At 29.8% G+C, this 451,237-nt stretch overlaps 5 protein-coding genes across 13 annotated transcripts; 3 read left to right on the top strand and 2 right to left on the bottom strand.

The window, feature by feature from the left end:
- Positions 1–10,677: 10,677 nt before the first annotated feature.
- On the top strand, positions 10,678–14,686 carry LOC142327357 (uncharacterized). The gene is made up of 2 exons (XM_075370331.1): positions 10,678–11,023; positions 14,451–14,686. The coding sequence occupies exons 1-2, from the start codon at positions 10,728–10,730 to the stop codon at positions 14,488–14,490; spliced, it is 336 nt and encodes a 111-aa protein (XP_075226446.1). The 5' UTR covers positions 10,678–10,727; the 3' UTR covers positions 14,491–14,686.
- A 1,714-nt stretch (positions 14,687–16,400) lies between these two features.
- Positions 16,401–26,278, bottom strand: LOC142327356 (putative serine/threonine-protein kinase DDB_G0280133). 2 transcript variants are annotated; one of them, XM_075370330.1, is made up of 3 exons: positions 26,154–26,278; positions 22,907–23,269; positions 16,401–17,290 (listed from the first exon to the last, which is right to left on the bottom strand). In XM_075370330.1, exons 2-3 carry the CDS (start codon positions 23,242–23,244, stop codon positions 16,579–16,581), a joined length of 1,050 nt encoding a protein of 349 aa, XP_075226445.1. In that variant the 5' UTR covers positions 23,245–23,269; positions 26,154–26,278; the 3' UTR covers positions 16,401–16,578. The 2 variants fall into 2 exon arrangements, with proteins under 2 accessions (XP_075226445.1, XP_075226444.1); XM_075370329.1 differs by having other exon boundaries at positions 26,111–26,265.
- Positions 26,279–28,998: 2,720 nt separating this feature from the next.
- On the top strand, positions 28,999–97,367 carry LOC142328407 (MYG1 protein-like). Of its 6 annotated transcripts, none has more exons than XM_075372114.1 (8): positions 28,999–29,393; positions 31,184–31,296; positions 36,810–36,937; positions 44,735–44,841; positions 47,524–47,711; positions 52,462–52,596; positions 61,583–61,765; positions 96,801–97,367. In XM_075372114.1, the coding sequence occupies exons 1-8, from the start codon at positions 29,294–29,296 to the stop codon at positions 97,086–97,088; spliced, it is 1,242 nt and encodes a 413-aa protein (XP_075228229.1). In that variant the 5' UTR covers positions 28,999–29,293; the 3' UTR covers positions 97,089–97,367. The 6 variants fall into 6 exon arrangements, with proteins under 6 accessions (XP_075228229.1, XP_075228234.1, XP_075228232.1 ...); XM_075372117.1 differs by lacking the exon at positions 96,801–97,367 and adding an exon at positions 72,285–72,541 and having other exon boundaries at positions 29,004–29,393; XM_075372119.1 differs by lacking the exons at positions 31,184–31,296; positions 44,735–44,841.
- HERC2 (E3 ubiquitin-protein ligase HERC2) lies at positions 83,798–360,155 on the bottom strand. 3 transcript variants are annotated; one of them, XM_075372110.1, is made up of 86 exons: positions 359,924–360,155; positions 353,962–354,176; positions 349,090–349,287; positions 339,604–339,826; positions 337,233–337,336; positions 313,744–313,900; positions 309,695–309,865; positions 307,371–307,491; positions 303,431–303,577; positions 299,202–299,387; positions 296,298–296,527; positions 294,230–294,345; positions 289,960–290,067; positions 287,436–287,497; positions 282,831–282,978; positions 281,867–282,072; positions 278,823–279,020; positions 277,226–277,454; positions 275,564–275,674; positions 274,740–274,845; positions 272,785–272,945; positions 269,268–269,423; positions 268,806–268,991; positions 265,693–265,831; positions 261,374–261,527; positions 255,110–255,220; positions 253,492–253,683; positions 251,765–251,942; positions 251,520–251,658; positions 244,441–244,615; positions 240,875–240,965; positions 238,636–238,763; positions 237,832–237,968; positions 236,173–236,355; positions 234,543–234,655; positions 233,297–233,475; positions 229,957–230,152; positions 228,880–229,034; positions 226,487–226,672; positions 223,904–224,048; positions 218,449–218,627; positions 214,104–214,230; positions 207,943–208,152; positions 205,487–205,746; positions 204,325–204,538; positions 203,977–204,137; positions 202,545–202,736; positions 198,047–198,257; positions 194,309–194,554; positions 188,892–189,082; positions 188,604–188,801; positions 185,108–185,263; positions 181,207–181,431; positions 180,945–181,106; positions 179,550–179,780; positions 176,636–176,878; positions 174,270–174,425; positions 169,363–169,588; positions 167,504–167,728; positions 167,251–167,372; positions 162,780–162,926; positions 162,477–162,642; positions 161,417–161,596; positions 160,694–160,843; positions 159,922–160,164; positions 152,930–153,150; positions 152,082–152,237; positions 147,079–147,194; positions 145,092–145,303; positions 141,125–141,219; positions 137,398–137,504; positions 137,006–137,183; positions 134,470–134,619; positions 131,766–131,869; positions 128,769–128,875; positions 127,043–127,170; positions 122,863–123,141; positions 117,247–117,454; positions 113,168–113,362; positions 112,164–112,298; positions 105,089–105,257; positions 101,968–102,131; positions 93,958–94,112; positions 92,708–92,797; positions 88,900–89,075; positions 83,798–84,239 (listed from the first exon to the last, which is right to left on the bottom strand). In XM_075372110.1, the coding sequence occupies exons 2-85, from the start codon at positions 354,152–354,154 to the stop codon at positions 88,914–88,916; spliced, it is 14,070 nt and encodes a 4,689-aa protein (XP_075228225.1). In that variant the 5' UTR covers positions 354,155–354,176; positions 359,924–360,155; the 3' UTR covers positions 83,798–84,239; positions 88,900–88,913. The 3 variants fall into 3 exon arrangements, with proteins under 3 accessions (XP_075228225.1, XP_075228226.1, XP_075228227.1); XM_075372111.1 differs by lacking the exon at positions 161,417–161,596; XM_075372112.1 differs by lacking the exon at positions 194,309–194,554.
- Positions 360,156–362,648: 2,493 nt separating this feature from the next.
- Positions 362,649–394,984, top strand: LOC142327977 (serine/threonine-protein kinase GA29083). The gene is made up of 10 exons (XM_075371400.1): positions 362,649–362,767; positions 372,437–373,152; positions 379,149–379,245; positions 382,272–382,358; positions 382,591–382,750; positions 383,832–384,009; positions 385,487–385,633; positions 388,257–388,403; positions 390,564–390,799; positions 391,981–394,984. Exons 2-10 carry the CDS (start codon positions 372,442–372,444, stop codon positions 391,997–391,999), a joined length of 1,782 nt encoding a protein of 593 aa, XP_075227515.1. The 5' UTR covers positions 362,649–362,767; positions 372,437–372,441; the 3' UTR covers positions 392,000–394,984.
- Positions 394,985–451,237: the final 56,253 nt, after the last annotated feature.

The raw sequence follows: 451,237 nt of genomic DNA, 5'->3' as shown, positions 1-451,237 counted from the left end.
TATTATTGTTTTTTTATATATATATATATATTAAAATATTGTAAATATTCCTTTATATTATTATAGACTATATACATTTATCTTATTTATTATTGTTATATGATAGAAAAATATTGTACTGTTTTTAATATTATTATTATAACAAATATAACAGTTATTGATTGATAGATAATATAAGAAAATAGTGAGATTTTATGCATTTACTTAAATTACATAATATTTTTATCACTAATTATATATATGTACTAGCATCCCCGTGATAGCTTTGCTTGCACTATGTAGTTACTAGCTTTTCCCATCACGGCCAAGAGATGTTTAGCCAGTCAGGGGTAATACCTCCTGGACCCCTCTGTTAAACTCATGCTTGTGAGAATAATAATGATAAAAGTCTGTTCACTTTATAAAAACTATCACAATGTATTGTAATTTCTTCAAAACAACAGTTTCATCAGTCAGGACCCACTAATTGATTTTTAGATTTTCCATCACAGCTTCGCTTGCGAAATACATAATCAGAATTACAAACATAAGTTACTGTCACAATGTTGCCAAATCTTGTAAAGATTGATTCAATAGCATTAGCATAAAACGGTAAAATGTAGAAAACTATTTATGTTATTTTACCTATTAAAATTCAAAAAATCCAAAAATGGTTTTAAAATATTTATCCAGAGAGTATTTGAAGCCCAAATTATATATTATAGCTCATTTATTATTGTTGGAAATGGGAAAAATTTAGAATCATTGTTCAAAATTATTTTACCTTTCTTCACCGCTTTCAAGGTTGAATTTCAAGAAACAATCTAGAAATTGGGTTTTAGATATTCACATTAAGATTACATACACCAAAAAACAACTTGACATTTTCTTTTGTTACAGAGAACTTAAAAAGAAGGTGGTAAATTTCAGTTTTATTCCATTTTAACCCTTTAAACTTGGAATTTCAAAAAATCCTTTCTTACTTTGCACTTACACCATAAGAAGAACATGAATACAAATTTTTATCAATTTATTTATTTTTTTTTTATATTTATTTATTTATTTAATTTTTCAGCAATCCAACAATCACTCACGACATGTTCTTTTATATTTATTATGTATGTATTACTTATTATTATTACAAATTTATCAATCTTTTTTATTATAATTTTTTTTTAATATTTCTTGATTACTTTTACATCAGCAGTATGTCTATGTATGTTTGTTTAGACTTATTGATTCATGAGGTGCAATTCTCCATTTATTCATTTTAAAAGTAAATAATATTGTTATCATTATTTTGAAAATCTGTAAATTTAATCAGTTAATTTAAGGATGTACTACTAATTAAACATTTTAGTAGATTATTGAACCATCACATTTATGGTGCCTCCTAAGATGTTTTTATTTATTTACGTAAAAACAATACTGTGAAAGTTTTATCAATGGTTAATTCCCAACAATGGACCATTCTAAATGACAGAAAATTTAGCTGTCCCCCTGTACCTTGAAATATGGTTAATGATAAAATACCTCAACACAGGTTATGTATGTATTGCATAATCTGTTCATGGAACTCAATAATCCTGGAACTGAATATTATAAAATGTGGAATATGATAAAACATGGTTGAAAACTATTACCTACCTTATTATCTATAATACCCCTCAAGTTATTACAGATAACTGAGGGTTATCAGTAATTAACAGAAGGTTATGCTCCTGTTCAGAGCAGAGCATGCAGGTTAGGTCACAGTGGTGTGTGGGATTTGCACTCCTAATTTTCTCTTTAATTCTCTTTCTTTTATGTAACCATTTAATTCATTGTACCTCTTTTCTGTATACCTCTTTATACTCAAAAAAGTGTTACATATTATATATATATATATATATATTACTTATAATATAAATACTTCCTGAAAATTCAAATAATTCATCAACATACTGACCAGTGTGCCAATTAAACTCAAAAAACAACTTAACCACCAAATACAGTAAGAGAAAAACATAAAAAAATTTTTGAGGTATCTATCCTGCATCATCAGTCAAGTTGTTGTAAGAAACAATTGGTTAATTGGCCTGGTTAAAATGCGGGCTTCTAGATCAGCTGGTTTTAGGTTCAGTCTCTTCAGGGATCTGACTTTTTCACTCATTGTCATTTCACTCATTCTTCTTGTTAAAATGAATGTAAAGGTAAAATGGTCATTGTAATAAAAGGAAGCAAATATCACAAATTTAAATATAAAAGAATCAAATAAAATTAAAAAATGTATAAATTCTGAAATTGTATGGTTATCTTAAGCACAATAGCTTGTTATGAAAAAAAAGTTTATTTATTTTTCTCTTTTAATAACATAATCATGATCTAACATTAAATTTATTGTCAAAATATATTATCACTTGTTAAAATAAATGTTATAACAAAAAAATAGGAATCAAAAAACCAACAATGATAAACCCAGAACACCATCACATACACCAAAAACCAAAGAAATAATAATAATCAACAAAAAAACATAATATATGTTACTTTATACTTATAAACTTTATTACCAGCCACCTTTGTGAATTTCCCTAGGTAATTTAAAATCTCGTAGGCCATTTTTTGCTTATTCCAAACATCTGCATTTATTTAATATAAAGATAAATATATGGTGCTTAGGTTAATTTAAGCAGCGTTCTCATTAACTTTGTAATTATTTGTGTCATTTTAATAGATAATCTAACAATTTTTTTTATATTGGGTAGTTTTTTTTTTTGTATGGAATCACTTGAAACATTTTATTTTTTCAGAATTAACATAAAAAGTTGTTCTAGATGTTTTGTGTCAAATAAAGATTCCTATTTGCATTTACTAATGCAGTCTTTTCTTTAAAAATGTACTCAGCATTGCAATTTATCTTTTATTAGATTAGTAAACTCATACAGTTAGTTACATAAAACTGCATGTAATCCGCTTAAAATAAGCATTAAAAAAAATATGGGCTTGGCTTCTATTTTTTTTCTTTTTTTTTGTTAGTTCAACGAAAACACATTGCATGCATGGTACTCAGTGTTAATTGTTAAATTCTTCACTTATTGAATATTCGTTAAAATATTATTTTTATGCAAAACCACTGGGTAATAAAATGTTTTATTTTGTTTAAACATTTTCCTCTTCAACATTATTCATTTTGTATGAGTGATTACTTGAAAAATAAATTGATTTCATCAGACGTGCCAAAAGTCACTACCCATTGTAAAAGTCATTATTTGAATACAAAACAAAAACAAATTGAATTCATAACTAACAATTAATTGAAGCTACATGATTACTTATTACATTGTTTCTCGAATTGTTTTCCATCTTTGTTGATACATTTTTGCAGATGACCTGAGATGCTTAAGCAAACTTGTTTGCATTGTCATGTATTAGAATCTGTTTCTTCAAAAGCGTTTTGAATAGCATTTCTCCCAAAACAGTTTTGAGAGATTTTGTTTTTGTAAATTGTAGGCAGCTTTCTGTATTGGTGGAACAGTGTTGAAATGATTATTATACTCATTATTAAATTATAACCTCCTTTGTATCTTCTTTTTAATCCAAAAACTCTCTTCATTGTAAACAACTTTACAACAAGTTAGAACCAACAATGTCCAATGAACATAATAACAACTGTATACAACAGATGTTTGATTGAATAGCAGTGCACTGTGTTATTTGTGTCAATAACTATCTGATGAAAACAAAAGGTGTTAATTTAATATCGATAGGAAAATCAGAAACAAAATTATCTTAATGTTTGCAATGGGTAGCGACTTCTGGCCAGTATATTGAATTATTTTTTATATTGAATTATTTATTATATTATATAATTAACAGAGTAACTCTGTTTATGTGATATTTTGTGATTTTTTGTCATTGAAACCAGTCTTTAATTTTTATGAGTATCATACGTTTTAATGTGAACTGATGAATTCATTAATTAGTAAATTTTTAGATTTTTGAGCATTTATTTTTATTAATTTTTATGCCCTTTTTTATTGTATGTAATGTCAAGGAATTTCTTTGATCTCATTTATTTTAAGCTTAATTTAATATTTGATTTAATCCTTTATATTGTAATTATAATGAAGCATTTCTTAATGTAATTTTAAATTATGTTATAAACAAATATTAGGTTATTGCTGTTTTGTTCAGTTATTTTTTAACTATTACTGTTTAAAATTTATGTTAAAATGTAATATAGAGTAGTACTTTTTTAATAAAATATTTGTTACTCAGGAAAAGAATTTCATCATTCCTTATTATGTTCAAATTAAGATTATTCTTTTAAAAATAATCAGAGATTCTTTTTATGATTACTTACATTTTATGTAACAATAATTAGTTATATTATTGTTTTGATATAAAGCTATTTTTTTTTTTTTTTGTATTATCTGTATATTTGCTAGATATTATTATCTAATAAATTTCTGATTGTGTAAATACATATTAGTTATTTTAAAAATTATATATTGTTTGAATTTCTTTCTCACTAAAAGAAAAAATAAAACTGCTGTTTGTTTACATATACATAGAGGAAATGTATGTAATAATAATAAACTTGAATAATTAAATTTTCATCTAAATAATTATTTTATAAATATTTTTTATCTATTCTAGAAGGTCTTTACTGTAGGGTAAAGGTTTCCCTTTTCAATGGTGTTAGAAATGGTGCTCATCTTAAAACAGTTAGGAAACCCATTTCATGTGTAGTTAAATAGTATATGTATTTCAACTGGGTTGGCTTTGTTCATTTAGTACATCATTTTAGTCAATTTAATATTTTATAAATTTACATTCATTAATGGTAAATACATAATTATACATAATAATTATATTTAATGTATAATTATTGTAAATACAGTATCTTATCAATGCTAACATACGTGAAAAAAACAATTATACAAAATTATAAGTATTTTTAGGAAAGACTTTTATGACTGCAAACAAAATACAACAAATTTTAAAAATCTATCGTAAATGCAATCAGTATAGGAGTATACAATTGAAATTGCACTTACCTGTTACTACATTGAGCAACCAAACAAACATTCATCCACAGAATTAAAGAACTTAAACCAGAATTAACCTATCCCAAATCATCTCATAAAAAGTAGATTCACATTTATTTAGTTATCTAATAATTATGTTGTAAAAACACAGGAATTAAACCAGAAAATTTTGACCAAGTTTCAAAAAAATCATGATGATTCATATCTTATATAATTTATTATTAATCAGCCTCAATACTCTAAATGTGATTATACAGTATAAAATTTAAAAATATTAAAACTGTGAAAAATATTAATTTTTGAATATATTCAAAAGATTATTGTTTGATTTCAAAAATAATTAAGTGCACTAACCAGAGATGATGATGTATCCATTTCGTTGTTGTGTTGTTATTTCATTTTTTTAATGTTTACCTGAAAGTGTAAAAAATTTATTCTATTTGATTTTATTGTATACATTATATTTATAAATGTATAGTTATGAATTTTATAAATTATAAAATTACATAAATGTTGTTACAAAATAATGCGAGTCTTTCATTGTAATTTAATAAGTACATAAAATAATAAAACTCCTTAAGTTTGAAATTAAAAAAAAACATTGATTAATAAAAGAATTAGATGTAGCCAATGGCAATTGAGCGGATAGTCCTACTCCCAGGACTGTGGTAATATTAGCATTCAAATTATATTTGTGAAATGAACTGTTAGTTTATAAAAACAATGTATTTAATTATCTGTATCAGCCAAAGTCGTGTTAGGTTAGAATCATCGTCCTGATAGCCACCAATCGAAATCTGTCAGGAACAGTGATGGAGTTGTGTAGATGGATGATTCTTGTAAGGCCTGAGACTTCCTTGCTGCTTCTTCATCCCTGATGACCATGGCTGTCCAGTCAAAAGAGTCAGAGAGTCTTATAAGAGAGTGACTTGTTCCTGGAAACCGCCAGGGCTTATATAACTCAGGGTTCCAACATAAAATTACATATAATTTAATAACATCAAACCTTCCAAAACGTATTTAAACATGAATATTTCCTAATAACTGTATTCCACCATATTTTTACATTAAATTTCTTTTTTAATTAATATTAATACATGAACATGATAAATATTATTACAAAAATAAAAAAAATGATAGCTTTGATTTTATTTAAGATTAATTAGTGTGACATACTGCCTTAGTAAGATTAGCAAATCTTTTTTTAATTTTTGACCTTGACATATCTTTCAAGAATATTAAGTGTAAAGAATGGGCTTACCAAAGGGTATGGGTTAATTGGCTTTACCAGAGGTCGTCTTCAGAATCTCGGAAAAAGTCACCTCTCAGCCTTGTTCTTGCCTCAGTCAGGATATCATAACATGAACCTGACACCTCACTGCCAAACGGTCATTAAGAAGCATCATCGTGGTCTTCTCCAGGCTGAACATCATTTTATGTTGATGACCCCACATCTCAAGTTTCCTGCATGCCTGAGAGGCTCGAACTCAACTTCCCTCCACAAGCTTTCTTCAACTAGCAGGAGCCTATCATCGGCATAAGCCATGATGCAACACCCACCAGGCAATCTCAGCTGCAAAAAGGAATCAAACTCCACCACCCACAGCAGTAAACCCAACACAGGGCGGCTGCCCTGAGGAAAATCCTTGGATAGCGTCTTGCCTGTCCTCACAGAACAGCACATCCCAATGCCTGAAGTAACTTTGCATTACTTGCAGTTCAGTATCAGTGCATTGTCTCTTTTGTAATTGGTAAATGACAGAAGGCCACCACAGATTATTAAACACACTGAAGATATCCTGGAAGATTCCTAGAACACATTCCTCCTTGTAGCTCTTACCACACTCATCACATAAAGTACGGCATCCTTTCCAGGACAAAACACATACTGGAGTGTTCATCCTGACCCCGTAGAGGAAGGTACTTCCCACCGCCCCCTTCATTCCTAGCCCTTATGGGCTTCACTGGAGATCATCTTCAAAACCTCAACTTTTGACATATTCCAGTCCACTTCGGCCAGGATACTACCAATGCGAATGTCATGAGTACATTCCCATCGGTGTACTACTATTTAATGAACTCAAAACAAAACATCTTGCCGAGTCTTAAGTAAGACTGAAAGGACTTTACTAAACAAAGGAACTGAATTACCTACTCGTAGTAGGTAAAAGTGAGTTCAATGCACAACACAAAACATAAAAATATTACTCAGAACAATAACAATACAGTAACATTGAAATAAAAAAAAGAGACAAAAACATAATTTATAAACAAAATACAAGAGAAGTCCAAGCAAGGCTCTAGATCCCCTCAGCAATTCTTTCTTTTGCCAAGTAAACTCTCCACTATTGTCCATTCAATCTGACTCCTTCAGTTTACATGAAGATTCAACGCCAACCCGATAAGATCCAGCCGACAGATGATCTCCATGTGCATTAACTAACACTTCGAGCACCCATAAAGAACATGATAGGTATCATCCAATTGTACACTCTGAGGACACATCCCAGTATCTACCAGGCTGAATTTCTGTAGTCTGTCCCTAAAAGCACCATAGCCAGAAAGAAATTGCATCATATTTTTTTTAGGGTGTACTCAGGAAGCGTCCCACAAACCAACAACATTTGGAAAGAGATATTGCGTATAACACCTACTCTCTGTCTCATCTCATCTAGTCTGCCACAAGGCATTGCCATATTGTTCAATTTTTTGAACTTTATCCGAAGTCAACTCACTAGTACGGTAACTACCCGTTACCTTAACAATATTAAGCGTTGAGCCCCTAATAATGTGTCCTGATAACTTTTAAATGTTAGCCTACCTACCCAAACAGGCGCTGCATATAGCATAATAGCCTCGCACATACCTTGATACAGGATGCTCATGATCTTAGAATTAAGACCCCCAATCAGGATTGACTGCACGTCGAATACCAAAGAAGGCACTACAGGCCTTTTCCATGACATATTGAAGGTGCTTCTTAAATTGCAGTTTCTCATCAAGAAACATCCTGAGGTACTTTTGAACTGGGGCATACTTCATACACTGGCCTCCCATCAAAACACAGACTCACTACCAAACAGTCTTTGACGCAGGATGTTGATCAAGAAAGAAGAAATAGGATTTTAGAGCAGGGAATAGTCTACAATTCTTTGCAGTGCTAGTAAGAGGGATAGCCATATTGTCTCCAGTGTGCCTTAGTAGTTTTACACTCGGTTTCAATAAACTTTCAGAATAATTTTAGAGATTCAACCTAGTTATAACTGATAACGGTTGACTGAATAAAAACTAGTTACTTTCTAAGAATGATTCAAGATTCTTATTTTAAGTGTAGGAACTTTAATCAAGTTTTTTCAAGTAATAGTTCTTTCATGTGTTGTTGATCTTTCCACATTAAAATCATATTATTAATTTACTTACTACCAATAACAATAGTGCAACAAAATCTTTATTGTCAATAACTATAGTTATCTCCTAACAGTGAACCATTGGAACTGACAAAATTTAACCTCTCCTGGTCCCTTGAAATATGATTTCATAACAAAATACCTCAAACTAAATAGAAAAATATTAAGTCAATTTTCATGAACACTAGAAATACCATTGTTGAATTAGAAGCAGATGTATTGCAAGTAGTAGTATAACGTTTGTTATATATCATGTGCTGCGTAATTTGTTTGTTTATTGGAAGTCAATATTCAGTTAAAAAGATAGTACCTTCAATTAATATTACACATAATTTACCATTCAAAATTAAAGTAGAAGTTAAAGCTTATATCAAATATTTAGTTACAGTCGCATGAAAAAAAACATGGTTGAAAACTATTATCTACCTTGTTATCTGTGTAATAGCCCTCAAGTTTTTACAGATAACTAAGGGGGATTATCTGTAATTAATAGAAGGTTATGCCCATGTTCAGAGCTGGGCATGACAGTTAGGCTGCTTTAGCGTGTGGGGTTTTTTTCCTGATTTTTTTTTTCTCTATTCATCATTGGAGAGCAAAATATTTTTTTAAATCTCATGTAAAATGTTTTTATTGAATTTTGGTTTCTCTTAGTTCTCTTTCTTTTGGGTAACTGTACACAGGGTACCATACAAATATATATATAAATCATATAGAATCAATCCAAGAGTCCTATATCTTATACTTATTTTGCAATGATTAGATGCTAAGAATGATTCTAGATTCTTGTTTTAAGTGTAAGAACTTCATTAAAATTTCATAATTTAATCTTTGAATGTTTTCAAATGAGAATTCTTGCACGTGTGGTTGATATAAACACATTAGAATCCTTATATTATGCTTACTTTGAAACTTTTATTTTAACCCATTGTATAGGGATTTGGCTCCAGGGTGGAAAATATTTTTGGAAAAAAGTTAGAATGATTGGGATGCACCTGATAGACAGTTTTAAAAAATTACTTTTTATTACATTGTCATTCTTATTTATATTGAAATCTACTTATTTTTACTTTCCCATCTAGATAGTGCTGTAGCTCTAAGAAGGGAAATTATTGTAATCGGTCCAATTTGAGTATATGCCGTTTTTTCACTGGATCTTGATGTTTTGACACCTAAAGAACCCAAAAAATTGGATGGAAATTTTCTGGATGTTAATGTTTATATGTACATGTGTTCGGTGTTGGTCTCTAAATCATCTTATATCTCCAGAACTACTGGCTCGATTTTAACCAAACTTGGTCAGATTACTTCTATATATGAGGCATTGATGCCATTAAATTTTCAACTTAAAAGGTCAAGAGGGTGAGGCTGTACAGCAAGGTCACTCAGTATCTCGAGATTTCATCTAATTAAGGTCATATTTTTCTTAGGCACAATTGTTAACAAAAAATAACAATATTTGCAAAATCACAGCCCCACCCCAAAAAATGATCTAAACTACTGCTACGTTGTGATATCACAGATGAGTGGTAGAATTAAATAAATGAATAATATTTAAAGTGTAAAAAAGTAACTAGGTCTGGCTGAGTGTTGAACTTGATCGCCTGGTTGAATCTGTTTCTGGTGCATTAACTCTTGTAGCTACACCAGTTGCTGATCGTACAAGAAAATATTTTTTTATTTAAGTTTTGAGATTACATTAGTTTAGTAAATGCCTACCATCATCACTAGTACTGCTATATTTACAGGAATTAAATATGGTGTACGCACATATTTTAGTTAAATTTTGAATTAAATAAACAAAAAAATATTGTAGTTAAATAATATGATAAATATTTTAAATTAAGTTGTGTATGTGCATCAGAAACAACCCACAGTTGTAGGACTATTTGGAACGTTTCTTTGGCTGCATTATGGCTACAACTGTGTTGTCAGCTTTTTTTTCATAATGGTAATGATTAAAGGTTATTTTGTAGACCATAACTGTGCTAAGTAATTACCTGATACACAGATTAAAGCATAACTGCATGTACATGGGTATATAATTACCATATCACATCATGTTTAATTCTATAATCATATTGAAAAAATTATTTTTATAGAGTTCATAAATTTTTTATTTAAATTATCATTGCAGATAAAAACAAACAATCATTAATAAAACAATTGATGTTGGCAAGTATCCAGCTAAATTACGAACTAGAATAAAATATTTTGTTAGGCAATAATTTTATTTATTGAATAATTAATTTTTTTATACTGTCAACATAAATCAGTCTAAAATTAAGTAGCAGTTGTTAATATTAAAATAATGCATAACTCTGCAGAGATAAGATTTTCCATTTGTTTCATAATATTATTTATAAATTTTATTTGTATACAATGTTATACAACAGAACCAAAGCTCATGATTAATAAAGCTGGTACTGATAATTATAATAAGTCAATTATTAATCAAGTTGAACACATTAGCAAAACATCAGTACAACAAATGCAATTCAGTATATTTCAGCTTCCAAATAGAACTGAAGGAAATTTTCCAAGACCAGATCCAACTTGTCCAAATGGAGGAAGATGGATAATGGGACAGTGTAGAAGCAGATGGAGGTTAAGTGTACTATTTATTATTTTTCTGTTTTCACTACTTAAATTAATGTTAAGTTACTTATTTTATAAGTAAAACTTTTTTCAATCAACTCAAATTTTAATTTTAATTAAGATTTTAATCAGTTCTAAATTTAATTATCAGAAAAATTGACACGTTATACGAAGCAAATACTAAATAGATAGATAGAGAAAAAATTGGTTAAGTCCGAAAAAAATTCTACTTAAGAGAACTGTGGAATTGCTGGTTACAATTTTTTATTTAAATTTTGTAAATAACTATTCCAAATTTTACATATTTTTCTCTCAAATTTATACTGCTATACAACTAGTTAAATTCTACAGTCAGCCACAGCTTGGCTCACTTTAAAATTAATCATTTCTGAGACTCTCAAACTTATGAAAATAGTTCACATAAACATAAGTTTTGAATCACTTTGTTATCAAGTTAGAGTGAAAAAAGATTTTGTCCACATTTCTGCTCTAAATTTTAAATAATGTTACTTAAAATCTATGGACATAAATTACTCAGAATAATTAGTGGTTTTATATGCAATCTTAGTGAAAAAGAAGATTGACTGTATATATAATACAAAAAATATATATTCCATGTCAAAAACTATGATCACTTGATTTAAAATTTTATTGTTTTATGTATGAGGCATTCAGAAGCCAATGTGATTAACTCCAATTAAAACTGAGGAATTAAGGGTTAAATTTGGATTCATACAGAAAATTCATATATCCTTAAAAATATTTTTTTAAATGTATACTGTGGTTAAAAAACTGTTGAAATTTACTCAATGGTGACAATACCTAATAAAGTAGTAGTGGTAACTGAAAAAAGTAATAAAAAGTGACATTTTGTGAAGTTAATCTACCTACTGAAAAATAATATTAAAAAATCATTAAGAATCAATTAACACATTTTTATTAATAAAGGTAGTAGAAAAATAATTATTGATCAAGTTAAACAATTTTACCATTATTATTAATTAACAAAATTATATATAAAGAATTTTTTTAAAAGTAATATTAAAATAATGTTTTAAGGTATATTCTAAGAATCACTGTAACTGTAGCTATCATCAGATAGATATATGGTTATTTTGAGTTTCACCTTTTCCAATTTTGTCAACTCCTTGAAATATGTATTGTTTAGAGGAGGAATTTATTTAATTAAATCCATCATGTTCCATTTTTTAGCTTTGGTTATAGGTCTTTTAGGATATAGTAAGTCTTGAGCAATGATTTCTAGCTTTACTGGACGTCCAATTTGCTTTATTTCTGTATTAATGATCTGGAATGGTATTCCTTCAGACGTATTTTTAAATTTCATTTTGAATAGATCTTTTTTTCAAATCTGATCCATTTCATTTTCAGTCAGTTTACCAATCTTCTGTTTTCTCTTTTCACAATTGCTTCTTCCAATGTTTTAGTTAAAGAAAGTCTTTATGGTTCATTTCAGCGACACAAAATTTTTTATTTTACAGTCTAAAATTATGTTGTACCAATCTGAAGGTGCAAAAATGTTGGTAGTTTTTTTGCCTTTTTTCAATAAATGGAAGTCGGAGTCGTTGGAAACATAACTGTTTTAAAAATTTAAAACACCAAAAATTTAAAATCCATGATTTCAGCCTTAATTTCATCACTTTATGACAACTTCACATCATCCTAAGTACAGTCTTAATATTGTGATTCTATCATGTGCAGGAGTCAGCATAAGTAAGAAGAATTAAGTGTCGCTTTAAACAAGACAAAAATTTCTTGTGATCCTCTTGAGCCTTCAATTTCAGGCCAAACATATGTAAAAGCTTCATCATTTTTAAATGCTTGGCAGGCAAAATTATACACATGTAAATTTCTCTTATAATATGCAGTTGAAGTAGATTATTTTGGGAATGCTAATGCTTTTTGTAAGTCAAAAGTAAACACATAATAATCATGAGGAAATTTTTTTATCTTCAGCAATAGACTCTCAAGATTTCTCAGCTTCTCTCAGGTGCAGTTCTTTGTCATGTAAAAATTTCCTTTTCAACTAAATCTGCTTGCAAAAGTCTAGTTTGTAAACTAGCTGAAGGTTGGCATGTATCTTTGCATGGTGATTTAAAATGTAAATTAAATTTTGTTCACATGGTAATAATTTTTTCTTTTACAGCAACATCGTTATTTTCACTGCACCATATTACACATGTCATACAATTTCTTTATTGCCAAATCAGAATATAAATATTTCCTATCGGGGTTATGAAGTCGTGTATAATGACTTTGTATAAGCCAGAAATGATTTTATATGATTTATAATATTACTTATATCTTCTTTATTACCAGGAGTAATAATCTTTTACACAACAGTGTACATATTTGTCTGTCAGATACTTCAAATGTTTCTCGGAAATATTTTTTATACACCTGAATATCCTGGATTTGGCACTCGTATGAAAAAAAAAAAACTGTGACTTCTAGGAGCTTTTGATGCATGAGTTGGACAACACCTTTTTATACTACTTAATTTTATACATCCACGAAAGGAATAAATTGTGATGTGACTGTTCTTTAAGACTAACAAATGATTTACATGCAGCCTTCCCATCTTCTACGGAAATTTTTTGGTATCTGTAACACAACTACACAGTTTGTCATAAAAAATCTTAGCACTAACAAACTTACCCAATCTAGTTTTATATTTTACCAGATAGACTTTGTTAGATTGTTGACATCTGAACCACTTTTCAGAATTTCTAGTGCGTTTACGATATCTTTTAGTTTTGCTCTGTGGTAGCATTGGATAAGAGGAGCTTCCATCAAATTTGGGATGGCATGTTGTGTATCTTACTATTAGGTTGGTTGGTTTGTTACACAGGGTTGGTCTGTCGGATTTATATTTTGTTACAAATTGTCAGTCGTTTCTTGATAACAGTCTGTTATCAAGAAACAAGATGACAGTGCATAGAGTCTAAATCGGTCTAAATCATTATTAACAGAAACTGAACTACACTCACTGCCACTATTGGAATTATTCATTCTGACTTTTTTATAGAAACAATTAAGCACAAACATTTTTTGTAGCTTATTGTATTAGTTTATAATAATAAAGCACACAGATTTTCAAAGCAACCTTATACTCCACAAATAAAATATTTAAAGAACAAAACATAACCTCATTTGTTCAGAAATGGAGTTAATCAACATGGCCACTGAAACATTTTCTGAAATGATCAACTGGCAGACTAAGTATGCCCCCTACCTACCAATATTTGAAACTAAGGATTTAATCACTTTAACCTCTGAAAACTATTTATATTTTTATATCCTAAACATTAGAAAAAGCTAAATTAAAAAAATGGAGTTAATCATATTGCTTCTGAATGCCTCATATATAATTTAATATTGTTTTATGTTCTTAATTCTTTTAAACATATGTTTCTAGGTTGTTGCCGACTGAGGGAAATACTAAGTTTCATGTGTAATCTGGTTACACCATAACCTATGTTACAAATGCTACAGAGATGACTGTACTTGTAGGAGTGCATATTTAAAAAACAACAAAGAAAAAACATCATGTAATATTTACTTTAATAACTTAATAAAAACAAAAGGGTAATGTATGCTATTTAGTCAGTACAACATATAAAAAAGATAAATAAAGGATATGATAAATTGTCAGTGTATAACATTTTTGTGTACAGTTATGATAAGATTCTACCAAGCAGGGATCCAACATTTTTTTCTTTATATACAATGATACTGAAGAATTTAGTAGCAAAAGAAAAAAGGAAATTAGACAATAATTAATTATTACATAATCAATAGTTGGAAAAACTATAAAAATATTGTACTTGTAACAGTTTATAAAATAACATTAACTGTTGTTATTTACAGAATTTATTCTGCAAACTGTTGATTGCAATTTTTGTGCTTTTGGGAAGCAGTATAGCGTTGGCAAATAAATCAAGCATAATTAGCCTGCATTTCTCTTCAGAAGTCAATAAATTATTTCCAACTGCTAAAAAAAAGTTCTATTTTCTAAAGGAACCAGTTACAGAATTCTAATTAATTTTAATAAATGGCCTGTTTCTAATCTTTTAAAATACAATTTTAAATCGGGGTCTCTTCAGAGGAGTTTGAAGTTTAAATATGGCATATCTAATGCCAAAAATATATATAATAGTAAATTTATATATATATGTAAAGGGGCTCGAGTTCTGTCGATTCACACAACTTAAGAGAGAACAAGCAAGAGGTAGAGAAAGAAGTAAAAATACGCCTGTTTAAATTGGTAGATTACTCTATTGTCCATCACCTTGTTAACAAAATATTTGTCTCTGCTATGTAATTTTATAGAATTTATTCCTAATAATTTGAAGCTGAAGCAACCAAACAAAAGTACCATATAGCACAAACTCACTTCTAGAAGGAAAATTCAATTATGTACTCATTTGTAATCTACTTCAACTACTCTTTTAATTTTTAGACTAAATGAATAATAAGTCTGCTTTTGTTAGTAAATAAACCCTTTTTTCTGGAATCTTTCAAGCAGTTTATATAAATAAGTTTACATCTGTGAAACTGGTATGAGTGTTTACTAGGCCACTTATGTTTATTGTGCTTGTTGCATTTTATTCAAACTATATTGCCCCCCAACTTCCATTTTTTAACCTATATTTGGATATCTCCTGGATTATTTTCTTGCTCATTATTTTAAAATTGCTTGCATAGCAATTTCTATTTTGCGTAAAAACTTTTTTGATAGTTTTTACACTCACTTTTTATTGCAGTTCCTGTTTACACACCATATATTGCTACTGGCACATAATATAACTTACACATTATAATTTTTTAATGTGTTACCTCAGTAATAATTTGTATATCTTCTAACTGTATATTCTAATAAAATAAAATATATTAAAATTTTCTATTTTCATGGTTTATCTTACTAATTCTTCCATTTTGAATTACTGTCTCAAATTCTTTTTCATCAAAAAATATGATCAATAAATATTTCATGACCATGAGTAAAAATGGTACTTAAGATTAAGCTGCATTTAAAAATCTTTAGCTAAAAATTTTTTTACTCACCATATCAACAAAAATAATTTTATTAGACTTCTCTTTTACCTGTATTCTCTTTTCACCACAAAATTGGATTATACATCTGGGGTCATACTTTGAAGATAAGTAATTGGATTATTACTGTATATGGTAGGTCTATTATTAATAAACATGGTGTTCATTTTTATATTAATTTTCATTTTTTTAAAAATACTTTCTCTTAAAGTTGATTAAAAAAAACAGATAAGTTTATTGTAATCGCAATAAATATTTTTAAACAGAAAAATATCCAAAAACATTTGGCAATATGAAAAAAAATTATAAAGCATTTTTCTACAAACACATTTATTATTTGTATTAATACAACATATATAAATATTTACAAATTTACACAATAATAATAAAATTATCAGTTATTTTACTAATCTAGTGTAGAAATGATTTATAATAACAGTATTCAGGTATTTCAATGTTTTACTTCAATGTCAAAATTTTTACAAAAAAAATTACATGTTATCATCATCCTCACTATCTTTACTATGTTCATGGAGTAACACATATTCCCGAGAACTGTACGCAAACTTTAAAACATCTTTTTCAAAAAGTTCTACATACTTTTTTGGCTCTATTTTAACATTATTTACATAAGTGCCATTGGCTGATTCTAAGTCGATTATGTATGGACAAATCCTTTTACCTGATGTTCCATCAGTACGATCAAAAGGTACTAAACGATACTGTAAAACAGCATGCTGTTTTGAACAAGAAGGATGATCAACAGGCAAATCTGCAACTTTTCGATCACGACCAATTAAAAATGCACTTTGTCTGTGTATGTAAAGTGTAGGTAAACCTTCATCACCTTTAAATGGATAGAGACGCCATCTTCTTTTTGGTTTTCTTGCTTCTGGTGGCTCACTGTATTTTATAATGACACCGTTATATGTATTTGTTTCTTCAGCTAATTTTCCTGAAAGACCAAAATCCGGTTTAGCTTTATCAACCACTGGCTTTTTCTTATCTTGTCCTGCTGTTCTTTCATCATTCTGTTTACCCCAACGGGGTTCTTTTTCAATATCGCTAAACCGTTCCTTTTTAATTGGACGTTTGTCATTATTACCATTACTGAAGCGTTCCTGTTTCACTGGTAGAGCACCAAAACGTTCCTGTTTTATAGTACGTCTTTCATTATCCCAACTTTTACTTCTGCTTCTTCTCCTTAAGAAAAAAAAATTAAATACATTTTACAAAAAACAAGAACTAAAAATGATTAGTTAAATTTGCTGTTTTTGTCTATGATGGCTAATGAAAAAAAACTATAACAAAAATAGCAATTTGAAACTATTAACTTTTTAAATTAAGAACCAAATCACCCTGAATAAATATACCTTTTTCATTCACTCTTACTGCTGTTCTCATTCTGGCATCAGCTGTTTTATAATAAGTGACAGTTTTGTTTTGAGCTAGGCAAACCTTTATATTCAGAATGTTGCAAGTCTGTTGGATTTAATATCTATCAATTCATTTATTTAGTGCATCATTAATGAGCATTTTTGTGTCTGTTAATCTCAAAATGTTTAAAGTGTTAATGCACTGTTTTCCCGGGTTGTGTCGATGATGGATTTGTAATTTGCATCTATGAAAGAGCTAGTATGCTTTCAGAAGAATAGGACAACACTTCAATACACTTGAATCTTATGAAATATTTAAATATACAATAATGATAAACAAAATGAGTAAAATACTAAATAAATATACAAAAATAAAATAAAACTGTCAGCTGACATCACAGTGAGAACAGCAGCACACGCAACTGAAGATAGGCACAAAAGCAAATAAAAAATGTTGATGTAAGTTTTAAAATAAGCTATTACATTTGGTTCAGTTTGTAGTTAGGTTTTTACTTTAAATAATAATTATATACAGCAAGATAGTTTATAAAAACCAATACAGAGCTGTTGGGACTGTATCCAAATTTTAAGGTTTTTTTAACTCCACAGTATATTTTATTTACAAATAAATACAAACAGAAGAGGTTTTTATAAACTTCTAATATCATGGTGAGAATCTAATGTTAACATGAGAATTTTAATATTGTAAATTAGTACCAAGAGACAAAGATGTATAATTTTTTCCAAATTCATTCATATAGCAAACATTACGTAAAATTACCATAAAATCTGTTCTATTTGTACAACAATTATAATTAGTAAAAAAGTAAATCCCTAAATATTTATCAGTTATAATAATGTAAATGATCCTAGAACCACAGTATTAACATTAAAAAAGGTAAACAGCAATGAGAATGACAACTGAGATTTTTAAGGACATCAGTGCTTAAAATGATTATTGATAACTATCATTTAAAAACAAAGCCACAATGGTTGTAAGTGACCTAACATTTGATTAGTCATACTCAGAAACAGCACCACTACCTTCAAGCACATCCTGACCCCCGTAGCAGAAGACCATCCCTCTGTTCTAAGCCTTTATGAGCTTTACCAGCTTTTGACATATTCCAGTTTGCTTCAGTCAGGATGCCACCAATGTGAATGTCATGAGTGACATTCCAACTACAATTTAATGAACTCAAATAAACAAAATACATCTTACCGAGTCTTAAGTAAGACAAAGTACCTAACTAAACAAAGGAATTGAACCACCTACCCGTAAAAGGTAAAAGTGAGTTCAACATACAACATGAAACAATAACAACACAGTAACACTGAAAAAAAAAAACAAAGAACAAAAACAGAATACAAGAGAAATCCCCAAGCAGAGCTCTAAACCCCTCCCAGCAATTCTTTCCTTTGCTAAGTGCACTATAAAACTCTCCAGTACAACAAATACTACCCATCGAGTTGGTCTAGTGGTTAACGCGTCTTCCCAAATCAGCTGATTTGGAAAGTCGAGAGTTACAGCGTTCAAGTCCTAGTAAAGCCAGTTATTTTTACACGGATTTGAATACTAGATCGTGGATACCGGTGTTCTTTGATGGTTGGGTTTCAATTAACCACACATCTCAGGAATGGTCGAACTGAGAATGTACAAGACTACACTTCATTTACACTCATACATTTCATCCTCTGAAGAATTATCTAAACAGTAGTTACCGGAGGCTAAACAGGAAAAAGAGAGAGTACAACAAATACTAATGTAGACACTACAAAGTTATCAGTGAAATTGCTTTTTTCAGTAAACTAATTATAATACTTTATATTGATTTCCCTAATCAAATAAAAATCTGTCTTAAGAATATAATATAAGATAATATATATGTGAACAATATAAATAATATTATTGTATTTCTCTCACTCATTGTTAATCAGAAGGATTAGCCATATTAGTGAATACCATTACTTTGGAGAATGCAACTCTCATTTGTGTTTGTGCCACCCATACTTCTGACTGCTACCACAAGTATGTGCTCTTTGAAAATAACATATTAAAATGGACCTTTCTGTCCTGAAACAAAAATCTACCTGATTGACAGGAAAATAGAATTCTGATGTGGCGTTAAAGGTTTTTATGGAATAATTAATACTACTAGCTACTCTCTTTCAAGCAAAGCCAAAACAGAAATAATTTTAAAACATAATAAAACTGTGCCTATACAAATTTTGGTGGAGCCACCTATTTATTATCAAATGGAACAGCCATACTTCAGAAACAATTAATTCAATATCTAACTTAAAACAATTCAAAACAACTAGTAACAGTATTTTTAAGTATAAATAAAGAGGATTTTGTATGTCTTTATGCAACCAATTCATACACAAGTAAAGGTAATATCTGGGTCAATTATTTGGATAATATGGATCCAAAACTTTGTGATAATAAAACTGTTAATTTTATTAGCTCAAAGTTTTGAATGCTAATAAAATTGTTAATTTTATTAGCATTCATAAATAATTTTTTTGTGTGAAAAAGTCATATCTTCTTCTACAATCATTATCATTATGTTTCTTGTTAATGCTGTTTTGATCAGAATTCCTAAAAAAAAACAACAGATGTGGGAAAAAAACTTTGTAATAAATGTTTCTTCTTTTAAATCTACAGGATGGGCGGGAAGTCCCTTTACACTGTAATAAATCCACCTTTTGCAACGGGATTTATTCTTGAAATGTCACGTAGTAGGAGACCAAGCACTCAAGCCTGAGATGTGTTGTGGAGGCATAAATTCAATGACCACTGATGAAATCAATGTACAAACATTCTGCAGAGTTAAGTTCCAAGATCAACAATGTGAAAACATGTGCAGAAGGACTTGAAAGTTAAATATTTTTGTCCAGCCACAGATAAGTTGAATGACAATGACCCTGATCGATGTGTTTATGCATGTCAGTTAATACTTGAACACTTTCCGAGAGCAAACAATAAAAAGAACATCAAGTTCTCACACAGTGTGTAATTTATTGAAGCTCACATAACTGAAATGTTTTTTTCTGGGCGAAAGACAATCCTACACTTTTTTGAGGAAATCGAACACCATCCACCTCATGTTATGATTTGAGCTGGGAGAGCTGAACATCTCCTTGGTCCTTATTTTTTTGTTGGCGCAGTTAATGAACACAGTTATCTGAGAATGATTGATGAGTGGTTGCTTCCAGGATTAATGGTAAAAGGGATTGTTGACATCATTACATTTCAGCAAGACAGTGCTCCAGCACATTTTGCTTTGAATTGTGCAGACACCTCAATCAAATTTTTCCAAATAGCTGGATCGGACATGGGTCAGAAGAGATACCAGCTCTATGGCTTTGGCCAGCAAGAAGCCTTGACCTCACCATACCTGACAATTCACTCTGAAGTTTTGTAAAACAACAGATGTGAAAATGTATGGTCGGCCCTGAAATTTGAAATGGTCACCCCTGATACAGCTGTGCTCTGAAAGTGGTGAAACCCATACGGCTGTTTTAGATCCACAGAAGGTAAACTTCACCTATCCTAATAATTTCATAACTAGTGTAACGGGACTTCCCACCCACCTCATATTTTTATATCCTAATGTGTAATTGCCCAAACACAACTCTGCATTTAATTCAACATATTTTTTTACAAGATATTGTTCTAAAAAAACTTCTGGGCAAAAACTATCAATAGTATCTGCCATATTTTAAATAAATCAAAAACACTTTTTCAAATTTATCAATGACTCATAACACTAATCTTGTAAAAAGAATTGCAATATTATTTATTAACATATATATATATGTATTAGTTCATAATAACCTATGCACATCCATTCAATCAAATTCACTAATGTATTTTGTCTCATTTAGAAAGCGAGACATAAAATGCACATTTCAATATGTAAAGTAAATTAATGACAACAAAAAGAAGAAGAATATATGTTTATATTACTTATGTAATATACCTGTTAGCAAAATGGCCCACTGAATGAAAAAATACAAAATTTAGAAGCATTTTCTGGAAAATAATCTGATTATGGAAAGAAATGTGGCTTCTTTTTGCATGTTTTTTGTTTTTACCTTTTTTTTTTTTATTAGTTTTATTTATTTTATTATGGGTTTTAAAGTTTTTTATTTTATTCTTTTTTCCTGCACATCATTTATATTATGCAATTATTTATAAAATACTCCTGAAAGATTTCTTATATTTTTTTTTAATATTGATTTCCAGTAAATTCATCGATAGAAAAAATAAATGATAAATGAATTGTAAAATTACCTTTTGTAGGGAAAATAAATCTTTCACAGCTGAAATTAATGAACAAACAACTGAAATGATACTGACTGATTGCTTTAATTAACGAAGTGGTAGTTCATTTTACATATGGAAATAGGAACAGCCATTACCAATTCAAGATATTTTCTTGAAAATCTGTTACTAACATTATGGCTTTTATATTTTGTCTAATTTCTGAGTCAGGGCATCAATATGAATCTTCGATGGATAAGGATTACATAGTTTTCCAAGAAAGACAAAAAATAGATGATAAAGTTTCAAAAAACATAAAAATCACTACAATCAGATCAGCAGAACTCTAGAAAGAAGCATGTTTTAATAGAAACACATCATCATCATAATCAGTTGCAATTGAAACAATCTTTTAAAATGAGCTGTAGCCTGTTCATCACATGTTCATTACTAAAATTTACTTTAACTGTAATCAATGATAATGTATGTGTAAAATGCATTTTTAAAACAATTTTTATCATATTTATTTTAAAAACAAGGAATTTTAATAATGTTTAGAATGTGTTCACATAATGGTTATAATTATACAGATTAAATAATTTTTATTACAATTATTTATATATGCAAATACACACAATTGATAAATGTTTTCATCGATAAGCGTTCTAGCAGCAGTCATTTAAACTGATTTACTGCTAGCATATTTTCGGTTACTGTTATGAGCTCTCTTATAATGTTATCCTACTTCTTCTGATTTTTTTTTTTTTTTAATTTAAAGATTAAAAGAAAATGAGGACTAAAGAAGATGAGAAAAAATTGTGATAAATCAAGTAATTTAAAACAATACTATAAAAAAAATTAAAACAATAAATAAAAAATGATAATTCAAGAATTTTCAGAGATGCTTCCATGAAAAAGGAGAAACATCAAAGCTGTAAAACCTAAGAACTTAGTTTCAATGTCATTCATTAGAATCTTTCTGACAGAACAGAGGATAAATTCTTTAATAACTAGAACTAAAATGAAAATCGACATTAGATACAAAAAGAAAAGTGATGAAAAATTTATCATAAAATTACACAACTCTTAACATAGAAGATCTACTCTAAAAGTATTCTCTTTCATTAATAAATCATTTAAGAAAGCTTAGTTAAAAAAAAAATGTTCACAAACCTTTGATAACGCTCATCATCAGTCACTGGCTCATCTTTAATTTTAATACCAAAAACAAGTTCATTTTTAAAATTTTTGTCCTTTTTATTAATATATTTCTTGTTAATTGAAGTGCTTTCTTCATCTGAGCCATTATCACTGCTGTAACTACAACTTTCTTCACTGCTATGTTTTCTTTTTTTACTTTCACTTTTACGTAAATGCTGATTTTTACGTCCATGCCTATCATCATACACATTCTTTTTTACATATTTATCCCTTTTCAGTTCATCTGATGAACTCGAAGTATGTCTTTCTCTTTTATACTTATTATGGCTTGAATCAATTTTGTTCTTCATTATTTAACAATTATATAAATAATTTCTGAAAATAAAAGAATAAATTAGTAACACAATGAGCATATTTGAAATGTCTTACATAGCTAAAAAAAAAATAATATTCTAAAAAAATAAAATTAATCATTAAATAGATAAATGAAAATTTTCACTGCTTAAATATATATGCAACTATGAAAAATTGAATCTGGACACATCCAGCAATGTTCTATGCTGACGTAACAGCTAATAGATACAATTAGTGGCAAGTTATTATTATCTACTGAATCAAATAATTTACTGTAACATTAGCACCCAACTTTGTAAGATGACTTGATTCTTTAATTTTACAAAAATTGAAACCAACAGTTAGTTTAACTCTCATTCATACACCATTTTTTAGAAAAAGAAAAAATTATTTATTACAGCACAGAATCATTAATCATATTTACTGTCATTTCTTAATTAAATTTTACTCATTAATTTGGCAATGCTTCTTTTATCTTCAGTATAATAAACCACTACTTAAACAAAAATTATTTAACTGAGTACAGTTCCTTTAATAATTCATATTAAAGTCAATGCATAAAACAACTCAATGTTTCATCATAGACTATGTTTTATATATATATATATATATATAAAACATCCATTACATTATTTTATACTGGTGTTAAATGTAAAGATTAATTTTTTCTTTTGTAATTTAAATATACATGTACATGTATTACACACATTAATATTTTTCAAAAATTACGAATAATTTGTAGGACTAACTAAAAGCATATATTAAGAAACGTAATCAGCTCTTAAATACTCTTATTATATGCACAATCTTCTTAAAATACTGAGACTAACAAGTATTTCTAGAAGAAACTAGTATTGTTGAGATTGTTTAGGTGAGGTATTAAGTATTTCATCTTAATATGTGTATTTTATGATATTTTGTCAGTAAATTTCAGAAATTGTTTTTTTGTTATTTTTGTATATTTTGTGTAAAATTCCGTTTCTGGAGGGTAATTTGTAAAGACTGACTTTTTTTTGTAAATGTTACTCATATCTCTGTTATACTACTATACTATTCTCTATTATACTATTCATACATTTGAGAAGCTGATTTGTTTTATATTTTCCTTTATTATGTTTAATCAAATGTTGATATTCTATATAAATAGAAATTATTCTTCACATTTAATATTTTGTGAACTGTCAAAATGTTTTGTCTCAACACTAATGAAGTAAAGATTCTGATGTTGTATGTGTGCTTTTATGATTACATTGGAATTAAATATAAATAGAAAATTTGTTTTTTCTACTAAAGCTCTTAAAAGGAACTGACACAGCCAAGTTAATGTGCAGGGTCCCAGATAATAAAATAGGAATAACACAGTGGAATCTTACTGTTAAAATTAATAATCAGACACAATAGGATCTAAAAACTATTTTTAATCAAAGAATCTCACTTCTTACACAACATACTCATAAGCTAACACTGTACTGAATAAATCAACAGAACAAAATCTAGAACATTAATGGCAAACATACCCACTAGACTAGTAAAGTAACATACTTTAAAACACAATCAATTCACACTAGGTAACAAAAACATGTAATACTAATAATAAATATTGCCCAACATTCATACTAAAACTGTCAACATTTCCAGGAAAAAAACATTACACTATTTCTTTCAATACTAGAAACAAAATACACAATGATAAACATAACCCAAAGATACTGTATACTTCTGGTTAAGGTAAGATTAATTAATAGTTAATATTAAATGACCACATTTAATAGAGGGCTCAATACACCAGATTAACATTTTACTACAAGCAGGAAGAACACATACAGACACTACACTAATCAACTAATAGAAACTACAAGTCAAAGAAAAATACTGACAAGATTCCAATTCGCATATACATCATAAAACCAAACTCAAACATAAAATTTATTTAGATATAAATTTATGAATATGTTAATTTGAAAAAAAAATATATATATATCCAACAAATAACACATTGTACATCAAATACAGTTTTTGATTATACACTGACATTTCCTAACTGCTTCAAGATTACTACTAACAACTCACAATCTTCAACCAATAAACCAATAATAAAGGAGTTGCACAATAGCTCATTAAATATTTTCATTTAGCACATTACTTCAGAGTGGTTTTTAAGTTAAAATAGCACACTGGAAATAAATTAGTGATGGTAACACCTAATGTATATATGTAGGTCACTTCTAAGTAAATCTACAATAAATAGTTAAGTAGTTTGTAAATACTTCAAATTAGGCACATTTTACTTCAGCCCCCTGCATTACTACAAAAGCAGAATTTGAGTGCAACTTCCAAATTGATGAGTCTAATTTTAAAAAACTTATGCTATTTGGTTCTTTTATGAATTGCATTACCAAAATTTATCTAAATTGATTAACCTTGTAAAGTTTTATTACTGTCAAAATAAGTAAATTGCCTAAAATTCATTAAAATGAAGAATTTCAATGATATTATCAATCAAAGAATTTGAATATATATTTTTTAACCCGTTTAAAACAATACATTTAACTTAAAATATAATTAAAATTTAAAAAAAACAGAACATGAAATGGATGCAATCTTATCCAGTTTAATGTTTTGAACCATTTTTTTTTTTTTTTGTTTGGGAAAATTAAAAATAGTTGTAATTTTAACAACACTGTACAATTAACAACCAAAAGGAATTAATAAAAAAACATTTGAACTTAAATGAACATTATATATTCACTTTCCTAACACTTCAAAATAACAGACAAAAAAATGTAATCATTAACCATATGTAACAACACATTAGTAAACAAAGAAAAGTGTACTATTACATGAATATAAACTGATGTATACCTGATAAAAATAAAAAATTATTATATACGAATGGACACTTAACTAGAAAAACAGAACAACGTCCTGACTTGTAGGTTAGAGACTCACAACGTATAAAATATCGTTTCCACTCAGTGCTTTTGTTGCTGTTCTTCTGTAATTATTGTAATAAATATTAATGTTGCCAGCCCTGTTCCAACCTCACCAATGTAACCTATATAATATATAACATTAATCTATTACTAATATTACTAATGTATAATATTAAAAATGTTATATATATATATATATATATATATATATATATATATATATATATATAAGATAAGCTAAAATATATAAGTTGAAGTAAATAATAAACTAAAGAACTTATCAGAGAAATCATTATTTTGCAATTATAAAGTAATAATATCAATGTGATATGCAAGAGAGACCTACATAATAATAAAATAATGAACTAATCCTTGTGTCACGAAACGGTGCAGCAGACATAAGTATGAATTCTCAGCATGTACGAGTTATATCTCAGTAATTTAGGCTTAATTATTGTTTTACGCGTACAATAATGTACTGTAAGCTACCACTTCTCTGGCGCCGTGGCATGCCGATGATAAGCAATTAAATATTTTGTTGAATTTTTGTTATTGATGTTTAATAACGAAAAGAAATTATGTTATCGTTATTAAGCATCATTTAAATGGTTATTTGTTATAGTCCTAGAGTCAAGGAAGGAATATTCTGACATTCACCTCCCCGTGGTAGAGAGGAGGCAACGTTTTGTTCTTAAAACGGCTAACGAATGGAGGGACCGAGTGACACCCGAAATAAGGAGTCTAATCCCTAGCAAGTGCCAGTGGCTACCTAGGAGGGCAGACGAGTGAGTAAGGGAAGGGAACTCTTGTCCTAGGAGGTAGAAATACCTTCTAAAGGCGGATGAGCTAAATAGCCAACGGCATAGACTTCGCAAGACTGCGGGAATCCAGCGGATTAAAGATCTACGAATATCCCGAATTACAGCAAATATGATTGAATTTTTTTCAGTTAAATTTCTCGAAGATGCTCAGGATCAAGGATTTTGGAGACTTGCAGCCAACCAGTCATAGGATTGAATACTAAAGAGAGAGAGAACATCATTTGTAATAATACATACAATTATTCAGTTCAATGAAAGAAAGTATTCCATTCTACTATCGTGTTACTCCATACGGTACCATACAGTTTTAGAATTATTTTTATAACAGCTTTATTCAGTCTTATTTTCATTATTTTTAATCTACTCTGTATTTTTGTGTCAATCAGGTTTTAACAGAGTCATTCTGTCGTGAAACATGAACCAGGAAAATTCTTAAGTAGCTCCGAAAAAAAAAATCAGAAACGTATATATAACTTTAAAACAAGATAACCCTGAAATTGCAGTCAGGGACTGCAATCAATAACACGTTTTAAAACGTGTTGAGTTTTTAATGTTGATTATTGTGGCAGAGTGATAGTCTCGGTCTTTCATCCGGAGGTCGCAGATTCGAATCCTGCTCAGGCTTGGCATTTTTCGCACGCTACAAAAAATTCATTATCATCTATCAGTAACTGTAAGTGGGTATAATTCTATTGTTGATGCTCTATAAATAAATACATTATTGTTGGTATACAATTCTTGAGCATCATTTGAATTACTTACCTGGTCTACTTTATTCTTAAATTTGTTTTGGGCTTTCATCCAAAATCCGCCCGCTATCCACCCGCTAAGTAAAGATATTATTTCATGGCACAGGGAATATTCAAGGGAAATCAAGCGACTTTGTGAAGAGGGTACGACAATTTAATATATAGATGAAACTTGAGTTAATAGGGGACATGTATGGGAAAATGCATGGGTGGATAAAAAAAATAATAAAGAGCGCAAAAGACGCTTCGTATCAAAGGTTTGTGAACTGGATGAAAATTCCGGCTGGTAAAGGTAAACGATTAATAGTAACGCACGTAGGAAGTGAAAATTGTTTTTTAAACGGTATGTTATTTGAATCCAGATCTTCCCAAAGAGTATCACTATGAAAGGAATAGTGACAATTTTATGCAGTGGTTTAAAAAAATTGTCGAAATTTTTGCTGAAGGATCTGTAATGGATAATGCACTGTATCATTGCCGGAATAGTGGAAAAATTCCAAACGCTTCGATCCGAAAATCGGAAATTACTGAATAGTTAAAATCGAAGAAAATCGCGTAACCGAAAACATGTTAAAAGTATAACTGATAAGATTAGTAAAGTCAGTTAAACAAAGATATATTCTTTATAAAATAGATGAGAAACCAAAATTAAAAAAAAAAAAAAATGTTATGTTGCGTCTTCTTCCGTACCATTACAATTTTAACCCGATAGAATTGATGTGGGTACAAGTCAGAAGCTACACTAAGTAATAACACAACATTTAAATTAAATGACGAAAATATTTGTTGATAGAGTAGATACAAATGCTTGGAAAAATTGTATTCAACGTGTAATTAAAGAAGAAAAAAGCGTCGGAAACTGGCAGCTTGTGTGAAGATATTGTGAAAAATTTGGGAAACTATGACAATAGTTTAACAGACACCAGCTTGTCGGGTATTGAAGAAATACATTCACTCAACAAATATCTTTTTCTGTTTTATTTGATGAAATTTTAATACACCGCTAAGATACTTTTTTAAAATATGTGTTGTTTTTTTTAAGATAATTTTTTTTTTTTATACATTTATCATAATTTTCTTTTTTTGTATTACAAATTATTTTTATAATTTTTTTGTTAAAGAGAAGTTTTCTCAGATGAATTGTGCTAAATTAAATGAAATTAGATTCATCATACTCTTTAATTTGTTTGGTGCACGCTTTCGCGAAACAATATTGTAAGATCACTCATGAAAAAAGTACCGATATCTTATTATATCGATATCTGGAGAATTCGATGTTCAGTTCATTTAGTGGCGCGCTTAGAGTAGTAAATGCTGTATTATAATTTTGTGTTAGTATTCAACTCGATGTGTTACAATAGATTTCAAAATGATTTTCCATTGAGCACATGATGTATATTTGTGCAGAAGTATTTCTCTGTTTCATTGACACAATATTTTTTGTTGTATTGGTCTAGGTTATGAAAGGTTCACCATAATTTGCCTTGATAAATATTCTTTTTTCTTACATAGTTGGACAAGTTTTGAGATTTGTTAGCTGTAATGAGGCCAATATATACTTTACCGCTTCCATTTACAGTAGTATCAAAATTACGAGACGAAGGATATTTATTTTGTGATGATATCTTTGATGGAAAAAAGTGTAAGTAAATTTAAAACTATAAAAAGTAAATGTAAACTATATGGCCGTTTAATCTAATTTATTTATTATAACAATAAGTTTTGTTCAGGTTAGAATCCAATATGAACATGAAAGTAATTGAAAAACTTCGAAATGTGAAGAAACCGGTAAATTATATGCATTTAACAACACACAATATCCTTTGCAAGATTTTCATGCCTGATCCTGATGTAAGGAGGTTTTATTAAAAAGTAATATATGTGCTGTAAATTTAGTTTGTTTTATAAGTAGTGAATATGTAAAAGAAATATGCAAACGATATTGAACATTATACTGGGAGTTTTCAGTTTAATTTTATTTACACCAAAATTATGTGGTTTATTACTTCAGAAATTCTTAACATTGTTTATGTCTTTCCTGTCTAAAATAGGCTATGGAATATAGTTTTGGTTTTTAATTCAACTTTCTTCCAAATTAATAGAACTATTTCATCCAAAAATCTTTTGAAGCTAATTATTAGCACTTTCTTCATTTGTAATACAATTGACAATTTTTTCAGAAACTATATTGAAGAAGGTCCTTATACTGAGCTCCAAAGAATTTTTAAAATAAAAAGATCTATTAATCTGAAAGTGATTCATCATGTAATAATTGTAAGGAATAGTAATGTTTCCCCCATGTTAAATGAAGAATACTAATGTTGAAAAATTGTTTTTAAGAACATTCCTGCTTGCATAGTTTAAAAAATTAATAATATTCACTTGTCCAGCCTGGTATAGGGTTTGGCACGTTTGTAAAAAGAAATTAGGTGTCTTTTAATTTCTGAGAAATGAAGATGTTAATAGGACAAAAAATAAAAATATCATCTCTTTTTTACCATATAATTTCAGTGTGTAATAGCAATTTATAATTTCCATTAAATATTTCATTAAAATACATGTTAGAAATGTAATTGTAAATTTGTATAATTGGGGCCATTATTATGTGTAATAATAATGGCCCCAATTATAATGCAACTATATATCATGTGTTTTCAATGTTAATGTTTTTTGGAAGTATTAAAAGCAGCAACTCACAAATAAGTGGCCCAGAGTTAATATATAGCGTGTTATTTACTTTGTTAACAATTCCACCAGTAACTCCACTGAAGTAGATGCAGCATATTTAATTCCAAAACATAAGAATGACCAATTTCTGTGTAATTTAAAAGTGACTTATTAATCATTTTTATTTTATGGTTATCTTTTTTGTTTTATCATTCTTAGACCAGTTTCATTGGAAACTAATATTTTCTTTAATGAAATGATAAAAAAAATAATGAAGTAATACCTGAAGTTTAATAACTTTTTTCTTTTCCTGTTTAGCCTCCGGTAATTACCTTTCAGATAATACTTTTGGAGGATGAATGAGAATGATATGTATGAATGTAAATGAAGTATATTCTTGTACAGTCTCAGTTCAACTATTCCTGAGATGTATGGTTAATTGAAACGCAACCACCAAAGAACACCGGTATCCATGATCTAGTATTCAAATCCATGTAAAAATAACTGACTTTACTAGGATTTGAAAGCTGAAAATCTCGACTTCCAAATCAGCTGATATGACAAGACCTGTTAACCACTAGACCAAGCTGGAGGGTTGAAGTTTAATACTTAAAGTTCTACTTTATTACAAGAGAGATTACTTTATTCAGTGTTTGTAACATTTCATATTTCTGTGTATTTTTCATGTATGTGAGTTATACATTTCATTTTTATCAGATGGTTTAGGTAAATGAAAACTGGTTTAATCTATTATACTTTTTGAAGGTTTGAAGGATGAAATTAAGAAAGTTTTGTCCCATTTACCAAAAGAAATATGGGAAAATCTTCATGAACTAGTCACAGTACCTGAACAAAAATCTGCTTGTCAAACTTTACAGGTAGCTTATGTTATATCTATATGAAATTTTTTAACTTAAGTTTCAGTTGTATTTATTGTTCTACTGTGTTTATTTGAGTTGTATTCTTTGTCTTAATAACAATAATTCTTTACTCATTAATTAATTAATATGCAATTGGAGTAGACTGTATCAATAAAAATAACATTAATACAAAAAAATGAAAAATCTTTTAAATGCTTTGATTTAATTAATAACTAAATGATGTGGCTATTTTCATTGTACCTTTATCTTCTAGTAGCTGCTGCAATTTTCTGATTTCTTTAAACAAGTGTAGACCTAAATTTTTCAACCATTGTAGTATAAATTTGTTTAATATTGTAAAAAAATGTTTGGAGAAGTAGTAAATCTATGTTAATTATCTTTGTAAGTAGGATGGCCAGAACATGCAGCTTATACTGTTAGAGTGTTACTCAGTTGTTAACAAAGTTTAATAGAAATGTCGTATAAAGCTCATAAACTAAATGGAGATTGGTTAAAAAAAAACTATTTATTGTAACACTTTAACAGAGGAACAAAAATGCACTAAACAATAGAAAAAAACCATTTTAACAACCAACTAAATACATATGCCTACTTAATAATATCCCAAACTACCTATTCTATAAAAAAACCTCTGAAATTAGATAGGATCTCACAAAAATAAGAATTATAAAAACTAAAAACATATGAACATTGTACATAAATATTAATACTACTAACCCCCAATGTTCATAATTCAAGCTCTCAGAAGTCTGTGGTTGACATTGAATTTTAATACTCATGAGGGGCTTCATTCCTTTAAGTGTACCAGATGATATCCTTTTGTAAATATATCTGTTGCCTATTTTCATCGGAACATCAGGGTATTTGTAAATTAATTGCTTTCTGTTTGTCTATTAAGAGAGTTGGCTTTGAATTGACATCAAACTTCCTTTAACAAGATGTCAAGCCAAACCACCATTTGCCTCTGTTGCAACAACATACTCAGATTTCATAGAAGAGAGTGATTTACATTTCTGCAGTTTACTTTTCCACACAACTGGTCCACCATAATATTTAAGTAGACTTGTACTAGTCATTCTTCTAATGACTCTAAGCACTAGCATAATTGACATCACTGCATGTTTAAATATGTCTGTTGGTTGTTTTTTTATATCTAATGCCATCTTCATGATTTCATATATCTAAAAATTATTTTTCCCAATTTGAAGTGGGCCTTGTTGATTGACTCTGTTCTCTAGATGCAATATTCAAGGTAAACCTTTTAAGTCTGTACTTTTGCCTGAAGCTTTTTGCCTCATTAAATAGTTTAAGCTTCCAACCATTCTCCTGTGATGTTCACTGTCAGAGAATAGAGGAGAGTTTCCTGGTTCCCATCCTGGTTCAGTTGGTAAAGATAAAGTTTTACAGTTGCTAAACCCATATTTTTGTAGAAATTATCTTTGCATATACTGACTGGTCTATCTCTATAAGTTTGTCCATTTCAGTAATCTTTATTCCAAGACAATTATCCATTTTATGTGATTTTTCAAATCAAGAATTTAAATTTTGTGATAACACTTATGATCTTTGAAGAATGACCCATAATAAGATTGTCATCAACATGAAAAACCATCACCATTTCTTTACTGTGATACATGCAAGGATCTGCCTTGCTTTCTTCTAAACCACACTGTTGTAAAAAGTGTTATACCAACACTTCTAAGCTTGTAAGAGCCATACAAATGTTTTGATAGTTTGCAGACTTTCTGTGTTATATTCCCATACCTTTGAGGTTGTCGCATGTTGCAACATTCTCATTTAGTTGTCTATTGAGGAAAGTAGTCTTCACATCAAACTGGTTCAGTTTCATGCTTTTTGCAATGAGTAGCTAAAAGTGCCCTGACTGTCTCTAAGTGAGAAACAGGGCTTAGAGTGACAAAATAATCTTAGTGATGTCATTATTTGAATCAATCTTGACAGAATACACCTATCTGTTATTTACCACTTGACAATCTGGAGGCTTCTCCTCTTGCTGCCATGTTTGATTATAATGAAGAAAATTTATTCCTTTATCTAACGCGTTCTTCTATTAAGAAGCTCTGTTATTCTGTATAGTCTGTTGATAATTTGAAGGTATTTCATGGAGAAGAAAGATTTTTATCATCTTGATACCTGGAAGGTTTCTTTATTTGTCACGGGTTCCTTAAATGGTATCTAACTTCATTATTATCTGTTACTTCTGCATGAGGAATCAAATTTTCATCTGATGATTCATCTCGTCTTTCTTCATGAATTAACTCTTCTTCTGGCTTCGTAGGTCTTCACTAGGTATGTTAGAAAAATTATTAGTTTAGGTTCTTGTAATGTTCTTTCTAATGTAAGTTTAACATCCATGCAGATAATAACTTTTTGCTTTCATGAAAATAGACTCCATAACTGCAGTCTACATATCCTACCATATATACTTTTTTTTGATATTGTGTCATATCTTCTTTTCTGGTTCAGAATCCAAGCAAAACATTCAGTTCCAAAGATTCTCAGATGATTGATATTCACTTCCCTTTTCAGAAACAATTCAATAGGGATTCTTATTTTGACTTTCATTGATGCTGGTCTATTTAATATATAGGGTGTTTGGGTTAAAGTTATCAAACGTAATTGCCTATATTTAGAAAACCATTGTCGAAATTTCTTAAAAATACCCTCACTTGACAGGAAATATGTCTAAAGTTTGTTCTGTATACTCTCAAGATCAGCAGAACAAACATAAGTAGGCAAGCTAACTCACAATGCAGTTGTAGTCAGTTGAGATGTGGATCCTACAATGGAAGGTTCAGTACCTACTTTGATTAGCGGAATTTCAGTCAGTTACGCAAGTTCAGCAGCATATACAAACTGAATAGAATATCAATCCTCTTACATCTAAGTCTATTCATGAGAGGAATATGACTTTAAGAGACTGAAGGGTTGGTTTCGCAAACTGGAAATCATCCAAAAGTTTTAGTTAGTGATAAGACTGTGGGTTGTGTACATGATGTGTACACTGTCAGAGTCCTGAAAAGTCAGTTAGCTGGGCTAGTTAAAACTGCAAATTCCTTATTGCATTGTTCATAAGCAATTCCTTTTGCAAGTGTACTAGTTACAAGTATTTCCTCACATTAAACCAAATGGTCACTGCCTACGATATCAGTTTGCTGTAGAGATAATGCACCTTGCCAAAAAAAATCTTAATTATCTTGATATGTATTGATGAGGAACCTTTCATATGTGCAAGAAAGTTAAAAGATCTACTTGTTGAATTTGAGTATAGAAAACCCCCATACAGTAATCAAAAATGAAAGGGATACATTGAAAGTCAATGTCTGGTTAGAACTGCACAAAAATGGTGTCATTGGACCTCGACATGATTGAAAACTTTCCTGCAAGCTTCAGTTTCCAGCAAGATAGTGCTCCACCACACTTTCATCAAGATGTTACCATGTTCTTGAATAACACTTTCCCTGGATGTTGGATTGTACAAGGAGGTCCAACTATATGGCTGCCTAGACCTCCAGATATTCGTTTTTTGGACTTTTTTGCTTGGGGATTTATTAAAACTTGTTTGTACCAAATAAATTTTCAAGATTTGGATGATTTATCACCTAGACATCTGCCAAGCTACACATTGAACTTGACTAACCTACACTAAAACTTCGAAAGTTGCTGTTTTCATAAAAAAATAAATAAAATAAAATTATATTCACTGTTTCTCTTAATATAAGCTGTTACTGTTTGATACCTTTAGACCAGATGTTCTGTGTATGTAGCAGAAAGAACTGCTTCACCCAGAGTGATTTGGATAAACAGGTGGAAACTGCAACCAGTATCTTGTCATCTCGGAAATGATCCTGTTTTCTCTTAGCTATTTCACTTTGTTGTGGAGTATGTATTTATGAACACTTGCATTATCGAATTCCTTGCCAGTGTCAGTGCAAAGCTCTTTCAATACTAATCTAGCTTGACTCTTCACCATTTTAATAAAATAAGGCAATTTTTCCTTTACTTCATTCCTTTTCCTCAAAAGGTAACTTGTACAATCATTTTTAAAAATGAAATAATACTTGTAACAGTATTACCTCCATGGGAACACAGAACCCAGGAGAAAGCTTCGAACCAGATCACATACTTGTCCTGGAAACTACTATTCAAAACGCCTTTTTACTTCGCCAGTGCCTAGTTGCTGTATTTTTTGATTTGCAAAAGGTGTACGACGTAGCATGAAGGAGAGGAATCCTTAATAATTAAGGATTAAAATGGTAAAATGGTAGATCATTTATTATAATATTGTAACAAGACCAGTATAATGAACCTGGATAACGGTCCTTTCATTTAAGAAGAAAGTCTGAAAAAATAATCTTGTAAGGAATTCAGTAACGTGCTAAAAGGGATCTTTTTCTCACCTAACAGGTCCATTTAACAATCATTCTTTGTAATACTGTCAGTGGCACACTGTCAACTGCTATTGTTCAAGTAGAAGGGTTACTGGACTGTAAGAGAAATTCATGGGGAAATTTAAAGGACGATGAGAATTCTCATGCTTCAACAGGGTATATAAACATTGCTCGGACCAGTGGGATGGTCAGTATAAAGCGAGTATAACCAAGTACTTGAGCTCTGTTCGACGCGATTGTCAGATGGCGTTATCAGTCAGTATATAGCAACAATTAATAAAATGACACACAAGCATTCTAGTGTGGATAGTGAGTGAATGCAGGAAATTGCTCAGTGAGTTATTGGTAGCCAATTGTGAAAGTGACTTGAATTCATAAATTGTTAGGGTAGTTCTATTGTAAACAGGAAAGGTATTTGCAATGGGTGGAATTGTATGAACCTTGGACTTGTTTAATCTTATCTTGTTATTAATACAATATTAGGTGTTAATATTAGAGGTCATTATAATGTCTTTAGTCGATGGCGCTGTATTCTGGTTTATAATTTAATTACTTGTAAACAAATCCTGCCCTTATTTGAAATACTATTTAGTATGTAATTTATTCACAATTATTATTATTGTTGCTTATTATTTTCATTTATTGTTATTATCAATGTCATTATTATTACTGATTTTTCTTATTTTCTATGTTCTTAATTAGTATTTGTATAATTATTTGTATTTGTTAGTCTCTCAATATCCTGTTTGAGCCACGAACACCCGACAGTATTATTATGATAAGAAAACATATTTGCTAGATCTTGGTTGTATCTTTTGCTTGTAAAATACAACCTCATGGTTGCCATCAGACAGGAGAGTATCAAAAGTATAGATTGCTGGTAATTATTGTGTATGTGCTGTGTTCCTTAGGCAACCAGTTTACTCTCAATGGCCAGTCAGAAGTCGATTTTGTTACAGTAATCATTATTTATTAAAAATTATTCTTTCAAGTAGTTTTTATGGCTCTTTGCAGCCACGTGTGAGGAAAATAGAAAAAGGTAATTTATTAGAATGCATGGTAATTAGATTATTAATTATTTTTAATTTATTCTTATTGAAGGATGAAGTGAAGATTCAAAAAATTGTTACATTTAGTCAAGCTGTTGATCAAATACTTGGAGGTGGTGTATTTTTAGGAGATGTCCTTGAATTTTGTGGAGCTTCTGGTAGTGGAAAAACACAGATGTGGTAAGAAAAAAATTATTGAATTTTTTTTTTAAACGCCCAAATATATTGTGATTGATGGATTGCCATAATTATAATAAAAAATCGTATATGCATTATTCAAATTTAAATACACTATTTACATATTCAAAACAAGTAATAAGTACTTCATATTAAACTACAAGGCTTGTTTAGAAAATTAGTTCAATTAGATAATTTAAAAAAACAACTTTTTATATTTTGTAATTTATATTTTTATCAAATTCTATGAACTAATTAATTTTTCAAAATGATTTCCAATGGTATTTAGGTGCTGGTTAAGATTATGAATACCATTGTCTTAGAAATGAATCTTCCTGCATCATTAGTCAAATTGTAACTTCCTTTTGCAATTAATCATTAAAAAAAACACTGTGCAATCTTATGGCTGAGAAATCTGTTTAGGTTTTGGAAGAGTTGCAGTTGCTGAGTACAAGGTGAAATGTTTAGGATTTGAACCAATCAGAAATGATGTAATGAGAATTTGCAGGATAGCTGGTCATAGAGTGAGGTAAATTATCACGGACCAAAAGAATACCTGAAGGTCATTCTTTACTACCTTTTCCTTTAGATGATTTGTTGTATATTTTTCAACATTTCACAATAATATTGTGCCTTGTAGCATGAATTCTACCATAAGGATATTGCTTCTGTTCGAAACACATTATACTTGAACTTTTTTTTTTAAATCATCTGCTTGAACATTTTTGTTGGCGAGATAGTGTGTTCTCTCTATAAGATATTCGTTCTTGTTATCCTCTGTGAGTATCCTTGGTATCCAACATCCACATAGGTTTTTGCTAATTCAAATACATTACAGATTTATTTAGTAAAGTGCATGATAGAATTGTCATGGCTCCATTTTGACATTTTAAAACATAAAATTCACATTTTGTCTTGGTTTAAAACACAAAAAGAGTTTTGGTTTAAACATTTATAACAAATATTATTCAAATATCTCAATCCATTCTTAACATATAAATTTCTTTCAATTAAAAAACAGCATCTGATGAATTGACAGAAAAGTAAGCATTTCCAGATTTATGTTAGTCAAATTTTATTTTACACTGATATGAGAAACATGTTCCCAAGTTATACAGTTATTGAAAAAAGTGTTCGTGATTTCATGATTTAACATTTAATTACACATAAAAAACCTTACAAAAATAGTTAATTTAGCATGATATCAATTTACTGTGTGAATAAATCCTGTTATAACAGGATATTATATAACATCATATCTGTTCATATTTGGTTTGTAAAGCATTAACAGCTAATTTATTAACATAAAACCATAAGCTTAAGTTATCCAGATCAGTCTGAATTACAGTCTGTAACCTATCAAGATTCCTAGATGAACAAACAAGAGCAGTATCATCTGCAAAAGATATAGCTTTACCATAAAATTTATGTGAAAACAACTCTTACTTGAGTGTTGTACATAAATTATATTCTCTGTAAGTTATCTTATAATGTAGCTTGAAAAAATATGTAGAGGAATCAGATCATGTAAGTATAATTATCTCAGATGCTCTACATTTTTTTCAGTAATGCAGGAGATTGGTCTGGAGATTTCTCACAAGTGACCATGAAGTTTATGGTGAATTTAAAATTGATAAATCAAAGACCAGCATTAAAAAAATTGAGCTTACACTAACTTTGTATGGTGAAAAGAAGAATCTTTAGAAGGTACTGCTTACAGAAAAACTATGAAAACACATGGTTTGTGCAACAAAGAAGCAAGGGTGAGCCTATATCGGGGTCTATTTATGATAAAAAGGGTATATATATCATTGAATGTATCTACAATACTGATGAGACAGACTTAACTAGAGAGCTCTTTCAAAAAAAAAAAAAAATGTTAGTGTCAAGAAACGAAAAATCTGCTTCTGGGTTCAAATTTAATAAAGAATGTGTTACAATTGTGAATTGTAGAATGTTGTTACTAACTGTGGTGTGCGCAAATGCAAGTGATTCCCACAGATTAAAAGTAACTTATAATAATTTTGTTAGGCATGGCGCTTTGGAATAAGCATATAATTATAGTTGATATACAAAAAACCACTTACCAACAATTGATACACTAGAGCATTAGTTTTTTTTATGTTAACTATAATTAAAAGTAACTGTTATAGGAAAATTCTAGAAAGCTAGTTGTTTCAAAAACATTAATATGAGTAGTTTTCTGGTTAATTATTTACACCAAACAAATGCTTGGATGGATATTGAAAATTTACTAAATGGTTTAATAATGTATTTGTCCTTTCAGTGAAGAAAAGAACAGCCAAAAAAAATAAAATTAGTGGTCCTGATTGCTGCTATTAGACAACGCTCCTGCACATCCTTCAGCTGATTCATCATCTCAGCTTGAGAATATTAATGTTATGTTCATCCCACCAAATGTAACCAGTATATTACACCAATGGATCAAACTGTTATAGAAACATTCAAACGGCTATATCAATAATCGTTTCTCTGGTATTACTTAGTGAAAATGAGGAAGAATTCCAACAGTTAATAAAAAATTCAACTGGAAGGAAAGTGCATAATGATTACAGATGTCTAGGACAGTGTAAAAACTGAAATTTTAAAAGGAGTGTGGGGAAAGTTTTAAACCAATCATTAACTGAGGATAGTAAATCTGACATTGAACATCAGGAAAGAGATATTGAAATCATTTATCAGTTGATACTGGACTTTTCTCAACTTGAGAATTGTAACAGAGTAGAAGTTAATGAATGGTTAAAGTTGGATGAAGCTGATCCTGGTTTTCATTTACTAACCAACGTAGAGATAGTTGTGTCATTAAATGGACGTAATGAAAACAAAACAGATTCTTCTGAGGAAGAGATTGAGAATGCTACAAATGTAAATCACCGATGGCAGAAAAGGCTTTTGAGGCTGTAGAGACAGTTTTAAAATGGGCCGAAAAAGAAGATGAGGTAGATTGTATTCAGCTTATGAATCTTAAAAAGTTTCAGTCTAGTAGCAAGAAAACGTGGTATTAGTTTGAAGCTGACAGCGATGTATAAATTCGTCAAAAAAGTGTGAATCTATGTACGTAAATTTACTGTATGTTTCAGATTTTATGTAATTTTTTAAAATTAACTTACTGAGCAGTAATAACAGTACAGTATAAAGTTATACTGTATGTAATGCATGCTGTATTGTAGTTTTACTGTATGTATTTTTTTTTAATGTGTTAATATTACTGTATTTATAACAATGTATTGAGAATGATTTTAAAATAAAAACTTTAATTTTCAACCATGAAATAATGTTTTTAATTTGCTGATTTATTATTATCAGAAATATTGATTATTTGAAAGAGCCCTGGTCCTGAGAGGTTCGAATAATTAATCCTCTACTGTGTTTAGAAAGTGTGAGTTAACTAACTTATTTTATATTAAGAAAAATTAAATCTTTTACCTTATCTACACTGATTTTTACATTTTCATCCATTAAATTCAATTATTCATTGTTCATGATTAATTATGAAAGTTTTATTTCTTTATACAAAGATATTATTGTAATAACAATATTTGTAATTATTTGAAAAATCAAGAGTAAACATGATATAGCTGAAAAATAATTTCTTATTTGACGAGATCTGTTAAAATACTAGTTCTGGTGTTTATACGCATATAAATGAATCATTAAATGCAGTTAGTTATTCCACCTTTGATGCCTGACTATAAATATGTACGTGTCAACATTGGTTAGCAGCTCTAGTTCCACCTGTGTTTTGTAAAGCATGACATCAAAAGCCGGTCTAGGTGTGGCTACAGCCAGGTCAAGATTGTAAGTTTGCAAACAAAGAAAGTGAAAGTTTTCAAACATGTTGACTAATAACAAGACATCATACTTCAAGTACAAATATCTCTGTACTTGCCCAAAGTTTTGCACTCAAAGTGATGTCAAACAGCCATTGCATGCATATACTCTTCATCAATGATATGTGCATCAGTCAGTTTTCTGTAGACTTTAGATGTTAGAGTTGTTTCATCAAGCTTGATCCATGAGATGATGTAATCATAGGAGAGACACCTTTTCTGTTGACCAGTGATATGTGTTGTCAAAGGACTTCCCCATTTGCTTAAAAGTGTCTTTCGATAGGTTAGAGACAAGTTTATCTAGCCCAGACACCATAAACTGATATGTATTATATATTTATCTTGTCGGCAATTGTTTTACTAATTGTTATGAATCTCTCAGTTAACTTTGCTGTCACTTCAATCTTTTGACTGTCATAATCAAAATCCTTGACAATGAAGCGTGAGTTATATCTGGCGAGATTATGGATAAATATCAGGATGCTGGTTTGATTTTTCTTACAGTATGATAATAATACTAGATTGATTTCTGAGAGTGAGCTCTGTACTTTCCCGAGTAGTGGCAGTAGTCTCTGTTTTTCATTATAAATTTTTATTTATTGGATCTTTACCAAATTTGTTTTTATACATATCACAGTTTGAAAAGTAATTTTTAGCTCTCGAGTCATATACATATTCAGATCCTTTTTACACATTCAGAGTTTGTTTTTCCATTCTTGCTCAGACAATTTTGATTCTTTTTCTAAATTGCTGGCCACTCTCATTTGCTATTGATGCTACTTGTCTCGTAAGTTTTTAGCGACATCAGGCCTTCTGTAGAACAATGGCTTTTGAGGTAAAACTCGTTTGATATCATCATGGAGAGAATCGTGACAGTTGAAGTATATGTTATAACTCTTAGGCTCATGATATTGCTTGGTGTTTGTTAGTTTTATTTGGCATGCAATTATTTAGTATGCTCTCAAAATCAGCAAACCCAATGCTACTTTCTGGTACATCAGAAAGTACATTTCATCTGTACATTTTAGGAAGAGGTTGAACTCAAGAGATTTATCTAATAGCTCGACTAATAGGTTTATGATGGCTTGTTTTAACAAGTACAGAATTGAATGGATACGCTAAATTCAATCATTCTTTGTTGGTATAAGAATATGTTACTACATTACTGTTGAATGAGTTCTCAGCTTAAGTAAACTGCAGTGATTCATATATTTCCAGCCTTAGACATTTAGCATTCGATTTTGCATTGCCCCCAGACAAGCTCACACCATTTTTTATCTTATCTGACAGCCATACTCTTTTACATTTAACATTAATTTGGAAGAGTAAGCTGGCTATGCTAAGCAAGTGAAGGTTTGAACAGTAAAATAATTTTTCAAAAATGATATGGAATGCTTTTTTTTAGCAATTCGTTGTGATTGCTCTTGTTATTCACCACAATGTCACCGCTACCAAGATCCATATCTCTCTGCTCCCATATAACATTTGTTTTCTTTACATCCCCCTACATTCGAGAAGAAGACTGAATTTCATGGACCCTGCATTTTTAATTGAATTCACCAACAAACTTTTCATGTTTTCAGTTACTTTATCAAGAAAGGTAATAACATCTTGTTTAGAAGTAACGCAATTCTTATACTGAGAAGTTTCAACATTAGATCCTTTCTAGACATTGGCTAAAGAGCTGTACACTGGAGCATCGCATAGTGCTAACCTGACCTGTTTCAGTAAGTTTAAATCTAAAATTCAAACACGTTTGAAATTCATGAATTTCATATCACTACAGATCCTACTTCAGAAATGTATTGATATTGTTATATAGTACTGGTAAAATGTTAAATGTAACAAAGAGAATGAATAGATATGTAAATTATACAGTTCCTACTACAACAACAACCAATGGTTGGTAAACATCACACACTGTTAATTTTATAAGCAAGTGATATACACGCACAGTTGCTACTATAACAATTAAACAGGCTAGACATACAGTTCCTTCTCCAACAACTGACAGGCAAACATCAGAATCTATTTTATAAGCAAGTGAAATATATACTAGGGTGTACAATGACTACTACAATAACTAAAAGTGAAAGCTTTACAATGGAATGCAGCTGCAATAGCGACTCAAATTGAGACAAATATCCAAATTTTCAGATTATAAATCCCAAATATTGTGAAAATGGCCATTCCTTGTGCTTTAAAAACTTTTCTACCCTGTACAACAATAAACCCCCTCTGACCAACAAGTGCCTTAGGGTGCTGTTTTGGGGTCTGCAGTAGGATGTTCTTACAATACCTTTGTACCTTTTCATCTGATTTTCACAATTCAAACGGGTGTGTTAGTAGGTTGAAAGCTAACTGTTACTAGGTACACTTCATCAACTAGATCTCAGTTATCCAGAAATCTATTTCTAATCTACTTGTTTAGTTTTGTACCTTTGTTCTGTGGTAAGTTTGGATTTTGACTACATGTTGTACTGAACACCATGACGTAGGACAAGTTTAATCTTGTACCCTTGTTAGCTGCATCAAACACCATGACATATGATGTGATTGTATATTAAACTTTATTTCCTCAAAGGGTCAATGATCAAGTTTGCAGCTGAACCACTATATATCTTTTCATTTCTTTTCGAAAATCAGCCGTTAAACAACTAATTTGCGACTACCAGTTTACCACCAGATCAGCCTGGTGGGGTAGCTTGAAATAAGGAAAAAAGTTCATACATGTCTGGATTTCATACAGAATTTCAGTTCCCTCTGTAAGATGAGGTCATACTGAAATTTTTAAGGTGTTATATAAGGGATTAATTTGGAGGTTTCTTATGTTTTCGACCTGAAAAATTGAATAAAAAAAACAGGTCTCAGAACTGTATTTTCCATAGTTTTCATTATCCAACATAACAGAGAAATTTGATGACAAAACACTTTTTTTTTTGAAGTTCAGTAACTTTGTTAAATGAGTAATATATATGTAAACTTTATTTTAAAAAATGTAAATAAATTCTGTGAAAATGGATGTAATAAAGTCTATGAAATACAAAAAAAAAAAAAAAATCAACTTTTATTATTAAATACAAAACTTAACAGAAAAATATGAATTTGTAAAAATTAAAAAGCTGTTTTTAGTACAAAATAATTTTTAGGTAACCATAGTTAATTCATTGATAATTCATTAATTTGAAATATTTTATCATATAAAAAGCCTTGGTATCTATAATAAAATGTTTGTTTAAATCATATATATTTTTTCTAAAGTCAATACTTATATAAGACCCATATTCCTCTGTACCAATATGTTGTATTTTTGTAATAAAAAACCATCTTGAACAACCCAAATACAGAATTACAAAGTAAATGAAATGACACCTTATTTTTTTTTTATACCAAAAGCACTTTTGCAGGATCCCGCATCATCAGTTGTATATAAGATATATTTATATAAAATTAAATATCAGACATAAAAATTTTAAATTAAAAGATAAAATATTATAATTACAATTAATATTTTAAGTTTTTGTGTTTGATGGGTAATTTTATATAAATATATCTTATATACAACTGATGATGCGGGATCCCGCGAAAGTGCTTTTGGAATAAAAAAAATAAGTTAAGTGTCATTTCATTTACTTTATAATTCTGTACTTGGGTTGTTCAAGTTGGATTTTTTATTATAAAAATACAATATGTATGTATGTATGTATGTATATATAAATTATAATATACATACATATATAATATGTATACATTATAATGTACATTATATGCACAATATTATATTATATTACATTATATTAATATATATTATATTAACATTATATTACATTATATATTAATATTATATTATAGTACATTATAATATACATACATATATAATTATAATATACATAATATGAATATGTTCATAAATTATATATGTATAATTTGTATGTATTTCCTTATTTAGTCTGCAGTTATGTATAGCAGTACAGTTACCATTTTGTCTTGGAGGTGTACAGGGTGAAGCTATTTTCATTGACACTGATCAGAGTTTTTCACCTGATAGATTAAAAGGTATCTATCATTTTATTAGGTATTATCTAAAATATTTGTATTGTAATTGATAACTTTCTGGATTTTCATTATTTTAACTCTTGGTTTTGTTTTATAAAGAAGAAACTTTTTTAATTGTGCTTCTAACTATTGAATTACTGATTTTATTGAGTCTACCAATGACTAATAGATATTAAATCGTTGTCAGTGGGCTAATGACAAGCAATACAGGTTAAGTCATTTTATAAATATGCATTCTAATGTAAAATATTACTAAGACATATTATGGTTAAATTTGTTGTAATATTGTTGTGCCACTAGTTTCTGATTGTATCTATGTTTGTAAATAGTAGTGGATTGCTAACGTATGTTGATATATAATCTTCTCAACAAATTATTTACATTTTCATGTATTTAACATTGATTGTAAGCATTTCTAGAAAGCATATCTAGATATTATTTATTCTTCATAAATACTCTTTTAAGATCATAAAGAGACTGTAGTACTTTCAAAATCATTGTATTTAGTGAAACAAAGAATATGATCACTGGTCAGTACCATTACAGTTTGCCAAAGTGTTCCCATGTTCCCAACAATGTAGGCACCTTATTTCTGCCTCTCCAATGTAACTTCTGCATAGAACCCAACCAATCTTGAACCTAGCGTCCATCATCTTTTGGGTTGCTCGTTTACTTGCGATGATGACAGTTATGTTCAAGGTGTCACCATATGCCGTTCTAACAGATGTTACTTTATATTCTTCTTCATCTCTAATTTTCTAAACAATGGCCTCATTTATTTCATCTTCAGTAGTATCTAGCAGCATGTCCTTAATCTGGCTAACTGTTCTCCTGGAGTCCCTTGTTTGCAGATTTACATGTAGATCAGATATCTTATCCCTAAGGGCCACCCTGAACGTTTCTGCCTGGGATACATCTTTGATTCTTATCCTCAATTCTTTCTGAGGTCCCCGCCTCATATTTAAGATATCCGCTACCCCATTCTGGCCCATCGACTGTTACGTCTTACAAGTCTACCACAACTGTTTTTGTTGTCTACAGCAACAACTGTTAATGTCAATGACTCGGGGTGTGGATCTCGTTCTGTTGCATGAACGAGCCAATGTACACCTCACAGAAGCAGGCGAATAAATTTCTACCTGTTTATTAAGGTATATATGTTCTAACTAAGGTATATGTTCTAAACTCTTGTTCTGACTTTATCTCGTGGTAGAAACACTACCGATCATTGAGCCTCTTCAAGTACCTTCTTCAGTGAGGATAATATAGTATCCATCATTGTGCTCTCATCCTCAGACCAATGGAATATAGTGATGTTCCCAAAGGAAGTTTCCTCACTGACTAGAACTGAGGCATCTTTCTTAATGACTCCCATCTTTGCCTTCTGTTTCCTAAGTAAGATTGCCACAGAACAGTCTAACAATTTTTTTGAGATCTGACCATCTCCAGTCTGATGTAGATCGTAAAAATTATATCTCCATCAATATCCAAATTTTTGGCTGCTTTTAGTACCTTGAAAAGTTTGTTTGGCTACCTCTGACTCAGGAGGCTGACAAGTTCTTCATCTTTAGATGAGAGTTCAAAATATCTCCAATCTTTCTCCCTGGTTGACTGTCTGAGTCGCCTGAGTGATTGTCATGAGGGGTGGGGACAACTTACGTATGACTTGAGCTGAGTTATAATGTGCCCCAGAGCAAGGTCCAGTTCCCTCATAAATTCAGGCTTGTTCCTGCATTGTTGTTTTGGCTTGTTCTTGGGATTGCTTAACCTTAAGTGCAATTTCCTCCACATGTCCTACAATTTCAGTCAATCCGACCATATTATCTTCAATCAAAGATAAATGACTTCTTTTCAGTCCTTCGATTACCAATTTCTGCATAAAAGGCTGAACTGCAGACCCCTTCTGTTCCATCTTCATTGCAGCTGCAAAATTCTTCGAAGCATCCTTGAGTCTTGGAAGGGTCTTAACTGCAGGCTTAGCTCCCTTGGGTATTTTAGGTCTGCAAGTTGACTTACTAGTCAAAGCCGATGACATACCTGATACTCCAGGTTCAGAAGTCTTGGATAAGGAATTTCTTTGTTTATTAACCAGGTCTATGACACGTTAATCAGGTCTGTTAGTACTACTGTTGGCTACTGATAACAGTATTTGCTATTAAGTCAAAATTAAACTATTATTCACTGATAAGAAATAATAGCAGTATTTATTATTAGAATAAAGATAAAATATTATTCAGTGATAAGAAATAATTTAATTTAATTGTCTAAACAAAAAGAAGTTTACTGCCAATGCAGTACAGATAAACAACCCGTCCTTATTAAAACTATACTATAGTAATATATTATATACAATAAAATATTTAAAAAAAATTGTATCTTATCTGTAACAGGCCCAATCACAAACATCACAACATGTTATAGTCCATCATCCAAATATCTTAATCAGTAAAACAATCTGTAATAACAACCGTAAAACCGTATTATCACAGAGCAGAACAAAACACAACTGACCTCAGTCTTCATGTGTAATCTATAATATGTCCGAGTTAATGTAATGCAATTTGAAGTCTTATTTCATAGTTTTTCTAATAATAATTTAGAATGCTTCATGGAATTATGAATAAATAAGTATTTAATTTATCTATTTATTTCTGTATTTATTTATCTTTTGGTTTTGTACAGATATTGCTGAATCTTGCTATAATTTATTCATAAGTGCTTCAGAGCTACATGGATCATTAGAAATGAATTTGAGTAGCTTAAGTGTAACTAAGTTGTTAGAAAATGTACATTACATCAGTATAGAAGATAACATCCAGCTACTTTCTATTATAAAATTAATCGATGATTTCATTAAATCTAACAATAAGGTGAGGTTAAACATGAGAAAGAAAAATAAATTGTTATTTTGAAGCTACTATTTTGTTCTTTCATGAGTGAAATTTAAAATTTTTTTCTTTCATCAAAATGTGTAGGAAAATAGCATCCAATTTGTTTTAACATGTTAATTTATGAGAACTGATTAATGATTATGGTTTTGGCTTTAGTTATTTCTCCTCAGTTTACATATTCCTTACTAGAGATTCTACTCCCTCTAATGTTTCTGTGGAACCTAAGGTTATAGTTGGTTGAAATCAAAAGTATATTAGTTATTCATATTATATTTTTAACTAGTTGGCTTCAAAGAACAAGAAGATTCTCCTTTAACCTATACAATTGCTGTAAAATCATTCTGAAAAAGCAGAGGAGCTGTTTTCAAATTGTCTTTACTTAAGTGGAAAATGTTCTAAGAAATAAATAAATAAAGTTATTTAACAGAATTGCTTATCAAATGAATATACACTTTATTTAACTTTAAGTAGAAAAGAGGATAATTTAGGATAGTTCTATTTTATATTAGCTCAGTGAATTTATTCAATTATTTACAAGGCTCAAAAACTTTCCTTTTTTATGAATCATATACGAGGTGTGTGAGAAAAGTAATGAGTTTGGTAACACTGCGAACGATCTGTCAACGCTGTGTCTACCGGTCTGTGCTAGACCGGTTTGTTCATTCCTTCCACATGCTCAGTATGAGTTTCAACTCCGTTCAGCCAACACATTATTTTTGACAGCGCCATCAGTGAAGTTGTGTTTTTGTTGTGCGTTATGGAAATGGAGCAACGGAATTTAGAACAACGTTGTGCAATCAAGTTTTGTGTTAAGCTTGGGGAATCCGTGAGTGTGACCTTCGAAAAGTTAAAACAGGCCTATGAGGAACATTGCTTATCAAGAGCTTATCATTTTTGGAAGGTCAAGAACATGTTGAAGATCAACCTTGTTTAGGGAGACCTTCAACTTCAAAATCTGACGAAAACGTTGAGCGTGTGAGGGTTCTTGTGAAATCAGACCATCGTTTAACAATAAGGATGATGAGTGAACGGTTAAATTTAAACACTTTCACCGTACATAAAATTTTGACATAATTTGGATATGCGAAAGGTTTGTGTGAAATTGGTGTCGAAAAACCTCACAACAGAACAGAAGGACAATCGAAGAAACATGTGCGTTGATCTTCTTGAGAGGATTGACATTGACCAAGAATTCTTCAATTGTGTTATCACAGGTGATGAATCCAGTATATTTGAGTACGATCCTGAAACAAAGTGGCAAAGGATCATCAACAAAGTGGCACACTCCATCATCTCCTCGTCTGAAAAAATGTTGAATGAGCAAATCAAAGATCAAAACAATGCTGATTTGCTTTTTTGACAGTAGGGGTACTATGCATAAAGAATTTGTTCCTCCAGGACAAACTGTCAACCAAGTGTTTTACAAAGGTGTTATTGAAAGGCTCAGGAAAAGAGTGATTCGCCTGAGACCAGACAAGTGGGTGCTTCATCATGACAATGCCCCGTGTCACGCGGCCATTTCCATCAGGGAATTTTTGACCTCAAAACGCATCCCTACGGATCCTCAGCCCTCTATTCACCTGATTTGAGTCCTTGTGACTTTTTCCATTTCCTGAAATTGAAACATGTCTTAAAAGGACGTCATTTTGGAAGTCTGGAGAACATTCAAAAGACTGTGACCGACCAGTTAAAAGCCCTATCAGTTGAAACCTTCCAGCGCCGCTACCAGGAGTGGGAACAATGACTCCGCCGGTGTATAGCTGCCCAAGGGAACTACTTTGAAGGGGATAATATTGTTGTTTGAAAAAAAAAAACTTTGGTAAGTAAAAAGTCAGTCTCATTACTTTTCTCACACACCTTATATTTGAAAATAGATTGTATTTTTTATAATTGTTAAAGGAAAAATAAAAGTACAGATGGAATGATACATCTTTCTATTGTCAAGTAATAACTCATTAAGTTTTTTTTACATTTGGGTATTTGAAAAAAAGAGATAATATCTTATTTTTGTAGAAAAAGACATTTAACAATAAACATGATTAATAAATGAATGTAATATGTTTTATTCATAACTTTAAAACTAAAAAAGAAGGAGGTAGAACGGGATAGACAACAGATACAAATTTACCATAAGTGATATATATTTAGCGAGAATGTGGAAACTAAATATCTATGATGTACAGATTGTTTGAGCTTACATAAACAATTGTGTAAAGTTTGCAATTTTTAAATTGCAAAGCATTACAATATTACTCTAAAATAATTGATTTTAAATTAGTAGTTGATACCTTTTGTAATTAAAATACTGGTTTTTTAAATGTTGTTTAACAAGAGGAATTTCTATATCTATTTTTGCATTTAAATATTAACAGTAAAAATTATACAACTTTCCTCTTCATTTAAATGTTTAAAAAAATTACCTTTGTATACAGAATGTCCTATGAAGAAACTTTCAAGACATGTGCTGGCAAAAATAATGAAAAAACTGCATATAAACAGGTCTGGAAACGCTTTGTGTTTGAGTTGCGGATAGCAAAAGATTTCACCTGGATTTCAGCTCTTCTAATAAAAGGAAGTCTTACTGTAATTTTTAGGTCCCAAATTAAGGAGTAAAGTTGATGGTTTCTTATGTAATTTAAGCTGGGAAATAGGATAAAAACAGTCCAGAACTTTAACTATTAGGTTTTAAGATGTCCATTGCAGACCTCAAAATTTGGTGATGAAAAATAAGTTTTTTTTAGGTTTGTAGTACAATAGCTTTGTTAAATGAAGATTTAGAAACATGTGTAGAGAATTTAATTCTAAGAAAATAGTGTTTGTTAGGTAAAGAATAATACGATTCTGTCTAATTTTTGTTTGTTTTGCTTTAATAAAAAAACAATTTTTAAATGGTTTTTACATTTTATTGGCTGTATTTATATTAGTTTTCTCAGAATTAAATTCTCTACAAGTTTTGTTACTAAATCATTCACATTTATCTCATCATCAAATCACCAAAAACAACTTGTTTTCAATGCCAAATTTTGTGCTTTATGTCAGATATCTAAAAACTAATGGAGTACAATTCTGATACTTGTTTTTTCTTATTTCCCAGCTCAAGTTAGATAAGAAACTACCAACTTTACTCCTTAATTTGGGTCCCAAAAATTACATTATGTATGTATAATTACAATTATTTATTTTTCTCCATGAGAACACTAGAGCCACACATGGCAAAGCAAACGTGTCAAAAAGTGGAAGAGATGTTCTGGAATGCACTGGAACACGCACTCTAGAGCTTAGACCTATTCCCTTGTGGTTTCTGTACGTTAGGACCATTGAAAGACACATTGGGAGGACAGCTTTTCACAAATGATACAGGGATACAGGCCTTTACAAGTGGCTCATGACATGCTCCTCTTCTGTTTAGTGTGAAGGCATGAAAAAACCTCCAATCAAATAGGTAAAACCTGTTTTCAAAGCTGATGATTATGTGAATTAATGATGTCATTTTTTGTGTTTATTTTATATGAATAAAATTTAAAAAATAAATTCTCATTTATATTTGTTCCACCCTCATAATTAAAGAAATTAATCTGTCTGGAATAAAAGGCACAATTTACAAAAACACTTTTTTTTAACAAAGCCTTTGTCCTCTTTGCATTACATAATATTATTTACATTATATCGTACTCATAATTAGATCTGTTTGGCAACATGTTCTTTTAAGGGTATAAATAATATTATTATTCATTATATGATCTGTCATCGTCTAACATAATATCAATAGCTTTTGTAAAGACTTCACAATCTTCATTAAATGATGAAATGACTTAACCATAATATTTGATGGAAAAATCCACTGCTTTATTTAATAACATTTAAAACTATTGAGAAAGAAAAAATTATGTTAATAATTATCTCCATCAAATTTGGGACATCCTACATCAGAGACAGATACTTTCTTATTTTTAGTATCAGCAGTTTGTTTTTTTTTCATCTTTTATTTACAAATTATCTTTGTCCAACTATTGGATCCACAAAAGGGTTTAAAATATTTTCCATACTTCGTATAGAAAATGCATTATTTACCACTGTTTTTTTACATGGATCCAAGAGTGAATTACATAAAATGAATCCAGTTATTTAAAATCCTTGTAGATCGATTTAGTACAATAACTACTTTCTAAATGGCTCAATGGATTAGGATGATTGCTTATGTGTTGTATGCAGATCCACAGTGTTCTGATCTGTTGTCTGTTAGATTGTCTATTAAAAGTTTTTATTAAATTCTTTTAACTATGATATTCTATGTGAACTACACTTCGGACATCAAGTGTTACAACTGATTTTATTTAGTACTAAAGCTTTTATTAAAGTCTTGTCAGCCATGTCAGTGGTATTGTAGGAAAAGAACAATGTAATATGAAATGTTAAATCATCTCTAATTAGAAAAAGCAATGGGAGTTTTTGATTTTGTTAATTTTCTTACTATTGACTATAAAAGAAACCATTGTTTACCATAGAAACTATTGTGATTTTCTGTTCCGAATGAAAAAAAAATTAAATATAGATTTATGACATAGAAGTTGACAATATTTAAATTTAAAGAAAGAATGAATAGACTAAGTTTGTATCATTAATTATCACTAATATACTTGTGTTTGTAGTGCTATTACTCAAAATAACTGAGTGATTATATAAATCAACTACTGATTAATTTAATGTTTTACGTTTAATTTGTTTTAAGGTGAAATTAGTGATTATTGATTGTTTAACTTTTCCATTTCTAAATCAATTTATTTTGAGTACGCTGGTCAGAACACAACAGTTATGCAGAATTGTTAGGGAGTTACAAAGCATTGCAACCGAACACAACATAGCTGTGAGTATTATTAAAGTAGTTCTATTTTTATTATTTAATTTTATTCTGAGAACTGTTTATTCAGAGCACTTCATGATGATATCTGTTGTATTTGTACACTTTTGCTCTTTCTTTTCTGTTTAGCCTTTGGAACCATCATAAAGTACTTCAGAGGATGAATGAGGATGATATGTATAAATGTAAATGGAATGTAGTCTTGAACAATCTCAGGTTGGCCATTTCTAAGATGTGTGGTTAATTGAAACCAACCACCAAAGAACACCGGTGTCCATGATATAGTATTCAAATTGGTATAAAAGTAACTGCCTTTACTAGTGTACACTTTCACTTTAAACCAAGAATACATTCATCCTTTAATGTATTTTTGTGTCAAAAATACTTTAAACTAAAAATACATTTTAAAATGCCAAGGGTTAACGCCAAACCAGATTTCATTATTAACCATGAAAGGAGTGTAATATGTTTAGTTGTTAATTTAATTAACATCTCCTGCCCATGTAACTAAAGAACAGTTATACCCTAAAACCAATCATTTCGTTGGGGTGATGACACTGCTTACATGATGAATTGAGAAATATAATAATAATAATAATTAGCGAGTGGCATCACTTAATCATGTAAAGTATTAATATGAACATGGCATGTATTTATGATATTCTCATTATATATAACTCTGTAATAAACAATGAATTTCTAATAATATTAAACAAATTATTATAAGAAAAATTAAAAATTCACATTTGAAATAGTTAATAATAAAATATTAATAATGGTAGATGGTATATGGCCTTTTTTTAATAGAAAAACCAAAGTATTTTGAAAATCAAGTACAGGCTGGTGCATGATATGATCCAATATTTGGTTTTGTTAAAAAAATATTTATTTGAATCGCAATACAGAAAAGTAAAATACAATGTGTTTACTATATCCGTGGAGATTATGTTCTGCTTGTTACATATTCAATATGACCACCATCATGTCTAGCAACTTCTTCAATAGGAACTCCTATGTTTTTAACAACTCAATGGCACATATCCTTGGTTATCTCGTTGGATGCCTTAACAGCACTCAGTTCAATCACTGTACACAGATGTTTAGAGAAAATATTTTCCTTTAGAAATCCCCAAAGAAAATAATCACATGGATTCAAATCAGGGCACAATACACAAACAACTCAAACACTCAGAAAGAGAAGAAACGAATATTCATGAACTGCTGTCACTTCTGCCAACATAAAACACATTAATAAGCCAAAACAAATGTTGGATAATTTCGTGCACCATTCTGTACATTATCAAATAAAATGTTTTAACATTTCATGTTTTATGATTATATATAACTGAAATGATAATTGTTTTATGATTATATTTTACTGAAATTAATTTAAGATTCATATTATTATTCTGCTGTTAAATTACACTTTTTCATTTTTGATATTTTTTTGCGCAGATGCCCAGTAGCCTGCATTACTGGGTGTGTGAGGTTCCCGTCAGAGATGGGGGACTCACTAAAAAAAACACCTCCTATGAAACAACCTGCCCCAGGCATGATGGCATTAACCTGGGACGTGTTGTTCACCACATAGGTCACCTGAATGCCGGGTCAGGAGTCTTGCACACCTGGCTACCATTTACTCCTCCAAGGGCTTTTGCTTAACAACTTTCCCAAGCCATTCTTGGCATTTTCTCCACCCACGCTCACCCTGCAAAATAATATGAATGACTGCTTCCGATGAGTCAAGACCCTTGTTAATTGATCAAAATCACTCCCAGCTTGGGCACTAAAAGAAAGTATGGGCAATATCATCATCCCTGCAACAGTACAAACGTTCAGGGGAATGTCTTTTCCCTATCAAACAGGTACTTCCCGAACGATCTGTGGCTGTGAGGCATTGGGCCATCCAGAAATCTATCTCTCCTTGTCTCCTGAGCACCCACTCAAAGATGTCAGGAATGAGCCTGTGTGTCCATCTCCCATGTACTGACAGGTCCCACCTTTTCTGCCAGCTGCTTAGTAGAGCAGCTGCTTTGCTTCCTCCTTAGAGCAGCCATCTGCGATGCTCTTTCTTTCTTCTACCAGTAGTGACACTGGGGGAAGTGCTACCAGCAGTACCGTATCCAAGAAAACAGTATGGTACTCCACTGCCACATGTAAGGCTATCCAACTTCTTTTTGCATCTGCCTAAATGCAAAGCTCTTCACCAGTTTGGGGCCACATATTGGACTGTGGAAAAGACCACCAAGGCGTTCTTCTGTATGATGTCACCGGCTTGCTGATCCATGCAATTGCTGTAGCTAGCCTGCCTGCCTTGTATACCATCTCATCTGTTTGGACAGTAAATCTTCTGTTCCTGTCCAGCCAGACACCAAGCCCTGACTACTGGTCGGACAGAAACTTCATCTACTTTGACACAGAAATCCGCGATAACTCTGCATCCTGTTATGGCAGTCACTTTAGTTTTGTCTGCAGCAAGGGAGAGCCTTAGCCCTCTGTTTCCAAGCCATTCACTAATTAACTATATTGCATTATTCACCTTGTGTACAATCTCATTCACACTTTTAGTAGGGATTGCCAGTGCCAAATCATCAGCATAACCAATCGCCTTGACACCCTCAGGCAGGACCAAGCCCATAACATCATTGAAAAAATTATTCCAAGTTGGAGGACCCCTCTGCACATGGCACAAACGATCTCCTCTCCTTCTGCTGTAGCCATGACAGTCTTCTCCTTCAACCATTCCTGAATGGTTCTTACCAGGTAGGGGCTTACCTTTCTCCTTTCAAGCTCTCTGATAATTGCCCCCCAGGTAACACTCCCAAACGCATTACAGACGTCTAGTAAAAGAATGATTACAATCCTTCGTCTACACCAGGAGCCCTGAGTGGCAACATCCACCATTAAGACAACTCTTAAGATGGCATCCGTTGCAGATCTTCCCTGCCGAAACCCAAATTGATTATCAGAGAGACTCCCACCCATTTCCACTTCATTCCTTAATCTGCTCATCAACATTATTAACAGTAGTTTACACATTGAGTTTAATAAGCAGATCAGTCTACACGCTGCAGGGTCACCTTCACTTCTGCTTTCTGTAGCAGGACAAGCCTTGCACTTTTCCACATCTTTGGAATATCTTCAAACTGCTAAACATGATTGAAAAAATCCAATACCACAAAGGGAATAATTTCAACCACCATCTTCACTAACTCTGTTGGTACCCTATCCGGACCAGGACTTTTTTCACTTTGCAGAAGCGGTCTGCAGTTCCTTCACTGTAAACAGTGGAATATCATCTACTACAAACTCTTTCCACTTTGTGATGGCACAGGGAAAATGAGCTTCCATAACCCTGTCAGTTATCTGTCTTGATAATACCAACAACATCCTGCCGAATCTCCTTACTATTTTTTATCCCATGCTCCACAGGTTTTTATTTTCTCACATAACATTTTACATTTGTTTTTCTTTGAGTATGGCTGCTTTTAGTCTCCTCACATCTCTGAGATCCTCATATGCCATCTCTGCATTCTCTGTCAGACCTTTGCATCATCCTACAGGCGCGACTAAGAACTGCTGTTTCCTATGTCCACCAGTATACTGACTTCCTCTGAGTGGGAACCCACTCCAAATTGAAAAATAATTTCATGACATTAGAGATAAATTCTACTAAAATGATTTCACAATATTTAAAAGTTTGGCAGTCAAATTATGTATTTTCTTAGATGAAATTGAAATCAAAATTGGAGTGGATTGATATTGAAGATCAATCCGTGTTGAATTTAGATGAAAAGCTGCAATCAAATTTCAACACATTAACTATTTTTTAAGTATTGAAATTTTCCACAGTGAAAAATTAAGTAACTTAGAATTAACTGAAAAATCTATGTCCATGTTCCAATTAGGTAATGAAAGCAGTATCATTTATTTTGACTGTATTTGCAAGTTATATCTTTCTACCTAGTACTTCTGCACCCATCAACAGAATTTTTCTATGATGGAGTAGCATTTGGTGGCTAAATTTGATTGCCAGTTTGTGTAGTTAATGTATTGCTTAATTTGAAAATAAATTCCAATTATAGCACCCCGATTTTTTTTTTATTAAAAAAATATAGAAATATTTTGAAGATAGTTTTATCACACAAAAAAAAAATCAGTGTAAGAGGAATAAGTCAGACAAAGTTGAAGCAAATGAGCAAAAGGACCCCCAAATATTATCATAGGAAAGGATATGTATACATATTACAGATTATCTAACAATAATAAAAAAAATTATAAAAGTTGTAGTGTAAAGCACTATAAGCTTAGAAACAATAAAAATAATATATGTATCATTAAAAAAGTTGGTTTTTTAACTTGGATGTTTTTTTAGTGTGTCCAGGATTTGTACAAATTTCATGATTTGTTCAGGTATTTGATCAAGAAATTTATGGCAAGTCTACTTTTCGTGATGCTAGTGAAGATTCCATAAAGAAATGCTTTTAAAAACACATTTCGTTACCGCTTGTATGTGACCTTGCCCAGCTTTTTATTTCATCCAGTTGGATGTGTGTAACAGACTTATTATGTGAGATTGAACCGTAGATCTATTTTTCGGAGAGAACCAAGTAAAAAACTAGAATAATAGCTAATTTTTCTTGTGAAATTAACGAAGATTGCATATAGAACATTACTTCATACATTTATCATATTAAATGTATCACGTGAGTTGTAAAAATGTTGCCGAGTGCCATCTATTGGCATAAATAAAATTTAATGGACTACGTTAATAATTTTTCATTTTTAAGAAATTTGTTTTAAGCACTACCACTCTGTGTAAGCTTTTGAGTATTTTAAGGATAGAATTTTAATTTAATTTAAGTAAAACTGTTATACAATTTTAATTTTTGTTTTAAGTTAAGTCGATTAACGTAGTAGTTACTTCTAGCAACGTGCTTGTCGATCGTTTATCCGCGTGGATGTAAATAAATTCGGTTACGTGTTTAAAATTTACGTGGTTTTATTTTGTTGTTTGGTAATTTATTAATTTACAGTTTTTTTTTTTTAGTCATCAAGTGAGATACCTTCCGTATTCGCAGGCTTGTTATTTGTGTTTAGTTAATGAGGTTATATGGTGGGTTAGTAAATGGTGTTTGCAGGCGTTTTGTTAATTTAAGTTTTTTTTCGAATTCTCTGTTTCCCCGCAGTATGTCTGGGGAAGAACCTCTAAGAAAGCTTAGGCGTAACTGTGATGTAGTCGCCAAAATCGGAACACATGATGGTGTATTTCATTGTGATGATGTTCTTGGTTGTTTCATGTTGAAGTTGTTACATCCTAATGCTGAAATTGTTAGATCCCGAGATGAAGATGTATTAAAAACGTGTGACATAGTAATTGATGTTGGGTCGGTTTATGATCCAAAAATTAACCGTTACGATCATCATCAAAGAGGTTTTAACGAAAGTATGAATACCGTTTTAAAAAATAAAAAATGGAAAACAAAATTAAGCAGTGCTGGATTGATTTATTGTCATTTTGGCACTGAAATATTAAACACAATTTTAAAAAACAATGGTGATGATATAATCGATGAAATATTTGATAAAGTTTATGAAGACTTTATTCAAGAAATTGATGGAATTGATAATGGTATACCAATGTATGATGGTGAACCAGTTTACAGAATAACTACAAATTTAAGTGCAAGAGTACATCGTCTTAATAAGAAATGGAATGAAACTGAATATAATGAAGTTGAACAGTTTGAAAAAGCTATGAAGCTTGCCGGTGGTGAATTTACAGAACGTGTCTTGAATTGTAGAAATATATGGTGGCCAGCAAAAGATGAAGTTACTAATGCTATTAAAAACCGGTATAATGTACATCCATCTGGTGAAATAATGGAGTTAAAAGCTTTTGTGCCATGGAAAGACCATTATTTTGATTTAGAAACAAAACTTAATGTCAAACCACAGATCAAATTTGTTATTTTTATTGATGTTCAGAGTAAGTGGAGAGTACAAGCTGTTTCTTTAAATACTGGTAGTTTTATTTTAAGATTACCACTTTGTGAAGAATGGAGAGGTTTAAGAGATGAAGAATTGTCAAAAATAAGTGGCATTGATGGTTGCGTATTTGTTCATCATTCAGGATTTATTGGTGGAAATAAAACTAGAAATGGTGTTTTACAAATGGCGATTAAAACATTAGAATTAGCAAATAAGCAGTGATGTAAGTATTTCTAATATTAATGAAATTTATTTATCAAATTATTTGATTTGACAATTTAAAGAATTTTCATCTGATACTTCAGGTGACCCATAATAACACTGCATTTTTCAAGATACTGGTATTGATACTTTTATTTTTGTTTCTTTGTTAATATAGCTGATTATTTTTGTTTGTTTATTATTGTCCACAGCAATTGAAACTTATCACTTGCCTTTTTATATTAATTTTCTCGCTCTTCTGGGTTACTATGAAACGAGCTTTTGATTAATCTAGTTATTCAGTGCATGATATAATTTATACCCCTAATTGCTGTGTTTGGTAAATAAAGGGCACACATTTTATTTTGATCAGCTAAGATTCAGTAAAATAACCATTTTTAATCTATTGCTAGTAGAACATTTAATTATTAGTTTACAATGTTAATAAGTAACCGATTTTGTGATTTAAAAATCTGAAAAGTTTGTCTGTAAATGCCATGAGAGAAAATTTTACAAAATTACTTTAAACTTTTGAAATTATGTTTTATCATCCAGCATTCTTTCTTAGTTTTGTGATCACCATGAGAAACTTTAGTACTGTTGTTTTGCTGACCAGCTGCTAGCAATTTTTTAATTCTTATCTTTAGTTTTTATGTTAAGAGGGCTTGCTTATGGATTTAACCAATGATTGTAGATTTATTCCATTACTCTACTAATTTATAATAGTAAATGCTATTAGCTGGACAGTAAAATCATTCAACTACTGTACCTTACTGAAATCCGGTTATAAATTTGAATAAACTTAATTTAAACAAATTACAATGTAGCTTGAATATGAAATCACCTCGCTTATGAAAATGTTAGTAGTTAGTATGTGTGTAGATTCCATCCATGATTTGTACTATTATTTAGAAAAATTAATGGCTGGACAAACACATATCACTAACTAATGATTTTATTCCTTATAATTTTTGTGTAAAAAAAAATAAATTTTTAATAATAAACATTAACAAATGCTGAAAATATTTACCTTCAATAAATTTAATTATTATATAATCACCTGTTAGGTCAAATTACCTCCTGAGCAGTTCAAACTTTACTGTTTAACAAGTACTAAAGCATGCTTATGTGTCCTTGTTGATATAATTTGAGTTTGTGTGTAATTTTGAATTTGTAGTATTTAAGTTATATTATTTTTAGTAATTTTGACGCCTACATTATTATTTTATATTCTGAATGTGGATTGTAATAAGGTTTTCAATAATGAGTTGAAATACATGTTTTAATAGCAGACATACCATCTGATGGTAGCATAACAAATGAAAATGGCTATAATTTCAGTTAAAGATCCAGAATTTAACCAGATAAATGTTTTAAATTATTACATTTATATTATTTTTCAGTAATAAAAACCCTACATTAAGTGAGTAAGTAATGGTGAAGAAACAACAAATGGAGTATTGCAGAATAGAGAGCTTTATCAATCATTACCAGTCATCTAGTCAAAATAATTCTGTGTATTTACATATATATTTTATATTCACTTGTTATATTTTTCTAACAATTCATGAGCAGCCTGACAAATGTACAATTGTTAAATAATTGCTAAGTTCATTCATCTAAAAGTATTACATATAATCATAGGGGATTGTTCTCCTACAACACCCTAATGTCAACAACTTATTCCCAATCTAACTGAATAATTAGATACTCCAGATTTTACACAAGAGTGAGGTGCAAATTTCATAAAAACATCCCTTATCTTTCCTTATAAACTTTGTCCTGTTATGTAGTGATGAACTGTTAGATTTTTTGGTATTTCATACAAGTTTGTATGCAACAAAGGGGTAGGTAGTCACTTACAATTAAGGAGACGCCTCCAATTTTTATGAACTTTATTATATACCTTATTTAGGACCTAAGTTATTCATTAACAATTGAATATTCATTGGAAACTCCCTTAACCCCTAATAATGTTCCTTTTTAGTTATACAGTACTCTCATCAAAACTGCTATAATTCAACACTCCAAAAGTGTAAAATACATTATTTTCAAACTAAATAATTTGGTTAAGTTTGTTAATTAAGAATTAAATTAGGTTCACTTAAGATAGGTTAAGCTTAAGGTGTGGGTTTTGGTTAATTTACAATATAAATTATGGAGTAAATTACTCAGTTGAAGTGAAATTAAAAATTCCATGTACTGAACTTCGCATATCAGCAAACAACCTAAAGTTCTCTAATTAACCTCAAATATTAAATTGGCCGATTTTTAGGCTGATTACATAATTGTATATAATAAATAACCAAATATTTAATTGGAAAATAATGTATATTACACTTCTACAGTGCTGAATTACAAAATTTTTTGTAAGGGTATGGGTAACTTATGAGAACTCTGGTGAAAGGCATTTGCGGCAATTTCAACTTAACGATAATTTGATATATTCCAAATTGCATCAAAATCAGAGGCGAATCCATAGTTGTATATAATTACCTAAAAAAAAATGTAATTTTTCCTCCTTCCTTATCTTCAGAAAAAACAAAACAATAATTGCTTAATATTTATTTATTCTGTATTGGAAAGTGCAGTTTAGTCTATAATATTTTTATATACATGTTATTGTAATGTATGCTGGCTGTACTGCAGAATTATGCATGTAAAGTCTTGTACATTATCTGTGCCTAGATACAGTGCTATATTTAATATTATATATTTTATGTATAATATAAAAATATTCAATATTATATATTTTAATACATATATATATATATATTTTTTTTTTTTTCTTTATTTGTAGGTTGTTATTACGAATCACTTGACCACAAAAATTGTACATGAGGCAAAATTGGCCCCAGCCTTAGGGGAGAATTATGCTCACATCATATCAAAAAGAATTATATTGGGTAATCTTCAGAACAGCAATTTTTCGGCTGCTGTATATAAAAGTTCTTATTTGTCAGAATGCTTTGCTGAATTTCAGGTAGTTTTTAGTAGTTAAACAGTAAAATTTGTTTTGTACAAGTTTGATACACAGTTAATAAGCAAATTTGGCATTCATTGTTTATGTACTTTGTTTTAATAGATTGTAAAATTATTTAAGAAATGCCTTTTCTTTTTAAAAAAATTGTGAGTATAAAATCATATAAACGTTTTAGTTCTAAAAATACCTCCTTAATCCTTTCAAATCAGCATACAATACCAAGGTCTTTTATTATGTGAGAACTGGGTGTACTCCTTATTCAACTATACTTAATTTTATTTCATGACAACTGTAATTTTTATTGATGTCTACCACTGTAATATTTCATCTTTAAACTTTTAAAATTTTATGAACTTTCTATGTATCTGTCACTAATTGCAAACCTAAAAATTTGCTTGGTTAAATGCAGATTTGAAGATATATTAATTATTACATCCAATTTATTTCATTTTTTTTTGCATAACCTTTTTGTTTATTCATTGAAGGGACTTTTTTTAATAGAAAAACTGGTTACAAAATTATGAGTTATAATAGAATGTACTGAAATTACAATAGAATTATGCTAATTGGGACATTCTAAAAATTTTATTAGAAGCAATATATAGTAATAAAGATTAACTATAATCGTGTGTTAATTCAATTTTTCATTTGCATCTGTTAAATCTCCTTCTAATGTTTCGTTGTTTTTATCAAACTAATTAAAAATTTTATTCTTAAAACAGTGTTTTTTTTTATTTATATCTAAATCCTTCTATATTTTCAGAATCAAGGCCCTCTGCATTTAACAGGTTGCTTGCGTGACATTTCATGAGTTTCTCTACAAGTACAATGTCTGTTCAGAAAATACGTAGACTGTTTGAATTGTGTGGGTCCAGTTGGTTTCAGTCCGCTTAGTATCGCCATGTTCATACAGATCAGCTGATTGCAACGCAGTTTTTTGATTGCAAATATCATTATTGGTTGCTTAGTTACACAGCTGTTTGTGAAGTGTGTTTTTTCATTTGGCAGATTTTAGAATGAGTGACTTGAACGAGCAGAGTTGATGTGAAATTTTGTGTTAAACTCAGAAAATCTGCGAGTGAAACTTTTTATATGCACAAGACGTTGCAGTGAAGTATAAAACATGTTTTAAGTGACATGGATGTTTAAAGATGGTCATCAGTTGATTGAAGATTATGACCGTCCTGGACGTCCTTTCACGTCAACTGACAACTCACACGTAGACAAAATCAACACCCTGTTTCAGGCAAATCGATGTCTGACCATCAGAGAAGTTCATTGAAGTTCTCAAACGCGGGACGCTATCTGGTGGAAAAGGCCAGAAATGTGGACGAGTGATGACTGGTTTTTTCATCACCACCACGCTCCAGCCCATTCAGCCCTCAGAACTCGTGAGTTTTTGGCCAAACACTCGATCACTGTTCCTCCCCATCCACTCTACTCACCTGACTTTGCTCCTTATGACTTCTTTTTGTTCCCCAAACTCAAAAGACCTTTGAAAGGAATTAGATTTGAGACAATTCCCGAGGTTGAGGCAAATGCGACAAAGGAACAGAAGAATATCACAAAAGAAGCATTCCAGGACTGTTTCCAAAAGTGGAAACACCGTTGGGATAAGTGTGTGCATTGGGGAGGAAAATACTTTGAAGGGAACCCATACAAGTAACTTCTAAATAAAGTATATTTTGTTTTATGATGTTAATCTACGTATTTTTTGAACAGACCTCATATTAATTAATAGCATTTGAAATTACTATACTTTACAATGATTTATCTTACAATGCTTATATGTTAACACCCAATATTGATTATAGCAGTATTTTTTTTTTGTATTTAAAAAATAAATTACATTTGATTTTACAGAATCTTGCTGTACTTACAAAAATAACTGAAGTGAAAGTGAAAAAATTTTTAAAAACTTGTATAAAAACATTAAAAAGATATGTTTTACCAAGTGTACAGTAATAAATGTAGCAATATCAATTCTTTATATAATCTATAACTTGCTATTTAGAGATGGCATTATGAATAAAACTTTTAATTTTTTGTGTATTATTTGATTAAACATGGTCAAGTGATTGTGTTCACATCTGCATACTAACATGCTGGGGTAAACTTAGCTCACACATTGTCTACAATTGATTAAAATTACAGTTACCAACATATTGTATATAAAACATTAGACTGGTTTCCACTTTCAGATTTGTTTATCTGGCAATAATTTGGATTTTCTGTGACCAAGATACTTAACAGTTAAATTCTTTTTTATAGTTCATTCACCTCCAAATAAACAATAATACAGTTCACTTACAGATTACATTAGGTCAGTATTCAGATGAAATTTTATTATATCTCTAAATGAGTACATGAACTATCGATGAGAATGTAACTCAAGTTTTGGCATTAATTGTAATTACATTGTCAAGAAACATGATCAAAATTAAGGTTGAATAGACAGCTGCCACCCTGCCTATATGTGTTGTTTGCCACCATTTTTTATAAATTAATTCTGAAAATGAAGTATCTGATCATGTTGATAAATTATTACTAAATTATTATTTTTTATGACCATCTAGGATACTTTAGTCAGTTCATTATTCAAGTCTCTTCAATGAGACTGTTTGAGCCTTGTGGTCCTCCCAGTTTTGAATCTTGCAGCCTCATGATATGTTCAAAGAATCCTAGTCTCCTCTTACACATGGTATCTGTGACGGGTTCTTTTTAGAGTTTGGCCATTTATTACAATTTGATATAATGACTGTACAAGCACTGACACTGACATCCCAACCTCGTAGGGGAAGACACCCGCCTAGCGATGTTCCAGTCGCCACCCCCCCTTCCTTACCATGATGGGCTTTAATGGGAGTCGTCTATCGCCCTCTGACTTTTTACTTCTCATACTAATAAGCCTGGCTTCAATAGGATGTCACCGATGTAAATGCCTCAGTGGTAGACATTTACATTGATGATTTATTAACTCAGATTTTGCCTTTGCTGTAGGCCTCGTCTGGACATCTTGAATGTCCTACATAGTTTCCCTCTGAACTAGCTAACAGAGTTTGCAGAAGCACGAACCCCGCACCTAGTTCTACTTTTGTTAAGCCAATTTCTGTGAATGTCTCGAAATTTGAGGCAAATTTAAACACAACATCCCACCAGAAATGTTGCTCACAAACAACAAAATTTAGTCATAGTTCCCACCATTGGTTTGCACCCCAGACTTTAGCTAATTATGGACTCTGGTCTGGTCTACAAGGAGAGGTGGACAGATCTCCTACTCCCACTCAGCTCCATCGCCAAGTCCCATGTAACATTAACTTCTTCAACCATCATTGAGATGCCGCTACACCTCACGGCTGCATGGTAACCCATGCTCTTTGCAGTGGAGTTGCTGTTCCGCCGACAGCTTATACAATTAATAATCACCGCAATTCTAATTAACCGTGGCTTGCCACCAATACGCCTACCTTTGGCCAGTCAACTGTCCAGGCAGTCCCTAGCCACCAGGAGTCCTACTCTACTAAAATCCTTCAGCTGTCCTGCACAGAGCGAGGAAATGTAGCAAGCTAGCCACAATTATCCAATCTCTGCGAGTCCTCCAGTTGTCTCGCATTTCAAAGAAGGAGTTTATTCTCTCAAGCTCCCTAACAACTCTGGTACATTCAACTTCATACCGGGGACAGACATACAGGACATGGTCCACAGTATCGACCCTACAGTCCAGACGCAAGCCGGAGTCAACCAAACCAAACCTAGCCAAACTATTCCTAAAGATGCCATGTCCCAAAAGGAATTGAGTTACATGTCGATGGGGGGAAACCCAACTAATCGCTCGCATCTCCCTAACATTTGGAAAAATACCATGCATGTATCGACCAGTAGAAAAATCTTCCACCTAGGAAGGAGTCAAAACCTTGGTCTTCAATATCTCGCATATGCCCTAAAGTAAGAAGGCCTCTCTTCTTGGAAATGCAATGCTTGCTACATTCTGTAGCTAAAATGTCAACAGGTTTCATGCCGGTGATCACAGTGACTGCCTCTCTTGAGACAGTTCTGTAGCTACCGACAACAGCTAACAATAGAAGATGCTGGGCTTGCAAAAGAATATCCATATAACATTGGAATTGTAAATGATGAGCCCAGATGAGTGCAGTGTACAACATTATGGCCTCACAGACAACTTTGTAAAGAATACACATGGTACAATAATTCAATCCCCAATTGGGATGAATAACTCTATGGACGCCAAACAAGGTATCGATGGCCCTCTTCACTACAAACTGGAGGTGCCCTTTGAATTGAAGCTTCTTATCAAGGATAACACCCAGATACTTCTGAATGGTAACATACCTAATCGGAAGACTGTCCATCACAACCTGCAGATGATGAGTAGTTAGATGACCTTTCAAGAACATCATAGTGGTTTTCTCCACATTGAAAACCATCTTATGATATGAAGACTCCACAACCTTACATGCCTGTGTTGCTCTGAGCTCTATCTCTACATGTGAATTGCCCTCGACCAGCAGCAACCTATTGTCGGCATCAGTCACACAATGCGGCAGCCACTGGGCATCTGCAGTCGCATGAGAGAATTGAACTCAACAACCCAAGACGAGTGCCCTATGCCAACCTATGGACAACCCTTATGGCCCTTGGGCACCTATGACTGCCCTATGGATAACCCTTAGACAGGGTCTTTCCTACCTCCAAGCTGCTGTCATGAAGGATGACAGTTCTGTCGCTGAAATAACTCAGAGTCCTAATCTCATTTATTGTGCACCCATGCTGCTGTTAAAACAAGGCAGAGGGCACCGCAAGTTATTGAAATCCCCGGATATGTCCAAAAAGACATCATATTTGCACTCACTGATGAAGTAAGATCCATGACCCTAAGAAACACGTCTTTGTGCCCTTGCCGGGGCGGAAACCATACTGGTCGTCCATCAACATGTGGTTAGAAGTTAACCTCCTGTTAATGCGGAGGTACAAGACCTCGAAAACCTTACCTACTACAGGTAAGAGTGTCAATGTTAGAAGACGGTAAGAACTTACAGTGGGATCCATGTCGCCACCTTTGAAGAGCAATTTCAACACACCTCGTTTCCAACATGCTGGGAAGTGCCCAGCAAAAAGCAACCTATTAAAAACCCTAGTCAAAGGACCAAGAATCACAGGCAATATACGAACAAGGAGCTTCACTGTGATACCATCTTATCCAGGGGCTTTATTCCTAGTCAAGCTACAAATTACTTGACGGACTTCAGCCTCAGTAATTTCTGAAGATATCTCATAGAAAAAACCTATGACTTCCCTGCGAACACGTCGATGATACAAGGTTTACTGATGTTGACATCTCAATTCCCCCCCGAGGGGAGAAGATCCCTGCCTCGTAGCGTGTAAGGTCGCTACACCACCCCCTCCATTCCTTGCCAGCAGTGGCTTTAACGGAGGACTACTGATGTTTAACTGTTTGACTGTTAACTGATGTTTGACTACTCTAATGGTTATTTAAAGCAAACTGTCCATAGCCTTGCGCTGGTATCGGTCTAAAATTTAGTTACCAAAAACGAATAGCCGAACTCTACAAGACTGTTGCACATAATCCACCACTGCCTGTCTTTCTGGTACTTTTTATTGATGCAAGTTCTTGCAATTCTTTCAGTTTTCTGGAGTCTGTCCATCTCTTGATTGTTTATTCAGTTGTAATAGTGTTTCTGCTGCATAAGTGGCTTCTGGCTTTATAACTGTGTTGTAGTGTGTTATTTTTATGTTTATTGATAGACAATTTTTATAGTAAGAGTACCAGGTTAATTTTTGAGCTTTAGCTAGTTTGTTTCTTCTTATTTCTTTTAGGTTGTTTGTTATTACTTCTCAGAGGTGTTTAAATTGGGTTATTATTTTGATTTTATTACAGTTTATGTTTACTTTTTTTTTAATTATGTTGGTTTTTGGGGCATAATTTCTGTCTTTTGGGATGATATTTTGATGCTAAATTTTATTTGCAATGTTTTGAAGTTCTAAATCTGTGATTTAGCTTTGTTGATGATGTTGTTTGCTAGCAGTGCCAAGTTGTCGGTGAAACCAAGATAGTTTGTTTTGATTTTTTGGCCTATTTTTACTTACTGGCGGCATTTTAGGAGTCATTCTCTCATTACTATTTCTAGAGCGCAGTTGAATAATAGTGATGAGAGCCCATCACCTTGGCATAGTCCTGTTTTGATCTCAAATGGTTCCAAGAGCTCAAATAGGTTTACCTTCAAGTTACTATTTATGAGGGTCAGTTTTATCATCTATATTATAAATTCGGTTCATAGTCTGAGATGTCTAGAATTTTTTAGTAGGGATTCTCTGTAGATGCAGTATAAGCTTTCTTGAAATTTACAAATGTTATCACCATGTCTCTTGTTTCTTTTCCTGGTGTAATCCATTATTAGCTTGGGCCTCGTAATCTGGTTTGACAGCTCCTCCAAGATCTGAAATCTCCCTGGTGTTCTTTTTTTTGAATTGTGAATTGATCTGTAAAGAATTTTGTATGTTCTGTCTAGGTAGGAGTGAAATTCCCATGTAATTTTTAGGGTCTGTTTTGTTCCCTTTTTTTGTGTAGTGGATGGATGAGGGCTGTTGTCCAGTGTTCTGGTATTACTTTGATCCAGATGTTGACGAAGGGCAATTTTTGCTAATCTTCCTGCATCTTTCCAGAGAGATCTCTACAAAAGTCTGATCTTGTCTTGTTGCTTTGGAATTCTTCAAAGAATAGTCTCACCAGTGCTTGATAGACTTCTTTTATTGTGGGAGGGTTATTGTTTAGTTTTCTGGTAATGTTCTTTATTTTTATGGGTCAGTTTACTGTATTCATTCTTTTAATAGGGTTGGGGGGTTTGTATTTTAAGAGTTGATTTTTGAAGGTTTTAGTAGTCTCTTGACTGTATTTTATTGTGTCTTTACTTTATAGTGTTGTCTTTTTATTCTCCTTAGGGTGGTTTCTTTGTTTTACTAGATTTTGGAAGGATGTTCCTGATTTTTGGGTTTGCTGAAATAGCCATGCTATGTCTTTTTTCCACTGTTTTGTAACATTTGCTGTTCCACCATTGATTTTTTTTATGGGACTTTATTGGGGCTAATTCTTCTGCGATTTGTTTAAGATTTTTGTCTACATCTTCGAGTTTATCAGTGATTGTTGTTTTTTCAGTTGCTCTTTGGTAATTTTTTTAAATATATAGTTTGCCAATTAGAGATAAGATATATTCTCTATATTTAATATCAGAATGAAAAGGCAAAATGGTATATGGCTTACTACTGCAAAGAGTAGTAATCAAATTTGAAGGAAAACAATTCATTAGTTTTTTACAGATGATAAAACTTTTCTAAGTTCAGAATGCCATCTTCTCTTTGAAAAAAGACATAAGAAAAATGTGTTGTAGTTGAAGGCAGCTCTGTTTCAAAATAAAAACAGCTGAAAAATATGAACTAGCGTATAGCTAACTTTAAAATACAGCAACCCACACAGATACAAAGAATGTGATGAGGTGTGTTTTTAAAGTCAGCTCAGTTTTGAAGTAAAATCAAAACTGAAAAATATGAACAAAGTTAGGAAACTACTTTTATTCACTGCTTATCTTCTTTCTTCTTTTTTTCCTGTTTAGCCTCCGGTAACTACCGTTTAGATAATACTCAGAGGATGAATGAGGATGATATGTATGAGTGTGAATGAAGTGTAGTCTTGTACATTCTCGGTTCGACCATACCTGAGATGTGTGGTTAATTGAAACCCAACTATTAAAGAACTCCGGTATCCACGATCTAGTATTCAAGTCCGTGTAAAAATAGTTGGCTTTACTAGGATTTGAATGCTGGAACTCTCCAAATCAGCTGATTTGGGAAGACACGTTCACCACTAGACCAACCCGGTGGGTTTCACTGCTTATCTACTTGCCGTCAACACACTTTTCTTTGCAATTCACTAGCTTCTTAATTCCCTCTCTAAGAAAATTATGCCAGTGTCCTACACCATTTTGTAATGTCATTTTTCAATTTGTTATACTAAAACCTTTTTTATCTTCAGCACCTATCTGGCACACAATTTTTTATAGCCTAATTTTTCAGTCAAAACTTCATTACCAAAACCAGTTAGTGTTGATATCACGTACTTTTATTGTAGTTGGTTATGATTTTCCCGGCAAAAACACTTATTTCATAGGTAGATGTATACTAATTTTTATTATATTATTTACTAATTAAAAATATCATGTGTATTACTATTCCAGTTTAATTTGTAATTATTTATCATAGACCAGCCAATCTTAATTCAGCTGTAATTTTACTGTTTACCCTTTGTCATAATAATACCAAAAAAAAAAGAAAAAAAGTATGTAATGATGTATTATTTTTAATTATATATGTAATATTAATTTCATTTTTTATTCATATTCTATTATATGAAGGTGAATCAAATGTAAGTGGTAATTTTGCTCTTCTACGCAGCAAGCAGTTCTGAGCTGGATGGTGGAGTGGGAGAGGGTTAATGTTTGGTGTGTTAGATATAGGGAACCAGCTTGGTTAGCTCCTCTGCTCTGTTCTGTCGTCAGTACAGCTATGAGTGAGCAAGAAGTTCCATCGTTTGTTGCACAACATATCAAAGTTTTTTAACTAATGAAGGCATTAAACCTGCAGAAATTTTAACTCGTTTAAAGGTTTGGGGATGCTACACTGTCCCAGAACTGAGTGTATACGTGGGGCAAACAATTTAAGGGCAGGCGAGAAATTGTAGAGTAGAAAATGAAAGTCATGATCAATGCCCAAGGTCAAGTCTTGACAGCCGACAACATTTGACAGCTTATTGAAGGTTTACTGTTGAAGAAATCACATCAAAAGTGTGTATCGGCTATGGGAGTGCTCAATCCATTATCACTGATCATCTTGGCTTTAGAAAAATTAGTGCTTGGTGGTTCCCATAAGTTGTGACTGAAAATCAGAAACAGATCAGGTTAGAGTAGAGTGAGAGTCTTCTGAATCGATTTTGGCAAGAAGCGTACGATTTTGTGAGGTGCTGCATTACATGTGATGAGACATGGGTCATCAAATTGTGACTAAGGAGTGGCAAAGGAAGGATGATAAATTGGAAAAAATGCACTGGGAAATCCTTGACTAACCCCTCCCTACAGTCCAAATTTGTTCCCCATGACTATGGTGTTTCCCATGACTATGAGGAACAAATTTGTGCTATTGAAAGAATCGCTTGGAGGGAATGATTAAAAAACAATGAAGATTCATTGTTTCATGAGGAGTGCATGCGCAATTGGTTGACGACTTGTCCTCAAATGTTTTATGAGCAAGCGATATTCAAGTTTCTAAATCGTTGGCAAAAGTATATTATTAGATCATGCAGGAGACTATATGGAGAAATTACGAAAATGTAAATTGTGTATATTATAAATCAATAAATTTATTAAAAAAATTACCATTTATCGAGGAGTGCACATGCACAATTGGTTGACGACTCGTCCTCAAATGTTTTTTGAACAAGGAATATTTTCCAAGTCATTGGCAAATCATAACAGGAGACGACTATATGGAGAAATGACAATTTATCATTTATATTTGATTCACCCTTTTATTTTATACATATAATTTATTTAAAACGTTTTTTATACTCTTTATTTACAAAATATTAAAATGTGTGATTGTAGCTAAACCCAATGTGAGTTGGCTTGCTGTGGGAGAAGTTAAGTGGTGGTTTCATGATGAGAAATATTAAAAACAATAGTGAAAATAACTTTTATATAATGAAAAGTGCATAACAAAGCGGTATTACCAGTTTTCATGTTAGTGTGTGTTTTTACTGAATTAAAAGTCACAACCTTTCATAAGAAGTATACTGTTACTGTGAACATCAATTTGTCATTTTCTTGTTTTTTTGCTGTTGTTTTTTGGCATTCACTAGATTCACAAGTCTTGAAACATCAAACAAGATAACAAACATCAAAGACAATTGTGACACTGTGAAGGGCTGGTTTGGTCAACAAGTTTGTTTGGTTGACTTTTTCAGTCAAATCATTCGTTATCACAGACAGTTGACTGCTAAGCTCTTCATCATGTTCATGATGAAGAGCTTTTTTTCAGTGATGAACATCATCACTGTCTTACTTTAGCATCACTTATATTCAGCCTGTAAACATCAGAAATTTCAGCTGCAAATTTTTTTTTTTTTACCTTAAACAATTGGATTATTCCTCATACTTCACACTTAGTGGGATAACAAATCATATATCACTCATTCATTATAAATGGATGAATATAAACAACCAGATGACAGCTTGGATGCTAGCTGACTATGATTGAAAAACTGAGCTCTGCAAGCACAGTCATGAATATAGGTGACAAATTTAAAACTGACCTTACTTTAATACATGCTTTATACAAGTATTCATTATGCACAACAGAATCAACCAAACAAGACACAATATAACAAGTTATAGATAATCTGATAATGAATTACTTTTGTTTTTGTATATTTCAGATAACAAGAGATGGAATTAGGGACGTAATATAATCTTACATCTTGAATTATGAGATGACAGTAAAATTTTGAAAAATGCATAATTGTAATTATTATATTTAGTTAAAATAAATAATAAATATTGTATTGTTTTAGCAAAAAAAAAGTGTACAAATTATATTATGTTGATAGGTTTATGGAATATACAATAAATTACATTGTCTTAAAATATTTATTTAACAAAAGCCTCATAATAATATAGAAATAATTATTACAGATTTTTAAAGTTTTTTTTTTATATTTTCCTCGCTATAACCTGTAAGTTACAAAGTTCTTTTTTAACTGTCTTGTTTGCTTAACATTGAATAAACAAGATACTATATGAAAAGCGGTAGCAACATAGAAAAATCACTAATGCATCAACCAATTATTGTACTTTGCAAGAAGATATTTTGTCGTACTCTTGATGTTTCAAATTAGTCCAGAAGTTATCTTTATTACAGAATTTTCAATGTGATAAATTCTGACAAATTTATATCCAAGGACAACACAAAAAAAGTCACAGAACTTTTCAGTTATATAAGTTTTATAAATATCCATTTACAGATACATCTTGTTTTCCCCTTAAAAATTCAGAACAAAAAAATACAACAGGCGGAAATTTGCTCTTCATTTATAGAAATTGTAAAAATAATAAAAAATAATATTTTGCATACAGTTACAGTTAAATTAAAATTTTTCTCTTTTATATAAATTGAAAGTAGTGCTAAGGATTTTTTAACTCAACAGTAAGATATCAAGTAGTTAAACATTTTCATTAATTAAAATAAAAGTGGCCACTCAATATATCAGTTGAGCAATTACTAATAATAACATATTTTGTATTTTCTATTACATATTTTATATACAGTAAAAGAATTATAGCTAACTGTAGTAAAAAATTCATTTTTATAATAAAAATTATGGCCAACACATGATAAAAATACTATCTAAAAACAAGATTTTACAAAGTTAGTAAAGTGGAAATAAAAATTTATTCAATGATAAATAATTTTTTAAAAAATATTGTCAGCTTAATTGAAATTTATTCAAATTTTCTCCAGTATATCCATAATGGAATAAATTTTATTCCATTAACTCTATTATGAAAGGACTAATAAGTAGGTGGAGACAATTATAAAAAAAAAAAAAAAAACTTCAAAGAGCCTACAAAGCTTTACTGGGTAGGATGCCAAATTGGTCTGATGACAGGGACAATTAACTGAAAACAACTGTTTAATCATTATTTTCTGTAAACACGTGTCTTAAGAATTGAAAGTTCTTAATTTCTAGTTTCAGAGCAGATTCCAAACTATAAGGCTTATGCCAGTAGTTCAAACTCTACTGGTTACACAGATATGATTTATTAATTTTTACAAGTGGATTACATAAATCCTGGCACATTAATCAAGAATCTGGAACTTAAAATTAAAAAAGAATGGGATGATTTACATTCGAGGACTAAAATTGAAAAAAGAAGCTTTTTTAACATCCCACACTTATTAACATCCTACATTCTCAACTATCTATTTGTTTTATATATTATAATCTTTGTCTTCCTCTACAGTTTTTATCTTTTATTCATCTCTACGAACAGATTAAAAAATCTGAATCTTTTAATATGTGGTTCATTGACTTTTTGTCAGATTATATTTATAAGAAAAGAAGCTTTACTAATGAAAATAAACACAAAAATTATAAAAACAAAATGTGTTATTAAATGAAAATAACATTTAAATTAGCTGTTGTAGAAAAGAGTAATTCATTCTCTTTTTCCTATAATCTAACTGTTTTAATGGCTGGCTTGGTTACAGAAAAAAAGGTTGGGATTTATGGTAAATGCAGAGATTTACATAGTGCGTTGAAAAATTTAATGACAGGCAAAACAGAAAATTTGTGTAAAGCTCAGGAACTACTTACTCTGATGAAATTATTCAAGAAACTGCTGAAAAGTCTTGATACAGTTCAGTCAGTAATTTTAGACGTACTTAATTACTATAAAATTTGCATAAGATTGGTTTTAAGAGGTTCTAAGAATCACATAAAAAAACAGACCTTTGTGTAGCTCCAGATTTGAAGAAAACCGATAATCTAACAAAAAGTGACATTAACAGTCTTTTAAGATCGCTATGTCCCAGTTTTGCAAGAAGTTTTCTTCAGATTTTCAATAAATACAACAGTTTGCATTATAAAAGGTAATGAAAAATAGTCATATACAGAAAATGAATGAATTTTTTATACAAAATATTCTACATTTTATGATTAAAAAAATTCTTTAACAGTGTAACTTCTTTTTTTGTTTGATTACCTCATTGCATAAACTATGGGCATAACATTAAAGGTGAAAATAAGTTTAGAGAGTAGCTCAGTTTTCTAAATAAAATTTTTTACATGTACAGTTGAGAAAACAATTTTAAAATGCCTTATTTACTTACTAAAAAACCTATGTAACTTATAGAATATAAATAAAATAAAAATTGACTAACTCTGTTTAAGGATAGAAAGATATCAAAATGTTTTTTTTAAATACCATAAAAATTCATTAGGGCACATATACAAGGTTATTGCACAGTACAAGCATTAGTTATACACGTAGGTGAAATAGATACACTAGTAATTTTACTTTATATAAACTTTTTAAACGCATTCTACAATTAGTATTTATAAACCACCAGATACACATATAAAGCAAGATTGATCTTATCTTCAAACTAATAAGGCCTTTAGATTTTATATTAATAAAATAAACCTTTTTAAATCATTTAGATTCATAGTTGGTTATTAAAAATAGTATAATTAACATTAGCATTGAGATACTTCGTCAACCATAATAACCGATTAAAATTATTAGTCAGATATTAAAATTCTATTATACAGGCCTACCAATTTAAACAGATCATCCTGCTCAAAATTTACCTGGTAGTTTAATAAATATTACACCAAATGATCCCGTTTGTTTTTAATGTTACAAATTTCTAATATTTTAAGATTATTTACTAAATTTATAATTCTATGTCCATTTGAAATCAAGTGATCTGCCATATTTGAAAAATTTTTATTTTTAAATGTTCTTAGATGTTCTGAGAATCTTGCTTTAAATGATCTATCAGTTTTACCTATACATGTGGCATTCATAGTCTGCATTTAATTTTGTATATGCCAGTTAAGTTAAATTTGTCAAAAATATAATTACTGTTGTATGTCATCCACAATCAATAGTTCTGTTGGCATATATATGCCAACAGAATTTCTTTCAGTTCAATAATAAATATTATTCACAAGAGGACTGTTTACCTATGAGTATGCCACTTTCTTCCATTATGTCAGAAATTTATCTACAGAAATTTGAGAGATACATTGTATATTACACATTCATAATATTCTTTTATGGGTGAGATATGTGGATGACATACTTGTAATATTTAACTCTTAACATAACATTGGAACATCTAATAATATTAAACCAACTAAATTTATTTAATAAACTCAAATTTACTACGGAAACAGACAATGACAGGACCATACATTTTTAGACATAAACATAAAAATTAATAACAATAATGGAATTGAAACAAGCATATATAGAAAACTTACCAACAATAATATAACCATTCATAAAAATTCAAATAACCCATTTTTACATAAGAGAAACACTTACTATGGTATGATGCACAAAGCTGTTATCTATTCACATAACAATGAGGTGGTATTAAATAATAACTGGAATATATAAAAAATATAGCTTTACAAAATGGCTACAATAAATCTTATATTGCCAGCATTTACAGGGGATATTTAAAGAAGAAATATAATAAAATCACTATACTTATTTCAGTGAATGGTTCTAAAAATGATAGAAAATATATTTTATATAATTATAAAAACGAAAACCCAAATAAAATAGTGAAAGTTTTTAATAAAGAACAATATACAATTGCAGATAAACCAGTAAATAATATTTCGAAAAATTTTTTAATTATAACGCTAATTATATTTTTGACAAATTTAACTTAAGTGGCATATATAAAATTAAATACAAAAATTGACATTAAAAACATATGAGCATTTGGAGAAATATTATATTTATAAATATAAAAGATTTCAATTTAATAAACCACCATGTAAATTTTGAGTTGCATGATCTGTTTAAATTGGTAGACCTGTATAGTAAAATTTTAACATCTGATTAATAATTTTAATCAGTCGTGACATGGTTGACTAAATAAATATATCAATACTACTGTTAATTACAGTATTTTTAATAATTGATGAATCTTTTTTTTTTTTTTTGTCTTCAGTCATTTGACTGGTTTGATGCAGCTCTCCAAGATTCCCTATCTAGTGCTAGTCGTTTCATTTCAGTATACCCTCTACATCCTACATCCCCAACAATTTGTTTTACATACTCCAAATGTGGCCTGCCTACACAATTTTTCCCTTCTACCTGTCCTTCCAATTTTAAAGCGACTATTCCAGGATGCCTTAGTATGTGGCCTATAAGTCTGTCTTTTCTTTTAACTATATTTTTCCAAATGCTTCTTTCTTCATCTATTTGCCGCAATACCTCTTCATTTGTCACTTTATCCACCCATCTGATTTTTAACATTCTCCTATAGCACCACATTTCAAAAGCTTCTAATCTTTTCTTCTCAGATACTCCGATTGTCCAAGTTTCACTTCCATATAAAGCGACACTCCAAACATACACTTTCAAAAATCTTTTCCTGACATTTAAATTCATTTTTGATGTAAACAAATTATAATTTTAATTTATTTTTATTTTAATTTATTTTATGTAAACAAATTCTTACTGAAGGCTCGTTTAGCTTGTGCTATTCGGCATTTTATATCGCTCCTGCTTCGTCCATCTTTAGTAATTTTACTTCCCAAATAACAAAATTCTTCTACCTCCATAATCTTTTCTCCTCCTATTTTCACATTCAGTGGTCCATCTTTGTTATTTCTACTACATTTCATTACTTTTGTTTTGTTCTTGTTTATTTTCATGCGATAGTTTTTGCGTAGGACTTCATCTATGCCGTTCATTGTTTCTTCTAAATCCTTTTTACTCTCGGCTAGAATTACTATATCATCAGCAAATCGTAGCATCTTTATCTTTTCACCTTGTATTGTTACTCCGAATCTAAATTGTTCTTTAACATCATTAACTGCTAGTTCCATGTAAAGATTAAAAAGTAACGGCGATAGGGAACATCCTTGTCGGACTCCCTTTTTTATTAGGGCTTCTTTCTTATGTTCTTCAATTGTTATTGTTGTTGTTTGGTTCCTGTACATGTTAGCAATTGTTCTTCTATCTCTGTATTTGAACCCTAATTTGATGAATCTAAAGGATTTGAAAAGGCCTTATTAGATTGAAGGTAAGATCGATCTTGCTTTATATGTGTGTATCTGCTGGTTTATAAATACTAATTATATATACACACACACACATACATAAAAATATTTGTTTTTTTGTGTAATATTATTAAATTAGTAATTATTCATAATTACCATGACTGAAAATTACATAAAAATTACAAAGCTTGAACACATCATTTTCAATATATTACAGCTATAAATATTCATTAAAATTTTTGCACAAGCATATTTTTACTTCACAGGATCTTAAATAAAATATTTTTCTTCAAAACATAATTTTTTTTACAATCTTAGAATAAGCACTGCTAAATCATTATTTAATCTGTATTTTATATTCTACGTAAAAAATATGTATAAAGTAAAAATGTCCAAAATAAGTTACTTCATTTTCATTATTTGATTTATATTATTACTTTTAAATATATTGTTTTACATTTATAAACTCTCCATGACTCACTTTGTATAATGATAATGAAAATCATCCTAAAACTAGATAAGATTACACAGCCATGAAACATTTTTTGGACAGGATTTCACACTATTTTACCTTTTCCTTTGTTCCTCTTTTAACATTAGTTTTCTATGCGTTAATTATACAAAAAATTTTGTTTAACTTTTAAATTCAATATAAACACTATTTTATTGTTTATGATTAAAAATTTATAAAATCAAATAATACAGCCCAAAAAACGTATAAAATAAATTTCTAAAAACCAACCAAATTAACTTAAAAACAAAAATTAAATTGTATAGAAAATAAATAAGTACAATAACCACTCAATAACAACTTTAGACAACACTGCAAATAGAGATGTATCCGTGAGTGACAAAAGAACTGTATAAATACTTAATATAATACAGTATTTTAATAGGGGAAAAAGGTGAAAATATTATAATTGTTATAGGAAAGGTGGTACCAAGACAGTATTGCCTTGTTTGTGTGTGTGTGTGTGTGTGTGTGTGTGTGTACATATATATAAAAGTAACAATGCATCAATTTGTCATAGGGAAAGATTTACCTATTCTATGTGTGTGTCTCATGAATACTAATATACAATTATGTAACATTATTTCTTATTGCTGCTAACAACATTCATTAGTTAGTGTTTTTACTTGTAGATTACAAAACAAAGCTATAATTTTGTGAACAAATAAGCCTGAATTGTACACCCTTATGTAATCTACATACTGTTACATGACATTTTGACTGTAATTAATAATTTATAAAACGTACAATTCTACATTTCAGAATAAAAATATAATAATTTATTATTATTTATTTTTCCTATTCTTAATTTTATAATTTGTGATTTTTTCAAAATTAATTGCGGATGAATTTTAGTGGAGAGGAATATCTTTAATACTTAACTTTATTATTTTTTTTTTAATATGAAGTCTTACAACTTTGTAAAGAACACAAATTTCAAATTAATGTTTGTTCATTGTACAAAGAAAATTAATAAAAACACCAAAGTATACTGAACTCAAATTAAAGTACACAAGTTGAATCCTACAGTATATTTTAATTTCATTGTAACCACAGTGCACATATCTGAATTATGAAGCATCATGGCATGATTGTGCTGAAGTACTTATTAGTATGCGAGAGATAAATTTGTGCATAGTTATTAATTTTGCAAAATTGGATTAACATATAAAAAACCAAAATTTTGTTAGGACATGGCAGAGTGAATCTAAAGAATCTGAATTATATTTTTGTCATAATCTGAACAGTTTTGTAAATTAAATTAATAAATCACCTTTTCTAACCAAATATAAAATGTAGACTGAGTTATACTATAATATGCAGTGCGATATTAGTCATATATGAAATAGTTATTGTACCCAAATTTTTCTAATTGCAATTAAAAGTTTTCTGTGAACACATGAACATGTTCTGAAATTACTAATTTCAGGAAGGAAGTACCATTCTGTTACATCATTTAATATAAATGTTTAGCTTATTTTTAAAACAAATAATAATTATTAATTAAACGTGAGATAAATATTAAAAAAAAAACGAGTTTATAAACAAATAAATAGAATATTTTTGGAAAATTCAAAATCTTACCGCAGACTTAAATATTAATCGCAGAGGTCAGTCAGTGTTAATCCAACATAAACACTGAAATGTATTAACAGACAAAGCTTTTAGTTGTATTTACAGATTACCTGTCCTGGTTTAACTAAAAATTTCATTCAAGTTTCTCTATGTTAACTTTGCTGCATAGATTACACATATAAAAGAAATGCCTAAAAATGTTCTAAAATGCTCAAATTGTTTTGGGAATTAATAAAAAAGAATTAAAAAATTTGTAAATTGAATAAGTATAGAAAAGGGATTTTAAGAAAGGCAATTCTAAAACCAAGACTACTTAAAAAGTACAGTTATATTATGATCTGATATTTCAGCATCAAGGTTTTTGAGAGTTATACAATAGTATACAATAGAGTTTTTGTATAATGCAATCATAAAAGCTATCAATTTTTTGGACAAAGTAAAAAACTGTTGAAGGGAATTATATTGAAAGAATTGATGTGGCATTCTGGTGATAAATTAATCATAAAAATGGTTATACTTTCCTCTATACTGGAAGAATGAATCTTTATAGCCAGAACTCACAATAAAGGGCTTAAAGAGATGAGCCAATTTTTTTGGATGAAATTGATGATGGAAAGTAATTTTTAAGTTGAATAAATGATTGTTTTACTGTAATCTTGAAAATAAATGGAGGAATTTCAGTTCCTTGAAGCAAGGAATTTCAGTTCCTTGAAGCTAAACCTAATGTGAGAGCTAACACTGCCAATGAAAATTTTGTATCTTGTTTTAAAATTCATTTCTCTAAAACTAAAATGAGAATTTTCTTGATTTTTAACATTGTAAACTAAGGAGTAACATTTAATTAAAATGTTACTAATAGTCAATGACAACATTTTTTATTATTATAAATAATATCTAACATTATGGGTTTCAATACTCTTTTATCAAGTTTCACTTCAACTAGTAAAATTCAGTGAAACTTATTCAAATTCTTTATGTTTACTAAACAATTTGGTGTACATCATTGAACTAGGACCAAGTTGTGACAAAAATGTGTGTCAATCACTAATAAACATGTTTTCTGACCCCATCTTGAATGTAAACAAAGCATACATCAGCTAGATGTGAATCTAACAATCAACAAAGTTACTTTATTAAATAGAATAAAAATGCTAACATCTGTTACTAAAAATATGGAAACTACAACATTTAATAGAATGATGTTACAATCACAATAGACTATAAAAATGGTTATAATAATCTGATTTCAAAAGACCTGGTGGGTAACCACTAATCTGAATACCAATGGATCTGAAATTCAAAGGTTTAGCAAATTATTTATTTTTTTAATACTATCAGTACTTTTAAAAATAAAAGCAAAATCATCTTTCTTCAAGTAATTTGAAAGTGGAGATTATCTTACGTTCAGGCCAGTATTATTTTCATTAAAGATGTAAAAATTAAGGATGTATGATAATGATTATCGTACAGCATGATCTTTATACATCAGCGTGAAGTAATAATGAATGTGTTCCAAGATATCACTACTGTTTTTACAAAATATCAGCAATAGAACTAATATTTAATCATATGATTTTATTTATAATTAAAATATGAATAATAAGGTTACTTTACTTCATGGATTATAATGTCAATATTCCAAATTTGTTGACTGTTTCATCCTGATGTTAATTCTAAATGATATTACAACAGATTTTTCCACAATTAACTTTTCAATGAATGCATATTATGTGCTTACAATAGTAGGTGACCTGCAAGTCACTTATGAAAATGGTATAACAATTCCCAAGAAACAACACCCTTTCCACTTGGTCACATGCTTGGAAAAATTTTTTTTCTTGTTTCAACCCTCCATTTCTAATATGCCTTGCGTACTATCATTTTTTCAGAGTTTAGTTTTGTATGGTGTTATAATAATATTATTTAATTTCAAGATTGAATGAATTCTAATAAAGCTAGAAAAAGGCTGAGAAATAGTGGCAGATGGTTGAAAATAAACTAAAATGAGAGAGGTACATAAATAATGGTCAGCCTAAAAATCCAAGTTGCAATCATAATACTAAAGCCCTGAAATGTAATTTGTTAACAAAACAAGACTTTTTGCTGTTTTCATTCATCATTTTATAAGAGTGATAAGAATGAACAAGATGCTGTTATTTTAAACTACACTGAAAATGATCAACCAAAACATGTTTGACAGATAAGTTCTGATTCTGATTCCTATGTTATTTTGAATGAAACTAGAACTTTGAGTTACACAAAATAATATATTTTCAACAGTTTCTTATTAAAAAAAACTCAATTTTGTTCCAAAACTGGCCACCCCTGTTACACCAACAAATTGAATCCTTTGAAGGTGGGTTGATTATTGTTAGTAAGTTTCCTTTAAATGCTTATAGGTACAATAAAATAGTTTTTATAGGATGAAGTAATTTCCAGGAAAGGTAGTAAAGTCTCCTTTTTCATGTCTCCTGAAAATGATGGCTGGTTTTGGAAACAGATGACATATAAAACTTATTAATAGCAAAAGTAATATTTAAACTAAATACAATAATTAACATACAAAATATAAACAGAAGACAGTGCAAATTGAATGGCTCCCCATTAACACAATAGTACCGTACATAATTATCTGCTTTCGTTTGTAATGTTATGTTATATTTTTAGGTCTGAATTGTTAATATTATTCTACAATTCTCAGTAATGATTATTAATAATGCAGACATTAATTTTAAACTGCCCTTTTCTAATACTTATATTAACAAGAAAACAATTTTGAAGTAGTACCAGTATAATGAACAAGTACTACAAAAATAACAAAATGAACTTATATTACTTTCAAGTATAATAGAGTAATAAAAATTAATTATGAAATTGGATTTTGTTATCAGTAGATAAAAGCAAGTGTCTTGATTTTATAATTATAATTTATGTACATACATTATCCATCAGTCAACTGTCAGGTATACTTTCCCAACATAAATTGTCCATTATTGTCTTTATGTTATATGAATACCACCCTCATGAAAAAATCCAACTAATATAAATAAATTTTATTTGTGCAATGTAAAAAATTATTTAAACACATTTTGAACTATCGCATTCAAATCTATTGAAGTAGATTGTACAAGGTTTACTTACAATAAGCCAATAGGCAAGGTGAAAAAACTAAAGATCACTGAAAAATGGTGTATCACCTTAGCATACGAGTAGATAGGATCATTCAACAGATGATATTCAAAAAATATAACTATCAATATAGTTATTACAGATTATTCAGTTTTATTGTTGGTTTCTACTTTTTCCATCCAGTAAACATTTCATTAAAGTACAAATGAAGAGCACAGTGGATAAATAGGTTTAGACAATTTGTTTTTTGTTTTATAGCATCATGAGAATCTTAAAAACAATCTGCATTGTTCTGTTCATTTATGATGTTGAAAAACGAACTCAGTTTCAGTAAACAGATGCATTATAAAACCTCATATAGACAAAGAAAGGGATTAGTCCACTGAACTTGCAAAAAGAGAGCTAAATCAAGCATCATTCTCTGTGAACATTCATTTTGTTTTCATAAAGATCATCATTCCTCATAACAGTTTAGTTTTCTGACTCATAACAACCTAGTTCATTGTTAGTCTTTGTTACACTGTAACTAATTGTTACATTGTGAACACATGATATTTTTGCTTTTAATCAGTTTTGTTTTTGGCTTCATCTTTAGTAAATAATTTTATATTACCACTAATGTGAATAGTGATGGGAGTGATGGTGCAGATCTACATCACAAAATGACATTAATAAAAAGAATAAATTATCAAGTGTGAGTTCAGTGATGATTGCCTATGCAAATGAATTAAATGTTTTGAGGCTATTCCAGTAACAGTAGAAAACAGATTCTTAAGAGTTTTAATGAGATGAATAGAATTTTAATTTATATGGCTTAATAAGTGCTAATGTGATTGAGCAAATATATAACCAGCAATGTGAAAATTATATAAATTTTGTTATAAAGTAAGGTTTGACATTGACAAAATAGTCAAAGAGATTGAAATCTAAAAAACACTCTTTATTACAATCCATGAAGTAAATTGAATTCTTACAAAAACTGATTAAATTTTCTGGTACAATTCCTAAAGATTAATGACAATACAAAAGTAGGTCACACTCACTAATTCAGAAAATATTGCTATTGTAAAAAATAACATCGCATTATTTAAAGGATAACTAATTATTAAAGTACATTACATATTTATCAAATATTATTTCTTCAACATTTTTTTCATTCACAGCTAGCTTCATTTTTATATTTTAATGTAAAAAAAAAAATGTTTAAATATGTTTATAATAGTAAAAAAATAAAATGTTATAATAAAAAAACTAAAAATGTTTATAATAGTAATTTATTTATATTAATATAATATTTTTAATCCTATTAAAAATAAATTTAAATTATTTTTTTAATTCCACACTAGCATGAAGTTTCATTTATTAACCTGTCAACAGAGGAAAAGTGTTAGTCTATGATTTAATACCTTTTTTCATGTAAATTTTATCAATGTAACATAAAAGTATTTTTCTGTTCGATTTTCATTTCTGTTGGAACTGGTATTTTCAGAAAACATCTACTAACACATTACCATTTAATAAAGGTTCAATTAAATTTTTTAACAGCTATTATAGATTTTATAAGAAACGAAAAAACTGTGTCAGTGCGTAGACATATCATGGAAGCGAAGCTTCTTATGCAATATTAAATGAATTTATTGTAGCATGCGGTAGGCATAGTGGGGGAATCAGCTAGCGCATGATGCTTGTTTTTTCTCAGTTGACTCCCCATCCTGAAGCCTACATCATTAAGATGCTTTGCTTCAAAAGCCTTATGTAAAATTGGCAAAATGTGACTAAACCTTTTTTTTGGGTCCTTTACTCTTCAAATGTTTTTTTTTCTGTTACTTAACTAAAATTACACATACATACATGTATTTTAATACATTTAATTTTTGCAGAATTACACATTGAAATGGAAAAAAAGTCTTTTTATTGATAAAGCATTAGTCACATTTGTAAAATAAATTTTTTAACAAGTGAGCAAGCTTGCACTAGTTTTTTCCCATATACAACTTCAAAAGTGTCATTGCAAAATTAAAGAAAAAACTTTTGTCATTTTGTTTTTTTATAATCACAAATGATACTTGTGATTACTGAGTTTTTTATAAAAATTAGTCAGATAAATTTTAGGATAACTTATTATTGATTTGAGTGGCTTGTGCATTTAAGTACTCCAGAAATTTTTTTTATCCCCTAAAAGGTATTGTGAGACCTTGTTATCGAAAGGGAATTTAGACACCTTTTCACTAGCTTTACTATACATGGTATAATAACAACTAGTTAACTGATGAAAAGTTAAATGAATGACTAATTCCTAGAAGGCTAGTAGTAAGTTGTTAGAGTACCTACTGACTGACAGTTGAAAAAACCCTACCCAGAGAACACATTTAATCTTAATTACTGATCAACAGAAAGCAATGAAAGACCTCAGTTAAATTGTACATAATTAATTGTACTCAGTTAAGAAATACTCTCTTCATTTTGTAATGTATTATAGTAAAATATTTTCCAATCATTTCTTCAGGTGGGAAGTAGTTAAAGGTTATCAGGAAATAAAAAAGTAATTAAACTCAAAAGCATGGAATATGGAACGTTTAAAGAAAAGAATGGTAGTGGAAGGTTGGATAAAATCAATTAATTATGGGATCCCCCTATGGAGCTCTTGGCAGAAGAACGAATTCGAAGAAGAGAAGGGATGACAAAGAGCATGGCTAGGAAGGAGATGACAGAGCACTGAAAGGATAGATGGACTGGATCAGAGATGGGTTTCTGGATGAAGAAGTAATACCAGATATCAGGCCTTGGCTAAGACTCATGTTTGAGCTAAGCCAATTTTTATCGAGGCATGGTAGCTTTATTAGCTATCTATGTGGCAGGAAGAGATGTTCGTCTGAAAGCTGTCAGTAATGTGGAGAGTGGGATACTGCAGAACATACTGCCTTCTAGTGTTCAAAGTGGGAGGAAGATGATGTGGACGCGGTTGGGAGAGGTTACCGCAGATAATATAGTGGAGGTAATGCTTCATGGTGAGTGGAACTGGTCTATAGTCAGTAAGGTAATAGGAACATTATCTGAAAGAAGACCCTGGAAGAAGTGGAAGATGGGTGAGGAGTGTTAGCGTTAGGGCAGGGAGGACAGCCCGTTCAGGAGGGGTGGGATGCTTTGGCGTCCCACCTTCAATGATTGAACGGGGACTCCGGATCAGAGGCAGGTGCTTTAAAGACCGAGACCCAGCCACTGGGGGGTGCTGTCAGGAACAGCATAGCCAGGTCTGGCCTGGCCTCCCAGGGGAGTAGAGGCAACTGGCAACCTCAAGGACATGAACAGGATCATTGATCGGGCCTTGAGAGGAAGGGATAAAAAAGTAATTATGGGATAAATACAAACCAAAATATATTAATGGAATACAAAGGATTCCAAATAATGTGAATTTACAGGCTCAATAGTCAATCTAAAATAATATTATAGATATATAAATCAGTATCTTTAGCAAATTTTGAAATTTAAAAACCATATAAATTGTAATTAAGGTTTATAAGGAATAGGATACTGAATAACATACTAAGAAAATAAGAGAAGGAAAAAAATTAGTTAAGGGTACAGGCTGTCAAACAAAGAGAAACTAAGCATATAGAATTTAATGCTAAATCTAAAGCGTAATTATTGTAAACACAGTTATTTTCGCAAAACAAAAGTGTTCTTAGAAATAAGGTGAAAAACTAATTTATGATACACCTGGCGGACATTTTTTAAAAACATCGAAAAGAACATATGCTTAGATGAGATCAAAGAGGTAAGGGAACTATCAGATTATATAATGGCTGAAGACGTTTTGAAAGAAAATTATGGAGAATAAATGCTGCTCTCAGACATGATCAATTACAAGCAAGAACTACAATTTTAAGTCAGAAGAAAAACTTGCAAATTATAAGAATGATGAAAGTTGAAAAAAAAATCATAGGTATGAAACTAAAAACAAATGAAAAACACAATTTAAAAAATAAATAAGCAAAACAACTAAGGTAGGAGAGAATGTCAAGAAGGTAAAGTTGGCAGAAAACCATGGATAATATAAATTAAAAAGGATGGAGGAATATACAAAATTTAAAGATGTAATGATAACAAAAGAAGAAAAATTGTTTACAGATTTTTAAGAAATGGTGCATAAAGGATATTGAGAAGAGAACAAACTAAGTAAAACATTAAATTATATGACACTTACTGACTTTTTTTTAAAATTGAATACAGTTATCTTCTACAGTACAGCGAGTTTTGAAAATTGAATATATCCGAAACATGTCAACATGTGATTTAATCATGATGGTCTTAGCAGAAAATATTTATTTTAATAATACTTACAGGAAAAATTCTTGGGAAAATTAGTAGAAAATAACTAATTTGACATTCTCAACTCATCTCCCATCTTCAGGTAGTTAGGTAGAATTAGAATATGATACTACAGAGGTTAAACATTAGGATTGGAGATCAGCATGCATGTTTTGCAAGAGAATTTAAACTGTGAAAAATAGAATTTTATAAAAAAATGTGAACAAAATTTGTAACTGCTTTACAGTTATCCAAGAACAGTTTTCTTAAGGACATAAAAGTACTGAATGCAGAGATAAAAAGTCAGTAGGAAGAAAAGCATGATTAAGCTTAAATAATCCAAGTTGAATCCAAAATCGATTAGATTGTAGTGGTGAAGTATATATATATATAGTTAGGGATTGAGATGGAAGACTAAACTGATACGAAAATAAAAAAAAACAATTTTTTTTAAGGACAGCTTTTATTAGTGCTTTCTAAGTACATCCTGACTTTAGTGTTTGTGTGTTTTCAAGGGGCTCCACTTACGGTTCATTCAATCTATATATATATATATATATATAAATGAATTTTTGTTTGTTTGTCCCATATGTGTCCCTATACCATTCATCCGACTGCGATAAAACTTTGGTGAGTTGTGTGCACACCTGCAAAGGTTTCTGAATCAGTTTGGACCCACTAGGTGGTGCTGGGGTTGATATTTTGAAAAATTGTATTTATGGTCTGATTTGGCTCATATTCAGAATATGTGTTACATGGAAAGAAATATCTATCCAAAAAATGGACCTGCTAGATGGCTTTGGGATTGAGATATTTAGAAAAATTGTATTTATGGTTCAATTTGGCTCATATTTGTCAAAAACTACAAAATATTGATCGGGACACAGTCATATGTAACCATATAGTGTGGGTGAAGCTGCGACAGAGATGCTAGCAAGGAGATAAATATAGATGCTCTAAAAAAATAAGATATAAGTTATGTGCCTTGCCTTGTCCACACAGTTGCAGGGAATCCGAGAAGAAACAAAACTTACTCATGAAAATGGATCAAGTATTCTCAAGAACAAGTTCCATGCCATGACTACTGGAGAAGGTGAGGTGATGGAGTAATAAAATATTTTCTTGTACGCATCAAGGTTTTTACATTTAAACCTTCATTTAAGTGTATAAAATGCTGTATTTTAGTATGCAAAGATCTCTGAAGCAGTTGAATGATACCTTCACAGGCTTTACAAATTTAAATTTACCAAGAGCTGAAAAATTAAAATAACAAATATGACTGAACCAATTCTAGAAGCTAATGAACTGTCATGAAAATGGTTATAACCTTGATTAATATATATGGATGTAGTGTAAGCAAATGAAACTCAACAACCAGCATAAAAAATACATTTTTCAGCAAATAAATTAAGTAATATTGAACATTTTTCCACTACACAATGTGCTTTCAGTTAAACTGAAATTTATTACACCAAGATACAATACTGTATTTATATCAAATTAAAATAATCATTAAAATAAACATAATTAATATAATATATTCTAATTAATTACATAACAATTAAATCATAATTATAAATACAAAATAATTTAAAATAATAAAATATTAATACAATTAATATTTAAAAAAAAACCATTTTATACATACATAAATAATTCTGTTAAACATACACAACAAAAATAATAAAATAAATAAATTAATGAACAATAACAAAATACCCTTAGCAAAGGAACTATGATGAACCAACTTCTTCACTAGCAAAACTGTCCAAACCATCACTTTCACTGTTACTTGAGGTATGAGCACTACCTGGGAATGCAACTCTAGCATATTCATCAGTATCGATTGATTTACAAAAATGTATAGCATACTTCAATTTTTCTCTAAGAATAAGCTGGAAAAAACCAAAAATTTATAGATAAATTCATTTAAAGAGTGCTATTATTATTTATATCTATCTAAATGAACTGAAATAAAATTAAGATTAAGGATAGGCCCACCATTATTTTCAGTCTATCTTTCTGTGATTACATGTTAGGTGCTTCACACTTTCACATTTTACGCCATTTTTAAAACTAAAGTGTGTCTGAAATTACTTTGAACTTCTGTACAGCATCATGCCTTTCCCAGAACAGAGAAAATGATATTTAAATCTTACACTGATTTATGATAAATTTATATTTTATTGTTTTCTCCTCAGGTTCCTTATTTAAAAAAAAAAATTGAAAAAATCAAAAAATATGTTACAGTAAAGTTTCTCACAGCAGGAATCGGTCAGAGATTTCCATTGTCCCTGGAAATAGTATTTATGTAGCATTAGTACAATAAGATTACTTGTAGCACTGATGTAATCTGTAACTAACAATTACAATTGACTATTTTGTATATTATTTTTATTTTATCTTTTTAACTCTTGTTAGCTAGTCGGCCAAGTGACTCCCAAGCTATTTGGATCTGTGACTTTTTGTAACTTAATAATAGTGTTTTGCAATTCTACAGCAAAGTGAAAATGAGTAATAAATTATCACTAAATTCTCCTTCAAACTTCAGAAGATGGCAGTAAACTTACAAATCAGTTATGCAAGCATTTGGTGAGCGTAAGACAAAAACACATAATTAACACAAGTGTTTTGAAAGAGGATAAAAATCAGCTGATGACAATGATGTTCTGTTCATTATTCAACAAAAACCCACCCCTAAAATTATGCAGAAAGTGCATGAAATCATCCTGCAAGATTATAATCAACTTGCTATTAATTTCTGTGAAATGTATTCCAAAGGCTGCTCAGCATTACACAAAAGCAACACTGTATATAAGCCTGTACTGAGTTGATAAATGCTTCTGAAACTAAACCAAACTCATCTCCGGTAGCATAATCAGTGATTAATCACTTGTGGCTATGACCCTGAAACGAAGTATCAGTTGTTACAGTGCAGTATAATGTCAAAGAAAGCATGGTAGGTCCAAAGCAACATCAAATTGATATTGATTTGCTTTTTTTGACTCTGATGGCATCATGTGCAAATAAATTTTACCACCAGGTCAAACTGTGAACGAAGAATTTTACTGTGATATTCTGAAAGGGAAAAGGAAAAGTGAGGAAGGCATCTGACACGGCTTAATAGAACAAATCATGGATCCTGAACCATGTGTGCTTACCCCATGAGTCATCCACATACCCTTCTTTTCTTACTCACCTGACCTCATCCTATGAAATTTCATTCCATTGAAATTGAAGCTTTAAGGAACAATGTTTCAAAATCATCAGAGATCCAGGTGAAATTGCATGAGTTAATGAACATCCAGATAAGATATGAGTTTCAGAAATATTTTCAATAGTGGAAAAAATGGTGAGATCATATTGTCTATGCAGAAGATTTCTTTAGAGAGGGGGGCCAATTATTTAAAAAATATTTAATTTATTTTTTATAAGGATTAATTATCATTTGTTTTTGTTTAATACTTAATAAGAATTGAAAAGACTATTTATTTTTTTGTTGTATGCTAATTTCAGGAATTTTTGGATATTAAATTATTATAATAGGGGTAGCAACTCTGGCTGCGATTCTAAAATTCTTTCCTACCTAGGTGTACAAAAAAAGTATAAAACAATTAATTCTGGGCTTCCTACTTATCATAATAAGTTATTATGGTTAAGATGATCCTAGAAATAAAATTAAATCATTAACAATCTGTAATGATATCAATAAAATCCAAGAGAGAAAGTACTTGTTGTGTGTAACCCATTCACAATTTTAACACACTCTCCACTTCATGTTCTCTTTTTTACAAAAGAATCAATCCACATTCCACGTAAATACACATTTCCATTATATGCTCAAATATTCACTGTTGTTTTAAGTATGCACATGCACAAACACACATAAGATGCATATGAAGTGCTACCCAAAAGTTCGGGGAATTTGAATTTTGCGCGCGAACCAATGCTGGTACGACCTGCTGCCGCTAGATGTGGCTAACAGTACCCATCAGTACACTGATTTTTTGTGAATCAGTGTTCCAACAGCTGTGACCGTGAGAGGCTGCATTGTTGACTTTCGTGCGGTTGTATAACGTTGTGTTTTACTGTCTGCAAAGTTCTAAATGGCAGATTTTAAAGAGCAAAGAACCTGCATCAAATTTTGCTTCATGCTTAAAAAAACTGGTGCAGAAACCCATTGCACGCTTGTGGAAGCATTTGTTGACAGTAACTTATTATGAGTAAAAGTAAAACTTTTTTGTGGTACAAACGATTCAAAGATGGATGAACGACAGTCGATGACGATAAGTGTTCAGGAAGACCATCATCAATAAGTGCAACACTGGAAAACATCGCGAAAGTGCGAGAGGCTACTGTTGCAGATCGTAGAAAAACAATCCATGATGTTGGTGCAATCGTACAAATGTCATATGGGTCCGTTCAATGCATCTTGTCGGACAATTTGAACACGAGATGCATTGCTGCAAAATTCGTACCGAGACTGTTGAACAGCGATCAGAAACAAAATCACATAGCTGTCTGTAGTGAATTGAAAAATTCAGCAAGAGATGACCCTAACTTCATCTCCAACATCATAACTGGTGATGAGACATTGGTGTATGGGTATGACCCTGAAACTAAGCAGCAGTCGTCGCAGTGGAAGTCGCCAAGTTCACCGCGGCCAAAAAAAGCACACCATGTTTGCAGCAATGTGAAGTCCATGATGATTGTTTTTTCGACATCAAAGGAATTATCCATAAGGAATTGTTCCTCTTGGTCAAACTGTCAATGGGATGTTCTATTGTGAAGTTTTGAAGCGGTTATGTGAAAGCATTAGGTGCAAACATTCAGATCTGTGGGATAACAACAGCTGGGTTCTGCACCATGACAATGCGCCCACGCACACATCGCTAGCCGTTCGGAATTTCTTGGCTTCCAAAAAAACAGTAGTGATTCCCCACCCACACTATTAGCCTAACCTTGCCCTGTGCGACTTTTTTCTTTCCAAAAATAAAATTTCAATTGAAAGGCCGTCGTTTTAACACAATTGAAGAGATTCAGGTAGAAACGCAGAACGTGCTTCAAACACTTACACCTGCAGACGTCAGGGATGCATGGAATCATGGGAAAAATGTTGGTATCACTGTATCAATGCCCAAGGGGATTAATTTGAAGGAGACGGTGGAAATTATAAGTTATGGTAAGCTATTTAATTTTTATGGTAAAATTCCCCGAACTTTTGGGTAGCACCTCGTGTATACATGTAAAGAACTTCTTCAGCCCCGATAATAATAGTAATTATCTAGCTCATAGAAACAATAGTTTATAATGAAAATTTCAATCATATGTAGTTATGGTGAAAAATGTTGAATGATAAGGATAAAAACAATATTATCTCCACATACCAATTATATAGAGAGCAGTTGGTGGACAGTGCAATATTTAATAATAAATCTTCTTATTTAATCTACATTAATACTAAATACCAAGAATTTAATAAATATAAATTTAAAAAAATAATGGATAAAAAAACCATGCAACATACCTTGCTTGAATAACGAGGCATTTTAAGTAAAAAGAAGCATGTATAGCTCTCAGGTAAGAAATGATCAGGAGGATTATATTTGTCCAAAACCTGAAAAATAAAATAACCAAACTGAACCAAAAGAATCTAATTTGGAGGAAAAACCAAATACAATTAAAAATTACACATCTCATCAAATCCATTGAAAATTATTTTGTACTGATACAGTTAGATATGGATAAATAAAGATCATCAGTGGCTTAATACATTTAGCAGAATATCTACTGTTAACAATTATAAAATAATTTATATAATCAACTATTAGAGGTGATATGTTAATAATGATAAAAATAACAATAGATACATTGAAATATAACAACAGGATAATTAAATATATTTACAAATAAATCAATGGTTTAAAAATAAAACAAAGGCTGAATTTATTGATAAAAAATCTACTTTATTTTAAAAAGATTGTCCAGAAACAGAGTTCCTTTTTTGGCAGAGGAATTAATCAAAAAGTGCTTCATTTAATTATTTATATTCAGCCAATTTCATCATTTTCCATTTGATTTCAGTCTACTGCCAAATTTTGCTGAATTAAAATTTATTGGACTCATCTTATCTAAAATTTAAAGTTCTGACATTTAATCAGATGAATAATTATTTAAATTATAAGTTTTTTCTTCAGCTGAAATAATGGCATGCTTTCATTTCTTTTGGGCATAATCTATTTCAAATTATAAATTAAACTTGAATTAATACATTTACTCATGAATGTTTAGATGCACTGGAATATTTTAAGCTATAATGGAACTGTATCCTATTTCTGTCCATTATTGCAATCATTAACACCCTTTGTAAACTTTTTGGATTCATATGTTTTTTTGTTTCATGGTTACATCAAACATATATACAAGATGATGTTTTACAAACTTGTCTGAGAATATACAAAAGTAAAAAAAGTCTTATGTAAGTAACACACCTCCCTCATCAATAATCACAGAAAATTTTCTGTAGAACATTTTCATGATGAATGGGCAAAATCAGAGGATTAACAATAAAACCCAAAACCCTCATAAAGAGTATAAAGGGATCTTTCATAAAAATACAAAATAATAATATGAACTTGAAAATAGGAAGATTTTCAGAGTAAAACATACAATCATTAAACATAATTTGTGAAAACTTATGGTACAAAACCAGATTTCATGTTAAAAAGAAAAAGTAACTTAAAATTAAAAAAGGAAGTAAAATAAAAAAAAGCTGACCTGCAAGACAAAATCACGACCTCTGAAATCAGCAATAGTTCTGGGAAGCCTAGTTCGGCCCCAAACAAATCTCAAAAAGAGTGAGCGTTCTTGGTTTGAAAATTCTTCCATCACATCCCAAAACCACTGAACTAATGGGGAATGTACATCAACTCCTATTATACAAAAACAAAAATGTAATATTAAAAGTCATTCTAAAGACTAATTGAAACTCACCAACACAACAATCAAAATCGAAAGAAGCAGTGATGAAACATTCTAAGCCAAGAGTTATAGAGTGAAAGACTAATTCTTGTTTCTGAAGAATATTAACATCATACAACTACTCTGCTAGTTCATAAAAATTTATAGTCAGAAATAAGGTATTAAAATTCAAGTGTGAATCAACAACAGTTTTTTTAAGATTCAAGCTATGATTTAAGCAGTTTGAAACTGATAATTTTACTAAAAATAGAGACTGGCTAAGTTAAATGGATATTCAAATAAGATATCTAAGATCATCAGCAGTGCTGTCTCAGATAGCTTACAGTCGATAGTATAATACTTAGTTTTCAACTTTTGTTTAAATTTTGTTAATATAGGCAAAATGTCTTTGTATAGCTATACAAATGCATTTTTATGTTTCATTTAACCCTCTGGGTTGATCTAGTCATCATTGTTGTAAATCAGCACATTTTGAAGTCAAGGATTCTTGGGTTCAAATCCTAGTAAAGATAGATAGTTGCCTTTATATGGATTTAGATGCTAGATCATGGATAGCAGTGCTTCTTTAGTGATTAGGTTTTAACTAACTACAGGTCTTAGGAATGATTGACCTGAGTCTGTTCAAGACTACACATTTAGCATTACATTTACGTGCCAGACTGTACAGATATAATTTTTTTTTTGTGGGCGAAAAACACTTTAGCGTTATCATTGCCTGGAATAAAATTCTATAGAAGAAAATAAATAGCAAAAAAACTAGAAATAGCTTAAAAACTAAAAAATTAAACAAAAACTTACAACTAATATAACAGCTAAAATTTCTTTAAAAAACACTTAAACTAATACCACAGCCGTAAAGCTAAAATTAAAAATAAGCATAAAACTAAAAAATTAAAATTTAACTAAAGAGTTTAATAAAGTACAAGAAAGATATAAAGGGTCCCAATCTGATAACGGGAAGACTAAAAAAAATTAATGTAAAAACTAAAATATTAAAAAGCTAAAACCTACAACTAATACAGATAAAATATCACTAAAAAACTTAAAACTAATATCACTAAAAAATGTATAACATCACAGTGGGAAATTTAATAAGGTAAAATTTATTTAAAAGGAAACAAAATAAAAAAAAATATATATAAAATTTAAATAAACATCAATAATTTAATGAAGTCCGAGAGGGGTGTAAAAGATCCCTTCTTGGATAAAGAATAAAAAAAACATATAAAAATTGTAATAATTAAATGAAAAGAAAAACAAACATGTTAAAATAATTCTTCAACACTACAATAAAAAATATATATACAATTTTAAATTTTGTGTAAAATATTAATACTTCGTAAAAATAGCAACACTCGGTTTAAAATTTCCTTATTATTGACCAGAATTTTGCAAATGTTTTTATGTAATTTAAATTTACAACACAATGTCGCATAATATATGCAATCCACAAGTATGTGGTGCACATTCATGCGGCAGTTGCATTGTGTGCATAGTGGTGTGTGTCCTGCTGACATCAGGTGCTCATGTGAGACTGGTATGTTCTAATTGCAATCGGCAGAGGACCACTTCCTCACGACAAATTTTTCTGTATGAGGAGTACAATGGCAACAGAATCTTTAATGTGCCGGAGTTTGTTATCAACGGTAGCCGTCCAGTCACCTTGCCACTTTGTTCGAAAATAGGTTGATTACATGTGTCTTTAGCAGCAGAATCTGCATGTTCATTACCTGGAATTTCCACGTGGCTAGGAATCCAACAGAAACTCACTTGTGTGTTGCAACGGTTCAACTCAGTGATTGCATTATAGACTTCAGTGACCAAAGGAGTTGTACAAACTACTTGTAGTCTTGTAGCTGACACCTTGTTCCCATGAAAATAGCAACACCACCACTCTCTCTACTATCTACAAGGCAGTCGTATCTCTCACATGTATAGGGTCTGAGTGTTACTGCATTTTGCTGTAATAGATATGCTTCTTGGAAGCACATTATTAATGGTTCATGTACACGCATCAACACTAACATCCTTGGATGTTAATGTGGGGACCAAAGACCTCTAACGTTCCACTGAATAATGCTCATAAATAAGGGTTGTTAAATGTACATAAATGTGTATATATATGTTAATTACATAAAATGGATAGACTCCTCGTCGGGGTGTACTGATATCTTGGCATCTCTGCAAGGTACTGTTGACATCATGTTACTGTACTTTGTAACCTAGTATTAGATAAATAAATATATAAATTTTTCTATTACAGTTAAACCTCCCTAAATTGAACCTCCTTAATTTGAATAACTCCCTAAATCAAATATTTACTTTATCACCTTGAAACATCCTCTTTAGATCGAATTAATACACCTCCTTTATTCGAAAATTTTGAGGACTTGATATACATATTATTTCTTTGATGAAAACAATTTCAAAAAAAAATTTACATACTGTTCACGATTTCCAAAGAAGCGTAGATAGCAGTAAATTCAGTTTAATAGTGTACAGCGATCATTAGTGTCAACTGTGAATTCTATCTGATACTGCATACCTAATGTTAATCATTATTTTTTTAAATATTAAAAAATAATATATATATTTATTTTAAATAATTATGTTTTAATCATTTTTTTTTATTTCTGTAGCCGATCGCTGGAGTAGTCAACAACAGAACTACGTGCACAGTGCCTTCTATGATGAGTAATATCTGGTCTTATTTCTTGGCTGACAAAGCATGGAGGAATGTCTGCCCAGAAACAATTGTTAATTGGTTCAAAATTTGTAGATTTTCATCTGGAAAAAATCAAGGTGAATTTGTACACCCTTTCTCAATTTCAGAAGAATTTGTAAAAACTTTAACATTAGTATGGACAAAATTACATTTGATTTGTTCACAAACTTTGATGATGATATTACAGTTAGTGTCACTCTAACCGATGATGATATCATTGCATCTATGTCACATTCAATCATTCATTAGGATTCCGATGAAGAAGACGAAACTGAACAAGTAGAAATTACAATTACTGCAAAAGATGTGAAATCGGCAATAAATAACCTTCAAACATTTTTTGAAAGTTCAAGCGAAGTACAAGATGGTGGTGGTGGTAGTGGTGATGATAATAAACATTTTGTATTTTCTTAACATAATTTAGTACCGTAGTACATTATTATAGATTAACATAAATTTTTATTAAATTATAAAATTTTTCTGTACAATTTTTGAGTTTCATTATTTTACCTCTCTAAATAGAAAACTCCCTAAATTGAAAAAAATAAATATTATCCTTTGAGATTTGAATTACAGTGATTTAACTGTTATGAATTTATTTTTAACACAGATTATGTTACTGTAAAGGGTGTAATTAAAAAAAATAATATGTTAGGGAAATGCATGAAAAAAATTCTGTAAAAACAAAATGAAAAAGTCTAATGAAAAATTAACCACTTCAAGCCACCCTGGAAACTTCAAACCTAGTACTGAACTACTTGATACCTTGAAAAAATGAAAAAACTTGACAATTTTCCAGGTGAGTCCAATCAAGGTAGAGGTTTGAAAAAAGGCTCAAGCAAAAGCAAAGACTTGACAACAGACAGTTTCAGTTCATAACACCTCCTTATCCAAATGCCTGATTGCAATGAAAAAAATAAAACCAAAATTTGAGGTTTTCTTTAATTTCATCCATTTACACAATAATTTATCTCTTACAGAATGTGAATGGTTAGCAGGATGAACATTTTACACAGGAAAAAAGATTTAATTCACAGTTGAAAGATTTGAGTAAATGTCTAAAATATTATTGTCACATACAAGAAATAAGGTTAAAAAACAAGAAGTATTTATTTGATTTCTTTAATAAATGTTCTAAGATATGAGTTAAATTTTGGAACAATTTAAACTTTTTACACCATTTGGGCCCATGGTAGCTAAAGACATGAAAAGAAAAAATATTGTTTTATTAGTTTCACAGAGAAACAATTTGAATTTCATAACAAAAGTTATTTCAGTTACCATAAACTGTTTTCTGTTTTTAGTACAACAGAAAATATTTTCATGAAGATGTAAAAAGGTTGTGTAAATAAAACAAAATTAAATTAAAAACCCTCTTTTCTATTATGTTAATATGCTCAAGAATGTTGTAACAAAATTCTTGCTAGAGAAATGTCATCTATAATTTTTTTTTTTTTTTACTTATACTATTATAATTACTAATTATTATTATTATTATTTAAAAATTTAAATATGCATCAAATTTTTTTTGTGGATTTCCTTTCTAAGGTCGTCACATGAGATGAAAATAAGGTTTAGAAATATGACCCTGAAACTAAGCACCAATCATCTCAGTAGAAATGTCCCATCTTTATGAGTACCTTTGGCAAAGTAAGCCCGCCAAGAAAAAGCAACATTACATCTTTATAGATTTGTTTTTTGATACTGATCAGGTTATTCACAAAGATACGAGAAGGAAATGTCAGAGGAATGACTGGTTCCTTCACTATGCCAATACATGGTGCCACATACTGCTTTCATGATGTAGCAGTTTTTGGTAAAAAAAAACAACATGACGGTTGTTCCTCATCCAACATATTTATCTATCTTGGCTTTGCATTCTTTCTCTTTCCCAAATTGAAGGGGCAAAGATTTGAAATAAAAGAGGAGATACAAGAAGAATTGCAGGTGATGCTGGAAATATACAAAAAAAAGATTTTCTGGATGCATTCTGTTCATGGCAGAAGTAGTGGAATACGTGTTTTGAAGGTAATGGACAATGGCTAGTACGAAACAATTATGATGTGACTCTATTTAAAGTGTTATATATTAGGAAACTTTGGGTAGCACTTTATACAGGCTGATTCAAAGAAAGGGGAAATTTTGAAAGTTGTGTTGGTAGCCGTGCGCGATTGGTACCACTTGATAAGTGGCACCAGCCTCTCTAACCTAACCTGTCATTTTGTTGTCATGAATCCTTGGAGTGGTGCGCAATGTGCATTTGCTATCAAAGCGTTTTACAAAAACAATGACAGTGTGGAGGGAGCGCGTAGAGAATTTCGCCGTCATTTTAATCTGGGACGGCACGACCGTGTTCCATCAGCACATGCAATTAAAACACGGATATCTAATTTTGAGGAAACTGGTTCGGCAATGAAAAAAACCTCCAGGCCGTGAGCGAACCATCCGTACACCACAGAATGTTCAAGCTTTACAAGATACTGTTACACGAAGTCCACATCAGTCAATCCGTTGTCTCTCAGCATCTTTACAATTGTATAGTTCAAGTGTTCGAAAAATGTTAGTGAAGGACTTGCAATTCCCTCCATACAAGTTGCAGATCGTCCAGGAACTGAAACCGAACGAAGCAGTTGTACGAGCACAATTCTGTAATGTAATGCTTCAGAAGATAAATGATGACGAAGAGTTTGTTCACGAATTGTGGATGTCAGACGAAGCGCATTTCCACCTCAGTGGATTTGTTAACAAGCAAAATTTCAGATACTGGGCACAAGAAAATCCTACGCAGCTACACCAGCGACCGTTGCACAGCCAGAAAGTGACCCTTGTGGTGTGCTATGTCATCTTACGGTGTTATTTTTTTGAGGATGACAACGGTCTTGCGATTACAGTGACGTCAGCTCGCTACGTAGCCATGTGATTACGTAGCATCTTAGCTTGCGATTACTTTTTGTGGGGTCACCTTAAAAGCAAAGTGTTTCACAGTAGACCTGCTACAACGGAAGAACTGAAGGCAAAGATCCGAGAAGCAATTGCAGAAATTCCAGTTCAGATGTTACGTCAAACCATGAACAATTTAACGAAGAGACTTCGTGAGTGTTTACGTAGAAGAGAAGATCACCTACAAGATGTTATCTTTAAAAAATAAACTAAAATGTATGTATCCTAAAATGGCAACATTTGTACAATTACATGAAATAAAATTCATTTTCTAAAAAAAATGTTTCATTAACGTTATTTAATTTTTTTAAATTTCCCATTTCTTTGAATCAACCTGTATATATACTACACAACACTACATTTTACAGGTGTTTCGAATCAAATATAACAAACCAATTTTGTACCAAATTTTTATATTAATTAAAATTTAAAAAATTTAATTTTTTAAAAAATTTTTATATTAATTAAACACAACTGTAAACCCTTTCAAAATGATTATCAGATTAAATTCTTTACCTTTATTTCCTGAAGCCAAGGGCTATATGGAAATTAGCTGTAAGTTACTCTATGCAAGTAACCTTAATTTGATCCTATAAAATATGCTACTTTTTAACTTTTAAAATGTAGTTTTTAACTTTTAAAATGTAGTTTTTAACTTTTAAAATGTTTAATTTCTATAACTTATATATCTTTAAAAATAGCTTTTAATTTGTGATTTTTAAAAAAGTTTTTATATTTTAATTCTTGAATTTCAATTTTAATTTATAAATAGATTTTTTATATATTATTAAGACATTTTTTTTATATATTTAATTGTATTTGAGTGTAATATGTAGTTTGATATAAATACTTAAAAATTAAATTACAACTGAAGATGTGGGTTGCCACAAAAGCGCTATTGTAAGATATGGTAACTGTCATCTTATTTAATTTATAATTTTTGTACTTAGGTGGATCAAGTTGGATTATATATAAAATATATATTAGTACAGAGGGATATGGGATAAGATTGACTTTAGAAAAATTATCATATATATATATATATATATATATATATATATATATATAGTTAAGTAAAGATACATAAAAATAATTATAGATCATTTTTCTATTTCTTAGTATAATATTTATTACTTTTCAGAGATTATATTTCTATTTCTTTAAATAAATAAATACAAGTTAACAAATAATAAAATACAAGTTAACAGAGACTGCAGGCCTTATCAACCACAAGACAATCTATCTAGCCCACAAACTTCAAGCTAAAAGGACAACTCGTGAAGAAAAAGAATGAAAAGGGATTACTTATCCAAAGAGAGACAGCATAAAAAGAAAATAAACTCCATTCAAGAACTTTTTAAGGACTTCTCTAGGCAATGAGCATTCATACTAACCAGAATCCTTCAATAAGCACATATACACACAACAAATAATCCTAAATCCATACATTGAAAACCAAATAAAAAAAGTATCATATAATATATTAAATATATATATATTTTCATATAATACATGAAATTATAATTTCTTTTTAAAAATAAAATAAACTTATCTGAACAAGAATACATAACATAATGAAAAGGTTATAGAGAGCAAATTAGTGTAGATTGGTGGACTGCAGAAGTAAAATTTTCTATGGCGGTACTTAATAAAATCATGACTTCCTTTCTAGAAGAGTGTCTTTATTGAGTGTAAGAGCTGCATATAACCGATTAATAACTTGTGTTATCCAGTTCACACATATGATGTGAATATAAGCTTCTTCATCAGATCTCCAGATATTAAAAGCTACAAACTCAAGTTTTCTGCAGAAAAATCTTTAACCATCCAGTTACTCACACCCTTGCAGGCAGGTAAATATACTCTATAATATTCATTACGATTATTAACTTTTATTAATCCACCAAGATATAATGAACACATATAACAATCAATCATCTATTAATTCTTTTCTGTTAAGAGATTAATGAATTCTTGTAATAATGAAGTCTGAAAGAATAAGATGAATTTTAATAAAATATATAATATTCTGTTTTCCTTATAACACAATATAACATATAATTATTATATAATCTTGAGCATACGAATAACAGAAATGAAATATATAAAATTATTCCTTTTTTTAAATCTAAAATAAATACCTTTATAAGTAGCAACAGATTTCAGTAGATTTAATGGAATGTCTGGAGAGCCACAAACCATTGTTTCTAATTCATAACCACTAAATAATGTCAGCAATGGAACTGGTATTACTTTTGCCATACCTTCTCTAACAGCAACCACTTGTTCATCAAATTCATGTAGTCTGAAAAAAGATATTTAAATGTCTAAGAAAATAATATTATTTATTTAATATAAAGCATTATATATGGGTACGCATGCAAACACACATAAATATATATATTTTTTTTAAAGTCAATTTTAACACTCATATTCCTCTGTACTATTATACAAATATAAATAAATAACTTGATCCACCAAGTACAGAATAAAATTAAATAGGTAGAATGACACTTACCTTATATCATTATATATACATATGAGTACTTTCACGATTTTCTCACACCTTCAGTAATTCAATCTTTTAATTGTTTATGTAAAATACATATTATAAATACACAACATTAACAAAAAAAAAATCTTGATAAATACAATAAAACTTTGTTAAAACCTTGGATATCAACTTTAAAATCAATGCAAAACAAAATGGAGATAAAATTAAAGTTAAGTTAAAAATGTCAAATAATAAAAATATTAATTAAAAAAAGTTAAAATGATAAATATGTTTAAAAATATTTGTATGTTTGGTTTGGCTAGCCATATTATGTTACTGTGTAAGATTTTAAATAAATTAAACTAAAAATTAACAATATTTGATAAAGTTCTGCTATCTATTGCATGCAGTCTTTATATTCATTACATTAAATAGTAATATGTTTAGTTTTTGTTTCGTGTTGTGTGCTGAACTCACTTTCACCTTCTATGGGTAGGTAGTACAATTCCATTATTTAGTTAGGTTCTTTCAGTCTTGTTTAAGACTCTGTGAGATGTATTTGTTTTGTTTTGAGTGTAGGATACTGATGAGAATGTCACTCATGGCATTCGCATTGGTGGAATCCTGGCCAAGGCGGACTGGAATATGTCAAAAGTCGAGGTTTTGAAGATGAACTCTGATAAAGCCCATAAGGGTTCAGAATGGAGGGGAGTCTTCCCCTACAGGGTCAGCCTTTATAATCGTGTCATCCTCATACTCTGTTTGTTGATGGATCAAGCTGAATTCATTTTTATATTTATATATATAAAATCTCTCTAAAATGTCTAAACCCCTATTATTATTATTCATATGAGATTTTTTAATTTCTAATATTTCTAAGTTAGTGTAAATATCAGATATTGAATATTTATTATGAATAAGATGGTCAGAAACATAAAAACCCAATTTCCATTTTTGTAATATCTAAAGTGTTCAAAAAATCTGGTTTTGAAAGATCTAGTGGTCTTTCCTATATAAATATGGTTACAGTCGTTACATTTTATTTTGTAAACTCCACCAAAATTATATACAGTATGTGAATCAGTATGTCTAATGTTTTTTAAATGTTTTATTATGGGTTTGTTTGTCTGATATGCAAGTTTAAACCTATTTTTATCATAAACCTTTGTAATATTTTCAACTATGCTATCAGTATATACCGTGTCAATTTTTTGCATTTCATTTATTGGTATTAGATATGTATTATTGATAATTTTCAATATTTGTTTTTTGTATTTATTATCAATCAAAAATTCACTATAACCATTATATATGGCAATTTGTTTTATAATATCTATTCTTTAATTTATTTTTATTTTCATTATATTGTGTATAAAACAAATTGTTATATATAATGGTTACAGTAAACTGATAACATATACAAAAAAATAAATATTACAAATTAATAATAATACATGTCTAATACCAATAAATGAAAAAAAAAAAAAAAATTGAGAATGTATATTTAAAATATGTAAATACTGATAGCATAGTTGAAAATATTACAAAGGTTTATGACAAAAATAGGTTTAAACTTGCATTCCAGACAAACAATCACATAATAAAACATTAGACATACTGATTCACAAACTGTATATAATTTGGGTGGAATTTACAAAATAGAATGTAACGACTGTAATCATATTTATATAGTAAAGACCACTAGATCTTTCAAAACCAGATTTTTTGAACACTTTAGATATTACAAAAATGGAAATTGGGGTTTTCTAATGTTTCTGACCATCTTATTCGTAATAAATATTCAATATCTGATATTTATACTAACTTATATTTATACTAATATGAATAATAATAATAGGGGTTTAGACATTTTAGAGAGATTTTATATATATAAATATAAAAATGGATTCAGCTTGATCAATCAACAAACAGAATATGACGATGACATGATTATAAAGACTGCAATAGATAGCAGAACTTTATCATACATTGTTAATTTTTAGTTTAATTTATTTAAAATCCTACACAGTAATATAATATTGGCTAGCCAAACCACACACACATATCATTTTTTTTAACATATTTATCATTTTAACTTTTAATTAATATTTTTATTTGACGTCAAATTTTTATACATGGAATTATAATATGTAATTTTGCGTGAACAACTAAAAGATTGGATCTATTGAAGGTGCGAAAAAATTGTGAAAGTACTTTTATGTATATTTAATGATATAAGGTAAGTGTCATCCTACCTAATTTAACTTTATTCTGTACTTGATGGATCAAATTATTTATTTAAATATATTATATAAATATATAAGAAATAATCCTAAAGTCATACACTGAAATCCATAAACTGAAATTGTGTTTATTTTGTTAACAGAATTTTCAATACATAAATAATCTATATTTAGAAATAAAACAAATTTATCCAAACAAGGATACACAACATAACAAAAATGTTATAGTGAGCAAATCAACGTAGACTGGTGGGCTGCATAGGTAAGAATTTCTAATGTAGTGCTTAATAAAATGACTTCCTTCCTACAAACCTGAAAGAGCAAAAAGGACTTGTTACACATCACATTAGAACATGTTGTGACAGCTTTACTCTTGATTTCTTACCATGTAGGCAACCAACTATTTAAATTATAGTGAAGCTACAAGTTAACTATTGCAGATGTTAGTTTATTTATAAAAAACACAATAAAAATGACATAAAATGTGGTAATTTTAATATTATTAAAAAAAACAAACAATAATACCTATACTGAAGAGCAAGTCTTATATATTCATTTCGATTTTCGTAACTTATTCGTCTGTGAGATGATGACAAAGGCACATCTACACCAGCAGCAGATGGTGTAGAAAATGGCATGTCAAGATTTTGAAATTCTTTTTCATCTGGATTCATGTCACGAATGCACAGTAATCCTAGATCACAATAAATTACAAAAATACTGAATTAATGATCATGCAATTCACAATAATTCTAATAATACATCTGTAATTTATTCCTTGTTAGATATGACTAATATTAATAGGTATTAATATTGCTTATTATATTATTATTATTAATATTGCTTACCGAAAAAAAAAATTAATAAATAATAAAGAATTACTTTTATCTTTTAACTTAACTTCCTTTTTTTAATTATTTTTATTAACAAACTAAAAAAAGATCTTTTTACATACCCTCAAGTTTTACTTTTTACCAAATGCACCTAATTTTGAAGATTACATTTATTAAGCTCCAAGGGTGGTTCGATAAAAGTCTCTTCCACATCAATTTACAAAATTTTCTTAAAGCAAGTGATGTATGTAATTTGAATATTATTGATTTTTTGTCCACTGTTTAGTAACAAATTGTTATAGTGTAGAGAAATGTCAACTTGAAGTCATTCTTATATTCAAACTATTATCATACAAAATTAAAAAAAAAATTTGGATTAACATGATCTAAATGAAAAGAGTAAATATAATACATGGATTCCTGGATTGTAAAACTCTGAACTCAATAATGAGCTCAATATGAGCTCAATAATTTGTTTGATTCTCAGCAATCTTTACTTATACTTATCAAAGATACATAGATATTTGTCTATTTCTCAGAAACCTTTTTGCATTTTTGTATTTACTTAATTTTTAAATGAAAATCAACCTGAAAAGTTTGTATATGTTATGGTAAATTTGATTAATCTGGTGATTAAACATAATTAATGGTTAATATATATAATCGCCTCCAATGTTAGAGTATAACATATATAATTTGTAATTTAACATTAATTAGATGAGGTTAGCAAGCTTAGGTTATGTTTAGTTACATTATGTTGAAATATGTATGATTTGTCACTACACAGAATCAACAATCAAACCAAACATAACCTACGCTTGCTAACGTTGATTAATGTGTAATGTTTTGATTATTTAAATAATAAATTCAGTAATTACTGCTTATAGTTGAGTTATTTTGATATGTAAAATGAATGGTATATTTAATAAATTTATTATGTTATATAATACTTATATTATTTATTAAAATTTTCAACACTGGAGGTGAATTATGCATATTAACCGGTAATTATGCATAATCAGTGAATTAATCAAATTTCTTTAACATACATATATAATATTTAAAAAATACTAAAAAGTAACAAACAATATGTTCTCTGTTCTTTAAGTTTTAAGATTTTTAAGTTGTAGATGATTGCTAAATTTTTAATTTGAAAGTGGTAGTCAAAAGAAAATATTTAAAGAACTGAAAAAAAATCATTTGTTATTTTTACTGCAATTTCTTCTAAGAACAAACAACTATTAACTACACAAAAAATTGTTTTTACTAGCTCTAAAACTAATCTTGACACCATCTTATCCATCCAATGAAAATAAAAAAATTAAATAAGAAAAAACTGGCTGACCTCTATGATTTTTAATTAATTTATTCAGATTTCAATGCCAAGTAAAGTTACATCATTCAAATGACTGTAAAGAATATTTTACAGAACTCCACTCCATAATAACTGGGGCTATTTGAACATCTTTAATCTTCAAATAAAATCATGTTCTAACCACAAAAAACAGAATTAAAAAATTCTTTTCAATACCTTATCAGGCAAGTTGATCTCTGACTTGCAAAAGACAAATCTGGATAAAGTTCATTGAAAAGTTACAAAATAAACTTTATAAAAGAAATAAGAATTACTAAAAATAATTATGATAAAAAATTATAATTAATTAGGCTTACCATATTTTTTTGGGTCTAACCCAAGACATATTTTTGAAATTACTTAAAAGTCTTAACAGTTTACTGAAACATTAAATTTTATTTATTCAGTTATATTTTTCACTAGACGACTTTTTTCAGAAATGGTTTGTTTGTTTTAATTACATCATAAAATTCACAACAAGAAAATTCTGAATTAATTTTAAAATTTAGCAGATACTAAAAGTCTACCCCTTTCTGCAGACCAAATGTTACCTGTAATTGAAAAAACTATCAACTGGAGCAGATATCCCAGGCAAAGACATTGCCAACTCAACCATTTTAGAAATATTACAACATGAAATATCAATCTTTTGAAATCCTTAAAAATTACTTTCCACTTCTCTTCAACAGTATCTAGTACTTTTTCAGAACTTGAACCACAACCTACCCTTTAGTTTTGAATTACTTGGTTCAACAATGTACATTCATCAAACAGGTCAATATTTATGGAATCTTTTATAATTTCATTAACAACTTGTGCACTCTCTTCTAAATCGGACCAGGCAATTTCAGTTGCTAAATTTATCCACTGAGACTTACTAGCTTTATAAAAATTGGCTCTCTACAACATCATTATTTTCTTTTAGAGTGCATAGCAATTCTTTGGCAGAAGATGGTATAAATTTGTGGGTTTTTCTTTCCTGAAGTTACAAATTAATTCAGAATATGTCTGAAATGCTTCTGTTGGTGTATAGAATTAATTAGCTTCCAATTTCATTATTAAATACATTTCATTATAACTACATTATTAAATAACTGTACAGTACCATATAAAAATTGCAATAACAGTTCACTTCCTAGATTACAAAAAAAAATCAAATAATAATTTTGGGCATTTGTTACAAGATAAGTATGATAAGTACAATTATGAGTATATATTATAAGTATAAGTATGATTTTAGGCCATCAAAAATGGAAAGAATTGTTTCTATTGCAGGTAACAAACTAAGGAACCTTGTGCTGCTTTGAGATAGTACTTTTTTGTAATTTGTTTCCACAAAATCACAGAACTCTAAGTTTTGTTACTCTTACTGTATATATGTGAAAATATTTATAAATTTTTAAAACAATAACTTCTATGTCCAGGGGTAGAGAATCACATGCTGTTTGTAATGAATTATGTACAATGTGGGATGAACAACCAATTCCGAAAATAGGTCTATTTAAATCAATTTGAACTTTTTTGAACACATTTTCATTCCTTTTTCTTCACACTACCAAAATTACTGTTAGTGTTATCAGCAGTATAATAAACCAACTTTTCTTCAAGTTCGTATTTTTTCACACATTGACAAAGATACAGAGTCAAAATTTGAGCAGTTTCACCTGACACTTCATCAAAATTTAAAGTTTAACTTGAATTCCCTCCTCCAGACTGAAATATCTTACAACAATCGGAACAAGTTTTACTTCACTTCTGTTAGAGTTATCCATTGTTACTGTGACATAATTAATGTTTTCCAAAGAACGCAACACATTATCAAATATAAATGGCAAAATAACGTTAACAATAATTGCCTCGGATTTGGTTCTAGCAGATGAAAATTTTGGGTTATATAACTTTTTAACCATTTTAGATGTGCAGTCTGGTGCTTTGAAACTGAGTTCATGTCTAACAGTACGGTATGAAAATGTAGCTTCTTTAGCAGCACACTCCAAATCACTATTATTGTTATTCGCTTCTTTGGCTTTAAAAAAATCTCTTTGCTGAAGCAGTAGCATTAATAGCACTCCTATGTTTAGCTGTTTTCACATGGTCTTCAATATCACCATTTCACCCTTTCCTTTATGTGCAACAGAAAATTCTCCAGTAAATAGTGTGCAATAAACACATTCACTGTTACTGTCAACACACAATTTCAAAAATTTGTATTCCTGTTGCTGGTTAACATTAAACACACATTTTCTTTTGCCCATTGCTAAATGATGACAGATGAGACAAAAAAACAAATAGAGATAAAATGATAAAAAACAAGTAGTTGAGTTTCTTCACACATGAAAACAAAATAAACACGTTATCCCAGTTGTGTTGCTAAATGACTAAGTAAAAGTTGTGGCAAGAACGGTAGCCACACCTCCGTCAAAATCTATGTCAACACTTGCTCCAAAGTTGGCTGAGAGATACACGGCTGTAAGAGAATGTTTAAAAATGTGATGTTGAACATATAGGTCTAAAATTAAAAAAAAAAAATCCTAGACAATCATAAAATTCTCAAACCCCGGACAGCATTAAACAACCAGGACTGTCCAGTCTCATCCCGAACATATGGTAAGCCTATAATTAATAAAATTATTAAAATAGACTGGTAAAAAAGAACATTTTTAGATTATTTATAAAAAATGATTAAAATCTCAATTCGATGACCATTTTGAATAAAACCATCATCAGTAAATACGGAAATAATATGTATAAAAAAATAAAATTAAAAACAAATTAAAAAATTTTAATAAAGCAATAATAGTACATAATTAAAATGAATAAATAATTTTTATGAAGTACTATAAAGAAATATTTTTATCAGTGTATAAAATAAAATATAAAAACATGCAGACCAAACTGTATTGTTTTTTGATGATCCCAGTTAAAAACTTAAAGTTAGCTTAAAAAGTCTTATCAACTGAAAATTGCTACTCAGATTGCTGTACATGACTTAAGCACATTTATTTAAGTTGTGCTCAGCAATCTGATTTGGAGGTTTCAGTTGTTTAGACTTTTTAAACTAACTTTACACTTTTTATTGGGATCAAAAAACAGTACATCTTACTCTTTGGTCAAGTTGTTTTTATTTTTTATTTTTATGCACTGGGTAGAAATATTTGTCATGTCATGTTTCATAAGTATTATTTATTAATTAATTATACATTATTATTTTCTATTGTCTTTATCATTTTTTTATTATTACTTTTACTTTCTCGTCAAGCGCTATAGCTTTAGAAGGGAAAGTATAGTAATCTGTCCAATTTGGGCATATGTGGTTTTAACTGGATATTTACGTTTTGACACCTAAGGAACCCAAAAACCAGATGGAAATTTTCTGGATGTTCAGAAGTATGTGTGTTTCTAAATCACTTTATATCTTCAGAACTACTTGACCAATTTTGACCAAACTTGGTCAGACTACTTTTATGTATGGGGCACTGATGCCATTAAATTCTCAACTTAAAAGGTCACAAGGGGGTGAGACTATAAGGAAAGGTCACTCTCAGTATCTCAAGATTTCGGCTAATTAAGGTCTTATTTTTCTTAGGCACATTTGTTAACAATTAAAAAATAATATTTCTAAAATTTTTTTAGCAAAACAGCATGTCCACCTCAAAAAATTCTCTAAATGAACTAGTGGCTAAGTGGATATACTGTGTCATTAGTGCCTCCTCTCATCACAAAAAGCGCTAGTGTAGCACTGATATGCAGCTGCTGTAGTTTGCTATGTTGTGACATCACAGGTGAGTGGTACAATTAAATAAATGAACAATATTTAAAGTGTAAAAAAGTACTTAAAGTGATTGCTAGTACTGCGTCACACCTGCATGAATGAAATACGGTAAGCGTGCGTGTTTTAATTGGAATCATTTAATTAAATAAACAAAAAATATTATATTTAAATGAAATTAGAAATATTTTAAATTAAGTTGTGTGTGTAAGCTATGCATCAGAAAGAAGCCGTATGACGGGAAAGTCCTACAACTGTGTTGTCAGCTTTTTTTTTTTTACATATGTACTACTTTTTTATTGTCATTTGATGATACAACAATTGAGATAGTCAATTAATTTCAGTTGGAAAAATAATTTTTTAATAAACTGCTTTAGTACTACTTTGTTTCATTTACTATTTTACACAGTTCTTCCTTTGTATATAAATAACCATTACAATTAATACTTAATATTAAATTTATTATAATTATTGTAATTTATATATAACATATTATTAAGTAATAAGTAAGTATTGCATACTTCATAAGTAATACATCTTTTTTAATTAAATTAAAAAAAAAAATTGATTATTTATTAACTATTTTTATTATTATAACTATTTTCCACATTTCACTGAAAATTACCAAATGAAAACTGTTACTTCTATGGAATGAACAGGGAAATAAAACTTAAAATTTAGAAATTATAAAAGAGAAAAAATACTATTTCTTAAAAAAAAAATATGGGCACCTTAAAATGAACTAACAAAACTATATTGACAAAAAAATTCCTTTGATATAATTACATAATTTTGCATTTTGAAACTATTACAAACCAATTATTTACTTGTAATGAATTTAACAGAATTCAAAGAATGTCGCTTCTAAATATCCTTTCTGATTTATTTTCAACTTTTTAAATTTTATTTGTAATTGATTCCTATTAAATTATCTCTACCTTTCTGGTGATAAACTTAAGTGTATGCTAAAAAAAAAGAGCTACTTGTATTTTCTCATTTTAACACACAGGCTTTGATACTGGTTACTACGTCTTGTATAAGCATTTAAAGTGAGGCATCCTATTCTCCCCTCAATTTTCCATCTGTATATCAGGTCTATTTCTTATCTATTCTACCATTTATTATTTTTTTTGTCATACTGAGTAATTATAAAGATTAAATCTGTACCTGGGTAAACGATACTGCAACATTTCAATACAAAATTTACAAATATTTCTATTACTGACAAACAAATAGTGTTAGAAGAGGCAAAAACTTACATGATACTGATGTCCTGTAACACACCAGTAGAATGTGAATACCGGATGACAATGGGGGATTTGTAATACATAGAAACTACATGCATTAAAAAAATACTGAAGGCAGCAGGTTGTTTAATATAAATAAGATAAAATTTATTCTAAAATGACCAATAAATGGATGATTTTAAATAAAACTATGTATTCCAAAACTTTTCTCCTAAACACCTATATTTACTGCCTTGCTTTTTCTATTCAAAATATTTGCAAATATTTGGTTTTGAAAATAATTATAGAAATATACACAGATGCTTCAATTGAAGGGTTCTTTTTAATTTAAAATGGGTTTAAAAAAATTACAATAACATTAGACATAGATTAAAAATGAATTAAACTTGTTAATTACCAGGAACATAATCACGATCTACTTCAGTAAGATCAGCAGGTGTCAATGGCATGCCAGCTAATTGTTTCCATACAGGCTCAGCAAGATTTAAACTTAAAGGACTTCCGGTTCTAATAGCAATTCCCATCAACATACCTGCAAACAAGATTAATAAAATGGCAGCTACTAAATATCAGCATCAGCATTAAATCTAAAATACTACAAACAAAACAACAAAATATATCACTATAAATTACTGATCTATAAATGAGGTAGCATCAAAGATTCCTCCACAGAATTTTTATTTTCAAGTGAGAAGAAAACAAAAAATTAGTTGGTTGATCGGTGCTAACTTAAGACAACACAATATGATAGTTGTACTGGTGATGTTACTCTGGGCTGCACAAGTTACAAGTCTTCACCAGCATCAAATCATAAGCTATTAACATCAGACAATGTGGGAAACAAACATGATGTTTTTTCAAATCATTCTAAAGCATTCTTCAGCAACTTGCTACTGAAATTCAAACTTCTGATTATTCCTTGACAGAATTTATCACTCAGAATATGCTACACAAAACTTTTTTTTGAATTATTTTTTCACCATATTTCTTCAAACATTATCATCTCCAACAGTGATCTTTGAAGCAAAATGAAAAATTTGTTATCTGTTAAGTGACTTAATATGACTGACAAATAAATTGTGATAGTTCTTTTAAATAGCTCTTGCTGTAAAGAGGATTGAGAAAATTAATGTGATAAAGTAAAATAATATTTAAACAAGACTCACATCCTTACAGCATTATCAAGAAATAAATAACTTTTAATAAAAAACAATGATATGTAGAACTTTTATGCTTTTCAAGTAATAACAATTTAATAATGATTTAATCTACTACTTCAACAGTCGGTCATTATGTTTTTTTTTTGTTTCGTAAGGTCTTCAAGTAATAGCTATATGTAAAAAAGATACTGTATTATTATAAAAATAGAAATATATTTATTAAACACATAAAAAGCTATACCTAAAAATCTAAACATAGACATATGCAGTGGAGATTTTGCTGTTGGATTAAGTAAGAAGCAATCTCGATTGGTACCGGTATCATCACGACCATTTGGTGTTGTTATCAAAAGAGGTAAGGAACCATTTTGTAATTCATCACACATTTCAGCAATACTTTCACTATAACCTCCACCACAATCATCAACACTCTCCCCTGAAACATTATAAATAAACATACAGTTAGGTTAGAAATAATACAATTATATATCAGAAATTTTTTTTTTTTAATTTAATAAAATTTTAAGTGAAGGGCAATCAGTAGCAAAGAGCTATTTTTTTGATTCAATTTAATTAAATGTTTCAATTTCAGATCCAGCTAAGGTTAACAGGTGATTAATACTATTCAATCAGTTGGAAAGAGATCTGTATTCATACTTATAAAGTTAAAAAGGTACTAGGGACGAGCCATAATACCTGATTATGTATAACTAGCCGTGGCCCGCGACTTCGTCCGCGTGGGATTTATTCAATAGTTACAAATAGTACTTCATTGTGAAAATTGATTTGCAAAAATTAACGACTATATGATGCATAACTGAAACCTGCAACTTCGCCCGCGTCGGAATCACTTAATTTATTGAATATAGCTGCCGGCTTCGCACGGTTGGTGTACCCATTTAAAAAAATAAGATATTTTTTTTTTGCAGTCGTTCAGAGTTATGCGCGTATCTACAGTACAAATATTTTTGTTATATTTGTAATTTTTTTGTGCTTACCTATGGCTACTATATACTATATACTTACACCTATTTTCATTCTCTCAGTATATTTTGTATTTTTTTTTTGTTGTTTTATGTATTATCTCTGATCTGCGTCTGAAATGAAATAAATCTGCAAGAATTGCGGATTTTGGCCTGATGGTGGTAAAAGACTACTTATAAGATGATAAACTTGGCCCTCTATTTTAAAAGTGGGAATAAAATTTTGTTCTCTAATTTCTTTCGCGCCAAACGAAGTCATTTGCAATAGGCAACCTACATATGTACCTAATAGGTACCTACATATGTTGGTTAAAAAATGTCTAGATAGTGGATGATTATTTGTCAAAAGACTTTTTATTGGCTGTGGAGGCTCCTGAATATTGGGGAGACTGACTTTTCCAGAAGCACAGCACAAACCATTAGGTTCATCGACCCATTTTTTGGCAGAACATTTAGAGCAGATCTTATTCATGGCTCCGATTTGGACGGAAGATTGTTGAGCATAATCAATCTGTGGATCGTATCTGAAAGCCGATCTGTTACTGTGAGCTAAAACTCGATTGCGAACTCTAGCCGTTGACGTCTGTTGTCTTTCTCTCTGATTCCGAAGGCGTTCGGAACGCTGAGAGCTCGATTCCCTAGCGTGAGCTTGTACATTTCTAATATTTTGTTCTTCAAGCCGCTGCGAACGCTCGATACTCGACTCTCGCGTGCGGACTTGAGACGTTCGCAAATTTTGTTCAGCAAGCCGTTGTGAACGCTCAATACTTGACTCTCTTGCACGCGATTGCGACGCGTATTCTCTCTGACTTGCAAGACGATTTTCAGTTTCTGATGGAGATTCTCTATCACGACTTATTTTTATTGCCCTAGCCTGTAAACTATTTCTAGAAAGTTGAGATCTTAATCTTTTGGGCATTTTGAAATGATAAAAAAACTAAATACTACATCAACTAATACTAAATTATTCGCTTACATGTTGAACAGGAATTAGCCTGTATATGAAGTGGTGATTAAAAAATTATAAAAAATTCAAAATATTTTCAAGGAAAAATATTCGATATCGCACACAACCGCTGCGTAGGAAGCCGACCGCGCGAATGAGCCGCACGGCACTTTATTTTGTGACATTAACTCCCCTCCCGCACCGCAGTGACGCTTAGGTCACATGCTGCTGCTTAGCTAGCTGAGTGGGGTGTGGGCGGGGCGAGGGAGCAGAGGCAGGCGGTGGTGGGAACGCGTCAAGAGAGACACGACAACGATGACGGATAGTTGCTAGTTAATGAATTACAAAGATAGAAAATCTTTCCTCTTTATAATATTAGTGTAGATTTGTTGCGAATTGAGGTAATTTAGTCTTATCTTATCTCATATGGGATGAAAATAAATATATAAAAATAAATGTATGAGAACATACAGCACCTAATTTTATTGTAGTTTTTAATTTTGTGGTATATAAGTAATACATTCAGAAAATGAAGGAATACCAAAGAAGAAAAAAGTGATTGTTTTAAAACATAATATGAACTAATTTTAATGTAAATAATTATTGTTTATTATAAAAAAGAATGAAGACAAACAGTACTGACAATATTGTATATTTCCAATATTAATAAATTGTAGTTAATTATTGTAGATCATATAAGGAATATTATAAGAAAGGAAACAGGAGTTCAGACTTGGAAACTCAGATGAGTGAAGAAGATTGAAATGGTTTGGTCATATTATATAATGGAGGAACAACTACCACATGCAGCACTGGAACTAATAGTAAATGCAAGAAGGTCATTGGAATTATTTGGGTCTTAGACTTACAAAAGGTCATAGAGTTAGCAAAAGTGAGGAAGCTATAAACATGAAGGGGTTTAAGTATGCAGATGTGATGAGAGATAGAAGTTGGTGGAAAAGAGATCAGTGAAAAATGCAGAGTGAAAGCATTAATTTCTGAAGAAGGCACTGTCAAAGGCATATTAAAAGTGTTGCAGAGAAGAGTATGTTACTCTCCATCAATAGATTTAACTAAAAAACAATTGCAATCTCAAAATTTAAAAGAATATGAAAAAATGTTTGATCACTTCGATTTTGGATACATGTTCTTAACTATGGGATGAAGCCCTGTTTTTTATATTTTAATTATAATATTTTCATGGTGGCAACAATAGACAAACGAAATGATACAACAATTTTACTAGTTACACCGAATGAGAAAATTATGTAAATAATTCTGAATTTATTTAATGTTTACAAAAAAAAATATAAGTAAAACAGAAGAGAATTAATCTACGTTTTATTGTTCCCTTAAAAGAGCCATTTACCAAGCTCCAAATAACCACATAATTCAAAGAAGTGTCAGCTATTTCTTAAAGTAATTTCACTTAATTTTTGGAGCAGTATGAAAAAATCGGGTGTTCTGAGTGTAGGATTCTAGAAATTTAAGGATGTGAGGTAAGAATTACACATACAAAGATCTGAAATTCCTTTTAATTAACTAGTTTCCATTGATCACTAACTTAGCAGGTTACTGGGTACAGTTTTATTGAATTGTGTATGTTAAAGAACTTTAAATTTGCTGATATTGCAGCCTGGCACTGATTAGCTGGCTGGATGGTAAGGTCAATTATTATATGTGTAATCTTAAAAAACAAAGAAAAATTTTACGCACTGTTAAAGATATTGTAATTAATGTCATCTAACTAGTGAGCATGAAACAAGTCAAGCAATCTGAAGTTACAATGAACTCTCAGCAATTTATTACAATAGAGGTAATGATTTTGTGGGCCAATATTTAACAGTGAAAAACAGTTAGTGTCTAACAACGGTATATCAGTAGATTCCACGTAAAAAATTTAGATTTAAAAAAAAAATCATTATCTATGAAACTGCATAGTTTTTAAAATTTCGTTCAAAATTGTTACTTTGTCAATGATTTTAAAATCTGCTCAAAATTATATAAAAATAAACCGAAAGAATTAAATTAAAAAGTAAGAAACAACTAACAGCATATGATTATAAGAATAGGTAATTCCAAGCGAACCATTTTTTTTTTTAACAGAGACCTTGAAACATGCTTAATTTCACCATGGAATTCCAGATCCTAGCTGTGCATCAAATCCATCATATTCAGTTTAGCAATTAGTGATACTATTGTCAAGACTGCTAAGCCCCTTACAACTGAGAAATCACAAACAATTAAAAACAATATTAAATACTTAACAAAGATGGTTGAAAAAGTGACTGAAAGCATTATGATCTAAGATTTTAAAAATATTATGTTAAAAAATAGTTTTGTATAAAGATTTAAAAAAATAAAAGAAGTTCAAAATTAGAATTTACATACCAACAAACTTCACTTTCCAAACACGGTGTGGCAAACAAAGAGCTTCAGTAGTAAGAAATGAAACTTTACTGACCATCTGACCAAATACAGATTTGATACCATCAGGCCCAGCAAGACCACCTTTACCACGAGCTCTTTTCACTTGAATGCGGTTCAGTTCAATAACAGGACCATGCTGTCTATCTCGAACCATTGTAGCATGAATAACCTAGAGAAAAATAGAAAAAAAATTTTTTTTAAAAGAAAAAATATGATTCTAAATTTCTATAAATATATAAGTATAGATTGACTTATCTGTAATTGAACAAAAAAAAAAAAAAATTATATATATTTATATAAATCCAAGTTTTATTTATGGTGGCCTCTGTGGCACGAGTGGTAGCATCTTGGCCTTTCATCTGGAGGCCCTGGATTTGAATCCTGACCAGGCATAGCATTTTCATATGCTACTTGTCCATTCATTTCATCCTCTGAAACAATACATAACAGTGGTCCCAGAGGTTAAAAAAAAAGAAAAAAAAAGTTTTATTTATGATGAATGTCTATAAAACTAAAATGCTATTTTATTATCACAAAAGGGGTAATACATTGTAATAATGACCAAGTCTTCACAATTCAAAACATAAAAAAATACAACATTCAAATACCTCAAATCCTACAGTAACTTAAGTTTGTAACAATTATTTCTGACTAATGAAAATTTAAATATAATTCTTTCAATTTAAAAAAACAATGACTTCACTTTTACAAATTATTTTCAATGCTTGTATTGTGAGTTGTGTGGGATTTAGTGAGAATGGACCTTCTTTGCTTAAATTTCTTTTATTTCATTCATTTTTTCCTTCTGCAATTCATTATTTTTTATTTGTTTGAGGAAATTTTTAATTTGCTATCAAAGTATTAGAAGTCCAAGGATGATGACAGAAGTGTTCTCTATGATTATTTTATCTTTGGTTAATGATACTATTTGTACCACTGAGATATGGCTTATTTGATAAGGCTACGAAATCTGAATTGTTCCTGGGTTATAAATTTAATGTATTTAGGAAGTATTGTATGCTTAGAAATTAAAAATGGATGAAGTAATAGCAATTTTAACTGCTTATAACAGTTTTATTCCAAAAGTTGCTATCAGTTAGAGCTGATAGGGAAAACTTATGTGGGTTAAATATCTCTGACTGTCAACTTTTTTAGTTGTATCAATTTTGCTGAATCACTGCTTGGTGAATACCTGTATGCTTTTACAGTGATTTTGAAGATTTCTACAATTCATCTAACTGTAAAGGAGATTTAATAATAACAAATGATCTTAATTTGTATATTTTTGGTTCAGTTGATGATCTCTTTTAAAGTGATGTTTCCTGTACAGCTTTGCTGCATTTTTTTAACTGTTGTGGTTTTAGATCACAACATGTAGAAGATTTTAGATCACAATAATGTTAGTATTTCTAAAATTATTATATAGTATTAGAAATACTACTCATAATAAGACCTTAGATTTGGTAATTGGTAACATTGATATAATATGTCAAAAATTTGTCTATATAGTTGTTCATCATTCTGTTCTTTGTATCATTAATATAAAACGCTATTCTGCTTCTCATGATGCTCATTTCTCTTAAACTAATATCAATTTTGCTAAAGCAAATTGTATAACTTTTTATTGGTTTTCATCAAATTATACTTTATGTGAACCAAGTTAAATAGATTTAGTTGAGTCCTATTTTTATGAATTTTTTTACTTAATAATAAACTGGTTTATACCCATAAGAAAATTTTGATTTCAAATTAAATGTCCTATCTGTTTCATCTGAACTATTATTATCAGAAAAAAATATAAATTTCAAATGACATTTAAAAAGTAGGCCAACACATTTTACTTAAAAGCCCTTTTTATGTAAAAAAATCAGCTTATAATAAAATGTTTTGAGTATTTTACACACTCAGTAATTTCATTTCCTCAAAAAGTATTAAAAATTCAGATTAACAAGTAACATTTGTATGTAAATAACATTGAAAACTTAATTTCCCTTGATATATCAGAAAACTTTTGATTTTTAAAATATAAAAGGACTATACTATTGATTTTGCAGTAAGGTTATTGAATGATTGGTGTAATGAGAGTTAATATAATGCCAATACTTTTGCAGAGTATTGTAGAGGAGTTAACCAGTACCTTCTACGCCATTATTGTAGGCTTTATCTTGATTACCTTCTTATCTGATAATTCCATTTGTCACAGAACATCCAGTGGAAAGTGACTATAAGTTGGTATCAAAGATTTGTTGGCTTTGACTTGATTCTGTCCAAGACATTTAAAGCATACAACTATCTTTATAAATCACTAATGTGTTTGTGTAATTCATAACTTTGTTCTGATATTTTTCCTGTAGAATGGAAAATTGCAAAAATTATTCTGTTATTCAAGAAGGGTGATATATAAGATATCAAGAATTATTATCGAGTTTCCATTCTTTCTACACCCATAAAAAATTGTTGAATAACTTTGTACAGGCTCATATTCTTCCATACAAAAAATAAAACTTCAATTCATCAATATGGTTTGTTTTTGGGTCATTCTAAAATGTCAAACATAAATAAACTTTTCTGAATATATTTTGGATTTTTTTTAACTATGTTCACAAATCGATTTTATTCACACTTATTTCACAAAAGAGTTTGATAAAGTAGATCGTCAATTTTACTGTAGTCTGAGTTTTCTTATATGCTGATAATTTAACCACTTATATTTAGTCTGTAGGACTCGATTTATCTTGTATTGAAGTTCATATTCTATTAAATTTACAGTATAGTCAGGTATGCTCCAGAGTTCTAACCTTTGACTAATGTTCTCTAATTTCATAAATGAAATTACTGAGTGTAAAATACTCAAAGATTTTATTACAAGCTAATGATTTAAAACTGTTTAGATGTATCTCTACATGTCAGGATGCTGTAAGACTCTAAATCAGCATTTCTCAACCTAGAGGTCACAGTGATATGAGGGGGGGTTGTGAAATTAGCCTACAACCTTACACATAAACAATAATGAAGTCATTTTATAAGAAAAAATCATTTATTACGAGGGTTATTTTTTTTTCAAGTCCGATCGGTCACGAAATTAAGACCTCAGAGAAAAAAAAATTTTTTTTGTAACAAGAACTTACATAGTTGCCACTCCGATTTAGTCATTTGTCGTAGTGTGGTATCAACTTTCCAATACCCTCGTCATGCCTGATGACAACATTCCTCTCTGCTTATTCTGAATTGCCCTTCATAGATGATGAAGAGTCACGCAGTATGAGGCTGTAGTGATATGGTCATGCCACGTTGCATGAATTCCACCAAGAGAACTCCATTCCGGTCCCAGAACACAGTAGCCATACATTTTCTGTTGGAGAAGGTTCGCTTGAACTTCTTTGGTTTACTGGGAGAATGAGAATGCATCCACTGTTTGGATTGTTTTTTTGTTTCTTCAGTTTCAAAATGGACCCATGTCTCGTCCCCTGTGACAATTTTGTTCAAAAAATCTTCTTCTTCATTGTGGTGGTGCTGGAGAAACGTTAGGGAGGTGTCCACTCTCATTGTTTTGTGATAGTGGGACAGCATCTTGGAAACCCATCTCGCATACAGTTTGCGGTACTGAAGTCTCTCACTCACAATAGTGTAGAGAGCTGACCTTGAAACGAATCACTCAATACAGAAATTGTGAACCGACGATTTTCTCGAATTGCCTCATCCACTTGCTCAACGAGATCATCGGTTGACACCCGATTCCTTCCCTGACCGCCTGCATCATGAACATCTGTACATCCTGCTTTAAAGTTCCTGCACCATTGTCGCACTTTGCTGTCATTAATTGAAGTTTTGCCGTACACATTACTTATTCGTCGATGAATTTCAGCTGCATAACACCCCTCAGCCTGAATTACGGCACGCACTTCACACTTGGCGGGAGATGCTATTGTTGCAGACATGTTTACGTGCTAGCTGCGTGTTCAGAACTAAACGAAGTGATGCAGCATGATTGAAGGCCATACTAGAGACGCTGCGCAACACATATGCGCAAAGGTTCATCCACTTTTTGCACGGGTTTTTATTTCGCGACTGATTGGACCTTGAAAAATAGCCCTCGTATAAACATTTTACTTACATTTATAAGTACAGATGAAAGAAAATAAACTAATGAGATGGTTATGTTTTTTTTTTCATTTAAAAGTTTTTCCATACATGAAACTATGTTAGAAACACACAAAAGCAAATTGTTTTCAAGTGATAAAAGATAATTCCTACATTTAGTTTTTAGTGCAATGATAGACGAAAAAACCTTTTCACAAAGGTAAGATGTGGTGAAAGGGATTAATATTTTCAATGCTTTTGTGACTAAATTTTCATATTCACTTTATATATTCACTAGCTCACGCAAGTGCATCTTCATGCTATCCAAACTGTGGTGAATAATAGTGTCTTCTTAATCCAAATTTTTCTCAGTATAATTGGAAGTGAGTGGAAACATCAAAATCTTTACTTTAAAGGTGAAAACAGATGACCCTAAGAATTATAGAAGTTTGGAGGTATTCTACTTTTTGGAGAGGGTACTTTTCGGATAAAGTTTTAAAAACCTTATTTGAGAGGGAAACTGCTGGTATTCAAGGAAAAGCAGGTAGATCTTAGAGCAGGGAGATCAACAACAGAACTTTTTGCTCATAAACTGTTGCTAGAAAAATGGATGCAAGTGGCAGAAGACTCATATTGCTTCAATAAACTTAGAAAAGGCATAAGACAATGTTCTCATAAATAATTTATGAAAGAAGTTAAGAGATTGGAGTAAATTAAAACTTCGTATATGCATGAAATTACATGAAGAAAACTCTTTAAGAGTAAAGATAGGGTCTAGTTTGACAGAAGAGCTTACAGTGAATAAAGGATAAAGTGAAACAGGGAATGAAGGGAAAAAATATGGCAGTGGAGAATGTAGAAGATCGAGAGAAGTGGAAACTGGGTGCTGAGAAACGATGTTAGTTGTAGAAATCTACTAAAATAAAATAAAGGTTCTCTTCCATCAAACAGAAACAAGTTTTACAAATTAGTAATGTTTTGTTTCTTCAAGGGGTGTTTCTTCAATGTGGTTTGCTGATTTAAACTTTCTGTTTCAGCATTTCTTATACAGTTATGACACATAAAGCAGTATTATGTTCACTAGCTAGTTCCTGTGGTGAACAGAGTCAAGATATCACTTATAGAGCTGAAAATTTTTTGCAGTTTTTTAGGCTTGGTACCTATAGTTGGGCAACAGTAAGTATGTCTCAGTGAAAAAGGCAACAAAAACACTACATTTTTAACTTTCCTTATAAAAAGTCTGACACTGGAAGTTTATTTTAAGAATAGCTCTGCCAGTTTTGGGATGACGTATCTCAAATTATGAACAACCATGTTAGGTTATTCTATCTAACATTACTATCTTTATTAACTAACATTACTTAACTTTATTTAACAATATTCAGTGCAATTTGAAAAAAAAAACTACATCAATATAAATCAGTAGTCATGATAAATAATATTCAGTGAAATAAAACTTACACAGAAAGAGATGACCAAGTAAAGACTATTAATTACCTTTCTGAATGTCGCTTCTTTGGTAGCGTAGACAAGAGTACCTCGTAATGAATCTAGGCTAACATCACCAGTAAGTGGAAACATAGTGACAACAGGACAAAGCAAATCAGAAAAATGGTGAAGTAATACCAGCCTGCTTCGTAATAATGTGGGTGGTAATTCTCGTAAAACATCATATTCCAAAGGTACACGGAGTGGAAGACGACTTGATAATGGTTTATCCGTACTCCAGGCCAAAGTATGAGCAGAACCACAAGCAACTCTTGTTATTTTTTTTCCCTTTACATTGAAAAATTAAAAAAAAAAACAATAATACATGTATGTACTCATTAAATCACAAATATCATTTTAAATAATTAGAGACCATTATATTATATGCATTGGACCAAATAAATGATTTAATTTAGTTATGAATTCAAATAATTTTTCAATACTATTTTGATAAAGAAAAGCACTTTTAGACAATATTCATAATTATGATCAAGACACAATCTTATTTTTACAAAAGAAAATATTTATAGGTAAAAACAATAATTTGAATAGTTGATGTCAGATTCAACAAACCAGATCTTATAGATTAGTAATATAAGTGCAATTATTACTGTACACTGTTGGCTTCTTCTATTACCTAATAAATATAGGTCAATACCTCTAAAAAAAGGAAACCTTATTCCAAAACCTAATCTAAAAATATAGTAAAAATTTATACAAATGAGACTAAAATATACCACACTACTTTGTTAAGAGTATATTTACTTTTTCTGCAAGCAGTTCAACTATTTATCATTGATTCCAAAAAAGTGATACAGTCAAGTAAAGTTTCAATTTAACTGAAAAAAGAATGGTTTAGAGATACTGTTATGATATTTTTAAACTCATTTAAAATAACTTATTACAATTAACATCAAAATAAATTTTCAGTATTTATTGGAACTTGCATCAAGAAATTAATTATAATAACTTTTTTTTTAATAATATTAATTAAATGATATTCTGAAATGAGAGATTGAGATAAGGTCATAAACAATTTAAAAAAAAAGAAGATATTAAAGAAGAAATCTAAAACAGTACAGAAATTTGGTTCACAATATATTTTTAAAACAGGAAGAAAGAGTATAAAATTAGAGACAATACAAAGGGTAAAAACAATTTTGTAGCTGACCAAATTCTAGTATCAACTACACAACTGCCCTTGATTAGAGTATTCTGCAATAAAATGTTTGGATTTACATTGCCACATAGGGAAAAGTATTTAATAAAACTGGGCAATAACATTACAGGAAATGTTATTTTATTGTTCCAATGTAAAATGTTGCCTATTCTACTATGAAAAATAAACTAACTTGAGAAATTTTTTTATTTTATTTAAATCAAAGTTAGAGAATAGAGTGTAATAGTAATATAATAAACTGAAATAATGTAAATTGGACTAAAATTTAAGAAGCATGTAACATCTTCTCAAGGATATCAACAGATCCTTGATATCATTATTTTGTATAAGTGTACAGATGCATCTTGTTTTATATATGATCAGAAAATAATTAATTATCACTTAAATTTAAAATATATAAAATCTTTTACTGAGATTTCAATAATTAGTTTTAAAGGATTATAGAAGTTATAAAATATTTAATGAACTTAAAATAGAAAAAGATTATATTATGAACGTACAAAAGTACAACACTTATAAACAGTTGCTATTTCATTATAGCCACATTTGAAAATAAAGTACATATATTATATCAGTTACAAATGAAAATGTTTAAAGACAGTCCATAATCATAAATAAAATAAGAGACATCGATTTAAACAGAATAAAAATTGTTCAAACCAATGTGGTTACTCTATTAAATATAATGATTACACTAAAGATAAACTGAAGTATAGATCACATCAACATAAGATAAATTATAAATATAAAAACAAATTATAAGATAAAAATAAATGTTTTAAAGTCCAAATACTTATTTAAATGCAAAAAATAACAATAAATTGAACCAAAAATAAGATATGAAAATAAAGGATTAAACATAGTTTACTGTATTTAATTAAATCAAGTAATGAGTGACCAATCATTCCTTTAATGTAGGAAAATTACTATTCAAGCCCCTCCCACTCCCCTCCTAGACTGCATTTAAATATTTTCGTTGAAGGACAAAATTTTCTTTATTTATTTTTTATTTTTATCTGATGTAATTTTGGAATTTTGTACAGGCTGACAATGCGGGATCCTGTGAAAGTTGATTTTTGGTATTAGTTTTTTTAGGTTCTGTTACTGTGTTTGGTGATTGGTTATTTTGTTGTTATATAAATAGTAAATTAATTTGTGACTTTATTGTTACATAAATAGTATATTTATATATAGAGCCTATGACACTTCTGGTAATGTAAGGATTCCAATGCAAGGTCATATATATAAACTGGTTCAGCCACTCAGCTGCTACGGTCGAACAAAAATACATACATACATACATACATACATGTATACATAAAAAATACATATAAAAAATTACTACAAAATAAGCTACAATTCAAATGGCACTTATGAAAATTATTCTGAACACATACTTATGTACAAGTTAAAACAGAATAAAGAAAGATTTTATTTTTAATTTGTATTATTAAAAAATTCATCAACAGAATAATATTGTTTTTGTGAAAGTAAATTTTTTAATTGTATAAATTGGTTGGAAGATTTTTCAAATGGTTTGGCAATTTATTAAAAATGACAACGTAATAAGAACTTTTCTCTTAAGCTGATGTATAGCGTTGAATATCACAAAAACAACAATCTTCTTAGCAAAAATTGCACATTTATAAATCTAAACACAAAGGTAAGTTATTGTATTTAAACATAGGTCAACACGATTCATAGTTATGAGCACAAGATAATGATCTGACAGCCCATTTTTGAAACTTAAAAATGCATTCAGGTTTCTTTGAGAGCCCCAAGAGATGACATTATAATTTATATGAGAATATATGTGGGTATAATAAATATTTAATAACGATAAGTTTAGTGTTTTATTAGGGTGCTAAAAAGCAAATTAGTATCTCTTGATTCTGTTTAAATAAAATCAATTTGACCCCCATTAACTTGTAATTTAATAAAACACTTCAATCTAATAAAAATGGCATTGGAATGGTAATGACATTGGAATCAACCTGAAAATCTTATTTGAATAAGATAAAAATAATTTTTATTTCTTTACAAAATCTTATTAATCATATATATTGTTAATATGAAATTTTGACAAATTTACAAAATACTAAGAATTAACTGGTATAAATACCAGCTCCAATAGAAACCTGGATCTACTATTATATGAATTCTTGTTCAAAAATACAAAATTCTCCAAGCAAATAATACTTTCCCCATCTTACTTCAGTGAATGACACTATTTTTATTTAATTTACTATCATTAAATAATTTAATATTAATTAATCACCTCTATGGAAAGAAGAAAGTGTGTTCACTAACAGAATCAACATGAGTAATAAAAATAAGCTAATTTTTATGAAATAAAAATTTAGTACTGAGGATGATCATTTATGTGAAATACTCTTATTATTTTTAAAATCTCTTAATACACTGAAGCAACAAGAAAACAATGACAAAAACATCAGTAAAGATATTGGCCCATCATTTCTAGTACGGAGATCATATACTTTCCTTAACCCTTTGGACTTCAACAAAATTTTTCTTACGTGTCCGCATGGCTCGTATGGTCTGCACCCACTTGTCATACCAATGACAGCACACACCCTAAACAAATTGGACCCTATTGGCAGAACACCATGGACTGCAATGCAGGACACAGGAGTGCAAAGGATTAAGTCAATTACCACCCAAACAGAAAACTTCTTTCAAATGATAATCACACAACAAATCATCACCACGAACAATAATGGCAAACATCTAAAAAAAATATTTTGCTGGTAAAGTTACATTGCTCACATATAAAAAATTCAAACAATGAAATAAACAATTATTAAGGTTCAACAATAAAACAAATAAAATATAATCATAATTTAAAGAAACGGATTGGTAATTTGAATAAGGGAATATAATAGTTTGAACAGCTACTCCCATTTATGCGATACAAATCTTAGAAATTAGTTTAAAATAAGTTACACCATAATTACAATTTAAATCAAATAAAACAAGTTATGTCTTTACCTGTAAGGCAACAACAAGGCGTGGTTTTTGAATAGCATTTGTTGATCCATCTCCAAGTTGGCCTTCATCATTATCTCCCCAAGTAAACACTTCACCTTGTTCACTACATGCGACACAGTGTAATGAACCTATATAAAATACTAAGATATAATCTACTTCAAACAATGATCATTATTTTTATTTCTAGAACACATATAAGCAACAATTTTCCATTTTTAATGTAGAAAATGCAGGCTAAGACCAACTTCAATCTATTGAAACAACCATAGGCCTACAAATATTTTTTTCATATAAAAAGTATAAGTTTCCTTTTCAGTTAATATTTTTACCATTAGACAAAAGTAATAAATTATTTGATGGACTAGAAGTAATTAAAAAAATTTACTTTAAATAGCTGACATAAGAAATTAGTAAACTATCCAAGAAATGCTCTGTTCAGAGAATGATTTCTGTGACCATTTAACTATTAACAGTGTTATTATTGCACTACCAAAAAATAAAACAGAATAGAGTAAAAGGTTTATCTCAATAAATACTGAACAACAATGACTATATAAACCAAATGTAATTTTCAATAAATAAATTATATATAATACCAATATATCAATATATAATACCAATAATTAAGGTAAAGAATTATATTTCTATAAGTAGGTACACTAAATAAAGAAATGTATCTTATTTATTTTTAGTATTTTTATATCTTTTCAAAACTGGACTGCTTTTTTATACAATGATCTATTAGATGTTTAAAGATACGTAACATGGTAGAGTTTATTATATTTTTTATAATTAGAAATAACAACAGAAAAATAAGAACAGTAGAAAAAATACTTAATTTAAAAATATAGTAACTGTTATTAATAAACCACCAAAATGATTTTGAACAAGATAAGCTTATTAAATAAAATCTTATTAAATTTAAGTTTATATTTAAACTTATTAAATTGGTTGTAATCAATTATACTACTAAATAATATTTTGCATGTCATTGGTTTGATATTGTTGTGTGTTATTGGTGTCAGATAGCACACAGAGTTTTACTGATACAATTTATTTATTCTAGGATAACTTACTATTAACAAAATAAGTAAATTATAAATTAAAAATACAATTCTGATTTTACTGTGAACTTCACAACAGCTAATTAAAATGAATACAAAGTTAACAAGAGATAGACACTTTGAATGCTCTCACACACCAAGTCAAATGACCACACATTTATCACAGTGTACCATAGTTTGCTGGTACTCCAGGCCTAGGGGTTTACCTGTACTAACAGCCGCCAATCTATCTTTTATTTGTTCAAGCATTTCAAGCTGTTTCTATTGTCCGAACCCTCTACACTATTTTAGGAAGAATTCTGTGTTGTTGTTTCTGGATTTTTCTTTTTCAATCTATTAGTCTCCTTATGTTCTTCATTTTCTCTTTCTTTCTTATTCTGGTACTTTCTATTACTAATAGCTTCTCTACCATTACAATATGTTTGTAAGATAATTGATTTACTTTAGAAATAAATATGGTGAGGATAAACGTTTCAAATATTTGGCAGAATAGTGAAAATTTATAATGAAGAGATTTTTTGTATAATTACAATAGAAAAATGATTAAAAAATCTATAAGAAGTAAATAAATAATGTAGAACAGGGTGAAGGGATCTAACTGATGATGCTTTTCATGAAAAGCATCATGAAAGTAACATTCATGAAAACATTAAAATGTATACCTGTAGCAATGCTGATTATCTTTTTGCCTTGCAAAGCAGCAACCTTACGGGGTCTTCTTACGTGATCATCTGAACCATGTCCCAATCTGTGATAATCTCCTTTTCCCCTACGGAAAAATTTTTTAAATATCAAAAAATTGAAGGAATATTTTTCTAAGTGAAGAACTAGACAGGTTATTATCCCCCAGACAACATGATCAATAAAATACAACACTGTTCTCAACTATGAAAAATCTTAATAAAACTTTTAGAAATGAGCATGGAGAATAACAAAACCAATATTCAAAATATACAACACAAAAATAAAGTACTTTTTAAATGTGTAAACAATAATGAACTGGATGCGTTCAAATACCATTGCATACCACAATGCATGCACTACCCTGCAAGTAAATTTTAAGAGTTGTAAAGACATCCAGTAATGAGAAAATTTTTGAAGTTAAATGTTAATGAAAGTGAAATACTTATCATTAATTAAACTTAAATAATAAGATCTAATTAAATTTAAATAATAAGATGTTAACTGGAAAAGATTAAAAAATGAAAATGGAATTTATAAAAATCAAAATTTAATAACAAAATAAATCTGAAAATTAATTTGGAAATTCAATATCCAAGTAAGATACTTATAAAATTGTAGTCATCATTATAGTACAGATAATCTACTTAATCAAAATGGCTTTTAAGTTTTGAAGCATTTAACCATTTTGGATAATCTCAACTTCTAATTTTAGGTATAGTTCCCTATTTTACACTGTTATACATTAATCCTAGTAGAATTGTTTATCCCTAATTATTTGGTAACTGTTTATCCCTAATTATTTTCTTTTGTTTTAATCTTAAAATTACTACCAAAACAGATTTTAACATCTATGTAAAAATAACTATATAAAGTACTGCTTTATAATAAAATAATTACATCTTCATGAAGAATAAACGTACTAACAGAACAATCTCTTTTTACAAATCAGTGCAATGTCAGAGTTTTTCTGTTACATAGGAATTTAAATTTACATTCCATAAATAGGCGGCAAATTCAAAATAGACCTTAATTTAAAAAAAGCATCATATATAGCAGGGATGGCCAACAAGTCGACCGCGGTCGACCGCAAAGGTTTTAAAAGTAGCCCGCGAAGCCAAAGTTGAACAATTTGTTCTAACTTAAATAAATGATTGAAATTCTTAATTCTATAATTTAATCTTACAATAATAAATTATTTGTGAAACATACACATACTGTTTATATTTATCCTGATAAGATAAACAATGTAGTAATACTGAACGCGCTCTGTCGGCGCTAGTTGGTAGCTGTGTGGCCGTGTGTCTCAACTTGCTTTTTCTCTGTAGCGAACATAGACAGGGCGCATATCAGTATCAGTGTGTTTTAAATATTCCGCAATAATATCTTTAGTAGGTAAATTCTAAAATAATATTTAACCCTATTATTTTAGAATGAATAATCCAAGTACAAGCAGGAAAAAAACGTATCATTATCACAGTGAATGGGAAGAAGATTATTTCTTTACTATGATGAAAGATAAATGTATCTGTTTTATTTGCAATGCAACAGTAGCTTTGTCTAAGAAAGAAAACGTTAAAAGACATTATCTAACAAATCATAAAAATTACGAAGAAGATTATCCACGTGGCACTGCGTTAAGAAAAACAAAAGTGCAACAACTGAAGGCACAAATAACTGCACAACAAAATAGTTTTTTAAAATACAATACAAATTTGAAGACAGCTACGATTGCTTCATTCAAAGTTGCTGAAACTTTGATTAAACACAACAAACCGTTTCAAGATGGGGAAATATGGAAAGAGGCATTCATTAAAGCTGGAGAAGAATTGTTTCAGAATTTTAAAAATAAATCTGAAATAATGACATTAATCAAAAATATGTCGTTATCGCGAAATACAGTTATGCGTAGAACAGAAGGAATGAGCCGAAATCTTGAAGACATTTTACATGAAAACATTAATAAATGCGTTGTATTATCACTGCAGTTTGACGAATCTACGGACTATATCGGTACTGCACAATTATGTGTTTTTATTCTAATGGTTTTCGATGATATGTTGGTTACAGAAGAATTATTAACTATTATTCCAATGCATGATCGCACAAGAGGTCAAGATATCTTTGATTTATTTAAAAATTATATTGCACGAACAAATTTTCCAATCTGCAAGTTGGTATCAATAACCACTGACGGGGCTCCAGCAATGATTGGCAACAAAAGTGGCTTCGTTGCTTTGTGTAAAGGTGATGATGACATTCCAAATTTTATTGACTATCATTGTATCATACATACTCAAATATTATGTTCAAAAGTGTTAAAATTCAATCATGTTATGGATGTTGCGTTTAAAATTGTAAATTCCATAAGATCTAAAAGTTTGTCACGTCGTCAGTTTCGCGCTTTGCTGAATGAATGCGGTGAAGAACACAATGAACTGTTACTTCATACTGATGTAAGATGGTTAAGTCATGCTACATTTTTAGCAAGATTTAGAGAATTTCTGCCACATATAACCTCATATTTACAATCTGAAGGTGATTCATATCCGCAATTAAATGATCAAGATTGGCTTCTCGATCTTGCTTTTTTCTGTGATGTTACTGAAAAATTAAACCAATTAAATCAGCAACTACAGGGTAAAGGTAAAACAATAATACATATGATTAGCATTTTGAAGTCATTTAAGGAAAAATTAAATATGCTTGCAATGCAACTAAAGCGTCGTGATTTAAAACACTATCAAAATCTGGCAGATGAATCTAAAAATAACAAGACTGTTGCTTACGACAAATATGCTGATGTTATTGGAATGCTTCTAAATGAATTTGATAGAAAATTTCTCAAACTAAGTGAACTTGAAGATATTGCCTGTTTTTTATCTTACCCATTTAATGACATTTTTAAAATGTTATTACTTATAAAATATAAATAACATATTTTTAAATTTTATTAAAACTAATATACAAAGGCTAACCATGTATAAACACTTCCAGAACGCATCAAAGCAACTGAAAATTGTGAACCGCACTCAACTTTAATAACACCAAGTCCAGCAAGAGAATCTATTTTCATAGGCACCTATAAAAATCAATAAAAGATCTCAAATTAAAATTAATAAAAAACGAAACATAAAATATTGTCAACCCTAAATATTCTCTCATAATAACATGTTATTTTAGAAAAAGTCTTGAATATTCAGTAATAAATATTACTATCATAAATTCTTATACCTAAAGAGAATTAGAAACTACTGTAAAATAAGAAATTAGTAAAATATACTAAGTAATCATTATTTTCTTTTTACGTATTATAAAAACATGCACAAAGGTAAATCTACCCTTGCCCTTAAATGTAACAGAAAAATATCAAAAATTATCATTTTGATCTATTCTAACAATTTTGGATTTTTATTAAGGGTGACCAGATAAATTGATTCCACAAATGATGAAATCCAAAAAATTGCTAACTAAAACCCCTCTTCTCAAAACTATTTGAGAAAACTACCAAAAGCAACAATTAAAATTGAAATAAATGTCAAACAGATTGAAGGCATCTGAAAAACATATAGCTAGTTTTTATTTAGTTAAACATAATTCTCATAACACACAAAGAAAATATAACGAACTGTAATGCAAGTTATCAAATTGGCACAGTGGATGCTTGATGAATGAGAATTCATGTATTAACCTGATGTGCACCAAATGTAAATGATAAATGACTATTTCTTAAAAGACTATCTCACTCTGATTAATTCCTTGTAATATACAAGCTTTAATGTGACATCGCTTAGTTTCATTCAACCGCTCATTCTGTTAATTATCCTTCAACCAGTATTTCAGGAAGCATGCATAATAATCAGAATGGATATATTTGTGTGATAATCATAATCAGATGATAAATGTTTTATAAAGGACGGCTGAATGCAAGCTTCTTTAGTTGTTAAATGAACTCTTCTTTGTTTGCAAATTATGTATAGCTAAGAAGAAAGCAGAAACTATGTGTACTATAGTAGCTAAGATATAGCAGATTTTTGGATGTGTATTGAAAATATCAGACATGAACTAATGTACATGAAGACCATAAACTGAAATAGCCACTTCAGAATATGGTGGAATCTACCTGTGACATGATGATGGGCCATAGCTTGCCAGTAAATACACTGCATTGTGAGGTGGACTGATATGTAAACAACCACAAAGGAACATTCAACATAATCATCCAGCTTAGAGCCATCAATGTAAATATTATATCCTAATTCAGAATGGACAGAAGTTTGCAAAATTCCTGCTGCATCAAGTGATTAGTACCAATTTTTTATATTTAATTAGGTGAAGGTGAAAATTGAGTGGTAGAAATGTCCAAGACAGAAAATCACACTGTTGGAGAGCAAATGGTGGCAAATTTGATGAGACCCAACATTGAAAATACTGTACATATTAAACACTCATTGGAACAATTAGTGTAGATGTTCCAAAAAGTGGTCATTGAGCCTATTGCTGTAGACAATATCATACAAGTGATGTTGAAGTTATGTTTTTATAACACATGTAGATAATCAAACATTAACTGATGTCATTTTCAGATATACTCACTAACTCCAATAAATTCTTACAATTGGGCTAGATTGGAATGCATTGATAGCAAGTTGAAGGAAGTTTTTATGAACAGTATGAACTATCTGCCTGGGAGAAGAGTAGACCAGTGAACTATAATTCAATCAAAATCTTAACAAGGCTCTGTCAAATTTAAGCACACATGTCTGTTTGTATCCCACTAGCTGTTATTTACAATACATAACTAAAACTTACTTGTAATTGGATGAATTTGTAAATGTAATTAGGTGATAAAACTGTGGCCTAAAAAATGTCCTTTTCAGGCTTTAATACAGATATCAAATATAACTCACAGTTACTTTGGAAAACTACAGTTTTAAAAAATGTTGTACAAATTCAAGTAAAATTTACAAGGTGGGCCAGAACAGAATGCTATCATTTCCAGGGGCAGTACTGACAAATGAACATTTTATTGCATATTATAATTCTCTTAATATAAATATAACAAAGCATTTAATGATTTTTTAACAGAAAACTTATTTAGTACATTGCACAACTAGTACCTCTGAAACCATAGGAGCTAATGCAGAAAACCAAATGCATTTTCCATAATTTTGAAAACATCACCAAAGAATGTGTATTAAGACGCAGAGACCAGTAGTCCTACGATAGAAGATGGCGAAACAAGACTATAGATGGTTTTTGATCCCTTCGTATCAGAATACTTCTGCAAAGATTCAATATAACTCATCCAAGGTAAATTTTTGAATCTTGGACTGAGTAATGTGAACCTCTGTACCACCAATGCTCTTGCTATATTCCTGATCCAAAGTATAAGTATTAGTTTCTGAAAACTTATCCCAGTCCTTGCATCAAAGTGGCTGCATCAAAGTTATGCTATTATATTAAGTATGTTTTGCGTGGTAATCACTATCATATTTGATGATAAACAAATTATAAATCAGAGATTTTTGTTTATAAATCAAAAACATAAAAATTTTTAACAAGCTCAAATGCAATTTTTTTTACAGGAAAATCTTCAAGACTCACATACAGTTTTGTTTAAAGTTTCATTAAATATTAACACATAATAGTGAAAATAATAAAAAAAAAAAAAATATTTACCTTGCAACCATCAGAACCTCCACGACCTAGTTTACCATAATCACCATCACCCCATGACCATACAGTATCATCCTCTGTTATACACAGAGTTTGAGCATCACCACTTCCACATGCTACATCCCATACTCGATAACCTAATAATCTCTCAACCTGAACAAAATAATAAAGGGAAACAAAATTTAAATAACATTTGATGAAGTTCATAAAAATCATTCCAGAACAATATTTATAAATCCTACGTGATTATCACATAAACTCCATTACTGAGATTTTCTTGTCCTTGTGATGTCAATTGTGACAGCATTAAGGTTTTAGTATATTTGTTTAATTTTAGCACCAACAGAAGTTCATAAAAACAGAATATATGTGGAGTACTGAATTTTTAAAAGACTCAAGGAAATTATCTAATCAGAAAAAAGAAACTTAAGTTATCTCAAAACTAAGTTAATTTTATATTAACTTAATTTAGAATTTTACTAAAAAAAGAACTTAACTAAGTTTTTCTACATTAAGTTAACTCTACTCATAAAACTATTTAAAAACAAATTTGTAAAGACATCAGTTAGCAACATAGTAAAAAGAGTGATAAAAAAGGTTATATCTTGAATTTTAGACATGCTCTTTTAATGAAAAAGGTTTAGTAATTTTCTTTTAACTTTATATTCTAAAAAGTATTAATCAAACATTCCAAGACTAAACAAGCTAACAGAAAATAATAGTAAAACTTAATTTTGTAATACTCAGATCATCATTTGAATTGCTAACTAAAATTTAAAATATCCTTTTTTTTTGTAGAATTCACAAATATTTTAAATCTAGGACAATTTTGTTCTGATGTAAAGGAGTTTCAATGGTTCGACAGAGTAGGCTGAAGATGCAAATATTTATGATGTGCAAATATATATATATCTTACAAAAACATATAGAACTACAAAACTTGGACAAGCATGCTGTCATATGATAGTAATTCCAAGGAATACAAAAATTCTGTTTATTTTCTTCTGTAAACTTTATTTATTTTATTAATAGATAATAGTCATAAATATCCAATCAAAAAATTATGATATATTATTAAGTTACACAACCTATAAGAAATAATTTAGATGGGCCACTAAATATACAAATAGGAAGAGAAAAGATTATGTAGGTAGAAGAATTCTGTTATTTGGGAAGTAAAATTACTAAAGATGCATGAAGCAAGATATATAAAATGCCAAATAGCACAGCTGAAACGAACTTTCAGTCAGAAATGTAATTTGCTTACATCAAAAATTAATTTAATCTTTAGCAAAACATTTTTGAAAGTATATGTTTGGAGCATAGTTTTATATGGAAGTGAAACTTAATCGGAGTACCTGAGACAAAAAGACTAGAAGCTTTTGAAATGCGGTGCTATAGGAGAATGTTAAAAATCAGATGCGTGAATAAAATGACAAATGAAGAGGTGTTGCGGCAAATTGAAGAAGAAAGAAGCATTTGGAAAAATATAGTTAAAAGAAGAGACAGACTTTAGGCCACATATTAAGGCATCCTGGAACAGTCACTTTGATATTGGAGGGACAGGTAGATGGGAAAAATTGTACAGGCAGGCAATGTTTGGAATATGTAAAACAAATTGTTAGGGATGTAGAATGTAGGGGGTATAGCGAAATGAAACATCTGGCACTAGATAGGGGATCTTGGACAGCTGCATAAAACCATTCAAATAATGGAAGACAAAAAAAAAACAATCTATAAACAATTAGATGTTACAGTGGCACAACATAAATACAGGAGACATTCTATAATTAAAAGAGACAACCTGATGTAGAAATGAAACAGTTTGTAGGAGGAGTTTTGTACTTTCATGACTTTAGGTTGGCATCACTGGGATGAGCTGAGAACAGCTTTGTTTATAATGTCAATCTTGCATTTAACGATGGTGTGTCCGCTTGAAGTTTCCAAATTAGTTGAACAACATTTAGTGATCCGTTTTTTGCTTTCTGAAGGTGAAAAACCAGCTAAAAATTTTTTCTCAAATGATTTTACAGTATGGTGAAAGCTGTATGAACCACGGAAATTTTTATAAGTAGGTAGAACAGTTCAAAAACAGTCAAACCTCAATGACTGACGAGCAACATCCTGATCGGCCAGTTGAAGTGTCAATTCCTTCGCTTGAAATCTGCAGTGACGACATTATTCATGAAGACTGACATATTAGAGTATAACGTATAGCAAAACCAGTTGCAGTAAGTGTTGGCACAATTCATAACATTATCGGTAACAAGCTGAAGTATAGCAAAACAAGTGCAAAGTGCATCCTGAAAGAGTTAATGCAACAACACAAGAAAACAAGACTCAAAGTGTGGACAGATTTGAAAGAACTCTATGAAAGGGAAGGTGACCCCCTTTTCTAAACAAGTTATACCAAAATAATGAAACAACTACAAGACATTATCAACAAGAACCTTCGTTACCAATGTTTGTATTTTTATTAATTAAAAGACAAAGTATGAGAAAAAATACACAAGTCATCAAGAAGAAAAAATGTACACACCAATTTAGGTTTAAGCTGATCTTCAGAATCTCCATGTCCAAGTCGACCATAGCGACCTTTACCCCAAGTATAAAGCTCACCATGTGATGTAATAGCAGCTGAATGTGCACCTCCACAAGCAATTTCAATAATTTCTTTGCCACGCAGAGTCTCTATCAAGCAAGGACGGTCACACATACTAAAACACAGTAAAAAAAAGTCAATGGTTCTGGAAATTAGAATTTTACATCACCAAAAATCAGTATTTATAAATTCATTCATAATTTTTACTACAAGCAATTCATTTAAAAAAATTTATAACTAACAACATTTTGAAGAAAAACAATAATAAATGTTAAACAGACAGTTAACAGAAATTAAAAATGTGATAGGAAAATTAAAATAAAACAAACCTACGATCTCCATGACCCAACTTTCCATCATCCCCTTCACCCCAAGAATAAACTTCACCATCTGCAGTCAATGCCAAACAATGTTTACCTCCAGAATTCACAGCAACCTACAAAAAAAATTTATATGTATAGTTGCCACAGCGAATCTATGAGTTTAAAATGTCATGTGCTGACATCTCATTATATTATTGTTTTCCAAAACATTATTTTTGCGCGTAATTATTATTATTTTTTTAATTTTTGACTTACAAACAATACATTTATGTTGCTGTGTGTTCACTTCTTTCCACTTGAGTTGATTACATGTATAAAAATGCTTAATGAATCAATCTTGTAAACAATGACAATTCCTTAACCAATGACTAATGCTCAGATTGGTATTATGTACAGGCCTATAAAAATGTATACATGCAGTTAGAAATGATGTTGTCTTTTGTCATGATTTTATTTAGATCTGTCATTCATATTACACAATGTGTGTATAAAGAAATAAACTTTAGTCTAGTTTATATCGTGTTCAATGAAGGCATTTGGATAGCGTTTTTGTGCAGTCATATTATTTTATAATTACTCATTGTTTTTTGCAAATTTTTTGTAACATATTATTTTTTGTTTGTGTGGTATTAGTGCAGTTTGTTACGGTAGAATTTAAATCCACAGTTAAGAAAAAAAAACTTAGGAGTCAAGCACGTGAAATTATCAATAATGTTTATGATTTCATGAAAAAAGAAGCTCTAAAAGCAGGTAAATTAACTGATGACAAACATATAACTGACATTCAAAAATGTGAAGAAAGAACTTCTGCTGCTTGTGGAATATCAAGAACACAAATTCAAAAACTCAGAAGAGAAAAAACAGACATGATTCTTCAATCATCATCCCAACATGTTGTTTCAGCAAAAAAGTATAAACAACATTTGAAACCTGTCAGTGGACTGGACAGTTTTGATTTAGGTGTAGTTAAAAGAATAATTAGTTAATGAATTTCATTCAAAGAAGAATGAATAACCTACTTTAAAAAAAGCAAGAACTTCAGTCACCTATTGATTTTAAAGGCAGAGAATGAACTTTAGCTGTTATTTTGAAAGAGTTAGGTTTCAAATGGGGTAAAATTGAAAATAACAGGGCACTTTTAATTGAGAAATCCAATATCAGGTGGAAGAGAATTGAATATTTGCAGGCAATGGCTAAGTGCAGACAAAGCAATGCTACAATTGTTTATTTGGATGAAACGTACATTTTAAGTTTGCATTGTATGACAGTCATGGTCTGATGGTATTGTTGAGGGACTTCATGTGCTGATTAATAAAGGTGAACGTTTAATAGCAATTCATGCTGTAGGAGAAATCAGTTTTATTCCAAATGTATTACAAACTTGTAAAGCCAGTTCAAAAAGTGGCAACTGCCATGACAACATGAATACAGACAATTTCATGAAATGGGCACATCAAAAATTGATTCCAAATCTTCCACCAATGTCTGTTAATACAGACATTGGTGGAATACATCAATACAGGTATTGATAAAGCGCCAAATTCTAACTAGAAGAAAAGATATGACCTATATCCAAAAGATATGAAAAAACCCATATTCCATATAGTTAAAAAATGCTGAAATTACAATCATATGAATTAGTGAAGTTACATAAAATTAAAGTACGAAAATATCACGGATGAATTTTTGAAAAAACATGGGCATCGTGTTTTTAGACTCTTGATTTGAATCTGAATGAGATGGCATGGTCAGCCGTTAAAAGACATGTGGTGAGTCATAACACAACATTTTCTCTCACAAATGTTAAAAAAATTAACCACGGAGAAAATTAATTCCATGAATGAAGATGACTGGAAACCCTATTGTGAAAATGTAAAAAATGTTGAAAAAGAGCACGTAAAAATGGAACCACTGATAGATGAAATGACAGAACATTGTATTATACATGTAGACTCTGATAGTGAAAGTGAAAATGAAAGTGACAGTGATAGTGATTCGTTTAGTGAGGATAGTAAACTTGCTACAAGTTTGAATTAGATGCATGAAGAAATTTAAGTAAGCTTTTGTTTATTATTAAAAATTAATAATTTACTACAAATAAAGGTTATAAAAGAATTAATTACGTATTGTTTATAATTAGTAATGATTATAATGATTTCATACTTTTAATAATGATATTGTTTCTTGTTCTCAATTTTTAACCCAATGGCTAAATGTTTTTTTCAAATTTTTCAATGATCATGTTGAAAGAGTAATTTCTAGTAAACAGAAGTAATAACTAAAAGGGTAAAGTTATACATTACAACTTCAACACAGGTACAAGTCATTTAATATACAGTAATTGGCAGTAGACTTGGTGAGTGCACATTGGCAGTGCTTGGTGTACAACATGTGGCGTGGCAAAGGTACATACTGCCAAGTAGTAATGGCTGTCTTTTTGTTCTTCATGTTTATTTAATTTTAATTAGTCAGACAACTATCACCAGCACCACGGTACTTAAGACACAGTCTAATACTTATTCATTTGTTACCAGTACATGAGTGCTATACTTATTGGGGTGATTTTTTGTGCCATGAATATACTTTTTGTAATAGATGTAAACAAAAATATTTTTGATGCAATATTATTTTGAAATCCAAAAAAAAAACTTTAAATTTAACTAGAAGCAATGATTATAATGAGTGCAGGTACTTAACAAATAATTTGGTGAAATGTTAACAACCTTGAATTCTAACAAAGTACAAAATTGGGAATATAAAAATTAATAATAACAAATCATAACAGTAATAATAATAAAAGTACAAATCTTAATATCAAGCTGTTCTTGTAAATTAATTTTCTTGCCAAATCTGTACAGACCTTTAATTTAATTAAAATCTTTGCTATTTAATATTTTATTCATAACAGTTTAACTGATAAATATTCCATAGTAATGTGCTTTAAGAGTTGCTGAATGTCAAGTTGCACCAAGATGCACAATATCATGGATCCAAATTAATAAATAAGGTTTCTTTACAACTAAGGTTAACTAGACAAATACACTAAAATTTACTTTATGTATTTGAATATTAAATATAATCCTAAATTCAAATAAATAAAGACATCAAATAAAATAATGTGGATTATAATAAGTTGTAAAATCTGTGATACAACCAGCTTGATAAAAAAAAGTTCAAGAATGATAAAATCATATTTTAAGTATACTTTATTTATGTGTACAGAATATTAAACCAAATCTAGTTTGGGGTGGTAATTTATAGGAACTCTACTTTTTTCCACTTTCAGCACAATTAAACATTAGCAAATGACAACCATAATCTCTGATTACACAAACCAGGAAATTAGTGAGTTTTCTGGAGATGTCTGAGCAAATCACCTATTTACTTGATGGGACAACTGCATACTCTTTCCCAATTATTTACATAATTGTACACAATCAACTTAAACATTAATCAATTCTTTCTACATCCTTATCTCTATTTTAAATACTTAAAGCACATAATATTCCTGCCTCACTGAAAGTTTATTTTTCAAAAGCATTAGTTAGCATCTGATTTTTTTTCTGCGGCAAGTTTGTTAAGTTTAAAGAAAAGTATGACGAAGATCTTCCATTTCTTAACATCAATCATTCAAATCAGAGGAGATACAAAACAAAAAACAATGAAAAATATACAACCATAAAAACACCACTTGTACAATAATTCAAAAATGATCTTGGTTATGTAAATTTACCTTTTTAATAAATACATTTTGTAATGATTCAATCAATGTCGGTGTTAAAACAGTGTCAGTTCCACCAATACCTAAACGACCACCAGCACCATAGCCTGTATAACAAACAAGATATTTTAAAATAAATAAACAGCAAAAAATTACCTACTGCTTTATTTGATTGATTTATTTTTATTTCATTGTTTTGATTGATTTTTCCTTTATATCTAGTGTACCTTCATCCATAGTTCATGATTATAATAATGTAATAATTTATTAAAGAATAAATACAATTAAATAACAAATATCTAATGAAAATCAATAAATAAATATGCATATATATATATATATATATATATATACGTACATATACATATATATTAAAAAAAAACCTTTTAGAGAATAGATATATAGTACTTCATTAAGTCACACAGTCTAAAAGATGCCGATCCTACACTTATGTTTATTTTACATGTTCCTAGCAAGGCAGATATTTTGCTGAGGCTGTATTAGACAAGGTCAAAACACACAGACTACATCATGCATTATCCTTCAATCTGTGTTAGTAGTTTTCTACCAGTACAACAAATTTACCATTTTCATGCCTGGTATATATTTATTATGTAACTCATTTAATCATTAAGTCTTATTCTGAATGCTAGAAGGATTTAATGAGCAATTTTCCCAATTATGCAGTATCAAATAAATCAAATATTTTTCATTTATTGGCTAAATTTTGTGAAACAGAAAATGAGCTGATTGTAAACATAGTGGCCATATATCAGTATTACGTGATGATAATTTTTTTGCAAAAAAATCAGTTGCTTTTACAGTCTCTAGGAAAGTCGCTAAAGAAACTTTCTCAATAGACTGGACATCTGGTTGCGGTTGTTAACAAGGATAGAAATATACTCAAATTAAACTCATAAGGAAGAACTTGTAGAACCTGACTTCTCTACTGAATGGGTTGGGTGGGAAATCCCTTCTTACTAGTTATGAAATTATTAGGATAGGTGCTGCTTACCTTCTACGGATCTAAAATGTTTGTCTGGGTTCCACCATGTTCGAAGTACAGCTGTGTGTGCCTCCATGACTCTTTGATTATCCAAAATAGTATATCAGGAGTGATCATTTCAAATGCTGACTGAACAGCATCTTGGGGCTGCTCATTGTTGATGTATCTGCATTTTTAGATCTCTTCTTTTACAAAACCTTCTTTTACAAAATCAGGTATGGTCAGGTCAGGAATTCTTGCTGACCAAGGCAATGGAGCCAGAAACACTTCTGATCCACGTCCAGCGATTCAAAAAAAAAAAAAATTTTGGAAAAATTTCATGAGGTGCCTGGAGACATTCAAAGCAAAATGCTCTGAAGTACCATCTTGCTTAAACATAATGATGTCAGCAATCCATTTGCCATTAATTTTAGTAGCAACTACTTGTCAATCATTCTCAGATAACTGTGGCATCGAGAAAATAAGGACCACAAGGAGATGTTTAGCTGTCATCTGAGCCAAAAACATAATATGAAGCAGTTGGTGTTTGATTTCCTCAAAAAAGTGAGGATTGTCTTTCACCCAGAAAAAAAAAACATTTCGATTAAGAGAGCTTTGATAAACTGCACACTCGTCTGAGAACACGATGTTTTTTTTTTTTATAATTTGCTTGGAAAATGTTCAAGCAATAACTAACATGCATAAACACATTGATCAAGGTCATTGTCACTTAACTCATTAACTGCGGCTGGATGAAAACATTTAACTTTCAAGTCCTTCTGCATATGGTCTCACATTGTTGATCTTGGAATCCCTAACTCTGCAGAATTTTGGCAGATTGATTTCATCAGTGACTGTTGAATTGATGCCTCCACAGCAGCACATGTCTCAGCTCGAGTGTTCGGCCTCCCAATGCATGGGGCATCAATAACACTTCCTGTTACAAAGACCTTCTTCTAACATGTCAGTAACATTTGCTGTGATGGTGATTAATTTGAAAAATGCACAAAGAAGTCAGTCATAATATTCTCAAATGTTTTACCAGTGTGTGAATATTCATGAAGCCACACACAAGCTAACAAAAGCTCTTAGACAGTGAAAGCACTTGTATCAGCCATTGTTCCACACTTGACTACAATAAAGGTTATCTCACCATGAATGAACACACTGGACAATCCCCACGATGGCTTATCCTCCCCACCTTTCCCAGCAGCAGTGAGCAATATCACTGGTGAGAATTGGCAGTAGTAGAGTTCAATTAAGTTGGATTCTATTACAGTGTAACAAAACTTTCTACCCATCCCACAGTTGTTCAAACAAATATTTTATTTGAGCTGGTGTGGGTGTTTCAATCTTTTTTAATTAAATGAAGCTTGGTTTCATTTAGATTTATAAACAGCCAAAAACAATGGAGTACAAAGTTTTGAAAATTCTCAAATTTATCATAAAGTCCAATACTTTTTCAAAAAGTTGGTGTTTAGTGTGGAATTTTGTGTACAGTGGTCAGAAACATTTTTTTTGCAGAACATTTATAATTGTGTAACTTTATCCAGAAATTACAAAAAAATTTACGGCCTTGCTTAAAACTGAAGAATGCAACTGCTGAATACAGCAATATGAATCAACACTGAAAGAGAAGGCCTTCAACTAGTCTACACAACTGAATCTAATTATGGGTTCATGTGCAGTTAAAATATCAGTGTTTTTATAAGTTTTAGGTAATGCAAAAGGGCTAGTATAAGATTTATGTTATGTCACCTTCATTTTTCTTGCAATTGTCAAATGCTTCTATCAACATTCTTTCTAACAAGGTAATTTCTCTTCAATACAGATGAGATTTGTATTCTTACTAAGATACACATATGTTAACTCAAAGTGAACATGTTTTAGCTAAATTTCCAATGATCCGTAAGTGATGTTACTGGTTCTACAAATAAAAACTAGGATCATGGGATTAGCAGATGGATGAGATGAGTGGTGGAAACTTATATGAAAATTATTGAAGTAAAAATTTATCACAGAAAAATACTCAATGAAATAGTGATTCTTCCTTCTTCAAATTTTTAACGTAACAATTTGTTTTTACATTAAGAAAGTCCAAAAAATTTATCATTAGCTAAAAGATAAAAATAATGATTGCCAATTTCCTTGGTGGAGTGGCTGCATCTCGACCTTTTGTTTGGAGGTCCTAGGTTCGAATCTTGGTCAGCCATGGCATTTTTCATATGCTACAAAATTCCACTTCCACATTCCCAGAGACAAGCCTCACACTTATGAATGGAATTAATTCATCAGCAAAAATATCAAACTTATTGTCACAGTGTATTTTGTATTTTACAAGAAACCAAGCTACTTGATGAATCATCTACCATATCACCATCACCATCATTGGTTTAAGTCTCCATATTTATTTTGTTTATTTAATTGACTTGGTGGTCTTCTTCTTCACATTTAGCCATCACTTTGTTGTGGAGGACCTATTTATACTGTCAATCAGAATATTAATTTTATCACAAATTCAAATTGCACATCTACTTAACATTCCTCATACTATAAATTACATGCTGCAACAGATATATACTGTAGCAGAAGTCAATAGAAAAAAAACACACTAATCATGTATTTGGAATTTTAGACTATGAAAAATTAGACCACAGGTGCATCCTTGGCACTGAATGTGTTAAACAAATTGATTATTGCCTTATTGTAAAGCACCATAAAGAAATACTTTCAAATATTTTAATGTATAGGTTTTTTTTTATGAACAGCAGGGAAATAAGTTTATTTTTTTGGGTATATTAAACAGTCATAATAACTTCCAATAATGGAAAAGGTACAGTATTATTATTATTATTATTATTACTTTCTTTTTCTAATATTGTGGTTAGTTAACATATTAACTTTATCACTTGTAGCTTAGTAGCTTAAATCCACAAAAAAGTGCACAATACGAAATAAAAAAATAATCATCTGAATTAAGGTTAAAAATATTACCTGTAGCGTACACTTTTCCATCAGAAGTGACGGCCAACAAAGTTTGTTCTCCTCCAACTAGTTGAACTGGATGTAATGCAGATAATGCCTCACAAGGAGTAGGCAACTTAACTTTTGTTCCTTCAACACCACCCAGTTGTCCTCTATGATTGTGACCCCAACCATAAATAGCTCCACTACCTCCCCATGATAAACTCCAATCTTCTGGTTGTCTATAATTAACAATAACATGCATATATAAACAAATAAGTCTGAAGTGAAAAATGATAATATAAAAGAAAAATTTACCACACTTAACATTAAGCAACTCATAATTCTTAAAAGATGAACTTGTAAAAAAATTTCATGTTTAAAGTTAATTAAATATATTGCTGGTAACTTGAAAAGCTTAAAATAGTGGATTTATAAAATATTAACTAATTTACTAGATGAGAATCAATGAAAACATATGTATATAATCATGTACATAATCTATAGAAATATGACATGTTTATACGATTCTATATGTGTAAACATGTACATATATGTAGAAGTCCACTTTACTGTTATGCATGCACAAGAAGTTATAGTTAGTTAAGCATTTTTTTTTAGTCTCCTTCATCAGAAAACCAAATGAAGTAACATTTTTCATAATTTCTTTTCCTTTTGGGTGTTTTCTTAAATGATTTTTCAACAGTTCATTCTCTTACTTTGTTTTTTGCATTCTCTCTTTTGTCCAGACATTAGATGGTTTTTTCCTTCTCTTGGAAATCCTTGAAATCTTGTGCAAGTTTGCGGAACTCTGTTCTACCTCGCACTATTTCTTTAGAAATTTTCATTCGTTTTAGTCTTTTTGAATTATTGAGGTCCATTGATTTCCATTCTTTTTGTTACAAATGGGATTGAAGATTTGTTTTGTGAGCCTGTTATCATTCATTCTCATGAGGTGGCCAGAGAACTTGGTTCTTATTTTTTTGATAGAATCTGACATTTTCTCAGTTTTATTATATTTGTAAAGATCTTTATTACTTCTGAATTTATACCCATTTTCACCTACTTTTATTGGTCCTATGATTTTTCTCAAGATTTTCCTGTTTTTTTTATATTATTTCACATGATTTCAACTATAGATGTATTGTGATAAGTTACACATCTTCTAGTTTGATTATTGTATTGCAATGGCTGGTTTTTGGCTTTAATTGAGATTTCTTTTTGTTGTAAATATCTTTTGTTAGTTTATCAATTTTTGTAATACTTGTTTGATTGGCTTCTGTATCTAAACATTGATTTACTGTTTTTTTTTTTTTATTAAATCAATTGATTTGGATTATTTATCCCACATATTTAAATTTATTAGCTTTGTAGATTTTTCTACATTTTATAATTAGAGACTTGAGAGGAATTTTTGATGTACCATGAATTCCATCTTTTTGACGATTTTTAGCTCCACTTTCTCTGCGATTTCTTTTGGGCAGTTTAGTTATTTTGCTGCCATTTCAAGATTCTTCAAGAAAATTGCAATATAGGAAAAGAAATATAAGCAGATAATTCCAATACTATTCAATTTTGAATCCAGCTTTATATATGTATATTTCTTACTTTAAAATTAATTGCTTTGTTTTTTTAAAGGAAAACCTGTATTTCTATTAAATAAAATGAATTTTAAATACAATTTTTTTCTACATTTAACATACTACATTTTATATTCTATTTCTGATCCTTTTCCTTGATCTATTCTAATAAATAATAAATCTTTAATATGACTTATGTGATCAACATAATTATAATAATGAACATTATTTATAAACACTATTACAGATGAATTTATTACTAATCAAAAGAAAATATCCCAACAATGAAAAATTTTTTATGCACTTCATACAGTAATAACACATTTTTATTTTTAATTATTAACAGTTAATGAATAACAATTATAATTGTTATTGATTATAATAAACCATCATAATTACATTAATATTTTAACTAAATCATCAACAATTTGTCACACCTATTTAACCACATTAAAAGCTGCTCATCATGATCCTGTTTAAACAAATTATGATTTTCATGATTATTCTTGACATCACCAATTCTTGGAGCAACTTCTGATATTTTCTTTTGGACCTGAAAAAAAGATATTAAAATATACAAGTTAAAAAAAAAAAAATAATAATAATTAATCTTACATACATTTACAAATACACAATTTAAAAAAAAACCATAAAAAACCCCTATGTACATAGCTAATCAAAGGCTTCTTTTTATTTCTGCTACAATGTATTGAATTTGCAAAACATTGAACCCTATATAATTTCAATCTCTAGATTTTACTTAGTTTGCTTCATAACTTAAAATCTGACTCACAAATTTTAAAAAGTACAAAGTGTTCGAGAAGTAGCTATACACCTGTCATGCACTAGTATAACAATATAAAACATTAACTTACTTTACAGTAGTTGTTGAAAATGGTCACCATGAACATCCCAGACATACTTGCAAGCGTTTCTTCTTGTTCTGGAAAACTTTCAAAAGTTGTTGACCTTGGTGAAATCATGAATAGCATTTTGAAATTCTCAAAGGCTATGGGGATTTTCTTTTTAAACATTACGTTTTGCATAACCTCAAAAATAAAAATCTGGTGAGCTTAAGTTTGAGAATAAGGCGGCCATAAGGCCTTACAAATGATTCTATTTCTGAAAACCTCTTGCAGTAATTTCATGGACTGCCTTGGCTGTATGCTCAGTCGCACTGTCTTGTTTAATCTGAGCATTAACTTTGTCCTTGGTTAGCTCTCCCACAACTGATGAATGACTTCACAATAATGAACTGTATTGCTTCCATGAAGAATATTGGGTTACCTATTCTTTTTTCAGATACTACAATCTGCTCCTCAATCTTTTGGTCATGTAAATTCAAGAACCACATGAAACCATTTACCCAAATTTAATTCTCTTTCCAAAGACTGTGGCAGATAAACTTTAAACCGCTTTTAATTTATATAGGATGAGACTGAGCTTCTTATGAACTACCTTGTGTGCAGTTGCAACACTAATAGATTCTGTAGGGCCGACTTTCTCAAACGACTCGTTGGGACTACATTGCATAGCAGCTAGGTCTTGAAGTTTTTCTTTGAGTATTGATAGTCTGCTACTTCACCCAGTCAGTCCTTTACCGATCCTGTCTCCTAAAATTTCTTGATTAGTGTTCTTACACTATGTCAATTAGAAACTAGTGTACCTGGAAATCTAAAGGAAAACTGGTCTTTCATTATCTATGTGTACCCACTATGCTCATGGAAGACTTATTCAATGAGAAATAATCACTGTTCTAAAGTTAATAACATTTTTATGATCGAAGGGGATGATCACACAATGTACAACAAAGAACCAGACATACTTCTCATCTCAAGGTTGGCATCCTGTCCCGCATAAGCAAAGCACACAACACAGGATTACCAACCTCTTAAAAAAAAACTACTTACAGGGACATGGAATACATTCCCTCATGATACAATAGTGTTTATATAGGTGTATAGCTACTTTTCAAAGGGACTATATTAATGATTACCATGATAACTCAGCAAAATCATAAAATATTCTCACGGAAAGAAATGTTTATTTTATCTATGCCAATGAATTACATTTTTTACTAACTTGTAAACAGCTACATTTTGACATGATATGCATTTTCATTTTCCTTCATTTATTTTATCATAACGCATACAAATGAACATATGTATTAATATGTTTATTACACTGTACACAATAATAATAAATAAATCTCTGGAAGAGATCTGACAGTATTTAAGATTCAGCTGGATAGTTAAAACTCCATACAATTCAGGTAATAACAAGGATCAGGTAATAACAAGGATTATCAGATGGCTATTTAAAAAATAATCAAATCAATATTCTGCAGGATTTAGATGAGCCAGTCAATAAAATATTGCTGTTCAGTAAGTCACAGCCTGAGTATCTTAAGATGTCTCTTGACCTTGCAAGAGGTAGATGATAGAACACTGTCAAAAGGTAAGCAATTCACAGGTGACGATAGACTTAAGAATGCTGTAAATCAGTGGATAAATGGACTGACGACAGAAAAACATGATAAGGGTATATTGAAGCTAGTTTATTGCTACAATAGATGTCTTAATTCATGTGGTGATTATATACAGAAGTAGTGTAAGATATGTAGTCTAAGAGAAATAAAGAATATTTATTAAGTTTGCAGATTAGATTTTTTACTTTAGAGATAAGCTTGAGGTATTTTCTTTTGTTAGTTGTTTTGTAGTTTCTCTGTGGGCATAGTATATTCCTTACCTTTCATTCTTTTTCCTTATTCTTCCTTCTTCCTTTTTGAAAGAAATTGAAAGAGATGATATTTTTCAGAGGTGAATTATTATTATAAACATATAAATACAATTAAATAATATTGAAAAATGAAATATTTAATTAATGTGCATTAGAACAAAACAGTACGATTTGATCATCCTATGAAAATTTATCATCTAACAATAACAAGAAATTTCATGCTACAGGCATCAGAAGTAATCATTACCATTAATGAAACATCTAACTATGCAATTCACAATGTTTCGTTTACTTGAGAAGCACAGTGCAAGTTTTATCTGCATTTAAAATTAAATAATTGTATTCCTTAAGGTTCTTTAAAAAAAAATCACAATGTCTTTCAAAAAGGAAGGAAAGGTCCATGGATAAGGGAAATTTTAATCATCAACTTAAATTGTAATTAAAGTTTTTAAAGGTAGCTTTTTCTAAACAATGGGCTTATAGTCTGATCTCAGTAACTTACCCTACTCACAGGTTGCCAGAATATGTTATATGACTGATTAATAAATCAGATTAAAAAATTTATTTATTTATGAATATGGACTAGACCTAAATGTTATATACACTGTTTCAATGCAATGAATGTAATATTAATTATCTACATTCAGGATCCATTTAAGAGAAAACTTTAAATCTCTTTTTAGTCTAATTATTCCACTAGATCCAGCGATGTAGAATTACTAACAGAAATAAATAGACTGATGGATATTTAATTTTAGAATTTATTTTCAGTTAATCACCTGAGATTTAAATTAAAATGTAAGACAGATTCACTATTCTTCTTTACATCAAAAAAACAAATACATGCAAATGATTCTTTTGATGTAAGGTTAGATAGTCCATTTGTTTATAATACACTCTATTTAATGATATAATGAAATAGCTCATTAACTAAAACAATAAAATTAAATCTAAGCATTCCATTTGTTATAAATCTGAACACTATAACATATAGAAAATATAATTCATAGTTGACCTTTGACTAATAAAATTTAATAATTTTTTTAAAAACAAATCACGATCAGTGATGTTGGTCAGTATGATTTATATAAGATGATTGAATGAATAATTAAATTCTTTCCTTTGTACCACTGATTAACTATTTAAAAGACAAAAGTTGGCTGACGGAGTGATCAGTTGAATGAAAAATGGTTAAGAAAGAGACTACTGTAGTGTATTATAATGTAGAAGGCAGGTCTTCTTCATAATACATTCTTGAACTAAAAAAGTCATAAAAAATGAAATTTTCATAACAGTGAATTTTTTTCCTAAAAGTTAAGTAAACAACAAAATACCCAATACAGTAAGCCAAAGAATTAAACACATTTTGACCACAGATTCAACTTTTTGAATAAAACTTTCCTTTAACACATTTTAATTTTAACTTTAAGTGGTTTTTCATGTTACACATGGTACGAGAGGTTATCTCTAAAGTAAAGACCGTTTCATTGTAGAAAAATCTCTCAAAAATTCTTTCAATCTCTCAAACAATCGGAAGGAGCTAAGTCTGGCCTATGTGGTGGGTGATTGTAAATTTCCCATCCAATGTTCTCAGTAAATCACATGTCGGACCCGCAAAATGTGGACATGCATTATTGTGCAGCAGGACGATGCCATCGGTCAGCTGCCCAGATCACTGATTTTGAATGGTGTGCTATAACTTAGGTACAGTTTCGCAGTAGGCTTCTGCATTTATAGTCATTCCACATGGCATAAAATCAATCAGCAGTATGCCAAACTGATCCCAAAAGACTGTGACCATCAGTTTTTGTCCAAATGGCTGTGGCTTGACCTTTGTTGGTTTGGTTGGTGATTGAGGATGATGTCATTCACTTGACTGCCATTTTCACTCTGGCATGTAATACAAAACGCATGTTTCATTGCCAGTAACAATTAAATTAAGCAACTCATAACCTTTTTCTGTGTAGTGCATCAAAAATTCTGAAGCAGATCCCATTCAGATTTTTTTGTGATGTTCCGTTAATATGTTCGGCACCCAACATGCACAAACCTTTCCGAAACCTAAATGATCATGAGCAATGCGACCAATAACAGCTCTTAAAACACCAGGAAAAAGAAGGACCAGGTCAGTAATCGTTGCGATGATCTTTTCTGATTTCATCATCGACGCGTTTCAACAAGTCCACTGTGATTATCAAGGGCCTCCCCGAATGTTCCTCCTCATGCACATTAATTCTGTTATTTCTAAACCGTTTATATCATTTTCAGACATTTCATTCATTCATTAGATTTATCACCATACACAGCAACCAACTGTCATGAATTTCAGCCGGCTTAATATTTTGACGGTTCAAAAACATATGACTCCACGTATTTCACAGTCTGCGGCAATGTCGATTTTGCTTTTATTTTATAATGTAATAACTCAAACATAATCAAAGATACTACAACATGACAATTTACAGAAACATTGCAGTGTGTACATTACTAGCATGGCCATGAACAATACAGGTTCGCCAAAAAGGAGAGAAATTTCCCAGCAATCTTTACTTTAGAGATATCCCTCGTAAATAAATCCATGAAGACAATAAAGACTGACAACCTCCTGATAAAAAGCAGCACAACGTAAATAATTTTTATACCCACCTAAAATAAAAAAACTAAGAATTTTTTTAATAATAACCAGTAATATGTATTGTACCTCAGCACAAAATGTAGCTGGAAGTTGAGTTCGATGAATTAACGCTGCTGCAACTCTCATAGCTAAACAGTAGCGTTGAAACCAAGACCATTTGTGCCGGTCAGCACAATATGATGTAGCATCCACATTCAGATCACAAGCAAGTGCTACCAATGCCTAAAAAGTATATAACACATATTTTATAAATTTAATCAATAAGAAAGTTTAATATTTATAGAAGTACAACATTTTTTACTTCCTTGTACAGTAAAGGAAATATTGTGATTTTGAAAAATTTTGGTTTTCAGACTTCAATGGAAATATCCATTTTGACCATCCCTGAATCCATTTGAGTAGTTTTGGCATGATGTCTGTACGTATAAATGTATCTTACATAACTCAAGAACAATTAGCCGTAGGATATTCAAATTTTGTTTTTTGTAACTATTATAATATCTAGTTGTGCACCTCCTCTTTTGACTGGACCAAAAGTGTTCAAAATAGCCCAAAATCCAAACAATTTGGATTTTTGACTTTTTCTTAACTGTAGCAATAAGCCATCACGGAGAGCTTTTCAATGATATAGTGGTACTTATTTTTATTGGTTCCCGAGTTATAGCCAAATAAAATTTTAATTAATGAAATATTTAGATCTTACAAGAGGAAGGCACGTCGGTCCAAATTTGACTATCTCCTTTTTTTTAACTTTTTTAAATTTAAATGTATTGATTTATTACTAATTATTAACCTCAGATTGTAAAAAGATTAAGAAACACATTGTAAAAAATGTGTATATGTAATTTTATAGCTGTATAAAGAAGTCATGTGGTATCCACGAGATCTTTTTAATTTTTATATAACATGTTTACCTTAAAAAAAGGACTGTGCATAAGATGTTTTCCACCCTTGACAGCAGGATCTTCATATTCATACTGACGTAATAATGCTTGAGGTAAACTATGTAATAAATTTGCTAAAGATGAATCAACTCGATCTGTTTGAAGAAATGCAGGTATATCAAGAAGTTTTCCAAGTGGTGAACACATCAACTCTCTTAATTTTTCCAAACACCACATTCGTTCCGCAGCACCTGAGAAATAAATGATAAACTCATTAATTGTTATCAAATCAGCAATTAGGGATAGACAGATTGGGAAGTTTGAGGAGAGTCTTGGCCTCAATCTTAATGTTATTTGGCTGAAAACATAAAACGTTTAAAAAAGTACACAAAAAATAAAACTTTTTCATCTCTTACAATTTTAAGTTTTGGAATCAAATTATTAAAAAAACAATTACCAATAACTTGCTAACACTCAATTTGGCAATGACTTTAAAAACTCTAAATTAAAAAAAAATTCTAAAATTAAAGAAGCATTTTTACTTTTTGATGCAGTTTTCTTCAGTTTTATTTTATGAAAAATTGTATTTTACTTTTTTTCAGTTCTACCCAAATTACAGACACACCTTTTTTTGACAAAATCTCAGAAAAATATTCTTATCAATTAAGACATCTTATGTTATAATTATGAGGCTTTGTTTTTTCAACTTAATGTAACAAATTTCACTAATAAAGTGAAACAAATTCATATATATTTGTATGCAGTGCATTATTTCACTGTTGCAAAACTATCTTATCCCTCTTGAAATATTAATTACAGTCTTTATACAGCATTTCTATAAAAATAGAAAAAAGTTACTGTATTCCTGTAACTGATTTATAAAACTGAATTTTGAAGTTAAGCTGCTAATAGGTGTATAAGAACTAAGTATTTCATCCAGAAAAAGGGCAATCAAGTGATTTTTGGTTTGAAATGTAATAGATATTGAAGACAGATTTAAAAAAAATTGTTTATTATCTTTACTATGTTTATGAATGTATCACACTTTTTATGAAAGAGAGAAATCAATTTCAACTAAATTCAGATCTTCATGAGCATATCATGTTATCTTATGGATGCATATAATATGGTCATAAATTAAGTACTTTATACTCATTCAGAAATTGGTTGTATAAAACTGACTTATCAGTAAAGTAGGGTAATACTTATTTAAGTAAGAATCCATTATAAAAAATTTGTTTCTTAAAAATGTTTTTGCAGGGAAAACCCTCTACATTTCCTTGAATGGCATTGAGTGTTTAATAATAAGCCTTTATTAAGATGAAAAAATGTAATAATCTAATTCACCAACCCTTAATATTCAGAAGTATGTCAAGAGCATTTTTAAATAAAAAATGTACAATTTAAAACTTGATTAATTAAAAATTTTTTGATACTATTTATTTTGTACTGACTAGACTACATCATGTTTCTTTAGTGTATAATTGTAAATTTATACAAAATAATTTACAAATTTACAAATTACAAATATACAAATTTATTATGCTATATTATATTTTAAATCAATCTAACAGTGTTCTACATTGTGCACTTACAATTTATGAATAATAATATTATTATTATTATCATTCTTACTTAAAATAAGCAATTCAATGAAGATAGAATTAATTAAAAACATGTAAAAAACCAGACCCTATTTTTCAGCAACATTGTAGATAAAACTTGATTTGAAAAATGCTATGCCATTCAGAACAACAATTCAAAAACTATGTCACGGGAATTTTGATAGAAGTAAATGAGAATTTGGAATCATTAAATCTTTAATTTGAAAGTTTTTCACTCTTGGAAGCAGCAGTGATAGAGACTTATAAACATTATTTTAAAATGAAACTAATCAAATTTTTAAATGTAGGAGGTAATTTTTTTACGTCAGTCATGGAAAAAATTTTTTTTAAACTTTTTAGTGACACAAGGAAACTATCTCTGAACCTCTTCAGTAACTGGTGACATTGTTCTCATCCTGGAATATACAGATGTTATTACTGATGTTATTTTTTTCCTAATCAAGCAGATATATCTTTAATATGCAATTTAAAACTGTTTTATAACTGAATTGTGTCTGTTTATTTAGTACATTATTATTATTGTGCGCTTTTGTGTATTGATACATTTTATAGTGATCAAATTTATTACCTCAATTATTAAAGAGAAGGGCAATGCAGGATGTAATGCAAATGAATTTTGGTGAATATGAAAAAGTCTCAAAAATAGCAACAGAACAAATAATAGACTTCATGAAGAGGAAAAAAAGGTCACAAATTATGGAATGATGACTGAAAAAAATTGAAGCCATAAGAAAATACAAGAACAGGAAGGGTGAAAAAGGTAAGAGGCTCTACAGAAAAATTAATGCATTAAGAAAGGTAAAAAGTAAAGGACAATATGAACAAATATAAAAAAGAAAGCAATAACAGCAACATAGGATAAGTAGTGGAAAAATATAGGCACTAAAGAATTATACATAGAGTTGGCAAAGAGTTATACAAAGAAGGAGCATACTTAAAATAAAACCAAATAGAACCATAGAAGATACATTTTGAAGTGGAAGAGAGGCTGAAGTAGAAGTAATCTAAACAAGCTATACAAGCAACAAAAGATATGAAGAATAAAATAGCTAAAGGAAGAGATGAGCTGCGAACAGAACTGATTAAATATCTTAATGATAAGATATTATTAACACTTGTGAAAATATACAATACAATACACAACAGTAAGGTAATGACAGAAGACTTTTCATGACAGAAGAACAATCATGATTACAATCAAAAAAATGGTGTACTAAAATATCAAGATTACAAAATAATTAATTAAATTTCATGTTCAGTAAAACCTCTATGTATCCTGTATTCTGAACATTCAAACTTCTATATTCTGAACAAAAGTTTGAATAAAAAAAAAAGAGGACTTAGCTACAGGAAAAAGAATAAACATTTAGGAAAGGAGAAAGGAAAAGGAATAGAATCAGATAATAAGCATTATCGGTGAGAAACATTTTTATATAGAAAGAGATAAAGAAATAAGTGTAATTAATGGAAATATTAAGTAGTCAAAGAGTGGACTGGAGAAAAACAGAAGATTAATTAAAAAATTGTACCTGAATTAGAAAATGGCTATGAAAATAAACAATGCTCAAGCCAAATGGTTTGATCTTAGAACCTTGTCCTATCGCCAACATTATTTAATATGAATTATTGAATATGTATCAAAAATGTTCTAAAAGAAGATGAAGGAATCTGTGTATGAGTAAAGTGACAAAGTTGTACTAGGTTTACAGATGATGTAGTGGTTATTTTAGAATATAAAGCACAAAATATTCAACAGGCGACAAAAAAATTAGTAGACCTTTTGATAGAATGTAGCATGAAAATAAAGAATAAGAAAACTAATGTATCGATAGAAGAGATTAAGGCAATAAGTAAAGAAGACAATAAGTAATTCTGCACAAAATAAGTTTAATTTGATACCTATCAAATAAGAAGAAGATACCAAATTAAACCTACAGTTACCAAATTAAGAGAAGGTTGCATAATGATATGAGACACAGGGACTATTTAAAGAGAAAAAGAAGGGCTGAAGGTATAGAAGAAATGTGGATGCAGATGAGATTGTAAAAGATTAAATGAATAAAGTGAAAAATCAAGAAGTAGTGAACAGAATTAACGATAATAGCTTAATTAAAACAACTCAGATTAGGAAAGCTAACTGGCTGAGATGTGCCTTGACAGAAAGGACTGATTAAAACATTGCTAGAAGGATCAGTAGAAAATATAAATAAAAAGTGGTCGGAGAAGAGTAAAACTTATAGACAATCTAAAAGAAAACAATATTATCAGGATCATAAAAGTTTATGACCCTGGTGGTGAGATAGACATGGTGCAAGGGATCTCCTTCAGGGTTGGTGATGTTACTGGAAATAGAAAACCAATAGAAAGACCATCAATTTATGTGATTCTCTTTTATTTTAAATATAAAATATAAAGTACATAAGTAACATTTCTCATTTCACTTGCACTAAAGGAAACTGCAGTTTTGTATTTTCTGTAATAATACATAAAATTCATTCATTAACATCTGCAATTACGAGGTCTGTTCAAAAAATACGTAGACTAATGTCATAAAATAAAATGTACATTATTTAGAACCCTTGTCTGAAGCCCCTTCAAAGTACTCTCCTCCTCTCCTCCCTGATGCATACACTTTTCCAATCGTGTTTCCACTATTGGAAACAGTCCTGGAATGCTTCTTTTGTGATGTTCTTCAGTTCCTTCATCGCATTTGCCTCAATCTTGGGAATTGTCTCAAATCTTCTTCCTTTCAAAGATATTTGAGTTTGGGGAACAAGAAGGAGTCACAAGGAGCGAGGTCAGGTGAGTAGGGTGGATGGTGAAGAACAGTGATCGAGTGTTTGGCCAAAAACTCATGAGTTCTGAGGGCTGAATGGGCTGGAGCGTTGTCGTGATGAAAAAACCAGTCACCACTCTTCCACATTTCTGGCCTTTTCTACCGAATAGCATCCCGCAGATATTTGAGAACTTCAGTGTAGTAAGTCTGGTTCACTGTGAAGCCTTGGGGGGAGGTACTCGTGGTAGACTATGCCCTGAGCATGAAAAAAAACTGTCAACATCACCTTCACATTGGAATGAACTTAGCAAGCTTTTTTTGGTCTGGGAGATGTTTCACCCACCCACTGGGACGATTGAACCTTTGTTTCAATATCATAACCGTGTACACCCAAGATTCATCACCAAGAACTTTTCATCTTCGTCTGAATGTTCAAGCAATTCTTGACAAGCCTGGACACAATGGGCTTTTTGGTCATCCGACATCAGGCGTGGAACAAATTTCGCAGAAAAGTGGTGCATCTTCAATTTTTTGGTCAAAATCTCGTAACATGATCCAACTATACCACATTTTTCAGCAAGCTCTCTGATGGTCAGACGTCGATTTGCTTGAACCAGGGTGTTGATTTTGTCTATGTGTGAGTCGTCAGTTGATGTGGAAGGACGTTCAGGATGCTCATTGTCTTCAATCGACTGAAGACCATCTTCAAAAAGGTCCATACCACTTAAAACATGTCGCACGCTTCATAGCAATATTGCCGTAAGATGTCTTGAGCATATCAAAAGTTTCACTTGCAGATTTTCCGAGTTTAACACAAAATTTCACAGCAACTCTTTGCTCGTTCAAGTCACTAATTCTAACACCTGCCAAACAAAAAAAACTGTGTTGTAATCAGCTGATCTGTACGAACAAGGCGACGCCAAGCAGATTTGACTGGAATCAACTGGACTCGAACAATTCAAACAGTCTACATATTTCTTGAACAGACCTCATATATTCAGTAATTAGAATTTAAAATGACTTTGAAAATCTGATGTTGGATTTCTAGTTTCCAGAAAAATACTATCCAAATTTAATTTATGCATTACTTCTTAAAGAGAAAACAAACACTTAAAAAATTAAGGAAAATTTATTTTAATTCTCAAGGGAAACTTTATTAATTATTGAAAACTCCATCATTCAGCTATTTTTTCTAGTATAGTTTTATAATATCCTCTTTTATCCATCAATAGTTTAGTTCAAGATTAAAATTAATCAGTCTATAATATAATTTTTGAACATTGTTTAAAATGGTTAATGAAATGTAGATGAACATGCTAAACATTCTTTGTACTTTTTTTTTTAATAAAAAATACTTAGATGTTTTAAATATATAAAAGAAATTTGTTCTTTTCCTTGTCAACGCTTATTGTAACAAGTACAGAATGTATAAACTGGCATATCTAATACTAGTTCAAGCCTTCTCCCACTACATCAGTCACTCACCTTAATAATGTCCAAATAAGAAGTGCTTACAGTCCTGCACACACTATTATTAAAAAAATGGAGTCAAGCATTCTGAAATTTTAAAACAGACTTCAAGCATAACTTAGAAAAGATTTTTTTATTACAGGCAGCTGTATGACTGAACAAAATCATTTTATGATATAAGAATTTATGAAATTAACATATGATTAGCGATTTTGAGTTATTAAAATCATGAAATAACAAAAATGTACAGCAGAAGCGATAAAAATCTAAGTGTTTAATTGAGAAAGAGATTAATTCGAATGCAACATGTGATGGAACTTGTTTGTGTCTACCATTTAAAACTTGAATCAAGGAGAGCAAATTTACGATGGAAACATAGTGACTCTTCTACCAAGAAAAGCAAAAATCTTTCAGCAGGCATGACCATGACCATGGATACTGTACTCTGGGATTCAAAGAGGATTACTTACATGGACTTCATTACCAATGAAGAAACATCAATGTCTCATCCGCAGGTCAATGTTTGTCTTTATATTGCTGATGTATGTGTAAGAATGGTCAGTCTGAACAACTCTCAAATGAGACAATCTGTCACACTCACAATATTGATTTGGTATCTATCATTTATTTTGATCACTGAAGGAATTTTTAGGAAGGCAAAAAACTTCACACTAAAGAAAAAGTCATTAAGCTGCAAGCAGCTGGCTTGAGAATCAATCTGAAGATTTCTTTGAGAATCACATAATAATGAAACAAGTGTATTGCAGTTGAGGGGAGCAACACTTACAAGGTGCAGGGAACAGATTTTGATTACGATGCAAACAAGATGTATAGAAACAAATTCCTGTTTGTATTTGAACTATCCTAATAGGCCAAATACAATCATAAATACGAAATAAAAAATTAAATTTATATAATATGAAGAACTTTTGTGATGCTTTGAGAAAGTACTTTAAATATAGATAAATAAAAACTATTACAGATCAATTAATAATACCTCTTTTGTAATTCAATGCAAGTGATTAACTGGGTTTTAAGCTCATAGCTGCTAAATTGTTTATATAAGAAAATAAATACAAATATTCTGACAATATGAAGAAACAAAATTATAGAGTTGATCAGGAAGACAGCTGATATAAAAACATACTTACCAAGAGAGCTTAATTGTGCACAAGCAGCTAATGCAGCTGCCAATCTTGTAACTAAATTTCTATGAGGAGCAAGAGGTAAGCATGGCTCTAAGAGACACATTACTAATTCCACTGACGGCTGTGACAAAACATCACGATCAGAACCCTGTTGACCGTTTTGTGACATTATTGGATAAACAGTAAAACGCCAACCCCAACCATTGACTGAACCATCTGATGTAAATTTCCATTTTAATTCATCTCCTGTAGAAATATCAACATCAAAATAAATACAAATCAGAATTTAAAAATTGAAAAAAAAAACAATTTCGCTGCAGGTAATTAAATTATCTCTTAATTGAAAATTAATTTTGACACTGCTATTCCAATTCTTATAATAATAATAATTAATCCTTTAACAATCAGTAGTTCTTCAAATGAATTACAAGTTAATACAAATAATAATTAATTAAAATTCTGAAATAAGATTTCCATTGTAAATTATGATTTACTATAACTGTCAATCCATCTTGTACATGGATGTGATACTTATTTAAATTTTTATTTTGAATTGGTAGGTTTCTCAATCCTTCCCTAGCTGCATACCATTTTAAAAAGCAGATATTAACCACTCTCTTAAAATATTTCATTTTTTAAATTTACAATATAATTTAAAATACTGATATAATTTTACAAGTATAAATATATTTTTTGCATTCAGAAAAAAAGAGTATTTTAGCAATTTACCTTATACATAAGAGATATATAATAAAGAGAATAAAAATTAAATTACCCGGTATAAGAAGAGGTGCTGACCAGTCACTCCACTCTCGACCACATTTAACAGCAACCGTTTTACCAGCAGAATCCATTATAGTTAAAGGATCATGCCTCCTTTCTGTTGAACATTGACGGTCAAATTCAACTCTCAACATTTCAGCACCTAAATGAATAAAAATTTACTACAGTATGAAGACTCGATAACTTAGTAAATATAAGTTTGTGATTTACCAAAATAAATTTGTTACTTATTTCAATGTGTTATCAGTTCAGATGAATAAGTTTTTATACTTAAAACATAAATAAGATTTCTTCTGTTCTTCAGAATCTTTTCTTACAGATGTATTGTTTGAAACCTATTACTGATATTACTTAACAGCCTCTCTCAGCTAACTCTTGTTGTTAAACAGGAATTATGAAGTAATGGAATTAGTTATTTTTCTGACTCATTTCCTGTAAGCAGTTGTTATAATATGTCCTTGGAGTCAGTCTCCATTTTTCTTTTGATTGTTGTATGATTAAAGTTGAAAAAGGTTAAGACTACGTGATGTTTTTAATCTAATATCCAGTTTAATAGATAGAGATGAAAAAAATTAATTTTTTATATGATTACATGTAGATAAAGATATTTAACACCACAAAAATTTTTGAATAACATAATTTTTCATAGTACGAATTCAGAATTATAATAAAATAATAAAATTTTAAAAATATTAAATAAAAATGTTTTTAATACCTTGTATTTTTACATGTCCGTTAAGTGAAACATCATCAATATATGGATGACTGCTCTCCTGAACAACAGGCTGAGGAGCACAATGAAGGCTACAATTATTATTTATAGCCACATCTTCTAACTCTGTTACACATAATTCAAGCAACATACATGCTACACTGTTGTATTCTCTGGCCATTCCTATACAAAGAAAAATAAAGAAATAAAATTTTAAAGAACCACGAAAAAACTGTATTAATGCTTTTTGGAGTTTTATGATTAAAATGATGTAGTATAATTCATCATTATGAAATTAGTTAATTGAATTATTAACATTTGCAAGTAAGAGTTTTTAAACAACAAAACAATCTATAAAAATGTATAAATGTACAATGTATAAACTATGATTATTGTATGAAAACATTCAACAAAATACTGCATTTCATGTTAAATATGAGAAACTTACTGATTTTTACAGAAAAGCTCTAAAAGACAAAAACAAAAAAAAGCTCTAAAAGAGAAAAGACAGCATAGATTTTTCAAGAATGGTGGACAATACAAACAACAACAAGTAATTGTAAAGGGGGGAGGGTCTAGATATAAGAAAAAAATAACAAAAAAATAAGTAGATAATGTTTAAAATAATATGTAAACATGAAGGTAACTGGGTAATATTGAATAAATGTCTCTCACCAAAAAATAACAGCTCCTAAAATGTTATAAAATTCAAACAGAAGCTGAGATTTTCAAAATTTAAACAGCTTGTCGATATCAGTCATATAAACTTCTAACATATTGATAATATTGTGTGCTAGTTTAAATTTTCACGTGATGCATAGCAAATACGGTCAAGGAAAATGCTATGTGGCATTTAGAACAACACACATGAAGAATCAATGTATTTGATGTAAAAATAAATAACTAAACAAATTCATTTTTACAAGCACATATTTAATGTTCATAAATTTACATATAAATTTTAAGGTAAACAAAAACGCAAGAAAATAGTTGATAAGCAAATTCTATAAGATAATATTATAGGAATAACAAAATGAATATAACAATAGTAATGTGTTCTCACCAACAAGTACATTTGTTATAGTTTCTTTAGCGTTATCACCAGCTCGACCAGCAACAGCCAGTTTCAGCAAATCGACCATCATCCTTGCATCATTAAGACCTAACAATGAAGTAAAGTCATCTAATGTTGCCACTGGAGGAGCACTAGCTTCAGCAAGACCTAATACCTACAAAAAGTAAAACAAATTAAAAATATATCAGTTACTAAATGACAAATAAAATTACTGGGCGCAACATATTAAAATTTTGTTTATTAATACATTATTCACCAAAAAGATAAATAATCATGAAAAAACTGACTCACCTGTGGATTGCACTTCATTGTAGCAGCAATAACACTCATTGCACTAGCAGACATTTTTGATGCCCTAGATGAAACACTGGCTGAACTAGAAAGAGATGGAAAAGCAGCTAATGGACTGTCATTTTCCTCAGGTGTTGATTTTGTACTCTAAGAAAAATAAGAATTGTTAAGGTAAATGATGGGTATTTGATTATTTTAAATATATCCAATTATTAATATTAATCAATTACAGATTTTTATATGTCATGTACACTGAAAACAATTCAAAGTTAATAAATTTGAATTTAAAAAAATTAAAAATGAATAAATAAAGATTATAAAATGTTTACTACCATTTGGAGTTTGTATAAACTTATTATAAATAACTTAATTAAAGTTATTCATATCATGTGTTGCCTTGTACCCCTTAAAATACTGTAATATTTCCCCAGAAACCTTCAACCCCTAATTATTTTTAATTCAGTAAGATATATTGCTCTCTTTTTCTTATAAAGTAACTATATTCTATTCTTTTGTCATCAGTAGATAATCAATCACCTTTAACTTACGTTTACCTTTCTTAACTACTTTAATGGATCAAACATTTGGGGTTAACTCTTGCACATTCCTTGTTAATTCTAACTTGCTGTTAAATGATAATTCAAAGAGCTTAAAATTGGCTGATATAGAGAATAATTAATTTAACAGCAAACTGCTACTTTTTTGGAGCCAAACTAACAGGTTTAAATTTCTCTGTTAATTTTTTTATAAAACAATATTCACTTAGTACACTGAGGCAACTTTAGCCAAGGTGCCAGTACATTTTCATTGGACCCACCGCTATAAATATTTAATAAATTAATTAAAATAGGCATATAATCTGAGAAATTCTCCATTGAAAACGCTGATAATTTTTTAATATGTTAAACTTTCCAAAGATTCACAGCAGAAGTCAATTACAGATGCTCCTCTTAAGATAACTGCCTGAACTGCTCATAAAATCCCCAACATTCTACCATTTAAATTACTAATTTAAATGCTTCCAAAGTTCAATTACCTTTTTGCCTTTATTATTAGTAATTGTGTCTCTTTGAGTACAATCTACTGAACTATTATTAGCATTAATCATAGACTGTAATTTCTGGGACTCACTGGATAGGTGAGTCTCAGGAATTACAGATTAGTTAGTCTCAGATCAAATGATAGGATATATCATTTGAATCTCTAACTACAATATAATTAACCATGTTACTCTGAGTTAAATCTATTGTCACTCTGATAAATCTATTAGTATGTAATCAGTCACCACCACTTAATTGTAATTTCTGATCCATTAATTAAATACATAGGAACAACAAAAGATTTTTGCTTATCTTTACAAATTTGTAATATTCTTTTAGATTTTAACCATAAGTTTTTCTTTAACCTAATAACTGGCCATTTCCCACATAAAACCAGTGATTTTCTAAAAAATATACCCATGACAGTATACAGGATCAAAAACACTATGACTTCATCAACTGTGAATGTTTTCAAACATATAAAACAATTGTAACTTCTTAAAAAAAAAACACACATTAAGACTTATCTCATTAATAAACCTGCCACACAGCAAGCTAACATACTTTAATTCATAATACTCATTCTTATCATGGCTGATTATCATAATCCTCAATATTTCAATGTCTAATTTTTCCTTCAACTTCTACATTGTCCTGACCTCCAGTTCACAAATCCCACTCTATCCCACTTAAAAGTCAGGGTATGAGGATAAACAAAAAGAAGACAAAATGTATGGGATTAGATAAAAAGAGAAAAGGATTGAGATTAAGATAGGAAATCAAGTTTTAGAACAGGTGAAGAAGAAATTTCAGTACTTAGAAGTACTTATTCAGTACTATTAAGTACTTAACTGATGATCTGACTTGCACAGTAAAAATTAAACAAGAATATCAAGAAGTAAACTGGCATTTAATAAGAAGGGAAGATTGCTGTCAGAAATGTTAAACTTAATGTTAAGGAAGAAATTAATGAAATGTTTTATTTATAATGTGATGCTCTATGGAGCTGTAATGTGAACAGTGAAAAACACAGACAGAAAACGTTTGAGACTTCTGAGATGTGGGTGTGGTGCAGGAATGATAAATATATCAGGTGATATTTATATAACAAATGTAAAAGATATTAACAAACAAATGAACATGTAACAAATGAAAAGATATTAAGGAGAACTGGAGAGAACAGAAAAACACTAAATGAGATTGAATATAAGAAAAGAAATTGGCCAGGACATTGTACGAGAAGGTTTATTAGTGGATGCCATAGAAGGCTTGGAAGGAAAGGAAGAGATTTCAAATGATAGATGGGGTTATGGAAAAGGGAAAATATGCGGAAAAAAAGAGGTCAGCAAAGGATAGAACAAGGTGGAAAACAGCAGCCATGACAGGACCTGCCCTAATGGCAGAACACTATGAATGAATGGTGAACTGACAAAGGTCCTATATCATACCAAAGTAGGAAAATGCTCAATGAAAAATGTTAACTTAAATATGGAGTAAAAAGTACAAGTGAAGTAGCAGCTGTGAGATAAGAACAGAAATGATGGTGATATTAGGAGCAGAGTTCAATAAAAAATGAAAGGAAATCCACATTTTGATTACTTGATAATGAACATTTCCCCCTTCACTACAATCTTCTTTGCCCCTTGCCAATAAAATAGCAGCTATTATTTGGAGTATAACTGAAGAAAAATTTCTACATTAAATGTTAGTTGTTCCACCTAATAAGAAAAACTTTACCACAAAATTTCATTAAAAAAGTTGTTATACAAATAAATTGTACCTGCCAGATAATCTATTTCTTATCTTAACAGTCTTTCAATCCAATCACAATCCTGTTTTGTATCTTTTTTGTCTGTTATTTCTTCTTGGAGTCAGATATGCCTAAATTATGAACCAGCCCTAAGGTAAAATCAAGGTTTATTCATCCCTGCACATCTTCGACTCTGCATGCCATCTTCTCCTTTCATTCTACAGCATAGTCTCAATGATTTATTGCGCGTAAGCATGCTGAATTCTCTTGGGTATGCTTCCTTGTGCTGCAAAAACCTGTAGCATTTGAAGAATGAGTGTTCAATGGTGCTCTCCCTTCCACAATAACCACACTCAGTGTTAAGTTACAATGCCTGTCTACACAGGTATGCTTTGAAGCAATCATGACCGGTCAGGTACAAAGTCATCTTGTGCTGTAGTTCCCCTTGCTTGTGGTCCAGCTATCTCAGGAGGTTTGGAATGAGTCTATGGCTCCATCTATCCTTCATTAACTGATCCTCCTGTCCTGTCACTTGTGAACAAGTGATGCCTCCATCTCTGCCTTACTTAACCCTGGTACATTGACTCTCTCTTCTGAAAAGCAGATCCAGAGATACAAGTCTTGCCAGTGCACCTGCTGCTTCACCCAAGATGTCCTGTGCCATAGCATAATTGAAGAGAGACAGTCTTGAGAACTTGATTAAGAATTGCCTGGGCCTCCCTTTTTCCAGCATGATAAATCAGACTGGTACTCCATGACCTATGTGAAGACAAAATTTGATTTGTATTTTACTGATGCAAATGTCTGTCGAGGCATTTACATTGGTGGCATCCAGACTGAGGCCTGGCTGATGATTGTGAGATGTAATCAGTTAGAGGGTCTAAAAATGACTTCCAGTAAAGCCCCTCAGGGCTTGGAAAGGAGGGAGTGGTGTGGGAGTGGTAATGTCATTAAGTGGGTGTCTTTCCCCTATGGGGTTGAGATGGTGCTCCATACAAGACTTTTGAGAGCACCAACAGGGCAAAACCCTCCTTTTTGATATGCAAGAACTCTCAATGTTGGTCGTTATCTGACCAATGGCTGTTGCTGTTTTTTTGTCTTCTTTGACACCCAGGTCAAGTGCCTCAGAAATGTGATGTTTTTGTTATCCATGCCCCTAGGTACTTCACTGCAGGAAAAGAATGGACTTCTAAGCCTTTGACCCTAAACAACATTCAGATGAGCGTCATTAGTCTGAGCTGCAACAACTTGAGTCTTCTCAAGCGAAACCTGCAGCCTGATATCTCACAGGAGCAAGACAATCCTATTTATCACCTCGTTCCCAGTGTCTAACTCCTCTCATTCCGACTTGGCCAAAGCTAAGTCAGCAAACCCAGTCAGGGCTGTCTCTTCAGAAATCATGATGGAGAAGAATTTGTCATAAGTGACGTTCTGTAATGTAGGGTCTAACATAAGTCCTGTGGAACACTGCAACTCATCCTGATTTGCACCTCTTCCTTGGTGGAACTTTCATCAACCGTTCAAAGAGGTAACACTGTGCTGCTACATATTGGAAACATAATTCTTGTCAGGTTCAAAAAACACACGCCAATTTTTTATATTATATTTATTATCAGTATAATTAAGATACAGAAAGGAAAATAAACTTAAATAACATTTAATTGATTTAATTATAACTTACAATAGCTGCAACAGCTGCTTCAGCTTCTGATGCAGGCGCTTCACCTCCCCCATGAGCAATTTCAGATGTCTGCATCTGCATTGTCATAGTTAACGTTGTTTCAGGTGTTTCTGCAAGTTCATCTGCGGTAAAAATTAATATAGAAGTAAAATAACAACTGTAAATCACTTTTGTTAATTAATTATCACAGTAGAATATGATTATATAATCTAAAAACTGAAAAACCTACAAAAATATTATCAGACATACATACCTGTCAAAATAACTGAAGAATTAGTTTCAATTTTAGATTTACTAGCCAATGCAGCAACAACAGTATCACGAGCACATAAAACCCGTAAACCATTCAGTATATGTTGTAATGCGTTTTGTTTCGCAACATTAGAATCGAAGGAAAGAATTACATGTGCTAATGAATCCCTAGCAACAGTAGTTCCTAAAACACTTGGTTCTTTAGTCTGTGTTGATTCACCTAAACCTAAAAATAAAAAAATTCATCAGTTAGTTAAATTTACAAACTTTTAACCAGATCAACAGATTTTTCATCAGATCAGCTCTAATAACAGATCAATAAATTAACTAATTGAAATCACATGTGACTCATTTGAAAACCAAATGAAAGTCAAATAAAATCAAAATCACAATTTTTGACAATTGAAAATTGTTTTGAAGTTTTGAAAATCAGATCAAACCAAATGAAACCAAAATTTTAACTGACCTTTTTTATAATTATAATCTTTTTATGTTCCTAGATATTCAAGATACAGAAAGCTTATAAAAAACATGCATCCTATTACTTTTTTTCATTAAACCAATCATATCATCTTTATTCTACTGTTTTATACAATCAAATAACATATTTTCTAAACTTAATAGCCACCAAGGCTTTCATTTGAACAACAATCCAATGTAATGAGTATAACTTATATGTATAATATACCCATTAAAATAGACCATTAGTAGTTTTTAGACCATGTTGTACATTTTTTCTAGATTCAAAAATATTGTTTTTAGTTATTTAGTATCTGTAACTATTATTATAATAGGTTTTGATCAAATACCTTATGACTAAGTTATATAAAATAACTTTATCTATTTCCAATATAAGTATTGTAATAAAAATTATATCTTTCATTGCGCTCATTAGAAAAAGGGTAAACATATCCTATCATTCTAGCATACCAATGTCATTTTTGGTCTACTGATCCTCTGGTAGTTACTTCTTACCCTAAATTTTTATTTATGCTGTTCATACATGAAAAACTTAGGAAAAACACTTATATTACACATATGTAATTTTATATTCCTTTTCATATTAAATAATAAATAAATGTTTAATTGTAATCATAGAAGTTTTGACTTCTTACACAAATTAATTATAATATAAAACTGAATTAAGATTATCTCACATTCCTAAATTTGTAGTCAGATAAAATAGATTCTCTCTAAAATACCTAATTTTTTTTCAAGTTTTTCCAATTTTAATGCTGAATACATTATGTGTGTGTGTGTATATATATATATATATATATATATATATATATATATATATAAATTTTACTGAAATTAATCTTGGATGAAGGATGCTTGGAACAAAAAAACCTCATCAAAAAATAAACTTAGATTTTAACGTGCAGATAACAATGTTTTTGGTCTACATTTTGAATCACTCTGTATCTACTGAAAAGTTAATGAGAATGAACGCATAAACATCTGAGATACAAGAGACAACCATCAGAATTAATTTCTCTGAAAGTAATGGTGTTCATTGTAAAGCTATGTCAGAGATAGATGAAATTACATAAGTGGGTTAAATGCATTTTAGTGGGCTTGTCATGTTGATAAACAGTATTATATTTATTTTACAAAAACAAGTATTCCACTTCTTTCATTTTCAAAGTGTGAAAAACATAAAATGTTTTTGTTCGTAAGCACGCACATATCATTTATATAAGATTTGTATCTCATGTCAGGTACATAAATAATCTATACATCAGGTACTGATAGCATATCAGGTATAAATTTACGTATCAGTTATAGCACTAACAGAAAAGATACGATACAGAAAATTGATAAAGGTTATAGAAAAAATAAACACAATAATTACATTACCTAGAGTGGTAGCACCAAGAAGATCTTTTGCTTGACTAAATAAAACTGGATCTTGCATGAGTGGTAAGGGTTGATCAGGTGTATACCATGCAACTGAATGTGACGAACCACAGGCAACCCTATTCACTTGTATTTCACCAAAACCATGAACTGGTCCAGGTCTACGATTTACAAGTGTGGTACCATTTCCTTGTTGTCCATGATCATTATCACCCCAACCATAAACCTGAAAAATATAAAAATAAATTTAAAGTAAAACCAATTTTTCAGTAATTTACAAAAAAAACTTTTTCAATACAATTTTTAAAATTAGGAGTACAAGCCAATTTTTAATATCAGTCCTGCAGCTAAATAAAGGTTGCTCAAATATTAAAACTGATATATACCTCATCTGTACACAGTATCTCACAAATATGTTATTAATTTCATGATATGTTCTCAATGTAAAAGCAAGGAAGAAAGTTGACATACACTTGTATGGAACAATGCTGTTTAAAGTTAAGACTACAGAAAATTTTCATCCTGTTTTTTTTTCATAATGATAAAATGATAAAAATAATATAAATAATATAAAATGATAATGATAAAAATTATCAGATAAAATGGTGATAATATATTTGTTTTGAATGGAAAAAAAATTGGTTCCCAGAACTGCATCTCCATTAACCTCTGAAATTGCTGTAAAGCCCCAAAAACACTTTTTTGGATTCAAATTTTTTTCTGTTAAATTGCCAGTAAGCAAAGAAAATTAATAACAATATTTGTAGAGAATCTTAGAAAATTGTTTAAGTAAACTTAACTAAAAGCAAATAAAAGTTTAAGAAATCAGATTTACTTAGAATAGAACAGATAAAAATAAAAAAAAATCTTTTCAATATTGCAATAATAAGCATTATATCAACAAAATAACTTCTCTAAATAAAAACAAATGAAAAATTAAACAACAAACCAGTTTTATAGCACAGTTCACAGTTTTTACAATTAATTAAATTATTTCAAAATTGCTTATTTTATTAGATTGTAATATTAACAGGTGATCAATAATTGGGTTTTGTACATTGCATTAGATAATTTTATAAGCTTACACATAAGTACATAAAATATAATGTGTGTATATATATATATATATATAGGAAGATTCAGGACTTTCAGATCCCCGGTGAGATGAAGTCATGATGAAATTTTTATCACACTATATACGGGTTAAATTTGATGGTTTCTTATGCTTTTGAACTGAAAAATTGAATAAAACAGTTCCCAGAACTATAAATCCCATAATTTTCACGATATCGAATGTAAAATGGAAAATTTTTTTAATGAAAAACCTTTTTTTAGGTTTGAAGTACAATAACAAATGAATAACTATTAAATGTGTAGACTTTAAAAAAAAATTGAAGAAAATGTAATTCTATGAAAATTGATGTAATATTTAAGTCAATGAAAAAAAAAATCAACTAATAAAAACAAAACTTAACAAAAATGTTATAAGTTTGTAAAAATTAAAATCAACTGTTTTTAGTTTAATACATTTAAACTTTTGAAAGATTACATTGGCAACACTAACTATGCTCCAAAATTAATTTGAATGCTACTCACTGTTGTCATAAATTTGTGATTATGAGTTATTAATGAATGTTAGACGGTATAGTTTTTTAAAAATAATTTTGACTGTGCTTAATTATTTTTTGAAAATCAAGTTATGTAATGTTTTTTGGTTTGTTGTACTTTAAACAGTACCTAAACTTTTCCAACTGAATCTGAATTTCAAAAAGTGAAATTCTGTTTTGTATTCTTTGTTTCGAAAAATGCTGTCTCTTCACTTATGTAGAATATGCTGATATGATAATGATGTATAGCTTTTGCAATGGAAGTGCTCCAGTTGTGGAGGAAGAATACAGACAAGGTATCTTGGATGAGTAATTCCAAACTGTAAAGAATTTTTAGAAGTTTTAATAATCTTCAGGAGAATAGTATACTTTCCAGCTCTCATGTTTCATCTGAATATCAAATGGTACATCGTAATGAAAGGGAAAACATTCTTCAGGTGGAACAACAGCTTAGTCCTACAATGAAGCACACAAAGAATTTCTGAATGACTCAACATTCCACAATTACAGTACGGAGGTCATTACTTTCTGATGGACTGCATCTTTATCATGTCCAGGAAGTTCCACACCTCCAGCTTGGTGACCATGCCAAGACCATTGAGTGACAGCTGGTGACCATGCCAAAACCATAGTGACCACTGACAAAACTGCAGTGGTAGTTTAACAATAACTACCACTTAAGTCTGTTCATACTTATTTGGGCGAAGCTACTTTTACCTGTAATAGCATAAACAACAAACAGAATTCACATCGGTGGTACAAAGAAAACCCATATGCTGAATCAAATTTCTAGCAATGATTTTCAGTAAACATTTGGTGTGGCATGATTGCCAACCAACCAATTAATAGGCCCTTTCATACTAGAACATGTCACAAGAAGAAATTATCTGAAATTTTTAAGCAATGAATTTCTTACAGTGCTTGGAAATTTTTCATTGGTGAAACGAATCAAAATGTACTACCAACTTGATGGAGCATTAACATATTTCATGAATGAAGTTGGACAATTCTTAGATTAAAAATTTACTGGTAAATGGGTAGACATAGAGGACCAGTAAATTGGCTACCTTTATCACCAAACTTTACTTCCTTAGATTACTGTTTATGGAGATGATTAAATGCGAGGTACATAAGCAAAAAGTAGATACATGTGATGAACTGATCGCTCTCATTCTCATTGTTGCTGCCCTCATCATGGAATGTGATGATATCATTAGGTTGGTGACAGAAAACAAATTTTCGATATCAAAGTGCATCGATATCAATGATGGAATTATCAAACACTTATTGTAAATTAATATAGAGTAAACCGTAGTGAATATAATTTTTTTAAAAAGTAAATGAAAAATATTTAAAATTTTCAAACTTCTAAATTTATTGTACTAAAAGTAGTTGTTTTTAAATTTTACAAATTCATAACGTTTTCAGTTAAGTTTCGTTTTTAATAATAAAAGTTGATTTTGTTTTGTTTAATAGACTTCATTACATAAATTTTCTCAGAATTAAATTCTCTACAAGTTTTGATATTAAAATTTATGCATTTATTAATCACCTATATTCAAACAGGCTAATGTTTGAAGTAAAATAAAAAAAATACTTAAGGGTTTGTACTCTTTAGTAACATTCAAAATATAATTAATAATATTATACAATAAGAGTAAATTAACTTGATGTCAATCATTAATAGTTAAGTTTTTTAATATTTAGAAAAAAAACTGTTCTTTCATTATTAAAAACTGAGGGTCAAATTTTAACAACTGATTTTAAATTTATAGTAGAAGATAAACCTATATTTATTTCTGAGTTTATACCTCTTTATAATTTAAGGCTATTGTATGAGATAAAACAGCTTCAATAAGTATGTTGCTTGATATTAGTTTGATCAAAAAATGGTAGAATTTATGCAGAAAACCTGAAGCTCTGGCTGTTTTACTTTGATCTCAGGTTTAGAAAAGTTAAAACTAATAGCTAGATGATTTAATAATAATTTATCATCTAAGGGCCATAAATAAGGCTGATGTAGATTTGTTGCCATTTAGTACCTAATTGGTTATAAACCCAATTAAAAAAAAGAGGTCGAAGCAGCAGAGAATAAAAAGGTAAGGTGAACAGGCAAGAATATGTAGTTTTTATCAATATTAATGAAAGTAAATATTATTTATCCTTAATTTTTTATTGGTGGCAATTAAAATTCTTATACTGGATTTTCTAACAATTGTACTGACCACCAATTATTTTCCGGTGCTGTTTGTATCCTTACATCAAGTGAAGAGGTAGTCAATTCAAGTAGAATTATGAAAGGTTTGGTGTGAGCATTTTGAATGCTGTAAAATCAGTGATATGGTTGATAATTCAATGTACAGAATTGAGTTATTTGGTTTGGGCAAATGTAATAGGTCTAATTAATATTATGAAGATACCAGACAATCTTCTGGTAACAGATTACTTTCTTTATTTATTAAGTTTTGGTATTAATATAACTAACTAAGGGTATATTTAAATAAGTAACATAAGCAATGTTGTTAAAATAATTATATTTAACTGGAAGATTGATACAGCAGCAAATGCATAACAGGAAGTTGAAATATACTTTAACTTCTGCTCACACTTCAGTCATTGCAATGGCAAAAATCAATAAATTATAGTTTGAATTGCTCCAACACCCTCCAAACTTATCTCTGGCTCCTAGTGACTATCACTTGTTTCCTAACCTAAAAAAAAATGGCTTGAAGGTAAGAAATTTTCAACCAATAATCAAGTTATTGCCACCGTAGATGGTTATTTTAAGAAGGTGGGCAAATCAACATACTTAACTGGTGTAAGCATTCTTGTGGAATACTGGGCTATGTGTATACACCTTAATGGTGACTATGTTGAAAAATAAATCAAAATGTACCCAGAAAAATGTTGTTTTCTTATCCAGATCTGAATCATTTCACTCTATCCTTGTATATAATTGGTTTGTTTTATTTTTTCTTCTATAAGCTACATTGTATCAAGTTTTTAAAATTTTTGAGCTATTTTCTCTTAGTATTTATTTATGTTAATATAGTACGTTAACGGTTTTTAAAATATTTTATTTGGTTTTTTTATCTGTATTTGTTTTAGGTATATGTCAATGAGATTAATTTATATTCATTTACATGGGCTTGGTGTCTATGTATCAAACAATCTTAAGAGTTATTTTACGTGATATAAGTGTGTAATATTTTAAGTTTGAACAAAAGCATATCAAATAATCAGAATAGATTATGGCAGTTTATGACAAAATAAAAAAATAATTATATGAATGTAACTCACCATCCCAGTATCAGTAACAGCAAGACAATGTAAAGCACCTACAGCAACATTGATCACTTTTTCACCACGAAACCCCTCAACCAATGTAGGTTTCCTAACATGTTGATCAGTCCCATGTCCCAGCCTATAATAATCACCTTTACCCCATGTCCACACCTAAAATAAATAAATAAAAACATTATAGAATATAAAAATACATAATCAGCATATAATAATTCATTATATCAGAAATAGGTAGATATGTTATTTATTTTGAAAAAAGGAACTGCCCAAGCATTTGCAAGGATGGATCAAGGGAAACCATGGTAAAACTTTGACTATGCAGCATCACAAAATACAAAATTAATTATTAAATAAAAAATAGATGTGATTAAAGCCTATATTAATTATTTAAAATATAAACACATGAAATAATATTAAGGTAAATAATAAATGTATGAATATACTAAATATAAAAAATTACAAATAATCACAATTCAGAAGGCATTATTGAAAACTAGTTTGAGCACACATTTATGTACATATTGAACAGGATACAAAAAAGACAGGTTATTTTTTTAATTAATATTATTTCAAAATTCAGACAAGAGTAATATTGATTTAGTAAAAGAAAACCTTTTAATTGTGTTTTAAATAAATAATTGCAGGGATAAGTTTTTAAAATGGTTCAGTAATTTATTAAAGATGGCAACAGAAGCATATAAGGGCCTTTCTATTGAACTAGGGGCAAAATTAAGTAATGTTATCAGCACCTGGGAACACTATTATTATAGTAAACAATTAAAAATTAATAATAAAGAATTAACTTAAAAAATAAACAGGTGTAAAATGCCTAATGCCACATGCTAAATGTGAAAAAAAATTTAAATCTAACATAAAATAACAAAATTGCCATCTGTAACACACCAAACTAAATAAATAGAGAAATATACTGAAGTTATAATCAAATAATTGAATATAGATGCATGGTCTTAAGAAATAGGATGACATTTGATAACATAGTTATACTGCATAACTGAGTCCACAAGTATGCAGTGTCAATATCAGTTGGCAGTCACAGCAAATACAAACAGGTGCATAGGTCCAAGTCATGAGATGTCCATGAATGAATCTAGTGTGCCCTATTTGCAGATGGCAAATAATAACTTCCTCTCGTCGGTTACTCCTGTATGAAGAGCCCCATATTGATACAGTGTCCTTAATTAGACAAGCTTATCTTGATGGTAGCATTCCATTCACTTTGCCACTCATCACAAAACATCCTCTTCAGAAAACAGACAAGATCTTCAGAAACAACAAGATCAGTAAAAGGAAACTACAAACAAGCCTATTTTGCAGCACAATCAAATTCCAATATTGCTGGGGATCCAGCAGAAGCTCACACTTGTATTATGCCGAGTCATTAAAAAAACAACACGCTGTATTTCACAGACAACAAGGTGTCTGGAGTACATGTCAGTAATCACCTGCAAGGCACTCGTGGAATCTGAATAGACAAATATGTGTCGATATGATGGACTAATTATATTTAAGGCCTCCATATAGCTCCACGATGAAAACAATAGCGATGCTGGGAAGGTCAAACATGTATGTTCTGTTGCCAACCTCAAAAGTATAACAAACAGAATTATCATGTTTACAGCCATCTGTATAAACTACAGCATCAGGATTCATGCTATTTAAAATACAGGTTGCCTCATCTTTGGGCAGATGTTATGAGGGGTAAATTCATCTGCACTATCAGAGGCGTAATTCTTTGCACATTTACTATCTTAAGTACTTAAGGGGTATTTTCATTTGCATTTGTACTGGTTTGTAAAATGGCTAGTTGTTGAATCATGCTACCGTTCCTGTCATATTAGCCAAATAAATATTTGTATCCAATCCCAATAATGGGCATTAAAATCTGTGATAACAGACTGGACATTTCATCCTCACTGACATCAGAATTTGGGGGAAGGTACAAGCTGCAGATATTCATTTTAAATGGTACCAATATCTTCACTACTATTGTAGGAATCTGTCTTGACAGTGAAATCTGTATGGATAATGCATCTTCCATTAGGAAAATAGCCACAACTTCACATTGCCACACATCATCACATCATTAAGAAGCTTCATTAAGTCTTGAGCAGTATCAATCAATCTCTTAATTTCCTGATGTTTTTCGGTGAACTACTTGAACCTGTAAAAACTATATTTATCAGGAAAGGTGAGACCTTTTGACGGGAACCTCTTTCCTGGTTGTTTTGGAGAACTACAAATCTGATATTTTTATATTGTGGATGGAATGCATCACCATTTACCCTATTCTCTTCAATTGTACCCTATTCTCTTAATACTAACCTAAACTGACTAATACTGACCTGACCACTCTTCGTTAGAGCAAGTGAGAACTGAGCACCGCATTCAATGTGACAAACACCAAGACCATTTAAACGTTCAACATTCTGAGGTAAATCACAACCCTCACTTCCACCTCTTCCTAATTTACCAAAGTCACCATCACCCCAAGAAAACACCATTCCTTCATTAGATAGGGCTAATGTTTGGGCATCTCGACTTCCACATGCTACTTTAATTATATGATGGCCAAGCAAAGCTTTCACCTGTAATAAAGATAAACAATAAAAAGTCTAAGTATAGTAAAGATATTTAATTTAAACACCTATTTGCCATGTAAATGATTTGTATCATTAACTAATCATACTGTCTCTTGCGCGATCAGGCTGAAACTGATCAAGACCACTTTCCAAAGAGTAATTTGCACAACAGCCTCTCATAAGGCAATATATGAAAATAAATAACATAGTTTCAAATTTAACAAAACTTCAGATAAGTTGATTTAACTTCTAATGATCTACAGACAATAATAGTAAAAAACCAATTACAGTTAATGCCATCAAACTAGATATTTTTTCATGATTCCATTTTTTCATTATCTCTAAGGCAGATAGTTTGCTTTAATACATTTTTATGCCCAAATGGAATTTATAATAATAATAATAAAATATCAAAGCAACAATTACTGTTGCTGGATGTGCAAAGAATACTTATAGTTGAAATCATGAAAATGAAGAAAGTTATCACTTAGATTTCCACTACAAGTGGTTTCTTGTTTATTATTTACTTATTCATGAGTCAAAATTTGTTGAAATGCTAGACTACAGTTGTTTTTTGTGTTGCAGAACTATATCTGTTATTAGGTAGCTTTATATTGTTTTTGTTAGGATGTTTGTGTACATCTCTAAAAAACAAGAACTCTTTCTCATTATATTAAATGTAAACAAACTACTACAAAAGTCCGGCAATGCACAACATAATACATGGTCACAATCATTAATTATATTTTACAAATTATTACCTTATTAGCACCACTAATAATCATTCTATAATTTCAGCTGTATTAATCTTTAAATTTAATAATTATGTCATTCACCAAATATTACATGTCACATAGTTGAACACATTACATAGTCAAGTTGAACAAAGCTCATACTAAAACTGGAACTAACTATTCAGTTATTAAATTATAAGTCAAGGTTGTGTTTTGTGTTTGCTGAATATTTTTTTGAGAAACCTTGTACCAAAACAAGAAAGATATTTCCAAAAAGTGTGGAAATGTTGCAAGAACCTTATTAGAAAGAATATTTTAGTGTCATGACTGACATTAACAATTCAGATTAAACTCAAAAGTGTTGATAGCATTGTTTTATTTGATTGATGCCATTAATTAGGAATACATCTCTAGCATTGTTTTATTTGATTGATGCCATTAATTAGGAATACATCTCTTGTGGTGATAACATCATTAAAAAAATTTATCTGGAAATAATATTGTGTTTGTGAGAATGAGAAGACTTGAAGTATGGGCAAACAAAACATGGATGCCGCATCACAATAATGCTCTATAACGGATTCTATGTAGAAGTTTTTGGCAAAGCATAACACAACTCTTGCTCCTCAAATCAGATAGACAGTGAAAACCTGTTTGTCCATCTATTTGATTTGAAACCTGCAGACTTCTGTTTCCAAAGATGAAATACACCTCAAAGGAGAACATTCCAGATGATAGAAGAGATTAAAAAATACATCATTACTGGGCCTGTAGGCTATTTCACAAAACATATATTAAGAGTGTATTCTAACAACAGGAAAAATACAGAGAGGCATTCTGACAGTGACAGACACTACTTCAAAGGGAATATACCTAATTAAGTTATATAACAAAATAAATTATAAAAAGTTTGATTTCTTTTGGACAAACTTTATGAATAGTTTATCTGTAACCTCCAGTTCGACAAATTGATCAACAGTTTATTTTAAAAAAATTTCTGATGATAAGTAATGAATATTATTTACTGTGATAATAATTATCTTAATAACAAAAAAAAAATTATTGACAACAGTCAATTGTTATCGAAGTTAATATATTAACCTTAGCAATAAAAATTTGAGGATATTCTTATCCAAATGATACATTTTTTTTACATTGAACATATTTTTGAGGTACCATTGTAATCAGCTCTTAAAAAATAAATATTTTCAAATTATTTTAATCAGAATAATAAAAGTCTAAAACTGGAAGGAAAAAACAGGTGAAATTTTTAAAATTCTATTTTTGCTGAGCCATCTGCTTTTAAATAATATACTTTTATTTTATTATTTTTGACTTATACATTTTTTTAATTTAATATTTTTATAAAAGAACTGATTGTGCAGGAACAATATCAAAAAATGTGTTCAATTAAAATTTCCATAATATATTATACTTCCACTGGGATTTTCAAAATGATTTGAATGTTATTTTCTGCTTCTCCTAGCATTAACAAACGTAAGTATATATATATATATATATATATATATATCAGACTACTTGACAACAGATGAGAGCACCTTCAACTTTTCATTCATAAGCTTCACAGTTTAAAATATTAAGAATTTTTCATAACATACAAACAGTGTATACTTTACCTGCATAAGTTTAAACTATATGATGGATATTACTAAAAAAAAAGATCCAAAGAGTAAGCAGTACAATCTATCTCACAATTTTAGTCATTATCATACTCCGAGAATAATGACCTCATTGTACCAATGCAATACATATGGAAAAATGAAGTGATTAAAATGAGTACAAAATAAGTTAGTTATTTTTTAAACAAAACCTTTCGTCACTTAATTTTCATATAATAAAAGAAATATCTGTTTAAGTATGTTGGCAAATTTTAATATTCTGTTTTAGTACAAGAGTTAATTAAGTGAAAAATATCTACACACCAGTTTTGGTTTAAGTTGAGTAAGCATATCACCATGACCAAGTCTACCGTATTCACCAAGGCCCCATGTATATAATTCTCCACTAGATGTGATAGCAGCACTATGGCTACTTCCACAAGCAATTTCTCGTATTCTTTTTGATTTTAATGCTTCTATCAAACGTGGCTTTTCTAAAGTTTGTCTATTTCCATGCCCTAATTTTCCTTCATCTCCTTCACCCCATGAAAATACCTGAAATTACCATAACAAAAATTAAAGTCAATAATAATAGTAATAATATGAAACAGTTCATAAATGAGTGGCAACAATCGGAACGCACATCATTTCATTTAGTGTTCAGCAAATCTAAAAACTAATTTCAACATCTTATTTTCTTTTTACATAAAAAAACAATTAATTATTCCACAAACTTAACCTTTAAAGTACATCACAGTGAATTGTGTACATTCCCAGCTTACTCCCATTATGTTTTTATGTACCTTTTTACATTTTATGACTTGCCATCATATACTGCAATTTGTCTAATTAAAAGTAATATAGAATATTTCAAATATATTTATAAATTATTAAATATTTTCAATTTTGTAAAATTCAATGCAACTGATTTTTTAAAAAAAAATATCCAGTTTTCTAGGAGTATGTACTCTGAACATAGCATTTTATTGTACTTATTGATCAATTTTACAAAATTGTTAAAGTATTCTTTTATGTCTGACTTATTTTCTTAATTATATTTGGCTTTATAGTGTTTTTGACCATATACTGTTTTTTCATATATTTTATAAAATTTATTCATTTCTGATTAACTATGTGTATTGTTAAGATATGATTCAAATTATATTTGCAGTAAGAATATATTTATTTATATATTATAGCTTTACTTGACAATTTTCTTTTTAGATATATTTATTTGATTGTTTAAGCTTAGCAATTACCATATAGAACAGTTGTTAGATCATTTGGTGATATTTATTTCATGTAACTCAGCACTTATAGAAATAGAACATTTAGTCTACGTTCAGCTTTTATCCGAAAATAATAATGATTCTGATCTATACATAATAATGATGTGGGATTAGTTTGTGATATTCTAAACTTAAACAAGCTTATGGAACTGAAAACTGGATAGTTTTCAGCTGCTGGTCATTTTGATGATACAAAAGTACATATGATTTCAATCCTTCACACACAAAAACACAAAATGTAATTTTGTTACAATGTTTTTAATTTTCCATTAAGTTATATTAATTGGAGTTAAAAAAGAAAACTAATTTTAAAGAGGATAAGTATAAATGACCAATTTTATGTAAAATAAGTTATATGGATCAGGTACAGTAACTTGTGAAGCACTAATACACTGAAAGGTTATTAATAAATATAAATGAAGTTACATACTTTCCCATCTAGAGTAAGAGCCATTGCATGTTTACCACCAGAATGAACAGCAACTTTTTTGACAACATACTGGCTCAATGATGTCAACTGTCGTGGCACAGAAACGTTATTACTATGTCCGAGTCCAAGGCGACCATTTGTGCTATCACCACAAGCAAACAACTAAAAACAAACACACAGGCATTCAATAAATATTACTCTTTATATATAAATGTAACAAAAATTAATTTTAAAAATTATATTATAATAAAAATAAGTTTACCTTGCCATCATGTGAAACAATAAACAGTGATTTAGATCCACCAGCAATATACACTGGTTTAAGGGAAGAAAGTACTTCAGAGTACACTGGATATTTAACTTTTGAACCCTTCAGTCCACCAAGTTGATCTTTATCATTCAATCCCCAAACAAGTACCACCGAACTTCTAGAAGAATTTGTACTACTAGTTGTTCCATCAGATCGAGTTACATAGCTTTGTGACTCCTAAATAAAGCAAGAAAAACACAATTAAAAAAACATACATGTTAATTTTTATAATAATATTATTTCATAAAATAACTAATTTTTTTTTATAACATGCTTGTTGATTAATTCATAAACTTCCTTCTACATAAATAAAACATACTAATTGGGTGTGGGATTATGAATCAAATTGTACGTTTAGATATTTAAAAATTTAAATTATTACACACAGTTAATAATATGCCATTAGGACCTAAAGCAAACAGAAAAATCAGTCATAAATTGATTCAATGATTAGGAATTCAGTATTTTAGATTGGCAACCACAAAGCCAGGGATCTTAATCCCATAGAAAATTTGTGGTTATTAAAAAAAGTACTGCTTATGTGGATCTACCCATATTGAATAACATTCTTTGTAAGAAAGTCAGAAAGCAATAAGATTCTTTAAGAAATAATACATAATAAAATTAGTTGAAAGTATGACTAAGTGAATCCATGAAATTAACAATTTTCCTTCTAAATAGCAGTCTAAGACAAAGCCCTCTCTAGCTAGAATTGCATTAACTTTTTTAACTGGCTTTTTTAATCTAACTAAAGAGGTTTGTTAGAGAGTTTACCGAGAATCCAGGAAAACTCCAATTACTCTCTTTGTAATCATGATTAAACACCACATATCTAACAACTAGATTACACAGTCTTAAGGAGTAGAATGCTCTCCTAAAACAGCAGCAAAGAGAGTTCCCAGACAGTCCAAAGGAGGTATTGCCATCTCACACTAAGTTTCAATAGAAAAGAAATGGTGTCCTGACAGCAACAAGGTTCAATATGGTGCCAAAACAGTGATTGACAGTTTTCATAGTATCTATCCAAGGAAGAAGAGATGACAGATAAAGTGAAGGTATGAAAAGGAAATGGTTAACTCATACAGGAACTGAATCTGATTGTCTTGCCCAGAGTTTCTTATCAGCTATTATTTGGCATTTATTGATAATAAAATTTTAACTACCTAATATAAATATTTATATTAAATATTAGGTAACATAAATATAGTACAAAAAAATCACACAATCATTCATTAAGTACTAAAATTTTATTTTTTTAATTAAAATTCCTTTATCTTTGTGTGTGATATGTTGGATTACTTTTGAAGGAAAGAAGCATTTCTATCAAAATGGGCAGGATCATCATAGGAAAGAATACATCAACTTCACATAATTGTGGAAAATAATGCAAGCATGCAATTGTCTGTACAGCTGCTTTATTATACAAAAATGTGAAGCAATTGAATTCTTCTCTAGTAATCAAGTGTATTTTCCTAAATATTATTATCATAGGAGGAAATTCTTGATTCCAAGAAAATTTCCATACATTGAAAATTTTAAGGGAATTTCAGTATATGAATGTTACCTGTATGTAAAAACCTTTTTTTTAATAGATAAAAAGGAGATATTATTTTAATATCTTGATTAGTTGGATATTGATATCCCCTAAGGTATTTTAGAATCTCTTAGGTGGTGTAAATGGTACTATTCTGTAGTCCTTACAAACTGATGATTTCATAATAAGATCCATGATAAAATTTTCAAAAGCAACTGAAAAATTATTAAAAGAATATGAAGATAAATCATAAATAATCAAAGCAAAATCAATTAAATTGTTCTCTTAGATTACTAAATTTCCTTAACAACAGATGCAGTTACCCTACAGACAGAAAGAAAGAAAATCAAAACACCCTTTAATCCAAAACAACAAAATCAATATTGTTAAAAAAACATAATTTACTTTTTTTCATTTCACTTATATGATGCACCTTATACATTCATTAAAGGGAATCCTTCTATAATAATACATGGATCCAAATCATGAAGAGAGAAAGAAACTGGAAAGAATATTGGAAGGAAAAATGAAATTTGTTATAATAAAAAAAGTAGAAAAGAAAAAGGAATGCAGATATTAGAGATTGTCTAAAGAAATACACTATTAAGGGAGAGAATGAAATATTAAGGTGTGATTGCAAAGTTTTAAGACTGCTGGGCTGTCTTAATATTTAAAAATAGCAGTACTTAAAGCTATTATAATAAATTTTTCTCAAAGTAGTTCCCTTCCGACTGATCACATCAATTTCAATGGTGTTTCCACTTTTGGAAGCATTCCTAGAGATTTTCTTTCTTAAGGGTGTTAATAACCAGTCCATATTTGCCTGGATGTCTTCAATTGAGTCAAACTGGTTCCATTTCAGTGAAAATTTCAATTTAAAAACATGTAGAAGTTGACAGGGGCTAAATCAGGAATATATAAGGGTTGCAGAAGCATAGTAATTTGGAATTTGACCAAAAATTCCACGAACAAGAATGCACAATGAGTCAATGCATTGTCATGGTAGAGGACCCAATTCTTGTCTTGCCAGAGTGCAGGCCTTTTTTCCCCACACACTTTCACGCAAATGCTGAAGGACACTTTTATAGTATTCCTTGTTTAATGTCAGCCCCCTAAGGGCAAATTTGTGATATATGATACCAACAGAATCAAAGTAAACTACCAACGTTGCTTTCACATTTGACCGAATTTGTTGCTTTTTTTGGTCGTGGGGAACTTGAATCCTTTCACTGCAATGATTGTGGTTTCTTTCTGGTTTATAAACCCAAGATTTTTCGCCTGCAATTACCCTATTTAACAAATCTGGGTCAGTTTCTAACTGATTAATCAGTTCTTCGAACAGCCAGTGTTGGTACTGCTGGTTTGATAACAATTTCAGAATGAATTTTGTGGAAACACAATGCATGTTCACATCTTCAGTTAAAATTGAATAACTGCATAGAAACTTAAATTCAGTTTAGCTGCCATTTCCGTAATTGAAAGCCTGCATTCAGAGCACACTAAATCACAAACTTTCACAATGTTTTCGGTGGTTTTTGAAGTGGAAGGCCAGCTGAACGGGGTCATCTTCGACTGATTCGTGGCCAACTTTGAACCAGATAAATCATTTGACTGACTCAGACATTTATCCCTAAAAACTGTTTTTAAGTGTTCTTAAGTCTCTAAAGCTGATTTCTAGGTTTTCAAACCAAATTTCAAAAACTTGTTGTTCCATTTTATCACATATTTTGTGAAATCAATAATCCATCGAGAACTGAAAACATGTCTTCACTCACCAGGATGCCACTATGTAGTGAACAAAGATATGGTAGTGATTTTTCAAAGGATGCAAAGTACAAAACAAGCTTCGCCTTCCACACCTGCAGGCAAATCTATCCCCTCCTACAGAACAGTGGCACCACCTCTATTAAAACTTTCCAATCACATCTCACACATCGGTTTAGGACATATCAAGAGAATGAATGGAGAGAGATTATCAAAGGTAATGGAAGAACTAGAGATAAATGAAAGGTCTAGAGAGCAAAGTGGACAGTGGGAATTAAATAGTGTAGACATAAGAGGACATAACTACAGCAGATGGAAGAACAGAAATGATGAGAGGGTAATACAAGATGGAATGGTGAATACCAGACCTGGAATGTGATCCAGATATGTATGTAATTGTATATGGTGTACAGAAAATAAATCAAGTTTATTTTATTAGAGTAAACAACATATCAAAATTTTAATATTTAGTGATAAATTACTTACTTTTTAATTATCACATATAAGCAATTTTTAAAAAAAAAAATTTTTGTTAACAATGTACAGAATAATTACCTGAATATCAGTACAATCTGATGCAAGGAATGGTACAGATGCAGGTAAATCACTTATCGCATTTTTCCTTCTTCCAGTAATATAAAGTTCATGAACTTTACAATCAATTCCTCCATTGCGACACTGTTTAATTGCTATCTCAATGCAAGGATAATACTACAGAAAAAAGAAAAATTGATTATTAACTTTACCATTCTAAGTAAAACTTTATCTACTAACACTATTATTTACACTTTATTTATAACATTTATTTATAACGTTATTATTTATAAAACTTTATTTACTAACACTAAATCCATGGACTTAATACTTCTGCAACATGCTAACCGCTCAGCCACACTGCAACTGCCGAGACTCTTGTGAAGTTGAAATATTCTAAATCCTCCATATTCACCAGATTTGACACCCTAGATTCTAAGGGGATATTAAGAATGATGAACGGAAAGATGCAGTGAGGTTGTACCATTAAGGAAAGACCACCAACATTCTTCGTTGATGGAATGAGAAAATTGGTTTACCATTGGAAGAAATGTGTATGATGAAAATGTGGAAAAAAATTTAAGTTTGTGCAGAAAATAAAATTTACTTTTATTTTGTATTTGTTTCATTTGACGATCTCTTTGCATTTGTGAGTTATGAGGAACTGTGCATTACATTTCAGCAACCATTCATATATGTATAAAATAAAACTCACTTTTTGGTTCAGGATTTATAAACTATATTAAAACAATAGCCAGAATTAAGAAATAATATTTCAATTTAAACTAATCATAAAAGATTACTTTACAATACTTCAGATTTCAGTCTATTTATTCACAATTATTTTTAGAATTTCAGGCAGGTTCTTCTTGTCATTTATCTTATAATATGAAGTTTTAGTCCATGATGATGCTCTTCCTCTGAGCTTTTGAAGCAGCAATCTGCATGGAAAAGCGCATCTTTATCTTTACTCCAAAAAAAATTTCAACTTTGAACTAAGATAGGTTTTACATTTTTCATACACTAAACATATCTTTATAAAGATATGTCTTATCTCAATATTCTGTACTAGGTGATTTATTTAATAGAATTTAAATACAAAAGGAATTATAGGTAATCTAATATTTTTGTAGAATGTATGATTTCCAGGGTAGAATATCTAAATGGTAAATAACAAAATTAAATAACAAATTGGTAAATGAAGAATAAGAAATCTAAGTTAGTTAAATAAATAGTAAATTGAAAATTAAATTACTCAAAAAAAATTAACATTAATTGTAACTTAGCGTTAGCAGTTGTAACTATGTATACCATAATTACATTAGATGCTTTAACAACTAATTGCTGCAAGCAATCTGAGATACCAATTATTTCCCAAAATGGTGTAGTCATTCCCAAGAATAAGTTCAATGCCAGCGTTACTATGGAAAGTGTGAAAAGTGAAATCATCTTTTACTGTCTTCTTCACTGACCTAAATTTCTTGTTAAATATCAGCATGCCAATCAAAATGCTGGTATTTTTAATCCTATGTCACTACATTTCTCTAACCAATACAGGAGCTGGCCATTAAAAATATCATTACTCTTAGGAAAGGTAACTCTAATTAGGGTTATTTGTATTAAGATGCTTTAGATAACTCACAGTCATAATGAACGTGGGGAGTAGAAAGTAAAGAACAAATTTAATGTACCCCTTCCAGTGGGAAATAATGGATTATATACATCGCCTCCATTCAATAGAGGAGTTGAGTTATAACCAAGCAAACAAATATTAAAATTTGTTGATAAGTATAACAATTTCTATGAATCTAACAAAAATAAAAGCGATAAATTATGATTTTATAAGACTAAACATGTTTATGATTAGTGAGGTAATAAAAAAGTAGTTAATCCAAGCTTTAATATATCAAGACATCATCAATATGACATAATCTGAAGAAATGCAGTGCTTGAGAATAACTTTTTTGTATTTCTTTATAACATAATCTGAAAAATGATGATGATATATATTAGGGTATTAAGAGGGGGAGAATAAATTCAATACCTATACTAAATTAAAAATATGAAGCACTGAGTATTTCATGATGGAAGAAACTGTCTTTTCAACACTAGTATTTACTCTCAAGTACTGTAATTTTCATTTAAAAAAAAAATATATTGGCAAGTAGGTAGTGTTTTTGGGTCTGTTTTTGTTAACAAACCTTTTTAATTTGTTAAAAGAAACAGATATAATTAAACAAAATGTATGAGGTCACTTCAAAAAGTAACTGAACTTTTCTTATCTAACTGTTTGCTTTTTATGTAATATCCTGGAGGTAGTCTCCTCTTTAATAGATAATTTTTCCAAATAGCATTTTCACTATAGGAACCTGTCATAAAAACTGTTTGGATTACCTTCAGTGCAAATTGTCAATTACCAAATGTTTCAGTGCCATTTGATGTCAAATCTCTAGATGATGATTTGAGCTTAGTTAAAAAAAAGGAGTTCTAAGGGGCCAGGTCAGAAGATAATAGAGAACAGAAAAGAATAGTCATCCCATTTTTGTACAGTTTATGGATCGATCAACAATGCTGATTATGTGGGTGCAATGACTTGGTTAAACAAAATGTTTTCTTCTGTCCAAGTTCAAGTCTCTTCCTCCCAACACTTTTCCAGTCTTTTTAAAACTCAACATAATAACGATCAGCAGTTTGTATTTAAAGAAAAAATTGTAGTGAATGACACACTCGTAAAAGTTTTACTATAAAAAAAATTCCCAACATGATCTTGACATTTAATCACATTTGCTATGCTTTTTTTGTTTGGCAAAACTGAACTTTAGTTTTGACATAGCCATAAATCTATATTTTATCACCTTTTATAATCTTCTTTAGAAATTTTATGTTATCATTAGCATAACTTAATAGTCCCAACACTGTAACACAATGTTCTTTTTGTTTTTATGATATCAAAGCACAAACTTTGTCACAATTTGTTACATCTACAATTTTTCAGTTTTTATATATATGTATATATATATATATATTTTTTTTTTAAACATGTTGTCCTGTGTGTTGAATTATAATTAGTATTTATATACCACAGACACACATATAAAGCAAGATTGATCTTACCTTCAATCTAATAAGGCCTTTTCAAATCTTTTAGATTCATCATCAGCTATTAAAAATATAATTAACATTAACATTGAGATACTTTGTCAACCATGTCATGACTCAACAGTCAAAATCTTGAATAAATAAATAAATATTCAAGATTTCACATTTATTTACTATCTATGCAAATTATTGAGAAATACTGTATGACAAGTTTCATTTTGTTTCACACAATTGTATTAATCTCATGTCACTAAAATTTTCAAAAACCTTTATCTTTACCCTATAAATAAAATTGGTTATTTTCTAAACACACTTCATAGTACCTGATAACTTTAAAAATTACATAATTTAAATTAAAACACATACATAAGTACAATTTATAGAATAGTTATTAAAAATAAAACAAATGTATATTTACCTCTCGAACATCTGATAAAAGAGTAACAATAGTATCAGCAGCATGAATATGTACAGTGGCTAATGCATGCATAGATGTAAATGATGAGCCACCTTTAACAACAACAAGTGATGGCATATAACTACTGTCAACCGGATCAACACGCATCTTCAGTGACTGAATTAAAATTTCTGGTAGCATTTCAAGTCTTATCCAGTGCTGAAAAAATAAAAAAAAAAATAAGTGTAATAAGTAACTGAACAAATGTTAGATGAGAATAAACATCTAGTAAATAAAAATCATAAATACCTTTCCTTGCTGACCACAACTCTGCCAATAATTTTCTGAATACGGATCCATTAAGAATAGAGCCCAATTTCCACGTGATGAGGTACTAAGAGTTTTAACACACCGGAACCAATCATCAATATCAGGTTCAGAAACAACTAATTCATGTCTATTATATCTACCAGGCCGCCCAGCAAACACTGCAGCACTACCTGTAAGAAGAAGAAGAAGAATGCTTTTTGAACAAAAATGGTTTTTTTAAAAATAATTTTATATCGAATGTAACTTTAATTAACCATCTACTTAAAATTGTATTTAACATTTTAAAAATAAAATGATCCAGATTATGTACTTTAGATATAATATTTTAATAAGTATGTTTTCTCTCTTGCTTAACAAATGTTATGAAAAAGATCCCAATACTGAGCAGATAATCATTCATACATTATAAATGTAAAATTCATGCTGATAAGCATAGCGGCTAACAGAAAGTAAACATCTGAGTTTGAGCAATCATTATTTTAAACTGGAAAACATGAAAACACTCAGAAAATGTTAAAAAAAAATCTATATAAAATTACATGATTATATCAACAGTCATCATTAATAAGTAATAATGAAATAGCATACATGTTAATTAAATAAACATAGTAATTAACTATGAAAGACTACCAACAAGTGACTCTAATAGAATTTATAAGAAACAAACTGTAGTAGTGAATATTTATTTATTTTTTTATACATTATTTTCTCAGTATCTACTGATGACTGTTTAATAACAAAAAAGCCCATCTAGTTTTCAATATTAAGTTAATTTTTTTAGAAAAAGTCTGTATTGATTTCTAATTTATTTCAAAAACCATTTAGCATAACTCTTTCTTTATAAAAAATGTACAAAAAGAATACCAGCATATAAATCTATTATAATATATCTTGATTAAAGTGTACAAAGTTGATTTAAGATTAGAATCAAAGAGCAAAAAGGACTGTTTTAGTTGTACCCATGGCTCTAGATTGATTCACTATCTTTCCACTTAACAGTGCTACTAGCATAAATGGTGACTTCTGACAGAAAGCCTTCTGTGTTTTGCAGTTTGTTAAATGTGAATCTGCAGTTATAGTTCACAACGTGAGTTCTGTAGAAGTTCTAATGTGATCCTGCAAGGAGTATAACATTTTTTACGGCATAATCAGTTTGAAACGAAAAGATGTCTGTAAAAACGGTAAAGTATGGGATGACCAAATGTATTTCAAGAAAATGTAGAACAAGTCAGAGAGACTTTCCTGCATAGTCCTGAAAAATCTGTTACGAAGCCAGTTTGCCATAAACTAGCAATACCAGTAATGACAGGGTGGAATATTTGAATGAAACACTTACTTATGTATCCATACTGATGACAGCTGTTACAGTTTTTAAAATCTACTGACTACACTGTGTGTGCCCACTTTGCAATTGAAATGTTCCAGCATGAAGATGACAACTTTATTAATTATATTGTTTAGTGAAGACTCAACATTCTATTTTAGTACAAAAGTTAACACACATAATGTCCACTTCTTGTGGGGGGGGGGGTTAGAAAATCCCCATGAACTCTTATGATGCAAAAGGGACTCCCCAAAATTAAATGTTTTCTATGTGATATCCCGATGGCATGTTTATGGACCGTTCTTTACCGCTAAAGCAGGCATAACAGGGGTTGCTTATTTTGATATGCAGCAAACAATTCTAAACTTTCCTACACTGCAAGATAAACCAGAGAATTTTATTTCAAAACAAGATGATGCACCTCCTCACCAGCATAACTTTGCACGAGATTGGTTGAATGGTGTTTTCCCTAATTGTTGAATCAGTCAGCATGGACCTGATAACAGAGCTTGTTTGTGATGCCCTTCAAGGTTACCCAATCCCACTCCAAATGATCTTTTCTTTTGGGAGTTTTATAAAGGTATGTCACTTTGTTACTTATGGATCTAATGTATTTAAGGCATAGGATTTTGAAGCAGCTATTGCTTCCATTACTGCTGGCATACTGGTTAAATTATGGGATGAACTCTCCTGTCAGTTGGATGTGTGCGCATGACAAAAGTGCTCACATTGAACACTTTAGGGGAAAACTGTAAGAGTTACACTTTCATTTTATTTGTGATTCATTACTGTAATTCAGAGAGATATTAAGTAGCTTTCACACTATTTTTCCTTGTTCACCTTGTATTGTCATTTGATTGAAACATTCATATCATTACTATATTAAAGTCTATATTTTTTTTGGCTTGATGAATTTTTTTACCATTAGAACTTCAGAGAAGCTTGTATATGTGGTAATACAGAAATGTAATAATGTAGCACATGAAAACTTCCATGCCTGGCTGGGATCCCTGGATAAAAGACACAGACACTATCACTCCGCCATGAAGATTAGTAGATATTATTTAGTAAGTTTTTTTTTAATTTCATCAACTGCTGTGGTTATTAATTGCTAAAAAATTCCAAAAGGCTGCAGTAAAATGCACTCAGCCTTTTTTACTTCCTTGTAAGAAAGAAGTAAAGGAAGTATTGTGATTGTGAAAAATTTCAGTTTCCAGATTTCAACAGAAATATCCATTTTGACTATCCCTGAATACATACTTAGTTTCGGCGTGATGTCTGCATGTATGTATGTACATGTGTATGTATCTCACATAACTCAAAAACAATTAGCCATAGGATGTCAAAATTTTGGATTTAGAACTGTTGTAACATCTAATTTTGTACCTTCCAAAAAAATTAAGATAATCCAAAAAAACCTGTATTTTGGACTTTTCTTAACTCCAGTAATAAGCCCTCACTGACAGCTTTTAACAATATATCATAAGTGGTACTTATTTTCATTGGTTCCAGAGTTATAGCCAAATAAAGTTTTAATTAATGAAATATTTGGATCTTAGGGAAAGACACATCAGTTCGAATCAACTTCATCTCCTTTTTTTTAATTTAAATATATTGTTATTAATAATTATTAACCTCTCATTGTAAAAAAAAATTATGATGATTAATAATTCAACAACAAAAAAAAGAAAAATATCAGAATTTTTTAATGAAATAAGATTATATGTACATTTCATTTAAAAAAAAAATTGTGTAAATGTAGTAATTTAATAGGCGTACAAGGAAGTCATATGTTGTCCACATCATGATGAAAGTAACAAGGTGGCAGTGGCTCGTCCCAAAATCATTTTCCCGCCATGATGTTTAAATTTGTTTATGCGGTTGGCGCACAAACAGAAACAAGACATCAATGTGATTAAAGGCAGAATTATCAAGGGGGGAGGGGACAATTCATCTATGCAAACATTTAATTTGTATAAATCATATAATTTTTTAGATTAATTAATTTTAGAACTTAAAATTTAATAATAATTGAAGATGAAGTCAATAAGTTCAGAGAAAATTTCATTCCATTGATCGATTAGCCAGTAATATATTCTTTTCATTTTTCCCATACAGGCATTTGAATTCAAAATTTAATCATATTTATTTCATCAAAATTTAAATTCAGATAAAAACACACTTTTGAACCTACCATGTTCAATTTTTATATTATCACGTGATTTTCCGCATTTTTGTAGCCACACACTTTGTAATGCTTCATTCTCCGGGAACGGAAAATATTTCACGTTCTTTTTCGTTGGCGAATCAGTTCTGCTCAAACAATTGGGGAAATAACACGACGGCATATTTACATTTGTATCAGAAAAAAATTTGTATAAAAAAAACACTGTTTAAAAGCAAGTAGTTATAAAATCGAGAAAATTCAGAGACAAACTATCCGTGTAAAAGCTAAAACAGAATTGTGTCTTCAGAGAGAAATTCTTTTCTGCTTTGTCCAGGTAAAAAAATGAGTCAGAGTTGTAAAACGAAACGGATTAAGATATCAAACCTGAATGCAGAACAATTGTTTTCTTTATTGCACGCGGTTTAAAATGGTTTACCTAGAAAATCCCTTGCATTTCATTTGACTCGTTAGAAAAATATGTTTATTGAATATAAAATTATTTTTCACTAAACAACAACTTTTTATTTTATTTTTATTTCAGTATTATAAAGTAATATTCATTTTGGTATCCGTAAAAAAATAAGTAATATCTCATTTTCCCGTGTAAATTAGATTATTAAAAGCAATTTCTTTCAAAAATTGTTTTGTGATAATATTTTTAATTAAACTAAAAAATTATCAATTCCGAAGATTGACCAAAATAAATAATATCAGATCTTTAGTTATAAAATTTTGAAGTTGCACTTCATAAGATGTGTCCCCTGTTTGTTTGTTTAGGTTTTCATTCATTATTTTGAATTTTATCTTAATTAACAATCAATTTCAATACTCTTAAGAATCAATAGACTTGTATAAAAAATTTATTTTTATTAAGGATTATTAAAAAAAAATTGTTATTATATTTAATAAATATTCGATTGTTAGCTCATTTAATCATTATCATGTATTTAAAATTTTTGTACAACTAAAAATTTTTGTCCTAAAATCCCTTACTTATATGTTCAAATAACCCGGTAGAAAATGAGATTTTGGGACGAGCGTATACGCATGCGCGCTGAATACTGTGCGCAATGCTACACCTTGTTACTTTCATCATGGTCCACATCAGATTTTTTTTAAATTCAGTAATCATTGTCAGCTGATGCATTAAAAGAGTACTTGGCTATCAACATTTTATCTTGATTCATCTTTTTCAATTCCAAGAAATTTTTAAAACTATCAGGTTGTAAGGAACGCAGCTTACCATTTCACCCTGAATCAGTATTTTATTACAACTTTTAAACCCCAAAATGTAACCCCAGAAAACATAGTGTTTTTGTGTGATTTTCAAGCTCCATAACTATAATTAATTTTTAAAAGATGTAGTTAATAAATATTAAAATATAGACTTTCACCTTAGCCTTCAAAGAATTTCACACCACTTTGTTCATTACTTTTACTAAACAATGTATAGGACCTACATACGAAACTATTTTTAGTTCTTTCAAGAACTGCTATGAATTAATTCTCTGAAGGATGTAAGAATATTCTGCAGATAAAATTTACAATAAAGTAGAAGTACGGTTTAATCTGAAGTTAATATTAATGAGTCATATCTCTTAAAACATATATTTTAGACACATCTGGTAGAAAGTATTATATGAAAGGAGCAAAATATTAATGGAATGAGACAAATAATCTTTGGTGATTTAATAGAATACCTCAAGCTTGATACTTATATCTCATAGAAATTTATAATAAACTAGCTTACAAGCAAATGAAAAGTAATATGTAAAAACAGTAGTTTACTTTTATTAGATTATTTTTATAGTCAATGTTTCTCCAATAGTGAAACAAAAAACATAAAAATTACAACTCTCAAAGATGTAATTAACTAATAAGAAGCAAAATTGCAATTTTTCTAACCTGGTTCTGTAATACGATTAAAACCATGTCTATGATTTTTCTGCGTATAAAAACAATTTTCACAATAATTGAAATTAGTGCATGCTTTGCATTTAAATCGAGGACCAACTAAAGGGAACATCTGACAACCATTACAATTGACTTCAAGGTGACAAGATGGTACAATCTCCATCTCAGACACCAGCCCAGTCCAATTACACTGTTGTGGAAAATCAACTGTTACTGCTCTACCATTACTACTAACGCCTGCAACAATTAAAATAAACACTAATATAATATAATTGAATTTACAGTAATACGAATATACCACTATTAACAGTTAGATAATACCAAATTAGAATTACTGCAAAAGTCATAATCCAAATAGTTTTTCAATGATACCAATATAAAAATTTCATTACTGACAGATATATCACTTTCATTGTATCAAATACAAAGAAAACAGGTTCTAACATTACTGAGTAGAAAGGTAAATTTCAATTTTTCACTTGTTCCTTATAAAGTTTCACACCAAAGTAGCTTACCCTTCAAACTGTTCTTCCACATTCCAGCAGTGATTTTCATACAATTTTATTATGAAATAAAACAAACTTTTACTGAAAATTAATTTAATTATCCTATTTTCTGTAGCTTAAGAACTGTATAAAACATTTGATAACCACTTTCCTAAGCAACAATTCTACATTGCAAAATAGTATGGATGAAAGAAAAATAAACTTTTTTGCCAGTGGAATTGATAGAATAGTCCCTGAAGTTAAAAAACACTCAAGCATGGAATAATTTTATTTATATACACATCCCACCTTAAGTGCTGATCAACTGTTACTCCAAAGTAATCTGTGAATTCAATTCTATTTTCTCTGATTTCTACTGCATTAATTATTACAATCAAAGGAAAAGATTTTTATTCAATTTACGGCGGGTCAAATACATAATTGGTAGAATTAATAAAACAAGTTTATATATATTGAGAATTAACAGATCTATGTCAAATCTAATTTTTATTTGCTGCAAACAATTTCAATCAAGTTTCACTCTTTCACAAACCTCTATCCTAACAAATAGTACATATCACCATCAAAATACACATTATAATGTTTTAAATCTAAATTCAAAAGAATAAAATATGAATAAATATGCTGTAAATTACTTATAAAACTGCACCATTACTATTCTCTAAGGTATACCATACTGTAAGCAACAAGGGTTACTAATTACATTACCCGACTTAATAAATGTTCAGCGATCAGTCTGATAACTCCTAAACCATAGAAGCAGAATTATCAAAACGTCAATCTTCTTCTCCAGCTATGTTAACAGTATTTTAAGTAAAAAAGTATCATAGAACTTTTGATGAACACAAGAGAATAGCTCTTATTTTGGACCATAGACATCAATATGTTGGAAATTAAGAGTTTCCACAGCATCTTGAGTACTGATGATAAGTAATCCATATCGTTTTTTTAATTTTTATTATTATTATTATTTTATATTGCCAAATAACTATTTAGTAGATATTTAATTTTTTTTTAATTTTGTCTGTATTTTTTAGCCAGAGATGTGTCATCCTTTTTATACTTAGTATACAAGTCTCATATCCTTAAAGGCTATTGGAGAAATTTTCTCTTAAATATATATGGGTTAAGACCTTAAGAATGTATTTTTTTTATTTCAAGCAATTTTAATAGTAATACCATCATACTCTGTGTACTGTTATAAATATTAATCTGGTTCAAACCATCCAACAATCTCAGTAGTAATTAGTTGGAAAGAGTACATGATGTGTTCAATGATTGGAGGATCAGATACATCTACCATATGTACCTTGCTACACCCTTGTTTTTAAATACATCAATATTTTTATCACTAATTAGCTTATTTCACTATTAGAATCTACTTTAGTCACAATTTTATCTACTGCCTTTCTTATTGTTTTATTATTCCTATTTCCAAAGCTAATTTGTGACTTGTAATTCTTAGTTTTAGTTTCTTTGATTACTTATCTCAATTTATTTTGTTATGTAAATATTGTATCAATTTTTTTTAACAGCGAGAAGTTTTTCTTTTCTTCCAATTGAAACCACTGACCTGTTAGTAATCTATAGCTTTAATTTTTTTCAACTTAGAAATATTATTAATTATGTTTCTCTCAGTCACTAACTTCATCTTTCGCTATGTAAATTTGTCCACTGCTATTTAAGTTATTCAAAACATCAAATCATTTCTCCTCTTCAATTAAACAAAAAAATTTATTTCAGTTTACAGCTAGTATTTTCACACATTTTCTACCTTCTCAGTTTTAACACAATTATGCACTGTAATATAATAGCAAAACAATCCGTATTTGACGATACTGATACTCAGTAAATAGTAAAAAATAATCCATTTTTTCTGGATTATTATCTAAAATATCTGTACCAGAAAAATAATAACAGAACCATTCCAGGCCTTCAACAACTCAGGATGATAATGATAAAATTTAGAACTAAAAACATTAGCATTCTCAATAGGAGTCTAATATATACTAATTTCAAAATCTCAACAACTTTCATAAGTTACATTATCAGACAATTTGTTCCATTAAAATTAAATTCTGTTATCTTCATAACTTCTACTAAGGTGGAAAAAAATCTTTCACCAAACTGATATATGTTGGTGTTGGTATATTAGATATTATGATTATTAAATTTAAATTGCTAAATGTTATTGTCCCTTACCCACGATGATAAAACAGTTACATAAAAATTAACATTAAAAGAATTTAATGTGAACTTAAACTAAGAAAAAACAAAAAGAGAATGATGAATTGGGAGTCAATGATAATATATATATATATATATATATATATATATATATATATAAAATAGTTGCTAATATTAAATTTTTGTCTTCACACAAAACCAAAATTTCACTTCACCTTGTGGTCTTGTGGTGGGTCTCATCCTTGACCACCTCAAGGATGAACAGCCAAAGGATGTTATTATCTTCTAAGAGACGACAGATTCTAACTACATGAAACAATTTATTTAAAAATAAATCTTCGAGAAATGACAGAGATGTAATAAAATGGAGGTCCAAGGGGACCTGAACGAAATTACTAAATTGAGGCAAATAATGTAAATTAAAAAACAAATAAAGAAACTAACTAAAAGTGTAAATAGTTCCTATAAAATAATACAAACAATGAATGAAAGAAACCAAAAAACACAGGCAGTAAAAAAATTAAACAAAAATATCACAAAACAACCAGAATTTTTTGGCACAGACTAATTTGCAGACTACTTAAACCATTGAATTTAAAAATAAAATAGAACATAACCGAAAAGAGTATAAATAATAAACAAAAAACGTTCATCAAAAGAAACCTTATATGTAATTATATGAACATATATGTCTTAAATAAACAAAGACTCATCAAGAAGGAATAAATGATAAAAGAAAGAAACTATCAATCTACAGAACTACTGCCTCTGATTGAGGTAGTTCACAATCTTGTTAAGACTCAACGAACTCACATGCTTTTACTTAAAAGTTTTGTATCTGACTGTTTTATACTCAATGCCAATACAAATAATAAAAAGGTAATGAATAAAACCAAACTGCTGCTCAACTGAACACAGAATCTCTGGATTAGCAGAAAGCAAACTACCAGTCGAACTAACGAGGCAGCCAAAAAAAATACAAGTATAGCATTTAAAATGTAATACTACATAAATGAGATATTATATAAATACTTACTTGTAACAACACCAATACTGTTATGATCAGCATAACCCCATTTAAATTTTGGTTTACCAATGGATGGTTTCACTTTAACTTTATCGCCAACTTTAATAGTAGGTGAAGCATTTACATTAACCGAAAATCCCAACAATTCAACATGTATAAAACGTACCCAATACAGACGATTTTCTCGTCCATTAAAGTTATTTTTACCTTGCCATTCAACCTGTGAAAAAAATTATATACAATTAACTAATACAAACTATTATTTAAAAAAACTGGAGATTTGAAACTTGGTGATAAAAGTGAGCTCTATTTTTAAACCTACTGGTAACTATTTTGTTGTATGTGATGAATGTATATCTAGTATACTGTATTCAGCGGTTGTACTTCTCACCCACAATTCAGGGTGAAACTAATTTAAAATAAAACCAAAAATTCATTTATTAAACATGAATTTATTAATTCATTTTGAAAACATGACACTTAATTATTAAAATATGATAATACAATTTTATTTATTACAAAAAGAAAGATGATTACATTTTAAATTAATTGTAAACAAATTATTATTTTTTAGTATTATCTTTTATTATATATATATATTAATCAGAATTGGAAAAATAATGATAGATTAGGTATTCAAGCACTTGGTTATCACTTGCATGTTTTACCTCTGGCCATTAGAAGGAGTTGTTAATTGTATTTCAGGAAACAATGTATTTTCACTTTTTTTTATTATTATTACTTGTATAAGTAAACAAAACTTTTATTTTACGTAACATTTTCATATTCAATAATCTCCTGAATTTCTTGGTGTCCTGTGACATATTTGGAAATTAGTATTTAGAAAAAAGATAAGACAGTTATTTTAAAAATTAAATTAAAAAAACCCATACAATATGTATTTTTGTTCGAGCATGGTCAGTAATTAATGTATATTGAAATATACATTAATCACACTGAATATTAAAATGTCTCTATGAAAGATGTTTTTCAATTTAAAAACATTAAAAACTGAAAGACTGAAATCAAAAGGTTAAGAGTACAAATGCATCGATTACGTTTCCATGTAACAATCTGAAAATAATCTTAAATTACAACTGAATATAGACTTATATGTTGTTTGTATTAGCATATAAACAATTTTTATGTTTTTCTATACATTTTACAAGTTTTTCTAAAATTTCCTTTGTGTAAAGTGTAAATTTCCTTATATAAAGTTTAATAAAGTCTTAATGAATCAATAAAATACTTGAAAACTTTTACATTTCTGTTGAAAATGTAGAATATTGGAAAATCAAGAATATTGGCAAAAATTTATTTAGACAACTTCCAACCTACAGCATTTTGAATTAGCTTTGTTCAAAATCAATGAATAACATTTAAGTAAATCAAAACATATCAATTTCTTACAAAAATAACAGTAATTACATAACATTTTATTTCTTATTTATCTTGATCTATTTAATCTCAAAAATTTCTACAATACAAATGATATTGTACAATAACATTATCCATAATTTTACGATTTTCGGAGCACAAATTAACAGAGAATTCTTGTTAATTTAATAGTAAAATAAATTAAGAAAATTTCAATAAATGTACACAAGTTCAATGATGCTTGTATAATATTTTTCCTTATTTATTACTCATATTAAAAAATAATAAAAAAATTCCATATCATCTATAAAATATTGGATAATATATATTTATTATCATACAAATAATATACTGTGTTATAGATCATTTTTAATAATTATGTAAAATATAATCATACAAATATTACTTATAAGTACAAATAAAAAAAGAAAAGAAATTGCTAACAAGAAAACAAGTTCTAACAATCTTTCAAGAGATTTTTTTCTTTTAGATGATTAAATTACCAATAACCTTATAGCTCAATAAAGGAAATACAACATGGAAATTTTTATAACATGAAAAAAGAGATATGTCTAACCAGGATTCAAACAAAACATTTTAGAGGATATTACCACTTTAATAAGGACTTAACATATCTAACAACTCAAGTCTAATTGCTCCAATTAAAAACATCAACTATTGGTTATGTATCCATTCATTAATAAATAAGCAAATATATAAGATTGTAAATTAATTATAATGAATTATTTGTTCAACTCTAAGGGAAAAATTGATAAAATTTTTAACTCTTAAAAAAAAATATAACTTTCGGTAAAAATAAAACTCTATATCATTTTCTATAACATTCAGTTAGCTTATAGAGTTCAAATAAACAGACTGCACATACGAGTGTTCAGGCGGCCAATTCACAAGCATCTCCTGTAAATCCTGATTCATATAAATGAAACTAAGTGACGTTAATAGTCAGTAATCACACACTATTATATTTTATAAAAATTATACATATATTTTAAATTTAAATAAATTAAGATGTTAAATGATCAATAAATATTTTTTACCTTGTTGGGCACATCTGATGTTCTTAAGTTTTTTAAGTTATGAAATTGTCAATTGTCCACTAATAGCAAACGTTCACTAACATTTTAGATTAAATTTCTATAATAATAAATAATAAATTCAATTCAGTTTTCGTTATCTGATTGCAAGAAATCCGTGGTGGTGTTAGTATTAAGAAATACAATGAGAGGCCTAATTCTGTTTTTTTATTATAACCAATTCCCAATAATTTGGTTCAACAGTATCCATTATATGTTTTATACAGTTTTTTCTATTCATGCTGATCTGTTTTATCGATGGCTTTTAAGCATAAATTTTTAACATCAAATATTTTAAAAGTAGTATTTTCTAATGCAATGTAACTTTTGATTTATCCCTAAATTAACTCAACTGGGTTGAGTTCATAATGATAGGGCGCTAATTGAAGCATGGTTTGACCACTAGATCTTGCTAACCCATCAATTTTATACACACTAAAATTACTTTTAATAGGTGAAAATCTTTGCAATAATTGGACCTTAAGTTCATTCTCTTCAAAAATAAAACTCAACTTCTATTGAACTGTACCACATTTTGATGTCATTCTTTTTCCTAGATATGGCTGGAATTTTCTTCTTTTTACATAAATGTTAAGGGGCGTTGTCTAAGAGAATTGACTACATTATCTTCCAGAAGAGCTAACAAATCGCAAGCCATTTCTTCAAAGACTGTTCATCTTGTTACGGTCTCCTGGTAGATTTAGATTCAGAAATCCAGAGACCATCATTGACAAACCCAGTGTCACTGCCAATATGCCTAATTATGAAATGCCTACTTCTACCGGATGGAGTTTTATTATCAGTTGACCAGTTGATAAGGCATACAGCTTCTTTTGACGAATTCACAGCTTTATCTTTCCAAACGAAACTTTTCGTATGGCTTTCGTTGACCCAAGTTTCATCCATATAATATACTCTACGGCCTTCTTGCCTCATTTCTTTATTTCAGTGGGGTAATGTATTTGCCATATAATGATATCACTGTCAAGTAAAATACTTTCCTGGCCTTGTTTTTCGTATTTAAAATTTTTATTTTTTAATAATTTGTAAAAAGTTGTTCTTCAAAAATATGGTAGATCATTATCATCATTTACAACTTGCAATGTCTATTGCAGACAGTACGTTTAGAAAATAAAATTCAGGTACTTACAAATCACGTTTTTATCAAAATTGTCAACTTTTTCTTCAATTGACCTGTAGGGTTTTGTTTTTTTGGAGACTGTAATTCTTAGTAGATTTATACTTGAGAATGACATAATACATTGAAGCAGCACAACTTTGATTTATGTTAGCAGTTTTATGAACAATATCCGAAATCAATGCCGTTGGATTACTCTGCAATTTACTTTTATAAGAATTTAAAATTATGTGTTTTCCGCACAATTTAAGGCCTTTTCTCATTGCTCTTTTTTCAGAGAGGATATCAATAATTTGTGCACTATATCGGCTGAATCAGTATCAGACATGGAGTCAAAATAATGATATAACTCGTCATATGACCCAAATCTAGGAATACACTATACTCATGTTCCGTAAACATAAAAAAAATTGCATTTATTAACTTTTAGAGAAAGAAAATGTACGTAAGAACAAAAGAGTGATCATATGAAAGGATCAAGGGTTTATATAGAACTCAGAAGATATAAAATTATGTAAACATTTGATTACGAGACTACTATATGACTAATTAAACAGTGACTAATGCATGAGTAATGATTATAGTGTAGTATATAGATATGGCCCCATTGTGATTCGGCACTGATTCAGAGGATGTGACTAAACAGAATCATAACAAACTCACTCACAAAAACACAACATTTGTTCATTCTATAAGCTAATTGAATACCGTACAGATAAAATGTTTAATAAGAATGTAACTCTTTGTACAAACCTGGCATTATTTCAAATTAATCCTATTTTACTAAATTACATTAAAATCCTCGCTTGAATTATTCTATGATCATTGCTCCATAAATAAACAAGAATAAGCACATCATATATCTATTATATTGTCATTATATGCAGTAATATATTACCTGAAGATTCAAATCATGTAATCCTTCATGATCAACTTTTAACACTCGTCCAATCTCTCCTTCAGATATCTCCTCATACGTTTTACAACAACGAACCATCATACCAGGTACAACATTATCACGAACATAAACAGCATATTCATCATTCGTTAGAAAATCTGCTCGCTTATTGTAATGAGATGGAGAACTGGTCTGAAACAGAATTATCAATATCAGCAAGCATATTTACCTTTGGCAATTAAAAAATATTCTTGAATTACTATGAAAACATTATTGTATTAATTATAATAAAGTTGAAAACTACAGAATAAGTCTCTTAGAAGAGTTACATCTTACAACAACTTAAAAGCAAGTTTTACACCAGGTTTTTTTTTGGGGGGAGGGTAAAAAACGTTTTATGTTATCATCACCTGGAAAAAAATTAAAAATATTAAAAAAAAACAAAAATACATGATTAACTAACATAAAAATTAAAAAAAATAAAAAAATACTTAAATAAATTAAAAAAAAAACTAATATGTTAAAAAAAACTCCATGTTAATCTTTATCATTTTTGCATTATTCTTGTGAGTTTCAATTAATACATTTTATTAATTATAACCAAATTTTTATTAATAAAGAAAACCTGAAGGAGGAATGGTAAATTATATACAGGGTGGTTTGAAAAATAGTGACTTTAAAATAGAGACTTTTTTTTTACAAAAATTCAATTTATTTTTCAAAATAATCTGCTTTTAGTTCGATAAACTTACTGCAGAAATTTTCTAACTTTCTTATATGTTCCAAAAAGTAAAATTTGTTGAACTCTCCAAAATAGTCATTCATTTCAGCAATAACTTGCTCATTTGATGAAAATCTTTCTAACAAGCCACTTCTTTAGGCTTGGAAACAAAAATTACAAGAGGCTAAACTAAATTTGGAGAATAAGTTGGATGAGGGAATAGTTCATAATGCAATTTTGCTAATGTAGTAAGTGAAATCACAGATGAATGAACTGGCACATTGTTGTGGTGAACAAGCACTTTTTTCTTGCTAAATGAAACCGCTTTTTCTTCAGTACCACATTAAATTTCTGTAATTATGAGGCATGACACTCTCCTGTGATGTTTTCCCTTCTGTAAGTAATCGATCAATATTATACCATGTGTACCCCAGAAAACAATTGTAATGACCTTAGCAGCTGATGGAATCAGTATAATCTAAGGTGCCACAAGCCACTGAAGCCGAGTTTGGCAACAACGTATATAAACTTCTGTAATTTCAAATCGAACCATATTTTATAATAAAATGTTTTTAAAAGTTTATTTTAAAACATTTTCAGTTATCTTTGTGCCCAATCATTTTCTTAATAAACAAAAGAAATCTCATATTGTGATCTTTAGATTCCTTTCAATTTCACTTAACTTCTAATTTCACTGACAACTAATATTACCTCTTCTGTATAAGAAGTGTTCATATCATCAGAAATAGAATCCTTATCCGAAAGGCCATCAAATGATGATATTGATCCAGAATCAGATAGACACTCATCTGGATGTTCCAATAACCAAGCGACAAGACGTTCTGCAGTTGGTGTTGTCTCTGATGTATCACCTAAATATGAAATTGAGTAAGTTAATAATACCTTTATATTTATAAAGAAAACATTCACTTATAAAATAATATGAATAAGAATCATCAATAATTTATTACAAGTAAAATTATACAACTTCCAATATATTTCATTATTACTTATACTATATATATAATTTCAACAAACTGTTACACTAAAAATAAATACCTAAAATTTTAATGGCAGCTTCAACTGTACGTCGAGCAAAACCCATTTCTGTTAACTGAGCGACTAGAGGTGTAGTAGGAGAAGGCAAGTTACAACTTCGTTTTGATTTTGCATTACGGTTGTTGGTATTATCACTAACTGATTGAACTGGGTGCTCAGTAACCTTTTGCTTTACTTGTGCAGCAAGATACTGGCTGACACTTATAGCAGCTTCCTGTAATTAAAAAATTGAAATGTACTTTAATATCAAAGTTTCAGTAACAAACTTTTAAATTTAAATCATCTATTAGACTTTTTACAGTGTTTTACATCAAATTTATTGGAAGAATAATACGATTACGGGGTATAACATGAGTTTCACTCATATTAATAAAACTTTCATTTTATACTACAACTGACACCATTTCTGTAATATTTGTTTAAATATGAAGTCTATCTGGAAAGTTACTTATGTTTTAAAATGTAGTATACCATAAGAAGGGGGGTTAAAAGTCATCTTACCATATCAGTGGAGTGGGACTCATATGCACCTTGCACTGGTAAAAAGAAGTCTGCATTGCTCTTATTTACAATAATCATTTAAGATATGTACTGTTATTGAGAATCTCACAACTTACAATATAAATCCAGTAATATGATTGTATTTATTAGATCACTTAACAATGTTTGCAATAATCCAAGAACAAAAATAAATACTGTAATTATAAGAAAATATATGACGAGAACAGCGACGAGTTTAGAAATCAAATGAAACAAAACCTGAAAAGTGAAAGAAATGAGAATGTTGAAATAGGTGTATAAGTTTAACATAAAGATTCACAGAAAATAAATACAGTGGCATGGCTATGACAAGAGAATGGATGAAAACTATATGGTAATTGAGTGATGAAAAAAATGTTATTTTAAGAATTAAGAAAAAAGAAAAGAACAAAGAGAAATGGAAGGATTGTATAGAGAAGTACCTAAAGAATTAAAAGAATCGAGTAGTGAAAAAGTACATCATTCAGGACATAAAATTGTTAATTAATAATTAAAATTCTACATCAGTTTAGTTAAAAAAAAAAACTGCAGAAAAAGGAAAATCAAGTTTTAAAATAAAAATGATAAGATTACTTAACGTCAACTCTAATCTACTAAATTTTTAGTCACAATAAACAATTACCTCAAGTTCACCTCTAGTATATTCAGATTTAAGAGGTGATGGTTGAACTGCATTAGCAATAAGTTGATGTAAAAGTAATGAATGAGTATCAGTTTCTAAATCATCACAATCATTAAGTGCTTCAAGAGACATATGTGGTGCCAGTGTTGGACGTCTCAAAACACGACGAAGTCTACTCTGATACTGTATTAATACACAACAAGCTTTTATTCCAGCTAATAACTGTTGTTGGTTTCTTAATAATGGCACATTTATTGTACCTAAAAAAAAAGTAAAATAATGGCAAAGTAAAATAAATGGTTTATTACACAATATAATAATATCACAATATATCAAACATAAAGCTAATAACTGAACAAAATGATAAATAGTTTATACAATTAATGAAATCATTATTGGTACTCAATTTGAAAATGAAACTGAGATATACATTATAATTAAGTAAACTGTCAAAGCCACACAATCCCATATTATAGTTGCAAACTCTAAATTAAAATTTGTTTTAATTATATGAAAATAATCAGATATCCCATTTTTTCTTTCATTAGATTGCTAACTTTTATTCTTCTATGCGGAATACAACTTTTATTCCTTTTTTGTTTGTTACAAAACATAATACAGAAAATCAGTGGAATAACGTAACGACTTGAGATTTTTGGAGAAACAGATCCAGGATGGTAGAAATATACAATTATACCCACGGGACATTTTGTGCAGCTCCAGACAGGAAATAGAGCTCATGAACAGTCAGTCCCATAAGCAGAATTGCCACATCACTTATTCCCAATAAAGAATGTTAATGTCATTAGAAATTGTCGGCATGTGGTGTTTCACAGATGAATCCAACAAAGCAGCCAACATAATTCTCAGCGAACTTACCCATTCAAGGAAAATGGGTTAAGAGATTAGGAAAGAAGGAGGGTAGTGGAATGAATTAATCAATCTACAACAAACAATCTCCCTCTGATCATAATATAAATAAAAAAAAATGAAAAACATTGTATCATGACATCATCATGCCACTGTCATTTTGGCCACTATCATAATTTCTAAATCTCTTCTGAATGGATGTTTATCATATCTGTTTTGATTTTAAAACTTACCAACAAAAAACAACATAAAAAATGAGCTGTCAACATTTTTCTAGTTTCACTACTTTTTCATTACTTTCAAATATATTGTAAAAATAGATTATATTCATGAGATATTAAGAGAAAGTTAATGTTTTGAAACCAAAGCCCAACTGAATAAATATGCACACATCCAAGTGAATAAAATATACACATCACAGAAGCCTGAGCATACCTTTCAGATATGTTATCTAATTCTGTATTAAAATACAATCAGAATATCCTTAATATTCAGCTCTGTAGAACTGTTTACTAGTCAATTTTACAAAAATTGTATAGTTTCTAACCATCTAACACTAATTCTATAAAAAAAAACTGAAATAACAAAACTAGTACAAACAAAAATAATAAAGGCATTTTATTAGATGACAATTAAATTATTTAATCCATTGTATATCAACCTTTAATTGTATGATGCAACCTTAAGTATAAAACAATGACAGCTAGAAATGAACTTATTGTCATTTTTAAAGGATTCACTAACAATACCATCTTTATAATGTTCTACTACGCAGTGGATACTAGATTTGTTCATATTGGTGTAAAGATAAGATGACCTCAATAATAATAATTTTGACATCTATGATGCTGGAACACAGGTTTCAAAGCAATATGTCTTTATAATATACATTTTATCAAAATCATATGACATCTAAACAAGAATTTTAAAAAACATGATTGTAAAACATAAATATAAATTAATGAAACTTTTTTGTTATACCATAAATTTATTTATACTTGTCATAATAGATAAATATTCATGTATATTAAAATAAATTGTATTTTATGCATTTTCAAATAAGATATAAATTTTCTTCTGAACAGAAGAAAATCTAGATTGTTTAATGTTTATAAAATTTCTTTTGATTAGCTCCAAAATCCCTAGGTATCTATAGCACTCTTAAGTACAATAATCTAGGTTTCAAAGTTTAAAAGATTTGTAGATTTAGTAACATTGTTAACATTGTTAGTAACAATTGTTACATTAAATTTTCTAAAACTTTTAATGTATTAGGGTTCTGATAGTAAATAATTTATAACACTAATATTCACATAAGAAAAGAAAATAACAAGCCCAGAGGAAGCAGTGAAGAAAATACATTATAATATACAGTTAATGAATGAGAAACAACATTAATTGATAATTCAATGATCAAGGTTTAAAAAGACTTTGATGTATTGCCTAAAAACATGGTGTTGACTTGAATATATTTTGTTTTATTTTTACAGCATTATATTATTTTTTTAGGTACCTAGAAAGACTACATTTTTTAAAACAGTTTTAATAGAAATACAAATATACAAAGACAATCAATTTCACAATACCTGGTACAGTTTTAAAAGAATGGCTGACAGTAGTTAAAGAAAGAAGCGTAGCCCATGTATCCAATAGAGGTTCAGTTAGTGGCATTTTATCAAGAGAAAATGGTGTAGTAGGAATCGGTTGTACATAATGTAATGGAAGTTTAGTTGTTGTCTCAACTCCTCCAAACTGAACGACCAATTTTCCATGCTGACTGATTCTACAAACAGTACCTAAAAACAAATTTATCATATCTCATTTTATATTTTTAACTACCACATTAGGTAACAAATCTATATATGTGTAAAAAATACTCAATTATGAATTAAGAATCCTGAGAAATGCTAAGAATGAGGAAGGAATATAAATTAAAAAGCATATTATTGCAGTATAGACGACAATAATCATTTATGCCCAAAAAAGAACAACATTCACTTCTCTATTCTAAACAGATGATTAATGTTTGTAAATGAATGTAATGAAAGTGGAAACATCCCAGCGATTGTGGCTAAATGTGAAGATTGCTTCCATAGTGATATTTCTAAGTTATCAATGGAAAAGAACTGTATGAGAACACATAATCAAATCTCTCTTTTGTTTTTACATATTTATTCTAACACATGCTCTCTTATTTTTTCCTTTTTCCTGTTTAGCCTCTGGGAATTACCGTTCAGATATTACTTCAGAGGATGAATGAGGATATGTAAGAGTGTAAATGAAGTGTAGTCTTGTACAGTCTCAGTTCGACCATTCCTGAGATGTGTGGTTAATTGAAACCCAACCACCAAAGAACACCAGTATCTATGATCTAGTATTCAAATCTGTATAAAATTAACTGCCTTTACTAGGACTTGAACGCTGGATCTCTCGACTTCCAAATCAGCTGATTTGGGAAGACGCATTTACCACTAGACCAACCTGGTAAGTTACATTCTCTTTTCTAGTCCATTTCATATTACTACAATGTATAAACTGCAATACTGTACCCCTCCTTCTTAACATGCTAGGTGCTATTCTGGTCCCCAAGAGCTGGAAGCAACAATGTTAAATGCAGTGGCAAGATCTCCTGACTTCACTTGTCTGCATTTCCTCTCTCTGGTGAGAAGAACAGCACTATCGTATCAGTGTAGCTCCAGTCTCCAGCACCCAGAATAAAATCATTATTAATGGTGCCATCTGTTGGATCATGATGCACTAAAAAGTGCATCCAAATAATTGCTTATGTTTGGAAAATGTTATGTTTGTGTCGTTCTTAATCCTTGAGTTGGGACACAATAAAAGCTGTTCAATTTTTACTCACATGGAGGACCAGTGCTGTATTGTTGAGGAGTAGTTAATTTCTTAAGTGTGTTGTGATGAAATTCAATTTTTATGACTGCTAGCATTCTACTTCAATATTTGTGTACCAATTTTTTAATTTTATTGGGTTTTATTTTAATAAAACTTTTTTTTGTAGTTACAATTATGAAAAAAAATACAATGAAATATTTGTTAATGCAGGAATAAAACGAAAAATGCAGTATAAATGAAAACTAGTTTTATATCACAATAAAATTATTGTAAAAGCTAACAATACTGTATGTAATCATCCTAAAATAAAAATAATATATAACAGATATAAAATAACATAGAAAAATAAAAAATAAACAATAAGCAATAGAAAAAAATACTTGAGCTTTTCAGAGTTTTTTTTTTATTAAAGAAAGATATGAAATTATTATTTTACTCCAGAAATCAGATTAGCATCAATTAATAATGAAGAAAAATAGTTACTATAACACTCACACAATATAATCCTAAAAAACACAATAAGCAATGAGTAATAAACATTTATTTTTTTTTGGCTAAAATTGTTGAATGACATGAATTAAAATACTCCAAACAATATCCCGGTTTTCCAGCAAACATTTTTAAGATTGAGAAATAACTTTACATGCTTTTCTACCTGCTTCTTTGCTAGTCATTGTTTCCTTTACATTTTGGTAGCAACCTCTGCACATTTTTTTTCTTTTGCCCCAGACCTTCTTGGCTTGACCAATGTGTGGTGAAGTCTCTTGCCTGGTTCTCTTGCCAGCGGGAAGAAGAACGATTAATCAGCCAAGCAACCAGTAATCAAAATAATTTATACATAATTGCCTGAGATAAAAATAAACAGGCAGGCATATTCTTAGAAAATTAAATAAATATTCTTAGAATGAATGAATAAAATGATCCAAACATGGGCAGGAGGAACCGCACTTTACTAATAATTCATTACCATAGTGTTGCTCATGATCCTGAAGACCAGAATGTATACATTAAAAAGTAAAAATGAAAAAATAATAGTATGCTATAATTTAATAAAATGATGTTAAAAATCAAAATATCAAAATATATCTGCCACACTGGAAGAAGTTAGACTATTTCTAGATCGCACTAGACAGAAGATGAAGTTGAAATGTCCTTGTTATGTACTAGTGGCTATACCAGTATAAATTCGTCTCTATTGTGTTAACTAAGTCATTTTCCAAAGACAAACAAGTGTTTATTATTGAGACTTATTGCGCGTTTTTACCACATATATGCCTAATTTAATATTGGCGAACGACAATGATAGCAGCTCAGATGTTAGCTGGAGCACAATATACGTACGTGGTGGTACAAGTGTCACTCCCGCCATGCAGTTCTCTCACCACAGGGACGCTGTGCCCCTACCACTCTCAGGTGGAGGCATGAATTTTTAATTCATCATCAACCACCACCTGGAGAAGGCCAAGAAGAAGAAGATGGAAGAAGACAGAAGAAGTTCCCTGGCCATCTCAACGTGGGACCTTCTGACAAATGCCAACATTCCCACCAGAGCAGCAGGCCTGGCCAGCCTGCCGACGGAGCCACTGGATGCGGATGCTACCTTTCCAGTCCAGCTTGCCGGGCTTTAATCGCCCTGGCTGGTGGACTCACCAGCAGGAGCCAGCCCAGCATGGGATCGCTCAGGGAAAATCGCCTTGGCTGCACCAATGAAAGACGACCGACGCCGACCTGTCACTGCAGGGCTCTGGGGGCCACTACTGCCACGCTGTATAGGGGACCCAACTGCCACTGAGGGGAAGCCCGATCTGATTTCAATAAATAAGCAGCAACTCCCTGACTTTGCCAGAGACCAGCTTCTGGACCCAAAAGCTCTTCTCAGAGCTAACACAAAGAACACCCTTTTCAGGGCTACTACAAGGTTATTAAGTGCCACATGCTGTCAAAGCCATTCGGCAATAGCATATAGATCATTCGAACAGTGAAAGACAAGTTTCGGATAAAATTTCTAAATTCCTCAGTTTCTAATAAGTTAAAAATGTTGCATTTGATAAACAAATTTTGTGAGTCTGGGAGTGTACATGATCAGAAAAGCACATGGCAGTGGAAGTTCTGGAGGATGTAAAAGAATGTTTGACTCGTTCATCCAGAAAATTGCTCAGAAAGTTATCTTCACAGGCTGGGCTTTTACTATCTACAGCTTTCAGGACTATTAAAAAATTACAACTGCATGCTTATCGCATTGGTATCGTTCAAGATCGCAAGAAGTAGACCGCGGCAAACATTTACAGCATTGTCATTGCCTTCATTCACTTGTTGATGATAACGATATTGAAATTTTGTAGTGTGTTTATTTCAGCGACGAGGAATGTTTTTACTTGAATGGCTACATTAACACCCAAAACTGTCGAACATGAAGTGTTGAAGATTCTCAAATGTTTCTTGAACAACCATTACATGCAAGTAAAATTGGTGTTTGGAGTGTAATCTCCTGGCGTCATGTAATAAGGGCCTTTATTTTTTACAAATCTGTAGCTGGTGTGGTTTATCGTAACCTAATCGAACAGTTTATTGCCATGTTAGATTTTGACGAACAAGAATGTTGGTTCCAGAAGGATAATAAACATATCATACTGCTAATGAACCGTTAGATATGTTATGGGAATTTTTTGGCTATCATTTGATATCAAAAGGGTTGTGGCCACGAAAATCTCCAAATCTTACCCAGCAGACTTTTTTCTTTGGGATATTTGAAAAGTGTAGTTTTTAAAAATAATCCTCATATACTTGATGAATTGAAGGCTAACATTAAAGTGAGATTTCAAATGAGTAAACATTATGAAAAATGGCTGCATATGTTATGGAACATGTACAAACCTGCATCGGGATCACAGGAAATTATTTTGAACATCTATTGTAAAGTTATTAAAGGTAATTTGAAGATTGTTGTATAAGTATTTTATTAACATTAATATTTTTGTAATAAATTCACATCCTCAAACAAAGGGTCGAGAGTCCTTTTTGAAACACCTGTTATAACATAATACTATTCCTATCAGAAAGGATCATATTATGCTTCAGTTTCTGTTTTTAATACTATTTGATGATCTAAAAGTATTCCAGATCCATTTAAAAATTTCTATTTTACAGAGATGGAAGTTTTTACTCAGTAGGACGAGTTATAAATAACAAACAACAACTTGAATTTTCTCATAAATGTTTATATCATACACTTTAAATACATGCTAAAATATTTAGCAACTGAGATTATTTCATCTAAACCAACTTTATTTATCTTCACACGGTCAGTTTATTGTAATGGTAAGTTTGTTGTATATAAACATACAGCCTATTGAAAATACTTTTTTATTAATACTGAATTTTTCAGTATTTGCAAATTTAGTATTTATGTTTGTATTAGTTAATACAGTAGATTCCTAACAGGCATTACATTACCAATTAAACTTCTTTTCTTATCTGTTAACACTATTCCAGATCACTTCAAATTGGACCATAACAAAGTAGCATCAGCTTTTGCAATTTCTATGAATGAATTTCTCTTACTTTTTGTTTTAGAATTAAGTAAAGATACGCCACCACATAAAAGTAAGTTTGTATAAGATTAAAAATTCTACAAACAGAATGGACTCTCTATATAAAACAATGGCTCAATCAATAAAAAAGGTAGAGACTTCTGCTTAATTGTGACAGGAATCGGTCAGGATAGATCATTAATAAAATGAGCATAATAAATAATAAGTAATAAAATTATTGTGTTCATCTATCATATAAATTAAGTGCTAAGGACATTAGTAAAAAAATTCTAACATTACACTGTTACTAAGCTGACAGAAAACTACATCCATCATCATTGTCATCTGGTGTTCTGACTGGTTCCTTATGCCACCATTATTTCCATCCATTTCTGTCCATCATTCCTGTGCCTTCTCCTTCATCCCCTTGTAGTTTCCAATCCTAACCTAACCTCTAACTTAATTTTCTTTTTCCTCGCTTTTTCTTCTTCTACTGACCCTTTCAACGCAGTTGTCAAGATTCCAGTTCCCGTAACCACAGCTCCTTAACAGTTTCATTTTCTTTTGTGCACTTCCCATGTATTCTTTCTTCTTTAATCCTGCTCATTACTTTCTCACTCCTCACTTTATCCATCAATCTTTAATTTTTCCATATCCATATTTTAAAAGCCTCAAACTTCAAGCTTTCCCTCTTCCACATTACCCATGCTTTATTTCCATACAAGACACTCCATACACAGCATTTGGCTAACCTCTTCCTTAACACTAAGACCAAACTTTTACTACACAGTAACTTTCTCTTCTTACTAAAGGCTTCTTTTGCCATTGCTGTCCTTCCTTTTATTTCCATTGCACTCTTCCAGTCCTCTGTCACCACAGTCTCAAAATATTTGTAATTTCTTACTTTTTCTATTCTTTTTTCAATTGTCCTTAACACTAAAATCTTCTTTGTTATTTATTTCCATTATTTAAGTTTTTCCTATATTTATTTTCATTTGATACTCTTTCATTCCTTCTTCCAGGGTTGTTTAACAATCTTTTTAATGCTAGACAACAGCTAGAATTATTAACTACACCCAGAGTTAAAACTGTATACTTATAATTTATAGAAATTAGCCTGCTAAAACACAACTTCCACCTTTGGAATTTATTCTTACTCCAGAGCTTTTTATTTTTAAGAAGGTATTTTCAAGGTCTTTCCAGAACTGAGGAATTATGAGGTAGTGAAGTTTACTGCCTTGCTTAAGGAACAGGTACGAACCTGTCAGTGAATAAATCCGATAGTATGTTTCAGTAATAAAAAAAAAATTGATTAAGCCTTCTGTTAAGACAAAAAAGGTCTAAAAATTATACTAAATAAATACCTTCTCCCATAGTCTGATGATTAACAGATCCACCAATTCTTACACGTGAATCCATACCACCAACAATCAAAAGTGCTGCAATACCATTAGCTTGTAATCTGGCTGTTTCTATTTCATTATCAATTACCTGTAAAACCAATAAAATTAAATCAAAACTGTGTTCTTAACATAGTACTCAATGATAGGATAAAACTTTTTCCCTGGCCAAGAGCTCTGAGATTTGTATAAAACCTCTTAGTAACACCATATATTGACAGCCTATGCCACATTAAAAATAAATTTAAGTCAAGCAAAGGGTGGTTTATAAGGTATATCTCTCTCTATGAATCATGAGACCTTGCCGATGGTGAGGGGCTTGAGTGCTCAGTGATACAGAACAGCTGGTCTGAAGAGGCAACCATATCAGAGAGGTATCTTTTGAGAGTCAGACTAAAGAATGATTCCTGAAAGAGGGCAGCAGCTCTTTTAGTAGGGCATAGGTCAGGACTTTAATGGCCACATCAACATCACTCAATCTTCTGGACAGCTGAAAGCAATGGAAAACTACAGTTTTTTTTCCAAGAAAATGTAGCTCTCTGCATTTTTATGTAACAAAAATAGAGGGGGTTTTCCTGAGGTAAAAAAGTCCCTTGTTTGAATCTCCGGGTGGAGACTCAAACTAAGGAAGGGGGTAACAAGAAAATTAAAAAATAACATTCTATGAGTCAGAGTGTGGAATGTTAGAAGTCTAAACCAGGTTAGTAGGTTAGAAAATTTAAAGAGGGAAATGGATAGATTAAATGTAGATATAGTATGAATTAGCAAGGTTCAGTGGGAAGAGGAAAACGACTTTTGGTCAGGTGATAAGAATAATTAACTCGGCATCAAATAAAGGGCAGGGAGGAGTAGGTTTCATAGTGATCAAGAAGATAGGAAAGAGAGTATTTCAAAAAGCTTAGCAATAATATCAATGTAATAAGGATAAAATCAAAATCTAAGCCGACAATGATTGTTAACATCTATATGCCTATAAGTGCCCATGATGATGACGATGATGATGATGATGAGGTAGGGTGTGTATATGAAGAAATTGACAAAGCAATTAAACACATAAAAGGGGGTGAAAATTTAATAATTTTGGAGACTGGAATGCAAGAATTGAAAAGGCAAGGAAGGAAATATTATGGGTGAATATGGGCAGGGCAAAAGAAATGAAAGAGGGTTTTATTGAGTTTTACATGAAGTACAAATTAGTAATTGCCAACAGCCAGTTTAAAAATCAGGGAAAAGCCAGGTAATACTACAAGGAATCAGATTGATTATCATGGTTAAACAAAAATTTAGAAATATCAACTAGTTAACTGCAAAACACATCCAGTACCAGACACTGACAGCGATCATAATTTAGTGATAATGAAATGTAGATTAGGGTTTAAAAACCTGAAGAAAAGGTGTCAGATGAATCAGTGGAATTTAGAGAAGCTTAAGGAAGAGGAGGTAAAAAAGATTTTTGAGGAGGACATCATCACAAGAGATCTAAGAAAAAAAGAAAAGGTAGAAAATATAGAAGAATGGGAGAATGTTAAAAAGGAGATTTTTAATCAGCAGAAGCAAACTTAGGCAGAACATAGAGAACTGGTAGAAAACCTTAGATATCAGAGGATATATTGCAACTGATGAATTAATGTAGAACATATAAGAATGCTAGTGATGAAGAAGATAAAGGAACTATCGGCAATTAAGAAATACTATAAACAGGAAGTGTAAATTAGCAAAAGAAGAGTGGATTAAAGAAAAGTGTTCAGGAGTGAAGTGGTAAAATGGACAGAGCATACAGTAAAGTTAAGGAGAATTTTGTATACACAAGTTAAAATCTAATAATGTGTTGAATATAGATGGTAAACTGAGATCTGAATTTAAGAGAGCATTAAAAGATTTGAAGAGCAGAAAGACTCCTGGGATAGACAAGATACCAGCAGAATTACTGCGTAGTGCAGGTGAGGAAGCAATAGATAGATTATGTAAACTGGTATGTAATGTTTACGAAAAAGGGAAAGTTCTGTCTGACTTCAAAAAGAGTGTTATTGTCATGATACCAAAGACAGCAGGAGCAGATAATTGTGAAGAATACAGAACAATTAGTTAATTTAACTACTCACGCATTAAAAACCTTAACTAGAATTCTGTACTGAAGAATTGAGAGGAGAGTGGAAGAAGTGTTAGGAGAAAACCAATTTGGTTTCAGAAAAAGTATAGGGACGAGAGAAGCAATTTTAGCGCTCAGATTAATAGTACAAGGAAGATTAAAAAAAGCAAAACCAACATAAATGGCATTTACAGGCTTAGAAAAGGCATTTATTAACTTAAGACTGGAATAAAATGTTTAGAATTTTTTAAAAATTAGGGTTCAAGTATAGAGATAGAAGAACAATTGCAAATATTTACAGGAATCAAACAACAGTAATAATCAAAGAGTAATAAAAAAACCGTAATAAAAAGGGGAGTTTGGCAAGGATGTGCCCTATCCCTGTTACTTTTTAATCTTTACATAGAACTAGCAGTTAGAGATGTTAAAGAACAATTTTGATCTGGAGTAACAGTGCAAGGTGAAAAGATAAAGATGCTATAATTTGCTGATAAAGTAATTCAAGCTGAGAGTAAAAAAGATTTAGAAGAAACAATGAATGGCATGAAGCAAGAATTACTGCATGAAAATAAACAAGAACAAAACAAAAGCAATGAAATTTAGTAGAAATAATGTAGATGAACTACTAAATATAAAAATAGGAAGAGAAAAGATTATGGAGGTAGAAGAATTATGTTATTTGGGAAGAAGAATTACTAAAGATGGGCGAAGCAGGATTGATATAAAATGCCCAATAGCACAGGAAAAAAGCTTTCAGTCAGAAATATAATTTGCTTACAACAAAAATACGTTAAACGTCAGGAAAACATTTTTGAAAGTATATGTTTGGAGCGTAGCTTTATATGGAAGTGAAACTTGCGACGATTGGAGTACCTGAGAAGAAACGATTAGGTTTTGAAATGTGGTGCTATAGGAGAATGTTAAAAATCAAATGGGAAGATAAAGTGACAAATAAAGACGTGTTGTAGCAAAGTGATGAAGAAAGAAGCAAAATAATTGGAAAAATATAGTTAAAAGAAGAGACAGACTTATATGTTACATCTTAAGGCATCCTGGAGTAGTTGCTTTAATATTGGAGGGACAGGTAGAAGGGAAAAATTGTGCAGGCAGGCAATGTTTGGAATATGTAAAACAAATTGTTAGGGATACAGGACATAGGGGGTATATGAAACGACTGGCACTAGATAGGGAATCTTGGAGAGCTGCATCAAACCAGTCAAATGACAGAAGATAAAAAAAAACACAACAAACACACACACAACTAAATACATAGATCCTTGTGAATTTTCTATGTGATATTCACTCATTTTAGACTATCAGTAATGTTATTAGTGAGGACCACTGCAGTACAGTGGTCTTCACAGCACTGTATCACAGTTCTACCCTGTGCCAGGATAAATTCTGAGTTTTTCAAATGTTTAACTTTTGATTTAAAAGTAAAGAATATTAAGCATGAAAATGAGATTTAAACAAGGATGGAGAAAATCACCTATATTTATAATTAAAACAAAGAAATTTTATGTCAAATAGGAGAGTAGAAAAATTTTTCACAGAATCTTGTATATAAATAAATAGGCTGGTAAACCATATATTGTTACTTAATTTGGTAACAGAAGGATATGCATATGATTAAAACTGCAAATGAGGACAAAGAGATACATGAGATAACCAAGGATGTAAAATACAGTAATGAACAATGCAGCATGTACACTACTGCATTGTTATAAAAATTATAATATAAAGCAATGGAGATAATTTAAAGCAAATTACATATGAATAAAAAAAGTGACTGAATAAGAAAAAAAAGTGAATAAGAAAAAAAAGTGAATAATAAAAAAAATAAACTTCACTGTAAAGAATTATTTTACTTACTTTATTACTACAGTTTTTTTTAAATCATCTTATGTAAATACTTTTCAGTAAAATGAACAAAAATGTTAATAAAAACAAGATATCTTTGATATCTATGGTATAAAAAAATTCATATTTAATAAACAGAAAAAATGAATAATTGCTACTGAAATATAATTTACAAAAATTGAATAAAATAAATAATACACAAAATAATAATAATAATAATAATAATCTAAACATTAAATAAACAAACAAATTCTCTGACTGAACTCTGCACTAAAAAATTTCATTGATCTATAATAACAAATTAATAACTTTAATTATAATTAAATAGTAATTTAAAAAAAAAAGAGAAAAAACCTGTACCTGAAGATTTAAGAATGGGTGTGTAAGCAAATCACTTGCAACAGCAAGTTTATTAGCAAGAAGTGTGTTGAACTGTATATTCCAATCTGATAAAATATGTAATGTTCTAAGTAAAGAAATACATTCTTCAACAACTGTACTGGTATGTGATGCTGTTAAAGGTGCATAAACTTTTCCTTCTGTAATCATGGATAGGAAAAACCAACAATAATTAGTTAAATTAGCTTTCCATATTTTTTAAACATTTCTTTTCATTTTACACAAAAAGAAATTGTTAAATTTACAATCAAACAGGAAAGTTATTACTTAAGGATCGTTACATTAGAAATTTTAAAATGTAAGTTCTTATGCCACTAATGGTAATGTATGTCAAAAGTCATGATGTGTCCAGGAGGATGTAGAACAAGAGATGGTTATTGTAATGTATCAAGAAAATATTTGTACAACTGTTAAACAAGAAATAAAAAACTGTAGAAATATATTAAAAATATGATTTATTTTGTGATTCATCTCATTTCAAATAACTTTATTTCTGCTTCTATCAAATATACAATGACTTTTGCATATGCAAGATGAATTTTAAGTTTTGAAAGAAAACTAGCTAGATGCCAGCTTTATGAAAAAGGGAAACAAGTTAAAGCAAAAAATTTTACCATCTCATGCGGTAGCTATGAAGAGTATTGATGTTGCTCTATATTTGTTCTTTAGTGACGAAGCAACATTTCATATAAATAGTAGAGACTTAGTAAAATGTTCAGATATCAATCACACAAAAGCACGATTCATCTCAGTTAACAACACCAATTCAATTAAGTAAAAGTTATGACTCTTTCATTTCTCAAAGTTATGATGGTGACTGATCATTCTTATTTGGATTTGCTGCAGAATTAGCTATTCCTGCAATTAAATAAAGAATCCAGTAATTACATTTTCCTTCAAGATGTGGTGGTAAAACCTCAGTAGCATGTATTCATATGCCTCTGATGTACTGTATCAATTGAGACTAATATCACAATGAACCGTAACAAACAAAATTCTTCCACTTTGGATTGGGTGTAATGGATCCCCAAGTCTTGATGTTTTGCCATCGGCCCTCTATTTCACCAGTTCTTACACAACATTTTTTTTTTGGGTGGGTCAGTTCAACATCTTGTTATTGCCGCCCACAGTTCTTTATAATTTCATATTCATGGAATCAATACAATGAAGTTGTGATAATCGACATGCCAAAACAAGTACAACAAAAAATCAACCATTAGCTTAATATTTTCATATAACTAAAGGATGTTATGTAGAGCACTTAAAAAAGAGATAAGTAAATGTTAATAATCCCTTTACTAATTAATGTACCTTTAATGTGTTTGTATTTGCAAACATCATATATAAAGCTCCTTGGTACTAGATAGGAAATTTTAATTTCCCTGCACAATACTGTAGCTGTATTTTACAGACTAGATTGTTCCACACAACCTTTAATAAAAATGACAAAAATTCAAATACAAGGAAATATTATGTAGCAAATAATATTACTTAAAATTACTATAGAATTAGTGAATAAAATAAAGTTTGCAGAGTAATTAAAACACCTATGAAATGATTATTATATACAAGCTATCTTCCTAGTGTGATTGATCGGCATTATGGGCTATTATAACAGGGTTCATTTGTAAATTTGTTTTTTAATGCGGTTGAAAATATTCACAAAACGAATCTGTTGAGAATAATATCAAAATAACTTATCAGATTACACAAACTGCATGAGTTCAACTTACACCTAAAAAAAAAAAAATTACAGATCTCAACTGAATTAAAGGTCTCAAAAGTCTAGTAAAGGACTAGGAGCTTAATTAATACTTGCTACACAGTAATTAAAAACACTGCAAACAGAATGTATAAAGAACACCTTCAAATAAATCACAATTCAACTGCAGAATATTAAGGTCTAAATTGAAAGCTTTCACTTATTTTTTTACCTGTATAATGTATTATACGAGTACACATCTTAATTACAACGGTCTACAAAGAAAAGTAAATTTTTTTAAATAAAACACAAGTAGGTAAATTTAAATCTATATTTTATATTACACCTTAAAAGCAAATCAGTTTTTCTCAGATTCAATACAAAACACAAGGGTTTCATAAAAGAATTGTGGGGTTTTGAACATGGATTAAATGAAAACAAAAATGCTTACAGTTGATGTTTATTTATCAAATTTGTCATTTCAAACATTTTTTTTTTTTATATAACTAATAAATTTTAATATGTGCACCATTAATCGCTCGGCAAATGGCCAATTGATATGCAGTTGCAGTCTGCCCATACCCAAATTAACATATTTTCTGTTACAGCCACAATTGTTTCATTAATACTTTTCTTTAAGTGACATAGGTCACATATTTTTTGCGAATAAACAATGTTTTTTATATATCCTTCCACAAGAAAAAATCACAAGGTGTCACGTCTGGACTCCTTGGAGGCCAGGGTAAAGGTCCTTGCCAGCCTATCCATCAATGTCCAAATTTTTCATTCAAAGCCTGGCTGACAAATGCATTCAAGTATAGGAGTGCACTATCTTGTTGGAAATGAATTTGTTTTATGTTTTCAAGGTCACCCAGTTGAGGAAAGCAGTAATTGTTTTAACATATCGAAATAAACATTTCCATTAATAGTCTTTTCAGCAAAGAAAAAAGGCCCGATTACACAATTTTTCATCATACTACACAAACATTAACTTTAGGCATGTTGTGTCATTTCTCAAAATTTACATGTGGGTTTTCAGATTCCCAAATTTGTGAATTGTGTTTATTAACACACCCATTAATATGGAATATAGCTTTATCCATAAAAATATTGTCTAAAAATGATTCGTTTTCAGCAATTTTATGGAAAATTAAACATTTTTCCATCATCAGGTTTCAATTCGTGCAGTAGCTAAATTTTATATGCGTTTAATTTCAATCTCTTTCGTAAACTTTGTGAATTGTTGTTTTTGGAATATCAACTCGACGCTTCAACAAGAGATGGATTTGTTAGGACTTCTGATAGCAGAATGTCAAATTCGTTCAACAGTTCATCTGATACTCGTGGTCTGCCAGTTGATTTTTCCTTGAGAACAGATACAATTTCTTGTAACTGTTTGAACTGATGTTGTTTATTATTTTCAAGTGGTGCTCTTTTCCATATTCATGTAGAGTTAAAAGTACAGACTAATTCAGTCTGTCACAAAACACACTTTACTTTTTCTTGAATAGTGAACATAGTAATGAACTAAACACTCCTCAGTAACAATACAAAAACTGGTTGGCGGTTTGAACTGCTGTTACACAAACTTTTGGGTTGGAGGCTATCAGGGCTACCAACATAACTTCTCAAAATTTTCCTACTGCCTTGATCTTCTTTCTTTTTCCTGATTAGCATCCAGTAATTACCAGATAATGCTTCAAAGGATGATATGTATGAGTGTAAATGAAGGGTAGTCTTGTACAGTCTCAGTTCGACCATTCCTGAGATGTGTAGTTAATTGAAACCCAACCACCAAAAAATACCGGTATCCACAATCTAGTATTCAAATCCGTGTAAAAATAACTGACTTTACTAGGACTTGAACGCTGGGACTCTCAACTTCCACATCAGCTGATTTGGATAGACGCATTTACCACTAGACCAATCCAGTGGATTAACTGCCTTGATCTGAATTACAGAAACTTCACTATTCTTTTATGAAGACCCTGTATACAAAATGGGATTTTTAATTGTAACCATTAAAAAATTACAGAAAAATATTAGTTTCATGATCTCAATGTTACAAAAGTTGTAGCATTAAAATCCACATAATCTCTTTTTAAGCACTTCTAAGAAATAACTATAATTTTGCAAGTGACAAAATTAATATGTAAATTTGTACCTCTTTTGCATAAATAGTACCTATTTAACTAAGATATTACTTCTTTTTTTATGTAAAAAGTGTTTTCTTTGTAAAAATCAATAGTAGTAGTCACTTATTATAAATTCATCCCATTTGATCTGTCTCGATAGCACTGTTCTTTTGTAAAATATGTTAATGAAAACCTTTCTTCTTGTACATCACTTATTGCACACAAATTTGAATGAAAAAAGTCAAGATGAGGTGGAAAAATGAATTTTTAATCGCATTCTGTCGATTAAACTTTTACAGTTCAGTAAAAGTTTCTTTAAACAGATCATTATTTTCAGCTTTTTTTTTTAGAAGAAAACCTTTATAATATCTCTGAATGACTGTTGTGCTATTAGTTCCTTAGGATCAATTCACTATTGAATATAAGATCACCAATAATATACGATTTTCTGATTTAAGCCTCAAATATTCCCTTCTTTAATTCAGCATCATTTAATTGTGGAAAATCCTGAGTTAAATATTTATAGTCTTCTTCATCTTTATCTACTCCTTTCACAAAATTCTTTAGTTTATATGTAAAAGTGGTAAAATAACTCAAAAGAGAATGAATACTCAACATTTTCTGGTCTTGGAGTGAAATTATCTATTTTTATCGATCTTTAACAAAATGGTGTCTTGATTGGTATCACAACTGCCCCATAAACACATAATGATATGGTATTTAATGATATAATTTCTTTCATGCATTTTCTTCATTATTCTTAGAAGACAAGTTAATAGTGTAGAGGAACACTTATTTGAATTATGCAACAGCACTCTCTTTAAACTTCTTTTTTGATAAATCTATAAATAAACACTAATTATCATCAACAACACACATAAAAGCAGGCCAAACATCAGCCCATTAACATCACAGCAGGCATAAATTAAGCCATCCATAGTAAAATATTTCATTCAATTTTACTTTTTATTTCCATTTAATGAAATTGTAGTACATTTGTCTAATAAATTTCACTCTTTCAAATGTGAACCTAGGAGTTCAATTTGTTTGGACAAATACAAGTCACAACTGAGTTTTGCTTGGTGATGAGGAGCGGTTAAATATTTGATTGTTCTGGTATGAATGTTTCATCTTGTTTAGTTGATACTCTGCAAGATAGAGTCATGAAAACCATCACAGTAAGAATTTTTTTTAATAAAAAAGTTTACTAGAACAATATTAACATGTTATAGGTCTTTTAAATAATAAGATTATAATGATGTAATAAATAATTTTATATGGTGATAGCTTGATAACATCACATGAGTATTTTGGAATAGATAATCCGATATAGAATGAAAAATAAAGCAATCACTTTTGTTCTAATTCCAAAAATTGTGTTACAAAAAACTACACATAATGCTTAAAACTTTAAAATATAAGATCTCGTAACAAATCAAAATGTAACCACACATTTTGCTGTGTTTTTTAACACAGCAAAATAAAACTGAAAAAATAACTTTTTAGAATGATACATTATTAAAAAATTATCATAAGTAATACAATTAAGTTATAAATTCAAATAAAATTTTACACTTACCTGGACAGAAATTAGGTACATCAGCTTCACATATAAGCGCTGTTTGTCCAAGTAAGTAAAAAATTCTTTCCAATACAGCATATTTTTGATCAGCATCAGTCAGACCGGCTGACAATATTGCTTTAAGCAACCGAAATGTTAATAACTATAAATAAATTAACAAACTACGTTAAATAATTGCATCTTTTTTAAATTAATAGTAACTAAACATATATCAATATTTTCAAACTCGGAATTTAACAGGTAATGAGCTAGAAAACTAGATCCTTAAGTATGGGGCCTGTTGTTTTAAAGTAATTTTAAAATTTTCACTTATCGCTTTTAATTATGCAGAATTTATAAGTAGAGCACTTCTGTGTTTTTTTGTTTTTTTAATGTACTTAGCATATCTGATTGTTTTATGAAGAATCCTCTACTTTCCATTTTTTATATTACACTGTTTACTTTTGTGTCATTTTTTGAATAAGTTTGTAAAGTGAAAAATTACAGAAACCGAACAGTTTTCTGCAGTATTTTTTTTGAACATAAGTTGCTTGAAAACTTTAACTCTTACTCTTCAATGCTATTCACTGTTTGACAAAGTCTATATTGTACTTGCAAGTGACTATTATATAATATTTTTCTTAAAGTTTCACTGAAAATAATTATGTCAGCTTAAAAATGATTTATAAAAATACATGATTTAATTTTCATCTCTTAAGTTAACATTAGTTTAAATTTTGAATCTTTCATTTCATATGACCTCATAAACTGCAATTTCATGGCTGCCATTTTTTTTTTTTTAAACTGTTTTACAAGCTGACAAAATGAAGTTAACATTTTTTGAGGAGTGCAGCACTGTTGTGTTGTTTGTATATAGATAGAAATAGAAATAACAAAACAGTATAGTCTGGGCTTAGTCCTACTGAACAAAGTGACATGCTTGTCATCCATTCTAAACAAGAAATGTCTGTTAAAATAGGTTACAATATTTTATTTGTTTTCATCAATAATAACACATCTACAGATTACCTAATGCTTATAACTATATGCTTATTTTAAACTATTAACTTGTAATTCTATAATTCTCATGTCTCTGTTCACCATAATATCATTACTTAAAGCAAACAATTGATGTAAGAAATTTATACTTTATTTACTCATATATACTTTTTTTAGTGTGATATACTTTCATCATGCTTGTATTTTAAAGGACACTGACTAATAACAATTGCTCTTACTACAAAATAACAGGGCAAAAGATAGAATTCATTATTTATACAAAAATAGCCATAATTATGCAGAAAAAATTGATGTTTTATTATTAAACATTGAAATTAAAATGACATCAATTAATTTATTAATATAAATAAAGTCTAATAAATAATTAAAACAATAATGTTTAAAACAGCAATCTAATCTCAAGGCAGAAGTTGCAATTACTTTACTAGTACCATTGGAACATGACTGTACACAGCAGCAGTTCATAAACTCTATGAATATAAACTTCACTTTGTCGACCAGCAACTTTGTTTGTAATGCTGTTTAAAAATGCAACCGAAATAACTAACTAAGTCAAAGTTATTCTATCCTTAACTCTCAGATGCTACCTCTTCATAGTGTTATTTTGAAAATGGCTTCTAAAGTGTAACTGTTTTATAAAACAAAACTTCTTACTCCCTACTTTTCACTTTAAACTTTTTACTGCTATTGTTCAAATCTTTACTTTAAAAAAACAAAAGTAACTAAAAATGTAAAAAGAAGTGAAAAGTACTTTAAAAAACAGACCCCAGATAACACCAACATTTTTCTTTAATGAAAGGTTCACATTAAAACAATATAATTACTCTTTTATCTAATTGTAATGCTGTAAGTGGCTCACAAGCTGAACATAATCAATAAAATAAAAAAGCAGTACCTAACTAATTGTAATATTATACATAATGTTGATAATCAAAACATAACAGTTTCAAAAGAATAAAATATAAATAAATATTTATAAAAAATTAACAATTTAATAGTAGTGAAAATTTTTATTTTTTTTTTATTTTAGAATTTTACAGCTGATAAATATGAAAGTCAAGCATATCCTTAGTATATGAAAGTCTCAAACGTATCCATATAAGCTAGCATTTTACAATTATATGACCAAGGGATTAGGTAAATAAAATATAAATTAAATATATCTCAATAATATATAAACTGTATAATCATAACAGAAAATAACAAATGCTAAATAGATAGTTTAATACCAAAATTTATCTTACATGAAATTTAAACAAATTGATAAAAAACAATCATTTGAAGTTTGTTTTTAAACACAAATTTATTATTTCCCTATCATTAAAAAGATATAGGATTTCACTAGAATGAAAATCCAGTTAAAAAATTAAATTTTTGTTTTGTTGTATCTAACAAGAACTAAATATTGCTTGATCACTATACTGTTCCATTTACATTGACTGATGAAATTTCTTTTGATGAACCACCATATGCCTAAAACTAATATCAAAATAGCATTGGAATTAAATAATTCAATTTAGTTTCCATTTTAACAAAATTTCTACAATAACTTAAAGATTCAACTAATAACTTATACATTACCTGAGAAGGAAGAGGACCATTATGTCCAGAAGCCAATAAAAATAAAAGCTCAAGCCAATTATTAGTACTAAGTGCATTACACATAGTTTGTGAAACTGCAATAGATCTAACAAAACCAAGGGTAACCCATTCCCTATGATGACGATATGTCACACTGGTATTTGACTTACTCTTCAAATGTGTTTTCTAAAAGAAATACAAAGGAGACATGTATATAATTTAAACAATTATATTATTAGAACCAGATACAACTGGAATAAAAAGGTAAGAACATTTACCTAACTATAATAGAGCTTTCAGAGTATCACTCAATCTTCTGTAGTCAAAAATATAAATTACATTAATTAGAATAAAAATAAAATTTTAAATAAATTTCATCTATATGTATTTTTAATTGTCAGTAAATTAAAACTCCTTATTATCTACCATGGTAGAATAATAATTGATATTTTATATTAAATCATTTAGTTATTATATCAGGTATACCAATTTAAACATTGTACTACTCTCACTTTCTCAATCATGATTGAAATAATTTGATTATTGCATAATAAAGTTTAAAAATAAAAATTAAAATAATGAGAATTGCATATTAATTTACACAAGTGCTGCTACATGTTAGCATTTTTATAAGACCATCTCCCTCAAACAATGTCTGATGGTTTATCAAACTGAAATTTTATTTTTATTTATGTATGCAATACTTTTCTAATATATTTAATTTTTTGTCATCTTTATTAAGTTCTAATATTTCTATGTTTATGTTAATAAAATAAATAGAATCCTTATTGTTTATTAGATGGTCTGCCATATCAGATGAACCTAATTTATTATTTTTGTAATTTCTATAATGTTCAAGAAATCTAGTTTTAAAGGATATATTTGTTTTTCCTATATAAATAACCTTATGATCATTACATTTAATTTTATAAATTGCACACAAATTGTTAACAAATTTGAATTTAGTAGAATTTTAAAATCAAATGCAAGAAGTATAATCATCATATACGTATATGTAAAACCACCAGATTGTTCATAAAAAGGATTTCAGAGCACTTCAACAATTATTAAAGGAAATATTACATTTTTTAATATTCATGAACAGCTTTTAAAGAATACATAAGATTATTAATATTAATAAAAATTTTGAAATATAAATAAAATAAAAAGAAATTGATTGGAAAAATATTTTATAAGTAAATAAAAAAAGATATTACCATGATAGATATAAGAAGTTTTAATTTATTGATATAAATATATATATATATATATATAGTATAGTGTATAGTGTGTATAGTGAGTGTATATGCATAAATATATAAATATGTGTACATACATGCATGTGCACGCACACACAAAGGGCTGTCCAGAAAGTAACTTAAATTTTGATATTAAAAAACAGCCATTATAAATTATGTAAGGGGGTTAGCCCTTCTGTATAATCGATTACTGATGTGACCACAAAAATCACAAAATAATTTTATTAGATGTATGATGATGACATCATGTGTTATATTTTAATATGACTTTGATATCAATTGAAAATTCCATTGATTCAGAAGAATATTTAAGTATTCAGAGTTGGTTAAAGGAACCTCTTGGGTGCAACAACAGGTGAGAGGTATAGGAATGGTTGGTTTCTAAGAAAGAAAAACCAAAAAAGAAAAACAGGAATTCCACTGAACAAGAAATATTGGATACTGTATTACAAACAAACCAAACAAAAGCTGACAAGGTATGGATGAAAAAATACCGACAATGAAAGAGTGACAGCTAAGGAAGCATTTAATGTTTTGTAAGTAAGAAATTTCAACTAATCTTGATCAACATATGTATTTTTTATTATACATTTTATGTACTAAAATTTCTCTCACCAATGCTTATTTTTATTAAGGTACATTGAAACAATATAATAGATACCTGCTGATGTAATACTAATTAATAATTATAAATTTCATTCTATTATAATAGAATAAGATAGCTGTACGATAAAAAGAGGAAACAAAAACTTTTACAAAAATTTCCGATTTTTCTGAAGAAAAACCCAATTAATTATCTATAAACAGGTTTCTTTTTAAAAGGCCTAATTACTATTATTTTTAAACATAAAACTTTTTACACGTGTGTTTAATGAGCTGTCTTTCTGAACAAAAAACAGAATACAAAGCCTAAGAATAAACAATTAAATATAAGAAAAAAATATATATAAATGTGTTAAAAATATATATATTGATTTGACATTTAGTTACTGATAATATGTGTACAATTAGGGTTACATTTTGGGTAATCCCTACTTCAGTCCATAATTATATTTAATAATAAATCATTTTATGAAAATAAATAAACCGTAACAGTACCATATAACTGAAGTACGATAAATATTAACGACCTACCTCAACAATGTTGTGAAATAATTTTGAAACTGCATTAACAGCAGAAGACTGCATTGAATCAGCATGTACACCACAGCAAATCACTAATCCACGCAATAAATTTAAGGCACTTAGACGCAAAACTTCTGCTGGACCTATATCATCATTCCGAACCACTATAACAAATTTAAGACCATGGATTAATTTTATGATGTTCCTTACATCTCAATATAACAAGGAAAAATAATCAAATATAAATACATCAAAACATATATACTAAGAAATCATCAGATGTATACATATATAACATTATTAATGCTAATATGAATGGACCATTAAATACACAGCAACTGAACAGAATTCACTAATTGAGAAGTTTTTTTGATCCTTAATCATTTTCATTTTAAAATTTATCATACATACATTTTAAAAAGTACATTAATACATTTTTTTTATATACCACCATAACAGTTGAAATGATTCATGTTTTAATTCAAAAATGATACTAGCATTCTCAAGAATTATCAGTATTCCAATATCATTATGCGGAAAGTAAGATTAAATGGTCTTCTGTTGAATTCTTCATCAAATTAAACACAATATTGCCCATGCTAAGATAACTGAAATGTAGGTAGTACTTCTACCTAGGTAGTTCTATAAGTGATATTCAAGTCAATCATAATGTTGCCCATGCTAAGACAACTGAAATGCAGGTAATACTTAGATCTATACGTGATAACTTCCTTCTGTTCACCACACAAACTTGTGTAGACAGTGTAAACTAATAGAAATAAAACACTTTCTGTAATGAAGTAATGCAATCACTACCTTAACTCAATAAGGGGAAGTAATATAAATACATCATCATATTGATCAAAACTGAAATGACCTAAGGATCAAATGGCATCTCTCAATTGGTGAATTCTGATCAATAACCAATTTGGAGGCTCATAAATTAATACTGATAACCAATATAATACAGCTTACATTACTCTTACTTATAAATGTATAGGTAAGAGTTCTAGATGATTGATCTACTCATATATCACTACATAATTTGACAAATACAATACAAATAAAATAAAATTATATACAAACATTTTTTGGTATCAGGTTCTGAATCTGTATCGACATCATTATCTTCAGGAGCAGGTGGATCAGCTAATTTTAGATCATATTTTCCTTCTTTGCCCATACGGTACGAATTTGTAGAACCATTATCCCACAACACTCTTATCCACCCATCTTCACCAAGTTCACCAATCACTCTACCTTCCCCAGGTGGCGGACCATCCTGAACAAATAAAAAACAATAATTCACTGCATCACATCATATTAACTTATCAGTGTTGAGTACAAATATAAAATCATACTTTACATAAATAGATTATCAGTGCACTAACAAAGTTAAATATTCAGTTCAAGGTTGAACAAATAAGTTTTTGAAACACAATGTTTGTAAACAGACTAAACAAATAGTCCAGTGCTTTGACGGTAAAAATAGAGTATTACCTCAGAATTCTTTTGGACAACACCGATTTTCATGAAAATTTATAATTAAGCTTATCTAATCCTCTGCTTCAAAAGTAATATGTTCCTGATGTGTGCTTTTTGTTTTCTGGGGGTGAAAACTAGCCTTTGTTAAAAAAAATTTAACATTTCACAGATTGAAATCATGTTTAAATATATAGGATAAACATTTTTTTATGTTGTGGAATATAAAATTTATGATGCTTTACTATGTTTCAACTCTTAGAAACCCCACTCCTATGATGAAATTTTTAAAAAATTAGTTTTCAACAGTTTGAAATGTTTTAATGGTGCATTTATAATGAATTAAAATTAAAATCCCTTTACTGTTTGTAATATAATTTATGATTTATTGCAACGTTTCAACCCTTAATAACTACCCCTTCTGAAAAATTTTTTTAAAATTATAGAAATATTTTGTAGCCCAAAATCATTTAAATGTGTAGAATAAACATTGTTTCATAATCTGAAACCTAATTTATGATGTGTTACAATGTTGTTAACCCTAAGAATCCAACCTAATGATGAAAAAAAGACTTTTTTCAACAGCTTAAAATGTTTTAATGGTGCATTTATAATCGATTATAAACTTTTTATATTTGTTAATGTAATTTATAATTTATTACAGCATCCTAAACCTTAAAACTGGCCTTGTGATTAAAATTAACAATCATGTTTACTTAAAATTAAAAACTAAAATTTTTATAAAATGAGCAAAGGAGAAAAGAAAAAAAATTATGTAGATTATAGTAGCACATTTTATTATAGAAATTCTATGGATCATCACAAGAACTTCATCATTGTTGACCTCCTCCTCTTAGTCAGTAATTGGAGGACAATTTTGACAAATGTCACCGGAGCATCTAAAGGTCTTTTCAAGTACTTTGAAAAATATCCTATAAGATTTTCTAAAAAAATTTCCGTTTTTCTGGTTTAACATTGAAAGATTCAATTTCAGTTTTCGGTGAACAAAAAGTTACCTTTAAGAAAGCATAACTCGATTCGTATTGCAACTACAAAAATAAATAAAAAATTATCTCTTCGTTATTTTATAAGCTTCATTTTTGCTAATGATAATTTTTTTGATAAATGTAAGATTTTTGAGTTATTCATGAAAAATTGTTCAATGGTTGGATGAAAAATCAACATTTTCAATCATGAATAACTCAAAGTATTGACTTAGAGTCAATACTTTATAGAACATTTTTTGCTTAGAATTTATTCCTCCATTGATTTCTGCGGTTATTTTGAATGTAATAATTTCCACCCCCAAAAAGGGATGGCATCCACCCCCAGGGTAAAAACACACATTGGCACTATATAAATTTTTTTCCTTGAGCTACTCCCTAATTACTGTCTAAATTTTATGTCAATCGGTTTTGTCCGAAAGAATTATGAGTGAAAAACTGTCAAACATGACTAAAAGCAAATATAAAATTACACTTAACTTATAGCAAATTACAAAGTATCATAGAAGCAGTACAGTTTTGTTATTATCCTATAAATACAGACAATCATTATTTTAAAATTTCTGTAAACACAGTCTCCAGCAATAAATGAATGAACTAACATTACTAACCATAGATCTGAACTGCAGCCATTCTTTTGAGACACAGGATAAATATGTACATGCAGTTTGTAATTTAGTATAATACTGCATACATGTACAAAAGGGTTCAAAAAATCACTATCAAATGACTAAGCTCAAAATTCCACCAACGGTACAAGAATGAAAGTAAGATACAAATTTAAATTAAGCGCAGTTGCTTAAAAACTGAGGAATAAAATCTGATTGTAATTATTTATTAGTTGCAATTATTTACTAAATAGATATTTTATTCTGTTTGGTACATAATAATAAACTATATAAATCATGTCATTATAAGATAAATTATAAATATAAAACATCAATTATAAGATAAAAAATAAATGTACTTAAATATAAAAAATTACTACAAGTAATGATATATCATCACACTCTACAACTTAGAAGGTATTATTGAAAATTATTTTCAGCATACATATAAATACTATATATGTTGAATGGGATACAGAAAAACAGGGTTTTATTTTAAATTAGTATTATTTTCAAATTCATCAACAGAATAATACTGATTTGGTTAGAAAAACTTTTAATTTAATTTTAAATAAATTGGTGGAAAAAGTTTTTAAATGGCTTTATAATTATTAAAAATGGCAAGAAAAGCATAATCTCCCTTCTCGTAAACCTATACAATGTTGAGTTAAACGAAAACAGTTCATTGTCTGATTTGGTAGAGGGTGGATATTTTTGTTTTTAAGGATAAGTAACTATTATCTTTAGCAAAGACTGTGCATTCATATATATAAACACAAGGATAAGTTAGCATGTTTAATTATCTAAATATCAGTCCACATGATTTATGGGCACCAAACAATAATCTTAAGTAACATAGTTTTTTTTTACAAAATAGTTTATCAAGCACATAAAATATAACTAAAATTAAAAAAAAAAAATTAAAATATAACAAAAAATCCTTGACATTGCCAAACTATGATTTTTGAGATTAAGATACCAAGAAACAGGATTAATTTTCAAGAATTAAGAGTCAAAACATCAGAGTCCATGAGAATCAAATGAAATATAGAAAGAGTAAAGTGGTAAAACCTGATTTAGTGATAGAATAATGCTTTGAAAATTCAGAAAAACAAAAAGATATACTAATGAAAACAGCAGTATGACAAAGAAATTAAAAAGAAAAAACATTTAAAGTTTATAAAGCTACAACTTGGTAAAAGGTAGGGAATAGAATTAACAGTCAAGCAACAATTAACAAAATTTAAATAATAATCTAAATGCTTGAAAAGAATCGATGATTAATCATAGTTATGAATTAATGAGTGATGCACTATTAAAAAATAAATTTACCTGATCACCCCACTTCCAATCAGCACCTCGAACAACTCTGGTACCAAGTTCAAGAAGACTAGCAATTTCTGGCCCACTTACAGCAGAAACACACGGTTTATAACTTGTGTTGTGATCCTCAAGTATAACATAAGTCTCTTTATTACTTTTTTCATTATTGTTCTGAGCTGTATCCGTATCTAAAAATTAAATGTTTATTTAATAGTAAACTTGTTTACTCATGCAATTAACAAACTACAAGCTTGTGAAATCTGGAGAAAGAGCATTAGAAGAACAGAGAGGATAAAAAATGAGAGGGTCAGAAATACTTTAAAAGGGGAACTTTTATTGTGTAAGTCTGAGGAAGCAGATCAGAAGTCACCACAAGTAGTAGGTGACTGAAGGAAGTAAAAGAGTAAGTACAGAAAAGGGAAGCTAAAAAAATGAGGTTGAGGAATAGAAAAGGCAGGGTAGGAAGAGATAAAGAGGGTTGTTTTAAAAAGATACAACTGACAGCTGTAAATTGTTTTTACCAGACTATCAGAAGCCTAAAAATGGTTCAGACATCTGAAGAAAATTCAGAATGAAAATTTAACTAAGGTAAATTTTTGAAACAAAAATTAAGGAATAAACAAGGAAGCTCAGGAAGATGTGGTATAATAATGTGATGATAAAAATATTTATTAAAAAAATACACATGGACAAATTTCTTAATGGATATTTAGTGTTTTACAGCTTCAAATTTGTCAAAAGTTTGCCTATAATAAATAAATATAAAATTACTTTCAAAATAAAACAAAGTTAAGATTTTTATTTATATATATGAAAGGTTAATTATTAATGGTAATATAATATGAAAAAACGTTTTTAGCATTTGAAAATGCAATGCCTGACTGCAAATCAAACCCAAATTTTCTGAATGAAAAGCAGAGATGCTATAACTTGGCAGTACTAATTTAAAACAGATTAAATGAATTATTTTTAAAAAAACCTGTTACAATAGGGATTAAGGTAGTTTTTCAAATATGAGTTTTTTAAAGTATAAGCTATTTCTTAAAATAATGCCTTTTACAAAACAATATCAAAGAATACTAAAATGTTTAGCTCATATACAAATAAAACAGTCTGTTCAATAAATTACAAACAAAAAATTTGATAAATTTTTGAAACAATACTATTATACCTAATAATAAAAAAAATATGATTTTTATTTTTTAGAAGACCTTTACTGGTAATAAAACGTGCATATAAGTAAAATTATACAAACCTATTTCCTTCAAAATAAATTCCATTAATGCAAATACCCCAGAATTAATAATAAGACTCAATTCGTTGCCAGAATGGTTTTGCGTTAACATACCGATCAGAGCAAGTACAAATCTGTAAATAAAATTAACATACAGAACATTATGAAAAGGTATTACAAAAAAAATTCAATCTTACAGAAAAAATTGGTCCAAACACTATCATAAAATACAGAACCAAAAAATAAAATGTTATTTTTTAAATAAGACTTTTTTTTTAATACAGCAAAGGTAGCACATTCACAAATGTAATTCATAGAAAAATTAATTTTTTAGTTTACTGCATACATTTAATTTCATATATTTTGACAGGAATGTATACGAGCATAATAAATGTTTAATAAAAACAAAAAAAAGGATATTATAATGTTTCAAACTGACATACTACATAGTAGTTACAGATGAAATCAGTTTGATATCTTACAAGAATTCATTAGCTAATAAGACCCCCAAAAATACTGTGGATGCAGTTATCTGTAGTACTAGATACATCATCCTAATCCCTATACGAGAAAGACACCAGTTTTGTGATGACCCTGGTTACCCACACCAACCCCTATGTTCCTAGCCCTGATGGGCTTTACTGTAGGTCATCTTTTAGACCCTCTAAACCTGATAACACATTACAGACATCGGTTTGGCCTCAGTTAGGATGCCACTAACACAAATGACTTGGCAGACATTTCTATATACTGAAAATGGTTATGTATTGGAAAATACACAACCAGTGTATATTATATAAACCACTTAGTACAGAATATTGAGATATTTTTAATATGCATTTAAATTAAATGAATTCAATGATGATCTGCCAAAGTATTTCATGATAATATTAAGGTAAGATGTGTATTATCGCAATAAATTTAACACTACAGAGGAATAATATGAATCTTAAAAAAATAAATTTCAATATATATATATATATATATAAACAGTGGTATCATCTGCAAAAAGGTAACAATGGTCTTTCACCTCAAGCTTAAAGATATTTTTAAGGGTATTCTTCCAATATACCTTTTTCCTTCCAAACATCTTGCCAATTCTAGATCAAGGAACAAGGAAAAAATAGTTCATCTTCTATTCATCCACATTTCTTCATAAAAGAACATAATATATTTATTCATCTTTCCTTATTATATTATTTGGTTTCTTTTTACATTTCCAAGTCGGAAATATTTTTAGTAACTGTTCCTTCCTCTATTTTAGTTAAATCTCCAGACAATGGTAAGTCTATAAACTTCTACCCTGTCCTGCAGTTTACAATACAAAGCCAATCTTTGATCCAAATTCCTTGCTCTACCCATCCTTAATTTTCCCTAAGTGCTTTTCAGAAATTTATCAAATATGATTGTATTATCTTTACTTCTGCCCAATTTCTGAAAAATCATGTAAGCATGTCTCATCCATCCCATTAGAAAGTTAATTTACAGAATATACATCCAGAATAGATATATTAACCGAAAAATTAGGTTTTCATTGTTTGGTTTATTAGTAGTAAATGAATTATGATTAACTTAAAAATTACAGACATAATTTTAAATAAACCTTCCAGATAGCATAGAAATAATATTAATTCTTCACAATTTTTTTTACCTTGTCCATGAAAGCTTTTTAAGAGAATTGAATGGAGTTCGTAATGAATGTGAATACCATTTTGCCCACCTATCAGCTTGCAAAATAAGTTCCTTGAGATTACTTAATGTTCGTTCTAAAACTTGGCTCTTCAGTAGTAAAAGCTCTGCTTTTTGATATGGAGTAACAAGTTCAATATCCCACCTGAAAAAACAAAATCTTATTAATATATTATAAATTTTTCCAACTATGTCATCACATATCTCTCTGCAATAAAAAACTTACAAAAGAAAACAGCAACTGATAATACTGTAGAGCAGAATAACATGTATGAATAAACAAGTGTCAAACAATTGTGCAGAATAAGTGAAAGAGACTCAAAAGGTCATAAAAACAATTCCTCTATAGTCTAATACTCATACACGTTACAAAAAAAAAATTGGAATGGAGAAAGGAAATTTTTATAAGTATAACTTACTGAAATTTACAGCAACAAGAATAACAAAGCTGTAATATACAGTGTACAAACAACCAATATTGAGATTTTAAAGCTATTTAATATCTCTTAACTTTGACTTACAATAATGAATCACAAATAAAATGATAGAATGTATCTTACACTTTTTCCTACAAGTGTTTGATGTAAGCATCTTCTTACCACTCAACTGATAGGATAGTTCATCCCAAACATTAATCAGCATGTCTAAGTAATAAAAATGACAGCAGCTTTAATCCTGTGCCTAAAATCAGATAAGTCAGTAGAAAGCAGAGGCACATACACAAGATCCTTCACACAACACTAAAAGAAAAATTACATGGGGTCAGATCAGGCGACTATGGAGCCACTGCAAACAAGCTTTGAATCAGGTCCATGCCAACCAATCCAGCGGTTGAGAAAAATGTCTTCAACCAATCCCAAACAGTTATACCAGTAAGGAGATGTACCATCTTGCTACCAAATAAAATTTCTGGTCCATCTTGCAGTTGAAGAAAGAGCAATGTACACAGCATATCCAAATAAGCAACTCCAGTTATACTTGCTGCAGGGATATTAAACAGAAGATTTAATCTTGTGGAGCCCCTTTCACATTAAAGTTCATAAGGATTCTCTGACCCCCAGAGATAGACATTATGTGTGTTACTTTTCCACTAAGATGAAGTGTAATTCGATCACTAAACACAATATGATCAAGAAATTCATTAACTTCAAGCTGTAACATTTCAGTAGTGAAGTCAGCATACACAGTGTAGTCTCAGTAGGCTTCAAAGACTGTAACATGGTATGGATGCATATATGAGAATTTCCTTAAAACATTCCACTGTGTCATCACCAGCATTGCTATCTAGTGGCTGGACTGATGGTTCTGAAACATTAGGAATTCTCAGGGAAAAGGATCTTAAAAATAAAAGGATTTGAACTGCAGATAAAATTCAATTGAAAGCATTATTTAATTAGCTTTTTCCTGTATAATAATTTATCAAAGTTAAATAAAAGTGTATTAGTTTAATCATTTTAATTAAATTCAGACTAGTGGCATGATCTTTGCAATCAATGACTTAAAAAACCTTTATGAATGTGTTAATTTAAAAAAAATACCATGATGTTCTTTGTGAGTGAGATTTATATTAAATAGTGAAATTAAGTAATGTTTAAATTAAATTACAAAATAAAAGTCTTACCTGTTAATATTTTTTTGATTCACAGGTCCCAACCAACCATTAATGATGTTATATTTAACAGAAGGAATTAACTTATCTCTTTTAAGGAGTTCTAATATCATTAATATACCAGATTTTCTAAGATTAGCTCTCTCCACCTACACAAAATGATACATTAATATGTCTTTCTATAAATTTTACACATGTTAATATTTAAAACAAACATAAGTGTTGGCTACAGTGTATACATTGAAAATGAGATTTTACTTACAGCCATAATCTCATCGGAGATAAATAACCAAAATTCATCAATGAAGTCACAAAGATTTTTGTAAAAGTTAGCTTCAACAAAATAATTTTTCCATATTCAAGGTATATAGCAATTTAGTTCAAATACTTCCATCCTGCTATTGATAAGAAAGTAAAGAAAACTAGGCAAAATTTTAATGTATTCAGATGTTTTTCTTTAAATGAGTAAAAGACCTTGAAAAACATACAAAAAAGTTTTATTGCAATTAATTCTCACATGACATCTATCAAAAAATGTTTTAGATAAATAATTGCTTAAAAAGCAGTAGAGCGCTACTTAGATAGCGATCTACTTTAATAGTTTCTTATATAATATTAAATAGTTCAGCAGAGGAATGATATTTAATAAGAAAATTATTTAATGATTTTTAATTATCTTTTTAAAGAAGATAAGTGGTAAGTGATATTCAAGATTTATGTAACACCTGTATTTATGAAGTAACTTCTTATTTACTGAAAAAAAAATCCGGCCAAACTGAAAAATTTAAAAAAAATTAAATAATAAGAAAAGTTTACCTGACAATACATAGCTTTTCTTAATGCTTCAACATCTCCACCTTCTTCTTGAGTCACAAATTCAACTACGGACTGTATTAATTGCATTTCATTAGTGCATCGAGCAGGAATTTCATAAAAATCTCCACCTTAAAAGAAGATAAACATACATAAGTTAAATTACTGTAATAAGTGAAAAGATACTACGACGTTAAAAGATAAATATGAAGATTAGAAGAAAATATGAGGTTTATTTAAAATGTACACAATCTTAGGGCATTAAAACAATATTTCTTTACACTTAGTTCTAGCTTTCTTTTGAAATGTGAACACTATCACTCTACACAGTCCACCTCTTTTCCAGTTGTTCACATAATTTCTGAAAATTTGATTTTGTCTTATTGTGTTTATATCCACACACTTGTCAAATTGTAACCTGCTAAGTGACATTATCACTAGATGTGAGCTTCATGTAAAACACCAAAATTAAATAAAACACAGAAACATAATTTTATAACAATAAATTTTTAATAAACAAATAAAATAAAATTACTACATTGGGATTTGCAAAAAATGTACTAGGGCTATGTTGCTTATGCTTTTCTTGAGTTTTACAAAAAATTAAAATAACTCAACACATCAAAAAATATTTCTAATGGCGATGGATAATACACATTACTTATAAAAATAAAGAAAAATGGCGATAAAGTCCCATAACTAGTCTACTTAAGTTCGTAGAACCACTATTACATAACTACTTATATACATCTAAATTTAACAAAATATCTTATTAATACTTATGGGAGTAAGAAATTGGCCAATCCAAAATTAATTTTAATTTCAATTTTATACATAATTTATCATTTTAACATGTTATAATTTCAATATTTTTTAATGTTATAAAAAAAATCGATGGATAAGAAATCTTCTGATAAATCCATGAATGTATTTATGGAGTGACCTTTGATATCAAATTTTCATACCTGTATTCCGCACAAATCAGTCTATGATTTTTCTGATGGTTTTTTTTTTAAATACTCACAAGACTCATCTAACCACGACGATGTCCCGCATATAACTGATGCTTTTCGATGGTGTCGAAGGTCTATCCCACCACTATTTCTCTGAATTGCCCAAGTCTGTGTGAGTATGTGTACTCATACAAACGTAATACTCTTTATATAGAAAAGTTTGCTCATTTTTACTCACATGTCATATTTCTTAAAATTCTATTTTAAGAAGGAATTTGATAACTAATGAATCATGCTGCTATTAATTTTATTTTTACGTTTTTAAAAAAAATATCATTTGTTGACGTATTAAGAAATCCATATAACAAATAATTTACAATAAAATAAAATACAAATAAATTCACCAATTTAAATACACCAATTCAATTTAATTTGTATTTTATGTCAGAATTTATAATGGTTACAAAGAGGAATAAACAGAAATCACATATACCCAAATCCAGAATAAGATGATACTGAACCTTGAAGGGATTCAAAGAGTTTAGTTAAAAAAATTTATGTGTAGGTGTAAAAATTGGCAGAAAATTTATCATGAAGAAATTTCCAGTTGAATGGATTTGGTCTTTGTACAAGTAAAAATTAAGTAAAGCTTATTCAGACTCTGTTGTTAACCCACCTTGCTATCTTTGCCCTACAAGAGTTACAATGTTTTCAATAATATACAGTTATCATAAAGCATTGATTTTAGGTTACATTCAACTTTCATCATTAGTTTCCACAGTGTGAAAAAAGTTATTATCAGTATTTCTGTGTTACATTCTGCTTGTTCTGTGCTACATTAATATGAAATTGTTTTTACCTCAGTTGAGAGCAAATTAGGTAAAAATTTAAATTACTTTACATACACCCAAATCATTTGTTGAAATTCCACATGCAGGACCTTCAATAACATATCATTAGTAATTTCTCGGCCAATCAACTGACTATATTTCGTGATTAAATACTAAACTATTTTCGAAAACATCAATATCTCTTAGCTTATTAATAATCCACCAAAATGTGAATTAGTTTCCATTTAAGTTGTGATCAATATAGATATAAAAAACTTAAGGCATGAAATTTAAAAATTGTTTTTATGGGTTTTTGGTAGGATAAGCAAGAATGTTGTTACATAAAAATAAATTATTAATGCCAGTAACTCTTCAAATTAATTTTACTTTAAAAGATAGAAACTAAGGTATAATTATTACAATTTACATTAACATTTATCAAAAAAGAAATAATTTTACCAGAACCAAGAGGAAGTTGGTCACTACTATGATCTTTTTTCTCAACACTATCTTCACTTTCCTTTTTTGGTTTTGATTCAGGAGGCTGACTCTGAAACACAATATAAATTGCTTTATATTATAAGCCCTTAAACTTCATTAGGAATAGAAATTTGGAAAAAAAAACTAATGTCTTATAATTAGAATATTGTCAAAAGTTTTCTGAAGAATAAACAAATACTCAATCGGCACAAAAAATAAACAAATACTCAATATGATTTACACAATAATTTCTAAAATTCACTTTTATTCGAATAAGCATATATGCTACATGCTGACCTTCACAGAAAAGTGGCAGCACCTGCGCCTTATTATTTTATAATTACTCATTATAAAAAAGAAGCTAACAGGTAGCTGTAATTGGCCATAAGCAAGAAATTACCATGGTGTGAAATAAATAAATAATTATTTAATAACAGCACTTCAAAGTAGTAAAATGAATCATCTTATTCTCTAACAATGGATTAAATACACTCCTCCAATCATATCTAAGCACTGGTAAGGATTATACAAACTTCCCATGAACAAGTACTAATATTTATAAATGTACTGAATTGTAGCATCGTTATCTTTTACATAGAAGTTACTGGATATGAATCCTGCTAAGATTAGTATTTTTCATACACTATAAAAATCAACTTAAATAAAAAAAACTTAGGGCATCATCAGCCTGCTCCTTCTATATAAAATAAATAAATCAGTATTAAATATATATACATACAGAAGCGAATAAATTAATCCGAACAAAGGGAATTTTTGTTCTGCTGTAGGGAATTTTCATTTTGTGGCTGCCTGCTTGCTGTTTGGTGTTTCAGATTATGTTGTTAGTTGATATACAAAATAGAATTAATGGTGTTTGTGCTTTTATAATTCATTGCCAATTAGTTTTTGGCGATCTTATTAGTTTCTGTTAGAAGTTTGTTATTTGTTTCTAGTTAATACAATGGATATTAAATGTAAAGTTTCCTTCTTTCATGTAGTTAAAAATTATATTGTTGTTACTGTAGCTGCAACAGGAAGGGACTAATTTAGTATTGTCAGAGGCTAAAGCAATATATGATTGCTTATATTGTTACACTTTTGTTCTGATGTATTGTGTTAATTACTTATAATCTTTTTATTTTATTAAAGGAAACAGAAGTAAATCATATTTTATAGGATATTAAAATATTTAAGCATGTACTGTAATGTATTACATTAAGCGATCTACATAGTTTAAAGTTTGTTATTTTGTAAAGATAAGTTGATAGGTTACATTTTATTAAGTTTATTAATTTTATCTAGGTTATTATAGTGGTATATTTTCTGATTTAGTTTTTGACATTTTTTATTATATACTTATAAATTAAAAATGATAAAAGGTTACATTAACATACTTATATACCTACCTGACAATATTATAGAGGAAATTTCTCAGTCACCTATCAGAGAATTTTTATATTTGTAAAAATACTAATTACTTGGGGAATTACATTTTCATAAATAGATAAATTACAACTGTAATCAAACACATCTTTTTCAGCATTATCTGGGGTCATTCCATATCAAATCACTCAATCTGAAATTAAATGGTTGCATGGCCATTTTTGATATTTGTAATTTTTTGAAAATTCACTTTCTCATACTTCAAGAATTCAAGACCAAATTTTTTTTAATTTTTAAAAAGTTGTTTGTATGTGCTAGGTTAAACTTTATGATGCTTTGCAAGCTAATTTTTGAAAATATATTTAATGATACATACTGAATTTATGTATTATAAAAAGTGAATTAAGACACTCTTGATGTGACCAGTACCAATTTATTGTAACATCAGCTATGAAATCACATTGTCCAGTTGCTGTCAATAATTCTGAAATAAGAGTTGAAGGAGAGCGCTTCAGTGAAGACAGTTATTTATTTTAGTGATTGGTTCAGTATAAGATAAAAAAAAAACTTTGTAAACCTCTGATCACATGACTGAAGTTAATGTAAAATGGAATTTTGCCACAAACACAATCATCTGAAATTTTGCAGCATGAAATCTAAACAACTATAACTGACAAATACCATAATCATTTACTCAAATTTGTGGCATCTCTCTATCAGGCTGAGAACTTTTCGAACAACCCTGGTATATCCAGAGAAAGTTCTTACTACCAGACTATTGCACTATTTCAAACATTTGATTCAAAAATATTTATTTCCTTACTTTTTTGTTAAATAGGCTTAATTGATGTTGTCTTCTGTTTATCAACTGCAACGACTTAGCTGGATTAGATTTATTACTTATTATTGTTATTTTGAATAATAATTGTAATTACATGCCAATATATATTCAGATTCTTTAAAAAATTCATTAAAAAAGTTGATAAATAGAGTCACACACTGACTCATGAACATATAATAAATGAAATTTCCATAAAACACTCAATTCAAATGTGTTGAATAACCTGAAATATATATATTTTTGACGTGACGTCTTATAAATCAATGAATGCCGGCAGCACACACGAAAGAGCATGACTCATTCCGCCTGAGCCAAGCATATGAGCAAGAGAGAGGCATGATCGGCCTAAGCGTTCAGTTTGTGCCGCATCTATCTCTCTTCCACTCGATTTATTGTCATTGATTTGATTTCAATTTATTTCTATAATTAATTAATCATGATTATATTTAAACAAATTATTTATGTTAAACTTGCAAAAACTATAAATAATATTTAAAAATTGAATATTACTGTTTTTTAACCAGAATTTTGATTTACTTAACACGAGTTTTAAAAATATTTAGAAGTTTTAATGACAAGTTGAACCGCTTAACCGTCGTGCAATGGAATATACTATCATGTCAAGCAGGTTTTGGCGGGCTTTTCAAAAACAGCAATTTCATGAATTTGATTTATGATTTCAATTTCATCGTTTTAAATTGACAATTTATCATCATTGATTTGATTAAAGTTTATTTCTACAACAAATTGTTCATAATTATTTTTGAACAAATCATTCAATTTAAACTTGCAAAAATTATTAAATATTAATTATTATTATTATTAAATGAAATGAAAAATGGAATATTAAGTGTTTCATTAGCTAATTAAACTATCACTTCGATTCAATTTGTTTAAACAAGTAATTTTTAAAACATCCAAATCATGGATGAATTTAATTAATTGGTATTTTCATCTAGCCCAACGCCAGTTTCTCAAAAAACACGTGTTTACTTCATAAGGATTAAGGGTCATTAAGGGTTTTTTTTTTGCAACATTACAATCAAAGGTCAACGAATATCATGGGCGCGAAGCACCTGTGATATTCGTCTTTGCAAGATATTGTTGGTCTTTGCAAGACGTTGTCATGTTCAAATCTCGTGCGAAATGTAGTTTCACACAAACCAATTTTTTTTTTTTTAATAAGAAATTTCAGTGGTTCATGCATGTGAAAAAAATTGTTTTTTGTTATTTTTTTTAATTGGGCAACTAAGTAAAACATTTAACAAGAAATTATAAGAAATAATAATTACAGCATAAACAAAATAAATATACACCAGACCTGCATATTGGTATTCTCAAAGTTATCTGGTTTGGCTGAACACTTTTTCTTTTTTACATCATACAATATTTTCTTCACAGTTCTTTTCCATATATGTTCTGTATGAAGAATTTTAAGATTTCTTAGTGCATTTATTTCATGGCTAGTAGCTGGACGTACTTCATACAACAAAAACCTAAAGCGATAAAAGAATAAAATAACATTATAAATAAAACATTCACAACAAGGTTTATAAATACAACACCATTAATGTCCATAATCTAAGTATAAAATACAACTTCATTAATACATGTATTTACAGATGAGGAAAATAAAAAAATTATATTATAATATATGTTTAACATATATACTAAAATTATATTTGATAAACAATTCTGTCACCCCTAAATTATTTTATATCTCACCACCAGAACATTTAAATAAAATTCTGAATTTCACATAATGCCACATAATGGAGCAGAAAATTTGGTAATGATATCTTAAGGAGGTAAGGAAATACTTGGAGTTTGGGATGATATACTGCATAAGTTTGGATGATAGAACTTACTCCAACACATTCTGAGTACAAGTATAGATTAAGAAAAGAATAGATCTACCATGTACACATAAACAAGTGTGTTTGAAAATACAGTAGCATTCTTCAGTGAGAGCCTTCAAGAGCTGCAGCATCTAAAACAGTATACTATGCACTCTGATAGGAAAATTTTAAAGTGTCTGTTCCTCAGTGATAAATAAACTCTGATGGATCTTAAATATGAATGAATTTGCTGGCATAAATTCCATAACATTCTGCTAGATTGCATCAGTCATATAGGTATATTATGGACACACAGACACACACACACACACACACACACACTCATTGAATGATTCCTTTTTTGCAAATACAGTTAGCCTTCTTTGTCTTTATACATATAATCTTTGTCTTTGGAGCTGTGTACGTTTAAATCTTAATAGCTAGTTTTATAACAATTGTCAAATGTAGAGGGTGGTCTTCATGTACTACTACCAATCATTCTTCTGTATATTTATTCAACTTCATTTTATTACTGTAATACATTTTTCTTTCAAAAACTGAAGAAAAGCTACAGAAAATATATGTTTTCTGAGAAATTTTTAACCTATCTAGGCTTAAGACTCATGTGAAACTTGCAATAAAAGTTTTTTAAAAATATATCCTATTTACTGCCTGGTAACTAACCTTTATTATATTTCTAGATAAATTTTGACATTTTCAGATCACCGGACCACATGATGTCCCAGTGCAATTGATTCTTGCCATACAGAGAAGCATGCCTGACAGATTTTGGCATGCTTAACAGATAACATTATGGGAAATATGCTCCAGATGGAACAGGCATGACAGGCTAAGATGATGATCAGAATTACCTGCACAAAGATGGTGGAGTGGAGGAGTACAAGAGTGAATTCCCTCTGATTTTCCTTGGAGATGTGTTCATATTCATATTTAAAGCAGATCGAAAAAAGTAAAAGTAAAGACTGAAGCACATGACTATAGTTTGCTACGACATGCAACTAATGCTAGCAACAGGTACTTTGTTCCCAACTCATGAAAGGTGTGACAGTAATTCCTCATCAGACATCTATTTCATCAATGGTATTAGTGAAAACATTCACAATAACAAAAATGTTTTTTTTAAAACACCTACTCCACTGATAAAACAAATAATATAATAGCTTGATATATAATAATAAATAATAGCTTTATACATATATATTTTACTGAAATTAATTTTTTAAATTATTCCTTTGTACTGTGAATTATATTTAAATTCTATTAATAAACATTCTAGAACAAATTATTGAGATAAGGCATATAAATGAGGATGCAGGATCACACAAAAGTACTTTCATGAAAAATTAAGGTAAGCTGTGTTTTATTTCAATATTCTGCACTAGATGGTTTATTTAATAGAATATATATATGTCAGCAGGAGTACATTATACCTACACACCTGCACAAGCGCACCACTTCTCACAAGCTGACTGCACAACACTCCCACGACAATGGCGCTGTAGCCCCACCAGTCGCAGGCACCTTTAAAAGTGCAAATGGCAGAACAAATTTTCAATTGTCTATTTTTTTCTCTAACTTGAGGATATGCTTCTTTTGTTTCTGTTTTCTATCAGTTTCAGGTGATGCAAAATAAAATGACGGCAGCCTCGCAGTCCCTCCAAACCCTTTCTGGAGACATGTGTGTCTGGATGATTTTAAAATTAAGAATTTTCAAGGAATAATCTTCAACTGAGCTACTTACTTCATGAAACTATTAAACAAAACAAGGCGATCGCTGTTCCCCAACACTCACGAATGCGAAGTTTTATATAATATTGTAAGGTCCAAACTTCCTTCTCCAGCTCATGAAGATAGAGAGTGATGAACGAGGACGAAAAGCTCAGCAGTCACCAGCCAGAAGAGAGAGAGCCCATGATGATAGAGTACTTTCCCCCATGATGCCCTTTTCAAGGCCACTGGACAATACAAGGTTTACAAACTGTAATTTATTAACAAAGAATGGTAAAGTGGGTAACATGGACTACAGTCCGTGTTGGCGGCAGCAGGAAAGACAGCCCTCGTCCATGTTGCAGCAGGAAAGACAGCCAGAGGGAAAAAAGTACTGTAACTTTACCTCACCAAATACCCATTATCCTTTCCAAAACTTACATCATCATCATACGACTCCCTCAGGAGAGGGGAGTGCATTGCTTCCTCCAAACACTAGAACTCATGGAAGGTATATTCCTTTTAGGCCAAAAAGACTTCAGGGACAGGCTTAAGGGGAATCACACTGAGAGAACGAAGCTTTTATGTGCCTTGTCTTCCATGATCAGCCCCAGTCAATTATTTCTCACTGGTCTAAAAGACCGGAACACAAATAACAATTCTGTCCATAAATAAAACACAAAATCTGTAACTGCAACTAAATAAATAATGATCTGCTCGATAAACAAAAGACACAGCAGCAAGGAACATTCGTCCAGGTTCTTCGATTAATAGGGAGATAATAAACTCTCCCGCTATCCTTGCATTCTGTTCCAATCTAAATTTTCAAATGTCCCAGCCAGGACACATGATTCCCTCCTGAAAGCAGAATGCATTGCATCCTCGAAACACTAGGGTTCCCAAAAGGTGTATTCCTGCTAAGGAATACACCTTAGCACCTGCTAAGGTCAGAAGGCATTAGCACCAAAGGACTTCAGGGTTACAGACTGAAGAGGTATTATGCCAGAAGAACGAAGTTGATACACACCTATGATCATCACGACCCCAGAGGGAAGACAACCACCATGTAACAGATCTGGCCGTCATGCCACCCCCTCCGTACCTAGCCCTTAGGGGCTTTACTGGAGGTCATCTTCAAAAGCCTCAAGACATATTCCAGTCTGGCCACTGTCAAGATGCCACCGATGTGAATGCCAAAAGCAACATCACACCTAATGTGGATCCAAGCAACAATGGTCTTAAATAGGTCCTAAACAGGATCATCCAACTGAGCTTACCTACAATCCTAACCAAGCGAGGGTGAGCCCAACATGCAAAACAGAGTCTAAATATTTCAAAAACTGAAATCATAAAACAAATAATGAACAACAAATATAAAATTGTAAACTAAACAAAATACAAAACACAGAAAAACCAGGCCAAAGGTAATCAATAAAATAAACAAACTTACAATAAACCTAAACTAATAAAAATAAAACAGACCTAACAAGACTCTAAAGAAAACACAAACTAAATGCTAATCCGAGAACAAAACCTGTTTAATACAAAACAAGCAAACAAGAAATATAATCTAAGCAAAAATCGTCAGATACTAATACAAACCAAAACACAAAACACAGAAATAAAAACTAAGCCAGTAATAACACAATAAAACAAAGCTAAACCAACCTAAAATAAACCTGAAACTAACCATAATAAAACTAACTTATCAAAATTGCATAAGAAAATCTACTCTTACTTCTCTGATCTGTTTAAACTCTAACAAAATAAAGCACTAAATAAAAACACATAATATTGTACCAAACTAAACATAATGTTAAACCATAACAATCAAGAGAATATATAACTAAAAACAAAACCAAACAAACCCAACAAAAACAAAAGCAACTGCACTGAAAAGCACTTTCTGCACTGATAACAAGAGCATTTCATACATTATTACAATTTTCAACATCCTACCTTTGCGAAACCAAATTTTGAGTGTCTATTTCTAAGATTAAACCTTCCTTCAAAAAACTTTGATCTGCAAGACAGGCCCAATGGGGGAGTCACTAATAATTATTAAACTTGTTTTTAATTTAGTATTGATAAGTTAATTATTAATACATTGTGCTATACTGATACAATACTATAAGTGTATTATTTTAGTGTAAATATATATTTTATTATTTATTATGTCAGAATGTATTTTGCTTTGCTTTCCTTACAATAAATTAATAATTTTTTTTAATAATATCTTCTTTTCGATATGCTCATGTCTCCCATTTATTGTTATCACACCCCCTTAGGGAGGCACCCCCCCCCCCCCATGGTTTGAGAAACACTGCTTTATTGGTAAATTAATAAAGTTACTTATTCCAAACCTAAAGAAATTATATTTTCTGACAAAACTTTTTCGTGTTTTTAGATTGAGTGATCTGATATGGAATGACTCAAAAAAATGCTGAAAAAGACGTATTTGATTACTGTTGTAATTTATCTATTTATGAAAAAGTAATATTCCAAGTAATTAGTATTTTTACAAATATAAAAATACTGATCAGATTAGATTATTTTACAAATAATCTGATAGCTGCTGACTGAGAAATTTCCTCTATAATATTGTTGGGTAGGTATATGAGTATGTTAATGTACCTTTTATTGTTTTTAATTTAAAAGTATATAATAAAAAAGTCAAAAACTAAATCAGAAAATATACCACTATAACATAGATAAAATTAATAAACTTAATAAAATGTAACCCATCAACTTATTTTTACAAAATAACAAACAAACTATGTAGATCGCTTATGTAATACATTACAGTACATGACATAAATGTTCTAATATCCTATAAAATATGCTTTACCTGTTTCCATTAATAAAATAAAAAGATTATAAGTAATTAACACAATACATCATAACAAAAGTGTAATAATATATTGCTTTGGCCTCTGACAACACTATGGTTTATTTAATAGAATTTAAATATAATATGAGTAGAACTTAAATAAATATACTTGTGGGTGTAATATATATATAATATATAACGTACTCTTATATATATTTACTCATATTTATTTAGTTCTCCGTAAGTTGTAAGTAATAATGCTATAGAAATGATTTTCATTGTTTATTTTTTCACTATGTTCAGTTACTTACTTTTTTAAGGATATCTAGAAGTTTTTGATATACGGTCACACTTACATAACAGAATAATAAGCTACAGAAATGTTTTCATATTAAACTTAATATGATGTTAAACATAGTTACATATTGTACTTTCAGACTTACATCAATACATTGAACCAAGTCTCTCTCTCTTTTTCTCCTGTTTAGCCTCCGGTAACTACCATTTAGATAATACTTCAGAGGATGAATGAGGATGATATGTATGAGTGTAAATGAAGTGTAGTCTTGTACATTCTCAGTTCGACTATTCCTGAGATGTGTGGTTAATTGAAACCCAACCACCAAAGAAAAAAGGTATCCATGATCTAGTATTCAACTCTGTGTAAAAATAACAGGCTTTACTAGGACTTGAATGCTGGAACTCTCGGCTTCCAAATCAGCTGATTTGGGAAGACGCATTCACCACTAGACCAACCTGGTGGGTTCATTGAACCAAGTCTACCCATAGCCAACTAAACACTTTTAAAATATAAAATAAAATAAACACTTTTAATGTAGTTCTGTGAACGTCTACAAATGTTTTTTTTAAGTTTCAGGCATTAAATCAATATAGGATTTTTTATTTTAAATCAGTTTTTGGCAAATTAATTGACCTATCTAAAAAAAAATTTTGCAGAATAACATAAATTTTATTGATATTCCAGAACAACAATTAACCATTACTATGAACAAAAGCCCTTATAACAGTTAATAAGAAATATAAAGCAAGAAAGATTCAAAGCCATACATATTAAATAAAACAATTCCCACTAAGCAGTAAATAACAAAACACAGGGATTAGTTCATTAAAATAAATTATTATATACTGTTATGTTAACAACCAAAGTATTTGATACCACAAAAATGATAATCACCCACTGGAATTACTAATAACCACTTGTATTAGTTACTAATTTTAACATAGGACTGTTGAAAAAGATACAGCAGTTGGTAAGTGCATTAAACAGTAACAATTTTCAAACTACATCTGTGCAAGATGTCTGTTCACAAACATAATTTATTTTTTTTAATAATAAGGCCCTGACTCCAGAGGCCATCACCAAAAAAAATTCCAGTAAAATATTTATGATTTTTTTTCTATATCAACAAAAATAAATCAAAAAATACAAAAGAAATTAATGGCAAAATCAATGACAACTTCTTATTTATGACACCAAGAATTTGGATAATAATTCAGCCAAAACTATTAATAAAATTCACATAATCAAAAATAAAGCATTCAATCCACACATTTGTTTGTTCTCCAGAGCCAATTTAGCAGTTTATCAGACTAAACACATCTTTTAAATATTAAATTGCTAATGCTTAATTAAATTAAACAAATTATATTAAATTAAATTTTACTTTTTTTCTTTTATGTTTCTCTTATGCTATATTACACTCTTATTTTTGAGAACTAATAAATCAATTTTAAATTTCTAATTGTAAAACCTAATGAATATTATAAAGTTTTAAATACCACATAAAATGATAATTGATACCAACAGATGATAATTGTGTTTCAACATTCTTTTAAAATTCTTATATTCCCTAGCTTTAATGTTTTTTTGCTGTTTTCAGCTTACAAAAATTGAAGGTAAGTATGATAAAGACAATACCATCGTTGATAACTTAATTAATTTATACTAATAACATTTTAACTATTACAATAAAATAAGATTACCTGCACTTATCTAAAACAGGAGCACACACTTCTTTATATGATCTATTTTGCTCCTGTCTCATTTTAATAAGTTTCCATTTTGTCTGATGAATCACTTTTGCGATGTTACTAAACTGTTTATTACATACTAAAATACCACCTACAACAACAAAATAAAAACCAATTAGAGTAAAGCTTTTTAAATAATAGACAAAGCAAATTGTTTTTTTCTTTTTAATAATTAAAAAATAAAAATAAGAGTATACCTTTTTCAACAGTATTAATAACTTGAGATGTCAATGCTAGATGTTTTATAAGAACACCTAACAACAGTCTTGAAACTTCTTCAATAGGATGGTCGTGTTGAAATTCTACATGTGTCATAAACTGTTGATGTTTATAATGTCTGTCTAATATATTAAGAAATGATTGCAACAGTTGTTCCTATAAAAGTAAAGAAATATATTGCTATAAACAACATAAAATAGAAAAAAAAGATAATACAAACATGTAATTTTTATAAAGGCTAAAACAGGTAGGTAAATAGGTCAAGGTTATATGTGTAATATATGTGTATATATATACACATATATTCAAAAAACATCAACTTAACCACCAAACCCAGTAACAGAAAAACCTAAAAAAAAAAAAAAGAACTTATACTAATAGTCTACTTTCATGAAATTCCACATCGCTGAGTCTGTACACAGTTCTATAATTATATCAACAAATATCAAAAAAGAAATAAAAAGTTAAAAATTTAGAAAGCAAACACTGAAAACCACAAAATTTGTAATAACACAACTCCACTGCCATTATTGAAATGATATAAATTTAAAACATCACACATTTAAGTTCGTAAACATTGTTGCCAACAGCTACAACGCACTATGTCTTTAACTAAGACATCCATCATCTTCACAAACGATCTATTAGTTCATCATTTCATATTTTTGTTTCAATTTATAAATATAATATGTTTCAAGTATTCATTTTTTTTATTATTATTACAAATTTCCAGAATTTCTAAATTATTTTTACGATAAAAAATACTATCCCTTACTTTGCAACAAATGTTCGGCCACATTAGACACACCTCTCTTTCCATTTCTGTAAGCATTTGTAATGTTCCATAAACCTTTTTTTAAAAGATCTGTTAGTTTTACCAATATACTTGTTTGATTCATGTTGAAATTCCTTTAGGGTACATCTGTGCTCTTAATCACACATTTATCAGTTTATGTTCAATTAAATTAAATCAGTTCTTAAGAGAAGTTTGCTAATAATGTGAGGGTTTTTGGAAGCAGTAAAACAAACTGGTGGGAAGGCTGCCCATGGACCAGTTGAGAAACTCCGACATGTCTAGGGCTATACAATACGCTATTATTGGTATGAATATTAAATAATGTACTGTATACTTTGTATCAATAAACTAAGCAAATACATATTTGATTTTCAGAGACTTATTTAAAAAATCATAACAGCAGCTTTGATGCACAGTACCTTCCCATTCTGTATTCTATTTGTAACACCTGAGGAAGGTACTGTGTAATGAAACAGCTGTTGTGTTTTTTTTACATAATTTTGTAAAACTCAAATACATGTTTATTTCCTTTCATTATGGCTTTTCATCATGTAAAGGCTTCATCCATAGATTAATAAACTAAGTAATTTGCACTAAGTTTCTCTAAGATAGAACCAAGGATAAAAAATGTCAACTACAGGTTATAATTATCTCGCTTCATAAATTATCTTCCAATTGTATACAAATAATATTTAAGTAAGGTATGGTGTAAATCACTTCAGAAAATCAGATATAAAAGTATATCTTTTAATAAGTTCCTTTTTAAAAAAAAAAAAAAAAAACTTAAGCAAATTAAAAGGACCCCTCACATAATAAAAGAAAATATTATATTATTACTTAATATGAATTCAGATAACAAAACGTTTTCAGATAATTTTAACAAATACAAATTAAATATTGGTCCCTTACTGATATTTTCAAATCGATAGCAGAAGCACAAAGATCAGTGACATGAGCCTGAGGTGTAATAGGTTCAGTAGGAGTAGATCCAGCACTTCGAGCTTCTCCTTTCTCTTCAAATGGACTGGGAGGTGTTGTTATATGGAGACCACCTTGAAGAAATTCTGCTTTTAACCAATGTGGTGCTTCTTCTTCAGAAAACTATAAAACAATTTTAAAAGCATGCATTACCAATTGGTTTCGTAATTTGCATTATTACACTGATCCATGATTTTTATACAATCATATAACAAACTGTCAAACACAATGATTCAGAGATTTATCTGCGAGTACATATTTCCTTACTTGCATTCATAATTTCTGAATTTTTATACATTACACTTAATAAACAGTTTTTGACAAATAAAAGTTTTATTGTATTCCTGATTAACTTTTAAAATACAAAAATACAATCAGAATTTTTCCATCATCCATAGTTTTTATGTAACATTATTGAAGTATTGCTTTTATAAAATTTTAAATATTTTTATTAGCAATAATTTAAGTACATAAAAGAATATTTAAATGATTTCAAACAATAATAGAGTGCAAAGATTATGTGGCAGTAATTGTATATGCTTGACAATTTATTTACTATAGGTTCTGACTTGCCAGCATACAGCGGTCTTTGGAATCATACAATTAACACACCAGTATTGTTTAAATGTTCATTGTGCATGCATGTACTGTGGTTTCATTCCGTTTTGTGATTTACAGTTTGTGTCATGTGTGAAGCGTTAGTGAATATATATGCCAAGAAAGTATGACCTGGACAAATGTTATGTGTGGGGGGATTTGATGTTTAAAAAACAATAACAAAGTTTGACAACACTAGTTAAAAAAATGTTATGAACTATAATTTGGCTGTAAAGTTGGTAATCAAGATAAGAACTGGAACCCTTACATCTGCTGTTTAATGTGTACAAATTTAATATGTGTAATTTGAAACCTATTTAAATATATATTTTCTTGATAAACCCATCATATTTGAATCCCAGGTAATGGAAGAAAAATAATTTCAAATGAAATTACATCAACCATAATAATAACTAAAAGTAAATAAAAATATAAAAAAAAAAGTACGATATATATTAGCATTTATTCAGTGTGCAGAGCTGCTGCTATTATGTATAAATTTATAAAACTTTTATCTGCAGATCAATTCCTGCATATAATTTAGTAGAAACATTGTTTGAGACTTAAAAAATGTATTTATTCTACAAATCAGAAAAATGATTAGGAAACACCAAAACAAAGAAATTCAGAAGAAAAGATTTTTTTCTTCTATCTGTATAACATTTTAAAGAATAACATAATTAAAATCAGATCTCTTCTCTACTTCTACTTCAATAATGAATTTTATCATTATACAATTTTCCTTTTTTATAAACTCTAATATTTAATTTATAATATAATTTTTTTATTATAAATAAAATAATAACTATAAAAAAACTGAATACTGTACCATATTTACAAATAAATAAATCAAAGAGAAGAAAATATCTTTATCAAATTTAATTAGACAAGAAGGAAGATTTAATTTTTTTCTAACTACTTAAATTACTTAACATCAACTGAAAACAATTACCTGAGTAGGAGTACTAACAGCTAGCCAATGAGCATGTAATCCAAGAAGATACCCAAGGGTTCTTTCACAATCTAAAAGAGGTGATGAAGCAGTAACACTTGTATCAACAATCTGCAATTATTAACAAATTTTATTAACACAACCTATATATTTACACAACGTAATCATATATACATATTTCAAGTAAAAATAAAACTTATCTAAAACAAATTAAACATCACTTGTTTTACATCATTATTTAATATAATTGTATTCCCAAAATAAGTATTAATACGTACAAATAAGACTTATAAAAAGTACTGTTAAATATATTATTTCTTACTTTTTTTCTTTGTATAAGAACATCCTCAGTTAGGCTATATTTTGACGTGAAATGACTAAAATCACACTGAAACATACAGGTACCAGAACAGACATTTATAGCATTAACAAAAAGGTCTATATCGTCCTGCCTTAATAACTCCCTAATTATTAGTCTCAGAAATGTAAATGTGGTGTCATTTAATAACTTACATGGTCAGCTCGCCGATATGACTTTGAGTTTGCACCACTGGCTAGTGGGTTGGCAGGGAGGGAGCACAGCACAAATCGGCCAAAACTGGCGCTCTCACTCATCTCCATTCAGTGTAGCTCACGACTTAAGACGTGATAGTGTGGTGATTCGTGTATTGTTTAAAGTTTGTCGAGACAGATCAATTTAAGTAATAATAGTGTATTTTGGACAATATTTATGTATAAAAAAATTAAAGTAAACATGTAAACACTATAAAGATTCAATATGTCAGCCTCAGCCTGCACAAAAGCCAGCCAGAAATATAAATTATGCATATTGTTGGAAAGGAGAGATTATGGGCCATGTATAAGTATTCCAATGTCTGGTGCCAAGCGAGCAAGACTGTTTCAGGAGCGTTGCAAAGCTGGCACAGCGAGCTCAGTGAACAATCCCGATGGCGTGAGCACCTATTCCACTGCTTATTATGCCTTATGTCTTACTTCACATATCACAGACCAATGTTGAACAAAACTGTCATTGAAATAAATATCATGTACCATCATTTAGTGTCTGTTTTATGTTAAGATTAAATTTAATATGCACTGACTGTTTCGTTTTTATTTCAATCCAATACATTAAAAGTGATTAGCTGACATACAGCGATTTAGCGAAACTAAACAACTGATTAAAAAACTCATCTATTGATTAAATTTAATACAAAGTAAACAAAATCTATTTTTATAACTCAATGAATCTACAGCTACCTGGAGATGTTGACAGATTTGTAGACAGTTTATTATCAAAAACTAGAGAAATGAAGTTATACGAGAACAAATTATAAGATGAAAATATAACTATAAAACAAACAATAATATTATAACTATATGAGATTAAACTATATAAGAGGATTGAAATTATTAAATACAGAAATTTAGCTATTAACTGCAGCCAAGCCTAATAGAATGGTTAAACAATTACAAGAGTCGGAAATCCTGAAATAAGGAAATCATACTAAATAATGGCATCTGTTTAGTGGAAGAACTGATAGACACTGATACATATTCTACCGAAGCGAAAATGTAATCTTCTTGAAGTAACAGGCAAAATTAAAAAGAATAAGGTAATAAATAGCATTGTATAATAAAGAAAGGAGAGGGACCATTTCCATGAATTTAGAGGAGTTGGAGTGAAGTTGCAAATAATATAGGTGAATGTAAAATCATCCATGAAATGATTCATAGAATAAAAACGATTTGACAAAGGTTAATAGACAAGATCACATGTTAGCTTATTACTCCTCTTCTCATATACCTTAAATGGTATAAAAAATGGCTGTTCATGTATTTTATTTTATATAACAAATTCAGTGGCAACAAAACAGACTTATATGATTTCTGAATATTAATCTAAGTCCTTATTATCAGATCTAAACATGCTGCTAATAAAGCAGCCAAAGAATCACAAAGTAATTCATTTGCCCATTTTTATTCATAAAGATGCAAATGAAAAAATCTGATGTGGACACCACATGACTTCCTTGTACGCCTGTTAAATTATATTTACACATTTTTTTAAATGAAAAATATAAAAAATTTTATTCCACTAATAACTTCTGATTTTTTTTCATATTTTTTTTAATGTTATTATTGAATTATTATTTATTGCAAAAACTTTTTTTACAATCAGAGGTTAATAATTATTAATAAATCAATATATTTAAATTAAAAAAAGAAAGAAAATTAAAAAAAAAAAGAAAATTAAGTCGGATTCAAACCAATGTGCCTTCTCCTTGTAAGAACAAATATTTCATTACCTTAAAATTGTATTTGGCTATAACTCTGGAACCAATTAAGTACTGCTTATATCATTGAAAAGCTTTCAATAAGGACTTATTACTGCAGTTAAGAAAAAGTCTATATTCCAAATTTTTGGATTTTGGGCTTTTTTGGAAACTTTTGGTCCAGTCAATTACAATCAAAAGGTGAGGTGCATGCACAATTAGATGTTACAACAGTTCTAAATCCAAAATTTCAACATCCTACAGCAAATCGTTTTTGAGTTCTGTGAGATATATATGCATGTGCATACAGACATCACACCAAAACTAGTCAAACTGGATTCAGGGATGATCAAAATTGATATTACTGAGATAACTGCTGATTTAGGAAATCTCATATATGTTATATTATATATATATAATTATTTTTATTAAATTAAAATTTTATAAAAGATTAACAATTTGTCAAATTCTAAAATTATAAAAATAATTTATTTTTATGTAATTATAGAATTAAATACCAACTGAAAACGCAGGATTCTGCAAAAATTGATTCTCAGAAATATCAATTAATTTTTCTAATTAATATCAACTTTAATTTTTCTATTTAGTGTGTTTTAGTGGTTTAAATTTCATTTAATATTAACTACAGTGGTTAATATTTTAATGAATTTAAATTTTCAAAAAAAAATATATATATATACATTTACATTTATTTTATTTGTATGAGTAACATTATAAATGTTACATTATGTATCAATATTAAATATTTTATTTAAATTATTGATTTACTAATAACTAGATGTTTATTTAAATTTATACTTTTATAATCATTTTTAAAACCTGAAATAAAGTGCCAATTGCAAATTTTTGAAACTTATACAAAGAAATGTGAAAGCTAATTGATAAAAATATAATTAAAAAACAATTATTTATATATGTTTGGAGAGTAATATAATTAATTATATTAAAAAAGTTTATATACATACAACTTAAAAACCTTTTAAATATACACAAATATAAAAAAAATAACAATTCTTTATTTTTCAAATAATATATATATTCGAATGAACTTACAAACATCACAATTTTTACAATAATTTAACAGTATTATATCTATTGCATATCTTTATTACAAACACAGGTCACAGTGGGTCAGCCATTGCAATGCTTTGGGGGTAAGATCATGGATGTTTTGTAGCAAAAGGACAAACCAGGGCCATGTGAGCGATCGTTTACTCTTCAACTCCACATCAGTTGCATTGTGGGTTTTCCACAGCTCCCCATTGGGTCAGGCTCTTATTGCAGATACCATGATTTGTGCAAATCCTGTTGATGTTCATGTGGAACCCATTTTCTCATCTTCTGGATTTTCTCATGGCTTTCAAACGTATGGAGATGGCTTCTCATCTTACATTTAATTGATCCGCGAATTGTTGCATTTGAGCGTCATCCTCATCCAACAATGCTTGCAGTTCGCTGTCTTCAAACTTTTTTGGTGGTCTTCCACACTTTTCATTTCTCACATCAGAATTGCCACTTTTGAATTTTCTAAACCAACACTCAAAGCACTGTGATTTACGAAGAGCATGCTCACTGTAAGCTTTGACAAGCATTCGATGCAATTCTGGGGCAGTTTTCTTTAAAAGGTAACGTAAAATCAATGATGTCCTCAAATTGTACTTTTTAGGTACAAAACTCAACATGTCAGCTATCAAAGAAAGAAAATGGTGCCAATGATGCGGTTCCACGGTAACTACATTAACAGCTAGGGCCATCTATGGGCAAATTCTGGTTTTATATTCACACAATTCTGGTAAATATTAAACAATAGAGGTGCCAGTACGGATCCTTGTGGTAGGCCATTTTTTAGGCTGTAGAAAATACTTGGCTTTCCTTTGAGCTGTACTTGGCAAAGTCTATCACTCAGCATTTCAATCAGTAAGTTAAGGATCAATTTGCAGGGAACAATCTGATACACCTTAAGTAGTAGTCCTTCTTTCCAGACTGTGTTATACGCTGAATTTAAATCAATGAACGCAGCAGATGTTTTAAGCCTTTGTTGAAATCCTTTCTCTATACAGATTTAAGCGAAAGGACCTGATCGGAGCAACTTCTTCCTAGCATAAAGCCAACCTGCTCCATTGGTATACCATTACTGACAATGGGTATTAGACGCACAAGTAGTATTCTTTCTAAGATCTTGACACATACACTTAAAAGTGTTATTGGTCTATAGGCTTTCGGGTTGAGTGATGTCTTTCCCAGGCTTAGAAATGGCGATTACTTTTTTTTCTTGAAAAGTTTTGGTAACTCATCCCTTCGCAGGATATCATTATAAAGATTTAAAACCCATCATTGTGTGTTTGGACTGATGTGTTTAATAAACTCAGGATATATGTTGTCTAATCCAGCTGTTTTTCTTTTTTTGTTTAACTGATTTCAGCACTGAATTCTTCCAATGTGATTTGGTCCATCATATTGCGGAGGAGCTGTTTATGAATTTTACAAATTTCACCAATTGCATACCTCACTTCTATCCCCCCTTCAAGCAATAACAAATACCTTTACCTAACTACAGTTACTGATGGCTAGATTAAATGTCTGTACCACATAAAATGATGTCAAATCTGACAAGGATTTGAGCCCAGAACCTTCTGGATAAAAACCAGAGGCACCGCCACTCCACCACCAGAGGTTGTTGGAGTAATAAGAATGGTTTCAAAACTAGAGGTATGAATGAAGCACTACTACAAATAACTCTGTAGTCAACATGGATGTGGATCTATGATGCTTCAATCATCATTGTACACCATGCTTAACTGTTTGGTTCAGTTTTTTAGCTCTGAGCATTTTCCCCCTCCATATTCATTTATTACAATTTAATTCCAAATATATTAACTAAAATAATTTTTTTTTTAATGTTTAGCACAGAGGCTGGTAATAACAGTGTAATTAAGCCAGTAGTGAATGTGTAAAGAAAAAGGTCTGTCAATAAAGGAAGCATTAGTGATTACTTTTAGAACATAAATGCGTAGAGTCTAGCCAAAGTAAGAGAATGGATGCAAGATCATATGAGACTAAGAGGATATTTGCAGATGATTTTGGGATTAATAAACAGAAAATTCATCAATTTTTAATGAAGATTTGATCAAGATGGTTGCTTTCTAATCTGTCACAAACTCAATAATAAGACAACCATGAACAGTAAACAAGAAACACCCAACCAGTAAAAAAAATTTAATTCTAGTGTGGTAGAGAATGAAAATTCATATTTTCATTATGATCCTGGAAAATAAAAATCCTGAATGAAAATCAATAATCACTGAAAGACAAGAAAATTCATATTTAAAAATTAAATATAAAGACAATGTTATATGATTTTAACACTGCAAACAAATTATTCACCACAAATTAGTCTCTGAAAGACAGAATCTCACTAAAACTGTTTTCTGATTGTTCTACCTAATGAGAATTGACGATGTCTATCCCAAATACTGGCACTAGGTAGTTGATTTCTTCATAATAAAGTACCTACTTGCGGGTTGTAACAACTAATGAACATTAATGCAAGAGAGTAACTCTCAACTGTTTCATTTATTTCATGGGGTTGCATTCTATGCAACCCCATGAAATATAAATGATTCCTTTCTTGTTATTAATGGTCGAATGTGTACTAACTATAGTTTAAATGTCAACCTAAATGAAAAAGGAGATTGGTGAGCCATGTACAATGGAACCAAGAATCAGTCTGATAATGGAAGAAAATATAGAGGGCAAAAACTATAACAACAATTAAAGAAAAGAACATATAAAACAAATTACTACTCAATTACAGTAAATATTCTAAAACTTAAACATTAGAATACAACAGAAAGGAAAAAAGAAAGAAATCCATCAATTTTGGCAAATTATGGATAAAAAATATTTCTTACAGAAAAAAGATTCTTTTCATACTAAATTATTGATCACCAAGAAGTAATCTAAAAGATACCTGTAACGTATCCTCATCTGGATCAACATAATTGCCAACAAAATATGCAGAAAGTATTTCCTGAGGTGCCTGTGCAAGATCAGCTGCCGCTCGAGTAGCATGCCAACTATTTTGGTTATGTAACTGGAACTTATCAGACGTAGACCCATCAAATCTAGTCACATAAAAAGAGTATCAATTAACTTCTTATCACGTAATTTTTCTGTTATCAAAAGGGCACCATCTGACAGCAGCTAAATCTGTATCCATTTCATATTTCTATAAATAACAACACTATCATTCATTTTTACACTATTATTACCATATCATACTTAAAAGTAATACTTAAAGAATTAGAGTGGCGAACAAATTAATCCAAACACAGTAATTTTAACAGAAAATTTTATTTTTAAAAGTAGAAATGTTTAATAGTCAAACTCACTCAAATTTAATAGTTTATGTGTCCTCCTTTGTTTTTGATTATTTCATTAATCCTCTTGGCATTGATTCCATTAACATAGAACAATGGTTTTTGATTTCTTCATCTCAAAACCAAACCTGTCACTGAACTAATAAGGTCAGTTTTTATGCCACAATTCATTTTCCCAAGTCTTCTGTTTAGTATGGCCCATAAATTTTCAATGAGATTAAGATTGGGGGAGTTCCCCAGCCAAGAAAGCACTCAAATTTTTTGTTTTTGAAAAATTCTTTAGCTTTCTTTGACGTTGACATGGTGCAAGGTCCTGTTGGAAAATGAGTTCTGGGTTCTTCTGCTTAAGTGGGGCTATTTTTCTTTGGCATGTTAATGTATTGGTCCGATTGGCATCTACTTGGTCGACTATCATCTCATCAACAGGTATAAGCGCTCCTGGCCCTTCATGTGTAAAACATCCCCAATACATCTTTTTGGCTGGGTCTTTGGGAGTTTGTTGCAAATGTGCTGGTGTGGTAATCTTCTCATCTGCTGACTTATGAATGTAAGCTGCTCTCTCCCCTTGGACAAAGAAATGAGTCTTGTCTGAAAAAATAACTTTTTCCACACCTCAATAGTCCATTTTTTTATGTTCCTTTGCCCATTGAAGTCTTTTTGTCTTCATAACCTGTGTAAGTAACTGCTTCTTTTTACGTTTCCAAACAATCCTTCCCACTGCCAACAATCTTCTACAAACTGTCATATCGGAAACATTAGTCCCACTGGCACTGAAGTCCCTATTAAGGTCAACAGCTGATAATTGTGGATTAATTTTACTTTTTCTTATTAGTAATCTATCCTGTGTGGTTTTCTTTTTCCATCCACATTTTCCTTTTCTCTTTGGAGAGACGAAACCTGTTTCTCTAATGTTTTCACAATTTCCTTTACAGTACCTAACCCACACTGTACTCACTGGCAATCTCTCGTTAAGTCATTTGTTTGTGTTGGGACAGAACAACAATTTTTGACTGCTTTCATGGGGTTATGTCCATTGCATTAACTAGAAACGAATAACAAACTTATAACAAAAACTCACAAGGTCACCAACAACTAATTGACAATGAATTATAAAAGCACGAAAACCACTAATTCTGTTTGTGTATCAACTAATATAACTTGAAACACCAAACAGCAAGCATCCTGCCACAGAATGAAAATTCACTACAACAGAACAAAAATTCCCTTTGTTCGGATTAAATTGTTCGCTACTGTACTTTTAAATATTACTTAAAAGTAAAACCTGATATATGTCACTGGCATATATAATGTAAAAGTAGAACATCGGTAATCAGCAATATATGGCATATTACCTAGTTACAACCATTTAAAAATGTTCACTTTCTACTTTCTGTAAAAGGAGATTCAGGAAAAATTTTAATTTTTGCATTTTCCAATCCGGTTCAAATTTAAATCAAACCAACTTGCTTTATGCACTTTTATATCTAAATAAATTAAGGCTTTTTTCAGATGATTAAAATACACTTTTTTCAATTAAAAAGAAAAAATTATCCATCTTTCTCATTAACCCCATCTTTCTCATTAAATTTTTAAATTATTCATTTATTTAACAAGTTCATCTTCATCTCATTTATAGAAGTCACACTGCCTTTAAGCTGTGTAAGCTGCCTTACACAGCTTACACATATAAATTAAGCATTTAAGCTGTATAAGGAGCAGATCTTTCTTTTACTTTTTCTACAAGAAAATTGGAAAAAATGTTTATTTTTTGGGCAACAGATTCTATTTCAATAAAAAGACTGCTTCCAACACTGAATTAAAAAAGTGATTTTTATGTGTTTTAAGTTAACCAGCGGGTGTAAAACATGTTCAAAAGATTCTATTTAAAATAGAAATCTTCACCCTTAAGGTATTGGCAATGAAAAAATATTTTTAAAAAATTTAATACAAACTGATAAAAGCACTAAATCTTTTAAATTGTACCATCCAATAAAAGTTTTTTTTTAATTCAATAAAAAATTACATGGATTCACTTTTTTTATTCAAAAAAATCAATCCATCATCTTTAAACAAACTAAAAGTCAGTGCACCTTTAGACTTGAGAGATTATTTTCTCAATATTAACAAATAAATCACTATTCAATGTTGGCTTATACAAATGTGTACAAGGTAGTTTTTATGTTGGTAGTAGTAATGATACCATGATATATCCACAACACATGTTTCCTGTTTCACACACTACAATACCAAAGCTGTTCATTTTTTAATATATATACCAAGGTGAAAAATGTCAGCAATTGAATACACACAAATAATTTTTTTGTTTTGCTTAAAAAATCACTGTCAGAAAGATTAATGCTACTTGAACATGCATACAGAGAATCAACAATGAAGAAAACAGTAGTTTATAATTGGCAAAAGCATTTTAGTGATGGTCGTGATAGTGTTGAAGACATTTGTAGTGGGCACCCATCTACCTCAACAAATGATGAAAATATATAGTGTTGAAAATGTTCAAAGCGATAGAAGAAAAGCTGTCATGGAATTAGCATCAATAGTTGGGATAGCATGGAAGTTACCACAGTATTCTCCATAATAATCTGAACATGCACTGCATTTGTGTACATATTATTCCAAATATGTTATCTAAAGATTAGAAAGAAACTCTGAAGACACTGCTTGATATAATCACTATGGCTTCACAAGATCAAAATTTCTACAAAAATCATAACAAGTGATGACAAGGTGTTTTTGTATGATCTACAGATAAAATGTCAATCTTCAGAGTGGAAATCAACACCATCTACGCAATCACATAAATTCTGTTTGAATAGGAACAAAGAAAAAGGTATGTAGGAAGTTTTCTTTTATCCATATTGTTCACTATGAACTCATTCCTGACCGGCAGACATGAACAAGGAAATGTATGCTGATATCCTTTGTTAATGAGAGCAATAAAAAGGAAATGACTTGAGAAATGGGAAACAAAGAATTGGATTCTTTTGCATGAAATCCACCAGGCAGGGACATCAACCTATGCTTATCAAGGTACGTGGAATAATTCAATTTAACAACTCTAGAGCATCCACCGTACTCTCCCTACATACTATTAGATAATTTTTTTTCCTCACTGAGGGGAAAAAGTAAAGAACACAAATGACATTATGGCCAATGCATTTAAGAAGCTGAGAACAATATCCCAAAATGGGTTTCAAGAATGTTTCAAACGACTTTATAGACAGACGAAGACAAAAGTGTCTAGTTTCTAAAGGAAACTACTTTGAAAGAAAATCTGTCAAAAACTTTTTCATATAAGCATATTTGAAAAATAAACTAATTCCATGAACCTTTTGAACTTACCTTTTAAATATTCATTTATTTACAGACAGACAGACAGACAGAGACAGAGAGAGAGAGAGAGAGAGAGAGAGAGAGAGAGAGAGAGAGAGATTTTCAACATTGAAATTTTGAAAAATTAATTGAAGTGATTTTTTTTCACAATAATAACTGATTACTTGATATTTCATGAATACAGCCATGTAGTATGTCAATAATTTATTTAAAATTCTTTGAATGATGACATTTTTAGTTAAAAAAAATGAAAATTTAGACTTTCGTGATTGAATAAAAATTTATTAAGAAAATATATTTTTTTAAATATCTTTTTTTTAACAAAATTTACCTCATTCAGCTTAAGCAAGTTTATCGAAAGTTACCCACACTTTTATAAAACACAAAGATTATGATATGAACATTTACACATATTATGACTTAACAATAAGGGAAGCAGAATTGACATTTAAAAGAGACATTCATAACAATATAAATTAAACAAATATACTAAAAATAATTCATGCAGTAAATTTACATTTAAAATAATGTAATCTAAGGTTAATGAAAAATAAAATACCTCATATCTTGGATATCGTAGACTTTATTATTTATAAGAATCCAAAGTCCTCCATCTCTATTGTGGTTTTCTATATCAGCTTTCCTAATCAATGCCATTTCATCTTGAGCTTTGTATCCAGAAAGCCCACCATTGTTTACTGTAAAACAAAGTTTTAATAAGCTGTTAGTCAATAAAAAAATAATATATTGCATAAATAATATTCAATAACAAACTAAATTTCAAATTTTATTTACAAATAAAAATTTAATCACAAATTAAATTTCAGTGACTTATACAAAATATTAAAATCCCCACAACTGCCATCAACCTAACTAATTAATTTACCCATATTTCTTTCTTGATAAAATATCTAGTCATGTATGAAAACAAATATTTATGATCATACAATGTTAAAAAAATTAATAATTAGCTAAATATTACAAATATGAGTTTTTATTAGAAGATACAAAACTCTATTATAAGAAATGCCAGTTTAAGACAAATCTGAAATTCCTACGCATCATAGAACCATCATCCAGAATCCAATTTTAATTTTTAAACATCAATATGGTCAATATAAAACTGATAAGATGGCTGTATAAAAATCAGTTATTAACAAATGTGTAGCAGTTAACCGACTTAGTCGGGTCAGACGGGCAGTTGGTTAAGCAAAAAAGCCATTTAAACTGAAGAATATTTTTTTTTTATGAATAAGAGATATTGTAAGTGATATTTTTTGCACAAAAATCATAAGTGATGATGACAGGGTGTTTTTTATATGATCTACAGATAAAATGTCAAACTTAAAAATGCAAGTGGTACAAACCAATATTTAAGCTTTTGCACTAATACTGTAACAATTTTTCATACACTACATAAATTGCATTTCCATATCCCACGGACAAGCTTCAAGCTAATGTGGCAAGATCAAGAAAAAATAAATGAAGGCCCAATATCAGATACACTTTGATACATAATTACCAAAATTAAAACTATAAAGTAAAGTATGATGGATATTACCCCTTCATCCATAAGTTGGATCAAGGTTGTTACATTAGGCAGTAGAAACTGAAACATAATGTGGTATCTGCAAGCTCATCGGAAAAAGGATGACACGAAGCATTGTCTAGGAATAGCACAGCTTTTTCAGGTTAATTTAATTTTCTTAGTTGTTTTACTTTAGGAAAGAATTTGTGATGAAACCATTCTTTAAATGATGAAGCAATCATCTATGCATTTTTTGTGCTGTGTAATACACTGGTAATGTCTTTTTATTCATGTTTTTCAGCGGCCTTGGATTTTTAGACTTTCCTACTAGAAAAAGTGGAATTTTATGAGTCCCACTTGCGTTACAGCAGACAGCTAAAGTTATCTGTTTTTTTTTGATTTTTTACATCCTGGAGTAGTGTGTTCATCCTGAATGGCCATCGTTTTATTTGGCAGCAACTTATATACAAGCCCCTTCTCATCGACATTATACAGTAGTTCTAAAAAGTTTTTCTTCATCAATGATTTTTTTCTATGAAGTTATAAATTTTTCTACTGTGACGTGCTCTGCAGATAATTTTTCACCACATATACTTAAGGTATGGACTCCATGGCACTTTTTCCAACTACATAAAGATTTAAGATGCACAAATCATGCAGGAAGTAGAACACTCATAAACCACTGAAGAAAGTTTTTCATTATTTTTAACTACCAAAAATTGTATTCTACAAACCATGTTTAATAATATAATTTTTTAATTGAATAAAAAGATTAGAAAACAAAAGTTTGATTTAATAACTTAGAAACACTGAACGAAATTATAGGTACTTGTAATTTGAAGATTTAAGATAATTCAATATTTTCATCCCAGTTTAAATCATAATTAAACTTGAAGCTCCCAACAGTGAAAAGAAATGCTCAAATGTTCAATACAGCAACAAACAGAATCAGGATTCTTTTTCTAGTATCAAAATGAATAAAATCTGATGTGGACATAATATGACTTCCTTGTATGCCTATTATATTACATATATATATATTTTTAAAATTATTTTTATTATTTAAAATTTATTTCACTAATAACTTATTAGTGAAATTATTATTGAATTATTATTTATTATAAACATTTTTTTACAATTGGAGGTTAATAATTATTAATAAATCAATATATTTAAATTAAAAAAAAGGTAATGAAGTCGCATTAGAACTGATGTGGTGCTTTCCCCTTTTTTTTTAAGATCCAAATATTTCATTAACTAAAATTTTATTTGGCTATAATTCTGGAACCAATGAAAATAAGTACTACTTATGATATATCATTGAAAAGCACTCAATGAGAGCGTAAAAACCAATTTTTTTTTATTTTGGGCTTATTTGGACACTTTTGGCCCAGTCGATTGCAATCAAAAAGGAGGGGGAGACAACTAGATGATAACAGTCCTAAATTCAAAATTTCAACATTCTATGGTTAATCATTTTATGTATCTCGCATATGCGAGATACATATGTATGTATGTCATGCCACCATAACTAGTCAAAATGGATTCAGGGATGGTCAAAATGGATACCTCCGTTGAAATCTGAAAACCGAAATTTTTTTTGAATACAATACTTCCTTTAGTTCATACAAGGAAGTAAGAATCATCATTAATCGCTTCACACAACTCTTAAAGGTGATTAGTCATCAATACAATAGTGATTTCTTCACCCCTTCCCTCCTAATGGTTCATCCCTAATTAATTAATTGAGAGACCAATCAATATTCCGTTAAGAAAGATTAAAACTAAACAAAGAACCATACTGAAATTACTTCCAGCCTTCTTAAAAGAAAAAACAGATTAATTTCACGACAGAACTCAAATTAGAAAAAAACAATTCCACTGGAATATCTACAACAAGTAAATTTCATATTTGTGCAAACTAAAAATGAATGGAAAAATAATAATCAACTGATCACTCAAGGGGTAACAAAATTTGTAATATATTATGGTATATAAAATCTACAACTTAAATCTGATTTTTATATATTAAAATTGCTCTACAAATTTTTACAACTAAAAATTACATACAAACTACTTTTATAAAAAATAAAATATATGCTTTTACTAGATTGCACTAATACAAATACTTTATGGCTACTAACCAGTTACAGCAGGCCATGCCATATCTTCATTATCCTCTTTTTCCAAGCTTGGCATAAGTCTATTGAATTTTTCAAGTGTATCAAGAAGAGGTAGCAACAACCCTAACCAATCAGCTGAATGTAATAATAATGGCACCTCTTTCTGTAGCATTACAAGCGATACTAGTATTTCAGGTAATAATATTTCTGTAAAACCGAACCATTTAAAATATGAATATCAATAAGGATACTCAAAATAAAAAATTACCTAAATATACAAACATATTAAAATATTTTTTAGAGATAAATACATCAGTAATTATTATTTTAGTAAGAAAAAAAATTAGTTAACCGGCTAAAATGAATAATACTTAATTAATATATTAATTTGAGTAAATCTGTAATAGTCAGAAAGATGAAAAGAAAAAATTTATATATAAGTATTTTATAAAAAATTAAATATACTAGCAAAAGGATACATACCAATTGTATCACCTCGTAAAATAGATGCAACAACATAAAAATGTTTATTACTTGTTGCTGACAATTCAGCAGCTAAATTCATAACTTCAATGATTTGTTTGCTTAACTGCTGAAGATATTTAAATAAAACTGATTCAGCTCCCATACTTCCTTGTTCTGTAACAAAAAAAAAAAAAAAACAATATTGATATTGTGAATAGAAGAACATTTCTAGTGTATGATAATATTTACACTTTGTCTAACATACGATAAAAAAGAACAGTTAATTAGTCTCAATACTTTTATCATCAATGAAAACATGACATATCCCGTATATTAAACTAATATTATTATTCATATTAATGTGACTTATTGACTTTTGAATTCTCATTGGCATACATACGAAGTCTGTAAATAAAGTAATGAGACTAGATTTTTTGACAGCTAAAGTGGCAACACTCTAAAGGTACTAGTAAACATATGGTTATATAAACAGCTGATTTATATTAGGTATTAATATTTTCAGTCTGTTGCTGCTACGTGAGACATAACATAATATAAGCAAACGTTTCATGAAACGAGTTTTTGTTGTTCATTACAAAAATGAGATACTAATTATGAGCAACACTGTGCAATTAAGTTTTGTGTTAAACTCAGTGAGAATGCTACTGAAACTTTTTCAAAATTGAAAAGGGCATATGGAGATGATGCTCTATCACAAGCCCAAGTTTTTAGGTAGTTTAAAGCATATTCAGATGGCTGGGAATCAGTTGCGGACAATCCACGCTCTGGAAGACTGTAATATCAAAATGTTGAGCGAATCAGAGACTTGATATGGTATGACTAGCAATTAACTGTCTGAATCATTGCAGAACAATTGAATTTGAACTGTGAAAAAGAAATTCTTGAAAGACTGCAGAAAAGACTTTCAGAAAAAACTGTGGAAAACTTTTCAGAACCATTAATAAAATTGTAAATAACAGCTAATAGTTTGGAAAAATACTATACAAAATATTTATTAAAAAAAAACCTGTTATTTTATACTGTTCGATTAAATGAACAGGGATGGCGGAATTATAAAGATAATATTATTTTATCATTTTAGTATAAACAATAATTTTAGTATAGATAATATCATTTTAGTTTATAAACAAAACGTCTTGCTGAAGTCATAAATGATAGTATATTTATAGTAAAGTTTCAAACATTTCCTTTGACTTGGAATTTTCAAAATGGTCTTAATATGTTTAACATTCTTGATTCTTCAGCTTAAGTACTCATAACTGAAATCAAAACAAGTAGAAAAACACTCATACATACGAAAACATTAATGAAAATATGGTTAATCAAAGAAAGCGATGATTTTGCTTCAAATAAATAACTCCAAAACTGTAAGCAGAATGCAGCACGTACTGATAGCATTTCAAGCAATATGCAGAATTTAATACAGAAAATGGAAATTGATGAAATGAGGAATATTAGGGCAGTGCAAGCTCACTTGGATTCATCCTACATAAGTCAACAAACCCCTCCATTAAAGACGACTACCTCAGTCCACAGTGTGATCTCATCAACTATAAATATAACTTACCCATACTGCTTTAGTATTTTCATTGCTTTTGATTTGCTAACATTTTTCATTTACTATTAATAATTTTACTGAATAAACATTCAAAAAGCATTACAAAAAACAGTAATAAATCTCTAGTATCTTTCATCAGCACACAAAGGTAGAAAAATGGACTGGCTTTTTTAAAACCTTCTTTATTAAACACTTCACAATCAAATTTTCACAATCACAATACTTTATACTAGGTCCAGCCAATGTATGAGCTTGTAACATCACGAGCAGACTGCATATTACTACTCGGCCTGAAAACATCAACTCTACATATCAAATGGAAGCATTACTTATTATCATATTGTAAAGAGTAATAACTATCATATTTACATTTACTAATTATAAACAATAAGTAATTAATTCTTTTGTAACCTTTATTTCTACTAAATTATTCATTTTTAATAATAAACAAAAGCTTACTTGAATTTTTCTTCATGCATCTAATTCAAACTTCTAACAAGTTCACCATCCTCACTAAACGAATCACTTTCACTTTCATTCTCACTTTCACTATCAGCGTCTACATATATAATATAACATTCTGTCATTTCATCTATCAGTGGTTCCAGTTTTTCATACTTTTTTCAATACTTTTTACTTTTTCACAAAGGGTCTCCAGTCATTTTCAGTCATGGAATTAATTTTCTCTGTAGTTTTCAAAATTTGTGAAAGAAAATGTTGTGTTATGACACACCACATGTCTTTGTATGGCTGACCATACCATCTTAATCAGATTCAAATCAGGATGGTACGGTGGGAGTCTAAGAACACGATGCCAATGTTTTTCAAAAATTCATCAAAGTAATATTTTTGTATTTTAGTTTTATGTAACTTTACATATTCATATAAATGTGGTTTCAGCATTTTTTTACTATACAGGATACGGATTTTCTCCAGCTTCTTTCAAAATAACAGCTAAAGTTGATTCACTGCCTTTAAAATCAATAGATGACTGAAATTCTTGCCTTATTTTTTTTAAAGTAGGTAATTTATTCTTCTTTGAATGAAATTCATTAACTGTTCTTTTAACTACACCTAAATCAAAACTGTCCAGTCCACTGACAGATTTCAAATATCATTCATATTTTTTCAGTGTGTTAAAAGAACATGATTGGGATGTTGATTGAAGAATATGTCTTTTTTTTTCTCTTCTGAGTTTCTGAATCTGTGTTCTTGATATCCCACAAGCAGCAGCAGTTCTTTCTTCACATCTTTGAATGCCAATTATAAGTTTGTAGTCAGTTAATTTACCTACTTTTAGAGCTTCTTTTTTCATAAAATCATAAGCATTATTGATAATTTCACGTGCTTGACTTCTACGTTTTGTTTTCTTAACTACAGATTTAAATTTACCCATAACAAACCACACTAATAACACATGAACAAAAATAAAACAAAAAATAATATATTACAAAAAATTTGCAAAAAACAATGAGTAATTATAAAATAATATGACCGCACAAAAAACACTATTCAAATACCTTCACTGAACACGATATATATGGACTAAAGTTTATTTCTTCATACACACATTGTGTACTTCTAAATCCGGATCTAATCGTGACAAAAGATTTCTAACTACATGTATAAATTTTTATAGGCCTATGCATAATACCAATCAGAGCATTAGTCACTGGTTAAGGAATTGTTATTGTTTACAAGATTGAGTTATTAAGCATTTTTATACGTCTAATCAACTCAAGTGAAAAGAATTAAACACACAACAACATAAACGTATTGTTTGGGCGCCCATCTTGTATGTAAGTCGAAAAATGAAATAAAAATAATAATTACGCACAAAAATAATGTTTTGGAAACAACAATATAATGAGATTTCAGCATGTGACGTTACAAGCTCGTAGCTTCGCTGGAACAACTATACTCTTAATAATAACTATTATTATTATAAATATTTACCCATATACAGATTTGAATCTTGACTGTGAGAATATATCTGTGCAATAAGTAATCTTTGGAAACGCAGAAGAAGATTTAAACTTGGAGAACGTTCTTGAGGAACTCTTGAATCAGGAGATTTCATTGCAATTAATTTAGCCTGACTCTGAGATAGACAATTCCTATAAATAAATAAATGTATAATAAATAAGATCATATTTATATATCAAACCCCAAGGTTTTTATAATAACAATATTTTGTTTTATTACTGAAATAATTTACAAATATAAAATATACATTTCCAATAATTGACTACATAACAGCAAATTCAAATGTCAAAAAAAAAAACCATCAGCTATATCATCAGTGACCATTATTGAGGTGACCTAACTATTGAAAAATATTTAAATGTTTTTGAATTTGAATCAATTTTTATTATATACACAAATATTTTTAAATAAAACTATTAAGTAAATTATTACCCCTAACATTATAATTTAAAACTTCTCCCTAACATTATAATTTAAAACTTCTACCACAGATTTTGAAATAAAAGTGATACATTCAAAAAAGCTATGTAAACTTAAAATGTAATCACAAATTCTGTAAATGTATGAATTACAATTTTTTCTATTACACAAAAAGATATTAATTTTATGACAAACCAAACATCAGTAAAAAAAAGTGTATACATTCCCACACATACACAATATTAAAAAATTGGAATGCTGCATTCTCAATACAAATTTTTCTTTAAACTTCTGTCGATAATTTTAAAGCAAGGAGATGTACATTTATTGAAGAAAAAGACTTCAAAACACTCTATAACAAAAGTTACACACATGTAATAGATAGTTTCCCTATGAAACCTCTAATTTCTCCAATATAATAGAAAACTTTAAAACTGACAACACATATTGAAAAACAAAAAAATTAATGTAACTAATGTTTAAAGTAAATAAACTAATGCATAAATATAAATGTATAAAGATAACTTCTTGTCAATACCATAATATACAATTAAACAAATAAATAATACCAACAGTTACTAACAGATACAAATAAAATAATCTTCAAAAGTTAATAAGAGTAAAGATTTTTATTTCTCTGACCTTCAAAATCCCAAAAAAAGCAGATAGTAAGTTAGTTTTCAGAAAACGTAACAAAATACTCAACATTCAGATACTACTGGATCATATAAAAGAGTAAAATAAACCTTGCAAGCAGAAATGAATATAAACTGACTTGCTGCTACAAAAAAAAAAAGAAAAAGTATTTCTATAGGATGTTGCATCCCAACAACTGATGGTGTAACATCTCAAATATTTCACGAAATACCATCTTAAACTAGAAAATATGAAACATGCCAAACCCATACTTAGTACAAACCAGTTCCTATAAGTTACTTGAGTTAAATAATACTATGTACATCTTTCCTGCATCCCCTGGCACTTACTGGTAGCAAAAAGACCAGTCAGAACCATTTGAAATTATTTAATTTGTTTAGCATCCGGAACCAACAAAAGTTATTACTTCAGAGAATGAATGAGGATGATATGTATGAATGTAAATTAAATATAGTCTTGCACAGTCCAATGTCGACCATTCCTGAGATGTGTTGTTAATTGAAACCCAACCACCAAAGAACACTGGTATCAATGATCTAGTATTCAAATCCATATAAAAGTAACTGCCTTTACTAGGATTTGGACCTTAGATCTTTGAAATAAGCTGATTTGCGATGATGAGTTCACCACTAGACCAAAGCAGTGGGTTATGGATTAAGTAACTGTGGAATATGTAGCAAACAGTTTTGATATTATTAAAAGAAGAATGTAAACAGGGAATATTTACTGGAAATATTAACTAATTAATAATTAATTAGAACTGATTTGAATAATATTTCAAAAAAATCTGAAATCATACAAAATCTTAAAAAATATAAATCTATTAAAAACTAATACAATTACAATACCTAAGTAACTGTTTAACTAGATGTAATAAAGGAACAGTACAGGTATATTTTTCACTTGTTTCAGTATCCACACACTTTCCATTATCTGTTAATTCAGCTAATTCACCTGAAACATAAAAATGTAATATTTTAAATGTAATAGATAACAGATTTCTAACAATAATAATAATATGTATTCAGAAAATTCACCTGAAACACAGAAATTTAATAAATATTTAACATTTAATTATAATACATAATAGATTTTCTAATAATTTATCACAATCAATAATATGAAAATCATGTGAAAAATAACATGAGTTTATCCAAACATTTAACAAACAACTAAATAAATATCTCCTTTAAAAAAAAATCCTTTAAAAGTTATAGCAATAATTTGTTTTTTTCTAAAAACCCACCTCATTTCCACCCCCATGGTCTGATTTTGGCCATTAATGAACTTGACCGAGATTTTGGGTCGAGTTATTTTTAGGGAACAATTTGAAAGTGATAGGCGCAAAATTACGGCAGTTACTGTGTCCATAAGAAAGTGAATATATATATATATATAAATGTATATATAAACTTTTGAACTGATGGTGGTTTTGGGGTCTGGGGGATGTGAAATACGAAGATATGTCAAAATTTTCCAGAAATCGAATCATGGTGCCCACTTACGATAGGTAGCTTTCTTAATAAATCTACCTAATAGTAAGTGTATATTAATACAAAACATAAAAAGAAATTTATTAAACTACAAGAATATGATTTATTAATTAAACATCAAAATAAAAACAATTTTCCAAAATAAAATTTATTATATAATAACATTGAAATTGTAAAACCTTTAATTGCAGCTTCTAATGATGCTTCAAGACCTCCATCTGCCATAAGACTTGAAACCAAAAGGTCAGTCATAAAATGATGCCCCTGACTCATATTGCTTGCATCCCAGTCTATAAATCAAGACAGAATAAAAAAAATGTCTTATTAAATAAATAGATAATATACAAGAGGGAACAACACAATAACAGTAGTAAAAAAAATATGCTATCTTCTCTTTAAACATTGCAAATAATACAACACTCCAAAAGCCTTTTCTTTGTTACAGTATGGAATAATAAACAATTGTACAAAAGAATAACATGATTTACAGATAAACTCACCTAGTTTCAGTGACAAAATAATTAAGTATTTTATGAGCTCTTTTGTGCCTTGGAACTTATGCAGGCAATTTAAAATTTTCATATAAGTGTTGGCAAATATCTTTTGAGAGCAGTCGCAATAGCAGGGGGTAGTAGGGGTAATCCAGGCCTTTAGAATTTCAATATTTGTCACTGGAAATGAATATGCTGTGTTTTTGCCCCACAATATATATTTAGTGAAATTATATAGTTAAAACAATGGCCATGATGTAGGATTATATCATCAAATCAAATGGACTGGAAAGATTGCACTTAAGTAAGCTATGAACACTCATCTGCAACCTAGCAGTTTCATCTAGTTAAAAAAATCATTATTGGTTAATAGTCTTCTAGCTGAACTGCAATATTGTATCCAGGTACATATTGCTTGAGATTGTTGTTATTCTTCTTATAGTCTAACAAGATGCTTGATGTTAAGCCATTAAGAAAACAAACCTTCTAATATTTGGATGTTAGATCCACCTCACGCAGTAGGGTTTGGCATGTGCTTATTAACAACCAACCCATTTAATAAAATGATCCACTGATTTTATTGTCCATTAAATACACAAGATGAAATCTTTGGGCAGGCTCTCTACATCTCTAACACTACCCAGAGATTCTCAGACTACCCACAAACAAACTTGATGTCTGTTCAATATACCACTGATTCATAATGTGAACATTATCTCCTGAAAATGTAAACATGTTCAAATAACTGTTACCACTGATACAAAAAAAACTTATCAACAAAGTAACTTGATGCTGAAGATAACCCAATGAAATTAAAAAGATAGTTTTTAACACTGTACGCATGTAATTTCACAATTTGGGAAAAAATGTGTGGAGAGTAGTGTAGGATATTTTTAACTTAAGCAAGAAGTAATGATGAACTGCTCTAGACTCTTGAGTAAATAGAATCTGCATTCAAATACATGGAGCACTATTAAAGAAAACTAAACAACATTTAATAAAAATGTAAATATTCACTGTTAATATAGTGATTCACTCAATAAAATGAAAAAAGTATCTTAAAAATTAGTCATTTATGCAGGAAAAACATACCCAAGTAAACAATTTATTATTATTATTATTATTATTATTATTATTATTATTATTATTAACTAAAAAATGTATTTTATTCACAATAATAAATAAAATTTGGTAAGTCTAAAGAAATAAATGCCAGGGATCAATTAAAAAGGTGTGAACTCAGATAAATTCAGAATTTTTTATACTGAAGGAATTACAAATATAGTTTAAAAAAAAGTCAAAAGACTTGACAAAATCATGAAAAAACTACTGCCACACAGCAAAACTCACCTGTTCCAGGTAATAAAGCAGATAATGTTTTTGCACGTTCATCAGCAGTTGGTAACAAGATACTCCAACCTGCTTGAAGTGTTGCCTGTGCAGCAGCTTGAATTGACTCCAGTACGTCAGTTCCACTAGCCAATTCAACAATTACATGTTTTAGACTTGTTAAAAGCCCTGAACCTGGTGCCATACCAACACTTCGTACATCAACATTATGACTTGTCATAGCATGAAGCTGTAAGTGAAAAGAAATCAGTGTTATAATTATAAAGTAAAAAAAAATTAAGTAGTTCAATAAATGTTTTCCTTAAACAAGAAAATTGCTACAAAATAAATATTTCTTAAAGATGTATAATATATATATACACACGCGCGCACATGCGCGCGCGCGCACACACACACACACACACACACACACACAAACACAGTGTTTTAAATGAACAACAGAATATTTGACGGGCAATCACACTTGCTTTTCAAATATAAATATGTACAATATAGATTCTCCAAAATCTATTTCAAACACCAGCACCACATCTAATAGCACAATATTACAGCGCTCTCAGTAGCAGTATTGGAAGAAGATTGATTTAAAACAAAAACTAACTCAAACGCAGGTAAAATTTAAAGAGTATTTACCTTAAAAATAAAATATACTGTAGTCAATTATAAAATCTACTCTAACCTTTTTAAACACAGTATGTTAAAATTGTCAAAATTGTACTAATTTTATTATCGTTCATGAATCTCTCAATATACAACCAATTAGTCAACAAAAAAAACAAATAACTATATCTCTGAAATTTTTTTACATTTAGCTTTGCTAAAAATTACCTGTGAAGACCAATTATGTACGTTTTCATTTACATTATCATTCATTCGCAATATAATCTCATCTGATAATATAATCTCATCTCATCTTGCAAAATATTTCCTACAATGTACAAGTTATATAGAACAATTACGTCTTAGAGAAGTGGGGCATTGCTTTCAAAAAGCTCAAATAAACATAGTTAAAATAAAAAACAATCAGATCGAAAGCTTTATTCATGATCTTACTGTGCTTATCTCTTAGGTTTTTACATTTTATTCTTCATAGGTTTATTAAATGTTCTGGTATTTTTCTTAACAAACAGGACAACATCCAGTTTAAGAAAACATTCTACTGAGATCTAGAGTTACACTTTTCTGAAATACAAAGAAAAATGTTATTTTAAATTTGTAATTGCCTCTTAACCAGCTAACTCTAGTTCTAGTACAAAATACTTTAAAATTATGTAATGAATTACAACTATAATCAGCTGTTCTATTCAGAAGTTATTTGTACAGCAAGCTCTATAGGACCAACAACTGTGTGCCAAACCTTTTTTTATGTAAAGATCTCAAATTCCTTAACAAAAATGAGCAGGTCTCTGAAAAATTTAGTTTCAATAATCCTATACCTAATACTGAAATTAATATAGTGTTTTTTCACTAGTAAAAATTTTTTTTAAAAATTGTATGCTACAATAAAAATAACATACAACCAAAATAAACTTTCTGGTTAGTATTTGCTGATTTAAATAAAACATTTATATTTACTAAAATAAAATCGCATACAAACCTGCAACCTAATAATATTTAATGTAGCAACAACCATACATTCCTTTTCTTGTGGTGGAGGCCAATCACTGCCAGTGACCCCTTCACACACACTAGTTAAAAGTTCTTCTAATCTTACCATAGTCTCTTCACAAACATCTGTAACAAATAATAAGCGCAGACCAACCTTCCAATTATCGCTTGGGCTCCAAGCAAAACTCTGTAAAAAAAAAAGAAGAAAGAAAGAAGTATACGTAAGATTATTAGAAATTTAAAAAGACATATACACGACAAAAAAAAAGAATTTTTTTCTCCTTTACACTTATTTCCCAATATCAATGTATTATTGAATATTAGATTATTTGATGGAATTGCTGGTAGCTAACAGAGCATATTCAACTCACAAAAAGACAATGAAAAAGCACTACACTTTCACTTTTCCTATTCAGCCATGTAACATGCTGATTAAAGCCATTATTAATAAATTAGTTATATTAATAACTGGGCTCACTAATTAGTATATTTTTAGTTTAGAAGAATGAAGCTAAAAAACACTGGGTACACCTTACTTTTAGATAGGTAATGGCATACTATTTGTCATTCAGTAGCTAATAAGCTCAAAAAATAAATTCCACTTAAAAAACATAGATAAATAAATTATATGTAATAAAATAACCTTTTAAAAAACTGACTTAAAACTGCTCTAAATATTAAAAATATGTCATTTTTAATATATCAATAATTTTGAACTTCTGAAGAGGGTTTTTACAGAAGGGGATTAGGAGGCCCAGTTTAATTTTATGTCACTTCAGTTTCTAGGTTTATTGATCCATAAGCAGCCCCTAACCAGATACCACAGATATACTAGTTCTTCAGAACCCAGCATCCTCAGGTTGCAGGATCAAACTGTAACTACAGAACCAACAATGCAGAAGAAAAAATCAAGAATAAGGAAGATTTTCTCCTGAGCAAAAAACACTTTTGCGTTATCATGGCCCAGACACAATATATTTGTTGTAAAAAATAAATGATAAAAATTTACAATTAAACATTAAATAAAAATTAAAAACCAGCAACATAAAAATACATCTTTAAAGTAAGAAGCCTGTAACATGTGCTTTTAGCACATGTTACAGGCATGATAAATCGTGCTTGAAGAGCACGATTTATCTTTACCAGGTCTCAGTATGGGGATCACCAATGCTTCTGACCAGGAATTTAGAAACACCTGTTCAGAGAATATTTTATTGTAAATAGACAGAAGATATCATAATGCATTATTTGGAAGGTGGAGAGCATACTGAACCTGATATTATCATTTCAGGAGAAGTATCACGGGAAGTTTTCAACACACACCTTAAATCATCACATGAAAAAAGACTGTTAAATTCAATTTACGAATCTTTGACAATAAAAGGCATACTTTCTACCAGTAACTTATAACTAATAAACTTAGGACAGTAAAATGATGTTAGTGAAACTGACCTAAAATAGTAACCAAACATGTTCACCACATCAATTGGTGGTAATGAGAATGCTGTTGCTTTCTATTCCAATTGGCAGTGGTGACTATCCTAATCTTCATGTGGCCCGTACATTCCTCCAAACAACAAATGATGGAGTTGTCCAAGAAATGGTATCAATGTAGTTTAGCCATGAATTCTGCATAGCATACTGAAACACTCGACAGCAGCAAACAGCCCTCACATTGTGATAGGCACAGAGTATTTCTGTCGTAGGCCTACGATTGAAATTACCCAACGCTCTGCAATGATTCCTCAATGCCCTCCTGCATTCATCGTTCCACCAAGGAACAGAAGTCCGTCAAGGTTTTCCAGATGTTAGGGAGATATATTCAGTTGCATTATAAAGTATCAGGTGTGCAAACATGGAAAGTTGGTGCATCATGTTTCATCACTTTCATTCACTGGTCACTTTCATTGAACTGGTTAAATAAATCTTTGTATCCAATCCAGTCTGCCTTCCCAACCACCCATCTTTGTAGCTGACACCGAGGTAAATCACAACCACTGACCAAGATAATAACTATCTGTGATCGCTTTCAAAATGTTTTTTTTTTTGGAAATGCTCCAGTGAAGACATGGAAATAGTGATGCTGAACACAACACGAAGACGTACTTGATGAAGATGACACAAACGTGAACAAGCCATTGTTCAATAAGCAGAGATCAAGTTCTTCCTCAGTTGATCAACTAGCCCTCAACAGCACGCCACCTTGGTTTTCCAGATGTTAAGGGGATATATTCACTTGCACTATCAAGTATGAGGTGTGCAAACTTGGAAAGTTGATGAATCGCTTCACCACTTTCATCATATTGGCTAAACAAATCTTTGTACCCGATCCAGTCTACCTTCCCAACCACCCATGAGGCAAATCACTATTACTGACCAAGATAAAACCAGTCTGTGATCGCTTCCAAAAAAAAATGTTAATTACATTGAAATGCCAAACTGATCGTAATTTAGAAAAGACTAATTTTAGTTCTGATTCTTTAATACTTAAATTGCCAGCTTGATTCTATCAAATTAGTATTAACATAAACATTTTGAAAGGACAGTCCCTCTAGCTTTGGTTGTCTGTTTTTCCCAATGTTGCACTAAGTGTAATTTTAGTATATTGATGTTTTTTAAATCAGTATTATGACAATGCAGAATATCAATCTGAATTTTATTTTAGTTTGATTTATTTAATTTTTATCACCACATGTTCTGCAATTAATAATGTTATTAAAATAGAGATAGAAGGAGTTAATGGAGAAAAATAGTCCAATTTATTAGTAAGTTTTTTTAAAATGTTTACACTCTTTTCATCCAGTTTTACTATTAAATATTTTTTTTTTAAATTTATTATAATTTTCAGACACAAATCAACTTTTATATATCCTACTTTTATATATACATTTTTAAACTAATAGAAAGATATAATAAAAATAAATAAAAATGTTTTATAAAACAAATGCACTTACTTTATTAAGTATCTAAATAACGTTATTTTTCATTAATTTAAATAATAACATTACTAACTAAATTATAGTACATACATACCTGTGTTGGACCACATGCAATTCCAACAATATTTTTTCCACGTAAAGGTGTAACTATACAAGGTTCATCACTACTCTGATCACTGTGGCCTAATACTGGCTCGCTGCATAACTGATATTCCTTCTTACCCCAACTATAAACTTCACCAGATTCGGTTAAAGCTAATACATGAACTAATCCCACAGCAAGCTCTTTAACTCGTTTACCTATATAAAAAAATAAAATATAAATTTAATTAAATAAAATATATTTATTAATTAGTAAAGACAACTTAAAAGCTTAGCCATAGTAGAAATTAATATTCTTGATCAAAGTATTCTAAGAAATTCCCTCAAGAACAAGAATCTTTTTTTTTAATGCTGATATTAATAAAACAATATAATAGTTACAAAGAATTTCATAATTCAAAAATATTTAAATAAATTCTCTTACCAGTTCAAAATAACAAAATACAGAGAAAACTCTAGTTTAATGACTAAACTAAATGTTGATGAGACCAGAAAACAGCCCCACTAAAGTAAGTCCCTATTTTATCACCACTAACAGCTGTCCATTTCTCTTAAGTCATATTTCATTGAATATAGAAGTTTCCAGAGGATTTTTCTTTAGATTTCCAGAATCATTAAATTTTATATTTCCAAAACTGTTAAGAATCTCCTAAATGAAAGGAAATCAAATTCAGAATTTTCAATAGATATTTATTTTATTTCCTCTATAATAATTTTGCAAACAACAAATGCTCAGATTACCACAAAACATTAGATTTCAAATATAAATTTGTTCTTGAGACTTCCAGCTTAGACAAAATTGGCTACACACAGATGTTTCCATTAACACAATCTTGTACGTGTTTTTCGACACGTACACATGTCTTTTAGGAACAAATTTTTTTATGAATTATAATACTATAAAATAAAGGTTAAATTAATATCTAAAACTATCAATTGAAAATTATTTTAAATACCTTTAAGGGCTTGAATTAATTTTGGAAATCGAACATGTTCATCCGAACCGTGACCAAGCCGATAATTATCACCCTTACCCCAAGAATATACATCTCCGGGTTTTGACAATGCAATACTAAATTGCCCACCACAATATACTTTAGTTATCTGAAATAGAATTTTTTTTTAAAAGATACAAAAATCATAATAATTTACAAATAAACATCATTTATACAAACATATAAATAATATTTACAAAAAATAAAAATGTTTAATTGGTACAACAGAAAAAAAAATGATTGATTACAACTAAAAATTAATTATTTTCTTAAAAAAAAGAAGAAATTCAATAGAAAAAAAATCAAACTGCCTATTTAATTATAAATTTTAATAAATGATGCCTTTACCAAAAAAAGAGAATGAGTTTGTATATATTACTACACATAAACTGTTACAATTTTTCCATGGAAATAAAGGAACTAACATTATTAGGAGGAAATTATTGGAAGTATAAAATGTAAAACTCTGGTGTTTTTTGGCTTCATAAAAACAAAATTTAATCCATTATTTTATACTTTTCAAACCTATTTGATAGCAGAATATGAATATAAAATGGTCTAAACTTAATGCATATGGACCACATTATTTTTGCCCCCTCCCTCGACAGTTCTTGTAACCTCTGTTAACTGTTAATGAAAAATGTTAACATTTATAAACATTTAATCTATATGGTACTTATACTTTAATCTTGTCATTTTTCTAATATATTGAAACATATAAGTCCACTGTTACATAAATGTATTTTTTTCAGAAAACTATCAATTAATTTTCATCAGTTTTATATCAAACTACTTTCATTCAAGATTAAGAATAGGTTATCAGATTATTCCATGAAGTGAGAGGTTAAGGTAGTCAAGTGAACTCTGGGTCTCTTCATTTAAACTGTTCCAGAAAACAAACTGCTCTTCATAAAGCAAATGGATCTTAGTAGTAAAAATCAGTAAGATTCATTTTTTGAAGTGAACTTAAAAATCAAAATCTCTTTATAAAAGAATTTTTGTTTCCTTATAAATGTTATAAAATCACGATTAATTATTTTACACATACCGGTTACATGTTGCTATGTGGTTCTTTAAATATCATTTTGTAATAAAGGGACTAAATGAAAAAAATTATTATTTTTCTTCCTGAAACTTCAAGGTCATGGTTATTTATACCCATTGTTGCATTTTTTTTCACCAGTAATTATGAAATTATGAAAAAATTAAGGAAATTTGCTGTCACCAAAATTACTGATTTAACTTAGTATTTCATGTTATAATAAAAAAAAAATCACTTAATTTAAAAAAAAATCTCAATCACAAAATTAGTTTAATGATTCATCACTCGGATGTGGTTGTGTCTGACTAGTTATGGCTATCTCCATTATTTAATTGTTATAGATTCATACCAAATGCTCATCTAACTGCATGCAGAAGTATTATTTTGTTCTGTATTATTTAAAAAAGTTATCTTCTTCAATGTATATGAAAACTGTGCTTGGAACCAAGTTGGGCAGCTGTCACATAAATTTTTGTTTCGTTTTTCTGGAAATTTCACTTCAGAAGGTATAAATTACCTAAGTCACTAAAGCAAGTTATATGGAAATAACAAAAGCTGTGTAAAAAAAAAGGAGCAACAATTTGTGCTAGAAAATGTCAAGGATACTGATCAACAACACTTAAAGATGTAATTGTGATATTAAATGAAATTCATTAAGAAAACATAAGAGCTAGAAGGAAACAGAAAAATTATTTAAAGGATTTGTTATTTCAGTGTAAAGAGATTTCTTTTTATAATATTGGATTCAAGTTATGTAATTTTCATACATATGTTACTGCTGTTAATTATTCTACAGAACATTAAGTCTATCCATTTTGTATTAAATTTCAAATAAATATCTCTTCTGTAATTGAAATTGTAACCATTCTTATTATACATTTCTCTAGTACGATATATCCAAATTACGATAAATATTCTGCAAGCACTTTGGTTTTGGTGATACTGTCATGATAGTTAATAAGGTTTATAATGTAATTATTGTCTAAAGCCACAAGAAGTAACTTAACATTCTTATCAAAATTAAAAGTTGCTTTTTACAAATATTAAAGTAACCCTAAATACAGTTCATCCTCAGGGGCACTTAGATTTATCAGGATTTATGTAAAAAAATAAGTATTAAGTTTATTTATATTATAACACTGAATGCTGTTAATGTTGAAAAAATTATTATTATTTAATTTATTATAAAACTGATGTAAAACAGTATACAAAAATGAAAATAAGTGTTTTAAATATCTCTTAATGTTCCCTTTTACACACACATCCAGTTGTTTCAAATTGATTATGCCATTGACGAATGTTACAGACACTTTTTTTTTTCACCCTACTCTCTGGGCCAGATCCACAACAAAGCAAATTGTCTACTCAAACGAGCCTCCCCGTCATAAGTCTAGTCTAACAGGTCAGCCCACTGGTTAGACCTTTTCATTGCCTGCCTCTAACCCCTAGGGCAAGGTATCCAAGCCCAACTATGTCATTCCTGGATCCCACCCCAGATGTCTGGACTCGGTCTTGACACCAATGCCTCTAGTGAGAGCACCCTGTGTAGGACACTCACACTGGGTCTCAGTCTTTTTCACGAAGGGATGAGGGAGTCTCAGTGCCTCATCACTGCCACCCAACCGTGCAAGCACAGACAAACGGCAGCTCTGCTGGGGGCTGTCCCTCAACCCCTTGCCACCCCATCCTCCCTGGTTTTGTACTGGAGTATCCTTGTCACAAAGTCAGTTATCATAAAAAACCTCAAAACCTCTCTGACCCTGATAACATACAGTCTATGATTATTTCAAGTGTAAGGGGTCCAGTCATCAACTTACAGCAGCAACGTTCAGCAGTCAAACACGAAGTGTTCTGGTGCTATTCGCAAGAAAGGCACAAAGGGTCGTCGGCTCTCCTCCTGGCATGTAAGTATACCAGAAATACGCCATGGCCAGTTAAAAATTGGGTCAACCAGAAGGTGGCCTTACCAAATCTGCAGCTGACTCGAGGCTCGACCTGCTGGATCAGACGATGTGTCCATCGTCCCGTGGAGGACAAGTCCCAGCAGACTTGCCATTCTCAGAACTGTGCATATCACTACTGTCAGCTCCTCCAATCATCCCAATCCTCATCCCAGCTAGTTGTTTAAATGGAGGAATGCCTGCAATGACTAACACTGCTTCAGTCGAAACTGAAGAGTATGCCAAAACAATGCAGAGGGTAATCTGCCTCTGCACACCGGAGGGTGTGCAGATGAAATAGGCAGGTACTGGAGAGTACCTGCCTATTTCAATCGCATCCCAGCGCTTTCAACCAAACAATGACCCCATATACAGAATTGATCACATGGTTGTACAACTTCCTTTTGGATGATCACAGTCACGTTGCCCAGGAGCCTACATTCTGTGTTCGCACCATGTTACTGTCACTTGAAGTAACACAGTTAAACTTACTACAGAATACATATTGAACTGTAACTTCAAATTTAGCAAACTGTAAAACATAGAGGGCTTTCTCTTCAAGAAATGCCATCTTTGATAGTAGCTCTGTCAAACAGAAAGATTGAGAATCAATCAACAACCAAGAATGCAACTAAAACTCTCCTTTTTGCTCTTTGATTCTAAACTTAAGTCAATATTGTACTCTTCATCCAAGAAATATTGTAACAAATTAAAACCCTTTTATTCTTTTTTGTACACCCAGCATAATGACAGTGTCCCTTGTTGTTGTTGTGTTTTATAAATATGCAGGCATTTAGAAATATAATACCAGTAAATCATTAATCCAAACTAAATATGATTTCCTATCTTGTATAGTTTCTAGCCACATGTTTATGCCAAGCATCACTGCTGCGGACAAGTGTGAAACATTAAATGACACATCCTTACAGAAGTGCAATTTGTTGATCTACTCTCTTATTTACCCTTTTTTCTGGAAACAAAAACTTCAACTTTAAATATAGCTGTTATTGCTTTATATTGTGATAAAATTATCACAATATACCAATATACCAAAAGTGATATCACAATAGGCATATAATTTTAACACTATCACTATGGGCTTTTGGTGGGGGAAAAAATATATTGTTGAAAGCAGGTAATTCTAAAAACTGATAATAAAAATGAGTTTTCCTGTGTGTGTTAATATAATTAATACTAATCATCAGATTTGGCAAAAAATATTAAGGACACTTACTAAAGTTATTACAAGCAGCAATTTCATAAATATGTTGCATTTTCAGTTTAGTTTAATACTTAAAAAATGACATGTTACTTTATGATCAGCTTTATTAAAATAATTTACATGCACAAAATGTCCTCTTAGTCATGACCATACTTATACTCAATACTAATTAACTATTAATAGCACTAATTAAACAAAAAACTTGATAGTTTAAAAAAATTAAAATAAACAGAACCGTAAAAAATAATTTATTTAACAAACAAGGAAATCTAAAAGACAATAAACACTGATCACTCGATCTCACAAGCGATCTCAATCCTTACTAAATTATCTATTTTTAATTTTTTTTCAAATTTACCTACCTCAATACCCTGTAAACGATCTACTAATTTGGGATGTTTAGATCCATCACTCCCACCTCTTCCTGTAAACAAAACGTAATCAATAAATTATGTAATCATGTAATATCTGAGTGATAATGTATAACTAGACAAACTGTTTAAATCTGAAGACAAATTATTACAAAAAATACAGCTACCACTACAATATGAGGATATTAGGATAACTAACAACAATTGTTTATTGTTGTTAACAATAAACAATTCTTTTTTTAAGTTTGAATAAATGCTGAAAAGTTACAAACACTCATACCAATTAAGCAACTATCCAGTGAATCTAAAAATAATATTTCAATAACTAATAAGTGCATTGCATAAGGAGCTAGGTCCTTACATTAGGGGCTTTACCACACGTGCATCCAAGCTCCAGGTTGGGCTTTTATACAGACAACATTAAGCAAACAAGAATCCCCACTCTGTTTCCTCACAGGTAAAGCTGCCTCCACCAAAATACATGACTAAGTATTACCTCAAATAAGACCACCCACTTTTCACTCAGATCCAACAAAACCTGATTAGAAATCCCATAAAAGCACTACCAGAAAAGAATACAATAAACACAAGGGAAAATACACACAATTAAAACAGATTCTCTACCCAAAGAAAATCTGAAAAACAAAACAAACTTACAGGGGTTCTGAAAGAGTTATTTCAGAACCCCTGTAGTCAGAAGGTATCAAACCAACTATAATTCCTCAGATCAAGGTATCTTTATTCAAGATAGGACTAAATAATAATAAAAAATTATTTTAAATCTATTAGCTCTACTATATTCAACAAACCAGTTCTCCTTTAGATAATAATAAGCTACAGAGAAAAGGCCAAGCATACACAGGAAGTGTTTAACATAAGTATGCAACTGACACAACACAATGTTCAGCAAATTCCACTGCAGGATGTCTTTGACATTCGGAAAAATTTAAGGTAAAAGTGCACATATGTTTTCAGCCCAAACACCAGTTTACTAGCTTCAGTTGCCGTACAAAGCCTAGAGAACATGTATAAGACAAGAATTAAGAGAGCAACATTACCAATTCCCTTCCACTCAAGAAGCATATTTTAACAATGGTAATAACTTTATACAAGTTATTTATCGATTATATTAAATGCTTTAAAAAATGATTAATGCATTGGCTAGAGAGAATTGGCTTGTATTGAATGGGTTCATATGTGTAAATATGTAACAATGAATATGTGTAAACAATGTAAACATTTTTTACATTCTCTCAAGCTCTGATAGCGCTAAACAGAATGTAAAAAATGAATGTACAAGGTGTATTTTTTAAAGCAAGATCTGTTTTGAATCTGCCACTTGTATATGCGATGTAAACAGATGGTGCTTGCACAGCTCAGTTATTTCAATTAATAGCCAACTGTAAGCAACAATAGATTAGTTATTTTATTGCTAGTTGATTATATTCATTCATTTGAGTACTACAATCATGATCCCACAAAGTGTGGAGTACAAGGAGTAATCTAATTTTTTATGGCAAAAAAACAGTACTTCAGCTGAAATTCACAGGAAAATTTATGACATTTACAAGTCGAACATTATGAGTGATGCTAAAGTAAGATGGTGGTCTCACCCACTTCAAGATAGGTGAATAATTCATGTGTAGTGTCCCAGATGGACGTGGAAGATGTTAACAGACACACACAAGGAAAATGTCTTGCTGCCGTACATGAATTTTTGTGGCATTAAAAAATGAAGATGATGAATTGTTTGATCACATTATTACCAGAATTGAAACCTGAATTTCTTATTCAAATGTTGAGACAAAGCAGCAATCAATGCGATGCAGCATTTATCATCTCATAGACTAAAGAAGTTCAAACAACAACATTTGGTACAGAAGCTTATGGCTACTGTTTTTTTTTGGGACAAAAAGGGTAGGATATCTTACTCATTGAATTTTGTGATCATGGAACTACTGTGATCGCAAATACATATTGCAAAATGTAAAATGATCTTAGAAAAGCTATAAAAAACAATTGATGTTGGATGTTATTTTGTGGGATTTTTTTTTACATGACAATATTCAGATACACACAGGAAAACAGACAGTGAGGAGATTTAAAACTTTGTGAAAAATCTTCACTCATCCACCCTATAACCCTGTCAGCTCCCAGCAATTATTTTCTTTTTCTTCACCTTAAACAGTGGCTTGCATCACAAAGGTTTGACGATGACAACATACTGAAAAATGGCTACAACAGACTTAAGTCACTGATGCAGAATTTCTTGAAGAGAGAATGAAGAAATTAGTGAAATACTATGAAAAAAAGGTTAAATTGAAGGCAGCTACATATAAAATTAGTAAATAAATGTACTTTTTATAAGTTAATTCATAATTTTCAGTTTTGTTTTTATTTCAAAATAGACCTTACTTTAAAGACATGCCTCATATTTCCACTAAAAAATATTAAAAAGTGATCAACATCAAAAGAGTTTCATTAAAAAACAACCAAAACTGAAAGATACACTTACCTAATTTACCATAGTCACCATCTCCCCAAGAAAATACAAGACCAGAATCAGTTACAGCTATAGTTTGAGCATCACCACTTCCACAAGCAACGTCAACAATGTGCTGACCTGGAATTGTTAATAAACCATAAATTCCATAAATTAAGAATTATATATATATATATATATATATATATATATATAGAGAGAGAGAGAGAGAGAGAGAGAGAGAAATAACTATAAATTGGTAAAATCTTTATCAATCATTACAAGTACAGTAGGACCTCTCTTAACTAAAATGACCGGCCGCCGTGGTCAAGCAGTGTCTCAGCCTTTTATCTGGGAGTTGCGGGTTCAAATCCCACACAGGCATGGCATTTTTTCACTATGATACAAATCATTCACTAAATTAATAAATAAATAATTAGCCTCAAGTATAAAAAGTCTGAAGTAGAGTAAAACCAAAAAAAATTAACTGAGATGCCGTTTAGTCCATGTAAAAATTTTATTATAGCCTATTTTTGAAAATTATTTGTTATATGTAACTACTATTCCATAGTAACTAGTATTCTATTTTAACAGCATATAGCAGTAAAGCAGAACAATAAATTTTCTTTAGTTTTTATTACGTACTATACATGTAAAGATTGGTTATATTTTATCAGTGTGTATGCTGTACTGTAATACAGTGCAGTAGCTGTAGTGTGTTGTGTTGTTTTACTTGTATATACTATACTGTATTGTGGTTATTGTTATAATGTTACAATTGTTTGTAATGTTCCTGAGTTGAAATAGCTAGTTGTAGCAAAGATTTTACTAATCCAAAATGTAAATTAGTTGTACCATCAATGGACAAAAAATTAGAAGCAATTAAAAGATTAAATGCTGGAGAATCAATTAAAAAAATTGATTATGAGTTTGGTGTAGGAGAAAAACTCCATCGGCAATTGGAAACTGAACAAATAAAAAATTGAAGAATACTGTTCAAAATTGCCTGAAAGTTTATAAATAAACGATCTATGCTGAAGAAGTCTGTCCAGGATGTTTAGATGATGCTGTTTCCTTGTGGTTCAGGCAACACAGAACCTTTAAAGTTCCAATATCTGTCCCTATTTTGCAAGAAAAGGCTATTCAACTTAACAAAAAATTGAATAGTCCAAATACATTTTCTACCAGTAAAGGCTGGCTGTAGAAATTTAGAAATCATCACGACATAAAACAATTAACCATATCAGGGGGAAAATTATCTGCCAATACTGAGACAAGATTAGATTTTAGAATGTTGCCATCAGAAACACTAGCATCCAGGGAAGAAGCTTCTGGACCTTTAAAAATTGGTAAAGAACGAATAACTGTTCTTGTTTACAGTAACCCTAGTGATGATGACAAAGTACCTCTTTTTGTGATCGGCAAAGCTGCTAAACCTAAGGCACTAAAAGATTTAAAATTAGATTCATTGACTGTTTAAATGAACTAACCAAAAATTGGCGTGAATGAGTGCATACATTTTTGAGAACTGATTTAACCACAGTTTCATCCCACATGTGAAAAATTATTTACAAATAAACAAATTAACATAAAAAGCAGTTTTGTAGTTGAACAATGCACTCTGCTAATCATGTAAAGATGTTCTAATTTCAGTGAACATTAAGACAATTTTTTTCTACCAAATATGACACCCATTTGTCAACCTATGGATCAGGTTATTATAGCAGCAATAAAAAAACATTACAAACAAAAAATGCTATGTCACATTCTAGCATTAAAGACATTGATCATAAAACATGCAATTTACATGTTGGCAGAGTCATGAAATTCAATCGATCAAAAACAATCAATAAATTATTTACAAAAATATGACCAGAAATTCTACAGGTTAACAATCAGGAAATTTTGTGTACTATGCCATCGAATGAGGAGTTTCTGCTTTATTAGAAAACATACAATGAGAAAATGTAAAGGAAAATGGTGCCAGACTGGTTAGAATCGGATTAAAGGGAATCAACGTTTAAAATTTATTATGATGAAGAAATTATGAAAGTTATGAAATTATGAAAGAGACAAAGACAAACCAATTCATGAAAATGAAAAAAATTAGCTATTGTATTTCTCACAAAAGTGCTCTAACATTTAGAATAATGAAACAATGTTTCTTTCCTTGACTTAACAGTTGTACAAAACTAGCGTTATCGTGCTGCTATGGACCATGTTACTTAGTTAAGACAAATGAAGGTGACAAACCTTTTCTTTAAAAAATCAAACTAAGTTTATGTGAGTTGATCAAAGATCAAATTAGTGACTACTGATTTTGTTATAATAAATACAGTAAAATAAAATAATATATAATAATATTGTTATAATCATTTTTAATTCATGGCTTATTCTACTACCAATTTGATATTAATATGGTTTGTTGCCCTAATTCAAAAACAAAACTCAAGGTCTCTGTTAACCGTGGATTCCATTATCTGAGCTGGCAATATCCCCCAATTACTTCAGTTAAGAGAGGCCCTACTTATGTATCAAATACATTGAATATTTTTCAATGTACCACATCAGTAACAAAAAGTCATTATTAAAAAAAGTAAAATGAATCAAAACTTAAAAAATCCTATTATGTAACAACTGTCAAAAACGAAAACTCTTTTAATCACAGGTAGTATAACCAATATTAAAAAAAAAAAATATGTTAAGTTATCATTATGTTTATAATTCTGAATTAGTAATCTTTTTAACACAGAACAGCCACATTCTTAAAATACAACAACATCCAGCACTACTACACCGGTCTTTTATGTTAGTTTCACAAAAAGAATTGTTTTCATATAACCAACACAATACTTCAGCTTATGACAAAGGGCCTTGTACACTGCGATTGTCATTATTAATAAATTATAAAACTATACAAAAAATCTTTCCATCAATCTATTTAAAATGCAATGTTTTCTTTTACAGAAAAAAATATTACTTTATTGATGAATTTTGAAATAATAGTAATTAGATTTTTTTTTTAAACTCTATTTTCTATATCTCATTCAACTTTTATATAAATATGTGCTCAAATAATCAATACAGTTCTTTGAGTACCTTCTTAATTGTGAATTATTTTTTATGTAATTACCTTAACATTATTTCATGTGCTTATATTTTAAATTAAGGCCTTTAATTACATCTAATTATTATCTTATAATTAGTAGTCTTCTGTGATGCTGGAGTGAACAAGATTTTGCCACATGCTCGGGCAGTTACCTTTTTTATCCATGAAGTATTCATTACAGACATGATCTGTATAATGTGTGGTTATGTACTGATAAAAATAAATTATTTTTATTTATAATATTGAGATGAACTTAAAATTTACTACAGTAGTTACTGTAACAATCTTACTAACCATCACTTTCATGATTAATTTAATAGTTCATAAACTTATATATTTATATATGTACAATTTTTCTAGACTTTTTACTCTAATTACTAATTTTAAAATTACTATTAACATTGATGATGATGGTAGGCTTTATAATTAAACTTTTTCTGGTGAATTTGATAACTTATGAGTGATTATACCATTTTTAAATGCCACTTTATACCACTTATATATATATATATATATATATATATGTAGGCATTTAAAAGTGGTATATATGTTCATATGAAAATAAACTGAAAAATATAAAAGTAGTGACTGCAAATTATAAAACAGCCGAGCACTTAAAAATAAATACAGTCTCCAATATAGATAATTTTAAAAATTAGTAATGAATAAGAATTAAAATGATTACACAGATTTTTAAAAATAAACATAAAATTAAGAATCACCAAAAAATTAATAACATGAGTGATTATTTGCTTACATCAGTGCTATTGATAAATAAGTAATACAGTATACTTTAAATTAATTTCATTATTCTTAGTAGCTATGAATAGAGAACAATATTCATTTAAAATTGTTTACAATAACGATGCATGCATTTTTTTACTGATTCTCTGATGATGTAACACTTCAAAATACATATAAGAAAATTTTCCAATTAAGTAATTTATACAATATACTGATTTCATTATTCTCAGTATTCAATATTTCAACAGAGGTTAACAAAATTATTTATTTAACACATGGAAATATTTGGTCTGGAAACACATCATCATACTGAAGAGGTTTTGATCTATTAACTCAAACTAAGCATAAGATCATTACAATACACCACCTACAGATAATCACAATTTAAGAAATTTTGTAAATTAAATATTATAACTATTGTTAAAAATTAAAGATAAATTATTCAACAACCTTTTAATCCAGTTACAAGAGTCGGTACATTGAAATCATCACTGGTACCATGACCCAATCTTCCATAATTACCACGACCCCATGTATATAATTCTCCTTGAGATGTAACTGCAGCACTAAACAAAAGTAAATTCATAGTTTTTTTTATTATTACATATATATTTATACATATTATTGCAGAAACTCTAGCATACAATTTTTTAACAAAATGAGAACTGACAACCAAAATCAAAAAACTTCAGGTGGTACTTGTTTAAGTATTACATCATGCACCTACCTTATAATTATCTACATTAGAAATTTCTAATGAACTTTAATTTACGCAACTGTAGCTTTCCCAAACAAAACTCTTATTAAAGTCATAAGCACATATTTTCTGGTGTGGAAATAAAATTTCATCTCTAAATAAAAATTCACAAAAACATTAGCTCCTATTTCAGTAACATTAAGTCTTTTTACTAAAATTACTAACAGCACTGAACTATCTAACTCTAATACTACTTTCTCAATTTATTTTAATTTTTAAGAAACAAAATTCTTATAATACATTACCGAAGATGACTTTAATAAATAATTTTTCACTCTGATTTTTTAAATATAATAATGAATTAATTCTTCAGCACAGTTTTTGTTTCATTTTTTTTTGAGAATCAGCTTCAACCATAGAAAAAACTACTCTTTACATGTATAACTTCATGTGAGAGATCATAATCATTTACTTAGATATAATGAGGATTTTAGTGATAATTATTTTCTTCTAAAAACTGTTAAATTTTAGTGAATTATTTTTAACACTTTATAATGTAGAGTCTACAAAATTTACCAAATACAGTCTACATCATGTTTACAAATGTCTAATACTGTTTTAATCATATTTAGTTCAGTCTAATAACTAATTTCTTTACTGTTATTCATTTTAAAATTCTTGATAAGAGATTTTTTTGATTTAGAGATTTTAAACTTAATAAGAGTTAAACAGTGTTAAAATTTAATTCAAAGACTGTTTTGATAACTATCTTTTATGAAAGCTAAAATGTATAGAATCTTTACAACATGTTTCATTTTTAATCATCAATATTTTGTTACTTTAACTGCTTCAATCAGTACCTTTTAAACCTACAGTCCATTAGCCTAAATAAGTGCAAGATGGAAATCTTGCACTTTTCTTTTGCCATTAAGTTAGCCATGTACAAATATACTTTATGGGTTAAAGCAATCTGGTAGATAGAATCATCTAGCAATCTTTATAAACTTTAACTTTTATGTAGGAGTATAAAGAATAGTATTTAGTATGCACTTTTCATTAACCGTATATCAAAAATTTATACTTTTAAAACGACTAGTTTACAGTACAACTGTTACATGGAAGTAAGTCATGAATAACATATTTAAAATTTTAATTGTCAATATTTGTTAACAGTTTATTTTTCAGTTTATTTTTCAAATTATACTAAGTCTTGTTTATTTTTCTCATTTTGTTTTCAATCCTAAGTTAAGAGAGTGTAAATCTACGGCAGTAATAGGGTGAATAATTTTTGGAAATCTACCGTAAATGTGAGAGTAAGGTTAAGACTTCTGCACAATAAGAATGGTAACAAATTAATAAACAGAGATCTTGAAAAGGCTTTTAATGGTACTGTAAAATTATCAATAAGGCAGATCATGACAAATCTTCTTAAAGAGGACACAGATCCTCTCAAACTAATTCTTCTAATTTTTGATAAAAGATTAATCTAAAAGAAAAATAAGTTCATAATAGTAGATTAGAAACTGAAATAACATGAATGCAGCAAGTAGTAAATGATTTAAGTGAAAAAGGACAAGCAGAGAGCCTGTCACAAGGCCTGTCATATTAAAGGGTTAATAAAAACCAACATCAGACATTTGAGTAAATAAATTGATTACAAACACCACATACGCATATGTGTGTGCATACATGTATGCATGTGTATGTTTGCCCGCATGCATATGCGTGCACACACACGCACACACACACACACATATACAAAACAAAAAGTTATAACCTAAAAACATAATAAATAACTGATATTAGGAAAAAATATATAACCTGTAAGTGCCCCCACAAGCAATCTTTACAATACGATGTTCTACAAGTGCTGATATCAAAGTTGGTTCTTCTTTACTATTATTATCACCATGTCCTAGCCTGCCACCATCACCATTTCCCCATGAATAAACTTCACCTTCTATAGTTAAAGCCATGAAATGTTTACCTTCAGGATGTGCTGATAAATCTACAACTTCCTTATGACTAAGCCCTTCTACCTTCTCTGGACACTAGGATTAGAAGAAACAAAAAATGTTAAAAACAATTTCTCGTGTAATTTTTTTTATTATATCATTTTCTATAACTACAATTGTACCAAAAGATTAATAAAAATGTTAAACAAATGTTATAAAAAACAGCAAAATAATTTTAGGTAATTTACTTTACACCTCTTTTCATTTCTGTTTTAGGTATGCTTCTTGTTTAGGATTACTTAAAAATAAAATTCTTACTTATATATGAAGAAAAATTTTAAATCTTTTAGCAAAGCCAAGATCTACATAAAATAAGGACCATTTCTACAGTACTAACAATTTCCAATAGCTCCTGAACCCCAAAAATTAAATTTTAATTAATTTAAATGGAAATTAAATTTATTTTATTTTTAATTAAATTAATTTTTCCCAGTGGCCAATTTTGAATAATGTCAAAACTAACTTTTGTGATTGGTCACCAGTAGCATGCAGTCTGGAAAGCCAGTGGTGATTATGATGGCTGGAATCACTGAAAAAACTTTTGCAAACTATAGATCACAGAATTTAAGTGATATAATTAAGAGTACACGGAATGAATGATTTAACTTACTTTTTCATTGATATTTAGAAATTTGACGTAATACAAATTTTTCAATAATTCATGATAAAGATTTTACTGTAATTTACCTGGGCCCTCCTAATTTATCTTAGGTTTCCCTAAGTTCAAATCTTGTAATAATATTTCTATTACTTTTTAATGATCTGCTCTCTTATATTAAGTATTATGGTTGTCATACATAAACAGATGGTATTAAGTATTCTGGAAAATTCAGAAAAATATGAATAAATACTTACTGATGTTAACAAACTTTTTGCCTGGTATCAATAAAACTTAAATGTTATATTGCATTCTAGCCAGCTAACTTTGCTTGATGATGTATACAGAATTAATAATAAGATTTTAAAATGGGTAGAAAGGGGAGGATATAGGATATATTAAAGTTAACTTATATATCCCATGTAGAGATAAACTCAAGATTTTGTAATGAGGTCTGTAAGTAAATTTCCATTATTTGGAGAACCTGTAACATATTGAAATATGTGACAGCTCAAGATGACACCCTAAGTCTAAGTAGGTTGTGTAAGACTAGTTCACTGTCTGATAGGGTGAGAAGTTCTACAATCTGCCTCATGTTAAAAGGTTTTTTATTGAAACTGATTTATACTAACTGTTTTAGATTTCTGTACTACAATAAATTACATCCACTACAAGAAAGTACAGCTCAGCTGATTCAATCTTAAACATTTCGTCATTATACTAAGTAAAGCCAAACAATTTTTTTTCTTTCTTTAAAATTGAATAAACATTAATTTTGACTCATTTACCTACAAAACTGGATTTTTACATTTCAACTAATAATTGGCATCATTCTTCTTTCAGAACTTTTATCTCAAAATGTAATGCAAGTTCATTGTTTGTTTTCAAGAAATAAGACATAAAGGTAATTCAATGAGCAAACAGATAATTACAAACTATTCTAACTCTCTATTTCTCTCGCTATTTAGACAGAATTGTCTGGATTTGTTACAAAGCAAATAAACCCTGCTGAGTTATCTGTATATCTATGTATTATTACTACGTATTACATACTATGCATTTTTTCAGATATGTAATCAGGTAGGTAAGATTATATTAAAAGAAAAATAATAATAATAATAAAATAACTCATTTTGAAAACTGAATACTTTATTTTTTTACTTAAGATACATTGTCAGAATTAATAGAAATGACAACCTTTTATCACTGAAATGCACTGTTTTGATAGCATCAGCAAATAACCTAGATCATTTCATGGGGGAACACTTCAAGTTTCCATCACAAATTTTTTTTGGAATCAATATAAACCAGATCATTTTCTATGTCCTAAGAAACAATACGGAAATCGTTAAAAATCAACATCTTCAAACAATAAATCATTCATTTACGAACTGACAGCAATTTAATATTGCATGACTTCATTAGATTTTACTAATTAACAATCTTTAAAACATACCAACAAAAGCCAAATAGAAATCATGAACCTAGAAACATATTATGTACTGAATAATGAAGTTCAAATTACGACCCCTAGATGCCCTATATAGCTTGCTAATAGTATAAAAATTGAAAAAAACTTAATTCATTTTCAGCAATGGGACTAGAAAAGATAAAAATAACTCATAAGTGCACTTAGCGGTGCCTAGCAATAAATGACTTAACTAACTTAAGCAATCAAAAAGTTATGCTGATAAAAAAATAATTATAGATGCTATTTACGATAAGATGAAACTCCAATGTTCTATAATTTCTCTGTTACAGGTTTTGTAACTTCTATGACAAATTTATAATATAAATAATATACCTATTATTTTCATTTAACAAAATGAGATTGGTAATTTAATTTTACATGGTAATTTAATTTTAATTTTTACATTTAATTATACTTTACATACTCTAAGGAAACAATTTTTGGATTTAGCCTTCATAAAAATAAAATAAAACAAAAATAAGTAGATTTACAAGTAAAAAAATAAGCCTCCCAATTACATTACATTCTTCAGATACAGACAACAAAACTCTAAAATTGAAAATAAAATGACACACTAACAGATTTAAACTAATTAAAGATAACCTATTTGTAAGAAATAGGAAAAAATGTTGAAATGATACCTGCGTTTCTGAATTATACTGCATGGTATAAACTTTCCCTGAATGTGTCAAAAACAATAATGCACGTTCTGAACAGACCATTTTGCTCACACCAAGCTCTCCAATTTGATCACAGCTCTGTGGTGATTCACCAGCATTCCAAGCAACCCAGCCCCAAGCTTGGACATCCTGGTATAGTCTTGTGCTCTGAAAAAGATAAATTAAAAAAAAGTTACCTTTGAAAATTCACAAACTAAATTTAATATAGGATTTTGAAATAAAAGAATATAATTTAATGAACAATCAAACATTTTTCTATTGTATATGAAAACTAACAGTAAGATAAAAAAGATTAATTTAGATGTTAAATGAAACTACTATTATTTCACTTATATAAACATGCAAGACTATTACAAATGAAAGACAGTTTTGATTGTAAAAGTTTTTTTTTCAAATACGAAGATTACTTACATGGTTTTTACAATATATTATATGTATTTTTGTTGGCTGATATGCACTGAAATTTATTGAATATCAAATGTCTCCTTTAAATATTGTTCAATTTAAAAACATCACAAACCAAAGGACTAAAATTAAAACATTAAGGGACATACACATAAATTAAGTCCTTCATGTGAGAGCTAGAAAAAATCCCAAACTATACCCAATTATCCTTACATTGTGATTGTACTTGCAAATAATTTTTTTTAAAGTTTTACTACAAAATTTTACAAATTTTGCCAACATTTCATTCACATAAACTACACATCTAGTTTAAATAAATTCATGCTTAATGAATTTTGGTTAATTCTTATATATTTCTTGTGTCATACAGAACAAACACCTTAAAAGACAAATCAAGATTATTGTAAAAATTTAGCCTAACGGGATTTTAAGTTTTTTTTTTTTTTAGAAAAGGCAAATTGTTTAGAACAGCAAATAGTTTGCAAGTAAAACCAAATATTAATTATATTACCTAAGTAGCAGTAATTATATGGAAAAAAAAACATTCAATACTTGCCTACTTGCTTAAGTCACCTACATCAACAGAAAGAGGGGCAAAAACTTTCTTTTATAAAACCCTACAAAAGGTAGTCACAAGGCTGGACTTCTCGGCAGCCAATTTATCAATGCCATGTTTTAATCAGTTGCATGACCAATCCAACCTCTAGGAAGGTGTTCCTTCAGATAATTTCTTACCCGTATTTGCCAGTGAAATAGAGCTCCATCTTGTATGAGAATGAAGTTCTGTGTCTTCTTTGAAATAAAGCGTTGGCCAGTCAATTAACATGTCAAGGTAAATTCCTCCAGTTAATATGTATTTACGAAAAAAGAATGATCCACACATGTTTTCATCCAAAATAACACAAAATATGTTCACTTAAGTGAAATGTATATATAAGGGCCATTCAAATATAAATTATTTGTTTACATAGCATTAATTGATATTAGATAAAATTACAAATAAATTACCCTATTTTTCTACACAGTTTCCTTCAATAGAAATACATTTTCTCCACCGAAGAGGTAACTTCCTGATCTTCTCATCAAAAACATAACATGGCTGCCCCAACAACCAATTACACACATAGTGCTCGTCTGCAGCATTGTCTTCAAATCTTTCCCCTCCTAAAGCTTCTTTCAGCAAATCAAATACATGGAAAACACACAGCAAAAAGCCTTAATGGTGGATGTTCAAGAGGTGTTCAATCAATTTTAGTGAACTTATCATGAGTTTGAGCTGCTGGATGCAGCTGTGCATTATCATGGAGAAGGAGAACGTTGCAAATCGGTGGCCAGCCCTGACATCATCCAACAACTGGCAATAGTATACAGTACTTACTGTCCTTCATTTATGCAGGAAATCTATCAGCAGCAAACCCTTTGAGTCCCAAAATACAGTTGCCACAACTTTTATAGCTGACAAGCATTTCTTGGCATTGATCAATGACCCCTCCCCACTTTTTAACTACTCCAAATTTGTTCTCTTGCTTTCCAGGGTGTAGTGGTGGACCTGTTTCATCACAGGTCGCAATATGTTCAAAACATTCCTCTCCTTCCTTAAAACGATTTAAAAACCATTGACAATGTCTTTCTGGACATTTCTCTGTGCCTCAGTGAGAAGACATGGAATACACCTTACCGACAGTTTGCTGTATCTAAGAATGTCTGACAACATTGTATGCATTCTCTCAACACTTATGCCCATGATTATGCAACTGTCACCTTCCAGAAGGTCACAAATGGGCTGAATGTCGTCATCACTGACACTGGTCCATGGATAACATTCATGACTCATTCTCTACTGCATTACAGCCACTTCAAAATGTTTGGCCCAATCAAACACTTGAGTTTTTGATAGGGTAGCATCTTCAAACTGTGCCTGAAGTAGAATAAAAATTTCAGAGGACTTGACACCTTTGTTGGCAAGAAATTGAATTATAATTTGTTATACAACGGATAATGGTACCTCCTGCTCAGATATTCTACTACTGATGTGGGAACATGACCTACAGGCATAGCTGGCCGGTTTCTCTTTTACACATATCCAACTAACTACCCACAGTGCCCCACCACATTCACTGCTCTTCCTCAGTCCACATGGCAAAATTTCAGTTTATATTTAAATAACCCTCAAATGCATGTTGCACGGTTTCAAATTTTTTCCATGGTTTTCTGTTTCTCATATTCATATGTTGTGTCTAATGACCTTTCCACTTATGTGAAACAAACAGTAGTCACCAAAAATTGGGTTATAAAAGAAATCATCACCTTCATCAACAAGTTTGTGGATATGCACCCAGAACTCTTAACAGAAAGCTTTATCGCTAACATTTAAACTTTGTATGAACTGTAATTTATAAGGCATAATTTTAAATAGTTACCACAAAACTTTCCATATGGTTGGTTGTAAAATTTACAATTTTAAACTTCCAGATCTAATTGATTTACCTGGATTACATCAATACACAGCAACAATATCAACTTGTTCTTCTGACATGGGAGGTCTTAGAATTCAATTCCTCATTATTTTCAAAAATATGAAATACAATCCACTGTTTTAAATGGAGAAATTGCTAGATGTGAAGTTGAGGCTGATGGTTAAGTTAGAAGATTTCTAGCAAAGTTGTTTTAATACTTGTGGTTTTCATTCTGTGATTTTGTTTTTGTTGCAGTGTGTGAAAATACACAGCACGATAGCGCTAGACTGAGCACTGTTATGCAGAAATCTCATTGGACAGCTTCCCACATCTTTTCTTTAAAAGGTTTTATAAGTTTCACAATAAGTATCAGCAATTACAGTTCTTATACGATCAAATACCTCAATAAGGAATATTCTTTTCTTATCCCAAAAGACAAATCCCAGAAGACATCGACATAAGATTCCTGCATGAACATTCTTACTCAAACTTCTTGGACATTTGAGATGGTGAATGGTAAATGCTGCTTTGGTTCATAATAAGTGTATGTTACACAAGCCTCATTTCCAGTCACAATATTGTTAAGTAGTTCACCTCCATTATGTAGTAAGTTAATTTCTCAAAATATGAGCTGCAGCAAGCAGTTTCTGTTAACTCATTTTTCTCAATAAAATTTTGTAAATCACTCAATGCGAACATTAAGAAATTCAAATAAAATCATCAATTTTCACAAATTTTTTGGTCACTTTTTCTAACAAATCATTTGTGATTAAAAATATTCTAGGATATTCACATTATTTGAAATTAATTTAAGCTTTAATACATCTAAACACAATTTTTTTTTAAAAAGTATATTACAATTTGACAATCAAAAGAATGTTTTTATTTTAGAATAAAAATGTTCAGTCTGTAATAAAATTTCATTCTTTGAGATGGAGCAACATGAATTTCTGCAAATGAAATTTTGACATAATTCCTAACTTAATTTCAGCTTTTAAAAAAATTGTTTAACACTCAAACCAAACTTAAATTAAAAGTGACTTTCAATACATTTTAAATGGCAGGGACTACCATAGATGGCCTTATTCGAACAAAATTATGAGAACAAAGATTCAAAACTCTAAAAATGAAAAGTAAATTGTTTGGAAAATAATTCTATAAAACAGGTTATTTTCTTTATATTTTTTATATTAAAACTTTTATCTCAGGTGCAATTGGAGTAGGGGAACAGATTACTTAACACAGCTAGAGGGGCAGCATTCCCAAGAATCATATAAGTAACAGACAAACCATTCATATTTTATTATTGAATTGTATAGTTTAACATACCTCAAGGAATGTGGCAGGAGGAAGGAATGGAGTTGCAAGTCTATCAAGATGAGCCATTATAACAATTGCAGCTAGTTGTAGATCAACACCAATTGTATCATCTTCTGGTAAATTAAGGAACCTTAAGAAACATTCTGTAGGACTAACCTGCAACGGATGTATAACAACATTTATTGAAAATTACAAAGCAAAATAAAATAACACTTTAAAAAGACTAAATATAGGGAATATAAAAATACTGTTGCATTGTGAGGTGCACTTGGGATAATTACCAGTAATTCTAATAGATAAAATCATAAATGAATAACTTATATTAAAGTTTCTTTGCTAAAACCACTCATTGCAAACAATTTTTTTTTTTAAATGTAAAAAATAAGCGTTGTGTAGTAATTAAATAATTATTTTTAAAAGGGTAAAAAATAATCAAAATATAAACACTATAGTATTTTTGGCAACTCTGAACCATCAGAATTTACTGTTTATTCTGGTTTTATGACTTAAAACTTAGTTATTCAAACACAAAAGACAAACCAAACCCTGTACATCCAAACAATGAAAAGATTTGACTTCATTTTGAAAGATCATAGAATTAAAAGTGAATGAGATTACCGACATTGTAAGCAACACAACTGTAAATATCTATAACATTTATATGAACTTTTGCATAAGAAAATGCCATCGGCTAGATGAGTGTCAAGTTAGCTCACAACTGATCATAAACAAAATCACGTGACCACTTCTGAGTGTTCTTTATTATATTTAAACATAATCGAAATGAATTCTTGCATTAATTCATAAGCATTAATGAAATATGCCTTCAGCACTATAAACCAGATGCAGAAGAACATTTGAAACTTAAGTTTAGAAGCTCGTGGAAGTGCTCCAATGAAGGCAAATGACATTGAATAAACCAGAAAGTTAAAAATAACTGTTTCTGAAGTACACCAGATATTGTATTTAACTTGAAAAAGGGAAAAACTTCAAAGAAGAATCTGTTACACAGCATTATAAGCATTATAAATTTGTTTAAATGATGAAATAAAGAAAAAATAAATATAACAAAGAAAACATTCTTTTTCAACACGCTGTTGCAGAATAAAAAAGACACCAGCAATTCCACTACGAAAATTATATAGATTACACCACAAATTTCTTTCACATTCACATACTTTTTTATACTTAGTCCCTTGTAACATTTTACCATTTCCAAACATAAAAAATGGCTTCATAAAATAAGATTTATATCAAACATTGAATTAATCTAAGAAAAAACTCAAATTTTGGAGATTGTTTTTTTAAGTAAATTCCAACCTTGCAGTCTTGATCCTAACAGTTCAGCTTGATTTTTTGATAAATTTAAATCCACCAAGCCATTTAATTCACCTTGTGATATAATATGTGGCTTATTGGAAGATAATTTAAAATCAAAATCATTGTTGTCTTCTTCAGTACTGCCTGATTCTTCATCGCTGCTTTCGAAACATACATTCACAGCTGGCTCAGGAACTGGAATAATTTCACTATGTGGTACAGGCCTGATTGCTGATTGCAATGAAGGATATGTTACAGTATGTTTAGATTTTTTAGAAATTCCAGATGCACTTATTAAACAAAAGTAACAATCGGTTACATGATCCTTTGGTTCATGCCAAACCATACGTACACAAAATAGCAAAGCCTTCCACTACCTTTCAGCCATCCTCTTAAATGTAGAATAATTAGTGCATACTATATGAGGAGCCCACGTCTTACCTTGATCAAAAACTTTATACTGAAAGTACAAATGATATGCTTTTTTAATTTCAAAGGTGTAATGTTTTTTTCTATTTGATTTTACGGTAAACTCACCATATACATAACAAAAGGCATCCACAATCATTTACACAATTTCAAGGCATTATGACACTGTAACCAACTTAAGACAGCAATAAGACTGAGTAAGATGTGATGGAGAGGGGTAGGAAGTGAGGGAGAGGGGCAGGAAGAGAAGGAGAGGGAGAAGGTGAGAAAAATAGAGAGAGAATGAGGGAGGGACATAAAAAAAAAAACAGTGCCAACTTTTCAATACTGTGTGCAGTGGGAAGAAACAAAGTAAGCAAATTAGAAAGAGAGGAGAGACAAAAATCCGACAGCTGAGAAATAAATTACTGTTACATAATAGTTAATTGAAGAGCAACAATACGGTATGATTGAAACAGTTTGTATTGTACATAATATCAATAATAATATTCAAGGCATATTCATAAAGCAAGGGTCGTTTGGTCATTAAAAAAATTTAACTTGTGAGAGAAGGTTTTTACTTACAGTTTTAGTTTACTGCATATCTACTTCACTTTTTCACTAAATCGTCACTCAGTTCTAAGCACTTTTTGTAATGCTGCACCAGTTTCTTTAACCCCTCTGCATAGAAGTTCGGCATCTGGGAATTGAACCAGCTGTCAACAGTCTTGAGTTCCTTGTCATTTTCAAATGCTGGCTCAAATGGTGGCCGTTGTCCATGAAGCCACTTTTTCAAATGCAAGAAGAGGAAGTAGTTCCTAGGTCAGGCTGTATGGAGGGTGGTCAAAAAGTTCCCAACAAAAATATTCTTTGTGGTTTTGGATTGCACATCTCAAGTTTGATTAGCGTTTCGCAGTACACTTCAGACCAACCCACCGGGTTGGTCTAGTGGTTAACGCGTCTTCCCAAATCAGCTGATTTGGAAGTCGAGAGTTACAGCGTTCAAGTCCTAGTAAAGCCAGATATTTTTACATGGATTTGAATACTAGATCGTGGATACCGGTGTTCTTTGGTGGTTGGGTTTCAATTAACCACACATCTCAGGTACGGTCGAACTGAGAATGTACAAGACTACACTTCATTTACACTCATACATATCATCCTCATTCATCCTCTGAAGAATTATCTAAACGGTAGTTACCGGAGGCTAAACAGGAAAAAGAAAGAAAGTACACTTCAGCTGTAATTGTTGATCCATTTTCCATAAAATCAACCAAAATGATGTCCTTTTCGTCCCAAAAAATGGTAGCCAACATTTTTCAACTTGAGTAAGGAGACTGCTTAAACTTTTTTGGTTTTGGGAACATGAATGACGCCACTGCATTGACTGTCGTTTTGATTCTGCATTGGTGTAGGATATCCAAGTCTCATCATCCATAGCAATATGGAAAAAACAAATCATCTCCATCTTGTCAATAGCGATCCAAAAACGCTCGTCCAATGCACATTCTTTGCTCTTTGTATTGGTCAGTGAGCATTTTCAGTACTCACCTCACATAAAATTTGTGATATTCGAGCTTTTCTGTGAAAATCGTGTAGATAGAGGTGTGTCCAACATGCAGAAATTCATCAGCCACAGCACTAATCATCAATCGCACTTGTTCAACAAACAAGTCTGAATACTGGGCCTGCCACTCCACTCTTCGTCATGGACATTTGTGCAGCCATTTTTAAAGTTTCAACATCATTGTCTAACCTTTCCTTCACTGTTACTAACAATCTGTCCATACCCTAGGCAAAACTCCCGATGATATTCATCAGCTAAAGATCCTCTGCACACAAAATTCAAATCACAGCACACACTTCACAACTGGTGGAAGAAACGATTGTCAAGGACATTGCGATCTGCATTCACTGGCAGACAAACAACTACTAAATCAAAACAACTGCAGTAGCTTTGTAAATAGCTGATAGATGGCCCTGCATGTGTGAAATTATGTTCAGACCTGCTAATATTTAAATATAAGCTGACGACCCTTTCTTTATGAATATGCCTCATAGTTATACAACTACATTAAATATAAGTCCTGGATAAAGTCAGCGACTGCCAAAAAGAACTGCAGTAAAATGAAAATATTAGCAACTAAAGCAATAAGTTATTTGACTTGTTTATCTTTTATAACTTTTTAAATATTTGCTGACATAATTTTTGAATACTTACTGTCAATGGAGCATTATCATTCCAGACTTCACTATTATTTGGAGAACCTTTCAATGGTGCAATATTCTGAAATCGTCTAAGTAATGGAACAAGTGGTGGATTTGAAATAGTGGAATCCATCCTTTAAAAGAAATATTCATTAATTTTACAAGAAAAACACATAATACAGTAATAAATTTTATATTAACATATTTTAAGAAGTGATATGCACCTTTCTATAATTAGAAAATTTCTGTAACTATATACTTTTCTTTTGGCACAATGTTGTAGCTGAATTGTAATATTATAATTTTTGTGAAGAATTTTATAGTTAAATCACTTCTCTGAAAAAATTTTTCATCAATGTAAATGTAAAAAAACACAAAACTCTCACAATTAAATTAAAAAAAAGAAAAGTCTATTCAAATATCACAAGATTTTATCAAAACATGATCAAGGCAAACACACTTCTTTTCTTTATTTATAGAAAGACTATTTAAAAACAATGACAAAAGAAATATGAGAAGTGTAGTAAATTTTTTTTGTACAAAAAAACTTCTCTTAAATTTAATGGTTACTCCTTATATTACGAAGGTTTGTGCTGCCTCTATCTTCAGTGAGATTAATTTTTATCTGTTCCAACCCTATGCAAGGGAGATATATTAAATTGTGGTCAACAATCCAAGATCCACTATAAAGTCCAATATTTTCTTTTGAGTGGTACATCTAAAACAAAACTTCTTAATTTTCATTTTATCTGCATAAACACAGATATGAATGACTTATTCATATTATTTCATTTGTATTGCTTATTTAGTTATGATTATTATTATTACCTTCTAATTTAAAATGTTTAACTATTTTTCACTAATTTTTCAATATCTATAGATGATTGTTTAACAATTGTAAAATGGCAATCTAGTTTTAAATTTTTAATTAATTTTTCATATTGGTTTTGGGAGTTTACTGGTTTTATTTAGGAAAAATATTGCCATCTTCATTAAAGGTAGCGCTCAACAGTGAAAAAGTTACTCTGGGGAACTGTCTTCTATTAAACAATACCTACATGCACTACATCAGAAGTTAGAAGGGTAAAGAATGAAATTTTTTTTCTTGCATCCTAAGTCACCACTTGACTGATTTAAGATTAAGTAAAACAGATTTAATACATCATTAACAAGCTGAAGTATTCTTTGTTTTCAGCTTAGTTCCTTCCAAAGGCACTGGTTAGCACATGACCCAGGAAATAATTACAAATTTTTTTTTGTATTGATGTATCGCAACTCTTCATCCATGTTCCTTTTTGGAATTAGTAAATAGGCTGATTAGCTGGATGGTCAATGACATAATACAAATAAATAGGACTGTAAACACAGTTGTTTAAATTTGTTTGCTTGGTGTAATCATACTGTTTAATCTTAAGTATCCAATTATGAAAGAAAATTCCTCATTTCAAAAAGTTCAATTCCCTTTTCAATCAAATTATTAATGACACAGTACTCATTACTGTAGGTAAACACAGGAAAAGACATTGCTATCTAATTCCTTACGATGAACCTTAACTTTCAAATATTTTTTTATTATCCCATTAACAGAATTAAATCATTTAGCCCTTTTAACTAAATCTATTTCAGAGAAGGAAAAAAGTAAACAATATGAATAGTAATTACATTTATCAGTCTGTTCCAGTTGTTTATCATTTGATATAAGCCCAGTATTAAGAAAACGTAACCAAAAACATAACTTTTAACTCAAAACTTAGTTTTTTATTTTTCTGTTCATTAATCAGAATTTTTAAATGATTAATTCATTTTTTAAACAAGCGTTTGAAGATTTTGAAGATCATGTTTTTTTATTAGGTAAAAACTTATTGAATGTTTTTATAAAAGAAATAGAAATTTATAACAAAGAACATTACATCCAATCACATTTCCCTCTTCCTAAAAGAGTTGAGCAGGAATATGGAATAAATTTCAGTTTACGCATATTTTATAGCCATTGCTGACACAGTAAAGTTGTTAAGTTTAAATTCACACTCATAAATACAAAAGACAGTTAAAAGTTTCATTAAATGTGAATATCATTAAAAATTTCATGTGTAAAGATTTAAATTCCTGTTTGAACTCCTAATAACGAATGAAAAATTTTTTTATTCAAAATGGTAAATACCTTTCTTTTATAGCATAAAAAATAATAGCAATACTAAAGAATCTATGCTTAATACAAAAACATACAGTATAAGAAACAATAAGATACAATTATAGAAAAAAAGAGGTAGTATAGCATAAAATACAAGATAAAAATATAAATAATAAACGTTTATGATAAAATTAAAATAAAATTACCTGTTATCAATTTCATCTTTTCGTTTATGCCAAAGGTGAAGCAATAATAACACAGCATCTAATATATGACTCAACGTTCCTCTTTGTACAACAAGTTCCAGTAGAAGGCAGAGAGCAAAATGCTGATCAACAATTGGAACAACTTGATAACTGCATCCACTGTTATCTTCACTAAAGAAAAATAATAATTTAATAAATAATGAATAACTGAAAGTTTTACCTAAAAATAGGTTAACTAACTCACTTCTATTAAGTTTTTTCTAAATAATACACCAAAAAATTAATCACAGTAATTTTAATTTGTTTTCAAACAATTAAGAATTATTCCAAATCCTATAATTAAATTGAGATAGATCTTAAAAATGAAACTCTATAATAAATGTTTTACAGTAACAAGTCCATTTTTTCACAAAATTTGGTGAATATCTTCCACAAACATATAATTCTGATGTGCAACCATTTTCCTTAAAAAGGAGGTTAATATACACTGCTGATCAGTTAAGTAAAAATGTCCATAATTACAAAAATTGTAAAAATTTACTACTCTGAACTCACTTTCCAAAATTAATGTACACAATGAGAAAATAAAAAATAATTACAAGGAAAATAAGAACAGGATCAAACTCGGTTATACAGTAATTTTAAATCGTTTTAACAAAATAGATTACATGGAAATAAAACTTGAAGGAAATTTTCTGCAATCTAAATCTTAATATAATATTGTATAATTTTTAAGCAAGTCTGCTTAAAGATAATATAAAAACTGCTTTAAATAATATATTTAATTAGTTCAAGCAATTTATCTTTAATTAAGACAATAAGTATCAGCAAGAATTGGCAAAAAGTAAATTTCATCCTTTTAAATTGATGTTAACATCTAATAACAGTAAAATGAATTGTGTAAAAGGTAAGAAGAGTCTAAAGGGGACACAAAGGGGTAAGAAGTGTAAACAACTTAACACTAATCTCAAGTGCTTCTAACAATTAGAACATTGACCACAATTCACGATCATGTAGTAGTTTCTGTACAGGAACTACCATACAACACAAACTCTATTATTAAAAGACACTGTGCACCATGAATATAATTTATGCATTTTAAATTAAATATTTTTTCTCATTTTTGTAATATGGCAATTGAATAATAGCTCTAGTTACATTAAAAAAGAACTGGACCTCCTCAAGCTCCTATTTTGCACTATATCCATCTTTAATTATCTCAGTGTGGTACAGTGTTCACAGTCCTGTATATAGAAACTGCCGAAGTACATTAAGTAATCTTAATAAAGTTTATACAAATATTTGAATTTGTAAAAATTAAAAATTTATTTATTTAAACGTATATCAATTTCAATTAAAGCATATTAATTTTTAAGTTAAAATGTTATTTCTAATTATTAACTTCAACTTATTTATATTATATTATGTGTATTAGATAAAAATGTTGGTAACTAGCAAAAAAAATTTTTAAATAATTTTTCAAACAATATTTGTTACATTGTATTAGCTCATTTTATTATTTAGTATGCTAGTTGTACTATTTTATGTTTGTTTTTCACTAAAATCATAATTGAAATTCAAATATATATTAATAATTTTTATTATTATTATTATTACTTATTTTAAAATTTTTTAATAATATAGAAAACCTTGATATTAAGTTCTGAAAAATGTCAAAATCATTTCTAACCTTTCATGCAACACGGGATTCTGAGATCACGTAATTGATGTGACAGCTAACCATGTCATATATAAAGTACATTACAAAGGACATTAGTATAGTGGAAAATTAAAACATCTAACATTATCAAAACAAATAAGTTTTAATTTCTCAAACATGGTACCGCTGATATGTTAAATTAATAAATTAACAGTTAATAAATACAGTTAATAAATTACCAGCACGTTGTTGGTAAGATGGATAAACCCACCTTAAGTTTTAAATAAGATTTAATAACAGATAGAGATTAGCATTTTATTTTAAATAAACTGTATATAAAAACCTGGAGTCCTGTAACAAAATCAAATACAAGATGCCAGAATCTCGTAACATACAGTTAATGTGTTAAAGATTTTTTAGCTGTTACAATATGTTTAAATACTTTTTTATATTATAAAGGTAGAAAGTAGAACCCTCATACTAATTCATAGTTTTTGTTATTATATAAAACTTTTAACTTAATAATTAGTAATATAATGCTGAACAGTAAAAAGAAAAGTATAAAAGCACTGTCTGGTAATTATATTCATTTGTTTATATATAGTTTCCTTTTGTATAAAGAATGACTATACAGGTTTACTTTATCTTACACTTTTGTATAAAATAAATAGTTTTTTCTGTAATTTAATTTTAAATTTATCTTTACAGTAAAAGATATGGTAATGGATCTGGTATGGGTAAAAGTGAGATTTGAACAAAATAAATTAACGATCCTAATCACAAAATAACTACTGTTACTTTGCTTGTCACTTCCATTCTGCTTGTTTATTTAAACCAACTTGTTCTACAACTCCTCTGGATTTTCAAACAGCCACTATGAGGGTCTCCTCATCTTCAAACATCCACTTCGTTCTGAGCCTTGGTCAAGATGGACAAGTGGTACAACCAAGTTTCATCACCTTCACAATACTGTTGGCATACAGAAATTTCTCATTTTAAAACTTTTCCACCATTTCATGATACGGTGAAACATAACAGCCATTTGATCATCAGTCAAATTATGCAGTGCCAGCCTCTGCGGCACAAGTGGTAGCATCTCGGCCTTTCATCTGGAGGTCCCAGGTTTGAATCCCAGACAGGCATGGCATTTTCACATGCTACTTGTCATTCATCTCATCGTCTGACACAATACTTAATGGTAGTTCCAGAGGTTAAAAAAAAAAATTTATGCAGCACCAAAGAATACACATATTTGTAATTTGAAGATGATCTCACAGAACAGCACAAACTGCTGGTTCATTAATACCCAAGGAGATTGGTGGTAAGGCACATACCTTAAGTATTTTTCATACTAAAGAAATGTTTCTCCAATCACAGACAAAGACTGTCGACCTGACCTTGGAGCATCTTCAAGGCCAAAATGATCTCTTTCAAACTCTCGGTACCACCTAAATATTGTTATATGATGAGGAGTATCCTCTCCAAGCAAAGGAGTCATTTGCTCTAAACAGTGATCAAACCCACTTACTAAATTGCTTAACCCACTTGCTAAATTGTAACATAAAATTGCCTGGTATTCAGTTTTTAACGACGACATCATAACCTTTTTTCACCAACACAGCTTAAAAGCAAATAACACTGAGACAATGACTATCATGGCTATAGTGCAGGTTGAAACCTCTCTAAACATGCACTAACTTGCCTGTGATGATCCGTTCCAATACATTGCAAAACTTTCCAAAATTTTAAAAAATGTGACCCTTGTAGAAGAGTATAGTACTGATTTTTTGACTGTATATCAGTAAATTACATTTGACATTATTAAAATCAAGGGAAGAATAATTTAAAATCTAATTCTGTATTACTTCACTAAAAAAAAAAAAAAGTGAATTCTAAAAGGATGAACATTACAGATTTTTTTTTAAGAACAGAAATGAATAAAGGTTTCTTAGAACATCCAATTGCAAAATTTTCATTTTCAAAATTTCAGGACCAAATTAAAAAAAAAGAGAGAGACCAATTTTCAATTTATCAAATAGAAATAAAGCTGAAGAATAATATTAAATAGAAATTTTAATTTCGAAGAATAGTAAGTCACAATTACCAATTACTGACTTCCAATTAACCCCTTTTTTTAATATCTCGCATATCAATATTTCTGTAGGAACAAAATAATTTAAGAAGTAGATGGTAGAAATGATCAAGTAATGAAATATGACTGTGGATACAAAAATCATATAGCTTAATGATTTAGAATTTAATAAGCAGATAAAATTAAAAAATGATTTTAAACAAAACAAAAAAACAACAAAAGTTGCACCATATAATCAAAGAGATGATTACAAATTCTATAACACCAACAATATTTAGATTACAATACTCAACTAACCCTAACACAACTTGTCTAAGAAATTTTGTAGATCTATCAACAACATCCAACCACACTTGTGACACAGCTGACTGATCAAACAAAGTTGCTTCTGGTAATGACTGCATAGCTTCAAGAGAATCTTGTAAAAGTTCAGTACATAAATCAGCATCTTCACCTGAAATCATAAGATCACTATTGCTACACAAACCAAATAATATTAAAATAAAAAAATTCAAATGATAACAGAAAATAAATCTTGTATGAAATATCATACAAATGTTATTGTTTGTAATAACAGAACAATAAAAATAAAGCTGGAGGTAAAGAAAATAAAAAGAATTACAAATTTTCTTCATAAACTCCATGCCTAATACAGTTAACAAGAAGAAATATAGACTTAATAATATACATATATAAATCAAGGCTTAAGTTAATATCTGCATGGAGAGAGAAAAATTGATGATTACTTTATTCAATCAAAATGAGAAACAGATAACACAAAGTTCCTTTAGTAGACAGCATAAAGAAGATTCGGAACTAATTACATGGATAAAAGAAAAAATGCAGAAAATACATGACAACATAACTGGAAACACAATAAACCAATGACAAAGATCATGAAAATAAAATAAAAGTTTACTATACAATACACTTGTAAACATATAACATTATTCGTTAAAATATTACAGAAACCAACATCAACTGATGTAGAACATCAATCTTACATTATCAAAGCATAACAGAACTCAAATACTGCACATTAAAAACAATAGAAAATATAATTAAAATAAGCCATTAAAAGAATAAACTATGCTCAGTGCAAAAATATAGTAATATTTTTCTTCTACCAAATGTAGTAAAAAAACACATGTTAAAAGCAATAACAGACATTTATAAATTATGAAAAAATTAAAAGGCAATTGAAAACATTAATGCATCATTTTCACAAATTATGTGGCTTGGCTGATAAATTTTCACATTACCATGCAACATGGAGACAAAAGGTATTATCAAGTTAGGTGTGACAGCACATGATAGCTAAAATCCGCCTCTATAAACCTGCGATAATGTGTTGAAATCTGTTTACCAATTTGTTTTCAGCAGTTAAAATGCAGTCGAGTACGGGCAATATGTCAACATGGTTAAAACAGCGCACAATGATAAATTTTTAACGGCAGAAAATGTAAATCCTATGAATATTTTTCATCGCTTAAAAGCGGATTACGACAGTGAAACTGTTGACAGGAGTACTGTGAGTAGGTGAGTTGAAATTTTGCAAATGTGAAGCAGGTAAAGCGACAATTGAGGATGCATCTCGCAGCAGACAACCAGTTTCTGTGACCGGCAAGAAACATCGAAAGGAGGTGAATGATTTGCTTCAAGGTGATCAGTGAATCACCCAGCAATACACTGCTATTCGGTTAGGCATATCTAAAGAACAAGTACACCATATTATTGAGCAATTGAGTTACCGTAAAATCTGTGCACGATGGGTACCGGCACAGATTTTACGGTAACCCTCTCTGATGGCTTTCCACAAGCTGAAGTTTAGGCCTATTCTGCATCCGCCATAGTCGCTGGATTTGGCTTTGTGCAATTTCTACTTCTTCCCTCATCTCAAGAGGGATCTCAAAGGTAATCATTACACCACCAATGATGAGGTGAAGAAAGCTGTAGCCACTTGGATTTGAGAAAGACTGCCAGAATTTTTCAATGATGGAATGTAAAAACTTGTCACACATTGGGAAAAGTGAATCAGTGTAAACTGGGATTACACTGAAAAACAAATACTGCATTTTGTAGCTAAGGTATTGCACTTTTTTTATTTCATTCCAATATCTCTTTTCATTCCCATGCTACGCATATATGTGCAAAATTTATGAGCTGAGCCTCGTAATAAAAAATAGTTAATTATTTCAATTCCTTTAAATAAACTTTAATCTAGTTAAAAGAATAAATGACATTAAATTACAACAGGAAAATTATATGGTAGAAGTAAATAAATGAATTAAAATATTGCATGGGCTGGTCCAAAATTTACTTTTGATTGGCTAGTATAGAAATAAATAAAGAAAAAATACAGAAAAAGACTTTATTATGCATCTAAATTACCTACAGTATATTCTAAATTACTTCACATAGTTATCATACATATTCAGAAAATTATTGTACCACAATGCCATTTTTTTCCAGAACCTTACTGAAAAACTTCATCACCAGGGTGCCCCAGCTACATAGTTACCCCATCGATGAACTCCATACCAATTTTAAAAGATCGGGTAGCTAGCCAAACCTAAATTCTTACGTAGAAGAAAGGAATTACCATTCACAAGCATTCAGTGCCATTTGTTTTGTAATGATTAATATTTTCAAATAACTTACACATTTCTGTAAACCATTTCTTTCAGTGTTTTTATGTTCTACAAATTAACTTATACAGTTAACAATTCATAAAAATATCGCTTCACTCAAGTTAATTATAAGATCAGAATTTCAGAACAGTTTACTGTCACGTAATTGGCATTAACTGAAATATTTTTCATATTTGTTAACTATATATTGAGAATCAAATAATATTAGGGTAAATTTAAATAAAAAGCATGCTGTTCTATTTTTAATAGTATTATATCACAAAAACGCTGGTTTTTAGATTTCAACGGAAATATCCATTTTGACTAGTTTCAACATTACATCTGTACGTATGTATCTTGCATAACTCAAAAACTATCAGCCGTAGAAATTTGAAATTTTGGATTTAGGACTGTTGTAAAATCTAGTTGTGCAGTCTCCTTTTGATTGCAATCAATTGGACCAAAAATTTCCAAAAAAAGCCTTTTTCTTAACTGCAGTAATAAGCTCTCATTGAGAGTTTTTCAATGACACATCATAAGTGGTACTTATTTTCATTATTTCCAGAGTTATAGCCAAATGAAATTTTAATTAATGAAATATTTGGAACTTACAAGGGGAAGGCACATCGGTTCGAATCCAACTTCATATATATATTTTATTTTTTTTAATTTAAATAAATTGATTTATTAATAATTATTAACCGCTGATTGTAAAAAAATTTTTTATAATAATTAATAATTCAATAATAATAAAAAAAAATGTGATAAAAAAATCAGTTTTAGTGAAATAAAATTTTATGTATTTTCATTTTAATTCAAACATTTTTACAGTAGTTAATAATTATTAATAAATCGAATATATTTAAATTAAAAACAGTTAAAATTAATATATGTATATGAAGTTGGATTCAAATCGATGTACCCATGGTTACGTTCCCATCCGACACGTTCTCAGTTACACTACATAACTACTTGAGCAACATGAAACAACATTAATATATAACCTAACATAAAATGCTGATACGAACACCACAAAAAAATGTGATGCAATGTGGTGTTCACCACAATGCAATTGTGTAACTGTTCACTTTATTAAATTGAAGAATCATATCTCACTTTCAAATGAAATAAGTTTAAATGAAGTGCAGCAAAAAATGTGTATAAGTAGTTTAATAGGCATATAAGGAAGTTATGTGGTGTCTACTTCAGATTTTTTATATTAATATAAAAACTTAACCATATAAGTTACCATAAAAGTAATTGTGTTTGCTGATATATACAAGACACCCGCTATAGGTTCCTTAAGGTGAAACGAAGGTTTAAAAACAATGTAATTCGGTTTTTATCTGTAATTGTATAAAAAATATTTATTTTTAAGTGATACCCAATTTTCAAATAAAAATAAAAGAAAAACAATAAAATATTTACTATGACATAATAGAGTAAAATCAACAAATTCAGTAGCTACCTTCCACTCACAGTTTTGCTGACTGGATGTAATCTTACACAGATACATGCAGTAGATTACTGAATTCTATGCAGATTTTTCTTTAAGAGAAGGTTTATTTATGTTATTATAAGTATTCAACATACGAGGTGCTACCCAAAAGTTTGGGGAATTTTACCATAAAAATAAAATAATTATAAAATTTATAATTTTCACTGTCTCCTTCAAAGTAATCCCATTGGGCATTGATACAGTGATTCCAGCGTTTTTCCCATGATTCCATACATTCCTGGGTTGCTGCGGGGGTAAGTGTTCGAAGCACTTTCTGTGTTTCTTCCTGAATCTCCTCAATTGTGTTAAAACGACGGCCTTTCAATTGAAATTTTATTTTTGGAAAAAGAAAACAGTCACACGGGGCAAAATCAGGAGAATAGGGTGGGTGGGGAATCACTACCGTCTTTTTGGAAGCCAAGAAATTCCGAAAGGCTAGCGATGTGTGCGCAAGCGCATTGTCATGGTACAGAACCCAGCTGTTGTTACCCCACAGATCTGAACGTTTGTGCCTAATGCTTTCATGTAACCGCTTCAAAACTTCACAATAGAATATCCCATTGACAGTTTGACCAAGAGGAACAAATTCCTTATGGATAATGCCTTGATGCCGAAAAAAACAATCGTTGCTGCGAACTTGGCGTGCTTTTTTTGGCCGCGGTGAACTTGGTGCCTTCCACTGCGACAACTGCTGCTTAGTTTCAGGGTCATACCGGTATACCCATGTCTCATCACTGGTTATGATGTTGGAGATGAAGTTAGGATCTCTTCCTGAATTTTTCAATTCACTACAGACAGTTACGCGATTTTTTTCTGGTCGCTGTTCAACAGTCTCGGTACGAATTTTGCAGCAATGCGTCTCATGTTCAAATTCTCCGACAAGATGCGTTGCACGGACCCATATGACATTTGTACAATTGCACAAACATCATGGATTGTTTGTCTACGATCTGCAACAATAGCCTCAAGCACTTTCGCGATGTTTTCCGGTGTTGTACTTGTTGTCCTGAACGCTCATTGTTATCGACTGTCATTCGTCCATCTTTGAATCATTTGTACCACAAAAAATTTTACTTTTACTCATAGCATTGTCACCAAATGCTTTCACAAGCATGCGATGGGTTTCTGCACCAGTTTTTTTAAGCATGAAGCAAAATTTGATGCAGGTTCTTTGCTCTTTAAAATCTGCCATTTAGAATTTCGCCTAAGCAGTAAAACACAACGTTACACAACCACATGAAAGTCAACAATGCAGCCTCTCACCGTCACAGCTGTTGGAACACTGATTCACAGAGAGTACTGTTAGCCACAACTAGCAGCAGCAGGTCGTACCAGCAATGGTTCATGCGCAAAATTCAATTTCCCTGAACTTTTGGGTAGCACCTCGTAATTAAAACTCACAGTATCTCAGAAACTCTAAAAAAAAATTGTATAGAATTACTGAAGAGCACTATATATCATATTCTGTTAATAATTCCTTACCCTCATTGTTTAAATTTTCAACATGTAATAATATAATTAAATTCTAATAAACAGTAAGTTTTCAATCCAAGAATTAAAATAGATTAATAAACTACTCATTCTTAAACAAAATATTCCCTATAATGTTTTTTAACATCATTATCAGACTGCATTTTGGAGAAATATTAAGAGAAATGATATAGAATAGGAAATAACCAATTAATATTTAAGGAATTTCTTCAAAAAAGATCACTACCAATTCTAATTTATAGAGCTAAGATAAGAGTACCCCCATTAAATAATGCATCGTTTATTTACTGAAACAATAACTTTTTCTTATACTGCTCCTATGTTTATTATGCTGTAACATATGTAAAGCCCTTGAGACATACGAGACAACAATTAAAAGTTGTTTTCTCTGGCATAGCATTTATTATTCTTGAAAATTTAGTGGTTATATCAATTTTGGATCTTGTGAATCACATCAGACTGTAAACATTACATTTTGGCATCTAAAAGACAAACTACATAGCAATATCCACATACTCTTTTTATGAAAGAAAATTATACTATGTGGACTGAATAGTTTTCAAACTGTACATCAAGAAAAACAAAACAAAACCCAACACAGGATATAGAAATGATAATACAATAGGAATAGAGAGACAAAAGGAAATTTATAAAAATCTTACATTAAAATGATTTAGAGGTGCATAAAACTGTGCATAAAACTGATAATAATTTTCTAACGAATGGAAGGTTCCAGTAAAACTTAAAATCTCAAGGAATAGTTTCCAAAAATACAAACATTAAAGAAGTAAAGAAAAGGCCAACAAGTTAGATTCAATAAATTAATAACTTAAGAGTGCAGATAGTTAATTGAAAGCTCAGAGAATGGTGATTCCAAGTTAGTAGCAATACCTAATCTTATTTTACCAAATGTTCAATAAAAAGTATAGCATTTCCTCTGTATGTGTTCACTGACATTGTTAAATAATATCCTGATGCAAATTAAATAATAGGTAAACTGATTGACAAATAAAATTACATATTCTAAATATAAAGACAAAGATTTTTTTTTAATTTAAATATTAAGAAAATATTAAAATAAATTTATTGAAAAAAGTAACTTAATGCTAAAAGCAAAATACACATGATTGTGCCAAAACATACAAATAGGTTAGCAAATGTTTGAATAAGGTGTATTTTGAAAGTAAGAGCTGATGAGTCATAAGTAGTGATTGGCAACACTGATTGGTTAGCACAGTAGCTTTAAGTTGTCTGTTGGCTACCATATTGCAATCAATTCATTGTTGTTTGCCTTTGCAAGATAGTGTGTTAAAATGAGTACAATAATAACAAATCCTATCAGTTGTGAAGTTCGATCATGATTAGATCTCTAAACACAAGAGGACATAATGCTGCTGAAATTCACCATCAATTGTGTGAAACATATGGCATAATGCAATGAATGAAGGAAAAGTGAGACAATCGTGTCATGAGTTTAAGGAAAGGAATGAACGTTTGAATCTTGTTGAACATGTGAATGGAAAAGTGAAAAAAAATCGTCACTTTACCATTAATAATCTTTCTCTAGAATTTCCAAAAATTCCAAAGGCAAATTCTGAGTTCGAGTCAACTTTTGAGAATTATGACTGACACTAGGCTTTTATAAACTGTCTAACAATCAACAATTGTTAGAAAGTCAACATTCAACAACTGTCTAACTGCCAAAAATGTTTACAAGTGCTCACAAAAATCACAGTAAGACATCTGTACATGCTTTTTTCAATCACTTTAATTATGACGGAGACAAATTTTTTCTCATATCATCATCATTGGTGATGAAACATGGATTTTGTACGTCAATCATTGAGGCAAAACATCAATCCACAAAATTCAAAAAAGCCCAGTCTTGAAGGAAAGTCATGGCCACTATTCTGTATTCTGAGATTAAATGGGCTTTTGACTGATTTCAAGGAACCTGGAACATCCATCACATCACAAGTATACTTTGAAACACTCTCTAATATGCTTTGTACCATTCAAAACCAATGAGATCAGGAATTGTTCTTTTTCACAATAGTGCACATCCACACATGACTGCATGCATAACAGAAACAATTCAAAAATTCAGATAGGAGATTTTGATCATCCTCTTACAATGCTGATCTTATGCCCAATGACTACCATCTCTTTCTACATCTAAAAAACTGGTTTGCATCTCAATGATTCAAGGAAAGTGAAGGGTTGAAAATCTTGGTGTAAAAGTGGCTACAATCCCAGGCAGCAGATTTTATGTAGTGGATTTGAAGAAGCATGTTTCACAATATAAAATTGTTTGGAAGGAAATGATTACATAGAAAAATAAGTAAATATGTAAGTGTTTGAAACCACTAATAAATTTTTCATTTTTTTAACTGTTCTCATTTTGTTATTGAGTAGCCCTTACTGTTGAATTGCACCTTGTAGATGTTATGGCAAACGGTAACAACATTCTGGAACATCTATAATATACCTTGTCTCAGCTCTTAAGGAAATGCACACTTTCATTAACATGTAAGTAAACTAATTTCCTTAAGTTACTGATCTTATTCTAACACCATATTCAAATAACAGGTCACATAAATTGATTACACAATAAATTGATTACAAATTGATAGGTACAATAAAAATGACGGATGGTTTAGTTTAGGTCTAGCTGATGGAAAGGAATAAAGAACGACAAAGGATAATAATTACAATGACAATAGTAGGAAGGAGAATACCAGAACGCATCTGAGAACAAGTAGATGAATAATATAAAGAAGAATATGAAAAGTATAAAAAAGTAAAAAAATGTTTGAACAGAAGTAGCACGATAACAGGAAATTCATCCAAACTGATTCATAATTCATTCAGAGCATGAAGAGAGAAGACATTTACTGTAAGTTAATATAAAACAGGGCTTATAACAAAAATATTAATTATGCTACTAAGAGAATATAGAGAAAAACTTAATTTGTTATTCATCTCTTAAATATAGATATAAAATAAAAAAGTGAGAAAAATAAAAACTTTTTTATAGATAGATCAAAAAGTTTTACCATACCATAAATCTAAAGTACACACACAAACCTAGATTACAAAATAACGTAGAAACTTACACAAGAAATGTCCTTTCCTTCAGACCAATAAAACTAGATAAAAATTTATAAGCATTTTTAAAGCACATCAAATAATTGGCAATAATATTATAAATATAACAATCTTTTTTTTTTAAAAAAACAGTCATAAATTCCATTTTTATCATAAATAAGTAAAAGAAAAATTAAATATCCAAATAATAAAACCATTATTTACAACTAAATGAATGTAAAAACAGATGCAAGAATAACAATGTATTATAAATAATACAACTGATGAGAAATGAGATGCAGTACAGCAATAAAAGCATGAACAGCTTTGATGAAATACTTTATTTAAAAAAAACATTCAGCACAAAAACCAGCCGCAAAACTGCTCATGAGCAAGTCAACTCCTAGAAACCATTAAAGAATTTTTATAATCAGAAAGAGCCTCTGAAAAATAATATTTCATCAATAATAAACTACAAAGACACAAATTTTACACGGCCCAAAAGCAAAGCATATTCTTATTAAAATAATGATCTTATTTCACAAAATATAATTATTTTTTATCCCGCAAAATACAGTTTATGAACAAAAAAAATTATAATAAATAATAACAAATTCATAAGCTGAAAAAACAGCAACAGCGATAAAATGAAGAAACTAATCAGAATAAAAGAAATATGCAATGAAAATATTCTCAACCGATAATTGCAATCAATGACAAGGTTACACTCACGCCACGATAATGAAGTAGGTAAAATGACACACCAGTAAGGAGGGATGTTTAACCCCAACCTATACTCTGAAGGCATACCAAGTCAGCTAAACCAACAACTATTTCCTCTGCAGTATCATAATGTAAAAGAATTAACGTCATTTAAACCTAGGAAAAATAATAAGAATAAAGTGAAGATATAATTCACAGAAACAAGAAATGAAAAATGAAAAGAAATTCCTTCAAAAAAAATTTCACAAAATCGAACAAAATGCTAAATTCTTGCTCAAATAGTTTTTTAAAAATATTAGATAATAAAATATTTAATTACTCACTATATTTTTACCATCGTAAAATAGCTATCTATTTAACTCTCTCTCTCACTCTTGTGTGTATGTTTGTGTGTATGTATGTATGTATGTAAACTTTTTTCCATCAACATACTGACCACAGTGTCAATTAATCTCTGTACTGACTGAAGATGCCAGATCCTGCAAAAGTCTACTATTGGTATGTTTTTTAGGTTTTTCTTACTACATTGACTGGTTACGTTGATTTTTAATATGCCTACACAAAGAATCATTCTACTAAAAAAAAAACATACCTTACTCACTAAGTACAAAATAATTTTTTACAAACTCTGTGATATTTAACTAGTAAAAACAGTCAAGGATAAATTTTTTAATGAGGTAACATGAAAATTATCACCCTAAAAAATTATCGCTAAACCAAAATGATACTAAATTTTGAAGAAATAGTGAAAAGAAGTAGCCATAAAATATATAAAAAAATTTACAGATAATTGCAATTAAAGAAATTACTATAAAAGATTGTAAAGGAACCCCACTAGAATAAAAAACAGTAAACCAAGATGAATATACAAAAACCAACAATACACAACATCCAGTTCAGAAAAAAGTAGTAATGAGAAAAGACCAAAATAAAAAATAAAAGCATAATTAAAACAACTAAAAAATAAGAAAAATACATTCATTAACTGAAAGTGATCCAGTTAGGACTGTAGCCTCTCATACTGAAAAAGTAACCTTAATTTCAGAAAGCAATCCAATCTAGCAATCTTAAAATAAAGATTACTCTGGACAAAATATAATCAAGAATACCGCCTATTTTAAATGCAGTTTGAATTTTCACTTTAATCCTGCATAACATCAACAACTGAAAAAAATGTGATATTCCTTTGTAAAGTAATCTATGGTATATATATGAGGGTCATTCAATAATTAAACAGACAAACCTTTTTAGTGAAAAAATCCTTAACCCCTTACCTGAAAGATTTTTTGACCCTACAAAATGTTATTTTATCCCACTTTTTTATTGTTAACTTCCTTTGTTTTGTCTATTTATAAGCTAAAAACCTGATTTTACATGTGAAGAACACTTTTTAAGACAGTTTTAAAGTATTTTTTTAAAATTAACCTAACCTACCTTTTAGTGGAAATGCTTAATTCTTCTGATGTCTTCTGTAATAATAAAAATTTTAAGTTACTCAATTAAATACACCACTTTTTATTTACACACTATTTACACTTTTTTGGAAATAAATTGGTAGTTTTTTTTTTTGTATGGAATACCTTAAAACAAGGTGTCATGTACAGTTCGACATTATATTCTGAATACTGATCTACTTTTGGGTTGCTTCTTATTATACGAGCAAACAACGCATCTTCTAGTTGCAGTTTTCTTTTTACCTGTACTTTGTACATTGTCTGGAAAGTGTTATTCTTTCAAATGTAATGGATCTTCTTTCATTGATGGTCTACCTTTCTTTTGTTTTCCAGTGTAGTGTTTTTCTAAAACAGCTTCAAGTGCTTCCCTAAACTGAAGAGAAGACATTTTACCTCCACATTTTTTGTACAAGACATGGGCATTGAATATGCACATGTTAATGATATGTTTAAATTCTTTTTTAAACCAAATTTTTTGGCGTTTTCTTTCCAGCAATAAGCACTCAACATCTGATCAGCTTTATCGACTCCACCCATGAGAGAATTGTAATATTGATAATTGTGGGTATCATGACTTTTTTTACTTTTCTTTTGACTTCAACCATGTCTAGTTTATGTTGAGTTGATAAATAAACAACTGGGCGCGTATTAATCCATTTCATCAGCAAAATTTTCTTCTTGTAAAAAGGTTTTCTCTATGTCATCTAAATCATCTGAACTATCAGTATAACAATCACTGTCAGAATCAAGATCATTTAATAATCTCAAAATAGCTAGATAAGGTAGTTTAGACAAAGCCATTGTAAAAACAAATAAATAAAACAATAGACAAAATATAAATTATAAAAAGTTCTACACACCTACTTTAAAAAAAAAAATGGAATGGTTACTAACAAAAAAGAAACATCAAAGTAACCTCAAAATTGCTGAACCTGACTGTTTTCAGGATAACATACTAAATACAAAAAAATAACAGAATAGGTAAAATATAAATAATAAAAAGTTCCACACACTTGTTTTCAAAAATACTGATTCACTACTCACAAATAAAACCAATAAACATGCCATAAAAAAAAACATAAAATAGAACATTAGCAGACCGGCTACTATTAAAACTATTAAAAGGGGTTAATGCAGGCAATTGAAACTTTTGTTAAGTTGGCAACCTTGCAAAAAGTGTTAGTTAGCTATTTGATTAATAGTTATGTAAACAAAACCTCTAAAGTCTTAGTTATGATGGCATGCCTGCTTAAAGAAAGTACTTTTGAAGAACAGCATTCTGTGATCCGATTTTTACTTTTGGAAAGAGTAAAACCATCAGAAATATTCTCTTGGATGAACAAACAATACCACAGTAGTTGCATGAACTGTGCGAGTTTTTACATATGGGTGGAATTGTTTAAAAGCAGTCGTAAAAGTGTGGCCAACAAGCACGGCTCTGGGCATCCAAAACAGTTTCAACTTTGACATTAGATTCTCATATTGAATCACTTATCTAAGAAGACCAATGACTTACAGTTGAACAAACTTTTGAAAAATGTCGAGTAACTTGTTCCATCAATCAAAACAAACTGAACTGCCATAAGACTTGTGCAAGGTGGGTTCCCATAGAGCTTACCTTTCATCCAGCCGAGAGATTTCGCATTTACACCGAACTCAGAAATCATTTCAATAATGAAGATGAGGCATTTTTGGACAGGATTTTAACCTGTGATGAAACTTAGGTTCTTCATTTTGAGCCAGAGTCCAACCGTCAAAGCATGCAGTGGAAACACCCTGAATCACCTGTCCATAAGAAACTCAAAACACAACCATCATTCATTCATCCCAACCCCCGTAGGGGAAGGCACCTGCCTTGTGACAATTTCAGTCACCACACCACCCCCCTCTGTTCCTTGCCCTGATGGATTTAAACAGCGGTCATCTTTTGACCCTCTAACTGATTACATATCAAAGTCATCAGCCAGGCCTCAATTAAGATGCCACAGATGCAAATACCTCATTAGACATTTACATCACTGATTTTAAACTCATCCTTTGGCTTCGCTGTAGGCTTCTTTCACACTCTTCTCTGTTCTACATTGTTGTCCTCTGAGCTAGCGAACCGAGTTCGCGGAAGCATGAACGCAAAGCATTGAACCTAGTTCAATATTTTAGCAAGCTACAAGTGATTGTAAATGTCCTTGATACACTAGTCTATTTTCAGTAATAATAATGCACACCACAAGAAATGTTTTTTTGCAACAATGAAATTTAAATCTACTTTCCTTAGCGATCTTCATGATCAATTCCAACCCTTTAAATTTGCAACTACAGACTCCAGTCCGTAGTGCAGTCACCATCCCACCGACAGGGATACTATTACTCATTCATTAACTGCCCTTGGTAGTGCAGTTGTCACTCCACCAACAGTAATTCTGCTTCTTATTTCCAAACATATTTTAACTAACCATGGCTTGATGCCAATACGAATACCTCCAGTCAATCAACTGTCCAGGTGGACCCTAGCCATCCGGGGTACTACTCTACTTATACCCCATCAGCTCATCTGCTCAGTGTAAGGAACGAAGGAAGCCAGCAACTATGGTCCACTCTCAGTGAGTCTTCCAACTGACCCACACATCAAGAAAGGAGTTTACTATCGCAAGCTCCCTAACAACTCTGGTTTGTTCACCCTCATCCCAGGAACAAACATAAGGGCATGGTCCACAGTATCATACACCCTACAGTCCCGGCAGAGGCCCGAATTGACCAAACCCAACCTAGCCAAACTTTCCCTAAAGGCACCACATCCCAAGAGAAATTGTGTTATATACCAATTGGGAGAAAACCCACCTAATCACTCACAAACCTCTAACATCTGGAAATATACCATACGTGTATCAACCAGTAGAAGATTCATTCCACCTAACTTGTCAAGAGTCAAAACCTTGGTCTTCAATCTCTCACATATGCCAAGCAGTATGAAGCCCTCCTTCTTAGAAATATAATGCTTGCTACATTCCGTAGCTAGGATGTCTATTGGTTTCGTGCCGGCGATCACAGAGACTGCCTCTCACAAGCCTCCAACAACAGCTAAAATAAAAAATGATGGTGGGCTCATTATAAAATATCCCCTATAACACTAGTATTGCAGATGATTAGCCCAGATGGTGCAGTACAACATTATGGCCTCACACAGACACCTTTATAAAGAATCGCATGGTACGGAAATTCAACCCACAATCAGGATGAATGACTATGAACACAAAAGACAGCGTCAATAACCTTCCTTGTGAAAAACTGAAGGTGTTCCTTGAATTGAAGTTTCTCATCATAAATTACACCCAGATACTTCTGAACGGTGACGTACCTAATGGGAAAGTCGAATGCAACCATCAGCTTTAATGTCATGTTAACCATCTTTTGGAGTGCCCATAGTCCAATTTTCTGTGATTATTTGGAGGAGCAACAAACTATCAACAGCCTATACTACTCAGCCATGATTGGGAACAAAGTCAAGCCCATATTGAAGAGGAAATGTCTGGGATGGCAGAGAAAGGGCATGCTTCTTCTTCAAGACAATGCTTGTTCTCATATGGCACAACTGATGCTGGAAACTATTGGCAAAGTCAGTTGGGAGCTCCTACCTCATCCTCCTTACAGCCCTGAACTTGTCCCTTCAGATTTTTATCTGTTTGGTCAGAGAAAGAAGCTTTGTGTCTCAAGTTCAACAACGAAGAGGTAAAAAAAAAAGTAAAAAAACTGGCTTTGTGACCAAGGTAAAGAATTCTTTGCTGAGGGGTTAAGAAGACTTGTAAAAGAAAAAGATGGGACAAGTATAGAGAAGTTGGTGGGGATTAAGTGGAAAAGTAGAAAAAAAAATTGTATTTATTTAATAAACCATTTTTGCTGTACAGCTATTTGTCTGTTTAATTATTGAATGATCCTCATATATATATATATATATATATATATATATATATATATATATAAAATTTTATTGAAATTAATCTTTTTAATATTCAATTTATTCCTCGGTACTGTTAAACTACATTTTAAATTGTACTAAAATAAACCAACTAGTACAGAATATTGAGGTAAGACATATCTTACCTTAATTTTACCATGAAGTTACTTTTGCAGATCCTGCATCTCAGTCATGATTGAAATAATTTAGTTAAACTGCATAATAAAAATAGAACATAATGAAATAATCTGTTGAAGTTGTTAAAGACTGTAAAACTGTAAAACCAGATAGTAGCACCCTTAATAAATTAATGTGCAATTTTCATTATTTTAGTATTTTTTTTTTTTTTATTTTTATTATACAATTTAATTAAATTATTACAATCATGACAGAGGATGTTAAATTCTTGTCACTCACACATAAATGAAAAAGAATAACTTTATCATAGTTATGTATCATTATGACAACCTCACAATAGTACAGGACCTTTAATGTCTCACAGCTTATTGTTAACAACAGCTAACCAATCAACCTGACAATGTCTTCAAATGGCATTTTAAAAATATGTATAATCTGTACAATTATATACTCCAAAAAAGCTCTTTTGGCAGTTTTTACAGGCTGACTCATTACCTGGAGTTGTTGTATGGATCAGAACCTAACAAAACTGTCAATGTACTGGCGTAGAAGAAAAACATAGTGGACATACATAAAAATCTAAAAAATCAAAGTATCTAAAATTAGTGGATGAATCTAAATACATCATATAGTACTCTAAGTGCACTAGCTGAATCACAGCACAAAAGAACATGGAAACATCAATCTGTGAAAAGATATAAGGGCTTGAATGTAATTTTAGTCCAGAAAGAAATATGCTAATTTGACAAAGGCACATCACATATATAAGCTCTGCTGAACAATCATATAATTAAACCAACTGAGCTACAATGTTTGTATCATCAATGTAAATCACAACTGGATTCATCTAACAACGAAGGTAGGGAAAGCTCTTATGTAAATAAATGTTTTTCTTGAAGATAGTAAATTAAAGATGAGCATATAGTAACACAAGCCGTCCAGGAGGTCCCAGAGGTAAAAAAAAAGCCAAGCCAAATAACTATATAGGAAAGTGAGGATGCTTGTTAGAAGTTATGAAGCCATTCCTATAAACAAGATCATACAAAGGATGCTGAGGTTGTAACTTTACATGATCCATTCAAATCTTTTAGCAAGCCTTATCATGCCTGAAAGAATGCTCACTAGTTTACAATTAGAGAGAACACTACTCGTAGTTTAATATAGATCTTGACTAAAAAGTACTTTTAAATAAGTTAATGCTAGTCATGCATGGTACTTTTCAACGCTACAAAATTCTTATTTCATATCCCATGTACAAGCTTCAAAAACTTATATGGCAATATCAAGCAAAAAAAGATAATAATGGTAAGATCTGACATCTTTTGAATTCTTTGTCTTTAGAAGTAAACAACTGCTACTTAATTTAAATACGATCTCACCATAACTTAGTAAAATTTAGGCATACATGTTTGATCTGCCAACTACTGTTATTAACTACTTAACAGTATATGTAAAAATTGTTAAAGGCCAAATTTTGTCTATGGTTAAATGTTTAATCCGCATAAAAGGAAATGTTCCTTCAGGAAATGATACTATTTCAACAGGTAATTCTGAAGCCAAAAATAAGAAAGATAAGAATAATAAAATAATAAAGATAAGAATAACATAGGTCGTGAAATGTTTTGTTTTCAAGTTATGGCTACCAACAGATTTCACCCTGATGTTTGCTTAGTATAGATAATATAATGCAACAAAAAATTTCTTGCCATTAATTATGATAAAAAATTAAGTGTATTTTTCTCCTATTTAACCTGAAAATTACACTGATAGACAAAAAATAATTTTTTAATGTTTCTATAAGTGTGACATCATTTCTTGAATTGCTTTTTTGTGTACCTGCTGCTCTGTAAATACAGTTTTTCTATCACCCTTACTTTTAAATAAAATGATTTCGCCAATGCTTTTCTTTTATAAATAGCCTCAGGCACATTCCGAATAATTGTCCAACAGTAATCAGCTAGCATGTTAGTATTCCATTTCCCTTTACAGCGGCTTTTCATCACCGAAATATCTTGGTGGAAACATTCACCGTGTTCGTCACTTATGTCTCTAAGGTTGTCCAGGAAAAATCCAAATGTGAATGGAGGAAATGTATTTTCAAAGACATATTACATCCTACAGCTCGGTATGAAGTAAGAAGTTGCTAACAATATCGTGGTAATTGTTGGATATTTTTTTGCCAAGAAAATCCTTGCAAATGTCTTTAAATGAAGCCCAAGCTGCACTTTCTACATTATTTAACATTCAGTTAAATACATTATCTTTGACCAACCCTCTTATTTGAGGACCAACAAATATTCCTTCGTTAATTTTTCCTTCACTTACATTCAGAAATTTCTGCCTGATGTACAAAAATCCAGAACTATCCTTCTTCACTGCTTTTACAAAATTTTTCATAAGTCTTAGCTTGATATGGAGAGGGGTTACAATACTTTTTTGGTTCAACTATGAGCTCATGAATAATATTTTTCCCATTTGGAGTAAGTTGTCTCGTTTCTTCCACTCTTTGGTAACATAATATCTATCCCTAATTCAGCTGTCCCATTCACAAAGAAATCACATGTACTTAGTATAGCCCTAACTGCATGCCTAACAAAATAGCTACAACTTTCAAATCATCACATATGTTCCAGCTATCATTTTATAATTTATTTTATCAAGAATGTCTTTCATCATATCATATGTCTCTTTTAAACTAATACCACAAGCAATTGGTATCAAAGGATATTTGTTTTCATTGTGTAGTAGAACCACTTTTAAACTATACTTGGATGATTCTATGAAAAGGCGCCAGTCCTCAGGTTTATGAACTTGTCCTAAGTGCAACATAAGCTCATCAATATTTGTGGAATAAACCAAATTATTATCACCAATAAAATACTAAGAAAGTTCTTTTCATCGGCTATAAAAGCATGAAATATTTTTTTTTTTTTTTAAGTAAATTCCAACCTTGCAGCCTTGATCCTAACAGTTCAGATTGATTTTTTGATAAATTTAAATCCCTAACCACGTCATTGTGATATTAGATGTGACTTATTGGAAGATAATTCAAAATCAAAATCACTGTTGTCTTCTTCAGTACTGCCTGATTCTTCATCACTGCTTTCGAAATATACATTCACAGCTGGCTCAGGAACTGAATAATTTCACTGTGAGGTACAGGCCTGATTGCAGACTGCAATGAAGGATATTTTACAGTACATTTACATTTTCTAGAAATTCCAGACATACTTGTTAAACAGAAGTAACAATCGGTTACATGATGCTTTGGTTCATGCCAAACCATAGGTACACCAAATGGCAAAGCCTGCCATGTACCTTTCAACCATCCTATTAAATACATAAAACAAGTAGTGTGTACTATATGAGGAGCCCGTGTCTTATCCTGATCACCAATTTTACACTGAAAGTAAAAATAATAAGCTTTTTTAATTAAAGGTGTAATGTTTTTTCTATTTGATTTTACAGTAAACTCATCACATATGTAACAAAAGGCATCCACATCATTTACACAATTTAGAGGCATTTTAGTACTGCACTGTTAACAAACTTAAGATAGCAATAAGACTGAAAAAAATTAATTCATTCCTAAATCCAGTGCTTAATACACTGTATTACATTGCTTAATATACATTGCTTGTATAACAGTGCTCAATACACAGTGCTTAAACACAGCTGTGTTTTCAGATATATGTTTTGACCTGCACAGATGATGTTTTTAATCTTGTCCATGAAGGCTCACTCTTCAGTATTAGATATGATATGATTTAATATTTTGTCTACTATTATTTATTTATAGCTTACAAATTATATTAACAAAGTTAAACAATAAAAAATGAGCTAACAAAATACTTAAGCTTAAGCTTAAAATACTAGCAACACGTTTAAAAAATTATTTAATTAAAATTTAATCTTTTTCAAAAATGGTGGGTGACAGAAAGATTCTGAGTTCACATTCATTTTGAGCATTAAAAAACAGATTAAAATCATGTATTACATGTTAGGAAACAAAAATTGTGTTTATCAGTGTTATTAAAATAATGGTTTTAAGTGGAAAATTCAAGTGGAAGGACACAATTAGGTTTCCCTTAAAAATAATTTTGTTAAATAACACAATTAACAAATTAAATCTAATAGGATTTTTTTAAGAATTCTGAGAACAATGATATAAATAAAGTTCAATAAAAAATAACACTTATTTGAGAAATTCATCTTTACTTAAAGTTAAATGTGGCAGAAAATTTTGTAATTATAATTAATAATCAAATGAAAAATAATAGTTATCAGTATCTGAATACTGATAATTAAAATTTAATTTATTAATATAAAGATAATGTTGAAACAAAAAAAAAATAAACTAATCTTCATTAGCTTCTAATGACTGTTAAAAACACCAATAAAATCAGTGCACTTCTTCATTTCAAAACTCATCTCAAAACAACACATTCCTTTATGAGGATGGCAGTATTTAAAATTTGCGTCATCAGTTCATGTAGTAACTTTGTGTTTATAAACCTCATTTTTCATCCAATCCCATAAACAATTATCCAATAGAGTTTGTCTTGAGACCTTGATGGTATTAAAAGCAAAAGCAGGTTAAGCTAATGGAGAAAATGACTGTACTGTACCTATCACTGTTAACACCCAAATGAAATCAAACATTTGTAGAACCAGTATCCAAATTCCCTATAATAATTCACATATTCTAAATTATATAGTATTATGAAGCTAGTATGTACAATATAACAAAACTCCATGTAATACAACAAAAACTAGTATCTTCAGAGAAATTTAAAAATACTATCAAATGTCAAAAAAAGAATGGAATAATTAAAATTTAAGTCCATAATAGAATAAACTGTTAAAAAAAGAAAACCAATCTAAAAAATCAGCATTAAAAACTAGAATATTCTTTTTCAATTCTTTAAATATTGATAACTTTCCCAACTCAGTACAACATTAAATATAATTCTCAATAATTTATTAAAAATTAATTTGGCATATTCTTCAAAAAATTTTAATTTAAAGAAGGTATGAAAAAGTATTCCTTTATAATTTTTTTAAGTAGCTTTTTTTATATTTATTTGATTTTATGTTTTTCTAAATTTGGAAAGGAAAAAAACACTATTAAAAAACATGCTCTCAAGAAAAAATAAGCTAAGAAACCAGCATATGAATAAAAATAAGGAAAGAAGTGCAGAGAAACAACATGAAGAGACTTGAAGACTGCTAACAAGCAAGACCACAGGTCTCTGGGATTCAGGAATATGTTTTACCTTCTTTGTCTAAATTTTCTAGCTAATTTCTCAAATCCTCATGTGAAAACATTTTGCATATCAGAAAGACATCAGCATATGCAATAATGGGGTACTACTATTCCATGATTAAAAAAAAAATCTTCGAATTGTTTACATGGGCAATGAATTTTTTTATTTAGGAATCTTCCATTTATATTATCCGAGGATAAAACTTACAATGGGACTGCCAGAGGAACGTTTTCCACAGAATGAAAAATAATCATTAAAATCAATTAATGTGATAAAGGATAAGGTTGAACATTTATAATAATAAATATATGGGAACATATGGGTCAGACTGAGAACTTCTTCCTTATATTGAAAGTCAATTTAAATGTCAGTACATTCACTGGGTTCTAATTTTGAATAAGTTTTTTTTTTAATATTCAACCTTTCTTATTAATTCCAAATAACTGAATAGAAACACTATCCAGAACAGTAAAAATCATTATTAAAAAAAGTTAGTAAATTGCAACAACCTCCACCTTTCTACATTAAAAACAACTTAAAATCAATTATTTAAAAAAAGTGGTTTTACAAGTTACTAAAGTTTTTATCTCTTCTAGTATGTACTGTACCCTAGGATTCCGATCAAGGAAAAGATAGAAATTTTAGAGAACTGGTTGATTATTACACAACCTATTGATTCATGAAGAACAGAGAAAAGTACTAACATTAACAGGTACACAAATGAAACAAAATGCTTTTCAGTTCAACACTTTTTTTAAGTAAACAGATGTAATAACAGTAACCCCCTTCTGGATTCCTATCAAATTTTTTCATGAAAAAAAAATTAATATTACTGTGGCTACATAAAGAAATTGGTCTCTGTCCCCATAAATAGGCACTGCTCCTTCAATTAAATTTGCAGAAAGAACAAGCATGCATATATTGATAAATAAATACAGTAACTGTAAATTATATACAGTAACTGTAAATTAGAGCAAACTAAAAAAATACAGACTAAAATAAAGCAACATTTGACTAAGTTTTTCAATTATAAGTACAGAAGACCAACTAAATTAGCTGAAACCCAAAACTGCTTGGAAAATAGTCATAAAAAAAATTCATTAGTAACCAAATTTTAAAGAATACCCACAATGAACAAAAATAAGATAGTTGGGAAACTTACTTTTTACTAACAATACTTTACTAACTTACTTTACTACAATAATGAGGAAGACTTAACTACTGATAAGGAACAAATACCTTTCAGGATTACATTTTTTTAAATAAAATTTTAATTAGTCTGTCAGTGAAATTTTTTCGATCACAGTAATATTTAACATATTGTTTAAGCTCTGTTCAATGCATGAAGTACTCCTATGATGACTGAATAATCATACAGTCTGACTAGTGAGACTGTCTTTAACTTTTATCTTATCCTACATATGAAGGACATGGGTAGTCCAAATAGGAGTTAAGTGTTTCAAAATGTATTTAAGCTAACTTTTCATTTTTGACTAAGACTGTCTAAAAAGATATTTAATCAGTTTGTAGTTAACATTTTATTTTAAACACCAGTAAAAATAATCTTTTTGTAGTTTTTCATATATTTTCTTTTTATTCCCTTTCTTTTCTTTTTTACTGTTAATGTTTATTTTACATTTATTTTTTGCATTTTACTTTGGAATTTATATTTACTTTTGCTAATGCCTTGAATCTATTAATGATTGTGCAACAACTGAAACATTAATTGATTTTTTTCAATATACCTTTTTAATTTTCCAACACCTTTTGAGAACTTTCTTTTTCCAACTTCATTTCAAAAATCATTTAGCATAGCTTATTCTTTGTATAAAATTAGTAACATAAATAATTTTGTAAAACAAAAGAAATATCTATTTTGAAATTCTGTAACAATTTTTTTTAATAAATGTTTTAAGTACAAAAAAGAACACCATGGAATAAAGACTATATAAGTTTAACAAAAAGTGAATTAAAACAGAAATTATAAATCGCTATTAAATTTTTAAAAAAAATAAATAAATAAAAACAATGAAATTAATGACAGCACAAAGATTACTGACAGGAATATGTAAACTTTTTACTACTTTTTAAATACACAAATAATTATATTTCAGTACAGTGGAACTCCAACTACCTGGATTCCAGTAAACTAAATTGTCAATTATCCAGATCAGTATGACTACCCAGATTTTACTAATTAATATCCCTGAAAATTGTTTTTTTATTACTTAATGAAAAAGTTTTCCTTGCATTACATTATTTGTACAATTTAAAAAAAAATTTAGGATAACCATTTTATTCAAACAACTACATAAGCTCATAACAGTCAAAGCATAATGCAAATGACCAATCTATAAAAAAATCATAAAGAAATATGGTTACTGCGCTACTATCAGTTCTGTTTATATGCTGGCAAATGTAATGTTAGAGGTAATTCAATATGCTGGTTGACAAGTGAAAGATCAACGTCCTTGGCCAGCAGTTACTTGCAGTCTCCCTTATCGAACTATAAAAAATTGTGTTTGTGTCTAGTTAACTACTGTACAATAACTTCTTTTCTTTTTTTTTTTTTTTGATTACAGTAGCCTATTGTAAGTTAAATGTAATATTTTTTTATATTCCAAACAAAAAGAAAACAGGTTAAACATAATTAGTAGGCTCAATAATGGCAGATCAGGTAAAATATTGGCAGTGGAATATGATGTAGAAACATCTACCACTACATAAAAAATACAGAGAAAATTTTAGAATTTGTATCTGTGCTTGAAAGTAAGGTGGAAGTTAATTTAGAAAAGTGATGTGGACTGCTGAAAACAGCCACATCAAAGACATTGTCTTCAAATGATTTTTAGAAAAACAAGCAAAAGGTGAGCTAAATATCAGAACCGATATTACATGGAAAACCACTGATACTTAATGAAATGTTGCAAGATGATCCCCAGACTGTCTTAAAAATTTTGTAATTACAATGAAATTCAGAAACTGAAATTTTACAGTGAAAAATGTCAGCCAATACAGAAGATGCCAACATGTTTGTTTTGAAATATAATAATAAACTTGAAAAAGAAGATGCAATATTGACTTTGTCTACAATCTGGATGAAACAGAATTACGTACAATGCTCCGCCTGACAAAATGTTATGCATCACAAAGAAAAATCAACGCACCCAGACACAAAATTAGCAAGAATCAGACAATTATAATGACTTCTGTAAGTTCTGGAAAGCATAAGTTACCTTTCCTAGTTGTTGGTAAATCAAAACACCTAGGGTATTTAAAAATTCAAAAAATCTTCTGGTAAAACAAATGAATCAGAATTTTTTGCAATTTATAACCTATTGAATTTTAGATTACCAAAAATACTCATAAGCCTATTTTGAAAGGCAATCCAATTAAACAAACTTCCTGCATAACTGAAACAGTCCCAGTTAATCTGGTTAATTGGAATTCCACTGCATCATAATTCAAAAGTAATAAAGAAAAATCCTTTTACTTTATAGATGTAACAAAAACATAACCACACAAAGTAATTATATATTTTATATATACCTGAACGCCAAGCACGTCGTAAGAAAGCAAATGAAAAATTAAGGGCAGCCCTTGTTCCAACTTTAGCCAAGCCAACTGAAGCATTTTCACCACTAAGTTTACAACTAGAAACAAAAAATAAAGATTACAAGTAACATTAACATAATGAAAACATTTAAAGTGTCAAATAAAAACATTTAAAGTCAAATAAAAATATTTAGTGTGCAAAAATTTCAAAACACCACAACATTCCTCTGAATTAGCCTATGTTGCTAATTATCGATGCTATAAAACATAGATATTCAAGGTCTGAACTGTGACTGATAGGTTGTAAACACAATTCAAGAATACAATATAATATAATATGGTACAGCATCAGTGTAAAAATAACAATTTCATTGGCAGTATGTGTCAGAGAAGAATGGCATAGCTGTTTTCTTATTTTTAAGTAGAAAAGGGATGAAATCCATCAAAAAATTCATACATGAATTAAAAATTCAGAATGGAGATAAATCTTAGTAACTGTTCCAAGAAAAGTAGTTAACTTGAAAGTTCCTAAACAGTGTTAGTTCTGTAACACTCTCCTTGAAAAGTCAAGCAACCTTAGTTACAATGCAGAGCCATTAGAGCAGTTGAAGCCAAGATGGTGGAAAATTTTTACTTAGCAGTTAATGAAACAACCAGACATCTGAATATATCATAGATACATGGAATACATTATTCATGATGTTCTGAGATGAACAGAGTCTGCAAGGTGGGGGTAATGATAAATAGATGCAAAAAAATTGAAAGAATGACATTTTACAAGTGAGGAACCTTGATAGCACACTTTTACTGAAGAATAAATTTGGTCCAGCACCACCAACCCAGAAACAATAAAAGTTGAAACAATAAAAGAGCTGGTCCATAGCTTCTCGACAATACAATCAATTTTAACACAGCTATCAGTAAAAATAGGTTATGCTGACTCTTTTGGGAACAAGAGTAATTTTGGGACACTACATTCCCAGGAAGGCAACACCACCAATGCAAGTTACACAGATCTTAAGTTACCTGCATTCTGCAACCAAATTCAAATGATGTGGATTTCTGAACACTGATGTTTTGTTAATGAAAATTATCAACCTTATAACGCTCATTATTGATCTGTGCATACACATGCGCATGAATAAAATTGAGTATTTTTCCATCAAATGATCATAACATACAACTCTTTTTCAAATGCAAGCTTTTCTTTCATTATACACTATGTAAACCAATTAATTTCAGAACTCACATACTGCACAATACTTCTAGCACAGAAGTCAGCAGATATACTAGGCAGGTTGATAATCCTTCTGTCTTTCATTCAGACTTTTATATGGTTAAATTACATTAAGATTAGGAATTTTTTATATACTACTGAATTTATCAATTCTCACCATGAAAAAGTAAGTATTGGTAATCAGGTATCAATAACAGACACTAAGTGAATAAATAAAACAAAATTACATGATAAAATAATTAACTTATAAATAATATTTAAGCAGTAATTATAAAACAAAACGGAAAGATTAAAATACTTATCTTCATCCTCCATTAAAATAAATTGCATGCATCTATACTTACAATTACCAACTCTGTACTCAAATTTTTTTTATATTACAATATGGGTCATTTATAAAGAAGTCACACCTTAGAGGAGGAGTTTCTACTTACTGAGGCCATTTGTGACTAGTTGAGTTATTTAAGAAAGAAAATCCACATAAATAAAGTGAACACAAATAAGCAAAATACACACAACTAGAGTTTTTACCTACAATAAGTGTACTTAAAACTTCAGGGTTTTACTAAAACTTATGATTTTTCCTAGTTACTGTTACTGCCAATTAAAAAAGAAAAAAATTATTTTTTTATTAACAATTTAATTTTTTTGTTCATCTTTATCTTTCCTTTAAGTAACTTACATACAGTGCACACATTAATTTATCTTGACAATTTTTAAAAGGGAGGAATTTTTTTAAGTAGGATCAAAGTGTGGTGCACGAGACAGTACTCATGTGATGCTAAAAAAGATTATACATTCACAGTCTACCTGACTATAAATAAAAATTAAAAGAAATTAGTACCTACTTTCAATTGCTATTACAATTAAATATTTTAATTGATTTCAATTCCTATTAAATTATACTGACAAGCCCCCTTCCCCCAAAAGAAAACTCTTCTTGCAAGAAAAGGATGATTAGATGATGCAAACAAACCAATTAATGGTTCTTTCTTCAACTCTACATACAAAAAAGTGCTTCATTTCAATAGTACATATTTTAAGCAACTATATTTATTAATTAAAACTCCAATTTTGGTTAAAACTATAAACTTAATAATATTGTAACATTCTATTTTAAAATAATACCTTTTTTTAATATTCGATGGATTAATTTTTAAAGGTACTTTTTTAGAATCATTTTTTTGACTATCTTGAGGTAAATGTCTACCCAGAGCCACAAAATATCGTTGAGCTACAGCTAACCTCTGTCTCAATCGGCATGCTGATAAAGTGCTTCCAGCTACTGTCTGACATAATTCTCGTTGTTCAAAATTGATCGAATTTACACATAAGTTTAATTCTTCAGGAGCTGTAAAAAATAAAAATTAAAACATTTCATTTATTTACAATAAATAACACAAACAATACAAATTTTTATTTAAATCTTTCAAACACATCATTCTCTGCACTAATAAAATTATTTACAAGTTAAGGATGAGCAAACGTAAATTCTTTACACTAACTAATAGTTACTATAGATTCCAGTTTTTTCAAATTATTATTTCGGAATACAGAAGCTGACAAGATAATCAAATTGTAGAAATAAAAGAAATATTTTTAACAGCAGGACAGTATATCTGTATAATAATAATAATTATAAAATTTAATAATTCACTCATTCTATTTACCAGATTTGTATGAAGATAATAAGTCTTGACTTATTGACATAAGTCTATGGTAAATCATAGATGAAAATGTCTCTGAGCTGAGTAACATTAAGAGGTTGATGTCTCATGTTGTTATCCAAGATCACTATGAAACATCATTTCATGTCCTGTCTTTACAATCTAGTACTGTTATAAAACATCATTTTGTGTTTCAATGTTGCCCACTTTTACAGTACCACACACCATTTCTCTAATTTCTATATAATATATGTAATCATTTTAAACATAAAATTTTGTAGATTTTGGTTATGTTTTTAGGGAAAAATTTTAATTTTTATTTTAATATTACTGAAAAAAAAACCTTAATCCTTTGTACTGTCCAGAAAATATTTATGGAAAAATATTTTTTAGTATCCTACAAGTAATTGTTTTGTCATACAAAAGTTTTATTTCATTACATTCAAATGATGTCATACTCAGACCTGGTGAGACGTTCAATTAAGTGGTATGCAGAAATAATTTTTAAAATACTGATGAAAAACATGTACAATAAATACTTTTAGTATTTATAAAAGTGTTACAAAAAAGATATTAAAATCACAGCTTTTTAGGGAAGAAGTAGTAAGATCATTATTATTCAGAAAAGAAGTTATACAAGAACACAGTCTTAATTAAAAACAAAAAACTAAGGTTCAATGATTGTTATAACAGTAATAAAAATTGTTATAAATTGTAATGCTGTTTGGTCGTGATTAGCTGCTCAGAAGAATATAAAACAATTCTTTACAGTTCTGTGCAAGAAGAAAGACTTTTCATTAATTTAATTTGGTTTATAATACTGCTAACAATAGATACCACAGATAAAGAATGTCAACAATCCAACTTGCAGCATCATAATGAACACATTTTTAACTCACACATTCAAATTTTTTCAACCTTAAATCAAACGTAACTCAAGAATGACTCAACCAATCATCAAATTTTTACATGTAAAACTTCAGATACACTAGTACAGCATATTTTCAATGAAATTGATCTAGTAGTTTTTGAGACTTTCAAGCCACAAAACTTTACACATAGACGTATGTATATATATATATATATAATTTTTTTTCTAAAGTCAGTCCTTTCAAGTCCCATACTCCTCTGTACTAATATACAAATAATAAACCAAATTTATCCAACTAAGTACAGAAATATACAATAAGAAGACATTATTTCATAATTTACAAAAACGTTTTTGTGGAATTATTAAGTTGTAATTATTTTATTATAAACTGTTCTTATCAAACAACAATTCACATTTAAATACATTCAAATTTATCAAAAATATAAATTTTTTTATTTAAAAAAAATTAAAACTTTTTAAAAATATAAATATATATATTTGATAGAAAGACGGCATGCCAGACCAGGGCTGATACAGGGAACAATGAACTGTTGCGTCAATTGGAGGAAGGAGTAAAAAGTGACAACATGAATATACTTGTTGCAGCTATGTGGAACAGAAAGTGGTTCCTAAAGACAGTGGAGTTGAAAGAATCCGTTTTCTCGAAGAGGGAGAAGGACTTTGCAGTAATTTTTTTGATCTGACAAAATCAAAGAGTAGCTTCTTGGAGTCCAATTTCAGAGCGGCCCCGAGAATTAAGGATCTGGCTGCGGCAGGATAATTGAAGGTAGGCCAACTTCTCACCTATACAGAGATGGCCACAATTCTTCAAGGAGATGATGTGGAAGATTTCGAGAGGAGGGTGTTCACACTCTGGTGATAAGATTCATTGATCGGGGAGGGGAAAATCCTCCATTTAAGGGAAAGGAATTGAAGAGATCTTTCTGCAAGCAAAGCAGGATGTAGTCTTTGGAGTAGAAGGTGATGTGGCCCATGTGACCAGGAAATTGTTGGAGTATGTGGGTCGCAAGACTAATAGAATGACTGGCCTTTATGTTGAAAGAGTGGCCAAGAACAAGGCCAGAAGGGAGAGATTGGTCAATAGGTCACCTGCCGAGAAGACCAAAACTTGATTGTTAATACAGCTGACATGTAGGGGAAGAAGACCTTCACTGACCTCCTTAAAGAAGTCAAGGAAGGAGTAACTGAGGGGGACCAGGAAATTCTCTCTGTCCGTAAGGGACAGGGAGAAGATATTCTTATAAGGGTCAAAGATGAAGCGAAGGGCCCAGAAAGAGTGATGAAAAAATTACAAGAAGGAGTTCAGGGAGTGAAGGTTGCCCTGAGGAAAAAGGAAATGAGTACAAAGAATCAATGTTAAGGATACAGATACCCTTATACTAAGGAAGAGGTGGCTATGGCGGTGACTGCCATAATCAAGTTGGATGAGGAGAGAAAACAGGACATTAAAGGAGACATGCTCACTCAAACACCCAAGTGGCCTCTCTGGCAATTCCTGGTGGAGAGGCTGAGAAGTTAATACAGAAGGGGCACCTGCAGATAGGACTGGTGTCTTGCAGGGTGGTCCCGGCTTTGGAGCAAGAGAGGTGTTACCTTTGCTGGGACCTTGGCCATAAGGCGGCCTTGTGTAAGGGCCCAGATAGGTAAAAAAATATTTCCAATGTGACAAGGAGGCTCACATTAAGGCAGGATGCTAAGAAAGAGTTGTTTGCAGATGTGGCGCGAAGGGCCATTATGAGTGCAGTGGACAATGTACCAAAAACTGAAGATAGTGCTTTTTTTTTGTTTTCAGTCATTTGACTGAAAAATCTTCTTCTAAAAAGCTTCTAATCTTTTCTTCTCAGATACTCCGATTGTCCAAGTTTCACTTCCATATAAAGCGACACTCCAAACATATACTTTCAAAAATCTTTTCCTGACATTTAAATTAATTTTTGATGTAAACAAATTATATTTCTTAATGAAGGCTCGTTTCGCTTGTGCTATTCGGCATTTTATATCGCTCCTGCTTCGTCCATCTTTAGTAATTCTACTTCCCAAATAATCTATATATGGTCTATAAACACCAAGTATGTTGGTTTGTTTTTCTTTAATCTTCCTTCTACTATTAATCTGAGGCCTAAAATTGCTTCCCTTGTCCCTATACTTTTCCTGAAACCAAATTGGTCTTCTCCTAACACTTCCTCCACTCTCCTCTCAATTCTTCTGTATAGAATTCGATTGTTGATGCATGACTAGTTAAACTAATTGTTCTGTATTCTTCACATTTATCTGCCCCTGCTTTCTTTGGTATCATTACTATAACACTTTTTTTGAAGTCTGACGGAAATTCCCCTTTTTCATAAATATTACACACCAGTTTATATAATCTATCAATCGCTTCCTCACCTGCACTGCGCAGTAATTCTACAGGTATTCCGTCTATTCCAGGAGCCTTTCTGCCATTTAAATCTTTTAATGCTCTCTTAAATTCAGATCTCAGTATTGTTTCTCCCATTTCATCCTCCTCAACTTCCTCTATAACACCATTTTCTAATTCATTTCCTCCGTATAACTCTTCAATATATTCCACCCATCTATCAACTTTACCTTTCGTATTATATATTGGTGTACCATCTTTGTTTAACACATTATTAGATTTTAAAATATGTACCATGAAATTTTCCTTAGCTTTCCTGTATGCTCCGTCTATTTTACCAACGTTCATTTCTCTTTCCACTTCTGAACACTTTTCTTTAATCCAGGACGGGGAGGAAGTTAATATTGATAACGTCATCCAGGATGCAAGTACTTTGACCCTGAATAGAAGAACGGCGTGGATGTGTCCAACGCAGATTTATTGGTGATCAGAGGAGATCGCTGAGCTGCGGAGGATTTGCATCCACAAGAGACGTATCCTCACTAGGTAATAAGGAAGAGAGGATCAAGAGGCATCCAAGAGAGCTATGATAGAATGGAGAAATTCTACACGGATCCTTCGAAGGGCTATTAATGCAGCTAAGCGGGATAGATGGACGGAGGTCTGTGCCCAGTTAGATGAGAATCCCTAGGGCATGGCGTATAAATTAAGTTGGTGACAAAGAGGCTGGGAAGGTCACTGCCAGACTTCCTGAAGCGTACCTCCGGGAAACACTGGCAGTTTTGTTTCTGAGAAATGAGGCTCTGAGATGGAGGGAGCTGGCGGCTTTCAGAATTCTGTGTGTCACTTCGGAGGAGCTGTGGTACGCAGTTTCTCAACTCCACCTGAAGAAGAGTCCAGAGGTGGATGGTGTGCCTGCGAAGGCGATGAAGGCATTGGTGGAGGCCTCTCCGTCCACCTTTTTGGAGATCTTCAACAGCTGCCTATTTAAAGAAAGTATTCAAACACCTTGGAAGGTGGCGAGGGTGGTCCTTCTGCCTAAAAATGTTGGGGCAGAGAGTAAGCCAGCAACATACAGGTTGGTTTGCTTGCCTGGTAGCCTGGCTAAGCTGTTCAAAATTATACTGGCGAATAGGCTGCAGGAGGAGCTGCAGAGGTCAGGAAGCTTCTCTGATAAACAATATGGCTTTCGAAAGGATAGAAGTGCAGTGGACGCTGTCCAAAGAGTGATGGAGGTGGTGGAAGGGGCAGCCCGGGGTCCAGGTATGTGGGTGAAGATTTCCCTGGTCATCCTAATGGATGTTAGCAATTTCTTCAATGCAGTGAGATGGAAAGCCATTTTGCGGCAGTTGGAGGGAAGAGGTATTTCACCATATCTGCTGAGGGTGGTACAACAGTACCTCAGTGGAAGGGAACTGAGAATTATGTTTGAAGAAGGGAAAGATGTCATTGTACCCATGCAGTATGGGGTGCCACAGGAGTCAATCCTGGGCCCATTCTGTGGAACATGGTGGATGACAACCTCGTTCAGAAGAAGAGGCCGCCTGAAGTGAAGTTGGTGGCATACACCAACAATTTGGCGGTGGTAGTGACGGCGAAGGAACTGCATAAGGTGGTGAGGATTGCAACAGGGATGGTTGAAAAAATTAAGACCTGGCTTTAGAAGCAGGGACTACAACTGGCAGCCAAGAAGACAGAAATCGTATTAATGACGGAGACGGCATATACCCCAATTTTCTATCAAAGTAGATAGGGAGGAGGATTGCCCCGAAGGATGGGGCCAAGTACCTTGGAGTGTGGCTCCACAGGTCGAGGGGCTTCGCCTTCCATGTGGCCATGAAGGCGGAGGGAATGTCCTCGACACAGTTGAGGCTGATGACCAATGTCAGGGGTCCCAGGGCATCTAAACGCAGAATGTTAGTGTCTACAGTGGTGTTGGCCATATTGTATGCAGCACCAGTATGGTGGGAGGCCTTCAGAATAGGGAGAAATGCCTGGAGGCTGAACAGTGTATATTAAGTTGGCAATCAGGCTGGCCCAACTATACAGGACAGTCTTCCTGGATGCTTCACTAGTGGTGGCGGGAGTGCCACTGTTGGACCTTGTGGCCAAGGAAAGAAGGGACAGAACTATAGAAGGCAAAGAGGAAGCAAGGAACTGCAGGTTTACTGAATGGCAGGAGAAGTGGATGCAAAAGATGGGCATTGGAGGTATATTTTGATCCCAGAGGTAGCTGCATGGGTCAATAGACCACATGGGGAGGTGAACTTCTGGATGGCTCAGTGACTAATTGGTCATGGGTCGTTTGGGGTCTACCTCTGCAGGATTGGAAGGAGGCATACGGATCAATCTCAGTATTGTGAAGATACGGACACAGTGGAGCACACCTTTTTGTGTGTCCCAGATGGAAGGAAGAATTGCCATGTGACGGTTTAGCCTCGCCGGGAGGGGTCATGCAGTTGATGCTCTCGTCCAGTGAGGATTGGACCATGTGTGCTCAGTGGTTTAGAAGAGTGCTCCACCAGAAGCTACGGGAAGAAGAACGTGAGGAGGATAGTGAGGATGTCAGTTGAGGGTAGCGCAGGGTGCCAGCCTTCAAGGATGGATAGCAGGGGGTGCCTCGGCATTGTCATCACCAATTGCTTCCGTAGAACATGTTCCTGCCTTCCGAGGCCAGCATAGCTGTGCAGGATTAAGAAAGGTTCATGTGTATAGTATATATATATTGAGTTGTAAATATGGCGTGAATGTGATGCGTAAACATCCTCTCGATGGTTATACCTGCATGAGAAGCACAACGATGAAACAGAGTTCTTAACTGGACAAAGTTTATTCTGGTTCTGGTGTACAAAGTTTAATGGAATATCACCAATAGATAATTCTACTGACTGGTGATAGTAGCATTCCATTCACTTTGCCACATCATGAACCACTCCTTACAGAAAACAGACAAGATCATTCAAAACACCGCAATTAGTTGAAGGAGGCTGCAAACAGGCTTCTTTTGCTGCACGATCAGTGAGCTACATTGCCTGAAATTCCAATATGACTAGGGTCACAGCAGAAGTTCAAGGTTGTGTTTGTCATTTCAGAAATTGTATATCACAGGCAACAAGTTGTCTGGAGTACATGACACTAATCACCTACAAGGCACTAATGGAATCTGAACAGACAAGTACATGTCAGAATGTTGGGCTGTATATTTAAAACCTTGTTAATAGTATACAGTGCCGTGACAAAAATACTGGCAATGCTGGGAAGGCCCAACATGTATGTACTATTGGCAACCACAAAAGCACAACCAACAGAATTACTGTGTCTAGAGCTGTCTGTATAAACTATAGCATCAGGATTCACGTTATTTACAATATTAAAACATTGCTCTTGTAAGATAAGTGAATCTGTGTCCTTTTTTTGATACTAACCAAGACTAAAGCAATAATTCACGAGGGAAGACTCAGGCCAAAGGAGGTAATAACATTGAATAACAGAAAGTATTGGAGGTAATTGTATATTTTGAGATAAGAAAAGCTGATGAGTTCTGCTGGCTGGCAGAGCAGTAGATCATCGTTGTTCCTCATATTAACATGCTGATTGGAGAATACTGCATCAAAGGTAGGATGATTTGGTTGCATTTAAATGTGAGCTACATAGGAGCATATCATTTGGTTTCGTCTATTCCAAAGAAATGGCTCACCATTGTACATTAATCGACTTACCACAGGACTTGAACATAACACACCTGTAGCAAGATGGATAAATGAATGATGTACTGAACTGAGCATCTTTAGAATGGTAGCCTGTACGGACGAATAAGCCACGCATCCATAGTCTAAGCGGGAACAGACCAGAGCTCGGTGAAGCACAACATGCATAACCTATCAGCTCCAAACAAGTATTAGATACAACTTTCAGCATGTCTATCATTTTTAGACATTTTACCTTCAACTCCTTTAAATGTGTTACCCAAGTTAGTCGTTGGTCAAACCACAATCCTAGAAATCTAACCCTCATGCATGTTTCAACTGGTTTTATATGTAGAAACAGTTGAGGGTTAACACATTCCCTCAAGCATGTAAAGCAAATGCAATTCATTTTCTCTGGCGAAAATGTGAATCCAGTTGTTTTACACCACGATTCTAAGTGGGTTATGTTTTGGAACAGTCTCTTGCCAGTGGCTAAAGTTCTAGATGAAACTTAAATTGAAAAATCATTTATAAATAAAGAACACATAATGGATTTTCGCACACAGTTTGTTATAATATTTATTGCTACGGCAAACAAGGTAACACTTGGGACACTTCCCTAAGATATTCTGTTTTCTAGCATAAAATTTTCTGATACAGTCGTTCCAACTCAAACTCAAAAGAACCAAAAACAGAAGAAATCCCTGACAAATGCAAGAAGATTCCCTTGCACACCCCATTCATACGGTTTATTTAGGATTCCTCTCTTCCAAGCCATATCATATGGTCTTCTGCAACTTGAAAAAATACAGTAACGAGACGTTAGCGAAGTAGGAAGGCATTCTGAATGACAAATTCAAGAGTAACTACATGATCGATAGACGATCTACCTTGGCGGAAACCACATTGTTCAGGGGTAATTAGGGCATTTTTCTCAAGGTACCACATTAAAAAACAGTTTACCGTTCATTCCACCACCTTGCACAGGGTACTGGTCAAGTAGGACAATAACTTGGGGCATAATTTATCTTTACCAGGTTTAAGAACAGCAATCACCAACACTTCTGACCAATAATCTGGAAAAACCTGACTAAAAAATATTCTGTTATAGATACACAAAAGATGTAATGCAGTATCCAGAAGATGGGATAACATACTGAGCCTAGTATTATCATTTCTGGGGTAAGTGTCACAGGAATTATTCTACACATACCTTAGCTCATCAAAAGAAAATGGTAAGTTTAATTCATTTCATAGGTCTAGAGGAAAAACAGTTTGTTGCTGTATATAAGGTGATTAACAAAAAATTATTGATTAGTAATGCATTTCTCCCAACCTGACAAAAGGCACTCTAATCTGAGGAATGTGGACAGGATGGATAAGTTACAAGGAGATTTTGACATACTTTGGCAAGTTTGTTTTTTCCACTTCAGTTTCTCTCAGCAGTAGATTATTTTTTTCTCACTACCTATCCTTTTTCCTTTTTCTTATCTCTTTATAGTCCGTAATGTTCTGTTAAGTTTTGGCATGACATCCTTGTCTCTCAAGAATGTGGAAACATTTAAGATTGATTGCATCCTTGGTATTTGTATGTTTAGTAGGGATTTAGACTCAGAATATCACTTTTAATTTAAATTTTAAAGGTTTAATTGGCGTCAAGCTTTGCCAAGCCATTCATAGGAAATACTAAAAAATTTCTACACAACACAATTTCTCTGATTCAAAGATAATGTCAGACTCTTCATGGCTAATTAAGTCCACTTAATAACTGTTACCCCTAAAACCAAATTACTACCTCATCCTCTTTATCACATTTAACCTATTTTTTCCCCTTTTCTCAAATCTAAAAAGAATTTAAATTACAAATATTTCAAATACAATAATATTTCAAACTCATACAGCAATAAGCACAATTCAGAGATTAAATGAATATAACACATTAAAATTTTAATTTCTTTTCCAAATTTTCAAAATTATAAAATCTACATTAAAATACAATTAGCAACTCACTCTGATTAGAAGCCCATGCCCAAGAATCCAGATACTGATTAGATGAAGTTGGTCGAACATTTAACTGAGCTCTAGTTGAATCTTCTTTATCAAGTTGTTGACAAGGGGCACAATTACAACCATTATCAGGTCCACAAATACCATCGCAGCAAGTACAGTTTAGAACTCTTAAGCCACAGTAATAGCGACCGGTATGTCCTAAAATAAAATAATTTATACTATAATTATTTGTTGTACTCAACAACTTTGCAATTCAAGATAAAAAGTTAGACATGATTAAAAAATTATATTTCTAAATATTTTGAAATTTCAATTTCTAAATAAACAAATATAAAAACATTTCTGAACAGTATCAATGTAAAAATTCCATGTATGAACAAATACATATGTATACTATACAATCCATACATACAGAATTTTTTTAACAAATAATGCTACAATGGTATTGAAAAAACTTGACAGTTTTCAAGGGAGGGGAAACAACTGACCGCGCCAGTTTCACTACTGTCAAGTGAAGGATGTGAAGATGGCAAAGGGGTATTAATATCATGTATAATATAATATATACCATTATATCATGTATAATATCATGTATATCATGTTACTTGACAAGTCATTTGAGAGACTACACAGTACTGTACACTATGCAGTATTGTTTGGGATCACATTGCTGTGAGACTTCAGAAGTAAGATTCAGAGACGTCCTCTGTCTTTTGTACTTCATGAGAAAGAAACTTTAAGACCATGTTGTCATCACTGGTGGTATGAATGCCATGGTCTACTGGAGAAGATCAGGAAGTTGGCCATACAGCTTGTTATACACAGAGATCCTTCACCAGTTCAAGAGTTTGGTGTTTGAAGCAACCTGAAGGAAAGTGAATGTTTGCATGAGGAGACATATTGGAATGATGTCGCATTGTTCCTTTATGAATCATAACATGGTTCTCACATACTGTACTTATGTGCATCATAATTAATAATGTATTTAAATTCAAGTGGTAAAGGAGTTCTGAATGAAACTTTGTTGTTGGAAATTTTGAAGAGGATTTTTCATAAATGACAAGGGAATTCTTTTTCTCTCTTTGAAGCAATTCTCTACTTCAATTCTTCACATACCTCTGATCATAGAATCCTATTTCTAATATAATAAATGTTAAATATATCCTGTCCCGAAAAATACAATAAACTCTTATTATGTAAATACATACAAAAATCAGCAGTAAAGTTGTTTCTAATCTTAAAATATCATACTCTGTTCCCAAAAAAAAAACTCTGTTCCTGTTCTCCAAAAAATATTTATTACACTAACATTAAGATTTCTGAATCAAAATTCCGTTTAAAAATAAAATATTTATTTAGACATAAATTACCAAAACAACATTTAATACTAGTTATTTGATAGTGGCAATATCTCTAATTCAGTTTCACAGTCTTCTTTACTTCTTTTTTTTAAATCACTTAATGTTGTTGAGGTATTTCATTTCCAGAAACCTGATTCTAAAGTCAACTAAGTACTAGCTCAGTTTCTTTATCTGTTGATAATAGATGCTGAGAAGGAAGAAAAGCACAATGAACAAGTCATCCAATTTTTATGATATTATTTAACAATTACAATGCAGTAATTAATACCATGTACTGACATATACAGAGTATCCTGGATGGATAATGTTAAACTTTATAGGCATATTTCTCATATTAAAAGAATGAAAAAAGTTCATATAAACATGGGTCCAAAAACGCTTCATTAGAGAGTTACGGCTAGTGAAAGATTTCGCCCCAATTTTACTCCTCCACTGAAATGAAGCCCTACTTATGTTCTAGGAAAGTAAATTAAGGCATAAACGTAATGGTTTTGTTATGGTTTTTGACCTGAAAAATGTTTAAAAATGGGTCCCAGAACTGTATCACCATTATTTTCTACGAAACAAGGATAATAAAAAAAAATTTAATTGAAAAACACAGTTTTTTAGCTTTGGTGTAAAATAACTTTGTTAAATTTGTGAATAAACAAATAAAACTTATTGGTAAAATTTAATTCTGGGAAAATTAATATAAATTATCTACCAATAACATCAGTTCATCACGTATGTCTATTTTTTGCTTGTATACCTTGCATTTCATCCACCTCCATAAATAGTAATCTAAGGGAGTAAGGTCCAGTGATCTAGGTGATCAATTTACTGGCCCTCCACGTCCAACCCATTTACCAGTACATTTTTCATCTAAGAATTATCTTAATTCATTTATGAAATGTGTTTGCACTTCATCAAGTGACAGTACATTTCAATTTATTTTGCTAATGAGAAATTTTCAAGTACTGTAAGAAATACATTGTTTAAAAATTCCAGATAATTTCTCCCTGTATCACACTGTTCTAGTATGAAAAGGCCTATTTATTGGTTGTCAATCATGCCACATGAAATGTTAACTGAAAATTTTTGCTAGAAATTTGATTTAACTACAGCATGTGGGTTTTCTTCAGATCACCAAAATGAATTCCATATGCTGTTTATACCATTACAACCAAAAGTAGCTTCATCCAAAAATAGTATGAACAAAATTAAGTGGTAATTATTGTTAAACCATTGACAAAACTGCAGTCATTTGTCAAAGTCACCAAACAGTAAGTGTTGAACTTTCTGAATATAATAAGATTGCAGTCCGTGAGCATATGATGTCCTCCATACTGTACTTTGTAGAACATTGTCATGTAGAAATTCTTTGTGTGCTTGTTGTAGGACTAAGGTGTACCACCTGAAGAATGTTAATCACCATGTACCAGTTGACGTTCAGACAAAACATGACCAATGGAAAGTGTACCATTCTCACAAAATTATTAAAACTTCTACAGAATATTTAACAGTTTGGATTTACTCATCCAGAATAGCCCCATCTGTACTCTTCCATTGCAAAAGCCGTACACAAAAATTACATCAGCATATTCTATATGAACGGCGAGAAGCTGCATTTTCAAAACAAATAATTCAAAACAGAATTCCACGTTTTAAATTCAGATTCAATTGGAAAAATGTAGGTACATTTTAGAGAACAACAAAAACACTATATTAACTCGATTCTAAAAAACACTTAACCAAAATTATGTCAATATCAAATAAACCACCTAACTATTATTATCATCATGTAACCACAATTTTATGACAGTATTCAAATTAATGTTGAGGCATACTGTTAATGGTGCCAACCAACATTTTAAAGGTCTAAATTTATTGTACTAAAAACAGCTGTTTTTAACTTTTACAAATTCATAACCTATTTAGTTATATCCTGTTGATTGTTTTTTTCTTTTTGATGAACTTTATTACATAATTTTTCTCTGAATTAAATTTTCTACAAGTTTTGATAATAAAATTCATGTATTTATTAGTATTTAACAAAGTTAATGAACTTCAAATCTAAAAAAATATGTTTTTCGTCTCCAAATTTTTCTGTTGTGCATTAGATATCATGATAACTACGGGAGATGCAGTTCTGAAATCTGTATTTTTATTCATTTTTTCAGTTCAAAAACATAAGAAACCATCAAGTATCCCTTATATAACACCTTAAAAATTTCACAGGGGAATTAAAAGAAAGGTGAAAATTTTTGCTAGCCTTAACTCAATTACAAGGCGTTTTCAGATTTATGTTTGTATGAACCTTTTTACTTATTTAAAACTCCAGAATCAGTATGCAATTTATTTTCCTTTCTTCCAGAATCACAGTGTATTCAGCACTTTATAGTGAGTCGTAGAATTGATTTGAGAATGAATGTCAGGACAGGATTATGAGTGACAATGCAAAATTGAGACTGGAAATTCTGAAGGGAAGTAAAGATGTGCATGATAATTGAAAATATCCCTGACAAATATCAAAACATTGAACAAATTATACAATATAATAAGTAAGTAATATACATTACAAATTTTTTTCAGACCTTTCAAATAAACTTTGACAATTCTTTGATGGATTGTGTCAGAAAAGTTGGGTTTTTATAAGTTTTCTGCAAAACCGACACCAAAACAAAACTCAAAAAATGGACACAGACTTCATATTCTTTCACCATTACAATAAAAAGGATGAATATCTCAGAATTTTAATTAGGGATGAGACATGGATCAAGTTTGTAAATGTAGAATTCAGAGAACAGCCAGTATGATCTAATCAAGCCAGTCTGATAAGTTATATATTGCAAATGTGATGTGTTAGGTATGTACATGTATTCTTTAAATATTTGTTAATAACCTATTTGTTAGTCCAATACAAAAACTCAAACTTTGAGATTCAACCTTCAAACATCTGAGATTGAGTAATTTAAACTTTGAGATTTTGTTTATTTTTAGTCTCTTTAAGCATAAAACAATTAAATTGTGCATTTAGTAATAAAATATATAGAAATAGCCACCAGAAAAATTTTGCAGTACACAAAAGTATAAAAACTTAAGAACAGTTAGAAATATATCAACATGCCCACATACAGTCTAAAAATATTCTTAAAGACCATATACAATTTAAATGACATTCTCTTTTGACTCCACGAAGTTTAAAAATTCCCTATTCCTCTAATCACTTCTTTTATTCCTCCTCCTTATCAAATAATCCAATCCTGTCAATTATTTTGAGTGAAAAACTTTTAATAAAGGAAAAAATTTTCTGTTCAAGAGTTGAGTGTTATAACAATTTTTTTTTTTTTAATGTCAAATACATAACTCTAAAATTATGTAAAGGTACACAACTAAGTGGTATTGTTTGATATTATATTGAAAATAACTTTAATTCCATTTACAATTAAATCAATGATATTAAATTGAAGTAAAACAATTTAATTACAACTTAAATTAATATAAGCAGTTAGAAAAATATATACATACAAACCTTTTTTAGCAATTACACCAACAGAGTTCAGCAAAGTTTCACTGAAATCTCCATATATTTCACCATCTTTAACCAATTCATTCCAGGAGTGAGCTAACTGATTACGTTTTAATGCTTCCTGTAAATCTGTTTTCAACCATTTTGCATCAAATCTGCTATTAGTTAAGAACCCAATGTTCAAATATGTACTCATTCTGCTACCACTAACATTATCTCTGAAACCAAACAAGAACTGATTAAACTTTCCTTCAAGAATTTATGTTAATTCTTCAGCAGGAATTAAGTTACAAATGATAGAAAAAGGTTAACAGATCTAGCTTTTCACTAAAATTTATTTTCTAAGAGTAAACAACACAGTTGTTTACTATTACCTGAAATGTTGTTTATTATTACCTTGTTTATCATTATCACCTGAAATCTAATTCCATCAAAATGCCTTAATTTTTACAAAGGTTATAAACAAAACGGTTGTCAGTGAACAACACAAAAACTTTGCTATAATGGCATACAGCAAATGGAAAAAAATGTGGGCTCTTTTAAAGGGTCCATAAGATCAGAAGGAAATAAGTAAATAAAGAATAATTAAGATAGGTACAAAATTAATCATTCTGAAAATAACTAGCCAACTACAAAAGTTAAAAAAAAAAAAAAACAGAATTACAAATCAATAAAAAAATTGCTAAAATCAAAAAATAATGTACAGACACACATATATGTATACATAAAAATATATATATATAAAACCAAGATCGTTCAAAAAGTTCTCAGACTGACAGAGATGGCTGAAGTAAGATCAAATGATTATATTTGTCAAATATGATTCTTTAGGTGGTGTTCTCTGAAGTTTCAGATATATGTGCAATTAGTTGCTTGTTTGTAGTGGCTGAGTAAAGCAAACAAGTTTTGACATTTTCTAAGAAATGGATAAAATTGAAGTTGAAGAGGTTCTAAAATATTTTAAACTTTGTTTTAGAAGGTCTAACACGAATAGACTTACAAAAAGATTCAATTCAACTTAAAGGATTCTTTCTTATTTTTTGAAAATAACAAAGTAGGCGGTTGAATTTGAATGTAATCATTCATCCACTCAAGATGATGAATGCTAAGGACCCCAAAAACCGCTATCAACGACAAAATCGTCAAAAAAATTCACAATATATATTAAAACATTAAACTGCAGACTGAAGGTACACGAGTTGGTTGACAATGCAAACATCTGGAAAGACCATGTTCACTACATTATATATGATGTTCTGGGTATGAAAAAACTTGTCAATCGATGGGTGCCAAATGCATTTGACTGAACACTTCTCAAGGGTATCTTACTTCAATGCAATTCTGCTGAGTATCTTTGGCATTTTATTACAATGGATGAAACATAGTTTCACCAGCAATCACTCTGGTGGGAGCATTTAAAAATGCATCAAAGAAAGTGAAAACAGTTCCATCTTAAGAAATAATCATGGCTACAGTTTTTTGGGGGGATTCTCATTGTGCGTGCTCAAAGACTACCTGGTAAAAGCCAGGATCATCATGTGAGCATTATGCTTCACTACAGGACTGATTGAAGTGCTATTCAGGCTAAATGTCTGCATTTGCCCAAAAAAAAATGTTTTTTCACCACAATAATGTACTAGCACATATGTCTCAGGTTGTTACTGTAAACCTCCATGTTCTATGCTCTGAAGTACTTTCATATACACTATATTTGGCTCCTAGTGATTACTTCCACTTCCCAAACCTAAAGAAATGGTTTGCTGAATGAAGATTTGACTTCAAATCTTTGAGGTCAAAGCCGAAACAACTTGTTTTGTAGAACTGAACCAATCACATTACACTGAGTGTATTGAAAAGTTGGAGTTGATCTAAATATATTGAATTGCAGTGTGTCTACATTGAAAAATATTTTTAAAATGGAAATTCTGAAGATTGATTAAGAAACTTTGAAGATCTTTGTTAAAAATGAGTCACTAATCCTTTAAAAAATTAACAATATCCGTCTCTATGAAATCGAACAATACAACTGTTTATGTAACTCAATAAATACTTTGGTTTATGAAACAGGACCTTATTTAAAAAATATTCCTACCATTTATTTAAAATAAAATTATAAGATTTTCTACTGCAGAAACAATATAACTCTGTTGGTGAATTTTTAAATAAAATTAATTTTTAAAAAACTCTGAGTTTTCTGCATCTCCATTTAACAAGAACATAAATAAATGCTCAAAACAATTTTTATTATTCCTTCTGCACTGTGATTTACTTTTTAGTTATTTTATTTATTTAGTATCTTCACACATTTAATTTATCAGATTCATGTAGGCTTTGATCAGAGTAAAATATTTATTTGTTATTACTGTGGCATGTGAAATAATTATGATTTACAATTTGACAAAGAAATGTTTATTTCTATATGCAAAAGGTGACAATAATTCAGATACACAAAACTAAGATTAAGTAACTCCCTCAAAACTATAAAATGTGATCTGCAATTATCTGGCCTGTTTCAACATTGCTCTTAATGTTCTATTCTTAAGTTTCATTACAACTCTAGTTTTGGCTGAAACTCTCCAACATTTTATACTATTCTGGCCACAAAGTATCCATTGTAGAACTGTTTTAGAACCTCAATAAAAGCTACATTGGCCAAATAACTTTGATAAAATAAAAAGCAAAGGAAAGAGTTTTACCAATAATTACAACATGGAATCTTCAATCAAGACATCAGTCAAGACTCTGCCAAAAATTTTTATTTGATACACAACTAGAAATTATGGTACTTGTAAATTTTTAATTTAGCGAATACTGGTTTATAAGATTCAAACTTCAGGTGCCACACAACAAACTGAGAATTCACATTTTCTGTCATGAAATTTCAATCTTATTTTCAAAATGAACCCAAAAATACATTAAATTTCCGACAGAAATATAGGTAAACATGGCAAATATTTATTAATTACCACAAATTCAGGATTTATTAAGATGTTTCAAAATAAAACCATAATTTGATTTTTAGAACTGATGAAATCAATTCAACTCATCCTATGAGAATTTATCACCTCAAGATACCCAAAATCTTTTGTTAAAGAACAAATTAGTACTACAACAATGTGGTACATTAAATTTTCAAATTTTCAGTTCCAAGTTGGATATGCACATTGTAGAATTACGCCAAGTAATATTATGATTAGGAAAAATTAACACAAAAATGAATAACAAATATTCCTAAAAGTAGTTCATATAAAACTCATGATTTTTTTATTAATTCATTAGAATTAATTTATATGCTGTTTAATTTATATGCTGCAAGATGGCACACATGTTAGCTGTTTGCGTTTTACTGTTTATAATTTTGTTGTCACTTTGCAGTACAATGTTAACATTATGACTCAAGATGCAACACTTATTAGTGCAATGTTTGTTCATTCCAAAATATTATTATTGTATAACAAATTCAGTTGTTGAAATGCAAAGGGCTTATCGTATGAAATTTGGTGTTAAACATGACAGAAACATAATACTGGCATTCGGCTTGGAAAACTGACCAACTTGGAAACAACTGGTAATCTTTTGAGTGAAATCAGAAAATATTATGCGCCTTAATTGCCAGAGGTATTTGTGGATGTTCAAAAGAAACTTCTGCAGCCACTCAGTAAATCATTAAGGCATCTGACTTAGGAAAGTAGACTCTCGTACTCGATGTGCCAAAGAACTTCAAATACAGTCAAGCTAAGGCTGAACAGCAGTTGATGGATGATAGTTGATGAATTTTTATAACTTGAAAAGGTTATAAGGATGCAGTATAGTCGTCAGTTCCAAGTAAATGCTGTTGCAAATCCTGGCATACTATCCATTACCAGAGGCAAAGATGAAGTCTGGTTCTACCTGTTCGGCAGAGTCAATGCACAGAAAAAAAACACATTTTTCCTTTAGGGTTATCTGAAGACAAGAGTATACACCACTTGCCTCTATTAATTATAAGAGTTGAAACAAAACATAAAATGCATTACATTAGTATTTATACGCCAATGCTCAATAAAATGACCAGGAACAAAGAACAACATGTTCTGCTGTACCATAATATGGATGGAGGACATTTTCAACACTTCAGATACTGTACATTTCAAAACCAATTAAACATTTTTAGCACCACTATTCATCTGGTTTCATAGATCTGATGTTAAGGAAAAAAATTCTAAAAGATAATTATATTAAGTTCTATCAAAATATAGGTGTAAAAAACAAAAAGGAAAATAATGGAGATTTTTAACACCTTCAAAATGTGATGTCACAGGAAATATCTTTGAAATGTGGTGTTAGGTAGGTAGATCGCATAATGAATGGGGTCATAATATAAATAAGTGAGAAGAGAAATTTGTAGCAGAATATTGCAAAGGGAAAAAATAATATGGTGAGCCATATATAAAGGTTCAGTTAATATAAAGGTTAACGTTCAGTTAATTTTATAATAGATATTTAAAGATGATAAAAACAATGTAGGAAGAAAAGAGTTAAATATACAAAACAGTAAATATGTTGAGGTTAAATGATTAGGGCAAAACAGAAAATAGCATCAAATCAATCAACTAGCAGATACCTCGAAAAATCTTAAATGGCTTGTTATAGTAGTCATCAAAAGTTATTACTTCAAATGCTGGATTGACAGTGATTCTATATCAGTTTAAAAAAAAAATGAAGCAGCAGTGACAAGATATACTACGTATTAGAAGAGTTTAGACAATCAATTTCTTAATTCTCTGACACACAATGCCTTATAACATTTGATGTAACAGTATACAAAAATAATACTTACCTTTTTAATTTAAATAATTTTAGAATGATTCACTATCAAAATAATTGGAATTATGCTTCCAGAGCTCCTTTAATAGTGTTCCTCCTTTATCTGTGTAGTTGCGAGTATTATAAAGTGGTACCAGTCTTGCAGTAGTTAAGTCATAAGATTTATGATTTTAAAGTCGGTCTGACTTATAACATACCTCATGCATAAATTAGAGTGGCTTAGTATTTGCCCTATTGGGTAAACTGTGCTAAATATTTTATTCCACTGCGTTCTCCTAGTAGTTATCAGTTAACAAGGTCATGTGTTTTAGGTAAATAACATAAGAGTCATGAAAAAGAAAGGTTATTGTGACTAAAACTACAAACAAAATACATATCAATAAACAAACCACACAGAGATAAATATAACCCTTAGATACACAAACCAAAATGTAAAAATTACACTTAATAGACCATGAAAACTAGGTACATATTTGCCGACAAATACAGATAACACATACAAGCACTAAATACATAAAAATTCATATTCACACTGCATTACTGGATAGAACTAGGGCACAGATAATAAGATATTAATAATAAGATGCAAATTTCACATATAGGACAAAGAATTAATATCATTATTCTTGAAAAAGATATAAAAACAAGTTAAATCTGACAATGGTAAGACATTAATCAAACCTAACAAACTCAAATTAATTATCTATCAATCAATCAATAAACCTTATCAAAATTTGATCAAGTCATGAAAAGCGATTTAGTTTTGGCAACGAAATTAAATAAATTTTCTAACCATTTCACCATTAACAACGGCCTTCCTGCAACGCTGAAGAAGGTGATGTATAATTACCAACAAGATCGGGAAATACAATTCCATAAATTTTGAAAGGGTTTTAATTAAAATGAATTATCATGCTGATCAAATTACAATCAGTAATCGTCCTGTTGCACAGTCCCAAAGTGATAGTCGCTTAGTAAACAAAAAATTCGGATATAATAAAATACAATGTATAATTTTTTTAAGGGCACAAATTTGGAAATGATATTATAACTTAATTCGCAATAAATCTGTCATTCATACTGAAAAATTATAAAATGCATATCACTAGTTTCATTTAGTATGGAGAAAATTCGTAAATATCTTCAGGAGTTAACTTACCAATGCATTTTACTAATATTATAGACAATTTGAAATTTAATACAAAGGTTATAAAGCATTTGTTTTTAAAATTGTAAAGCAATTAACGGAGACTGCTGGCTTCAAAGAACTGACGCCTAATTTAGAGATATCCAGCTCATCTACAATAATTATCATTCGAAACATGAACAAAGTATATTAAAAATAACACGGATTTTCACAAAATCGACAGTAACTGTCAACCATTTATGATGATATAGATTTAATCGAATCAAAACATCTGGGTCTACCACTGATACCTAGATCGTCTGTTTAGAGCAGTATAATAAAAGTATGTTAAGTACACCTGTGATCGAAAGTGAAGCTGATGGGTTTGTTCTAAGTTCTGAATTAGAAGTTTGAATTTAGATAAAAAATAAGATTCTATGCTTTGTGTTAGTTAAACAAGGTGAATATTAAGTTAAGTACTGAACGGTAACTAAATATAATTATTGATCGTTACTGGATTGTATTGTGAGGTAGCAACAGGTAGTAATATCATACACTAGAAAAGATCTTGACGATCTTATTGAGTTATTGAAAACCTCACAAATAATTAATATAAAAGTAACAAAAATAAAGACTAAAGCTTTTTTTCTGAAATTTTGTTGGTTACAGAAGAATATTAAAATTGCAAGGAAAATTAAGATGCACGATTTGGAGTAAAGAGAATCTGCTGCAGAACATTATAGAAAATATATTCAGGAAAATGTAATAAATAGTTATTCACGGAACAAAGTTATTGTAGTAATAACAAAAGCAGTGAGGTTTCAAAAAGATAGGCAGATGCTCCGTCCACCGGGTTGGTCTAGTGGTTAACGCGTCTTCCCAAATCAGCTGATTTGGAGGACGAGAGTTACAGCGTTCGAGTTCTAGTAAAGTCAGATATTTTTACATGGATTTGAATACTAGATCGTGGATACCGGTGTTCTTTGATGGTTGGGTTTTCAATTAACCCAACACATCTCAGGTATGGTCGAACTGAGAATGTACAAGACTACACTTCATTCACACTCATACATATCATCCTCTGAAGTATTATCTAAACGGTAGTTACCTGAGGCTAAACAGGAAAAAGAAAGAAGGCAGATGCTCCGTAGTAGTCGGTTGAATGAAAAAAGCTCATTCATTCTCTATGATTCTTTGGGACTTTCTAATTATGATTGGAGCTATTCTAATCACCTGCCTTTCTTTGATGTGCGTAATCGTCAATATCCGTACACTTGTTACTTCACTATCGTTTACATCGTTAGATGTATCTGCGTGGTTCTTTCACTGAATCATATCTTATTTAATTTACAATGTTTAGGATTGAAATTTTATTCTCTCCTGTATCGGAAATACAAGAACCACATCACCTGAACATATTTGTGCTGGGGCTAATGCATGCACCAGCAAGGGATAATGCATATCCGGCTCTACTCTACTGCCTTGAAGTCTACTTACCTATCCAAACGATGTCATATCTTGTGTTACGATTGATGTTCAAAACATGTCACAAGGCCATGATATGATTGTGCTGTAATAAAGAAAGATTTTTTTTCTACGCTCCGTAGAATGTGATGGTACGTGTAAAAAGTATTGAGTTAGCCTATGTATGGTAAGAAAAGTTATCACAACCAGCTCACTTGTTATAGTTCCTAATCCGTGCATCGGGATTACCTCAAACCAGTCAAACCACTTATGAGAAAAACAAAACAAATTTCATAAAACTATGTTACGAGTTTAGCCGGGGGAAATGTAATTAACATTTTATACAGACACTCCAATATCGAACGTATGAAATCACTCCTAACTTTCTTTTTTCTGTTTAGCCTCCGGTAACTACCGTTTAGATAATTCTTCAGAGGATGATATGTATGAGTGTAAATGAAGTGTCTTGTACATTCTCAGTTCGACCAATCCTGAGATGTGTGGTTAATTGAAACCCAACCACCAAAGAACACCGGTATCCACGATCTGGTATTCAAATCCGTGTAAAAATAACTGGCTTTACTAGGACTTGAACGCTGTAACGTTGACTTGTCAACGGCCATACCACGTTGAACACTCCTAACTACCTAACAATGATTAATGTATCTTTTCATTGAAATTAGAAGATAGATTATTTTTATTATGATCTTGAACATACTTATACTTATATTTTAATTAGAAAGTAAAAAAATCATACTCTTGCCAGAAACCCAACCCGAGATAAGCTGTCCCAAAGTACCAAAACGTTCCTGCTGAACTCGTCAAAAGTCGTTAATTATCTTGCTAGTAAGATATATTCCATCGATCAGTTTTTCAAAAGGTACTTGTGTCGCAGCAAAGAGTTTTAATAAATTTTTATGGACCTGATATTTTTTCTTCTTAAGAGTAGCAAATTTCCATTACGTTTGCAATCGCATTTTAATGACGAACATAAAAAAACGCGATGATTGGTGAAAAAATGTCAGTTCTTTACTAGAAACTAATCGAGACCATCATCTGATTCATAAACCCAGAATGCGGTTCGTACAACTATATTCTGTACTACATAACGTCAGTGATCACTATAAAATTATAGTAATAGACTTAATATAATTAGTACAACGTCATGTAAAATTATGAATTATATTTTTTTCTTAATGAAATTGTGATAATTGATTCCTATTAAGTTCTATCATATTACTGTCAATTGTCTAACCTGAAAGGAAATATAGGAAAACAAAGGCGGTGGCTAATGGCCGATGGTTCTGTTTCTGAAGTTTTTCAGGTTAGTCACAGATGTAAATTGTTTTCTGATTAAAAATATGAATCATCGTGAAAATTGAACTTTTAAAAATCACGAAATTATTGTTGTTGGTTAGTATAAGTCAGGCGTACTACTTATTTTTGAGATTTTCTTTCATTTGTTTAAAATTAGTTTTATGTCAACTGATAACTAGAATATACAGGAAGTAATTTTATCACTTGCAAAATATTTTTTCTTGTAATGAGTTAATAAACGTGCTATTAATTTATAGTGGCATTAAATCTTAAGTGTTTTCTATTACCATCGTTACACTCCATCCTCCTTCTTATTGGAAATTATATAGAGTAAGCTGTTGTCGTATGTAGTTGCACACAGTAATCGAATTACAAGTATTCCGAGTTTATATCATTAATGCTACTACCCGTTAATTAAGCCGATTTTGATGTTAGTTCTGTTTTCATAGGTGGAGAAATGTTTTTTTTATTTCTTTTTAAGTTTTCGTCGTAGGTTGAATTTTGTAAATCCAGTTTGTGATACTAATTTTCGAGAATTAAACGTATAATTTTGTGTAACGTAGTGATATGTGAAATATTTGAATTTAATTTTACTTTTGTTATTTTATAAGTTATTTACATTATTTTGTTTATTCATTCAGAATGAATTTGATTTATTCGTTTTTTAACTGATTAACAAAATAAGGCTGGTGTGAATTGGTATAAGCACAACAGTGTATGTATTCTGTTTTTTTTAACTATTATTTATCAGAGACTTTCATGAACTTGTTACTGTATCGAACAGTGCAGAATTAAGTACTTTAAATCAGTGTATCTTAAGTTGAAATTTAATAAAAAGACTATTATTAACATCAGTTTAATTATACCATTGCGCTTAAATTAAAATGTTATTCCGTTATAAATTAACGGAATTAAATTCTATATTTCAAATTATAGTTAAAAAAATATATAAACCAAAAGAACATGAATATATTGGAATAGAATGTTTTACATAATTCTATTAATATTATTATTATTTATAACTAAACTTCTTTTTTTTAAAAGTAATGTCCTTATTAGTCAGCAGATGCCAGCATTTGGAAAATTATTTTTTAGAAGCATTTATAGATTTGACCCTAAGAAATCCTACAATGATAGGTGGTCTTTAAAGTAAACACATTTTGTTTTTCAAGGCACAAACATAATATGGCCAAGATTTGTTGTAAAAAATGGTCTTTTGGGATTTATATCACGAAACAAAAGACAGCTTTTATTTACTCATATCAGGTATAATAAAAGATTAACATATTAGTATTGGATTTATTATGATATAAGGGTATTCAATTTTAATTCAAAAGGTTTTCAAAAATTTTATTGCATCACTATTTTTGATTTTGCTGATATTTGGTACATAACTGCTCACCTTATAGTGGCCAAAAAATATTTTTCTATATTTAAAAAAAATCTTTTTCTTGAGTGATAGCCTATTTTCTATCACCAACCGGTAAAAACAGTCTTTTCATTACTTTTTCCATGAGTAGTATCATTCTTATTTTATATCGTACAGAGGGTCAAAAAGGGCTTTTTGGAAAGAGTAAAGATGGAACTTCATCTTAACATAAAATTCATTTTGTTACATAAACAAATCTTGTAATTTTACTGAATTTACATTTACAAATTGTTTTTTTTTCAAATTTTGGGCCCAAAATAAATAATGAAGGGCTCAGGGTAACAGGCCCGTTTTTTACCTTTTATCTCTTAGGTATTAATAGCACTTATAAAAAAAATGGTACTTACATATTAACGCCACTGCAGCTACAGCTTTAGGTTATGTTGACTTCATGTACTGACAAATCGTACGTATATAAAAATAACCTAACTAAATATAACCTATGCTCGCTAACCTCTTATAATTAACATTAAATATGCATAATATATACAACTTATTAATAATATAACCTTAATGTTATAGGACCGAAATCCAATTAATGTTAATCCACCGAAATCCGATTGACTACTTGTTTTTAAATAAAGCTATAGCTGTGTTGGCGTTAATACGTAAGTACCAAGGTTAGCGAGCGAAGCGAGCGTAGGTTATATTTAGTTAGGTTATTTTGATATACGTACGATTTGTCACTACACGAAGTCAACATAACCTAAAGCTGTAGCTGCGGTGGCGTTAATACGTAAGTACCAAAAAAATTGTACTGACTGTCCTTCATTAAACAAAATAGCTGCCAAATTGTAAGATGTTGAAAATGTGTCATTTTTGGGGCCCAAAAACAACATGTGAGACAGGTGATAAAAGTCTGAAATGTTTACAGCAGTACCTTTTATGTACTTTAAAACCATATAAAATTTATTTTGTGACTCAAAGGGGTTGACGAGTAATGAAGCCATCAAAAACGCTAAAAACACTGTTCCTTCTAACTGCAACAACATGTCCAAAAATACTGATGTTATGTTTTTTTTTCAGATAATAATGTAGGCATACTATACAGAATATTTTGATATGTCTATGATGAGTTAGCTTATATTCTAGATAATTTATTACTTAAAGTACGACTCATACACAAACTTATGTTTAAACATGAAAGTGAATTGACGTGCATAGACAGGAATGTCTGGTTAATTCTGAATATAAACGATTGTTAACGTCTATATGCCTACAAGCACCCATGACGATGATGAGGTAGAGTGTGTATACGAAGAGATTGATGAAGCAATTAAACACGTAAAAGATGATGAAAATTTAATAATAGTTGGAGATTGGAATGCAAGCATTGGAAAAGGCAAGGAAGGAAATATAGTGGGTGAATACGGGCTGGGCAAAAGGAATGAAAGAGGGGACCGACTTATAGAGTTTTGCACGAAGTATAATTTAGTAATTGCCAACACCCAATTTAAAAATCATAATAGAAGAATATACACTTGGAAAAAGCCAGGCGATACTGCAAGGTATCAGGTAGATTATATCATGGTTAAGCAAAGATTTAGAAATCAATTCGTTGACTGCAAAACTTACCCTGGAGCAGACATTGATAGCGACCATAATTTGGTGATAATGAAATGTAGATTGGGGTTTAAAAACTTGAAGAAAAGGTGTCAGATGAATCGGTGGAATTTAGAGAAGCTTGAGGAAGAGGAGGTAAAGAAGTTTTTTGAGGAGGACATCGCAAGAGGTCTGAGTAAAAAAGATAAGGTAGAAAATGTTGAAGAAGAATGGGAGAATGTGAAAAAGGAAATTCTTAAATCAGCAGAAGCCAACTTAGGCAGAATAAAGAGAACTGGTAGAAAACCTTGGGTTTCAGACGATATATTGCAGCTGATGGATGAACGTACAAAATATAAGAATGCTAGTGATGAAGAAAGTAAAAGGAACTATCGGCAATTAAGAAATGCTATAAACAGGAAGTGCAAACTGGCGAAAGAAGAGTGGATTAAAGAAAAGTGTTCAGAAGTGGAAAGAGAAATGAACATTGGTAAAATAGACGGAGTATACAGGAAAGTTAAGGTAAATTTTGGGGTACATAAATTAAAATCTAACAATGTGTTAAACAAAGATGGTACACCAATATATAATACGAAAGGTAAAGTCGATAGATGGGTGGAATATGTTGAAGAGTTATACGGAGGAAATGAATTAGAAAATGGTGTTATAGAGGAAGTTGAGGAGGATGAAATGGGAGAAACAATACTGAGATCTGAATTTAAGAGAGCATTAAAAGATTTAAATGGCAGAAAGGCTCCTGGAATAGACGGAATACCTGTAGAATTACTGTGCAGTGCAGGTGAGGAAGCGATTGATAGATTATACAAACTGGTGTGTAATATTTATGAAAAAGGGGAATTTCCGTCAGACTTCAAAAAAAGTGTTATAGTCATGATACCAAAGAAAGCAGGGGCAGATAAATGTGAAGAATACAGAACAATTAGTTTAACTAGTCATGCATCAACAATCGAGGAGAGTGGAGGAAGTGTTAGGAGAAGACCAATTTGGTTTCAGGAAAAGTATAGGGACAAGGGAAGCAATTTTAGGCCTCAGATTAATAGTAGAAGGAAGATTAAAGAAAAACAAACCAACATGCCTGGCATTTATAGACCTAGAAAAGGCATTCGATAACATAGACAGGAATAAAATGTTCAGCATTTAAAAAAAATTAGGGTTCAAATACAGAGATAGAAGAACAATTGCTAACATGTACAGGAACCAAACAGCAACAGTAACAATTGAAGAACATAAGAAAGAAGCCGTAATAAGAAAGGGAGTCCGAGAAGGATGTTCCCTATCTCCGTTACTTTTTAATCTTTACATGGAACTAGCAGTTAATGATGTTAAAGAACAATTTAGATTCGGAGTAACAGTACAACGTGAAAAGATAAAGATGCTACGATTTGCTGATGATATAGTAATTCTAGCCGAGAGTAAAAAGGATTTAGAAGAAACAATGAACGGCATAGATGAAGTCCTACGCAATAACTATCGCATGAAAATAAACAAGAACAAAACAAAAGTAATGAAATGTAGTAGAAATAACAAAGATGGACCATTGAATGTGAAAATAGGAGGAGAAAAGATTATGGAGGTAGAAGAATTTTTTTTATTTGGGAAGTAGAATTACTAAAGATGGACGAAGCAGGAGCAATATAAAATGCCGAATAGCACAAGCTAAACGAGCCTTCAGTAAGAAATATAATTTGTTTACATCAAAAATTAATTTAAATGTCAGGAAAAGATTTTTGAAAGTGTATGTTTGGAGTGTCGCTTTATACGGAAGTGAAACTTGGACAATCGGAGTATCTGAGAAGAAAAGATTAGAAGCTTTTGAAATGTGGTGCTATAGGAGAATGTTAAAAATCAGATGGGTGGATAAAGTGACAAATGAAGAGGTATTGCAGCAAATAGATGAAGAAAGAAGCATTTGGAAAAATATAGTTAAAAGAAGAGACAGACTTATAGGCCACATACTAAGGCATCCTGGAATAGTCACTTTAATATTGGAAGGACAGGTAGAAGGAAAAAATTGTGTAGGCAGGCCACGTTTGGAATATGTAAAACAAATTGTTAGGGATGTAGGATGTAGAGGGTATACTGAAATGAAACGACTAGCACTAGATAGGGAATCTTGGAGAGCTGCATCAAACCAGTCAAATGACTGTAGACAGAAAAAAAAAGAAAGAGAAATTTTTATTTTAGCTGGAGAGAAACTGGGATAAGACAAAGTGGTGCGGTACAGTTGGTAGTTTTATCATTTATACTAACTGCATTGTTATTGTAAGAACCCTTGCATTTTATAAACACAGATTATGAAGTGTTCAATTGGCATTCACACTGAAACAGTATGCCACCAATTGACTGACAATAGATCTTCAATAGTGTACGATATTTTAGAGTTAACTGAACGGCAAATAACATTGATATCTTTAAGAAGTGGATGTACTGAAACAAAAAATATCTGTACCGGTTTTCATAAAACCGGCTGTCACAAACCAGTTAAGAAATCTCTTTGAGAAATATTTTGACACTTTCAACAAGCGATCCAATATTAAAATTAATTCCAGGCAGAACATTGTATACAAAATGCTTTAAAAAAATATAAAAACCACAAGATGATACAGAAAGTGAACCGGAATGTCAGCATATATTTGAGCCCCAATGTGTTATAGTCGTCTGCAAATAAAGCTTGTTCAGCACTTGGCATTTCCCCCGTTAAGGTTAAAAAAATTATCGAGCAGTGCAGAGGAACCAATTTTAAAAAATTAAGTTACAAAAATAGCAGAGTCAGTTACCAGTAAATTAAACGATTTCTTTGATTTAAATATTTGTACAGAAGAAACCAGTTTAGTACCACAAAATTATGCTGATTTAGTTAGGGAATATGAAGAGTTAATCATTAAAATAAAGGATAAAATGAAAATCGTTACATCAACCCAGAAAAAATTAATATTTTAAGTTTATTACGGCCTGAGCATTCAAAAAATTCAAAATGAGTTTAGTGTTAGTCAGTATTTAGCCCGTCAATCCAAACAATTGGTTTAAACAAGTGGAATTTTTCCACACATTGGCAAAAAGAAACCCAGTCGCGCAGTTGATGAAAATGTTATTAAATGTATCCAAGATTTTTACCAGAATGATGAGCACAGCCAAATGATGCCAAGCAAGAAGGATTGTGTCTCTGTAAGACAAGCTGACAAGAAGAAAATTAATTTCAAAAAAGCTTATGTAACTTAAAAAATAGTTTTTAAAACTATAATTTAAAAATTGGTTTTTCAAATTTTGCTGATTTAAGATTTAAATTTTATGTTCTGACTTGTGGGTAAGGTACTCTCTCTGTTTGTGTGTGTCTTTGTGTCACCACCAAAATGTAAAACTCATGTTATCTGCTCGAAAAATGAAATTTGATTATAAAATTCTCCTTTCAACCATGGTATGTCATGTAGAAAATGAAATGTGCATGCTGTCACAGGTGAAAAATGTCCATGCACTAATGAAGTGTTCTGATTACTGCAAGTAATCAGATGATAATCAAGTAATGAGATGCTTTTTATTCTGAAATTATCTTCAAACAGTGGATTTCTGTTGACCATTGTGAACCAACTATTCAAATTCTTCTATTTCAATAGTGCTTAGATAAACTTACTAAAAATCTAAAAAGGTATCATTTTGTTGCAAAGAAAAATTTATTTCTGCAACAAAAAGAGGAAAACTTGTTGGAGAGTGAATGTACTGTAATGGGAGACTTCTCTCAAAATTTTCCTTTTGTGATACAGGATGAAGTCCAGTCATATCACTGGTGCCACAGTACATCCATTTCTCATATATTTTAAAAAAGCAGGAAAACTATAAAGCCAAGGTACTGTGTGATTAGTGAGTACTTGAAGCACAATATTACATCATTATTCTGCTGCCAAAAGCAAGTTATAAATAAAGTAAAAAACACTTACTACAAGTTAAACAATTTTTTCATCTTTCCTGATGGCTCCTCAGCCCAGTATACAACAACAAAAATTTCATAAATTTATGCTACCATCAAGAAGATTTTGAAATCACAGCTGAATAGCATTTTTTGCTTTATACCATGGAAAAAGATCATGTGATGGTATTGGAACTATAAAAAGGACTGTGAGTAAAGCCTTCAAAGGACTCGACAATCAAATTTTTACACCTTCTGAAATGTACAATTATTGCAAAGACAATATTAAAAATATAAAATTTATTTTCTGCTCTAATAAAGATGTTCAAGAGACTGAAGAATACTTCAGTTCTTGTTATCAGGTAATCACAACAGTCCCAGATACAAGAACTTTTCATAGTATGTTCCAACAAGTCAGAAATGTATTCTGAAACTCTGGACAATTTCTGAATCAGAAACATTTACATTAGTGTTTTTGATTGCTTTTTAGGTTTACCAAAGCCAAAATGTAAAAATTATGTCTGCTGCGTATGTGATGGCAAGAGGTGGTTAGGCAAAGTCATTGAAGTCAAAATACATGAAAATGAAGACAAATATCAAATACAGTTTTCCCATCCACAGGGTCCTGGTACTTTATTCAAGAAATCATTGAGAGATAATCAAACATGTGTTCAACTCAAAAATATTTTTTTAAATTCTCACATCTTCAGAGCTTTTTCTCTCAACTAGTGGAAGAGGACACAACACCACACCAAAGATGAATGAGGAGTTATCAGTTTTACTCAATAAAAAAATGCAGAAACATTAAGTTAATGTTAGTTAAGTTTGTTATCAAAAAGTACAAGATTTATTTATAACTTCCATTAGCAGGAGTAAAATACCGTAAAAGTGAATTGAACAATTTGTTAATGTATTTGAATTGTTATCATTTTGTAATTATTTATTATTCTGTAATTGGCTGTTTATTAATTGTCAATTTATTCATTCTAATGAGTTTAGTTGTAATTTTTATAATCTGAAAAAAATACGTAACATCAGTATTTTTGGATATGTTGTTACGGTTAGAAGGAACAGTGTTTTTAGCAGGTTTGATGACTTTATTACTCATTAACCCCTTTGAGTAATAAAATAAATTTTATATGGTTTTAAAGTACATAAAAAGTAGTTACTGCTGTAAACATTTCAGAGTTTTTTCACCTGTCTCACATGTAGTTTTTGAGCTCAAAAATGACACATTTTCAACACCTTACGATTTGGCAGCCATTTTTTTTTTTAATGAATTACCCTCGGTAACAGTTCAATTTTTTTTATAAGTTCTATTAATACCTAAGAGTTAAAAGGTAAAAAACAGGCCTGTTACCCTAAGATTTTCATTATTTATTTTGGGCCCAAAATTTGAAAAAAAATCTGTAAATGTAAATTCAGTAAAATTACAAGATTTGTTTATATAACAAAATTAATTTGAATAGTCTAAGATGAAGTTCCATCTTTACTCTTTCCAAAAAGCCCTTTTTGACCCTCTGTTCGATATAAAATAAGAATGATACAGCTCATGAAAAAGGCTGTTTTTACCTGTTGGTGAGTTAGAAAATAGTCCACACTCAAGAAAAAGATTTTTTTTAAATATAAAAAAAATATTTTTTGGTCACTGCAAGGTAGGTAGTTATGTACCAAATATAATCAAAATATCATATACCAAATAGCACTGATCATTTGTTAATTAAAATTAAATACCCTTATATCGACACCCTTCATTTACCTGGCTTTTAGTAAGATTATACTGTTAACCATTCTGTTAATTTTGTGGCCCCCATATACAGGCACAGGCATAGGTCTTTTTGAGTGTACATTATGTGAAGAAACAAGCATAAATATTTGACAGAAAGAGCAATCTGTGTGTGGGGTTGTGAGGCATTGACTTATTTGGCCAGATTTTAAATGTAAAGACCTTTTGGCTACAGATGTAAATTGATATAAATGACATTTATATTGCAACAACATTTTAAACATGTTTCTGTTTTATTAATAGTGATGAATGGTTTGGGACTATAAGAGTAAGACCCCCCCCCACCCCAAATTTAGCACTTATTCATTCATTCTGTTCTGTTGATGTGTATTTTCATAAAATGAGATTAAATAACTTAAAATCAAATTTTTACTTCTTTTCAAACTTTTAGTAATACTTATTTCTTTTCAGTAATTGTATGTATATATATTAATGTTAATGCATTACATTAATTGAAATGTAGTTTACACTAATAAATGTGGTTACATTAATTTCACAGAACATAATTTATATTATACAAAATATAGCAGTGGTACATATCAACTCATTTTACAAAGTAAAGGAAGTATTGTGATCGTGAAAAATTTCGGTTTTCAGATTTCAATGGAAATATCTATTTTGACCATCCCTGAATCCATTTTGACTAGTTTCGGCGTGTCGTTTATACATATATATGTATCTCGCATAACTCAAAAATGATTAGCCATAGGATGTTGAAATTTTGGATTTAGGACTGTGATAACATCTAGTTGTGCACCTCTCCTTTTGATTGCAATCGACTGAACCAAAAGTTTCCCAAAATGCGTGGCTGTATATTGCAATAGTTGTACAATGGTAATGCTTAGGAACAAATGTCAGAATCTCCATCTTGCTCGTCATCAGTTGTGAATTATTCTGGGATTTATTGTTTTGTTTTTTAAGGTATTTTATCGAGTTATGTAAAAAGATTCAAGTGGTAAAGGACTGGACTGCTATTGGATTAATTCCATAATTTATTAAGTCTACATTTTTTATTTTTATTATTTTTTCTGTAGATTAATATTAATCCATTATATATCTTAACAACTATGCTTTGTTTTTTTCCAGTAATCATGTCGCTTGTTGTTAATAGTAGTAATAGTAATTCACGTCAGTTGCAAAACAGCAGCTCCAAAGTACAAACTTTTCCGACAACTCATTCAGTTGAAGTACAGAGACATGTGTCTGATTTTACAGTGCAAGGTTCACCACAAAAATCCAGAAAAGCTAAAAGGATTCGTTTCTTGTGTAATGGTGATAGATTTTGTAAAGGAGTTGTAATGGCTGTAACTCCTGAACGTTATCGCTCATTTGATAGCCTTTTAAGCGATCTTACAAGAGCTCTTTCGGATAATGTAAATCTACCGAGCGGTGTTAGAATATTGTTCACTATGGATGGTAGAAAAATCTCACAAATAGATGATCTAGAAGATGGTAAATTTTATGTGTGTTCAGGACTAGGTGATAGTTTTAAACGTGTTGATTATGGTGTGAATGTTAATAACAGTTTTTCTTCTACTAAAGTGAAACCATCAAGATCATTGACAAGGTTGTCCCCCAACAATAGTCACTGTATGAACATGAGGTCACCGACACCTAATAATGTTGTAAGACCTAGAATTATTATTGTAATTAGAAATGGAACACGACCAAGAAAAGTTACACGAATTTTATTGAATAAACGCAATGCACCCTCTTTTGATCATGCTTTATCTACTATTACTGAAACTGTGAAGCTTGATACAGGGGCTGTTAGAAAAGTGTTTACATCAACTGGTAAACAGGTACTGTTATAACTTATTTATTTTATTATATTTTAAATATATTTACTATTTATCATAACTTAATATTATTTTTTAATGGTTTACTTCAGAGTGAAAAGGATCTTTATTGTTTGGCACTATATTTGCCTTGTTTACATATTTTCTCTATTGTATTTAAAATAATTCCATCACGTTAAATTAATACAATTTTTTTAGTGTATGTTAGAACAGCCACTTCTCTAACTATAGGTTAGAGAAGTGGCTGGTCAAACTTAACAGTTGATTTTAATAGAAGAAAAATTTTACAATCTCCATTCAAGTGAGCCAACTATTATTATTTGTTTTATGATAAAACTTACCTAATTCTTATGTGATTTGAAGTTTAGATGTTGACAGACAAAATAGCCCTGTTAATAAGTTTTCCCATTTCAAGCCTCCTTGCTTAAATATTTTACAGCATTTTGAATACTGCACAATGATTTGGTGTAGCAAAAAAAGTTGTATTGTAAGAGTTCAAGTATGACATCATACTTGACAAAAACAACATAAAAACATAGCCTGTCATTCCTTAAACTTTCATCCACAAATGAAATTGCAAATTACAGTTTACAGTAGAATATAGACACATAAAATATTCAACTTTCTACTCACCATATCCCAAACATTTAAGTATGCCTTGAAAAAACCAACCAGAATTGACACCTTATCCAACCAACCAGAATTGACACCTTATCCTGATCAATCTAATCTCCATACAACACAAACATACTATTACACAAAATATAGAATAAAAAAAAATTAAAATTACATCTAATATAAAAAGTAATGCTGTTAGGTAATTTTTGTATTTAAATCAATAGGTCTAAGTGTTTATTACATCTGTATATGCTTAAAACTCTGCAACTAGTGAGCCAATCTGAATGATTTTTTTATACATGTATTTATTAAACGATGAGAAAGTTTTTATGATAATATTTTTTTCTTTCTTAATGATCAGTTAAGATATTAATTTTTTTGTAGTTTCATTTTGAGCCTCTCGCTTAACTGCATCGATAAAGAGATAGCTAATTAGTTCCTTCTACTGCACAAATTGTAATAGAAAATTTTATTGTTTCCTAATTTTTTTTGGTACTTCAAAGTGTAATTTTTTATTTAAATGTAACTATTTGTATCTTATTCAAATATGTACATTTTAACAAGGAAGTTCATATGTCCATTGCCTGGAGGTATCTAAAATGCTTACTGTTAAAGACTTGGACTGTTAAGGTACTTGTACAGTGTTATTAGGCTGTTGATTGAATTAATTGATTCACCAATGTTAACCAAATTAAAAACATGATAATAAAACTTGCAATTCTCAACTACACGAATATGTTTTTAAACAAGCATTGTTGACTAGTGTATTTTAATTGAACAAAATTTATTATTTTTCTTGCCAAACAGGATAGTCTTTTAATTATAAATTCAATACTGTGCTATCCCAAACTACATTCATCTTTTGTTTGTTGGGACAATTCAGTACTCAACATAATCTTTCTTTGATTGATCTCTGTTATCATAAACTTATTAGCAAACACTTATTTACTATTTTCATCATTTTATTTTGATGTGTGAAAAATAGAATTTAAAACATCTCAACTTTCTTTTATCTACAAATTATTTTTACCAATATTTTTGCTTATTTGTTGTACAGAGTATCTGCTGTTTGTAGTATTAAGAAACCCATTTCAAGGGACTGGAAATTAGGAATTATACAAATTATACACTGTTTAAAGTTATCCATAGTGGCTAATCTCTATTAGTAGACATTTAACTGTAAATTCAAAGTAAAAAGCTTTTTTTTTGATCACTTTGAGAAAGGTTTAGGCATGAGTTTTTAAAGTTTTAATTTGCGGGCAGTAATCTGTAAATCAAATTATACTGCATTTACATATGTTTAGTGATATTTTGAGCTGTTGATTATGTTTCATTATTTTACAAACAGCTGCACAAATCTCACAAGCAAAATTTAAGAGATATATGAATTTTCATTTAATAAAATCAGATTACCTGTTTTGCTGAAATCGGAGATTTGTTAAAACTTTTTCGTAGGTGAGTAACATAATTTTTGAGTGCCATTATATATGTTTAACTAGCAGACCCGGCAATGCTTTCCTATTGCTAAATTTGGAAAAAAAAAAATATATATATATATATATAGAGTTTGATAAAGAATTAAAAACTGAACATTACGGAATTTCAAAAAATTTAACCTAAAGTCAGAATGCAAAAAAATCCAATTGGCAAAACAACAGCACTACCTATCGGATTTAATTCAAACCATTCTCTAAACACAGTAGTCTGTGGAGAATACCTTTTTAATGAAATGAGGTATGGTTGCAAAATCATCACAATTAATACTGAACACTAAGAGACTTACAAAACATTATGGAACTTCACAAAATTTAACCTTTCACTTTATAAAAGTCAGAATGTAAATAAATCCAATTATCTAAACAGCACTACCTATTGGATTTAATTCAAACTACTCTCTAAACACAGTAGTCTGTTCAAAATATCCATTACTTTCTTTCTACTGGTCAGATCGAGGATTTCAATAGCTTTAAACCTTCTCCGGTCAAAGCGAACGATTTTGCAAAAACCCATGCGTAAATCGGTCCAGTAGTTCTTTACTTTATAGCGGAACATATATGAATATTTCCATGATCAGTTTCTAAGTTAATTATTTTGGAAGTTTGAACCGTTTCTTTTTTTTTACATTTAAATGGTGTTTAAAGTTAGAGATAGCCACCTACCGGGTCAATTTTTCGTTAAAATATTTCTTTTCACATAACTAATATATATTCTGAATATGAGCCAAAATGAAATTTTTTCAAATATTTTGAACCCAGTGCCATCCAGTGGGTCCATTTTTTGCAGAGGTATTTCTTTCCATTAAGTAACACATATTCTGAATATCAGCCAAATAGGACCATAAATACAATTTTTCAAAATATGTCTACCCCAGCACCATCTAGTGGGTCCAAACTAATTCAGAAACCTTCCCTGGCATGCGTCCAACCATTCCCCAAAGTTTCATCGCTATCGGATGAACGGTTTAGGAAGGCATAAGGGACACAGACAGATAACATTCATTTTTATATATATATAAATATAGAAGAGAGTCTCTTTATATATTTGTTTGTTTCGTAAATATCTCTACACCAGCACCACCTAGCAGGTGTAGTATTTGCAAAACTTTTTCTTTTCAAGTAACTAATACCAGGTGTGTAAATATGAAACTGTAGTTTGCTCATAGATGATTCTAGTTGTCAATGTAGTTACCTCAAACCGCATCATTGATGCCATTTTCTTTCTTTGATAGCTGACAAAGATTTTCAACTCACAACAATACAAGTTTCATACAACAGTATACTTTTAATTAGCACTGAACATGTCAAGTTTTGTACCTACAAACTACAATTTGCGAACATCATTGATTTTCTGTTGCATGCGGCTTACTCAACAGACTTGGCTCTATCCGACTACTATTTATTTGCATCGATGGGACATGCACTTTCTGAGCAGCACTTCACTTCTTATGAATATGTACAAATATGGCTCGATGACTGGTTTGCTTCAAAAGAGCAATAGTTTTTTTGGTGTGGCATTCATAAATTGTCAGAGGATGGGAAAAATGTAAAGTTAGCAATGGACATTATTTCAGATAAAATATTTTTTATCATTTTCATACAATAAACTTGTATTTTCTATACAAAAATTCCAGTTTCATATTTACATACCTGGTATATATTCTGAATATGATCTAATTCAGTCCATAAATACAATTTTTCTAAATATTTCACCCCCAGCGCCACCTATCAGCTCCATTTTTCACAAAAATATTTCTTTTCATGTAACTAATGTATATTATGAATATGAGCCAAATTGCATAATAAATACAATTTTTGAAATACCTTGACCCCTAGTGCCACCTAGTGGGTTCAAACTAATTCAGAAACCTTCACAGGGGTGTGATGAACTCATCAAAGTTTCATCACAATCTGATGAATGGTATAGGAATGCATGCGAGACAAATAAACATTCATTTTTATATGTATATATAGAAGATTAAACTTCATGGCTGTAAATTGCTATGAATATACTTTAATTTCATGTTATTATTACATTTAAGTAACCAATTTTTTTTAGTTGTCAGTTTTGCCAATTTTTTGTACCCATTTCATGTCAGTCTGTTATCTTGATTTGTATCTGTTTAAAATTCATGCCATCTGTAAATGAAAAAACCTTTTTTACTGAAAATTATAGAATGAGAGTATTTTACCAGACAGCAATTTTACATTGAATGAAATGTTAGCTATACTTTTAAAATATTTACTGGTGGGCTATCTGTTCTTTCTTGATAAAAAATAAATTTTTCACATTTATAACTCATGATACGCTTAAAGTATTAGGCCAAAATACTAATTTGTTTCCTTTTGCAGAAAGTTTTTTCTATAAAAAACTTTCAGTGGATGAAAATCAAATGTTAATCAAGTTTCCTTAAGTTTTTTTTTGTGATATTCAGTGGGAAAAAGAAGTTCTAACTTTCCTTTGGCAAAGTTTTTTGTGATTTGCACCCTGAAGACGCTTAGTAAGAAAATTTTTAATTAAAGGAAACAGAATTTTACACAATTTTATTTTATTTTATTTATTCACGAGATGTGTTTTTATAAAAAGAGTTTGGGGAGAGATCAAAAATTAAACCAATTAAATTTGAAATAATTTTTTTATTGAATATTCTATTAATGTTTTGACTGAGGGTTCCTTACTGGGTTATAGAAAAGTACTGGTAGACAAATAATATAGAAAGATACCTAGACACTCATCAGATAATTTGAGTTGTATTTAATCATGAGTTATTCTATTATATAAAAATAATAAAGTAATCGATTGTGTCAGAAATTGACACTGTTCTTTTAAACAAATAAATTAAGTTACTTAAATGTCATGCAAACATAATTCTTTAAAAGCAATGAGATAGTTTTGTTTTCATTTTATTTTGTTTACAACATTTAGTAATGAATATTTAATTTAAAATATTAAACTTATGATTATTTGTAATTAATGTTAGCACAACATTTTTTTTATTATTGTTTGATGCTATTAAAGATTTATCAGTGCGCACTATTAAATTGTAATAATGAATTTTTAAGATATGTTTTCATGAAGAATATTTATTGCTGATTTTATCATGTACGAGAAAATTAATTACTGTTATATTCTGATTTAATTAATTATAATAAATTTTAGTATATTTCTTGAGAAAGTGATCTCATACTAATTACATACCATTTTTCATGTTATTCCTTATTTAAAAAATCAAAACATTGTTGATGTATTGTTATAAGTAAAATATACAGTTATTATTATTATTCTTTTTACTATTATTATCTTACTTTATTTATTTATTATACAGAAGTGTTAAAAATATGTAGGAGGATATTAAACTTCTTGCCAGTTAAGTTAATTTTTTTTTCACTGAAAGAATTAAAATTATTTAAGAATATAATTTATAAAATATTAATTTTGTATGATGTAATTAAAAACTGGAATGTTGCAATATAGTTTTTATTTTTATCTCATGTTTCATGATTATGACCAACCATAGTAGTGAAAATGGAAAACTTTCTTTTACTGTGTTTATTAGAGTACAAAGAAGTTAATTGAAGGTACTTGGAGAAATTAAACTGGCTGCACTATCTCATTTCTCTTCATGCAAGACAGTGAAAACAGCCATAAGTCCTATAACTTGCATGTGTACATGCAAGTGTGGGTCTCTGTGCAAAATATGAAATATTACGGAACAATGTTGACTTGAATATTTGAAAATGAAGTGATGTGTTATTTAAGATCTATAATAATTGTTTAATTTCTTGTTACTGTTTACTTTTTATTATTAATTTTGACTTGAAGATAATTCCCTAATTATTTATTACTCATTGAGTATGTTTCTTATTGGTTGTATTGAATTATAGGTAATTAATCTGCAAGAGTTTTTTGGAGAGGAAGATGTATTTTTTGTATATGGATCAGAAAGACCAAGTCAAGTTGATTTTGAATTTGATTTTGAAGGTAAATAAATTTAAGATACTTTTAGGTAGTTTCTTACATTTTATTTAAATAATTTTTTTGTTGTAGAATTAGTCTGTCAAAAATTAAAAAAAAGAAATTACTACAGTTTGATTTGCAAAGATTATATATTTAATTAGACAATATTTAATATATTCTTAATATTCCATTCAAAAGCTCTTTCTGTAATGAAATTTTATGAGTGTGTTTTTTATATATTTATATATATATATAAAAACCACCTTGTACATAATATTGAGATAAGACATATTTTACATTAATTTTACCATGAAAGTACTTTTGCAGGATTCCGCAACCTCAGTCATGATTGAAACATTTACTTAAACTGCACATTAAAAATACTAAAGTAATGAAAATTGTGTATTAATTTATTATATGAGTGCTTCTATCTGTTGCAGTTTTATAAGATTATCCTTTCTCATGCACTGACTGATGGTTTATCAAATTGAAATTTTGTTTGTATTTACATATGTAATATTTTTCTAATATATTTAATTTTATTTCATCTCTATTAATTTCTAAATTTCTTTTAATATCAGAAATAGAATTTTTGTTGTTTATTAGATGGTCTGCCATATTAGACGAACCTAATTTATTATTTTACTTTCTATAATGTTTAAAAAATCAAGTTTTAGAGAATCTACTTGGTTTTCCTATATAAATACAGTCACAATTATTACTGTTAATTTTATAAATTCCACATAGATTGTTTGTTTTTCAAATATTTCATTATGTGGTTATTAGGTTAATATGCTGGTTTAAATTTTTTTTATTGTAAATTATAGTTAGTATTTCAATGATTTATTAGAGTACAAATAATTTATCTATATTTTTTTACTTTTTTGTATTTTATTATGTATTGGTTGTAAGATAGTTATTTGTTATTGTGTTTTTAAAAAAATATTAATTAAAGTAGTATCATATTCATTTTCAATGTTTTATAATGTTTACTTTATTATTTCTTCATCATTATTTAACTTTTCTTTATTATTATGTGTGTTTTTAATTACTCTAATAATAAATAATCATATTTATGTAAGTGTTATTTTTATGAGACCAAGAGTGATTTGATTTTTTATGAATTGTTATATTATACACAAAAAGCTTTAATATAGACACAGTATGTTGATGATGTTCTCATAATATAACCTGTTAATAAACAATGAACATCAAATAATATTAAACAAATTAAATTCTTATGAAAATTTAAAATTCACATATGAAATAGATAATAGTGGAATGTTAAATTGTTTTGATATCACTATCAAAATAAACAAGTACAACCAAATTGAAACATCAGTATATAAAAAACCTTTCCCATTCCCAGCAAGGTCAGGTATTTTTTTTTTTAACTTAACATTTCATCCACTTCATTTTCCTCTTTAAAGTATGTAAACCAGTTTGTCCAGTAAATTTTTTTTATTCAACTGCTAGTGTTTTTATGGTAGAACAATTTATCGATTTTCCTTTCTGTAAATAAACATAAATCTTTTGCATTAATTAGTCATTTAACAAATCTATTATACTACAAACCTAGAAAAAGACTTGTTTTTCGACACCAAATTTTGTGTTTTACATTGGATATCTTAAAAACTACTGGAGTTACAGTTCTGGGACCTGTTTAATCTTATTTCTCAGCTCAAATTACATAAGACATCATCAACATTAATCTTTAACTTGGGTCTCAAATATTACAGTACAGCTTCTTTTTATTAGAAGAGCTGAAATCCGGGCTGTAACTTGAAATCTGCTAGCCATAACTTGAAATCAAAGCATGTGAGACCTATGTTTTTCATTATTTTCACCAGTACAACACGTACTGAAAGTTTCTTCGTGGGACACTTGTATGTATATAATATATATATATCAATTTATTTAAATTAATCTTTTTATAGTCCATAATTCCTCTGTACATTAATTTTACCTACATGTATTGAATTTCATCCAATCCGCCAAGTACAGAATTAAAGAAACATTCTTACCTTTATTTCCTTTACGGTATAACGCTTTCAGGTGTAAGTCCATCCTCAGTAATGTTTTCTGATTTATCTTTATTTCCATTTACACATATAACTACCATGCAACATCTTTACACTTTATTATTTGTAATTTTGGTTATTGATCAAAATATAAAATACTTTAAACATTTACAGAAAAAACATTTGTTCAGTCAAAAAATTTTTAAAACATTTACTAAAATTGCAATTAAAATTAAAATTTTTGTACTAAAGTTATTTAAAATTTCTTTTGATGTTGCGTTGCATAATGTTAATACAGTACTGTAATCAGTTATTTAATGTTAAGATGTTATCAAACATATTACCAACTTAAATAACTTTTATAAGAATGTCCCCAACAAATTCTGTTTGCAGATTCATGAGGCTAAAGTCACATTTACATTTGTATATAAAATTTTTATCATTATTTTCATGTTCAATAATTATTTTTTAAATTATTTTCCAAACTAGTTATATTATGTTTATTGGTTATTAAATGGTCAGCTACATTTGAAAAACCTACTTTTTTATTTTTAAACAAACTAAAATGTTGATTAAATCTATCCTTAAAAGACCTATTTGTTTTTCACAATTATTGCATTTTATTTTATAAATACCAGAAAAATCATATTTATTTTTTATTTTATTATAATATTTTAAATGTTTTATTACATAGTTATCTGGTTTGTAAGCAGGTTTATAATTCTTATCATTATACACATTAATCAATTTCTAATTGAGCTGAAATTCAATATATATTGGTAAAATATATACATATAAATGATACTTATAAAATTGTAAGCAGTATTTTAATTAGTAGTATTTTTTTTATTTTTAGCTCTTTTAATAGTGCCAATTTATTATTATTATTTAGATTTGATTATATTGTGATTTATGAAAACTGAAACATTATTTGTTTATATTATATAATTATCATTATATTATGTAATTTAAACCTACATTACTCAGGCAAAGATCCATTATACAAATATTATTTTTGTTCTGTTTTAGAACTGAAAGCAATACAAGCTCAAAGAAGAGGGTTACGTCGTACAGGTGGGGAACTGAAATCAGGAACTCATTGTCTTGATGAGTTAGGTTAGTTTATTTGATGATAAACTTATAATATTAGATAAAATTTGTGTAATTGTGTTGAGTAAGAATTACGTAATAATAATAAGCTTATGGCCAGTCAGAGTGCAGTCAGCTTGCTTACTTTTGGGACTGATTTCCCAATCTGATATTTTCTCATCATATTCTTGTGATAGAAGTTTTTTTTATTAAGTATGTACCAATTGATAAAAGTAAAAATTATTTGTATTTATTTCAGGACGTGGAATACCAAAGATGCCAAATAAGACAAAAGCTTTAAAACTTTCAAAAAGACATGATTCAAATCCTAGTATACCAAATAAAGTTTTAAGTAAATATTGTGTTGGCTTAGTTATAGGCGATGGAAACTTTGCAGTTGTCAGGCGGTGTTTTGATAAGTAAGTGTTATTTAATATTTGTAACATTTTTTTAACAACATTTTGTTATTTATTTTCAATTCATTGCTTTTCCTGAATTCATGTAACTGTATAACTTCATAACTGTATTCTTGTGCCTTCTGCTTACCTTCAGAATTAATTAATTAATTAATTTTTTTACAAAACTTAATGAACATATTACATTAATGCAGAAAATTTAATAGTGATTAGCACTTTTGGATTGGTACCCAATGAAAGCATATTTATTTTAGATTAATTGTAGTCTATGTTTATTTACTGATAAATGGTTGTTTTTTCCTTTATTTGGAGATTAGAAAAAATGAAAATAATTTAGAAGCAAGAAAAAATTTCAGTACATAGTTATAAAAGTATATTCTTTCAATAATAAAAGCAGTTCCCTTTTCAGCAGAGACATTGAATTATGCTTAGTTTCTCTCAGAGGTAAACATTAATTTGTTGCATTATACTATCAGTCTTGGTATTTCCTATGATGTGAAAAGTTTTTAAAGTATAAGAGGTTGTAGTCAGTTTTTATGAAATTACTGGTATTCATTATACCATCAATCCTTGTGGTGATTGGAGTGACAGTGTCGCTTGGGATGAATATCACTTGCATTTTGGTAGGCTTGACTTACTGGGATGTGACATATTCAGTTTAATGAAGGAAACAATCATGTTCACTCCTCACTTTCACCTTAATCTTAGGCATATCTTGTTTACTATATATGAGTTGGATAAAAAAGTCCTTAGTCTGTCTAAAATGTATATAAGCTGATCTTATTTAAAAATTATTACCATCTCCTTCAAAATAGTGTTCTTGGGAACTAATACACTGCATAATTATTTTCTAACAACCATTAGTATTACTTGCAATTATGCTTGCAAGTAATATTGTACCAATATGGTAGTCTTCAAATGCATCCCTTGTTCCATGCAGAAGTAGTTGGAGCAATTTAATCTATACATTCCTTAGCTTCATTGTCAGGTAAATGTATTCTGTGTACAATAGTTTGCTTATTTTTGGTTTGAAAGCACTACAGCTAATTATTTAGTGTCTCATTGAATTTTTGTGTTTTTTTAGAGTAAAAAACATAGAATGTGCGCTTAAAATAATTGACAAATCAAAATGTGCTGGCAAGGAACATATGATTGAAAATGAGGTGGCTATTTTAAGGAGCGTCCAACATCCAAATATAATTCGATTAATTGCTGAACATGATACACCTTCAGAATTATATCTAGTCATGGAACTTGTTAAAGTAAGTTTGTTCTGTATATAATTATATTACTATTATTATTGCAAGTTAAACCTATATAAACACTGATGAAGATGTGTGAGATCTAAATGAGGAAAAATAACTAGTTATTTCTGTTTCAGAAACTTTTAGGTTGTTTATAATAACCTTAACAATTGCTTCAACAAGATAGATTGAAACCCTGATCATGTTTAAGTTTCAATGAGGAAATGTATGTAGTATTTTTCATTATGTGTAGTAATTACTAACCAGTCAGAAATATATCACATTATGCTATGTAATGTACAAAAAAATGTCGGTTACATAGCTGTGATAGTTTATCTTCTTTTTTATCAGACTGTAATTGCCAATTTAAAACAAATTTTCTTTTGGATTTGTTTTTTAATCTACTTCATTTAATTAACTTTTAATGAAATGTTTTTAAGTTTTTTAATTAACTTTGTTAGCTATTTTTATGGTTGTTTTAATTATTTAAATTTTATAATATAAACTCAAATAACTACAAAGATTGTGAAAATGTGAATATAAAGTGTAATTTATACCTTAAATATTTGTTTGAATCATCCTTAAAATTTGTTTGAGTAAGTGTTTTCTGTTGATAAATCAATGCGATAGTTTGGTAAAAATTCAAATGTATTTTCGAAGTAGCAGATATCTTTTAGTTATGTGTATGGTTTTATTTCTCTTGTATAAAAGCACACATTCTTTTTTCTTATCTAAAAATTTTTATCAGCATATTTAAAAATATATGAATATTTTGGTAAAAACTAGAAGCATATTGTTGACAGCTGATATGTTTGCTTGGTTTATTTATGCTGTATTTTCTTACATGTTGTAAGTTAGTTTTACAATAAGAAAGATTTATTTATTTAGCTTTGTTTGTGTTTGAGTTTTGATATTGGATTTCAAAACTTTCCAAATGACAATATTATTGATGATTTTGATGAAAGTGAGTGTGGAATGAAAAGAAGTGAACATGTGCAATTTTGACTTCACCAATTCTACTTGTATTATTGTAGTATTAGTTGTATTAAGGATAGGTTTTATACATTTCAATTTTTGTATTCATGATATACTGTGTAAAATGTGCAGAACAACTTTTAAATTAACCACATTACTCAGTAACCACACTACTTAACCACACTACTCAGTAGTTTTACAGCTTTCTAATGAAAGCTATAAAACTACCTAAAGAGACTGCATCTCTCAAGAAGTTCTATTTAGATTGATAGGTGGCTTGAAACATATATTTTTTAAATAGGTATTTCAAGTGACTAGGGTGTTCTTTTTTTACTTTGTTAAATGGTGTGATTTGGACAGAAATGAGCAAACAGTTAATTATTATTACAGCCATTAAGACAGTAATTCATGTACTTCTTTCATTTTTGTTATAATAAGTTATCTTAATATATTACCACCATGTTAATAAACTTTAACTTGTTTTTTTTAATATATTTATTTTATTATTATTCAATTGCAGGGTGGTGATCTTTTTGATGCTATTTCCAAAGCAGTTAAATTCCCAGAGAATGATGCACAAATAATGACACAAAATCTAGCGTCAGCATTAGCATATCTGCACGAGTTAAACATTGTGCACAGGGATATTAAACCAGAAAACCTATTAGTAAGTTGTTTTGAGTAATTTACTTTTATATTTGTGTAGAATATTTATCTGGATAATTTAATCAACATCTTTTTTTTTTAACTTAATTATTATGTTATTTTGGATAATTAAAAGTTATCAGGTTCAGCAAATACAATAATCTGTAGTTCACTGTCTATTTATTCTTAGCAGATTTGAAGTAGTTTTGAAATCCCCTTAAGATTGTGATCCCTTTAAGTGAGCATGAGTGGTAGAGGTCTAAATAAAGAGTTGTGAAAGTAATAAATTATTAAAATAGGTAAACTATGCAGTAGATAAGTTATTGTTGCATTTATTAAAGATACTGTTTAAATTGGCTGTGTTACACTTGTTATTTATAATTATTGAAATAGGTAAACTCTACAGTAGATAAGTTATTATTGTATTCAGTAAAGAATAAACTTCATAAATTGGCTATGTTATACTCTTATTTAAATTTAAATTACATGTATAATTAAGGTCAGTTTTCATGAATGGGCGATTGTTAAATATGACTAAATTTTATAAAATTAAAATTTTTATAAAGTGTAAAATAAAAATATTATTTACTTTGCATAAAAATAAATTAGTATTATTAATAATATTTGAATTGATAAATGATATAAAATTAAATTATTTTAATACTCTCAGTCTGATGCTTTTTTGTAAAAAAATAAAAATGCATTTAAAAAAATATGTTATTTAGAAATTTATATATAAAAAAAAATTATGCAGACATCTTTAAGAAAAAAAATATTTTACAAAAAATTGTTACTTATATGTCACTCTACCTAATATCAAGAAAATTTATTACAAAAATCTGTGAATGCATTTGGCCATGACTGATCATAATTATAAACAGATAAAATCCGAAAAGTTGAGATAAAAGAGGAACTTGCTTTGCTCAGTCAATAATAAAATAAATGTACAGGGTCTGGCATATAAACCTGACGATTTTTGAGGGATAATAATTAAACTGTGTTTCGTACTATTAAAACATTTAATATATCAAATTAAAGATCAATTTTTGCAATTTATAGTGAATTACTTACATAGATTTTTTTTTATTTGAATATGTTGTCCAAATATTTTCCATTACTCCTCACATATTCACTTAACCTCATTCTAAAATTTGACATTGCTTGCTCAATCTTCACTTGTGGAACTGCTTCAATTTCTCGTTGAATGGCCTACTTGAGTTCTTCAATTGACTGTGGTCGACTACTGAAGACTTTATGTTTGAGATACCCCCACAGAAAAAACTCACAAGCAGCCAGATCAGGTGAACGCGCTGGCCAAGAAATGTCACCAAATCGGGAAATCAAACGTCCAGGAAAGGTTTCCCGCAGAACATCCATTGTGATTCTCGCCATATGGGTGGTGGCACCATCCTGTTGAAACCAAATTTCATGTTCTTGAAAGTCATTCAGTTTCGGTCGCAGAAATTCATTCAACAGGTTTACGTATCGATGAGATGTTACTGTTACTCTGCGATTTAACTCCTCAAAAAAATATCGGCCAATTATGCCGAACTTTGAAACCGCACACCACACTGTAACATATTAACTGTAAAGTGGTTTTCAATAATTTGCCGTGGATTATGCGAAGCCCAATAATGGTAATTTTGTTTATTCACAAATCCTGACAGATGAAAATGTGCCTCGTCACTTAAAACAATAATGGCATGCTGGTGGGCATTTTCGAGGATGACCTCGCAAGCTGCTTTGCGAGATGATCAGAAATAGCTAGCGCAGCAGCATGTCTCGCTGCTGAACATCGTGGAGACCGTGTAACAGCTAACCTTACAGCGTTAATGTTTTCAGGCGTTCTCACAGTCCGTTTTCATCCTGTTGGTTTCATTTTTTAAACGGACCATGTGTTCCTAAAATTCTTCACCCACAACAATATCATATTCCTACTAGGAACAGACGCGTGTTGATTTAAATTGAAATATCTGCAAAATAAACACTGTGTTACAATAACCGAGTCATTATTTTTAGAATAGGCTTCAATTACAAACGCTCGTTCACCCGACCACGACATACTGGCTACAGAAATAGCATGAATAGACCTGTCGATGTACAACACTCCTGCCTTCTCGTTGACAGTGGTGCCAACATAACAATTACTACAAAATCGTCAGATTTATATGCAGATTTATTTTGTTTATACCCTGTATAAACAAAATTATTTTGCTGAGTTAATAAACTGATTCTGAAAGTTTGGTCTTCTCAGCCATCTCATATGTGTGTACTTTGTGAGTTATCCATTGTACCACAATAAAATTTAACAGGATCATTTCATTTTTCCTTGAAACTAAAGGAAGTAAATTAATTTCTATTAGACAGTTGATCAAAGTGTAGAGTATTAAATAATCGATGCTGCATCATTGTTTATCATTTTCTTTCTTATTCATTGTGTTGTAATAATTGAATTCTCTATAAATATCATTGATCATATCTGTTGTATAACATTGTAACATAATAGGTATAATAGGCTATTTTTATGTCTTGTAACATAAATTATGCATAATATGGCTACAACATAATGAAGTTTGAGATATGAAGGCAAAATTCTATACAGAATTACGTAGGATTAATTATAATGAATAAGTTTTGTGTTTAAGGTTGAAATGGATGGAGATAGAGTACATTTACTAAAAGTTGGTGATTTTGGTTTAGCGCAGCGTGTTACTGAACCTTTATTTACAGTTTGTGGGACTCCTACATATGTTGCTCCTGAAATACTTATTGAAGTTGGGTACGGCCTCAAAGTAAGTTAGCTTTTATGAAAATAATAAATAAAATTAGTAGTATTTAATAAAATTATCTTCATTATGTGATGCAGTTGTATTAATTTAAAGTCATCTTCCTATTTCAGGTTAGTTAGATTTTAGTGCTGTATATAATTTAATGCTTTTGTCAGTTTAACTGTTTATATAATTAAACATAAATTTAGTTTAAAAAAAGAATTATTAATTAGTTTCTGATGTTACATTTAATTATTAAATATAATTTTACATGCAAAACAAGCAAATGTTGCTTATACATTATGAATTCCTAAAACAAAATTTGTTCTGGCTCACAGTAATGGATCTATGTTTCATCTCCTGTAACTATTCTGCCCAAAAATTCTTAGCATTCATTGTTATAGCAGTCAAGGGCAGATTTCAACCTCATATGTGATTACGACCTGTGCTAAGTTCTCTTGACATCATCTCACACAGACCTTGTTGGAGACCAATTTCATCATTTATGATTTGAGAGATAGAACCGTAACTAATTTGCAGAGAATACATTATATTTGCAATGGTAATTCATCGATTTGACAGTAAATTTCTCGAGCTTGCTGAATTTTCCCCTCTGGGTCCCTCTTTGTAAATCACACTTGTCTGGTCGCTTTTAACTTTTCAGTCCACTCACACACATTTTGACATGGTAGAGCACTGTCTCTACATAGTGTTGTAAGCCTCCGATGATCTTAAGGCCTTAGTGTAGTTTCCAACTAGAGAAATCAGATCACTGCTCTTTCCTCCTACTTGATGCACATTGCTAGTGTAGTGGGCACAATTACATTGAAACAGAACAGTTATTTAATTAATTATTATAAGTTAATTAATTATTTTTAAAAAGTTAAAAATGACTCATTTTTCGATTGCTTGGAATTTTCCTTTCAGAAAATCAGAGTTCAGATAATTCAGCTTCTTCTTCAGAGAAGTGTTTTAGTTGGTATAGTTAATTCTGGCCATTTTGTAGTGGCTGGGAAAAATACCTTTAATTATTTATCCATTTCTGTGGCGATTTTATAGAAATCTTAAATTTTACTAGAAACCGTGTTAGTATGAAGGTGCTTTTATTCGATAAATTTGAGTTAATTTGGATTGATTGTACTAAGTTGATATAAAACAGAAAGGTGCGTTGTATATAACGTTGAATTTTAAACAAAATTAACAGTGTTATTTTATTAAAATCTATCACTGAGTTTTAATTAGTTTATAATAATATAATGTTATTATGTACACTATGTTAATAACATAATGATATTATGTATAGTGTACCACTGTACAGTATTTTTAGAATTCTAAACTCATTAACTTCTGAATTGAGCAAAGAAATTATTTAACATAAATTAACCCATTATAATTTATTATTTTATTTATAAGTGACATTGCATTATATAAAACATGATAGTTAAAAGAATGTTGTATTAGTAATACTAATGATGTCACTTCTTACCAAAAAACTTCTCTCTTGGCAAAAGGGATTTTTCAAAAGATAAACTTTGAGGTGCAGAATCAATAAGAGCTCTTACCTTATTTTATTTTTAAATTTATATATATAGGTTGAGACCCAGCCAGGGACCATATATATACTTTTTAGTTATATCTTCTTCAGCCACATAATTATGGGGATGGGAAGGATTTTTCTTAAGAAAACCTTAGCCTCATTTCAGGTGTCTCTATAGTTCTGAAGGTAAATTAGTTGTAACATTTATCACCTTTGTTTCTTTCTCTTGTTTTTATGGAGTAGATGAAGGATAAGAGAAAGTTCCTTCTTAAAAACTGCGTTAAACTCAAATTACGGTATCCCTGATGTTTATGTGACATGATGGGGGATGGCTCTTGACTTCAGACAACCTGGGGGTACTTGATTCCTTGGAATTAGATAACATAACCCTGTCTGGAATTGCCCACAGAGGAATGCCTGAACTTGTTAGTAATGATTTATGTGAACTCTTACTTCTTTTTCTAATGCTGAAGGTAGATAACTTTTCAGCAATTTACTCTTTATTCCAATTCTACTACATAACATGGGTTTTAATTTCCTTTATATAAATAGTGTTTGTTTTCTGTTTACTACTCCTATTTTGTAAAATTTTATATTAATATTAGCCATTTTGGAAAAAGCTTTAATTATGTATTTAATTTTTTCAGATTGATGTATGGGCAGCTGGTGTAATACTTTATATATTACTTTGTGGATTTCCACCATTTGTTAGTGCGAATAATGATCAAGAAGAACTTTTTGATGACATACTTAGTGGTCAATACGGTTTCCCAAGTCCTTATTGGGATGATGTTTCTGATCTTGCTAAAGACCTCATTTCTCATATGTTACAGTCAAGCCCAGAACTTAGATTTTCAGCTGAAGATGTTTTGGATCATCCTTGGTTAGAAAAAAGATAATGGTTATACTTTTAATTTATAAAAATAAAAACTGTATAAATCAAACTGAAAGCATGCTTTATATCATATATATATATATATATATATATATATATATACATACACACAATTGTAAAATTGCGTTTATAATCTTTTAAATCAATTGTTTTTAATTTTTCTTTTCTTTTGGTTCTATGTACAACTACTTTTTTTAAGTTGGGAATAACGCACTGTATAAAGGATTTTATTTATATATTTTTTTTTTTTAATTTTATTTTATGTATATATATTTTTTATTTTATTTTTTATTTGAAAAGATGTAGTAAGGCCAGATATATTTTAATAAGTGTGGTTTTTTTTTATACTGTTATGGTTCTGGAATTGACATTTACTAAATAGTTAAAGTAAATAGTAATTTCAAAAATAAAGAATGGAGTTTTATTTAGAAACCAGATAATTTATTTATGGTATATAATAAAATATATTTAGAAACCTGTAAATGTAGATTATTTGAAATTGTAAACAGGTATTTACATATTACTTAAGTTTGTAATAATTGTTATAACTCATTATTTATTTTAACAAATATTAATTATATAAAACAGTGACTAATGTTACCTATAATTCCAATAATTTTTTATTATGTTTTGTAAATTTTTTTTTTTTTTTTTTTTTTTTTTTAGCATGTACAGTTTATATATATATATATATATATATATATATATATTATTTAGTATTAAATAAGTAATAGTAGTTAACTTTTTTTGCATGTATTGTTGAGGAATAGTTCAGCATCAGTGTGAAGGAAGTTTTTATTTACTGGAATAGTTAATGTTATATTTATGATTGTTTTTGTTTTGTTTTCCTAATAAAATTAACTTTTGTCAGATTATCTCAACGTGGCTTTAATATTTTAATTTTTATTCTTTTTTTATTGACATAGTTTTTATTTATAATGTTTATTTAATGTACTAAATTATTGTCACACAGGCATCTCTTGGATCTATATTTTGATTTAAAAATTTTTGTACTTTATTAATATATGTATTAATTTATTTATTAAAATATTTTTATTTTTATACTTTCATAAAATATGTACTCAAGTTACAGAATTTTATGTTACATCTATCATAATTTATGACTAAACTATTTTGTAAAAGTTCTGACATTAACTATTTTGTTGCAGGTCAGTGATGGCTTATTAACTTATTTCTGTGGTTTTCAACTTTTCTCTGAGCACCTTGAAAGCCACAAAGTAAAAAAAACAAAAAACAAAAACAGTAAAAAAATCTTTTCAAATAATAATTTATGTTTAAACATATTTGTCCTGCATTTTTCACTTAAATTTTGCTTATGTTCTGGAGGTATATGTTTTGCACTTTCATTTTTCTTATGACAAATAGTCACCGGATATAACTTCTTTGTTTAACGGCTAAATAAACCAACTCAATATACCCACCTTTATATATTTAAATATGAAAACACCTTGACAAACATTTAACCATTCAATATTCCATCTTCATCATATAGATGCAATTGATCTTAGGCTGGTAAAGGTTATAAGTCTCTTGTCCCTTCTCTCTCTTTTTGAAATATTGTAGATCATAATTTCTCCACTTACTGTTTTTTGTAGTTTCAGAAAAAATCCAGAGGAGATTTTTCAAGAAAGATCTCTTCTGATCTAATGATCAGGTAATATATCCTTGTATATGGAGAAGCTTCCTGGCCAGCATTATATCCTTATTTGACTCTATCAGAGATATAATCTATACAGAGAAGATTTTATGATCAGCTGATCACAAATCAAGTCTAGTTAGACTAGAGAAAATTTTTGCTGCTTTAGCATCTTAATTGCCTAATATGATCAATCACTCCTGGATGAAATGATAAATTACCATTTAGATTTCATTGCCGAGCAACAATAGATAGATGCTAACATTAAAACGTATATACCTTGTTTCCTGTACATTGTGATGTATACTTAAATGTTTTATTATTGATAATGAAGTAACTGATAAATATTAAATAATAAAATCACATAGAATCTTTTTTAAGTTAAATTATACTTATAAACTAGGTTTTCAGAAGCCACTTTACATAAACATCTGTTCAGGAACTCATTACATGAACCCTCAATGGTCAAATGAAATAATCTTAAATGCAACTTAAATTAGGTGCAATACTTTTTCTACCATAATATAGAAAGACAATTGCTGTGTTGCTATATTATATCCAGTAGTATAAACAAATTGAAAATTTTATGTGTGATGCTTTAATCTGAAATTTGCCTTACATGAACTCAAACTGCTCAGCATCTAGTTTTTATAGCAAAATAAAAATCTCTGATAGAGATTTTTTTATAATAATTTAGTAAAAATTATTTGCATAAGGGTAAGTTTGACTTTTTTCCTGCTTCCATCAACTGTGATATATTGCTTGGAAATAGTTAATGTGATGTAATGGGCTAAAAGTTATTTAGTAGTAGTCTAATCATTTCTTACATTTAATAAATAACCATTGACCACAGTAATCTGAATATTTTACAAATACAAAATGTTATTTGTTTTAAGGAAAGTTGTTTATTTTTATTTATATTCACCTTTACTAAAAATTTTCAGTTATAACAAATATATGTTCTGACAAGAAACAACCCTTGATTTATAAATCATTTTTTTAAATATTAAGTAACTATGTAAATCAAGGGATGGATGCCTGTGTATTAGAATAAACAGTTTATTAATTAGACTTAAAAATATTTCAGTTTTTTTATTTATATTAATATTAGATTCTTATTATATCTTCCTGTGTGATAATTTATAACGAGTCATTAGTTAATTAAGTTAAATAGATATTATATATAATTACATATTTATTTTATATATTTTGATTTATTACTATGTTTTTAACACATTATATTTATAATATTTTGACATAAATGTATTATAATATGTAATGTGTTCCACCTGGAATATTCTGTGTAATATTAGATATGATTTAATATTAAGTAATATAATGAATTATTTAAAAAAAATAAAATATGTATATTATTACCAATGACATATCCATCTACTGATAACTGCCATATAAGCTTGAAAAATGTATGCTAGTTTGTAGTGTGAATACACATAAAAAAAGTAGAATAAAAAAATGTAATTTATATATACATTGTACACTATATTAGCGTACATGCAATATTTTATAATTTTTATTTATCGCCTACAAAAATATCTAATAAATTTGTTAAATTTTTCAAATTACGTGGTGAATTTCTATTTTACCTTATTTTGAATACCATTCGTATTTGTTTTTGTTTTTTTTCAAACTATTGTGTAACTCTGTTTTCTGATGTTAGTTTAATACACAGATTTATAATGTTTAATATTCCTAAAATAACAAATTTTGACCTCACTCTTTAACCCTGCTGATCTTCAACAGCCGATTCAGTGCAATGTATTGTATTTGGTAAAGACAGAACTGTGATATTACTCATAGTTTTATTTCTTTGCAAAATTCCTTCTTGCCTTCTGTGCTGCCAACTTAATTATTTCTGGTATTGTTGAAAAGAGCAGGATCTGTTTTATTTTTTATATAATGGTTTCCAGATATCTTGAATCACAAAGATACCAGTTTTCAGTATTGGGGTTGTTATAATGTATTTTTTCCTGTTAAGTATAAGCTATGTGTGTGAAGCATTATTTCTTGACAGATGGGGGGAAAGTATTTGTTCGCTCCTTTGTGTTGTGAATTTCTGTAATTCATGTGCAGTACAAGAAGTTGGTTTCTTTGAGAATAATGATCCTCTCTCTAGAGTCACAGTTTATGGTATGAAGATGTCCTTTTATGGTTGAATATCACATTATCATTTTGGTGGTTTGTGAATCATGATTTGTAATTGTATATTCAACTCTATCTTACTCTTAACTTTCCATAGTAAGTTTAGCATGATATATTTGTTCTTAAGAGTTACTAAGCAGTTTTCTTGTCAAGCCAAAATCATTTTATTATAGTTTCTAGTAAACATTTAATCTTTTTATTAATTTATTTATAATTTTAATTTTTTTGTTTGTAATTTATGTTGCTTTTTATGTTATATTATAAAATTTATCAGCTGTTTGCTAGTTCAGTTACTAGCTCGAATTCTTTTTTCATTTAACATATTCTCATCTAAATACTAGTGTAGATGTTGTGATTGTTTGAGGTCATTAATTTTAAACAAATACAAATAATAATTAATTATTTTGATCTTTATTTATTATATTTTATTAGTAAATTAGGTTCATTAGTTTTTCTGTTTATAACAATTTTTCTTAACTTAAGTAACATTAACATTTTTAAAAAGACTTTTAAAGGGCTTTCTTATGCAGAATTTTTGGTTATGTATTTTAATATTACAACATACCCTATAAAATTACTATTAATTTTATTTATAGTGGATTAGATAAAAACTGAACAAAATATTAACAATAATTTATTACAAAAGAAATTATACTACTGTTGATAAACAATCAAAACACTGGTGTTCAGAATGCTCAAATTCAGAGCTTCTCAAATTAAAGGATGAAGATGGGTTATCATTTCTGTAACTTTTATTATTGCAGGTTTTAAGTATGGAAACTTTTATGATACTCAATTCATAAATTCAGAGTTACTTTGCAAGAGGGAGGAAGTTTTTATAAATAGCGACTTTTTATTTATTTATTTTTTTTTTATATTAAATTCAGAATAATTAATTTCAGTTGATCAAATTTTTTGATCAGTGAAAGGAGAAATAAATGATTCAAAGAAAATTATTACATTGAATAAAGTATCGCTCAATATGAACAAACCGTTTATTATTACTGTTAATCCATATTTCTGGATTACAATATTGATAAATATAATAATCCTGTAAAAAATTACTTTTTATAAATTTTCAAATCACTTCCTTCAACTTAAATTTTAATAAAAATTGGTTAAAGTAGGAGTTATAGCTATTCTTGGCTTTAAATTTTTCAAAAATCTGAGCAAAACATAAGCAAGCAATTCATAATTCATAGCTAAATATAACTGCTCAAAGACAAACTGGATAAGAATTTACCAACTAAATATAAGTTGTTTTTTCTAAGTAAAATTATTATTTTTATTATAAACTGGGGAAATTATAATTACAGGTTTCAGCAGAGAAATGGTATGCTTTTTAAACTATTAAAATAAAACAAACTTCTAGTTATTATAGAGTTTGCATAATTTAAAGGGGAAAAAAGTATTATTTAATCTTAAGAATGATGTTACACTGTTGGTTGGTTTTTTTTGACTAATACATGATTTATTATAGATAGCCTTGTAAGTAGTTAAAACTGACAAATCTTTTCACTTACAAGCCCATGGAACATCACTTAACTGTTAGATAATGACAGGAATACTAGCTTTGTAATGAGAAAAACTTGCAAAATTGAATTTAGCATCCTGAACTGACCATTTGCCTGCTACCCCTGTTGAAAGAAATAAGTACCTGTAACACTAGTTTTTTTTTTATGCACACCACCATATAGTCGTATCTAGCCATGAAAAGGGAATTTATGAAAGGAGCCATGAATTTCCAGCCATTCAAATGTAAATTGGTGGTAAATTCTACTTACTGAGGTGTCCTGATAAACAAAATCATGCAGCTCATCATTCATGATTATCTGTGACATCCATCAACATTGAATGATTTTAGAGATTGCTTTGTGGTTAGTAGAATCTCATTCAGTTAACTGCTGAAACAATTTTATATGAATAGAAATGTAAATTCATAAAATAATAAGTACACGGTAGATGTTGAGAATGAGATCAACACAGAATTTTGATAACAGCTTGTCCGATGATCTAATACTCTTTGGTGTACAGATATTAATACCGAGACTGTTTTATTTTCATTACCAAATCAGTTTCCTGAAATTCAAGAATCCCTGAGAAGTAACTGAGATTATCCCTTTTTAATGAGATTATCAGGGATAATCTCATCAAAATGAAAGTTGCCTCTTAAATGATTGACTCGTAGTTTTATAAAACATTTTGACCAAGAAAACAATGTGCTACAGCCCTTTTCTTTACGAAAGAGATTTTTTAAATTTCAATATCATTTACTACTTCTTGTTAAAAATAATTTTTTTATTTGTATGTCTTTTTAAATTTTTATTAGCGTATTTCTTTTACTTCTAATTATTCACAGCATATAGATAAAATTATTTTTAATTAACAGCATCTATATTGTATGAAAACATTAAGTAATTTTTAAGGGAAATTTTATAATTATATTATCAGAGTAGTAGAATAATTATTATTTGTATGCTACAGGTAATTTAAATTCTTTGCTGACAAATAATTTGTTTATTTTTCAATCAAAAGATGTAAAAAAAAAATATTGCTTTACATATAAATTTTTTATAATCATTTGATGGAAATTATATTTGTTGAACATCTATATGGCTTAAGATTATTTTCGGTTTTCACAATGTATAATTGGTTATTACAACTAGTTACTATTTAGATTATCCAGTAAGAAAGAGCCTATATGTATTTAATAATGTTCGCAAACTATATTCTTCATTAAATTATTATTAAATATTAGTTATTTGATTATTATATACTTAGATGTATTAATCACCGTTAGAATTTACGTAATATATTAATAATGTTCTTTTTTTACTGAATTAATAATTGAATACATACATTTAAATTTTAATTACATTTTAAATTATTATTATTATTACTATTACAGATATTAATAGTTTAGTTTTATAAAATATAATGTTAAGTTTTTAATAATTACAAATAAATTATATAAATAATTATATTAATAAATAACTATAAAATAAATAAATGTTTATTAATGCTAGAGAATGGCAGTAATCAGTAATTTTAATCTATTATTTAAATATATATTAGTGATCGTAGTCTTATATTTTGTGTTTTATGTACTGTTAAAAATATCTGCAATTTAATATTTTCTTTTTTAACAGAGATAATCAAATGTTTATTTTAGCTTTTAAGGATGAGTCAGTTATCAATTAAATGATATATTCAGTTTATTTATAAAAATTCTGTTACAGTGTGTCTAAAAAGAACCTTTTTCATTCATATGTTATTATTGCTTTAATTTAAAAAACAAAATTGGTATAATATTCTCTGAATAATACTTTAAATCCAAATTTAAAATTGTCTTATTCAAGACAATAAAAAACTTAAAACTGATTACAAATAATTATTCTTAAAAATTTAACTAGACATCCATTTTCATTGCTGATTATCATAAGTAGATATTGTATAAACTAATTTTAAATAAGAAAATGTAAAAGAAATGAAGTGTTATAATATTGTATGCTTATATGCCCAATAAAAGTAAATCACTGTAAAATGATAAATTATAATCGTAATTATAAAATGATGAGAGGAGATATCTATCGAGGTTTAAGTTTTATGTTATACCTCTATTTTTCTTGTAAATTTTTATCCATTCAACCCTCTATAATAGGCACTTGTAAGATTTCAGAAGGGAATATGCATTGCAGGTTTCAATGGTTTACATGTTTTTCTAAAGTAATCAAACTAACTTTGATGTTTCAATAGGTATTGTCTTAAAATGACAACAGGTCATTTATTTATATTAATATTATCACCAATAAGAATTATTTCTTATAATGTTTCACACTCTTATACTAGTGTTGAATAGTTTATTTTTTATCTGTTAATTAAGGATTTTTTTTTTTTAAATATATACACTATTTTTCTTCAGTATCTACCAATGCTGATTGATTAAAAATTGAAATGGCTATCTAGTTTTATGTTTTTTAAACATTATTTGTTTTCAGTTTCTTTTCTGAAGATTTTACAATAAGTAATCTCAGGGAATTGTTTTTTTTTTTTGTTTCATTTGTAGGATAAAATTACTGGATATTTCTGTTCTATTTTTTTTTTTAGGCCTGACCTGCAGTCAACCATAACTAGGCCCCGAGAGGTACCTTTGAGTTCAGGGGTTCGGGAGTCTCCATGCTTCATCGCCGCTGCCCATCTATGCAAGCACAGACAAATGGCTGTCCCCCTCCCCATCACTTCTTTATCAGTTTCTTCACCTCATTGTTAAAGGTCTTTTGAAAAGTAAACAGTCATCATGACTCATCAATCCTCTCCATTATTCCCTATTAGTTTGCACCCCACTCTCAGAGCTTAGCTTCGTTTTTCATAATACAGTAGGCAAGCTGCTCAAAACAAATCAACCTACAGTGAAAATCCTTTTGTCAAATGGTTTTATTGCATAACCAATAAATAAATTTAAATATTCACACTCTTCGTCGCTTAGCAAATGTTTAATTGATGTTCAATTTCTGGCCATGCATGATGCTATAGTGCCCATATCTTCTTAAAAACAATATTTTTAATCAATTCCCATGAAGGGGTAAGATCGAGCTTCTTGAAGGCCAGGGTATAGGGCCTTCTTACCCTGTCTGTCTATCTGCATCTTTTCATTCAAAGCCTGGCTAATGATCACATTAAAGTGAGGAGGATGCACCAATTTGTTGAAAATAAATTTTAGTATATTTTTGCGTTCTTTCAGTTGAGGAAGATAATTGTCATTTAACATATTAAGATAAACATTTCCATTAATAATCTTTTAAGTAAAGAAAGAAAGTCAGTTACACAATTTTTTACGAACTACAGAAAACATTAACTTTAGGTATATCACATAGGTTTTATTTCTTGTAATAGCTGAATCTCATATGCATAAAAATGCAAATTTTTATGTAGATCTTTATGAATGGCTTTTGGAATTTGTAAGATTTTGACGGATATATTTATTAAGACTTTGATTACAGATTGTCTAATTTGTTCAATACTTAATTCTGATCATTCACAGTTTTATATTTGAGAACAGATTCTATCCTGATTGAACAGGCCTTATGTAACTGCTCCTTTTCAGATGTATGAAATGCATGTAGAATTAAAATTGACTTCAGTTTGGCATACCACAAAGCACATTGTGCCTTTTTCTTCAACAGAAAACATAATAAACATAAAACACACTCAGAAACAATACAGAGATTGATAACAGTGATTAAAATGACTGTCAAATTGAAATAAAAATAGTAAATTACATTTTTAATAAAATGTCAACAAAAAAATAATAAATGTGGATTTATGAAATTCCTGATAATTTAAAAAATATTAATTATAAAAAAGAAATAAACTTAATGTGTTTTCAGATCTCTCTAAAGACTGGAATTGAGATCCCCACTTCAATTTTACCTCCTTTTTTACAGTATTACTGCTGTGAAAATAAGAATGCAGTGACGATTGATTATATGGGTTATATATAATCTACACAAAAGTGAATTATGAATTTTCTTACTTCAAATACATTTTTATTCCTGTAGGTATTCTTTTCAGTATAACTATCTGGTTGAGAATTATACAGACTAATCCTTTTCCAGGACCATACATACCACATTTTTTACCAGTAAGAAATATAATTATTTCTTCCTATATATTAGCTATTATTAACTATCTATTATAATTTATATTATTATAGTTTATTATATAGAAGTTAGGTTATTATATAAGTTAGTAAGCTATTATTATACTTATATTAACTAGTTATGTAATATTAACTTAGCTAACTATAGTAACTATTATATAGTTATTTCTGAGAAGCTTTAAATAAAACTATACTTTATGACTATCATTCATTTTTTTTCAGAGCTGATAAGCGTTTATAAAAAATTTCAGTTTTTACTGATTGATAATTCTGATGTTTTTTGGTTTGTGAAATATCTGTTATGTATTTATCTGACTCATTCTTATAAAATAATTTGGCTTTTTATGTTAGAAATTATTGGTGCATTATTTTAACTTGAAATTATTGTCAGTGTTTAGTTTTCTAACAAAGACTGTTTCAGAACAGTCAGATTTATGCCTTGTACATAATTTTAAAATATTGATCAATTATTTTTTTATTGAGTAATTTTTTTAAGAACGTTTATTAAAATAGTGCAATTAAGTTTCAGTATTACATGAATCAAAAATTAAAATATAATCTAAAAAAATGAATAACTGTATTCATAAATGAATTATAGTTAAAGTATACCAAATATCTATATTAATTTAATTTTTAAATATAAATACCATTAAACAGAAGCAAAAGGTTGTAGATACTATTAGAGCAAATATAATAATTATATAAGTATTTTACAGACCATGGAATTCCACAATATGCAAGGTAACATTTACTAAATCACATGATTTTTAATATTGTTACCAGTTATAGAATTTTCCTTAACAGTTTTACAATTATTGTGTTTAGCATTATGTGAATTATATTTTAATAAACAGTTTTTTATATAGTATTTTATAATTACTATTTATTATTGTGTAATTAGAGATAATGAAGTATTTATAACAGCTGTCTAAGATTGTAAAATTTAATCATATCTTACTTGGACAGATGTATGTTCAACAGCCATTTATCTCATCTAAAATTTATAATTTTTAAATTCATTAAAAATTCCCGAATGATTCCCGAATACTGATTGAAAAAATGAGAAAGATAAATTTCACTATGAGTAATAAAGATTTTGTGATATTACAGTTGTGGAAAATTTGAGATATAAAAATGAATTATTAAAATCTTCAGTATTAGACTTTTATTGCTGTTACTTTAAATCACAAATGAATTAAGGAGCTGATGTTAACATCATTACAGTAATGGCTGACATAGAAATTTATGTCATGAGTAATATTGATAAGAAAAAATTTAAATATTAAGATTAAAAATGTATAAGCAGGAATTTTTTAAGAAAAATAATTATTTTGAAATTTTTCAAAATATTGTCAATAATTCAGGGTTTCCTCATATACAGTATAATTCTATTAAAAGAGGATTTTGAAATTATATTTTTTTTTAAATCTAGCTCATCAGCACTATCATTAAAAATTGATATTTGTTTTAAAATTTTTCTCTTTGGAGTTTAGATATTTCTCTCAACACTTCATGTGTCAGAATCATAATGTTGATATTAGCAGCGATTTCTTGAAAACCTGCTAGAGCCATAATGTAAGGTAACCATTTTCTGTTATTTATAATGGATTGAATAGCAATATTGCATATATAAATGCTTTTAAATGTTATTATTCATAGTTTTAGAATGTACAAATTCTACTAGATATTGTAATTTACATAAACTAGATCATAAAAAAGATTTATTCAATAACTGAGGAAATTGTTATTTTATTGTTCACTATTTGAACTTATGACAAGGTGAGGCATCTAAAATTTATAGTGATGACAATATTAACAGAATAACAAAATGTTATCAAATCATAAAAATAACTTTATTTTTTAGTTTGTCAAAAAATATATTTCTAAATATATATATTTTTTTTTGACTGAAGACAAAAAAAAAATTCTTACCTACTAGTTTATAAATTTACACCTTGGGGGTAGTATGCTGTGTGACACATTTAAAAAAAGAAATTAAAAATTTAATTCTGAATATAAATAACAAGCTTCCATTTGAACCAAAATTCAGTTTGAAACAAAAACAGGTGTGACAACATTGTAGGTTTTTTAATTAAATGACATACTATAAGTGTTAACAACTGTAAAGCTGCAAAAGAATTTTCCAAATTTTAATTGCACATGAATAAATTCAAAATAGATCAAATTTAAAAAAAAACCATTTATCATTTCAAAAAGTGATTGTGCAGATGATACATTTTATTCTATCTTTTATTAGTCACAGTATAATAATTATATACCATTAATAAATGGCATTACTTTTTTTTTTATTGTTAAATGCAGTTTTACAAAGTTCTATTTCTTATAATCTCAGATGTAACAAATTTTTATATGCACAACTAATAATATATCATCATGATTGGTTGCTATATTATTGTATTCACATAGCATGCATTAATTAAAATCTTCATCAGAAGTTTACTGGTATTTTGTAATGTTTTATTTTAAAATTTTAAGGGAACATAAAGAATTATGTTTTTCTATTTAAAATCTTTGTCAGTAATATTGAATTATTTAACTGTTGTATTTTGGGATGAGGAGGGCAGAAAAAAGAAAAAAAATGCTGCTCTTACAAAAAAAAATATACATATATTCAATATGTAACCAAAATGCAATATATACGAAAGTAAGTCATTTTACATTGAGAATGCAATATGCATTTTTGATGTAGGCTCTGTCTGTAGTGAAATATTTTATTACTATAAAATAATAATGAAGATGAATTTTTAATAATTCATACCTAATTCCTTGTGTATACAATTATTTAATATGAGAGTGCATCCCAAAATAACTATTTACAATGTAATATGTCATATATGTAAGCTATATTTAGTTATTCTAATTTAGACAAATTAATATTCTATGAAATGATTCATGTTCATAGTGGTTTTTCAGTAATGATTTTGAATTGATGAAATAAGAAATTATATATAATATAATTTTGCAGTACATACTTTTTAAATTCCAAACCATTCCTTTCTTCATCAACACTGAAAAACCACTACGAATGTGAATCATTTCATCAAATATTATTATTAATTTGTCTTAAACTAAATGTAGCTTATAATAAAGAGATATTACATTGTAAATAGTTATTTTGGGATGCACTTTCATATTAAATAACTGTATACACAAGGAATTAATGTGAATTATTAAAAATTCATCTGAATTGTTATTTTATAGTAATAAAATATTTCATTATAGATATAGCCTACATCAAAAATGCATATTACATTCTCATTGTAAAATGTCTTACTTTCATATATTCTCATGGTAACCCAGAACCGATTTTCATTAAAATTTTATCGTTACTATTTATACACTGACAGCAGTATACACACAATCAAAATAAATATTGTTATCCTTGAACCATTAATATATCTAATCAGCTGATCTAAAAAAAAAAACAGGTAACCTAAGTCATCAGTAAAATATTATCCTGTAACATTCCACTTTCCTTTACCCAAGTTTTGTTATTTTTGTCATTTTTTAATGTATTTTTGTTCTAAGCACTAAATTATAATTAGTGTAAATGTAAATTTATTAAATTAATATTTTAATTTTTTTTGTTCATCTTTTTAATAAACAGAAAAAATTATCCTCTTTTGTTCCAGAGGTGTAGCATTTTTTTCATTAGGTTTTGGATATTGGGATGGATATAGAGGCTCAGCATTACCCAATTGTCTCATTAGTCGTTAGTTTTACATTGTACTATTGACTGGAAACGTAGACCATAAATCAGTTCACGGACACCCTCCTACCAAAATACCAAGGATATACTTCCTTTTCCAAGAGCTGACATCTTCAGCATTGAGAATTTAGTGGGCTAAGTTTACACCCACATAACCAATAATGGGGAAGAGGGGTCAAGAATAAATCATACAAGAGGTGAAAAAAGGACAAATATACCTGTCAGGGTAGATCGAGGGAGTATACCATCTTGCCCAGGAACAAGTAGAATTAATAGTCAGCACTAATGTACCAAATAACATTAAATGAAAATAATATTGAAATACTGAAACCATTTAAAATAACATTGATCAGATACATAACAAGTAATAATTACAATTCATGTCTATATATATTTTTAACATTTTAGCACTATGACTTTGGTCAAATTTTATTTAAGCATTGATTCTAACAATAATCAAACTAATATATCGGTTCTAATGAACAGTAAGTAACAAAGAAGCTGTGTATGCATAGCATATTGACAAATGTTAAATAAAATTTCAAGAACACTTTTTGACAACATATCTATGAATATAATATTACGCAAGAACGTGATGGGTTAAATACCTATTGATTTCTTCCATGCCACAGAAACAAGTACTTGTGACATGATATATTACCATATTCCACCATATAGCAACCTGTCTTGATGTCATTTGTGAATGTATCAGTGACAAATATTCAAAACAAAAAGAAGAAAACAAACTGAACCACTTTTATGATTCTCATTTAATTTAAATTGTAGTAGTAATTATTTATTTATCTATTTTTGTTTAATAATAATTTTAAACATATGTTTTATAAATTGTATGATGGTATTCCATAAGTGGAACCTAGAATATATAGTAAGGTTTTTCTGTTTTTTTTTACATTAGCTGTAGCTTAATTAGGTAGAATGTTACATTATATTTTTAAAATTTGAAAGGTGCTTCTTTTAATTAATAATATGATCTCATAATATATAATGCTGCCTTAATCCATATAACATCTAAAAAAAATTTGCTGTATATAATATATTACAAAAGAAAAAAAAACAAAGAATTAAAATGTAAATAATTTCTGTACATGTAAACGATTATAAAAAAAGAAACCAGTTCATACTAATTGTTTTAAATATAAAACTTTATGAATTAGAGGGTATTCATTGCCTTTAATTATTATTCAAACTAAAGTAACTATTTTTATAAATGTAATACATTAAAAAAATATTAATTGAAATATTTTATATTAGAATAATTTTAACTGTCCAGTATTATTAATGTTACTATGATAATTGTAATGCAAAGTGCAGCAAAAGTCAGTTACCACAACATTATCCATTTTCTTACTATTCTCATGTTGCCATTTCATGATGTTTAGTTAACATCTCTGATGAAGTAAAAAAAAAAAAAAATTAATTAAAACAATATATGTTTACATACCTGCAATGTGATGATTGTTGTTCTTGAACATATACTTTTTCAGAGGCGATCTTGAAAATTAGCCTACAATCATTGTTAGTTATTAGATGTGTGCTGTGTTAAGAGATTTTTAAATTAGAAGATAAAAATTTGATTGTGCAAAAAAAATTAATTTGAAAATTTTAGTAAATATTTAGTGAATAAAATAACTAGAAATAATATTTTATTTAGCTTATGAATTTCTGTTAATGAATCCAAATTATGTGGTCTAGTGAATTATGATAGCATTCAGGGTGCAGGATTCGTCAGTGCATGTGAAAAAAAGACATATAGACATTTTTATTTAACCAGCAGGCATCTCAGCTATTAGTTTGGGTTTTTATGCAACCACCATCCAGAGATTTCTGCTACTATATTTGATTTATCAGTATGGTTCCATAAATAGAATCAGGCCAACAACTGATCAAATTTTCATGGCATTCGTTAAAAAGAGGAGGGATAAGGAAGAAGGTAAAATTGGCATATAAAGAGACTGTCTCTGTATCAGGGTATTTTACTATCTTATCCAGGATCCACCCAGAATTAATTAAGTGGCAGTGCTACATTAAATTTTTTTTTTAAATACAAATAAAATAACTGGCATTTTCAACAAATGATTCTGTGTAGAATCATTAAAGCCAATTTCCATAAAAGAGTGGTAGCATTTTGGCCTTTTATGTAGGGAATACTGGCTTCGAATCCCAGAACAGGTATGGCATTTTTCATGTTACAAAATTCCATTTCCATATTCCCATGTACAAGTTTCAAAGCTTCTGTGGTGAATTAATGAATTTATTCATCAAGCAAAAAAATCTGAGTTTTTAGGTTATAAGCCCTGTAAAACTTTTAAAAATATTTTTACTGTTAATAAAATTCATTTCAATACTTGTGGTTGACTGACTTTTGATGAATTTTGTTTATGCATTGACTTTTTTTTAACCAGTTGCAGTGCCTTTATTAAGATTGTTTTTTGTCAGCTATGTTTTTTTTCTTTTTTTATAAAAAAAATATAGTAATTAATTTTTATATTAGATAATACCAGTGTCTTTTTGAACAATAAATAAGTATTTAGGTAATAGTAATAAAATCAATTTGTCTATAATATTAAATTATATTAAAACTGTATTGAAAATGGATTATTAATTCTACAATTTTTTGAATTATTCATAATTTAATATTGAGTATTATACCTATGATAATTGTGTATTATTCACAACCTGTAACCAAGCTTTCTAATTCTTGAATTAGAGGTACTGCTTTGGAGTTGGTAAAACTCCAAAACTCAAAACTGCTTTGGAGTTTTACCAACTCCAAAGCTTTCTTTTTTTGTATTCCTTATTTTATTCATATACTTTTATCATGTAGTATAATTATAGTTAACAATAATGCGCTTAATCCATTATGCAGGTGTTCTTATGTTCTAAGTATTCATAGAATTAGTTAACTGTTTCTTCATTTAGTATCCAACATTATATATTATTTATTTGTTCTCAAAATGGCTGAAATTTTACTTAAGAAACTAGTTCATTACAAGGTAGATAGAAAGAAGAGTAGATTTTCTTATTATTATTTATACTTACTACCTGGAAACAATCAAAATTTTCCCATGGTGTTACTGTTTTTTTTAGGTGTTACTGGGAAGTTTCTTATGCAGATTTCATATTGGTATTTGGTGAACCAGGCAGTAGTTGTTTGTATGATGTGTAGTTGTTAGTTTGTTGACATCTGTTCACTTGACTATAGCTTTGGTCCCAGAGACAAGAGTAGCATTTTTTCATCATTGAATCTCATTTTTATAAAAAAAATTTACAGGTATTCACATGTTTAATAACGGTCATATATCATCTGTCATGTTCAATTGGTTGGTTGTGTCCTAGAACAATTGTGTTAAGTGTATTATGTTAAGATTTTAAATAATTTTTTTTAATGTTTCCTCCTTACTCTTAATTTGTGTCACACCTGTACCCCTTTGTAACAATCATATTCCCTTTAATGAGGATATGAATTTTATATAGGATTTTACAGACTTTTTACAATTACAGGACTTTTACTTTTACAATCAAACACTTTTATGGACCTTTTTATTAAAATGTCCTATGACATCTGAGCATAATTGTGTTTGTGTATACCTTATTTTTCCTGTAAAAAAAAATCTAGTGGTGCTGAATGACATGGTCTTAGAGGCTAGAAATCACTGTTATGTAAAAGAATTCTGCCTCTGAACTTTACTGTAAAATTTTATTGGTTGCACAACTTATTTATTAGAACACTGCTCTTCAAATCTATATCAATCAATTTTTTGTTCCCAAAAATCACTTATATCATGCAGAAGCATTCATCATTCACTTGATCATCTTCATTTTCAAAAATGTGTGCCCATAAATCAAACCAAACAGTAACAAATCGTACATGAAGTGTTTTTTGAGGATTTTCATTGTCTAGATACACCCATTAAAATTAAAATGTCAACTGCTTTGTTTTCAAGTATCAAGTCAACATATGTATAATAATAGCTTCAGTTCCTGTGTTAATTTAATCTTATAAACATATAAAGCTAAATTATTCTTTTAAATTTTATCCTAATTACACATGGCAAAATTTTGCTTAATTGTTATGAACAGGAAGGAATTAATATTCTTGAATTTTCAGAGATACTTTCACTAACCCTTCAAATTTTTTCACAATTGAAAGAAATGAACAAGCACGCTCATGCGTTTATACATCTTTTACTGACATATTACATATTATAACTATGTAATATGTTATTAGGCTAGCATAATAGTTGCATCAGAATAGTATAGCAATAAAAAATTACAATCTTTTTTGAATGTATGTACTTTATCAAAAAAATCATGTATTACAATTCTTTTATTTATTACAAATCTTTTAATATTTTTTTTTACAAAAACATTTACTTACTTTAATACAAAGAAATGTTACATTATACATTTACTTACATTACAGATTAAAATATTCTTGGAGACTAACAAGATTGGTGCTACATGCTTGAAACAGATTTAGTTGAACTTATTTTAAGTCACAGAAAATCCTGTTTTATAAAAAAATACGTGGTAGAAAATGGAATTATAAGTAACAATGCTTTTTTGACCAACAATGGCTACTCATTTTTTAACCTTTGACCAAAATTCACATAACCAATTTAAGAAATTCATTTTCAAACTTCACAGCAGATACTTCTATCAAACATTCTATTTTGTTAGTAATTAGAGTTCCAGAATAATATCCAGTATGAAATAGAAAAAAAAAAATCTGTAGAAATTTAGAATAGTCTTCTTTAAAATATTCTTCAAAAGTTTCAGCAAGCATTAGGTAATGTCAGTTTTATGTTGATAAAATTATCTTTCATTTCAATATTGTGTGCTATCACAAAATTTTCCAAATGTGGAAAGGACTGCAGATTTTTTATTCAAAACATTATTATTAATAATTTGACATTTTTTGATAAATGCGTTTATTTTGTTGTTTACTGAAAATTGATATGTTGTCCCACCTTGGAAACTTAAATTTAAGTCATTGAGGAAATTGAAAATATCTGATAAGTAGGCCAGTGTAGTGATCAACTGCTTGTCTGTCAATCAATCACGCAGTTTTTGGTCCCATTAGGAACACCTGCACATCTAAATATAGCTCAAATAACCAGCTCACCATATTTCCTTTAGAAAAAAATTTCACTAATATATGACAGTAACTGAATGTGGTCACTGCCCTTTTCAGAACACAGTTTCAAAAATAAACAATGTTTTCTGTGTGGGCGCTGCAATGAATTAGGGTACAATTTTACTTAGGTGGCAACACCTCCCTCCATATTTTCTGTCATTGCCTTAGCACCATCAGAACAGAAGCCCATAATGTCTTGCAGTCCAGTTTCTGCAAAGAAGTTATCCAGCTTTTTGAACAATTTATTGGCAATAGTTCATGCAAATAGCTTATCACAAAATAATTTAATAATATTAATTGCATTTGAAATACATATCGCACATAAACCGTAAGTTTAGCATAATTTCTTATACCTGTGCTCTAATCAAGTAGTATGGCAAAAAACATCACTATTTTTGACTGGAGCTATTACTTTAATGTTTAATAGCATGCTTTCAATTTTGCAGTGCCCTATGTCATTTGAATGTTGTATCGTATCTAGCTGTTTAGTTAACAATTCACCCAACACTATATCTGCACCAGGTAACAACTCTTAACTGATTGTAGGAGCTTTTCTAAAACTCACTAAGAAGGATACTTCAACTGCTTTTTGAGTATTGCCTGTAAAAGTTAACATAATTTTCTTTATAGATTTTATTTCTGACAATTTTTGAACAAATAATCCTTAAATCTGTTTTCTTGTTGTGTAGTATTAAGATCTATTTCAACAATGAGAGTTTCATACATTAGTTAGAAAAAATTTCAAAGAAGATTACACATTGAGGTCATGGATCATTGTTTTTACATGTGTGATAGTAAATCCAATATTAATGTACTCAGGATCATATTTTCTTATAATTTTTCACATTTTAGTAGGAAAAAATCTTAACTCCCACAAATTATGATTCTGAAGTAGACTTCAGTGGTACATGGTTTTTAACTGACAATGTATGGTCTGTCGTTGCCTATTAAGCTACTTATCCATGTTTATATTTTACATAAACTAAACTAAATAAAATTAATTTAAGCAAACAACCTAAATAAGTGTATGTATAAAAAACTGTTCTTTTTGAGATGTGAATGCAATAACGCAATAACAATATTTTCCAATCAGATTATCCAATTTTAACAGGTGTTCGTGAAGCCGTGAACCCAAGTGACAACAAATTGTTTTTTAGAAAGCTTTGATATACAGTCTTCAATATTTTAAGTTCATCAAGTGTATGAGGGTTGTTTGAGTACACAATGTCTTTCAAAAAACCCCACAAATAAAAATTGGGAGGACTCAGGTCCGGTGAATGAGGAGGCCACAGACCACAAGAAATTATCCAGTCATCAAAGAAATTGCATATTACTGTTCGCTGTGTGTGTGTGTGTGTGTGTGTGCAATTGCTCCGTCTTGTAGCCAGCAATCACATTTATCAGCATGTAGTAAAGTTATAAACTGCATGATTACTTCTGATGGTCTGAAAAAAAGATAAGCCCGATAATTCTCTGACAAAATACATCATTTCAAATAAAACTTTTAAACCACACAATACTGCATTTATTTCGCCTTATCTGGTTCTTGGAGCTGATGACTTACATTAATCTGGTACAGATGTAATTTTAGAACTTTAGCAGCCTTAAGAAAACTTCTGTAAGGTAGCCCAATCTGGTTAGAAATTTTTTTGAGAACAAAGAAGTGTTTCATTTATCGTTTGCAGACTGTCATCAGTTAAAACACTTGGATGGCTGGTAAGATACAGTCATGTTCACTAACTGTATCCTGAAAACGATTAAATAAACGACATAGTGGATTTGTTTGGCACATTAGCTAGCATCTGGAAAAACATTTAAAAAATCTTAACACTTGTGTACAATTTCGATTCGCAGTAAGTCACAACAGTAAAGACATGGTTGTTCTAGCTTAAAAGACATTGCTGTTCAGACTAAACAAACTGCTTGGTGCCATGGTTCAATGTTACCCGGAGGCATAATCTAGCACTAGCAGTGTTGCCATACACTATTCTGTCACACAAAAAATTACCCTAATTACAGTATCTTTTACAAATTTAACTGTCGTTCCTACAAAGCAGAAAAATTTGGGTTGCGTGAATTTACGATCTCTATATGTAAAATATTGGAAGCAACTGTATCTATCTTCCGTAGTATAACCATGACCAACATGCTTAACTACTGGAGAAAAGTATGGCAATCTTTTATAGTGGCTATTAAGATACTTGTTCGCTCATGTGGGATTCGGTGCATGCATAGGACTGAAAAGTGGCTACACTTACACTGTGGCATGTTAGAAGCTGTTGGTATTCGTGTTCATTCTTATTACGTAATTGATATTATATTTGTTGTTATACACAAATAACTTTCATCAAATTAAGAGAAATGGAAGTTTGTGATAAAACACTTTTGTATTATAACATGTCAAATGTGTTTGAGAATCACTGATCCCACTGAATTGGTAAATATATGTTATATTAGTAATTTTGTATTGTAATAACTATACTACAAAACTTTTGTATTATATTAGATATTTTGTTGTACTGTGTCTACGTACCACCTTTAGAAGCTCTGTCTATTACAGTTTGAGAACTGCTGTATTAGATTAATGAAAAACTGTAAATGCCAAAAAATGATTCTGTTTGTTTCAAGAGAATTTACTTCTCTTAGAATAAGTCTGTTTTATAGACCTACCCATATTTCAACTTTGAAAAAGTTACAAAACTAAAGAGTAAAAACCGTCTCCAAGAAAGCATTAAATAGATTTTTTTTTAAATGTTTTGAAAAGGAAAAAAAGTTCATTATATTCTCCAATCTTTTAAGTTATCTTTTGAAGTCAGCTCCAAATTTTATGTACACAAAATACAGATTATGACATTTTAAGTACAAGAGATATGGATTATAAAATTTGTTTGAATTTAGTGCCAACTTCAAAAAAAAAAATTTTAAGATTTTGTTGAGGGAATAGTGGAAATGCTTTTTTTATGTTTAGCTGCTGCATGTATTAAGATAGAAAGTGTATTAAACATTTTTTTTTTAGTTCTGGGAATTGGTAGGATATTTTTTAATCCATGTTACTAAAAGAAAACAGAAAAAAAAATTATGAAAATTTTGAACCATATTTATTCTCTTGAATTCCAAGTAGTGCAAGAACTCTGAGAATCTTACTAGTAATGTAAATGGTTCAAACATTTCATTTGGAGATGATGTTTATTTTTTCTGATTAAACTTTTTCATCTTTCTGAATACATTAAAAATCAAAAAAGGAACCAAAAGCACCAAAAAGAAGATACATGAATAGTTTATTACATAAAATTTAAAAGGATTGAAATAAGAATCTAGGAAGACTAATAGTAGAGGCTGTAAAAAAAATAAACAAGGTAACAAAATTTTAATGATATAAAATCAGTCAATGGGTGCCGAGATGTTTAGACTTATTTAAACGCTTTCTGCGAGTTTTCCTGATGATTTATTACAGTAAATGAAATATAGATTCACCATTGCAAGCCAGAGACAAAACAGTGGATGGAAGTAGGTAAATAAAAGGTGCCAAAGAAAACTAAAATGGTTCCATCTGCAAGAAAAGTCATGCTGCAGTTTTTTTGGAATTCTTGTGGTTCAATGCTCATAGACCATCTGGAAAAAAGTAGGATTACCACATTGAGTATTATATGCTTCACTATTGGACCAATTGAAGGGTGCAATGCAGGCTAAACATATGCATCTGGCCAAAAAGAACATGCTCGTTTACCACAATAATGTGCCTGGACACACTCGGAATGTTGCTGAAAACCTCCACACTCTATGCTTCACTAAAAAATGGCTCACTGGATGAAGATTCACTTCAAATGATAAGGTCACAGTTGGACAAGTCACTTTATATTTAGGGTAATAAAAAGCTGGAACGTTGATCTAAATGTACTGAATTATAAGGTTACTACATCAAAAAATAGGAAAACAATTTCTGAAAAATCTTGTGTTTTTTTTGTTAAGCAAAAACCTTCCTAACAACTCCTATTCATAGTGTATTCTCCAGAATGGCAACTTAAAGAGTTAATTATATTAAAACTTATCAAATAGTGCCTCACCATTAAAAACAATATAAGATGAAAATTGTTATAATAAAATTAGTTTTTTCGCTAAAAAAAGTGAAGTAGAGACCACATGACTTCCATGTACCCCTATTAAATTACATATACACTTTTTTGCTGCACTTCATGTAAACTTGTACTGGTTAAACTTTTTATTTAACCATTTACAGTAATAAACTAAATGGAATAGTTTAATTATTATTAACTTTTATTTATATGACACACCAGAAATCTGAAATTTTTGTTAATCAGCAACTGACAAAGATATGAATAATACTGATCTAGTAATAAAAGTAATAAAGTGTCTTTTACTCTAACCTAATATTTCATGTAAGATTGTTGAATTAATAATTGTATAAATATTTGAAGTTAAAAACTAATATTTCAGTTGTGTAACTGTCCACTTCATTAAAGAATTGGAGGATTGTATCTCACTTTCTAATGAAATAAATTTAAATGAAGTGCAGCAAAAAATCTGTATATGTAATTTAATAGGCATACAAGGAAGTCATGTAGTGTCCACATCAGATTTTTTTTGAGGTATGCAATTCCTCTAAGAAAAGGTTTTGCAGAAGATAATAGATGCAGTATGATAATATATAATACGCAGTATGATAATTTTGTTGAAATTACAAAAATAAAAATAAATTATTTGTTGCATGGAAATACCATTAAATGTTTTAATACATTATGAATGAAAATAATATCTTTGTTTTAATTATTTATTAAATTTTACAATTTAAAAATATCCTTTTTATAAAATAATTCAAAAAATGGAAAATAGATTTCAAAATATTGCCGAACACAATAATTATCAAATTGAATAATTAAAAATTTAACAATTAATTTAAATGCATATACTGATATCTGTCAGATCTTGATTTTAATTATTATTCTTCCCAGTTTGAAATTTAATTTTATTAAGTATTATATCTATTTGATACTAAACGAATTCCACTTGAAATATCATAAGGCATTGTCATTCTTTCTAGCATAAAATCACAAAATGTTTTCCGGTTTTGAATTTCAATTTCACTACTTTCTTCAGATTCAAATTTTTGTTCAAAAGAAAAATTCTCTCTTGATTCACATTCTGTGTCAATAGATTTATTATTTATTAATTCAGATGTTTTGTCAAAACATCTGCTATCTTTAGATTTAGATGTTTTATTTGTTTTGTCATCATCCTTATTATTACATGTATGAGAGATGTTACCGATTTCATAATTTTTTTTTGAAGAAACTGTAATTGTCGGGCTTTTTATATTTGCATTACAAAAACTTGATTTCCTCCTGACTGGTCTCAGATTTTTTTTAGCTTCTACTAATCTTCTAGAAAATGATTCAACAGATTTTTTAATTTCTATTTCAGAATCTAATTCAGGTTTTTTACTGTTATCTTTCACTGGTATTGAATCTAATTCTATACTACAATAATTTCTTCCCTGAGATTTTTTATTTATTTCTTTTGCCTTGTTGCTTGTATTCAGATAATTATTATCAAATTTCATTCTGTTTTTCATAAATATATTTGGTACACGACTAGATGTATAAATATTATAATCAGATTCACTAGTCTTAATTGATTCATTATTATTTTCTATAGTTACACTAGAATTTAATGTTTGTGTTAACTCTGACATATTTTGTACATATGAGTCCTTTTCTCTAATTACTTTCCTGTTGATAAAATAGGAATTATCCTTATCAATAAATTTTCTTTTGGAAGGTCTTTTTTCTGAAAGAAAAGAATCTGCATCAACTTGTATACCTTCTTCTTTAAGTACAATTTTTTCAGGTGAAGTCATAAACTGTGTAATTTTGTTCCTTTGCACTTCATTATTCAATGATGATTTTGTTAAAGAATCTGAACAGACTCCTCCAGATTTTTTGTAAAAATAGATTGTTTTTCCTGAATTTCTACTTTTTGGTAACGCCAGTTTTTTAAACATTTTATTACTCCCCGATAAATCTGAACTGCTTTCTAATTTTTTATGAGGATACATTGTCTTTCTTGCACTTCTGTTTGATAATATTGTTTCCATTTCATATATTTGCTTGCCATCATTATTGTTTTGTAAAGATTTTAAATTTGAATGTAAATTTATCTTTTCATGAGGATAAATTGGTTTTCCCATTGTTCTGTTACTGGATAAAGTTTGCTGGTCATTAAATAAATTACTGTTTTGAATATTAGTTTCATATTTTAAAACGTCATCTTGTACAGGTTCATGTTTTATGGCAAAGTTTTGATGCAGTATTTCTGGATTAAATAATTCAGATTGTGGATCATTTTTTCTATTCAAATCTTCTGATCTTTTACTAGGATGAATTGATTTTCCTGCACCTGCACTTAAAAAAGAATCCATTTGTTGTAATGTAAAATTTTTTTGTGTAGATTTGTCAAGGGTATTCATTTTTTTTGAAAAATATTCAGAATTTATCAATGAACCATTTTGAAGTACATCATTTGCTTGTTTCCTTCTACTTGATAAATCTATATTTGAACTCATTTCTGATTTTTGGTTTAAAAGTAAATCTGTACTTTTAATCATTGTATCACATATTTCTGGGTTTTCACTATTGTTTAACATGGATTTGTTTAATAAATCTAGTTTAGAGTTACTTAATTGTTTGGATTTAATAACAGTTTTTCTGGATGTAGTCTGAACTTTAGCTATGCTATTTCTGGAAGAGATAAAGTAGTTTTTTGAATCTTTACGTGTGTATAAAGATGATCTTGTACCATTTTGTTTTACAGAGTTAATAGAAAATGGTGGTAATACCTCATCACTAGATGTACATTTTAATACTGTTTCTGTTTTATGTTTTGGAGACAGTAAGTCGCCACTAAATTTTCTATCTGCAATTAGAGATATTGTGCTTTTAGTTTGATGATCCTCTGTTTCAGAAGATGGATAAATAATCCCAGTTTCATTTTTATTTTTTGAAGAACTTATATCACCAAATGACTCTTTTGAATATGTGTAAACTGCAGGTGGGGTTTGACATACAGCTTGATGTGACTGCACTGTACTACTTGCATCAAACTCTGTAATTTTTAATTCTCTATTATCTTTTTGATTAAATGTGTTTTTTTCTGAAAGTAATTTTTTTCTATAAAAATAATCCTGACAAGACAATCCGGAAAGTAGAGAACCACTTTCGGCTGTTACATTCTTAATTTCTGGTTCTTTGACACTTCTTTGTTCAAGTAAAGTATCTGATTTTTTAAATGGGATAAATTCTGTTGTTATGCTTGGTTTTTTAGAACTGCATGATATCTTTTCTTTTCGTTTGTTAACCATTGAAGTTTCTGGTAGTTTATAATTTTCACATTGTTCTTTTTTTGAGTTTAATACATTACCAAAATTTGACTCGAGTCTGAAATCTGATACTAATTTTCTCATTTACATCACTTATTTCATTATATCTACATAGTTATTAAAAATAATAATGAACTTACTTCATTTAATTTAATATTTCCCAATTCCTTTATCCTGTGTTCTTAAAATTTAAATATTATATTTAAATTTTAAAAAAAATATTAATATTTAAATTTAAACATTAAACTTATTTTTAAATAATTTACTAATTTGAAAATTATTTTTCTAAATTGTTATTGTAGTCATTTCATGAGTTTCCATTGCAGGTAATATTTGACTATATGAATGTTCTTTCCCTTACTGCATGTTATTTACCTGATATGGCAGTACATTTTAGATTGAGAAAGGTATCAAAGGTGAATCTTGATTACTTGTTATTTCCTAAAAATATTTTACACTTATTCTAAATTTGAACTATAATTTTACTCACTCTTACACCATTCTATCCTTATGAAAATTTACACATATTTTGTATCTGAAATATTTCAGTATTCTTTTTTTGTTTTACCCATTTCTACCACCAAATATTCATATCCTCACTCAAAAGGAAAAACATATAAGGGTGAATCAAACAGTAATTTTGCTATTCTACGCAGCAAACAGTTCTGAGCTGGATGGCGGAGTGGGGGGGTAATGTTTGGTGTGTTAGAGAGGGGGAACTAGCTTCGTAAGCTCCTTTGCTCTGTTCTGTCGTCAGTACAACCGTGAGTGAGCAAGATGTTCCATTGTCTGTTGCACAATCAAGTTTTTAACTAATGAAGGTGTAAACTCGTTTAAAGGTACAATTTGGGGATGCTACACTGTTCCAGAACCAAGTGTATATGCAGACCAGACAGTCTAAGGGTGGGCGAGAAATTAAAAAAAACTAAAGTCATGATCGACGTCCAAAGTCACGTCTCAGCTGACAACATCTGTGCCGTTCGAGAGCTTATTGAAGGTGATTGCCGGTTCACTGTTGAAGAAATCATGTCAGAAGTGGGTATCAGCTGTGGGAGTGCTCAGTTCATTATTACTGATCATCTTAGGCTTAGAAAAATTGTGCTTGATGAGTTCTGAAAAAAGAGGTCAGGTTGGAGATCTGTGAGAGACTTCTGATTTGATGTGGACAAGAGAACACAATTTTTTGAGGCGCATCATCATATATGATGATACATGGGTCCATCATTAAACTCCAAAGTCAAAAATGGCAAAGGAATGATGAGGGCTGCCCAGTGAAGGCCAAAACCTGACTGTCAGCTGGAAAAGCTCTTGCAATGACTTTTTTGTGACTTAAGAGTAGTTTTACTCATTGATTTTCTCCATAATCAACGAATAGTGAATGTGGCTTACTATTGCCAGCTGCTACCGTCAACAGAAGATGGGGTATGCTCATCAGTGATGTCATCCTTCTCCATGACAACGCCATGCCGCACACTATGATTTTGTCAAGGGATAAATTGGAAAAATGCACTGGGAAACCCTCAACCACCCTCCCTACAGTCCAGATTTATCCCCCTGTGACTATTTTTTGTTTTCATCTTTGAAAGAATTGCTTGGAGGGGAATGATTCGAAAACAGTGAAGACATCAAGGAGAGAGTGCACAATTTGTTGACGACTCATCCTCAGACTTTTTATGAACAAGGAATATTCAAGCTTCCAAATCATTCGTAAAAGATGTGTAGATCATGCAGGAGACTATATAGGGTTTCATCTACATAGATGAAGGTATAAATTATGTATATTATTAATCAATAAATTTATTTAAAAAAATTACTGTTTGTATTTGATTCATCATATTATGATTGTTTATGATCCTCTCATATTACATTCACTTAATACTAGTTCACTTTCTAGTGATGTCATTTTGTATCCCTGTGAGACTTTATTTAGTATTTACTCCCACATTCTTTGTTTTATTTAGTAAAATGGGATATTTCAGTACAACCAACGTTGACATTTTTTCTGCATCTCTGGAAATCAGTCCAACAGAATAGTAGCATCCTAGCAGTAGTGGCAGTAAACAATGCAGATTTTTAAATCATAAAGTTACATCATTGAGTGAAAGTGAAGATAATAGTGATAACCTTTCCCATAAATATTTAGTAGAATCTCAGAAAAATGCAGTTTCAATTGCCAGGGAATGAATGACTTTCTGAGAGAAACAACCTGGTATGGAAGACCATTAAATATTGTATAAGTTGGCTAATAAAAGTCAAGCTTTCAGTCCTATTGATCCAACATCAGTACTTATGTTTTTAATTATGTATACATATAACTGAAATCTACACATCTATTTTCATCTTCCTGGTGGTACAGTTAAACTATTACTAGTCAAAAACATTTCTGCTACAAATTATAAAAAATTAAATCCTTTTTAAAAGAAAAAAGTTACAAAAATAGCTTAATCATATCATAGATATGAAAATCCTGAGCTCAGGGTCATAAAAGGGAAATAAATCTAGTTATAAATCTCCCATCACTAGAATTAAGAATATAAAACTAAAGATAATTTACCATCACTAAAAACTAAGAAAAACATATTTGACATCAAAACCCTTGAATCAGTGGGTTACTGATAAATATTTTAATGTAACAGCTATTAATATCAGGTGTATAAAAAAGAACAACAGGTGTTTTAATTTGTTATAATGTGTCTTGGTTGAGGTGTACAGTGATGATTTAAGGCTAAAATTCAAGGGCTAAAAGGACAGTTTTAGTTGTACATATGGCTATAGAGTGATTCTCCATCTTTCTGCTTTCAAGCGAAAGATTCACTAGCAATGAAAGAGACTTCTGAACAGAAAGGCTTCTGTGTTTTGCAGTTTGCCAAATGTGAATCTGTAGTTACAGTTCAGTGTGAACTCCATTAAAAGCTTATTTTTGATTCTCCAAGTGACAATAAAATTCATCTGGATGTCGGCATAAAGGAAAGAGTACGGGATGACCAAGGGTGTCTGGAGAAAATGTTGAACATGTCAGGGAGTTTTTCCTGTGTAGTTCTAAAAAATCTGTTGGGACGGCTGACTGCAATTTAGCAATACTCATGATGATAGTAAAGAATGTTTTAAGGAAACACTTACATATATGTCCATAGCTGTTACAGGCTTTGAAGCCTATGCTATGTTTGTGTGTGGCCTTTGTAATCAAAATGTAGCAGCATGAAGATTGCGACTTTCTTAATTGTATTGTGTTTAGTGATTAGTCAACATTTCACCTTAGTGGAAAAGTTAACATACATAATGTATGTATCTGGTGGTCAGAAAATCCCCATGAGCTCTACAATGCAAAAGGGACTCCCAGCAATTAAATGATTTCTGTGGAATATCCCATCAAGTTTATGGAGCATTCTTTTTTAATGAAGCAAGAGTAACAGGATGGCTTATTTGAATATGTTGTGTACACACATTTGGTATGTTGAGCTCTTTCCTCAACTGTAAAATGAACCAGAGAATTTTATTTGGCAAGATAATGCATCTCCTCTCTGGCATAACTCTATATGGGATCAATTGAATGATGTTTTCCCCTACCGCTGGATTGGTTGGCATGGACCTGTTGATAGAGCTTGTTTGCAGTTGCCTCCAGTCATCCAATCTGACCTGCCATATATCATAACCATGTTGCTCGATTTCCAGAATCTTTTTGGAAATCAACTTCCTAGCAACATACTGCTCCTGTCTCTCAAGAGCTAGAGTATCAACCAGTTTCATTTTTGCAATCACCAAGACCGCCACCCAACCTTGTTTCCCAGGTCGTTCACAAAGGAACACAAGACCCTCTTGGCCGTCCGGACTTTATGAAAATATTTGGATCTCCGATCCCTGTATTCGCCAATAAGAACTGCCTGCCATTCAGGACCACCCCCATGTTTAGAGACCCTCCGTAAATGACAGACAGCTTTCTTCATATTAGATAACTCCATATTCCACCAAGGAGCCAACCTCCCAAAACCACAACTGCGGGGAATCAAGTACTCACCGGCATGCATAAAAGCCGCTGTTAATCTCTCCACCAGGTCCTCGTGTTCAGACCATGATTTAAAACGCAAAGTCTGGCTGACAAAAGATCAACAAACTTCTTCCAATCCGCATGCCTGAGCAGAAGCCGACCCCGCTAAACCTGAATTATACACCGGTAACAATCACGCCAACCTCCAACGACCTCATAAACAATTAACTGAAGATCGCTTGAGCAATCTTCAGCCACTCTCCCGTTGTAAACATTGGCAGGAATATTCCTACCAAAGGTAACATCAATGTCCGTTTCACCAAATATTCGACATCCCAACCCCGTAGGGAAAAGAAACTCACCTTGTGACGTTACCCGTCGCCACCCCCCCCCCCCCCACCTAACCGGTTAGGGGCTTTACCGGAGGTCGTCCTTAGACCCTCTAAATGAATACATCTCACAGTCATCAGCCAGGCCTCGGTCGGGATGCCATCCAGTAAATGCCTCGGCAGTCATTCGCACCAGTAATATACAAATCAAATTTTGTCTTCACGTAGGCCTCAAACGGACATCATCACATCTAACCTAACATGATTCCATCAAAGTAACTAACCAAGACCGCGGTCTCCGCGCCTAGTCTAAATCTGATAACATCGTTCGTGACTGCGAATGCCTCAGAATACGAACGAGTTGTAAAGTCAAATATCATACCAGTCAAAATTATATTTTACGCAACATAGAAATTCAGACTTACACCCAAATAAGTCGACCAAATTAGATCACCTAACAAGGGGAACGTAACCTCATTCCGGTCCGCGCAGGATTCGGGGACAAACCCCGTACTTCCACCCGGTCCCATCATGGAGTTTCGCGCGGTATTACAAAATTACAATCAGGGACCCCCACCGTCGGAACGAAGCCACGCCCCTGGTCGCACGGGCTACCATACCCCGGAAGTGCGGCACCCCCGCCAGCGGGAGCCCCAAATCGAATTGCAACAATATCAATATAACCGTGGCACGATGCCAATGTACCTATCTCCAACCAATCCAATGCCTAGGCCGGATCCTAGCCACCCAGGATCTTACCATCATGAAATACCTCGATTAAACTCGCTCTGTAGACCTACACACCACCTGAAGAAAAACAACCACTCTTCGCGGATCATACAATTAATACGGAGATCCATGAAGGAATTATGTTGTATCTATTTATTGTCATTATTATTTTTATTATTTATTTTGTTTATATGTCTCTAGAGTAATAAATTATCTTTATAAGAAATTTTTTGTTTGTTAGTCTCTCAATGTCCTTGTCAAACCATGAACACATGGCTATATATAAACAGAAGATTATGAATAAATGAAAAACTAGAAATTTAATATTTAGAAAGTTAATAAATAACGGATTTTCAGCTGAACAATTTCCAAATACACTTTAGCAAACTTCAACCTCATAAAACTCATACTATGTGCCAAATTCAAATCGTAGGGATGGCCCTACGATTATTATTATTAATTTTATAATAATTTCAGTATTAAGTTGTACTTAGTCACTTTAAAATATTCCATATGATAGAATACTGTAAATTTATGAAGGAAATTTTTCTGTTGATTCCCAACTGACCGAAAGATACCACTAAAAACATCAATATAACACTAACAGCATTAAATGTTAAAATTTTATGTTATTATTTAACAAAATTACCTATAGCTATATATATATAGACACACAACAAATAAACAGTCATACTTGTATAAAAATCCACATGAAGAAAAATTACAATAATGAAAATTACAAGTCTTTTTTTTAAAAAGTATTTGAAATTGTGCAGATCTCTCCACGATCATTGACAAATGCTAAAAATAAAGTAAATAATAAATTATATAAAAATAACAAAGAATTCAACTTACCAGGTTACAGAGTTTAAATGGTGGATAAGTACAATAATTGAAGGTATATATAAATCAAAAATATATATTTATTCTTTGAAAGCATAAAAAAAAATTATTAGCAATCCATAATGAAATTACCACAAAGTATGAATTCATCTGTGATGAATTTTTGCCATGAAATAAAAAAATTAAATTATTCAGGTGGTAGAGTGAGCGGATTATAACTAATAAGAAAGATGGAAGGGAGTCAGACAATAAGGCTCAACATCCACAAGTGATCACATTTCTACTTTAAAAAATTTGCTACAATGTTAATTTTTTACCTTTTTCTAATTAAAAACAGTCTAATCAAAACAGAAATTAAATTTATTGAACAATACAATAATTTTTATAAGCAAAAATCCTTCTGTCTGAAATAACAAAAGAACATGCTTCCTACTGCATAAAAGCAAAGATCTTTTTGGCTTTATTGAAATACATATGTCTTAATTACTTCATAATAAATAAATTAAAAATGAGTAAATTAAACAAGTATAAACTAAGGGAGGACTACAGTGTGTAATATATGAACTTAATACTAGTAATATATAACATATTATAACAAATAATGTTAACACTTACCAGCTGGATAGGTAATCTGAACAGTTACAGCTTCTTCTTTAGGTATGGACATAGATGAAGGTGTAACAATTTCAGAGACTTTTTCAACCTCATTTTTCTCATTAGATATAATAAGATTGATTTTTTCATCATCTGACCACTCTTTCTGATTATTTATTGATGCCCATGCTTGCAATCGATCAAGTGCTAATTTAATGTTAGCATTTGTTCCTAATAAAAGTTGTCCTTGATCTGACATTATCATTTCTTTAATTCTTTCAATTTTTTCTTCTTTATTTAACTTTTCTGGTTTCCACAATTCACCATAACTATAAAAATAAACTAACAGTTATTAATATTAGTTAATACTTAAGTAATAACCAATAACTGACCTTATAAACCTTTGCTTAAAGTTGCAATTAATAGAAATACATAGTGAACAATTTTAAATTTACTGAACATCTTACTCCACTTTTGTTAACATTATTTACAGATTCCTTTGAAATATTTGAATACAAACCTACCATTGATAAGCATAAATTTCCAGAATCTATGTAGAAATTCTAATTTTCCATTGATAATTTGGTTGGTTATTCACAAACTATAAAAAGAGCTATCATTTTGATTACAATGAAAGGTTTAAAATTTTACCAAATAAAATATATTTTCATAAAACTAACAGTTTTACCAGGTTAAAAATCAATAAAAAGTTCTGCTGCCATTTTGAAATTAGTGAATGTATTTACATAATGATTTTTTATTTATTAAACAAAATTGTGGTAAACGTCTTCCAAATATTATGAAGTCCTTAAGCCAACCTCAAGATATATATAGTTTTTCCGTAAAAAAACGTAAAGTGGCAGAAATAATTTTTTCATAGAACATTTTTTGTTACAAGAGCAATTATTATTATACAATTTGATACATGGAATCTGAAAATGAATTGTTACGTACAATTTTTAACCCATGTATATTTTCAGTCATTAGGCCATCATTAATTGCTCTTATCTTTAATTAAATTTCTAGTGTAAAAAACTATAAATTTATATATTTACATTATGATATGAACATATAGCTTTACAGTTTTAAGCATTTCAAATGTTTTATACCAGCCTTCTCAAATTTTTTCATAAAATTTAATTGTTGTTCTTTGTTCCATTTTTATAATTAAAAACAAACAAAATACTAACCTCACTACCAATTGTAATTCAGTTGCAACTACTGAACAGTTTGAAACTCATACAACCTATAAGAAAAACCATTATAAACCAGTTAATACCACGGACCCCAAATAGATAGCATCAGTAATATGGTTGTGATAGTGTCAGTCAAGGAATGTAACTGTAATGCTATTATAAATAAACTTATAATTTATGCAATTTGACGTTTTAAACAATGTTATTTCATGGTTTCATTTATATGTTTATATATGCAACCAGGACTCATATCTGCAATGCATTGTTTACCCAAAATTCTGTGTATTTATGGATGAACATAATGCATCTGAAATATTAGTGGTACTAGTCAAAGTTGCATTTTCTAAGAGTAATGATATTAATTATAAATTACATAGGTGATCAGAATTTGGAAGTGTCACTTGTATGCAGTTAAATATTAACAAGGCTTGCCATGAACAGTATATTTGATTTAGTGAAAAAATTGACAGAAAATTACTTCATTCATTCCTCAGTTTCCCTAATAAATCTGGACAGGTTGCTCATTACTTTTAGCAATGCTATGGGATTTTCACCAGTGACTTCTGTTGAGTAACTACAACTGTTAAGTTATGACATCCAATTTGCAAAGAAGTTAAAAAGCAAAGTGATAAATGAAAACAAACAATTTTATTATTGCATGTGAAAAATTGTGGTACTATTACCATACCTTTTTTTAGTATTCCCTCTACAGACTCTACTTTTTAGTATTCTTTGTTAATTTGATTTTAAGCTAGGAAAAGTTTGGATTTTACCTTTATTATAAATAACTAGATTTATTATGTGCTTACCCTTTAAGAAATCCTTTAACGAAATGAAATATAAGCCAAAATAGTAAGACTAATACATACAGATATGTCATAAGTATTATGGCTTTGTATTGCAGAGGTAGTGAATAATCTGAAAACAAAAACATTATTAAGAATGGAAATGTTAAAAAAAATAAGTTCATTCAAACCAATTTTTGTTGGGTTTAATGAAGAATTTCCTACACAATTGATTGTCAGCATAAATCAATTATTAATTATCCTCTCGCTCATAATTTGCATTACAATTAAAACAGCAAGTATGCCACAAAATAGCTTAAGTAAATAAGCTGAATTGATTCAATAAATATAGAATTCCCTTAATATCACTAATAGAAAGTAACTAAAAGAACTTCAAATTATACAGAAAATAAACTACCATTATTACATTGACACACATCAAAGTATCCAACCTAAGCTTTTATAACCATAACAGACTGCTCATTATACTAAAGGTCACCAGAAGAACACAAGATTTACATCATTTATGAAGTTTCAGAACACTATAATTAATGAAAGAGTAATAGTGCCAAGCTGTTTATTGCACTGGAGTGTATGATTAAATGATCTACACTGACAGTCATTTTTAAAAATCCTAGAAACTGATAAAAAAAAATTAGAAAATTATTATAGTACAGAAAAATAATTGGCAAAAGGTGAAATATAATAGTTTAAATAGATCAGTAGACGTATTCTAGATTTTTGTTCTTAACATTTATTCATTTGTGATTGGTTACATCTATAAATTTAATATTTTATTAATATGATAAAGTGTATAACATTTTAGCTCAACTTATGAGTTAACAGAATTAATTATTGCAGAAAATATGGGAACATCACAAAAGCAGTCCTATATATTTTTGATAAGTGCTTTTGCTATATGTTTAATGCATTATTTGGTTAAATTTTTTTTTTAATTACTTATTTAACAGTAATTATAACAAAATTAGGTATGATTTAGGTTGTATACATTGGTTTAACAGATAGCCTCTTGTTGAAGTGTTCAACAAGAGGTATAACTCTGGACAATGGGTTTCCTTAAGGAAAATTAGTCTATTTAGGAAGAATATCTGAAAGAAATGTAATTTTTAAGTATATAGTTTGTCAATACAAAATCAGCAATATTCTGAAAGTAATGGATACAATCATGCCCAGAAAGATACCCACTTCCTAAGACCAGGGAGCCTTAAGATACTCTTTTGGGAACAGTTTCATTTTTTTGGGAGTGCCTATTTGCAAGGACTATCCTTTTTCTAAATATCTAGCACTTTTCCTATCCTCAATTCCTTCTTTCAAAGTAGTGTTAGAGAATTTTGGCTGAACATTCACTTGAACCACGCTAAATATTTGGGAATACAGTATCTTTACAGATGTAAATACATATAATTACAGATTATAAATGTATTTTTATTGGCATAAATCTCTACTAAAAAAAATCATGTTTCTTAATTTAAAATATTTACAGCTTTAAATAAAATTTTCTTACTATGATTAACCTTTTAAAACAGACAAGGTAAATAGTAACAAATTAATCATCCCTGTGTTATTCACAGACTTAGTCTCTGTTCGTTATTACTTTGTTCCTACATTCTATACTCAACCAACAAATATATAAAAATTGTATATATTTATAAACCTTTTTGTAAAGCTTTGGAACATTTTAATTTTTGTAGTTTCTAATGTTGTTTAAGAATTTTAACTTTGCAAGAAGATGACTTAACTAGTAGTTTTATTTTTATAAAAAGTCATATTTATTACATGTTAATAATTTTTAAACAATTTTAAGCTAAACATCTGCTATTAAAGCATATTTGAGTATTTTACTGAATTTGTTCTGAAATTTGATAAGAAATTTTAAAGTAACTCAGTAGCTTTCAGTTTATTCATTCTTAAATTTATTAAAATTAAATAAGATATTGAGAAAAAAATTGTAGATGCAGTAAATATCGTTATTTTGTAAGGAGAAAAAGTTTACATTTGATAATTATTAAATTACTGACATTTTTTGTTTTCATCCTTGACAGTGAACAAATTTTAGGTAGATTTCATAAGAAGGCTACTATTGTAATGGTAGCACAATTCAACTTCCAGAAAACTTTTACATATCTTCATGTTTCACATTCCCCGGACCCCAAAATGACCATCAGCTCAAAAGTTTATACATTTATATATATTTATTTAACTTTCTTGTGGTCACGATAACTGCTGTAATTTTGTGACAATCACTTTCAAATTGATACATGAAATGTAACGACCCATGATCTTGGTCAAGTTCGTTAATGGGCAAAATCCGACCATGGGATGGTAATGGGGGGGGGGGGGCTTTTTTGAAAAAATTAATATCACTATAACTTTCATATTAAGTAAAATAATGAATTCATTTAAAGTTCCTATTATTCTTTGGATAAGAGCTTAAAACGCATCTAAGTAAAGGTTTTCTGATATCACCAATCATTGGCCAATAGGGTGGGAAAAAATGGGGTTTCAAAAACAAAAAAAAATCATACCTCCCTTAACAGACACAGTATCAAATCGGTATTAAGTGGTCATTAGTTCTCTAAACATTACCTAAAACTTTTGTTTGAAACAATTCTTGATATGACCAACCCTTACAGCAAGGGATGTCAAAATATTGCTGGAATTGTAAGAAGATGGGGCTTATTGTATGCTAAACTTGTGAAACTTTTTTCACATGCATTTGTTGTTGTATCGAGTAAATTAGAAGTTTTTCTTAACTTAAAGGTAGAAATCTTTTTTATCCCCTACTTAGCACTGGTGAAATCTACCTCCACCTTCCAGCATACCGAAAGGGATTTATTTTTAAACCATAAACTTTTTAAAAAATAAATAAACTAAATCTGGTAGCCTGGAGTGATAGCATCTTTATCTTTCATTTGGAAGGTTCCGAGTTTGGAAGGTTTGGATAGCATCTTTATCTTTCATTTGGAAGGTTCCTAACTCTTGTTAGGCTTGGGATTTCACAAATGCTAAAAATATTTTTTATCACATTCTTATGTACAAGCCTTGATTTTATTTGGCGAATTTAATCATCTAACAAAGTTTTAAAAACTGGCCATCTCTGTGCCAAAACGCAGTGACTGAAAATATTGACATGATCTTTAATAACAACGCATTTATGACATTTAATTGTGTAATTTAAAAAGGTTTATAGTTTTAAATAATTTATTAAGTTATTCTTGGAAAGAAGAGAAATTGTTGTAAAATTATTAAACTTTTTTTCTGATAACCACTGAACTACAGAAAAAGCAAAGCAATTTGTGTTATATTAATGTTATACAGTTTTTTTTTGTAATTTTTCCAAGAAAAAGATTGCACAATAAAATTTTATAATATAATCTCTACTGAAATAATTAAAAATCTCATTTTATTTTAAATAAAAAATAAAATATAATCTAACCATTATTATTTTTGCCTCTTGTATAACCTAAACTGTGTAGCTACTTAAAAAATTTTTTTTTCTTTGTGACATACTTTATAAAATAAGATAAAAATATGAACAGAGAGAAGTCTGTTGATATTGGTACCAGTGCATGGGAAACACTGCTCCATCTTTACATTTTGTCAATCTAATCGGTTAAGTTTTTTTTAATTTTATTTCTGCATCTTAAATATTTGAAAAAGTTGATTTATAAAATATCAAAATATGTATTATTCATAATTTAAAGACAAAAATAAGAGGAGCTAAGGACGGATAAATAGATGTAACAGCCTAGATTGATGTGTTGTCAACTACATAAGTGATAACTATACTTATGGCAAAAATAATTTAAACATGTGCTCTAAGTATTAGTTAAAAATAAACTCATCAAATATATTTTTGTAAAACTATAATTCTTAATGACAAATTGAACTGAATTTATATTATAATAACTCATGTCATAACTCATTCAGTTGCTTTTGTGCCCTATTTTGATAACTTGTGCTGTAATTAAAAGCAACTGAACGCATTATATAAGTATTATATTAAATAAATTTGTTTGTATTTAAAAACAGATTGTTTTTCATATATTTTACAAACAATCATCACAGACAAAAAAATTATAAGTATATTAACTTGCTTTGAACCCAAAACTTATTTGTTTTTTTTTTACTACACCATTAAGAACCTCTCCTACTTTTTCCAAACCATTGAGATGCTATATGTGGTAAATAACTGGAATATATCCCCAGTGAATAACAAGGGAATACTGTAACTTTAAATTACTCATTCCAAGTAATTTATCTGAAAGAAAACAAACATTTACCTTCATTAATATCAAGAAGTAAAACACCATACGTTATTATAGTTTTTTCAGGAGCCCCAGTTGTTGGATTGCGCAGCCAACATGAATAAAATCCTTCAACAGCTCCTCTACTCGGATATGACACTAACATAAGTTTTGTAAATCTTTTGTTTTCTGCAACTTCATACTTTATACCACTAACATTTATATGTAATAAAAAATAACAATATAACATTACTTAGTTTTAAAAATAAAATGAAAACTTTTTACACTAAATTGTAATTCAAATTTTATGAACTAAATTATTTCAAAAGAATGATTATATAGATATCTTGTAAAATGAGTTACTTACAATCTGCTTTCTAAATATCTGGAAATATGGTTCCAGATCTTTTCAGAAATATAATGTAATTCTTTCCTGAGTAATGAAGAAGTAACTTATTACCTTACAAGAGTAAGCAATTTGTGTTTTAAATTTCAAAATGTTAATCTATGAAAAATGTTTATACAAACTAAATTTTTTATGAACATACTGATAAACACTATTTTGCAAATATATGATCACATGTAAGCATTAAAAAATATATTTAAGTAATAGCAATAAATAAAATTATAAATGTTTCACGCATAGTCAACTGCTTCTATAATGTATTCAGTTAACTTGCAGAGTGAAGAATAAACAAACATGGCATTAGTGTTACAAGTTTTTGTCATGTTTCTGCTGAGTCATGTCCCTTGTATCAGTGCCGATTCACACCGCAGCTGTATTTATATATAACACAATCATTACTCATATTAGTCACCATATAATTAATTAGTCATATAGTACCCATGTAATCAAACATTTATAAATTTATGTCTTTCAGTAATATTAAAATGCTTGATCTTTTCATATGATCACTTTTAGTAGTTTCCTTTATATGAATCAGAATTTACAGGAGATGGTTGTGAATCAACCGTCTGAAGACTCATACCACACACTTTGTTTACTTCAACTCTATAAGCTAACTGAATACAGAATAGTTAATTCTGTATAACACTGTTATAGGAAGAAATAATAATATAACTAGTAAAATAAGTATAAGTATAAAATAAGTATAAGTAAAATAGTATAATAACTAGTAAAATATGATATGTGGAGGCAGTGTATAGTGAGTGTTTCCTACAAAAAAGATCAAATATTAGTTTGCTGTTTTACACTGTCTTTCCCAATATTTCTTTAGTTGTGTTACATGTAAAAAATCATTAAGCATATAATATAATCAGAATTACTTTCTATGAAAGAAATGATTTTATCATAGTCAGGGTGTCATGTATAGGAATAAATATCACCATTTTGCTAGGTTTGGCATGTTGAAATTTAACAGTATATTCACCTCGGTGAAAAAAACAAATGGAAGCCAGTTAAAATATCTTGTGTCAGCTGTTTATTATAGTATGGTTTTTGCCCTGTTAGTATAAAAATATTTGTTACATTTTTATTTAAAAATCTCATTGTATTTTTTTTTTTTAGTATATTTTCTCAGTTACACATCAAAAAAAATAAAATTATTAAAAGTATGATTTCAATTATAATTAACAAATACAATATTTAATTTATTTTTTATTACAATTCAATTATACTATATTCAGAACTGCATTTTTTATAACTTGCAGTTCTAAAAATTAAGGAATTTCAAACAGGGAAGAGCATTGAAAGAAAAGGATGTTGAAATGTAAAATGTGAGTGGTGTAAATTATGTTTAATTAAACTGTTTCCCATTGATGACTGAAAAACGGCAGTAGTATAAAAACGGTAGTATACAGTATAAACTGAGTGACTAATGAGTGTAGTAGTAGATTACATAAAATGTATAAAAATAAACATGCAAATGAAACAATTTAAAAAAAAAATAAACAAAAATCCCTTTTCGCTAAATTTACACTATCTACTGAGGTCATTACTCTGAAATATACCTGACATATTAAATATATACAGTTTCACATCATAGAGGTAACCCAGTATTATTTAATTTCATTGGTATATAGTGTATTAAGTTCAGCTTTGGTGAATGTACTTTACTTTCCAAAATTGTAATACCAAAGATGTTTTGGATATTATGGAGATATAAATTGAGAAAGATGTGATTTAATGTCTAATTCAAAAGATTTTATTTTACATTCAACCAGATAAGCAATACTTCTTAAGACTATAATAAACTTCACACATTTAGTATGGTATAAAAATCCATATTTCATTCATTCTTAGGTAGAAATCGTTTATCTTGTAGCTGAAATAAAAACAATAAAGAATACTTATCTAATCATATTAAAACTGACAGGCAGTTTCAGTTAACAAACTTATGTATACTTTTCAGGAATGTACAACAATAATATTGATAATGATAAATACATTTACTAAATCATTTGTTTCATAAATCATTTCTTTAAATGTCTAAACTGAATTTAATTTCTTTCATATCTGAAGGCATGAATTCTTAGTATATCAATATCAACTTATGGTATGACTACCAAAAATATTTATAATTCTTTAAATTGCATACTTAGACTGGATTGACTTACACATTAAATCTTTGCACATTTACAGCTATTACAAATTTCCTTAGTGCTATTTCTTCTTACTAGCTTTTAATAATGGTCAATTTTTTCTAAAAAAATTTATTGTAGCTGAGAAAATACATGCCTGTACCCAACTCATTTGATGCACAGGGCTTAAAGCTATAAATTAAACTTTATTATGCAATAACTGTGAGTATATATGATTGCCACATGTTTTTTCTTGCCCTATATGATAATTGTAGTGTGACAGGGTCCACCACAATCTTAATATTTCGGGTCATATTTTGGAATAATTATAAAAACCTGTTTTCTTAATAAAAATTTTAATAGAAAAATTCTTGTTATATTATTTTATTAAAGCCATAAACAATGTTAACCTGTTAATTTTTCAACAGCCTTTCAACTAATATTATGTTTCACATGAGAAGTCAAAAATAACGGAAATGACTCGCCTCTTCAGCTAATTTTCCCCACCAGGTTGACCCAATCCGTTTGACCAATTAGAAGTAAGAGTGGGTTACCACCATTCAACGGATAGGCAATACCATTTTTGTGAAAGCTTGCTTTCGCTTGGAGTACTAGTATGAACTCACAGTCTCTTTGGTAGTGCCTTTTGTTTCGAACTTCTGATGAGGGTGGTCGACAGATGGACTGGAGTAACACTGGTTACTGAATAAAAATGTCAGTTATTAAAAATTTTTATCTTTGTACATAATTAGAAAATAAGTTTAGAGCTAAGGTTATTGTCGCGATGTAATCCAAATACAGTTTTAAAATTTCTTTTTTTTTATTTAACATTTTGTGTAGCATACCCTCGTAAAGAATGTTTTATTTATAATATAATAATTTATTTTAACCATTTAATAATTTGATTCAGATCAATTGAAATGTAACTGAATTTTGACCAAGTTTAAGAAAAATGAAATTATTATATTTCAATTGATCTAAAATATAGCTAAAGTTTAAGTATAAGTATAGCTAAAGATTTATTTTTAATTTAGTATTTTTTTTTTTATTTGTGCAATTTGAGTTTGGAATAATAAATTATAAAGAAAAAGTTAAATTCTATTTTATGTTTTTTTTTCTATTTATTTCAATGTCATACGAGAGTTTTAATCATATGTAATTCGTTATTAACCCTAAGAATAGTTGGAGTTTGTGACTAATGAAATTACAATATAAAAACATATAAGTTAGGATGCAATATCACGTTTTAATTTTCAGGAATATTTCAATGTGCTTAAGTTAATTTTATTTGTGATCTACATTTGTCTTGGAATATAATTGTTATTTTAGAGTATAAGTTTGTCAATAAATTGGAATTGATATTATTATTATTATCAGAGTTGTTTCATTTAAATTATCCTTTTACATTATTTGGAGTTTACCGAATGATTATTTAGTATTCTAGATATCAGTTATATTTTATTCACTCACAGATACTGACTCCATAAGGACCAATTAGCGATGTTATAGTTATTTAAGATAGATATCCAAATTTCACTGGACAGGAGAATAGGGAGTTTTTTTAATTTTATATAAATAATTCACAGTTTCTTTAATTTTCACACTCATGGCACTTCATTAATTTTTGTGGAAAGTTAACCAAACATTCAATTAGGCCAATTTCTATAACCCAAATATATAGAGAAGTTCGAACCATTTCATTATTTCACAACTGAATTAAGAGGCATTAATCTTTATTTAAAGTAATTTGTTACGATAGTATTTTAAATAACATTTCAGTTATACCCAAGGATGGACTTCAGACTAAGAGAAAAAGTCTTTTCTATATTACATATTTCATTGTGTTATGTAGTTACAGACAGGTTCATCACCTTTACTAAAGATTCTCTCATATGAATACAAACTGTCTGGTCTTGTTACTATTTCTTTCTTATAAAAAGTACACAATCTTGCATTGCGTTATGTTGCTGAATCAACTGCAACAGACATACTGTTTTTCTATATAATTCATCCTCTGTATTTAATAATCCATTTATTTCCTGACCCTGAGGAATAAAAATATTCTCAATTTGCGTTTACTTTAGAAAACCATTTAACCGAACCATCAATTTCAGACAGCCCGTTTTGAGTATGGGTTACAAACCTCCTTAAAATTGACCCCCAAAACTTTTACATTCCCATTTTCAAGAACTCCGAGTATTAGAAAAACAGTAATAGGAGGAAAGAACCTGATCCCAGGAGAATGCACAATCTGTGCAGAAATCTCTGCGAAGAAGTGAACATTTACACCACCCCCAGGCATTATCAGAGGAAGAAATTGAATTTTTGTATGTTGGTCCAGGAGCAAATTTATTTTTCAGTTGCACAACAGAAACCTGACAGGTACTTTGTAACAAAATTTGGTGGAGGTGATTTTGATGACAGAATTTAGTGGCGATGCCAAAAGTTGTCATGAAATAATTTGATGGAGGCGTGACATAATTTGGTGTCAGACGCCGATCTTCACTAACCTACGGTATTTTGGAATTCTGGTCACAGGTGTGACATTTTGGGTATATAAAAACACGGGCGTATTCGAATGCAACGTTGCGTCAAAATTTCAAAGCAATCGGTGAAGAAATTTCGGAGATTTAACATTCTGAACAAACGAACATTTTCATTTTTTTATATACGAGAGCCATTCGGAAAGTAACCTTCGTTTGGTTATAAATAAAACACAGTTGTAGATAAATAGACCCACCGGCTTGGTCTAGTGGTGAACGCGTCTTCCCAAATCAGCTGATTTGGAAGCCGAGAGTTCCAGCGTTCAAGTACTAGTAAAACCAGTTATTTTTACACGTATTTGAATACTAGATCATGGATACCGGTGTTCTTTGGTGGTTGGGTTTCAATTAACCACACAACTCAGGAATAGTCGACCTGAGACTGTACACGACTACACTTCATTTACACTCATACATATTATCCTCTGAAGTATTATCTAAACGGTAGTTACCGGAGGCTAAACAGGAAAGAGAGAGTTGTAGATAAATACATTTTATTATATACATCTTAAAACTGCATCTTTCCTCTACTTTTCAACATAATTACCAATTAAATTTAGGCACGTATCGAACCTTGTCATTAACTTAGAAATTCCGGCTGTAAAAAAATCTCCCGCATGTTCCTTACTGACGGTATTTCCGGAACTTTTCTGTCACTACCTCGAACAAAACAGTCCTGGAAATTCGCGGAAATTAATTGGAAAGCTCCGAAATGGTAAAACGTCAATTTTCACGCACTTTGGCATCAATCTTTTGAACCGGTTCATGATTGACCACAGTGGACGGCCACTTCTTTCTTCGTCCACTTTTGAATTAAACGAACCCAATCCAGTACGACTCCTTCGCTCATAATCTTTGGTCCATACACAGCACAAAGTTCCGGATGAATATCTGTCGCTGACAATTGTTTTGCCTTGAGAAATCTTATAATAGTGCGCACTTCACGTTTCGCGGGGTTTTGTATTGCAGCGCACATTTTAACAAGCCACAAAAAATAAACGAGCTATCACACGACCTCGCTACTGCCACGGTTGAATGCCCACTGGCCTCCCGCGCACGTCTATAAAAACGGTGGTGCTACCACCACTATTTCCCGCATATTGAGCAAACGGAGGTTTTACTTTCCTAACTACCCTCGTAGATTGGTCATGTATGCCTCAGTGAATATGTTCTTGTGACAAGTCATTTTACAGTCACTATGTAGTTAACTTTAATGCAGATAAAATTGAACAGAAATTCCAGAATAATTAAATAAACTTAAACAGAAATTGAACTAGAAAATCCAAAAGATAATACGATTCTAAATTATAATTTTCAATTAATATTAAATAATCAGATGTTTCACCAAATCTATTACATATACACCTATGTAATAATGCCTATTAAATTACATATATTCATTTTTAAAAGTACATAAAGTTTTATTTCACTAATAACTTCTGATATTTTTCTTCTTTTTTTTATTGTTATAATTGAATAATTATTTATTGTAAATTTTTTTTTACCATCGTGGGTTAATAATTATTAATAAATTAATATATTTAAATTAAAAAAAAAAAGGAGATTAAGTCTGATTTGAACAAATGTGTCTTTCCTTGCAAGACCCAAATATTTCATTAATTAAAGTTTTATTTGGCTATAACTCTGGAACCAATGAAACTAAGTACCACTTATGATATTGTTGAAAGGATCTCAATGAGGGCTTATTACTGCAGTTAAGTCCAAAATCCAGACTTTTTTGGATTTTGGGCTTTTTTGGACACTTTTGATTCAGTCGATTGCAATCAAAAGGGGAGGTGCACAACTAGATTTTGCAACAGTCCTAAATCGAAAATTGCAACATCTTATGGCTAATCGTTTTTGAGTTATACGAGATACATATAGACGTCATGCCGAAACTAGTTAGAATGGATTCAAGGATGGTTAAAATGGATATTTTCATTGAAATCTGAAAATCAAAATTTTTCGTGATCACATTACTTCCTGTACTTTGTACAAGGAAGTAGAAACAATATTTCTTATAAAAATAAGAAAAGATTTCTATTGAGAAAAACGCAGATTCTAATAAAGAAGACAAGTCATCTCTTGGAAAAGTTTTAAAAAGGAATATATGACAGAAAAGGATGGTCCTTTTTTTCAAATGCAGATTTGTTGTTATACTGGTGTTCTCATTTTCCCTCATACCAGATATGAGTTTAGAAATCAAGTTTTAATGGAAAATTCAACATGTAACAGCACTTCAAATTATCCCATATTTATTTCATTTATTCAAGATTTATGCAATGTAACTTTGTTTAATTTTAGCTATAATTAAAGGTACAATGTTTCAAATTCAAGTATTAAATAATCAAATAAACTTAATTCTTAAATATTTAAAAAAATAATGATGTAACACTCATCTCATTAAGAAATACCAGATTTCTTCATTAAAACTCATTTATAAAGAAAAAACGTGTAAAAAATATATGTTCTGTAACAAAAAAAAGAATGGATCTATTTTTTAAGTTTCTCTATATAAAAAAAATTACATCATGCTCTAATCATCTGAAATCTGAACAACAACTAACAAGAAATACCAAAGTCTGCAGACTTGTTGCCATAGAAGTAAAAAGGAACCACCTCTCCTTCTGTACATTTAGAAACAAACATGTTAATTGTATCAACATGATAATACAAAATATTATATGTAATAGTATACTGATAAGCACATATGAAGAAATAAATCAAATCAGCAACCCTACAAATGAAAAAAGGTACTGTAACAATTGTGTAATGGAAATATATTACAAAACAGTGATTGTTTATGTAAATGTCATACACAGTATGATGATGATGATGGATGGTGAATGATGATGGATGGTAGTAGATGAATGGATGATGATAATGAGTTTATCACACTATTTATAAACTGAAATAAAAATAATTGCACATTTTTAATTTAAAAAAGGAAAGAAAGTCATTCTCATACTTCTCATCTGGAGAACTGATTATTGGTGTATCAAGACGAGACCAAATGGTGTTTGATGAACAATTTCGTGACGGGCCATTAATAATAAGTTCATGATTATAAAGGCAAGTAAGATTAAGAATTTCTCCTTTTAATAACACTCGCTCTTGATATATGTCTGAAACAGTATTTTATCACAACAAAAACAAGCATTAATTCATACGGAACAATTTTATTTCAAATTTGTTTGTTCGTAAAGTTGCGATTATCATTTAGTATCTTCTAAATAGTCAAAGCCAAAAGTCAGCTATACAAAAAAGGCAGACATTATTTTTAAAACAAATCAGATAAAAAATAAACTGTTTATGAGTTTGAATAAACTAAAATATCTTGAGTAACTAATTCTTATGTGTATCGATTCTGAAAGCCAATAAAAGAATAAAAAATAGAAATTTATTTATTTTAGAATATATTCCCATTTATATTAATATGAATGTAGCCACATTAATTCTGAAGATTAAGAATTGTTTACAATAAAAAATCTGAATTGCAGTGCCATCATTTACTGAAATTAAACAAAAATTTAATTCAGCGCTAAATCTTTTAACGTAACATATTTTATGGGAAGACATTCCCCTGGATAATTTTTTTTTTTTTAAATTAACATCATTCAGGATGTATTTAAACAAAATAATTAAAAATGTAAAAAATACATAAATCATATTCTGTTTTTAGTAAAACATTGATACAAAACATTTTTTGAAATTGCAAATAGAACTCCACCCAAATTCCCTCTTAATTGAGTAGCAAAAAAATTTTTTCATTAAAAAATTCATTTCATAAAAAAGTAATGAAAATTTTTAATGAACATACAATCTGAAATATTTATTTCAAAGAACCCACTTCCTTTTTAATTCTGAACAAATGATGTCTCATTTGATTACTGACAGTTAATTTAAATTTTATTTTATACCTATTAGGCACTTTTTTTTGGGAATGATATATATCATTGAATAGGTGATGGTAATATGACCACAATGTGGGTGAAGGTTACTTTTAGTAGTAAAGTTATAGTACAGAAATAATGCAGTTAATTACATATATTTTATTTGTACTAAAATATACACTGAAGAGGTCATCTAAGGTAAAGTTTGAAAAATTCCAATTAATTACTGAGTTCTGTTCAGTTAATAATAGATATGGTGGTTCATTTATTTATATATGTAAACATAACAAATGTGTGATTTCATATATATATATATTCTTAAGATTCATATTATTACTCTGTACTGTTAAATTATATTTAGATTCTATTAAATAAACCATTCAATACAGAATATTGAGATAAGACATCTTACCTTAATTTAAGGTATGTCATATCTTAAAATTAAGGTAAGATATTTCATATTATTCTAATAATAATCCTATATTCTATACTAGGTGGTTTATTTAATAGAATTTAAATATATATATATGTATATATGTATATGTGTGCTTATTGTATATTTCACAGTAAGGGGCCTCTGAATTTCAAGAGATTCTCTGTTAGAAATTTAACAGTGTTCACAAGAATCATTTTCTTTGTTGTGATCAGGTATTTAAATTGATTTCAATTAGTGTAATATTATGTGTTTTACAGTTTTAATACACAATTTTTTTATGTTTATATAGTATAACCCTTAATATACAAACATATATATTAACGGAATCTAATTGCAAGTGAAATTTTATTTACTTGTGGCAGTTGTTTTAATATATAGATTATATAAATTCTGTTTACATCAAAACAAATAATGTAATGAAGATATCCTTGAGATTAACAATTAATCTCCAAACTGGAAATTCATAGAATCTACAATATCCCCACTGTGGTTACTGGGCAACATAATAAAATACATCAAGATCCCCAGAATGGATCCTCTGTTGGTTCCCCTAAACTCTCACTTTCTACATACACTTATCCCTTATTTCCTAAATAGAAATTATGGAGATGGCATTGCTTAAATGACTCTCTATACTGACACATCTCATAGATAGAGAAGAAGCATTTTCTACAGTAGAGCAAGTCCGTCTCATTAAGAGCTGGCAAATCTTCTTTTGATAATGTATAAAAAGCCTTAATAGATGTTGAATCACCTTGGATGCTTCTACTCCTCTGACAATCTAATTTTGTCCTATATTATTTAACTTTAAATTAAAGATTTTTTTCATATTTTCTAACAGTTATGAGTATTATTTATAAAATACAGACCTGTAACACTAGCTGTGAAACTTGAAAACATTTTTAAGTTAACCTGATCTTGTTGTGAAAGAGTATGCAAATCAAATAACTTGTCATTAATTTTAAATAAACCTAATGTACCACTAATAGAGGAAACAGGTATCGCATGAGATTTTTCATGAGCCATTTCTATCTGAAAAAAGAAGTTTTTATATAACATACATATATACTTAAAAAACTAAACCATCTGATTGGCCACAGGTGATCATTTGACTGTGTCATCATGATGAGACCCTCTTAATATTGATTCTCATTACATTGTAATTGTGCCTTTAATAGGCATTCATATACAAATTTTGAAGAAAAATAAAGATAAATTGCTATTAGAACAGTCTTCATTAGTTATACATTTTTTTTTTGTAAAAACATGTTAGTTTTTTACTTACTTCAGTTTTCACATATTAGCATATAAGTAACGTAACTTTTTTCATGATTTTTTTTAGTAATTTCTAAATAGAATCTGACTGACCCTGAGTACAACTGGATTCACAATGCAAGAGATGTTATAAGTAGCATACTGGAAATTTCAAAAGATTTAAAGAATATAAAAAATATAACAGAAAATAACATATAACAAATAAATTTCAGTTTATCACCAAATACAAAGTCTGGCAGTTGATTCTGACAATTTTTTTCAGACAGAAAACAGGGAAATAATTTAATATTAAAAACCTATTTTCTAAGAATTATTGGCTTGTCATTTAAAAAATATTTGAATGATTTATACAGCTATTTCACAAGCTTTATCTTTAAACCAACCTCGATAACATCAACTCTCACAAAAAAGATTTCTTTATAGAAAAATGTTACAAAAAAAGGATCCCAAAATTTTATATTTCATTACTTCCCTCTGAAATCAATTAGGGTTTCATAAAAAAATTTGCAGGAGTTGATTTAAAGTTATCTTTTAAACCAAAAGCTCTAAGCCAAACAGGAAAATCAGTGTGATGTCGGTAGAATACCTCATTTCACAGCCAAGAGAACAAAAATTGCAGAAGAATCAGCCAGATAGAGTGTAATAGAATATAGCAGATATCAGCCGTATGGCTACATGTTGCAATTTTCATAATCATTTTATGTGCCACATAATATGTAAGCATATGGCACAATAGACATTGCAACGGCTTGTATTTTTCTCTCTTTCTCAGCTACGTTTCATAATACCCAACTCTTCTGCAATTAATACTGTCCAACATTATCAATATTTTAATTATAAAAAATATTATTTGCATGATAATAATACCTTTAACTGTAATGGCATATCACCGAGTAAAATACTTGATTTACAAGTTACATTAGGTTGTGCTTCAGTAAAATTAATATTAAATACTATGGTATGTCTATGTCCGCCGTTAACCCTTAATCCAATAATGCCATTTTCCGTTTTATCAATTGCAATATGTAACCATTTATTTGGATATATTTCTTCTGTTTCTTCAGCTTCAACATCTTGGCCATCAACAGACACTAATAATCTTACTCTATTAATGTCAAGAGTTATTACCAAATAATCTGATGATCCTTCTCCTTTCATGAATAACAAAATACCAATTGTTGTTTCTGGAATTAAAGCTATTTCTATCTGTAAAAGAAAAGTAAAATAAAGTAGAATTAACATTTTCTGAATTATTAAAAGATTTGTATTAAAGGTAGGCTTTACCTTCCCAATATTTCGTAAAATTTATTTCATTCCTGAATAAGACAATTATTTTACCCAAGAAAATCCTAATCAAGAAAACATCTCAACTTATAATTTAGGAAAATTACTTTGTTTTATAAATTTTAAGTGTCACTGACTGTTGTTTATAAATTTTAAGTTCTTACAAATACCAACAGTATGCAATAAAAGCATATCCAACGTTAAATGATGATGATTCTCACACATCACCAAAGAAAAAAAAAAACTTTGGTGATCAATAGAAAACAGTTCATAAAACATGGCTTGGGCCATTGATGTTTTACTTTACTTCCCACTCTTCAATCTCAAAGATTCTGCTCCAAGAGAAAATCTGAATCTGGGTACTGAGAGACCTGGAATTAGATTTTAAGGGATGCTGTTTAGTCTTTCCCAGACCCAAATGACTTATTATATTAGTGAAATGTCACTTTATAATAGATCCCTCCTCTGCATTTTTCAATTTTCTTAAGTGGAGTAGTATAGAAAAATTCGAAGATTTTTGATATAGTCAGTAGCCACTGGAAAATGATTAACTATTTCTAAGGTGGTTTATAAACAACAAAGTAATTAAGTTTATTATCTAATTAAGTAATTAAGTTTAATTTTATTAACTCAATAATTAGTATACACTTAACCAATCTCCTTCACAGTAATCTTATGAGATGGAAACTAAACTGTCTAAACAGGTTGATATAGAATATAAAACTGTTTAGCATTTTTGTAATGGGCTAATAAAGTTGCTCATGAATATTTATTATCATCTCATTCTTGAATTACAACAATTTCTAGTGTGTTTGTCCTCCACAACAGCCGCCAAAACATTCTGCTAGATTACATTCAATCCTACATAACCCACAGCTATTCTAGTATTAAATATTTCTTTTGAATGATTAATTGATATAAGTACTTATATTTTTGTTTAGTTGGTCCTTCATTTTTTTTATATAAAAATAATTGGCAATTGTACTTTCATTCAAAAAGTATTATCGTCAACTTTGCTATAAAACTCGCATCATTTGAACTCAAATATTTTAAGCTCTTTCATAGATAGAAAAAATATCTTTCTTAAGGGAGTAGTCAACCCCAAAAAAATTTATTTTGTTTTGCAGATATTCTGTTGTTTTACATCTAACAAAAATTAATATATAAAATTAGATTATCATATAAAAAATTATGCATATACATTCACAACCCCTAAAACTTGGATGAGAGTTAAAAAATAGCTATTCATGGGGAATCTTCTAATACATGAATCTCCACTAAAAGAATATATGGTGTATGTCAGTTTTTCCAGGAATCTTTAATATTTATAAATTATTATCCTTAGTTGTACAATATGGTCATTATAGTGCTGTGTATCATTAAAACTGTACACTCCTAGCAAATGATTGTTTTCATTTTGTAATAAGGACAATTTGTATCTACATCCTGGAAAGCATGAATAACAAAACAGGGAAACTAAAGTAAAAAGATCAATCAGCCATTCTGAATGTTTCCAAACACTATTATGAAACTTTTATAAACGCACTGCAATTTTTTTTATGAAATTTCACAAGAAGTTAATTAACAGAATTTTTTTTTCTTTTAGATCTATCAGTAATTTGACTTTTTAATTCAATTTCCATTTTTTTTCCTATTCTGTGATAATCTTTTATCCTAAACATAATTACAACATACTATATCCTCAATTATCTGTTTTACATAAACCAGATTTTGCTCTATAACTTTTATCCACCACATCAACAATTATCAAATCAGTTAAACCTTGATGATGTCTTAATTTACAACCAATCAACTTCATTTTTCTCCTTTTAGGATTTTGTCGCAGTTTTTTTTTTAAATTTAAAGTTGCTGCAGTCATTGTTCACTACAAAATGCAAACCCCATGCAATGAGTGAATTGTACCCAGCAATCTTAACTTCATTGATCTATGGGAACCAGTTCATTGATTATGGCCTTAGCCATTGATATTTTACATATTTAACACTTTTCAATTTCCAGTATTATACTCCAAAAGCTATTAGATACTACCACAAAGCCCTTCTGAATTTATTAAAATGCTCTGGTAACATTCTGATGCAATGGGGTAATTTATGTTATGTAAAAACCAGGAGTTAATGTTTTTGTATTTTATTTTAGTCTAATTATTTTTTAGGAATAAAACAAAAGAGTACTTAATAATATTAATATAAAACCATGTGTGCAGGATCATTGTAAAAGAACAATAGGATCAGATCAGGACATTAGGGAAATTTAAAAAAATTGTGTTGGTACAATTGAAAGCCAAATTTTGTGTAACAGACATTTTAATCGCTCCATCTCTCTCTATTGTTGCTGAAGCGTGTTCCTTTGTCTTCTATGTTTTCTGTTTAAGGAAAAGCACAATGTGTGTGTGTGGATTTTAAACTGAAATCAATAATTTTAGTTCAATGTTTATTTTGACATACAAATGAAAGGATCTACTACATGAAAACAACATACAATTCTGGTTCAAAGAAACAGGATCTGATCTCAAAAATAAATTTTTTTTTAAGCCACCTGTACCAGAAGAAAGTATTGAATGAATTAGACAATCCGCAATCAAAAATCCCAATAAAAACATCTCTTCTCAAAGTCTTGAGTTACAAATTCCCAAAACAACCATTCACAAAGTTGTAAATAACAGGTTATATTTATATGTAAACAAAATTTGGCTGCTACAAGAAATAAAACCATGTGATACAAATATGAGGATTTGAAAACAATTATGTCATTTTTAAGAAAATATATCTTAATATTTGGTCTGGAAAAAATTGTATAATTAGGCTTTTTTTTCTAAAAGATTATAAATGCAAATGTTTATCTTGATATGTTAAATGACTAATGTTCTGGAATGAATCAAATGATATACTTGGATGACCATATGATCTCGAAAATGTACATAAAATTTATTTCTAACAAGATGGTGCATTCCACAGTTTAACGCATTCATTAACTAATTTTTGAATGAAAAATGTACAGATAGATGGCCTAAGGAATCCAGACTAAACCCCTCTTGGGAATACATTTAAAACATTGTTTACTCACAAAAACTACATAAACTTAATCACTTAAAAAAAGAAGTAAGTAATTATAATTCTATCATATGTTACATCATGTATGAGCAGAAATTTAATACCGATTGATTATTTAAAAAAAAATTATTTGAGATGAAAAATTTGTCAAGTAAAACAATATAAATATTTTTGTTTTTTAATTAATTCATGCCTTAAATTCCACCATTCTTTTATAATGACCCTTCATCGCTCATTTGACTTGCTTGATCCATTTAACGATTCTGATTAATTTCTCAATCTCTTCCTTTCCTTCTGATGGAGCTGATAGATCAATTTACTACTTTCTCTTTTATATTAATTATTCTCGAGATCCATGACCAGAAATTCTTCTCATCTTTCCACCTCAAATTACTAATTACAATACATAACTTATTAATTTATGCATTTCTTTTTTAGAAATTATGTATTTATTTTTACACATTCCATGAATTGACCTGAGAGTGTTGCTGTCTTTATATGTTCTTGATTATCTCGTGTTATGTAACCTCCATCCACAGATCCAATCCGCAGGCTAATTTACCTTCAAAGCTCTTTACCTAAGAGGATTCAGTCATATTGAAAGATAAAAGGAGAACATGGGTGTATTTCTCCATTGCATTTGGTGATCAGTTTAATAAAACACATTAATACTTTTTAAATCAATGAAGTAGCTGCATAACAGTCTCAGGAAAAATTTTCTGGAAAAACAATTTTCACAAATTTTAAAAGCAAATTGTAAATTTTTAATATTTTCTTAATTTACCACAGTATTATGAAATGTAACACATTATACAGAGTAAGACAAAAGTATGGAAACCCCTCAACTACTTTAAAACTGTTCCAGAGAGAATACTGTAACTTTCAAGGTAAGGTATCTGTCAACTACTTTAGCTTTTGATGAGAAATAGAATTTCAATCCGTTCTTGTTACAGCAATGGCCCAAGGGTTGTAACTCATATTTTAAATGGTAACACCCTTTGTGTGATACATCATTTTAAATGTCTCTTTAAAACAAGAAAAATGGTATAATAGAAAGTTGTTACACTGTCTGTACCCAAAATGGCAGCAAGACAAAGTTAGAATTTTGAAAAAAATATATTGATATTTAAGGAACTGTTATTGCAAATAAATAAATTTATAAAAATTTGATTACATGGATATCATCAAATAAATTTATTTAAAAAAGAAAATTATTAAGCATAATGTTTGCTTATTTACTTAAATTTCATTTTAATAAATGTTTGAAATGTCCCTCCTTGTGTTGTTTGACAGTGTCAGTCTGTTTAAAAGAATGTTACTGTATTGTTCAATGATTCACTTGTGAAATAGTGCTGATTCTCGAATTCTGTTTTGTGTATCATTGATATCTTGGTGCTTATTATGATAAACAATACTTTTAAAATGGCCTTGTAGAAAGTAATTCAATAGTAACAAGTCGGGTAATCTTGCTGGCCATTCTATTTGACCCCTTTGGCCAACTCATCTTCCAGGAAAAATGAATCTAAAGTTTCACATGCCTGGAGGAAGACCAAAATAAGGCAGGCACCATCTTGTTGAAACCAAATGTTTTGGAAGTTGGGACCAACAATGTACTGAATAATGTGGTAGAGAAGTAAAGCATCATATTTTATTGCATTTAAATTTCCATCAATAAATATAGCCTCTATTAATCTTCTGCCGACACTACATGCTTATACACTTACATTGACTGGATAATAGGCATGTGCCTCATGATACCAGTATGAATTAATATCAGTCTGTATTGACAATTATGGTGATTTACAATTCCATTTAAAAGAAATGTGGCCCTATCTCTAAAAACTATGTTGTTTAATAAATTAGGATCTTTGTACAAAAGTGTTACAAATATTGTTCATCATAATTTCGCAGAACTCAAGTCTTCGACAAAGTCATCTTCATTAAGTTCTTGCACCAGACAATTTTGAAGGGTTTGAAATTTTCACTTTTTAATGTTGGAATCACTGAACATTGACTAATGTTACGTTCTCATGAGCTGTTTGGAATGAGGATTCTCAATAAATTCTTGTATAATCTCTAATGATTTATTATTTGATGCAGAGTTGGGTCTCCATGGTATTTTAACGTTCCCTGTTTCTTCAAATCTTTTATGGTTTTTGACACTGTACCTTTTGAAATAGGGTTATGTCATTATTTTGAGTACAGACATCAAACCAGAGAGGAACACTTTAATGATGAGGGGCTTTGGTGAGTTAGGATGTATAATGAAGTTTATGAATTGTTCAGTGCAATATTTAATAATGTTAACCCTATTTCAAAAGGTACAGTGTCAAAAATCATCAAACGATTTGAAGAAACAGTAAATAAGCAAGCATTATGCTTAATAAATATTTTTTAAAAATTAAATTGGTTTGATAATACCCATTTAATCAAATTTTTATAAATTATTTATTTGCAATAACAGTTCCTTAAGTCATCAATGTAATTTTTTTGAAAATCCAAACTTTATCTTGCCGCCATTTTGGGTACAGAAAGGTTACCAACTTTCTATTTATACCATTTTTCTTGTTTTAAAGAGACCTTTAAAATTATATATCACACAAAGGATGTTACCATTTAAAATATTTGAGTTACAACCACTGGGGCACCCCCCAAGAATGGGCTGAAATTTTATTTCTAATTAGAAGGTAAAGTAATTGACCGATACCTTACCCTGAAAGTTACAGTATTCTATCTGGAATGGTTTTAAAGTTGTTATTTCCATACTTTTGACTTGCTGTATATTATACATTACCAATCATTGCAAAAAATAAAGATATTACCATCCACTTTGCATCGTTATAGGGGCAGGGTGCTATTATAAGTTGATTCAATTTAATAAATGACTCATCTTTATTAATTTGACTTGGTAATACATTCAGTACTTCAAAAGGGGAGGAGCCTGGAGTAGAGTTACTTTGCTGGAAAAGAAATTTATACATTATCTATAAATACAATTATTTAATAGGAAATGTAATTAAACTAATCACAAAACTGCAAAATATGTCAGTTTTAACACTTTGGCAACAACTTAGACGTAAAATTATCAATTCTAAAAAAAAATTATTTATAAAAAGAAGGATTTTAAACTGAAATTTAAAAATTCCATGATAAAAAGAAAAGGACCAAGGGGCAAAATAGACAAAAAATTTAAAAAAGTGTTTTAGAAACTAATTACAAAATTTGTTAACCTTTATCACAGATAATTTCTGACTTTTTTTTTGCTGCTGTTCAGTACACTGGTGAGTCAATGTACTGCGTAATGATTTTAAAAACACCTATTATTTTGAAAATCCCTCCATTGAATGTTTTGTTTTTTTTTATGACATTCAAGTACAATTTTAATAACAATATTGATATTATTTTACAGAATGTGATTTGTAAAGACAAAAATTTGGCTGAAAGTTTTTGGCATGTGGTTGTACTGTTCTGACCAATATTATCAACACTGTTGCTAGTTAGCAGTACATGAGTGAATCACACTGTCCAATATAATCATCACTTCAGCTCACCAGTGTACCATTTTTACTGTTGGTCTGAATAGATTGAAAGGAAAAGGCCAAAACAGCAATAAAATCTGGTATGGAGCTAGTGGCTGAAATGATCGTTTTGAGGGACGGCTTATTTTCTGTCAATATATTCCTCTCAAGTTGCATAAATATAAAAATATAATATAAAATAAAAAATAAATTTAAAATAAAATATAAAAATTTATAATGTATAAAATGCTGTAAATTATGTTTACCATCAGGTTATACAAATAGTATCATTATTTATTGTGGTAAATCTTCAGTCAAGTAAAGATGTCGGGTATGCTCAGAAAATAGTAATTAATTTAATGGAAGGTTTGTTGGATGAAGGAAGATTATTGTATGGAGATAATTTCTATACTAGTTTACCATTTTTTAAAGAACTATTAGAGAGAATTATTTTTAAAAAGCCTCTCTGTAGATTTTATTAAAAAAAAGAAAAAAGAGAATGAAAAAATTCCATATTATGCCTTCTGAATGACATATAAGTTCAAGCAAGAGCCAGTATGGTTTACAAAGATATTTCCACTAGCAGAATATACCCATTACATATCGTTCTAAACTGATTACAGCTAAAACGAACCATATTGGACTAGCTGTGTCATTTGGGACACCAGTGTACTGCAAGTCCTACAATGATCATAGGCAGTGGAAGACAGGTGTACTGAACAGTGTAAGAGGAAAGCAGACACTTGGTCTGGTCTCTTCGCAGTCACAAATGGTGTTGTCAAATCTTTACTAGGCATGGAGTTCGTGCTTCCGCGGTTTCTGTCAGTTAGTTTGAGGGAATCATGTTAGATAAGATGTGAGGACCAGACACTTCAGTACAACAGGATTACCGCAATGGTGGCAATGTGTTAATATTAATGAAAACTAGGCAATTAATTAATAAATAAGCAAAATCTGTACCTAGCATAAAAAATATTTAAGTATGTTTTGCTAACTGAAAATAAATGCAGCAATGATTTCAGTTACAATAATAATGTAAAATGTAGCAGTAGGGTCATTGAGGAAGGTTACTGGGAAGTTTGAAAAGGCTCTGATATGAACAAAAACATTCTGTTTGGATCAGTTAGTCATTTTTCATACTTTTTTTATAATTTTACACATCCTATCAATCATGAACAGTACCAACTTAGTATTTTCATAATTAAATTTTCAATAATTCCCTTATCAGTTTGTTGGGATGTGGGTGCAAGACTAATCTTGATACAAACTTTACATGATTTTGGTTTTTTTTTTTTTTTATAACACATCAAATGGAAAACATATTTTTATTACCTGCTTCATTCAGTATTATTTTATGAACTGTATCTGTAGGTATGGTATAAAAATATGACTGAAAAGTAATAAGCTTAATGTACAAATTCATAAGCTTTTTGAAACCATAGATTCATTATGTATAAATTACTGTAATTTCAGACAACCAAGATTACATGTAAAATCTGATAGTTGCCAATGAACAATGAAAAGCAGTGATTATAGTATCTAATAAATGGTTCGTGTTTCAAATTTGTTTATTCATTAGTTTGTATATATTTATAAATTTTATGTTTTCAAATTTATCAATATTATTTATTTCTAATATAATTTTTTATAATATATTTTTCATCATATATCCAAGGGTAGTGAAGCTATAAAAATCTGAAAAATTCTTTTTTATTTTTATATGCTCTTAAATTTGTAGCATTTTTAGAAATATATGTAATGGTAAAATACATTTTAGTTATACCAATATACTCCTATATTTTTTTATAATTAATTTTATAAATGCCACTATTATATTTTATATCCTGATGATTAGGAGTTGGCAGCCTACTGGGTATAGTGAATAGTTATTATATTTGTGGTTCCCCAGTTTTTGTTTTATTTTAATGGACTCTTATGCATTATTTATATGCGAGAGGCATCATCTTAAACTGTCAAAAGTCTTAAATTTTGTTTTGTAAATATTAAATTAGTGGCTTGAATACATTTTTTGGTTTAAAACAGAAATGCCTAAACTGTTAATGATGGCTAACATTATGTAGAATGGTATTCAAGGTCAGTATTATTAAGCTTATTCTTACTATTTGTTACTGTTTATTAATGGTCTAATTTAGTTTGTTGCTTATCACACCTGCAATAATAATAATAATAAAATTATTTTAATTTTTTGATGGTGTCTATTTAAAAATTGATTCATTTATATAGCATACTGGATAATTTACCACGCAGTTATTATGGAAATTATTAATAGGTATTAAACTCTCCTGTCAGCCACCTCCTGTATTATTATTATTCATTGTATGTCTGATAGCCATAATTGCTCCCTTGGTGGATTATATTAATCCTATGCTTTCAAATCCTGTTAACACTAAGTGATATCTAAATATATAAAAAAAGAGAGATTCTGATAATTTTTTTCATTATTTGTTTATTAGGTATTATTACAACTTCAAATACGGAACATTTGTTAAACCAAGGAAAAGAAAACATTTAACTAAAATATTATACTCCTAAATCTAATTTACTAAGAATGCCAGAGGGAGCCGTTTGTTTAAATGATGTTATGGTGTCATTAAAACAATTACAAGCAAATTTCTGTACAAAACATAGTGATATTTAAAATAAAATTAAAACATAGTGATGAAATATTAACAAATTTTTTTAGAAACTTTTTGGAGAGCATTAAAGTGTTGGATAACATATTTTTTACACAGATGAAGCTTGGTTTCGTTTGAATGGTTACATTAATAGTTGTAATGATCATTATTGCAGCTCCAACAATCCTTACGTTATCCATTCACAACCTCTACACTCATAGAAAATTGGTGTGTGGTGTGCAATTTCCAGGCAAAGAATAACTGGTCCCATATTCTTTGAAAACACTCTTAATGCAGATCTCTACCAAGAAATTATAACACAATTTATTGTAAAATTTAGCATTAAATGAGAGAGATTTGTAGCTTCAACAAGATGGGGCCACATGTCACAGGACAAGAGCAACACTTTTGAGAAATTATTCTGGTAAAAGAGTAATATCGACTTGATTATGGCCCGCTAAGTCACCTGATTTTTCTTCTGCAGATTTTTTTCTAAGACTATTTAAAAATAATCCACACACTATTGAAGAACTGAAAGCCAACATAATTCAAGAATTATGAGAAATTGGAAGAGATACACTTTGAAAGATTGCATGGAATATGAAAAAGAGGGTAAAAGGCTTACACTGATGAAAATGGGGACCACTTTCTACACAAATAATTGTAATACTTAAACTAATCGCATTAAATATAGTACATTATTTTTCTTCAAATTGGGTTGTGTTTTAAAACAAACACTCTGT

Source organism: Lycorma delicatula, chromosome 7 (assembly GCF_047948215.1).
Source record: "Lycorma delicatula isolate Av1 chromosome 7, ASM4794821v1, whole genome shotgun sequence".
Lineage (NCBI taxonomy): Eukaryota > Metazoa > Arthropoda > Insecta > Hemiptera > Fulgoridae > Lycorma > Lycorma delicatula.
This window is presented reverse-complemented; position numbering and strand designations above follow the sequence as displayed.

What these genes read in the sequence shown, in the direction of transcription:
- HERC2 (XM_075372110.1), bottom strand. Translation starts at nt 354,154, where the DNA reads ATGAGTACATATTTGAACATTGGGTTCTTAACTAATAGCAGATTTGAT. An exon ending in AGAACCTGATACCAAAAAAT is followed by an intron (nt 229,035 to 229,956) that starts GTTTGTATATAA and finishes AATTTGTTATAG; the next exon opens with TGGTTCGGAATGATGATATA. An exon ending in TCTGGAAGTGTTTATACATG is followed by an intron (nt 128,876 to 131,765) that starts GTTAGCCTTTGT and finishes ATTTTTCCGTAG; the next exon opens with GGGAAAAGGAGATTATCACA.
- LOC142328407 (XM_075372114.1), top strand. Translation starts at nt 29,294, where the DNA reads ATGAGGCCAATATATACTTTACCGCTTCCATTTACAGTAGTATCAAAA. An exon ending in TATCTTTGATGGAAAAAAGT is followed by an intron (nt 29,394 to 31,183) that starts GTAAGTAAATTT and finishes TACTTTTTGAAG; the next exon opens with GTTTGAAGGATGAAATTAAG. An exon ending in AATGCTTTGCTGAATTTCAG is followed by an intron (nt 61,766 to 96,800) that starts GTAGTTTTTAGT and finishes TTATTTCTGTAG; the next exon opens with CCGATCGCTGGAGTAGTCAA.
- LOC142327357 (XM_075370331.1), top strand. Translation starts at nt 10,728, where the DNA reads ATGCATAACTCTGCAGAGATAAGATTTTCCATTTGTTTCATAATATTA. An exon ending in CAGTGTAGAAGCAGATGGAG is followed by an intron (nt 11,024 to 14,450) that starts GTTAAGTGTACT and finishes ATATGTTTCTAG; the next exon opens with GTTGTTGCCGACTGAGGGAA.
- LOC142327977 (XM_075371400.1), top strand. Translation starts at nt 372,442, where the DNA reads ATGTCGCTTGTTGTTAATAGTAGTAATAGTAATTCACGTCAGTTGCAA. An exon ending in GTCAGGCGGTGTTTTGATAA is followed by an intron (nt 382,751 to 383,831) that starts GTAAGTGTTATT and finishes GTGTTTTTTTAG; the next exon opens with AGTAAAAAACATAGAATGTG. An exon ending in TAGTCATGGAACTTGTTAAA is followed by an intron (nt 384,010 to 385,486) that starts GTAAGTTTGTTC and finishes ATTCAATTGCAG; the next exon opens with GGTGGTGATCTTTTTGATGC.
- LOC142327356 (XM_075370330.1), bottom strand. Translation starts at nt 23,244, where the DNA reads ATGAAGAACAAAATTGATTCAAGCCATAATAAGTATAAAAGAGAAAGA. An exon ending in GATGATGAGCGTTATCAAAG is followed by an intron (nt 17,291 to 22,906) that starts GTTTGTGAACAT and finishes TTTTTTCTTAAG; the next exon opens with GAGAAGAAGCAGAAGTAAAA.